This window comes from Rhodnius prolixus, unplaced genomic scaffold (genome assembly GCF_049639745.1).
Source record: "Rhodnius prolixus isolate KJV_2025 unplaced genomic scaffold, Rpr scaffold_1, whole genome shotgun sequence".
Taxonomy (NCBI): domain Eukaryota; kingdom Metazoa; phylum Arthropoda; class Insecta; order Hemiptera; family Reduviidae; genus Rhodnius; species Rhodnius prolixus.
The window spans coordinates 65,699,644-66,259,655 of NW_027411581.1; the positions used below are offsets into that span (position 1 = coordinate 65,699,644).

At 32.5% G+C, this 560,012-nt stretch overlaps 29 protein-coding genes, 8 long non-coding RNA genes and 1 other non-coding gene across 72 annotated transcripts; 19 read left to right on the top strand and 19 right to left on the bottom strand.

Annotated features, from left to right (window-relative positions):
• Window positions 1-273: 273 nt before the first annotated feature.
• FASN1 (Fatty acid synthase 1) lies at window positions 274-45,216 on the bottom strand. 2 transcript variants are annotated; one of them, XM_074112570.1, is made up of 38 exons: window positions 45,034-45,216; window positions 22,065-22,278; window positions 19,044-19,196; window positions 18,764-18,937; window positions 18,429-18,629; window positions 16,536-16,774; window positions 16,216-16,449; window positions 15,887-16,078; window positions 15,668-15,796; window positions 14,990-15,217; window positions 14,711-14,900; window positions 14,396-14,625; window positions 14,131-14,310; window positions 13,284-13,408; window positions 13,022-13,166; window positions 12,823-12,939; window positions 12,547-12,655; window positions 12,201-12,452; window positions 11,183-11,350; window positions 10,922-11,076; window positions 10,672-10,833; window positions 10,288-10,590; window positions 9,705-9,904; window positions 9,366-9,602; window positions 8,979-9,102; window positions 8,714-8,890; window positions 8,425-8,604; window positions 8,140-8,338; window positions 7,867-8,053; window positions 7,633-7,781; window positions 6,599-6,846; window positions 6,234-6,479; window positions 5,408-5,645; window positions 4,463-4,734; window positions 2,938-3,159; window positions 2,581-2,844; window positions 959-1,198; window positions 274-839 (listed from the first exon to the last, which is right to left on the bottom strand). In XM_074112570.1, exons 2-38 carry the CDS (start codon window positions 22,273-22,275, stop codon window positions 729-731), a joined length of 7,191 nt encoding a protein of 2,396 aa, XP_073968671.1. In that variant the 5' UTR covers window positions 22,276-22,278; window positions 45,034-45,216; the 3' UTR covers window positions 274-728. The 2 variants fall into 2 exon arrangements, with proteins under 2 accessions (XP_073968671.1, XP_073968670.1); XM_074112569.1 differs by lacking the exon at window positions 45,034-45,216 and adding an exon at window positions 25,079-25,228.
• LOC141446158 (uncharacterized) lies at window positions 11,640-21,418 on the top strand. Its single transcript, XR_012453557.1, has 3 exons — window positions 11,640-11,836; window positions 18,401-18,638; window positions 21,051-21,418. It is a non-coding gene; the product is annotated as an uncharacterized lncRNA (long non-coding RNA).
• Window positions 28,269-34,313, top strand: LOC141446151 (uncharacterized). 7 transcript variants are annotated; one of them, XR_012453540.1, is made up of 6 exons: window positions 28,269-28,721; window positions 30,194-30,266; window positions 30,336-30,600; window positions 32,219-32,495; window positions 32,623-32,776; window positions 33,244-34,313. XR_012453540.1 is itself a non-coding variant. In XM_074112615.1 (4 exons), the coding sequence occupies exons 1-4, from the start codon at window positions 28,680-28,682 to the stop codon at window positions 33,358-33,360; spliced, it is 462 nt and encodes a 153-aa protein (XP_073968716.1). In that variant the 5' UTR covers window positions 28,269-28,679; the 3' UTR covers window positions 33,361-34,313. The 7 variants fall into 7 exon arrangements, 1 of the variants encoding a protein (XP_073968716.1); XR_012453536.1 differs by having other exon boundaries at window positions 30,194-30,231; XR_012453537.1 differs by having other exon boundaries at window positions 30,194-30,231; window positions 32,219-32,431.
• Window positions 45,217-52,472: 7,256 nt separating the features above from the next.
• Window positions 52,473-97,506, top strand: LOC141446170 (uncharacterized). The gene is made up of 3 exons (XR_012453560.1): window positions 52,473-52,804; window positions 95,522-95,855; window positions 97,369-97,506. It is a non-coding gene; the product is annotated as an uncharacterized lncRNA (long non-coding RNA).
• On the bottom strand, window positions 53,042-102,165 carry LOC141446160 (fatty acid synthase-like). 3 transcript variants are annotated; one of them, XM_074112620.1, is made up of 39 exons: window positions 100,634-100,772; window positions 100,184-100,270; window positions 98,219-98,394; window positions 97,968-98,120; window positions 97,707-97,877; window positions 97,367-97,567; window positions 96,904-97,142; window positions 96,483-96,716; window positions 96,023-96,214; window positions 95,715-95,843; window positions 95,169-95,396; window positions 94,203-94,392; window positions 90,847-91,076; window positions 90,557-90,736; window positions 90,334-90,458; window positions 89,334-89,478; window positions 87,714-87,830; window positions 87,525-87,633; window positions 87,185-87,436; window positions 85,337-85,504; window positions 85,078-85,232; window positions 84,686-84,847; window positions 84,209-84,505; window positions 83,197-83,393; window positions 82,865-83,104; window positions 82,590-82,704; window positions 82,305-82,481; window positions 81,545-81,724; window positions 81,254-81,452; window positions 80,744-80,930; window positions 61,048-61,196; window positions 60,653-60,900; window positions 59,682-59,927; window positions 57,384-57,624; window positions 56,990-57,246; window positions 56,690-56,902; window positions 54,908-55,165; window positions 54,591-54,830; window positions 53,042-53,323 (listed from the first exon to the last, which is right to left on the bottom strand). In XM_074112620.1, the coding sequence occupies exons 3-39, from the start codon at window positions 98,391-98,393 to the stop codon at window positions 53,213-53,215; spliced, it is 7,110 nt and encodes a 2,369-aa protein (XP_073968721.1). In that variant the 5' UTR covers window position 98,394; window positions 100,184-100,270; window positions 100,634-100,772; the 3' UTR covers window positions 53,042-53,212. The 3 variants fall into 3 exon arrangements, with proteins under 3 accessions (XP_073968721.1, XP_073968723.1, XP_073968722.1); XM_074112622.1 differs by lacking the exons at window positions 100,184-100,270; window positions 100,634-100,772 and adding an exon at window positions 101,955-102,165; XM_074112621.1 differs by lacking the exon at window positions 100,184-100,270 and having other exon boundaries at window positions 100,634-100,771.
• Window positions 100,845-108,511, top strand: LOC141446168 (uncharacterized). The gene is made up of 4 exons (XR_012453559.1): window positions 100,845-100,983; window positions 101,376-101,518; window positions 107,236-107,407; window positions 108,374-108,511. It is a non-coding gene; the product is annotated as an uncharacterized lncRNA (long non-coding RNA).
• Window positions 108,512-108,673: 162 nt separating this feature from the next.
• Window positions 108,674-116,500, bottom strand: LOC141446165 (uncharacterized). Of its 3 annotated transcripts, none has more exons than XM_074112634.1 (10): window positions 116,370-116,500; window positions 115,710-115,902; window positions 115,442-115,623; window positions 115,048-115,264; window positions 114,268-114,396; window positions 113,773-113,905; window positions 113,269-113,404; window positions 113,015-113,183; window positions 111,610-111,732; window positions 108,674-109,038 (listed from the first exon to the last, which is right to left on the bottom strand). In XM_074112634.1, exons 2-10 carry the CDS (start codon window positions 115,735-115,737, stop codon window positions 108,848-108,850), a joined length of 1,308 nt encoding a protein of 435 aa, XP_073968735.1. In that variant the 5' UTR covers window positions 115,738-115,902; window positions 116,370-116,500; the 3' UTR covers window positions 108,674-108,847. The 3 variants fall into 3 exon arrangements, with proteins under 3 accessions (XP_073968735.1, XP_073968737.1, XP_073968736.1); XM_074112636.1 differs by having other exon boundaries at window positions 115,706-115,902; XM_074112635.1 differs by lacking the exon at window positions 116,370-116,500 and adding an exon at window positions 116,020-116,168.
• LOC141446166 (enoyl-CoA delta isomerase 1, mitochondrial-like) lies at window positions 116,414-118,968 on the top strand. Of its 2 annotated transcripts, none has more exons than XM_074112638.1 (7): window positions 116,414-116,533; window positions 116,704-116,835; window positions 117,651-117,775; window positions 117,970-118,116; window positions 118,201-118,316; window positions 118,405-118,586; window positions 118,667-118,968. In XM_074112638.1, exons 2-7 carry the CDS (start codon window positions 116,733-116,735, stop codon window positions 118,825-118,827), a joined length of 834 nt encoding a protein of 277 aa, XP_073968739.1. In that variant the 5' UTR covers window positions 116,414-116,533; window positions 116,704-116,732; the 3' UTR covers window positions 118,828-118,968. The 2 variants fall into 2 exon arrangements, with proteins under 2 accessions (XP_073968739.1, XP_073968738.1); XM_074112637.1 differs by having other exon boundaries at window positions 116,462-116,603.
• A 3,276-nt stretch (window positions 118,969-122,244) lies between these two features.
• Ppr-Y lies at window positions 122,245-129,941 on the bottom strand. 2 transcript variants are annotated; one of them, XM_074112627.1, is made up of 10 exons: window positions 129,720-129,941; window positions 129,094-129,251; window positions 128,864-128,989; window positions 127,513-127,688; window positions 126,745-126,954; window positions 126,503-126,643; window positions 124,257-124,461; window positions 123,000-123,197; window positions 122,675-122,814; window positions 122,245-122,586 (listed from the first exon to the last, which is right to left on the bottom strand). In XM_074112627.1, the coding sequence occupies exons 1-10, from the start codon at window positions 129,922-129,924 to the stop codon at window positions 122,400-122,402; spliced, it is 1,746 nt and encodes a 581-aa protein (XP_073968728.1). In that variant the 5' UTR covers window positions 129,925-129,941; the 3' UTR covers window positions 122,245-122,399. The 2 variants fall into 2 exon arrangements, with proteins under 2 accessions (XP_073968728.1, XP_073968729.1); XM_074112628.1 differs by lacking the exon at window positions 129,720-129,941 and adding an exon at window positions 129,330-129,608.
• Window positions 129,942-130,082: 141 nt separating this feature from the next.
• On the top strand, window positions 130,083-146,424 carry LOC141446164 (TOM1-like protein 2). 3 transcript variants are annotated; one of them, XM_074112631.1, is made up of 13 exons: window positions 130,083-130,224; window positions 131,333-131,502; window positions 132,037-132,127; window positions 132,291-132,481; window positions 132,771-133,016; window positions 134,500-134,624; window positions 134,808-134,953; window positions 135,110-135,233; window positions 137,093-137,198; window positions 138,626-138,640; window positions 141,129-141,179; window positions 142,067-142,246; window positions 146,159-146,424. In XM_074112631.1, the coding sequence occupies exons 1-12, from the start codon at window positions 130,164-130,166 to the stop codon at window positions 142,244-142,246; spliced, it is 1,506 nt and encodes a 501-aa protein (XP_073968732.1). In that variant the 5' UTR covers window positions 130,083-130,163; the 3' UTR covers window positions 146,159-146,424. The 3 variants fall into 3 exon arrangements, with proteins under 3 accessions (XP_073968732.1, XP_073968731.1, XP_073968734.1); XM_074112630.1 differs by lacking the exon at window positions 146,159-146,424 and adding an exon at window positions 142,523-143,092; XM_074112633.1 differs by lacking the exons at window positions 138,626-138,640; window positions 146,159-146,424 and adding an exon at window positions 142,523-143,092.
• Window positions 146,425-147,851: 1,427 nt separating this feature from the next.
• Window positions 147,852-147,922, bottom strand: TRNAG-CCC (transfer RNA glycine (anticodon CCC)). Its single transcript has one exon. It is a non-coding gene; the product is annotated as a tRNA-Gly (tRNA).
• A 215-nt stretch (window positions 147,923-148,137) lies between these two features.
• Window positions 148,138-151,428, top strand: LOC141446167 (MAPK regulated corepressor interacting protein 2-like). Its single transcript, XM_074112639.1, has 6 exons — window positions 148,138-148,339; window positions 148,431-148,509; window positions 148,616-148,728; window positions 148,804-148,863; window positions 150,231-150,284; window positions 150,472-151,428. The coding sequence occupies exons 1-6, from the start codon at window positions 148,288-148,290 to the stop codon at window positions 150,543-150,545; spliced, it is 432 nt and encodes a 143-aa protein (XP_073968740.1). The 5' UTR covers window positions 148,138-148,287; the 3' UTR covers window positions 150,546-151,428.
• Window positions 151,429-153,331: 1,903 nt separating this feature from the next.
• Window positions 153,332-161,454, top strand: Nhe1 (Na[+]/H[+] hydrogen exchanger 1). 3 transcript variants are annotated; one of them, XM_074112625.1, is made up of 7 exons: window positions 153,332-154,929; window positions 155,007-155,318; window positions 155,476-155,618; window positions 156,874-156,963; window positions 159,028-159,174; window positions 159,269-159,410; window positions 160,775-161,454. In XM_074112625.1, the coding sequence occupies exons 1-6, from the start codon at window positions 153,630-153,632 to the stop codon at window positions 159,371-159,373; spliced, it is 2,097 nt and encodes a 698-aa protein (XP_073968726.1). In that variant the 5' UTR covers window positions 153,332-153,629; the 3' UTR covers window positions 159,374-159,410; window positions 160,775-161,454. The 3 variants fall into 3 exon arrangements, with proteins under 3 accessions (XP_073968726.1, XP_073968727.1, XP_073968725.1); XM_074112626.1 differs by having other exon boundaries at window positions 161,360-161,454; XM_074112624.1 differs by having other exon boundaries at window positions 159,269-161,454.
• A 1,437-nt stretch (window positions 161,455-162,891) lies between these two features.
• On the bottom strand, window positions 162,892-169,262 carry LOC141446163 (poly(A) RNA polymerase, mitochondrial-like). Its single transcript, XM_074112629.1, has 9 exons — window positions 169,026-169,262; window positions 168,721-168,920; window positions 168,377-168,607; window positions 168,005-168,214; window positions 167,695-167,927; window positions 166,814-167,034; window positions 166,165-166,375; window positions 165,740-166,011; window positions 162,892-165,647 (listed from the first exon to the last, which is right to left on the bottom strand). The coding sequence occupies exons 1-8, from the start codon at window positions 169,165-169,167 to the stop codon at window positions 165,771-165,773; spliced, it is 1,689 nt and encodes a 562-aa protein (XP_073968730.1). The 5' UTR covers window positions 169,168-169,262; the 3' UTR covers window positions 162,892-165,647; window positions 165,740-165,770.
• A 2,307-nt stretch (window positions 169,263-171,569) lies between these two features.
• LOC141446172 (uncharacterized) lies at window positions 171,570-331,263 on the top strand. 6 transcript variants are annotated; one of them, XM_074112644.1, is made up of 6 exons: window positions 284,024-284,359; window positions 284,451-284,593; window positions 293,860-294,086; window positions 325,899-326,013; window positions 327,845-328,161; window positions 330,505-331,263. In XM_074112644.1, the coding sequence occupies exons 2-5, from the start codon at window positions 284,455-284,457 to the stop codon at window positions 328,153-328,155; spliced, it is 792 nt and encodes a 263-aa protein (XP_073968745.1). In that variant the 5' UTR covers window positions 284,024-284,359; window positions 284,451-284,454; the 3' UTR covers window positions 328,156-328,161; window positions 330,505-331,263. The 6 variants fall into 6 exon arrangements, with proteins under 6 accessions (XP_073968748.1, XP_073968746.1, XP_073968745.1 ...); XM_074112642.1 differs by having other exon boundaries at window positions 284,437-284,593; window positions 327,845-331,263; XM_074112641.1 differs by having other exon boundaries at window positions 327,845-331,263.
• LOC141446171 (uncharacterized) lies at window positions 171,737-183,253 on the top strand. The gene is made up of 2 exons (XM_074112640.1): window positions 171,737-173,481; window positions 174,011-183,253. Exon 2 carries the CDS (start codon window positions 176,035-176,037, stop codon window positions 176,974-176,976), a length of 942 nt encoding a protein of 313 aa, XP_073968741.1. The 5' UTR covers window positions 171,737-173,481; window positions 174,011-176,034; the 3' UTR covers window positions 176,977-183,253.
• On the bottom strand, window positions 186,156-201,948 carry LOC141446176 (uncharacterized). Of its 2 annotated transcripts, XR_012453564.1 has the most exons (4): window positions 199,606-201,948; window positions 195,551-195,716; window positions 194,226-194,860; window positions 186,156-192,173 (listed from the first exon to the last, which is right to left on the bottom strand). It is a non-coding gene; the product is annotated as an uncharacterized lncRNA (long non-coding RNA). The 2 variants fall into 2 exon arrangements; XR_012453565.1 differs by lacking the exons at window positions 195,551-195,716; window positions 199,606-201,948 and adding an exon at window positions 194,972-195,329.
• On the bottom strand, window positions 210,592-219,845 carry LOC141446175 (uncharacterized). 2 transcript variants are annotated; one of them, XR_012453563.1, is made up of 3 exons: window positions 219,553-219,845; window positions 217,782-218,159; window positions 210,592-216,894 (listed from the first exon to the last, which is right to left on the bottom strand). It is a non-coding gene; the product is annotated as an uncharacterized lncRNA (long non-coding RNA). The 2 variants fall into 2 exon arrangements; XR_012453562.1 differs by having other exon boundaries at window positions 217,782-217,928; window positions 219,553-219,833.
• LOC141446174 (uncharacterized) lies at window positions 223,835-227,405 on the bottom strand. Its single transcript, XR_012453561.1, has 4 exons — window positions 227,307-227,405; window positions 226,846-227,074; window positions 226,466-226,645; window positions 223,835-224,693 (listed from the first exon to the last, which is right to left on the bottom strand). It is a non-coding gene; the product is annotated as an uncharacterized lncRNA (long non-coding RNA).
• A 3,998-nt stretch (window positions 331,264-335,261) lies between the features above and the next one.
• On the bottom strand, window positions 335,262-342,761 carry CSN3 (COP9 signalosome subunit 3). Its single transcript, XM_074112673.1, has 9 exons — window positions 342,647-342,761; window positions 342,094-342,218; window positions 341,841-342,000; window positions 341,446-341,672; window positions 339,790-339,984; window positions 339,144-339,295; window positions 338,445-338,604; window positions 336,458-336,571; window positions 335,262-336,376 (listed from the first exon to the last, which is right to left on the bottom strand). The coding sequence occupies exons 1-9, from the start codon at window positions 342,699-342,701 to the stop codon at window positions 336,230-336,232; spliced, it is 1,335 nt and encodes a 444-aa protein (XP_073968774.1). The 5' UTR covers window positions 342,702-342,761; the 3' UTR covers window positions 335,262-336,229.
• Window positions 342,762-342,834: 73 nt separating this feature from the next.
• On the top strand, window positions 342,835-344,879 carry LOC141446200 (transmembrane protein 223). Of its 2 annotated transcripts, XM_074112698.1 has the most exons (4): window positions 342,835-342,957; window positions 343,739-343,861; window positions 344,417-344,559; window positions 344,633-344,879. In XM_074112698.1, exons 2-4 carry the CDS (start codon window positions 343,780-343,782, stop codon window positions 344,783-344,785), a joined length of 378 nt encoding a protein of 125 aa, XP_073968799.1. In that variant the 5' UTR covers window positions 342,835-342,957; window positions 343,739-343,779; the 3' UTR covers window positions 344,786-344,879. The 2 variants fall into 2 exon arrangements, with proteins under 2 accessions (XP_073968799.1, XP_073968798.1); XM_074112697.1 differs by lacking the exons at window positions 342,835-342,957; window positions 343,739-343,861 and adding an exon at window positions 343,868-344,282.
• A 795-nt stretch (window positions 344,880-345,674) lies between these two features.
• Window positions 345,675-370,449, top strand: Top2 (DNA topoisomerase 2). 3 transcript variants are annotated; one of them, XM_074112660.1, is made up of 28 exons: window positions 347,239-347,267; window positions 347,347-347,454; window positions 348,111-348,244; window positions 348,334-348,514; window positions 348,635-348,878; window positions 350,565-350,777; window positions 350,859-351,032; window positions 352,685-352,924; window positions 353,006-353,111; window positions 353,354-353,544; window positions 354,938-355,069; window positions 355,755-355,965; window positions 356,382-356,491; window positions 356,649-356,879; window positions 357,035-357,282; window positions 358,171-358,405; window positions 359,542-359,741; window positions 359,832-359,967; window positions 360,073-360,230; window positions 360,651-360,792; window positions 360,966-361,202; window positions 362,222-362,458; window positions 362,542-362,635; window positions 362,738-362,902; window positions 366,157-366,303; window positions 366,701-366,823; window positions 367,535-367,674; window positions 369,662-370,449. In XM_074112660.1, exons 1-28 carry the CDS (start codon window positions 347,254-347,256, stop codon window positions 369,737-369,739), a joined length of 4,629 nt encoding a protein of 1,542 aa, XP_073968761.1. In that variant the 5' UTR covers window positions 347,239-347,253; the 3' UTR covers window positions 369,740-370,449. The 3 variants fall into 3 exon arrangements, with proteins under 3 accessions (XP_073968764.1, XP_073968763.1, XP_073968761.1); XM_074112663.1 differs by lacking the exons at window positions 347,239-347,267; window positions 347,347-347,454 and adding an exon at window positions 345,675-345,822; XM_074112662.1 differs by lacking the exons at window positions 347,239-347,267; window positions 347,347-347,454 and adding an exon at window positions 345,998-346,026.
• CIAPIN1 (cytokine induced apoptosis inhibitor 1) lies at window positions 370,116-374,449 on the bottom strand. The gene is made up of 6 exons (XM_074112686.1): window positions 374,213-374,449; window positions 373,982-374,144; window positions 373,678-373,840; window positions 372,780-372,933; window positions 372,203-372,324; window positions 370,116-370,704 (listed from the first exon to the last, which is right to left on the bottom strand). Exons 1-6 carry the CDS (start codon window positions 374,367-374,369, stop codon window positions 370,591-370,593), a joined length of 873 nt encoding a protein of 290 aa, XP_073968787.1. The 5' UTR covers window positions 374,370-374,449; the 3' UTR covers window positions 370,116-370,590.
• Window positions 374,450-374,456: 7 nt separating this feature from the next.
• On the top strand, window positions 374,457-377,548 carry LOC141446193 (glycerophosphodiester phosphodiesterase 1). The gene is made up of 6 exons (XM_074112679.1): window positions 374,457-375,022; window positions 375,105-375,280; window positions 375,623-375,728; window positions 375,902-375,994; window positions 376,172-376,401; window positions 376,709-377,548. The coding sequence occupies exons 1-6, from the start codon at window positions 374,657-374,659 to the stop codon at window positions 376,839-376,841; spliced, it is 1,104 nt and encodes a 367-aa protein (XP_073968780.1). The 5' UTR covers window positions 374,457-374,656; the 3' UTR covers window positions 376,842-377,548.
• Window positions 377,549-419,367: 41,819 nt separating this feature from the next.
• Polr1A (RNA polymerase I subunit RpI1) lies at window positions 419,368-431,136 on the bottom strand. Of its 2 annotated transcripts, XM_074112658.1 has the most exons (13): window positions 428,427-431,135; window positions 427,981-428,315; window positions 427,513-427,696; window positions 427,172-427,416; window positions 426,951-427,070; window positions 426,494-426,766; window positions 426,285-426,399; window positions 424,943-425,022; window positions 423,777-423,927; window positions 423,596-423,696; window positions 422,085-422,312; window positions 421,659-421,992; window positions 419,368-419,766 (listed from the first exon to the last, which is right to left on the bottom strand). In XM_074112658.1, exons 1-13 carry the CDS (start codon window positions 430,992-430,994, stop codon window positions 419,482-419,484), a joined length of 5,019 nt encoding a protein of 1,672 aa, XP_073968759.1. In that variant the 5' UTR covers window positions 430,995-431,135; the 3' UTR covers window positions 419,368-419,481. The 2 variants fall into 2 exon arrangements, with proteins under 2 accessions (XP_073968759.1, XP_073968760.1); XM_074112659.1 differs by lacking the exon at window positions 426,494-426,766 and having other exon boundaries at window positions 428,427-431,136.
• Window positions 428,168-442,478, top strand: Tmx3 (Thioredoxin-related transmembrane protein 3). Its single transcript, XM_074112674.1, has 14 exons — window positions 428,168-428,305; window positions 431,348-431,493; window positions 431,564-431,612; window positions 431,689-431,728; window positions 431,810-431,973; window positions 432,448-432,634; window positions 432,729-432,806; window positions 433,353-433,419; window positions 433,502-433,605; window positions 434,622-434,701; window positions 436,127-436,180; window positions 437,130-437,316; window positions 441,090-441,297; window positions 441,672-442,478. The coding sequence occupies exons 2-14, from the start codon at window positions 431,469-431,471 to the stop codon at window positions 441,695-441,697; spliced, it is 1,269 nt and encodes a 422-aa protein (XP_073968775.1). The 5' UTR covers window positions 428,168-428,305; window positions 431,348-431,468; the 3' UTR covers window positions 441,698-442,478.
• A 5,287-nt stretch (window positions 442,479-447,765) lies between these two features.
• Window positions 447,766-462,923, top strand: LOC141446187 (putative sodium-coupled neutral amino acid transporter 11). Its single transcript, XM_074112672.1, has 11 exons — window positions 447,766-447,938; window positions 449,321-449,606; window positions 449,688-449,732; window positions 449,810-449,888; window positions 450,311-450,520; window positions 450,608-450,860; window positions 452,962-453,032; window positions 454,105-454,266; window positions 454,347-454,439; window positions 456,722-456,858; window positions 457,904-462,923. Exons 2-11 carry the CDS (start codon window positions 449,526-449,528, stop codon window positions 458,141-458,143), a joined length of 1,371 nt encoding a protein of 456 aa, XP_073968773.1. The 5' UTR covers window positions 447,766-447,938; window positions 449,321-449,525; the 3' UTR covers window positions 458,144-462,923.
• Window positions 448,154-449,276, bottom strand: PDCD-5 (programmed cell death 5). Its single transcript, XM_074112701.1, has 4 exons — window positions 449,122-449,276; window positions 448,871-448,985; window positions 448,631-448,794; window positions 448,154-448,305 (listed from the first exon to the last, which is right to left on the bottom strand). Exons 1-4 carry the CDS (start codon window positions 449,185-449,187, stop codon window positions 448,249-448,251), a joined length of 402 nt encoding a protein of 133 aa, XP_073968802.1. The 5' UTR covers window positions 449,188-449,276; the 3' UTR covers window positions 448,154-448,248.
• A 1,355-nt stretch (window positions 462,924-464,278) lies between the features above and the next one.
• cactin (cactin, spliceosome C complex subunit) lies at window positions 464,279-471,955 on the top strand. Its single transcript, XM_074112669.1, has 12 exons — window positions 464,279-464,475; window positions 464,568-464,681; window positions 464,764-465,160; window positions 465,227-465,401; window positions 465,585-465,718; window positions 465,962-466,079; window positions 466,808-466,984; window positions 467,591-467,882; window positions 469,129-469,318; window positions 470,018-470,175; window positions 470,342-470,486; window positions 471,558-471,955. Exons 1-12 carry the CDS (start codon window positions 464,462-464,464, stop codon window positions 471,744-471,746), a joined length of 2,103 nt encoding a protein of 700 aa, XP_073968770.1. The 5' UTR covers window positions 464,279-464,461; the 3' UTR covers window positions 471,747-471,955.
• Window positions 471,956-472,529: 574 nt separating this feature from the next.
• LOC141446199 (gustatory and pheromone receptor 39a-like) lies at window positions 472,530-478,438 on the bottom strand. The gene is made up of 5 exons (XM_074112696.1): window positions 477,423-478,438; window positions 475,807-476,078; window positions 474,787-474,855; window positions 473,003-473,092; window positions 472,530-472,631 (listed from the first exon to the last, which is right to left on the bottom strand). The coding sequence occupies exons 1-5, from the start codon at window positions 477,652-477,654 to the stop codon at window positions 472,545-472,547; spliced, it is 750 nt and encodes a 249-aa protein (XP_073968797.1). The 5' UTR covers window positions 477,655-478,438; the 3' UTR covers window positions 472,530-472,544.
• A 1,334-nt stretch (window positions 478,439-479,772) lies between these two features.
• Window positions 479,773-521,531, top strand: LOC141446194 (GAS2-like protein pickled eggs). 5 transcript variants are annotated; one of them, XM_074112681.1, is made up of 5 exons: window positions 479,773-479,928; window positions 485,280-485,472; window positions 490,497-490,679; window positions 491,398-491,595; window positions 521,091-521,531. In XM_074112681.1, the coding sequence occupies exons 1-5, from the start codon at window positions 479,839-479,841 to the stop codon at window positions 521,330-521,332; spliced, it is 906 nt and encodes a 301-aa protein (XP_073968782.1). In that variant the 5' UTR covers window positions 479,773-479,838; the 3' UTR covers window positions 521,333-521,531. The 5 variants fall into 5 exon arrangements, 4 of the variants coding, with proteins under 4 accessions (XP_073968782.1, XP_073968785.1, XP_073968783.1 ...); XM_074112684.1 differs by lacking the exon at window positions 479,773-479,928 and adding an exon at window positions 480,011-480,563; XM_074112682.1 differs by lacking the exon at window positions 479,773-479,928 and adding an exon at window positions 481,440-481,519.
• Window positions 480,576-481,464, top strand: LOC141446201 (BAG family molecular chaperone regulator 2). The gene has a single exon (XM_074112699.1). The coding sequence runs from the start codon at window positions 480,838-480,840 to the stop codon at window positions 481,402-481,404; it is 567 nt and encodes a 188-aa protein (XP_073968800.1). The 5' UTR covers window positions 480,576-480,837; the 3' UTR covers window positions 481,405-481,464.
• Window positions 515,309-518,547, bottom strand: LOC141446209 (uncharacterized). Its single transcript, XR_012453577.1, has 2 exons — window positions 518,237-518,547; window positions 515,309-515,641 (listed from the first exon to the last, which is right to left on the bottom strand). It is a non-coding gene; the product is annotated as an uncharacterized lncRNA (long non-coding RNA).
• Window positions 521,532-522,210: 679 nt separating the features above from the next.
• Window positions 522,211-528,750, top strand: LOC141446213 (uncharacterized). The gene is made up of 2 exons (XR_012453581.1): window positions 522,211-522,591; window positions 528,375-528,750. It is a non-coding gene; the product is annotated as an uncharacterized lncRNA (long non-coding RNA).
• On the bottom strand, window positions 524,175-527,495 carry Fitm (acyl-coenzyme A diphosphatase Fitm). The gene has a single exon (XM_074112678.1). The coding sequence runs from the start codon at window positions 527,378-527,380 to the stop codon at window positions 526,271-526,273; it is 1,110 nt and encodes a 369-aa protein (XP_073968779.1). The 5' UTR covers window positions 527,381-527,495; the 3' UTR covers window positions 524,175-526,270.
• Window positions 528,275-533,955, bottom strand: Rh3 (Rhodopsin 3). Of its 3 annotated transcripts, none has more exons than XM_074112676.1 (8): window positions 533,808-533,955; window positions 532,595-532,786; window positions 532,276-532,491; window positions 531,309-531,439; window positions 531,052-531,224; window positions 530,818-530,978; window positions 528,677-528,778; window positions 528,275-528,534 (listed from the first exon to the last, which is right to left on the bottom strand). In XM_074112676.1, exons 1-8 carry the CDS (start codon window positions 533,867-533,869, stop codon window positions 528,447-528,449), a joined length of 1,125 nt encoding a protein of 374 aa, XP_073968777.1. In that variant the 5' UTR covers window positions 533,870-533,955; the 3' UTR covers window positions 528,275-528,446. The 3 variants fall into 3 exon arrangements, with proteins under 3 accessions (XP_073968777.1, XP_073968776.1, XP_073968778.1); XM_074112675.1 differs by having other exon boundaries at window positions 528,275-528,538; XM_074112677.1 differs by lacking the exon at window positions 533,808-533,955 and adding an exon at window positions 532,909-533,183 and having other exon boundaries at window positions 528,275-528,538.
• Window positions 533,956-537,921: 3,966 nt separating this feature from the next.
• Window positions 537,922-559,050, bottom strand: LOC141446186 (FAD synthase-like). The gene is made up of 10 exons (XM_074112671.1): window positions 558,882-559,050; window positions 558,650-558,758; window positions 554,282-554,451; window positions 552,858-553,309; window positions 552,529-552,781; window positions 547,586-547,800; window positions 543,613-543,754; window positions 543,079-543,200; window positions 539,766-539,907; window positions 537,922-538,218 (listed from the first exon to the last, which is right to left on the bottom strand). The coding sequence occupies exons 2-9, from the start codon at window positions 558,747-558,749 to the stop codon at window positions 539,772-539,774; spliced, it is 1,590 nt and encodes a 529-aa protein (XP_073968772.1). The 5' UTR covers window positions 558,750-558,758; window positions 558,882-559,050; the 3' UTR covers window positions 537,922-538,218; window positions 539,766-539,771.
• LOC141461717 (tRNA (guanine(37)-N(1))-methyltransferase) lies at window positions 557,349-558,647 on the bottom strand. Its single transcript, XM_074142990.1, has one exon. It carries the CDS (start codon window positions 558,645-558,647, stop codon window positions 557,349-557,351), a length of 1,299 nt encoding a protein of 432 aa, XP_073999091.1.
• Window positions 559,051-560,012: the final 962 nt, after the last annotated feature.

A 560,012-nucleotide genomic window follows, 5' to 3' on the forward strand; every position in this document is an offset into this window, starting at 1 on the left:
TTAAAGCAAAAAAGTTCGTATTTATTGATGACCGCACCTCGATATTCCCACCAAAAATCAACTGTTATTTGTGTTTCTTCACATAGACTTGATTCATTCCAGTGAAATTTTTTCATTGTAAATAAAATATTGTCAAAAACATTCATCAACTTACCGGTGCTTACAAAACATTGATTCTTAATTAGAAGAAAAACAAAAAATAGAATTAGCAAGAAATGTGTAGAAGATTTGTTTTTGGTAATGTTTAAAAAACATTTAGGAAGAAAAGAAAAATCAAATTTTAATTTTATTATAAACTTCACAATCGCCATATTTCTTTGTACATTATTATCACAAAAAATTGGATTATTTTTTTTAATTTTCAAAAAAAAAAAGATTAAATGCTTTTACGAGACTTATGTCTACAAATATACATCATTTACATGGTTAATGTAGTTATTATACCAATACAAAAAAAAAAATATATATCCATATTCTTATGGACAATTAAAGTAAATAAATTAAAACTATATTTCACCCTTGAAAGACTAAAATTTACAACAAAAATGCATCATTTCCAAAATAATAAAAAGTATAATAATTATGTACAATATAATTATTAGAAAAAAGAAAGAAAAAAAAATGTACAACAAAAAGAAATATTAATTTAGGAAAATTACCGACGTGTAAAGCGGAAGAGATTCTTTGGGACCATTATCATGAAATTAAAAGAAATTCTCCAAAAGCTTTCAATGAAGTACAGAAGACATAATTTGTGCTAAAGATTCGCCACTTTCACCGCTGAGAAATCCTCGGTGAGTGCCTTTGAGCGAGTGAATTAATACTGATTGCTTACAGAACTAAAAAAAATACAGAAAAAAAAAAAGTTAATAGCGTTCAAATTATACATTTATCTTTTTGATTTACAAAATTAAAGACGGAGAATGTAGAAGATGAAAAACAATATCTATTTATTTACCTTAGTTAATCCATAATCCCTCTCTCCTGTTGTAAAATTATCTTCTGCTTTTATTAAAGTTACTTGGCCCTTAAAAGTATCTAATGGTTGGTATTTGTCAGCAGCAACTAATTTCTTATAAAATGAAAAAGCAGCATCTGATATATCTTCAACATCATAGCCAGTCAATGGTTTCAATCTTTCTGAACATAATTTCAAACGTGATTCCAAATCTGGTAGTGCTTTTAGTTCTTCTTTTGTCTGGAAAATTGAAGTGAAAACGCATATGACTTTTAGACTACTAATTTCTTAGTTATTTCTTACGATTCTTAAATTTTTTTTTCTCGTAACTCCGAATATTAGAGTCATATATAATTATTATCAAAAATTGTAAAGTTTATAATACCGTATATGATACAGTGATGCTATCTTACAAGAAAGCATATCCCCAAATTTCCCGAATACGATAATTTCTTTGAAAACTCATCTTAAGCTACATAACCTAACCATCTTTAACATTTTACACAAGAAATAGGAGATTTAGGCATATTTCGAAATTTTGCAATACGAAATTATTATTTTTTTTTTTTTATTTAATAATAATTACTAAAAATAGATCGTACATGATACAGTGATGCAGTATAAACAAGAAAGCATATCCCCCAACTTTTTCCCGAATACGATAATTTCTTTGAAAACACGACTTAAGCTGCATAACCATCTTTAACATTACACAAGAAATAGGAGATTATATTTAGAAATTTTGCCATAAGATTTTTTTTTTTTTTTTTTAAATTGACAATTTTAAAAATTACTACTAATACGTTGGTAGGGAAGGGATTAGCTGAGTGGTTAGCGAGCTGGACTCCCACGCGGAGGTCCCGGGTTCGAATCCAGCTGCTGACCCTTAGATTTTCTCTTCCTAGGAGCTTCTTACAGCTCACTGTCCGGTGATGGACAGTGTTGTCTGTAACGAGAGAACACTGTCCGGAGGCCGGCAGTGCACTGAAAAAAGCTCCGGGCGCCAATAACCATAGATGTTGACGCGCCTTAAATCATAAAAAAAAAAAAAAAAAAAAAAAAAAAAAAATACGTTGGTAGTACTGTCACAGTACATAAATCCTTGTCAGTTTGTGTCTTCTTGAAAAGAAAATAATCAGTTGGAATCTTTGAAAAATGTCACCACATTTGCGAATTCTTGAGTAGAGCTTACGAAAAGAAAACAACATTATTTCGTAAGTACATTCTAAAATATCAAGAGTAGCCCTCAGCTAGTATAACCTTCACTTAAAAAATAAAATCACCTTATAAGTTTAAAACCTTTTCGCTTCTATTGGTTTGTGTTTTTGTGTCGCTTAAACACATTAACATTAAAAATGTTAATATTTGTTTTTATATTATATTTTTATATTGCTAACTACTGGGATATTAGTGCCTCACTAAAAAACTCTATTGGGGACATATACATATGTCCCAATGTTTTCGATAGTCTATCGATTTTTCTTTCGATGTTTTTTCTATCGATATTTTCTTTCGATGTTTCTTTAGAAACATCTTTCGATGTTTTCGACACTCTTAAAGTTTATAATACACTTTTCGCTTTTTAATTACCATACTTAGCATAGAATCTCAAGCATCCTTACCTTGTTATAGTGTTCAACTCCGGTAAACAAACTGACGAAATATGCAAAAGCATCAGCTTCATCGGCAGTTTCATTTTTGCTTTTCGCCAGCTTTCTATAATGTTCAGTTTGTGTAAGAACATATTCTGGCGAACCATCCAACAATAAAAGTGTACATTTCTCTTTTAGCGATTCTAATTGTAATGCCATTTCAAAGGCTACCGCAGCTCCAAATGAATAACCACTTATATTATATGGACCGCTAGGTTGTACTTTTTGTATTTCCTGTAAAGTAAATAGAATATACAAAAAAAATTACTAATCCGTAACTATATATAATTGGTACATTTTATAGATGTTTTTGATGGATTTACAAACTTTGACGTAATATTCTGCTAGATCTTGGATAGATGATAAGGGAGCTGTATTTGTACACTGTAGACCCCAGACGGTGCATTGTAGCCTTGACACTAATTCTGATAGACTTGAAATCACACCTTCAATTGGATGTACAATAAAGAGTACATTTTTATTTTTAAAATCTTCCTTCATTTTAATTAGAGTTTTGTTCGGCATTAGTGTTTTATCTTGAAAATGTACCTGCAAAAAATGTTTTTGTCCCATTATTACAGCTGCTTAGGCCCCAAAAACACGTGGCTCCCATCTCTTACTTCTTAACCATCATTTTTAGGGCACAATCGCTAATCATCATTATTATTATATTCATTTAAGGAGCGACTAACATCTAAAGTCAACGGTACCCGAAGCTATTTTCAGTACACTGCCACCCTCTGTCCTCTCGTTACAGGCAATCACCGGACTGTGAGTTTAAGAAGCTCCTAGGAGGCGTAAACCTAGAGGACGGCGGCTGAATTCGAACCGAGGATCTCCGCGTGGGTAATGCAGCAGATTATTTTTAAATTTCATTTTAATTTTACTACTTCTTTAATCAGTTAAGCGTGGAATTTAGTTTGAACCCCCCCCCCCCCACACACACAGTGTGAGGAATTAAAATCAGTATCAATGACGAGTATATGTCGTCGAACGCAGGGCAAAACAACCAAAAGTTTACAATAGTCGTAATATAGTCACTGCAAGCGACTTTTTCTGCAATCTCTGGGGGTTTACAGATTACAGACAGAGCATTCTGTGCTCATTCCAAAATCTTGCACCGCTTCTTCACGCATGCATTGCTCCTAGTTAACTAGGGACGCAAGAGCTTTTAAAAGGAAGAAAAAAGGCTTTGTATTCTGTGCAAAATGAAATTATGCTCGTACTGAGGTCTGAACCTCTGTCTAAGGTAAAAACGCCATTGCACAAGGATTGAGAGCTTCTATTTGTGTGCGTAATTCCCAATCTCTACTGCGGAGACCAAACATGTACCAACCACTTATCATTTGGCTGGCTCCCACCGCAGTTCTATTGGGTAAGATAAAGGGAAATATCCCACCAAATAATATTCTTATTGTATTTTATTAAAATTTCGAGTTTTTATAGTTAATGGCAATTTTATATTTCGGGAAGGGATTAGCTATGAGGTTAGTATACTGGACTCCCACGCGGAGGTCCCGGGTTCGAATCCAGCAGCTGACCCTTAGATTTTCTCTTCCTAGGAGCTTCTTACAGCTCACTGTCCGGTGATGGACAGTGTTGTCTGTAACGAGAGAACACTGTCCGGAGGCCGGCAGTGCACTGGAAAAAGCTCCGGGCGCTAATGACCTCAGCTGTTGATGCGCCAAAAAAAAAAATTATATTTTTCACGAGTATACACGTCGAACGCACACCGTAATAGTGATTTGGTTTGACGTGTACATACATGTCCAAACACGTCCAACTGGTTAAAAGTCGTACTTTTTTTCTCCCCCAAGAACATTGACAGAATAATAAAAAATATTTTACTCACTAAAACATCACCGTTGGTTAGCTTCCCATTCATTAGCACTGGTTCTTTTTGTTCATCAGGTTTGGATTCAGCATCTGCACTTTGGGGCTGAGACGTGGTTGAAGCATCAAGACCAGTTAATTTATCAAATGTTAACGTTCTTATTTCAGCAGCGCTCAATACAATGTCGTAATTTCTTTCTAAAGTCTGTTTAATCTCAGCTCCCATTAATGAATCCATTCCTAAATCGGCTAGGGAGGTATGAGCATTCACGGATTTCACTTCTTTGATACCTTTTGCAAGAAAAAAAAATTACTAGAAAATTATTGTTACAGAAAAAGACTGTTTTGTAAATAAAGTAATGTTAGCTAGCTGCAGGTTTTTCCCGTTTGTTCCCTGCATTCTTTATCCTATATATCTTAACCTTTCTACTAGCACTTGTTAAGAAGGACACAATGTTCTGTACACTGACACTTCGTATATTTATTTTATTTTTGTGTACATATTTATATTCTATCCGGTAGGACAGTTGTATAAAGGGTTGATCGTCAAAAACTGCATGAAAAAGCGTAACGTTGAAAAACACCCAACTTTGACAATTTTTTTCTCTTTTTCTATTAAAGATAAAATTCCCAATTTTTTTTTAAAATTTAGGGCAAATCCTCCTTTATGACTGTATTTTTTTTTTTTTTGCAACAACATAATTTAAATTGACTTCGAGAAATACGTTGCTGCAAATGAGCAAAAACCTCATTTTCAGAAAATCTTCTTGTTGTTACCTTTTTTGAAAACAACGTAGTGCCTAAACGCTTGAACCGATTCTCATGAATGAGGTGTCATTCGATTCAGAATTTTATGTAGATGTGTCTTTTGGGGCGGGGGGCACGACGCTGTACATCAAATGGGAGAGGAGTTAGCCCCATGTATGTGTTATAATCAATTCTATAAACAATATTAGCTATATACCCAAGATATTCTTGACAGTATCCACCAAGCTGATCTGATTCTTGTCCTGTGCCTTTCTTTTTTCAGCCAATACCATACTCGAGACAACTGGATGCAATTGCTGTAGAAATACATCCATTGTGTTCATGACAGAGGTAATCCTCTGCGGGAGAGTACCAGCGACTTCCATATCGTTGTCACCTTTTAGACTTTCAATTACAAGTCCGACGTCGCCGATTGCACCCCATTGTATGGCCATCTGTAGATAAATTCATTTATTAATCATAATAACCCATCCTCTTTTCCAAAAAAAAATCCAGTCATTAAAATTGTTCTTGCAGTAGTGGAATTTAAGCAACGTATTTAAACCCTCCTTTATAATAAATTGGGCAACAAACTGCAAAATTTTGCACAAATTGGTCCTATAGAAGATTCTCTAATCACACCTAGAAATGTTCTTAATCCAATTATTCTCAAAAGAGAAAAAAAAAGTTTCAAACAAAAGTTTGAGTACGTACCACCATGAGTACAATTTTGGTACCTAGTACAAAGAACGTTGTTTCGAGTCATTTGTGAGAAAAATGTTCAAAAAGTAAAAAAAAGTAAAGCAAAACAAAACAAAAATCTACCCAATAAAATGGAACTTTCAGAAAGCTGGATTTTGATTGGCACTTTGCAAATCACCTTCCCCCTGATAGGGCCAAATTTAAATATAAGTAAACAGCTGACTGCAATATTTAATTTATGAGATATTTTATTCGAAACACAGTCAAAACACACGGACCAACTTTTTCCAGATGCAAGAGGTACCTCAAAATAGATATTTAAAGAAAAAAAAAAAACTTACTCCAGGCAATCCTTCAGATTGTCTTGCTTCACAAATTCTTTCCATAGCAGAATTTGCCATACCGTAGTTAGTTTGACCAGCGTTACCTCGACCACACGAAACCGAAGAGAAGACCACGAAATAGTCCAACTGTGGACAGAGAACTCTACTTTCTCTGTCCAATGAAATTGTAGTATCTACTTTTGCATTGCAAACGGTTTCGAATTTCTTGGCGTCTTGATTTTCAAAAAATGCATCTCGTAAAACCTGAAGATAAAATTTTAAAGACATGTTACGTTTAATTTTTTTTTTTAAATGTCAATTTACATTAATCATGAGTACCAATTATTCTACTATCAAGAATTAAATAATTTAATCTCACTTACAGCAGCCAAATTGAAGATACCACCAACAGGTGCTAGCGCATTGGTTTCATTCAACAATCTTCTAGCACCTTCAGAAGTGGCTGGATTTTCTTTGGTTACATTAACCCTAAATCCTTTCTCTTTCCATCGCCGCAAGCAAAGACTCTGATAACCATTTGTAACCCCAGATCTTGAAACTAATACAATATTTTTAGCCCCTCGGCTTAAAAGCCATTCCGTTAATTCTAAACCTAATCCACCAAGTCCGCCTGGAATTTTTTTTAAAAAAATTATAATTAATTCATTTTTTATAAAAAAGAAATTTGGGAACAAGTAAGTTTTTTTTATTGCTTCTTTTAACTCTTTGAGGCACACGATTTTAAAGAAAATAACAGCCCTAGTTGCAAAGAATTTCTTTTATTATAAAAAAATGGAAATAAACATTCATTTCCATTATCTTACATATGTAATCATCTCTCTCAAATAATCATCACTCTCGAAATACGAAAAAAAGAAAAGAAAAAATTAATACCATTTCAATAGTCCTTTTTCTCAGTGTGAGACACTGGTATTGTATAATACCACTATGCAACTAATGCTTTATATGATGTTCATTCAAACACTACTTTTTACCAAAACAAAGCGGAACTTTGCAGATAGTACAGCACTGTCCTTCAGCGCACTCTTCCTTGAAATGTTTAAGTCCATGTTTTGACCCGATTTTTTATAAACAATATATGAATTAACAACAGCTGCATCCAAATAATAGAACAGTATGCGGTGCCACCATTTTTTACTATCGGTCAAGTTTATAATAAATATAAAAACATTTCCACTTATTTACGCATTTACCATTGGTGCATAGCACTGCCAACTGAATGAACAACTTTAAATAACATATTAAGCTGTATGTATCAATAACTTTTCGAGGTGGGTTAAAATATAACCCACCATGCAGCAAAAGCTAAGCAAAAGGTGGGATAGTTTTTAACCCACCTAGCCGCAAAGAGATAAAATCCTTTATAATACAAAGCTTCAGGGATCCTAATACTCACCAACGATTAAGTAAGATTTATCAGGATTCATATACGTCCTTGGTACTGCTGGGACTAGATTTGTGGCAGGATTTTTCACTACTGGAATTCCCTCATCGTCTCTAATTTTCAAAAGAACTTTACCAATATGTTTGCCACTAGCCATAAATCTGCAAGAGCAAACATGGAACTTTTAAGAATTTACTAAGGTAGACTTTAAAAAACTTAAAGTTATTTACAATAATTATAACCAACCTAAATGATTGTTCAACCTGTTGATGGTTGAAAGTAGTAGAAGGAAGTGGTCGTACTGCTCCTGAGGAAATGCCTTCTTTAATTAGTTTTACAACTTCCATTTTCTCTTCGCTTTCACTTCCTGCTTCAAATAATGAATCCAATAAAATTCCATTGATTGTAGTGTTCTTTAAAAGTACGGCCATGCCTGCAGGGGAAAAAACCGTTAGAAATGAATCTTTCAAAATTGATGTACGAGAGAAAACATCAATCAAGTAGCATTCATACACTTACCAAGTGGTGTATTGTTTGATAGATCAACTTTTCCAATCTCTAAGAAACGTCCATGCTTGGCCAGGCATCTTACAGAAGCTTGTAGCTTATCTTCAGCTAAAGAATTCAATACTACGTCAACTCCTCGTCCTGTAGTCTTTTCCAAGACTAATTGTTCAAAAGATGTATCTCGAGAGTTACCAATATGGGAAGGATTCAACTAAGAAAAATAGAAAAAAATGAAAAGAATAAGTCTAATTTTCAAACATTTCAAAGTATCATTTTTTGTTTTAAATTAGAAGGTACCTTAGGGAAAGTTTTTGTAAGAAAATCCCTTTTCTGTTGGGAACCAACGGTTGTAAAAACAGTACAGCCCATGTGCAGAGCAATTGAAATGGCAGCTTGACCAACTCCACCAGTACCAGCATGAATCAATACACTTTCACCCCGTTTCAGTCTACCACGAACTATGAGCGCATAGTAACTCTGCAGAGAGAAAAGAATTTTTTAAAAAAAGTACAATAAAATGATTTTTAAATACGTAATTAATGGAGTCCCCCATTATTATTATATGGTGACATGTAATTCAACTTACAGTTGCATAAACAACAGGAACTGTAGCCGCTTGTTCCATTGTCCAATCAGCAGGTATATTCCAGAGGAAAATTGGATCAGCTAATACGGAAGTAGCTAAACCGCAAGCTTCTAAAATACCCATCACGCGATTACCTTTAGAGTCTCTACCAGCAAATTCCAGGCCCAGAATACATTCCTAGAAAATTTATACGTGAGTATGAAAAAGTACGCTCAATTTCATTATGTAAATAAAAATTATTTTAAAAACCAAAAAAAAAGATCACCTTGCCAGCTAGATCACCAGGAAGAGCATCAGGAGGAAGTTTTCCAGAAGCTAACATAATATCACGGAAGTTCAGAGGAGCATAATAGACGGTACACAACTCTTTGTTTACATCGTGCTCTGGCCTGAAATTATACACAAAATAATAATGTGTACGATGTGAATGGGGTGGAAAAAACACTTTAGAATTTTCTTTATTTTATTTTCACTTAAAGCACTGCGTTAAAAAAAAAGGTATTGAATCAAGCAAAATCGATTTTGATATTTTGTCGATTGTGAAATTACTAATTTATCACTGATCATGTCAGCATTGCCTAGCAGATGATGACTTGCGATCGATACTCTAGATCGATATATATATTTTTTTTAAATACTCTTTATTACTTACCGATAAAACGATAATGGACCTTCAATCCATTTCAAGCTAGAAAGATCACCACGAGTTAATGTGTTGATAAACGCATGTTCAACATTCAATAATCTTTCTCCTTCGCAAATATTTAAATATCTGTAACTACCCCATTCATTATCTCTTAAAATGTTTACGACAAGTCCTTTCTTAAAATGATCTTTATGTTCAGTCACAGTAAAAGTTTTAGCAGTTAGTGAATCAATGAAAGCACAGCTAAAAAGAACAAAAAATACGGTAAGTTTTACTGAAAATAAATAAAACAATTCGAAGAACTTCTAATTATTGAAAGATAAAAAATAAACAAACAAAGCTAACCTAAAATGTTCGCCACCGGGTTCTTGTTTCAGACAATTGAACATACCAAGGATACCACATTTACGATCTTTTTCGGATACAATTAAATATTTTTGATGATTTTTTTCAGCATCTTTTAAAGCTTCTTTTACATTTTCAATCCAATCAAAATTATTTTGGCTGATTTTTAGTACTTTTGGAACTACCCAATCATCTGCAACCTGCGAAATAATAAATAGGAATTTTTTTTTGTGCAGGTTATAATGATAATTGATAATTCATTATCAATTAACTAAATTATTTAATACTTAATCGATTACTTTTGGATTTTTTTTTTTAAATTGTTTCCAACTATTTTCTTTAGAATGTTTTTATTCTCATTGCACTAGTGAGGGTCAACAACAACTTTTAAATGTGAAATTTTTCTATGGCACTTGGAATTGGGAATAAGTTTTCTTCACACCAATGTATGTACCATTAAAGTATAATATAAGATACTCTGAGTGTTTCATACTTTATACTTTGTATTATTTCTATTAATTTATTGACAATATTTTTGATTTTCACTGATTAAAACTATAACTTAAAGAAAACCTGTAATTACCTTCCTTAAAAGAAATAGTATCTTCTTCTCTAATGGTAGTTTAGATATGATACACAGACCAAATTGTTTAATGTAATTCTTTTTAATTTCTTCAACTTCTTCAGTGAGAAGAAATCCATTTTCTTTTACAGAATTAAGAACTTTTACAAAGTTTTCATTACTAGCAAGTCCTACACCAACAACTAGATGTGAACTTTCTGGAAAGTCTTCAACATTCATGTCTTTCTTCAACGTTTTAGCACCTATCTGTTCTGCTAATGTAATATAATTTTCCACAGTTGGAGCTACTATTGTCAAGTCAGCCTTAAAATTAAAAAAAAAAATTATAAATCTCTTATTTTGTTTTGCGAAATATATAATTATATTCTAAGATCAAATACCCACTGAAGTTTGCGGTTGAGATTCCAGAATGTTCACCACTAGTGGCGCTACCAGCTGTTCAGGTTGCCTGTTATTTGCAACTTCGAAAACTTTTACTTTTCTTGTATTTGAATTTTCCAAAACAATTTGCATAGCTACATTTACAGCTTCCTCCACAGCCATTACCTAGAATTAATTTTGATTTTTGATTAGAAGTAATGTTTAATTTAATGTCGTAGCAGGAAAATAGGTGGCTATAAGCAAACAATTTTACCTTTTTCAACAGATACGGTGTAAAGCTGTATTGTTCCCATTTTGGATCAGCCTGTACTTGTTGCCTCCTTGGTGCCAAACTATCCTTCATTCCACGGATTTCTACGCCACCAGATTTAACAATGCCAACATTTTTGTGCATCTGCACTTCAACACCTAAAATTTAAAATTTTGATATATGCTTATTTTTTTTACTGATCTTTCTACAAAATATTTTATTTTCACTTCATAGGACAAATCAAAATTCTGCAATGAATGTCACCTTTTCCAGGGCTAACTACTGATAAATGATGTACTGGATCAATTACAACTCGTTGCAATCTTGTAGGTAGGTATAATCCTCGGGCGTTCTTCTGAATTAAGGAAAATTGTAACATGGTATCCATAAAGCTAACCCAATTTTCTGACCATTCCAATTCGCCAACTGCACCTAATTTAGGGAAAAAAAAAATTAAACATAACATGCATTATTTAAAGTTATAGAAAATAAACAATGTATGTTTGGTTTTTGTCTTTTTGTTTTGTTGGATTGAAATTTTGTAAATGTTTTAATGTTTTTAAAAAAATAAAACTTTTTCCGACCGGTTATGGTTGTTTTATTTATATTAGAGCTTTCAGTTAAGGTGAAACCATCTTCAGTGTAAGTTTCTGTATTAGATTTCTATATAAAAATCGATATCTATATAAAAATCGATATCTATATAAAAATCGATATCTATATAAAAATCGATATAGTGTTTATATATCAGTTTCTATATTTCTATAAACCATCTATAGTTTTAGATTAGGAAAACAAATTCTTACAACTGATTGTAGAAATTAATATAAAGGTTTTTAATAATTTAAGACTACCAAATATTTGTAGCTTGAAAAGTCCTGGAAGACACAAATTATGATTCTGTTTTAATATTGAAATGTGAGTATAGTTTTAAATGATTTCTTAGAAGCGAAGGTTATTTTTACATAAAAATTAAGTAATGTAATACATTTTTGTTTTGTTTTTAAGTCTGGCTGTACGTCCAACTTCAGATCGTAGATAGAAGCAGATAGCAAACATACTTAATTTACATTTTTCATTTGTTTTCTTGATAAATAGATCTTTTCATAATAGATTTTACTAATTGCAGAAAATATTTTTAAATAAGATCAGGAGTGGTTTTAAAGCCAAATTTAAGCATCAATTGTGGCTTCCAATAGACAACTAATTTCTGTAAGATCTGTAAACAGTGTCATGGTTTATGTGTGTGTGTATCAGCGGAAGTACGCCAGTGAATACCAACCACAATTGTCAGCACCAAGAATGCCATTGAAAAGTCCTGAATATTCATATCCTCTAAGTCTAAGATCTCTATAAATGTGTTGTTTAGACAATGGCAAATTTTGGCTATCTAGCACAGGTTTACTCAAATTTAAACCATCTTTTTGGATGCCTTCTGATTTGCTTATTCTGCCACGAACAACAACAGCACCACTTTCACAGATTTCAAATTCTCCAGAACCATCGAATATATTGACTAAAAATCTTGCTGATCCTGAACAGAAAAATAAAAATTATACTTGTTAAACAATTAAACGTCCAGGAAAAACAATAAATTCTAAGTCTATGATTATAGTACACTAATTTACCATCTTTGGACAAAATAGTAGCCCTCAAAATATGAACATCTTCTAATAATACTGGTAATTCTTCTGGAGCTTTTTGATTGATTTTAGCAAATGCTCTCCATGCTAGAGTCTAGAATAAATAGTAATAAAATTAAAAGTACAAATCTTTTAAAAACGGGGGAAAAATTATGGTAATTGCTGGCAAAAATTTTATTCATTTTATTATTGAAATCTAAAGCAATAAAATTTTGCCAACGAGGGCACAGCTGAAACCATTGAACACAAAACAAAGCCTACCAAATATCCTGTAGCTGGATAAAGGACACGTCCATCAATCTTGTGTCCAACAACGTACGCATCTGCTTCGTTAGCTGTGTTCACTTCAATTATAGCTTCACCCGATCTAGAGCCACCCTAAATCAAAAGAATAAAACTATTCATGCCAGTTATATGAAATTTAAGTTTATAATGCATTTTTAAATGAAAATAAACGAACCCGCCCACTAAAATCGGCCACACTCCATTCCGTAGAGTGATCCCATTCAACTAATGAACTTAACATAGGAGTACCACGAGCAACCGGATAGGTGCTGGGTCGGTGGAACACACTCAGATTGGGATTCAGACCAAGAGTGTACAACCTATAAAACATTAAATGATTTAATTCATAATTTAAATCAAGTTAGGCCATTAATGGCACAGAAAGATGCTGGCTGTACCAAGGTAATAATCTTCGATCTAGTAAAATATTAACTTACTTTCCAACATTTGATAGTAGATAGGACATTTCATCAGTAGCTCCTTTTCTGACCAGACCAATATTAACACAACTTTTAGGCACGGTTCTTTTCAGTATAGCTTGCAGCAGGCAATGTGGTGCTATCTAAGATTTTAGAATATGGTATTATTAATTTATTATTATTAGTGACATAGTTTAGCTTTATGCTCTAAGGCTAAAGCTGCCAAAAATAGTTATAAAATAAAAAGAAGAAAACATTGCTTTTATTAGTACTTTCATAATAACTTAATCGTACAAATGCAATAAATGAAGCCTGAACGTTCAAAAATTATACCAAAGGCTTTTCACAGCCTCCTACGCATGCGCACTTGACAACTCCAATTGTTACTTTAAATTTAAAAGCTCTGCTAGAGTCCAGAGTCCAGTTCATTAGCGATTTCCAGACTAGCCCATTTCCCGAATTTCATGTTTAATTATTTTTTTTTTGTTTTGTTTGTGCGTAAATAATAGTCATTATTTTGACTTCCATAAAAATTAATTTATTACAAGCGTTTCTTTTATAGTCTAGCATGTCCTCATGATCTGTGTTTTATTATTACGAATCAGGTAAGTCCAATATTCAGAGGGGTTCGTTAGGAGAGGTTTTACAAATACAAAATTGATCATTCACTCCGGTTTAGCCTACCCCCAGCTGAAATTACCACGCTATGCTGCTGAAGAGCTGTGCAGGATTTTTGTACTATAAATTTAAATTGGGTGTTGATTTTAAATAATATTGAAAAATAAATAATAACTAATTGCGAAAGGGAACAAAAGCTTTGAATTGTATTTTTAATAAAAATTCATTTAAATCTATCCAAATTTACCTCAATAACTATAGCATCTTCAGGGATGTGTAAAGATGCTTCATGGAAGAGTACGGGAGACAGTAAGTTATTAACATGATAAGCTGCTGAAGAATAAGCAGCCAGCTGTGAAGACCATCCAGATTCTGGAATTGAGGAACTGATCCATTTTCGGCTACGTGGTTTTGCCACAGGAATTATCTGGAAAATTGACAATTTTTTTTAGATAATAATAATAAAAAATACGAACACTTCTTACAAATCCAAACATGACAAAATAACTGACCCTTTCGAGATTTGATCTTAATTTTGGTGCAGCATCTGCAATATATTTTGAATGGAAGGCTACATTCGAACTGTTCACTTTTTTAGCAAATATTCCTTCTTCTTTCAATTTTTCTACAAATTCGTCTATCACATCAACTGGTCCAGACACAGTTACAGATTCTGCACCATTGTGACAGGCAGCATAAGCGTTCGGTGGAACACGAGCCTTTGCTTCTTCCCAGCTTAGAGCTAAACAGAAGTTATACAGGTTATACTATGTTTATTTTTGTTCATTGTTTACGTCTTTAATTTATTTTTTTTAAGTACTCCTCACCAACGGCAGCCATTGCTCCCGGTTGAAGAGAAGAATCAAGAATACTCTTCCCTCTCCAATAAGCTGCTAAAATTGTTTGCTCGGCGGTAAAAGCACCATCCGCATAAGCACAACCAAGTTCTCCTGCAGAATGACCAAGAATACCATCCGGAGATACTCCTAGCGCAGTTAACAAATCAACCAAAGCTATCTAAAAAAATTTGAAAAAGTATATAATAGTCATTTGTATTATTCCTGGATATTTATTGATTCTTTTACACTATTTTTATAATAAATTACCTGGACTGCGGCAATTGAGACGAAACAATGAAGTATGTTGTCAAAATCAGAATCAGACCCGTGGTATATAAGATCCAGTAGGTTTACGCCTTCATTTTTAAGAACAGCAGCACAATGATGTATAGCTTTAGAGAACGGCTCCAGGCACATAAAAGCTCGACCCATGCCTGCCCATTGAGAGCCCATCCCAGAAAAGACGTACCATATTTGGGATTTTGTACTTCCTTCCTGTAAATTGAATTATTTATATTTAATTAATTATTATTCATGATTTACATCCCAAAATTCATTTGAAGGGTTTCATCTCCAACGACGATCAGGATAAGTCGTTTAATTCAAAGTACTGAATACAGTTCCAAGTCCGTAAGTCCAGACAGGAGCATGATAGGGGATATGTGCCCTTTCTTGCTAGCCAGTTTTGATTGTCAAGTAGCCTTATTGAGTATTCAGTAACTCTGGATGAGTTCAAGTCGTTTGAGACTGGTGGGTGGATTACAGGTGAGTAATTTGTCAAGGTTAAGTCTAATTCATCGTATGTTATCTCAACATTAGAGAAGGGCTAACAAATTGCCTAACTTTGATTTTCAGCAGGTTACTCAATACTCTTTTAAAATTAACTGTAATTATTACTCTCTTTTTTTTGCAACAACCTAGTTCTATAAATATCTTAAGATTTACCGAAATTTCCTTTGTCGGTTTATCAGCCCCTAATACAGTGTATCCTCGGCAATTATGACCAGCGATATTCTGCTTATGGATATCATGGATTAACGTTATGAAGTCATCATCTCTGGGCGTATTTTCAATCTGACCAAAAAAAAAAAAAAAAGAATTAATAAACTCTTAATTACAGAATTACGTTTAATGAAAAACGAATATTGTGCATAATAAAATTACCTTAGTGAGAAATGAATCAACTGCCTCGTAAGTTCTTCCGGATACAGCCACCAGTCTTGGAATATTATCTTTAACTGGAGTAGATTTTGGCTTTGGGTTAGATCTTAATATTAGATGGACGTTAGCGCCGCCGAAACCAAAAGAATTGATTGCAGCGATTCCTCCATTCCAATCCCAGTTTTTGTCCACAACCTTTAAAATGAGGGGGGAAAAACTAGTGAAAAACATTCGTACGACTATTTCTTAAACAGTTCTAGTTATCCTAGTTTAGTCGAGGGAAAATTAAAAATTTGAAACAACAACCAAACAGAATCTACATTTTATAATACCTGTAATCTGCCATCACTAAGAGCAGGTATCTCTTGATTGGGCTGTTTAAAATGAAGATTAGCTGGTATCGTATTAGTTTCCATGGCTACTAAAACTTTAGCCAAAGAACAGAGACCAGATGCTGGCTCACTGTGTCCCATGTTGGACTTCACAGAACCAATGAGCAATGGTCCATGATTTCTTCCTTTACAGAAAACCTCTGCTATTGAATTCACTTCTTGAGGATCTCCTACCTGAAATAGAAAATATTCATTTGTAAATTGTATATATTAGAAAAATGAAGAAACAATGAGCAACTTTTAAAACTCATATTACTCACTTTTGTTCCAGTCCCATGGGCTTCAATGTACACTACCTCAGCTGGATTCATTCCAGCCTTTTCAAATACACTTAAAATAAGATCCTTTTGTACTTTACCGGATGGAAAGGTTATGCCTTGCTCTTTATTCCCATCTGTGTTCGTACCAGTGTTAATAACGGTAGCGTAAACTCTTTTGGCGTTACTCACTTTCTGAAGTAATGTCACTACACAAGCTTCCGCCCTCACATAACCGTTACCTGGAATCAAATGTTTAAAGATGCTTGTTTTTTAATGGCAAAATTTAGCCATGACATTTCCAAATTTTGAAATCATATTGATTCGCTAGTTAATTACGAAGAATATAGCTTATTAAAGTTATATTTGAAAATAGCAAACAATTTGGTCACCAAAAATATGTTAATTTTAGAGTACATATTGTAGTAATATCTTTAAACCTATCTGATCACTTCACAGAACAAGGTTATAGACAAGTTTAAATGACGTTTTTGATATGAGATATAAAATAAAAATACTTCTTTATTAATTACAAGGAGTCACAAAATAGTATTTTAATTTCACTAAGCGAGAGAGTAGAAGATACGCCGGCACTGTGGGGCTAAATAGAATAAAACATCCTTACTGATATCAGTAGAACTTTACTTTTGCACAGCAATTAAAGGGCGCGTATTTACATAAATCAAGAAAATATTATTGAATAAAGCAGCTTACAGATATAGAATTAAAAGAATAATACATATATTTAAAAAATACATTTAATTAACTAGTCACAACAGGCGAGAAGTGTTAGAGCGCGAAAATAATAATTATTATGTTTATGAGTTCGATTCCCGGTCTTATTATTTAATGTTAGTTAAAAGAAATTCCGCCTACGATTGCGCCACGACACCTAATTTGGTAGTTGGACGTAAAATAATAAAATGGCCGACCAAGACTTGTTAAGATTCTGAAAGAGAAGTGATTTGACTTATTTATTAATTATATTTTTTTAAATAATTATTAATAATGCAAATTTGATTGGATGACATTATTTAGTAGTACAATTTAAACATGTGTATGCATATAATATGAATAACAAAGACGTGAAATAATCACGTAATGTCATACAATAAGATTTATTCATTTAATTTTAAGTTAATAATTATTTAGACGACGTCAGAGCCCACAGGTGCTGGAATAAATTTTAGTATTTATATAAAGATCTATACAACAGGTTTGAAGAAAATAGGGATAACCCAAAATAAATATTAATAAAATGCTAAGGCGATTGCCACATTACAGCTGAAATCTACTTTTTTTGGCTTATATTTGTAAATAATATTAAATAACATCGAATGAGTCAATTATATTATTAAACGACAGACTTTTTATAAAAAAAAAATTTTTTTTTTGAAGTCGCTAATACAAAAATTACTAGTACATGTGAATACGATGTATTGTAGATATGTAAAAAAACAAATGGCCGGACAAAAAAAATAAATTTGGAGGCCCCCTCCCAATGGAGGTAACCACAGATTATTTTTAATTTTCTGTGAGAATTGTCGGTTATGATGATAGAGGACAGTTTTTATGTTGTAACTGGGTTAATATTGACAAATGTGGATTTTTTTTTTTCTTTGTGGCGCGATGTTATTAGCTGGTTGACAAAATGGAATTTTAAGGTCGGTGTGGAAGGTTATATTTGAAATTTATTGCAGTAGGTAGCACAGGCTATTTTACGAAGGACTTTCGGACTATCAACAAATAAATAATCTAATTATTTCACCTTTTTTTTAAATTTTGTATCTAAATAATTTGATTTCAAAAGTTTGATTTAAGTCTATTTTAAAAAACTTAACCAAGCTGTTTTATTATTATTATTATAGCAATATTTTGTTCGCTGGCAGTACTTACCGGAAGCATCAAATGCTTTACATGCTCCATCGGGACTTAACATGCTTAATCTGTGAAACTGTAAAGATTCATTTGGTTTTAATAGAAGATTCACCCCACCAACAATGGCAGCATCACATTCACCGTTGCGCATAGCTGTAACCGCTTGGTGGAAAGCAAGCATTGAACTTGAACAGGCAGTGTCAATGGCAAAACTTGGTCCTGAAATATGTAAGTAATTTAATGAAGAAATTATTAAAGGAACTGTACGAATTTTACTAAGTGCTGTTTAAAACCTAAACAAAAAAATTTGAAAATTATAATTCTAATTTTAGTTTGTAAATAATATTATTTACCTTTAAAATCAAAAGTAAAAGAAATTCTATTTGGAAACATTGCTCTGGCGCAACCAGTCAGACCGTAACCGTTCACTCTCTCGGATTCCAAAGTCCAGTATTCGCCAGATTCACTTGCTGAGGCGCCAATGAATACACCAGTTCTACTGCCTCGCATCTCATTGGGATTTAGTCCTAAAAATTATTAAATATTTTCATTTTATTGGCTGTAACTGTTCACCTATTATTTTTCACAAAAACAAATGATTTAAACCATTCCGTATTATAATATAAAACCTACCAGCATCTATTAAAGCTTCATACGTAGCTTCAAGTAGCATCCTTAATTGTGGATCCATTACTTCCGCTTGTTTTGCATGGACACCAAAAAAACTTGCGTCAAATTTCGATAGATCCTTAATTTTTCCCGTTCTTGCTGGCAGCCCATTTAATCCTGTCAAATAAATAATTAAATTATTTTTAGTCCACAACAATTTGAGCTGCATGTTGGAGAAAAATTCATGGATACGCCCGGAGCTTTTTACGGTGCGCATCGGTTTCAGGACAGTGATCTCTCGTCCATAACTGGGCAAAGAGCTGAGAAAGAAGCTGCAAGGAAAACACCAGCAGCTCAATTCGAACCCGCAATCTTCCCGTAGGAAACCCACTGAGCTTAATCCTTTCCCAAGGCTTTGCTGACATTTCTTTATAATCATTTCATTTATTTATTCGTCTCCCACAGAGAAGAACTGAAGATACACCAAGGGATCACACTCCTTACCAACTCTTCACCTTTAACATGGCTGGAATCTTCGAGAATCTAACCAAAAGAAAGGTTTTTCTCAGCTTCTTTTCAAATTTGGCAGCCTCTCTAGATTTTATTTTTTTATTTTTTTTTTTTGATGATTTAAGGCGCGTCCACATCTAAGGTTATTGGCGCCCGGAGCTTTCTTCAGTGCATTACCGGCCTCCGGGCAGTGTTCTCTTGTTACAAAAAACACTGTCCGGTGATGGACAGTGAGCTGTAAGCAGCTCCTAGGAAGAGAAAATCTAAGGGCCCGCAGCTGGATTCGAACCCGGGACCTCCGCGTGGAAATCCAATACGCGAAACCGCATAGCTAATCCTTTCCCTAGACGAATTTATAAATCTGCCTCTGACGGATTTGAGAAGATAATAAAATGGGACTGGTAAGTTTTTCCATCGGATTGAATAGGCTGATCATCTTTCCAGTTACCAATCAACCAAAAATGTTTTACTTCTATCACCAATTCTCCAGATTTTTGGGTTCTTTTATCCTAGAAAATTTCACGCTTACAGCTGGAAACTATCCTACCATAACAGGTTGATTCTAATACACATAATTGACTTTATTTTTCAATGAATGACCAGCTTACATTTATACTAGGGCGATGTTTATTGAAAGCTTTTTTTTTAAGGCAGCCATACAGTAACAATATTTTATTTACATACTAATGTAAACATACATATGTAACGTGATCTGCATAATTATAGAGAAGTCGATCGATCCAAGTTAGAGAAAGACCACTAAAAATGTATACAATTACATTTTTTTAATTTAAAGTAAATTGAAAATTACCCTATCTCGTAGAATTTGATGATTGGGTTTTAAATGTTTGTTAAACAATCTTTTACAAATGCCTAAACCATTAAATATAATTAGTTCCAACGAAACAAACTGTATTTAAAAGAGAAAATGAAATAAATAATGAAATACTCTATAAATTATTTGCTAAAGAATCTGTGGTAGTAACATATGTTGGGCTGCTGGAATCCTCTAAGATTATCTAGTTCAATAGTTAAGCCACAAAACACAAATATCTAAAAAGTTTCATGCTAAAAATAATTTAGCAGATTAATAGAAAACCAAGCGATTAAAACGTTTAAGGATTCATTAATGAATATTAACAAAAAACAAAACAAAACAAAACCAACAAAGAACCTTCCCCAGAATAAAAGAACAAGGCAGAAACAAAGAATTATTATTATTGCATAACCTTCTTTCACAGAACCTTCTTTCATCACAGAACCCTCAAATGTCTTTTTCGTACAATAATAATTCTTAAGGCTCTAAACTCATTTAACTTAAAGTTCAAATTTTTGAATACCCAGTGTTGTAACGTCAACAATTAAAAAAAAATAAAATTAAAAAAAAAGTGTGTTCGTAGCTATTACTTTTTTAGTATTAATTTACTATAAATTATAGACTTGCCACTTTTGAGTTTTATTTGTCTTGTTTTAAACAATCTTTAATTAATTTTAATTACCCTCAACTTCTTCACATTTTAGTTTGCAGATACTCCACGAATAAACAGGAAGATTTATTCTCTGTCAAAAAGTCAATATCAATTACAGTAAACACTATATTTTATCAATTATCATTTGTATTATTAAATGTTAAGTGTGCTCAACTCAAGAGTAAGGTGTATCTTAATTTACAGTTTTAATCTTAAGTTTAATGTTGTTATTATTTGCTAAAATTGTATCTTCGAGCTGAAAAGATTTCTCATCACATGTATAATATTTATGTACTTGTTTTTTCTCTCTCTTGTAATTCATTAGATAAGGTGTAATTCATTAGAGAGCTCAATTTCTTCTTAAAGTACTTATCTTTTAACAATAGACATAAACTCTCAACATTATACATTTTTCTTGCATACATGACATTGCTTTATTATATAAAATTCACTTTATAGTGTGTTTTTCTTTCTCAGAAATCATTAAAAAAATAGAAAAAGTAGTTATCATGGAATGAGTGCCCATGTGCAGCCAAGGATAATTCATCTTAACTTAATTGAGAGTTTGAGGCGCCACGGTAGCCGAGCGGTTAAAGGCGTGACCTTTAAAGCAAATATGTATATTGGTACTGGGTTCGATTCCCGATCTAGAGGCCTTGGATTTTATTTAATGGTTAGAAAAAAGAAATTTACAGAAGAAAGTATGGTTTGCTAGTCGCCACCGCCCACGACACCTAATTTGGTAGTTGAACGTGTAAAGTCTGCCTGAAATAATAGGCCTTTACTTTACTTTAATTATGTTTGAAATAAGAAGAGCAACGATACGAAGAAAATTTATTCATACATTTTTATTATTATTAAAAGCGAGTAAACATCTAAGAACATTAGCGGATTCTTTATTCAGTGATTTCTTGTAACTTAATACACTGAGGCTCCTAATAAAACTCGTAAGGGCCCAACAACTGAACTCGAACTCAGGGATTCTTGTGCGCAAACCGCTAATCTAATCCCTCATTTCATTTAATCATGATAAATTAAAAATAATATAAAAAAAAAATTTAGTTACCTGCAGGCCATCTTCTTTCGTCATCAGTAACCATGTCAATACCTTCCATTAGATTTTTCTTAAATTCTTCCATATTTGCTGATTCTGGAAATCTTCCGGAGATACCGGATATGACTATATCTTCTCTAAATGTGGGCGAAAAACCGGGAGATGCATCATCCATCATTTCGGATTCTTGAATGTGGTGAATTTCTTGATGTCTGGCCGGCATGTTCTAAAAATAAATCAAAATTTTAAAGATATAAATTTTTTTTTTTTTTTTTAAATTTACTTTAAAATTAATTTATTTGGAAAAGAAAATTTGAAATCAATGTGGTGGCACGCTTTTCAACGTCAACTCAGTCCTATTTTCAGACAGATGGCAGCTTAGGACTTAATAATCCAGATGCTAAACCGGAATTCAGGCCTGATTCTAGTGAATGGTACGATATTTCCGAGAATTTCTATTTGAATGCCTAAAAAGGCAAAAAACTGGATGGACGAGAATAGGGAGAAAAATGTCCTTTATTTTAGAAAAAAAAAAAAAATTCATTCAAGCTTATCGAGTTTGGCCCAAACTTTTGAGAAGACTCAAAACTGCCATTCAAAAGCTTCAGATACAAATTCTGCAAGAGATCGATACTTCCATTTTTGAAGCGTAAAAAAAGTAAACAGATGTTTTACAGATTAGTAAACAAAATACTTGATACTCTTCGATTTTCTGGTCCTTGTTAATGCCAAAACTTTGGCAAGCAAAATTAAAGAGTATTTTGGTTGCCAAATTTTTGTAAACAATTATACATATAAGTGGATTTTTATAAAACTAATTTAACAAAGGGCCAAGTAAGGTCTATGTATAAAAAAGTTACGCAAATGCCATTATTATTATTATTATTATTATTCCAGACGGCCATAACGTCCATCTGCTAATAATTATGTTTTGTACGTTGCTAGGCAACGGAAAAAGTGCTAGCAAATATGGGGCGTTTTTGCGGTTTTTAAAAGTGGTTAATAAACCTTGATTGTACAATTAATCTCACAAGAAAGTTTTAGTTTCTTTGGATTCTTGACTCTCTGCACTGTGATAAAACTATAATGATATCTAGTAATTTACTGTAATTGCTTGGCTGTATACGAACAGTAGAAAGCAGAATTCATGTGCCGAATTGGTCATTATGTTCAGGGTCATCTGAGTTCAGCTAATTATTCACTAATTCAGCGTCAGACAATATATTCCACTTTGATTATGGTGCATCATAAAGGCTCATTAAAATAAAGTGCAATATTTTCGGATTAAGCCATCAATGGTTTTTTATTTTTTTTTACCATGAGTGACTTGGAAGGAAAACATTATTTCTTTAAAGTCAGCCATGATTGTACGGTTTTTCAGGAGTTCTTTTATGAATGATATTTTTAAACATTACTACAGATGGAACACGCAGACACTTATAATTTTAAGAGAAAAGAAACAAAAGTTGGTAAGACTGGTGAGAATATACACCCTGTATTCATTTTAAGACGGCTCAAATGCATTTCATGCTTAAATGGTTAATCTGAGCAAAAAATGGTAGAGGAAAAATTTGTTGCCCGTCACATCTAGTTTCAGAATATGTGACTTGACTTTAGATTCCTGTCCGCATACGCGTGAGGGTTCGCAGTTGACCCCCATTTTTATATACACAGTTCTAAAGAGTATAAAAAGTTATTAAAGAAACCGGAAACCGCAATTCGATATCTTCAAAATTAAAGGTGCTAGGCTATTTCAAAATCTGGTATTTATTAATCATATTTCAATTTTTTAACTTGTTATCGAAGAGAAAGAAGAGCACGCGATTGGTCATTTTTATGTATTTTTTCATCCCCTTTCTACTAAAAATATTGCCAAAGCAGTTAAGCCAGTATTTTTCTTAATATCGGGAAATAAGTCGTTTTCCGAGTGATTTTTCTAAGAAGAGCTTTAGATGTTCTCAACCATACACAAAATGGCTAAAAATTAATTTTACATCTGTTACAAACAAGAAGGTTTAATAATTATTTGGTAATTTTGGGAGAGTTGCGTTTAATTGCCAAAAAAAAATTGGAAACCACCTGTCCCATATTTAAGTGATCAATATCTTTCATGTAAAGAATCAAACTTATTGCTTAATTTGTCAAATATTTAATGTACTTTTATGAAAGATATTTTTAAACATTACTACCGATGGAACTCGTAGACACTTTCGTTTCTTTTCTCTTAAAATTATAAGTTGGTAATACTGACTTAGTATCTATGGACTTAAACGCGATGGACAGAACTGGCGAAGAAGAATTAGGAATAGTCGAGAAGTTTATACTCTCTGTTCAAGAAGCCCAGCATTATTTCTCTGCAATAATGAAACTCGAAAGAATGCGGTCGGGCCTGGGCACCACGTAAACTGCATAGATCCTTAGGATCTCAATAACCCTAAAATTGGGGGGGCTCAACCACCCAAAATTCTTTATGACTTTTAACAGTCATATTTAAAGTTAAACAATTGAACAACTTTTTTCTTTTTTTTTCAAAAAGTTGCTGTTTTGATTTTGAAGGAAATCTAAGTGGAATATAGTAATGGAATTCGAAAGAATATGTAATTTAAATTTGTTACATTTTGTTTAAATATTAACCATTTCCGGACCGAATTATTATACAGAAAAAAATGCAGACAAAAATGTAAAAATCACGACTTGTGCTGCCTCAACCGACATAAAAGAAAACTAAAATGATGCCAATTGTATCCATTTGGCCAAAATTAAGCATGAAATAATATTTTTTAAACTAGTGATGCAATATGGCATCATCGAGCTGGAAAGGGTTTTAAAAAGCAACAAAACATTCTCCCGAATTCATACAAACTCCTATAAAATCAAAGCCTATTTACAAAGAAAGCTCAATTTGGTGAGACTTGATCAGATTGCTTAGATTAGTTCCCCAAAGCAGGAGAGAAAATATTAAAAATAAAATACGAGATATAAATAAAGAAGTAAAAAAAAAATGAGATACGATTTAAAATGCTTACATTTACTTCTTGTACAACCATGGCGATGTCTTGGAGAAAACTGAATAAGACTCTGCGAACGCGTTGAATTTGTTTTTTTTTTCCAACTCTGACGTATTTTTAGATTAAAAAAAATAGTTACGAAACGTTGACGTATTCGACCTCATGTGCTTTTGGTTTTTTCGTAACATTTATATTAGATAAAATGCAATCATCGTTAATATTCCCTATCATCTCATATTTCTTTATCAATAGAAAATCAAATCACGTCCTTTTTCAGAGACAGGGACAGATAGAGGGGGGAGAAGACATAGTTCGGAATTATAATTTGCTACAGATAACGAAGACAAACCCTTTTTTTGATATACAAAAGCGGCCAATCAAAAAACGCTAACTACAACAAAAATTGAACTCAATTATGAGTTCAAAATAGATAAAATAGTCGTGACGTCAAAACTCGTACGACTTGCGAATAATTACTGTAATTACTAGCGTTGACATGTTTGAAAAACTGGAATCAAAATCAAAGTTCATAAAAAGTTTTGTAGGTTAATAAAAACGTACGTTTTTTTTTATGGCTTCTTAGAAGCAGATGGCAACACTGTGTAAATTGTGCTTATTTACTTTAATTCTGATAAGTAAGGAACGGATTTTTATGTATTTAAAAATGCCAAATATTTAAATAAAATATGCATTTATTTTCGTCAATTATGTGGAAAATATGTGATTTTCTTAAAATATTTTCTGGAATATTTAAGTAAAATGGACATTTTTTTTTATGAAAATGGATTTTTTTTGGGGGGGGGCAAGTTATAATTATTTATGCAAGAAAAGAACATTTTTACAATTTATAAAAAGATGTGTTAAATTTTCAATTTTGAAAACTTCTCTCTTCGAAATTGTTTGCAACCACATGAAATTTCAAATGTTGGAACGTAAAGTGACGACGATCTGGGCGTAAGATGGACTTGTAACGACTAAAAGATCGTTCAACATCTACAGATGTTATAGGTGCCTTGCTGAAAGAAGTTATCTCGTTGGTTGTAAAGGGTACACGATGTTCTGAGGTGACTTTTGTTCCACTGATAATATCAGAAATCTTTGTTCTTGCTCAGTACTTCTACCAGTTTTGATCTGATCAGATCTCCCTTACTCCCAGGAAAAAGTTCTGCTGGAAACTTGCGAAGATATTTAGCAACCAGTTGTTTGTTTGAGGCCGATGTTCGTGGCATTTCACTATGAAAAGAATACACAAAGTGACCGAACGAAATGAATTGGACACTTCAACGAACGAGCTGAAAGAGCAGACAACGTCAGACAACTTCAAAGAACTAACAAGTGCCCGTCACTGTTTAGCAGCATTCTGTGTAAATTACAACAACCATTGCCCACTGTGATTCTCAGCCCTAGTCTGTGGTTCACAGTTCCTGTCAACCACCTTCCAATTATGAAAATATGCCCAAAATGAAAAATATGAAAAAATATGTACATATTTTGATTAAATATGTAGAAATATTTATTTATTTTAATCAAATATGTATAAATATGCGATAACATCCAAATATGTGGAAATATGTGAAATAAAAGTAGACTCAAACGGCTTAAAAAGTGTCAGTATGAATACTTCTAGTTGAAAAACGTCTGTAAATTGCCTAGAAAAAAATATGTAAATACATACGAATCCGTTCCCTACTGATAAGTATAAGATATCCTCCAATTTGTACATTCTAACCCCACTAGTACTGACTTAGAAAGTTTCTGTCAAGTATACCGCCTAGAACAGGGATGGCGAACTTTTTTGAGACGTGGGTCAAATTTTGTTCATTTTTTTTTTTTTGTTTAGAACTAGCTCTTGGGTCACTAATGCCCATTTGCACAAGAGTTAAGTTTAAAAATTTTAAACTGTTATTTTCAAAACTAAACATCTTTAAAATTCAGTTGGCTTAACGGGTAAAACGGGGACGAAACAAGTGCTATGGAAGTCTCTTTTTACAAAACATAACTGAACAAAACCTGAACAAAAGTGTGTTTTATCTGAAGAAAAATCTAAATATGGTTATTTGCTTTGGGTTGTCGATTTTTTTTTTAACAAACAAAATATGAGTAAAATTATACATTTTATTTGATATTTTGTAAACATTTTTGCTTTATTTCAAATTTACTACAAAAGCATTTGTCGTCTCATTTGCGTTTTAGAACTGTAATGATCAAACTAAAGGTTATAGATAGCATTTAAATTGCTTTTGTGTCAATGCGTGATTGAAAAAAATACAGAGAGAATATAAATTATCCACAACAATTAGGAAAATTCGAAATCAACCCGCGTAAACAATCAAATGGTTGCCTAGCAATTGTGGGTCAGTGAAAAAGCTTGCTTGAAAAAGTTCGTCATCACTGGCCTACAATCTCTAAGAAGAAAGTAAGTCTAAACACCACTAAAAAAGAACTTGAGAAACCATAGCTGGCAATGGAGAAAAAAACACTATTCAGGTCAGAATTAAAATGAAGCACAATGTGATTGATGTTTAAAATCTCAAAAAACATTCAGCCACGGCTCTCCTGATATCATTTAAAACAAATTTTTGCCTAAGAAATCTTTGTTTTTTTGTACATAAATAAAAATGATAACCTTACTAGAGGTTACATCACATGTTTGAAAGAAATTTGTAGTTTTTTGACAAAATTTCCGGCAAATGTTAAAAATTCAGGTATCACTTTTGGTTTTATATGTTGACGGAAATTTACCTCACCATTCTAATGATTAATACTGATAACTGAACCGGAAATAAAACTTCGAATTTTTCTTGGATTCCTTTGTTTTTAACAAATTTTTTGCCACAAATACCTTACAACACAGTCTCTCTCTCTGTCGCGCACACAATCCTGTTGGAGAGAGGGAGACAGAAAGGAAGGGGTAATGGGAGAATGTTGTATCCTGTAGAAAACTTAACTAAGTAGAACGTAGAATATTTACTAAAGCCTGATTCACAAGAATGCAATAAACTATTGTATTATTGGAAATAAAAGAACATCTTTAAACAAGTTGACAAAATAGGTTTTATTTTAACTTTTAACTTCTTGGCAAACGTACGTAAATTACAATTGAACTACAAGTAATCATATGAGATTAGCCTCGTACTCCCTCCCCAGCGAGGACGTCAGGATATTTGCGAGGAGTAAAATTACCTAACGACCTGTGGCGTGTGTAGTGTCAGTGATTAGGTCACAAAGGAGTTTGCGTGTTGTACGTTAAGTGCTCATCCATCCATTATTTTTGCAGATGAGACTGGCTGAAACTGGTTATGTAGGGCTTGACCCGATCAGCTGATACCCCTTTTTTTACGGTTCTTCAACTTCGACCTTGTACAAGATGGTAATTATGACAAAAACAAAACAAAAAGGTCAATTTTACATAACTTGAAGGGAATGCAGACAACAAGTTTGACAAGATTTTTCTCTGAAGAAAGATGTTTCTTCTTGTACAAGGCGAAGAGCATTAACCTAATGACTGAGTCGAAAGATGAGATTAGGAAGTTCTTGTTGTGTTGTGGTTTCTACGTGAAATTTTTATAGAGGTTATAACTGGGCTATCATAGAGAATATATTCGCTGGACTGGAGTTTATGTTCAGAATAATGTTGGATAGAGTCCCGAAGGAGTTACAGGTAATTTCAGAGCCACTTAACTGTCAGTTATTTTTTTTTTTTAAACAATCTTTAATCCTCGTTACCAACGTTCAATACACCCATTTCCTAATGGATGGTATGCTGTCATCATTTTAATGTACTGCATCCCTTAAGGTGTATTAGTAAGGGCTTGGAAGAGACGGACTCGAATTCGCCGCCTGTCTGTACCGTACCTTGCAATCCAGATAGCTGTGATGGTTGCAACCGGTTTATGCCTTAGGTCAATGTGGTACTATACCTATTCTTCCGATAAAATATCAAAATCATTGAGATGGTGGTAGGAGACCCAATAATATTTACAATCTACGGCTCCACAGCATTATAGATTCCAATCGCACTAATCGTAATGCTTTTAATTTTTAAAAAACTTTGACAAGAAATGCACGTTTTTGGTTCAAAGATTCATTCTTATATTAAGAAATGACCAAAAGAAATGTTGGTCTTTATTTAATTTTTATTCCCGAGTGAACCATGGAAGACACTAAAAACTACTCTGCGAAAAGTCTAGGGTATTGAAAGGATCGAGTGGACTTAATTATCCAATAGACAATTCCTAATCGATAGTTTCGATATAGTTTTATATCAACAAATCGAACAGCGGTAGAGATCTTGAACCCAAAGAATTCATAGGGTGAGAACAGATTAGGTCCCTCACCAACAACCGCCCTAAAGTGGTAATTTATTGAGAGTATGTTATAAGATAAGATGGAAAAGTCTTTTGATTGATTCAATGCAGACTTTTTCTAGAAGCATCGGATTTCCATTTTTTTTCTTATTCAAAATTAATCAAAAGACACCTCTAAATATTGAGTTAGTACATTAAAATTTATTTCTGTATCACTAATCAAAGAATAACAATTTTTTGCGCGAAGCCAAATGTGTAAATAGCATAACAGCCCTTGATGAGACAAGCGAATAATAGGACTATCGATTTCTATTACGGAAAATTGATTACCACATCTCGATAAATTTTATCACTAATCTAGCTCTATGTGTAACCAAGGCGATAAACCAAATCATTACTTTACCTCAATGTTTTTTACTGTTGCATTTTAAGTTCATATAAACTAATCTGAACAGTTTAAGACGAAAGAAAAAGATGTGGATTTTTTTTTTAGTGTGCTAAATAAGATAAGAAGGAATATAAAAGTTTTAACTCGAAATTACAAAACCATCCGATAACCCCTAAATTATTCATAATCGATAAGATATGAAGTGATCAGCTGATACAGAGAATGTCAAACATTTGTTTTTTTTTAATTGCATCTCAATTTTCGTTTTCTTTAATTAAGATAACGGTAAAATTATTTGTTTAATACTTGAGGCCGCGATCGATTTAGACTGTGATTACATTGTAGACGAAGAACTTATAAAAATGTAAATATTTTCACAAGTCAATTCAGTATTTTCATTAGTTGGTTACTTTTCTTTTTCTTTTTTTTTTGTACAAGATGATCTACAAATCTGGGAATTCTTTGAGGAAGTCATCGTAAGTAAAAATGGAAAAAAAATTGTTAAACGAAAGTAAGTCTTATTTAGATCAGAATTTTTTTTAGTAGACATTTATATCTATTTACTTTCATATCATTTCAGTATTGGTGACTCTCAAAAAATGTGCTCTTTGATATCGTATGCTAGCTTGAATCCTGCAAATCGTAGATTTATAATAAACATGTGCCATCACATTATTGCGAATTTTGATTGGCAGCGTCCATTTCTCTATCGACAAACAGTGAGCTGGGAAATCATGGTGCTGGTACCGTACGGTTGTTGCTGCTTCTGGAGTGAAGTGCTTTTCATTTATAAAAGTCTTACATCCTTCAGAATTTTGTCTAAAAGTGGAGAACTTCTAACTCAGGTAACTTTACTATTAAAAATACTAGCCCATGCGTAAACACTAGGGCGATGTTGAAATTGCGAAGGTATCGCGGTTTTGTGAATTCGAAAGATGATCATATGAGACGAAAGATCACTCTATAAATTTAGCCCCTCATCAGTCCAAATTATTCTGGCCAACCTTTCTGCATCCAGATGCAAAAACCCCTATACGTTGGCCATAATCTTTTAGGAGTAAATCTTGGCCATAAAAGGGATGCAGTTATTTATTTTTTTTTTCGGTTCAGTGTTCACAATAATAAGTTCGGTAAAAGGCTGCACTACTGCAGATTTGTTTGTTTTCCAATGATAATTGCTAAAACTTTGATCTGTAATTAATTGTTTGGTAAATCTTTAGAATAGCACCCCAGAGGCGTGGCCTAATTCGAAGTGATTCTGATTCGCTGTTACTATAGAACCCGCCATATTCAAATATAAATATAAAACTATTTCTTTATTTTATATTTACACTTAAATCTAGCGGATTATATGGTAACAGCGAATCAGAATCACTTCGAATTATTTCTTTATTTCTTAATGGGGGGCTTCGCCCCCACACCCCCTGATTTTTTCTTATTGGGGGGCTTTGCCCCCCATACCCCCTCCTAACCTACCTATTCACCCTCAATTTTTTTATTTGTGTCACAAGATTCATTACAATAATTACACAGAACAACACAAAAGAAACTTACCTTATTCTGTGGAGTCCTTTTCCTGAGGAGGGTATACCTATCGAACTCCCTCCAGATAATCTCTCATAAGTTTTAAAAAAAAAACTGCAAATTTAAAACGCTCATACTCATAAAGTTACAAAAAAACGGCACCTCAGGTCACATACAGAGCACTCGCGGGAACTATTAAATACATTAAACAGGAAGCAGTTGCTAGGCAGTAAGTGTACTGCGCATGCGTGCGAAACATAAGCGTTACGAAATTCGCACAATCCGAAACAGTTCATTGGCGGGAAGTAGTTTACATTTTCACCGGTAGGTGCGCTGTACTTCCCACCCCCTAAAAATAAACAGGCCACGCCCCCGGGGCGCTATTCTATAGATTAGCCAATAGTTTTGTAATTGATCGAAAAAGGACCAACATGTTTTACTTAAAATAACCATTGATAAAAGCTAAAACTTTGATCTGTTTTAGTTCTGTAATTGATCGAAAAAGGACCAACATGTTTTACTTAAAATAACCATTGATAAAAGCTAAAACTTTGATCTGTTTTAGTTCTGTAATTGATCGAAAAAGGACCAACATGTTTTACTTAAAATAACCATTGATAAAAGCTAAAACTTTGATCTGTTTTAGTTCTGTAATTGATCGAAAAAGGACCAACATGTTTTACTTTAAAAGACTTTTACAAGTTTTTTTTACATTCGTAGTAGATCATTCTTTTAAAAGTACACAATATATTACAATGAAATAACTTATTCAAGTGCATTAAGAAGTTTTTAAGAAAGTTTCCTATAGCTTTGGAAGACGAACAATAGTTCAACATAAAAATATAACGGGTTTATTCTCTTATTATTTACAAAATCAAAAGATAATAATAAAAAAAGAAGAAGAAAAACATGTAAAGTCTTAAGCCTTTGTGTTTCCAGATATTTGTAAGTATAAAAAGAGTTAAGAAGATCAGTTGAATAATACAGTTTTACTTAACAAAGAGAGGTCTGTATTGTGACAGACATAGTGCAAGTATGCAATAATTGAAGGAGGTAAGATGTTTTACGGTCGGATGGCACTGAACTTGAGTGAAAGGACACAGCCCAGAGCCCAAGCCGCTTGTCTCACTTATTGCGCAGATGCTAACAATTGTATGTAACCACTGTTTTTTTTTGCTACGTATGTATACTTTGCAGTGTACTTAATCATTTTGAAGTGAGTATTTTGAGACTTCTAAACTATCAGCTTGTATTATTACCATGTTTTACATTGGCAAAATTAAATTATACCTTCTTTCATTTTTAATTTTTTTACCTTCATTGAAATATTTACAACTGCACAGAAATAAATGCAACAAGGAAAAACAGAAGACCTGTAAACAGTCCATAAATGAGTGCGCTGATAGGGCTAAACAGGCTCAAACATGACATGATTGTCGCGAACCGGCGGGCCATCCAACGATAGCAGGTTTCTCTTCCTCAGGTTTCCTCAGCCAGGTAATCCTTTTGCTCCCTTTCAAAACTACACGAGCCACTTCTTGCCTTAAAACCCTCGAAAGGTTGCTCAGGTTTCAACTGTTAGGCGAGTAAAAAATCAATAAATATCTTCTTGGACTTATTCACTGGTTTCTAAAAGGAGTTCTTCTACAATTAGGCTAGCTCTCAAGGTGTTGTTATTCATAAAATCGCCAAGTTCATGTCTTATTTTATTCTTCTTCTTCTAAAAAGAGCCGCATTCCATTTTAAGAAAACACATTACGGTGCAGAAAACAATCCCATTGTATACCATCATTACGCGACGGATGCTACGTCACTGTTTTAGAACGCGCTTTTATTTAAAAATTACCTGTTCTCTTACAAATTCCTGGCAAATAAAACATCAAACATTTCTTCACGTATTTAATATTTCTACATATTATTTTGATTTTTCAGCTATATATGATTTTAAAAACTTATTTTTTCAGGCATTTCAAAAAAACCAAAATCATTGGCTTCTGAATCCTTCTTTGTGCATTGCCATGATTCGGATAATAGACTCGAGTTACAGGCAGCGTAGTACTTCAGCGTCACAGTCAAGATGAAGAGCAAATAAAGCCAGCTGATTCGATGACGTAACCTTAAAGTTAGCGAAATATTACGACATAAATGGTACTTTTTTAACTTTAGGCTAGAAGATGTACTGACAGCAAGTTTTACTCAGCACGTGTCCAATTCTAGGATCTTAACAGTAATTTGGATAGCAATACCACAGGGAAATTTACAGAAATTGCCAAGTAAGAAATGTATTTTGTATTTTTACCTATGTAGTAGGATACAAAACATACAAAAGTTTGGATTCCATTTGGAAACTTAAACGAGTAGGTAAAAAAAATTATTATTTCATGATAGATTTTTATTTTTTAAACCAAATTTTTGTACAAATAAATAAAAATCTTGAATTAATATAAAATAGATTTGCATGCTTCCATCAATTTTATGAATCAGACCAAGTTTAAAACCATAGATTTTAGTTTTCCGTTTTGATTTAAGGCGCAACAACATTATTAGTTTTCATTAAAAGGAAAATTTACTGTCACAATGAAATTAGATACAATTTATTACTGTCTTGAGAAAGTTTTGAAACTTTCAATGCTAATTATCACTCACATATTTCATTTCTGAGAGAGTAAATACTCATAAGATTATATCACAACAGTAGAAAACAAGACACAGAGTCTTTTAGGGAAAGCGAAGAAAATCGGTCGATAATGGCGGTAAAGAAGGCGAAGGTGCACTATAAATAGTAGACAAGATACTAGGCAATCAAGTATACATATAGTATCTCACAGATCTAGTTCATGAAAATACATTTTATAGTTTGATATTCTATTTGGTTTTTCATAATTTCAAAGCATTAAATCATTTTTTAGTAGAATAATTCGTTACTCTAAAGTCGATACGTTGTAGCACTCTCACAAAATGTTACCAAAATTCTTGTTTAACCAGTAATAATGATGTATTGATGAGTTTTTCAATAAATTTATTTTACAGTTTATTATTAATATTATTTCCTTAAGATAATGTCCCCAAGAATGAGCCTTGAGAGAATCAGATGGGCACGAATGTCTCATTAGTGTCAAACAGAAAATGTATGATAGAAATGTACTTAGAATAAGTATGGAACTTGGATATCACAAGATCTTTCGTAGCTTCTGAGGGAGGGTCTTATGCTAGGAACTGGTTCCTACGCAGAAAGTCATATTAGGTTGCTTTTGTAAGCGTGGAAACGGCTTGCCAATAGAAGGAAACAACCATGTTAGGGCAGGCGACTAGTTAGGGTAGCCCAAAACAGGGAAGATCTCTGGAATTGTTTGTGAAGACATTTGGAACATTCATCCAAAGAGATGAGTGTTTAGATTGCAGTTATGTAGAGAAGAGTAGGATTTGGGGAGGAAAAAATGTAAAAAGGAAAACTTGGAAGTTCTTGGCTCAGTTTTTTTTAGAAGAGGAAGGAGTAAGAAATTGAGGAACTGCTGAAGAGAAACCAACAGGCGTAGGAGACAGTTCGTAAGGTCTTCCATTGGAAATGAAAGTTCTTCCATTTCACCGGGATTCTAGTTAATAGTGTCTAATCCAGAAGGAATGCTGCCAATGTCTGTCATTATTTTTTTTAAATTTTTGAACAACCTTTCAACCTTGGGACTAGGTCATCTTCTGTTATGTGGAATATATTTTACAGAAGAGTTTATAATGTACATTGATTTAATATAAAAATTAGTTTACAAAAATTATTTACCTGATGCTATTGACAATATTGTTATATACGAGGTCTGTAAATTAAATAATGAGTCTGATTTTTTAAAAAAAATTTATTCAAAAAGAATTACAATTCTATATTGTCACCTTCAAAATAACTTCCTCCTGAAGCCACACAGCGCTGGAGACGTTTCTTCCACTCCTCATAGCAGTGCTGGAACTCCGATACTGGAATATCCTTCAGCTGGTCGGTTACAGCCGTTTAAATGTTTTCGACTGTCCCAAAATGAGTTTCCTTGAGATGATTTTTCAACTTCGGGAAGAGAAAAAAAAGTCACAAGGACTCAAGTCAGGCGAATAAGGAGGCTGGAGGAGCCACAGGAATTTTTTTACTGGCCAAAAACTTCAACCTCTCCAAGGCCCAAAAAAAGCAAGGATGCTGGAAAAAGCGAAGTCGAAGATCAAATGCATGCTGATTTGTTTTTTCGATATCCACGGAATCGTCCACAAAGAGTTTCTATCTCAAAGTCAAACGGTCAATCAACGCTTTTACCGAGAGGTTCTTGAAAAACTTCTCTAAAAGAGTCATTCGTGTGAGACCAAACATCAAGAACAAGTGGGTGTTGCATCACGATACTAATGCTCCTTGTCACACACAGCAATTTCAATAAACCAGAGTTTTTGGCCAGTAAAAACATTCCTGTGGCTCCTCCAGCCTCCTTATTCGCCTGACTTGAGTCCTGGTGACTTTTTTCTCTTCCCTAAGTTGAAAAATCACCTCAAGGGAACTCATTTTGGGACAGTCGAAAACATTCAAACGGCTGTAACCGACCAGCTATTCCAGTATCGGAGTTCAAGCACTGCTATGAAGAGTGGAAGGAACGTCTCCAGCGCTGTGTGGCTTCAGAAGGAAGTTATTTTAAAGGTGACAATATAGAATTGTAATTCTTTTTGAATAAAAAAATTTAAAAAAATCAGTCTCATTTCTTCATTTACAGACCTCGTAGCTTAGGTTGGTGCCTTCTGTACTGAATGCTTAAGACCAGAGTGCAATCGGTTTCACATGGTTGGTATGCGAACAAGTCTGTTGATAATTGTTAAAACATAATAACGTTATGCGTTTTGTAGTAAGATAGCATACATGTTGCTTAGATTGTTCGTATAAGTTTTGAAATTTAAACTAGATTCAGAAATATATAATACATTTCTAGCACTTCACTTTTTTTGAGTGTTTGTTTCTGATTTCAGTATCTTTGTGTTCAAGGGGAAATCGAACGTGTGATGTGTTTTCTGTGCTATGTAAGGAAAGCTTCAACTATCGCTTAGTAAAAATACTAATTTCTTACAAGAAAATATGTAAAGCTCCAATAAAGACCTGGAGTGATGATAACAGACTTATTATTCACAATCTCCGTGACAATTTACTCTGATATTAACCATGAATAACCAAGTCTTAAATTATTGATAAAACACAATTATCATTTAGAGTCTTACAGAAATTTGTTCGCCTACATTTGTAGACACATGATTTTCATTGATCAAATGTAAACACTGTCAAAATATGACGATAAATTAAAACAAAAATGTGTACTGGGATTTCCCAGAACATGTTCGGGAGGCTGCACAAAGTTATCTTACTTGATTAGCCAGTAATTTTAAAATTTATTAATAGCCGCGACATTCATTTCAATTTTAAATTAGTAATCTGGTTTGTTGGCAATAGTAGGATCTTTGATTACGTAAAAAGTGTATAATTTTGGTTTAAGTTAGTTGTGGTGGTTGTGTAGTTAATATTGAGGCTGTATTTTTGACAATGAATTCAGCGTAAAAAAAGGCTAAGACAGTATTTCTCTGTTTATTATTCATGCCTCTCTCTGGTGATCTTTCATTCCAAATATTCTGTCGTCTGCCCTGTTTACTAAGTTTATAAGTTAATCATTAAAAATAAGTTAGTCTGTTGGGTGAAGTCCCTCCCTTGATTTTCACGTAAATTGCCTTTCTTAGGTTATTGTAGTACTGTTGTAAGCCCTGTATGATTTGTTAAACGCTTCGGCAATGTCTGTTTTTATTTTATTAGAATTCGATGTGCATATTTAATGGAAAAATCGGCAAAGTCCCTTAGAAGTCAGTTTAGTAGTCTTAAGTTGTAAGAGGAGATTAAATTCAATAATATGGAAACACGCAGCTTGGTACACATAAAAGATATCATGAAACAAACCATAAATCACATAAAAGCACATGCCAAAACACATCTACGGGACAGTAAGCTGTAAAAGAGGTCCAGAGAAGAGAAAGTCTTAACAGTACGAGGGTCGTTTGAAAAGTCCGTGCAAAGTCAGAGAGATAGCACTACTGGCGCGTATCGAGGTTAGGTTTAGTTAGTAGCATCTCTTGGAAGAACACACACCAAGTTTCAGCCAGATCGGTCTATTTCTTTGTGTTTGGCATTCGTTTGAATCGAGGAAGTCGAGTGAGTTTCAAAAAATGGACGAAAAAGAATTTCGTGTGTTGATTAAACACTACTTTATGAAAGGCAAAACGCCTCAGGAGACTAAAGAGAAGCTTGATAAACATTATGGTGACTCTGCACCTTCGATTAGAACAGTTTATAAGTGGTTTCAAAATTTTCGGAGTGGCCATATGGGCACAAGTGACGCTGAACGTTCTGGATGCCCTGTTGAGGATACTACTCCAGAAATCATTGATAAAATCCATGATATGGTGATGGATGACAGAAGAGTGAAGGTGCATGAGATTGCTAGTGCTGTGGGCATCTCGAATGAACGGGTACATAATATTTTGCATCAACATTTGGACATGACAAAGCTATCCGCAAGATGGGTGCCGCGATTGCTCACGCTTGACCAAAAACGAAATCGTGTGAAGTGTTGCAAGGACGGTTTGCAGCTGTTCCAGAAGAATCCGCAGGACTTTAAGCGTCGTTTCGTCACTGTGGATGAAACATGGATACATCACTACACTCCTGAGACCAAAGAACAATCTAAACAATGGGTTACCAAGGGGGAATCTGCGCCAAAAAAGGCGAAGACCGTTCCTTCGGCCGGAAAGATTATGGCGACTGTCTTTTGGGATTCGCAAGGAATAATCCTCATCGACTATCTGGAAAAGGGTAAAACTATTACAGGTGCATATTATTCATCGTTATTGGACCGTTTGAAAACCGAGCTGCAAGAAAAACGCCCACGATTGGCCCACAAAAAAGTCCTTTTCCATCACGACAACGCACCAGCTCACACCTCAGCAGTTGTGGTCGCAAAATTAATGGAAATAGGGTTCCAACTCGTTTCACATCCCCCCTATTCTCCAGACTTGGCTCCCTCGGACTACTATTTGTTCCCCAATATGAAGAAATGGCTGGCGGGAAAAAGATTTTATTCAAACGAGGAGGTGATTGCAGAAACGAATGGCTATTTTTCAGACTTGGACAAATCCTATTATTCGGAAGGGATCAACAAACTAGAGCAGCGTTTGACGAAGTGTATAAGCCTAAAAGGAGACTATGTTGAAAAATAAAAAAGGTTTACCCCAAAAAATTAAGTAGTTTTTATTTTTGCACGGACTTTTCAAACGACCCTCGTAAACAACTGGCCTCGAAACTGAGATAATCACTGGGCTAATCTTTTACCCTGCCCAATTATTATTAAGACGCATCATCATCCGTGGGCGACTGGATCGTATTCAGTGAGTGCTAGTCTCTGGACTGAATACTCTTCAGACCAGAAAAAAAAAAAAAAAAAAAAAAACACCGCCCGGAAGTCCTTGCTCTTATGAGCCTTGGAGTTATCATTAAAAACGGATAAGAAGTTGCCCTTGAACACGATAATGCTCGACCTCATGTTACGAAACCGACAGGGAAAACGTTCTGAACTTAAAAAAAAAAAATTTGTTCATCGTTTTTTGAACAGCACTGTGTGTAAATATATAAAATAATCTTCATGGACTTACTACTGGCGATTTAAGGACTTGTATTTCCAATAAGAAACCATTTCTTCGTAGTAATAACCTGAACTTGTAATTGCAACAGAAAACTTCATAGGAACATCATGTGACAAAAATTATACAACAGAAATAATTATAAGAATATTTCAGTCTATGAGAAGTAAAATTTAAGTTTTTAAAAGTAATTCAAGGGAATAAATTTTAGAAGTTTCTCACTAAGTAAATGGAAGATAATAAGAAAACAGTTATATAACCTCAAGTATCAAACCTATCGCATCAATCAAAAGTCACGTGACCAAAGCAATTTGTAATCAGTTCTTGAAAAGAGTATCTGTAGAAAGCAATCAATAATTCACTAGACATTTAATGGTTGCTTTGAAAAGATCTTTCATCAAAGTTGGTAAAGGAATATAGAAGAAGACAATAAATTGGGAAAGTAGTTAACCTTTTCTGGGTAACTGGGATAGAATTGTTGTTAATAAAGAGTAAGGAAGTTAGTGAATTTGGGTTCCTGGTTAACCCTTTCTAGATCCGCAGCTTGTGATACCCATCTGTAAACACCATTGGGCGTCCAGAATCAAAGGGTTGGGATTAAAAGTACTAAAACATAAGATGGTGCCCTCGTTGAAGGAATTTATAAGCAGCTGAACATGTAATTAGGCCCACAATGTAGGATAATATCTTTGATTTTTGACCACCTTCTATGTATTACTCTATTAATCTAGACTGATTATTCTAACTCATCATCAGATGGATGAAACCGGTCAGGAAGAAGGTTAAGAACCTAAGAACTTCTTAAGGAGCAGAAATGGTCTAAGATAAACCTAGGGTCGCTGATTACCTGCTACTTTCTCACTTGATAGACACGAAAGTAATTCGGTCGAAACGGGGTCAACAGTGTAAAATTGTGAATTCTTTAATCTGCGGCACTATACCCACGCAGATTAAGGTTATTTGGAGTGGAGTTAATCCAGAGGGATAATTTTAGAAACCTATCTCTCTCTGATGAATTGTAAAAAAGGTACATGAGACCGATCAGGTTTAAAGGATGAGAATTGAATGAGGATTTAAGGTTTACAAACGCCTAGGAAAGGAGCCCTTTTATGGCCTAGGTCCAATGCTATAAGTGCACTCGCCTTGAAAATATTGAATCAGGCCGGTTGAATGAATGAATGAGTCAATGAATTTTAAAATATAATAGGTATTTAATTCTTATTAAACAATACCAAGATCGTAAAGTTGAACATTAAACCAAAATGAAAATCTCTTCAAGAAGGAAGAAATATAGCAACAGACCCTTTGAAGTCTGAAGCAGAAACGACGAAATTTATGGTGAAAAAGAATATTTCATAATCTGTACAAAAGAGCCGCACAATTTACTTATTAAAAAAAGTTTATCTGTAAGATCAGCTGTAACCAAATTTAAAAAAATGTAGCATTTGAAAGAATAACGAATTGAATTAAAAAAAAAAAAAGAAATACGTTGAATTTTAAAACCGCAAAAAACTCATGTGAATGTAGACTAAACATAATTACAATATCAAACAAATAAAAATTGCCTGTCCAATGACGTCACTATAGTTATTGCTAACCTGTATTGCAACTTTTAAACATTATTTTTTTTTATAACCTCACTTTTTTTATATTTTGTTTGTTTACAATTAAGTCGCGTCATAGAATCTGTAGTCCTTGACGTTGAGAACTTTTCAATTGTACTTTGTTTATATTTTTGACAAATAAAATAGTTCTGAATAATTTTTAAAAAGTAATAGATCATATTTTAAAACAACTACTTTATTGTTAGTTTTGCATACATATACTGACGTAAACATTGGAACCGGAAACAGATGTTAACAATTAGAATGCAGTGGATTATTCACGTTCCATTGTGTTGATTTCAATGTTTGTTTTTTTTAATTGCAACTTTGGTGTAAAAACTCCTTTATTTTGGTATTGCATTACTAATAATCATTCATGCTGCTTGATATTTTATAAATTACCACATAAAATGTAGAGCTTTTAGAGTTTATGAGATAGCAGGCGTTAATTTTGATGAACTGTTTGAACGATACAAATGAAGAAATTACTTTTGAGTAGTCGTTGGGCTTCTAGCAAAAGGGCGAGGATGTACACTCGGTCCGATAGCCGAAAAACCTGGCAGTTGTACCAAGAGTACTTGCAGCGCTTACTGCTTTTTAGCCGAAGAGAAGTTATTGATGCCCACCTAGCGTCATACAATTTCATTCCGATAGCCTTAGCGGGCCAAGGCAAATAATCACTTCCTAGCGGATTCGCCGGTATTGACTCGGACTAAACCCAGTAGTGCTCACGCTCTCTTGTCAGGCACGATAGGTTTAGAAAAAAACTTGGTTATGTTCAGAAGGAGAAGAATGTGCTCTAAAACCCTGGACAGAGGCCTTTGGCTGGCCATACTTGGACACCGAAGGAGGTAATCTACATAAAACGACTGGGAGAAACCATTAGTACCATAAGAAGTCTTTATTTCATGAGCTCTGCTAAGTCTGTTGCTCTATGCAGACTCTTGAGTTTTTTTTTTTTTTCGCAGACACAAGAAGACGGATTAAAAGATTTACTCTTTATTAATTAGGAGTTAAAGGCATGCATTTCCACTGAAAACTGGCTTTAGCCCAGTCCCTCGTTTGCTCAGGAAGTGCCTCAGAATGGTTCCGGAAATATGTTTCAAATAAGTCTTGAAACTGCAATAAGTAATAAGTTACCTTTCAGGCATCCCTGCCTGTAAGGCCCTTTCCCAGATATTCCAAAATTACCCCCAAATTACATGGTCACGGGGTATTCTCAGAAGAATGTAACACCCCTTTTCTTAACCCTAATAACTTTCCAGGATCTCTAGCGAAATCTCAGGGATCGTGGAGGGGGAAAAATCTATAATTTTTGATTTTATGAAAATTTCCTTATGAAAAACACATTTTGAGGCAATTCTGTATGGATTTTTTGGAGTCCGTTATTGTAGCCTCCTCTGATGGTGCCTAAGCAAAATAACTTATTTGAACATTCTGTAATTTTTCATTTTATAAAAATCACTTTTTTCCCCTCAAAATGGAACATTTCTAATGAAAACGCAAAAATATAAAATCTGCACGAATAATATACACACATTCTCATAGTACAGTAAGTAAAAAATAATAACTCAACTTTGTTTACATGAATGCCACTTGCAACTTGGGGGGGGGGGGGGGGGAAATCCCAATTTCCCCATAAGATTAAAGCTGAATTTATAAGCCTACATTTAATTATAATTTTAGATTTATTTGTTTTTCTTTTAATTTTGAAAATTCATTGGAAAATTTTGTTTTTAGACCTAACATAAGTTGTGTTGATAGTAGTGGTTAGTTTAATGTTTAACCTAATGTATGACTGCATGTTTTACAGCAGCGCCATCTGTCAGTCCAGTTCCCTAAGTTTGAGTTCGGAAACTTGAACAACCTGCATGTCTAGATGATGGACTTTGATCGAAACTATCGTGTGCGTTGTTTTAATGTTATCCAATCAGGATATAAAGTTTGGAATTATATTGTTATTGTTGTTGTTGTTATTGGTTACGGAAGTATTTTCAACACAAACAATGCGAGCACGACTCTCGCTATTAAACCATTAAACACTTTATTCGTTCCTAGCCAATTAAGAAATGTTCTTAAATTTTTTTTTTTTTTCTGTCTTTTATTTGAAATTTACACCTGCACTCGTGCAGTACAATAAGTAAATATGCTGTGCGTACAATAAAAATGGCGTGGCAATCATGAATGATGATCATCCATTTCTATTTCACTATTACCTATCTTCTAACTTATATTCAAGAATTTCCCGAACATAATTAATTCTCACTAATATTGTGCTGGTGGTAAAAGAATACAATTCACCGAAATGACTCATTAGAGATCCTAAAAGGGGAAAAAAGAGATTTAAATAAAAATTAGAGCTTTTTACAACCATAGTAATTTTAATAAAATTACAAAAATTAGCTAGCGTGTTTTTTTTTTTTTTATAAAAATCCCATTTTTTTTAAAAATCTCGAAATTTCAGGAACATAATATTGGTTGGATAGGTAAGAGTTTACATTATACAGAAAAGGCACATTAGAGTGAAGCTTAATCACATATTCTCCCCTCCCCCTAGAGAACTGCCTCAAAATGATTGATTTTTCCTAAGAAAGAAAATTTTCACAACTAAAAAAATGATAGATTTTCCTCCTTCTACAGCATTTTACTAAAGATTCTGGACAATTACCGCGAATGGACGTGAGCATATCCACCTTAGAACTCTCAAAATTATTTAATTTAGGGCTAATTTGGAAATAGCTGGGGTAGGTTTTGCAGGAAGAAGTGCATGGTTCAACCAAGGAGATTAGTTTTTCGTCGATTTCCAGGATTCCTCTGGAGACCCTTGGAAGGGTTCCTGGAGAGTTGGTATGGTTTATATCCTTCTTAGAGCACTCATGATCATTTAATTTTTTGGGAAGCCAACCTTTACAACAACTGGGGGCAAGTATTGGGAGTAAGGCTGGGCTTGAGAGAGTCCACGCTTTCCGGTGAGCCTCAATTAAAGTTTTATAATATTAGCTGAAGGGGCTTTATCGAAAGAAGTCCTAGGAAAAGCTGTTACTGGAACGTCGCAGATTCTGTAGATGGGTAGTAGATGAAGAAAACCTCTTCCAAACTGACTGTGATGCCATTATCTAAAGAAGATTTAGACACCTGGGAAGTTACCCAATATTTCAGAGAAGGTTACTCTCTCCCAAGATCTCCGGGCTGAAGTGGCTTAGTACATCTTCGAGTAAGGAAACATAATAAATCTTGTTTTTTGAGTGCAAAGAGTTGAACACTTAGTCTCCACTTTAAGGAAGAAAGAGAACAAAAGGAAGTCGAGGGCAGGAAATCCGGCAGCTAAAGATAATTCTGGAGCCAGCTCCCCCTCATCCTCTAGCATTAGTTTCCCAAGACGAAGCAAACACCTAGAATATTTCTATATTTAAATTAAACTTAAGAATGTAACTTTCGATTTCCGTACTTTATCAGTCATTCTTTATTTACCTTTTTATTAGTGACAGATGGAATTCATAATTATAGATTTAAGTATAAGAGAAAAGGTCAAACAACATAAGGCATTGTAATAATCACATTTTATTTATTTTTTAGTTAGTGTTAAACATTCGACCTGTTTTAAGTGTTTACGAATGAATTATAATTTAGATAAAGGTAAACAATTGCCCACTTCTTAAAAATAAACCTGTTATGATTCAACCAAAATCGATTGTTAACACTCACTCGACGTCCTTTTATCGTAGTTTACGTAATTACCTTTTTTTAAACTTAGTACTAAAGAGGCTGCAATATTTTTGAAAGAAGCTCCCCTACCCACTCGCTTAAATAGAATGTTTCCGTGGAAAAATGTTCTACATGAACATTTTTTACTACTACTAGAGCGTGATAATTATACTAAGTTTAAATAAAATCATGGAAATCGTTTGAGTAAAGTTGCAATTCCAGTCGACTGATTTTATTTTTTTAAAAAAACAATGGTGGTAGCCCTGAAACCGGGGATTAAAACTAACCGGTAAAACAGCTGTATAAGGGTTGATCGTCAAAAAAACTGCAAGAAAAAGTTGAAAACTTTGAAAACACACTGATAATTGCTTTTCTATTTTTCTAAAATAAGATAAAATTCCCAAATTTTCTTTATAATTATCAAATCTTTGATCAGATGAATCCCACAGACTGCCAAAACAGATTTTAAAACTCTAACGTATACACACAAAGCGAGACTAAATTTATTAAAACCCACTTATTGCACTTATGACTCCCATAAAAAGGACGTTTTTCAGTGAAAAATTCGATATATGATCAATTCGATTCGATTGCAATACTCTCCATTGAAAGAAGAGGTTAAATAGATCACATTAACTGTCCTTAAATAAGTATAAATTCTTACTCTGTGATACAAAATGAAAATTTTGTTTTAAATGGAACTCTTTTAAACTTGTTTTCATAAATATAAAAATATTTTTAAGAGAAATTGCTTACCTCAGATTAGTCCTTTACTTGTAAAATGCTCAAATCAGTTCAAATAAATATTTGCAAAATTCGAAAATTAAATACAAAACAAGCGTTAATTAATTATGTTTTTTTGTTTTATTTTTATGTCACCGAACTTACCACGTCAACTATAGGGTATGTCTGTCAGTAAGCCGGGTCGGACGGTTATAAGAAGCGGTGAAGAACGGGGATGCCCTGATGAGGAGACACGGCGACGACCAATTGGATAAAGGTGCAGTTGGTGCGCAGTCGGCCTTGCGCATCTCGTGATCGTGGTCTGGCCCTCTCGCTGGCCAACACATAAAGCCCCGGCCCGAGAGGCAGTTGAGTGTGAATTGTGAAAAATTGCAAAAGTTTATAATACTTGTAAAAAAATTTGTTAAAAAACAAACAAATAATTCTAACCTCTTTAGTCATTTTACAAACATTTCCTGTAATACGCATTACTCATTTATATTTAGTTCGTATGTTTTTAAATCAATAATTCTAAGTGAAGAGTTAAATGTACACACATATAAAATGTGATGTCCCAATTTTAAATTTATAAAAGGAACACTTCTTCTAATTTAATAATAAAAATATTCAAAATTCATAGAATCTCTAATAAACAAAAATCTTTTTAAAATATAAAAAGATAACCTCAAAATTTGTTGTTTTTTTCCAAAAATTTTCTAATTAACCATTCGTTTAATCGCTGCCATTGCAATGCTTTTTAACATTAATAATTCAATTAAAAACTTGAGCATACAAACCTGGTTTTCATTTTAAATAGAATTTTCATAAAATAAAGATCCTTATCGTACGTATTTTAGAACGGTGCTCAACATTAGAATTTTTGCTACACTAAAGTGACTGAAGTTGTTTGTTAGGATAAAACGTAAAAATCTTCGAGTACAAAATGAGCTACAAAAAAAGGAAGATGCAAAGTAATCTCAATTAAAGGTTATTATTTCGTCAGCAATTACAGATTAATTTCCGGACAGTAAGAATATAAGAACAGATAATCATAATTTTACTGGATGACGAAATTGTTTTACAGATTATCATTCTCAAATTTTTGTGTGAAACTGATTTAATTTTATAAACAACAACAAATTATTGATGAATCTGTTTCTCCATCTGAGTTAAGAAACTTTCTTTTAATTCTTGACTAAAAGATTGAAGAAAAGGAAATAGGTTCAGTAATACCATCAGGCACACTGTCCGGAGGCCGGAAGTACACTGATGAAAAAGAAAAACTCCGGGCGCCAATGACCTCAGATGTTGACGCGTCTCTAAATTAAAAGAATAAAATTATACCATCCATTACTGTTTCTTAAAGTATGGGTTTTCAACTTGTACCCCTAGAGGGGAATCATCTAGAATGCTCAATTCTTTCTTAAAGATGTAATCAGGTGAAAGATGAAGACGCTAATGTACCGTTTAAACAAAACAAAACAAGGACTGCCATAAAAAAGAGTATTATGAGTCCCATTTTTTTGATTGTAGATGACGTAATATAAGAAATCCAAGGCAAACTGGAGTCCACCACTATTCGGTGACTAATAATGGACAAAAACACTTTGGAGGCATGTTCAACAGTGTTAGTTTCAAAACTATTGCATCAATTAGAACCAATCAGAACGAAAAGTCAATGAACCTAGGAAGAACAGAGATTCAGAGTTGTCCATTTCCACTGAGTAAGTAATATTAAGATCTGTAGATCTTTTTTTGACACATATTGCCATCCCAGGTTATATAGTTCAACGTAACCTTGGAGTCTGCCTTGGTATCAAACTGCACTAGGCGAAACATGCAAGAGCATTTTTTGCCTAAAAAAAGAGAAAGAAGTTTCATAAATAGGCTTGCAAGAACTAGGCAAGGTGCCTTTGAGGAATTCTCAAAGGTCAGAGAACATCTCCTGACATCAGACCTGCAATAGAGAGAATGCCAGGAACTAACTGATAACAACAGCCTCTGAGCTACACTTTAAAAAACTTTAATTAGAACCGAAACCAATTACTAAAAATGCTCAATTAAACGGGCTCCTCGTACAACCCTGATGGCAGCAATATTTTATTCAAAATAGCAGGATTATATCGGTCAGCTGATCGTTTAATACACATCCGCAACCACTGCACACCAAATTCTTCATTGCATTTTGTCTGAAACATCAAAAACGTTTTGAGTACTCCTATAAGTTTCCCTAAGAAAGTACTAGGATCAGCGACGGCAGGCAGGATCAGACTGTGACAATAAGAGCTTACGATCAAATGCCCTTGAAGATATTCTGAAGAAGATTCCACTAAATTGAAGAATCTGGAAGGATGCTAGATTAGATATGCAGCGCTCTAATACCAGGTAACTCCCCGCCAAGAAGAAGGAAGAAGTCGTCAGTTGGAGGGAAACCTCTTCCTGAGCTAATATATATATCTTCTTCTCAGATGTTCTGAGAATGACTGCATCAGCTGATGGGTAACAGTGAAGTTTTTAGGAGTCAGCAGTCAGAGATCACCTACGAACACTTTTCCTCCATTGCCTACTAAGATATTTTGAAGAATGCATTCCCAATCTGGAATAATACTATTTCAAATCTAGATTCTCTTCCAGAGGATGCCTAGAGGAAGCCGGAAGGGGATTAACGACACCCTAAAACAAACCCCAGATAAATTATAATCTCCAACAACTGTTATGTAGTTCGTCAGGTAGTCAAGGAAACCATGAAATTCATGCCGAAGTTTTCTGTTTTCCATACCAAGGAAATGAAAACTTTTTTTTCCCCTGTTTAATAAATTACCCATTTCAAAAATTCAAAGCACATTTTAGCTAAAAACTGACCGAACAAAGTGCAGTGGTACTCTCTAGTTGCGGAAGGAACTCTGGTTAATTGAATGAAAACCAATGACAAAGGCATTGTAAAAAAATAAATAAAATAAAAAAAGGAAATAGTTTTAGTTTATTTATTTTACCTGTAGTTAGTTACTATATTTTGTAGAATTTAAAAAAAAAAATCTGGAAATACTTTTTATGGATGTTTAGTGCGCAAAAATATCAAGGTTATTAGATGTACAAAAAAAATATATATTATGTTTGTCAAATTACAAAGGTGAAATAAAAAAAGTGTACATAAAAACTTTTTTATTTAAAAAAAACTGTTAATATTATTCACTGTTTATGTAATAAAGGTTTGAACGAGAATTATATTTTAATAAATACTTTTTTTGCTGGAATATTTAGCTGCAGAAGTACTTCTTAACTGAGTGTTTAATTTATGAAATATTTTCTCTCAGAAATGTCACTGTTTTAAAGTTAGTAATTGAGAATTTAAATATTGTAAAGCGAAATTTTGTTATACTTCGTAGGATTAAAAGATAAAACTATTTACTCATTTCACACAACGCTTAGTATATTTTTTTAATATAACCTTTCTAGTCGTGTTATAAATGGGCCATAAATTTTTTTAATACTTTAAAAAAAAATCGATTTAAATTTATTTTCATTTACCAAACTTTCAATTTCATTAATTTTGAGACAAATAGTTCAGTATTTTTTTGGTTATATTTTGTAATGAATAACATTCTCCTGAGTTATTAGTGCTTAAATGCTATTTAAAGGATACTTGAAACTCATTGAATTTGTTATTTCAGATTTTTCCATGTTTCTATTTTAAAAATCTACAAATTTTCTTTTAAAAATCGGATCGACTTTTCTTAAATAACTTTCCTTTATTTTTTTAACTTAAGTTGCGACAACACCTGAGGTTGGCGCCACTGGGTAGCCGAGCGGGTAGAAAACGAGTCTCGATAATATACACGCTATTTTATATCATTGTTAATGATAAGAATTTTTAGTAAAATATGTTTGCTGTCTGCCACCATCCAGAATACCTGTTCTGTAGTTGGATGTAAATTAGGCAAATTAGTGTTGCCTCGTTAAACAGACAACACTGTCCATTACCAGACCTGTAACTAGCTGCCCCCTCGGAAGGAGAAAATCTAAGGGCCAGTGCAGCAGAAGCCAAACCCGTGACCTCCGCGTTTGTAATCCAGTACAGGGTAATCACACAGCTAATCTCTTCTTAGCTTATTTTTATTAATTGTAATGGAATCAGTGTTCAGATAAATATTAATATTAAAATGTATTTGCAATGAATTGGTGCCGTCCAGACCATTTTATTTACCTTTACCCGCTAACATTGACCCTATCTCCTCTAGATTAATATCGCCTGATCCATGCTCCATTGTGTATCAATTTGCCAATTGACATCATAGTTCACTTACAGTACTATGTTGTTTTTCTTTTTCTTTTTTAAATTGATATAGAACCGAAACTGAAATTTGAATAGAAATGGCGGAATGACAGATTAGATTAAATTTGGGTGGCCTCAGGGCCTACGCCACTGCGACCCCTTGGGGTCTATTGTGGCTCCCCTAACTTTAAAGCTCACCCTCCAGACCTGTCCTTTTAATTAGACTCTTAATGCTGGAGAGCGACTCTTGGGTAAAGCTCACAGGCCTTGGTTTTTCCTCCCCGAGAAGTAACATCCTTAGCCAAACAAGCCCCTCACAATGGCACAACACGTGCAGTGCTGTTTCCTCCTCTTCCTGACAGAACCTACAAAGGCTATCATCTGCCAGGCCCATGCGATGCATGTGTTTTCTGAGTCTGCAGTGGCCAGTTAATAGACCTACAATCATCCTGATAGCCCCACGTCCTTGGCGGATTAATTCTGCAGTCAGCCTCGGCGAATAGCCTTTAATAAACTCCTTCGCCTGTCTCTGTCCAGTGGTGGCAGACCACCACTCCTGAGACCTACTCTGCACCCATAAGTTAATGGTCGCAGTCTTAATACACTTCGGAACCCCAAAACAGGGCTCCGGGCCAACGAAGTATCTCGCAGAGCCTTCCCGGGCCAATAAATCTGCCGCTTCGTTACCCTTATGTCCTGAATGACCAGGTACCCAGACCAGAAAGACCTTATTTTGGTCACTAATTTCCTTCAGGGCACCCAGACAGTCCCAAACCAGTTTTATATTATGGCGGAATGACAGAAAGTTACTATAACGAATATCATTGGAATTCTGACCTTGATTAGGTTAAAAAAAAAATTAAATAAAATCATGTTATTCTGCTGTGATAATAAAACGAAATTGCATGCGAAGATAAAAACCATACATACAAAAAACATAATATTTCTTACAGATATATTTTTCCTTTTTTGATAACACTTGTTCACCTTATGAGATTACACTTATCAAATAAGGTTTAATGAAATACTTATAAAAGTAATGCTATGGGGTCAACATTTAAAAAAACTATTTCTTTTAAACTTTATATTTTGAGCTAGTTTAACCACGATATCGGACTGCAACTTAGCGATCAACATACCACATCTAACTGAATGAACTGTACATTTTCTTTTATATATTTTATCGAATGAAATATCGATTTCATTTTAACATTTTTTACATAATTTTTTTATCGAGTTTTTCAAGAAATATTTCTACAAGTTTTACTCGAAACGTTTTCCAGGACAATTTGATTAAGCTATGCTATTTAAAATTTATTTGAAATAATATTTTGCTTTTAAACTATGTTTTCATTGTATTGTTTTTGTAATTGTTTATTTTCACACGAGAAATTACGTTATAATTATCAAATTAAAACACGAACAACCACGAACATCCATCAGTGTTCTTGATGTAAGCAGATGTATAATTCGAAATCCAAATTTTCCCAGCTAATAAAATGAATGTAAATACAACAAAACAAAATAATTTTTAGTAATAACACAACCATATAAAAACAAGATGGCAATTAAGGAATATTACTAAAAGTAATTGAAATACGAAGAAACATAACACAAATTCAAAAAACTAGAAACGAATTTCACGTTGTGAATTTTATTTTATTTATTTATTTTATTAAATTATCGTATTCTTCAGTATTTACCAATTTATCTATCGATCTTATTCTGTGAAAAATATTATTAAGGTTAATTTGTTCTGATTTTTTATTTTATTTTTTCTTCATCGACAACTTCTCTCAGGCACACAAGTTTTCTCTTAGTTCATCAACTCAATTGACGAAAGGAGTATGGTAACCTTGATTTTACCACCCCAATTGAATATTCCAGCGCACCCCTTGAATTTTTTTTAACCAAATAATTTTAAATATTTATTCAAGTGTATTGTTCAATGCTTAGTTTATTAATAGATTATTGATATGTGCATTTTTTATGGATTACTTAGCATTATACATATAATATCTCAATCATATTGCAGTTTCGATTAATTTAAAAAAAAAAGTGCTTTAAAAAATATTCCTTTATCTCAATCTTCTAGATTCCTAAAAATTATTGTAGCAATACAGAACTCTAATAAATAATCCTCAAAATAATCTGTCCTAAAGACAGAATCTTGGTAAACTCTCGCTATTTACATTTACTACTATTTACAAGTTCATGAAATTAAGCACAATTAACCTAAAAATTACAAACACGAATAATTACATTCTGTACACTCACACTGAAGAAAAGAGTACTTAATTTTTCTCTACTTTCTGTTTGAAATCCATTTCTTCTGATATTAATAATTGTGAATATCTGATATTTTTCGCATGTTATGTAACTTGATTTGAAACACATCCAGAATTTTGTTATGGTGGGAATAATCAATGCAATTAATTTTCATTTGAATCCGGTATTATTTATTGCAAACCTGCATTTTGAAAGGAATTCTCCAGGTAACTGACGATGTTTTATTATTTATTTATTTCCAAAGTTTCCTGCCCTTCGTCACAATACGGTTGGTATGCCTTCGTCTTCATCTTCTTATGAAGCATTGTTTTACATTGCTTTTTTAATTCCAAATTACATCTTATCTTTACTTTTGTCTTTAAATAATGAAGCCAACAAAGAATTAGCGAAATTCCCAAGTTGATGAAAACTTTGTACTTAGAACGACAGAAAGAAGAGGTAATGAGTTTTTTCGTAATATTCGTGTGTGTTAATTCAAGTGACAAAATTAAATGAATAGCATACTGTACTAAAGTAAATATAGTTAATCTTTAAAACCAATTATTTAAATATTTGCTACGTCTAGCTGGATTAGACGTACTAATCTTAAATCATTCTTTAACCGAGTGTTTCTACATCCATATTGATTCAGCAAACACATGGTCTAATTTTTTTTTACAATATTAAATAATATTAAAACAAATATTAAAAATTATTTATTACTTTAATAATTTTATTAAAATTATTATTTACAAATATTAAAACAAAAACAAGGCTAGAATCAGTAAAATTCCCTAACAAATATTAATACAACTATCACGTGATGAATTCTATGCCTTCCCAAATGGAATAATACTGGATTATTTAAAAAGAAATAGAACAAAAACCATCCAAATACTATTAGTTTATAAAAAGATGTGACCTTGATGTAACGGGTGCAAATTTAGTTGTAGATAGATTAATTTGCTTTAATTTCTCACGAGAAATTAAAGGCTCTTAAATCTTTAGTTAATTATTTTAAAAACAGCTGCCTGGCTTGCAATTATCAAATGAAAATATTACTGTGGTGAATATAGTGTTTTTTTTTTCCCGAGATATATTTCGCAAAATCCAATTATTATGGAAATTAAAAATCAATTATTCAAGGTTTGTGGCATAAATAGGGTAATTTCCAGAAAATGCAGACATTCCACGGAGATATAGGCTTAATTGGTGAAACCAGTAAAGGCCCTGCCACTGGCAACACTGTTGGGCAGTATACCTGTGAGTTATCATTGCAAAAACACCTTTTTGTTTTATTTTTCTACTAACAGATTTCACAGATTAGAAGCTAGTACTGGAATCTTAAGCCCTATAACTCGGTCAGTTTGTGCCTAAATAACATCGTAAAAATTCATAAATAGCACAAATTACCTGTTACGAGTTATTTAATCGTAAGCATCTCTTAAACCGAGGCCTCTAAAAGGAAATGAGTTAACTATTAAAAATCAAACTAAAGAATTTTTTTTTTTTCAAAAAATAATACACTTTATTTTTTTTACAATGTAATTCTACAAAATAATATTAATTTGATGAATACTTGTCAGCTAATTTGTTGGACTACATTAGCTAACTGCCACACTACATCAACAGCTGTACAGTACTACTTTAGTCAATTGACTTGTATTATTGTTATCTTATTAGTGTCTTTATAATATCTGCAACTTTCTTACAACTAGTTCCTGTAAGAATCTCACTGTGTGACACATTCATGTTGTGTATGTTTACCACTTGATCAGAGAACTGTAAGAAAACAAAAAAAAAGGTACTTAAATTTTCAAGTATTTTTCAAATTTTGGAAAAACAAAATCTGTCAGGGTTGATTTGTTCAAGGAATTTTGGAGACCCAGAATAACACGTAACACTTAACCTGTTCTCTCAGAAGTTGGTCAATTTCAACTCTTTTTGTTCTTTAATAGAATCAATTTAGTTAATTGGATTCACTCAGACCATTTTTTTTGGAGGGGTACAGAAAAGCTCAAAACGTATATTTCCAGGGAACTCGAAATAGAAAATTTTGTGGTGATTGCAATAAAACAATACAAAAAATTACCTTACCTAGTAAAGCAGCGATCCCAACCTGTGGTGCGCGAAAAATAATCAATAATGGTGGAGATAAAATTAAAAACAAAATTAAATCATAAAAATATCATAGAAACGTTTTTTTTTTTCCTATAATTCATAAAAATTATTTTAATTAATAATATTATACAGTAAAGTTGTTAACACGTACAGTAAATAAGGTTAGTCTGTCTCAAGATATACGAGAAAATATAATAGAATATTTAGCAGGATTAAAATTATCTTTCACGAAGTATTTTCCCAAAACCCGAAAACACAAATGATAATTGGATTTTAAACCCCCATTCTATAAAGAAAATTTAGGAAAAGCTACATCATTATCGGATAAAAGATAAAGAAAATTTAATAGAATTATCATGTGACAGAACTTAAATGATAACTATGTAAAAATCTGCTTAAAGAGAGACTGGATTGTAATGAGTAAGCTCTATCCAAGCAACATTAAATTTAATTGGTACTTACAGTTAGTTGAATGCTTAAAAGAAATTAATTTAGAAGATTTGGGCGCACAAATATAATAATCCTAAAGAAGAACTTTGTAAATTAATTAATAATTTTGAAGAGAAAAATATGTACACAATTTTGAATTATTTAAAAAAAAGTTTTAAAACTAAGATCTTATAGTTTACAAAGTTTAATAAAGTGATCATGAACTTGAACTCCTTTGTAACAGATACATTGGTATCTCTATACAAAAAAAGATAATAATAATAGTAAAATACAATCATTTTTACGAAGTGGTACAATTTAGTACGATGTATCGTACTACCAAGTGGTCTAAGCGAGCCCAAAAAAAAAGGTTGGGAAACGCTGTAGTAAAGGAAAGAGGAAATTGAGTTTATAGTTTACGTGTTTTTTATAACTACTAAATAATAAGTTATGTTGAACTCTTATTATCCAAATCTGATTCTTATTATAAACAACAAACCTTGTTTAAACCGTAATCTTTATTCTGTTGAATAATATCATTATCAGCTTTGATTAGGGTTATTCTTGATTTTAATAAACAAGTTGGATTATACTTTAGCGCAGACTTCAGTCTTTTATAGAAACATTTTATTCTTTCTTCTACATCTTTTCGATTTAAATTAGTCTTTTCACAAACTTTTTTGGAAGCTATCAAATATTGTAATTCTTCATCATTCTCGAATGCTAGCTCTTCCAGAATCTAAAAAATATTAAAAAGAAAACATTAAAACCTGAATTTAAAACTGAATTAAATCTTACAATAAAATGTATAAATACCTCTTTATAAAGTAATGGACCACCTAGAAGGCTACTGAAATAAGCAACTGCTGTGCGAAATCTTTCCGTTTCAGTCTTACAATCACCAGTAAATTCTTTAGAAATTTGTTTTATAAAATCTGGCGAACCATCAATCATAACTAATTCGCAAATTTCTTTTTGTTCTTCTAATTGTTTAACTATTTCTAGTGCCACAGGCGTCCCATAAGAATAACCACAAATGTAGTAAGGACCAGTTTTCTGAAGTTTGGTTAAAAACTGAAATTTTAAAAGAGAGTTTCAGTGCCAAAATTTTTGTATAAATGCCTTTAATAGTGGCTTATCAGTGAGAATTTGTTCCGAACACTACTTGTTGCTGAAGCATGTAAGAAAAGTTTATTAAAAGAATTCAGTTAATACAGAACAATGAGTAAGGTTAGACGACAGAGAGTGAACACTTAATTAGCAGTCCTAATGTTACCTATTTATCTTAGAACAACATGCAATAGTATAAAATGATTTCCATAGCAAGATATCCCATCAATTAATTTTGTCTTCTCCCTTTATTGTTTAAATAGAATAAGGAATTTTATTCGTAAGTTTGGACAAAATCTGTTGCAAACGTTCTCATGTCTTTGGAGAAAAACTAAACACCCACCTACGTCTTCCAGAAACGTCTTAATTTTTTTTCCCCCCCCGGAAAATCTTTCAAATAAAATTTATAGATAGATCTACACATGCAATGAGCATAAGACGTTAAAAGAAAAATTGTTCTGGAGGAAATTCCATAATTGAAAAAAATTGATTCAGCACTTCCAGCTTACGTGGATTTGTCCACAATCTTAATGCCAGATTTTCACGGTATCCACGAGACAAATTATGGAATTTTGAACTTTCCGTGATCTTCCTGAGTGAGTACGCTTACAACCGCACACACATCCGTCCAGAATTCCTGAAGGATTCTTCAAGGCGGAAATTCACGTTCATTTAACTTGAAACAGGTGATATGGGAATTAAAAAGAAATATTACCGTTTCCGATTAGGTTTTCATTAAATAATTAAGCTGGTTATATATATCTAGCATGGGAATGGCTTGGAAATGGCCAAAGTACCATATTTTGGGTGTCGTGGCAGTAAATGAAAGGGCCAACGCCTTGGCAAGGGTTGGATATATGTGCTTTTATAGAGCCTGGAATCTTTTATGGGATTGACGACGGTTCTCTCCAGAAGGAGCAGATTTGCAAGCACCATGCTTTGTGGACCACCAATCTTCCAGGTCGAAGACACGCTGAGATTTGTTTGCCGGATTTGAGCAAAAAAAAAAAAAAAAAGAAGTTTTGCCAACCTATATTAGGTACTTGGTTGATTCTCTCAAGAAGCACTCTCAACCTCAGAGGGCCTACAACGTAAAAAAGCACGTGCAGATTCTGTGGCAAGATTATGGGGAAAACAACAATACATCACACTAATTTTGCTGCGATGCAGAATATTTACAGAAGATTTAGAAGACTGCGACGATGATTGGAAGCGGATAGACACTCTCGAAATCCTCTAAGATTCTGAAATTTCTTTCGCTATCTTACGAGTATTGTTGAGTTTCAGCTAGCACCAGTAAAAGGCGCTGATGAGTATACTATTATATTTTAAAAGATCGCAGAGCGAAACAAAAAATGGCATAACGAGCAATGACATAACGTTTATAGCAAAGATTAAAACAAAAAATAAAAGTTAATATTTTAATTATTAATTGAAATTTACGCAAAATTATTTTAAAAAACATTTTCCATTTTTTTTTAAGCTTACCTTTATATAATAACTAGCCAAGGATTCAATAGAATCAAGTTGGACTTCATTCGTACACTGAAGGCCCCAAACATTACATTCTAAATGAGTGGCCAGCTCTTCAAAAGAAAAAACATCACCTTCAATTGTAGGAATAACAAAAAGTATTTTATTTTCATTACTTTTTTTAATTTGAATAAGTGTTTTTTTAGAAAAATCTGCTGATTTTTTATCCTAAAATAGAAAAAAGGTTTTATGTGTTTTGCAACATTATTTTTGCTTTAAAAAAAATATATTGTAATTTCATTTTTATGCATTTACATTTTTAGAATCTCCATTTAATATAACCTCCTTTTTGGACAATTTTTCAACTTCTTTACCAGCTGATGATGATGACGTAGATTCTCTTTTATCCATTTCAACTAATTTAGCAAATGTTAATGATCTTATTTCTGCTGAACTTAATGTTAGACCATAATTTCTTGACAGAGTCTGTTTGATTTCAGTTCCCATCAAAGAATCCAAACCGAAATCAGATAATGTTTGATCATAATTTATTGATTTTATATCCTTTATACCTGAAAATTATAAAAATGGTAGTTAAATGCAGATAAGCTAGTTCCTAGACTACAAGATAGAGTGCACCACAAACTGCGTAGGCTAACGCGCACGGTCGGCGCGCAGCTTACAATTATTTTGTATTTTAGTCCTTTACCTAATATAATTCCAACCTCTTCCTGTAGACTAGATTTTGTAGTTGCTGCTGTGGTATTAGTCTTTTTAGACACGATCATGCTGCTCACAATAGTGCTATTTTGTTTCATTAAGATGTCCATTACTGATAAACATGAATCAATTGGTTGTGGCAGAGAACCACCCAGCTCGGTGTCGTTATCTATTTGTAAAGTTTCTGCCACAAAACCAACATCTCCTATGGCTCCCCACTGAATCGCCAGCTGATAAAAATAAAGATTAAAAACTGCAATTCTTTTTAATGCTTTAAGAAAAATACAATATTTGATAGAAATAACATCAAATGAATCCTTTTTACTTGAAAAAAAAAATAGTTATTTATTTAACAAGTGTGGAAAGTAGTACTTTTCCTCACACGAGGCAGGGTTTGCACGCATGAGCGAGGGAAGCGAGGCGAGTGCAAGTGCAAATTGCCGAGTGTGAGGAAAATACTTTACACTCGAGTTAAATATTATATTTTTTCTGCAACCATTAGGGTTATTAACTAAAAAAAAAAACTAAACAGGAATCACTAGAATCCATTTTAAATTTCTATAAGGTAACACTATAACCTTTTTAACTGTTATAATTAAAAATATCTAATTATTTATTAAAATATTATTTTTATTTCTATATTCCTTTCAATTTTTATTTTATTTTTTTAATATTAGTTTTTTAATTATTTAGATAAAATAAATTTAAATAAGCTTATTAAAGTTTTACAGAAAATATTTAATAACAAAACTTCTTATATCAAGGAAGCACAATAAAGTTTTTCCTTTCACTAGTGACGAAAGTGACACTAATGGGAATTTTTCCCCACTAGTGAGGTAAAGTTGGGCATTACACAGCTGATTTTAATTGAGTAATGAGAACATTCCTACATGGTTGCAGAAAATAATAATTTACAGGAAATTTTGATCAGAAAAAATTATAATTAACAAAATTAGGTGTAAATTAGATCAGACTGGAAATAAACCCTGCCAACAATATAGCAAGCCAACCAACAATTTTTCTGAATAAAACGTTAACTACAATATATACATCCGTTTGCAAATTTTTAAAAATTTGCAAACAAATAACTTGGTATTTATTACTGAGAACGTTTTTTAATTCTCTTTTTCAACCAAAAAATTTGGTAATTTAAATGAAACTTTTTTGAAATGAAGTGTGGCCATTAAATAACGAGACTGATGCAGCTACCAGAAAAACTATGCATTTGCCAAATCCCTAACGACCGACAGCTGTGCAGCGTAAAGCCTTCTATTTCGATTGTGCAGAGTCTCACATGTTTTGTAGAGAAATCTGTGTCTGACCGGGAACCGTCGTCGTTTGTGTAAGAGGTGTTAGTTTCGTTTTGCCGTGAAAACATGATACTAAACATGTAGTAGAGCAACGAATTGTGAAATTTCACATCGAAACTTGGGTAAAACCGCTACTGTACCTTATCTTTTATTAAAAGATGTTTATGGCGATGAATGTTGTATCACGTGCGCAAGTTTTTTGAGTGGTTCAAGCGTTTCCAAGATAGCCGGAGAAGACGTCGGAGATGATGACCGACCGCCTGGGTAGCCCTTCCCGCGTCCAAAACGGATGAAAATATCGATTATAATTAATCAACATTACTACCACGTGAGGTGCTTCAACTCCGTTGAAAGAGTAAGGAAAAAAAACGCCCCCGATTTGTGAAAGAACAAGTCATGGGGGTTCTCCATCAAGACAACGCTTCCGGCTCACATTGCATGTAGGTCATTAGTTTTAGGCCATCCGCCTTATTCGCCTAACTTGGCCGCCCCATGTGACTTTAGATCTGTTCCCGTAAAGTCAAATCTGCATTAAAAGGAACACGATTTTTCGGCCCGTTGAAGCTGTGAAAGAAAAAGCGGCACGCGTCATGCAGGAGCTCACAGAAAAAGACTTCCAGCACTGTTTCTGAACAATGGTAAATCCGCATGGAGCGTTTTAGGGATAGGGGAGTGGTGTATATTGAAGGTGATAATAACTAAATATGTATAAATTAGAAAATAAAATGTTTTACAGCAATAGTCTCGTTAATTAATAGCCACACCTCGTAAGTTCTGTTCAACGACAAACGCATATAAAGTGAAGAAGTTTTCACATGAATTTCTGATAGTTTCATTTAAATAAAACGTTTTGGTTTTTATAAAAATTAACAAAAACTTTTTTAAAGTTTCTATCTTATCTATAAGATAGAAATTAGAAATTAAAGATGGAAAATGAGAATAAAATTAAATGATGATGAAATGATGAGGACACTTACAGCTGGTAGACCGTCTGTCTTTCTTCTCTCACAGAATCTTTCCATAATGGAATTCGCCATACCATAATTAGTTTGGCCAAAATTTCCACGTCCACAAGATAATGAAGAAAAGACTACGAAATAATCTAAATATGGACACTGTAATCTAGAGGCTGTATCTAATGATCTTGTGGTATTAGCTTTTGAGTTGCAAACCAGTTGGAAATTTTCTATTGTTTGATTCGCAAATATTTTATCTTTTAATACCTGCAGGAAAAAAAGAAAAACAATATTCATTCTAGGTTTCGAAAAGAAGCTCATGAATGTGTGAACAGAAAAAATATAATTCATAAAATGCACAAAATAAATTATTAGAAGATATTAAAAAATTAAATAAATAAATAATAAGTCTTCATCTTGCCAATTTCGAAGTAAGTTTTAAAGCAATTGTTAAAGGCATCAGATGGTTAAAAAGAAATACGACCCAACAGTTACTTTTTTGAGTGGTGGCTCGCCAGAGACAGGCGAAGGAGTTCATCAGAAGCTGTTCGCCGATGCTGACTGCAGAATTAATCCGTCAAGGCCGCATGGGGCTATAAGGATGATTGTAGGCCTATTAACTGGGCCACTGCAGGCTGCAGAAAACACATGCATCGCATGAGCCCCTGGCAGATGGCTAGCCTTGGCAGGTTCTGTGTCAGGAAGAAGAGGAAACTGCACTCTGCACGTGTTGTGTCAGTGTGAGGGGCTTGTCTGGGCTAAGGATGTTAATTCTCGGGGAGAGGAAAAACCAAGGCCCGAGAGCTTTACCCAGGGAGTCACTCTCCAGAATTAAGAGTCCGGTCTGGAGGGCGAGCTCTAAAGACGGGGAGCCACAATAGATCCAAAAAGGGTCGCAGTGGCGTAAGCCTTGATTTAATCTGTACTAACAGTTAATTTTAAAATAGTATTTTTATTCTAAAGATAAACAACTTTATAAAGAAACAACTCACAAGGGCTAAATTGAATATTCCACCAACAGGTGCAAGTTCATTTGCTTCCGTTAACAATCTGGTAGCACCTTCCAAGGTTGCAGCATCAGTTTTCGAAACTCTTACATTGAATCCATGGTCTTTCCATCTTCGTAAACAATAGCTTTGATAACCAGAAGTTACACCTGATCTTGATGTTAGTATTAAGGATTTTGCTCCACGGAACAGCATCCAATCTGCTAATTCCAAGCCCATACCACCAAGACCACCTTGAAGTAGAAATTTTTTTATATTTCAGCTATAATTATCTCATTATCTTTGTATAATCTTGATGTATACTTATTCTCTCAACAACATTTACTACATTATTTTGCAAAAATATTTTTGAATGATAATATTTTTTTACAAGTACTTACCTATTAATACATAGGATTTGTTTGGATCGAAGTAGACCTTTTGCGTTCCAGAAAATAGATTATGATGAGATCTCACTACCGATTTATTAGTTTCTTCATCTCTAATCTTAATTAATACCTTCCCAATATGTTTACCTTTAGTCATATATCTAGAAAAGAAGTTATTTTTAAAGAAGTCATTATTTAATAATATTTCGTTCAATGTTTACACGTTACTGGAAATTATAAATTGGTAGTTCTCGATTATAACCTTGACGCAGAATTTGTTTGCTTGTAGTGGATGGACGGCACACTAAACTCTGATTAAAACTTGGCTTTCACCAATAAAAAGCTGATGATGTAAATGATCTTTTCCCTAAACCAGGTATCGTCTACCATACAAAGAAATTGCTGTTCAATAGAGTGTTATTTCTAAAAGCCATACTAATAAATACAAATTATACTGTTGAGGTTCTTTGTCAGTTTATAGTAACCGCTTGAAAATTTTGGAAATCACACAGAGATTTGTGAAGTAAATGTTTGTAAAATTCATGGTAAGTGAATCGGTTTGAGCGTTTTCGATGCCATAAATTATAAATAAAAATTTACACTGTTCGATTAATTTTCTAAGAACTCAGTTATATGATCATAATACTTCTATTCAAAACATAATGCTAAAAATTATGATTTCGAAAAAAATCTGTCGAGTAGGAAACGAGATATTCAGTGTTAAATTTTGGTTTCGTTAGAAACAGTGAAACCTTTAACTTCAAATATCTCGAAAACTACTCGATAGATATTGTTTATATTTTACCTGTATATGGAGACAACTATTATCTATAATTGTATAAAAAGTCGTAAAAATCTGTCGAGTAGGAAACGAGATATTCAGTGCCAAAGTTTAGTTTCGTTTGAAACAGTAAAATTTTTACCATCAAATATCGTGAAACCTACCCGATAGATTTTGTTTATATTTTATCTATGTAAGGAGACAACTATTATCTACAATTGTATAAAAAGTCGTAAAAATCTGTCGAGTAGGAAACGAGATATTCAGTGTTAAAGTTTTGTTTTGTTTAAAACAGTCAAATCATTAACATCAAATATCTCGAAACCTACACGATAGATTTTGTTTATATTTTATCTATGTAAGGAGACAACTATTGTCTATAATTGTATAAAATGTAAAAATCTGTCGAGTAGGAAACGAGATATTCAGTGTTAAAGTTTGGTTTTGTTTAAAACAGTCAACTCTTTAACATCAAATATCTCGAAACCTACTCGATAGATTTTGTATATATTTTATCTATGTAAGGAGACAACTATTGTCTATAATTGTATAAAATGTCGTAAAAATCTGTCGAGTAGGAAACGAGATATTCAGTGTTAAAGTTTGGTTTTGTTTAAAACCGTCAAATCTTTAAGATCAAATATGTCGAAAACTACTTGATAGATTTTGTTTATATTTTACCAGTATATGGAGACAACTTTTGTCTATAATTGTATGAAATTTAGTAAAACTCTGTCGACTAGGAAACGAGATATTCAGTGCCAAAATTTAGTTTCTTTTGAAACAGTAAAATCTTTAACTTTAAATATCTGGATTCTGGAAAACTACTCGATAGATTTTGTTTAAATTTTACCTGTATATGGAGACAACTATTATCTATAATTGTATAAATAGTCGTAAAAATCTGTCGAGTAGGAAACGAGATATTCAGCGCCAAAGTTTGGTTTCTTTTGAAACAGTAAAATTTTTACCATCAAATATCGTGAAACCTACCCGATAGATTTTGTTTATATTTTATCTATGTAAGGAGACAACTATTATCTACAATTGTATAAATAGTCGTAAAAATCTGTCGAGTAGGAAACGAGATATTCAGCGCCAAAGTTTGGTTTCTTTTGAAACAGTAAAATTTTTAACATCAAATATCTCGAAAACTACTCGATAGATTTTGTTTAAATTTTACCTGTATATGGAGACAACTATTGTCTATAATTGTATAAAATGTCGTAAAAACCTGTCGAGTAGGAAACGAGATATGCAGTGTTAAAGTTTGGTTTTGTTTAAAACAGTCAAATCTTTAACATCAAATATGTCGAAAACTACTTGATAGATTTTGTTTATATTTTATCTATGTAAGGAGACAACTATTGTCTATAATTGTATAAAATGTCGTAAAAATCTGTCGAGTACGAAACGAGATATTCAGCGCCAAAGTTTGGTTTCTTTTGAAACAGTAAAATCTTTAATATCAAATATCTGGAAAACTACTCGATAGATTTTGTTTAAATTTTACCTGTATATGGAGACAACTATTGTCTATAATTGTATAAAATGTCGTAAAAACCTGTCGAGTAGGAAACGAGATATGCAGTGTTAAAGTTTGGTTTTGTTTTAAACAGTCAAATCTTTAATATCAAATATCTCGAAAACTACTCGATAGATTTTGTTTATATTTTATCTATGTAAGGAGACAACTATTGTCTATAATTGTATAAAATGTCGTAAAAATCTGTCGAGTTGGAAACGAGATATGAAGTGTTAAAGTTTGGTTTTGTTTAAAACAGTCAAATCTTTAACATCAAATATCTCGAAAACTACTCGATAGATTTTGTTTATATTTTACCTGTATATGGAGACAACTATTGTCTATAATTGTATAAAATGTCGTAAAAATCTGTCGAGTACGAAACGAGATATTCAGTGTTAAAGTTTGGTTTTGTTTAAAAAAGTCAAATCTTCAACATCAAATATCTCGAAACCTACTCGATAGATTTTGTTTATATTTTATCTATGTAAGGAGACCACTATTGTCTATAATAGTATAAAGTGTCGTAAAAATCTGTCGAGTAGGAAACGAGATATTCAGTGTTAAAGTTTGGTTTTGTTTAAAACAGTCAAATCTTTAACATCAAATATCCCGAAAACTACTCGATAGATTTTGTTTATATTTTACCAGTATATGGAGACAACATTTGTCTATAATTGTATGAAATTTAGTAAAACTCTGTCGAGTAGGAAACGAGATATTCAGTGCCAAAGTTTAGTTTCTTATGAAACAGTAAAATCTTTAACTTTAAATATCTGGAAAACTACTCGATAGATTTTGTTTAAATTTTACCTGTATATGGAGACAACTATTATCTATAATTGTATAAAAAGTCGTAAAAATTAGTCGAGTAGGAAACGAGATATACAGTGCCAAAGTTTGGTTTTGTTTAAAACAGTCAAATCTTTAACATCAAATATGTCGAAAACTACTTGATAGATTTTGTTTATATTTTATCTATGTAAGGAGACAACTATTGTCTATAATTGTATAAAATGTCGTAAAAATCTGTCGAGTACGAAACGAGATATTCAGCGCCAAAGTTTGGTTTCTTTTGAAACAGTAAAATCTTTAATATCAAATATCTCGAAAACTACTCGATAGATTTTGTTTAAATTTTACCTGTATATGGAGACAACTATTGTCTATAATTGTATAAAATGTCGTAAAAACCTGTCGAGTAGGAAACGAGATATGCAGTGTTAAAGTTTGGTTTTGTTTTAAACAGTCAAATCTTTAATATCAAATATCTCGAAAACTACTCGATAGATTTTGTTTATATTTTATCTATGTAAGGAGACAACTATTGTCTATAATTGTATAAAATGTCGTAAAAATCTGTCGAGTTGGAAACGAGATATGAAGTGTTAAAGTTTGGTTTTGTTTAAAACAGTCAAATCTTTAACATCAAATATCTCGAAAACTACTCGATAGATTTTGTTTATATTTTACCTGTATATGGAGACAACTATTGTCTATAATTGTATAAAATGTCGTAAAAACCTGTTGAGTAGGAAACGAGATATGCAGTGTTAAAGTTTGGTTTTGTTTAAAAAAGTCAAATCTTCAACATCAAATATCTCGAAACCTACTCGATAGATTTTGTTTATATTTTATCTATGTAAGGAGACCACTATTGTCTATAATAGTATAAAGTGTCGTAAAAATCTGTCGAGTAGGAAACGAGATATTCAGTGTTAAAGTTTGGTTTTGTTTAAAACAGTCAAATCTTTAACATCAAATATCCCGAAAACTACTCGATAGATTTTGTTTATATTTTACCAGTATATGGAGACAACATTTGTCTATAATTGTATGAAATTTAGTAAAACTCTGTCGAGTAGGAAACGAGATATTCAGTGCCAAAGTTTAGTTTCTTATGAAACAGTAAAATCTTTAACTTTAAATATCTGGAAAACTACTCGATAGATTTTGTTTAAATTTTACCTGTATATGGAGACAACTATTATCTATAATTGTATAAAAAGTCGTAAAAATCAGTCGAGTAGGAAACGAGATATTCAGTGCCAAAGTTTAGTTTCTTATGAAACAGTAAAATCTTTAACTTTAAATATCTGGAAAACTACTCGATAGATTTTGTTTAAATTTTACCTGTATATGGAGACAACTATTGTCTATAATTGTATAAAAAGTCGTAAAAATCAGTCGAGTAGGAAACGAGATATACAGTGCCAAAGTTTGGTTTCTTTTGAAACAGTAAAATCTTTAACATCATATATCTCGAAAACTACTCGATAGATTTTGTTTAAATTTTACCTGTATATGGAGACAACTATTGTCTATAATTGTATAAAATGTCGTAAAAACCTGTCGAGTAGGAAACGAGATATGCAGTGTTAAAGTTTGGTTTTGTTTAAAACAGTCAAATCTTTAACATCAAATATGTCGAAAACTACTTGATAGATTTTGTTTATATTTTATCTATGTAAGGAGACAACTATTGTCTATAATTGTATAAAATGTCGTAAAAATCTGTCGAGTACGAAACGGGATATTCAGTGTTAAAATTTGGTTTTGTTTAAAAAAGTCAAATCTTCAACATCAAATATCTCGAAACCTACTCGATAGATTTTGTTTATATTTTATCTATGTAAGGAGTCAACTATTGTCTATAATTGTATAAAATGTCGAAATAATCTGTCGAGTAGGAAACGAGATATGCAGTGTAAAAGTTTGGTTTTGTTTAAAACAGTCAAATCTTTAACTTTAAATATCTGGAAAACTACTTGATAGATTTTGTTTATATTTTATCTATGTAAGGAGACAACTATTGTCTATAATTGTATAAAATGTCGTAAAAATCTGTCGAGTGGGAAAGGAGATATTTAGAGTTAAAGTTTTGTTTTGTTTAAAACAGTCAAATCTTTAACATTAAATATCTCGAAAACTACTCGATAGATTTTATTTAAATTTTACCTGTATATGGAGACAACTATTATCTATAATTGTATAAAAAGTCGTAAAAATCTGTCGAGTAGGAAACGAGATATTCAGTGCCAAAGATTGGTTTCTTTTGAAACAGTAAAATCTTTAACATCATATATCTCGAAAACTACTCGATAGATTTTGTTTAAATTTTACCTGTATATGGAGACAACTATTGTCTATAATTGTATAAAATGTCGTAAAAACCTGTCGAGTAGGAAACGAGATATTCAGTGTTAAAGTTTGGTTTTGTTTAAAACAGTCAAATCTTTAACATCAAATATGTCGAAAACTACTTGATAGACTTTGTTTATATTTTATCTATGTAAGGAGACAACTATTGTCTACAATTGTATAAAATGTCGTATAAATCTGTCGAGTACGAAACGAGATATTCAGTGTTAAAGTTTGGTTTTGTTTAAAAAAGTCAAATCTTTAACATCAAATATCTCGAAACCTACTCGATAGATTTTGTTTATATTTTACGTATGTAAGGAGACAACTATTCTCTATAATTGTATAAAATGTTGTAAAAATCTGTCGAGTAGGAAACGAGATATTCAGTGTTAAAGTTTGGTTTTGTTTAAAACAGTCAAATATTTAACACCAAATATCCCGAAAACTACTTGATAGATTTTGTTTATATTTTACCAGTATATAGAGACAACATTTGTCTATAATTGTATGAAATTTAGTAAAACTCTGTCGAGTAGCAAACGAGATATTCAGTGCCAAAGTTTAGTTTCTTTTGAAACTGTAAAATCTTTAACTTTAAATATCTGGAAAACTACTCAATAGATTTTGTTTAAACTTTACCTGTATATGGAAACAACTATTGTCTATAATTGTATAAAATGTCGTAAAAACCTGTTGAGTAGGAAACGAGATATGCAGTGTTAAAGTTTGGTTTTGTTTAAAACAGTCAAATCTTTAACATCAAATATCTCGAAAACTACTCGATAGATTTTGTATATATTTTATCTATGTAAGGAGACAACTATTGTCTATAATTGTATTAAATGTTGTAAAAATCTGTCGAGTAGGAAACGAGATATTTAATGTTAAAGTTTGGTTTTGTTTAAAAAAGTCAAATCTTCAACATCAAATATCTCGAAACCTACTCGATAGATTTTGTTTATATTTTATCTATGTAAGGAGACAACTATTGTCTATAATTGTATAAAATGTCGTAAAAATCTGTCGAGTAGGAAACGAGATATGCAGTGTTAAAGTTTGGTTTTGTTTAAAACAGTCTAATCTTTAACATCAAATATGTCGAAAACTACTTGATAGATTTTGTTTATATTTTATCTATGTAAGGAGACAACTATTGTCTATAATTGTATAAAAAGTCGTAAAAATCTGTCGAGTAGGAAACGAGATATTCAGTACCAAAGTTTGGTTTCTTTTGAAACAGTAAAATCTTTAACACCAAATATCCCGAAAACTACTCGATAGATTTTGTTTATAGTTTACCAGTATATGGAGACAACTTTTGTCTATAATTGTATGAAATTTAGTAAAACTCTGTCGAGTAGGAAATGAGATATTCAGTGCCAAAATTTAGTTTCTTTTGAAATAGTAAAATCTTTAACATCAAATATGTCGAAAACTACTCGATAGATTTTGTTTATATTTTATCTATGTATGGAGACAACTATTATCTATAATTGTATAAATAGTCGTAAAAATCTGTCGAGTAGGAAACGAGATATTTAGCGCCAATGTTTGGTTTCTTTTGAAACAGTAAAATCTTTAACATCAAATATCTCGAGAACTACTCGATAGATTTTGTTTAAATTTTACCTGTATATGGAGACAACTATTGTCTATAATTGTATAAAATGTCGTAAAAACCTGTCGAGTAGGAAACGAGATATGCAGTGTTAAAGTTTGGTTTTGTTTAAAACAGTCAAATCTTTAACATCAAATATGTCGAAAACTACTCGATAGATTTTGTTTATATTTTATCTATGTAAGGAGACAACTATTGTCTATAATTGTATAAAATGTCGTAAAAATCTGTCGAGTACGAAACGGGATATTCAGTGTTAAAGTTTGGTTTTGTTTAAAAAAGTCAAATCTTCAACATCAAATATCTCGAAACCTACTCGATAGATTTTGTTTATATTTTATCTATGTAAAAGGACAACTATTGTCTATAATTGTATAAAATGTCGTAAAAATCTGTCGAGTGGGAAAGGAGATATTTAGAGTTAAAGTTTTGTTTTGTTTAAAACAGTCAAATCTTTAACATTAAATATCTCGAAAACTACTCGATAGATTTTATTTAAATTTTACCTGTATATGGAGACAACTATTATCTATAATTGTATAAAAAGTCGTAAAAATCTGTCGAGTAGGAAACGAGATATTCAGTGTTAAAGTTTGGTTTTGTTTAAAAAAGTCAAATCTTTAACATCAAATATCTCGAAACCTACTCGATAGATTTTGTTTATATTTTACGTATGTAAGGAGACAACTATTCTCTATATTTGCATGAAATTTAGTAAAAATCTGTCGAGCAGGAAACGAGATATTTAGAGTTAAAGTTTCGTTTCGTTTAAAACCGTGATATCTTTAACTTCAATTATCTCGAAAACTGCTCGATAGATTTTGTTTATATTTCACCTGTATATGGAGACAACATTTGTCTATAATTGTATGAAATTTAGTAAAACTCTGTCGAGTAGGAAACGAGATATTCAGTGCCAAAGATTGGTTTCTTTTGAAACAGTAAAATCTTTAACATCATATATCTCGAAAACTACTCGATAGATTTTGTTTAAATTTTACCTGTATATGGAGACAACTATTGTCTATAATTGTATAAAATGTCGTAAAAACCTGACGAGTAGGAAACGAGATATTCAGTGTTAAAGTTTGGTTTTGTTTAAAACAGTCAAATCTTTAACATCAAATATGTCGAAAACTACTTGATAGACTTTGTTTATATTTTATCTATGTAAGGAGACAACTATTGTCTACAATTGTATAAAATGTCGTATAAATCTGTCGAGTACGAAACGAGATATTCAGTGTTAAAGTTTGGTTTTGTTTAAAAAAGTCAAATCTTTAACATCAAATATGTCGAAAACTACTAGATAGATTTTGTTTATATTTTATCTATGTAGGGAGACAACTATTGTCTATAATTGTATAAAATGTCGTAAAAATCTGTCGAGTACGAAACGAGATATTCAGTGTAAGTTTGGTTTTGTTTAAAACAGTCAAATATTTAACACCAAATATCCCGAAAACTACTCGATAGATTTTGTTTATATTTTACCAGTATATAGAGACAACATTTGTCTATAATTGTATGAAATTTAGTAAAACTCTGTCGAGTAGCAAACGAGATATTCAGTGCCAAAGTTTAGTTTCTTTTGAAACTGTAAAATCTTTAACTTTAAATATCTGGAAAACTTCTCAACAGATTTTGTTTAAACTTTACCTGTATATGGAGACAACTATTGTCTATAATTGTATAAAATGTCGTAAAAACCTGTTGAGTAGGAAACGAGATATGCAGTGTTAAAGTTTGGTTTTGTTTAAAACAGTCAAATCTTTAATATCAAATATCTCGAAAACTACTCGATAGATTTTGTTTATATTTTATCTATGTAAGGAGACAACTATTGTCTATAATTGTATAAAATGTTGTAAAAATCTGTCGAGTAGGAAACGAGATATTCAGTGTTAAATTTTGGTTTTGTTTAAAACAATCAAATCTTTAACATCAAATATCCCGAAAACTACTCGATAGATTTTGTTTATATTTTACAAGTATATGGAGACAACATTTGTCTATAATTGTATGAAATTTAGTAAAACTCTGTCGAGTAGGAAACGAGATATTCAGTGCCAAAGTTTAGTTTCTTTTGAAACAGTAAAATCTTTAACTTTAAATATCTGGAAAACTACTCGATAGATTTTGTTTAAATTTTACCTGTTATGGAGACAACTATTATCTATAATTGTATAAAATGTCGTAAAAACCTGTCGAGTAGGAAACGAGATATGCAGTGTTAAAGTTTGGTTTTGTTTAAAACAGTCAAATCTTTAACATCAAATATCTCGAAAACTACTCGATAGATTTTGTATATATTTTATCTATGTAAGGAGACAACTATTGTCTATAATTGTATAAAATGTTGTAAAAATCTGTCGAGTAGGAAACGAGATATTTAATGTTAAAGTTTGGTTTTGTTTAAAAAAGTCAAATCTTCAACATCAAATATCTCGAAACCTACTCGATAGATTTTGTTTATATTTTATCTATGTAAGGAGACAACTATTGTCTATAATTGTATAAAATGTCGTAAAAATCTGTCGAGTAGGAAACGAGATATGCAGTGTTAAAGTTTGGTTTTGTTTAAAACAGTCTAATCTTTAACATCAAATATGTCGAAAACTACTTGATAGATTTTGTTTATATTTTATCTATGTAAGGAGACAACTATTGTCTATAATTGTATAAAAAGTCGTAAAAATCTGTCGAGTAGGAAACGAGATATTCAGTACCAAAGTTTGGTTTCTTTTGAAACAGTAAAATCTTTAACACCAAATATCCCGAAAACTACTCGATAGATTTTGTTTATAGTTTACCAGTGTATGGAGACAACTTTTGTCTATAATTGTATGAAATTTAGTAAAACTCTGTCGAGTAGGAAATGAGATATTCAGTGCCAAAATTTAGTTTCTTTTGAAATAGTAAAATCTTTAACATCAAATATGTCGAAAACTACTCGATAGATTTTGTTTATATTTTATCTATGTATGGAGACAACTATTATCTATAATTGTATAAATAGTCGTAAAAATCTGTCGAGTAGGAAACGAGATATTTAGCGCCAATGTTTGGTTTCTTTTGAAACAGTAAAATCTTTAACATCAAATATCTCGAGAACTACTCGATAGATTTTGTTTAAATTTTACCTGTATATGGAGACAACTATTGTCTATAATTGTATAAAATGTCGTAAAAACCTGTCGAGTAGGAAACGAGATATGCAGTGTTAAAGTTTGGTTTTGTTTAAAACAGTCAAATCTTTAACATCAAATATGTCGAAAACTACTCGATAGATTTTGTTTATATTTTATCTATGTAAGGAGACAACTATTGTCTATAATTGTATAAAATGTCGTAAAAATCTGTCGAGTACGAAACGGGATATTCAGTGTTAAAGTTTGGTTTTGTTTAAAAAAGTCAAATCTTCAACATCAAATATCTCGAAACCTACTCGATAGATTTTGTTTATATTTTATCTATGTAAGGAGTCAACTATTGTCTATAATTGTATAAAATGTCGTAAAAACCTGTCGAGTAGGAAACGAGATATGCAGTGTTAAAGTTTGGTTTTGTTTAAAACAGTCAAATCTTTAACATCAAATATGTCGAAAACTACTTGATAGATTTTGTTTATATTTTATCTATGTAAGGAGACAACTATTGTCTATAATTGTATAAAATGTCGTAAAAATCTGTCGAGTACGAAACGGGATATTCAGTGTTAAAATTTGGTTTTGTTTAAAAAAGTCAAATCTTCAACATCAAATATCTCGAAACCTACTCGATAGATTTTGTTTATATTTTATCTATGTAAGGAGTCAACTATTGTCTATAATTGTATAAAATGTCGTAAAAATCTGTCGAGTAGGAAACGAGATATGCAGTGTAAAAGTTTGGTTTTGTTTAAAACAGTCAAATCTTTAACTTTAAATATCTGGAAAACTACTTGATAGATTTTGTTTATATTTTATCTATGTAAGGACACAACTATTGTCTATAATTGTATAAAATGTCGTAAAAATCTGTCGAGTACGAAACAAGATATTCAGTGTTAAAGTTTGGTTTTGTTTAAAAAAGTCAAATCTTCAACATCAAATATCTCGAAACCTACTCGATAGATTTTGTTTATATTTTATCTATGTAAGGAGACAACTATTGTCTATAATTGTATAAAATGTCGTAAAAATCTGTCGAGTGGGAAAGGAGATATTTAGAGTTAAAGTTTTGTTTTGTTTAAAACAGTCAAATCTTTAACATTAAATATCTCGAAAACTACTCGATAGATTTTATTTAAATTTTACCTGTATATGGAGACAACTATTATCTATAATTGTATAAAAAGTCGTAAAAATCTGTCGAGTAGGAAACGAGATATTCAGTGCCAAAGATTGGTTTCTTTTGAAACAGTAAAATCTTTAACATCATATATCTCGAAAACTACTCGATAGATTTTGTTTAAATTTTACCTGTATATGGAGACAACTATTGTCTATAATTGTATAAAATGTCCTAAAAACCTGTCGAGTAGGAAACGAGATATTCAGTGTTAAAGTTTGGTTTTGTTTAAAACAGTCAAATCTTTAACATCAAATATGTCGAAAACTACTTGATAGACTTTGTTTATATTTTATCTATGTAAGGAGACAACTATTGTCTACAATTGTATAAAATGTCGTATAAATCTGTCGAGTACGAAACGAGATATTCAGTGTTAAAGTTTGGTTTTGTTTAAAAAAGTCAAATCTTTAACATCAAATATCTCGAAACCTACTCGATAGATTTTGTTTATATTTTACGTATGTAAGGAGACAACTATTCTCTATAATTGTATAAAATGTTGTAAAAATCTGTCGAGTAGGAAACGAGATATTCAGTGTTAAAGTTTGGTTTTGTTTAAAACAGTCAAATCTTTAACATCAAATATCCCGAAAACTACTCGATAGATTTTGTTTATATTTTACCAGTATATGGAGACAACATTTGTCTATAATTGTATGAAATTTAGTAAAACTCTGTCGAGTAGGAAACGAGATATTCAGTGCCAAAGTTTAGTTTCTTTTGAAACAGTAAAATCTTTAACTTTAAATATCTGGAAAACTACTCGATAGACTTTGTTTATATTTTATCTATGTAAGGAGACAACTATTGTCTACAATTGTATAAAATGTCGTATAAATCTGTCGAGTACGAAACGAGATATTCAGTGTTAAAGTTTGGTTTTGTTTAAAAAAGTCAAATCTTTAACATCAAATATCTCGAAACCTACTCGATAGATTTTGTTTATATTTTACGTATGTAAGGAGACAACTATTCTCTATAATTGTATAAAATGTTGTAAAAATCTGTCGAGTAGGAAACGAGATATTCAGTGTTAAAGTTTGGTTTTGTTTAAAACAGTCAAATCTTTAACATCAAATATCCCGAGACTACTCGATAGATTTTGTTTATATTTTACCAGTATATGGAGACAACATTTGTCTATAATTGTATGAAATTTAGTAAAACTCTGTCGAGTAGGAAACGAGATATTCAGTGCCAAAGTTTAGTTTCTTTTGAAACAGTAAAATCTTTAACTTTAAATATCTGGAAAACTACTCGATAGATTTTGTTTAAATTTTACCTGTATATGGAGACAACTATTGTCTATAATTGTATAAAAAGTCGTAAAAACCTGTCGAGTAGGAAACGAGATATTCAGTGCCAAAGTTTAGTTTCTTTTGAAACAGTAAAATCTTTAACTTTAAATATCTGGAAAACTACTCGATAGATTTTGTTTAAATTTTACCTGTATATGGAGACAATTATTATCTATAATTGTATAAAAAGTCGTAAAAACCTGTCGAGTAGGAAACGAGATATTCAGTGCCAAAGTTTAGTTTCTTTTGAAACAGTAAAATCTTTAACTTTAAATATCTGGAAAACTACTCGATAGATTTTGTTTAAATTTTACCTGTATATGGAGACAACTATTATCTATAATTGTATAAAAAGTCGTAAAAACCTGTCGAGTAGGAAACGAGATATTCAGTGCCAAAGTTTAGTTTCTTTTAAAACAGTAAAATCTTTAACTTTAAATATCTGGAAAACTACTCGATAGATATTGTTTAAATTTTACCTGTATATGGAGACAACTATTGTCTATAATTGTATAAAAAGTCGTAAAAACCTGTCGAGTAGGAAACGAGATATTCAGTGCCAAAGTTTAGTTTCTTTTGAAACAGTAAAATCTTTAACATTAAATATCTGGAAAACTACTCGACAGATTTTGTTTAAATTTTACCTGTATATGGAGACAACTATTATCTATAATTGTATAAAAAGTCGTAAAAATCTGTCGAGTAGGAAACGAGATATTCAGTGCCAAAGTTTGGTTTCTTTTGAAACAGTAAAATCTTTAACATCATATATCTCGAAAACTACTCCATAGATTTTGTTTAAATTTTACCTGTATATGGAGACAACTATTGTCTATAATTGTATAAAATGTCGTAAAAACCTGACGAGTAGGAAACGAGATATGCAGTGTTAAAGTTTGGTTTTCTTTAAAACAGTCAAATCTTTAACATCATATATGTCGAAAACTACTAGATAGATTTTGTTTATATTTTATCTATGTAGGGAGACAACTATTGTCTATAATTGTATAAAATGTCGTAAAAATCTGTCGAGTACGAAACGAGATATTCAGTGTAAGTTTGGTTTTGTTTAAAACAGTCAAATCTTTAACTTTAAATATCTGGAAAACTACTTCATAGATTTTGTTTATATTTTATCTATGTAAGGAGACAACTATTGTCTATAATTGTATAAAATGTCGTAAAACTCTGTCGAGTAGGAAACGAGATATTCAGTGCCAAAGTTTAGTTTCTTTTGAAACTGTAAAATCTTTAACTTTAAATATCTGGAAAACTACTCAATAGATTTTGTTTAAACTTTACCTGTATATGGAGACAACTATTGTCTATAATTGTATAAAATGTCGTAAAAACCTGTTGAGTAGGAAACGAGATATGCAGTGTTAAAGTTTGGTTTTGTTTAAAACAGTCAAATCTTTAATATCAAATATCTCGAAAACTACTCGATAGATTTTGTTTATATTTTATCTATGTAAGGAGACAACTATTGTCTATAATTGTATAAAATGTTGTAAAAATCTGTCGAGTAGGAAACGAGATATTCAGTGTTAAATTTTGGTTTTGTTTAAAACAATCAAATCTTTAACATCAAATATCCCGAAAACTACTCGATAGATTTTGTTTATATTTTACAAGTATATGGAGACAACATTTGTCTATAATTGTATGAAATTTAGTAAAACTCTGTCGAGTAGGAAACGAGATATTCAGTGCCAAAGTTTAGTTTCTTTTGAAACAGTAAAATCTTTAACTTTAAATATCTGGAAAACTACTCGATAGATTTTGTTTAAATTTTACCTGTTATGGAGACAACTATTATCTATAATTGTATAAAATGTCGTAAAAACCTGTCGAGTAGGAAACGAGATATGCAGTGTTAAAGTTTGGTTTTGTTTAAAACAGTCAAATCTTTAACATCAAATATCTCGAAAACTACTCGATAGATTTTGTATATATTTTATCTATGTAAGGAGACAACTATTGTCTATAATTGTATAAAATGTTGTAAAAATCTGTCGAGTAGGAAACGAGATATTTAATGTTAAAGTTTGGTTTTGTTTAAAAAAGTCAAATCTTCAACATCAAATATCTCGAAACCTACTCGATAGATTTTGTTTATATTTTATCTATGTAAGGAGACAACTATTGTCTATAATTGTATAAAATGTCGTAAAAATCTGTCGAGTAGGAAACGAGATATGCAGTGTTAAAGTTTGGTTTTGTTTAAAACAGTCTAATCTTTAACATCAAATATGTCGAAAACTACTTGATAGATTTTGTTTATATTTTATCTATGTAAGGAGACAACTATTGTCTATAATTGTATAAAATGTCGTAAAAATCTGTCGAGTAGGAAACGAGATATTCAGCGCCAAAGTTTGGTTTCTTTTGAAACAGTAAAATCTTTAACATCAAATATCTCGAGAACTACTCGATAGATTTTGTTTAAATTTTACCTGTATATGGAGACAACTATTGTCTGTAATTGTATAAAATGTCGTAAAAACCTGTTGAGTAGGAAACGAGATATGCAGTGTTAAAGTTTGGTTTTGTTTAAAACAGTCAAATCTTTAATATCAAATATCTCGAAAACTACTCGATAGATTTTGTTTATATTTTATCTATGTAAGGAGACAACTATTGTCTATAATTGTATAAAATGTTGTAAAAATCTGTCGAGTAGGAAACGAGATATTCAGTGTTAAATTTTGGTTTTGTTTAAAACAGTCAAATATTTAACACCAAATATCCCGAAAACTACTCGATAGATTTTGTTTATATTTTACCAGTATATGGAGACAACATTTGTCTATAATTGTATGAAATTTAGTAAAACTCTGTCGAGTAGGAAACGAGATATTCAGTGCCAAAGTTTAGTTTCTTTTGAAACTGTAAAATCTTTAACTTTAAATATCTGGAAAACTACTCAATAGATTTTGTTTAAACTTTACCTGTATATGGAGACAACTATTGTCTATAATACAATAGTTGTCTCCATATATTGGAGTAAAAATGTCGTAAAAACCTGTTGAGTAGGAAACGAGATATGCAGTGTTAAAGTTTGGTTTTGTTTAAAACAGTCAAATCTTTAATATCAAATATCTCGAAAACTACTCGATAGATTTTGTTTATATTTTATCTATGTAAGGAGACAACTATTGTCTATAATTGTATAAAATGTTGTAAAAATCTGTCGAGTAGGAAACGAGATATTCAGTGTTAAATTTTGGTTTTGTTTAAAACAATCAAATCTTTAACATCAAATATCCCGAAAACTACTCGATAGATTTTGTTTATATTTTACAAGTATATGGAGACAACATTTGTCTATAATTGTATGAAATTTAGTAAAACTCTGTCGAGTAGGAAACGAGATATTCAGTGCCAAAGTTTAGTTTCTTTTGAAACAGTAAAATCTTTAACTTTAAATATCTGGAAAACTACTCGATAGATTTTGTTTATATTTTATCTATGTAAGGAGACAACTATTGTCTATAATTGTATAAAATGTCGTAAAAATCTGTCGTGTAGGAAACGAGATATGCAGTGTTAAAGTTTGGTTTTGTTTAAAACAGTCTAATCTTTAACATCAAATATGTCGAAAACTACTTGATAGATTTTGTTTATATTTTATCTATGTAAGAAGACAACTATTGTCTATAATTGTATAAAAAGTCGTAAAAATCTGTCGAGTAGGAAACGAGATATTCAGTACCAAAGTTTGGTTTCTTTTGAAACAGTAAAATCTTCAACATCAAATATCTCGAAACCTACTCGATAGATTTTGTTTATAGTTACCAGTATATGGAGACAACTTTTGTCTATAATTGTATGAAATTTAGTAAAACTCTGTCGAGTAGGAAATGAGATATTCAGTGCCAAAGTTTAGTTTCTTTTGAAATAGTAAAATCTTTAACATCAAATATGTCGAAAACTACTCGATAGATTTTGTTTATATTTTATCTATGTATGGAGACAACTATTATCTATAATTGTATAAATAGTCGTAAAAATCTGTCGAGTAGGAAACGAGATATTTAGCGCCAATGTTTGGTTTCTTTTGAAACAGTAAAATCTTTAACATCAAATATCTCGAGAACTACTCGATAGATTTTGTTTAAATTTTACCTGTATATGGAGACAACTATTGTCTATAATTGTATAAAATGTCGTAAAAACCTGTCGAGTAGGAAACGAGATATGCAGTGTTAAAGTTTGGTTTTGTTTAAAACAGTCAAATCTTTAATATCAAATATCTCGAAAACTACTCGATAGATTTTGTTTATATTTTATCTATGTAAGGAGACAACTATTGTCTATAATTGTATAAAATGTCGTAAAAACCTGTCGAGTAGGAAACGAGATATGCAGTGCCAAAATTTAGTTTCTTTTGAAACAGTAAAATCTTTAACTTTAAATATCTGGATTCTGGAAAACTACTCGATAGATTTTGTTTAAATTTTACCTGTATATGGAGACAACTATTATCTATAATTGTATAAAATGTCGTAAAAACCTGTCGAGTAGGAAACGAGATATGCAGTGCCAAAATTTAGTTTCTTTTGAAACAGTAAAATCTTTAACTTTAAATATCTGGATTCTGGAAAACTACTCGATAGATTTTGTTTAAATTTTACCTGTATATGGAGACAACTATTATCTATAATTGTATAAAATGTCGTAAAAACCTGTCGAGTAGGAAACGAGATATGCAGTGTTAAAGTTTGGTTTTGTTTAAAACAGTCAAATCTTTAATATCAAATATCTCGAAAACTACTCGATAGATTTTGTTTATATTTTATCTATGTAAGGAGACAACTATTGTCTATAATTGTATAAAATGTCGTAAAAACCTGTCGAGTAGGAAACGAGATATGCAGTGTTAAAGTTTGGTTTTGTTTAAAACAGTCAAATCTTTAATATCAAATATCTCGAAAACTACTCGATAGATTTTGTTTATATTTTATCTATGTAAGGAGACAACTATTGTCTATAATTGTATAAAATGTCGTAAAAATCTGTCGAGTTGGAAACGAGATATGCAGTGTTAAAGTTTGGTTTTGTTTAAAACAGTCTAATCTTTAACATCAAATATGTCGAAAAATACTTGATAGATTTTGTTTATATTTTATCTATGTAAGGAGACAACTATTGTCTATAATTGTATAAAAAGTCGTAAAAATCTGTCGAGTAGGAAACGAGATATTCAGTACCAAAGTTTGGTTTCTTTTGAAACAGTAAAATCTTCAACATCAAATATCTCGAAACCTACTCGATAGATTTTGTTTATATTTTATCTATGTAAGGAGACAACTATTGTCTATAATTGTATAAAATGTCGTAAAAATCTGTCGAGTAGGAAACGAGATATGCAGTGTTAAAGTTTGGTTTTGTTTAAAACAGTCTAATCTTTAACATCAAATATGTCGAAAACTACTTGATAGATTTTGTTTATATTTTATCTATGTAAGGAGACAACTATTGTCTATAATTGTATAAAAAGTCGTAAAAATCTGTCGAGTAGGAAACGAGATATTCAGTACCAAAGTTTGGTTTCTTTTGAAACAGTAAAATCTTTAACACGAAATATCCCGAAAACTACTCGATAGATTTTGTTTATAGTTACCAGTATATGGAGACAACTTTTGTCTATAATTGTATGAAATTTAGTAAAACTCTGTCGAGTAGGAAATGAGATATTCAGTGCCAAAGTTTAGTTTCTTTTGAAATAGTAAAATCTTTAACATCAAATATGTCGAAAACTACTCGATAGATTTTGTTTATATTTTATCTATGTATGGAGACAACTATTATCTATAATTGTATAAATAGTCGTAAAAATCTGTCGAGTAGGAAACGAGATATTTAGCGCCAATGTTTGGTTTCTTTTGAAACAGTAAAATCTTTAACATCAAATATCTCGAGAACTACTCGATAGATTTTGTTTAAATTTTACCTGTATATGGAGACAACTATTGTCTATAATTGTATAAAATGTCGTAAAAACCTGTCGAGTAGGAAACGAGATATGCAGTGTTAAAGTTTGGTTTTGTTTAAAACAGTCAAATCTTTAATATCAAATATCTCGAAAACTACTCGATAGATTTTGTTTATATTTTATCTATGTAAGGAGACAACTATTGTCTATAATTGTATAAAATGTCGTAAAAACCTGTCGAGTAGGAAACGAGATATGCAGTGCCAAAATTTAGTTTCTTTTGAAACAGTAAAATCTTTAACTTTAAATATCTGGATTCTGGAAAACTACTCGATAGATTTTGTTTAAATTTTACCTGTATATGGAGACAACTATTATCTATAATTGTATAAAATGTCGTAAAAACCTGTCGAGTAGGAAACGAGATATGCAGTGTTAAAGTTTGGTTTTGTTTAAAACAGTCAAATCTTTAATATCAAATATCTCGAAAACTACTCGATAGATTTTGTTTATATTTTATCTATGTAAGGAGACAACTATTGTCTATAATTGTATAAAATGTCGTAAAAACCTGTCGAGTAGGAAACGAGATATGCAGTGTTAAAGTTTGGTTTTGTTTAAAACAGTCAAATCTTTAATATCAAATATCTCGAAAACTACTCGATAGATTTTGTTTATATTTTATCTATGTAAGGAGACAACTATTGTCTATAATTGTATAAAATGTCGTAAAAATCTGTCGAGTTGGAAACGAGATATGAAGTGTTAAAGTTTGGTTTTGTTTAAAACAGTCAAATCTTTAGCATTAAATATCTCGAAAACTACTCGATAGATTTTGTTTATATTTTATCTATGTATGGAGACTACTTTTGTCTATAATTGTATAAAATTTCGTAAAAATCTGTCGAGTAGTTATCGAGATATTTAGAGTTAAATTTTCGTTTCGTTTGAAATAATGAAATATTTAACTTCGAATATCTCGAAAACTACTCGATGGATTTTGTTTATATTTTATCTATTTATGGAGACAACTTTTGTCTATAATTGTATAAAATTATAATTTTATTACCTAAATGCTTGCTCTGTCTGTGAAAAATCAAATACAGTCGTTGGTAGAGGTTTAACTGCTCCAGTCAAGATACCATTTTGTATTAAATCCACCACTTCTTGTTTATCTTCTCGTGGGAGATCAGCTATCATAAATGTGTCAAAGTGTATTCCATGAATTTCAACATTTTTTAGTAATACTGACATTCCTAGAATAAATAAATATATATATAAATAAAAATAAAATATTTTGGAAAACCTGCAACTTATTATTCGTTGCAGTCTGTGAATTACTTGGCAAGCGTAAGTTAATAATGATTTTGGTTCAGAAGTATAGCCTAGAGCAATAAGGTTTAACAGATGTCCATCTGCAAATTATGTCGTCTCAGAGTTGCAGGCTTTCTAATTTAATTTAAAGGTGAAATCTAGATTAGTCTCGAGTTGAATGTAAGAGTAAATACAATATTTTTAATGTCTATACTACTTTTAAGCAACAAAAGAATTTCTGCAAACAAATAAAAAACTAAAATACCTAGAGGGGCATTCTTCAATAAATCGACCTTGCCAATCTCTAAGAATCGTCCATGATAAGCTAGACATCTTATCGAAGCTTGAAGTTTCTCACCAATCAAGGAATTTAACACAAGATCAACCCCTCGTCCGTTTGTCTGCTCCATGATCATTTTCTCAAAACTGGTATCTCGTGAATTACCAATATGGCTGTCTTGGAGCTGAAATTATTTTTACAATTTTTTTTTGGAAAAATTATACACACAGAATTAATTTACTCTCAAAAATTAAATGAATCAAGATTAAAAATTACCTCTGGAAAATGTTGCTTCAGAAAGTTCCGCTTTTCTTGTGTTCCAACTGTTGTGAAAACTTTACAGCCCATGTGTAAAGCTATTGAGATTGCGGCCAATCCTACACCTCCACATCCTGAATGGATCAAGATGCTTTCACCTTTCCTCATTTTGCCTCTCATCAGAAGAGCGTAATAGCACTAGGATAAGAACAAATACTTAATGTAATGTATTTTTTTTTAAAAACTCTACCATTAACTCCATTTTTTAATACATTTAAGCTTTTCCAACAAAATTAATAAATTAATTCCAATCACATTAATTGTCCGAAGTTAATTTGACAAAATGTGAAAAATTATAATAAATCATGGGACAAAAAAACAAATAATTAGTATGAATGAGCAGTGCATCTTAAAGCGGCAAGCAAGAAATGGTTCAAATTTAGTGAACATCACATCATTTCGATACTAAGGTTTCAGCTTTAATCATAAGTGCAACTTTAATGAATAAAAATAAAATAATCGCCCATTTTATAATATATATGTATAAAATAAATAAATATATATAATATGTATATTATATATAGTAAACTGTAATATCAACTGGCTGAAGGTAAACTAAACTTTAAATGAAATGTTTGGATCGATCAAAACAATCGATAAAATGAAATAGTTGAATTAGGAAATAATTGAATGGCAATGAAATAACACAAAAAAACCTTCTTCTTTTTTGTTGACATGTACTATTTCATATTTTGATTTTTTTTTTTTTAATACCCACTGTAGCATAGACGGTTGGTACAGAAGCTGCTTGCTCCATAGTCCAGTGATCAGGTATTGGTATAGTAAAAATATCATCAGTTTCAACTAATGTTGACAGACCTTTAACAGGAGTCATGCCCATAATGCGATTACCTTTCGAATCATAGCCTACATACTCTAAACCTAGGATATTAATCTACAAAAAAACAAAAAATGTAATGAAATTTAATGAACACAATTAAAAAGGTAATTGAAATAAGGATAAAATTTGTCTTAAATTCTAGATACTGTGAACTTAACTAACAGCCTTGTTTGAATATTGAGGCAGAATTTTAGGCGCAATTTCTCCTAATGCTAAGACTACGTCATGAAAATTGAGTGATGCATAATGAACAGTACATATTTCTTTATTTTTTGATCTGTAAATAAGAATTGTACAGAATAATAAAGAAAAAAACTTTTTTTTTTATAAAGATTTATCTTATAAGATAATTTTAAAATGAAAATCAGGTTCTTAAATATCAAATTTAAGTAAATTTATTTATTTTTTAACACAAAGAAGAATCAAAGTAATGTGACCTAAAATTTGTCAAAGGTCCTTGGATCCATCTTAGACTTGATAGTTCACCAAACTTTTGTACAGTAAGCAGTAAATGTTCTTCAGTGCTAGCTAATTTACTCTCACTGCTAAGTTTTAAATGTCTATAACTACCCCATATACCATTCTTGAAAACATTCATCACTAAATCCTTTGATAATTGTTCTTTGTAAGTATCCAGTGAGAAAGTTGTAGCTGGACTTTGATCGATGAATACACATCTGTTAGATAAACAATTGTTATTTCAGTAACTGAAAACTTTCAAAAAATTTGGAATACATATGCTTTCAACGGGAATTTTAAAGGCACTGACCTGAAATGACTACCTCCTGGTTCTCTCTTCAGGCAATTAAACATTCCAATTATGCCACAAGACGGCTCATGTTCTGATAGGAGAATATATTTTTGATTATTTTTTTCAGCATCTTTTATAGCTACTTTTGCTGTATCGAGCCAATTAAAATTCTCTTGGGTAATTCTTATTATTCTGGGTTCATTCCAGTGATCAGTCTTAAAAGTGAATAATGGAATATCAGTATAATTAGAATAAACATAAAACTGTGCTAGTTGATCAATATATCTGTAAATTACTATTCCTCTACAAAGTGGTATATATGACAAAAGTTTAAACTATTTCTGAAGTAGAGGTTATTAAAGAATAAATTAAATCATTTGGACTTGTTAATTGCACTCCTTTAAAGACCACTGTTGGAGATTTAATCTGTATGGTTCGTAGAACTTGAACTATACTTGAACCAAGATGCAATCTTGAGCTGGTGTACAAATTATTATTGGGTCTATAAGTTTATAGTTCCGATAATTTGAACACAACTGTCAACTATCAAAAATATACATAGAATTGGTGAATTTTTAATGATGTGTACACGTTATCTTTATTTTTAAGACAACAAGTACTTGAAATGGCATTGAAATTTTGTAATCTACAAAACGCTCATCCTCAACGATAGATAACTAGGAATTCAAATCCTGAAGTCCCAGGGTCAGTGTTTTAGGATTTTCTCCGCCTTAATCAATAAAAGCACACTACCTTGAAATAGTCAATGTTGGACTTTATCAAGAAAGCACTGACCGAAGCACTGAATCATTTCACTGAGAAACCTTACAAGCGCTTATAACTTCAGAGGTTAAGTCGATGTTAACTCCTCCGGCTAAAGCACACTACCTTGAACTGGACAATGTTGGAGACTTTATTTATCAAGAGAACACTGGCCGAAAGGAGATCATTTCACTGAGAAGCTTTAAAGCTCCATATAACTTCAGATGATAAAATCGATGTTAAATCTCGATTTAAAACAAACAAATACCTTTCTATAAAGTAAATAGGCCTTTCCATTCACTGGAATTTTGGAAATAAGTTTTAGATTTGTTTTCTTATTTAGTATGAAATCATTTCCATCTTCAATTAGAATGAATCCATTTTTCTTAACTGCATCTATTACTCGATCAACTTGATCTTTAATTTGAACTATAGAATTAACGATAATTATGTGAAAACTTTCAGGTACACATTCCTCAATTAGGTTTTGTGTTTTCTTGGCACCTATTTGTTCAATGGCATCAGAGACATCTGGTCTGTTTGGTGCCATAACTGTCATATCCACCTAAAATGAATAAATATGATTGAATCAATTAATATTATATGAAATTTTAATTAATATCATAAAAATTAAACATTGCTTTTAAAACAGTGCCTTGAAAATATGAAATGTTAAGCGATGGCAAGAGATAAGTCTATATTTTGCTGTTTATAAGGGTAACAAAAAGTTCATAACATAACTTACAGTGATTTGCAGTTCCAAATTAAATATATTAATAACAGTTCCTGCAATTAGATTTTCCACCTTTACACCATTGAATATTTCAAACATTCTCAGCTGCGTTGAATTTGAATTTTCTAAAACTATTTGCATTAGCACAGTGAGCGCATCCTCCATAACCATTTCCTGCACAAAATATGCATGCAAAATTAATTAATAATGTTTTACTGAGAAGTTATACTTGAAAATTTAAAAAAAAAAAAACTGTGTACAAGTTTGGGTCATATTTTGGCCGATAAAACATTAAAATTTACTTTGAACAGATTATTTTTCTATTTTTATTAGAACTTCAGGAAAATTATATTTAAATAATCTATCTAATTAGAAATTTTGTAGGAAAAAAACTGAATATTTACTTCATTGCAATTATAAGGTATGAACTGGTATTGTTCTAAAACAGGAGTGTGGGAATTTTGAAGTCTCTTGGGCGCAACTGTAGTTTGAATTCCTTGTATTTCCACACCTCCTGATTTCATTATCCCTAAATCTTTGTACATTTCCACTGTCACACCTGCAAATCAAAAAAATTAAATATGAATGCTGTTGCAGCAATCTTACTATCTTTATTTTCGTTTATTCTTCAAAGGAATACAAAATGCTGACCTTGAAACTTACCTTGACCATCGTTAACTAAGGCAGAATGTCTAATCGGATCTACAACTAAACGTTGTATTCTAGTTGGTAGAAACAAATCTCTTATATTACTGCTGATCAGCATAAATTGTAACATGCTGTCTAGAAATGTAACCCAATTGTTGGACCATTCTAATTCACCCACAGTACCTAAATTCAAAAAAAACTTATGTTAGTAAAATAAAAGATAGTTTATTATACGTCTACACCGCAAGGTAGATGAGGTTGGGATTTCGAGTTGTGGCTATTAAATAACGAGACTGATGCTGCTACAGAAGAACTATGCATGCGCCAAATCTTAACGACCGACAGCTGTGCAGCGTAAAGACTTCTTTTTCGATTGCAGCGTCTCACGTGTTTTTGTAAAGAAATCTGTGTCTGACCGGAACCGTCGTTTGTGTAAGAGGTGTTAGTTTCGTTTTGCCTAAAACATGATACTACACATGGAATAGATCAACGAATTGTCGTGAAATTTCACATCAAAACTTGGGTAAAATCGCTACTGAAATTTATCTTTTATTTAAAGAAGTTTATGGCGATGAATGTTTATCACGTGCGCAAGTTTTCTGAGTGGTTCAAGCGTTTCCAAGATGGCCGGAGAAGACGTCGGAGATTATGACCGCCCGGGCTCGCCCTTCCACTACCACTGAAGCTCAACTCCGTGAAAGAGTAAGGAAAAAAAACGACCCGATTTGTGGAAGAACAAGTCATGGGTTCTCCATCAAGACCACCGGCGCCGGCTCACACTGCATTGTCTGTCAAGACGACGTTTCTAGCCAAGTACAACATCCAAGTTTATAAGGCCATCCGTCTTATTCGCCTGACCTGGTCGTCCCATGTGTCTTTTATCTGATAACCCAAAGTCAAATATGCAATAAAAGGAACACGATTTCTCGGTCTGTTGAAGCTGTGAAAGAAAAAGCGGCACTCGTCATGCAGTGGAGCTCACAGAAAAATACTTCCAGCACTGTTTCGAACAATGGTAAATTCACATGGAGCGTTGTAGGGATAGGGGAGTGGTGTATATTGCAGGTGATAATAACTAAATATGTATAAATTTGAAAATAAAATGTTTTATAGCAATAGTCTCGTTATTTAATAGCCACACCTCGTAAGTAAGTAGAATAAAAGATGTTTAAGGTTCGAACTTATAGGATAGATACGTTTTGTGCAGCCCGAATTTAATGAAACTACGCCATTTTGTGATGGATTGTTGCGTCCGGTAATTTAAACGAACTCACAGGTCTCCGAGAGAGGAGGTTTCTTTAAAAGGTCAGTACTGTTAATTGTACTGACTTGCCACCTGGATAACATTATAAGAATGAAATGGGAAATGAAATATTAATTTCTAAACTCAATGAAAATTGGTTTATCGGAAGCGTCACTTATAGAATTTTCCGTATTTTATGGATTTTTCTCCCAAGAGGTTCCTGTTAAAAGTTATAGTGATTATTTTAGCTGGAAAACTTTTTTTCCCCGAAATTTGATTAAGGACTTCTGCAAGGGAGTGAGTAGGTTCCTTCTAAGAGGAAAATAAGAATTAAGTATGACTCAAACTTAGGAGTTAGAAGAAAATTCGTGAGTTTGAACCTTGATGACGTAATAGTAAGAGAAAGTCGTGTGATTGGTCACGCCAGACTTTCCAAGTTATCGATACTTTTTATCGATAAATAGCTTACATTTACGTATATATTGTTTGTTTATAATTTAATTTATGTTCAATTTGGAGGATATCGTTCTGTAATAAGTACCCACGTTTCTGTTTATGTATATGTATATTTTGTAAATATACGACATTCATTCATAAAAAATATTGTTTAACTAACTCACCATTAATGTCCGATTTCATTACGCCCAAAAATTTACCGCTATATTCATAACCTCTCAATTTAATTTCTTTATAAAAATCGCCTCTATTCATCAACAGGCCTTGCAATTTTCTTGCAGGCCTACTAAATGTAACACTATCTTTGGAAATTCCTTCTGATTTCCTTATTTTTCCACGGACAACTGTAGCGTCATGTTCACTGATTTCAAATTCTCCAGTAGCATTAAATATATTAATAACAAAGTCTACAGCGCCTTTAATAAACAAAAAATAAATAAATAATAATTACCTAAATTCAATATTTTCTGAGAAGTAAATGACTAGAATAGTTTGTTTACTTACCAGTTTTGGGCATTATTGTTGCTCTTAAAAGATGTACATCTTCAAAGATAACTGGTAGGTTTGAAATTGTTGTTTGATTTTTTCTAGCAAATGTTTCCCATACAAGAAGCTGGAAGAAATCAAATAATATTTTAAATTAAGATTTACAATACGAGTAGAAATTTTTTTTTTTATTTCATTGTGACTTACTAGATATCCAGTGGCTGGAAATAGAATTCTTCCGTCTACTTTGTGGCCGACAAGGTATGAGTATGAACTATTTGAGAGATCCACGGAAATAACAGACTCACCACATTGAGTAGAAACCTGATTTAAAAGTTAATAATTTTAAATTTATTAACTATTAGTTCAATAATTTTTTTTTAATCTTGTATTGGAATTTACAACTGCAACGGTTGTTGCAACAAGCAAATATGGATCCTGATCAAAAAAATAAAAATAAAAGAAAATCACGAGTGGAGAAGGCAGCCAGTGGTGTCACTACAGTAACGTGCTTTGCTCGTACTGATCTCACGATAAGAGTAGATCACGAGAGGCCATCTTCTCTTCAATCTTCTTAGAGGATTACCTGGTAATGTGGAGGAAGATAGGTGTGTTCAATGAGAGGGTTTGGATGAGCTGCTGTAGAGTGGAATAAAATTTTAAGAAAACGAGTGTTAGCAAGATCTGTAATGAAAGGGATTTTGAGGTCATTATGAATAGTGTGAGGTTAGATACATAGAACGGAGCGTTAAGAAGTTTTCAAAGTATTTTTGGACTGTAATGTCTGGAAGCGTAGTGAGTTGGAACGCTTTGTCGATCTCCATACTTCGATGCCGTATGACCAAATAGGTCGCAGTAACAGTAGATATAAGAGTCTTTTGCAATGTAGGTTAAGTTTCGAACGTTTGTCAAGTAGTCTGGCGAGAAGTTTTGTAATGTTGGTTAGTTTCTTGTCTTTTAGTTAAACAATTAAAAAAAAAAATATCACGTACTATTTGGGAGTAAAAATTCTCTTACATCTAAAAATTTTCACAAAGTGCTAAAGCATGACTTGTTCGAGAGCAAAGCTTGTGAGAGATTGCAGTATATAAGAGAATTTATATTAGGCAATTGATATCCTACCTCTCTTTTATGGAGCTTAAATTTTGGAGATTGATAATATACACTAAATCTAACAATGACGTGCCTAGATTCAATGACGTGTCATCTAACTAAATCTAACAATGACGTGTCATACATTGTCATACGTGACAATAGCTTGCGCCCCCAAAAGCACATAAAAAAAATTTGGAATCCAGAGTGAGCTTGAAGGTCCAAAATATTCTTAACATCTCTGATCCATTAAACTTTTTAAAAAAAATACCTCCTGTGCTGAATAAATACAATTTTTTTTTTTTTAAATAAAGATCTAGAAAAATTAGTTAATTTTAGTGTGTAGCTAATTGTAGTATTACTCTTATTTTTATGACAGCAGTTCGACCCCACAACAGTACCTTCTTGCCCAGTTATCTTCAGAATACAATAGAGGTCTTTTTGCCCAAGAATAACCAACAAATAAACCTTTTCTTTGACTCTGAAAAGAATTATCTATAAAACAGACTCGAATAGTACTTGAGACTTAAGTTGTGATACTCTAAAAAGTAGACTTCCTACATATATTTATTGCATCTTAAATTTATTGTCTATCGTAGTATCAGATAAAGTTTTATCCGCCAAAAGAATTACCTAACCCAACCTAACCTATCTATATTCGATAAAGGATGGAGAGTTGCGCATGCTCAATAAACACCAATAATAATTATTGTTGTTGCTACTCAGCATTCTTACATTTTTGTAGTAACTTGTATCACTCCAGACAATCGAATGATCGAATGAAATCATAGGACTGATCATTGGCGTGCCTCGACCAACAGGATAGCTCGGTGGTGGTTGTATTTCTTCCAAATTTAAATTAATTCCAGCATTGTACAGTCTGGAAAAAAAAAGAAAACTATCAAATCAGGGCACGGATAAAATTATGAAATTAAGGCACATATATCAACACGTTTCGGTCGGAGATCGTTGCTCGCCGCGACAGACCGCTTTCTGTGGGCCGAAGGCCTAAGACAATATTGATTTTCAATTCGATGTGTAATATTAATCAGTTTATTCTTAAACTTACAGAAATTGAATTGTTTTTTTGACTTTTAAATTTAAAAAACTGCATCCATAATCAAAAAACTGCGTTAAGCTCGAACTTGGTAAAACGTTTGGATACTATCATCACGCCCTTCATTAAAATTGCAATAAAACTCGAAAAGTAAGATTTTTTAATTGACATTTTTATGAATTTCTCGAAAATTAGTGCTGTTAATTTTTTTTTTTTTTTTTTGTAATGAAATATCTTCCGCTTCGGATCAATTCTGTTCGATATCCGGATTTTCTTTTTTAGTTACAGTTTGATTCGTCAAAATCCTTGTAAAACATCAAAATAAAAATCTTCTGTATCCAATCTTTTTAAACATTTTATAGTGAAGAGTATTTTTTTCTGGTTTTATTCGTTGCAGCGCGCTCCATTTATTGTATCCTTGACAGGTTTTATGATTGACAAAATCAAAGATGGAGGACTTAACCACATTTTGAGGAGTATTTTTTTTTACATAGCTTAGTGTGGGTCCCCAATGATTATGTCTGAAAATTCTAAAAAAGAAACGTAAGTTCTAGAAGTTAATACAATTTTCCGTTCATTATTCTTCGTTAATTTGATTCATTTGAAATATTTACATATTTATTCCTATAGGAAGACATTACACAAATTCACTAGATCCAAAAACAGGCACCAACTTACTTTCCCAAATTTCCCAAAAAATAGGACATCTCATCTGAAACTCCTTTTTTGAGAATGCCAATATTAAGACAGCTTTTGGGTAAGCTTCTCTTCAGTATGGATTGAAGCAAGGAATGTGGGCCCAACTGTAATTAGAAAGATTTAATTATTTATAAACTTTTTTTAAAAGGTAAATACTTATAAAAATTTAAATTAATTCTTGTAATTGAGAAAAAGAAAACACCTCAATGACAATGGAATCTTCAGGGATGTGGTGCATCGCATCATAGAAAAGGACGGGTGAAAGGTAATTATTCATGAAATAATCAGCTGAACATTCTTGACCCAGCTTTGTGGACCAATTTGATTCTGGAACGGAACTGCTAATCCATTTTTTAGATCTTAATTTTGGCGCTGATAGAATCTGTTTCAGAAAAATTTTAAACAAAATAAATGAAAATGTATAAAATTTTGCTAACGGTAAAATTGAGCGCTTAAATTTTTAAGATTTAAAAAAAATAAATCATTTTTAACCTTCTCTATTCGTTCTTTTACCAGCTGGCCGGCCCCACCTACATAAGGGGAATGAAAAGCAATTCCACAACTTTCAACCATCTTTGCAAATATTCCTTCATTTTGCAGCTGACTTATAAAGTGTTCCACATCCTTGACTGGCCCTGATAATGTTATTGAATCGGCACTGTTATGGCAAGCAACTACACAAGATTTTGGCATGCGACGTTTTGTTTCTTCTATAGATAGACCTGCATTGACAAAAATAACTTGAAACTGCAAAATCAATTTTATAAAATGGTATTCTTATGTTGGTGAATGATGACAATACGGGAAGGTTTAGCTAAGAGGTAAATGAAAGAGACTTCAACGCAGAGATTTCGGGTTTGAATCCAGTCGCCTGCCCTTAGATTTTACTCTTTTTAGAAGCATCTTACAGCTCAATGTCCGAGTAATGGACAGAGTTATATTAACCGAAGAACATTTTACTGAGTTTAAGTGAAAAACGCCTCATATACCAAAAGGAAAGTAAATAGACAAACATTTAACTTCCAAAAAGCGTTCATTAAAACTGTCCGGTAGGACAGTTGTATAAGGGTTGACCATCAAAAACTGCACGAAAAAGTGTAACGTTGAAAAACACCCAACTTTGACAATTTTTTTCTATTTTTCTATAAAAGATAAAATTCCCAAATTTTCTTTAAATCTTACTCCAAACCATCCTTTATAACTGTAATTTTTTTGCAACCACCCAGATCTAATAGGTTTCGAGAAAAAAGTTGCCGAAAATGAGCAAAAACGGCTTTTTCAAAAAATGTTCTTGGTCTTGTTGTTGTTCTTGTTGTTGTTGTTGTTGTTGTTCTTGTTCTTGTTACCTTTTTTGTAAACAACGTACAGCCTAAACGCGTGAACCGATTTTCATGAATGAGGTGTCATTCGATTCGGAATTTTATGTAGATGTGCCTTTTGGGGGTCTCGGCCCTGTACATCGAATGGGAGAGGAGTTAGCCCCCTTTATGTAAGGCCCCCTCCAAAATTATTATTACTAATTATTCTGTAAATCTTGGCCCGATTTTGATAAAATTTGGTAGGATGATAGGGTTAGGGCTCCCCTACCTAACAATAAAGCGACGAACTGCTCTTACACTTGTTAAGGGGAAGTATAGCAATCGTTTCAAATTATCGACACGTGAACCGATTTTCATGAATGAAGTGTCATTCGAATCGAAATTTTGTACAGATTTGCACTTTAAAAGTCTCGACGCTATGCCTCATAAGGAGGGAAGTTTGCCCCACCCAAATAAGGCCCTTTCTAAAACTATTATTACCAATATTTCTACAAAGCTTAGTCCGATTTTGATAAAATTTAGCACGAAGAAGTGATTAAAGCTCCTCTACGTGGCTGTGAAGTGCCATCATGCTCTTACACCTACTAAGAGGAAGTACTGCAATCGTTAAAATTATCAATGAGTGAACCGATTTACATCAATGAATTGTCGTTCGATTCAAAATCTTTGCCTTTTAGCGAGAAGTACTGTAATCGCAGTTTATTTTTCTTGCTCCTCTTAAAAGGAAGTACTGAAATCGCAGTTTAATTTTGCTATTTACGTACAAATACCTTCCTATTTTATTCAAAACGCTTTCTCAAAAAAATGGTTATTGAGGATGGTTTGGGGACCGCAACTATAACCATTCTTTAAAAAGATCTCTCCAGTGGTAGTTACGGTTCCGATTTAACACCTTATCAGGTTATAATGATAGAATAGCTTATTCCAAATTTTAAAAAAATCTGTAAAGCAGACGTAACTTTGCAAATAGACAAAAAGGAAAATCTATCCAAAAGGTACAAAAATCTCCTTAACAAAAACTTACAGTTTAAAAAGTTAAGTATAAGGGTTGATTAAACGCCAAAAGGTACACAAATCAGCAAGTACCCAACATTTCATTAATACTTCATTGATATTATTTAAGTAATTTTACCGCATTAATTTTCATTAATATTTTTTAAGAATTTATTAGATGTCACATACCCTTATGCTGGCCAGTTCATTCATAATAGTTATAATTGCGATAAAATGTATATTATATCTTCGTATAAATAGGTACTTTATTTTAACTCTATTCCAAATTATTCTTCTGATTTCTCTTTAATGTGCCCTTTATTCTGAAGATGTCACATATACATGCATGTTAAATTAGAAAAAGACAAATTTAGAGTCGGCTACTGTTTAAATTTGAATCACGGAGGATTTAAAACAATATTTCAGTCTTGAATTCGTCTTACCGAAATATTCGTGAGGACAAATAACACACAGTTAATAACAAGTAGATTATTCAACATTATTTATTCATTTCTCAATTATAATTTAATTTAGTTCCCCTAATTTTACTAATGGTAAAATACTGGAATAATTAGCTGTCCTAAAAATATGCATATCTTATTTACTTTATATTACATATATACAACATTGTGGGAAGAACACCTAGATGGAGAATGTAATTGAAGAAAACTATATTATTTGCGATAAAGCCAGATTATTTATTACCTATTATTATAAACGTTTGACTACTACATAAAATAACAATTACTTTGATCGAAGAATGAACTTAAACCGACGATTTGTATTTAAAAATAAAAATAAATAAATAAAATCATTGATGTAAGTTGGTGTAAGCAATTTTTAAAAAACGTTTATGAATTTTTTAGCCTTTTATTTTTTTATTTTTTATAACGTTTTCTTTTTCACCTGTGATTAATAGTTTGATTATTATAGATAAATAGATATTACAGTCAATCTAAGTTAAATGGTGTGCTACTTGAACAAATATTTTGTAGATGAAAATGGCCAGCATAAGGGTATGTGACATCTAATAAATTCTTAAAAAATATTAATGAAAATTAATGCGGTAAAATTACTTAAATAATATCAATGAAGTATTAATGAAATGTTGGGTACTTGCTGATTTGTGTACCTTTTGGCGTTTAATCAACCCTTATACTTAACTTTTTAAACTGTAAGTTTTTGTTAAGGAGTTGTGATTCAAGATTCATATTATTGGTGGCCCAGTTTTTTAGCTATTTCTCGTGGTCAGACGTCAGTGGAATAAAACTTTACGGGATTCTCTCAAAACTTATTCTATTGAGCGGTTAAGTAGTAACTTAACTTAAACAAGAATCTAGTTCAATCAATCGAGTAGAAAACAGCACTTTATTCATGCTTATTGCCAAAAAAAAACCCTTCATTGGCTAGCACAATACGAACCTACGAGCCAAATTTCAACCTTATCGGATTTCAAGATTTTATTATTATAGATTATTTTGATAATCTAAATTGTAATGAAAATATTTAAGATACAGAAAATAAATTAAATCTAACCGATTGCTGCCATTGCTCCAGGAATGATCTCGGTTTCTAAAGAACATTTCGCTCTCCAGTATGCCGAGAGTACTGCCTGTTCTGCTGTCAAACCTCCATCAGCATAACCACAAGCGACTTCTCCAGCCGAATGTCCAATTAAACCGTCTGGAACCACTCCCAAAGCTAACAGAGTGTCTGTTAGAGCGATCTTGAAAAGTTAAAAAAAAAATACTTTCACTTTAATACGCAATTATATTTTCAAACATGTTGATCTCAAATTTGTATTCAAGAACTAGTAAAAAATTAAAAGAAGTTATAAAATTAAAAAAAAAATGTGCAGATATGTTCATAACAGAATTTTTCAAACAAAATTAAGAATGTTTTTCATTTCATTCGATAACATTGGATAGCAAACTCTCACTGAGAACCCTTGTGATCAGCCATGAGAAGCTGCGAAGGGTAATAGTCGGTCTTTTGTAAAGGTGAAAATTGCAAGCCGAGCTTTAAAAGCTACAAATATTAACCCTTTCTAGCCATTATGTGCTGATCAGTTTGGAATACATGACGAACACAATAGGATGAGTTTAGCACTGTTCAGTCCAAAACCAAATACAGACACCAGGGGATAGATTGAGTAAGTCTAAAGCTTGGAAGTCAAAATTTATTTGTAATAAGATAAGAATAAAGAAAAATGAAAATTTAAGATCTCTTTAAAGCCTTGAAATTTGTAGGAGTGAATGATTTAAATGATTCTTGCAGCAAAGATTTTTAATGGAATTAGAAAACAATAATTCCTCTTGTAATGTAACTTATTTTTTCGAAGTAAAAATATTATTATTATTAAAGTGATAATCTTCTAAGTTTCTGGAATCTTTAATGAATCTGCTTCAAAGATATCAGGTAGTTCATTTAATATCATAAAAAGCGCAGCTAATGGCATACAAAAATAAGAACAACTTCATTTTATTGATCAAAAACATTTACCTGAATAGCAGTTATACCAATAAAAGCATTCATTAGATTCTTGAACGTATCCTCATTTCCATTATTGATGACATCGATTAAATCTAAACCATATGGTTTAAGTGCAGCTGCACATTTATGGATGGCCTTAGAGAATGGTTTTAAGCACATAAAAGCACGGCCCATTCCAGCCCATTGAGAGCCCATGCCAGAATAAATAAACCATACTTTTGCATTATTATTCTGCTTCTGGAATAGAAGAAAACATTAAATTAGGTTTTTTTAGAATTCTGTTTCACTACATTTGGAACATTAAGTGGGAAAAAATAACATTAATATTTAAAATTGTAACTTATTTAATGCATTCCATACAGGAAGGGATTAACTCTAAGGTGAACACACTGAATTTACACCCGGAAATCCCAGGTTCGAACCCAGCTGTCAACCCTAAGATGTCCTCTGTAATGACAGAACACTATACCACGGCCAGTGGATTGAACCGGAAATTCCAGGCGCAAATTAGATGTTGAGGCGCCTTTACACAAAATAAATAAATTTCATACTAACAGATATTTCTTTGGTACTTGAAGACGTTCCTAGTATACAATATCCTCTGTATGGATGGCCAGGAATATTCCTTTTGTGCACATTATTTATTAAACTAACGAATTCGTAATCTAGAGGAAGAACTTGAATCTGCAATAGGAGGTAAATAATACAAAGAGGTATTATTTGTAATTACAATTTCTTTTGTATTCAAATCTAAATATTATTATTGTTAACAACCTTCAATTTAATCAGAAAAAAATAAAAATCAAATCTCAACACAAAACAATACAAGAAATCCATTTCCAAGAAAAACATTTAAAAAAAACCTTTTTAAGAAAAAAATCCACACATTCTTCAGTTCTTCCGGAAACTTGAACTAATACAGGTTTGTTGTCAGTGTATCTTATAGATTTTGGTTTAGGATTCGATCTCAATATCAGATTAACATTTGATCCTCCAAATCCAAAAGAATTGATCACCACCAATCCTCCATTCCATTTCGTGTTTTTGTCCACAACCTTGATAAAAATAATCAAAAATTGTTAGAAATGCTATAGAAATAATGCTACTCAGAAATTAGAAATGAAAAATTACTTAATTGGCTTTGTTCAATTTAAAAAATTGAATATGTTCTCTCCAAAGGTAATAGAAAGGTCAACTATTTTATAGATTCTTGAATATAAATATAAAATAACAATCCCATAAACATGAGTAAATTGGTTGCGACTCAGTACAGAATCATTTTTATTTTTAAATAAAACACTTTATACATAGAAATATAATCACCTTTAATTTTCCATTACTGAGAGCAGGTATATTTTTATTAGGATTATGATAATGTAAATTTCCAGGTATAATCCCAGTTTCCATAGCAATAACTACTTTGGCTATACCACAAAGTCCAGAAGCGGGTTCACCATGTCCCATATTGGATTTCACTGAGCCTATTAATAATGGTCCCGAAGTACGGCCACTACAGTAGATATCTGCTATGGCATTAATTTCTTGTACATCTCCAGCCTGGACAAGGTTGAAAAATGAGTTACAGAATTTAACCAAATTTTGGAAAAATAATAATAATTACAAGGGAAGGGATTAGCTATGTGGTTAGCGTAATGTCAACAGACTTGAGCTGATCTAAGCACGCTTGCAAGAAGTTTGCCTGTTAAATTCACTGTTAATAATTGTAAATTAATTAATTACAAACCTTCGTTCCAGTACAATGAGCTTCAACGTAAGCTACATCCAGTGGGTTGATTTTACTTTTTTCAATAACTTTAGTCATAAGTGCACTTTGCATTATCCTGGAAGGATACGTGGGACCATCTTCTTTATATCCATCTGTGTTTATCTCAATGTTAACTACTGTCGCATATACTCTTTTGGCTGCACTGACCTTCTGGAGGAAAATGACTACGGCAGCTTCTGAACGAACATACCCATTGCCTGGAAAAAAAAAATTGTACGATAAACTAGAATCAATAAGTTTCCCCATTTTAGATTTAATAAATTTTAATGTAGAATACAATTTTAAATTATTTAATTTTAATTGAAGTTGTAAATAACTAAAGAGCCAGAGAGGTATGTAGAATCATTAAGTTTAAAACTTGTCATTCTTTTTTTTTTTTTTGCAATTAATCCAAAGAGAATCAATTAATTTTTACACTTACAGGAATCATCAAAAGATTTACAAATTCCATCAACGCTAAGCATGTTCAGCTTGAAAAACATTCTGGAATATTGGGGATTCAGTAGAAGATTAGTACCTCCAACAATGGCCGCATCACAATCACCTTTTTTTAGCGCTTCCACGGCTAAATAAAGTGCATTGAAGGAACTTGAGCAAGCAGTTTCTATAGTCATACTTGGACCTAAATTACGCAAAAAAAAAAATTGAAATTTAATGTAAAGAATATACTTTACTTGCTTTCTGGTAAAAAAAAAAAAAAAAAATTAAGTTCAAAAGTATGAATTAAAAAGCTACGTATTAAAAATAACAATCAATGTTACCTCTCAAGTCAAAGCAGTACGATATTCTGTTGGAGCACATAGATTTGTGGCAGCCTGTCATAGCATAACCAATAGGTTCGCTGTTTAATGAGTGGTATTCTAATGGGTCATTGCAAGTTACAGCTATGAATACCCCAGTGTTGCTACCTCTCAAATCCATTGGGTTTGTGCCTGCAGTGAAGTCATTAAAATATAAAAACTAATAACTTCAGTAAAACTTCATTCTATTACTAACTAGAATGGAATTGGTTTGTAGCTTACCACTATCTACAATAGCTTCGTGCGTAAGTTCAAGCAGAAATGCTATACTTGGGTCGAAAGTCTCCGCCTGTTTTCCACTAATACCAAAGAAGTTGGCATCGAAATTAGATATATTTTTTAATTTCCCAGTTCTGGTTGGAAGACCATAAATTCCTAATAAAGTAATAACTAATAAGTAAAGGCATATCCTGACTAGGAAAAATTGCCAATAGTATTTGACATTTTCTTAGCACACTATAGAAACTTTTAACCTGGTGTCCATCTTCTATCATCGTCGGTAACCATATCTCGCCCTTCCATCAAGTTCTGTTGAAATTCATCCATATTATCCGATTCTGGAAATCGACCAGAAATACCTGATATTGCAATTTCTTCATTGAATTGATTGGTCTCCTCATTAAGTGAAGGCAATAATCCGTTTTTCATCCTTTAAACAGAAATCATAATTAATATTTTCATTTATTTATTTTTATGCTTCAAAATGCTTTACACAATTAAATAAACTTAAGTAAATATTTCAAGTTTAGAAATACATACATCAAAGCAAACCGCCTTTATGCAAAAGTAAAGATAGTTATAATTATGATTCGTTATATTATTTGCCTAAATATTTTGAATGTTGAAGATTGATTTCTTGAATGATTAAAGCAAGTAATCTGAACTATTCAATCAACATACATGAAGCAATAAGTGTTCAGGAATTGAATGATTTACTTCAATGCGATTACTAAATAAAAATAGGCGATTCTACTCTGTACCGCCTTTTAGGCCACGAATAATGTTTAGATCAGTAATAAATCGAAAAGTTTCGTTCGATATATTCAGCTAAGGGAGTTAATTAGTTTCTTTCCCATCATACTTAAAATTTCCAGTTCAAACACTTCCAAATAATATTCTCCAGGGAGAAATAATGATATCTCTGATGCAATGCAAGAGAAAGAAAGGAAATGTTCGATACTTTATTCAAGGCGCCATTTCGGTACGAGGACTTTTCCTTCTCTAGCAACATTTATATCTGTACCTCGGAGGGAAAAGGCACCATGTCACAAAAAGTAAATTTTACAGGGGGGCCAAATGAAGATATTTTTCCAAATTCATTTTAGTTCTACTTTTCCGGTTATACTCTTTCCTGTACTTCTTCACCATAATTATTATAGTAGGTATGGCCACTTAACCTCCCATATTTTAAAATATTTTACTTTCATCTCCATTGTGAAAAAATTTATGCCCATGTAGTGCCTTTTACCCTTAAGTAATGAAGTATCATAGCGCTTTTTAAAAATACATAAATCGCTTAATAGTAAACATAGGCCATAGTGCTTTACACCTGTAGAAAGAGCAACAAAAAATTTGTAAAATGATGTCAAAATCTGAAAATCGAAAAAAATGGACATGGTGCCTTTTCTCTCCGAGGTACAGATATACAACAATTCATAGCGGACTTTGATCCGAATGCTCTTTGTTCGGTGTTACAGGAAGGGACTATAAGTGATCATGAAGGCAAGAATTTTAAGTTCTGCCACCGTGAGGTTATACATGGAGAGTACTTCCTGTGTGGAAGTAAACAGTAGATACTTGGACGTAGGTAGAGGATGTGTTAGTAGTTTAGATTACACTGTTCATATTCATGAGTTGCCTTAGTAACCGAGTGGTTAGAGGCGAGGTTCACAAAACTAAGATGTATTGGTATTGGGTTCGATTCCCGGTCTAGGTCTTGGAATTTATTTTATGGTTAATATGAGAGAATTTACAGTAAAGTATGTTTGCTAATCGCCTCCGTTCACGATACCTAATTTTTGTAGTTACTTTTTGTTTTTAAAAATAACTCTCAAAATTGTTCCAATTAAAAAAGAAATATTTACGATTGCAATATATACAAAAGAAGTTTTGGCGAAGCGTGTGGTTGGCTATTACGGTTCAACTTTCTGAAGGACGAGAGATCTGTGGCTTGGAAGAAGAAGAAGATGATGATTTGTGGATGATGATCTCTTAATTAACACTACTTCCTTAAAGAATCTTTCTCACTTATTCAGTTTTTCAACTGATTGTGAGTTCATCAAAACACCGTAGTGGAAGGAATACAGGGAAGAAGATTTGATAAAGAGTACGACCCGCCAAAATGCTAATAGATCATCCTACTGGAAACTGGGCGCAGAATTGTCACATTTGCTGCTACCGAAAAAAAATTAAAAGTGCTGATATATTTTGTTACAAACCTGTCGTATGGATACACACAGCACAAATAATTTTTTTGTCTTGTTGAAACACTCTCTTTCACAAAATCTCTTAATTTTGAATTAACACTGAAAATAAGGCCACTTTTTTTAAAAAATTCAGCTAACACTTAACTGTACTGTATTTACCAAAACAAAAATTATGTATGGTATCTGAAAGTACGTAATGAAGTCTTTATATATTTGACTAGCCCAAGGCCAATATTCTGATAGATTAGATCTGCGAAAAATTCTGAATTTTGTTAAAACAATGAAATTCTCTGATGAAATAATTGAAAACACATTAATATTCATTAGGTTAATTAAACAATTTACAAAGAAAGTAAATACATTAATAAATCTAGTTATAAACTTTCAAGTTTCAAAATTCCAAAAATTATAAATCCGCGAATTCCATGCAGTGTACACAAAATGTAAACAATACGGAGGTACCTGATGTACAGAAGTGTAGATCAACCCATAATTTTCTTTTACATGTTAGGAACAAAGTTTTTCATTAATAAAATTTAGTTCTTTCATTCCACTGATAGAAAAATATTTACTAAACGATATTTTTAAAGAAAAGAATTCAGCTTTTCCGAATGTGATGGGCTACGTGTGTAGAGAAGACTTGGGTAACTATCTTGGAGGTTTTGTTAAAGTTTTCCCCTCCCTTAGAGCCTCAAAGCTCACTGTCACGTGATGAACAGAGCTAGGAGTCTAATATTGTGCTTGAAAAAACACTCCGGGTACCAAATGACTACAGATGTTGACGCCCACGTAATTTGAAAGTAACAAAAAAGGTAAGAGAAAGCTTTCAGAGAATATTACTAAATATTTTAATGCAATTTTGTTGCTCACTTTTGGCCTTTTTTTACTTTTAAGAACAGCTCCAACTATTTGTTTTACAACTTTTATTTAAAAGCTTTTTTTATCCAGAAAAAGTAGATTAGGAGCTTTTCTGGAAAGGGGGGTCTTATTTTAAAGTGTCACTACGGTTTATTGAACTATCTGACCATCCAATACGAACTATAAGGATCAAATATGAGACTTAAATGTGAGTCGAAAGAGGGCAACTTTACTATTTCAGTATTTTGACGTTTTCTCGAAAACGACTGCCTACAATTTTCTTTAAACTTACAGTAATAATTATAGATTTGTAAATCTACAACATTAATTTGTAACATTTTTCCAGTCAATTTCAATTAAGAGTACTTTTTGAAAAAGAAGGTGATAGATTCCCACTGTCATTTTTCTCCGATGTTCCTATTTCTTATGTGCTATTAAGCGGGGGTTAAATGTATTGCTAAAAAGAAGTTTGAAAAACATTCTTCAATCGTAAGTTCCTATTCAATTAATTGATTTATACTATCTCGAAAATTGCTTCTAGAGCCCTTTTTGATCCTGTATACAATCTATACGCTACATTTATAACTTACCTCAATAAATATTAACTGGTATACACAGTCAAAAGGAGGGTGCCCATTTTTTTTACTGGTTGGGGTGTATTTTTCCTAACATTTACCAAACTTATACTACCAACTTAAGACCAAAATAGAGGTATTTAATGTATTATTAGAATTAGAGGACATTTTGTAAAAATTATTTTTTGCATAAAATTTATAGAGAATTAATAGTCGTTCTATGTGCAATGAGGATAACTTAACGCCCTATAAAAATCCATTTTATTTTATTTTTTTTACGAACTAGCCTCCAGCGTTCTACACGGCCCTAGCAAGAGAAAATCTTAAGTGCCAGCTGCTAGGATACGAACCGGGGATTTTCACGTTGGGATCTCTTCCTTTTACTGCACTTATTTTAAATTGTGCCTAATTTCACCAAAATCAGATCAACGGTATCGAAGTGTGCTTTGGAATATACATATATTCACACGCATTTTTAACTAAAAATTGATGAAATCTTAGTATAATATATATTTTTTTAAAAATACCAAATTTTGTGTGTTCTATTTCAGTTTTAGTAAGTCGTTTTTTTTTGTTTTTTTTCAATCAGGTAACAGTAAAACAACAAAATTGTAATAAGAAAATAATATTTTTACGTATACAAATTTTAAACAATTATTCATTATTTAGAAAACAATACAACAGAAAATATAATTACTCATATAAATTTAATTGACTGTGTAACTATATGCAAATAATGAATATTGGGAAAATTATTGAGAAAAGTGATAGTAACATATGCAAAAAAGACATAAAAAAACATTTTATTGTATTTATTTAACGATATAGCAGTCTCAGCTGTAAAGGAACCTTCCTCCATCGAATTTAATATAATTGTAACTAAATGGTCACCTGCTAAAAAATTTGTGTTAAATGATATTAAGAGCATTAATGCGATTATATTTCCCTTAAAAAATGTTTAGTTATTCATTATTTTATTGTTTTCTGATTGGGTGAACTGAGCACAAAAAAAATGATTAATTGGTCAAATCTTTGAATCACTAAAACACTTAACGTCATTTAATTTATTTGGGAACTAGGTTTAGAATGAGTAGTCGTATATAGTAGATAGATATGGAAGGTGTGTTAGAATTTAAATGGTACTGTTCATAAATGTAAATAAGAATATTTCTATTATGCTGAAAAGGTAAATATGTGTAAGTAGAATAATCGCCTATTTTTACAGGCGTGGCTTAACATCCAACTACCAATTAGGTTTCGTGGACGGGGACAGAAGCTCATATTTTACTATAAACAATTTTTTCTAAAAACTCAAAAGTAGTCATTCGCAGAATTCGAATTGGGGATCACCCACTTACAAAGCCAACTTCTTGATGGGCTTATAACTACATATTTCTAAATAGAATACATAGGGTGTTTTCTTTATTAATCGAGATAATTAAACAGCCCCTATACACTAACTTATCCAAGATTTCACAATTTTATGAACACAAGTGATTTTGGACGTATCATGTTGGTAGCCATGAGTTAACCAAGATTTGGCAGTTCTTTGTAGCCTTGTTATTTGGTAGGTATTAGTGATGGGCAGAACGAGTCCGTCTTTGGACTCGTTGGATTTGAATCAGTTCCAGGGTTGGAATCGATTCCAACAACTCGTTCACCGATTCCGGTCTCTGTACTTACCCTATGCATTAGTAAAAATGTCACGCAATTCATTAAAAAATATCATTAAATGTTAGCTTTCCCAGTTAATAACAAAACTATATTTCTTTAACACACATTGAGTACTATCCCTAATTTCCAATTGCACTGATAAATATAAAATTAACAACGTAACGCAAAAATTAACATAAAAATAGACTAGTCAATTATAAAAATTAAAGCAATGATGTTTAGTCATTATCTAGCTTGACCACTGGAAGACTGGAGTTAACGTGCTTCAAGAGGATCCAAGGTAGAGAAACGGAAATGGGTAGGAAATTATTCCCATAAAAAAAATTCTAACCCTTCAAGCAAAATGATAATTACTCATAAATAAAGAAATATTTATTTACTAGGACTTGTATATCAAGCTTTAAAAATATTATCTTATTATCTTACGAAAAGAAAAAGCTGTGTGCTTAATCTTTAACATAGCGCTGGACACTCTTATTCTTATCTTCATTGGGTAAGTTTAACCGTGTACATGACCGTGAGACAGTCAAAGTAACACTGAGCCAAAATTTAGTATTACCTAATTGGTTTACTTACTGCAGTATCCCTCCCACTCTATCACCAATTTCACAAACATTCATCGATTGGAAATAATTTTTAGTTAAATATTCGTTTTATTTGAATACAAAAAACATTATAACGCTTTCTTAAGATGATTTTAATTTTTAAAATTTGTTTTTGTCCATTACTCTTATATAATACGAAGAATTTCAAATAAAATATAATATACAAACACAATGATCTAGTATGCAGGTGGAGTCAGTCCTCGTTACCATAGCAATGGAACCGTTAAACAACTCCGGTTCCAGCTCCAGCAATTTCTATTGGCTAGATTCAGTGAACGAAAAAATGGAACGAGTCCGGTTTCAAAAGGATTTAAATCACTCCGGATTCGACTCCACCAACTCCAGTGGATTTAACCAATGAAAATGCTAGAGCTGGGCCGGAGTCGTTTAACGGTTCCGTTGTCATGGTAACTACGACTGACTCCACCTGCACACTAGATCATTCTGTGTTTGTATATTATATTTTATTTGAAATTCTTCGTATTTTATAAGAGTAATGGACAAAAACAAATTTTAAAAATTCAAATCATCTTAAGAAAGCGTTATAATGTTTTTTGTATTCCAATGAAACGAATATTTAACTAAAAAATATTTTCAATCGATGAATGTTTGTGAAATAGGTGATAGAGTGGGAGGGATACTACACTAAGTAAACCAGTTAGGTAATACTAAATTTTGGCCCAGTTTTACTTTGACCGTCTAGCTGACATGTACACGTTCAAGCTTACGCCAATGAAGATGAGAGTAAGAGTGTCCAGCGCTAAGTTTAAGATTAAGCACACAGCTTTTTCTTTTTGTAAAACAATAAGATAATATTTTAAAAGCTTGATATTCAATTCTTAGTTAATAAATATTATGAGTAATTATAATTTTGAAGGGTTAGAATTTTTATGGAATAATTTCCTACCCATTTCCGTTTCTCTACCTTGAATACTCTTGAAGTAAGTTAACTCCAGTCTTCTAGTGGTCAAGCTAGATAATGACAAAACTGCATTGCTTTAATTTATATTTGACTAGCCTATTTTTGTGTTAATATTTGTATTACGTTGTTAATTTTATATTTATCAGAGCAATTGGAAATTAGGGATAGTACTCAATGTGTGTTAAAGAAATATAGTTTTGTTATTAACTGGGAAAGCTAACATTTAATGATATAATAATATAATAAATTGCGTGACATTTGTTCTTATGTTTAATCGTTCCAAACCTTCTGCTGCCTCATTTTCATTTTTATTTGCCTAAATTTTTTGGGGCGGGGCGGAATCACTTTTTTTAAAAATAGGGATTTGAATCAACTCGTTCCACCATCGGACTCGTTCCAATGGAACGAGTCCGCTCAAATAGCCCATCACTAGTAGGTATGCCATTATAATTTAGCCAGTCAAAATCTGATTTCTATAGCAACATTGGAAAACTTCAGTTTTAATAGTATTCAAGAATGCGATACCATTTTTGTGCATCTTGTTTTTTAGGTTACTTTAATTGTTACTTAAATGTTTTAAATGGTTCACTTATTAATAAAAATAAGTAATAAAAATTAATAAATCACTTATATTACGATAGTACACATTATGTATTAGATATTGGACTTACTCGAAAACGTAAGAATGTCTTTCATACTCATTCATGGCAATTTTCACTTTAAAAAATAATCCTTTTATACAAAATAAAAGCTCAAAAGTATTTATATGTTTGTTTGCCATTAAATAATAAAATTCCATTGAAGTTGGACAGTCAGCCTAACCTAACCCATGCCCTCTTTAGATTCCATCGTGAACGTTTAACAACGTTTTGTGAAAGCTGTTCAATGAATTTATGAATGCCTTTTTGTCAATTGTGAATGAGTGGGTGTCGTATAAGGGAAAATAAGAGACTGTTAGATGCTGTAACAAAGTAATCTACTACGGTCATTTTCCATCGTTAAAAGAATCTTCAAGTACAACAGGACCCTTTGGTTCACGATAACTTTCTTCTTGTCAAGGTGGAATATCACGGAATTAACACTATTTTTTTAAAAAATTATTATTATGTTACACAAACATTCATAACCATTAAAAAAAAGTATCAGTGAATTAAGTTTTTTTTTTATATTTGAGATTTTCTTGTACACTAAAATCGAAACTGAACTACTTCTAAATCAGTGTACAGCCTGAATATTGTTACAGAATTAAGTATCTTTAGTTAGTATCTTCTTTTAGTAAAACATGTTCCTTTGAGAGCTAATTTCAGCGCCTTCTGAACTCTAGGAGGCCACTCCTTTCGCCCCACTATTCGCACTACCCTGCCTTCCTATTTCCCACGGTCTCGTACGTAACTTCTCATATAAATAATAAGAAAAGTGGAAACAGTTTCTTTTTTCAGCCTTTTCTCATGTTTTTCAAACATATGAAGTTCCATTTTTATTGTTCACAATTTAGTTTTCATGCTTACACCATCGTTTAATTTATTTTCAATAAACATTTTATTTTCCCTCAATTTATAAAATCGTAATCAGAACAATGAATATTTAAATGCTAAAATTCATCAATAATAAAACAATTTGGTAATAATGGACTCCCTAAAATTAATTAGTTACCAATTATTAATAATAATTATAATAAACTTTCACTAAGAATATAATAAGTAATTATTCTTTATTTTCTGAGATTCTGTTTTTTTTTGTTTTTTTTTCACAGACAAAACAATAATAATTTAAATACAGATAATACATTAATAAATTAATTTTCTAATTAATATTATTGTCAATGAGCCTACATGTCCGCCTTATTCTTTGTAAAGGAATACATATTACTGAGAACTTTAGATAAGATTACGTTTGTGAAAATGCATAATATATTGAGTCATACAGGTGCTAAAGTTCAATCACTTAATTACTTTCTCATAGGCAATCACTGAGAATCGAAGGCTAAACCAACTAATTCTGAGCCTATTTGTACTGTACAAGTGAAATGTAAATTAAACTATGCTATTTAGATAGAGAAAACATTTTTGAGATATTTTTCTTGTTTTCACTTTATGAAGTAAGAGAATATATTATAATTGAGCAAATTTTTTTAAATTTTCAAATTTCATCGGAAATATTCCTGTGATTAGAAATAGTGGTTTTATAAATTAGACTGTGTGGAGAGGGGTATCCACCGTAAAAATTGCGGAAGGTTCAAATTAGGTTAACTTACTACAGAGAATACCGAAAAAAGGCATACATGGATTTTTTCTTTAGTTAATTAAGTTCTATAGTTTCTAAAATGTAGTTATTTTAAGCGGGGCACATTGTTAAAAAAATTAAAGTTTAATCTTTAATCTGGTAGCACTGAGTGAAAAAAATATAATTTAAAATTCCGCCATTTCCCAGGTTTCATTTAAAGCTGACGACTACGTTGATCAAGTTGCAAAAAAAAAAAAAAAATCCTTACAGTTATGTTACGATTACAAGTTCGCTTAATTAATGTGAATTCATTTTTCCATGTTTTCAAGTGCATTTTCCAGCGTACTTCTTTCTTTTTTTGGACAATCATACTGACAAGGTAAAAATACTTATCATGATTCAAAACAAAATTAATTAAAATGTAAATTTATTAAAAAATTATTCTCACATAAAAAAAAAAGAAATTGAATAAATAACCCAAAAGGAAGAAAGAATATTGCCGAGTTCAGTCACAGTTTGTTTTTTCTATTTTTTGCCAAGGTTTCGATCAAAGGTCTAAACAGTATTAATTTTTATGTACTGGTATAACATAAAACAGACAGGATAGAAGACATATCAACCTTAGATGTAACAATGAAAGAAATATAGAATAATTGTGAATAGCCTAGGCCCTGAAGATGGCCTTAGTTCCTTGGTCGAAAGCTTGGCAAAAATAAAGAATAATGACTGAAATTGGCAATACTCTTTCTTCTTTTAGGATTAATTGTATCAGTCGCCAAAACGACAAACAATACTCTAAATTCTATCGTACAAAAACATACTATTAAGGGTCAATATAATGAAAATTTCACATTACTGATTTGAAAAAAAAAAAAATTGTAAAATTAAAGCTTATACGTAAATATTTATAATTAGGAACTCTTTAAACGTAGTATAAAAATTGAAAGATACATAATGTTATCACTTACTTTCCTATTTATAAAACAGCCCATAGCAACCATTTCTCCAACGTTACTCTATAAGTACAGGGTTTGCGCAATAACTACGTCATCTCTTGCATGTTTTCTATTATTATTATAATTATTCAATTAGTTCACACTTTTCAGAGAATATATATTATATTTAATTCAAGGCGATTCAACATCAAAATTCATTGCCACCCAGATTTTTTTTTTTTCAGTGCACTGCCGGACTCTTATTACTGGCAACACTGTTCATCACCGAGCAGTCAGCTTCTTAATTTCTTTAAGATTAATTATAAATAAATTTGCGTTTAAAATACAATTAGCTTACGTATTTTCTGTCTTAATTTAATCTCTCCTTAATAATATTATTTTATTTAAAGGCACTTCTGACGCATCTGAGATTAATGGCGGCCGGAACTTAACTATTCGAAAGATGTACTCATAGTTATGGGTGACGTACAAAACAGAACAATCAGCTGTCGAGGTTCGCAAGAAGAAAAAATAATAATCTAAATACATTCCTTGATTAGAAAAATCCAAATCCTTTAACGAACTGTGTATTTGTTTGTTTTTTAATTTAAAATTTGAAGAACTGCAAAACAATAAATGAAGCGCATGAAACAAAAAAATCTTAGCTTTTTTCATTAAAAGAATGTGGTGACAACAAATAAAATTCTGTATAAAAATGTTGAACTAATATTTTTTTTCATGTACAAATCATGTTTGTTTACACTGTAATCTTAATTAATTTATTACAAAAAATAATGTAATAACTAATTGGTTGATTGGCTGTTCTTGATACAAAAAATTTACAAAGGAACTTATTGTTTTTAATAATAATAAACATTAAAATATTACTCTGAAAAAAATGCTATCTGATAAATTTGATTAAAACTTGCAGCCCATATTATAGGTTTTCCAGATGTTTCCTTAAGCGCTATAGAAACGATGGCTTCATTTCCAAATTCAAACTTTGCAAACGGTTTGCTTAATTTCAAACTTAGAAGATCGTAAAAATGTTTAGCCTTGTACACATATAGAGTTCCTAGAAAGATATGAAAATACTTAGATACAAGACCTTTTATTTATAATATTTAAATCAAATATAAGTTTAATTAGACAAGCTGCATTAAAAAGTGGGGGGAAGATGCCAGTTGGGGGAAGATGCGAGTATCGTCAGATTTTGCATATCTACAACTGGATGACAGCAATTCCTACGTTAAAGTGTGTTGTAAACAACTGTGAATACCGTGCTTGTGAGTATTTCTATTTATATCTAGTTTAATCGTCGTTAAACTGAAAATTCAACTCTTTGAACTTGGTGAGTACCCACGTTATAATATTTCGTTGTCGATACTTAAGGTTTGGTGATGAATTGACTAGATTAAACGTAATAATTCCGTGATATTTGTGTCGTGTACAGCTTGGTGAGTACGTGTTAGCTTGAAACAACATGACTGAAGCCTTAGTACAAAAATAAACCTATGTGGCGTCTTCCTCCAGTGCTTGGGGTAAGATGCCACCTATTGAACTGTTTTAATTTCATATTTATTCTCATTCATTATTACATTATAATGATATATTTTATAATATAAAATCAATATAAACCAATTACTGACACACGAAATATAGTTTTTGTATAATACATTAATATTATTAACCCTTGAGCCGTCGCCTTATGTGAAGTGCCATAAGCCGTCACCTCGGGTCATATTGATCCAGCATTAAAAACTATTAAATAAAAAGGAAAACTAACTAATATCATGTTATAGGGAATAGAAATTAAAGACAAAACTTTTTGGCAGCAGGCCCTTAACAACCCGGACGCAGAATCACCAGACTTCAATTTGGGTCTTTGCTGAGCGCCGCGTGGAATAGGGCAGTCACTGTTGGAAATGGCAGCGTGGAATTTTCTGCATGCGAAATTTATCCATATGATCCGCAAAAAATTCCAGAACATGCTTATACCATTTCTGACAATATGAAAGAAAATTTGAATGCCACACAAGAAGTTAACACACCTCTGGCAATAGCTTCAACAAGCAGCAGCGGTGCCATCACTTCTTTTGAAGAAATTAGTCCTATCCCCAGATTTCAGAAACCCAAGCAAACTCGAAGAAAGAAACAAACTGCTGAAGTCCTTACGACGGTGGAGAAACGGGAGGCATTGAGAAGAAAGGCTGCTCTGCCGACAAAAAAAAAGGGGGAAAAGTACAGCAGAAAAAGAAAAGGAAGGACAGTTCATCTTCAGCATCCTCCGCTCCCGATAATTTGGTAATGACCAGTGGTGAGAATGACGTTGAAGAGGAGGACGATGATTTTTGTATTGAGTGTAAAGGATATTTTTATGATAGGAAGGGCTTAAAATGCGATTGGCTTCAATGCATAACATGCAAGAGATGGCTACATGAAATTTGCAGCAAAGACAATTTGCATTGCAAAAAATGTTAAAAATTAAACAAAAAATGTCTTCTGTTCGGTGTTCCTTCCCCTCAGTGTTTAATGAGAATATTTTGCTGTTTACCTAACATTAAATTTGTAATTTTTTCTTTCTCAATTTATATCTTAAGATATTGTTGCATCTTCCCCCGCATCAACTGGCATCTTCCACACATGATGGGGGAAGATGCCAGTTTTGACAAATTTCATTCAAATGCATTTATAATGGTTTTGCAATTAATCTAATATACTAATATATCTATATGTAATTAAAGAATATATATCAACCTAGACGTTGATACATTTGGTGTTTTTTTTTCGATAACCCAGTTTCCTACAAAACGGAAATAAGTGTCAAGTGTGGCATCTTCCCCCCACTTACCTTATGTATTACCTACAGTTACTAAAAAGAATGTTAATTGTTACTAAGTTTTATTCTAACAGAACCTCTGAAAGGTTAGTCCAGAGCATGCGAAATTCCTCGTACTAGGAAAGCAAATAAATGCGATTATAACAAATTGAGTTATCAAAATCGATTAGAAATATCGATTTTGTGGTACACAATTCTTTGATTTTTGTATCCGATTAAAACTCAGCGATCAATGTTCGACGTAGCTGGAAGACTAAATTTAACTAATATATTAAATTAATTTTTCACTTCTCGGGAAATAGCACCAATGATATTCTTTAAAAATCGATGGTCTACAAATTTTATTTGTAACATTTTCCAGGAAAATTCTATTAAAAGCACTCATGGAGAGAGAGAGAGAGGTTATATTTAATTATATATAAATAAAAGGATAACAGTGTTGCCAAAATTTGGAGTAACGATCAAGTACCACTTTAGAATACATTTTTTTGTTTACTTTTCAGATAGTTTTTTCGAAATTACCTCCCAATGAGTGTCTCTAACTTACGTAACATACTGCATAAATTCAGATTAATAATTTTGATTCGATAATTCTTTGAACGAATGAGGTTATTGTTGTTACCCCTAAAGTGCTATTGCTATGCAAAGTGCGTTGTTAAAGATCTAGATTAGATAATATTAGTAAGTTCACATATTAGTGAAAAATTTTTTTTATTACTGCATATACTCCGTTCAAATCAGAATTTCTGTTGAAATAAACCTATTATACAACAATTATATATTTAATTTTTGAGGATTACTACTAACCAATATCAGTGCCTGCAAATAACATCATACCATGATAAACAATAGACGTGAAATGTACTGAAATATCATCGAATGGCCGATACTTCTTTACTTTGCCCAGTACTTGGATAATCATCTCATGCTCTATGAATAAAAAAAAACAGCACTTATTAAATGATTAAGATACGAGACTTGATCATTTAAGGTTAATTGCTTTAAACAAAAACAAAAAAAATATCTAGCAGAAGTATTCTACAGCAACTTTAAAAGACAAAATACAGTGTTTTTACAAGCAATCTATGTTCAATGTTGATGGAAGTAAAATAAACTTTTGTAAAATTGAAATATACCCATTATGCGCTCGAAATTATTATTATTTTTTTTTTTTTGTATAGTGTGCAATAAATGAACTTAAATATGGTAAAGTAAAACTGCTTAATTAAATTTTACTGAATTTCTTGTTACCTTTTTAAAAATTCACTCAGCTTACATACATATTCCTTTCATAGTTGTTTTTTATTTTGCTCTAATCCCACAACATCGCATTAAATCGATTAAAAATTAAATGATTAAAAATCGATTAAAATTAAATGATTAAAATCGATTAAAAAAAATTAAATTCGGATTGAAAAATGTAAAAAATAAGTAAAAAATGTAAATATAAAAGAAAAGCCATTTTGCTAGCAAAAGTATAATTTTGGTTTAAAAATATTACTGAAATAATACGAATATTACTGAAAAATAATGGAAATTTCTGATTTTATTTTCTGTTATTACCAGCAGGAAAAGTTATTACGATAGTGCCGATTTTCTTTCTATTTTCATTTTTCACCGAAAAATCCATTTTGTCCAGTTTTTCTGGGTCTGAAAAGTGGTTTTCCACAAATTTTTTCTAGTGTGTTTATAGTTAAAAGTAACATAACTCAAAATCAGAAGGTAAGGTTATGGGGGTGAAGAGTGCTTTTAAACACATTTTTTTTTTTTTTTAGCCTTGCTGGTTGCTCTTAAAAAAATTTCTACATCTAAGAAGAGACTCAAGACTGTAAATGATCCGATAATGACAGAATGCAGAGACCATTGTTTGTAGATCGGCTGAACGCTAAAAACGTTTTTGGGCGCCATTGATATCAGGTGACATGCATTAACTTAAAATAAAAACTATTAAATAATAATAGCTCTAATTAAAGCATTCAATTTTTTTACTGATTAGAAAGAAAAGTCAAGACGGGTTCCTAAGAGCGATCACTTTTCAACTTATTTTAAGATTTTTCAGAATCTCACAAGGGTTCATTTTATTTCAAGCCCGATTTTCATAATAATTTATGTATTTACATGCTACTTTAATGTTGAGAAAGTTTTTAAAAAAAAAACGCTGGCAAAAATCTAATACTTCAGCAAGTAAACTCATTATTGAAGTTATACTTACCAATGAACTGTTCCATATTAACTGATATAATCACACTATCCCCAGAATAACATTTAATCGATTTTCGCCAAGCGTGTAACATTGGTAGATATGAAAACGGATGGTTATCTACGGGTCTTAGTTTATCATCGAACACTTCATAATATATTCTTCGGCAGGAAAATAGATTCTAGAAGATAAAAGAAACAAAAGAATTTTGAAAATAATGTTCAAAAAACAAGGTTTTTTCACATTTTTTAAAAAATCCAACTTACTCTGTTAGTCCAACAATGTTCAATTGACCAATAATTGAATAAGGTTATTTTACGCACTTTTCCTGGATTTTTTGTCAGTGTTATGTAACTATGGTCCTCTCTGGTATCAATTTTTATCACTTTTGTTCCAAAATAACTGCAATAAATTTATCTTCTAGAGCACTTGTTTACATTTATTCAAACTTCTCAAATTTCGAAAGTTATCTTATTTTATAAGAAAGAATTCTTTAAAGAACAAAAATTACATTATACTTTCTAGAAATTATACAACAAAAAATCTTAAATATAGATTGAGCCTTAAATTCCTACATATTGTGGTTGATAAATAAATTGAACAATTTAGTAATAGAAAAGTTAGTAATAAAAATGGCCTCGTCGAAACAACGAAGGATATGAATTAAGAAGCGACAAGGCGAACGAAGACAAATGCTATTGACAAGGCATTATTAGCAGCTGAAAATAAGTTATTATTATTTTTTTCAAATATTTATTTTCCAAACTTACAAAACTTGATTATCACCAGTTAGCTCTTCATCATAATCTATTTTTAATGTGTGCATATTCAAATCACCTCTTAAAGAATTTTCAAATATTAGTCTCACCCTGTCGTGAGAAAAATCTGATAAACTCGGTTTGTCTGTAACAACGAAATATACATAAAGTTTCAAAAAATATATTATAGAAGCATCAGACATCTACAGTGCTGGATAAAATTTAATATATATATAGTTTGCTATCTGTAGCATGGTTGGAGGACTGAGATTTCAATTCCGTAGCAAATATCTTCAAATTACAAAGGAAAAACTGTTATTTTATTTATTTTTTTTAGATTATGGTAATAGGAGTTGAAAAATTGATTTCTCATAATCTACAGACAGTCCAAAGGTTTTATAGATTCGATAATGTTTCACATAAATAAGAACTCATACTTTAATTTTGAAAAGAACAGGTTATGTTATTTTGTAAATACTTTTATTATACTCACTTTTATTCACTTACCCTTAGTGAAAACATATGGTCGCAGACTGATGATGTTTCCTCCCTTATATAGAAGTTCGAAATTCTCATTTTGAAAATTAATTGCAAATAAAGATCCAGGATTCCTTGTGCTGACAAGTAACCAAACTCCTGAAAAAAACAAAAAAAGTAATAAAATACTCATTATTATTAAAGTTAAATTCAAATCCAAGAACCAGGTCGAAACTGCATTCGACAAATTCCTTGTTACTATAGAACCTATTTATTTATTTATTTAGCAGGGATGGGATAGTCTTTGTTCTCTGGTTGACGAAGATCAATTAAATTGAACGAGTAATTGTTGAGAGTTACAATTTTTTAAAGCATACCCTCTGGAATCCGCAAAACTTTCCTTCAAATCAATAATATGCAATTATTTACTGTCAGTGATATTACAAATGTTATCTTTTATTTTCACTTTCTAGCCTAGTAATTATCTACTACCTCATTCCCCTCAGTAATTATCAACTATTTTCCATCTTTTACTTATTTCAAAAAGGCAAATATGAAGTAAATAGGCTTAAAACCAATTGCGAATTGTAATACATTGCAAAAGTATTGTAAAACGTCATAACATTTAAAAGATAGTAATACCTAGTCTTGATTAACCTCAATCCTAAACTGTTACTTGTACTTTTCAAGCAAATTTCGCTCACTAAATGCCTTTAGCAACATTCAAAATCAATCATTAACAAAAAAATCATATGGCTCAGATGATGAATAATTTCTGAAGAACACTAGAAATGATTATTTACTGATAACCTGAATTTACAACGCTGGTAATTTCACAGTTGGAGAGTTTATGCAGAACCTTCTGCGTGAATGACCATTTAGGCAAACATAACCATTGATGCCAATTACTGTAGGCAGTTTTCCAGATATCTAATTTATGATGGATATAAAACTTAGGGTCCAAATTTTCTAATATTTTCCTTAGAGAACAGAACTCAATTTCGGCGAGGCAAACTTCTTTCCACTTCTGTAAATTGAAAAAACACATTGATTTCCTTATTGTTAACCACATTCTCAAAGACATGAAAATCAAATATAGCGTATTATTAATTAATTTCATGGAATTTAGAGATGAAGACATTTTGCAAAAAAAAAAAAGCAAAATATTTATTGTTATATAAACTTATTAATAAATCAAACAAACTTTTTTAAGTGGTAAGGGCGGATCGTCTAAAATCTGCTTCCATTCTTTGGAGACACACCTCATTCTAAGCAAAGAAGTGCCATCAACCTTGGTCAAGATGTGTTCCTTCATTTCGACAGGTAGATCTGACAATTGTTTCTTGGTAACAGACATATTGGAATTCTTCAGTAGTTTGAGAATTCCTAATGACAATGATTAAGATTTTTTTTATTATTATTAATTAAATTTAGCAACGCACAAATACACTTAGTAACTACTACTCACCTACTTTTTAACTTGGAATGAATGTCATCCATGAATTCCTCACAATTCAACTCAACATACTTCACAATATATCTAAACTTCAAACGGAATAAAAGATGGAAACGCAAACATCTAACGAGAATACTTCAGTTCCTGCTGATTAAAATGAACCACTTCGTGCTCTACGTCCTTTCACTTCCATAATTATTAATTATTACCTAGTATAACAAACAAAATGATTTTATTTTAACAGACTATCACATTTTCAAATATATGTACAAAACTTTTTCAACTAGTGGTAGAAGAGGGTTTAACTTAGTACATTTTGAACGTACAACGTAAATTATGCAAGTTGTCTTTATTTCTAATTAGTTAAGAATTTTCATTCGTATTCAGTGATTTTATCTGCACAGTTTAGACTGTGATTTTATTTTAAACGTCTAACAAGCCTATGTTTAAACCATTTGAATAGAGTTAAGGTTAAATAGCTTTGTTGTTATTCTTGTGACAGCATGTAAACAAATAATTTCACACTAATGGATTTTTAACTACTACTTGACTAGATTTATGATGAATTTTCAAAAAAGATTTCTTTTTAACTTGTTCAAACAGAGCTATTCAACTTTAATTTAATATAAGCAAATATAAAAGTTATAAAAAAAGAAAATTATTTGAAAATGCTTACCCTCCGTTATGCTGGTGTCTCTGCGCTTGCTTGAGAGTTTTAATAACCTTCTCTTCTCGAGCTATAACCTTGTTAGATTGCCAGGATTAAATCCAATTTAGAAATCATTGATTGTAAAGCAGATAAGAATAATTGTTAATATAGCTGGGGTGTTGTCAAGTGCGGTTAGTACATCTAATCATTTAGATTATTTGCTAAAGTCATTTTTTTTAAAACGAAAGAATTGTTTTTATTGTGAGTATATCTTTTTTCTCTATTTTTTTTTTTTTTACAAGTACTTCTAATTACCCACTAATTGCTGCAGTTCTAAGCTTATACACATTTATTTTTATAGGCATTATATCCCGAACTGATTCTAGCATTATGAGTTTCTTAAAACATTGCTCTAGGATAGGATTAAGATCTTCGATAAGGAGTTTTTCAGCTGGAAGTGATGCATTGGTGGATGTTAAAACTGATAATAAAGGTATGTATATAGTGATAATTCATAGATTTATTTTGAATTGAATTAGTCTTAATATTGTCACTAGAGAGCAGTATACAAATGCTGCTGCTGGTGATTATCTAATAATAGCATATTCATAAAAGATGAGTACTATTAATCTTTAATGATTCATTTTCCCTTCTATTAATAAAATAATGGATTTCTTTAATTGCTAGTTTAAGAATCAGGAATTTCAAAGTGCTTAGCTATGAAACTTATACACATAAAACGAAATTATATCAAGTTATAAAACCTGATTCTGGCATGTTTCCCATTCAAGAAGATTACGAAAAAGTGTAGATAGTTGATTTCTTTTACGATGATTTTTTGGCTAATTAGTACATAGAAATTGCAGCCAGTGTAAACGATAAGTTGGTTGACTGACTCAGCCCTATCTCACTAATGAACTTATTTTTTTATTTTTAATCCAAAAATGAGGAGTTTCTTTTGTTAGGACTGTATAATCAAGGACGTTAGAACCTTTTTTTCTTTACATTCCTCATGATGTGGAAGTAATAATTGTAAAAGAGGTGTTAAGATGGATTTTTTTTTTTTCGTTGCGTATGTAAAGCTATTAAGATTTCAAGATGAATGTTCCAGCATCAACAATTTATAAACCTGTTGATTCAAAAAATAATTAAATAAAATGGAAGAATATAGGAAGTATTCATTTCTTTTTCTGTGACTGTTTACGCCCAACCAAGGTCTTTTAACAAACCAGCATTTTTAACAAGGCATTAAGCCAATGGTTCACTAAAAATATCTTAACAGATACTTTTAAAAAAAAACATTTGCAGGTATAGCAACGGTAACTATGAATCGGCCTCCTGTTAATTCATTAAACTTCCATCATTTGGAAGCGCTTCATCAAACATTTCTTTCTCTTGAAAGGGATAGATGTCGTGGAATGATCCTTACTTCTGTAAGTTATTATTATTATTTTTTTGCACATTTTTTAGGGGTTAATGTTGATAAGTAGTCAGAGCATGATATAAAAGTGTGCGTGCTTATATCTGAAGTTAATAGATCTTGCAATAATTTTTTTTTTTTTTAATAACTTCTAAACGTTTCAGAAAATTCTTCTATGGATCACTTATGATATTTCTTTTCTTATAGTCTTCTCCAACAGTATTCTCTGCAGGACTTGATATTCTAGAAATGTACCAACCAACGATAGATAAAGCACGACAATTTTGGAGAATGCTACAAGATACTTGGATTAAACTGTATTCTTCTCCCTATCCTACAGTTGCAGTTATTAATGTAAGTACTGTTAGCAAATAGAGGTTTATTAAAATAATTATAATTATAATAATAAAGTAAAACATTAACAATTTATGAACACAGGGCCATAGCCCAGCAGGGGGCTGTCTTTTAGCTTTAAGTTGCGAATACAGAGTCATTGTCCCTAAAGTTACAATAGGATTGAATGAAACTCAGCTAGGAATTGTCGCTCCTCAGTGGTTAGTGTTAAAAATGTGTATAAACAACTACTATTCTGTATATTATATAAAGAATAATTTTTTTTATTTATTTATTGTATTTTTCAAGGTTTCAGGATTGTTTGAAAAATGTTATCGGTGTTAGAAAGGCTGAAGTAGCTCTAACGTCTGGTCACATGTTCACATCAGATGAAGCATTAAATGTTGGACTTGTGGATGAAATTGTTAATGATAAAGAGGCTGGATTAGTAGCTGCTGGGAAATTTCTTGCAGTCCATTCCAAAATTCCAGGTAAGGAACCTAACCTAAAAAGATATTTTTACAATCCACTTGGAGTCTAGTTTTTCTCATACTTTTCTCTTCTCTTACAGTTTTGGCACGAACCTCAGTGAAACTGGGCTTTCGAAAAGATACTTTATCTCGTCTGGTAAATGGACGCGAAGTAGATACAAAGTTATTTATAGAATTCATAACACATCCTAAAGTGCAAGAAGGACTTGGCAAATATCTGGAAAGTCTTAAGAAAAAATAGAGTTGCTATTTTATTTTATTTTATTTTTTTAAACATCTCTCTTTTGCTATTGATATTATAAAAAAATTAAATGAAAAATATTTTTTTACATATTGCTTTTTATGAGTGTACAGATAATTTAATAAAATTTTACTAAATTTACTCGAAAAGTTGTTTTGTGCGTGTGTGTGTGTGTGTGTGCTAGTATTGAATTTTGTGGATTTTTCGTTTTTGGTAGATACCAAAGGGTCCAAATATTTGGACCGATTCCTCGCTAATTTGAATCCTTAATATAATATTTTTTCGGCAAAATACGGTATGAATATAAATTCATATTTAATTGGACTATTAAATTTTATATTTTATTTTTTGATAATTGCAGTGAGACAAAGTAGAGTGAGTTTTTATTACATTTCTTCTTTTTTAAATTTTAAATTATTAATTAAATCAATACGTGAACTATAGAACATGTGTTTAAATTATTTTTGAAATTAGTGTGAGAAGGTTATTAGTCTAGCAAAGGGTGAACGGTTCTACTTCTTAATAAATAATTTAAAATTTTTTATTGATTTATTATTTTTATTTACTGACAAAAAACATAATGTTCAGAACTGCAAGTTTACAATTCCAAGATAAATGGTCATATAGATAAAAGAAAAAGTAATGACTATTTGTAATAATCGCCGTAAAGGTTATAAGTCTCTGCCAAAGAGTAGTGAATATTCCCAAAGTAAACAACATACGTCTTTTTCCACAAAATTGTTGTACTTGAATGAGTATTTAGAATTCTTAGATTCAACAGCTAGAGTTATTCAAATCCATAGATTCCATTAACTATCACTTTACAGGAAAGCTTGATGATCCATTTTTCCTAGAAATGCCCTTAATCGAATTTTAAGTGCAGCAGTAACATTTATTCATAAAAGAAAATTCACAGGAAGTTGTAATCTAATAATTCCCCTATATACTATCCAGAATGCAGAAAATTACAAAGCCAAAGAACAAATATATAAGACATCTGGTAATACTGTAATTATGTAAACAAAGTATACATTTTGAACATCCTGCGATTTATATAAATATATTTGAATGTACACTATGAACGCTCTAGCTCAAAAACTGAAAAAAAAGTTGAAGTTAATTTAAAAATGTTTTCTGTGCTTAACCCTAGAGGACGTGACCATAACACACAAACTTATATGTACGAATTTACGTTTTGTATCCAACACGCGTTACTTTCAAAGCGTCAGAATGAATTATTTACTTAATACCATGATTATCTTATGATTTACTGCCATTTAAGAATGCGCCATTGTTTTTTTTTTTACATATACGAGGTGTGTTCAAAAAGTAACGGGAATTTTTAAATTTCGCGGGTTTGGAGAGTCTGATTGTAAATTTTTTTTTTTTATTATGTTGGTACACATGCCCCTGAAGTACGATAAAATTTTCAGTAATATTCATTGTTTACTTCTTAAGTGGCAGCCGTTAAGGTTAGACGTGTTTTTCGAGCTTGGCGATTTTTGTTTGTTAAAAAAAATGGATCAAAGAATTTGTATTAAATTTTGCGTAAAAAATGAAATAAAGTGTGTGAAATGTTAATAAAGGCATATGGTGAGTCTGCTATGAGTAAAACAAGGATTTACGAGTGGTATAAGCGTTTCCAAGATGGCCGCGAAAACGTTGAAGATGACGAACGACCTGGACGTCCAAGCACATCAACAACCGATGAAAACGTGAAAAAAGTGAAAGAAATGGTTATGAACGATCGCCGAATCACAATCAGAGAAGTCGCTGATGATGTTGCCATATCAATTGGCTCATGCCATGAAATTTTTTCGGATGTTTTGGGTATGAAACGTGTGGCAGCAAAATTTGTTCCAAAATTGTTGAATTTCGAACAAAAACAGCGGAGAATGGAAGTTGCTCAAGAGTCACTCAATGAAGTCGACAACGATGCGGATCTACTGAAACGTGTTATACCAGGTGACGAAACATGGGTTTACGGATATGATGTCGAAACTAAGGCTCAATCGTCCCAGTGGAGGCATTCTGGATCGCCAAGACCGAAAAAGGCTCGACAAGTGCGGTCGAATGTGAAGGTTATGCTCACTGTGTTCTTCGATTTTAATGGCATAGTGCATCATGAATTCTTGCCACAAGGTCAAACAATCAATAAGGAGTACTACCTACAAGTTCAACGCCGTTTGCGTGAAGCAATCCGAAAAAAACGCCCGGATTTGTGGCAAAACAATTCATGGATTTTGCACCACGATAATGCACCTGCTCACACTTCATTGCTTGTTCGTGAATTTTTGGCCAAAAACAAAACTTTAACGATGCCCCAGCCTCCATATTCGCCAGACATGGCTCCATGTGACTTTTTTCTATTTCCAAACATAAAGAGAACATTAAAAGGCCGTCGTTTTACAAGCATAGATGACATTAAAAGCGAATCGCTGAAAGAGCTGAAAGCTATCACAAAGATCGAGTTTCAGAAGTGTTTCGAGGATTGGAAAAAGCGCTGGCACAAGTGTATTGTATGCGAAGGGGACTACTTTGAAGGCGACAATATTAATGTAGATGAATAAATAAATATTTTTTTCAAAAAACGAAAATTCCCGTTACTTTTTGAACACACCTCGTATTTCATAGTAAAAGAAAAATCTTGTACAATATTTGAGTTTGGTACAGAAAAACAAGAAAAGAACACCAAAAATGTAAATAAAAAAAAAGCACACATCGATATAAAGTAAACAATCTGCGTACTAAGTAGGGTTGCCAACTCTATAAAGTTCCAAAAAAGGACACCCTAAAATAATTAGGTAAATTCAGGGCCGTAAAAAAATAAAATTTTTGGGGCCCAGGAATATATATCATTCGTATTCCTTCTTTTTCTTTTAGGCGTACATGCAGAGACTCCGGCTCCGGGAAAAGTCCCCTCTCCCCTGTCTGTAATCTGGCCTGGGTACAATTATATCTTACATGTTTATTCATGCAAAGTTCATCGTTACATCAATAACCTGTTGACCTATTCAGTTCAGTTTGAACAGACAAAACAACACGCCAAATGAAGAAGTCTCGGAAGTCAGAACTTAAATCAAAAATACAATAAAATAAATTAGATTTGTGTGAACAATATCTGCAAAAAAAAAGGACAAAAGGCGTCCTTTCCTAATTTAAGAAAGGACAAGTACAACCAGGTGTTTAAAAAAGGGCAGTTGGCAACCCTAGCGAAAGGTAACCCATGAAAAACTGCTGCGATGATCATGGTACTGCTGGAGTTAACGATATATCCTGTAGCTCATCAGAAAATTGGGTGGCTCAAAATCTTAACGATCGGAGAAAAGTTTTTTCTTTTTTTGGAAGTTTTGATCTTCCTCGTACTCTTTCTTTTTTCCCCATATTCATGGTGAGCGAACAAAAAACTTAACAATCTTTCAATTAAAGAGTTAATTTATTTTCCACCAGTCTTTCTTATTATTATAAGTAATATTATCATCATTTTGAAAATTTGCAAAGCTAATAGAGCACAATATTAAATAAAAAAATATCAAATGGCCATTACAGATGGTAATATAAATTTAAATTAATCATTTCAATTGCAGTTGATTAACTGCACTCAGTATCTTATTTTGAACTTTATCCACATATCCGTCTGACAATATCTTCTGACATTGTTTTAATAATGGTTTAGTCATCTCATCGAAATAATTTATCTGATGATCAAGAAAAACATTTAATCTGTATACAGCATCTCGATTGCGTTCATTTTCTTTTCTGCAAAAAAAAAAATGCAAGTAAATAAAAATTTTAAAGTAACTCAGCAACTTGTAAAACATAATTTCAGAGAAAAATTAATTATTACTTAGCCAAATGACCAATTTTTTGTTCTTGCCATTCTAGAAGTAGTTGCATTAATTTATCTTCTAAACACTCTAATAGGTATAAATGTTGTTCATATGAAACTTTTATGAAATTATGCAATGATTCTGGTTCTGCGAATATCTGAAATATATTTTTTGTATTTTCTTTAGTAGTTTTCAAAAATTAAATACGTAATTACAAGAAAATGAAGGTGAAAGGGATCAGCTGATTAGTTAAAGAGTTTAACTGGTTTCCCTCCGCGGAGTGTCCAGGTTCGAATCTAGCTGCTGGCTCTTAATTTTTTTTTTTTTTAATTAAGTACTAACCCATTTTAATTCTTGCGGCAGATTTCCTAAGTGTTGACGACGTGCATGAAAATCTGTTACTATTCTATTCATAACCTCGTATATGGCTTGCTTAAATTGTTTTTCTGTATCTCTAATGTCAGTAAAGACATTTTGAAATGCTTCAACCTGTTTGTTGATTATTTCTTTTAATTCTAATTCAAAATTAGTGTTGGTTTCCTGCAAAAAAAAAAAAATGACGAAATATAAATGTTCTAAATTTTATTACAGAAAAAGAGGTTTACCTGATTTTTTTTTTTTTTTTAATTTGAATTGTTCATAAATTAAAATTTTTTGAATGAATCTCTTACTAAGACTTTTAGAATTATCATTGATCACAAACTGCCATATTGGCAATAAATTTAGAAATCCTATTGTTTAAATGTATAATGACTACGCTACACAAATGTGGCCCTTTCGAGAGCAATCTCCTTAAAGAAATATTGTTGGAATCATATTCAATTTTTATGATCATTATTAATAGACTTAAATAAGCCTCACTTTCAATCTCAAAACTTCTTTTTTTTTTTAAATTTCTAAATAAGACGTTTTAAACCAACCAGAACCTACCTTCAATTATAGTAAGTTGGAGTTTTGTATAAATGTATTACGAGTATAACTACGTTATACAAATGTGGCTCTTTCGAGCGATCTCTTTAAGAAATATTGTTGGAATCATATTCAATTTTTATGAACATTAATGATAAATTAAAAACGCCACACCAATAAATTCAAAACTTTCTTTAAAAAATGTCTAAAAAGACGTTTGAACCAACTAGAAAACCATCTTCAATTTATATTAAGTTGAGGTTATCCATCATTTTTTTTTTTTTTACTTTTTGCAAAAGTTTGTAGTAAAAAACATTACGCTTAATTGCCGACTTTATCAAAATTTTGAAAAAAGCATTTTTGTTTGCCATCTGTTTCTAAAACCATTTGCTCTAACGTTATCGAAAAAAAAAAACGAGAGATTAGACTACAAATTTGTTGGATTTGGTTGCTATCCTTTGGGAGGTTAAAGCAGTGTGGCTTATTTTACATAATAATTTAGAAGTATTAGTGTTTAATATCGTTTCATGTAGTTTATTTATTGTGATTGGTCGACTGAAAATGATACCCCTTCAATTAAATTGGGGGAAGCTGAAAGTTAAAGAAAGAAACATTGTCGAAACGTTTTTACGTCGACTTAGATTTTATTTTATTTTCTAAATAAGGAATTATTTCCTTATTAAAACATACCTTGGCATACTCAAAACGTCTCATTTCAAGATCCATTAGTTTAAACCAACTTTGCTTTATTAGATCGCTGAAAAGGAATTTCACTTCTTGAGAACGTTGTAAACTATCGACCAAAGCTTCCACCGGCTCTTCTGATTTAATTGAAAACAAATCTTGCAATTCTCTTTTCCATTCCCTCCTTTTCATTCGAAGTTCACACAGAATCCTGTCAGTTTAGCATCATCGAGAAAAATATAGTAAGGTTTTGTTTGTTTTTTTAAATTTAACTATTATTAATTTAATGTTTGTCAACATTTGAGGCTAAAACAGCCAGTTAGTTCAATGCTAGATTCTGAAGAAGTTTTTTTAACAGACAACAATGTCTGAAGAATTTGCTAAAGAGGTTCGTGGAAGGTAATAAACCTAAAGGTTACTAGCTGTTTTCAGACCCAGGAATTCCTGTCTCCCGAGTTCAGTTCATTAATAATTATATTGTTTTATTCCAAAAAACATTACCAAAAAGAAAGTACAGTGGATAATCAAGAGCATGAAAAACCGTCTGACGGAGGTTGATGGGAAATTGAAAAAACAAGTGACCAAGTTTAATGAAAGTACAGAAATACTTTTATTTTAATACCTTAAAAATATTTATTAAGGTATTTTAAGTAGGCGCCACGGTAGCCGAGTGGTTAGAGGCGCGACCTGCGAAGCTAATATGTATTGTGGTAGTGGGTTCGATTCCCGGGTCTTAGGCCTTGGAGTTTATTTAATGTTTAATAAAAGAAATTTATAGCAAAGTATGTTTGCTAGTCGACACCTAATTTGGTAGCTAGGACGTAAAGCACGCCTGAAAAAATAGGCAATTACTTTACTTTTTACATTACCTTAAAAATTCAACCTAAGTAGATAAAAAAGAGGCATAATATATCCTCTAAGTGAGCTACTTTGATAAGTTGTTCTCAAGGTTAAACAATGGAACTTTTTATTTTGAATTAAAACATTCTGCTACAATTTTAGAATTGCATCAAATTAATAATAAAATAAATCAGTACATTCTTAATGATTGTTGGTCATAATTAACCATCAAAACAAATAGATAACTCTGGGCACGACCAACAACTAGGAGATACGTATCTTCTGATAAGATTAAGTTGACTAGCCTTGAAATTATAGACATTGTCCTATTGCAAAGTTGATTATTTATTATAGGCGGAACATATAGTTTCAACATGAAAGACCAAAAGAAGGTAATAATTCACCTCTAAGATTAAGATTAAGATTAGATTATCGGAGGTGGGTCCTACGTCCCATGGCACCGCATCCAAAAGAGGCTTATCCCATTTGGATCTAGTAGATAAAAATCTCCCCTACTAAAGAGATGGAGGACTTTCCTACTAGTTCTTTTTGCGCTACTATCTCCTTTGGTCGCCAAAGATCCAAAGGTTTTATAGCGCAATCACACAGCCAATGAAAGGCCGTTTCATCCTGACCACAATCTGCACAACAGTTCCGATTAGCTAATAAGACCCCACCTTGTACAGGATGACTATGCCCTAATGTATACTGTGTAAAAATGGATTGGGGGTGTTACGGTGTATGCTGTTAGACTGGGATACCCGCAGGATCGCAAGGTACCCTGAAGAAGTGGCTAGTCCACTTCCCCCATAGGAGGAATTCATCCTTATGCTGCTGACACAAAGATAGAACTGTAGAGTCATCAATGACCCAATGAAAACGGAGGAAATTCACTGCTTGAACTCCAAAATAGAAAAATCGAAACGGAAAATGGCCCAGCACCTAGCTCCATATATTCCTCCCGATTTTCTTTTTTTTTTTATTTGTTTATCTTAATTAAAAGATGAGAAAAAACACAGCTTCCAAGTACCAATATTGGGCAATGAAGACTGAATGTCCCAAGAATGACTCAAAGCTAATGAATTCCAATAATTGACCCACAGAGTTCACATGGACTAAATCCCTTCCCTTTATTGGTGATTATTATTAATTATTTCAGTTGATTTATTTTTTTAACACTGAAATTTGTTGAATTTTTAGTATTTAGCTTTTGTGGCGCCATGATAGCCAAGCAATTGCTTGGCATGGCACGTAAAGTTAAAATGTATTGTGTTCAGATTACCGGTTTAGGCCTTAACGTTTAATATGGAGAACTGTTTAAAGAAACTTAGAGAAGTCTCTGTCCACAACCATAATTAGGTGGTTGGATGTAAAGCACTTCTAAAAAATTATTTATTAGACCAATCACTTACTGATCAACCATATCGCTGCATATTTTTTCACGTTCATTTGAACCTTTCTCAAAATTTTCTACTTCTTCTTCTCTTAAGACGAGATATTCTTCTCCTATTGAACATATTTTTTTAGAGAAGTTTGATAGTTTTTCTTGATAACTAAAAATGGGTACAATATTATTAGTTTTTCTCCTTAAAATAATAATATTTACTTCAAAAATGTTGTATTTCAAAAAATAAATAAATAAATTTCTGCATACTCATTAAAAATGAAAACAGCCTCCTCGCCCACAGTTCTTATAGCATTATAATTCGCGTCATCTGCCATTAGAAATTCAAAAAATTCATTGTCATCAAATCCTTCTATCATAGCTCTTCGTTGATATTCTTTCCTTTTTTCTTTTTCCTCGAAAGCATCTTTGAGCTCTTTCTCGATAAGCTCTTTTTCCTCTATTTCTTGTACCATTTTTCTACGAACAATGAAAAGAAAAAAAAAAAGAAAAAAAGATCCATTTTCACGGCAAAACTTGTAATTTACCATTTTGTAAACAATATGTTTTGATCGATATTAATTGCAATTGATTTTAGTCAAATGAGGGTTGCGATTGTTATCATATACAAATTGAAGTTAGCATATGAACCCAGAAAGATTCTAGATAGCTGTTTCAAATAAAATGAATGTAATCAAATGAACTGTAGCCATTTGATTAAAAAAAATTTTTTTTTTTAAATCACTTTTTTGAACTCTAGGTCCTAAAAGCGATTAATTACACCAGAGAATCGAATAGCATGATATCGATAATTCATACGAAAGAAATACATAATTTTGGTTATAGTTCAGTTAGCCCCACATAGTTGTTTTGTTACAGCCACTTAATAATTATTTCAACATTTTTGTTATATTAATAATATGTTTTTGTAACAATAATGTTTTTGGAGTCGCCAATAATTTAATTTTTTCAGTTTTTTTTTTTTTTTTAAATGTTTAATTCTTAATCTGAAAATGTAATAATAGAAAATAATTTTACAAATTTAATGATCTTCCAATACATCTGTCTGCTTCACTGATAAAACTATAATCATAGTAGACCAATTGTGGTAAAAGTGCACTAACAATTTCCTTGCAAAATTCGTTATCATTTTCCAATTGTGTCTCGGATAGACACAGTGATTTTAAAGATTTTAAATTTCTCAGATATTTGATCTAAAAATCACAAAAAAAGAAAACCAAATAAATATCAACATTTCTAAGTGTTATACGTTAGTAGTATAAAATTAAACGCACTAATGTACAAGTTTCATGAATCAATAAACAAGAAAACTCTTAGCAGGTCTTCGCCCTCCTTTAAGGAAATCAATATTACAATTAATAAATTCTGAACTTTTGTTGGATGAGGGGATTTGAAATTGCTACACGTTTTGGCACGAATCGTTGCCGTGCTGTGGTTCCGTTTCCAACTAGTATTAAATTAAATAAAATTAGTCATTTAAATTACGAAATTAATTTTTAACATTAAAAAAGAAAAGGGTTTACTTTAGTTATTTACTTCATGGGCTCTCCCATTTTATTTATTTATTTTTATTTTTTGTAAATGATTATTTGGTTTTCTTTGCATTGTATTGTAGAATACAGTTTCTCAATCTTTTTTATCTCAAACATTAGATCTGCGACCCAATAGTTTATTTTATAATTTTTTATTGTAAAATAAGAAAATCTGGTTTTGCTAAACACATGATTTTTCTCTTGCTAATATATTCTCATTATTCTTACGATTGATCGATTTTGACAAAACTTTAACATAATTCCTACATGGTAAATATCGAATCAAAACTTCTGCGATGTCACTTTTATTAATTACGATACTATGCATGCATACATAACACGAATATTTCTGATGAAAAAGCAAAATCGAAAATCTGCGCGATTACAACTTTTTCTTGGAGTTTCGAGAGGAACTTATCATATCAGGTCTTACTGAATACACTCAAATCAGCTTGATTGTACATGTAAATGATAAATAATCATATCTTAAGTAAAAATTTAAGTTAAACTACATATTTTTAATTAAAAAAAAAAAATTATAACCCTTACTATAAATTACAGATCAAGGCTTGTTCAAGTAAAACAATCTCTCGATTAATTCAATTTTTTTTTATAATAATCTAAAGAAAAGTTAGATTTTTGTCGTTAAATAATAGTAGAACATCATTTTCATCAATTAACATAAAATACGGAACAATTCATGCAGAATTTCTGGTAACAGATTTTTATATTATATTATTATTCCTTTAACGTTTTCACGCGATCCATTATAAATTTAACGTGACCCAATATGGATCGCGTACAAAGGTTGAGATTTTATCAAGCAAAATACTTACGCATTCTAAGTTGTTAATGTTGTTACCTCCAACGCTCAATAATGTTAATTTAGTCAGTTCATCTAAGTTCTCGATTTTTGAAATTCCATTTCCATATAAGTTAAGTACTTCTAAATTTACTAACTTCTAATGAAGACAATAAAATGAAAAAAAAATAATAATTAGCACATTTTAAAAGAAAACAATGTTAGCAAAGTTAAAAAAACACACAATGTTAAAGGTATACTTACATTTAAATTCTCAATTTTTTCAATTTTATTAAAGGAGAGATTAAGTTCAACTAAATTAACTAATGTGTCCAATCTTTCTATTTTCTCAATTAAATTATTTGCCAAAGATAACACTTTTAAGTTTGGCATAACCCAGAGGAAATCAATTCTTAGTATATCTGAAATAGGAGTAGAAACTGATATTAAAACTTAGAAGATAACTTTTGTTCCTAGTTATACAAAAATATATTATTAACATTTTTTTAATATAATGTTTCAAATTTTTAACGATCCGCTGTCCAAAGAATGCCGTTTTAATTCGTCTTTTGATTTGTAGACAAGGAACACTTTTGCAAGTTTAACGTTGTTTAGAGATGCTAAGTTTTTTCAAATTCTTCTCTTCTTTTCATTCAACATGAAACAAGTGCGATAGACATAATATGCTGTCGTTAACTATTCAAATGATATATGTACATGAAGATAGATCACTTATAATTTCAAGTTTTTCACGTAATAACGTTTACCGAAACAAACTTTGAAAGCCACTACACTAAAGGTCTTGGTGGTTCAAATTATTAATTTCTTTAGCATTGTTTTTATTTTAAATGCAAAAAAATACGACAAAACAATAAATCAAAGTCACTTACTGAAGTATTCAATCGCTATATTGGCACAATTTTCAAAATCACTTTCATTTGCTACTGCTTTACTTATCTTTCCTTCGGGACAATGCTGTAGAAGAGCCTTTCTAAGAAGATCAAAATTTATGACGCCAGGAACGGATTCATAATCTACCAGCACTTTCTTTTTCATTTCTTCTTCGGCCAATTCTATCTCTGAATGAAACTCCATATTTAATGTATTTCATTAAATAATTTGAAAGATTGGTATTCTTCTAGTTTATTTCAAATCTCCAAGGTGACTTTTTCTTGGTGGGGAATAAAGTACAATGCATTATGGGTACTGTGCCTAGTTCCCCCAACTCCTCGTCTATAAATTGCGAGTCTAACATATGATTAGATTTAGATTCTTGTGGAATTGTTGAAGTTACAGATTAAGACAGGTAGTGTTCTAAAGAGATAAAAAAAAATATGACTTCTTTTTTCGGGGTTGGCGGTAATCCTTTCTCCACTCCTGTAGGACAAAAGATTGGTAAGTCAAATAATATTAAACTCAGTAAAATAAAATGGAAGTTACATGATTTTTATACTGCTTACCAGACCTAAAAAAAAAAAAAAAATAGATTATATAATATGAACATTTCTTGAAAAGCGTCCTTTTTAAGAAGTAAACATTACATGTTAGGCTTTCTTCTTTAACATTTTTTCTTTTATAATATCAGTTTATTGCTTTTCCTAATTATGAGCGAGAAAATGGATTCCCTAACTTATAAATCAAACCGACTATTTTAACGAATTATTTTAGCTAAGAAACATTTAAATTGTTATTATAATAAATAAAACAATCTAATTTGCAAAAATAATATCGGCATTATACTAAATGATTATTGACGGAATTAATAAATTAATTACTGAAAAGGTATTTGAACTGTTATCACAAGTTCTTTAATGGATAATAGTCTTTAATAGTTTGTTTGACCCTGCTCTAAAAATGATACAGTTTTAGGAATTAAAATCTTAACTGCATTGTTGGGCTCTATCCAATAACTTATTACGTTTATCAGTGTTTCGTTAACTTGATCAGTTTCTACAAAATATAAATTCAGATTGATATCCCAGTGACAACGTTACTCTCTTATTAAGAAAAAGAAAAGGTTCTAGTAATGTAATTGTGAACTCATTAGGATTTTTTGAAAAATTACATAAAATGTAAGTTATGGTAACCTCATAATTCTGTCATTTTGTTATCAAACCAGTTAATTAAAAAAATATGAGAAGTGGAAGGACAACTGTGAGGAATAAAGTGAACTATACACCTTACTCTGTGTCCTTTTAAGAGACTAAAATAATTTTTTTACCATTTCTGCACCTTTATTTATGTATCGCCATTTGTTGTAATACGTGTTTTAAATTCTTTTTCAGTGTTTTATTTGAATTCTTGTTTTTACGTATTTCGTTGAGTGATCTTTAGAAGTGCCTGCGTTTAATACTTGTTAAATGTTATGATGATTATAATTGAATTTACTATTTTCAGATAATGTATTTGTACGAAACCATCCTTCTAGTTACTATAGAATGGTCCGTCAATTTCTTAGCGATATACAAGCGCCGATTGTAAAGTGCTTTTTTCTTTCTTTTAGAACAAGCCACCGATGGATCACTTGCTTCTGAAAATTGGGCCCTCAATATGGAAATATGTGATCTTATTAATGAAACTGAGGAAGGGCCTAAAGACGCAATAAAAGCAATTAGGAGGCGGTTGCAGCAGTCTGTTGGGAAAAATTACACCATAGTTATGTTTACATTAACGGTAAGGTTAATCTTAATTGTAACTAAAGTTATTCTGTTGGCAATAAACTTACAATTTCTCAACGGTAGTACGCTGCGCTTTGAGAAGTTGAAAGACCTAATATATCTTGGATAATATTACATTTCAAACAATATTTTATTTAGCCACAGTGGTGATTGGAAGCATATTGATTTATTCATCAGTCAATTAATTACCTAATAATAAATGCATAGATATTTGTATTAGAGCTTACCAGTGTTTTAACTTTTCTAAGAAGCCATTTGAAGAATAATAAATATTTTGTTCTGTGAAGATAAGGATGAAATCAACAGAGGGGTGAAATAATCCACTAGACAGTTTTTTTGTGTGAATGCAAGTTGCCTTCGATTTTTTGTTTTTTTGGTAAAGAACTGTGTAAATGTGTGGGGATTTGCTAATGAAGATCACCTAATCAAACGATGGACTATCGATTTTTTTTGTAATCTTCATTAATCATGTCATCCTCTTCAGATTACTTTAGATTATCTTATTACTCTACTAGATTATCTTTTTCAGGTACTCGAAACTTGCGTTAAGAACTGTGGCAAGCGATTTCACATTCTTGTTTGTAACAAAGAGTTTATATCTGAATTAGTGAAATTAATTGGTTAGTAAGTTTATTACATTTTTGTCTCCTAACAAAAAAATTAATGCTAGCAGTACCTCTTAATTTCAAATTTCTATGTTAACTTTATTAATTTAGTAAAAGACTTGAAAAACAGTTATCAGTTTACTAAGATTTTGATTTCTGTACATCCATAAATTTTCAGGTCCCAAAAATGGTCCTCCAACAGCTGTGCAAGAGAAAGTTCTTAGCTTGATACAAAGTTGGGTAGATGCATTTCATCAACATCAAGATTTAAACGGAGTCGTTCAGGTGTACCAAGAACTCAGAATTAAGGGCATTGAGTTTCCAATGACAGATCTGGATTCTATGGCTCCAATTCACACTCCAAAGAAGGTTTGTGAACTGTAAGAAATGTGTGTTTGCGAACTGTACAGTACACTTTTCAGTGTACTTGTATGATAAGTATAGAATATATTTTCTTAGAAATATCATTTAATTTAGCACGAAGTAGAATTTTTACTCTTGGTAAAAATACAATGTTATACTTTATTTATTTTTTTTATAGATTGAATACGAAACTTGGTCTTAATATATTACGTAGCTGATATGTACACACAATAAAGACGAATAATAAGTTTTAAAATCTTTATCAAAGAAAAAATCTAAATGTATTTCTTTGCAGTCTGTAAAATCTGAACCTGAAAGAGTAAAAACTCCTCCACAAGCCACAGATCAATCAGGAATGGACAACGTTGACAATGTAGTGCCTACTGGGACTGCTGTTGGCATAGCCCTTACTCCTGAACAATTGTCAAAATTGAAGGCTGATTTAGACATAGTACAGGCAAATATGACCGTTTTTGGTGAGATGTTGAATGAATTATCTTCGCCTGGTCCTCAGCCACCTGCAGATATGGAACTGTTTCAGGTAATTTGTGCATTTAAAAATGAGATAGGCATTGACTAAAGTGTCATTAATCGAATTGTACCCTTCCTAAATAGCTTTCATGTTATCTTTTCTTAAAAGATGTGATTTTAAAGTGACCTAACGAGGTGTTTGGGAAACCGTGCAAGATTATAAAATTGGGACTATAATAAAGGGAGCTGCTAGAGACTAAAAAATAATATTGGGTTCGAGCACTAAATTTTTGGGAAATCTTATTTTATTACTTGTTCGCTTCTTTTTATTTTGATCATCATGGTCGAGTGTTACAACCAATTTTTAAATATTTACTTTCAATTACATTAAAAAATTATCAAAAAAAAAAGGAAAACTACATTATTAAATTCTTAATGTCTTTGATTTTATCAGTCAAAATGTCGGCAGTCATAGCAGTGTTGTTTTCGTCCGATTTGTCAGCGAGTGTAGTACGAGATGGATACATGTGAAGTTGAAATCTCTACACCAAACTAAATTTAACTCTGATGATGGTCCCAAAACGTTCAGGGATACAATAAACGTTCGAGTTACGGACGGATATATGTAGTTCAAGGACCAACAATGCGGACCTAACCACATTTTAAAATGCATACCTTAAATTTGTAAAATTTTACTATTTTTGCGATGTACAGTGGTCAAAAAAAGTATTCATACACTCAAGTTTTCTTACTTTATCTACTGAACTTTTGTTTCTAGGATGACTATTTCTTCAGCACTGAAATCGAAGATAGTAACAATGAATTTAATGCTCTCATTTTCTTTTATAATCATAAAGAATTGATTAAAAAGCAGAAAAATAATTTATTGTATGTAAAATAAATATTCATACACTCAGTCTGAATGTTATAATTAACACAAAACTAAAGACCTAATATTTTGTAAGCAATCCCTTTGCATTTGTTATTGCCTGAAGCCTCCTTGGCGTAGATTCCACCAGGTTTAGTGTCTCTTGAGATGTGATTTCTGCCCATGATTTCTTTAAATTGGTAATGAGCTCTTTTCTGGAAGAACATTTCAATTTTCGAATTTTTTCGCTCCAAACAAGACGCATGAATTTTCAATAGGGTTTTATTTTTCTGCTTTTTAATCAATTCTTTATGTTTATAAAAGAAAACGAGAGCATTAAATTCATTGTTACTATCTTCGATTTCAGTGCTGAAGAAATAGTCATCCTAGAAACAAAAGTTCAGTAGATAAAGTAAGAAAACTTAGTGTATGAATACTTTTTTTGACCCACTGTAAATTCCGTCAGAAATTGGGTAAGGGCAGGAGGTAATACAACGACTGCAGAAGTAACTTTTACTTAAAAGATCAGTTCTCTCTGAAAATAATTGAGCTACCTAGTCTTGAGGATTTCAGGTTGTAAACCAATTTGATCCAAACATTTTGAGATATAAAATTATCATATTGGGATTGGGTTGTTTGATCTTGATTTCATGTTCTGTACTTACTGATAAAATTCATGTTTAAGGAGCTTCATACTACTTTGGTTGCAATGCAAGAGAGACTTGTTGAATTGATCTCGAAATTGTCCAGTGATGAAATTACTGCAGAATTGTTGCGTATAAATGATCACCTAAATAATCTGTTTTTAAGGTTAGAATCCATTGATTACTAAGAATAATTCACAGAAATAAATTCTTATACTCTAGATTTTTGTAGTGTCTAACGCAACTAAACGATTATTAGACCATTTATCCATAATATGTGAATAACTTCTTAAAAACAATTGTGAAACAAGTTTTTCATTGACATAAAAATTATTCTATCCTTCTATAGGTATACAAGGTTTGAGAAAAATCGTAATGCTAAAGAAGGTAATCAAGGTCTTGATGAAGCTGGTTTACAGTCAGATTCTTTGATAGATTTAGGAGACGAAGCTACTGGCCCCATACCAGCTATAACAAAACAGATGGGCAGTTTAGGTATTTATTTAACCTTCCAATTTGGTGAAGGTTATTTAACGTCACCCATCCATTTTTTTTTTGTAACATTTGTGTCTCATATACACACTTAGTAAGTGTTGAACTATTGCTTGAGCAAGTGTTGGAGATTTTTGTTATTTGTTTTATTTATTACAGCCGTAGGACCAATTCCTGCCGCCACATCACCTGTAAAATCACAAGTTCGACTAGATGCTGCTGATTCTGACTTTGATATGTTTGCACAGTCAAGAAATGTAACTTATGAAAATTCCAAAGCAGGGTAAGTTTCAATTGTTTTGTTAACAGTAGTAATTTTGCTTATTGTAAAACGGATTAACACTGATCGCGAACGATTAAAACTTTAAATAAATGACCCCCTTAAGAATTTATGAAGAGAGGGAATATTTTGCGATTAGAAAATTAAATTTTGTGATTCTTTTTGAATTTGGATTTTTTTCGACTTAAGTCCACAAAAAGATTGAAATTTAAAAAATAAGAAGAGAGCATGAAGTGAAATTAGCATAGCCGTTCGTATATCGTAATAATTGTAATAAAATAAAGTGTTAGATTCATTTAACAAAAACTGCTCTCAAGATAGGTACATCAAACCGTTTTATGTAATCATTCGCTCAGTTGAACGAACTAAGTTTTTTTTTTGTGCAACTTAATTTTACTGCTGTAGGGGGTACTTAGGCAGAATTTTCTTGAAGGAAATTGATTGACTTCGCTAAGTCACTTTCCGGTTTCAGCAGGGACACTGAAGCGACTGGATTTCCCTGTGATTTTTTTTATTTTCTCAACTTGAATGGTTTACTCACATGCACTACGCGCACAGTGCATTTTCTAAATCACATTTTCGGATTCAGGAAACGTTAAAATGGATATTTTCGGTTAAAATAAGGGGAAAAAACGATATGAACGCGTCCTACAGTAAGGAGAGAACGTCAATGGTTAGCTGAAACACATCTACAACATCCTGAACGAATTAAATGCAGGAAACAAGAACCTGTTGCACTAAAGGTTAGACGTTTATATTTCGGGGAACCAAAAAAAAAAAATCAATTTCTATGCAAATGAATGAGAGTATTGCAATGTTATACAAATGTGCACCGTTCCAGAGCCAATGCTGCTGCTTGCAACTTTTTTCTTTCCATGTAGTTTACTATTCAATACTTAATTCAAGTTTTCATATGTGTTAAGAGTTCAATAAGAAAAATATCAATTTAGATTAGATTAGAGTGGATAATAGATGGGACGGGACCTACGCCCCACGGCACCGCAGCCACAGAAGATTTATTGTGCCTTTTCCCTTTGGATCTAGTAGACGAAACCTCCCCTCCAAAAGAGGTGGAGGACTTTCCCTACTAGTTCTTTTTGCGCTACTATCTCCTTTGGTCTCAATGAGCCAAAGGTTTCACAATGCAATCGCTCAAACAACAGGTGAGAGGCCGTTTCCTCCTCTTCCTGTCCACAATCTGCAAAACGGTTCCGAGATGATAAGCCCCCATCTTGCGCAGATGCTTCCTGAACCTACCGTGCCCCGTGAATAGGCCTGTAATCAGGAGTAATGTAATATCAATTTAAGTGTTCTACAATTTGAAAAATATTGAAAATCGTTAGCATAGAGAATTAGTATTTTAGAGATTAGAGTAGACTTCAGTCTATCTCAGAACGAATAAGTGATTCTTAATATTATCACTTTATTCTTTTTTCTACCTTTCTTTAGGTTCTTTCAACAGTCTTCTGTTAAAAATTTTTGGAACAGGCAATCAGTAGGTTTTTGTTCCAGATGGTGTAAATAGGTAAAGTTGCTGCCAAGAAAGTAATCACATAACCTTTGTATGCCAACTACGAAAGTACATTTCTGTAGTACCATTACTTGTCCCAGTGAAGAGCTGCTATCGAGATATTCCTTGTTTTTTCGACCTATATAGATATATTATGCAATTTGTTCTCAGTATCTTTGTTATGAATTTTTTTTTTAATGTTTAGGTTAAGAATTTTATGAAGATGTACTTATAATGTTAAGCTTATTCACTAAATATAATTGGCATACATATATTTTTATAAATGATTAAGTTTTAAGTATTGTAAACATCTGATTGTATACTATTTAATAATATATTATGCAATTTCCAGAGGAAGCACATACGAGTCAAACAGTAAACCAGATCAAGTGAGCGGGAATTTAGCAGCTGCAGCTGAAGCCAGAGCACAAGGTAGTCCTCAGAATGCAGCAGCTGCGGTCAGTTCATTTTATTTTACAGTCAGTTTTTTTTAATGTTTCAAATTTTAAGATTTACTTAAAGAAACCTCTCCATTTGGAAATAAGTAAATATTAGTACATATGTTAAATTAGTTATTCCACTTTGTATCCTAAATTTTTGATAGAGTTTCTGGCTTGTAATAAATTTCTGTCTTAGAAAGTTGGTGATCCTTAGTCATCGTAAGGGTAACTAAAAGAGCTTTCTTTTGATCATTTCAATTATTTTTTAAATCTTAGAGTACTGTTCATTTCTTTTTTATGTTTTTTGGTGACAAGATACATTAATTCAAAAGGAAGAAAGATTATTGTCAATTTCAATTGATAATTTTTGGTTATTTCTATTTATGCCCAGCATTCAACCTAGGCACTAGGTCCATCTACAGGGCTTTTTCTTGACCAAATCTTTGGTTAATGTTTTACGTTATGCGTGTATCCCTTAAAAAAAAAAAACTGGTGTGTCTTCTGTCCTGACTGTTGACGTACCTCTACAAATCAAGGAATGGAAACTTTCACAGACTTCTAATCCCCCTGTTGGTGTAGTCAGTCTTAAACAACAATATATGTATTTGAATGGGGCGCCACGATAGCCGAGCGGTTAGAGGCGAGACCTGCGGGTTCGATTCCCGGTCTTTTTAGGCCTTGGATTTTATTTAATGGTTTATAAAAGAAATTTACAGCAAAGTATGTTTGCTAGTCGTCTCCGTCTAAGACATCTAATTGGTAGTTGGACGTTAAGCCTCGCCTGAAAAAAATAGGCGATTACTTTACTACTATATATTGGAATAAAAGAGTTTATTTTTATTTTTTAACTTTCGAGTTTTCGATAGGCTGAAACCATTTCAGAGAATTTCTTAATTTTCGTAAGCAAATACTTTCGTTACTTAATGCTACTTAAGCATTTGTATTGAACTTCTCGTTTTGACATTAAAATTAAAGAAAAGAGACTTAAGTTTCATTTCTAAATGCCAGCCCGTACTAAAAAAACCGAGGGCAAGAAAGTCGACGTACATCCTGAGTGTTTCGTAAAATTGGAACTGCATTGAGAATAAGATATTTTGAAAATTCAGTTTAAAGACATTTTCTTTTAATTATACGTACGCCTTTTTAAGAATATTGTATCTTAAACGTTGTAATACAAGCATCCTTTTATCGTATTGTCTTTAGAATACGATATTTTTTTTTTTATTTTATTTCTATTATTTTACAACAACTTACGAAATGGAATTTTGGTAAATTGAAAGTTTTAACTTATAATGAATTGTTATTTATTTAACTTTAGATGCAAATCTATTTTATTATTAGTATATTTTCTAAACTGCATTTATTTATTTATTTATTTTTGAGTATTGACACTACATATATTTTGTCATTTTGGGTACTGTGTCGGTGTGAATGTCTGTCTACAGGAGTCTGTAATAATGGTAAGAAAAGATTTAGAAAAATGAAAAAGAATCTTGCAAATGCTTTGCATGCATTCATTAGGACCGCCCGCCAATTATAGAAATAATTTTTAATTTTTAATAATCATAAATAGCTAATCAACCTATTCATTACAATTTAATTATTAAAGATATAATTTTACTAATTTAATAGAAAAAAAGAATACAGTTGTTATGTTCAAGGTTTATCTTACATAATTGTAACTCATTGACTTCTTCATATCAATCTGTATTTTTTAGAATACTGAAATTTATAGTTATCCAAACTTAAATTGATTTAAATGTAATTTTTCTAAAAGATTTTCTTAAATGTGCTATTTTCTGATTCTTTCGTTTTTTAGATTGCTTTGTTTAAATAAGAATTGCTAGAATAAAACAAAATTATATTTTGCATTTTGGATAGTGATTCATAAATATTTTTCGTTCTGTTCGTTTGCACGAGCTAGTCAAAGCATTTGTCTAAAACCTCCTTTTTCTTGTTATCCTTTTGAACAATAATTCGTCAATACAGATGTAAGATAGTAGCACTTCTTGATCAGACCTTGATGAGATATTATTTTTGAGGAATATTAAGTTTTTGTCGAGTATAAATTTAAAAAAAAAAAAATCTTGACGTCTTACTTTTTTTCAGGATAATTTAAGTTTTTGATATTGATAGATATGTTGGCCGTCATTTGAATTTAAGTTGGCAAGATTTGGCTCCTAAGAGTATACGTATAGCTGGACGAATGTCAACAAACATTCTTTGATTGAGCTCTCTAAATGTTCGTAATTTTTTAAAATTTCCATCGATTTCTTAACGACTCACGTATTGTGGTTAAATCATTTTTAAAAATGTCTTTTACCGGTTTTGAGAAGTGCGGATTTTTTTTTTTTTTTAAATACAGTTTTCAGTTGAACATGATAACACGAATTTCGTATTTCTTCTAAAATGGGTCACTGAAGATTCTTAGCGATTGTTTTATCTTTAAAAAATAAATAAATAAATAAATAATTTGTGACATCAATTTATTTGAAGGCACATTATCTTTCAAGTTAGTATTTTTTAAAAACTTTTTCTGAATACTAAACATAACCTGTACACTAAGTCTCTCAAAAAACAAGTGTCCATAATTTTGAATTTGCTCTTTTCAAAACTGAAAACCCAAGAATATGTTTACAGTTTCTACTTATTTAATAATTATTGTATAGTATTTTAAAGTTCTTAACGTCCATTTCTTTCACATTTTAGCTCATTAATCAACCATTTTCATGCAAACATGCTTTTGTTTTTTTAATCTTTATTAACAGTTTCTCAAAATCCTGAATAATCAAATCGATTTCGTAGTTTACATGATGAAGTTCTTGTTTCAATAGTATAAAATTTATCTAATCAATACTTTAAAAAAAAATAATAATCCATTATATCAGATTTTTTCCGTTTTAAAGTAAAATGTGGAGCCACAAATACTACATTTTTATCCAGTTCTGTTGGTTATTATTTGTATTTTTACTTTAAGACGTTAACATCTGCGGTCATTGGGGCCCGGTGTTCTTTTCAGTGCACTACCAGTATCCGGTTAGTGTTCTCTCAGTAATGTTTCTATTATTACTTCAGTAAAGATTAAGAATTTAGAAATTAACATGTTTAACAATTTTATTAATCTTTTAACACTGAAAATAGCATAATGGAACTATTACTATTTGAGTTTCTTGGAAATAATATTTAAAAAAAATGAACTTTAAATAAATGTTAAAGCCCAAAATGATGTTTTTATCTCCAGGATACCCAAATTCTTTCAGGTATTTTATTGTTTATAGAAATTTTAAGGTTTTTGCAAACTTGCACTGTTATAATTAAGATCAGTGAAAACTAAAAGATCGTATTTTTTTTTTACCTGCGAACATCCTGAATACATTATCTTTAAATTATGTATGAATCCTACATTTAAACCTAATTTTTATTTTATATATGTATGTATATCATTGAATTTTTCTTTGTTACGATCGTATTACGTATTTTGCAGAATTTAATTGCATTACGACAAGAATGAATTATGAATTCGTAGTGAATGTTTAAAGAAAAAAAAAAATGAACATTTATTTAATTATTTTTACTTTTTCTTAAAATTAAAACATTTTAGTTGAGAGAATTGTGAATAGCCTTGTGTTTGATTGTATTGAATACCATGTCAAATAGGTTAGCCTTGTTTTGCATGGTTAGACCTGCATTATTGACTGTTTAAAAAAAATTTGCATTTTGTTGAACCTGCTTGTAAGTTTTATCAATTCAGATGTAAATTTTTTTTTTTAATCTAGAGGGAGGGGGATATAAAAATTTTGTTGTTTTATTTAAAAATAAAAATCATTAAATTAAAACAGTTCTTGAAGTTTTAAAGTTAACAAAATTAGATAAAAATAAATTTGTTAAATTTTTAATAAATATTAAGGTATAAAGAATTTTCTTGTAATGGAAGAATATTTATTACAGATGCATAAAGAGAGTGATTTTGATGAAATGGCTGCTTGGCTTGCCGAAGGTGTAAGTTCTGTTTAATACTAACCTTAACTGTGATTAACTGTTATAACAGCTGTTCAGTTTATGTTTTAGTTTTAATACGTAACCTCAGTTGCAAACTTGATAAAAAAGGGCCAACCCTAAAGTGTCTTTTCACTTGATATACAGGGTGAACCAGTAAGTATTGTCCATAGGCCTTACTGTGTGTAGTACATCTAAAGTGGAGTTCAATGACGTATTAGCCAACTTCATAATTTTCACTGTTCTTGAGTGACGTCACTTTAAATTTTTTTTTCCTAAAATCATTACCTTTTTTTTCCCAATAAAAATGTAATTACTCAGAAAGTTTTAGTCCGAATTCGATTCTTGAAGACACGGTTAGAAAGACAGAGATAAATTTTCAAAGAATTGATACCATTTCGAAGCATAAGTTATTCTCCTAAAACAGCCTCAATCTTCCTCCTGGATACTGCGTAAAATAAAAGAAATCGAAATTTCATTAAGAAAATTCATTAGGCCCTTATGGGGATCATTATCCGACCTAGGTGCTGGCCACTTTTTATGTAAAAGTTTCATTGTCTAATGTGGGCTTTCAAACGTGGTATATCATTTTCCAGGATACCTTTTCGTCTTCGTAAAAGAGAAATTACGTTTGTTTTTGGCGAGAAAACGTATTCAAAAGCACTCAACAGTGTTAGTTTATCAAGTTGTTTAATTCATTGAAAACTCTTTTTAGATGGACCAGTAGTCAATTTTTAAAGTAGGCTGTCTTAAAATAAGGAAGTCAAAGATTACAAATTGCACTAAAAAAAAAAAAAAAATTCTAAACTCTCTGAAATATTTGAGAAAATATTTTAAACAAGTACTATTCAAGAAGAAATATGTATATTTAATTTATCTCAATTTCTAAGGGTGGTGCTGGAGGTGGAGAAGAATCGTTGACAAGTTCTGAGTTTGAAAGATTTCTGGCTGAAAGAGCTGCAGCAGCTGAAGCACTTCCTACAACTGGTAATCCTGCAGCTGCTACGGTGGCTAGCCCAAGGCGGACAGGCAAACATGCTGAAACTGAATCCTCACTTTTTGCCCTTTAGGTATGTGTGTTTTATTTCTGTTTTTGAGCATAAGAAATGCAAAAGATTTTTTGTAGCTACCATCTTATTAAAAAAAATATAATTAGAAAAAAAAACCTTTTCGAAACTTTGTTTGGACTTGTTGAATCTTGCTCTGGTATTTTACTACAGGCCTTTTGGGACTGAACAGTATTAAAATCGATCTATTCAATCGATCGTTATTCTGCGAGACTTTTATATTTCTGCTATGGAAATTGTTGTTTCATTTAAATGTATACATATATTTTTTTGTTTCAGAAACTACTAAACTCTCCTGAACAATAAAATTTCCAACATATTCTTCTGTACTTATAATTTTTTTTAAAAAAAAAAAAACTTTCATTCCTATTTGTAACGTAACTAAGAAAGGCAGGACCTTAACATGTTAATAAGTCTATGAATACACGTTACTAATGTTAAAATGATTTTATTTATTATTTATAAATATGCCTACAAATGAAAAGTAGGCATAAAATTTATATTAAAAAAAGAAGATATATAAAAAAAATAATAAAAGTGATATAAGTTATATATATTTATATATATATATGTGAATTCCATTTATTAAGATACATTATATTTAGAACAGATTATAAAATATTTACATAGTATACATTATAACATATGAAATATACGTATGTATGTATATAATAATATAAAAACATTTATGTGTGTATGACCAAAGCTTATGTGCATAAAAAGGTGGATAGAATTTTATGCTTTTTATCTTAAATAAATTTATTATTTTATTTTATTACCACCTCTGGCAATGTATGGTTGTTAAATTTATGATAATTGTTAAAAATATAAAAGTATGATTGTTGTGAATATATTTTGTATAAATTATTTTATCTAACCAAAAGTAACATAAACAATCAATAAGCTACATTTAAAGAATTTAAACGTTAAATGGTAATGTAAAGTTAAAGTAAGTTATTGAGATATTGAAGGTAAAATTTAGTACGTTTTGCAACTACTTCAAATTTCAAACCTCTATATCTCCCTTCCTATTGATTAGATTTTAATCAAACCTTAACCGAATTGTAGGGAAAACTTTTCTCTATAACAGTATTGAATTGCAATGTTCTAGTAATAATAGTTATTGAGATATTGACGTGTAAGTTCCCTTAAAGTGTTATTCTGCTGTTACACCTTATGTGGAGTAATGCAATCGTTGAAATAATTGCCCAGTCGATTAACCAGTTAATCGATTTGCATGAAATAATTGTCATTTGATTCGATATTTTTGTTGACGTGAATACGTCTTTAAATTTGAATCATATGGTGGCAATCCAAAAAATCTAATGATAACAAAATCAGAGGATACAGTTTGGCATTATAGTTTTGAATCTATCGTCTACATCCAAAATTAAATTAGACCACTGGATAGCTAAAGGATCAAAGAATTCATTATGATAAGCGAGCACTGTGACGCATCGCGCGCGGTGGAGATAATTTTGCTGCGTATCGAGATTTGCAATTAGTATAACTTTTGACTCGAGAAGCTACGATGAACGTTTAAGTTTTAAACGTTAGCTGTCGTCACAATCTATCGATTGTGTATAAAACTTTAGTGTAACATAGTGGCAGTAAATATAATAAGGTGTTAGAATAAAAAAATATCAAAAATATATAATGTCGGCCTATACGCGTCGAAAAGCAGAGATCGTATACGGTTGGAAAGTGCTCAAGAACAATCGAATGGTAAAAGTCGCAAAGCCGGTGGTGTCGCCATATATCGCAACATCAATAGCTTCACTGGTTGTAATAGAGTTAACATTGACATTTCGGAAATTTATTTGGAAATGAAAGACACAAAAGCTGGTGATGTCTGTCTAGTAAACGTGAAGGCCAATGTCATCTTCAAATTCGTACTCGGGTGTGTGTGTACATCCATCCGGGCACAGCGTTAGCAGAAATTAAACTCTTTATGTTACGATCGTTGATAAAATATTCCAAAACCATCTCTAAAATTATACCCGATTACAAGCCTGATCTTACTACACCAATTATGATAGTTGGTGCCTTTAATGTTGATGTCTCACAAAACCGCTCATTGCCCGACTTCATGCTCAGCGAGTTCAATTTGTCTAATATTGAAACTTCTCCAACAACGTTAGGTAATACCTATATTGATTTAACGTTTACCAGAAATCTCCATGTATCTTGTACGCCATTTGTGTCGTACTTTCCGTATCACTGACCTATAATTAATAAAGCTATATTGTAACACAGTAATTATTTGTTTCCTTGATTTCATCCTAAATACATAAATAAAAATATTTTATATAAAAAATATAACCCGTTACGTAAACGTATACACGTACAACACACGGCCGTGTCCATGACACAGCCACAATAGAGCTTTTTTAATATAGCTTTGGTTGATCTTTATGTCTACAATCTACATAACTTAGCCTTACTTTAAGAGTAGTAAGGCCACTAATTAACTATTATCTATAATCTTTGCCAGATTATGATTAAATTTGGCAGGATCAAGTGGGTCGTGATTTACTAAGTGACATCCTGTTCTAATAGCTATTAAAGGCAAGTGTTACAATCTTCTGTTTTTGAAGTTTAATTTCTATTTGCCTTTTTAGTAAAGGAATACTATAATCGCAGTTTAATTTTACTATTCATTTAAAAATACCTTTCAATTTTTCTTTTGGGACTGCAACTATAAGCATTCTTTAGAAACATCTCTCAAGTAGTACTTACGGTTCCAACTTAATGCTATAACAGGATATAATAATCACGATCAAGATATATTGTAATTTCTGAAATTTTATTTTAAAAGTTACACTTAAGATTGTATCTATGGAAACTGTTGATTTATTGGCAGATGTTATTGTATATCAACTATATTGCATTCTAGCTACAATCTAGATTTCACTTGAAACTATTACACTTTATTAAAAAGTATTGTAAATGGCATCAGCTAATGTTAACAAAGAATCAGTTTCACTCAATGATAAAGATACGGAAAAGTGTGTTAAAGAAATGGTAATCGATTCAACAGAAATTTCCAATTCCAAAGAATGCGTACAAGATGTAAAAGAAATAGAAGAAGAAAGAGTGACCAAAAATGGAAAGAAAGTTCATGAAATAATAAGAAATGTAAAAATGACTTTACAACACCTTGACGAATGTTTAAAGGGTACCCACAAGACGGAAATCAATTTATTTCAAGAAGAGCTGAAATTAGTAGCGGATAATCAGCAATTATTATTTCAATTAGATAGGGAAAAGTTTAAAAATGCTCAACTAAAAAGTAATATTTTATATTACACATATCACATAATTTGTAGCCTTCGTTAGAGAAAATATTGCAATCGGATAGATTATCGAATCTGAGTTTTTATTGGAGGTTCTATTTTTGAGATGATAGGTTCCTAAAATTCAGGTTATTAAAAATTGGGCTCTGTGCCTGTATCTGACCTTTCCAATAACTGGAAAACTGATAGTTCAAATTTGATATTTCATCTAGGTTTCTTCCATGGTACATGGTAGTAATTTGAAGAAAATTATTCCAAGTGAAACATTTCCCAGTTCGTACAATAGTGGCTTACAAGAATCTCTATTTCACGTATTTAAACATTTTTTAAAGCACTTCTTTAGTGTAATATACATACTTAAAACTTTTAAAATGTCGAATTCAAACTAAAAGACGTGGCAGCAGTTCTTTTGTTCTCTCAGTTTTTCTCATAAAATCTTTCGGTTTGATCTATTTTTTAAATATTTACAAAGAAATACGCATATTATTTTTACTTACTTAAATTTCGATTCATTACCCTCTCCTCAAACAGCTTGAAAGAAATTGAAAAGTGTAAACATTAGTTTTAAGATAAATTGGATGAAATATTATTGTTTTTTTGTATTCCTTTCACTCCCCAGGATTTGCTAGTTCTGGCAGTTTATATTTTCAATCAAGACCACAAAAAATTACCCATGACATGACAAATGAATTGAAATCTTTGAACGATAGATGCAATATATTGACGGATGTACTAAGAAAAAGAGACTGTCAATTACGCAAAGCAAAACAAGAAATTGAAATTTTACAAACACATAATAATAGTTTACAAAAAGTAATAAAATTTAAGGAAAGAAAATATATGAGGCTACTAAATAAATTTGCTGAATTAAACTACAAAAGAAAACCTGTGGTATTTATAATTTTTTATTTAATAAATTCTACTTTGGTATTTGTTATAATAATAATTTGCAAATAAGGCGTTAATATAAATATTTTAATATATAATGCACAACTTATTTTGCTTTTATTCATTTTGATGCTATTAATTAGGATGATAATAATTCTGAACAAATAAAACGAGAAATAGTTAATTTAAAAACACAATTGAAAAACCGAGAAAAGCAGAACCAAACTCTTACATATATTAATAATCGATTGAAGATAGCGCTGACTAGAAACAAATCGATGTATGATCTTTCAACGCAAGTAACTGAAAATGATTTAAATTTTCTTCACAAATGCCTAATAACTGGTTAATGTTAAAAAAATATTAAAAATAAATTTTGAAAGTATACTGAAATATGACAAAAATAATTTTAATTATGTTAGCATATAATTTAATTTATTTATTAGTATAGTACTTGTTGTAATATCTATCATTCATTGGTTCAGAACTCTTTTTAGTCATAGATCAGTCATATTTACTCTACATTGCAATAAATTACATAGGTTTGAAATGAATTTTTCCTCCTCCTCTAACGCAAATACTTAGTTCAGGCTAAAAATAATTGTAATATTATATTGTATAATGAATATACGTTGAATTAATAAAAGATAATGAAGAAAATATTACGGGAAGAAAAAATTGTTGACAGTTTCAGTGATTATATTTTTTTTGTATTGCCATGCTGGGGACTTCTTTTTAAGGGCAATGAAACATATTTTACAGATACAGATTAACAATTAACACTGATTTGATAATATTTGAGAATTTTAAAGTATGCACATTTAATTCTCATATTAAAGCTTTCATTTTATCAATGTAAGGGTTTTCATTTTATTTATTAATATGATGTAAAGAAGAAAAGCAGTCACCGCTTACCTCAAACGGAAAGCTGAAAATACGCGGCATCCTGAAACAAAGCGGAAACTTTATATAATATATAAAATTCAAGATGTTTAAAATGTTAATTGAGATGCCAGGGTTAAAAACGCAAGAAAAAAGTCCATATTTAAAACAGTGTTTCTGAAAGTAAGTTTTCTGGGGCTTCTAGTAAGAAAAATTCCTGCTGGATAGATTTGGAACCCTTCATCTTTATGTGAAAGTCCATGCATTAATAAACACTTAGCTAAACTCAATTTCAGTTCTTATGTGCAAACATCTTTCAAGTTCATTTAATAAAGAGCTTATAAATAATGGAAGCTTTCATTACCTGGACATTTAGAAAAGAATTTACTAAATTCTTCCTTAACATTTTGTACCAAATTTTGTAATACTCACCAATAAGGTGCCATAGTTTCTCTCTTCAAACACAGAAAGTAAAAACATAGCATACAATCAATCCTCCTAGAAAAGGAATTTATCGTACAGTACCCAGAAAAAAAAATTATTGCACTGCCCGGGAATCGAACCCGGGTCGCAAGAATGGGAATCTTGCATGATACCACTACACCAGCAGTGCCTCACTCGGCGATTCAATCTTAGTTTGTAAAGAAGTATACAGAATGAACTTCTTCTTTTTTTTCATACCATAAATCTTATAAATTATATTTTTTCCTTTTAACCCGGTTGAAATTATTATTAAAAAAAAAATAATGTGTGTAAAATAGAACAAAATTATTTTAGTGAAGATTCTTGTACAGTAATGTTGGCTAAGCTAATATACAGGACACCACCGTCAGCAGTCAGCACACTATCATTATCATATGATCCTAACCTCTAGGTTTTGCGTTACCTACTGCCCACCTTTGAAGGTATTTTTTTTTTTTTTTTAACCAATTTGTAGTGATAGCCAAAAAAAAAAACATTGTGCAGCTTAACAGAAATATGTACACAGTCTCTAAGGGTCCTAGCAAGATTGTAGCCAAAACACGAAGAGGTATGTACAATATGTTATTTTATGTGGCTATTTTCTTACAGTATTTTTCCATTATCATTTATTCCCAGTATTTCTAAACAATATTTTCTAGGCATAACGCAAAACTTGGAAAGGTTGGAAAATCTTAGAGATTCTAAAAAACCTCCAGAAGAAAATGTTTCCACAAATAGGTACATTGCAACCATTTATATATTTTAAGAAAATTTTGACTGTTTTGACATTGTCTGTTTGATTTTTTATTTTTTTTAGACTGATAAACTTATTTTAATATTTCAGTGTACCCAAACCTTATTTCCAACCTGTGAATGGCAAGAAATCACATACTTTGAGGTCCCCTCAAGAAGCAATCACTCCACAACATGAGGAAGTTATAAAATTTATTTATGACTGTAAGTTATGTATTTTAGTATTCAGTAAATTTATGAAGGAAGATAAATAGTTCACGTAGGAAAATTTATGTTTAGCGTGGACATCTGTGTGCAAGGAAGGAGAAGAAGACAGTTCTGTGGAAACAGATTTGCAAGGTAAAGAGATTCAAAATACGTTAACATTATGGGATGCTATAGAATCTACTGATACATAACTTTATTTACAAACCCATAAATTTTTTTAAAATCTGGAACCAAGCCTTTAGACTCAGATTATGTAATTCTCAATTTCGAAACAATAGTGTCAAATAAAGTAGTTTAGTGTTTCGCACGGTTAAGCACATACGTACATCATTTCCGCTATTTAGGTTCATTACATAATGTAAACTTCCGTAAGATCATTTATCCATTTGCGTGTGGTAAACTAAAAAGAAATTGGAATTATTACCTTTGATTTTTTTTATCAGGCTGCAAATATTGAATTTCTTGTTATGAGATGTAAAATTTAAGCACTCTTTTGAATATACTTAAATTTTTTAGTTAAAGATGTTACGTTTATGGTTTTAACTCTCATTGTATGTTTTTCGCAATACAATACAGATTTTAATAATTTTTATAGAGAGTTAGGACAATACATAATTTTCACTTTTTCTCATAAAGTGTTGTGAAAAAGGCAAATTTTTAAGTTTTAACCAAAAAATATTCATTTTTAAATTCCACGGAGTCTAAAAAAGTAGTTTATAGAAAAATGGTTTCTATTTGTATATTTTGTACACAAAATATTTTAAAAAACGTAAAGTCACAGGAAGATGAAACTTGATATTTCATTTAAGTCCCTCCAGAGACTAGAACCGTGCGATCAACTAAAATTCCAGTTTACTAAATGAAAATTCCTATTTGTTTTAAGGTTTTTCTCGAAAATGACCCAATTATTGTATTTTAAATCACATTAGGCGCCACGGTAGCCTAGCGGGTTAAGAGGCGAGACCTGCAAAAGCTAATATGCATTGTGGTAGTGGGTTCGATTCCCCGGTCTTAGGCCTTGTATTTTATTTAATGGTTAAATGAGAAATAGTAAAGTACGTTTGCTATTCGTCTCCGTCCACGACACCTAGTAAATGGTGGACGTTAAGCCCCTCCTGAAAAAATAGGCGATTACTTTACTTTTACTTTTTTTTTACTATATTTTAAATCATTAGGCGCGATAGAATTTGATGAAATTGATTCCCGGAGCTTTTTTTTTCGGTGCACTGCCTCAAGCCTTCGGACCGTATTATTTTTTTTCTTATAGATGCCATTGTCCATCAACTCACCGGACAGTTAGCTTTAAGAAGCTCGTAAGAAAAGGAAAAATCTAAGGGGCCAACATCTGGATTACATTCTTGAGCATCAAAAATATTACACGATAGAAATGATAAAATTGGGAAATTTTTTTTGGATTGCTGTTTTTTTTAAAGTGTTGTTAAAAAATTCTTGCTTTTATAAAGTTCTAATTTACATACTTGTTCCGTTATAATTTACAGGATCACCTAGAATAGTTTATTACGAAGGAAGTGAGCCTAGTCTGGTTTTACAAGGTCAGTTAATTAACTATTTAATTTTAGGCAATAACAAAAATTGGTATTCTAAGGTTCATACTTGTCTAGCTTCCATAAAACTATATTTTTATAGAAAATTAATTTATTTCTTGATTTTTCATTAAAAATGACACCGTTTATGGTAAAAACTAAATTAAAAACATTTGATATTTAAATTTTGTTACAGATTTCAAACCTTTTGATCTTGAATCTTGGTGGGGAAAACGTCTATTCAACACCATAACCAAGTCGATACCATGAACATCAGACAGATTGTACTGGCCCTTAAGTACCAAGGAGGGCTTAACATTTCAAACTCCTTCCTCACCACTCTGGGATCCATTTCGTTTCCTTTTTATTCTCTCAAGATGCTGACTTCAGGAAAAAAAAAAAAGAAAGTTTTTCTTTTTTTTCTGATAATGATAAATTAATATCTTTTTTTTTTATTCCCCATAATCTGAACATAAAGCTACCAGAGAAAAGAAGTGCAAACAACCAGAGTGTAAAAGAAAAGTCTGTTACCGGCCTTTTAATTAGAAGGAGTTAACCAAGACAATATTTAGGATTAGTTATTGATGTATGTATATGTTTTATACATATGGTATATCTTAATATATACAAATTCACCGACAGAGACTCCTAGAACTTCAAAATGGTACTCTTGGCCATATTGCTTAGAGAGTATCCATTTTATTTAGAGTGTCCATCGGTATAGTCCAATCGTGTAAAGTAGTCGCCATTAGAGTTGCATGTTTTATTAGTTGTTGATCTTTTTGTTGTTTTTTTTTTACAACTTTGTTGGATAAAAAAAAGTCCGGTGCCCTTTTAAACTACCTTATAAGGCAACTCATTCCAATTTTTATAATGAAAAAGTTATTTTTCTAAAAAAATAAAATAAAAGTTGCATGTGATTTAAGATGGTTTAGTTTTTTTAGGGTACTGTATATAAGTAATGTTGTTCTCAGAACACTTTCTAGAGAAAGTAAAGCGAGGTAAATGTAGTTTTTTACCACGCTAGCAATGTGATAAAACGTTTTTACTGTGCGTTATAATATATAAAGTTGTTAATTGTTCCTCCATTCTGCTGTCAGAACAGCAAATATCAAAAGAGGCAGTCAGAATTGAATAAATGTTGCTTTATAAATTTCTCGCATTTAATTCTAAATACCCCACTTTCTATTTAAATAAATAAATGTAGTATTTTTATTGTTAATTTTTTTAAACATGGTTTTCAATTTTTTTCTGTCTAATATTCGGTAAGCCATACTGCTACTGATCATTGAAAATATAATATCAAATGGTTATAATTGTAGAGTATAGGTTATCTTTTATTAGGTGACATTCAAAAGTAAAAAAGATTATTGCCAATTTCAGTCCAACCAGTTTAGATTGAAGTGGACGATGATCTTTCTTCCCTTTGAAATAATTTTACGTAGTTAAACTATTAAAAGCATTCAATTTTTGTTAATAAGAAAATTAAAGAAGTGCTTTTTATTTATTAAAATAGTAGAGCAGTTTTAGATGTGCTTGTAGTCATATAAATAAGGAAAAGGTTAGAGGTAATGATTATAGTAAAAAAATCGTACGTTTTTTTTTGTTTGGTGAACTGTTAAATGAAAATTTGTGTAACACTGGTTGAGAAAAGTTTACAAAAAAGGTAACAAGAAAAGAAGAACAACAACAATTTCTGAACATGCCGTTTTTGCTCATTTTCGGCAACTTTTTTTTCCCCGAAATCTATCAAATCTGGGTTGTTGCAAAAAAAAAAATTACAGTTACAAAGGGAGGGTTTTCCCTATATTTTAAAGAAATTTGGGAATTTTCATCTTTTACAGAAAAAGAGAAGAAAAATTTCACGCTTTTTCTAGCAGTTTTTGATGATGAACCCTTCATAAAACTGTCCTACCGGACTATTTTAATAATTGAATAAGATTATTTGCTATTTTGATGCAGACTTATTGTAAATTAAGAGAAAGCACTTAAATGAGCACTCAATTTGGGAAATGAAATTTTACTACTGAAACATCACTAAATAAATAAATATATCTACTAGTATCCCAGCAGAATATGATTATCTCAGGAAGTGAAAAAGAGTTGTTTCTTTAACAATTAAAACAAAAAATTATAATTAAAATAATTACAAAACTAAGGACTAAGTTTTTTAAAAATTACATCGCTGACGAGAAGCTCACAAAACCTTTTCTTGGCAACTTTTGTTCAGCCCTCAGATACAAGGACTGTTCCAAGTGTAGATGTATACCGAGAAAATCTGCTTAGCAGAGTTAGTTAACATGTACATTGACCTTTAAAAAGTAGTTCACTACCGAGGGTATTTCATGAAGCGATTTCCCTCGTCAATGTATATTGATCGACCTTCAGTCTTTCAAATCTAACTGGAACCAACCATCCCAATTGAGATAATTTTCAGATACTAAACCAAATGGATAATGTTAACTAAACCTTTTAGATGGAATGGACTTACCTTAAATGACCTACTTAAACTGATTTTCTTCTAATAGTACTTGGTTTCACTACTATAAACAATTAAAACTTGAGTGAAACAGTCGCCCCAGGAAGGCCCCCAAGAAATCAATTTTATTGCAAGTATTTCAATCAAAAGCAATAAGTGTTTAGCTTATAGATCGGTTCATATATAAGTCGTTCATGAGATTCAGATTTGCGACAAGACGATTTCCTTCAAACACGGAATTTTGTCATTTAATTCACATTTTACCATTTACAATTTTTTAAACAGAGGAGTCAAAAATTCAAAATGAGTTCCATAAATCTTGTATGATGTTTCTAGGAAAATGTATTGCAGATATAGTCATTCATTAAGCTAAAATCGAATAAGATTTAATAGCATAATTTAATATATCTTTACGATAATACATTCAAATGAAAGAAAATTTAAGGCGGATGCCTTAACTTTTGATGACAATTTTTTAAGGAATTAAAAAAGATATATTTGTTCACAAATAGAATTTATTTAAATATTATTACATAAGATCGTAAAACGTACGGACCCTCCCACTTGTCAGACGCATGCGATTTGCATTTGCACAATTGACACCGATTTATGAAGGACAGTGAGTGACAGGTTACAAAAGGGTGTTACAAATTTTATGTATCTCTTTACATGTAAGATAGCTAATTTCATTTGATTGTGCAATTTTGTGATCAGATCAGTAATTGTTTCATTTGAGTACTAGTGATTAGTGTATTATCTTTACAGAATTGTTTTTAACTGGAGAAGGTTATGTTTTTTTAGAGTACTTAGTCAATTCATTTTTTTTTTGTGTGTGTGAAATAAAAGTCTATTGTGGCAATGTTGAGCGCTTAAAAATGAGGCATTATTTAGTGAAGACATTGTTAACTTGTGGATTTTTAATATTTTACTTCAGTACAGTGGTACGAGGAGATGTTTCGACCAGTACTCCAGAACATAATAATGTAACACTTCCTGATGTTAAGAGTAAAATTGTTTTAGGAAATCAAAGCTTATCAACAAATTTTTCAGTAACTTCTCCAAAAACGGTTAACAATTCATCGAAACCATTGTTAAATAAGAATATAACACGAGTGCAGGTTATCGATTCAAATAGCAACAGCCAATTTAATATAACATATTTTTCCAACAATAAAGAAAAACCAGAAGTAAAAGTTGAGAAAATCGAGAAAGGAACTGGAGAAACGAAAGAGATTATCCCGTCAGTTGCTCCTATTTCTACAACTGCGAAGAGTAATGTTTCCACCACAGCTACAACAACTATTAGCACTACAACACCAAAACCAATAAATACAACCACAGCAGCTCCTAATGAACCGGTTTTGCCTGAAAAAGGTTCAGCTGAAGCTGAGCATAACAGTTCTATGGCTATTTTCTTTGTACTCTGTGTGTTGGCGCTTGGAATAATTTTAATACATTTCATGCTAATGACAAACTTCTCATACTTGCCAGAGAGTGTAGCAATAGTCTTTTTAGGGGCACTAATAGGATTAGTTATAAATTTGATGTCTGACCAAAATATTGGCAATTGGAGAAAAGAAGAAGCATTTTCACCCACAGCTTTTTTTCTTGTACTTCTCCCACCAATTATATTTGAATCTGGTTATAATTTACACAAGGGAAACTTCTTTCAAAATATTGGTTCTATTTTAGTTTTTGCCATAGCTGGTACAACAATTTCAGCATTGATAATTGGTGGAGGAATCTATCTTTTGGGACTTGCTCAGGTAGCTTATAAGTTAAGCTTTATGGAAAGTTTTGCATTTGGTTCATTAATTTCTGCTGTAGATCCTGTAGCCACAGTAGCTATTTTCCATGCTTTGGATGTTGATCCAGTTTTGAATATGTTAGTTTTTGGAGAAAGTATACTTAACGATGCTATCGCTATAGTGTTAACTACTTCTGTTTTTGAGTCAAGCAATCCAAAAATGTCATCATCAGAAGCTGTACTAACAGGAATCAATAAATTTTGTCTTATGTTCTTTGCATCGGCCGGCATTGGTGTTGTGTTTGCTTTAATGAGTGCTTTATTGCTTAAACATGTTGATTTAAGAAAAAATCCATCTTTAGAATTTGGAATGATGTTAGTTTTTACGTATGCTCCTTACGCACTTGCTGAAGGAATACATTTATCAGGTAATTCTGTTTTTTTATTCAATGTTGTTTTCAAATATGATTTTTGGTAATTAACTAGTTTATTTATTTTTTTAAAGGGATAATGGCGATACTTTTTTGTGGTATCGTAATGTCTCATTACACTCACTACAATCTGTCAACTGTAACCCAAATTACGATGCAACAAACCATGAGAACGCTTTCCTTTATTGCTGAGACCTGTGTTTTTGCATATTTGGGTTTGGCCATATTTTCATTCAGACACAGAGTGGAACTGGCTTTGGTTGTATGGAGTTTAGTACTTTGTCTGATTGGAAGAGCATGTAACATATTTCCTTTAGCACTTCTAGTGAACAGATTTCGGGAGCATAAGATCACGAAGAAAATGATGTTCATCATGTGGTTTAGTGGTTAGTTAATTTAAATATAATATTTTATACCTTAAATTAGGACGCATTAAGTCTTACAATAATTAATTTATTTTATAAAAGGTAATTTTCAAATCAGAAAGTCTAGAAAATATAATGCCTACTTAAATGAATTTAAAGTTCTCTTTTTGTATTTTAGGCTTGAGAGGTGCAATTTCATATGCTTTGTCACTTCATTTAGAATTTAGTGACGAAACTAGGCATGTTATTATAACCACCACCCTTATAATAGTTCTTGTCACTACACTCATTTTTGGAGGTGCTACAATGCCCTTGATGAAGGTTAGTTAAATTGATTAAATTTTCACATAATACTTCTTCACTCCAGCAGTGTTGTTAAGTACTAGATTGGAAGGAAAGATTTGCTGCTTTAAGGTGGTATACTTTGAAGTTGCATAATACAAATAATACCCACTATTTGATTAATCGAAATAAGCACTATTTAGCATGTGAGCATTCTTTGCCATCAAGTTTATTTTTCCCCTAAAACTGTAAAAATAGGGTTCTCAGGATTCAGGGAATACGATGAATACCGTTTATGCTTAGTACTTAATGATGAAGGACCTACCAATATATCTAGTTGCTTATAAAGATTATAATTCGTTGGCGTACGTTGTGAAACTCTTACTTGTACAGTACGATCGGTGTCCAAAGCCGAAGCGTTTCCAGTAAATTTCGACGATTTCTTGATGATAAGGGTCTGCCTTGATTGCTTTACCTATTATAGTAAAATTTATAGGAAAGATATATTGTGTATACTTTCGTGTGGGAACCAATTTTCATAATGAGGCATGATTTGTAATAATAATAATTGGTTGACGGTCCGAAAGTGTCCGTGTGTTATGTTTTAGTGAATAATCATCTAAACATTCTGAATACCCCAAAAAAAAAAAATTATAATGGATCTTTTTATTGCTTAAAACAAGTAAGTAAAACAAACCTCAGATGTAGAAATAGTTGCCGATTATTCAAGTGGTACGCACTTATCTCGTGTTTATTGTTTATTTTTAGAATTCACTTCAAACTTTTGACATCAATGCTATGGCTAACAATTGGTAGCTTCGCGATTACTTGAATTGTTTGAGGCGTTCTTGTCCTTTAGTTGCCACAATTAACGTGAGGGTTATCTTCCAAGATCAAAAATCTACTGACAGTAATATTTGGGTTTAACGTTGCACAATGACTACTGTCGCCGTAAACAGCATAAGTAAGGGATATCCAATGGGGATATCATCCGATTATCTATAGCAGTATAATAAAATGTTTGCGAGATTATAAAATACATATTTACTGCCATGATTCCAAATTGTTTAGTACATGTTTCAGGGAGGGATACTTGAATTCCAATGAATAGTTTAAAGCTTTTCAGAAAAAAAAACAAATCATTTTAATACTTTGCAAGGTCTAAAGACCCCTTTTAATATTAGGATCTAAAAATCTTATTCCAAAAAAGTTGTGCCTTACATTTGTGAAAAAATAATAACAAATGAAGAAATGCAGAATTTTTGGTTTTCAAAAGTTGTTTTGGTTTTTTCAGCTGTTGCAAGGAAGTAAGAAACCAACCGGAAATCAAAGAAGAAGGAAGAGAAAAGAAAAAGCTTTATCACTCAGCAAAACAAAAGAATGGGTAATTGATTTTTTTTTTTTATAATGAAATTAGCTAATCAAGTGATGTTACCTACCTTTTAGGGACAAAAACACAAGATAACTCAAAAGTTAAATTTACGAACACATCTCTTTATTTCACAATTGTTTGATGGTTTGATTACATGAAATACATAACAGATAACACAATTATTAAGTTCAGGCACACAGTTGTTTTAAATAAGCACACAACTAATAAAAGAAACATAGGGTTCACATAGAACATACACTGGGCCAAAAAAGTCTGTGAACACTAACCTAAATTTTATTACTTTTATTATTATCTTATTAGAAACTTCTTTTATTTTCAAATGAAATATACTATTCGATAGAGAGAAACCAGAGTTTTTCATTTTATATTCAATCTTTTATTTTTGTTCAGCAGGAATATCACAATTAAATGTTTAACAAAACAACACCCCAAACGAATGCAAAAAAAGTCTGTGAACACTTTGCAGATAATAAATCATTCTTACACATTGTACGTGAATTATAAATTTTAAAAACTTGTAGGACCTCCTATGTTCCTAATCACTTCCAACAAACGAGCTTTCATCGATCCTAATAATTTTGTGGTCGTCAATGTTGGCATTTTATCCCACTCTTCTAAAATAGCGTTTTTTAGTTGTTCACGGTTTCTTATTCCTCGTTTATTTATTTCGCGGCTGATTTCATCCCACAAATGTTCTATTGGGTTAAGGTCTGGCATTTGTGGAGGGGTGTTTAGGCGCCAGAGTGTATTATTTAAAAGCCATTCCCGAGTTTTTGGTGCGGTATGTTTCGGGTCATTGTCTTGTTGGAAGACAAACGTTCCCTCCAACCCTAATTTTTTTGAATTTTCTTTTAAATTGCGTCTTAATATATCCACATACACATATTGGTCCATCATACCATTAATTAGATCTAACTTGCCCACTCCTTTAGCACTCATGCACCCCACACCAGAATGTTGCCTCCCCCATGCTTAAAAGTAGGCTTCATATTTTTCATTTTCATAGCTTCATTTCTTTTTTGCCACACTTTTTGTCGTCAATCAGACCCACATACATTGAATTTCGACTCATCTGAAAAGATTACGGTTTCTCAGAAACTAGAAGGCTTAGAAACATATTCTTTCGCGAAATCCAATCGGCGGTTACTATTTATTTTATTGATTAAAGGTTTTTTCCTCGGGACTCGACCGCAATAATCGTATTCATGTAATTTATTTCTAATTGTATGTGGTGTTACGCTTACACATAACCACTTGATAATTCTTGACTGATTTTTTGAGCGCTTGTCCTGGGTTCTTCTCGAACAGACTTCAGAATTTGCCGTTTATGAAAGGAATTAAGTTTTGGTGGCCGTCCACTGCGTGGCCTACTAATCACATTTCCGTACTTTTTAATTATATTATGCACCGTTGAAGGGTTTTTTTGAACTATCTTCCCTATTTCTCGAATACTTTTTCTTTCATTTCGCAACGTCACAATAAGTTCTCGAATTGGTCTGGGAACTTCCATATTAGTGGTTAAATATGTACTAATTAGATTATTTATTCACAAAACTGACTGTAGTGGTTTCTACAATACAATAGAGAACTTTGAATTGAAACTTTATTCAATCGTTTTTCTGTTTGTTATCTTAATGTTTTTACATATTTATACAGCTGTTCACAGACTTTTTTTGCATTCGTTTGGGGTGTTGTTTTGTTAAACATTTAATTGTGATATTCCTGCTGAACAAAAATAAAAGATTGAATATAAAATGAAAAACTCTGGTTTCTCTCTATCGAATAGTATATTTCATTTGAAAATAAAAGAAGTTTCTAATAAGATAATAATAAAAGTAATAAAATTTAGGTTAGTGTTCACAGACTTTTTTGGCCCAGTGTACATATTTCAACAATCGCCAGTGCAAAAATATACAATATGAAAAACCATTAACCATAACCATACAACTACCTTTTTCCCACGTCAAAACTCGTACATTCTATATAAGCAGTGTTGCCACACATTTTTTTTCTTTTTTTTGTTATTTATTGTAAAATTCGGCATTTTATTACCAGGGCCAAGCAATAGATTCAGAACATCTTTCAGAGTATACAGAAGAAGAAAATTTAGAAGTAAATTTCCTGCAAACCAGGATAAGAGGGTTCGCCAAATGGGATTATAAATATTTTATACCTTTTTTCACTAGAAGATTCACTCAACAGGTGCGCTTAATTAATTTTTTTTAAGACAAAAATGTGTCCTATGAAGGTTATAAATTACTAGGCTATCCAAAAATTGTTTGTTTCTTTGTTACAGGAGTTAAAGGATTGTAAATCCCAAATGACTGATTTGACAAACCAATGGTACCAAGCAATCAGGGTTTCACCTAATGAATCTGATGACGAAAGAACAGCCAGCTGACAGTTAGATAATCCGTTTGCTCCGCCCAGGATTTAAGGTTTTTTTTTGTTTTTGTTTTTTCAATCACACCAAGTCTTTGGGGGATCAATGTGTTAGTGATATAATTTATTGAAGTAAAAGTAAGTGAACTAATCGCCTATTATTTATTTATTTATTTATTTTTAAAGACAACGTTTAACGTCTACCAAATTAAGTGTCATGGAGGGCGAGTAAAAAAAGCTCTTTATTTTCCATTCAAAATTTTTCCAACAAATGAAAGTATAGGTGCATTCAGGACTTGCCCAACTGGGACTTCCCCTTACTAGATTGGTCTCACAACCATTACATCCTGATATATATATACAGGGTGGGGCAAAAGGTATGGACCGGTTTTAAAGGGATGTAAAACAAACACAATTCAATTTACAGTAATTATGTTTATATTGTTTAATTCAGTACAGAATCTAGTTTTTTACATTAAGTTTGAAAGATGATATCACGTAGGTGGCGGCCGTCAGCCGCGATGCACTCTTGAAGGCGAATTCTGAAGTTTGCGATGCACATTTCGATGGGTATTGCCGTAACTTTCTCTCTGATTCTGTCCTTAAGTTCTTCCTGGGACGATGTTTAAAAACTTTTTCCTTAATGTACCCCCAAGGGAAAAAAAAAAAAAAATGCTCAAACCTGGTGAGCGCGCAGGCCACTCCACGTCACCCCTCAAAGAGAACACTTGCCTCAATCTCGCCATTGAAATCCTAGCAGTGTGGGATATAGCCCCGTCCTGTTGGAACCAGATGTCTCCCAGATTAGTTGCTTCACTCGAATTCTTCCAGCTCAGGTTCAAAAAAACTCTTCCAACATTGTCACATAGCGCTCAGCGGTGACAGTGACGGTTCGCTCATTATCCTCGAAAAAGTAAGGACCAATAATCCCAAATTGGGATACAGTCACTTCAGTATCCCAGGAAGAACTTAAGGATAGAATCAGAGAGGAAGTTACGGCAATACCCATCGAAATGTGCAGAAGAGCGGTTGAAAACTTCAGAATTCGCCTTCAAGAGTGGATCGCGGCTGACGGCCGCCACCTACGTGATATCATATTTCAAACTTAATGTAAAAAAAACTAGATTCTGTACTGAATTAAACAATATAAACATAATTTCTGTAAGTTGAATTGTTTTTGTTTTACATCCCTTTAAAACCGGTTCATACCTTTTGCCCCACCCTGTATTATTTAAATAGAAAAGTTCTCCAATTTTTCCAGTAAAACCAGTAAATACGGAGGAATAAAACAGCTGTCTGGATCTAAATATTAACCCACTCAGCTGTCAGCTGTTCTCTAGCTTGTCTGGTGATACCCATTCATTTCATGTATTAATATCTACAGAACCAATTTATTGTATAATTGCTATATTATTTGCAGATAAACCATGGCTTATGTTTACTAATAATGGGGCTAATTCAAATATATGTTAGTATCTAAAAAAATTAAAATGCTGATATAAAATAAGAAATTACAAAATAAAATTACAACACTATATCGCTGCATTACTAAATTACATTACTAACTACATTTCCTATAAGTTTGATTATTATTTATAAGGTTATTTTAATTTATGTAAAACTTATAATTTCCTATCTTTTTCTCTTTTTTTTCGGAAAAGTGGGTTAACTATGTGGAAAATTAGAGACAGAAAATTGAATTCAAAAGTGACTAGAAAATGGTTTAAGAATTAAAATCTTTTCTCGGTATTTTTATAGTGCGCCACTCTAATAATTGGGGTTGAAGAAAAAAAAAATTACTTGGATATATTTTACTTTAATAAATATTTCACTTTTCTCCAAATTCATGTCTAAGAACAATTGAAAACATGAAAATCATGGTTTCTGTTTGTTAGTATGTTATCGCTGCGAGGTGTCAAGTCGCATTTTACAAACATATGTTCTTTTATAAGTGGTACAACATGATTATATTCCCAACATATTTCTTCTTTTTTGTTTTTTCTAGCATTCAGCAATTTATTCTAGGATCATAGAAAACTCACGGTGAGCGTTCCGCACCCGTTTTTTTTTTTTTTTTTTGGATGAAACAATAAGCGATTACTTTACCTACTTTTGCTTTACATATTATTTAAAAACTTAACTTCAAAGTTACTTTTAAAGCAAACTTCTTCGAAGCAGTAAAAACGACAAAACCTTAATACTACTTACTAGAGCTGTATCTTTTAATAACTTTGTAAAGTTCAATCCTGAAATTACCTTTGAAAAAGAAGAAGAAGAAGAAGAAAAGTATTTGTTTTGCTTGATCGTCGTCGCATAATCGTTTAAACGATTAATGTTTCGTAATAATTCGTAACGTAAAATTAGGTCATCAGCTTTATTTGTGAATACTAAAGTGTCCTGTAAATGTTGCTGATTTTGCTGCATTATACCACCATTTTTTCTCATTTTGACTGCCTCAATTTACTTTGAAACTAGAGAAGTATTGTTTACTTTCTTAGAATAGCCTTAGTAGACGATTTTTAGCCTATTATTTTCCTCCATGCTACTAAATCCTAGTACGAAAAAAAACTAGGCCCCCCTTACATGTTTACTTGAAGAAAAAAAAAAAATTGTAGGATCAGCACGGTCTCGGTTCCTTCAATTTCATTTTTTTAAAAAGTTTTTAATTTAATTTAATTTTTTACTGCGCTTTCAAGTCTTTGTCCGTTACTTTTTCCTAAAAGTGTCCATTACTCATAAGGCTCAATGAAAATCGAAATCAGCTGTTCTGGTTACATGTCTGGGTATAAGAAGAATCAGCTGTTCTATCACAGCTGGTATAAGAAACAAAACATTCTAATATTTAAATGGCAATCCTATAAAATTGTGTGTTCAACCTTGTGAAGCTTTTTTTTTTTTATTGGTGTAAGATTTTTATTAAGCAAAATTAAAAATTGTGTTGATTTTTAAAAATTTAGCCACTTTATTGGTTACTTGAAAGTTTAGAGGTAGTGATAAAATTATTACTTAAAAAAAAAAGTTAGGTGTAATTCTAGATTGATTTTAATTACAAAAAAAGGTAAGATGATAAATTTAAACAAAAAAAAATAAAAGAAAACAGTATTAAATTATATTTAAATTTAATTGTTTCTATATATTATAAATAATCTTAACCTAGTCAAAAAAACATTTCTAGACTCATTAAAAGTCATACACTTTTATTTCTCCAGAGGAACCTTCTAATTGTATGAATAGTTTACTTTAGTTACTATTTATTGTTGTTGTGGTTATAAATATCTGTTGAGGGATTATGACAGTGTCTTTCGGTGTTAGAATTTTCAACTTATAATAAATTAGTAAAAAATTAAAATCGCTTTATTAACATTAATGCCCCTTTTTCGATCTTCATTAAAATGAAGTATCATAATTTAGATTTCATTACAAATTTTAATTAATTTTTTTTTTCCCTGTACGAAATGTTCGTAAATGAGTATTTATGACGATTTATATGAACAAAAAATATTATTGTAAAAAAAATACTGCAAAAATATAGTGCAGTTTGTGATAATATTAGCTAAAAAAAAAAAAAATCATTTTAAACATTGTGACCAATTTTTATTTGATCAACTTACGATTGAATTTTAAATGCTTAAAATGCTACACATTTACATGTACACGATTTAATTCGATATTTGGCCAATATTTAATCGATATTCTATTTAATTAATTAATTTTTGCGAACAAAATTTTTACGAATAATGTAAAATTTATAAGAATGTGTTTGTTGGCTGTGAAATGTTGTCAAATTGTTAATAAACTTGCTTCAGATTTAAAAAAATATTTGTACATAAAAAAAAAAAAATTGTAAAGCTTATTAGTTTTTCAGTTATTTATGCATAGAATTCTTGTCCATGTAAATGTTATTGCATTAAATTGTTTTAATTTTTTTCAATTAACACTATAAAAAATTTATTCTTCAATTTTTCCTTGTTTTCTCTTCAATTCTTCAAAAATTTGATGTGAACAATTAAAAAAAAGTAAAAAAGTTTTCTAAAAAATCTTTAAAAAAATCTATTACCTGGTATTTTATAATTTTCATTAACTATTAATGAAAAATACTGTTTTTTCACGCTCTTTTCATAGTCATTAGAAATTATTTAAAAATACATTTTTTTTGTTTTTTGGATTTAGGTATTTATTTTATTTAGATTTGTTTGAACTTTTAATCAGGTAACCTAAAGTAACCTCAAACATGTTTTAAAAACATTTTCAGATTATAATTTATTTGATTGTTTGTTTTAATTTATTAAAAATAAATAAATAAATGTAACTTTCTATACAATGATAATATATTGTCATATTTTTTAAATGGTTTTAAACTGTCACATTTAATGAGGCATTTACTGTCCAAACTATTTATCAGCAGAGCTTTTTGTAAAAATAAATGAAAATTCTATGGTAATAACTATTTTATTGTTTATTAAGTCTTTATTTCAAATTCCAGAGTATTTCAAATGAAGTTTAGATAATATTTCACATTGACAAAATATACGTATTTGAAATGAGACGAGTCTTATCAGGCAGAGGGAATGGTTTTATAAGGATTATTAGCGTCAGAACGACCTCAACTTATTCTCTAAACTCCAAACAGGTGATAGATTACACTCGGCTTACTAAATAGTGAAATAGGATCAGTGTTCCAAATACGCCAATTTTGGTTAGCAGAACTCAAGGAATGTTTCGCCATTTTTAAGTTGTCTAAAAATCACGCTCACATTTCTTTCCATGAATACAAAATTTAGAAATTAAATGAACATTTAAAAATAAAATAAATGTAATTGGTATTTTTAATAAAATCAAAAGCACATGTCAACTGATGGTGAAGCAGTAATTGAAATGGTTAGATCCACAGTGATAGATAATATACAATGCGTTCCAAAAGTCCCATTACCCCCCATCTAACTGTGTGCTATAGGATGTTTTGTGATCCAGGTGATATTGGGTCGTGAAAAGAATGTCTGACGAATCAAATTATACCCTAGAGGAACGAATCGTCATGAGTACCTGGGCTCATGAACGACCTCATACTGGAAAAACATTGAGAGAGAGAGATCCAAAATGATTTAAACGTTAGATTTAATAAGGCAGTATCTCCGAAACCAACAATTTTACGTTGGGAGAAGAAGCTATTTGTAACTGGTTCCTTTAAGGATAGACCGCGTTCTGGAAGACCATCAACTATTCCGAAGACCCTGAGACTCGTCAGACCATAAGTCAGTGAATCAGCACACTTATCTCGCCATGCTACGCGACTGGTTTGTACCGCAATTGGAACGTTTGGGGCTTAGTAATCGAATCTGGTTACCACAAGATGGGGCGCTAGCTCATTTCGCAATACGTTTGAGGGAATATCTAAACGAAGTGTTCAGAGACTAATGGATAGGAAGAGGATCGCCAGCATTACCGGCACCTCTGAAATGGCCACCACGAACTCCTGGATCTGACATCCTGTGATAACACATTATGGGAATACATCAAACAAAAAGTCGCCCAGAATCGTTATCAGTCAGCTGAAGACCTCAAAGACGCTGTTCGGAATGTATTTGCTTCCATCACTCCAGCAATGCTGCGGCGCATTTCTCATCGCTCCTGGAGGAGAATAATATTGTGCCATTAAAATGACGGTGTGCACACTCAACGCCTGGAGTAAATGATGGTTACTTGTTGTAATTTGTTTATGCTACTTAAAAGCTTCTCTCAACATATAAATGCTGTTAAAAGAACACTTTGCACGGATGTTTGTAGGGGGCAATGAGACTTTTGGAACACACTGTAGATGATTTTATCCTTCTTAGCAAGTGTTTCATTATTATTTAAGCGAATCGAAATATAAGTTAGCTGAAGTGGAAGATCTAGACTAAATAAGGGAACATGTACATAGCTGTTCATGTTTTACCATGAAGTGTAGAAGAAATTGCTGTCAAGCTAACTTTAAAGATCGTAGTTTGTAATTCATTAAGTCGAAAAAAGATTGAACATTTAAAAAAAAAGTCCATTTATTTTGTTGAGTCTATTTATCGCAATATTATAATACACTATTTACAACTGTACAAAGTAAAAAAAAAAATTGTTTTAAACATGCGGTTCACAAATATTTATTCGAGTCTGAAAAATGATTTATTATCCTAACAAAGAGTTACAACAAAAAAAAACAGTTCCTGACTTACTAAATTTACTCTTGCAAAGCATTCGAAACATACGAATAATTATCGTGATTACTTCAAGAAGTTTTCTCTAGTCAAGGTTTAAAAGACCTGAAATGTTTTAGAAGATAATACTAGAATTAGATGAATAGTTGCAATGATTATTCTACACATGAAGAATTAGACATAGTTGGTGAACTAACCTTCGACATCTTGAAATTATTTCAAAAAATTTCATCTATCATTAAATAGTCGTTTTATAGACACTATCCTATTGTTTGGTATATATTTCCTTGGTATGTTTTCGTTAACATTGGTAGGCCGACTAACAAGATTTATGAACGATTTCTGATCTTCTACTGTGGTCTCTAAATTCCAAGCTGCATCTCTTAAAGCTATTCTCAGTCTTTCAACTTCTTCTAGGCTTACATTTTTACTTACATTAGCACTTTTTTCTAAAGGATTCACTACATATCTGTAACAAATCATTCGGTTGAAAAAATAATTCATTTTGTGAAGGTTATATGTATGTGTATAACCTCTTCAAATGTCCCACACAAAAAAAAAAAGTGTACTTGATCAAAAATATAAATATAATATATAAAAGAACAATTAATATATAACCTACAGAGGAGAGAAATCTGGTTTTGGTACACATTTTCCAACATTTAGTGAAATTCCTGCTGATGTAAAATCAAATGTTGTATAATAATTAAAAAATCCTTTTAATAGATCCGATAGGTCTTGTTCTCTAGGCTTGAAAGATTGCCATTTAAGACGGCTTAAATCTCTAACAAAAGTGCAATCGATTTCTTCTGTTACACGCTTATCTTCAGTTCCTGCAAATAAAAGAGATTTCATTTTTTTTTTTGTTGGGGGGGCAACCAAAATCTTTTAGAAATCAGTAAGTGATGTTGAAATTGAGGCAAACACATTTCTGTTTGTTATGTTTCAACTTCTTAATCAAATATTACATAAATTTATCATTTTCAATGATTAGGAGGTAAACTTATTTTCTCTTCTATTTCTGTCGAATTGTTAAGGTTAGTTTGTAGTTATTTTGAGGTTTGTTTTTTGAATTTTCTGGGAATTATGACTGTACGTGAAAATCAATATAATTTTAAGCTAAAATTTTTTGGGAGCTCTGTATTACATTTTTCAAAAACATAACTTGTAGAAAGGCTATCATAAAGGATTCTTTAAAAACAAATATAAATGTTGCTTTGGTAAAATAAACATAATAAAGTAAAAAAGAATAATAATAATAATAATATAACCTGCTGCAATTCTGAGTAGTTCTACGGGCGGAAGTCTTTTAACCACTTGAAGATAAAAAAGTGTAAGCAGTGTTAGAGTAAAATTAGTTACCCATCGCCCTGGCGTTGGATTCGTAAGTCCTACAGCCCAAGCCCATTGTTTAACTGTGAATACAAGAGGTCTGGTCAATGGATCCAAACTGCCAAGCAGGTACAACAGTTCGGACATGTACACGCCTGTCCTGTAAAATAATAAATCGAGTTGAAATGTTGGAGATAAATTTTAGGAAATAAATGAATGATAGTTGCAGATGTCTTTAGAATTTTAGTAGCATGAAAGAACCTTTAATTACCGGACACACTTCAAGGTTAACTAGCACTTCTGAATCAAATAGAACACTATGCTCATGAACATTTGGTATATAAAATCCTTCTTTATATTTCCATTTTACCCTGTTTTTCTACAATCTAAAGGTTTACTTTAGCAACTAAAGCAATCTCTTACAGTAAATATTGAGGAACTCTGATGTTGAACTTCAATACGACTTTTAAATAAGTTTTTAGTAGCGCTAAAATGTTCGTAACTGAGGAGACGTTAAAAAAAGAAGGCTTTAAGCTACAGTTTATTTATTTATTTTTTTAAAGCAAAGGGAGGGCTCTAGGAAGCTCCTTCGGGACCTTTACCCTCAAACTTGGCAATCCCTAACTGGCCCCAGTGTCCCATCGGCTGTTCCTGAAGTTACACCTGACGCCTTAGAGCTTTTAAGCTCTAAAACTCTCCGGTAATTGGCTAGAGGTATTTTCCTCCTAGTGCTAAAGATAAAAATACTAAACGTGAATATTTTCTTGTAAGATTTCTACAATTAAAAAAAAAAAAAAAAAACTACGCAAAGAAAGCTCACATGTTAGTCATAGAAAGATCACAGTCTACTCCAGTCACTTCATGCGAATATTTAACTATAGGCACCCTAGCCTGTAATATTCTCTTAACTGAGACACAACCAGGTAAATATAATTGAATAAAGTCTGCCAGAACTTCCATTTGTCTTTGAACATGCTGTCTTGAACTGCCTGAATTCCCTACGCTCTTATTATGCTGGATCAAACGTGAGGAAGAACTATCTTTAGATTGGGCCTGTAAAAATACATTAACTCAATCAATCAATTAATGCTAGTGAACAATAAGGTTAAAAATTATTAATTTTTTATAACCTTAAGTTGGTAGTCATGTTGAACTACTAGATCTAAATCACAACCCGCTTTGCCAAGGCCATTTACTGTTGAACCAAATGGTAAAACCGCAATATTAGGGAAAATCCCTTCTAGTGCCATTTCAATCTGTCTTGCCGTTAGTAATCTCAGACGAAGGCCAAGTTCATCCAAACGACTACTTTCATAAAGTACTTTCATGCAATCAGATATCTGCAAATGATGAATGAATTTTATTGCCATGATTTAATTTTGACTTTTAACACGCTTATCTATTAAAAGAATAGATTTTTCAATAATAATTCAAATACAGAGTCAGGTCCTGACACCGCAACATTACAAAATAAATTTCTCTAAACACTACATGGTACTAACCGTACTTGATTGTTCTAACCATTCGTTAATTTCATGTTGGGTAGGTATCACTGAATACTTTAATGGTATCTCGGTTTCCTCTTTGTTCTTAAACTTTAACTTTCCACCATGCTTAGACGCTTTGAACCATAAAAAAGGCGATTTGGCTGGAATGATGCCCGCACCTTTACCAGATGTACACTTTTGAAGTACTTCATTACAATCTTCAGAGAATTCAACCAGAAAATAATGCTAAAATGTACAAGTTTAAAAAGTACTTAATCACTGCTAAAATTTTTCTTTAAATAAAATCAATAGATGGAAAACTATATTACTGGACATCGCACTTTTACGCACTTACTTACATTATTTTGCACTTTGTAATGGTACATTGACTGGACAGGTGCTAATCCTTTACAATAATGATACAATTCTTTTCCTGATTCTTCAGATTGTACCTGCACTCCTATACTCCTTTTAGCTTCATTTCTTCTAAATTGAATCATGTTCTCAAATTGTATAATATTAGTATTTATTGGTTCCTTAACTAATGATTCATTTGGTCCTATGATATAAATATCAAGATGAAAATGTTAAAAAGTGTAACTTAAAAAGATAATATTCTCCTCTTCTAATTTGTTAAGATAAAGGTTTTCTTAATTTTATTTACCTGAAGCATTTGATTTTCTTAGTTGACAACATACATACAATTTACGATATTTTAAATTACATTTTGAGTGCTTGAAATTTAGAAATAAATAATTCGAATGACCTAAAGAAAAACTTCCATTAATACGATTAAACACTGACATTCTAAATTTAATGAAAACTTTTTTGTATTGTCCGGTATAAACTATTTTAACAGACTTATAACCTGAATTACCTCTCACCTTTCAAGAACCTGCCACTTTTGCTAACCTTGCTATTAACGAAATCTACTAGCTGTCTGAAGAATTACAAAATAATGGTACCTACTATCAAAATTTGGAATAATAGTAACATTTATGAATTTGAATTACTTGCAGAACAGCAAAATGGAGTGGAAATTGTTTTCACTCTTTTGAAAAAAAAATTAATGACCTAAAATCAATTTAATTTAAATATAACTAATATTGAGAAAAATGGAATATACTTTCAATGAAAATTTTTTTGCTTCGCCCCAAATTAGAATTAAGATGTCTTTACAGTTAAATAAAAATATTTTAGGGGCTCCTTAAATAAACCCATAAACTCTCATAATTACAGGGCAAGTTGTTAAAGACTTTATTAACTATAACACACTGCTTTTTATTGATAATTTCTGCAACTACGCTACTTTCTTGCCATATGATGTACACCAATCTAATCGAAATATAGTATTAAGCTGTAGCAGCTTATGTTTCCAATTCTCACGTGACATTCCTAAAGTATTTTATCCACATAATACAAAAAAATAGGAAGGAAAGAGTCTAGATGAAATCTGAAGAAGGAAAACTGAGGAAACAAAAAAGAAAAACAGTATAACTGCATAAATCACAATATGAAACGCATTATAGAATTGATAATCAATTCTTCCACGGTAAAATTAAAAAGTTTTCGAACCACGAACTAAAGCTCCTTAAAAGTACAAATGGATTGTTCAAGAACTTTCACAGAACGAACTCCTAGTTAAAAAAAAGAAGCTAGAAACGTTTCTTTGAAAATTTTCGTTCTGCGCTAAATCCTAGCTGAATCTTAAGTTCATCTTTTACCTGGTGTTTACTCTTCATTTGATGAATAAGGCTGAAAATGGGTTGTGGCTAGCAAATTCACGTAGAACTTGATCTAAAAAAACAAAGGAATGCTCAGAGTAAAGCTTGTAGTCTCCGCAGGCATTTCCTTGAAGTAAATTCGTTCTACGAGCGTTACTTGGAGTTTTCTATCTTTTCTCCATTTTTCATAGTTAAAATATGAAAAATTAAGTAGTAAAAATAATAACGAAGAAGCTAGAAAGAAAAGGAAGAAAAAATAAAGAAATGAATAAAAATATAGATGTGCAAAATAAATACGAGTAACAAATTAAAAGAAACAGATTTAAAAATGGGATGATGATTTGAATTAAAAGAGAAATAGGAAAAGTGAAAAGGAAAAAATAGAAGTTTATTAAGCACACTGAATACAAACGATGTTTATGTTGTATATTTATCAACCACAAACTAGAATTTAGTATTCAATGTTTAAATCAATTAATCGATTAATTACTCCTGATTTTATGCGTACTAATACAAAGTAATCCACACTGAATGACATGTATATTGTGGGAAAATTAGAAGCTAAAAAACAAGATTAAAAATATTTTTTATTTAATTCTTACAAGAGGAGTTAATAATTTCTTAAATTACATCAAATTAATACGTTCTTATGTCTTTCATTGCACTAAATCGATTTATCTTTTGTATTTTTTTTAATGCTCAACTCCTTAATCATGGTTTTTGTCATTGCTTACACTTACTCATCCAATAAATTTCCTTCAGTAAATGACGATCTGTCTCTCATTATCTGCTACAAAATCTTCTCCTGAGTCGCAAGTTGTGGCGACAACAACCCACTTTTCGTACAATATTTCTCGATCTTTACTTAAGTTTCTGGATCTTACCTCTCTCTAAGTCTTTCATCCAACTCTACTTCATACTGTGCTTTGTTCTTTTTTTTTTTTTTTGTGACGCTAAAAATCATTTGTACAAGTAAAGGATGGTAGAAAGTTGAATTTGTGACCCAAGAAGTTTTTTTTTGTTTTTGTTTTACTGAGGGGGTCCTCCTTTCAGACAGTTTTAACATATTTTTTGTAACCTTCCATGCGGCTATCTAGTCCCTCAGTTGCGCCGTTTAAAACAATCGATTGTTTTTTTTTTTTTATTCTTAAGGGTTCTACGTTTGATAATAAACTTATGCTTTCATTTATTCTGACCTTCATCTTAAAGTGGTCATCAAAACACAAACTGAAACCCTTAAATTTTTTTTTTTTTTTTTTAATCAACTACACCGCAATTTCAAAATAAAGAACAAAAAAATAATCAGTGATGCAAATTTCCATTTCACCCTGAGTCTGCCCCACACATGTACAATAATGGTTAACGGTGGTGTGTTGTACACAAATACATCGGCTCTTTCTGGGTAGCCCCAGACCGTGATACCACCTGCACGCTGTGTTCGGACTAGAAGGCTGGGTTCATCCCTCCCCCCCCCCACCGTAAGCGCCTTGCTAACACACAGAGAGATTCAGGTTGGGGGACAATCGACCTGCTCCATTCACCATAGCAACCGGACACTACCGTTCCAGCTTTCAGAGCCGAATGGTTTCAGTCGCCTGACAGTCGGTCGTGGAGTAAGTTGCACGCCCGAGACTTCATTAAGCAGTAAGTAACCAATAGATTTAAAATTTATTTTAATTCTTTATGTAAAATAACATTTTTTTTGACGCCTTATCAGTTAATTGAACTGATTATTGTAATTTTCTGGTAAAATATTATAATAAACTTTATCTATTTTAATCATATCTTTAAATCCTAACATATAATACCACCAGTTGCTTTCAGCTGATGATTTATTTAGCTGATTTACATATTTATTTTGACTGATTCACGAAAACTTAAGTTTTCATTCTATTTCCAAAAAATCTAATGTTTGATTAGTCCTTTATCCTACTTTAATAAACATAGAAAGTATTGTATTTGAAAATTCATTCAATCTACAAATATTTACTTAAATAAAAGAACATATCAATTACGCTTAAGTTTATCTAATTAATAAATTGGTTGAAATTATAAATTTATTGCAACATGGATTAACTTAATTAAGTTATTTCGTTTAAGAGAGTAATATTTTTACAATGTTACATATAATTTTTATTAAAAAATTATCAATAAATATTCATACAAATGATTAGAGTTACTTAAATATTATAAACGTATATTAAGGCGCATCCAACATCTGAGGTTACAGGCGCCTAAAGTTTTTTATTTTCAGTGTACTAACGATCTTCGGACAGTATTCTTTCTTAACAGCAACACTGTTCATCACCGGCTAGTGAGCTGTAAGAAGCTTCTAGGAAGAAAAAAAAAATGAAATGGCCATTAGCTGAACCAGGGATCTTCGCGTTAGGATCCAGTTATACACTAAAAACTGAGCAAAATTCTGTTCCCTATTTAAGAATGATTATTTTACTTTCTTTTACTAAGTAAGGAAAGTATTGTGATAATCTCATATTTCGTTTGAGGTACCAAGGGGTTTGAAAAAGTAATTTGTAAACAAAAAAAAAAAAGAAAAAGTAGCTTAAAGATTGGTTTTTGATTGCGTCTCAACAGATGATTCCAATTTACAAAATCCCTCATCTGATAATCAAATCGATTTATTGAATCGATTTTTCCACTTTCTTGCGATTTTCTCAAAAGTTATCTTTTTTTTCCTTTAAAATACTCATTTTACTCATAGTGTTATATAGCCTTAATTTTATTAAGGTCACTTTTAAGAAAAGGGTAATCCCTAAAGTAACATTTAAGTAAAATATCTATAGGGTTTGTTCATTTCCCCCCCTCCTAAGAAAATGGGTGGCTTTAACAGATTTCTTTCATCTTTTTATATGTTTGATATACTCATGTTATTCAACAATTTTTATTTAAAATAATTTTTAAGGCCATATGATTAAGCGTATTTCTTATAGTTGGCGTTTTTTAAGCTTTCTACCTGGTGGACGATTACAATATAATGTACGGCTCTGTGGCTTACATTTTTTTGAAGAAAGAATATACATATGTGTTGGGCCGAAATGACCATTTTTGTGAATGATTTTTTTTACTTCATGGGTTTTGTTCTATTTTTCGTAAATACATTTCACTTTTAATGTCGAACTTATTTACATTACTTACTCGATGATCAATAATTTTTATTTGAACAATTTTTGTTACGTCACCCTGAGGACAGCTGGAGATAACCTCCCCTATCATTATAATTTTAGTAAATGACAAACAGTAAGTAAGGTGTGCAGTGTTATAATCTAAATAACATACTTTCTTTTTTAAAGGTGCTCAACATCTAAGGTCCTTCTCATTGGACAATATTTATTAAACATGTTTTTTGAGGTGAAAAAAATGTAACAAGTCCGAACTCAGGTAATTTAATAAGTGTAAATTGTCCATGAGTACTACTAGATTTTTTTTGTTTAAACTAGATATCCATAAAAATATATTGAACCACATAGTTCATTACTAAGAATAAAAATAAAGTAAATCAATACTAATAAAAGAATCATGTAATATTTGTGTAAATAACGGGTGAACTCATTATGTCAACATTAGCAAACTCACTGGAAACCCATTTAGTTAATTATATACTCACTTCCAGAGTTACAGTTGAGTTGTCTCGAGTTCTGTAACTAGTAACGACAGTTACAATATTCTTGTTATTAACTTATTATTTTAATATGATTGAAGTTTCTCTTAATTTAAATATTATATTATTTAAACAATAAATATTAATAAATGCTATTATCGTTTATTTTATTTTTTTAAATTGATGAGTTAAATCTGTTTGATTATACTCCTCAGTTAAGTACACTGAACTCCATCTTTTCTTAGAATGCTCTAAAGTGCGCAAGTTATTGATCTATAAGTAAAGTGATCGCCTAATTTTTTTTTCCAGGCAGGACTTAACGTCTAGCTACCAAATTAGGTGACGTAAACGGATGTGGAAGCATATACCCTACTACTAAAATTTCTTCTTACAAACAAAAAGAAGCTACACATGATATTCGAACTGGATTCCTTCCATTTCATATCCCATGCATCAGTAAACCACTACACCAAACCTGTGACTTAAATAAATTTAGAAGGGTTAAATGTGCGTGGGGTTATATCTAGACTCCCTTAATTCCAAGAAATTCCCTGAAGAGGTTTTCCCACTTGATTAGGGGGCAGCCATACCATTATGTTAGAGGCGTGGCGTGACTGGAAAACTTGATAGTTACCAATATTACAAGAGAACATTCCCTACCTAGAGAATCCTCTTCTAGGATATTTTTCTTCAGAATAATTAATGAAGAAAAAGAGAAATAGTGGCAGGGTTGAGTTTCCCAGGTAGTAATTATCTGTCATTGCCAGCTTCCATGTCTTCTTCTTGAACTTTCCTTGAATGCCTAGATAAGTTATTTCATCATTTTAGGGCTCTATTAGGGACTCACCTGGTAATAGTGAGATCACAATAGATCTAATAAAGGTCACAGTGAAGTTTAATTAAGTACAGAAAAATGAACGCACATTTCAAACTAAATAAATTGAATATAACTCCTTTATTGTCCTTAATTCGCTGACTATTAAGCTAGGATCACTTGTACGACGTTCCTAACATATGGTCTGGCCAATTGAAAAAAGAACTGCTGTTCTACCTCATTCAGTAGCTGGTTGAACTCATACGTTCATAATACTTAAGTGCTACGTCAAGAGTAGATTTTTTTATGGCTTCAACTCTTTATACATTCTTTAAGATAGAAGAAAAGCTAAGGCTAGTGGTATGTACTAGTTTGGCGTATGCTGGTCCCAAAGTTAATTGCTTCCCAAATCCTAAGAGGGCCAAAGTAGGATCACGGGACTGCTTCCAGGACCTTCGCAACAGGACCTAGTTCAAGTTATTATCGCCTAATATTGTATTATTTACCTTTCCAAGCAAACCGCTCACATCAATTCAAAACTGAAATCGCATCTCGCTCGAAATTCTAAAGCTGTCCATGCTTCGTGATATCGTCAAAAAAAAAAAGAAAAGACATTTAATAAAAGGAGAAACTTCAGCAATCTAAGATACGTAGCAGCTATAGCCCCGTCATTATTAAGATACAGCTGTTCTTATTTCAAATTATAAATAACAGCTGTGAACAAAGAATTTTAAAGTAGTGTAGCTTTATGTGAAATGTGATTGGTGATAAGCACTTTGAAATAGAATGCCACCTGATTTGAAAATCTGACGTCACCTAGTGCCATCTTGATTTTGTCTCTTGTTTTTCTCTCTATTTGTGGCACAATTCAACAGATTATTACTGGTAATCAGTCTTGGGTTATTCTACACCCTTTTATCTCAAATAATCACTCCAATACAGTACTTTTTTTGCCCTTTTGTGAACTTTAAATTCACTATTTCATTTTTAAAAGTGCTTTTATAACATATATTTAAAAAAAAAAGCCAAATTATAGAGTTTATTTTATATTTTATTCTATAGAGATAATTTCTTTAACTATTCTTTGATCTTTTTCTTCTGAAGTTTAAAATATAATGAGGCTTTTGAAAGTTAAAAAAAAAGTTTAAAAAACCAAAATGAATAGAGAAAAGTTTCCATTAGCTTTAACAACTTTTTTATCTTGACGTCAGAAATGAGATCTTGGGCATAGAACCAATATCAAATTGGTCCCCATAGAAACATGGTCAGTGACTGTGCAGGTGTACACTTCGTCTCTGTAATTTTCTTGTTTTTTCTATGGTTTATGGTGAGTGACATTTGTGAAAATTAGCAGAAATTGAGATTATTGTGTGGGTAATAGTTTTGTGAATTTTCAGAACAATTTACCGAGTAATTTTCTAATTATTTTAGTGTAAAATAACTTAGAATATAGAGAAAGAGTGCTTTATTTCAAATTAATCAGATTGTTGAACTTTTGTCTGTTTGTATATTTATCAAGATGCCGAATACAAACGAAAACATAGAGTCAGGTGGGAGTAGCTCCAGTGTGCCTAAAATAAGTAGTGGGGATTACAATGATAATCTTCTAACTAGCATGTTTGATATGATGCAAAATATTACTGCTGAAATTAAAACAATGAGAAAAGATTTGGAAGCACTAAGAGAAGATAACAAACGTATTTCTCTTTCTATTTCGTCTCAGGAAAAGTACTTTAAGAAAAATTGTAGAGAACTGAAAAATGAAATATTTAATTTGAGGCAAGAAATGATTAATGATAAAAATGAAATTTTGGCCCTAAAGCAGGCAACCAAACAAAATTTAATAAAAATTTCAAATTTTCCTGTTAGTGTAAATGAAGATCCTTTTACTATTTTTGAGAAAATTTGTAAATACACCAAGTTTAGCGTAAATGGAGAGTTCATAGAAGATTGTTACAGACTGAGTTCTAAGAATAGTGTGTACACCCCTTTAATTATAGTGAAATTCCTTAGAAATAAAGATAAAATGTCTTTTCTAAAGATTCTAAGAGAGAATAAAGTAAGGTTAACTTCTCAAATGATTGAAGAAACTTTACCGAACACACAAATCTACATATCGGAATATTTAATACCGGAAATGGCAGCTATTTTCAGAGAGGCTCGAAACATGAAGAAGAGCAATCTGCTAAAATTTGTTTGGGTAAGGAATGGCAAAATATTTGTTAAAATATCTGAATCATCTCGCCCATTGCTGATAACAAGTAAAGAGGATTTAAGTAATATTACCAAGCCTAAAACAGACGTACGAGGATTATTAGGGGATGAAGCAGAGTTAGATGAATCCGATGCGACTGATATCTCCGAAAGCAGTACACAAAGTAAGAGGAAGAGGACTCAGAAGATTCCAAGAACTTCAAAAATTGGCGAATTTTTTCGCCCCCACAAAAAAGCAGAGAAGTAGCTCTATTCTTAATCAAAATCTTTCTTATTGTGAAATTAATACTAACAATAGTGTCCACAATTTAGATATTGGCTCCAATTATAAAAAATTAAATGTCGTTTTTCAGAATGTTCGCGGTTTTTCTTCATTATTTGATTTAGATAAAAATTCACAAGCTTGTATTTCTCAAATAGATATCCTCTGTTTAACTGAAACTTGGCTCATATCTAGTAAATTCAAATTGCCCAGTTTTCTGGAAAATTTTGAATGCTATCTCTCAGAGGCAGTGAAAGAAAAGGCATTAGGGCGCCCTAGTGGCGGACTAATGATTCTGATTAATAAACATTGCAGTTATGTTACGAGCTTAATATATAAAGATAACACTATTATTGTTCTTAGTATTAAAACTCCAGATTGTAGCATTATATTAGGGTTGATTTATTGGAGGCCTTCTAATCAGTTTGACTGTTATCACTCTACTCTGTTGGAAATTATTGAAGACTTAATAGTCAGATTTTCTGAACTGCCAATTATATTGGGGGGTGATTACAACTCCAGAATTGGGACATTAAATAACCTAGATGCTGATATTTTTCAAAACGTACCTCTGTTGCCAACCCGTGATTCCTTGGACTCAACTGTGAATAATCGAGGAAAATTGTTGGTGGAGTTAATGGAGGAAAATGGAATGTTTGTCCTGAATGGGCGTCTGCCGACAGATTTTCCTGCACAATTCACTTTTCTCTCTAAACAGGGTTCAAGTATCATCGACTTGATATGGTGCAATCTTAATTCAGTTAATATTATCTCAAGCTTTGAAGTAAAAAATTTAAACCTTTTAAGCGATCATCTCGCATGTTCACTGAAATTAAATGTACTTCACAAACTAAGTCCTCAAACAAGCTGTACTCCATTAGTGTATCAAACAAAATTCATTTGGAATGACAATTTAAAAGAGGAATTCACTAATACAATTGTAAGCTCCACTCATTTGTATTTTAATAGTAATAACTGTGAAGAACTATATCAGAACCTGAACTCTGCTATTGTGGAAACTGCCTTATCTTTAAAAATGATTAGATTTCAAAAAACTAATAAAACTATAAATGTTAATTATAAAGAAAATAAATGGTTTGACGGTGAATGCTATGAAGCTAAACGCGCTTCCAATTATTATTATAGGGCATGGCGCAAAAATAAAACTAACAGGAATGCTCTAGAGTTATTCCTTGTCCAAAGAAATGTGTACAGAAATTTAATTAAAAATAAGAAAAGGCAGTTCAAGAAGTCATATATAGATAGTCTGACGGCAGCGCGAAACTCAAAAGAGTTTTGGTCAATTATTAAATGTTTAGCACCTTTCAGGAACGCAACTCCGGTCCTACAACTTGAAAAATGGCATGAATTTTATTCTGATTTTTATCGGCCAAGAGAAATCTCGGGAAACTTAGAGTTATGTTGCAGTAACAGTGAACTAGAGCAGGAGATAACTTTGGGTGAACTTCAACGGGTTCTGTCCCGCTGTAAGGCTAACAAAGCTCCCGGCAGGGACTTGATTTCTTACAAATTTTATGGCAATCTCCCTCCTGCTTGGCAACATTATGTTCTAAATATGTTCAATTTGATAATAAGAACTCAGAAAATACCAGAGAGTTGGGCTCAAATTGATTTGAAAATGTTGTACAAGAAGGGCGACGCCTCTGATCCTCGCAATTATAGGGGGATAGCATTATTGAACAGTCTTCCAAAGTTGTTTACCTCAATATTGCAAAACAGATTGAATACCTGGATTGAATACAACTCAATATTAGGCGAGGAACAGAATGGTTTCCGACCAAATAGAGGTTGCATCGACAATTTGTTTGTTCTCACTTCAATTACTTCTCTCAGACTAATAAATAATAAACCGTTTTTTGCAATATTTGTAGATTTCCGGAAGGCTTTTGACCTAATATCTCATAAAACCTTATGGCTTAAATTAATAAAATTGGGAATTGGTTCAAATACAACTAAAATTATTAAGAGTTTATACGATAATGCTAAACTTTGCGTAGCCACCAATCTTGGAAGTACGGCTGATTTTGATGTAACTTCTGGTGTCCTTCAGGGAGAACCACTATCACCGTTATTATTCAATTTATTCATTAGTGATATTGTCCAGTTTTTTGAATCTCATGATGCCTCTTTTTTCCCAATTAATAAAAATAATCGCTTGCTCCTTCTGTCTTATGCGGACGATATCGTGTTATTCGCGAGTGCCTTACCAGATGTAATTGAAAAACTCTCAATTCTAGAAAAATATTGTAATGAAAATTCCCTTTATGTTAATTCTTCTAAAACTAAAATTGTCTATTTCTCTAAAAGTACCCGCCCGAAGAAGTTTCGGGGAGTGTTTCTCGCTGGTGAACCGATAGAGATAGTAAATTCAGTGAATTACTTGGGATTGCCATTAAGTGCAACGGGTAAGTTTTTTCAAGCTTGTAAGTATTTCACCGCAAAAGGTAACTTGGCAATAACCCGTGTACACAAACTTTTGATAAAATCCCGTACCCCAGACACAAAAGTTAGAGATAAATTATTGCACGCTTTAATTAGGTCTACTTTGTTATATGCCGGAGAATTGTGGGCATTTAACTACTTTGATGAAATTGAGAAAGTACAGCTGAAATTTATTAAACAAATTTATAATGTCAGTAAATTTACGCCAAATAGTATTGTGCGTCTGGAATATGGACTTGTGCCTTTAAAAGTTAGAATATTTAAAAGTATGGTTACCCTTGCAGTAAATATACTTGGGATGCCCCCAACACGATTGCCTCGTATCTGCTTTGACGCTCTTCTCGCTAGGGAAACTCTTCCGTTTAATAAAATTCAATACAACTGGGTCACCCAGTTTAAATCAATTTTAAGTTCCATAGGGGCTTTAGATTTCATGCAGGGAGATCCCGTTATTCTTAAATCTCAAATTAAAAATTTAGAAAAACAACTTTGGAATGACTGTTTAAGTAGAGATATCGCCTATGTAATTGACCGGTGTAAGTATAATATTTTGTACCGTCACATAAGTAGTCTGGGCAGCAATGAACTGCATCTATCTTGGCTTATTTCCATCAAAAAAATTCGCTTATTATCCCAGCTTAGATTAGCTAACCTCAATAAAACAAAAATCTATTTCAACTCTTGTACTTATGTCTTTGATAGCTCCAATATATGCACTCTATGTAAAAATAACGTTTCAGACACCTTGCTCCACTTCCTTTTCTCCTGCCAGGTCTTTCAGTCTTTCCGAACACATAAATTAAATAACTATATTGCAACAGCTTTACCTGAACCAGAAAACTATGTAAACCTATTTTCCATTAACTCTGTAAATCAAATCAATGCTATATGTGATTACGTTAAATTATCTTTACAAATAAGAAGCTTTTTACTTAATGAGTGGTAACTTCTTAAAAAGCTAAGAAAGCTATTGAAAGTTAAGGTCTGACGTAAGACAGAAAGAAAAAGAAAAGCTCTTGGGATGTTCATATAATTTTGTTTTTACGAATTTAAATTTATTTTTTTGCGTATTTATATCTACCATTTATGTATCATTATATCAATTTATTGTATTTATGTATCAATGTCAAACTCCATGCTAAGGGGATAAGCCCCAAAAGCAGTATGAAATAAATAAAATAAAATAAATAAATAAATAAGTTAGCAGACATATTGTTTAGAAATGGATACAGTTATTACACTGCAACCAATAGAATGAAATATAGAATTTTATAATATACAGGGGTGATCCATTTAAAACGCACCAATCGCTAATAATGTTTTAGGAAAGCGGAATTTCGAAAAAACCCACGAAGTAAACTATATGCTTTTTTTTTCGGTCTAGTTTTCAAATTTTCCACCCCCGATCAGTATCTTTATTTTTGGCGGAGTTACGGCTAAAAACCTTATTGGGGTTACATAAGTACCACTGGTTTTGACAATGATTATGAAAACTACATAAAAAACTATGAAAAATGACGTTAATCACGTTTTGATATCCCTAATACGAGTATTAGTCAAGATATTTAAGATTAAAGATACAATTTTACCTATTCGTGAACGGTTTTCAATATTAATTTTCCACCAGAAATACACGTTTTGGGAGGTCCTTTTGATTGCAAAAAATGTTATTTTTGACGCAAAGTAAAATAATGATAATTCGAGGTCCCGCGTTCAAATCCAGCTGCTGACCCTTAGATTTTCTCTTCCTAGGAGCTTCTTACAGCTCACTGTCCGGTGATGGACAGTGTTGTCTGTAACGAGAGAACACTGTCCGGAGGCCGGCAGTGCACTGAAAAAAGCTCCGGGCGCCAATAACCTTAGATGTTGACGCGCCTTAAATCATTAAAAAAATAATAATTGAAGATTTTAATGGGGACAAAATGTTTTACACCGTTACCAAGTAGTCAATGCTATATTGATAGCATATTTTGCTTTCTGTTTTTTTTCCAGTGGGATGGGCACACAATTTTGCTGATTAATTAATAGCGCAAGAGGTTAAACAGGAAAGTATGTGCTTTTCCAATTTTCCACGAAACTTAATTTGGTGTCTGGAACTTAAGACCAGCCTGAGAAATAGGTGATTACTTTTATGGGTGAAAAAAAGGCGAGTCGAAAGATGAACTATTTTATAACCTTTTAAGGGGGAACGCCCTTCAAAAGTTTTTCGTTTCTATCCTAATGTCCTGTGGGAATAATTTTCCAGTAGAAGTAAATAAAAATAGAAGAAGAAAATTCTGTTTTAATTTTTCATATTACCTTATTATAGGTGACAGAATGCAGGATCTAAAAGCTTTAATTAATTACTATATTGGGCTAACTGCTCATTGGCCAGGGGATCTGTGAGAATATCCAATGGTATTCCTCCTCGAACCTCCAATCAGCTGTAACCTGTAATATAGTGAGAGAGAGAGAGAGAGTGAGAGAGACAGTTCTCGCCAATAAGGTGCAGCAAATATGTGAAAATAGTTCGAAAACGTGCTTCATAAAGCCGGCATTAAATGGTGGTACGGCCTGGAATGTGCCAATATCTCTGGTTCAATCCTCCTGTTGTGGAACTCCTGTCCTCGCAATACACTCTCCCACTTAAGTCTGAAAATACCACCTTTACCATGTTATGCCGTCATCTTCTAAGCGTACTCGCTATATAAATCGATTTTTTTTTTTTTTAAGTAAAGAGGAAGAGGAAGAAGAAAACACTTTCTGTAGAGATTTATGTTTATTTACGATTTCCGTAGCCAGTCATTTTTATACCAAATTTTGTGTGGAAACATCAACCTTTAAGGTTATAATGAAAACAGGTTATTTTGTTTTGTTTGTTTAGTTTATTTTTTGGCATTGTTTGGCTAATGGAAGCCAATTAAATATGTTCTAAATAAAAAAAATCTGTGGTCAGTGTATACTGGACTCCAAAGCGTAGATCCCAAGATGGAGTATAACGCATCGCTTTTGTACTGAAATTGTAGGGTGAAGATAACGAGATTGAGGATCTTATATTTCAAGTAGAAAGAAGTTCCCAAGTTGTTTCCATCGACTTCTTTTATATCATATTTTCTAAGAAAAAAGGATGTATCAAGTAGTCCTCTCCCATTACATTTTTTTTATTTAATACCTTTTTGCTCAACCAAAGAGAAATGAAATTACAAAGAGCAAAGTAATGGCAGATAAAAAGAGCTAGTTTTGTATGGGGGTAATTTTTCTATAATTTTCAGAAGCTCCTGTTTTACTCTGAAACTTTATTTTATTTTTGTTGATATACGACTATTGGAAGTGCTCTAAAAAGATTATCTGTACCAATAATCTTAAATGTTTACTATCCAAATTTTGTTTTTATCTTAATTTAGTAACAATCAACGCTTTCTTTACGCCGTTTTAAGCAACAATGATAAACAATAAACAACATAAAACACTCCATAAAACACTGAGTGGAGAGGTTACCCAGAGGTTTTACTCCAATAACATTTTACTTTCTGCTGACTTGTCATCAGAGAGGAGATCGCGAGGCCACTGTCTTTTTTTTAAGACTGTCCTAGAAGTGTTGTCTGGAAATGTTCTGGAAGATAGGTGTTGTACTAAGATTGAAGGTTAAGATGCAGTTTTCTGTATCGTGTTTTCAGCCACTTTGTGTTGCACAAAAGGAATGTGTGAATCGTTTGATTGGTGACCTAGAAAAGAGCGTCTAAACTATAGTGCGAAGAATTTTAGACTGCAAAGCCCTGGATTCTTTGGAGGTAAAAAAAAAAAAATCAAGAAATAAAAATCTTTATAAAGTGCATGAACTTTCTGGATGCACTATTTTCAAGGGTCACCAAGATGTGTAAGATCTAACTTATTACTCATTCATGAAAATCGATAGTTTAGGCGCTACGTTGTTTACAAAAAAAGGCTAACAACAAGAACAAGAACAATTTTTGAAAATGCCGTTTTTGCTCATTTTCAGCATCTTTTTTCTCAAAATCTATCAAATCTAGGTTGTTGCAAAAAAAAATTACAGTCTTAAAGGAGGATTTGCCCTTTATTTTAAAGAAAATTTGGGAATTTTATCTTTTATAGAAAAAGAGAAAAAAATTATCAAAGTTGAGTGTTTTTTCAACGTTACGTTTTTTGTGCAGTTTTTGACGATCAACCCTTATTAAAACTGTTCTACTGGACAGTTTTAATTCGCTTTTTAAGCATTTAGAGCACGATTTAAGAATAAGTAAATAGATCTGTCTAAAGTAAGAGCAAAAATAATTACTAAAACATTGTTCATTAAATCCAAAAAAAATTGGGAGTCAGAACAACCGAATTCCTCTTACCATAAATCAGGGGTGCCAATCTGATGGGCGGCCCCCAAAGTAATTTTTTTTTGTGGCCTTCAATGTTCTAGATCTTCGTGCATGAATTATTAGCAGACAAACTTTAAAGGAAATCTTTGCTGCTGTACCTGAGAAAATATCAAATTTCCTTCCAGGTGACTGATTGGGTTCATTTAATTTAAATTCTGTACTAAAATATTACCATCAGTTAAAATGTCGGAAGAGGAGAAGCTACCCTATAGCAGGAACACTCAACGCTAGATATCAGACTGTGATTAATTTCACAGGAAGGCCGCGAAAGCAACAGCTGCCCTAGCGATGTTTGGGGAGGGGGGTTGTACGGAAGTGAGATAGTGAGCCCGTGATTCACTATGAGAGAGAGTCTGCACAGAAAGGAAGAGTGTTGTGAAATTTATGTTATTTCCTCTTTTACTGTTCCTGTTATGTAGAGAATAATGAAATCTGAAGGAGAATAATGTGCGTAGTACGATATAATGGGGTACACGTTGGAGTTAATGATTTATGTAATTCAAATTAGAAAAAATAAATTTTAAATTATACTTTTTAAAATATTGTAGCTAAAAATTGAGAAATTCTAAAAGTTTGGAACAGAATAATATTAATGGGAACTTTTGGTAGTGGCCAAATTCTTTGACTTCCTGTTAGCGAGAAGCAATACGAGGTGTGGCTATTAAATATCGAGATTGATGCCGCTACAGAAGAACTATGCATGTGAGCCAAATCCTAAGGACCGACAGCTGTGCAGTGAAAGCCTTCTCTTTCGATAGTGCAGCGTCTCACGTGTTTTGTAGAGAAATCTGGGTCTGACCGGGAACCGTCGTCGTTTGTGTAAGAGGTGTTAGCTTCGTTTTGCCGAAAACATGATACTACACATGTAGTAGAGCAACGAATTGTCGTGAAATTTCACATCAAAATTTGGGTAAAACCGCCTACTGAAACTTATCTTTTATTAAAAGAAGTTTATGGCGATGAATGTTGTATCACGTGCGCGAGTTTTTGAGTGGTTCAAGCGTTTCCAAGATGGCCGGAGAAGACGTCCGGAGATGATGACCGCCCGGGCTCGCCCTTCCACGTCCAAAAATGGATGAAAATATCGATTATAATTAATCAACATTACTACCGCGTGAGGTGCTTGCTCAACTCCGTTGAAAGAGTAAGCAAAAAACGACCCGATTTGTGGAAGAACAAGTCACAGGTTCTCCATCAAGGACAACGCGTCGGCTCACACTGCATTGTCTGTCAAGACGTTTCTAGCCAAGTACAACATCCACCCAGTTTTAGGCCATCCGCCTTATTCGCCTGACCTGGCCCCATGTGATTTTAGATCTGTTCCCCAAAGTCAAATCTGCATTAAAAGGAACACGATTTTTCTGTCCGTTGAAGTTGTGAAAGAAAAAGCCTGCACGCGTCATGCAGAGGAGCTCACAGAAAAAGACTTCCAGCACTGTTCCTGAACTATGGTAAATTCGCATGGAGCGTTGTAGGGATATGGGGGGGGGGGTGTGTATTGAAGGTGATAATAACTAAATATGTATAAATTTGAAAATAAAATGTTTTACAGCAATAGTCTCCGTTATTTAATAGCCACGCCTCGTAGTTCCAATTTATAGTAAACCACTATCCCTTATTCAAAAGGATGTTAACATGGAACATGTCCGTTGAACTGCCAGATCGCATTCACATTCACTTACAAGGAGAAGGCGCCACGGTAGCCGCGAGCGGTTAGAGGCGAGACCTGTAAAGCTAAGATGTTTTGTGTAGTACTGAGTTAATTCCTGGTCTCTAGGCCTTGGATTTTTATTTAATGGTTAATAAAAGAAAGAAATTTGTAGTAAAGTATGTTTGCTAGTCGCCTTCGTCCATGACTCACCTAATTTGAGGTAGTTGGACGTAAAGCACGCCTGAGAAAATAGGTAATTACTTTACTTTAAACTTAAAAGGAGAATACGATAAAGTAAAAAATGTTAAATAGGATGAAAAATTAATGCCAGTTTCAGTCATTATAAACTTTATTCTGCCGAGCTTTCGACCTAGGGTACTAGGTCCATCTTCAGGGCTAATTTACAATATACTGTTTTTACATCATTAGAGGGTTGGTGTGCCGTTCTGTCTTGTCTCTGCTCATAGACTGTTAGTAAATTAGCCCTGAAAATGACCTATGTTAGTCCCTAGGTCGAAAGTTCGGCATAATAAAGTTTACTGATGACTGAAACTGGCATTTATTTAAACTATGATTCAGTCACCAAAAATAGTGAACAGTAAAAAGGTTAAATTAAATTTGTATGAAAAAATTAAAGTGCTCATAATTTTGATATTATCGATTAGTTTTACACAAACGCACGATATTTACATTCAGTATTTATTGAGTTCAAGCATTATCATTTATAGCAAATATTAAACAAACCTGATTAATAAATCTTTTTAAACTAAATAAATTTATTAAGAGAATAAACTGTACTGTTCATTTGCAAAAACACTGTTTCATGAAAAGTAGGTTATGCTTCAAATAAAATGTAAACAAATAACTGTGAACAAACATTATTATTTAAAAGAGATAATGTTTATTTTAAGTATGGCTCATTTAGAAATGAAAACAGAGGCCCTCTAAAGAGTGTTAAAGGGAGAAATCAGAAGTAGGCACAGAACTCTTGTTGTTGTTGGAGAGGGTGTTGTTTTCGGGGCGATAATGAACGGCGGGGGCGCGGGGGGAAATGGCATTATCCACAAAACAAGCCCTAATAAAACCCTATCGTTATCACAATACACACAAATAATACCTTTACAAAAGGGTTTTACATGTAAAACCAGTGTTTATTACTAAAACTTCGTTGTTTAGTATATTGCCCGGCCTTTACAACGCAAAACCATTGTCATATCTAAATTTATTATTAACGGTATTAGTTTGATAAATTGATGACAGCGGACTACAAGCTACGCTAGCTAGCAGTGACGTCTCAGATCGCCGTCATCAATTAATATTTTTTTGGTGCTTCCAAACAAGTAATATGGCTCAGAATGTTTATTATTTATTAAGATTAATTTTCCTCCATTAATTAGAAATACAATATTACATTAATTAAAGAGATGTTAGTAACGGGATCGTAAAAAAAATGGAACATAATCTTTTGAAAGCTGAACCTGCTCGGGTATTAACAAAAGAAAACAAAATACTATTTTTAAAGAACAAAATTATTAAAACTTAGAAATCACAAGTACATCAAAGAACGATTTGATGATGAAATCGCAACAACCAGCTGATTGCATTGTCAAAATTTAGAAAAAATACAGTTCACTAAAAAAAAATTAATACTTAGAAAAATTTAGATTTTGAAGTGAATACAAAGATTAATTCTGATATCTTATTATTTATTGGATCATTTGGCAAGTCCTGATCCCTAGCCAGGGAGACTCGTATCTTTCCGCTAGAAGGTCTAGAGATCAGGGATGGCGAACTTTTTTGAGACGTGGGTCAAATTTTGTTCATTTTTTTTTGTTTAGAACTAGCTCTTGGGTCACTAATGCCCACATTTGCACAAGAGTTAAGTTTAAACATTTTAAACTGAATATTTTCAAAACTAAACATCTTTAAAATTCAATTGGCTTAACGGGTAAAACGGGACGAAACAAGTGCTATGGAAGTCTCTTTTTACAAACATAACTGGACAAAACCTGAACAAAAGTGTGTTTTATCTGAAGAAAAATCTAAATATGGTTATTTGCTTTGGGTTGTCGATTTTTGTAACAAACAAAATATGAGTAAAATTATAAATTTTATTTGATATTTTGTAAAAACTTTTGCTTTATTTCAATTACTACAAAAGCATTTGTCGTCATTTGCGTTTTAGAACTGTAATGAACAAACTAAAGGTTATAGATAGCATTTAAATAGCTTTTGTGTCAATGCGTGATTGAAAAAAAATACAGATAGAATATAAATTATCCACACAATTAGAAAATCTAAATCAACCCGTGTAAACAAACAAATGGTTGCCTAGCAATTGTGGGTCAGTGAAAAAGCTTGCGCGGGTCCAGTGTCTGACCCGCGGGTCATAGGTTCGCCATCACTGGTCTAGATGGTAAATACGAAGTAAGTTGTAAGAAGTAAGAATCCAGTGGAAGTAAGTTGATCGATGCACTCCTGTCTTGATAATCCACGTCGAAAGTCGTAATAAATCATTGCACGAAAATTTTCACGAGCTAATTCCATTATTTCGCTGAGACACAATTATTTTCAAGTGACTGTGTAAACAACACAAATCGCGCTCAAATAACAAAACGTTCTGAAGAAGGTTATGGTCAAAAATGTCAAAATTACAAACTGGAAACGTCAGATAGCACCTGACAACACTCAGTGTTGCCAAGGCTCCAAATATAAGTAGTGCCCCTCGTATTACCATTTTTTTGGCTGCGATCTGATTGTACGGCGCTAAACTCTCCGTGTGGGACCGAGCGAGAATAATAGTCCCACGGTATCCTGCTGCCTGTCGTAAGAGGCGACTAATAGGGGACGTGTACGGAAAACTTGTCTCACCTGTAATGGTGTAGTAAGCCCAAGCTGACACCAGGAGGGTGTAGAGGAAACCTAAGTCATGGCTAGGCCAGTGACCATTCTAGGCCTTAAAATAGGAGACAGAGGTCTGTAGGAAATGTGAACCACGTGATCGTGATTCGGCCAGCTGGTGTGCTGTATCCAGGTTGACGAGTTGAGGAAAGGTTTCGTGGTGGTTATGGTAAAGCAGGGACGATGGGTAGAGTCCCCTTGGTCTGTTGTGGGAGCGGGGAGGATGATAGTTTGGCCTTCGGGAATAGTTGCGCCACCTTTTCATTCATCGCAAGAATATGCACGGCACCAAATACCTCGTATCGCAATCTCGTGATGACAAAGCAGCCAACAGGCGATATGAGAAGCCTCTTTCTCCTGTGGCAAAAGTTACTCTATGAGGAGACGAGTCACCAGAATAATCTGCTTTCCTATCTAACTTCAAGAGTTTCCTCAGTTGTGATTTTATGGGTAACCTTAAAACGCTATGAGGAACTGTTTTTTGGTAACTTCTGACAACGCCACATAAGTTCAGGGATTAAATAACCCCACTCGGTGGCGATGTCCTCTGGAGCTACTGGAGGCCAAAATAATCTGGTTGTCCAACTAACTTCAAGAGTTTCCTCAGATCGAGCTTTAGCTTTTTACAGAGATTTGACTCCTAAAACTCTCTTTCAGAATTCATCGTGCACTATCCAAAAGCCATTCTTAAAAGTCGTTCGCGCAACTAATAAATGAAATTGGTGCTCAATTCCTGACGAGCTATTGGCCACTGTCTCACCTCTGATGACTGTACGCCCACGCATACAGGGGCCGCTTGTAAAAACCACTTTTCTACTTCTCTGAAGACCTCCAAACGGAAAATCTGCTCTATAAAGAATCCTTAAGAAAAAAGGGATAAAAGAAGAAGAAGAAAATGAAGGAGAAAAAGTTGTAACTCCAAAACTCCTGTAAAAAAAAGTAAAATAAAATAACTAAATTAAAATTAATAAAGATGTTTTAAGAAGGATCGATGCAAAAGTTTTTCCGGACAGCGTAAATGGTGTAGAAGGTTTGGTTGGTGGATGTGTGGTGGGAGTATGTACGATATAAGCTCTAGTTAGTGATGGAGATAACGTTTGAAAAATGGAAATACACCACAGGGGAGCTGTAGGCCCCCAAGCATTGGGCAACCGGGGATGTGCAACCACTCCAAGCACAGTCATCATGGCTGGGGCGTACTTCAGCATTCAAGCCGCCTCTTGCTCATTCATAACTTCCAACTTGAAGAGAATGCTGATGCCAACGTTGCCATCACTTCCACGTCCAAAACTAACCACCTATTCTTACCAGCCTTAACTCAATCCGTCATTGTAAATAAAGCAGTGTGGTTAAGGCTGATTTTACACCAAATACAGTCTTCTAGTTGCTTCTATTTGTCAGACTGAATTGGAAACAATTTATTTTATCCAATTTCCTTAAAACTAAAGCTAAACGAAGAAACTACAAATACAAATGAAGAGGTACAACGACAAGATCAAGGTGGGTTCAAAACATGAATTGTAAACCAAATAAAAATTTGTTTAAAACAAGGGCCCCCAAACTTTTTACACAGGGGGCCAGTTCACCGTCCCTCAGACCGTCCGGAGGACCGGACTATAAAGAAAACTATGAACTAATCTCTATGCACACTGCACACATATTATTTTAAAGTAAAAAACAAAACGGGAACAAATAGAATATTTCAAATAAAGAACAAGTAAATTTAAATCACCAAACTGTCCAGGATTTCTGTGGGAATTATGGACCTGCTTTTGGCTAATGAGATGGTCAATGTCCCGGTTTAGTTACAGTGCTTTGTCTTTCTTCCTACTTCTGGCTGCTATTTTTCACTGTTTTCGGAGCCGTGACGCGTCCGTCCCGCGTCATCGGAAGTAGTACTGTACATGAGCGACGCAGCGCTTTGCGGCACCGCCACATATAGTGCTCCTCTCATTGACCACACCAATGAAAAAGATGCCCCTTCCGGAAGTGCGGCGAGGGCCGGATAAATGTCCTCAGGGAGCCGCAGTTTGGGGACCCCTGGTTTAATGTGTAAAAAAAAAAACAACTTTGGTCCGTTACCCTAAATGAAGGCAAAGCCTTTCCAGAAATTACTGGAAGATAAGAAAAGAAGTCAAAGACTGCCAGGAATGCAACCAGCCAAATGGTGAAAAGTCTTTTTTTGTAAAGTGAAACGCAGGATTCTTCCATCTTTTCTTGAGAAAACCATTGGCAGCTAACAAGAAAAAGAACAAGGACAAACAAGGCTGTAGAAAAGAATTAGGCAAAGAGAAAAATTGATAAACAAAACATAAATAGGCTAAATTATGAAAAGATACAATTGTTGAGAAGAGCCGCCAAAAGAGCGAGCACAGAAAAATTGTTGTTAAAAGAAATATTGAATTAGCAGACGGAGGCCCCCCCCCCAGACTAGCTGCTAAGAAAAAATGCACGACAAAAAAAACCATTAGATTCTATGAAGTGGTAGAGACTAGTTTTAGATAAGGTCTACCCCAGTCTAGACTGGATGGAAGCAAGATTGGCGTCATTCCAAGGGTTAAGGATCAACTTGAGTAGGGACAGCGTAGCCTCATGTTCTAAATTCATGTAAATATAGTATCGATATTATTTTAGCACCGAGCTTTCACATTCACAAAAAACAATCTGAACAAAAAGGTTCAAAATCATGCAGAGGAAATAGTCGCAAACTCCTGTGAAGTGGGTACTTCCACTCCCTGACTCCCGTCAGGAAATAGTGATTTCTAAAGGAGGAAAAATTAATGCCAGTTTCAGTCAATGATAACTTTATTATGCCGGAGTTTTCGACCTAGGGTGACTAGGTCCATCTTCAGGGCTAATTGACAATATACTGTTTTCACATCATTAGAGGGTTGTTGTGTCTTCTGTCTTGTTTCTTCATGGACTGAATTTGATCTGTCTGTGTGTGATATTGTGTTCGGTGGTAACCTAGTCCCTAGTAACCTAATCATTGACTGAAACTGGCAATAATTTTTCATCCTATTGAAACTATGATTCAGTCACCAAAAATAATGAACAGTGATTTCTAAATTATACTCTCCTATTGACATCTAATCGAAATTTAAAGTTTCCACTTCCTAAAAAACTACTTTTTCGAATTCATTGGTTCTTAAAACCAAAATTCCCGGGGCCAGGTAATGATGTAATGTCATGAAGCCCAGCTAGGATCACCAGATCGAATCCTGCGTGTTGATAGTTTTTATTTGTAAGGAAAAATAAGAATAGTCAAGTATGTTCTTCCACACCCGTCCACGAATCCTAATTGGTATCGTGCTTCTGAAAAATAGCCAATTACGTTACTTTTTTTTTACTTTATGTGCTTCTTTCAGTGTAAACTCGATTGGCCTGATCGCTCTATTCATAGTTAATATTTTAATAAACATAGCAGTACACTATAAATTTATTCTGAAGTCATTAGTTTTGAATTTTAATAGTACTAAAAAACATTTCCATTCTTACGCACAGTTGGGTTTGAATTGTAATTCACCAAAATGGATTGTTCATTTTGGTCGTTTTCTTTTAGCACTTTTCAAAACTTTTGAGTGGCATATGTCAGGCAGTTTACTCTTCTGGAAAGGAAATAGAAATATACTTCTCTGTTTTGCCAAGATGAAGAAACCTGTCTTCAAGGTTTTTTTTTGTTTTTTTTAGATGGTAACAACTTTATTAACTTGCAAAGTTTACTTCTTATTTGCATTTATCACTTTTCCAAAGTTACAAAAAATCTTCTGGTGCATCTTTGATTCAATTGATTATTTTACCTGAAATATATTTATTTTATTAAACAATTAAATAAATAAATTTAAAAAAACCTGATGAATATAAAGCGTGTCAATTGAGTTTTTAAATTTAAGGCATGTTTTAACCATGAAATTTAAGCTATCATTATCTCTCAGATTAATTCATAGTTTAAATTTGATCTTTTACTCGAATTTAGATAGACTAATACACTCAATAAATGTTTAAATTTTCAAAAATGATCTGATGAATGTGGAGCAAGATATTGAGACTTGAAATTTTGGCTGAGTTTAAAACTATGAAAAGTTTAGATTCAATTTTCTACTAAAATATTTCATTGTTAAAGTTAATATTTTACTCGTTTGTAGAGATAAGTATTGCCTATAATTGTGTATGATTTCATTCATTTCTGATGATTCTGAAGCGAGATATTGAGACTTAAAGTTTGTCTGTGTTTAAAACTATGAAAAGTTTAGATTCAATTTTTTCCTAAACTATTTCATTGATAAAGTTAATATTTTACTCGTTTGTAGAGATAAGTATTGTCTATAATTGTGTATGATCTCATTCATTTCTGATGATTGTGAAGCGAGATATTGAGACTTAAAGTTTGTCTGTGTTTAAAACTATGAAAAGTTTAGATTCAATTTTCTCCTAAACTATTTCATTGATAAAGTTAATATTTTACTCGTTTGTAGAGATAAGTATTGTCTATAATTGTGTATGATCTCATTCATTTCTGATGATTGTGAAGCGAGATATTGAGACTTAAAGTTTGTCTGTGTTTAAAACTATGAAAAGTTTAGATTCAATTTTCTACTAAAATATTTCATTGTTAAAGTTAATATTTTACTCGTTTGTAGAGATAAGTATTGCCTATAATTGTGTATGATTTCATTCATTTCTGATGATTCTGAAGCGAGATATTGAGACTTAAAGTTTGTCTGTGTTTAAAACTATGAAAAGTTTAGATTCAATTTTTTCCTAAACTATTTCATTGATAAAGTTAATATTTTACTCGTTTGTAGAGATAAGTATTGTCTATAATTGTGTATGATCTCATTCATTTCTGATGATTGTGAAGCGAGATATTGAGACTTAAAGTTTGTCTGTGTTTAAAACTATGAAAAGTTTAGATTCAATTTTCTCCTAAACTATTTCATTGATAAAGTTAATATTTTACTCGTTTGTAGAGATAAGTATTGTCTATAATTGTGTATGATCTCATTCATTTCTGATGATTGTGAAGCGAGATATTGAGACTTAAAGTTTGTCTGTGTTTAAAACTATGAAAAGTTTAGATTCAATTTTCTACTAAAATATTTCATTGTTAAAGTTAATATTTTACTCGTTTGTAGAGATAAGTATTGCCTATAATTGTGTATGATTTCATTCATTTCTGATGATTCTGAAGCGAGATATTGAGACTTAAAGTTTGTCTGTGTTTAAAACTATGAAAAGTTTAGATTCAATTTTTTACTAAACTATTTCATTGATAAAGTTAATATTTTACTCGTTTGTAGAGATAAGGTTGTCTATAATTGTGTAAGATTTCATTAATTTCTGATGATTGTGAAGCGAGGTATTGAGGCTTAAAATATTAAGGAATGTTTACTACTATGAAAAGTTTAAATCGTTTGAATTGTCTCTTAATTGTAGAAAGATACTAATGTTGTTTAAGACTTCGTAGTGATATTATGAAAGTTCAACGAGATATTGAGACTTAAATTTAGGCAATCTTTTCAACCCTTAAGTTATCTTATGCCATTATTATCTTCTAAGCTATTAAATCGTTTGAATTTATCATTTACTCGTTAACAGGTATTCTGAAGTCCATGAAAAGGTAAATTTTAATCTCAATATCTCACTCAAGATAATAATTCAAAGTTAATTAATATATCCTGATTAATGAAAATTTATACATTTATTTCTTCACATAACTCAATTCTCACTGTTGAAAGTCTAACTTAATTATGAGTACATTTCTTTTTTTATAAACAATTTAAAAAGCAGCAATCACTAAAAACAAGTTCTAGTATTTGTAATGTAAGAGCGTTAAATATAAACTAGATTACCTCCAGCATGACGGCTCTCAGCATGAATAGAATGCTGTTATCGCAGCATGAAAGCTTCTTTTTTTTTTTTCATTTTAACATGGAACACATCTTAAGATTATTGCCGGGTCATTTACTTTTCACATATCCATAATATGCTGATAGGTGATATGGTCAAATCTTAATGACCTAATGGTGTATTAATGTTTTTGCATTATTTGGTCATTTAAACTTGAATTTCAAATTAAAATATCATTATCTATCGCACTTTTTAGTAGAAATACTATTTACTAGGTAGTCCTAAAATTGTCTTTCAAAATGTCAAACTAATAAATTTTGACTTTCTCTTACTATACTGGGGAAAAAAAAACGTATTGTTAACTTGCAGTGCCTATATACACTTAACAACTTTAATATTTACAATGATAACAAATTTACATACTAAGGGAGAACAAAATAATAAAAAAACAAAACCTTAACCTTTGAAACCTCCTCTTGTACAATTTTTATCTTTTATAGTATAAATAAATATCTAAATTATAAAATTCTATCGTGTAGATTTTAGATTTTGACTTTTCACAGAAAAGATTTGTTTTGAACACCCTTGAGTTCAGAAAAAGTTGTTGACGTTGATCTATTGCCCGCCCACTGACCGTCTGAAAAAAAAAAAATGCATAAAGTAACTCCTATATTATAGTGTGAAGACAATTTTTAGTTAGAAATTTGAGAATAGCAAACATATTTTACTATTAACTTCTCATAATAACCATTAAATAAAATCCCAAGGCATAATAGACCAGAATATCGAAACCAGTATTATTCACCAATATATCTTAGCTTTGTGGACTTTGCCTCTAATCGCTCGTGGCGCTTTAGTTATGCTGATCACGTAATTTAACTAAGGCAGATAAATTTCCAATACATTGCTATCCTGGAATCTTGTGAATTTCAAAAGGAGCTATTAACAGTAAAAAGTCAATATCGATTATTTGATACAATCGAAATAATCTCACGAAAAAATAAACCTTTGTGAATAACAGTAAAAAAGGTTTCTATGTTTTGCAACACTAATAGTATTTTTCTTTTATTTTGGAAGAACAATTGTAATTAGAGTAATTTCAAAGTTAATTAGAATTCATTCATTAAGTTTTAGTTAGTTAAGTGTTCAAAAAAAGTTCTTACTGTGATGTGCTCGATGTCTTTACTAACTATTGTGAGTGAACAATAGTTGTATTTTGTTTTCTTCATTAAGTAATTAAAACGACGCACTGACTTTGTAATTCGGTTGGACTTTAGTTTATTTTTTCCTGAAATGAAAAACTAAAAGTATGTTCTAAATTACTAACAGATTTCATTCCATTGGGAAAATAGATTTTCTGTGCTTCTTATGAGGGAAAACAATTGATCCCTAAAGTTGGCCGTTACTAATTTTTCTTAGTTGTTTTCATTCACAACATTTGTTGACGCATTATATTTTCCAGTGTCTATTCTAGTTCGTCGTTTTATCTTGACCTGAAAACAATATTTACTTTTAGGTATAGATAAGCTTGTAATACCTTTTTACTTTTCTATCAGTCAACTTTTATTTGATCGATTGACTTGTATAAACAACATAGTATATAATAACATGGTATTATTGTTGCAAAGATTAATATTATTGTATTTCTGCTAAGCACGATCTTGCTTAGTAGGGGAAACTTTTTTCTAGAGGATTCTAGATATCCCTTCTAACACCTTAACTAACACCCAAGGCACGCGTTTATGCTTCCCATATCCACTGAGGGTGGCTCCTCCAGATTAGAGGGAACCCAAGCTCTCCGGAATGTTCTTGAGGGGCCGGTTGTTAGAAGTAATCACCCTGGTGTTTTATGTCCCTTCAAAGCCGTCGTATCAATACTTGTCACAAATTATATGGTGGGGAGTGTTCTTAGAATATCCTTCCAATACGGTACTCAGTCTCTAGGGGAATCTGAGGAAGAGTCCCTAAAGAAAAATTTACCTTCCTACGAAAGCTTTCCCTAGGAAGTTCAAATGTTTTCCAAAGCTCACGTTTAACTAGAAAAAGGGCATTTATTCCAAAAAACAGTTCCAGAATCTCCAGATGCTCCATTATCAGCGACACATTCATCCTGTGCCATTCTACCATCCTCTCTAGGGAAGTAAAAGGTTAAAAGTAGTCAGGATTATCTTGCTTCCTAGCGCAATATCCTCTCTCTTCCTTCCAACCAAAATAATGATGACACTTTTGGCTCTGTTCAAGATGGGTGGAAAATGTGAGATTGAGGATCATCTCAAAACTTGGCTTTTAGCAAAGTGCGAGCTGTGGCTATTAAATAACGAGACTATTGCTGTAAATCATTTTATTTTAAATTTATACATATTTAGTTATTATCACCTTCAATATACACCCCTCCCCTATCTCATCAACGCTCCATGCGAGTTTACCATTGTTCAGAAACAGTGCTGGAAGTCTTTTTCTGTGAGCTCCTCTGCATGACGCGTGCCGCTTTTTCTTTAACAGCTTCAACGGATTGAAATAGTGTTCCTTTTAATACAGATTTGGCATTGGGGAACGATAAAAGTCATATGGAACGGCCAGGTCAGGCGAATAAGGTGGATGGCCCTAAAACTGGGATGTTGTACTTGGCTAGATACGTCTTGACAGACGATGCTGTGTGAGCCGGCGCGTTGTCCTTGATGGAGAACCCGTGACTTGTTCTTCCACAAATCGGGTCGTTTTTTCCTTACTCTTTCAACGGAGTTGAGCAAGCACCTCATGGTAGTAATGTTGATTAATTATAATCGATATTTTCATCCATTTTTGGGCGCGGGAAGGGCGACCCGGGTGGTCATCATCTCCGACGGTCTTCTCGGCCATCTTGGAAACGCTTGAACCATTCAAAAACTTGCGCACGTGATACAACATCGTCATCGCCATAAACTTCTTTTAATAACAGATAAGTTATTATTTGGGTAGCGGATTTACCCAAATTTTGATGTGAAATTTCACAACAATTCGTTATTCTACTACATGTGTAGTATCATGTTTTCGGCAAAACGAAACTAACACCTCTTACAAAAATGACGGTTCCGGTCAGACACAGATTTCTCTACAAAACACGTGAGACGCTGCACAATCGAAAGAGAAGGCTTTACGCTGCACAACTGTGTCGGTCGTTAAGATTTGGCGCATGCATAGTTCTTCTGTAGCAGCATCAGTCTAGTTATTTAATAGCCACATCTCGCATAAGTACGAAAAACATTACAAAAACATACTCCTGTGAATATTTCAGTAGCTCTCTGCATATCTTTTACGTAATCAGACGGGGCTTAACGTCGAATTACCAAATTAGGTACATGTAGGTCTATAACGTTATTTTGAATAATATTTCAACTTTGAAAATAAAATTCCAACATACGAACAACTGTAACAATCCAGAACATAATTTACCTCCTTTTTAATACAGTACAGCGTACTCACTGACAAAAAGTGAAGAGAACAATTAAAAAAATTCCTCAAGAACATTCACTAGAGCACAACACTTCAAGGCATAAAACGTACTTTTGTGAAGAGCAATCTGAAGTTCTTCTAGTGCTGCCACCGGACTTTTTCAACAGACTGAAAAATACATTCAGTTTATTCAGTCCGCCAGTTGTTCAACATTTGATGCATATTAAGTAAATAGAAATAAAAATAAGGAAAATCTATTAGATGAGGAGGAAAGTACTTTTTTCAGGTGTAATTTTCAAAAATGTTTTCTAAATGGAATATATTTAATCAATAGCTCGGTTGCCGAGCGGTTAGAGGCGTGAATTCCAAAGCACAATATGTGTGTTGGTTCGATACCGCCTCTAGGCCTTGGGCTTTATTTAATATTTAATATGAGAAATTTATTGTTACGCAAGTTTGTTACTTAAATTTTAAAATAAGGATTAAAGATTAATAATACTTATTATACCTTAAGTATACACATTGAGTGTAATACTCAATGGGTACACAGATGGCTCCAAGACAGAGGAGGGTGTTAGGAGCGGGAGTGTAAGGGGTGAAGCCGAAATGTAGCTTTTGGGTTAGCCTAGGAAAACTAGGCTACAGTTTTTCAGGCTGAACTAGCTGCAATTAGGTTCTGTGCTGCCGAGATTAAAGGGCGAGGAATTATTGATTCTAAGGTCGTAATTTTCTCGGACAGACAGGCTGCTCTACGAGCTATTAGTTCCTACCAGGTCAACTCAAGGCTGGTTTGGGACTGTCTGGGTGCCTTGAAGGAAATTAGTGACCATAATAAGGTCTTTCTGGTTTGGGTAGCTGGTCATTCACAGGTCATAAGGGAAAGAAAGTGGCAGATTTATTGGCTCGGGAAGGCTCTGCAGGACACTTCGTTGGTCCGGAGCTCTGCTTTGGGGTTTCGAAATATGTTAAGTCTGCGACCATTAACTTATGGGTGCAGAGTAGGTCTCAGGAGTGGTGGCTTGCCACCATCACTGGGCAGAGACAGGCGAAGGATGATTGTAGGCCTATCAACTGGACCACTGCAGGCTGTGGCAAACATATGCATCGCATGGGCCTGGCAGATGATTGTCTCTGTAGGTTCTGTCAGGAGGAAGAGGAGGAAGCGGCACAGGTTTACCTAAAAGTCGCTCTCCAGCATTAAGAGTCTGATTAAACGGGCAGGTCTGGTGGGGTAAGCTTCTAGAGTGAGGGGAGCCACAATAGATCCAAAGGGGTCGCAGTGGCGTAGGCCTTGAGGCCGCCCTAGTCTAATCTAATCTAATCTAATAATACTCAAGCAAATTATCGTTTGAATCCAAATTATGGAGTTTCAATAAAATTGAATTTACTAGATTTGTTTGTTTTTAAATTAAAACTATTAATTTAACAAATTTAATTACTTATTGACTTGAGACATTATTAGAAACATATTGGTTGAGAGGGGGTAAAAGAGTTGGGACGTAAAACCAATTACATTTGACGACCAATTACACGTCCTGATTTACCAGCTACACCAATTAATGGCGATGGTGGCCACAACCAATAATAGATAAACATCTGGACAAACTACATGTAATATGTCATAAAGATGTCGATAATAATTTTGTCACTTTAACCGTTCTGTAACAGAAGAGAAAAAAATTGTCAAAATTAAAACGGACCAACCAATAAAATTGATAATAAATCTCTTGAAAACTTATAAATCTTTTAGAAATACTCTAAACAATTTTAAATGAATGTAAAAAACTGTGGTTTAGATTTAATAATGGGAATTTTATGTTAAAATTAAAATGAATTGTTAGTTATTCTCGATATAGTGTGCACAAGTTATTTGTTCATGATCCAATTCTGTAGAGCTGTAGGTGTTCCACAAAGTTATTAAATATATTTTTTTTAAACTGAATCACTCACATGATTTCCTTTTGAAGGCAGTTTTCAAGTTAGTTGCCAGGTGGAAGTTTTTATTAAATTTTAAGATTTCTTCTCATTGTGAAAGAAAGCCTTTTCCAGCTTCACCGACCAGTCTTACTTCAAATCTTCTCTTCAGCCAATCTTTCCTGTAAAAAGTTTTTAATTAAAGAGTTAGGTATTTAATTTCAATTAGATCTCATCTACAACAGAATGCTGTAAAGATGTTAAAATTAAGAAGTAAACTTCAAAAATGCCCTTATAACCTCTCGTTAACTAGGAAATGCTTACTTACTTAAAGCTTACCAAATCTTGCTAGGGTACCAGGATCTGTGTTTTTTGTCCCAGTATTTCCTGGACAATTCATGCTTCCTACCTGGATCAGCATGTCGCATTGGCTTGGGCTATGTTGGGAAAGAGATAGATTAGATTAAACTAGGGCGGCCTCAAGGCCTACGCCACTGCGCGACCCCTTTGCATCTATTGTGGCTCTGCTCACTTTAAAGCTCACCCTCCAGAGACCCGTCCTTTTTTAATCAAGACTCTTAATGCTGGAGAGCGACTCTTGGGTAAAGCTCCACCAGGCCTTGGGTTTTTTTTTCCTACCCCGAGAAGTAACATCCTTAGCCCCAGACAAGGCCCCTCACACTGACACAACACGTGTAGAGTGCCGTTTCCTCCTTCTCCCGACAGTACCAGCAAAGGCTAGCCATCTGCCAGGCCCATGCGATGCATGTGTTTTCCGCAGCCTGCAGTGGCCTGGTTAATAAGCCTATAATCATCCTTATAGCTCCACGGCCTTGACCGGATTAATTCTACAGTCAGCCTCGGCGAATAGCCTTTAATGAACTCCTTTGCCTGTCCTCTGCTTTTTACAGTATCCTAAGTAAACCTTGTGAAAAAATCATTTTTAGGTGTGAATTCCATGTGAGCCTTTTATCGAAGATAACGCCAAGATACTTGGCTTCCATGGACAAGGGGATAGTAACTCCTTCCAAAATTGGTTGCGTCAATCCACCCTGATTCTTCCTCCTTGTGAAAGGGACAACCCTGTTGGGAAAGAGAGAGGAGTACCAGTCTGGGATAACTTGCTCCCTTCCCTTTTCCTAAAAAAATCTTCACCAGATGTTCTGAGAATGAATTCCTTTGCCACTTCATTAAATATAGGAAGTCTAAAAAATAGAATAAAATATAAATAAGTCCACTTCATAAATAAATTAGATTATAACAGAATACAGATTGTAAAATCGTCGAGATTCTCATCCATTGAATGAATTTGAAGGAAATCTCTTTATTATAGATACCAAGTAGACGTGATTTTTGTTTGACATAACCTACTTCATCCAGAACTTTCTCCCATAAAAGAAAATTTAATTAAATTTTCTCCATTTACTTTTCATTCATAAAAACACTTTTGACCTTTTCCTTTTATAAATGAACAAGATTGGAAAAACATTTTTTCTTACTTTAGTCCTATAATACAGCCTATTGAACACTGAATTTCCCCACTCATGGATAAAGTTTTTATCAATTTTCACAAAATTTAGACTTTACCCCGCAAGTGTTTCGAAGTAACTTGTGCAAAAACACATTTACTTGTAGAACTTTTAGAAACTAAGATATGAACAAAATATAAAGTTGGGAAAATGATATATCTACATGTATAAAGTGGAAAATATTAATGTTGAACTCTTGTCCTTTTTGCTTATCTGATTTGCCCAACCTAGTGCCCTTTAGAAAATACTCCCAGACCCTTTTAGGTCAGAACTGCCCAAACCTGTCGCTACTTGCATAACAAAGAGAAATGTTATTTGTAGCCAGTTGTTTTTTAAATGTAGGCTAATGCTGCAAGAGACAAGCTAAAAACAAAAACAACAAAAATAATCGATTTTATTAGTTCATTTTGAATACCAAGAATCGATTTTTTTTTCATATTCCGATCGGTAGTCAACTTTTTCTTCTTCTTTTTTAGGTGTACACAAGTATTTCGAACGAATCAGTGCACACAAGTCACGTTCTTTAAAACGCTGTAAAATTAGCTACTTCACAAGTGTAGATTTCCTCGCCAACCCTCTAGATTAATACGTATATGCTACCCAATTTTCGCCAAACCTCATCGCTAGTATTGCATTCCTTCACCAGAAATGCTTGAAATCAAGTTTTCCACAACTCGAAGATTTAGTTCTACGAGCAAGTGATGTACGTACGCAGTTTTTTTAGAATATGAAAGAAGATATTCAAGAAAATATTTTTTTTTAAAAAGTTTTCCGAATTTTAGCACATTTTTCCCCTTTCTTAAAAGGACTAATATGGTACGATACTCGAATATAAGGGAAAAGACGGACACAACACTGAAATGCCACTTCAAAGAAAAAAGTCTACACAAACCCTTCACCACTATATTACTTACATTTTTTAATTTATTTGAAATTTACACAATTGCATTCTTTTGCCACAAATACATATGTACACAGGAGTTTATATACTATAGTAAATAAACAAAAATGAAATGAGAAAATACCCATTGGTAGCGCTTTTAATAAGTAAGTTATTCATCACTAACTCTAGGCACTTCTACTGCACATATCGTCTCGAGGTCACTGGTGTTATTGCTGCCTAGGAAGGTTATCTAGGACAGTTCGAGATGAGAGGCGACGAACTAAAGAAGGAAGGAAAATATGAGGATAGGTAGGTTGCTACAGAATTTCTGGAATAGTTTGTTTACTTCAGGTAGGTTATATTCAGATCATTGTGTGGGTAGGTTACATAAATGAGGAGCGTTTTCTATTTTATGAAGGATTTTATATTGTTGGGGGACTGGATACGATTGGGGCTGGTAAGTAAAACTTTTAATTTGAACCCACCTGTGTCCTGATAGGTTTTGTGACTAGTGTTGTATATGAAGTGTTTGTTTTATAAAGGTAGACTAAAGCTGTTTTCTAGTCGCTTAGGCTGGAAACATAGTGGAGCGGCGAGCAAAGCGGCACTGATAGCTGCTTCAAATCAAAGAGAGCGACGAGCAGCGAGCAAAGAGTCGCATGCACATAGTGACGAGTTTAGTCGCGTTCTTTTTTTGACAAAACAAGATGGAGGAACTATTTTTATATGAAAATTCTTCGTTGAAACTTTGGTATTTGCAGCAGCTTAGTAGTAGGAGCTGCAGTGTTCTTGATATAAATAAGTCTAGAAATGAACTTGGTGAATTTCATCACTTGTACCATCAACTTCGGGAGCATCCTGGCAAGTTTCATGCGTATTTTCGAATGTCTTATCAACATTTGATTATATACTAGCCCAGTGTAACCCCATTAATCAAAATCAAATTTTATTGTTTTTGAATAATACAACTCACAACAAATGTTAGGCACAATATAGAAAAATTAACTAAATACAAATCTGTGTAACCCCATTAATCCTAGCAGTTACTTTAAGGTTAGAAAAGAATAAATAAAAACAAAATAGAAATATATGCAGATAAAAAGAAATTAGTCAATTAAAAAAAACAATAATTTTATTAAATCACTTTATTATTACTAATAATTACTAAATCAGTCGTAAATTAATGTTATTCATCTGAAAAACTGGAGAAGTACGACGCTACAGAAAGATTGGAGAATTCGTTCTGATCAGAAGTAGTAGGACGTGAAAATGTAATTTAATTTTGCCTAGTATTTAGATGAAAGTTAGCATTAAGGGATTGAGAACCAATTAAATGTAGCAAAAATTACCTGAATTCTCCATTAACTACTAATTGTTAATTAATTTTAACGATTAATTATTAATTGTTAAAAACTGTTGTAGCTTCACAAATACTAAGGCCCCTCAGAGGTTTCTTTAAACAAACTAAACCAATAAATGTATCAATACCCATAACCTTTGAAAAATAACCTTTACAAATTGAGCGCGATGAGAGCGAAGAAATCAAACTTGTCATAACGCTTTGCTCCACTCTTTATAGATAGCGTTGCTCTATCTTCGCTTTGCTCGCCACTATGCGCGGTCCCATATGTTTACTTGTGTTTGATTTCGCCGCTTTGCTCTTCGCTATCATCGCCGCTCCACTATGTTTCCAGCCTTAGGTATCTCGTTTTCATTTCCTATTTTAGTCGAGTGTGGGAATTTTCAAGTAAGTCATGTCGATGTACATCCCAAGGTAGCGTACAGAAAGAGGTATTTGGTTGAAATAAAGTGGTGGAGAAGTAAATCTTCTAAAAGTAAAAGTAACCTGTCAAAATTTATTTTCTTGTAAGATTAATGCTCCATTTTTTAAATAACTTCTTTACTTACATACATACGTACATGTAGTTCAATAACTTGTATTTAAAGAATATTACTTGTGAGAATTCGTTTTTGGACAGTTCTGGTCCAAAAAAGAAAAGTATCAGAAATACCATAGTATACTTTCTCATTACTGTAATCGTTTCGTATAGTCTCTTACCTATCCTATTATTCCTGAGAATCCTCCAGACTGAAGACTAACACACTTTTCACTTATTTACAGATTGGATATAATTCATGGTGCAACCAATCGATTGTAACGCAATCGAACAGCAAATGAGAGGTCGTTTCCTCCTCTTTCTGACAAAATCTGCACAACGGTTCCGAGCTATTAAGTCCCACCTTGATCAGATTTATTTCCTGTTCATTACCTTTAGATCTTTTGAGACCAAAGTAGATAGTAGCGCAAAAAGAACTAGTTGGGAAAGCCCTCAACCTCTTTAGAAGGGGAAGTTTCGTCTACAAGATCCCAAGGGGAAGGCACAATAGGCGTAGGTCCCGTCCTGCAATCTTCAATCTTACTCGTACTGATTTGGTATTTAACTACGCAGATTGTACATTTCTAAATAAATTTTGTGTATTATTTATTCCGAATAAATTTATTCTATTAGTAATTAATTTTGACTTTAAATTTATATTGGTAGAAAAGTTTTACTTTATAACCAATTAGAAAAGCTTGCGAGATCCCTTATCAATATTCTGTGATTAAATACTGTTTTTTTTTAAGCGTAATATAAGGGAACAGACTGCATTTTATGACAGTAATCTATAGGTCGTTTATCGATTATCGGCCATTCTAAACAGTAAACTGTAATCGATTAGTATTCCTAGCGATAAGTGTTCATTAACAATCAGTGCAAGGCAAACTTTTCACTCTAAGCAGCAGAGTGGCTTCACTTTGATTTTTTTTGTATTTATTTCTTTATTCTTTACAACTGTTCTACGAAATTTTTGGCCAGATCTTGGAATTGATACATTTTCATATTTCTTATATCGCTAATTAAAGAAATTATGTATGTATTTCTTTTTTATTTTTACAATTATAACCTGTACCTGGTTTCAACTCAAACTTGTATCTGCCTCTTTGTTAAGAGTGTTCAATTTTAAGAGAACTGATATTCTTAGCTTCACATCTTGAAAGAGTAAGTAAAATTATCCTATGTCCACAGGATTCGTAAGTGCTGGAACAGTGACGTATTCTGAATTTTGAATCAAGGCAAAACAATATCATTACTGTACACAATTTTTGCAAACGAAATTTGAGCTCTTCTACAATTTTTAAAATCCGATCGTAGGGTTTTCTTCAAGCACAAACATTTTAGCTACACATTTATTTCTTCTTTAAAATTTATAAAATACAAAGTCGTATGGTAATATAGTTCTTTATAGGGAAGCCTACCAACTGCCTTCTCCAAGGAGTGCCCCTAATCAAAGTGTTCTTGTAAAAAAAAAAAAAGTTGCAAATTAAGTTGTAGCTTAAAATGACAATAAGTAGTATAACTTTGAAATAAATTTGTGAAAATTTACTTAGTAAAGTGAAAAGTCAAAAAAATGTATTACGTAAAGATTGGGATGCTTAGCGAACTTCTCTAGTTCGTAGGCTAATATGGTTAACATATTTAAATCCAAAAGTACTTTTAACAAAAAACAAATTTTAATAATACATTAAGTTTATGATTTTAATATGCTATTTAAAAAATAATAATAAAAAAAGTTGAGGAAGAACTTTAATGTAAAAGTATAATACAATTTTAATAAATGTATAACGATAAGTTCTGAGGTCCTGAGATAAATATGGCGGCTTCTCAGGCGCTGAGTGCTGGCGCGCTGATGATTCTGGTCATTAGTGCATCTTTGTAGCATCCCTACCTTCCTATTTTCACGCGCCAGCCCTTGATCATTGTATAATGCAGTTTTAATAAGAAAACACTTGACACGTCGTTCTGCCATACTAAATTACACATTTTATACTCTGCATTATACATTACTAAAAATTTCTTTACATATTCTACATCCTTACTTTTTATATAAATAAATCCCATTTAATTATTTTATTTGACTAATATTTAATGCCTTATTTTTTTTAAACACTTCCATCCATATAACAATAAAATATTAACAGCTGGAGAGTTAAGATTATCTAAATTAACGAGTAGCAGAAAACAGATGTTTTGCAACCTCCGTTCGACTCTTCGTGTTAAAAATCATTTTTAAAAAACACAATTTTATGACCTGTGTTACTCTATGAAACAGGAAATCTGAAATTTTGACATCAACAGAAAACATGAGGTGATGAATAATCAGAGGACAATTTTCTAACCTAAAAAGTAAAAGGAGAAAGCTATGAAATCCACAAAGTCTTGTGAGTATTCAAACCAGATATATTTTGGTTGCCAGATCAATCAGAAAATTCCTTAGTTACGATAGATTTTATCAAAAGATTTTGTTTATTTATTGATCCTCTAAATATAAAATCAGCTGTTCGTCCACAGCTGACATGTTCAAGGTTTACATATAGGCAGTGGTGGTATGAGAATTCATACATTTGATGACATTTCTGGCGTTGACAGTCAGTTTAATTGTCAAAAGGACTTCTAGAGGTCAATTTCTTTTCAGTCATGAGCAGTGATGCTCAATCTGTGGTGGCGTCCCCCCAAAAACATCAAAACATCATGAAACATATTCTGAATACAAGTTAATGAAATGTATTAATTTATGTTTGTTAGTTTCATTTTCAGTGAATAATCTATATTACTACTTAGGCTGGCTGACAGTTCAATTTTTGTTCAACAACAAACTATTTGAAGTCTTGAGATCGGGTTGCTGAGTGGAGGGAGTTGCGCAGGCTTCAGTTACACTGGAGGCACAAGAGGATCTTCAGATGAGAATCTGTAGTTTTTTGATTGGAGAAAAGCTTGGTATTGAGACAGATTCAAAGGGTACATTCTTTCCGCTTATCTACCTACAAACTCCTTAGGGTATTTAATACCATAGGGTACGAGGTATGGCTATTAAATAACGAAACTGATGCTGCTACAGAAGAACTATGCATGCGCCAAATCCTAATGACCGACAGCTGTGCAGCAGTGTAAGGCCTTCTCTTTCGATTGCAGCGTCTCACGTGTTTGTAGAGAAATCTGTTTCTGACCAGAACCGTCGTCGTTTGTGTAAGAGGTGTTAGTTTCGTTTTGCCGAAAACTTGATACTCTACACATGTATTAGAGCAACGAATTGTCGTGATATTTCACATCAAAACTTGATGAAACCGCTACTGAAACTTGTCTTTTATTAAAAGAAGTTTATGGCGATGAATGTTAATCACGTGCGCGAGTTTTTTTTTTGAGTGGTTCAAGCGTTTCCAAGATGGCCGGAGAAGACGTCGGAAATGATGACCGCCCGGGTCGTCCTTACCGCGTCCAAAACGGATGAAAATATCCGATTATAATTAATCAACATTACTACCGCGTGAGGTGCTTGCTCAACTCCGTTGAAAGAGTAAGGAAAAAAACGACCCAGATTTGTGGAAGAACAAGGTTCTCCATCAAGACAACGCGCCAGCTCACACTGCGTTGTCTGTCAAGACGTTTCTAGCCAAGTACAACATCCCAGATGATTGATTTCAATTCACTGTAATTGCAGCAAGTATGTTTCAAGAATAAAGGCGTTTTACTTAAATTCATGTTATTGAGACGCATGTTATTGTTATTGTTATATACGTATGTTCGTATTATATTGGTGTACTGTATCATGTTTATTTAATTTGTTCCTTCAAAATTGATATTAAATCAGTACAAAGCACGTACAGTTTACACGTGTATGTATAATGGAGCACGTGGGAAATATATTCTCGTTCAGTAGCGGTACTACTGAAGGGGGAATACACGAGTAAAACGCGAATAAAAGAGAAAACCCAATGGTGAACTCCTTTTTTTTTTTTGGTATCCAACTCACCGGACCTCAGAGTGCTTACTTCCGATAATATACCACAACATCGAAAATCTATACGAACACGTACGTCACTTAGTATTACGAGTAGTAAGAGGAATCAAAACAAAAAATTCATTGATTTTTATCCCGGACCAATTTCAGGCTTACATTAATAACCATTCTCCAGACAGATAGAAAAAATCAGGGAATGTTGTTTACCAAGTTGTTTCTTGAAGTCAAAATCTTTACGAAAAAATCAGGGAATGTTGTTTACCAAGTTGTTTCTTGAAGTCAAAATCTTTACATCATAATACGAGGGTCGTTTGAAAAGTCCGTGCAAAGTCAGAGAGATAGCACCACTGGCGCGTATCGAGGTTATGTTTAGTTAGTAGCATCTCTTGGAAGAACACACACCAAGTTTCAGCCAGATCGGTCTATTTCTTTGTGTTTGGCATTCGTTTGAATCGAGGAAGTCGAGTGATTTTCAAAAAATGGACGAAAAAGAATTTCGTGTGTTGATTAAACACTACTTTATGAAAAGCAAAACGCCTCAGGAGACTAAAGAGAAGCTTGATAAACATTATGGTGACTCTGCACCTTCGATTAGAACAGTTTATAAGTGGTTTCAAAATTTTCAGAGTGGCTATAATGGGCACAAGTGACGCTGAACGTTCTGGACTCCCTGTTGAGGTTACTACTCCAGAAATCATTGATAAAATCCATGATATGGTGATGGATGACAGAAGAGTGAAGGTGCGTGAGATTGCTAGTGCTGTGGGCATCTCGAATGAACGGGTACATAATATTTTGCATCAACATTTGGACATGACAAAGCTATCCGCAAGATGGGTGCCGCGATTGCTCACGCTTGACCAAAAACGAAATCGTGTGAAGTGTTGCAAGGACGGTTTGCAGCTGTTCCAGAAGAATCCGCAGGACTTTAAGCGTCGTTTCGTCACTGTGGATGAAACATGGATACATCACTACACTCCTGAGACCAAAGAACAATCTAAACAATGGGTTACCAAGGGGAAATCTGCGCCAAAAAAGGCGAAGACCGTTCCTTCGGCCGAAAAGATTATGGCCACTGTCTTTTGGGATTCGCAAGGAATAATCCTCATCGACTATCTGGAAAAGGGTAAAACTATTACAGGTGCATATCACAGGACCGTTTGAAAACCGAGCTGCAAGAAAAACGCCCACGATCGGCCCACAAAAAAGTCATTTTTCATCACGACAACGCACCAGCTCACACCTCAGCAGTTGTGGTCGCAAAATTAATGGAAATAGGGTTCCAACTCGTTTCACATCCCCCCTATTCTCCAGACTTGGCTCCCTCGGACTACTATTTGTTCCCCAATATGAAGAAATGGCTGGCGGGAAAAAGATTTTATTCAAACGAGGAGGTGATTGCAGAAACGAATGGCTATTTTTCAGACTTGGACAAATCCTATTATTCGGAAGGGATCAACAAACTAGAGCAGCGTTGGACGAAGTGTATAAGCCTAAAATGAGACTATGTTGAAAAATAAAAAAGGTTTACCCCTAAAAATTAAGTAGTTTTCATTTTTGCACGGACTTTTCAAACGACCCTCGTATTCTCGTTCAGTAGCGGTACTACTGAAGGGGGAATACACGAATAAAACGCGAATAAAAGAGAAAACCCAATGGTGAACTCCTTTTTTTTTTTTTGGTATCCAACTCACCGGACCTCAGAGTGCTAATTTCCGGTGATATACCACAACATCGAAAATCTACTCGAACACGACACATAGTATTAGTAAGAGAAATTAAAACAAAAAAATTCATTGATTTTTATCCCGGACCAATTTCAGGCTTACATTAATAACCATTCTCCAGACAGATAGAAAAAATCAGGGAATGTTGTTTACCAAGTTGTTCCTTGAAGTGAAAATCTTTACATCATAATAATTGAGGAAAGTCTGAATCCAGTCAGGGATACAGATTTTTATCCAGTACTGAGGACCCAACCTGGGGATTCTTAGGAACATTTTCTTCTATTGAAAGGATGAAAGAAAATACATTTATTATCCTGGGACTACTGTCCCCTAAGAATAAAAACATGTACAATTTGGAAGCCCTATTGGTTTGGCCTAACTTTTAAATATTTATGTACAAAAAAATAGGCAAGTATTTACAAGAATAATTATACAAATTAAGGAAATAAATCCATTCAATTATTATTTCGGAAGAAGCTGAGTAGAGAAAGGAGATGATTAAACAAAAGGGATTTAAAGATGTAAAGGGTAGATAAGCATGGCAGACAGATGATGGTAAGGCAGGGGTCCCCCAACTTTTTATCGAGGGGGGACCCCTGCTGTCTCTCAGACCGTTGGAGGGCCGTACTATAAAACAAACTATTTTAAAGTAAAAAAAAAAAAAAAACGGGAACAAATAGAATATTTCAAATAAAGAACAAGTAAATTTAAATCTACGAGTACAAACTGCCCAAGTATTTCAGTGGGAACTATGGACCTGCTTTGTGGCTAATGAGATGGTCCAATGTCCGGTTTAGTTATAGTGCTTTGGACTTTCTTCCTACTTCTGCTGTTACTTTACACTGTTTTCGGAGCCATGACGCGTGCATCCCGCGTCATCGGAAGTAGTACTGTACATGAGCGACGCAGCGCTTTGCGGCACCGCCACATATAGTGCTGCTTCTCTCACTGTACACCAATGAAAGAGATGCCCCTTCCGGAAGTGCGGCGGGGGCCGGATATGGAGACCGCCGGCCATAGTTTGGGGACCCCTGTGGTAAGGAGTTCCAGAGAGAGTGAGGTAGCGCGAATCCAGAAGGATTTGTCGGAGGATGAAGTACGGTGTGAGGGACTATAGAGATCAGAGGAGGGAGATCTCCCTGAAACATGCCCTAAAAATAAAAAAAAAATCGAGTAAATATTTCTTGTTTTACATTTACTGATCAGCCGAAGAATTCAAAAAAACCGTTTTTAGAGAGTACTTAAGGGCCTAAGAATAATTATGGGGAAACATTCTTCAGTTTCATTCATTCTCTTGGTTTTTTGTAGATTTCGAGAGCTAAATTTTGTAAGGGGATGTAGCTTACAAATAGATTAGATTTAGATTTAGAAGCGGGACAGGACCCACGACACCGCAGCCACAAGAGGTTTATTGTGCCTTCCCCTTTTGGAATCTAATAGTTGAAACTTCCCCTTCTAAAAAGGTTAAAGGTCTTTCCCTACCAGTAGCGCAGCCGCTCGATTGCAACGCAATCGAGTGAGAGGCCGTTTTTCCTCCTCCTCTTTCTGACCATAATCTGCACAACAGTTCCGAGCTGATGAGCCCTACCTTGTACAGGTGTACCTTATAAAGTAAAAATAGTATTGAGAGATTCTAGCTAAAAGAAGCTAATTGAAGATAATTCAAAGCAAAACTTCACTGAATTCATTTCGAAATAAAGTTGTTATGTTATTTCAACTGGAAAGCGATATCATATATCGATTGAACGGGAAATACCAAAATGATCTCAACCATAGCACTTTTTTACGTTGAATATGGAAACGATACGCCCACTATAGGTAGACCAATATAAAGTAACCAGCTGTATAACCCTATAAAATCTAACCCAGATGACCTTTCCTATTTACTGGCATGAACTTGAAAATATCAAGCTAAGGGCATCAATCTAAACTCCTTTTACCTTGACCACAGGTTCCTCCTTACATCTTTTCTCTTCTCAAACCAGATAATCCATCAAATGATCAAAGGCAGGTCTCTTTCTTCCATCTGAATAGTCAGGATGGTGAATTAGATGATTCTGCTTAGTCCTGTCTTCTGACCATTAGAGGGCTTTAAGTAGATAAATATTTTGGTGCCCCCCCCCGTATATTAACGATAAAATGTAATTTAATTCATCGAAATTAAATAAAACATATATTTAAAAAGAAAATCGATATTTTTTTGTATGTTTCCGATTTATTTACGCTATAAATTGTTCATTTAAATTTGCAAAGAATTTGATCAGATCCTGAAAACTAATCTTAAATAAAATCTATTTTTTTTTTTAATATGTCCAAGTGCCATCAGAGGGTGCTGACGACAACGCGACATAGCCTGAATGTTAGGTTACAGTCTGGGAAGGTTTAACGTCAATTTAGAGTGTTTACATTTACATAGAGTGTTTTCATAGTGTTTAAAGACGGTGACCTATAAACTAGTAATTTAATTTATTCTTTACAGAATAATACAATCTGTTTCAAAAAACCATCTTACAAATTAAATTACTAGTGGAAATATTTTGACGAAGTAGACAATGAACAAAGTAGAAAGTTGGCTTAATTTCATCCATTACGCATACGAACATCCGTTTTTAAGTCCAGGATATTTTTTATTTTGTTTATTTGTTAGCATAGACTTTAGATTATATATTTCTGTACTAAAAACGAGAATCCAACGCGTTATTAATGAAACTGAATTGGAAAAAAGTTTTGATCAAAAAGGAAATTTTTGGAACTAATTTTGAGTTCAGATTTTTCCATACTTGAATTAATTCGTATATTGATACTAGCCGACAATCATAAATACCTGATAGACATCTGCTACTTATGAATTACTTCCTTTACAATAGAAATAGTAAGGAAAAAATATAAAAATGAAGATAAATCGTATTAGCATATAAAATGAGGAGAGAAAGAAAACTACAAAATGGGTCTAAAATAACTGGGTGATAAATAACACCTAAAAAGGAGTCATTTTACTTTTCTTTTTTTTTTTAGTAAACGGAAGATATTATTTTTTACAGACACTACTTGAATACGTAAGTCTTCCGGTGAGCGGGTAGTGGTAGAGAGGGTTGGGAAAATTGAGCTGAATGGTTGAACGAAATGCGGAGTCTGCATGTGAACCATTTGTCAGTCCATTTTACCACTTGTAGGTTCTTCTACATTCCCATATAGTTGTATGAACTTCTCTAAATTAGAATCAATGTACAATTTAACTTAACAAATTTAAAACTCTTTACATTCCCTACACATTTATCTATTGATTTTGTATCGATATAATAGATAATAAATATCGATATTTTATAGATAATAAATGGTTACTGAAATGATTCAATAAAAATGTAATAATATCGCATAAAAAAATGTCTTTACCCTCAGCTCTTTTAGCACAAAAATATTTTCTTGAAATATTCTCTCTTCCAATTTTTTTATTTTTATGAAATATGAAAACACTGAATAGGATTTATATGTATATCTACACATGTACGAGTAAAAAGGGAAAGTATAAATATCATAGTTGAGAACATAAATATAACCTTACTCTTTGTATACTCTACTATTTTAAAATTCACGTGTGTATTTTCCATTATTTTATTTTCATCTCTTTATAAGCTAATTTGTGGTTATTAATTCAAAAGTCAATGAGTATTTAATCTTAAAACGAAATTCTCTTATATATTGTTAAAACATTAAAAAGCAAATTGCATTAACATTTGACTTGAATATAATTAGAATGTCATTAGGAGATTCCGCTTCGTATTTTATTTTTTGTGGGGATATTCTCAATAGCATCAACGAAAATAATAAAATGGTTAATGATATCACAAGATGATAGAAAAAAAAAGTATTTTGAATTCCAGAAAAATCAATCCAGGTCCTGTCTGGAAGGACTCAATCTAATAAATAATAGAATTACAGTAACTTCGATTTTAATCATCGTAGCATAACCTGTATTATTATAACCTGTATATTATTATTGTATCCCTGACCAATTTCCGACTTTATTAAAGGTACGTAGATTAATCTGTTTGATGTAGAGATTTCGTCTTCACTTATGTTACCAACTCGGTTTTGCTGCAGATCTAAACTAAAATTTTCCCCTTTCTTAAGATTTTTTTAAAGTTTTGTTCACATACAGGGGGGAATACGAGGTGTGGCTATTATAACGAGACTGATGCTGCTACAGAAGAACTATGCATGCGCCAAATCCTAACTATCCGACAGCTGTGCAGCGTAAAGCCTTCTCTTTCGAAAAGCAGCGGCTCACGTGTTTGTAGAGTAATCAGTTTGACCGGAACCGTCGTTTGTTTGTCAGAGGTGTTAGTTTCGTTTTACCGAAAACGTGATACTACACGTTTAGTAGAGCAACGAATTGTCGTGAATTTTCACATGAAAACTTGATAAAACCGCTACTGAAACTTATCTTTTATTAAAAGAAGTTTATGGCGATGAATGTTAATCACGTGCTCGAGTTTTTGAGTGGTTCAAGCGTTTCCAAGATGGCCGGAGAAGTCGTCGGAGATGATGACCGTCCGGGTCGCCCTTACCGTGTCCAAAACGGATGAAAATATCGATTATAAGTAATTGATCAACATTACTACCGTGAGGTGCTTGCTCAACTCCGTTGAAAGAGTAAAGAAAAAACGACCCGATTTGTGGAAGAACAAGTCACCGGGGTTCTCCATCAAGGACTCACACTGCATTGTCTGTCAAGATGACGTTTCTAGCCAAGTGCAACATCCCAGTTTTAGGCCATCCGCCTGACCTGGCCCCATGTGACTTTTATCTGTTCCCCCAAAGTCGAATCTGCATTAAAAGGAACACGATTTTTCGGTCCGTTGAAGCTGTGAAAGAAAAAGCGGCACGCGTCATGCAGGAGCTCACAGAAAAAGACTTCCGAGCACTGTTTCGAACAATGGTAAATTCGCATGGAGCATTGTAGGGATACAGTCCCGTTATTTAATAGCCACACATCGTATACCAGAAATTTACTAGTAAACTTTGAAGAAGTCTGCTAGCTTCGGCGGATGAAGTATTCCGAAATTTGAAGCATCACATCCTGAATTTCCATTAAGAAATTTCAAGACCTTGGACACAATAACTCTAATCGATCACTGACAATCGATTAAGTGAACAGTGAGATTGCTGGTTGAACGAAAAAGACTATCTGAAAAAAAAGTACAATTACCAACCAAATTAACATTTAATCCATAAATAATTAATAATAATACTTATCAATTATCTTTTCGAATACAGCTGATCTGTAAAAAAAAAATAATGAATTTCACAAAATAAAGTGTATTGGTAGTAGTGGGTGTTCGATTCTTGGGCTAAAAAAAAAGGAAGGTTATAACTTATAACTGTTACAATTTGTCAAATTCAAAATAAAATTTTGTAAACAATCTACTGCTGAAAAAAAAACGTGATTTTTTTTTTACTCAGTTCATTAACGACATCTTTCTTTGATTACAATTAGTGTTTACCAACTTTACAACACCAATATTTACGTTTTAGTGAGGCTAGATTGTGAAGAGGGCAATTTTAGTCTTTAACATTGGTAGTCCATTAGAGTGTTACAGACGTATTCCTCTTCAGTCTTACACACAAACTCTCTTCGCCAGTATTTGGATTGCCCTATTCAACTAAAGGGCGGCACTTCTCTCGGTTAAACACATCTGCTAAATAGTTTACTGGATATAACTTTTATATATAAATGTCTTTATATATATATATTTCATCTGAGTACATTTCAAAGACAGAAGCTGTGTATAGAACGGAACTGAAGTCAAATCTTTATTCTCTTTCTATTTATATATAGATTCCAGTCCTTGTTTTTACGAGCACTTTTTTGTTTTCCAACTTAGACGACTTCCTAAAGTGTTACCAACTATATAAATTTCCCAAGGGGATTTTTGAGGAGAAGAAATTTTCTTAGTGACAATTTAATTTATTATATTCAAGTAAGTACCATTTTTCCGTTTTTAAATGTACGTATTTTTCTGCCTGCTACTTATCTAAAAACCACTTTTTGACGTGAATATGTCTTTAAATTTGCTATCATATGGAGGCAATCCAAAAAACCTAATGATAACAAAAATCGGGGGATACAGTTTGGCATTATAGTTTCGAATCTATCGTCTACATCCAAAATTAAATTAGACCACTGGATAGCTAAAGGATCAAAGAATTCATTACGATAAGCGAGGACTGTGACGCATCGCGCGCGGTGGAGGGGTGAAGCGCCGCCATTTTGAGATCATTTTGCTGCGTATCGAGATTTGCAATTAGTATAACTTTTGACTCGGGAGAAGCTACGATGTTCGTTTAAGTTTTAATCATCAGCTGTTGTCACAATCTATCGATTGTACATAAAACATTAGTGTAAAATAGTGACAGTGAATATAATAAGGTGTCTCTTATCATTAAAAATATATGTCGGCCTATACGCGTCGAAAAGCAAAAAACCAAATACAGAGATCGTATATACGGTTGGAAAGGGCTTCTCAAGAACAATCGAATGGTAATAATAAAACACCATATAACCGAGTCAAGTTGTGCCGGGAACGTAAAAGAATGAATGCGGCCGAGCGGATCAACGACGGTGTCAGTACATCTGCAGCTGGGGCGGTTGAAATTATGCAAGTGGATGATGAAATCGCTGAATCTACATCGAAACGGACTGTATAGGCATAGATTGTGTTCGATCGTCCGATTATGAAGACACATTGGGCAGCAGCTAGTGCACGTTTCACTACGACTTTTGTCAACAACAATCCATTCGGACATAAGTGTGATGTTTGTGATCGTCTATGGTTTCTGCGCTCATTGAAGGCAAACAAAAGAAAAACTTTTCGTATCACAGACCTATAATTAATAAAGTTATATTGTAACACAGTAATTATTTATTTCCTTGATTTCATCCTAAATACATAAATAAAAATATTTTATATAAAAAATATAACCCGTTACGTAAACGTATTCACGTACAACACACGGCCGTGCCCATGACACAGCCACATTTTTGGACTCAAGGGAACCTCAAAATGGATAGTCTTTTGGTGGAAAGACAAAATAGAAAATTTGACCCAATTGTGATCGTGGAAAAATTAAAAAAACAAATATCGGGAAAGAATTAGTACTGTGGTCAGCATATTCTGGATACCAATGCAGAGATACCGGGGTTGAATCCAGCTGCTGATCCTTACGATCTTTCACTTCCTGAGAGCTTCTTACAGCTGAATGTCCAGTGATGGTCAGTGTTGTCTGAAACTATAAAGCATTCTCCGGAGTCTGGCAGCACACCAATGGACTTCAAATATTGACGAATCTAAAATTAAAAAAAGAAAATATCTATTATTATTGGTATTGTTAACCCTTAAAAATAATGGATTTTTTTTTATTGATATTGCTGTAAGTAATTACAATCATGATAAATGGCAAAAAGAAAATTAAGTATAACTGCTTCTAGTCCAAATGTAGTTTGGGTTTGATGAAGTTGTGGTGCTACAGGTCCGAGCCCTACAACTACTTACTTTCCGTGGTGATAAATAGTGAGGTAGAAATATAATTGACTTAAAAGAAAACCGTCTCTTTGTTGACCTTCAAGTAATATTTTTTCTCAAGTGGGTTTATTGCAGTGTTGATCGTTTCTCATCTATGGACGGTTTATTTACAATTTTGGGTTTTATTCTCTCTCTCTCTTTCTGAAAACAAACATACTTTTGGGTTATTTTATTATTTTCCGGTTTCCGGTTTTCAGTGCCCAATGTTTTACTCAATGAATTGTAAATAAATTACTTCCATAAAAGGTATAAGGTTTGTATAAGCTCCGAGAAAACGGAAAAATCCCGGCATAACTGTTTGCGATTCAAACCCGACACTTATTTACTACCACTTAAAACTTTCAAAAGGAACCAACTGGAGGAAAGATGGCTAGTTAAGACTGCATGAACTAGAAATGAATAATTATGATTTAAGAAATCACTCGGTACTCTGGAGGACCCATTTTCGATAAAGTAATTCCTTGGTCAAGTTTCTTTCGGTTGTATGTCGCCTTTGGATTCGACCAGGGAAGAACCCGGAAAGAATGGACATCACATTCTAGAATACCTTGCTTCCTGGCGCCATGAGCTCTCTTTTCTGTGAAATGTGATTAGAAAGACTCCCTTTGCCTAGGATAACCTAAATCAAATAGTAATGTACAAGTTCTCATACCGTCTCCGTTGTCCTGCTTCTACGATTGGTGGGATTGGAAGGATTCTGCCCTCCTCTGTTCCTTGATTGTGCCAGAGAATTCCTGGATATTTCAGCATCAACCATGCAGTCCAGGACGTCTTGTTCTTATTCTTCTATCAAATTCTTCTAGAAGAATCTTCTTCAATAGTTTTGGAAAAACCATATGCTATGCAAGTTTACTGAGGCCGGTTTGTTGTTAGATAGATGCCAGTGCGGTTAGTTTTAATTGCTTGTACTGCCTTTCCCTAGAGAATCAGATTGAACATTGTTGGAGCTTCGCCAAGCCATGCCTTGGATCACCTGCTTTAAACCACAGGGTAGGTTACACTGATCTTCAACATTACAGTTCCATTACCTCTGTAATATAAAATGAAATTTGCGTTAAAATCTAAGTAGGCGTCGTATTAGTGCACATTTTTCATTTTCTGTTTTTTTCCAGATGGGGTTGCACTGAAATCATGGAATTTTTTATAGCAGTTTTTAAAAAAATTATTGAATAAAAGCAATTTTTTGAAGTCAATATGAAGATTTAAGTTTGATACATAGTACTTATTGATTAGAACACTTGGTTGAACCCCAAATCAAGCATCTCAAAGGGACTTAATAACGGTGTTATAGAGAAGACTTTTTTTTTTTTTGAAGTGAGAATATTGAATGTCAATCAAGAAGACTAAAAAAGAATTTTTTACGCTCTGTAAAGTGCCAGTATTTTCAACTGTGTCTGGGTTCCATGCGTGTCTTTGGTCGAGATTATTCATAGTCTTTTAAATATTTTACTTTGGTTCACAATATGATAGTCCCATAGAGAAGGTTTGGAAGAAGATAGATAATTTTTACTTGATTTTTGGTGAATATCGAGGTGCGGTCTTTTACTACCTTCTTCAGGGTTTGTGAAGTTTTAATGTTGAGCTATATCATCATAACTGTTGATGATATGTTATGATACTGAACAGTTATGATGATATACCCGTAGCTCTACATTGAACTTCACAAACTTCTTTATAATAACCTGAAGAAGGTAGTAAAAATTACCGAAACGTTGGTATAAAGCAAAAAAGTTGTTTTTATTTAAGACCGCACCTCGATATTCACCAAAAATCATCTATCAACAACGGTCGAAAAAGCCAAAACTATCATAATTTTAACTTTTAGTGAAGTTGACTTCCATTTTACACCTGATAAGCCAGTCTAGTAAAATATTAATATAATCTTATAGCGCACAGGTCGTGGAGTACTAGGTCAACAGAGTTCAGAGTAATAATGTACGAGTAGTCAGCCTAGAAATGGAGAACTGTGTTTGGATGAGTAGAGGAATGATTCTGCCGTCTAAAAAATGTATAGAAGAGGATCGAAGACAGTAAACTAGGGCACGACTTCGAGTATTTAGAAAAATTAGAGGATCTAGAAGAGCCAGAGCAAATCCAGAAGAAACTTTCAGATCGAAATGATTAATTAATCAAATAGTAAGGATTCTCTGGAGCATCCATAGCAAGCCGAGAAACTGTCTCCAGTAAAATTAAGTTATAATATAATTTTGGCTTTGTTACGTGGAAAGGTAATTAAACAAAATACGGAGTTGCTCAGAATAATCAATTAGTTGAAAGCAAAAACTTTACTGTAGTACGAGAAATTTATAATTACAATAAAATTTTGGCTACTCGACTATATTATTCACTGAATTCTAAATTTATCACTATTTTTTCCACACACTCAAAAAAAGTTATGAACTAAAAGTTATAATAGAGTTTACCTTTCATAAAGTTTTTGTTTTGTTTGATACTGAGGACAAAAATTGATAAATTTCCATCACTGGTTATCATTTCAGACATCACAATACCTGTGTGTTTTGTTAACAAAAGTTTTTTTTATAACCATAACAATGTGCTGATATAACTGAAACTTTTTAAATCTGAGCTTTTATAAACAGAACAAAAGAAAAGAAAAGTTACACCAAATTTTAAAACAGTTTTTCAATTTATTGTTATTTTATTAGACGCCATATTTATACATTTGGAGGGTGGGGGTCGTCAAGATCTTAACTTGGTGACCACAGCCTTCTTGATACACTTTCAGTCACAGGGCCCCACCTTAGACTAAATTTTCTGTTTCATGATTTAGATTTTCTAATTGTGTGTATAATTTTATATTCTATCTGTATTTTTTTCAATCACGCATTGACACAAAAGCACAATTTAAATGCTATCTATAACCTTTAGTCTGATCATTACAGTTCTAAAACGCAAATGACGACAAATGCTTTAGTAGTATTTGAAATAGAGCAAAAGTGTTTACAAAATATCAAATAAAATGTATAATTTTACTCATATTTTGTTTGTTAAAAAAATCGACAACCTAAAGCAAATTTAGATTTTTCTTCAGATAAAACACACTTTTGTTCAGTTATGTTTGTAAAAAGAGACTTCCATAGCCACTTGTTCGTCCCGTTTTACCCGTTAAGCCAACTGAATTTTAAAGATGTTTAGTTTTGAAAATATTCAGTTTAAAAATTTTAAACTCAACTCTTGTGCAAATGGGCATTAGTGACCCAAGAGCTAGTACTTAAAAAAAATGAACAAAATTTGACCCACGTCTCAAAAAGGTTCGCCATCCCTGCTCTATAGAAACCCGTTTTTGTTTGAGTTCTTTTGCATTATGGATTCAAAATTCATTGTGCGGATCTTACGTTCATTATTACTGGATAATAACCAATTCCATTGGTTTATTTATAATTCAAGCATAAAACGAGTTAAAATTTTCTTTTGATCTACAATTAGTGTTTAATATTTAACTCACCGTTTAATAATGGATAGCCCAGCTAAAAAAGATGTAATCTGAGTTGATTAATTGTCTACAAAACAATCAATTAAGGGTTTAGTACAATAAGGGTCCCGAAATGTTAGTATATGGTACTGACATTTCAAGGTTTAGTAATTTCTTTTGATCATCTTTTCTTTTAACCATACAAAAGACTTGGTACAATTGAGTAACAAGATTTGCTACTTGCAGGTTTCTTTATTTTTCTGAAAATGGAATTAGTCGAAAGAGAAATAGTAGTACTTTAGGCTCTTTGTCAAAAAAAGGGCCTGATCTGCCTTCTTCTGAGCCTATCCATCTTTCTTTCTTTTTCTTTGGACCGCGTATCCCACGCAGTACGCAACTTGCCCCTAGCATTGACTTTTTGTCTTTTTCTTCTTCTACTTCTTTGATTGTAGTGTATTAAACGGACTTTCTTTCCTTCCATTTCTTGTTATCACCGATTTCCCTTCTTCTTTTTCATTTCTTTGGAACATTTTTAGCGTTTCTATTTCTTTCGAACGATTTTCCGACATTATTAATGGTTTTCACAATTATCTTCTTTTTTTTTTCACTCGATATACGGTACTTTCAGGTTAACCAGTTAAGCGTGGAATTTAGTTTTAAAAAAAACCCCACAGAGTGCGGAATTAAAATCAGACATTGACGTGTTTACACACGTTAGATTAGATTAGACTAGGGCGGCCTCAAGGCCTACGCCACTGCGACCCCTTTTGGATCTATTGTGGCGCCCCTCACTTTAAAGTTCACCCTCCAGACCTGTCCTTTTAATCAGACTCTTAATGCTGGAGAGTGTATACACACGTTGAACGCAGTGCAACAAAACAACCAAAAGTTTACAATGTCGTAATAGTCACTGCAAGCGACTTTTTCTGCAATCTCTCTCTGGGGGCTTGAGATTACCAGAGCATTCTGTGCTCATTCAAAATCTTGCACCGCTTCACGTTATACATTGCCTACTAGGGACGCAAGAGCTTTTACAAGGAAGAAAAAAGAGCTTTGAATTCTGTGCAAAATGAAATCCTGCTCGTACTGAGGTCTGAATCTCTATCTAAGGTAAAAACGGCATTGCACAAGGGGTTGAGAGCTTCTATTTGTGTGCCTAATTCCCCCAATCTCTAATGCAGAGACCAAACATGTACCAACCACTTATCATTTAGCTGACTTCCACCGCAGTGGGAAAAGGAAACATCCCACCAAATAATATTCTTATTTTATTTTATTAAAATTTCGAGTTTTTATAGTTAATGGCAATTTTATATTTTTCACGAGTATCCACGTCGAACGCACCGTAATAGAGATTTTGTTTGACGTCCAAACACGTTTAACTGGTTAATTAACTTCAACTGTTGCTTTTATCATTTTAATGTTTCATTGCTCTTTAAATTTCGTTAATTTAGGATTTTCTCCCATCTTTAGAGTCACCTTTTTCTTCTCAATCTCACGATTAACCTATTACTAATTGCTGCTTGGTTTCTTCAGTACTTACTTTTGAATGTTATTCAACTTCTTTTTTCTTTTTGCTTAATCACTTTCTGTTTTTTGATTAGATTCCAGCATTCGATTGAAGGATAAGCTACTGCGCAATCCTTCATTGGCACTTGTACTGTATTGGCTCTTTATTTCTCTTTTAACATTATTTTTACCTTCAATTTTCTCATTTTTCTTTTCTGCAATATCATGGTTTTATTTTCACTGTTATATATTTCCTGTAAATTAAGTTTTTCTTGCCAAAAGTATGAAAGCTTAGTGGATAAGATAGGTTCAAAAACTACACCAGTAGTATTTCTCTTGAACTGGATAACACAAATTTCCGATACATCCGCCCACAGGATATAAGAGTAACGTTTTCCTCACGCTGCAATAACCAACAGTTCGATCTATTGTCAAATTCAATCAGGATATCAAATGTTTGTTCATTTCTACAAGGTAAGCCCCCCAGGGAGTTAATCGATAGAATAGAAATATGAACAATGGCAGAAATATAGCTCCAATGACCTTATATATTGAAGGGGCCTCATTTGTTTGTTTCTCTTTCGCTAATTTTAAAATTTCACATCAATAAACAGAAGTATTTTTAGTCTAAGACTACGGAAAGACTAACGTGAATGACTAGTTGTCCAACTATCACCATCATTACTTACCCACAGCTGAGGGGCCCTAAGACAACCAAGTCGTGCTGGATAATTTCCTGGAAGAGATTTTGACGAAGTATTGCAAACAAGAAGAATGGTTTCTGGATTAAGTTAGACAATATAATCTTTGCTTCCTCAAACTAAGACATCAACCAATGCATTAATTATTTAAACAAACGTCTTCAGACATCGCATCAAATTGTTTACAAAAATGGATACCTTCTAAAAAAGAAGCAAAAAAATCCCTTCTCTCTTAAGGTGTCTGAATAAAGACTATTATTCCTTTTAAAACTCAATAAACAGGAAATTCTCTGGAAACAATAGGATTAAGGAGTGCGCTTACCTGGGCGTAATCTCTTGTTACATGACTATCCTGGAGGTTGCACAACTACAATAAAGTGCAGGCCAGACCTTAACAGTAGCTGTTTTATTATAACACTAAACATTATGCTTAAAAAACCTCCAGCCACCTAGAGTCAGTCTCCTTATAACTCTTTTAACATACGCCTGTCCAGAATGGATGACAGCTAGTGACATTCTGGCAAAATGACTACAGTATTTCCAAAAACAAAGTACAGTGGAACCTCTCAATAATGGTCACTGGCGGGGGAGAGCAAAGTGGCCGCTATTTGGAGGTGGTCGTTAGAAGGAGGTAGCCAAGTTTCATAATGAAAAAATGTGGGTTTTTTCTCCAAACATCTATTTAAAAATTGTTTATTATTAATAGATTTAAAAACGTACATAATTGCGTAATTATTGCAGCTATATATGCATCAAATTTTTCTTAATTATCCAAAAAATTTATCAAAAAACTACATATTATTGTCTTAATTAATAATCTTTATAATAATCTTCACATTTATTCATAACAATAATAATTTATGGTAAAATTATCATCATACTATCACCTATTATTAGAAAAATAGAACAAACCTTTCGGCGAGTTGACGATGGTTCGATTTGGTTTTTGCAAAATCTTCCAACACATTTATTTTCTCTTCTAGTGTTAACCACTATCGTTTGAGAGACATATTTCGGAAAAAATAATATTGTTCGTCCAAAGTAATATTGAAAAATGATTAAAATGGTACAAGATGTATGGAGCTTATATAGGAAACTTTAGGAAAAACCAGAAAAAAAGAAAAACTTGAGAGGGGATAATTACTTTTGATCACCGCGTCAAACGAACTTTTAAAAGAATGAGGTGGTCGTTGGTGGGAGGTGAAACATATAATCCGTTCCCCAAAAACAATGTCCGCGGTCGCTATGTAGAGTGTCCGTTAGACGGAGGTTCTTTTATATAGAAAGTGTATAGGGGTAAAACGGGGAAATCCAAAAACTGTCTGTAAATGGAGGTGGCCACTAGGAGAGTATCCTTTATATGAGGCTCGACTGTAGTAAGTATTTAAAAAGGTACGCCTAATAGTACACAAAAGGTACGCAATAACAATACGTCATTCGATCCTTCAGGAACAAAGTCTTCCTTACCTTTAACTCACTATGTGCCAAATTGGCGAAAGCCTACTAGAAGACTGAAGAAATCAACATCTACGAAAGAATTGATCTTAATGTAAATGTATAAATGATATAATGCATCACGTGTTTGAAGCTGCTTATAAAAGCTGGACCGTACTTAATTTGTAAATAATAAATAAATTATGTAATTGCAAGAAAGTTGCCCTCCATATCTTGAAACTCTAGAATAAAATTGTAATAAAATATTCTCTCGGGGTTTTTGGTCCTTTTTAAACGATTATAGTTGTAAATGAGCTGTCAGCGACATAACTTCCAATGTTTCTTGATTTCATGTGCCAATTTTCTTGGAAAACGATTTCCCAAACTTTTCCACCTTCCACCTCCATAAATAAATGGAGCAGATTTTGCATAAACTTAATTTTCCTTCAACCTTTCTCCCCCATCCTCTCGGAGAAACTCACTGATCCTGAAATAATATCTCCTTAAAATAAAATTCTTCCTAGTAAAACGGCCTGGAATCATCAATTATCTACAGAATTTCTTGACTAAGACAAAAATAAATGTTAAAGTAGAAATATTTTCATTTATATAGGTCTCCTCATAAAACTATTTCTACGATATATTATGTCAGTTTTCCCGCAATATTTTACCACCTACGTCGGCACCATATTCTGTCTTTCATTTCGTCTGTAACATTAGTGAAGTAGTACAAGTAATTAGGTGTCTAGCAAATATACTTCACTATTTATTTCTCACATTAACCATTAAATAAAAAAATCCAAGGCCTAAGAGACGGGAAATCGAACCCACTAAACCAACACAAATGTATCTTTGCTTTACGGGCTCCGCCTCTAATCACTCGGCTATCGTGGCGGCTATGTTTTCATCAGTTTATAACAGAATTAGCATTCTCAAAAACTTAGGGTTACATTTTAACGTCTATAGTTCATTTTTCTTTGTCATAGAATTCTATTCTAATTTACTTAAACAGAGTTGTTGAACCGCTTGCACAGAATTCCCTACATCAATGGTTTTTATTTTGCTATGAAAGCGGTGTACTGCACTATGAGAGTGATGTACTAGGTCTGTAAATTAAGTAATGAGACTGATTTTTTTTAAAAAAATTTTATTCAATAAGAATTACAATTCTATATTGTCACCTTCAAAAATAACTTCCTTCAGAAGCCACACAGCGCTGGAGACGTGTTTTCCACTCCTCATAGCAGTGCTCGAACTCTGATACTGGAATAGCCTTCACCTGGTCTCAGTTACAGCCGTTTGAATGTTTTCCGACTGCCCCAAAATGAGTTCCCTTGAGGTGATTTTTCCAACTTCGGGAAGAGAAAAAAAGTCACAAGGACTCATGTCAGGCGAATAAGGAGGCTGGAGGAACCACAGGAATGTTTTTACTGGCCAAAAACCAGCTGAAGGCTATTCCAGTATCGAGGAGTTCGAGCACTGCTATGAGGAGTGGGAGAAACGTCTCCAGCGCTGTGTGACTTCAGAAAGAAGTTATTTTGAAGGTGACAATATAGAATTGTAATTAATTAAACATTTTTTTAAAAATCAGCCTCATTACTTAATTTACAGACCTCGTATGCTTGGAAAATATGATTTTATAATAAGATATAGTAGAATTGAGTAGGAGTCAACTTCTGCTGACGGACTTCGATCCATGCAGTAGGTGCTTAGGTTTAAAAGATTAAATTGTGTGTTTTTTTGTAAATTTATTAACAAAAAAAAATAATAAAGCATATTATTATTATTATTATTATACTGCTCTACGACAAAAAAAAGAAAGCACCTAATGAACCCTAAAAACCCATGAGATCACTCAACCTTGTTCAGGTTTTGTCGGGAAGTTTTTGGAAGAACGGCAGAGGCTGGCAAACAGAGATCACAATTCTCTCCGATATACTGAAGAAGTCTCCCCCAAATTAAAAGAATCTGGCAAGACGTTACAGCATACCTTCAACCTTCTCCCAAGAACTTCACTTAACTAAATTTACCGTTTATTTCTGTTGAAAAAGTTTACTTAAAAACACTCCAATCCAAAACGAAAATAGAATTTGAAATTCGCAAGCAAATTATTAACAATATTAAATAAAATTATTTCCAAAATAGTGCAATAGAATGTTAGGTTTATATTATGATAAATGTACCAGGGAAACAATCTGGGCGGTATTTGAAGGTTGGTATGGTCCACTGCCCCGAAAGTTCATGCAAAGGAATGCTTACAATGTCTTTAGTTGGTGGAGAGAAGCTTTGGTAAACTTTAGTCTCCAGTCCCATGGGAACTTCCTTCTTGCATCCACACATCTCTTAAACCATTTATGTACTAACTGTATCAATACTCTTTTAAATCTCCTGCCTTTTTACATTCTTGATTGCTGATTCAACAGGTTTTGTAGATGGTATCTGCAATTAAGTTTTATTCATTAGTTTTACTGAACCAATCGGCTAATTCCTAATTGACAGTCCATAATATTTTCTATAATTAATGTTAATTTTTCACATTGTAGCGGCCCTACACGATATCTAAAAATTGAATTCTTACCACAATCAAATCCGTTTACATGCATTACAAAAAAATTTAGAAATAACTCACATGACCTTACCTACTATTCTCTTTAGAGATTTGATTAGCAAATACTGGATACCAACGGCGGAGATCATGGGTTCGAATCCATCTGTTGGGCCTTAGATTATTTTTTTTTTTTTCTTACGGGGAGCTTCTTCCAGCTGACTGCCCACTGATGGATAGTGTTGTTTGTATTTGTAAGGAGGGCTAGCTCTTCTTCTTCTTACAGGCGATTAATAATAATGCCTCAATAATCGTAGCAACAACTACAAATAAAACATTTTAAAAAACAAACAGATTTCATTAAAAGTAAAAGTTGAACAAAAAAAATACAATCCTAGTAAAAAATAAATAAATGGCAGTGTTGCAAAGTAACTTGTCGCGACGTATCTCTCAATACATATAAGAACAGGATGTACAGCCAAGAAGTAAAGATAAGCTTAGTAAAGGAGAATTCCTAAAACCTAGTTTTCTTTTTTCTGTGTGTGCTAAACCCACCATTCGTGTAGATCCCGATTAGATGATGGTTACCGTCTGATTTGGTACTTTTTGGTGACAATATAACCTTACTGAGCTCTGTCAACTCAGACATCGATTATCGAAAAATCTGGTTTTCTGACCTAACTTTTCTCACCATATATATTTTTCTAAATAAAGATGATTACCTTTCATTGCATATTATTTTCATAAAATACACATTATTTATGATTATTTAATTTAAATTTTGCATATGAATTTTGTAAAAATATAATTTTTACCATTGTTTTGTTCAGAAATAAAGTCCTTGCCAAATCGATTGTGTCGATTCTAGTGTGATTTTTCTTCGTTACAGCTCTCTCTGGTGTGATAATGGTGCTGTAAATCTTACATGTCGCCTCAACTTTATTTCCCTAAGAGAAATGCGCTGGAGAATTGTTTCTTCTGTTACAAATACTTTCCCTTTATTACAGTGTGATTTATTTATTTGTATTACTTTCTTTTAGTCTACTATTAAGAAAAAGTATTGCGATCATGTTCATTTTGAATTTTAAGTTTTCTCCGAAAAATTGAGTTTTAATGCCTCCTAAATGTAAGTAGTTTTTACACAGAGTGTAAAGATTAGGATTATCTTATATATGCAACTCTCATAAAGTAAACTAATGCCCTTTTTTTCGGGCAGGCTTAACATCCAACTACAAAATTAAGTATCGCGGATAGAAGCGATTTCTTCGATCAAAAATTTAATAAAATCCAAGTTTTATAACGTGAATCAAACACTGTACCCAAAATACATCTTACCTTTGCGAGCCTCGCCTCTTACACCTCGGCTATCGTGGTTCTAACTTTCAAGTTCCAAGTTTCTATTTAATTTGTAGTTATCTTCACCAGGGTATCGTGAACAGCATTTAGGAGAGAAGCTATGCTGACAAAGCGAATGATGATCCTTGACAAATCTACGAGTATGTTTCTTCCTAGAGCTTTCTTGGAAAACATGGGTAGAAAAACAGATGCTGATCAGGTATATATCTTATCTAGAATTCTCTTAGTTTCTTTTTCATTTTTTGGAAGTCTTATACTTACATTATGTTGAAGGACATTGTTCTTATAGCGTGTGGGTGAACCCTGACTGCCAGTTACCTACCGCTTATCCTAGAACTTTCCTAGAGAAAAACCTTGGAGAATGGTTTCATAACCTGGAATTCCCTAATACGTTGTGCCAGACTTTTAACTATATAGAATTTAGTATGATAAATGATTTGTGTCCATCACTTTATGTTGTGTTAGGTGTTCAAAGTTCTAAATCTTTAATAAATACCATTATTAATAATGTGTCCCCAAAATATATATTACAGTATAAGTTATATCTTCTAATCTCTCTCTCCATATGTGCGAGCACGGACTTGTAAGTGCTTTTTTCACTTCTTGACTTTGTGTCACGAAAAGGGGCCAGGGATTTGTATTTAGAGAAGATAGGATTCTAGTCTTAGGATGTGTACTCCCAAAATTTGGGCTAATGTAGGAGGAAGTCTGAAATTCTGGATTCTACAATTGGTTCATTACCAAATACTTGGTGGCTGTACCGAGCGATATCTTATTTTCCAAAACTACGGCCCCTTATGAGCTAAAAAGGGTAAGTTAATAATCAGATTAAAACAAGATCAGCGATGGTTTCATGCCCAAAAATGATTGTGGTACTTTTAAACAGCACTGCCAAGCAATAGGAAGTAATAACAGGTTGTCCAGTTAAAAAAAATTATTTAGTTTTTATTATTTTTAAAAATTAGAGAAATTAAGGTTTCCTAGTGTTATCTGTAACAAAAAAATGAAGATTCGCTTCACTTTTAGAAACGCAAAATAAAGTAATTCTCGTCGCCAATAAATAAGGCTTCGTACCTTTTCCTCATATACTTTTACTATGAATTATAGGCCCCCCTCACTGCCAACATTTTGTTTCCCTTTGTTATTAAGCCTTATCTTCGAATGTATGAAAATGTACACTGTACGTATATCATTTTTTTTGCCTCAATCCTCTCTCTTAGACCAAATTCTCCAAAAAAAAAATAGAAATGTTCCCAGTAACTGATATTTTCTCTTTCTCTGGGCAAGTATTGTGATCAGAAGCAATGTTTGTAGTTCCGGATTTGTTTCTATCGAACTCTGGGGACCATTTAATGAAAAACAAAGTGAAAATAAAGAAAGGATGAACATACTGTTAATCTGCGGGGGAGAACAGAAAGTGTGGTGACCAGAATATATAACAATTGACAGAATAAAAAAAAAACAAGAGTTAATTATTCAAATAAAAGTTACATTCGTACATAAAAAAAAACAATATCTTATACCTTGGTTGCAATCTTGACAATTTACACACTTTTGGGCCCTTAACTAATAAACAACACATAATTAAAGAGATCTCGCTAACTGGCTGCACGAAAGTACATTTATCTATCATCTTCAAAAGAGAGCAGAAGGTAATCTCAAAACAGGTTGGTACCTTCTGGCGGACGCTTGTGCTAGTCGGTTATCGATACCAGCGCACCCTATCGATTAAAATTTATTTGTAATGGGGCGAGTAGACGTCGTTATTACATTTTCCTCAACAATACAAACAATTTTTGGAACAATACTTTTACCACACTTTAGGTAAGTTCTTTTTGGGAAATTCATAGAAATCGTTTATTATTCTTGCAACTAGTGAACGAAGTGTATGCAAATGTCTTTTCTGTTTTTAATACTCTTGAATCAATTAAGAGTCACTAATCTCTTTCTCTTAAACATTCTCGTAACTTTTGTTTGTTAGTTGTGAACAAAGGCTAGTTTTCTTAGTAACTTTATTTGGTTGAAAATTAATCGTAAAATAGTAATTTTTCTTTTGATTTTTATCTATAAACTGAAAATTATAAGAATCTGAAACTTTCATGGTTAGATTGTACCTTACCAGGGGACCTTAGCGATCACAATCACTTCACTGAGATTTTGTTTTACTTTTTCACCAATTCTTTCAGAAATAAATCCAATATTTTTCATTAAACAATAAAATACAGGGAAATTGTACTTCAACTTTCATTTGAAACATTTTCCCTGGGAAAATTGGATTAAGAGCACTTCTGGGAGGAGCGAAATGGATAGGCTTTGATCTGGAGAGTACCACTTGAATGTAATGTACGGTTTTGCATCCTACCTGTTACAAAAGGGAGTTGAATGGGTTGCAGGAATTTAATTTGCAAGACGGTTTTTTTTTTGAAACAGATTTTATTATTCTGAAAAGAATGCAATATTATAAAGAAATACAGTATGGTACATAAATAATTTAAACAAAATATTACCTGAAAATAATAATTAAATTACTAGTTAATATTTAACAGTCTCAACACTTCAACCATACGCTGAACCTTCCAAGACTGTAACCTAACATTCAGGTTGTAAATAGTTGACGTCAGCACCCTTTGATGACACTTTTACAAATATATTATACTTTCTTAATGAAAAAATTCCGATGGTAGGATTTAAGGAGAAAAAAAAAAAAAAAACTAGACGCTTTTTATTATTATTACACCTCCAATTCAAAAAAGAGATTGGCTTCTGGAATTACTGGAGTCTGAAAGCAAATAACTGAATTCATTTATCATTCCATTCGTCCGTTTATTTTTGTTAGAGAAAGAGGTAATTCCATTGTTATCCTTGGACGAATTTTCACCAGCCTATTTTTCTTTTTTTACCGTCCCTTATCGCTCGTAAAGCAAGAGAAATTAGAAATACCAGTTCCAGTAAATGGAAGTATTAAATTATAGGAAACGTTCATCAAATTTGATATTTCGATTAGGCGCCACCAGAGTTTGTCACAGTTATGGTGTTGGCGAAATAATCGATCATTTGATTGGAAAACCATATATTCGATTTTCTTTAAATAACATATCCAACCCTCTAAAAATTATTTAAAATAAACAATAATTTTGGAAAATTTTATAAAAATGTTTTACGAAGAGAAAGATGGTTAAGGCTTCTCTCTAATGTGCTATTTATGTTTATTGTATTGTCTTACCACCAGTACAATTTTAATAAGAACTAAATGTATAGCTGTATTTAAAAATTGTCATTTAAATGAATCGATTATTAAATGTTGTTCAATAAGGAGACCTTAAAAAGGACAAGATTCTCATTTCCTTCGACAGTCAGATTGAGCTTAAAGCGCTAGCAGCTTGTTTGGAAGTTTTATGAATATATAAGTGGTTCAGTACTTTCCGGATCATTCCAGCATCAGAGGTAATGAAATTGTTAAACAACTTGCCCAGAAGGGGATCACCCTGTTTACTAGTCCTGAACTGGGCACTTGGTATATTACCAAGGACAACGTGCGCGAACGCATGGAAAGTTATTCCAGGTGTTAAACATAGTAAGAGTATTATGCCCGATCTGTGTAAAAATAGGGAACCTAGAAGCTACAGGATCATTACTGGGCAGTTTTGTGAGAATACCTTCACAGGGTGGGTGGTCTTATTCAATCCGAAACCTTGGTGTAGACCAGTGGTGGGCAAACTTTTTTAATGGGGGGCCACAAAGTTTAAGAAATTCTAGAGGAGGGCCAGAATTATAGAAAAAATGCATTTTGTGTCAAAGCTTTTAATCATAATATTATAAAAACATTACAGCATTTCACACTTGTGTAACTACGCGGCTAGTTTAGCTTCACCTTTAGGTTATGCATCTATTATTCTACTAAGTAGAATCTACTTTATACTTCTCGACCGTCAAAACGTAATTATAGCGGTCCATGTCGATGGACCCTCGGCGGGCCGGATTAAATACTTTCGCGGGCCGGAGTTGGCCCTCGGGCCGTACTTTGCCCATCACTGGTGTAGACTGTGCAAGGAACAGAAAGAAATGGCATCTCATATCCTGTTTGACTGCATAGCTATCGCAAGCTTGCCATGCGAGATATTTGGTACTTCGCTGCCAGATCATATCCCAACAAAACTAGTGAATTAGATCCTAGACGCTTGTAAGAAGGGAAGGATTTACTAGGTTACCTAGGGGATGGTTTAAACCTCTTGACACAGCTGCCTAAGGGAACAGGACGCGCCAATTGTCCTAATAGTAGTAGAACTTTAACAAAATCAGAAATAAAGTTCTTAAGGATTCAATACATAATGTTAAGTGATAAATCTTTTGCCTACAAATCTTTGAGCACAAATTAGGAATGCTAGACCAAGATCCTTCGACAGAAAGTTCTAAATCAATCAAACAAAAACTCTTAAGATGGTAATTTTAATTGATCTTTCCGGTCGAACAGCCACAGTATCAAGTGGTTGGGATTACAAGGAAAATTCCCCTTTCCCCGTATGTGAGATGGGAGTAGTGTTTAGACTGAACTAAACTTCCAAATCTTCCCTTGATACCCCTTTAAACTAATGAATATTCCACTCTCTAGTAAAAGCCGATGCTTAAACAACCTAAATTTTTGTTTTGTTGTTAACTTACCGGAAATATATTTAAGTAGTTGTAATGAAAACCGTGTCTTGTTGATCCGGAGGATACGTACATGAGATACTGTGGTGGATTCACTCATATTTTTAAAAAGACACATCATTAACTAAAAATTTAATTTGAGAATAGCTCACTATTGTTGAAGCAATTGAACTTGTTGCTTACATAAGACATAATTCTGATGAGTTAGATAACGTCATAGTTATCACGTGAATTTAAGGCCGTGTAGAGGTTATTCAAAGGAGAAATATTTCATTATTTCCTCTAACTTGCAGAAATCAGTGATTATGTTATAAAGTGACACAATCTACGCTTTGATACTTACTTTGGCGTCAAAGACACTTCTTAAGAGATCAGTTATTTTTTCTAACGACTTCTCAGTACTTAAAAATAATTTTAAATTTCTCACAATATGAAAGCAATGTGGCGACTGTTTCCCAATATTCCAAATCTTTTAAAGAATTTATTTTGGGAATCTTTCATTTTTAAACAATTCTTTCAATTAAGATTCAAGTCAATCAATTTCTTAATCAGATTGTTTCTGATCAAGGAAAAACACCGAGGAAATTAGGAATAAAAACACATCCTCTCTATTCGCATTGAGTAACCAAGTCGGTTTAAGAAGATAAAAAAGAAGGTTACATTAAAGTAGTATTCGCGTACTTTATATGTGGCAAGTTAATCCAAGGTTGGATCAATGTAATATAAATGAGAATTACTGTAATATAAAGTGAGAATTACTGTAATATATACATAAGTCTAAAGCAATTACTCACAAACTAACTGAGTCCTTTCGTGATTTCTTTCTCATCTAGGAACGTCCTACGCAACGAGGTTCCACCAGAGCGGAATAGCAAAGGTGAGAAAGAAATAGCTCTAATTACATACTTCACTAACATGGAGATGTGGAGTAGATAGATTGACCAAATAATAAGACTCATAAATAGGTTACATGTATGTTACTGCTGTAAGAAATAAATATGAGTGTAGGCTGGTCCTATATAAGCCTAGTGAGTCGCCATGATGGTTAAATGTGAATGTAGAAACTGCATTTATGTTTACAAAAATTGCCACTAGAGTTCTCCACCAGATGGAGTGTAAAGTAAGCTTACCGCCTACAGTAATGGCGGCTTACAAGTCTACAATGTGCCTATTTCTCTTTTATCTATTTTACGATTAAACAATACAAATTCTGAAGTTTTTTTGTTTCTGTTAACGATAATTTTGGAAAACATGAGGTATTATTCCAAAAGAAATATTATTTATCGTATTTTAAATGGAATTTTTTTTTCTTGCTTAAATTGAAAGTTTATCAAATACCTATGGGAGAAATGTTGGAAAAAAAAATTTAAATTAGTTATTTCATTAAAATTATTAGGTTTAAAGTATTGGCCAATCACAATGCAGTATGGTTGCAAACTGTGGGCGGGTCATGCCCACCTCTATTGTAACCACGCCTCGTCCAATGAAAACCAGTTATGGGCTGGCCAAAGCGTATTAATAATGGTGCTTCAATACCGTACACTTAATTTTCTAAATCTTTTATTATTTTCTCATATTTAAATAATATCTTTTGTTATTTTAGAAATAATATTAATCTTACGAAAATATTGAGAAAAAATGCTTATAAATTATTAAAAAAAAAAATCTCAATTTTCAAGACTTCTTTTATTAAGTTAAGATCGTTTTCCAATAGTGTTTTGCTAATATTCGACAATTTCACTTTATTTTCTCAAGAAAAGTCTCGTCAGAAATCTCTGAACCATTTTCTTACCATAATTTACGAATATAATTGAATTTTATTGTAACTCAGCGTTGCATAATACAAAGAGCTAAAATAGATCAATATAATAATAATGTTGATAGAATGCGATACATTACCTCTGAGCCAGACTATTAATTAAGAAAAAATTACAAGCGAAATTGGCATCTAAGCTTAAGTAAGCCATTAGATTAGCTTCAAATGAATCCGTTTGGTAAATTCCTTGCCAAGCCACGTCTTAAAAAATAGGAGATTACTTCAATTTTTTACTTGCCAACGTACTATATGTGAGTAGTAGAACTAATTGTCTGAAAGCCCAGCAACAAATAATCGACACTACGTGTATAAGACGTGATATGGACGTGTATAGCTGAGAATTCGGCTCCTTCAGAAAAAAAAAAAAAAATCCTTACCTTCAAACTTTACCTAACAGGAGTCCCCACTTCAGACAAAACAAACACAGACAGGAATGGAGGATTGGTTGTTCTAACAAGAGGCTGACAAAACAGATCCCTCTTCAATCTGTTTGACTTACGCTGGACTAAACCAACCCCTAGGGAATCTAATCTAAATTTAAGTCCAATATTTAGATTAGAGAATTATGTTCCTAACTAGGATTTTAGGATATGTTTCTATATAGAGGTCGCAGAGTTTATCTTTTCCATAATCTTGTCATTGAGATATACGTAAATGTTATAATAATTTATTATTTATTATTTTTTAGCATTTTGCAGGTAAACTTTTAATTTTTAATTTTATTTTTTGTTGCGCCCATGTTTATAAATAATTCTAGGGATAGCTTTCGAAATTATGGGAAAGCATGGAACAGAAATAATTGTATAGCTTATCCCAAATTTCTAATGGAAAATTTTACATTTATATTTTACAATAGTTTCTACAAATTTTGCATACCTTTATTACAAATAACAATCTTAGATCTGCTAACAAATCTTGAAGTCAGCCAGCCAGCCATTCGTTGAAAAATCTTTTTAATTTTGAAGTTTAGTCTCTTTATAATTAGACATTCTTTAATAACTGAATAAAACTTTACTTCTGGAATTAGTTCTAAGAAAGTATTTTATTTATTAAACATTGTTTATTGTTTAAAAAGATGTATTCAAAGAATTTCCAAGTATTCACTTTTGAAATGAATTAAATATTTTACTAAGAATATGCTAAACTGTTTTTAGTTTACTAAGCTAACAATTCCAATTATTATTTTTGGAGTTAGTTACAATGAAGAAATTGTTTTTTTTTAAATGCGTTGATTACAACTTACAACATACTTACATCCTTCTGTTTTTAAAATTTTCCATTATAATTATAATTGTTGGATATAGTTTCACTGCCCTGAGTATTATATTTCAGATCGAACCAGTCATTATACTAATTGGCAATTTAAAGGTCACAGCCAAAAGATGTTTTAGGGATGATCTTTCGCCAAAAAATAGTCTGTAAAAAAGAAAGAAAATGTATTCATAACGTAGAATATATTCAATATTTAGGAAATTCTAGCTCTAAGGTAAAGATTTCATGACTTAACACTCCCACGTCTGTTTGGAATCATGAATCCATCAGTTGTCTCATGCATTCTAATCCTAAAAATAGGACATAAATTTTAGTTTATTAATTTTAGTTAGTTTCACCAGGATCATCTATTGGAGCACATCTCCAATCCAGTATGTTAACCTTAAGATTATGTAGAGTTGATTCCTGGGTAAAGTTTGAAGTTTCGAATTTGTATTCTTCTAAGTTCTGAATTTTCATTCTAAGACTTTCTATCTATCTATCTAATTGGCGTTACAACCCTTGGTGGGTCCTAGACTCATCCCAATGAGTCCATTCCATAGTTCCCGGTCATTTGCAGCCGCTTTTTCCAATTTCTCACCTTTAACAGGTTTCTTGCGTCACTGATGACACCATCCTTCCATCCTCCTATCTTTCTGCCTATATCCATCTCAAGTGATCTTCTGGAAATCGATCCGCTATCCATTCTCGCAACATGCCCCGCCCAGATCAGTCTTCCACATCCACCTCTCCGAACATGTAGCTCCCTATTTCGTCTCTCCTTCTCCGCACATCTCCCTCCTTCACAGGATCGAAAATCCTTCAAAGAACGAGGAGCCTGTCCTCATCGCCTCTGGGAATTGTCCATGTCTGGAGAGGGGTATGTCAAAACTGGGCGAATCAATGGTTTTTATATAGCCTCACTTTCGTGTTCCTAGAGATCAGGCTACTCTTCATAATATATCGGATCAGACCGAAATAGCATCCATTAGCTATCGTTATTCTTTTGCCGATCTCCTGTGAAATGATATAGGAGGTATTGTCTTGGGAGCCGAGGTACACCAACTCTTCAACTTTATCTAAGACTTTCTAATGAAAGAAAAATTGAAAAGGCATCTCTTGTCAAGATGTAAAAAGTAGGAAATATGCGCCACATTTACGGCCAAAGAGATGGGAATCGAGGAAATGAAAAAAAGATGGCGGCGATATCGTGCTTATTAAGTTCGACCGGTGAATATTTAATTTTGAAAAATAGAAATAAACATATTTATTCCTTTCTATGTGGAGTCAGACTTTCATTCTTTCTCACTCTCTCTCTCTCTCTCTCAGTCTGTCTGTCTCTCCTGTGTCTCATGTCTAGACGGGCTCTGTGAACATAGTTACGGAGACCCCAAGGGCTGAGCTCCCTTAAATTGAAATATCAATGGGAACATTACCACGAATGAATGAATTATTAAACAAAAACAAAATAAAGGGAAGGGATTACCTCAGTGGTTAACGTATTCTGGATTTCGTTGCGGAGATCCTGGGTTCGAATCCAGGTGTTGGCTCTTAGATTTTTCCTCTACCTAGGAGCTTCTTACAGCTCACTGTCCCGATGATGGATAGTGTTGTCTGTAACGAGAGAACATTGTGCGGAGACTGGCAGTTCACTGGAAAAAAAAAACTGTGGCTGTGTCATGGACACGGCCGTATGTTATAAGTGAATACGTTTACGTAACGGGTTATATTTATTATAAAATATTTTTATTTATGTATTTAGGATGAAATCAAGGAAACAAATCGACGATCGAACACAATCTATGGCTATACAGTCCGTTGTCGATGTAGAAGCGATTTCATCATCCACTCGTATAATTTCAAAAGCCCCAGCTGCAGATGTACTGAAACCGTCGTGAATCCGCTCGGCCGCATTCATTCTTTTGACAGTTTGACTCGGTCATATGATGTTTTATTATTCCATTCGATTGTTCTTTCCAACCGTATACGATCTCTGTATTTGGTTTTGGCTTTTCGACGCGACATTATATATTTTTGATAATATTTTTTTATTCTAACACCTTACTATATTCACTGTCACTATTTTACACTAATGTTTTATATATAATCGATAGACTGTGACGACAGCTGACGATTAAAACTTAAACAAACATCGTAGCTTCTCCCGAGACAAAAGTTATACTAATTGCAAATCTCGAAACGCAGCAAAATGATCTCAAAATGGCGGCGCTTCCCACTCCACCGCGTGCGATGTGTCACAGTCCTCGCTTATCGTAATGAATTCTTTTATCCTTTAGCTATCCAGTGGTCTAATTTAATTTTGGATGTAGACGATAGATTCGAAACTATAATGCCAAACTGTATCCCCCGATTTTTGTTATCATTAGGTTTTTTGGATTGCCTCCATATGATAGCAAATTTAAAGACGTATTCACGTCAAAAGCTCCGGACGCCAATGACCTCAGATGTTGACGCGCCTAAAATAAAAAAGGAATAATTTAAAACAGCAATTAGTCACTTAAAAATCAAAGATTAAAAAGTAATGATTTGTTTGATAAAAATATTTTAATTACTAATAATGAGATTCTTATATTCTCTTATTCTATTGTAATAAAAGGAAATGGTGCGAACGAGTCAATTTCCCATCTCCTTTATTCATCTTACGAAAATTGTCTATAAAAATTAGTAATTAACCACAGAAAATTGATCAGTATTAAGTAATATATGGCCACAATTTTCAGTAGCAAATTAAAAAGTCCTAATTTAAATAAATCGCTAAAAATAGATTAAAAAAAAAAAAGAGAGAGGAGATTAACGACCCATTAGAGCGCTAAAGTTAGCTTAAGCATAATCTTTCATTATATGAAAGCGAGCTTGAAAGAGCCAAAGCTAGGACTCGTACCCCCCACAGCTTTTTAATCATCTACACAAGTAATTATAGCAAAATATTTACTTTCAACTACCAACCTCCCACAGGCTAACCACACTCAACTTCCTTTGAAATAAAATTTTATGTCCATTATTAAATTTATTAATTAAAATATGTGGGAGATGGATTCTTTTTATGGCATTTTTTTTTTTTTTTTTTTTTTGACGTGAATACGTCTTTAAATTTGCTATAATATGGAGGCAATCCAAAAAACCTAATGATAACAAAAATCGGGGGATACAGTTTGGCATTATAGTTTCGAATCTATCGTCTACATCCAAAATTAAATTAGACCAATGGATAGCTAAAAGGATGAAAGAATTCTTTACGATAAGCGAGGACTGTAACACATCGCACGCGGTGGAGGGGGAAGCGCCGCCATTTTGAGATCATTTTGCTGCGTATCGAGATTTGCAATTAGTATAACTTTTGACTCGGGAGAAGCTACGATGTTCGTTTAAGCTGTCGTCGGCTATCGTTACAATATATCGATTGTATATAAAACATTAGTGTAAAATAGTGACAGTGAATATAATAAGGTGTTAGAATAAAAAAATATTATCAAAAATATATAATGTCGGCCTATACGCGTCGAAAAGTCAAAACCAAATATAGAGATCGTATACGGTTGGAAAGGGCGTCTCAAGAACAATCGAATGGTAATTAATAAAACACCATATAACCGAGTTGTGCCGAGAACGTAAAAGGAATGAATGCTGTCCTGGCGGATCAACGCGACGGTGTCAGTATATCTGCAGCTGGGGCGTTTGAAATTATACGAGTGGATGATGAAATCGCTTCCACATCGACTGTATGGGCATAGATTGTGTTCGATCGTCGATTTGATTCATGGATTTCATCCTAAATACATAAATAAAAATATTTTATATAAAAAATATAACCCGTTCCGTAAACGTATTCACGTACAACACACGGCCGTGTCCAAGACACAGCCACATTTTTTTTTTTTTTATAAATTAATTGAAAATTGTACTTCGTTTCGGATACCATTAATATGGTTCACCAGAAACTTCTTAGGATTTGGTGAGCACCTACTGAATTCGCCATCCTAAAAAAAAGTTACTGATGACTTTGGCGCTAATGGAATATTAAACAATTACTTAAGATCTTCTACTTGCTTAGGAGATCCACCCACATATGGCTTTAAAGAAAAGAACAAAACTTATGCTTTCAACAACTTAAAAGACTCTCTTTTAGATTAAAACAGATCTGAATTCTCTGTTATCAACAATAGACTTATTTATTCATTGTTTAGTACTGTTCATCTTTTGTGGTGGCTGATTCATTAATCCAAGGAGAACAATGGATTTTACAAGAAAGGTATAAGCTAGGGAAGATTCTTGCCAATTTTGCCAAGCTTTCGACATAGGGACTATGTTATCTTCTGGGCATACTAACAATGGTAGGTACATACATACTAACAATGGTAGGTACTTTTCCGTTAGCCGGGCGCAAATGTCGCCAATTGTGAACCAAACGCGAGCCAAGTCAACGGAATAAAAGTCTAAAACGTTCAACTATAAACAAATATTAATTAATAGTAAGCAAAACAAGTTCAACTATAAGCAAATATTAATGAATTGTAAAGAAAACAGTTTTACCCAATACTGTTTTTCGCTTGCGCCCGGCTAACGGAAAAGTACCCAATTGTAATATTTTTCTACATTGTGGATGTTAACCTGAACAGTGGAGAATCAAGATTCAGTGGAGAAGTAAATTATCCTTTTTTTAGAGGAGAGAAAAGTTAAGGTTTCCCGGAAAGTGGTCATCCCAACCAGCAGGCCCCAAATCCCTGGGATTTTTTTCCAAGATAGTCTTATTTGACAGATTATATCTGACAACACTCACTTCCTAGAACTTTCCGGGAGGATACCTCCTCTTTTGAACAGAAGGAGCCATCCTTAGACGGTTTTCCTTAGTTGCTTCCTGGAAAGCCATGTTAGAGGGAAATATACCCCTAACCTGTACTTCTCTTGAAGAGCTTTCTACAGAACATTTGAAAGGCAATGTAAGGGAAAAGGGTTGAGTTGGTTCCAGAGAATGGTTATCCTTTACTGCTACCACTTCTCCTTCTTCCATCTTCCCTAGGAGTACCTGGCTGAGTAGTTTCATCATCTGGGGCGCAACAGAGGTCCAGTTTCCAGTGAGGGGAACAATAAGGTTCGCCAGAATATCTCCTATAGAAAAAAAAAATCAAATAATGAGCTCCCAATTATTAGCTGGGAGAATTAACAGGAAGCTGGCTAATTATACCCAGTACACATGGTGGAGAAGATGTACGTGAGATAACAATAAAAAAAAAAAATCAAGGCACCACAATATGACTACGACCTTGGTAGTAATACAATGTAAATTAGTACAATGAGCTACAGGGCACGTCCAAATTCTAAGGTAGACAAAAGTAAACGTAAAAAGACCTGGCCCAGAATTCTGGAAGCACTTTTAACGACTTTTATATTCCTGCATCCATGACAGGAATAAAGAATACACCCACGTTATCCAGAAAAAAAACTTTCTGTATCAGCAACTCCACTAACAACTATGACGTAACTTTTGCTAGATATTTCCTTTATCTTAATTATATTCATTTCTTTTACAACCGAGTTCTTTCATTAACCTTTTGCGCTCAGAATCTCCCTTTATCTTAATGAACAACTGAACTAAATTTTCTAATTATGTTTACAAAAAATTAGTAATTAATGTTAAAAGTACGTACCTTTTTTTTTTTAGTTATCTTCCAAAAAAAAGAACAAATCGACACTTCCAACAATAACCTGATATTATTTTCAAATATTACCATTATTGGCCTTCTTACTCAGAGATTTTTTTTCAAAGTTTCATCTTAAAACATCATTTAATCAATAATTATAAACACTGTAAATCTGTACCTTACACCGAAAGGTCGTCTATCTCTCTTGCCTAAACAAAATAAAAATACAAAGTTACTGGAAATATAATGATCTCTCTACTATAATAAAAACATCAATAATTAAGTAATTAAAATGTCCATTAAAACAGCTGAATAAGGGTTGATCGTAAAAAAAAAAAAAAAAAAAAGAAACTGCACGAAAACTTGTAAAGTTGAAAGATTTTAACAATTTTTCCCTTCTTCACTGTAAAAGAGACAATACTAGATTTTGCTTTAAAATAATCGATTATAATCGAACTTTTTTTTCAACAACGCAGATCGAATAGATTTCGATCAAGATATACTAGCTATATATTGTTCTCTTGATGTAAACTTTTTTTTTTTTCATAACAACGAAGCACCTAAACGCGTGAACCTATTTTCATGAATGACATCTCATCAGAATTTTATCAAAATGTACATTTTTTTTTATGGGACTTCCACCTGGTCAACCTGGTATCTTCAACTGGTTTAACTTGATAACAACTGCCCAATTCAAATGAATTTCTCACTTTAAAATTCTTCCTTCCTTCCTTTCTTCTCCTATGCCATTCTTTACTTACCTTTTTTCCCACATATTGTGTATAAAATAGTTATTTATTTAACAAGTGTGGAAAGTAGTACTTTTCCTCACGCGAGGCAGGGTTTGCACGCACGAGCGAACGAAGCGATGCGAGTGCAAATTGCCGAGTGTGAGGAAAATACTTTACACTCGAGTTAAATATTATATTTTTTCTGCAACCATTTATTAACTAATAAAATTAAAAATTTCATTTTTACAGTCTACAAAAAGTAATTTATTTATTATAAACATTTATTGTTATATTACAATTATTTACATTACTTATTACATTTTCTGCTGTTTCTTTTATTGATGGAGGAGTGTTTTCTAAACAGGCATCACTAGAATCCATTTTAAATTTCTATAAGGTAACACTATAACCTTTTTAACTGTTATAATTAAAAATATCTAATTATTTATTAAAGTATTATTTTTATTTCTATATTCCTTTCAATTTTTATTTTATTTTTTAATATTCGTTTTTTAATTATTTAAATAAAATAAATTTAAATAAGCCTATTAGAGTTTTACAGAAAATATTTATGTTAATAACAAAACTTCTTATATCAAGGAAGCACAATAAAGTTTTTCCACTCACTTGTGCGGAAAGTGACACTAATGGGAATTTCCCCCCACTAGTGTGGGAAGTTGGGCATTACACAGCTGATTTTAATTGAGTAATGAGAACTTCCCTACATGGTTGCAGAAAAACGTTTTTTTTTTAGTTCGGGACGGAGGAGATAGAATATAATAACTCACAGAAATGATTACGTCATAAAAAGTGAGAGAGAGAGAGAAAAAATAAAATATTGATTTATTGGTTCAAATTAAACAAAACAAATAAAAGAGTAACAAAGGATTGGAGAATTTTTCACTTTTTTTCTTTTTTAGGAAAAGTGAGAATTGTTTATTTCCCCAGTTATGTCATTTAAAAAAAGAAGGAAAAACAAGGGCTGTGGAAATTGAATTGAAAAAGTAAAAGCGAAATGTAACCTGTTGTATTCCTACCTTTGAGTTTGTCCGCCATACCTCAACCTGGGTAGAACATGAACATCATTACGAATTAGATTATCCCTGAAAAAAAGAGAAAGGAGGTGAATAAAAGGGCAAATTAAACAATAAAAAAAGGGAATAATAGAAAATTATGCAATTAAACCAATTAACAGTTTTACCACCTTAATAATTAAACAAAATGAATTGATTTAAAATTTGATTAGACCTGCAATTAATAATTGTAGAAAAACAGGGCGATCAATTAACAAAATACTAATTGATCTATCTTATTTCCAGACTTAAGAACATCTGTATGTTAGGAAAAATTTCAATAAAAAACAGATCCTATTAAAATTTTATTGAGCATAAATAAATATAGAATCATTAAAGTAAAATTTTATGATAATAGAATAATCAGTCCTCTCAATTGTCTGGGATAAAGTTTGGTCTCAGAAAGCGAGGCTCGAATCCAGGGAGGAGGCGAAATAACCTAACAGATAAAGGTCATAGAATATTTCACCTGGAGCCTTCCAATTCCATACTTTTTAAATCCCAAAGTTTTTTGCTAGTAATAATCCATGGTGATTACCTGCAAAAAAAACTGTACAAAATGTTGTAAAGTTAAAAGATTTTAACTATTTTTTCCCTTTTTCACTGTAAAAGAGACAATTTTTCTTTAAAATAATCGATTATAATCGAACTTTTTTTTTAACAACGCAGATCGAATAGATTTCGATCAAGATAAACTAGCTATATCTCGATTGAGCGGTTAAGAGTATAGGAACAAATTTATACATTATTTTATACTGTGAAAATAAATAAGTACAGAATTTTACATGTTATTTCTAAAACTTTTTGAAACATAACCGAAATAATTGCTGCCATTTTTACTACCAAAGCTGCTATTTTTTTTTGTTTTATTGTTCTTTAATAAAGAACAATTTACATTAACAACAATAAAAATATCAAAATAAAATGCAATAATAGAAAATACATAATATAACGCTTTTCCCCAAAAGAAAAAGGCACAATAGAAAACTGCAAAAAGGAAAACAAAATGTAATTAATCTAGCTTGAAATAGAACTACATAATGCACATTAAAAAATACAAGGTAGTAAATAAAATTATTCGTTTTAATTAACTCATAACGTTTAATAAGGTGAAGTAAAGTAATGCCCATTTTTTCAGGCGAGCTTTACGCCCTAGCTACCCTAATTAGGTGTCGTGGATGGTGGCGACTAGCAAACCATACTGTACTGTAAAGTTCTCATGTTAACTATTAAATAAAATTTAAAGTTCCTCAATCGGGAATCGAACCCACTAAACCAACAATACATCTTCGCTTTGCGGGTCTAGCCTCTTAACCGCTCGGCTATCGTGGCACCTCTTATAATGTTTAATTCTATTTGGTAAAAATAAAAAAAAGTAGATCCTTATTTTATTATTCATGACTGAAGATAAAATCAATTTTCGATTAATTGAGAATTTAACGAGACTAATCTGCTTAAAATATTTTGCTTCGATAAGAATTGGGAGTCACAGACAATGAAACAAAAAATCTAAGATCTCATCTTTTTCATTATTGAATCATTGTTTGTGCAAGAATATCAGGGAAAATTAATGCTTTTCATCACAAACCAAAATTATGAGGAATTTTTCTTATACCGTTCTCAATTGCTTTAAGTAATTGAGAGAGATTACAAGTAGAAGTGAGATGAATCTGTTTATTATTGTTTCCAATTAAAGCTAAGATGTCTGAAATACTCAAGAGACACAATTAACTGAATAAAAATACAATAAGAAAGCGGCTCGCCTTTCTTGAGTTTTATGATCAATCGCAAGTCAATTCATTCAAAAAGCAGTATTTAATTGACTTTGAGTCAGAATAAAGAATTAATAAAATACGATGTATCAATATAAGTCAATAGTGCCTATCTATAAGGCGTGGTCAATGGCGTAAATAATTACCATATCATTAACCATATGTGGGTATATGCCAGGTGAATCAATGATAATAGATTCAGCTATACCCTTCCGACTCACTGGGTCATCATCGACCTCGTTAAAGTAACTGATCGTTATCTTTAGACGGTCCCACATCTACTTTTGTTGCCAGTTCTGCAATCACTTGGGATCAAACAATCAAAGCTGAATTTCAACTCGCCCGCAAAAGGGGGCAATTTCGGGCAAGTTCTAAAAGAGCTCTTAGGGTCCATACCATAGACTCGCTTGGGCCAAGCAAAATTCTTCTCTTTCAGCAGACTACCTCACGTGGGCTTCACTTGGTGATGACGGCTTGTCACAAGAAGCATATGGTTTAGACCAGAGGTCGCCAAAGTGGTCTATATAGACCACCCAGGGGTCTATTTAACAAAAGTAGGAAGTCGATCTGAGCCAGGGGGTCGAAGGAAAAACAATTTCGAACGCAATATAGCGAACCTTGCAAAGAAACACCAGGCACACACATCTCATTAATTAAGAAGCAAACTGTAGTTACTTTACTTATTTATAATTACTTATTATTTAATAAATATTACAGGAAGCCAAAAATAAAAAAAATAAATAAATAAATATTAAGGTATTTAAATTTCAACATTAAGATATTTTTCATAATAATAATAATATTTATTTACAAACTGTACATATGTACACAAATTTGAAATGATACAGAAATTGAGGTTTCAAGCTTAGCGCCTATATACACTCATCAAATTATATTTAGTTCAGATTAAAGGAAACATATTTACATATTAAGGAAAACATTTTAAATAAACCTTAGCTGATATACAGGTAGTTTTTTTTTTAATGATTTAAGGCGCGCCAACATCTAAGGTTATTGGCGCCCGGAGCTTTTTTTCAGTGCACTGCCGGCCTCCGGACAGTGTTCTCTAGTTACAGACAGGTAGTTGTAACAAAATATGCTTTAGGCGTTTATATTTATATTTTTTTTATAACCAAGAGAGTTTATATTGTAATTAACAATGGCTACTATGTGAGGGTACGGACTATTTTAACAAGTGGAGACGAATTTTTCTAAGAGACAGTCAACAGTAGTGGAGATGCTAGGAACGTCAATTACTGCGTGCATGTAGTCTATGGGCGTCCATCTGAGAAATGAACCAATCAATCTCAGGCATTAATTTTGCACTCTCTGTATTTTATTGTGATTGGTTATGCAAGTTTGAGACCAGACAGGGACTGCATACAGGAGTATAGGTCGAATATAGAGGTAGTATATTAATTTCTTATTTTGGAAGTCCAAGGATGAGTGTCTATTAAGCAAGGAGAACAGACTGCACATAACGCCTAGCGCCTTATTACATACATTATTCACATGCTTTGTGACGTTAGTTTTGAGTCTAAAGTTAATCCTAAGTATTTAACTTCTTTTCGCCATGGTAAAGAGACTCCATTTACTGTAACAGTATGGTTGATTGTGGGTCTTCTTCGAGAGAATAGAATCAGCTCCGTTTTAGTGTGGGTAGGTTTGATTCTCCACTTTTTAAAGTACTTGAAACTTGAAATTTTTCATAAAACTATTTGTTACACAATGTAAAATTAATTTAATAAATGTTTGAAATCATAAAATAAATGTACAAACACAGTACCTAATTTCTGATAGATAGTTTTATTTTTAATTAACTGAAAATTACTTTTATGAGGGGTCTTTTGGAGATTTCGAAAAATTATATAGGGGGGGTCCATGATCAAAAAGAGTTTGGTGACCCCTGGTTTAGGCAAATTCCTAAGATCAGTTACACTGATCAGGACCGGAGTTTCAATCTCTTCAGCCTCAGTTGCATGACCTACTTACACTTTCTGATGACTCCTCATGTTAACAGTTGTCAAATTATATGCGGGAGAGTCTTCATCGGATGGCGGACAACTCCTTCAAGTTGTATCGGACTGTCTTAGTATCTTATTTACTGTGGGTATAATATATTAAGCAGGTGTAAGTGTCAAAATGAAAGAAGAAAAAAAGGGAAAGATCAGCCTTTGAAGAAAGATGATGTCCAGTGACGGTAAAATAATAAGCGGATGTACGAGGTTCAAGAGAAAGCAGTAGAAATTTGCCAGAAATGTGAGGAGAGTAGTAATGAGAAGGAAAAACGATGTAAGTCATTCACATCCGTCTTTCCCTTTTCTTACTCTGTGAAGAAATACTATTTCCTTTCCCTTTCTAGCAAAGGAGGAAAGCAATATTTACGTCATTCATGCCAGGGTTATTTACTTCACATCAATATGAATATTATCGAACCTTAATATATATACTACATAACACGAGGATGGCATTATTGTATGTTTAATAGTATGACAGCTGAGTTATTGATATTGTCCCAGATCCATATTTAAAGAATATTATGTACTTATCTTTTATTTACAGATCTAGAAATAGTAATATTAATTTTCGCTAAAATATGAATAATTTAAAATTATCTTTGTACTGTTTACTTATTCTACTTCATTTTTTTTTTTTTTACGAATCACCTTGTAAACTCATTATTAGGAAGGAAATAGAATTAAACGATATCCTCTTTTATATATCACGGGTTCGCCTAGAACGATTTTAATTGAAAAGTTCACCAACATGAAAAATTTTTCTTTCTCCTTATTATTTGGGTCAAAACTAACCAAAATCTACTGAAACCCAAATCGGTTTACGTTGCGGATTTTTTTGTTATTTCATTTTTCAGGTCAAAAAACGGCTTTTTTTTTGCATTGTTAAGCCTAATAAATGGAAAAACAATACATTTTTTTTGCAAAATCAATGCATGCATTTTGAAGCTGAGGGAATTTCTGACAGATTGATGTATTTTATAAATGATAAAAATGAAATTTCGACATTCAAAATCAATAAAAAAGACATTTTTTAAGTAAAATAAGGCAAAAACAAGGTTTTATGAAATTTTTTGGATTAAAAGAGCCCAAATAATTTTTTATCGCATTGTAGGGCTTAGTAATCCAAAAAGTTTCATTAAATGAATTTGAATTGGAAAATTTCACTTTCTCCAGTGCATAAATATTGTATTTTGCAGGAATTTTTACTCATTTTTGAAAAGTCCCATTCCCTTCCACAAAAAAAAACCGATGATTTATTTGTTAAGTAAGCTTTGAAATGCGAGAAAACCCTTGTTTTTGCCTTATTTTGCTCAAAAAATGTCTTTTTTATTGATTTTGAATGTCGAAATTTCATTTTTATAATTTATAAAATACATCAATTTGTCGGAAATTCTCTCAGCTTCAAAATGCATGCATTGATTTTGCAAAAAACTGTATTGTTTTTCCATTTATTAGGCTTAACAATGCAAAAAAAAAAGCCGTTGTTTGACCTGAAAAATAGAGAAAAAAAACTCCGCAACGTAAACCGATTTGGTTTTCAGTGGATTTTGGTTAGTTTTGACCCAAATAATAAGGAGAAAGAAAAATTTTTCATGTTGGTGAACTTTTCAATTAAAATCGTTCTAGGCGAACCCGTGATATAGAAGGAAATTCTGAATTGATTACCTTTTTTTTTTAACTTCCTAAACTTGATTTAATAGACAGACGAATAGATTAAGTAGAATTTCAGAGAAAGATGAACTCACAGTAAACTTTAGCCATGTGAATCAATCATTTAAATGTTCCATGGATCCGAGATAGTATGTTGATGAACAACTCTGTAACTGGACACTGATAAAATTAGGAAAACCTATTTGTATAACCTGCTCACAAAAACCTTACAATGTCCACAGTGTTTGCATTTAAAGCCAAAAGAGGGTGTATGGGAAGCGAACTCTTGTCAAGAAATATAAATGTAACCTTTATCTTTAGGTTGCTTGTAGACAGTCATGTGACTTTTGCCAACGGAATTCCGATCTATTTCCAGTCTTAAGTGTAAGAATAACAAGAGGAGTCTATCTCCAATACAGCTGACACATTATTCTCCGTAATATGTGCTGTTTTTTTTATGGTGTAACTAATGTTTGTAAAAATATCCGTTTTGTGTTACCTTGTTTACGAAAAAGTGGTGTTCACGGATTGGTTAGGTTATGGTGTGCTAAAATTGTTTCTCCTTTTTAACTCCAAATATTTTCTCCGGTCTTTAGAATTGAAACAAAAAACAAAAGTTTCGAATAAAATAGACTTGAATAAAGTGTAAATGGAAACACGAACTTTTGTTCGGTATAAAATTCTAAAAGGATGAGCAAAATACTTTGCTCTCTTTTCTCTATAACTTTCATGTCCGTGAACGTTGAAGAGAAAGTAAAAGTTGATACAGAAATGGGCACTATATTCTTCATTTTTCTCTTTTTCTTTTATGATGTTACTCCTACGCCGGAGTTTTGTTATTACTCAATGCGGGCAGTTATCCAAATCCTGCTGGATCGATACATCTATCATTGCACGCTTGTACCATGTGACTGTATGAGTGAATATAGTGGTGAAACATACGCGAGACGCAAAAAGTCGTGGTCCATTTACAGCTACGTTGCCCAGAACCCCTTTTTAATATCTTGTGAGAATGCTAGGGGAATTTAACAGTGGCATTTTTCTAAAGAGATTGCTTAGTTTGAGAAACTAATTTGGTTCTTGAAAAAGGGGATAAAATAGGATATAATAAAAAGAATGATGGAAAAATATGATAGTTCGGTCACGGAGTGTAAAATTATTAACAATATCATCAAGGGGAAAAATAACAAATCCAAACCAGTTTCCCATTTCATCTACTTATGGGAGTCATCCCATATTGTCTGCACCTTCTTACTTGAACATCCATTAAAGTTTGTAAGTATCCAAATCATTTTTTGAATTTACGTTACACCCAATAGTTTTTGTGATATGGAAGGTTAAACTTTGTAGATTTTCATATTCGTACAAAATTTCAAACTCTTATATCAGTTTTTGTATTTGTCAAATTTCAATGAATTCTTCACCGAAATGTAAAGAAATGTTAGCTGCATAAGTGGTATAAATGGCAGTTTACTAGCTATAATAGTAATCGTGATATAGAATGTTATATTTTCTATGTTTTCCATCTGTGTATTCGAAATCGTTCAAAATTCAATCGTTTATATCTCTTTTCGTACTTGTCGGATTTCAATGAGTTCTTTACTGAATTGTAGAGTGAAAATAGCTCTATAACCGGAAGAACTAGCAATGTTCTACACCCAATAGTTTTTGTGATATGAAAGGTTAAACTTTGAAGATTTTCATATTCATACAAAATTTCAAACTCTAATATCTCTTTTTGTATTTGTCAGATTTCAATGAATTCTTCACCGAAATGTAAAGAAATGTTAGCTGTACAAGTGGTATAAATGGCATTTTACTAGCTATAATAGTAATCGTGATATAGAATGTTATATTTTCTTTGTTTTCCATCTGTGTATTCGAAATCGTTCAAAATTCAATCGTTTATATCTCTTTTCGTACTTGTCGGATTTCAATGAGTTCTTTACTGAATTGTAGAGTAAAAATAGCTCTATAACCGGAAGAACTAGCAATGTTCTACACCCAATAGTTTTTGTGATATGAAAGGTTAAACTTTGAAGATTTTCATATTCATACAAAATTTCAAACTCTAATATCTCTTTTTGTATTTGTCAGATTTCAATGAATTCTTCACCGAAATGTAAAGAAATGTTAGCTGTACAAGTGGTATAAATGGCATTTTACTAGCTATAATAGTAATCGTGATATAGAATGTTATATTTTCTTTGTTTTCCATCTGTGTATTCGAAATCGTTCAAAATTCAATCGTTTATATCTCTTTTCGTACTTGTCGGATTTCAATGAATTCTTTACTGAATTGTAGAGTAAAGATAGCTCTATAACCGGAGGAAGTACCAATGTTCTACACCCAATAGCTTTTGTGATATGGAAGGTTAAAATTTGTAGATTTTCATATTCGTACAAAATTTCAAACTCTAATATCTCTTTTTGTATTTGTCAGATTTCAATGAATTCTTCACCGAAATGTAAAGAAATGTTAGCTGTATAAGTGGTATAAATGGCATTTTCCTAGCTATAATAGTAATCGTGATATAGAATGTTATATTTTCTATGTGTTCCATCTGTGTATTCGAAATCATTCAAAATTCAATCGTTTATATCTCTTTTCGTACTCGTCGGATTTCAATGAATTCATTACTGAATTGTAGAGTAAAGATAGCTCTATAACCGGAAGAAGTAGCAATGTTCTACACCCAATAGCTTTTGTGATATGGAAGGTTAAAATTTGTAGATTTTCATTTTCGTACAAAATTTCAAACTCTAATATCTCTTTTTGTATTTGTCAGATTTCAATGAATTCTTCACAAAAATGTAGAGAAAAGTTAGCTGTATAAGTGGTATAAACGGCATTTTACTAGCTATAATAGTAATCGTGATAGAGAATGTTATATTTTCAATGTTTTCCATCTGTGTATTCGTAATATTTCAAAATTCAATCGTTTATATCTCTTTTCGTACTTGTCGGATTTCAATGAATTCTTTACTGAATTGTTGAGTAAAGATAGCTCTACAACCGGAAGAAGTAGCAATGTTCTACACCCAATAGCTTTTGTGATATGGAAGGTTAAAATTTGTAGATTTTCATATTCGTACAAAATTTCAAACTCTAATATCTCTTTTTGTATTTGTCAGATTTCAATGAATTCTTTACCGAAATGTAAAGAAATGTTAGCTGTATAAGTGGTATAAATGGCATTTTCCTAGCTATAATAGTAATCGTGATATAGAATGTTATATTTTCTATGTGTTCCATCTGTGTATTCGAAATCGTTCAAAATTCAATCGTTTATATCTCTTTTCGTACTCGTCGGATTTCAATGAATTCTTTACCGAAATGTAAAGAAATGTTAGCTGTATAAGTGGTATAAATGGCATTTTCCTAGCTATAATAGTAATCGTGATATAGAATGTTATATTTTCTATGTGTTCCATCTGTGTATTCGAAATCGTTCAAAATTCAATCGTTTATATCTCTTTTCGTACTCGTCGGATTTCAATGAATTCTTTACTGAATTGTAGAGTAAAGATAGCTCTATAACCGGAAGAAGTAGCAATGTTCTACACCCAATAGCTTTTGTGATATGGAAGGTTAAAATTTGTAGATTTTCATTTTCGTACAAAATTTCAAACTCTAATATCTCTGTTTGTATTTGTCAGATTTCAATGAATTCTTCACAAAAATGTAGAGAAAAGTTAGCTGTATAAGTGGTATAAACGGCATTTTACTAGCTATAATAGTAATCGTGATAGAGAATGTTATATTTTCAATGTTTTCCATCTGTGTATTCGTAATATTTCAAAATTCAATCGTTTATATCTCTTTTCGTACTCGTCGGATTTCAATGAATTCATTACTGAATTGTAGAGTAAAGATAGCTCTATAACCGGAAGAAGTAGCAATGTTCTACACCCAATAGCTTTTGTGATATGGAAGGTTAAAATTTGTAGATTTTCATTTTCGTACAAAATTTCAAACTCTAATATCTCTTTTTGTATTTGTCAGATTTCAATGAATTCTTCACCGAAATGTAAAGAAATGTTAGCTGTATAAGTGGTATAAATGGCATTTTCCTAACTATAATAGTAATCGTGATATAGAATGTTATATTTTCTATGTGTTCCATCTGTGTATTCGAAATCGTTCAAAATTCAATCGTTTATATCTCTTTTCGTACTCGTCGGATTTCAATGAATTCATTACTGAATTGTAGAGTAAAGATAGCTCTATAACCGGAAGAAGTAGCAATGTTCTACACCCAATAGCTTTTGTGATATGGAAGGTTAAAATTTGTAGATTTTCATTTTCGTACAAAATTTCAAACTCTAATATCTCTTTTTGTATTTGTCAGATTTCAATGAATTCTTCACAAAAATGTAGAGAAAAGTTAGCTGTATAAGTGGTATAAACGGCATTTTACTAGCTATAATAGTAATCGTGATAGAGAATGTTATATTTTCAATGTTTTCCATCTGTGTATTCGTAATATTTCAAAATTCAATCGTTTATATCTCTTTTCGTACTTGTCGGATTTCAATGAATTCTTTACTGAATTGTTGAGTAAAGATAGCTCTACAACCGGAAGAAGTAGCAATGTTCTACACCCAATAGCTTTTGTGATATGGAAGGTTAAAATTTGTAGATTTTCATATTCGTACAAAATTTCAAACTCTAATATCTCTTTTTGTATTTGTCAGATTTCAATGAATTCTTTACCGAAATGTAAAGAAATGTTAGCTGTATAAGTGGTATAAATGGCATTTTCCTAGCTATAATAGTAATCGTGATATAGAATGTTATATTTTCTATGTGTTCCATCTGTGTATTCGAAATCGTTCAAAATTCAATCGTTTATATCTCTTTTCGTACTCGTCGGATTTCAATGAATTCTTTACCGAAATGTAAAGAAATGTTAGCTGTATAAGTGGTATAAATGGCATTTTCCTAGCTATAATAGTAATCGTGATATAGAATGTTATATTTTCTATGTGTTCCATCTGTGTATTCGAAATCGTTCAAAATTCAATCGTTTATATCTCTTTTCGTACTCGTCGGATTTCAATGAATTCTTTACTGAATTGTAGAGTAAAGATAGCTCTATAACCGGAAGAAGTAGCAATGTTCTACACCCAATAGCTTTTGTGATATGGAAGGTTAAAATTTGTAGATTTTCATTTTCGTACAAAATTTCAAACTCTAATATCTCTGTTTGTATTTGTCAGATTTCAATGAATTCTTCACAAAAATGTAGAGAAAAGTTAGCTGTATAAGTGGTATAAACGGCATTTTACTAGCTATAATAGTAATCGTGATAGAGAATGTTATATTTTCAATGTTTTCCATCTGTGTATTCGTAATATTTCAAAATTCAATCGTTTATATCTCTTTTCGTACTTGTCGGATTTCAATGAATTCTTTACTGAATTGTAGAGTAAAGATAGCTCTATAACCGGAGGAAGTACCAATGTTCTACACCCAATAGCTTTTGTGATATGGAAGGTTAAAATTTGTAGATTTTCATATTCGTACAAAATTTCAAACTCTAATATCTCTTTTTGTATTTGTCAGATTTCAATGAATTCTTCACCGAAATGTAAAGAAATGTTAGCTGTATAAGTGGTATAAATGGCATTTTCCTAGCTATAATAGTAATCGTGATATAGAATGTTATATTTTCTATGTGTTCCATCTGTGTATTCGAAATCGTTCAAAATTCAATCGTTTATATCTCTTTTCGTACTCGTCGGATTTCAATGAATTCATTACTGAATTGTAGAGTAAAGATAGCTCTATAACCGGAAGAAGTAGCAATGTTCTACACCCAATAGCTTTTGTGATATGGAAGGTTAAAATTTGTAGATTTTCATTTTCGTACAAAATTTCAAACTCTAATATCTCTTTTTGTATTTGTCAGATTTCAATGAATTCTTCACAAAAATGTAGAGAAAAGTTAGCTGTATAAGTGGTATAAACGGCATTTTACTAGCTATAATAGTAATCGTGATAGAGAATGTTATATTTTCAATGTTTTCCATCTGTGTATTCGTAATATTTCAAAATTCAATCGTTTATATCTCTTTTCGTACTTGTCGGATTTCAATGAATTCTTTACTGAATTGTTGAGTAAAGATAGCTCTACAACCGGAAGAAGTAGCAATGTTCTACACCCAATAGCTTTTGTGATATGGAAGGTTAAAATTTGTAGATTTTCATATTCGTACAAAATTTCAAACTCTAATATCTCTTTTTGTATTTGTCAGATTTCAATGAATTCTTTACCGAAATGTAAAGAAATGTTAGCTGTATAAGTGGTATAAATGGCATTTTCCTAGCTATAATAGTAATCGTGATATAGAATGTTATATTTTCTATGTGTTCCATCTGTGTATTCGAAATCGTTCAAAATTCAATCGTTTATATCTCTTTTCGTACTCGTCGGATTTCAATGAATTCTTTACCGAAATGTAAAGAAATGTCAGCTGTATAAGTGGTAAAAATGGCATTTTCCTAGCTATAATAGTAATCGTGATATAGAATGTTATATTTTCTATGTGTTCCATCTGTGTATTCGAAATCGTTCAAAATTCAATCGTTTATATCTCTTTTCGTACTCGTCGGATTTCAATGAATTCTTTACTGAATTGTAGAGTAAAGATAGCTCTATAACCGGAAGAAGTAGCAATGTTCTACACCCAATAGCTTTTGTGATATGGAAGGTTAAAATTTGTAGATTTTCATTTTCGTACAAAATTTCAAACTCTAATATCTCTTTTTGTATTTGTCAGATTTCAATGAATTCTTCACAAAAATGTAGAGAAAAGTTAGCTGTATAAGTGGTATAAACGGCATTTTACTAGCTATAATAGTAATCGTGATAGAGAATGTTATATTTTCAATGTTTTCCATCTGTGTATTCGTAATATTTCAAAATTCAATCGTTTATATCTCTTTTCGTACTTGTCGGATTTCAATGAATTCTTTACTGAATTGTTGAGTAAAGATAGCTCTATAACCGGAAGAAGTAGCAATGTTCTACACCCAATAGCTTTTGTGATATGGAAGGTTAAAATTTGTAGATTTTCATATTCGTACAAAATTTCAAACTCTAATATCTCTTTTTGTATTTGTCAGATTTCAATGAATTCTTTACCGAAATGTAAAGAAATGTTAGCTGTATAAGTGGTATAAATGGCATTTTCCTAGCTATAATAGTAATCGTGATATAGAATGTTATATTTTCTATGTTTTCCATCTGTGTATTCGAAATCGTTCAAAATTCAATCTTTTATATCTATTTTCATACTTGTCGGATTTCAATGAATTCTTTACTGAATTGTAGAGTATAGATAGCTCTATAACCGGAAGAAGTAGCAATGTTCTACACCCAATAGCTTTTGTGATATGGAAGGTTAAAATTTGTAGATTTTCATATTCGTACAAAATTTCAAACTCTTATATCTCTTTTTCTATTTGTCAGATTTCAATGAATTCTTCACCGAAATGTAAAGAAATGTTAGCTGTACGTGTGGTATAAATGGCATTTTACTAGCTATAATAGTAATCGTGATATAGAATGTTATATTTTCTATGTTTTCCATCTCTGTATTCGAAATCGTTCAAAATTAAATCTTTTATATCTATTTTCATACTTGTCGGATTTCAATGAATTCTTTACTGAATTGTAGAGTAAAGATAGCTCTATAACCGGAAGAAGTAGCAATGTTCTACACCCAATAGCTTTTGTGATATGGAAGGTTAAAATTTGTAGATTTTCATATTCGTACAAAATTTCAAACTCTTATATCTCTTTTTCTTTTTGTCAGATTTCAATGAATTCTTCAACGAAATGTAAAGAAATGTTAGCTGTACGTGTGGTATAAATGGCATTTTACTAGCTATAATAGTAATCGTGATATAGAATGTTATATTTTCTATGTTTTCCATCTGTGTATTCGAAATCGTTCAAAATTCAATCTTTTATATCTATTTTCATACTTGTCGGATTTCAATGAATTCTTTACTGAATTGTAGAGTATAGATAGCTCTATAACCGGAAGATGTAGCAATGTTCTACACCCAATAGCTTTTGTGATATGGAAGGTTAAAATTTGTAGATTTTCATATTCGTACAAAATTTCAAACTCTTATATCTCTTTTTCTATTTGTCAGATTTCAATGAATCATTCACCGAAATGTAAAGAAATGTTAGCTGTACGTGTGGTATAAATGGCATTTTACTAGCTATAATAGTAATCGTGATATAGAATGTTATATTTTCTATGTGTTCCATCTGTGTATTCGAAATCGTTCAAAATTCAATCGTTTATATCTCTTTTCGTACTCGTCGGATTTCAATGAATTCTTTACTGAATTGTAGAGTAAAGATAGCTCTATAACCGGAAGAAGTAGCAATGTTCTACACCCAATAGCTTTTGTGATATGGAAGGTTAAAATTTGTAGATTTTCATATTCGTACAAAATTTCAAACTCTTATATCTCTTTTTGTATTTGTCAGATTTCATTGCATTTTTTACCGAAATGTAGAGAAAAGTTAGCTGTATAAGTGGTATAAATGGCATTTTACTAGCTATAATAGTAATCGTGATATAGAATGTTATATTTTCTATGTTTTCCATCTGTGTATTCGAAATCGTTCAAAATTCAATCGTTTATATCTCTTTTCGTACTCGTCAAATTTCAATGAATTCTTTACTGAATTGTAGAGTAAAAATAGCTTTATAACCGGAAGAAGTAGCAATGTTCTGCACCCAATAGCTTTTGTGATATGAAAGGTTAAAATTTGTAGATTTTCATTTTCGTACAAAATTTCAAACTGTAATATCTCTTTTTGTATTTGTCAGATTTCAATGAATTCTTCACAAAAATGTAGAGAAAAGTTAGCTGTATAAGTGGTATAAACGGCATTTTACTAGCTATAATAGTAATCGTGATAGAGAATGTTATATTTTCTATGTTTTCCATCTGTGTATTCGTAATATTTCAAAATTCAATCGTTTATATCTCTTTTCGTACTTGTCGGATTTCAATGAATTCTTTACTGAATTGTAGAGTAAAGATAGCTCTATAACCGGAAGAAGTAGCAATGTTCTACACCCAATAGCTTTTGTGATATGGAAGGTTAAAATTTGTAGATTTTCATATTCATACAAAATTTCAAACTCTAATATCTCTTTTTGTATTTGTCAGATTTCAATGAATTCTTTACCGAAATGTAAAGAAATGTTAGCTGTATAAGTGGTATAAATGGTATTTTCCTAGCTATAATAGTAATGGTGATATAGAATGTTATATTTTCTATGTTTTCCATCTGTGTATTCGAAATCGTTCAAAATTCAATCTTTTATATCTCTTTTCGTACTGGTCGGATTTCAATGAATTCTTTACTGAATTGTAGAGTATAGATAGCTCTATAACCGGAAGAAGTAGCAATGTTCTACACCCAATAGCTTTTGTGATATAGAAGGTTAAAATTTGTAGATTTTCATATTCGTACAATATTTCAAACTCTTATATCTCTTTTTGTATTTGCCAGATTTCATTGCATTTTTTACCGAAATGTAGATAAAAGTTAGCTGTATAAGTGGTATAAATGGCATTTTACTAGCTATAATAGTAATCGTGATATAAAATGTTATATTTTCTATGTTTTCCATTTGTGTATTCGAAATCTTTCAAAATTCAATCGTTTATATCTCTTTTCGTACTAGTCGGATTTCAATGAATTCTTTACTGAATTGTAGAGTAAAGATAGCTCTAGAACCGGAGATAGTAGCAATGCTCTACACCCAATAGCTTTTGTGATATGGAAGGTTAAAATTTGTAGATTTTCATATTCGTACAAAATTTCAAACTCTAATATCTCTTTTTGTATTTGTCAGATTTGAATGAATTCTTCACAAAAATGTAGAGAAAAGTTAGCTGTATAAGTGGTATAAACGGCATTTTACTAGCTATAATAGTAATCGTGATAGAGAATGTTATATTTTCTATGTTTTCCATCTGTGTATTCGAAATCGTTCAAAATTCAATCTTTTATATCTCTTTTCGTACTGGTTGGATTTCAATGAATTCTTTACTGAATTGTAGAGTATAGATAGCTCTATAACCGGAAGAAGTAGCAATGTTCTACACCCAATAGCTTTTGTGATATAGAAGGTTAAAATTTGTAGATTTTCATATTCGTACAATATTTCAAACTCTTATATCTCTTTTTCTATTTGTCAGATTTCAATGAATTCTTCACCGAAATGTAAAGAAATGTTAGCTGTATAAGTGGTATAAATGACATTTTCCTAGCTATAATAGTAATCGTGATATAGAATGTTATATTTTCTATGTGTTCCATCTGTGTATTCGAAATCGTTCAAAATTCAATCGTTTATATCTCTTTTCGTACTCGTCGGATTTCAATGAATTCTTTACTGAATTGTAGAGTAAAGATAGCTCTATAACCGGAAGAAGTAGCAATGTTCTACACCCAATAGCTTTTGTGATATGGAAGGTTAAAATTTGTAGATTTTCATATTCGTACAAAATTTCAAACTCTTATATCTCTTTTTGTATTTGCCAGATTTCATTGCATTTTTTACCGAAATGTAGAGAAAAGTTAGCTGTATAAGTGGTATAAATGGCATTTTACTAGCTATAATAGTAATCGTGATATAAAATGTTATATTTTCTATGTTTTCCATTTGTGTATTCGAAATCTTTCAAAATTCAATCGTTTATATCTCTTTTCGTACTAGTCGGATTTCAATTAATTCTTTACCGAATTGTAGAGTAAAGATAGCTCTATAACCGGAGATAGTAGCAATGCTCTACACCCAATAGCTTTTGTGATATGGAAGGTTAAAATTTGTAGATTTTCATATTCGTACAAAATTTCAAACTCTAATATCTCTTTTTGTATTTGTCAGATTTCAATGAATTCTTCACCGAAATGTAAAGAAATGTTAGCTGTATAAGTGGTATAAATGGCATTTTACTAGCTATAATAGTAATGGTGATATAGAATGTTATATTTTCTATGTTTTCCATCTGTGTATTCGAAATCTTTCAAAATTCAATCGTTTATATCTCTTTTCGTACTAGTCGGATTTCAATGAATTCTTTACCGAATTGTAGAGTAAAGATAGCTCTATAACCGGAGATAGTAGCAATGCTCTTCACCCAATAGCTTTTGTGATATGGAAGGTTAAAATTTGTAGATTTTCATATTCGTACAATATTTCAAACTCTAATATCTCTTTTTGTATTTGTCAGATTTGAATGAATTCTTCACAAAAATGTAGAGAAAAGTTAGCTGTATAAGTGGTATAAACGGCATTTTACTAGCTATAATAGTAATCGTGATAGAGAATGTTATATTTTCTATGTTTTCCATCTGTGTATTCGAAATCGTTCAAAATTCAATCTTTTATATCTCTTTTCGTACTGGTCGGATTTCAATGAATTCTTTACTGAATTGTAGAGTAAAGATAGCTCTATAACCGGAAGAAGTAGCAATGTTCTACACCCAATAGCTTTTGTGATATAGAAGGTTAAAATTTGTAGGTTTTCAAATTCGTACAATATTTCAAACTCTTATATCTCTTTTTCTATTTGTCAGATTTCAATGAATTCTTCACCGAAATGTAAAGAAATGTTAGCTGTATAAGTGGTATAAATGACATTTTCCTAGCTATAATAGTAATCGTGATATAGAATGTTATATTTTCTATGTGTTCCATCTGTGTATTCGAAATCGTTCAAAATTCAATCGTTTATATCTCTTTTCGTACTCGTCGGATTTCGATGAATTCTTTACTGAATTGTAGAGTAAAGATAGCTCTATAACCGGAAGAAGTAGCAATGTTCTACACCCAATAGCTTTTGTGATATGGAAGGTTAAAGTTTGTAGATTTTCATATTCGTACAAAATTTCAAACTCTTATATCTCTTTTTGTATTTGTCAGATTTCATTGCATTTTTTACCGAAATGTAGAGAAAAGTTAGCTGTATAAGTGGTATAAATGGCATTTTACTAGCTATAATAGTAATCGTGATATAGAATGTTATATTTTCTATGTTTTCCATTTGTGTATTCGAAATCTTTCAAAATTCAATCGTTTATATCTCCTTTCGTACTAGTCGGATTTCAATGAATTCTTTACCGAATTGTAGAGTAAAGATAGCTCTATAACCGGAGATAGTAGCAATGCTCTTCACCCAATAGCTTTTGTGATATGGAAGGTTAAAATTTGTAGATTTTCATATTCGTACAAAATTTCAAACTCTAATATCTCTTTTTGTATTTGTCAGATTTCAATGAATTCTTCACCGAAATGTAAAGAAATGTTAGCTGTATAAGTGGTATAAATGACATTTTCCTAGCTATAATAGTAATCGTGATATAGAATGTTATATTTTCTATGTGTTCCATCTGTGTATTCGAAATCGTTCAAAATTCAATCGTTTATATCTCTTTTCGTACTCGTCGGATTTCGATGAATTCTTTACTGAATTGTAGAGTAAAGATAGCTCTATAACCGGAAGAAGTAGCAATGTTCTACACCCAATAGCTTTTGTGATATGGAAGGTTAAAGTTTGTAGATTTTCATATTCGTACAAAATTTCAAACTCTTATATCTCTTTTTGTATTTGTCAGATTTCATTGCATTTTTTACCGAAATGTAGAGAAAAGTTAGCTGTATAAGTGGTATAAATGGCATTTTACAAGCTATAATAGTAATCGTGATATAGAATGTTATATTTTCTATGTTTTCCACTTGTGTATTCGAAATCTTTCAAAATTCAATCGTTTATATCTCTTTTCGTACTAGTCGGATTTCAATGAATTCTTTACCGAATTGTAGAGTAAAGATAGCTCTATAACCGGAGATAGTAGCAATGCTCTTCACCCAATAGCTTTTGTGATATGGAAGGTTAAAATTTGTAGATTTTCATATTCGTACAAAATTTCAAACTCTAATATCTCTTTTTGTATTTGTCAGATTTGAATGAATTCTTCACAAAAATGTAGAGAAAAGTTACCTGTATAAGTGGTATAAACGGCATTTTACTAGCTATAATAGTAATCGTGATAGAGAATGTTATATTTTCTATGTTTTCCATCTGTGTATTCGAAATCGTTCAAAATTCAATCTTTTATATCTCTTTTCGTACTGGTCGGATTTCAATGAATTCTTTACTGAATTGTAGAGTATAGATAGCTCTATAACCGGAAGAAGTAGCAATGTTCTACACCCAATAGCTTTTGTGATATAGAAGGTTAAAATTTGTAGATTTTCATATTCGTACAATATTTCAAACTCTTATATCTCTTTTTCTATTTGTCAGATTTCAATGAATTCTTCACCGAAATGTAAAGAAATGTTAGCTGTATAAGTGGTATAAATGACATTTTCCTAGCTATAATTGTAATCGTGATATAGAATGTTATATTTTCTATGTGTTCCATCTGTGTATTCGAAATCGTTCAAAATTCAATCGTTTATATCTCTTTTCGTACTCGTCGGATTTCAATGAATTCTTTACTGAATTGTAGAGTAAAGATAGCTCTATAACCGGAAGAAGTAGCAATGTTCTACACCCAATAGCTTTTGTGATATGGCAGGTTAAAATTTGTAGATTTTCATATTCGTACAAAATTTCAAACTCTTATATCTCTTTTTGTATTTGCCAGATTTCATTGCATTTTTTACCGAAATGTAGAGAAAAGTTAGCTGTATAAGTGGTATAAATGGCATTTTACTAGCTATAATAGTAATCGTGATATAAAATGTTATATTTTCTATGTTTTCCATTTGTGTATTCGAAATCTTTCAAAATTCAATCGTTTATATCTCTTTTCGTACTAGTCGGATTTCAATGAATTCTTTACCGAATTGTAGAGTAAAGATAGCTCTATAACCGGAGATAGTAGCAATGCTCTTCACCCAATAGCTTTTGTGATATGGAAGGTTAAAATTTGTAGATTTTCATATTCGTACAAAATTTCAAACTCTAATATCTCTTTTTGTATTTGTCAGATTTGAATGAATTCTTCACAAAAATGTAGAGAAAAGTTAGCTGTATAAGTGGTATAAACGGCATTTTACTAGCTATAATAGTAATCGTGATAGAGAATGTTATATTTTCTATGTTTTCCATCTGTGTATTCGAAATCGTTCAAAATTCAATCTTTTATATCTCTTTTCGTACTGGTCGGATTTCAATGAATTCTTTACTGAATTGTAGAGTATAGATAGCTCTATAACCGGAAGAAGTAGCAATGTTCTACACCCAATAGCTTTTGTGATATAGAAGGTTAAAATTTGTAGATTTTCATATTCGTACAATATTTCAAACTCTTATATCTCTTTTTCTATTTGTCAGATTTCAATGAATTCTTCACCGAAATGTAAAGAAATGTTAGCTGTATAAGTGGTATAAATGACATTTTCCTAGCTATAATAGTAATCGTGATATAGAATGTTATATTTTCTATGTGTTCCATCTGTGTATTCGAAATCGTTCAAAATTCAATCGTTTATATCTCTTTTCGTACTCGTCGGATTTCAATGAATTCTTTACTGAATTGTAGAGTAAAGATAGCTCTATAACCGGAAGAAGTAGCAATGTTCTACACCCAATAGCTTTTGTGATATGGAAGGTTAAAGTTTGTAGATTTTCATATTCGTACAAAATTTCAAACTCTTATATCTCTTTTTGTATTTGTCAGATTTCATTGCATTTTTTACCGAAATGTAGAGAAAAGTTAGCTGTATAAGTGGTATAAATGGCATTTTACTAGCTATAATAGTAATCGTGATATAGAATGTTATATTTTCTATGTTTTCCACTTGTGTATTCGAAATCTTTCAAAATTCAATCGTTTATATCTCTTTTCGTACTAGTCGGATTTCAATGAATTCTTTACCGAATTGTAGAGTAAAGATAGCTCTATAACCGGAGATAGTAGCAATGCTGTTCACCCAATAGCTTTTGTGATATGGAAGGTTAAAATTTGTAGATTTTCATATTCGTACAAAATTTCAAACTCCAATATCTCTTTTTGTATTTGTCAGATTTGAATGAATTCTTCACAAAAATGTAGAGAAAAGTTAGCTGTATAAGTGGTATAAACGGCATTTTACTAGCTATAATAGTAATCGTGATAGAGAATGTTATATTTTCTATGTTTTCCATCTGTGTATTCGAAATCGTTCAAAATTCAATCTTTTATATCTCTTTTCGTACTGGTCGGATTTCAATGAATTCTTTACTGAATTGTAGAGTATAGATAGCTCTATAACCGGAAGAAGTAGCAATGTTCTACACCCAATAGCTTTTGTGATATAGAAGGTTAAAATTTGTAGATTTTCATATTCGTACAATATTTCAAACTCTTATATCTCTTTTTCTATTTGTCAGATTTCAATGAATTCTTCACCGAAATGTAAAGAAATGTTAGCTGTATAAGTGGTATAAATGACATTTTCCTAGCTATAATAGTAATCGTGATATAGAATGTTATATTTTCTATGTGTTCCATCTGTGTATTCGAAATCGTTCAAAATTCAATCGTTTATATCTCTTTTCGTACTCGTCGGATTTCAATGAATTCTTTACTGAATTGTAGAGTAAAGATAGCTCTATAACCGGAAGAAGTAGCAATGTTCTACACCCAATAGCTTTTGTGATATGGAAGGTTAAAATTTGTAGATTTTCATATTCGTACAAAATTTCAAACTCTTATATCTCTTTTTGTATTTGCCAGATTTCATTGCATTTTTTACCGAAATGTAGAGAAAAGTTAGCTGTATAAGTGGTATAAATGGCATTTTACTAGCTATAATAGTAATCGTGATATAAAATGTTATATTTTCTATGTTTTCCATTTGTGTATTCGAAATCTTTCAAAATTCAATCGTTTATATCTCTTTTCGTACTAGTCGGATTTCAATGAATTCTTTACCGAATTGTAGAGTAAAGATAGCTCTATAACCGGAGATAGTAGCAATGCTCTACACCCAATAGCTTTTGTGATATGGAAGGTTAAAATTTGTAGATTTTCATATTCGTACAAAATTTCAAACTCTAATATCTCTTTTTGTATTTGTCAGATTTCAATGAATTCTTCACCGAAATGTAAAGAAATGTTAGCTGTATAAGTGGTATAAATGGCATTTTACTAGCTATAATAGTAATGGTGATATAGAATGTTATATTTTCTATGTTTTCCATCTGTGTATTCGAAATCGTTCAAAATTCAATCTTTTATATCTCTTTTCGTACTGGTCGGATTTCAATGAATTCTTTACTGAATTGTAGAGTATAGATAGCTCTATAACCGGAAGAAGTAGCAATGTTCTACACCCAATAGCTTTTGTGATATAGAAGGTTAAAATTTGTAGGTTTTCAAATTCGTACAATATTTCAAACTCTTATATCTCTTTTTCTATTTGTCAGATTTCAATGAATTCTTCACCGAAATGTAAAGAAATGTTAGCTGTATAAGTGGTATAAATGACATTTTCCTAGCTATAATAGTAATCGTGATATAGAATGTTATATTTTCTATGTGTTCCATCTGTGTATTCGAAATCGTTCAAAATTCAATCGTTTATATCTCTTTTCGTACTCGTCGGATTTCGATGAATTCTTTACTGAATTGTAGAGTAAAGATAGCTCTATAACCGGAAGAAGTAGCAATGTTCTACACCCAATAGCTTTTGTGATATGGAAGGTTAAAGTTTGTAGATTTTTATATTCGTACAAAATTTCAAACTCTTATATCTCTTTTTGTATTTGTCAGATTTCATTGCATTTTTTACCGAAATGTAGAGAAAAGTTAGCTGTATAAGTGGTATAAATGGCATTTTACTAGCTATAATAGTAATCGTGATATAGAATGTTATATTTTCTATGTTTTCCACTTGTGTATTCGAAATCTTTCAAAATTCAATCGTTTATATCTCTTTTCGTACTAGTCGGATTTCAATGAATTCTTTACCGAATTGTAGAGTAAAGATAGCTCTATAACCGGAGATAGTAGCAATGCTCTTCACCCAATAGCTTTTGTGATATGGAAGGTTAAAATTTGTAGATTTTCATATTCGTACAAAATTTCAAACTCTAATATCTCTTTTTGTATTTGTCAGATTTCAATGAATTCTTCACCGAAATGTAAAGAAATGTTAGCTGTATAAGTGGTATAAATGGCATTTTACTAGCTATAATAGTAATCGTGATATAGAATGTTATATTTTCTATGTTTTCCATCTGTGTATTCGAAATCGTTCAAAATTCAATCGTTTATATCTCTTTTCGTACTCGTCGGATTTCAATGAATTCTTTACTGAATTGTAGAGTAAAAATAGCTTTATAACCGGAAGAAGTAGCAATGTTCTACACCCAATAGCTTTTGTGATATGGAAGGTTAAAATTTGTAGATTTTCATTTTCGTACAAAATTTCAAACTCTAATATCTCTTTTTGTATTTGTCTGATTTCAATGAATTCTTCACAAAAATGTAGAGAAAAGTTAGCTGTATAAGTGGTATAAACGGCATTTTACTAGCTATAATAGTAATCGTGATATAAAATGTTATATTTTCTATGTTTTCCATCTGTGTATTCGTAATATTTCAAAATTCAATCGTTTATATCTCTTTTCGTACTTGTCGGATTTCAATGAATTCTTTACTGAATTGTAGAGTAAAGATAGCTCTATAACCGGAAGAAGTAGCAATGTTCTACACCCAATAGCTTTTGTGATATGGAAGGTTAAAATTTGTAGATTTTCATATTCATACAAAATTTCAAACTCTAATATCTCTTTTTGTATTTGTCAGATTTCAATGAATTCTTTACCGAAATGTAAAGAAATGTTAGCTGTATAAGTGGTATAAATGGCATTTTCCTAGCTATAATAGAATGTTATATTTTCTATGTTTTCCATCTGTGTATTCGAAATCGTTCAAAATTCAATCTTTTATATCTCTTTTCGTACTTGTCGGATTTCAATGAATTCTTTACTTAATTGTAGAGTATAGATAGCTCTATAACCGGAAGAAGTAGCAATGTTCTACACCCAATAGCTTTTGTGATATGGAAGGTTAAAATTTGTAGATTTTCATATTCGTACAAAATTTCAAACTCTTATATCTCTTTTTGTATTTGTCAGATTTCATTGCATTTTTTACCGAAATGTAGAGAAAAGTTAGCTGTATAAGTGGTATAAATGGCATTTTACTAGCTATAATAGGAATCGTGATATAGAATGTTATATTTTCTATGTTTTCCATTTGTGTATTCGAAATCTTTCAAAATTCAATCGTTTATATCTCTTTTCGTACTAGTCGGATTTGAATGAATTCTTTACCGAATTGTAGAGTAAAGATAGCTCTATAACCGGAGATAGTAGCAATGCTCTACACCCAATAGCTTTTGTGATGTGGAAGGTTAAAATTTGTAGATTTTCATATTCGTACAAAATTTCAAACTCTAATATCTCTTTTTGTATTTGTCAGATTTCAATGAATTCTTCACCGAAATGTAAAGAAATGTTAGCTGTATAAGTGGTATAAATGGCATTTTACTAGCTATAATAGTAATCGTGATATAGAATGTTATATTTTCTATGTTTTCCATCTGTGTATTCGAAATCGTTCAAAATTCAATCGTTTATATCTCTTTTCGTACTCGTCGGATTTCAATGAATTCTTTACTGAATTGTAGAGTACAGTTGACTCGTCATTTTACTCACTAAGCAATGATATTTGGGTTTGATTGTATAAATTACATTATTGATTTATTACTTTTTTTAACATAAACGCCACACAATCATATTTGGGAAAGAATTCCTATATGGAAAAGAAATGAATTTATCAAAATATTGGTTACTAAAAGTTTTGTAATAAATTTTGAAAATTCCCAAAAAAATAAACATAATGTTATTTGCTTTATTTAAACCAGTTAAGTGCAAAATGTTCTCTCTTCCTTTCTAGTTATTGGAATACTACGTTTGTGATATAAGTAGGAGCCCAATTACCTGTCAGTACCAATTAAATTTAATATTTCTTGGATAGAGCTTACTCATTACAGTCTCTTAAGCAGATTTTTTAAATAGCTATCTATTAAGTTCTGGCTCATGATAATTCTATTAAATTTTCTTTATCTCTTATCGATAATCATGTAGCTTTTCCTAAATTTTCTTTATAGAAGGGGGCTTGAAATCCAATTATCATTTGTGTTTTCAGGTTTTGGGAAAATACTTCGTGAAAGATAATTTTAATCCTGTTAAATGTGCTACTAAATTTTCTCGTATATCTTGAGACCGACTAACCTTATTTACTGTACATGTTAACAACTTTACTGTATAATATTTTTATGATTTAATTTCTTTTAATCCGCCATTATTGATTATTTTTCGCGTACCACCAACCAGCAACTCGCGTACCACAGGATGGGAAATGCTGCTCTAAGCTATAAAATAAACATTTACTGTTAAGTAATTACATTATGTTTATGACTCTATGTGGTTCTAGGACGCCTTCAAGACAGATGTCGGGAAATCCCGGCCCCTACATCCCGAGTTAAGATGGATATCTGCCTACACACAATTCCTCTTCCACCTTCTCTAACTTGGTTTCGCTACCTTGGAATACATACATATGACCAAACAACTCACATGGGAAAACCACATACAAGACAGTAACGACTTGAAACAGTCGGAACAAATTACTACTATGTAAGGCAGACGATTCAGCTAATACTACTAAATATACTACAGTTTACTGGTGCAATTACAGGGACTAGTTCAACAAAACTGCAATTCAAAGAAAATTTTCAGTTTTTTCAACAACAACAAATAAAGAATTCTTCGACAAATTAACAAATGCGCCATTTTATTCAACTCTTAATAATAATCTGAAAATTCTATAGAAACTGAAGCTGCTCAAAGAGATATTGAAAATTCTGTAAGCCTCTACTTTTCATTCAAAATCCAAATCTGTTCAAGAAACGCTGTTGCCTTGGTGACCAACCAAACTGAACTATAACCGATTCCAGCAAATGTGATTTAACCTAGAATATCGTATAACAATCACTTATTATATATTTTTCTGTAAATTGTGAATAACAAATAAATCAATTATAGAATAACGCCATTCAATTTCTGGTAAAAGTGCTAAATAATTAGATTTGAATATTACAATCCCAAAACTGTCACTGTCATAGACACTTTTAAGTCCATTGATTTTTTTTTTTCCTATATTGTACACATTTTATAAAGTAATTTAATAAAATAGTCTTTTATAGTCAATAAATGTCACTTTTGTTTGATTACTGCTTCAGTTTAACTTTTGATTCATACTGATTATTGTATAAATTTTGAAATATGTATAAAAAATAAATTTCTTAGGAACATATTCTCATTTATTGTTTGAGTAGTTCATTAATTATTATAATATTCGTTAAATATTTAAACATGTTCCAAAAATTTCAGATCTCGAGGTTCCTCTTTGCTCTGCCAATAGATTTCTATTGCGGGAATTTTGGCCAGAAAGATGCTGGACGTTTACACGAAAAGTTTCAAGTGCCTATCCAAGGGAACATCTCAGTTCATGGCCCTGTAGGGGTGACCTCGATCTTCTAGAGCACAATTTCATCGTAAGTTCTTTACTAAACATAAAGGGTGGATTCACTGCTTGTCCCGTCCAGTTACTTAACCTTTAGGAAAAGCTCCTCAGAAAGTTGTACTTCTTACTTAAATCGTCTCTCTTAAGAAGTTCCAAAGCGGGAAGCTAGCCAGCCAGGGGAAATCCAATTTCTGATGCCAAAGCCTCTGGCGCTTTCTATTGTCCTCTCTAGACGTATACAATGGAATGGAGTTTAATATCAAGAATAACATCGTTCCCGGCTGAGGGCTCACTACTCTCGTCATGCCCGAACAATGGACCAGGATTCTGTTGATCAGTTTAACCCTTACCTGCCCAGTACATCGCTTCAAAATTATTAATCCTTACATTCTTTGAGCGAGCAAACAAAAAAAGAATAAAAACAATCATTTTTAAGAAAATATTAACAATAAAACTTCAACTATTTAAAACTAAAACTAAAAAAGAAATCAAGGAAAATTTCGCTAGAGTATGGGAAATGTGAACAAAAGAAATAGAGAAAACTCATAAAAAAAAAAGAAAAAGGAAAAGCGGAAGTTGGTATTGTCAATACGCACCCAATACAATCAATCTTGAATGGTGGTAAATGTGGTATTACAATAAACCAATGTGACTTACCAATGGGAATGCCTTCACAAACCATGAATGTTAGAACAGAAATCATCAAGTAATGGTTACACTCTGTGAAATTGTATGTACCTTTGATTGATTACCTTCTTGTAAGGTTCCATTTTCTTTGTAACTATTCTATGTGGGAGAGGAGATCGATATATATATATATATATTTTTTCTAAAAAGTGTTTTATTACTACATTAAAAAAAAAATAGTGCTTTTTTATTACATTCTTTTGTTAAACTAGTGATAGAAAGAATGTTTGTAATCGTAAAGATTATAGATTTTTTAATGTAAAGATTATCGATTTTTTAATAGTAAAGATTATCGATTTTTTAATAGTAAAAATTATCGATATTTTTTTTTTATCGATTTTGTGTTTTCGTTCGGAAATATCAAGTCGTTACTGTCTTGCCATTTAAAATACAAAAAAAAAAAACCAAAATGATGAAACCAATAATTTACATTTAGAGACTTGTTTTACATATTTCATTGACACTTAACATAGAAAATCAAGTAATATATGTATATATAATTGAACAACAACAGAAAAACAATATAAAATTTATATGAAAAATTAGTGACTATTTTGGTGCTGAAGTTTATCTGCTAAATCCTCTGCTAAATGTACACGCACGTCTGGGTTTCAGAATTAAATTATTAATTATTATTAACGTAAGTAATAATATTATTATTAATAACCAACTGTGGCCGTTATGAGAGACAAATATTTGAATTATGACATTTTTTTTTATCTTTTAAGATGCGTGTCAGCACTGAAATGCGTGTCACAGGTTCGCCATCACTGATATAGTACGAGTATATATACATAGAAGTCTCGAAACTTTTATTTGAAACAATTTGCCAGGAAAATTGTATTAATGGTACTTATTAAGAGAGAAGGAAGGTTATAAAGCGTCGATTTGTTATTGGAAGATCTACAGTTCGAATCCTGTATGTTAGAACAAAAAAAGTGTTGATTAATAATGTTGCCCTGGCAACGAGATCCACTTAACCTAGACGGGCGTTTAGCGCGACTGTGGAAATAGGTGTTTACTTTTCATTTTATAAAATTATTATACCAAGTTATTAGTAACAACCTTTTCAAAAAAAAAGTAATAATCATAATAATTCAGTAGAGAAAGTTGTGCTATTTAATAATAAATAAATAATATTGTCTCCAAAATTAATTCATATAAGTACGCAGATTGCTGTAATGTTTTACAGCGGTTCTAAAGCACCCTCAAAAGCAACTATGGGCTGATTCTTGGAAATGTAATCCATTTTAGGGTAAAGAGTTTAGAACCCTAGAAGGGAAACCACATCTAAGTGAGACTCCAGTCTCTATCTATCTAGTGCAGAGAAAGGGACCTTTATTAAGCAAGAACTATTTAGCGTGGCACGGCCACAGGATACCTGTCCACCTCGTAATATTTACACTAAGAATTACAATGGAGACTGGAGAAAGTAGCTGTTTAAATCTGAGCCAAAAAAAGATCTATTACTATTTTTTCTAAAATTGAACTCAGAAAATTTGAGTCATAATTTAATTTCTTTTCACTTTAATGGAAATATTATTAAATAATTTTTTGAGATTTAAAAACAGTGCTTTAAAGATTAATTTTCTAGAGAATCAAGATATCTTAATTTCCGGTAACAGTTTCACAAGTTACGTCATGAATTTCTAATGCGCAAGGTATCTTATCAATAGTGAATTCTAGTTACCATAGTTCCGGTCATAACAAAGATTTACCCTCTTAATTTGGGATTATTGAATAAGGGGATAAGATACTAAAGTGAGAGAGAGGAGAGAGAGAGTTTACTTCCGTGATCCTGTTCAATAAGATTGTTTGCTTGTTGCATGTTTCCATCCCAGAGTAATCTATATCGCATGTTAGTACGGGCGACTGACTGGTAATAAAGTTACAGGAAGAAATTTGGCAATAAAAAGTATCTGGAGTAACTACTCACACGATATCCTCTGTACTACTATTTTAATTCACAAATTTTCGAAAAACTTAACTATAAACAGGAAGTGCCACTTTACTGGTTAGATTTTTTCCGTCCTTTAAATTTTTTTTTTCAGTGCACTGCTGGTCTCCGTAATGTACTCATTAAAAACAACCATGTCCATTCACTGGACAGTGAATTGTAATGAACACCTAATGGATAAAAAAAAAAAAAAAAAAAAAATCGAAATAGCTAAACAGCTGGATTCGAACCTGTAACCTTCGTATCGAAAGCCAGTATTCGCTAACCCCATGGCTACTCTTTTCTCGGCTGTTATTCTCCAAAACTTATGTATAGTTAACAAATACATTACTTCTAAGATTATTTCTACGAGAGTATTTGCGTGGGTTTGTGGGTAAAAGATTCCTTCTAAATTGATATAAAGTAAATATACATACGTTAAGATATACATCTTAAAACGTTTGAAATTTGAAAACAATTTGTAAGTTTGAGAACCTTGAGAATAATAGTAAAAGAAAAATGTTTGGAATCGTTAGAGTGCAAAAGCAAAAAACGAGTAGCCTAATTTTTTTTTTTTGTTGACTAGGCAAACATTTATATAATATATTCTATTCTTACACTTTGTAGACTAATAAAATTAGTGCCACTAGGGTAATGGAATTAGTCTAGTTAGGGTCTTTATTTATTTAGGAAAAACAAAAAAAAATTATAAAGACACAAACGTTAATTTTATTTAAAATACCTATTTTATACCTTTAAATATCAACCTTTTTGAGGTCTCTCTCTAAAAAAAAAAACAAAATGTTTAAATTAGTCAAATCACAAAAGAAACCTCTCGGTTTTGTTATAATTCTGTGTTTGATGATGAAGGCTTTTGAAGTTATTTAATTCTCTTGGTATCACCTTTCTGTTTTTTACAGCTTAATTACCAACTTCACACCCACAATTGGACCTACAAACACAGAGATGCATTTTAAATTAAAGTTCTTTTCATTAAAAGTACTTTTTTTTAAAAAAAATAAATAAATAAAAAGTCTAAGTCCAGCAAAATTAACCAAAATTCAGACAAGAATAAAAATGTTTTAAAAGTACTGTATAACTTACAATAACCGTACTAGAGTATTTGCACGATTAAGAACTACAGGTCAATTACAGTATTTCATTAAACATCAGTAACAATAAGTTTATAATCAATCCAAAAATTTGTCTGTCAATTTTGTGATTTGAAAGTGTATGAAGATTTACCACATATATTGTTTTTATTTGTCTAGCGCAATGGTCGCCAGAGTGGTCTATATAGGACCCCCCCCAGGGGTCTATTATAATAAAAGTAGGGGGGTCGATCCAGGAGGTCGAAGGAAAAACAAGTTCGAACCCAATATGCTTGCAGAGAAACACCAAGAGCACACCCATCTCATTAATTAAGAAGCAATACTGTAGTTACTTTACTTATTATTTTTACTTATTTATAATTACTTTACTTATCTATATATAAAAAAATGAATGTCTGTCTGTTTGTACTCGATAGATTCAAAAACCATACATCCAATCGCCGTGAAAATTTGGGAAATTATTAGGTATATCCCCGGGAAGGTTTTTGAAAAAAAAAATTTTTAAATCAGAGTTGGGGTTTTAGGTGCTCCCGAACAAATATCCCAAAAATATCAAAATAATATTTGTTAAAAGTGTAACCATGAAAAACAGTTTTTTGCAATTATTAATACGTGAATAAATTATACCGAAGATGGTGGAAAATCCATTAAACTAAAAGAACTCAACAATACTATTGATGTTGACGTTGGGTAGTACCATATTCTCCATTACTACTAAAAACGTATAACGCACACATAAATGCTGAGTACAGCAATTCAGTGAAAGCTATAAAATATATTTGCAAATATGTGAACAAAGGAAGCGATATGGCAGTGTTTGGAGTGGAAAATACAACTGCATCTAACGATGAAGTCATCCAATATCAACTGGGACGCTACATAAGTAGCAATGAGGCCGTATGGCGTATTTTATCATTTTCCATTCATGAACGATATCCAATGGTTGTTCATTTAGCATAAAATGGACAGCGTATGTATTTTACATCAGAAAATGTACGTGCAAGAGCAATGTCATTATTTAATAAATATTAAGGTTGTATTTAAAAGTTATAGCCGAATTAGAATGAATGCAAGAAAATGATTATAGAAGGATTACGGTGATTTTAATTTAGGTTAAAGCTATAAGGATGGCAGGAATATAGAGTGTACTGAACCATCCATTAGTTGGTAAGTTTGTAGGTAAATAGTTGTATATAGTAGAGGGATGAATGTGTGTGAAGCGAATGTATTTATAAGTAAGAATGGAGAGTGAGTGATATTCTAATGATAAGCACCTAGACGATGCTGGGCTCTATGGCGAAAGCCAAAGCCAAAAAAAAAAAAGGCAAAAAAAATTAAGGTATTTAAATTTCAAAATTAAGATATTTTTCATAAAACTATTGGTTACACAATGTATAAAATTACTTTAATAAAATGTTTAAAATCATAAAATAAATGTACAAACACAGTATACCTAATAGATAGTTTTATTTTTAATTAACTGAAAATTACTTTTATGATGGGGGTCGATGGAGATTTCTGAAAAATTATATAGGGGGGTCCATGATCAGAAAAGTATTATTGAATTAGACAGAAATATTTAGAAAGGTGTCCTTTTTGTATCATACTCTTTGTTAGGTTCAAATGATAAATTTATTATAAATTATGTTTTTATTTATTTAAAAGAATGTCTGAGAAGGGGGGGCCCAACTTTATTGATTTAATTTTAATTTGCCTATTTATTCTTAATTTTATATAATCTTTTTTATTTTTACTTTTTTAAATTAGTATTTATTTAATGAAAGTTCCTTCTTTTTTAACTTATCTTTGCTTTTCTGTTTTGTTTTTGTATTAGTTTCTTTGTGTATTCATTAGCTCAATTCATTGTTTGTGATTGCACAAAACAAATAAATAAATGTAAAAATTGCCATCAGAGTGTGCTGACAACAACTCTACACAACCTGAATGTTAGGTTATAGTCTGGGAAGGTTTAGGCTGGAAACATAATGGAGCGGCGGGCAAAGCGCGCGATGATAGCTGCTTCAGATCAAAGAGAGCGACGAGCAGCGAGCAAAGATTCGCATGCACATAGTGACGAGTTTAGTCGCGTTCTCCTTTTGACAAAACAAGATGGAGGAACTATTTTTATATGAAAATTCTTCGTTGAAACTTTGGTATTTGCAGCAGCTTAGTAGTAGGAGCTGCAGTTGTACATGACATAAATAAGTCTAGAAATGAACTTGGTGAATTTCATCACTTGTACCAACAACTTCGGGAGCATCCTGGCAAGTTTCATGCGTATTTTCGAATGTCTATATCAACATTTGATTACATACTACCCCCGTGTAACCCCATTAATCAAAATCAAATTTTATTGTTTTTGAGTAATACAGCTCATAACATGAGTTAGGCACAATATAGAAAAATTAACTAAATTATTAACTAAATACAAATCTGTGTAACCCCATTAATCCTAGCAGTTACTTTAAGATAAGAAAATCAAAATAAATAAAAATAAAATAGAAATATATGCAGATAAAAAGAAATTAGTCAATTAAAAAAACACAATAATTTTATTAAATCACTACTCCATGATTTGTCGTAAATTAATGTTGTTCATCTGAAAAACTGGAGTAGTAGGACGCTACAGAAGAAGGATTGGAGAATTCGTCCTGATCAGAAGTAGTAGGACGTGAAAATGTAATTTAATTTTGCCTAGTATTTAGATGAAAGTTAGCATTAAGGGATTGAGAACCAAATTAAATGTAGCAAAAATTGCCTGAATTCTCCATTAACTACTAATTGTTAATTAATTTAAACTATTAATTATTAAAAACTATTGTAGCTTCACAAATACTAAGGCCCCTCAGAGGTTTCTTTAAACAAACTAAACCAATAAATGTAACAATATCCATAACCTTTGAAAAATAACCTTTACAAATTGAGCGCGATGAGAGCGAAGAAATCAAACATGTCATAACGCTTCGCTCCACTCTCTATAGATAGCGTTGCTCTATCTTCGCTTTGCTCGCCACTATGCGCGGTCCCATATGTTTACTTGTGTTTGATTTCGCCGCTTTGCTCTTCGCTATCATCGCCGCTTTGCTCGCCGCTCCACTATGGTTCTAGCCTTAGGGTACGTTTACAACGGAGCTGTGAGTATAGATGATAGCTGATAGAGTAAAATATAATCGCTGATTAGTGTGCACAACGGAGCTGTGATACATGCAACATGTCGAGTAGTGAAGAAGAGTTTTTATTGTTCACCAGCAACCAAATGGTATATTTAAAAAAAAAAAGATGTAGAAAATATCATGTACATACCATAAATAAAAAAACGAAGTACTTTGGGCGAATTTCACTATTTATATAAGGAACTTAGAAATTATCCGGATCGTTTTTTTGAATATGTGAGGATGGGTCCAACCACATTTGACTAACTTTTAGAAAAAATAAGGTCAAAATTAAGAAAACGTAGGAAAAATTGTCATGGAAATCCTATAACTATAGAAGAAAAACTAGTGATAACTCTGAGGTAAGGTTATATTGAGGAAAAACAAATAAATACACATAAAAATAAATGTAAGCACGATTTAAAAAACAAAATATTGTTTAAAAGTAAATAATAAAATAATAACCAAAAATAATGAGTAAAGACAGCACTAATTAATTTTTCTACCTCCATTTTGAAGCTCCGATACTGGAGTTCAGCTAGCAGAAAAATGAAAAATTCAATTCTATCATCTATGCTCGTTTATAGCAGCGAGTATGAGTCACTAGTCGAAGCTTCGTTGTGCACGCTCACATAAGAATGTACTAGGTTATTCTATAAGCGCTGATGCATCACTGCTATCATCTCAGCTATCATCTATGCTCACAGCTCCGTTGTGAACGTACCCTTAGCGTCACTTTTGGAGTGCTTACATTACATAGTTCGTTAGAATGTTTTCATAGTGTTCAGTGACGGTGACAGATAAACTAGTAATTTAATTTATTCTTTACAGGTATTATATTGTTTTAATTATTTATGTATTGTATTATATCTCTTTGTAATGTTTTTGTATTAATTTATTTATAAAACTGTATTCTTTCCAGAATAATAAAATCTGTTTCAAAAAAAAAAAAAAAAACCGTCTTACATAAATAATAATAGTACCGTATAACTTCATCTGAGAAGATCCGAGAAACTTCTCAATCATAGATAATAATAACAATCAGCAAATCGATAAGATCTATTCAGGAAAACTATCTCTCACTAAATATATAGCAAATTATATTACTCCATTGAAACCCTGATAAGTCCTGATAATGGCGCCCGTATGTCTGAAAGTTAACTCATTTTCTCTCCGCTACGTCTCCTCCTTCTAGAATAGGGTAGGTAACCTCCAATAGCCAGTCTGACCTTTTGTCTTTCTAGAGCATATCTTCTGGAATTTGCCAGTAAACTGTCACAGTTTCCTTCAGTTAAGTTCAATGGTTCAACAAGGGTGAGACTAGGCTTTTGTCTGACTGCAATCTGGATGATTCATGTTATCTGTAAAAAAGCATTTAGACAACCTTAAAAAAAATCTTGAACAGTTAAGTAAAAGGGTTGATTAAACCCAAAAAAAGGTATACAAATCAAGCAAGTACATCCAACATTACATTCATGGATATCTTTTAAGTAATTTCATTGTATTAAATTTTCATTCATATTGTTTAGAATATGAATATATGTAGGTTTCGTGACCGTAAATTATTCAATTAAGGATTCAAAAATTGGCGAGGAATCGGTCAAATAAAAAAAAAACTCGTCTTTTTGCCAACGTTTCGACAAATATATTGTCTTATTATCAGGGTCTGGATATTACAAATACAAAAATACAAACAATTTAGAGAATCAGTAACACAGTAAATCAGAAATATAAGAATAAAAATAAATACGTACAATAAATTCTTTATAATTATTGAAACTTACGTGGCTATGCGGGTTGGTTGAGTTACAGAAACTAAAAGCCAGAACTGGAGAACAGGTTTATACTCGTATATACAGATATAGCGGGACTTAAACGGGAATTTTGGTAATGACAATAAAGAGATATGACAGATACAGTAGACTAATTACTAAGATATTGGGAAATTTCTTTTTATACAAAAACTAATTGATCTAATTGTTTAGAATTTATTAAAAGTGACAGACCCTTATGCTGGCCATTTTCAATATATATGATCAGTGAAGATTAGCACACCTTAACTGTATACGAGGTATCAAACTATTACTCAATAAACCTTTAAATAAAGGCCCTAAGAAAATTAACAATGGCGGAGAACAATAGGAGAACAAGAAACATGACCCACAATTTTCTTTTACCCACTTCCCAAGCAAATAACCATTATTCCTAATTTTCTGTTTACCCTTACATTATTAGTGTAGAAAACAAGACATTAAGTATAAATATATTTTATTTTCCAAGTTTTTATTGAGAAAATTTTTTATTGCATAATTTGAAAACTTCATTAAATACCAACGGTGGAAAAATTAGTAAAAAAAAATAGACTTTTATTTTTCATAGAAATAATTAACTAATAAAGTATTGGCCAATCAAAGTAAAGAATGGAAGTGTGAAAAGTAGGATGGGTCTGAAGAACCAATCAGAAGCGAGAACTATTTATTAAACCACGCCTACCCTCCCATGTATGTCACACCATGCCCTCTTTGGCCCGTAATAAAATGGGAGTTCTAAAGTTTATATGTTTGTTGGAGTATTGTTATGTGTTATGAACAAAAACAAACAAAGCTACAGCAGTTGAATGGTAAGACTATTTTATATCTAATTTGGTAATTTACGTCTTAAAAGATTCGCTTAAAATTCTTTAAACTGATATGTATCTTTAAAGGACTGATTTTCTTTGGCGATTTCTCGAAATTGAATCCATTCATTTTTTCTAATATTTTCACATAAATTTTCTTTTGGAATTTTGCTATTGAGAAATTGTTATGTTAGGGAAACTTTGCCACTCAGGATAATGCTCTTATTTAATAAGAAAATTAACGCTATTTGATGCAATTAACTATATCTGTCTTAAGATATTTTCTATTTCAACTGAATTAGGTAACATATTGGTTCATTGTGCAGCAATAGTTGAAGCTTATCAGTAGGGAACGGATTCGTATGTATTTACATATTTTTTTCTAGGCAATTTACAGACGTTTTTCAACTAGAAGTATTCATACTGACACTTTTTAAGCCGTTTGAGTCTACTTTTATTTCACATATTTCCACATATTTGGATGTTATCGCATATTTATACATATTTGATTAAAATAAATAAATATTTCTACATATTTAATCAAAATATGTACATATTTTTTCATATTTTTCATTTGGGGCATATTTTCATAATTGGGAGGTGGTTGACAGGAACTGTGAACCACAGACTGTAGGGCTGTGAATCACAGTGGATACAATGGTTATTGTAATTTACACAGAATGCTGCTAAACAGTGACGGGCACTTGTTAGTTCTTTGAAGTTGTCTGACGTTGTCTGTTCTTTCAGCTCGTTCGTTGAAGTGTCCAATTCACTTCGTTCGGTCACTTAGTGTATTCTTTTTTGGGTGAAATGCCACGAACATCGGCCTCAAACAAATAACTGGTTGCTAAATATCTTCGCGAGTTTCCAGCAGAACTTTTTCGAAGTGATGGAGACATTTTGTACAGCATAGCTTGTGACAAGCGCGTTTCTTGCTCTCAACGTTCCCAAGTCACCCAACATATTGCCACCGGATCGCACATAGAGAATAAAAACAGAAAGAAAGAGAGGACGTCCTATCAAGCCTTCCTTACATCTCCATCATCAAGTAAGTCTACTCTGAGTACAGATCTGGGTCGGGCTTTGGTTAGAGCAGATATCCCTTTCCACAAACTTAAAAATCCTCATTTCAAAGGATTCTTAGAGACCTATATTGAAAAAAAATGCCTGACGAGAGCACTCTGCGGAAAAACTACCTGGAAGATATCTATAAAGATACACTAACCAAAATTCGAGAACATATCAAAGATGGACCGATTTGGGTGTCAATTGATGAAACCACTGACGTTGAGGGCAGGTATATTGCCAATGCAGTTATTGGAAAACTTGACAGTGATGCTGATGTGGATTCAAAGCCATTCCTTTTGAACTGTGAGGTTCTCTAAAAATGCAATCATTCCACCATTTCACGATTCTTCGATGCCTCAATGCATATCCTATGGCCCAGTGGAGTTTTGAACGAAAAAGTTCTTTTGTTTCTCTCTGATGCTGCCCCCAACATGGTCAAGGCTGGGCAATCTATTCAGGTATTTTATCCTAAGATAATTCATGTGACGTGTATTGCTCATGCCTTGCATCGAGTAGCAGAAACTGTCCGATCTTTGTTCAGTGACGTAGGTTCCTTAATCTCCTCGGTTAAAAAAGTGTTCTTAAAAGCACCAAGTCGCATTAAAATGCTAAAAGATCTCTATCCAGACTTGTGCCTTCCACAATATTGACAAGATGGGGTACTTGGCTGGAAGCAGCTCAGTATTACTATGAAAACTACAATAAAATCAAGAATGTCCTTTCACATCTCGAAGACGAAGCAGTAGCGATAAATACAGCCAAGTCTTTATTCGAGAAACCTAATTTAAGGAACGACCTTGCATTCATTTCTGACAATTGCGTATTTCTTGCACAAGCCATTACCCAACTTGAGTCCCAAAATGTTCGACTGACAGAAAACGTGTCCAACGTTAAAAAAGTCATCGAAAAGGTGGAAGGAATACCTGGGAGTAAGGGAGATCTGATCAGTTCAAAACTGGTAGAAGTACTGAGCAAGAACAAAGGGTGGGAGACCATCTGCCAGATTTCTGATATTATCAGTGGAACAGAAGTCACCTCAGAACATCGTGTACCCTTTACAACCAACGAGATAACTTCTTTCAGCAAGGCACCTATAACAGCTGTAGATGTTGAACGATCTTTTAGTCGTTAGAAGTCCATCTTACGCCCAGATCGTCGTCACTTTACGTTCCAACATTTGAAATTTCATGTGGTTGCAAACAATTTCGAAGAGTGAAGTTTTCAAAATTGAAAATTTAACACATCTTTTTATAAATAGTAAAAATGTTCTTTTCTTGTATAAATAATTATAACTTGCCCCCCCCCCAAAAAAATCCATTTTCATAAAAAAAAAATGTCCATTTTACTTAAATATTCCAGAAAATATTTTAAGAAATCCACATATTTTCCACATAATTGACGAAAATAAATGCATATTTTATTTAAATATTTGGCATTTTTAAATACATAAAAATCCGTTCCTTACTTATCAGCATTGGTAAGCCACATGGCCGGGCGTGCTTCTCTTTTCTTAAAGAAGCTTTTCTTAAGCTTTTACTTTGGGCTGTCTGTGGATTTGATATTAGGGATTTTTTGAGATAAATTTTCGAAGGTTTTCCTAGTTTTTCTTTCTTTCACTCGTCTTTTCCTTTCATAATTTGAATTTATTTATTAATTTTATGCCTTCTATAAAAGGAAGTATGGTAATCGTTTTTTTTCCCCGGAAATATCCAATTTGTGGTCCTCAGTATACGAAAAAGAGGATTTTACAAATCCGGAAGTAGTTTTCACCAAAAAAATTACACTGTTCAACTTTGATATTCAGGGCAAATGGATGATTTGAACTTCCCTTTTGAAACTTTATTTTAAAGATCTTGGATTTAAGTAGAAGAGCCCTGACGTTGTATAAGGAAAGGGAAGACTAATTCGAACTCGACTAACTTTACTTCTTTTGGTGGTTGCGGGGGGGGGGATTAAAAGAACTTGAATTAAAATTTACTAATTATTTTCCAGAATAAATTTGCAAGCTCCATTCATATGTACATTAAATTTCATTTTATTTTAGCGTCTTTACGCAGAAAATCATTCACATGGTCTAATTTTATGTTTTTAAATCATTCTTAAAACAAATAGGTAACAATTTCATTGTGGTTATACTAAGTAAACAATGCCGTATTGTACTTCAATTGATTTTTTTGTTTTTATCCAATCAAATCACTGAAGTAATTTGTGTGCATGTTTTTACATGTAAAGACTTGTTTTTTTTTCACTTGAAATTTTAAAAATTTATTACTGTAATAAAAAAAAAAAAAAAAATTAAGGACATATTTTCTACATGGTTTATTTTTCCTTCATTCATATTCTGGCACCCCTTAGCCCCTTTAGATATGCCCAAAGGAATTTCTCCGCTACCTTCCATAGGATTTTTTTTAATTAAAGGACTTGCTCACGTTGTGGGAAAAGACAGGAATTCAGGAAGGAGTAGGTGAATTCCAAAAATTGTTGTTAGACACAAGGATGGGTGGGTTGTTGGGACTGTTTAACTTGTTCCGGCTGCTCAAGATCGTTCGCCCGCTGGATAGTTTCCGCTTTCTTTCTTAGTCTAGAGTAGCTACCAGAACTGTGGAATAAGATCATATGGATTCTGTATGGACTTGAAAATAAGGTGAAATCGAATCTGTACACCAAACTCAATAATCTACTATTAATTATGGATGAAAGTATAAGTGATACAAATAAACATGCGTCTAACGACGGATAATCGATATTTACTGAAATATATGTTCAGGAAATTAAGTTTTACGATCTGCTTAAACTTGAGATGTGTTTTATCTGGACTATTGGCTCCCGTATTTTCCTAGTACTTCCATGGAGAGTTTGGTACTCTTAATGGATCTTGAAGGGAGCCATGCTTTTAGAACATCTAAGGTGCGTGGGAACGTGGCAAGAGTGGATGGCCAGGTAAATTGGGGAAGAGTGTATGGTAGAATCCCCCTTGAAGGAGGTTTCTTCAGGATATTAAGGGATAACAACTATTGAAGTGAGTTGGCTGCAAGGAGTCACAACCCTGATCCCTGACTGCTAGACTCATTCTTCATCGCCTCGAACTGCCCTAAGAGTAGTTTCATCACGTCGAGGGATAACAACCATTGAAGTGAATTGACTCCCAGGAGTCACAACCCTGATCCCTAACTGCTAGACTCATTCTTCATCGCCTCGAACTGCCCTAAGACTTGTTTCATCACTTAGAGGGATAACAACTATTAAAGTGAGTTGGCTCCCAGGAGTCACAACCCTGATCCCTAACTGCAGTTACTCACTTCTTCGCCTCGAACTGTCCTAAGACTTGTTTCATCACCTACAGTTAGATGCTGTAAAGTTTTTACCTGCCAATTGTAGAGGATGGACTCACTCTAATGAAAGATTCCAGAACAGAATACCTCTTTTAACTGAAAAAAAAAAAAAATAGTTAAAAGAAAATGAAACGGAAATACCCCTACGAGGTACTAGATTTCCCAATATGCTCTTTCAATTTTTCAAGCAGCCAAATCTTTTACGTCTGTCTACTACTGGCATCAATGTTAAACTTTTCTTATCGCTTCACACACCTGAAATAACTCAGTGAAAAAGACAGTTTCTTTTCACAGAAACCATAATCAGCTTTCATGAAAAATCAGCATTCTTAAATTTACCATCAAACAGATATTTCTTTTTATTACTACCAACTTTAAAAATAATCAATTTTTTTTTTCTGGAAAGGGAAGATTCCAGAAATGGACTGATTCCCTAAAAGAAAGTAAAACTAATATTTGTAAAAGTGACAAAAAGAATTGAGTATATTTTTCAAACCACCCTCCCAAAAAACGAATGACTTTTCATTCGTTCTTTAACAGACAAAAAATTTCCTTTTTCCAATAAGTTTAATCATTTTCTATAGCTTTTCTTATGCTCAAAAATACTCAATAGACGATGATAATTAAAGCATTGAAAGCAAAAGTAAGTTTACAAAAAATGCCAGTTAATAATAAAAAAAAAACAATGGGGACATTCCCAAAAAAAAAATACGATATTGACATGTTTTTACGTTGGTAGCCCTGAAATTAATCAAACATGTGGAAGCATTTTTTACCCAACACTCGTTTTGTTTACTATTATAATGAATATTTTTCTGTTGTTAATCAATGAATGAAGTTTCACTTTTATACTCTTAGTAATTGAAAAACAAAAAACTTTTTGGCTCAACAAAAATTTATAAATAATCACCATGTGACACTTTTTTTTTGTTTGTATCGTAAATTTAAAATATATAACAGTTCTAGAAAAGTATTTAAGTTAGACGGAAATTTTTTGTTTTAATTTCCACGGCAGAAAGCTTTTCGAATTCTAGAAAGGTGAGGCAATATCTCCGTTCGAAGTACGATTTCGCTGAACTTGCCAGGTATGTGACAATTCTTGAGGTAACAATTTTGTTTGCTTTCACAATGAACAAACGCCATATCAAACTGTGAACGACAGTTACTGTGTTCCAGTAAGATGTCAGTGGCAGGACAGGACATCTCCTCTGTTGTAGGAACTGTAGAGAGGTTGAAAACTCCAGGGCCATGTGCTGGGAAAGTTTCCGCGAATAATGTGCTTCTCGGCGTCATCATCACAACGGGGGTAAAAAAAGCTGGTAAAAAAAGAAAAAGAGCATGACGAAATATTATATACAGGGTGACCAGAGTTATATGCTCCACCCACTTTTTTTTTAACGGCGGGAAATTATTAAAAAATAAAAAACACGTATTTAATCATTTTTAGTCTAGTTTATTTTCAGTGATTGACCCATTTTTTTTAAACCCTTGTATCTCGAGATACAGCATCCAACTTTTGTTTTTCAAATGGAACGTTATATTTTTTGTTGCATATTTTTATAGTACTTGAGCTCCTAAAAAAAACAAAAAAAAAAATTTTGAAATCGGTTAGGTTTTTCAAAAGTTATGGTAATTTAAAATATGAAAAACAAATTTCAGTTTACTGTCAAAATTACGTTATTTTTTTTTAAGAATCTGTTCAAACTGGGCACTATCAACGGATAGGCAAGCCAAAACTCTGGACTCCTATTAATAAATGATAATAGATAGTTTCATTTTAATTAACTGAAAATTATTTTTTATAGGGGTCTATGGAGATTTCCAAAAATTATATAGGGGGGTCCATGATCTAAAAAAAGTTTGGCGACCCCTGATCCTATGTGGGCCTAAAAGAGTTCTTTAGGCTCTATGGGTCACCTGAAGATCCTCGCAGATTCACTGGAGATACTATACCCCATTCGTGGACTAACTGTAGAGGAGTACCAGTCTGCTATAATCTTTTATAAAAAGAATACTACTGCCTTTTTTGTGGTATTAACTTCTTGGTTAGTTTCTTATTTGGTTACTTAATCTGAGTAAATAGCTCATGTTTCTAAGACTAATCTATATTATCCACTAACTTGGCTTAGCATCAAGTTAGAGAATCTAAGCAGATCCGCTTATAGTATTAGTATTGTAAATTTTGGGTCGTTGCAGCACATCTTTGGCAATAAGGATCAAGAAAATTTAGCCCATACCCCAGTTCTTTTTCTTGCAAAATTGTCAAATAACTTCTAGAGAAATATTATTAATGATTCAATCACCTATGCAGATCACCAATAAGAAAAGAGAATACATATGTTAATGTTTGGCCAAATGTTATTTTTATTAAACTGACAGTAATATTAAGATTAGGATAACTGTAAGATATGGAGTACAGTCCAGGTACATTATCCTTGCTAGAAGTAGGGATATTGCAGAGATCAGGAGAAGAGATGTCGTTAGCGGGATGCCCCCGCTATCCTACGAACTCTCATGATAACCTCCGTCGACTTCCTCTGGAAGAGAAGATGGTATAGTGATGATAGGTAGACACCTGAGTGTCTATGTACGAGAAGAGGGGGTTTCTCGAAAGATCCCGTGGGAATACAAGCTACAGTTCTATCTGGAATTCCATATTACATTGTATTAAAAGGAATTTTTTTTTTTTGATCAGATATCTCGCAGAAATTGGTTTTTCCATTTTCCAAGCTGTTTTTCATATTGTGTTTTTTTTCGATTTTGGAGTTCGTGGTCCTTTATTTGGGCTTGCGTATATGCTCTCTGTGCCATTGGTTTAACAACTTAGTTAACCAGAAGAATGTTGCTATAGATCCGTTTAGGCTAGACACCCCTTCCATTATTCCATTCTATTCATGGATATACAGACTTCTATTTATAGAAACTACTCGATCACAATATCAGAGACAACGATTTGACAGGAAATGAAAATGTACAGGTTGTCAAGGTAACCATGTTGTTTGTTGGAATCTCAAGCACAAAGCTCATCCAGCCAGCAATGAGTAAGAATTGTACATTGTACATTGTTGAAATTAACGAACAATAATGGGACAAATTTTCATTTTGTAGCTGAATCTCAAATTCTCTGCTCATATCGACTTGTCCAGGTGGTTGAAGATTTAATTATATACATGACCTTCAGGAGGTAAATACACTATGCAAAATAATGGTCTGTGGCACCTTATTCTTACGTGAATAAGTACAATTTTTTTTTAATACATCAAAGAAGAGTTACTGAATGTTTACTAGTTGAAGAGCACATCTTTATTTCTCTCTTAAATGCAATTCTTTTGAATCAGAGCATCCAATGAAATAACGACTTTTGAACTTGTTCTCCATTTTCCATTACCCCTACTATTCGAAGATTTCCTAACAAACGGATTGTCTTTGCAATAAAACAATTTCGCCTAACAAATTACAAAACCCAGATTTCAATTATTGTTTTGAATATTAACAACATCTACCGCAACAAAGTTTATCTCTCTCTCGTTTACTTCTTTGAAGTTGCTCGTTGCTGGATATTGCGTCATCTACTCAGAATTTTAGTCTGTCTTATTTCCTCCCTCATCCTTTAGATGAGTAGGGCGGTGCTCCCTACTCTTCTCCATTCGTCCCCACGTCCCTAGAAATCACCTCATTATATAGCACCCTCCTCTGACACATTTCTTCGTCTATTGTTCTTTTCCAACCCTACTTCCTTGCTTTGAATTTATATTCCGCTTTTCACGCTTTACTATTTGACAATAAAATATTAATCTATTAACTTGTCAGCTTTTTTTTTCTGACACTAATCACCTAATTATGTCAATTTTCTCAAAACGACAATCTCAAAATCAATCACTCAAGACTTATTCCAAGTTTTTTTTTCCAACTTTTGAAATTTAGCAATTAATTTGAACCTCAGATTATAAAGGTATATAAGGAGATATGTCGTCAACAGAGGCAACTAACAAACATACTTTACTATAAATATTTCTCATATTAACTATTAAATAAAATCCAAAGCCTAGACCGGGGATCGAACCTACTAAACCAACAATACATCTAAGCATTGCGGGTCTAGTATCTTAACCGCTCGGCTACCGTGACCGGGGATTGCAATGTACTATAATAGTCATACTTAGAAATGTTATCTACTCCAAACTATTCTCATTAAATTAGTTATGAAATCAATAGAGCCAAAAATACTTTGCTATAAAAATAAAGTTAAAGGTCAATGGATTGGAAAGGTCAGATCAGTAATAATTGATGGTTGCTAATCCTCCTATAATTTTGATCTTTATCGCGGTTTTCTGACGATAAAACAAAGATTACCTTTTTTTTTCTTCTTCTTCTTCTTGAACTTTCTCTGACAAAAGAAGGGGGGATGTCTACTGTCTTGGAAGAGAATTGAAACCTGTGGGAGTACTTCTTCATTCATTAAATTTTTATCAATGCTACCTTCAAATATCATATAATTTTACTTCGACTACAGTCATGTTAGAAGATGGGCTTTAACTTATGACGTCAAATCATTTAAAAATAATTGTCTCAGAGATCCTGGGTTCGAATCCAGCTGATGGCTATTAATTTTTTTTTCTCTCTCTCTCTCTAGGCGCTTCTCATAGCTCATTGTCTGATGATGAACAATGTTGGCTGAAACGAGAGAGGAACTCCCTGAAAATCGATAGTGTTTTTAGAAAAAGCTCCAGGTGACTGGTGACCTCAGATGTTGACCTTAGTCTTTAAATTAATAAAGGCTGACTTTGAACTGCAACAACAAACGATAAAGGTTTATCCTATCGTTAAATTAATCGCTAAAAACAATCTTTTATCCTTTTGACATAAGTTGGCTTCAATTATAACGTTGGATTTCTACGATAGGAAAATGTGAACTCCTTCGAACAACAAAACGAACTAAGTAGACATCAAATCAGACCAGATATTTTCTGCCCAATGTCAGCCTCCTCTCTTTTTTATTGGTAAACAAGACAGATTTTGCAGCTAAATATTATTATATACAAAAATGATTTTTTTTTTTCCAGTTTGATAAATTAAATAACCTTCCATATGGTTGCCGGAGTAACATTAAACTTGCTGCAAGGCTTATTTTAAAAAGAGGTCGATTGGCAAGCTACCAAACAACTTGAAAGGAAAGGACTGAATTTTCTTTATTGTTTGCCGACAATGATAAATTTTTATCTGCAACATTTGTTTGCATTAATCGAAATACTTGGTTTACAATATTATTCTATTTCATTACAAGATCCATTAGTAATTATTTGTTATTGTTAAAAGTTTGTAAGTTAGAAGTTATTGTGAACAGTATTCTTTAGTTACTTTTTTTGTACATGTGTTATTTAGTTTCGAGTTTCTCTCACTAGGGTAAGAAAGTAATGCTGTTAGGTTTGAACCCCTACAGCTCTATTTTGTTGACAAGAGAGCAGTTTAGATCTATGGTCTAAGACAGTGATTCTCAACCATTGTGCCGCGCGAAAGTTTTTGAAGTTTGCCGCCAAATTTTAGAAAGACAATAAAAATTATATATTAAATTGTAGAAGACGATATGAGAGGAGCATTATCATTTATACGACCAAATATAAACTGTAATTATAAAAAAAAAAACATTAAGCTCTAATTTCTCATTAAAAGTATTCTTATTACAATATTAACTTGTAATTAATCCTTTAATAAACATATACTGTTGTGTTTTGTAGTACATATTATTTTATTTTATATTGAAAATAAACATAAACTATTTTACACAGTGTATTATTGGGATAAGTAAAATACTTTTAAACTTATCTTATTGTTAGTGGACGAGCCAAATTTTGATAGTCCAAGAGTTTTCTGAGTTTTTATTGTTCAGTCTAAGAAAAGCCCAAGGTAGCCAGTTCACAACTGGAGGAGGAAGACTGGAGAAACTAGAGGAATACGACGAAGAGTGAAGGTGATGTTCTTGAGACATTAAGCTCAAATAGCTCATTTCTTGGACCACTGTGTTCTCCGGGAGGAGTAGTGTAATTGCAGATGTCTGTAAGCTATTGCAGGATCATGATTGGTGGATAGTAAGGCGGTGTCATTAGCGTATATATTAGGATCAGTTGGATATGTCTGTGAAGTGTAAATCTATTAAAGAACAGGATCCAGAATGCTGCCCTGTGGAACACCAGCTTTATGCTGAAGATCCTATTTGCACTCAAAAGTACCTGCGGTACACATAAGATATGGAGTAAATAATATGTGGCTTTCACTAGAAGAATAGTGTGCCATACTCAATCTCAAGACCTGCTGCGCCAGTAGCACTACAAGAGTGGATGCAAAGAAGTACCTGACTGACACGCTGGACATTGCTGTACAGTACAGGAATGGTGACGTCTAAATCCAGATTGATGGTCTCAGAAAAAAAACTTGAAGAGGATAGGTTTGACTGTAACTTAGTAAATACAACCAGAAATAATCAAAAACTTAACGAGTGGATTTTTTTCCCACTTTTCTGAGATCTTTTTCTAATGCAGTCATTCTTCCAGGGAAAGTTCTTTTGGAAAGTTCCAGAGAGAGCGGGACACATCCTGCACACAGGCTCCCCTTTAAACTACGATTTCTGTATCAAGTATGTTCTTGGGACTTATTTATTGAGCAGGACGTGACTTCCCCTCCCTTTTTTGGGGGGAAACATGTCTCTTCTTCCCAAAATACAGGTTAAAATTGTCCATACCAGTGTAACGTCAAGTTTTTACCATCCGATTGATAACCTGGAACTAATCAGGATTTAAAATTCAGAGATTTAAAAAAATAAATAAATTGATTTAGATCCCCTAGGATGGAACTAAGAGAAAGATAAGAGTGATGATGTCGCCAATTTTTTTTCCCTCCCACAAAACTGTGAGATCATTATTTGAAGAGCCCGACTTAATTAAGCAGTGCAATTGATAGCTCCCTCAGGCGTATCATATTCCGCCCAGGATGTTCCACCAGAGGGTAATTCCAGATATTCAAATGAACATTACATATGTGTTTGCATTTTATGTATATATAAAATATATACTCTTCTTCTTTAAATATTTTCGTGAATTTGATCTATGAAATAAAAATATCTCTTAAGAATTTTTATAGAATTTAAACTTTATCTCAAATAAGGGATTTTAAAGGAATAATTGAAGCATTAAATTAGGCTACTTAAAATGATTAATCAGTAGCTGAAGCTGTTCCTATTTCAGAAATTGGAACTTCATGCTCTAAACATCATTTATGTTGATGTTCAAAAGAAGACAATCCAGGATATAAGGCGAAGTAAGTACAAACTCCTTCCCCAGTGGTGCCCCACGGACAGCTGATAGGAAAATCAGGTCAATAATGACGTTATGCTTCATAACCAGGATTGAGAAAATTCCTCAGAGTCACGTCTCTCTATTTAGCTGGGAAGAGGAGAAAGGAAATCATCCTTTAAATATCTTATTCAGGGGGAAAAAAAGCATGCGGTGCTAGGAGACCCGATAATCCAGACTGATCTCTCACTCTTCCCCTAACCGATACGAGGTGTGGCTATTAAATAACGGAGACTATTGCTGTAAAACATTTTATTTTAAATTTAAACATATTTAGTTATTAACACCTTCAATATACACCCCTCCCCTATCCCTACAACGCTCCTTGCGAATTTACCATTGTTCAGAAACAGTGCTGGAAGTCTTTTTCTGTGAGCTCCTCTGCATGAGCTGTGCAGGCTTTTTCTTTCACAGCTTCAACGGACTGAAAAATCGTGCTCCTTTTAATGCAGATTTGACTTTGTGGGAACAGATAAAAGTCACATGGGACGGCCAGGTCAGGCGAATAAGGCGGATGGTCTAAAACTGGGATGTTGTACGAGTACTTGGCTAGAAACGTCGTCTTGACAGACAATGCAATGTACGAGTATATATGCCGGCACGTTGTCTTGATGGAGAACCCCGTGACTTGTTCTTCCACAAATTGGGTCGTTTTTTTCCTTACTCTTTCAACGGAGTTGAGCAAGCACCTCACGCGGTAGTAATGTTGATCAATTATAATCGATATTTTCATCCGTTTTGGACGCGGGAAGGGCGACCCGGGCGATCATCATCTCCGACGTCTTCTCCGGCCATCTTGGAAACGCTTGAACCATTCAAAAATACTTGCGCACGTGATACAACATCCATCGCCATAAACTTCTTTTAATAAAAGATCAAGTTTCAGTAGCGGTTTTACCCAAATTTTTGATGTGAAATTTCACGACAATTCGTTGCTCTACTACATGTGTAGTATCATGTTTTCACGGCAAAACGAAACTAACAACTCTTACAGATTTCTCTATAAAAACACGTGAGAAGCTGCAATCGAAATTGAAGGCTTTACGCTGCACAGCTGTTGGTCGTTAGGATTTGGCGCATGCATAGTTCTTCTGTAGCTGCATCAGTCTCGTTATTTAATAGCCACACCTCGTAATACAGTACCTGTACCAAAGAATGGATAGCACTACCGAGATTTGGGCACTCTCTCTCTCTCTATCAGTAAGAAGACTTTCCTAGATTTACTCTTTGGCTATGGAGTAGCCATGTGACCTCTAGAAAGCCGCCATCGGCGGTAAATGATCGGTAATTGAGCTGTTTGCAGGAAGGAGGAAGCTTTCTAAAGAATGGTCCATCCCAATCTGTTGGTTCCCCACTAGTTCTGGAATTTTTTCTGGAGAGCTTGAGCGGTCAGCAGTTTTAGAGGAATGTGTACTTTTTCTTGGAATACTCCCAGACTTTGTTTTGGTGGGGGGCGCACAATTTTGGAATTTCTGGGAAGGGGTGCAGGAATATTGGTACCTGGTCTTCGTAGAACTACCCAGAAAAGCTTGGCTTCCTTGGAACTTTTTGGAGAACATTGAGGCCTTAGCGAAGGAGTTGAGCGTCCTTCTCGCTTCCAGAAAAGTCTTGTTAGTTCGTCACCAGATACTAAGAATAATGCACCCTACGCAAAAAAAAAAGAAGCCAAATTTTAAATAAGAATATAAATACAAAAAGAAATGAATCCCAACTGATCAACGTAGTAAACAATAGAGTTGTTCAACAAAACTAGCTAGCAAAACATGAATAAAGGCCGTTAATCAAAGGCGAACAATAAATACCCTGACGGCGGAACAGTGGCTAAAACAAGTGACTTTCCGGCAAAACATACTCCCCGGTAATAAACCAACAACAGCAGCAGCAATAATGACAACCTTATTTGTGGAGTGAGCATCGTTATCGATCAAGTAGGTAGAAGTGGTCGGTCGGTCCGGCAGTTTAAGTTAGTTGGTAACAGTCTGTGAGAAAAACCTCTCCAGCCTTCCATTGATTTGCTCGTTATTTATTTTTATTTTTACTTTTAAGATTTGCTAGTTCAATATTTATTTATATCTTTTTCTGTATTGAATTATAATCGATTTAAAAAAAAATCGATTTAAGGAGGAAATTATCACATGACTTGCTCTCATTACTGCTTTTTAGGTTATATAATTCACAAATTAACTTCAAATACCGAATATTGGGGGGGTTATAATCCAATTATTATCAGAATAGAGACCTACGAAGCTAATATTTATTGTGGTACTGGGTTCGATTCCCCGGTCTTAGGCTTTGGATTTTATTTAATGGTTAATAAAAGAAATTTACAGTAATGTTTGCTCATCGCCTCCGTCCACGACAACTAATTGGTAGTTGGACGTTAAGCCCCGCCTGAAAAAAAATAGGCGATTACTTTACTTTTTTGTCAGAATAGAGGACATCCCTATTTTAGATGTTGGAAATGTAAAAAAAACCATAATAGTCAACAAGCATAAGCCGTTTAGATGACTTAATCCCTAGGTCAAAAGCTTAGCAAAAAATAATAAGTTATAATTACGCAAAGTAGCATCAAAATTCGAATTTCACCGGAAGCCTTGGCAATCTGACGCAATCCGGAAAGCACTTTTGGGGGATATCCGTTTAGAGGCGGAGGATCTTTTTTGGTCTGCATCGAGATGTACCAATGATCTTACGTAACTACCCATTAATGTGGCGTGTATTGAACGTAAAGAATTTCATCAATATAGCTAAGGCCCGTAACCATGGATACAATACAGATGTTTAACACTAATTAATTATTCCTAATTGCATCCAGCTTCCGCAGCATTTTAATTACAATTACATGAATTTGACCTCTTTAGTGTTGTTTTTCATATTTTATATTTACACTTAATACTTTCTCCTATTTCTAGATTTTTACTTTATCTCATTTGCCCGCTAGCGTTGGGATGCTTCTCTGGCCGGGATTGGCTGGTATATTACCGATTCCTTCCATTCTGGAACACTATCTGGGAAACATTCATTACGTTACTTAAGTCCAGACTTTATCTACGTTATTGGAGCTAATAATGGTTGGCCACGCCCTAATTATATGAAATGTACAACTTATTTTTTATAACAAATTGTGTTTAAAAAAATATATTACGTAAACTGCGTTTATAAGAAATTCCTGTGCTTTCACTGCAATTTTTAAAATTTATATAATACTCATCTGGATGTTTTATTTTCTTTGTTATCAGATGAGAGTGGCCAATCTCTAGAATTAAACTTCACCATGGATTCTCCATTAACCAGAACACCAAAGAAAGGACGCAATTTGAAGAAGGTTGTGATTGCGGAAGTTGAAAAAGGAGATCCAGCTGGTGATCCTAGATCGTGTCCTTTCCATTTTGGTTTAAGAACCTATTTTCAAAATATAGTCGAACCACCAGAAAAGGAAATCATAGAGACAGTGGATTATTTAGAGGTGAGTATTTATTTTGAATTAATTTTGTGACAATAAATGTGTATTAGTATTTAATGTGTGATACAGGCACCACGATAGCCGAGTGGTTAAGATACTAGACCCACATAGCTAAGGTGTATTGCTGGTTTAGTGGGTTCGATTCCCCGGTGTCTAGGCCTTGAATTTTATTTAATGGTTAAATATGAGAATTTTGCAGTAAAGTATGTGAGGCGCTTATAGGCTAAACCTGCAAAGCTAAGATGTATTGCTGGTTTAGTGGGTTCGATTCCCGGTTTCTAGGCCTTGGATTTTATTTAATGGTTTATATGAAAAATTTATAGTAAAGTATGATTGCTAGGCGCCTCCGTCCATGACACCTAATTAGGTAGCTTGGACGTAAAGGTCGCCTGAAAAAATAGGCATTACAGTACTTTTACTTTTAAAAAAATCACTTTCTTCACCGAGTTTTTTGTAAAATTCTGCGCTGCATTATAAATAAAACTTACTTTAAGGGTCTATACGAGTAATTTGTTTCCTCCAAGTCTTTTCTTGGTATTATCTCTTGCGCTATTCCAGAAGAATGAATCTCACGTTTTTGAAGGTGTGTGTTCCTTGATTGAAATTTACCAAATACGCTGAACCGATATAAGCACAATATGACAAATCATAAATCATAGAACTCCGTTTTCACCGTGACAGGGCACATCTGCGCGCCAATGAATGGTTGTTTTCCGTAATGAATAACTTAATTGTCTGAAAAACGATTGGCTGGATCAACTATAAAAGCTTTATTATGCTTGCATGGAACTAAGTTGTACTCAATTTTTCAAATTTAGAATTTTTCCAAAAATTCTTCTTATTTAACTTTGTCATACACTTTATCTCATCATCATTTATGCACAATCATCACAAACATGAGCATCATATTGAAATGGAGGAAGCTAATGTTGGTCTACCAACATCTTGAATGAAAATATGCATATCTTAAGCTACTTTATGGTAAATCTTAAAAAGCTAGAGTTAATTAAGGACGATTGGGAAGAAAGTCTGTGTCAAAAAAAGGAGTCCTCAAAACAAAGGAGTTTTTTAATATCTAAATTGAAGTGGCTCTCTCTGAATGAAAAAAAATATAGGTGTGCACTGATAATAATGCTTGGGCTCCTGGATTACAGCGATCAGGAATTCAGAACTTGTTATTGAAGAGAAGTATTTGGATAATTGATCTTGCGAGAAAAAGCGTTAGTGAAGAGATCAATTTTTCGACATGATGAAACTGGAACATTAAAGTGGTATAACCATGGTTACAGGATAGGTGGTCAAAAAGGATCCTTTAATACATCTCTCAAGGGGGAGAAAGGAGATCGAGGAAGGAGAAAAGAGGGACACCAAGGAGGACTAAACGGACGGATGTTTCCAAGGAGTCGTCGGCCAGGCATCTTTAGGAGGGTGAATGAGGGTCTAGATTTAGAAACGGGACGGGACCCAATGCCCCACAGCACTGCAGCCACAAGAGGCTTATTGTGCCAGCTCCCTTTTGGAACCTAGTACACGAACCCTCTCCTGCTCAAGAGGTTGAGGACTTTCCCCACTAGTTCTTTTTGTGCTCGTACTATCTCCTTTGGTCCCATAGTTCCAAAGGTTTCATAGCGCAACCGCTCGATTTGCAACACAAACGGACAACAGGTGAGAGGCCGCGTCTCCTCCTCTTCCTAACACAATCTGCCGACACCGGTTCCGAGAGCTAATAAGCCCCCCACCTTGCGCAGATACTTCCTGAACCTACCCTTTTGCCCCCTGTGAATAGGCCTGCGGTAAGAGTAATCTGATTTCTACCCAAGCACAGGGTCACTCTTTGGCTCTTTGCATAGGCACAGCCAAGGCAAGTCAGGCTGAGTTTAACCCCAGGACACATCACCCAGTTCTACTCTTGCTCCCTCCAGATCCAATCTCTGAGAACCACACAAACCGAGCTCTTGGTGATCCCCAGGCCAGGATCCGGCCAGTGTTAGCTCCATTCCTGGTCCACGACGGGTCTAAGGTGGTATGGATTTTGGACATGTGGAATACGCTTCTTTTAATTCAGGAATGACACCCAGCTAAAAAAAAGAAAACATAAAATTACGTAAATCCCTTTTTTTTCGTCTGTTGAGTTCATAATAATATTAAGAAAAACAAAACAAACAAAATCTAAATAATAAAACAATACTCCACTCAAATTTAAGTATAACTAAACAAACTTAAGTATAAGTAAGAAATAAACAATGTCTATAAGACAGTTGCTGTAATGACTGATTCATTCTGAAACACTGCAATCATGGTTACCTTTTATGGTAACTTATCTGTCAGTGACAGAGGCATAGATAAACAGCCACGACAATATCAACATTAATATTGACTTTTCATTTTATAAATTGATTCTTGTTTTAGATTTATGTTTTTACATTAATAACACACCAAATGTTACTTTGAAAACTTCTTCTCTCAATTCTCTGTAGAGGTTATAAGTAATTACTTTATTTACTTCAACTTACTTCCAATAGAGTTTATACTTAACTAACTAGACTTCTAGTAAACTTTTTTTTTTCAGCCACAACTTAAGATGACCAGTAAGTAACTTAGTAAACTTTTACGGACTTTAAACTTTGTACAAGTGTACGTTTACAATGTACAATCTTCCCATAAACCTAAAGTGGCAACTTGCGAGAAGTAATTGTGGAATTAGGAGCCACGATAGCCGAGCGGGTATAGGCTAGACCCGCAATGCTAAGATGTATTGTTGGTTTAGTGGGTACAATTCCCCTGGTCTAGGCTTTCGATTTTATTTAATGGTTAATATGAGAACTTTATAGTAAAGTATGTTAGGCGGTTATAGGCTAGACCCGCAATGCTAAGATGTATTGTTGGTTTAGTGGGTTCGATTCCCCCGGTCTAGGCCTTGGATTTTATTTAATGGTTAATATGAGAAATTTATAGTAAAGTATGTTAGGCGGTTATAGGCTAGACCCGCAATGCTAAGATGTATTGTTGGTTTAGTGGGTTCGATTCCCCCGGTCTAGGCCTTGGATTTTATTTAATGGTTAATATGAGAAATTTATGGTAAAGTATGTTAGGCGGTTATAGGCTAGACCCGCAATGCTAAGATGTATTGTTGGTTTAGTGGGTTCGATTCCCCCGGTCTAGGCCTTGGATTTTATTTAATGGTTAATATGAGAACTTTACAGTAAAGTATGTTAGGCGGTTATAGGCTAGACCCGCAATGCTAAGATGTATTGTTGGTTTAGTGGGTTCGATGCCCCTGGTCTAGGCTTTCGATTTTATTTAATGGTTAATATGAGAACTTTATAGTAAAGTATGTTAGGCGGTTATAGGCTAGACCCGCAATGCTAAGATGTATTGTTGGTTTAGTGGGTTCGATTCCCCCGGTCTAGGCCTTGGATTTTATTTAATGGTTAATATGAGAAATTTATAGTAAAGTATGTTAGGCGGTTATAGGCTAGACCCGCAATGCTAAGATGTATTGTTGGTTTAGTGGGTTCGATTCCCCCGGTCTAGGCCTTGGATTTTATTTAATGGTTAATATGAGAAATTTATAGTAAAGTATGTTAGGCGGTTATAGGCTAGACCCGCAATGCTAAGATGTATTGTTGGTTTAGTGGGTTCGATTCCCCCGGTCTAGGCCTTGGATTTTATTTAATGGTTAATATGAGAACTTTACAGTAAAGTATGTTAGGCGGTTATAGGCTAGAGCCGCAATGCTAAGATGTATTGTTGGTTTAGTGGGTTCGATGCCCCTGGTCTAGGCTTTCGATTTTATTTAATGGTTAATATGAGAACTTTATAGTAAAGTATGTTTGCTAGTCGCCTCCGTCCAGACATCTAATTCAAGCCCGCCCGGAAAGATAGGCAATTACTCTACTCCTTAAGTGCGGAATTGATCTTTAGAAAAAATAAAACAAAAACATCTTAAATTAATTAAAACTTAGCGGTTCAATTACCAAGAAAATTTGATCCTAACAACGACATCTTTTTTGGATATTCATGCTGAAAGTGAGCCGCTGGAAGAAAGAGAATGAAAGATCGGCCGCCTAGAGCTTTCTTGAAAGATTGGAATTGAACTAGCTGGAGCATCTAGGAGGAGTTTACCTATAAAGAGGCTAAAAAAAAAAAATCCTCAGATCATTCTAGCCATTCATCATTCATGATTGTGGCTTTTGAGACCGAATGTGGGTATCTAGCCACCTGCAATGGCAGGCGAAATATTACTACGACGTTACTCCAAGAACGCCGCCGGAAGTCCATCTTGGACCATCTTAGAGACAAAATTGGGTGAGAATATCCAACGATATCATTGTTCTTCTTCTTTTTTTTAACGTTTTTCCATCCCAAAGAAAAGCCAATTTTCTGATATCATAAAGCTTTCCTCTGGGTAACTTCCTTAGCGATGAAAGTTCTAAAACTTTTATTGACCTACTAAAAGTTTCAACTTAATAGAGCAATTTCCGTCTTTATGACGTACACATTCATTCAATCGGTAAAGTTATACAAAAGGTGTTATATAAAAGGAAAACTATACGATATGTAAGATATATATAAAATATTTGTATGTACATATAAAGTAATATAAAGCGGAACTTCACTTCAACAGTTTGACTTCCGTAAATATTAATCAACTAAATTACTCAAAAGTTCCGGCCCAGCAATGTACGTCTTGATTAAACCAACCAGATGAATTAAATGTACGAATCTGATGTTCACCAACTGTATGTTAATTTCATTTTAGAAAATGAAGATTTAATAACATTTTGTGGTTATTAATAAAACATTCTATAAAATTATTCATTTTTTATAGAAATTTTTCTTTGAAAAAAAAGAAAATCAAATCACTCGTTAAAGTAAAATAATTAAAAGTTATTATTACAGAAAACTGCTTCTTAAGGAAGGAGAAAGGACGGATGCAACTGACAAACATAATTTACTATTTAATTGTCAAGGCGCCACGATAGGCGAGCGGTTAAGATGCTAGACCCGCAAAGCTATAAGATGTTTTGTTGGTTTAATGGGTTCGATCCCCATGCTCTGGGCCTTGGTTTTTTTATTTAATGGTTAATATGAGAAATTTATAGTAAAGTATGTTAGGCGCTTGTAGGCTAGACCCGCAATGCTAAGATGTATTGTTGGTTTAGTGGGTTCGATTCCCCCCTGGTCTAGTCCTTGGATTTTTACTTAATGTTTATTATGAGAACTTTATAGTAATAGTTATTTATTTAACAAGTGCGGAAAGTAGTACTTTTCCTCACACGAGGCAGGGTTTGCACGCACGAGCGAGCGAAGCGAGGCTAGTGCAAGTGCAAATTGCCGAGTGTGTGGAAAATACTTTACACTCGAGTTAAATATTATATTTTTTCTGCAACCATTAGGGTTATTAACTAAAAAAAAAAAACTAAACAGGAATCACTAGAATCCATTTTAAATTTCTATAAGGTAACACTATAACCTTTTTAACTGTTATAATTAAACATATCTAATTATTTATTAAAGTATTATTTTTATTTCTATATTCCTTTCAATTTTTATTTTATTTTTTTAATATTCGTTTTTTAATTATTTAGTTACGTTAAATAAGCTTATTAAAGTTTTACAGAAAATATTTAATAACAAAACTTCTTATATCAAGGAAGCACAATAAAGTTTTTCCACTCACTAGTGAGGAAAGTGACACTAATGGGAATTTTTCCCCACTAGTGAGGGAAGTTGGGCATTACACAGCTGATTTTAATTGAGTAATGAGAACATTCCTACATGGTTGCAGAAAAAGTATGTTTGTTAGTCGCCTCCATATACGACACCTAATTTGGTAGTTGAACGTAAAACCCTCCACTATTAAACTATCATATGTATTAACTATTAAATAAAACCCAAGGCCTCTAGACCGGGAATCGAACCCACTAACCAACAATAAATCTTATCCAGTAACATGCAGCCAAAATAGTTCAATGGTGACACCGGAAAAAGAAGTGTAGGCCAGCCACCTCCTCCCGGGTTAATTAGGCGCGTCAAAAATCAATGGTCATTGGCGCCAAGAGTCTGTTATTACATCCACACAGTTTGAACAGCTGTAAGTTTGTCTTTATTTTTATCCATATAAAGCAAGGATGAGCAACACGCGGCCCGCCAAGCATTTCTAAAATTGAATTTATTTTATCGACTTTCTCCCATCAATATATTGTTATAAAATTAATTATAATAAAATGGTCGTACATACTAAACCGAAATATTTTTTTATGGCGAGTTACTTGTCGACGACGTTTTTAAACATGCAATACGAACGCGCCGCGTCTGCGCGACTTTTTTGTGACGAGATACACACTTGTCGGTGACTTGTTCAAACATGCAATACGGACGTTTCGTAAATTATTAATAAGAGGAACTATGTGCGGCCCGCCAAAAAAAAATTTAAATTTAAATTGGCCCATTGATTAAAAAGGTTGCTCACCCCTGATATAAAGAATACAGGGCTATGTTTTCATCTTCAGAGAAAAAAAGCGTTAACGTTAACTCTATGATTTTGTAGACTTATTATATGGGAGGAAATCTTTTAAAATGATCATTAGTTGATGTAACATCTTTTCTTGTTGCTCCGCCAATGTTCAATCTTTGAATCAATCAATCTTGGCCATAATAGATCAAAGTTTGGACCAACGTTTGCCGCCCGTCTTTACTTGAGCATGATGTTCTTGATGACAAAATTCAACAGCTGTTTTTTTTTCTTTTTCTTTTTAATGATCAAAAAGTTTAACATTTTTTTGAACTAACCGGAAAAAATAACTTTCTCAATCTAAATGGAAAAACTTTTTCTTTCTGAAATAGATTATGGTTGATGAAGGAAATAGTTTTGAAGATTCAAGAAGGGTATACGTTAAAATTGGGACAGCTGAAATAATAGTTATAGTTTTTTTTGTTTTTGAATTAGCCATTACTCCATCAGCATCTACACGAACGAGGTGTGGCTATTAAATAACGAGACTATTGCTGTAAAAACATTTTATTTCCAAATTTATACATATTTAGTTATTATCACCTTCAATATACACCCCTCCACTATCCCTACAACGCTCCAGGTGAATTTACCATTGTTCAGAAACAGTGCTGGAAGTCTTTTTCTGTGAGCTCCTCTGCATGAGCTGTGCAGGCTTTTTCTTTCACAGCTTCAACGGACTGAAAAATCGTGCTCCTTTAATGCAGATTTGACTTTACGGGAACAGATAAAAGTCACATGGGGCGGCCAGGTCAGGCGAATAAGGCGGATGTGGCTTTATAAACTGGGATGTTGTACTTGGGGCTAGATACGTCGTCTTGTGACAGACAATGCAGTATGAGCCGGCGCGTTGTCTTGATGATGGAGAACCCTGTGACTTGTTCTTCCACAAATCGGGTCGCTTTTTTTTTTCCTTACTTTTTCAACGGAGTTGAGTAAGCACCTCACGGTAGTAATGTTGATTAATTATAATCGATATTTTCATCCGTTTTGGACGCGGTAAGGACGACCCGGGCGGTCATCATCTCCGACGTCTACTCCGGCCATCTTGGAAACGCTTGAACCACTGAAAAAAAAAAAACTCGCGCACGTGATTAATCATTCATCGTCATAAACTTCTTTTAATAAAAGATCAAGTTTCAGTAGCGGTTTTACCCAAGTTTTGATGTGAAATGTTCACACGACAATTCGTTGCTCTACTGCATGTGTAGTATCATGTTTTCACGGCAAAACGAAACTAACACCTCTTACACAAACACGTTAGGTTCCGGTCAGACAGATTTCTTTACAAACACGTGAAACGCTGCAATCCGAAAGAGAAGGCTTTAAGGCTGCACATCTGTCGGTCGTTAGGATTTGGGCGCATGTATAGTTCTTCTTTAGTAGCATCAGTCTCGTTATTTAATAGCCACACCTCGTATCTTTACTGTAAGAACAAGAAATAATTCTATTATTCCCATTACTCTCGAATGATTTAAGATTCAACCATCTTAACTTTTTTAAGTTATCCAGTTGCTTGTTGTAAAAGGTTTGGCGAGGTGAGATTGAGTAAGTGACTAGTGTAGGAACTTTAATCGATAATTTCAATTTTTGGACAATGATTTTCTGAAACATGCGTGGGCGGACGTTATCATGAAATATGATCAGAGCCCTTCAGTTGAACAAACATTGCACTTGTTTGTAAAACAATGAATCGATGATACCTTACGAGGGCAGTCTACACTCTTCATTATCTAATGAATGGTCTTAAAAAAAATGAAGTTTCGTACAATAAACTTTGTAGATCTATGAATCTTGTTATTTATATAGATAGTTTAGAGCGATTTTCGAACTTAATCGATAAAACCGATTCAGTTAAATGCTACTTTCCGGTTTGGGCGATTTTTTTCCTGTAAACTCAAAATTTGGACACTTAATTGACTTTTTTTTTATTATCGCACAATTTAGACAATAAAATAACCTGCTCTTTTATAACCATAAAGCGCACCACTTCTAAATCTTTCAAAAGCTCTTTCACAAGAAGCATAATTACAGGAGCTACTGGAATGAGCAATGTAGATCATTCCGCTTGGTCCAGATTTGTTTCCTGACCCCCTCCCCACAAGATGAAGTAAAGTAAAGTAACGCCATTTTTTTCAGACAGGCTTTACGTCCAACTACCTAAATTAGATGTCGTGGACGGAGGCAACTAGCAAACATACTCTACTATAAACATCTCATATTTACCATTAAATAAAATCCAAGGCATAGACCAGGGGAATCGAAACCACTGAACCAACAGTACATCTTAGCATTGCGGGTCTAGTCTCTTAACCGCTCGGCTATCGTTGCGGCTACCAAGATGATTCTGCCAGATAATTAGTTTTACTTGTAGTAATAATTTTCTAGGGTGCTTTTCTATGGAAAACAAAGATAATGCACGTAAATATATAAGCTCTTTTTAAGTTATCCAGTTGTAGTATTACATCTTTCTAGAAGTTTGCTCTCCTCATTAGTACTTCCGCTCATGATAACTTCCTCCTTCTTCTTTTTTTTTTTTTTTTTTGTTCTAGAAAGTCCTCTGTTTAACTTCATAGATTTAATACCGTCATCAACTTCCTTTCGTACTTTCATAACGAAACTTTGTAATACTCCTACTTCCCTCCGGTAGCCGAGCGGTTAGTGGCGAGCCTAAGGCGGTCTTAGGCTTTGGATTTTTATTTAATGGTTAATATGAGAAATTTATAGTAAAGTATATTCGGCGGTTAAGAGACTAGACCCGCAATGCTAAGATGTATTGTTGGTTTAGTGGGTTCGATTCCCGGTCTTAGGCCTTGGATTTTATTTAATGGTTAATATGAGAAATTTATAGTGAAGTATGTTAGGCGGTTAAGAGACTAGACCCGCAATGCTAAGATGTATTGTTGGTTTAGTGGGTTCAATTCCCCGGTCTCTAGGCTTTGGATTTTTATTTAATGGTTAATATGAGAAATTTATAGTAAAGTATATTCGGCGGTTATAGGCTAGACCCGCAATGCTAAGATGAATTGTTGGTTTAGTGGGTTCGATTCCCGGTCTTTGTCCTTGGATTTTATTTAATGTTTAATATGTGAACTTTACATTAAAGTGTTTGCTTGTCATCTCCGTCCACGACATCTAATTGGGTAGTTGGGCGTAAAGCTCGCCTGAAAAAATAGGCATTACTTTACTTTAGTGAAAAGGAGCCTACCGCAAACCCCTTCCCTGAGAACAGCTTGAAAATGTTTTTTTTTTTTCTATAAAAATATTAAAACATTTATAATGTTGATTTTGGTCCGTCTTAGCACCCAGGTTTATGATATCCTTGACCTGTTTCGGATCTACATCCATCACCAGTGGTATATTAATTTAGTTTGGTGTACAGACTTCAACTTCGGAAATATATACAGAAATATAAATGAAGTAGAAATCTCTTCATCAAAGGAATTAATCTTCCTTGATTGGTGATAATACGAACACGGGTGCTAAGTCGGATAAAATATTATCCAGCATTGTGATACTGTTAAGCAACATAAACAAATGCATGAAGATGTAAAGCCAAAAGGAGCACAGCATAATCCTAAACAAAAATTCTTTCATTATTTGGTCGATAATAAAGCCGTTAATAAATGAAAATAGCTTAACCTGTTTAGACATGTCCAGCCTAAAGTAAAATAAATGGCGGAGAATTTAGAACAATAGGATCTATTAATAAACCTTAGTAGAGGTTAGTAAAAAAAGGTGAGAACTGGCCGGCACAAGTTATATCCAAGACAGAAGAGAGGGGAAAAATAGATGATACTGTCGGCTCCAGCAACCATAATAATGTTAAGTAGATACTTAGATATACAGTACTTCAGCTCTAAATAGTACTGTAAGAAGCTAAGGTTAAGTATTTCTGTTAAAAATATTAAACAAAATAAGATAGTATTCTGTGCGAGGATTAGTTTTATAAAAAAAAATTGTTTTATAAATTTTAATATTTTCATCGTGAAGTAAGCGATTATATAAACTCCAATACTAGGGTGGGGTAGCCGTAGGGGTGCCCAGCCATCTTCACAGATCTATTGCTGTCTTCAGAGAGTGGTAGGAAAGTTTTCTCACTTTACACCACTCCTGAAAAAAAAGTCTCAGAATCTGAGATGGTATATCCCTCCAATGGTACCGCAGTCCACCAGACGGTAAATTGCAGTCTCTCCCAACTCCCTATAGGATAGGCACACGCTATCACGTTCTAGGGCCATTTTTTCCAGGTATCCTTTCCCTGTGTGATTCCCTCACTGTGGGTACATTTTTTTAATTTTTTTTTATTCGCACTTACCGAGTTAAGCATCAGATTCTCCTTCCGGTCATAATTTGCCCCGAAGACAGATCTTCGTTTATCTCAGATTACCTGGGAAATCAATCCGGCTTTCTCCCTTTTCATGAGCTTCTTTGGAGGAGCGTGTCGCTGCTTATCGCACTTCGGTTTTGGATTCGGGTCTCACAAGAGAGAATATAGACAGGGTGTACGCCACCTCATTTCCCTCCTACGCTAAGACGGCCCTGACACCTGGGCACCACCAATGACTTTGGATGTTGACACGCCATAAGTGAATTAAAAAAAAAAATTATTATAACTGCGCCAGTCTATCGAACAGAATTACTATTTCCTGACTGAGATATTTCCTTTCGAAGATTAACTGGGCGCAACTTCCAATGGCGTGAATTTCGACATTAAAGATGTTAGGAAATTTGGGCTTCAAGCGTTTAAACTTTAAGCTCACTCAGTGGACTTTGCAACATAACATAAGAAATTTTCCTACTAGTATAACTGAAATTTTAACATGTTAAAATATGTTTGGCGGTTATAGGCTAGACCCGCAATGCTAAGATGTATTGCGGTACTAGTCTAGGCTTTGGATTTTATTTAATGGTTAATATGAGGAATTTACAGTAAAGTATGTTAGGCGGTTATAGGCTAGACCCGCAATGCTAAGATGTATTGTTGGTTAGTGGATGCGATTCCCGGTCTTAGGCCTTGGATTTTATTTAATGGGTAATAAAAGAAATTTTGCAGTAAGTATGTTTGCTAATCGCCTTCATCCACGACACATAATTGGTAGCTGGACGTTAAGCCCCGCCTGAAAAAATAGGCAATTACTTTACTTTTTTTTACTTTAATATCCACATCTCAAATCTCCATTATGACCGGCAGCCATCACTGTGTTAAAAAAAAAAAAAAAAAAACATAATGGCTGCTGCTAATAGAAAAAGACGAAAAATGTGGTAATACTAGAAGCATGTGAAAAGTAAATTAAGAAAATAAAAAATGAGGTAAGAAAATGATGATGAAGAAGGCGATGAAGTTTCGGAAGAAGTAGCGTAATTGCACCCGAATGTCTAGTGAAAAAAGAGATGCTGATAAAAGACACGCCAAGTTCTTCGTTTGCTGTTAGCCTGTCGCCTAAGGGACAAAGCTAACATATAAAAGGATGTATGTATATATTAAAAAAAAAAAAAAAAACAACAACATGGCACGGCTTAAATATGACGACATAAACAACTACAAAAAAGTTGAGCCCTATTCTAGCAACATTGATGAAAAATAACTTACTTTGCGCTCTATTGAGACTTATTGCAACTAAATTACCACAGACTAGTTGACCCTTGGGAAATACTCAGCTTAATAAATCAGGAGTTCATAAGGATTATTTGAAACTTAATTGCAAATCAGATCTTCCCCCCCCCCTTTTTTGCAGTCATTTAGAAGCAATCGTGAAGCTAAAGGAGCTCACTCTGCGCTAAATCTGACTAAACGTGACCTAAGCTGTAAACCTCTGAGCTGCTCGTCTCCAATTTAACATAGTTTTCCACGGCCATAAACTACTTTTAATGATGTCATAATCTTATGACTTAAGAGTATCGGCCAATATTATGCCCTTTTAAAAATTTCTACAAATAAGTAATATATAGGTAAATACGATATTTTTAATTGATCTAATTTGATCGATTTTTTTTTTTTTTGTATTTGTTAGTTTGAGAAGAAATAGCAATGCCTTCGCTATATTGAATAACTAATAAACTCTGGAATTTTTCAATAAAACTCTATATTTAGCGTATTCAATGGAGAAGGTAGAAAATTTTCCGTTGAAGAAACCACGCCCTAGTAATTAAAATGAAATTGCAGACTCTTTTCTCTCTTTTTTTTGGTTGGGAGGGGTCAAAATTTTCATCAGGGATTTACTTCCTTTCTGACAACCTCATGAATCTATGTATACTCTTTCTTTTTCGAATTTAAGATTATTAGGTTTAAAATCAATTTTTTTTTTTTTTTGCCTTGACTGTTTACGATAGTTATAATAAGAAAGTAAAGTAATCCCTATTTTTTAAAGGAACCTTTACGTCCAACTAGCAAATTAGGTGTCATTGACGAAGGCGATTAGCAAACATACTTCACTGCAAATTTCTCATATTAAACATTAAATAAAAAAATCCAAGGCCTAAGACCGGGGGAATCGAACCCACTAAACCAACAATACATCTTAGCATTGCGGGTCTAGCCTATAACCGCCTAACATACTTTACTATAAATTTCTCATATTAAACATTAAATAAAAAAATCCAAGGCCTAAGACCGGGGGAATCGAACCCACTAAACCAACAATACATCTTAGCATTGCGGGTCTAGCCTATAACCGCCTAACATACTTTACTATAAATTTCTCATATTAAACATTAAATAAAAAAATCCAAGGCCTAAGACCGGGGGAATCGAACCCACTAAACCAACAATACATCTTAGCATTGCGGGTCTAGCCTATAACCGCCTAACATACTTTACTATAAATTTCTCATATTAAACATTAAATAAAAAATCCAAGGCCTAAGACCGGGGGAATCGAACCCACTAAACCAACAATACATCTTAGCATTGCGGGTCTAGCCTATAACCGCCTAACATACTTTACTATAAATTTCTCATATTAAACATTAAATAAAAAATCCAAGGCCTAAGACCGGGGGAATCGAACCCACTAAACCAACAATACATCTTAGCATTGCGGGTCTAGCCTATAACCGCCTAACATACTTTACTATAAATTTCTCATATTAAACATTAAATAAAAAATCCAAGGCCTAAGACCGGGGGAATCGAACCCACTAAACCAGCAATACATCTTAGCATTGCGGGTCTAGCCTATAACCGCCTAACATACTTTACTATAAATTTCTCATATTAAACATTAAATAAAAAATCCAAGACCTAGAGACCGGGAATCGAACCCACTAAACCAGCAATACATCTTCGTTTTGCGGGTCTAGCCTATAACCGTTCGGCTATCGTGGCACCTAACTTTTAAGAAAACCTAATTGTTTTCTAAATAGCGGGACTTGTAAATGCAAACTTTGTAAGGATTTTGCTTTTTTGTGATTACCAGGGAGGGTGATACTGTATTTTTTTTTATCAGGAAGTTTTGCGCTTAAAATTCATTGCTACACACACTTTTCTGTCCGACTGACCTGGAGGATTCCATCGTTGATGGAGCATCGTTTGAGGAGTTTCCCGTTTTAAAAGCACTGCCAGAACTTTTTTTTCCTCTTTTTTTTTATAAGTGAGATTCCAGGAGTTCTGATGACTTAGAAATGATGATATCTTTTAGGAAAATTAGGTGATATTTGGTGCAAAATCACAAACCACAAATTAACAGGTCTATCTTTAATCTAATTAAACTTTGACTTGAAAAAAAAAAAAAAAACATGTTTAAACCTGCTGCCAGAACAAACAGTGAAAAAGGGAGTGCCTGTTTTAATGAAGACGATGAATTTTTTTTCATACCAGTTTCCAGTGAAGCACTGTTTTGTATTTTCCTTGAATTACCAGATATCCCGAAGGTTTTGGCATACAAAGGTTTCTTTATCCGTTTTGTATTTTCTTTGTTTGTTCCCAAAGAATTAATTTACTTTCCTCCTACATCCCTCTGGTCCTGTTATGTTCTCCCTTTTTTAGCTTATTTTTAAAAAAGCTCAACGAAGCTGTAAAAAGCAGTAGCAAAAAAAGAAAAAATTTACTCTTTCAACTCTGTCTGTACCAACTTCTAAATCTACCTCTACCATGGTTTTTCATTGCCCTTTACTCCATTATCTATTCACCGTTTCCCTTTAAAATTTGCACTCAAACCTCGTCTAGAGTATTCTGTTTCTAATTCTCTCATCATCCTAATTTTTGGTAATCATAAACCTTGGCCGACCGCAAAGCAAATAAGAGGTGTGGCTATTAAATAACGAGACTGATGCTGCTACAGAATAACTATGCATGCGCCCAAATCCTAACGACCGCGCAGCTGTGCAGCGTAAAGCCTTCTCTTTCGATTGTGCAGCGTCTCTCACGTGTTTGTAGAGAAATCTGTGTCTGACTGGGAACCGTCGTCGTTTGTGTAAGAGGTGTTAGTTTCGTTTTGCCCGAAAACTTGATACTCTACACATGTAGTAGAGCAACGAATTGTCGTGGAAATTTCACATCAAAAACTTGGGTAAAACCGCTACTGAAACTTGATCTTTTATTAAAAGAAGTTTAAGGCGATGAATTTTTATCACGTGCGCAAGTTTTCTGAGTGGTTCAAGCGTTTCCAAGATGGCCGGAGAAAACGTCGGAGATGATGACCGCCCGGGCTCGCCCTTCCCGCGTCCAAAAATGGATGAAAATATGGATTATAATTAATCAACATTACTACCGCGTGAGCTGCTTGCTCAACTCCGTTGAAAGAGTAAGGAAAAAAAACGACCCGATTTGTGGAAGAACAAGTCATGGGTTCTCCATCAAGACAACCGGCGCCGGTTCACAATGCATTGTCTGTCAAGACGTTTCTAGCCAAAAGTACAACAACACCTGGCCGCCCCATGTGACTTTTATCTGTTCCCGTAAAGTCAAATCTGCATTAAAGGAACACGATTTCTCGGTCCGTTGAAGCTGTGAAAGAAAAAGCCTGCACGCGTCATGCAGAGGAGCTCATAGAAAAAGACTTCCAGCACTGTTTCTGAACAATAGTAAATTCGCATGGAGCGTTGTAGGGATAGGGGAGGGGTGTATATTAAAGGTGATAGTAACTAAATATGTATAAATTTAAAATAAAATGTTTTACAGCAATAGTCTAGTTATTTAATAGCCACACCTCGTAGACCAAATACAACCTTCTTCTTATAATAGAACGCCCATCGAAGTACATTTCCTTGTTTGTCTCAAAAAGTTTACTTAAAAATATACATTAAAAATTATAAATGCTAATTCGAAATTAAATGTTAATAAAATTTGCACTGATTGTAGTTTGATCATGAACATTTATTGATTATAGTCTGGTTTTGTAATAACAGAGTCAGAATGTTGTCAAGTTTTTCTTTAGATCTTTCTCAGCGGAAATGTGAGAAGCTATAAATCAATAAGAAAATTAGGAAATTCTGACAATTTATAGAACCAGAAGACATGATCTCAGCAAAAACATTTACTAACTCATTTCAACAGTGATGATGTCAGCTAGAAAACTGCCTACAGCTGTTACATTTATTCATGAATTTCAGTTTTATTGGCGCAGTCACTGCAAAAGATTGGCTAGACAATGGTCTTGGATTGTCTTGAGCTTGTCCTTATGGTAATTAGATTGTGTGCTGTTCTGTACTGGAAATAAAAAAAAAAAAAGTATTACAATGTAAAGTAAAGTAACACACTATTTTTTTTAATCAGGCGAACTTTACGTCCAGCTATCCCAACTAACATAGGTGTCGTGAACAGAGGCGACTAGCAAACATACTTAACTGTAATTTTATTTAATGCTTAACATGAGAAAGACTGGGAATCGAACCCACTAAACCAATAATACATCTTAGCGTTGCGGGTCTAGCCTATAACCGCCTAACATACTTTACTATAAATTTCCCATATTAACCATTAAATAGAATCCAAGGTCTAGACGCCGGGAATCGAACCCACTAAACCAATAATACATCTTAGCATTGCGGTTCTAGCCTATAACTGCCTAACATACTTTACTGTTAATTCCTCATATTAACCATTAAATAAAATCCAAGGCCTAGATACCGGGAATCGAACCCACTAAACCAACAATACATCTTAGCTTTGCGAGTCTAGCCAATAACCGCTCGGCACACAAAGTTTTGCAAGAAATCGTTGGAGCGCTTTTCCAGAATCCTTCCTGTAAAACTGGAAAAATTGTACACACGGCTGACTGATTTGTAAAAAAAATACTTTTATACATTAAGAGAACTTCTAAAAATTGATTTTATTTCAGGTGAAAACTGGATATCGATTATTTTACAAGATTGTAATACTTGCTTCCTTTTACCTTATACATAATAAGATAAATTAAAAAAATTAAAGGTTTTTAACAATATTTTTCAGAAAATAAAACATTCTACAAAAAATTTCTCAAAAAAATAATCCATAAATGCAAACAATCTGAACATATCTCAAGTGTACACCACCTTTAACATTTAACGTTCCTCCCTCTGTCGTCCAATAGGTGGGAAGTATTCTGATGAATAATTCATGCGCTCCTTCCGCTTATGCCAATTTAGATGATACGTCAAGTAGAGTATAAGGGGAATATTTTAATAGAAACATCCAACAAAATTATCTAGGCAAATCTTGGATTTTCCACTAATGGAAATGCATTTTACGAAATATCACACTTAAAGATACTTGAGGGAAAGCTAAGAGAGAATCAACTACCAAAATTAGGTGCCATTGGACGGAGGCGACTAGCGAACATACTTTATTACTACTAAATTTCTCAAATTAATCACATTAAATAAAAATCAAAGGTTTAGATACCCGGGGATTGAACCCACTAAACCAAAAATACACCTTAGTTTTGCGGGTCTAGTCTTTTAACCGCTCGGCTATCGTGGCACCTATTAATTTTCTACTCAAAAGTACATGAATAAAAACTACTTTTCCGTTTGTTTTCTTTGAGGATAAACTTACATATTTTTTTTTATTTATGGTTACTTATAAGGGAGAGGAATGGTTGAACTTCTTTCTAAAGCATCATTTCAGAGTAATATATGGACTTGACAGCTATTAAAAAATTTATTTTTAATAAGAAGTTTCGAGACTAATCCATACTGAACATAATAGAAATTCCTGACAAATATCACTTCACTAAATAGTTGTTTACAGAAATTTGTAGGCGTTTTAAAAGAAATATCTTTTTGTATAGCTTATAAACCAACTCATAGGTTTAAGCTTTTTAGTTTATTATATATTGTAATAAATTTCCATGTATTGTTTAATTATCATGTTTAAAACAACTATAAAGTTTATACGAGGGTCGTTTGAAAAGTCCGTGCAAAAATAAAAACTACTTAATTTTTTGGGGTAAACCTTTTTTATTTTTCAACATAGTCTCCTTTTAGGCTTATACACTTCGTCCAACGCTGCTCTAGTTTGTTGATCCCTTCCGAATAATAGGATTTGTCTAAGTCTGAAAAATAGTCATTCGTTTCTGCAATCACCTCCTCGTTTGAATAAAATCTTTTTCCCGCCAGCCATTTCTTCATATTGGGCAACAAATAGTAGTCCGAGGGAGCCAAGTCTGGAGAATAGGGGGGATGTGAAACGAGTTGGAACCCTATTTCCATTAATTTTGCGACCACAACTGCTGAGGTGTGAGCTGGTGCGTTGTCGTGATGGAAAAGGACTTTTTTGTGGGCCAATCGTGGGCGTTTTTCTTGCAGCTCGGTTTTCAAACGGTCCAATAACGATGAATAATATGCACCTGTAATAGTTTTACCCTTTTCCAGATAGTCGATGAGGATTATTCCTTGCGAATCCCAAAAGACAGTCGCCATAATCTTTCCGGCCGAAGGAACGGTCTTCGCCTTTTTTGGCGCAGATTCCCCCTTGGTAACCCATTGTTTAGATTGTTCTTTGGTCTCAGGAGTGTAGTGATGTATCCATGTTTCATCCACAGTGACGAAACGACGCTTAAAGTCCTGCGGATTCTTCTGGAACAGCTGCAAACCGTCCTTGCAACACTTCACACGATTTCGTTTTTGGTCAAGCGTGAGCAATCGCGGCACCCATCTTGCGGATAGCTTTGTCATGTCCAAATGTTGATGCAAAATATTATGTACCCGTTCATTCGAGATGCCCACAGCACTAGCAATCTCACGCATCTTCACTCTTCTGTCTTCCATCACCATATCATGGATTTTATCAATGATTTCTGGAGTAGTAACCTCAACAGGGCGTCCAGAACGTTCAGCGTCACTTGTGCCCATATGGCCACTCCGAAAATTTTGAAACCACTTATAAACTGTTCTAATCGAAGGTGCAGAGTCACCATAATGTTTATCAAGCTTCTCTTTAGTCTCCTGAGGCGTTTTGCCTTTCATAAAGTAGTGTTTAGTTAAATCACTCGACTTCCTCGATTCAAACGAATGCCAAACACAAAGAAATAGACCGATCTGGCTGAAACTTGGTGTGTGTTCTTCCAAGAGATGCTATTAACTAAACATAACCTCGATACGCGCCAGTAGTGCTATCTCTCTGTCTTTGCACGGACTTTTCAAACGACCCTCGTATGTCAGTTTATTTCGTTTCTAAGCCCCCAGAAATATGCCAGTTTTACTGGCCTAATTTTTATATATTTTATGTAAAAAAACATCTATCTAAACAAGAAATAAGAACTAGAAAGTGTAAATATAAAAAACACAACTCGGCTCATCTCGGTGGTGTTCAAGTTCCAAATGTTTGTTCGGTGTTTTTAGGACAATATTTTCTGGAATTTCTTGGTTGAATACCGGGTTTTTGTTCGAAAGTCAAGTCGAGTTCGAAAACCGGTGGTATCACTGTATCTTGTTATTTGTTATACAGGTTTCAATCCTATTGATCATGGTGTGTGCACCCTCCACCAAGGACTTCAGCTCCAGCTATACGTCAACAGAGACGTCAATTTTGTAGAAAATTCATGTTGATAACAAAAAAAATTGAATAAAAAAAGAGAAAAAGAAAATTACCAGCTGACTGTTGACAATAGGATGTTCTTCAGTACATCTAATATTGGGACTTATAACTTTGGCTAGGTATTGTTATTTGGGGACCAAGTTTGAAACTAGAATCAAGATTTGTCCCTAGTAGGGCTGGGCTGTTGGTTGGTGGAGGAGGGGGCGCCCTTATAAAGTTACATATTGGTGGCCAACACCAGCTGTGTGCTTAGGGTTTTTCCACAAACTGTATGAGCAAAAGAAGGGCCCCCCCACACATTTCTGTTATCTCCCAACAGGTAAGGGGGATATATTTTATGAAATTTAGTTTGTTTGTTTCCACTTCCTGCAACAAAAAAAAACAAATATTAATTTTCAGTTAATATATTTACAATTTCATTTATTTGTAAGAACAGTAATGATCATACTTACTAATATCTTACTTAGAACTCTACTTAAAAATAAATTAACGATATTTACCTACCTACGTAAAGTTGTTTACCTAAAATTTTATGTCTACCAAGTACGAGGGAGGCTGAATTGAAGACTTATGTTGTCTCAAATAAAGCAATTGATCCAGCCAACTGGAATTAAAGCGATGTTTACGTCATTATTAAGCTAGAAATTATATTTAGCTCAATGAGCTGATTTAACAAAGCTAGATACCAGGATACAGTACATCAAATTATTTCGCTTGTTGTTATCTTTATTAACATTCATTTAATTTATTAATTAATATTTCAGCTAGGTTATGTCTTATAGCAAATAATTTTCTTTCCAGTTCTATTTTTTATTTAGGAGAGAAATTATTGTGAACATCTTTAAATTAAAAAGATTTATAGTTATTTATTTAACAAGTGTGGAAAGTAGTACTTTTCCTCACACGAGGCAGGGTTTGCACGCACGAGCGAGCGAAGCGAGGCTAGTGCAAGTGCAAATTGCCGAGTGTGAGGAAAATACTTTACACTCGAGTTAAATATTATATTTTTTCTGCAACCATTAGGGGTTATTAACTAAAAAAAAAAAAAAAACTAAACAGGAATCACTAGAATCCATTTTAAATTTCTATAAGGTAACACTATAACCTTTTTAACTGTTATAATTAAAAATATCTATTTATTAAAGTATTATTTTTATTTCTATATTCCTTTCAATTTTTATTTTATTTTTTAATATTCGTTTTTTAATTATTTAGTTACGTTAAATAAGCTTATTAAAGTTTTACAGAAAATATTTAATAACAAAACTTCTTATATCAAGGAAGCACAATAAAGTTTTTCCACTCACTAGCGAGGAAAGTGACACTAATGGGAATTTTTCCCCACTAGTGAGGTAAAGTTGGGCATTACACAGCTGATTTTAATTGTGTAATGAGAACATTCCTACATGGTTGCAGAAAAAAGTATTTTACTTTATATTACCTTTTTGAGGTTAATTAAGTCAGCTGTTCGAGAATGGTGTGTTTATGTTTATAAAATATCTTCAATTATTATTTTTGTTCTTTGCGTCACAAATAACATTTTTTTTTTTTGCAGTCAGAGGACCCTCCCCAAAAACGTGTATTTCTGGTGGAAAATTAATATTAAAAAAAACCGTTCACGAATTGAGAAAATAATAAATTTGATCTTAAATATATCTCGACAAATATTAGGGGTTATCGAAACGGGGTTAACTTCATTTTCTATAGTTTTTTATGTAGTTTTCATAGTCATTGTCAAAACCAGTGGGTCCTTCTGAAATCCCAAACAGGTTTTTAGCCTTGAACTCCACCAAAAATGAAGATACAGCATCGGGGGTGAAAAAATTTGAAATCTAGACACCCCCAAAAAAACATATAGTTTACTTTGTGGGTTTTTTCTAAATTCTGCTTTCCTAAAAAGTTATTAGCGATTGGTGCATTTTAAATGGGGATCACCCTGTAGATTCTATTCTATTCCATAGTTTGTTCCCATCAAGAAGATCAGTTACCCGTAACTTTTTAGAGAAGAAAGATTATTTTCAGTTAAGGTCATAATTTTTGTTTATCTATTTTTTTTGGCCAAGCTGATAAGACATTTTCAGGGCTAATACTTATTTATTGTTATAATTCAAACACTGTTAGCAACAAAGGTTATTTGTTGTGTCTTCTGTTTTACAGTAGGTACTCTCAAAGGGTCAAGGTGCACTTTCTGAACACGTGATCTCCTGCAAATTTTCTTTTTTTATTGATCATTTTCGCTAGGAAAAATTCCATGAAGGGCACTCGTATGGTTGAATAAAGTTAACTTCCTTCTTTTTTTAAAAAAAGTACTGATTCAGTAGAGTGTAGAAAGTATGCTTTGGGGGTATAAGAGTGGCTGGCTATATGATACAAGGTTGACTGATGATTGATGGCCATAAATAACTTAGGAGTATACAAAGAGAGAGAGAGAGAGAAGGAAGGATGGCGAGAGGTGGTGATTGAGTGGATGAAGAAACAAATAGGAGCTCAAAAAATAAAAATAAATAAAATAATATTAGACATAACAGGATTCTATGTATGATTGATAGACTCTCACAAAATAGATTAATCATGAACTTTTAATTAAATTATTCTAGCGATGACTAGCTTATACCAAGAAGAGCTAATAATGAATTAGAAAATGGACTTAATGTAACTGAGAGAGAAGTTTGATTGAAATAATGGGACAGAGAGGTTATTTTTTTGAAGTGAATACGTCTTTAAATTTGCTATCATATGGAGGCAATCCAAAAAAAAACTAATGATAACAAAATCGGGGGATACAGTTTGGCATTATAGTTTCGAATCTATCGTCTACATCCAAAATTAAATTAGACCACTGGATAGATAAAGGATCAAAGAATTCATTACGATAAGCGAGGACCGCACGCGGTGGAGGGGGAAGCGCCGCCATTTTGAGATCATTTTGCTGCGTATCGAGATTTGCAATTAGTATAACTTTTGACTCGGGAGAAGCTACGATGTTCGTTTAAGTTTTAATCGTCAGCTGTTGTCACAATCTATCGATTGTATATAAAACATTAGTGTAGTAAAATAGTGACAGTGAATATAATAAGGTGTTAGAATAAAAAAAATATATTATCAAAAATTATATAATGTCGGCCTATGCGCGTCGAAAAGCAAAAAACCAAATACAGAGATCGTATATACGGTTGGAAAGGGCTTCTAAAGAACAATTGAATGGTAATCATAAAACACCATATTACCGAGTCAAGCTGTGCCGTCGGGAACGTAAAAGAATGAATGCGGTTGAGCGGATCAACGACGGTGTCAGTACATCTGCAGCTGGGGCGGTTGAAATTATGCAAGTGGATGATGAAATCGCTTCTATATCGACAACGGACTGTATAGACATAGATTGTATTCGATCGTCGATTTGTTTCCTTGATTTCATCCTAAATACATAAATAAAAATATTTTATATAAAAAATATAACCCGTTACGTAAACGTATTCACGTACAACACACGGCCGGGTCCATCACACAGCCACACGTTATTTTTTTTTTCTGCGGTTTTGAGATGAAAAACAGGTGCTCAGATTTGTTTTGGTTGACCTTTTTCTCTCTCCATTTCAGGAGCCCCTTGACCTTGATAAGATAAGATATAAGATAAAATGGGACGGGACCTACGCCCCACGGCACCGCAGCCACAAAAGACTTATTGTGCCAGCCCCTTCTTAGTTCTAGTAAGCGAACCCTCCCCTCCTAAAGAGGTTGGAGGACCTTCCCTACTAGTTCTTTTTGCGCTACTATCTCCTTAGGCTTCAACGTTCCAAAGGTTTCATAGCGCAAACGCTCGATTGCAACGCAATCGAACAACAGGTAAGAGGCCGTTTCCTTCTCTTCCTGACATAATCTGCACAACGGCTCCGAGCAGATAAGCCCCACCTTGCGCACAGATGCTTCTTGAACCTACCGTGCCCCCGTGAATAGGCCTGTAATCAGAGTAATCTGATTTCTGCCCAAACACAGGGTCTCTTTGGTTCTTTGCTTACACACAGCCAAGGCAAGCAATAGTCTTGCTGTGTTTAACATATCACCCAGTTCTTTTCGTGCTCCCTCCAGATCTAATCTCTGAGAGCCGCACGAACCGAACCCCTGGTAATCCCCAGAACAGGCTCCGGACCGATGAAAGGAGTGTTAGCTCCATTCCTGGCCAGATTTCATTCCCTTCAAAACCCACATGACTCTGCACCCAGTCCAACCAAACTTTGTTGTTGTGCCGCGCCAGTAGTTCCAGGGCCTTCCTGCATTCCCAAACCAGGGAAGAGGTCATTCTGAAGGAGGACAAGAGCTTTCAGTGCAGTCTGGCTGTCCGAAAAGATATACGAATCTCCCTATTTCTAGGTTCCATCCGCAGGTTTTCCTCAGCACATAGTTCTAGTAAGCGAACCCTCCCCTCCTAAAGAGGTTGAGGACTTTCCCTACTTTTTGCGCTACTATCTCCTTCTGCCTCAGCGTTCCAAAGGTTTCATAGTGCAAACGCTCAAACAACAGATGAGAGACCGTTTCCTCCTCTTCCTGACATAATCTGCACAACGGTTCCAAGCTAATAAGCCCTAATTTAAAAAAAAAAAAGCAAAAACCTCAGCCTGGAAGACTGTGGCCGTATCTCCCACGAGATCTCTCAATGAGTACCTCGGGTTTAACCCCATACACTCCAGCTCCAGTCCCACAGTCCATCTTGGAGCCATCGGTAATGCCAAATGCCTCCCTTCTGGTACTGGTTCCCAATGATCTTGCTTAGAAGTGTTGGGAAAAAAATTGTGTTAGCTTCCACAAAGTATTTCTTAACGTGAAAGAGAAGCTAAAATCTATTAAATCGTCCAGAAGTAATTACTAATTTTTTATATAGGTCATCTGAAAGAAAAATCTTCAACATTCAACATTATTCAGCATTTATAGAAGATAAATTGGTTATGTAAAGTTGAGTAAAGCCAATCCTTTTACAGAAGATTTGAAACTAAAGTTTCCCAGAGGCTTCCATCCCCAATTTTGGTCCATTATTCTTCATGATTTTCCCCAGCCAGCCCAAACCTACCCTCGTCCGTAGAAGACATCCTACCCTCGTCCGTAGAAGACATTGTTGACCAACAAGTTTTGGGTTTTTGCTGGAGATATTTTCCTCAGTTAGATGTTAGTATACTTACACTAAATCATCTTCATTGTCAAGTAAAATATATTGTAGTAGTTTCAAGCTCGTGAAGTACGTGCTCGAAATGGTAATAGCAAGTTTTGAGCCAACCCAAGTTTATGTAACAAGTTTGTTACTTTCCAGGAAATAAAATGAGAATGCTGGGCAGTGGTGGGGGAAGGAAGTAAACCCTTCTCAATTTTCTACATCAGAAATGGGGGAGAAGAGCGTGCAGAAACATGTTCTCACCATATTTCAAAGCACGTAATGGACTTAAATTAAGTAAAATACTTAAAGGGACTTATTATGAACTCATTAAAAAAAACTTCTTGTAGATTATGGAGAGAAGTAAATAAATTTTACGCCTCCTTAATACAGCGGCTAAATTAATAAGTTTAAGATCTTTTCTTTTCCATTTTCTTTTTTAAATTGGCTCTCTTAATTTCCTCTTAACTTACAAAAGTTTTTTAATAAAATTGTTTTTTTTTAGATTTTCTTTTTTTTCTCGTATTTTTCATAAATATTTAGTTTTGCCGTAGAGTGAGCTAGTATCAACATTTACCCATTTATCCCTTATTCTCTTTCTCTTTAGTCCCCATTTCCTATTCAAGGAGAAATTCTTTACTGAAAGAGAATTGAAGTGGTGTAAGCAAAAAACAAAAAAAAAAAGAGAGAAATAGTTATTTATTTAACAAGTGCGGAAAGTAGTACTTTTCCTCACACGAGGCAGGGTTTGCGCGCACGAGCGAGCGAAGCGAGGCCAGTGCAAGTGCAAATTGCCGAGTGTGAGGAAAATACTTTACACTCGAGTTAAATATTATATTTTTTTCTGCAACCATTAGGGTTATTAACTAAAAAAAAAAAAAAACTAAACAGGAATCACTAGAATCCATTCTAAATTTCTATAACCTTAACCACTATAACCTTTTTAACTGTTATAATTAAAAATATCTAATTATTTATTAAAATATTTTTATTTCTATATTCCTTTCAATTTTTATTTAATTTTTTTAATATTCGTTTTTTTAATTATTTAGATAAAATAAATTTAAATAAGCTTATTAAAGTTTTACAGAAAATATTTAATAACAAAACTTCTTATATCAAGGAAGCACAATAAAGTTTTTCCACTCACTAGTGAGGAAAGTGACACTAATAGGAATTTCTCCCCACTAGTGAGGTAAAGTTGGGCATTACACAGCTGATTTTAATTGAGTAATGAGAACATTCCTACATGGGTGCAGAAAAAAATGATTTACCTTTTTCTACAATTCCTCCATCGTTCGCCATTACCTAAACATCATCACTTGTTTTGTTTCTTTTCTTCTTTCTTCTTATTAAAAGGTGTGTACCATTACAGCTTTCGTAAACTCTCAGAACTCATGTAAAAATGGCATAGTTATGCTAAACATGCTGCATCCAATCTCGAAACGCGTGCTCAAATTAGCTCATTCTTCCTTCACTCAGCAACACCTCTTAAGATTGTTTCACTTCTTAGGAATTCCTGATTTTTCACAATTTTCTCTCTTTGTCTTTCTGAAAATGTACTTCGAAACACAGTGGTTAAAATTAGTTTTTACGAATATATAGGTTTCGTGATCGTATATTGTTAACTTAGGATTCAAGATTGGCGAGGAATCGGTCAAATAAAAAACAAACTCGTCTTCTAACTAAGTCAGTTTCTAACTAACTAGTTACTGTAACTCAACCAACCCGCATAGCCACGCCCTGAAGAGGACAATATATTTGTCGAAACGTTGGCAAGAAGATGAGTTTGTTTTTTATTTGACCAATTCCTCGCCAATCTTGAATCCTAAATTAGTTATTACATTCCGTGATTTGAAGCCCACAATTTAAAAGATGACACAACACTTATCGCGAAAAGAAGGGACCTGACCACGCGGCAACAGAAGAAATATTTTACGTTTGAAAGAGTGGTTGTGAGGGAAAATAAGCTGAATTTAAATGAAAAATAAGTCGAAAGAATCGTGACATTCAGCAAAAGAAGGTACTTTTTTTACAGAAAATCATATTGATTCTCTGAGTAATACATAGGTTACCTCCAGATAGTTTTCAAATTGAGGAAAATTAAGAAATAAAGTTACTTTAAGGGAAGTGCTAAGAATAGCATATTTCGCTCGTATTCCACTCAAGGATGAGCTTTTGGGATAGAGTTATGAAGATTTACACCGTACGCAAGTTTAATTTTCAAACTGCAAAAGTGATGCTGCAAAAAAAGCAACAATTGCAGATTATGCCTAGCTCTGAGGCAAAAAATTATAGTAAAAGGGGTAGTAACCAGTGAAAATCAGCACCAATATAATATAAGAAGCAAAATAAAATGTTTACTTACCTTCGACAAGGTTAAAAAAATCTGTTTTACTTCTGAATCTTGCTTCCATAATAATCTTTAATAACATCCCAGTGAATATAATACAGTTGGAAATTTAAAAAAATTAGATAATTTTAAAAAAAAAAATTGTAATAACCAACTGTTTTTATAGTTTAAAAGAATTGATTGAGGTTAACTGGGCGACCTGTAGATTTTGAACTGAAGTGAACAGTGTTGTTGTATTGTCAGGTTATAGTACAGTGTTGGTTCAGTTTGTAAATTATGTATATTTCTTTTATTTATTTCACAATCATTTAAAAATTTTGTTTATTCAATTATGATGACTCGAAATATTTTGATTTTGTATTTTTATAAGTTCAGGCAATAAATAAATAAATTAAAAATTTAATAAAAAATTCTCTTTGGCAAGAAAGATTGGTATTTTTAATAATTGTTGTTTTACCAATTTGCCTTATATTTTACGAAGCCCCTCCCCTATCTTTCTTTAAGGCTCTAAAAATTCTCTCGGCTGTGGTTATCTTATTATTTATTCATTTGAATCAATCTTCTTCATTAAAATTACCTCCCGGACAATTGTAGTTGACTACTTGCTCCTAATTCTCACGATTGACATCATGAATTATAAGTAACATATTTTTTCATTTTTACGTACACTCCAATTTTTTGAAAAAAAAACCAAAAAAAAACACTTTTACAAACTCAGGGGACCTCAAATCTGAAATTACTTGGCTACAACATCTCTCGCTACAAACAAAGTAGAAGAAAGAGAAAAATATGATGAAATGACAAAATTCAGTTTATATTGTTCTAATGTATACTTACAAAAATTGGTGAATAACTAACAATCTAATAATTTAAAAAAAAACAAAAACTATATTTTTAGTTGATGAAAAACTAGGAAAATTGAATTACGATGTTGGTGAAAATGTAGGATATTTTCTTTGGCTGGGAAAAGAAGAAGAAAATTCAATAAAATCATCCCTTTTAATTGAAAGACTAGATTGAGATGTACGATATGGATAAGAGTTTGACCAGGTGTAGGTGATAAACATGGGCAAATAATATCCCGAGGGAATATAGTTTGTATTGATTTATGGTGGTTTGGGTATTAATCTTGTATTAGTCTTAAATAAGCAATCAGACGTCAATTTATTAGTCAATTAGCTCAGTAATCAACAGATCGTTATCTTATATTATTGAATATTTCATTTTTTTTGAGTTCTGTAATCAGCAAATCTAAGTCTTTGAATCGTTAGTAAAAGAAAAGTCACAGAATTTTTAAATAAATTCCATTATTACTGAGTTTTCCTAAGCAAAAAAAGTGAAACTGGGATATGAAAATTACTAACTAAGCCATCCACTCTTTCATAAAGAGTAGACGGGAAAGATCTGGGATTGTCCCCCAAACGCCCTAAGGTGGATCACCTAGGATCACCTTTACAGAGAAAAGCCTGGACAGATTGGATAGACCCTATCCATCAAGATTTGGTGGTCACAAAAAAAAAAAAAAAAAAAACTTGGGATGGAACGCGATGACACTATTCCGTTTGCAGATGGAGAAGAGTCTTATTCATTTCCCGACTACCAAGCTATTGTTCAAACATTCACATTCCTGGATAGCTACCAAATGTTGAGGGAAATTATAGTTTCTTTAGAAACCAGTCAGATTTAAGGCATTAGATTAGATTCCAGAAGGTCGGCCTTCAAAGCCTTCGCCACCCATTGGATCTATTACGGCTCCCATTACCCTAGGAGCTTGCCATCCAAGCCCAACCGTTTTTATCAGACTCCTAATCCTGGAGAGCGGCTCCTGTGAGTGGTGTAGCTCGCAGGCCTTTGGTTTTTCCTCCCCGACTAGTAACATCCTTAGCCAAACTAGCCCTTCGCAATGACATAACACATGCAGTGCGGCTTCCTCCTCCTCCTAACAGGACCTACAAGTGAGCCTGCAGTAGCCAGATTTGAGGCATTCTCTTAGGTCTTAATTTGCAGCCAGCCTATCTGTTTGTCCAGTTCAGCATAACTCAAAATTGAGTTTAAATTATAAATTTTATTTCTCTACCAACAAAGAACAGGGTTAATAAAGTTTTGATCAATTTTCAGCAAATTTTCTAACCCCTAAAGCACGATTTTATAGAATAATACGAGGGTCGTTTGAAAAGTCCGTGCAAAAATAAAAACTACTTAATTTTTTGGGGTAAACCTTTTTTATTTTTCAACATAGTCTCCTTTTAGGCTTATACACTTCGTCCAACGCTGCTCTAGTTTGTTGATCCCTTCCGAATAATAGGATTTGTCCAAGTCTGAAAAATAGCCATTCGTTTCTGCAATCACCTCCTCGTTTGAATAAAATCTTTTTCCCGCCAGCCATTTCTTCATATTGGGCAACAAATAGTAGTCCGAGGGAGCCAAGTCTGGAGAATAGGGGGGATGTGAAACGAGTTGGAACCCTATTTCCATTAATTTTGCGACCACAACTGCTGAGGTGTGAGCTGGTGCGTTGTCGTGATGGAAAAGGACTTTTTTGTGGGCCAATCGTGGGCGTTTTTCTTGCAGTTCGGTTTTCAAACGGTCCAATAACGATGAATAATATGCACCTGTAATAGTTTTACCCTTTTCCAGATAGTCGATGAGGATTATTCCTTGCGAATCCCAAAAGACAGTCGCCATAATCTTTCCGGCCGAAGGAACGGTCTTCGCCTTTTTTGGCGCAGATTCCCCCTTGGTAACCCATTGTTTAGATTGTTCTTTGGTCTCAGGAGTGTAGTGATGTATCCATGTTTCATCCACAGTGACGAAACGACGCTTAAAGTCCTGCGGATTCTTCTGGAACAGCTGCAAACCGTCCTTGCAACACTTCACACGATTTCGTTTTTGGTCAAGCGTGAGCAATCGCGGCACCCATCTTGCGGATAGCTTTGTCATGTCCAAATGTTGATGCAAAATATTATGTACCCGTTCATTCGAGATGCCCACAGTACTAGCAATCTCACGCACCTTCACTCTTCTGTCATCCATCACCACATCATGGATTTTATCAAATGATTTCTGGAGTAGTAACCTCAACAGGGCGTCCAGAACGTTCAGCGTCACTTGTGCCCATATGGCCACTCCGAAAATTTTGAAACCACTTATAAACTGTTCTAATCGAAGGTGCAGAGTCACCATAATGTTTATCAAGCTTCTCTTTAGTCTCCTGAGGCGTTTTGCCTTTCATAAAGTAGTGTTTAATCAACACACGAAATTCTTTTTCGTCCATTTTTTGAAAATCACTCGACTTCCTCGATTCAAACGAATGCCAAACACAAAGAAATAGACCGATCTGGCTGAAACTTGGTGTGTGTTCTTCTAAGAGATGCTACTAACTAAACATAACCTCGATACGCGCCAGTAGTGCTATCTCTCTCACTTTGCACGGACTTTTCAAACGACCCTGGTATATTCAAGTTATTAAATACTACACAGAAAATGAATGCAAAATAATTTCATTGAATACAAGGCTGCTCCCTATATCTCAAAGTGTGAGTTAGACAATGCATTGTAACATGACGTAGACCAGCGTTTCCCAACCATTTTTGGCTCGCGTACCACTTGGTAGTACATAATGCTACATTGTACCACTTCTTAAAAATGATTGTATTTCGTGAAATTTGTTATTCCCGAGTGTGTTATTTTATTATTATTATCTTTATTTGTGTAGAGTTGCAATGTATCTTTTACGAAATGAGTTCAAGTTATGTTCACTTCACAAACTTTGTAAAGTGTAAGATCTTAGTTTTAAAACTTTTTTTAAATAATAAAAAATTACTTACATATTTTTCTCTTCAAAATTATCAATTAATTTACAAAGTTCTTCTTTAGGATTATTATATTTGTGCCCAAATCTTCTAAATTAATTTCTTTTAAGCATTCAACTAACTGTAAGTACCAATTAAATTTAATGTTGCTTGGATAGAGGTTACCAAACGCAATGCAATCTAAAGTCTCTTTAAGCAGATTTTTTACATAGTTATCATTTAAGTTCTGTCACATCGATAATTCTATTAAATTTTCTTTATCTTTTATCGATGATCATGTAGCTTTACCTAAAATTTTCTTTATAGAAGGGGTTTGAAATCCAATTTGTGTTTTCGAGTTTTGGGAAAATACTCCATGAAAAACTATTTTAATCCTGTTAAATGTGCTATTATATTTTCTCGTATATTTTGAGACAGACCATCCTTATTTTACTGCACATATTAACAACTTTACTGTATAATTTTAATTTATTATAGGAAAAAACGTTTCTACGGTATTTTTATGATTAATTTTGTTTTTTTTATTTTTTATGCCCGCCATTATTGATTATTTTTAGCGTACCACCAACCGGCAACTCGCGTACCACAGGTTGGGAAACGCTGACGTCGATCGTAAATCATTATTAGCAAGTTAGATATACCAGTTGAAACTTGGCTCGGAAATTTAAAGGAAAATCAGACACCTAGAAACAAACAAGCATTGGATAACAGCTGGTGACAATTGCTTTAAACCTGGCTTAATAATGAGAAGGTTAGAAAGTCTATTTTATTGTTACAATAATAATAAATTTTAGTTGTTCCATTGATTGTCGACTATGAACTTACCTTCCACAACTTCAGGTTATTCCTTGATGTAAATCACTCTTATTTTAGAATTATTATAATGTAATAAGATAGTAAACAAATTAACTAATTAAAACCAATTTTTTACTGCACAAGGTTATGTAAATATATTTACCACAAATTCAGTTGTGATTTTTCTAACATTTAAACAAAAAATTAAGCTATTTTTTTTTGTTTTATTATTATTAATAGGAAAGCGACTTCCACTACATGGTGGGACCTGTACGGCGAGCTTGCAGTTGGGATAAGGCATGCATCTGGTGTGGAGTACCCTTGCTGATTGCTGGAGTCATTGCTGTACTTGTAGGTCAGTCAGTAAATCTAATTTAATAAATAAAATATATATTTCTAGGTTCTGTAGAACGTAATCGTTTTTTTTTTAAATATTTGAATGTGTATGGTGGTGTTGCATGTGGGTTCGTTAAACCCTCCTACCTCCAAAAAGAAAAAGGAAAAAGCCCACCAACTCCAGAGCTGTGCGAAAGAAATGGTTGCCCGCAGATGTCAGATTTCAGAGGACACTAAAAACAGTTCAAAAAAAATGTATTTTTTTTTTTAAAAAAAAAGATTATTCAGTCTGCAAAAACCTATTCAGAATATGGGACTTCAGAAATATTACCCATAAAATCATTATATAATCATAATCCCTGACCTGGAAGTATCACTAAACCATTTTTATCTTCAGTTTTTCACGGATTTCCTGGCAAACTGAACGAGCTTAACTGAGTAGCTACAAGTGATAGCTATTGCATCTAAATTTACGCCCTTGACAATACTTCTCTAACATTCCCCGCACTATAGTTCCTTCCATATGTTTTTACAAGTCGATCGCAGGCTAGCGGATACGCTTAAATAGTATGCATCTCTTACAAGTTCATCGTGACGACATATCTTGTTCAATATCCATAACTAGAGGATGTTTCTTCCTCACAAATCTCTGAAAAGCAAATAGTTTTTATACAGTCGATTTGTTTAAAGCAGAGGACTACTTCTGCTGTTATTTTACACTGTTTTCGGAGCTGTGACGCGTCCGTCCCGCGTCATCGTAAGAAGTACTGTACATGAGCGACGCAGCGCTTTGCGGCCCACCGCCACATATGGTACTTCTCTCACTGACGTATCAATGAAAGAGATGCCCCTTGCGGAAGTGCGGCGAGGGCCGGATAAATGTCCTCAGGGCATGTAGCCCGCGGGCCGTAGTTTGGGGACCCCTGGTTTAAAGTAAAGGTTTCGGCCTTCAAAAGTTAGAACATCTATCGACACTTTAATCTTGAATAAGTTTCGGCCATAGGTTTACGCCAATGTGCCAGCGCTGTCCTAATCCAGGTATTCGAAATACACGAATTTCGGAAAAAGCTAAATTCATTATCTTGGACTATATTTAATACTAGCTGTTATCCGTTGTTAGATATTTAGTTTTATCCTTATTATCTATTAGTCGCATGTTACTTTCAGCTTGTTCCATGGATATGAAAGATTCTTTCTTTGGTATCAAAGATGTTGGATTATTGTACAATTAGGATTTGCGCGTCTTATACTTACTTACTTCCCTGGTGCAACAGCCCGGGTCGGGCCTTGACATCCAAAAGAAAATAGACCCCAATCGTCCCTATCCAAAGCCTTAGACCGCCAATTCCGAGCACCCAGCCTGGTTGCATCCCTTCCAACTTGGTCCATCCATCGAGCCTTCGGGCGTCCAACCTTTCTGGTACCGATGACACTGTAGTTCAAAGATTTCTTCGACATTCTGACGTCTTCCTTCCTCAGAACATGTCCCACCCACCGGAGCCTATCAATGCGGATTACTTGCACTGCGCCGTAGTATCTTGAAATTTATCGTAGAGTTCTTGGTTTATGTCTCCTTCTCCATTCACCATTAACTTGCATCTTATTATTAAACAAATTCTATCCTTGTTTTCCTTCCTGGCAACCAGGCTGAAAAGTTCACATGAGAGGGCGTCTTCCTTCCTTAATTCTCGACGGCATTTGAATTTATCTTTCATTTATGATCCAGCGGAAAATAGATAGCCGTTGTCCAATTAAATGATGAAAACAAAAGGCCTTCAAAAAATAAAATTTGATTTAATTGGTTTCATTATCAAGTTGTTAAAATGCCATAATTTTTTTTTCTCTTTCAGGTCAACTAGTTCCGCCACGAGAGCCTGTGGTTGCTCGGCGAGGTTCTTTAGCATATCTAGATAAAAAAGCTTTGATCTACAATTCCCGTCTAGAACTTTGCCGTCTAATTGGTTTGGGCGCCCTCTGTGCAGCTGCCCTTATGATTATACTGTCATTTCTTATATCAGCATATTCCGGACCGGCACCGGACTATTCACCAGTAATTTCAGCAGGTCAAGGAGGCGGCGCTACGGGCACTGGAGGTATACCTTTATCTGGCGTTATCACGCATGTACAACCACAGCAAGGTGTACAGTCGGCCAGAAGATAAACAGTGGTACTTGTACATGCCATTATAAATTTAATTTTTTTTTTTTTTTTTTTTTTTTAAGAGCATTAAACTTGGGTCAAAAGAAATGAAAAGTGGCCCGTAAGAAGTACGTACGCCTTGGATAGCAAGTCTAGTATAACCTGTTATTTAATTTGTTATTTCTACAGAATCATTGTTACATTTTTTTGTTTGTTCATTTTGTCAAAAATGTTTTTGAATAACCAACATTTTGGAAGGTAATAACTAGGTTTAAATTTGTAGCAACTTGTTATCCATGGTATAAAATTTGAAATCGACACTGAAATTCATTACAAAGATATTTCCTTCCGCCCCCCCTTCCAAAAAAAGTCACTTTGAACAATTTATACAGTATTCTTACAATATAATGAATTTTTTTTTTTTTAAATATTCAGGGTGAACCAGTAAGTATCGTCCATAGGCCTACTGTGTGTAGTACATCTAAAGTGGAGTTCTTGTGTGACGTCACTTTAAATTTTAAGACATCCTACTTTAAAAATTGACTACTGGTGCCATCTAAAAGAGTTTTCAATGAATTAAACAACTTGATAACTAACACTTTTGAGTGCTCGGTAACAAGTTTTCTTGTAAAAACAAACGTAATTTCTCTTTTACGAAGATAAAAGGAATCCTGGAAAAATGATATACCGCGTTAGAAAGCCCATTAAACGAGGAAACTTTTACATAAAAAGTGGCCAGCACCTAGGTCTGTTAATGATCCCGTAAGAGGGCCTAATGAGTTTTCTTAAAAAATGTCGATTTCTTTTATTTTTTCCAGTATCCAGGAGGAAGATTGAGGCTGTTTGGAGACAGCATAACTTATGCTTCGAAATGGTATCAATTTTTCAGAAAATTTATCTACCTTTCTAATCATGTCATCAGAATCGAATTCGGACTAAAACTTTCTGAGTAATAACATTTTTATTGCGAAAAAAAGGTAATGATTTTTTTTAAAAAAAATTAAAGTGACGTCACTCAAGAACAGAGGAAAATATGAAGTTGGCCAATACGTCATTGACCTCCACTTTAGATGTACTACACACTGTAGGCCTGTGGACAATACTTACTGGTCCACCCTGTATATACGATATTAAATTGAAATTTGTTCCTTTGTTAAAAATTTAAGTAATTTCAAACACTTGAAATATATTTTTTTAATAAAAATAATTTGTTAGACATTATTGAAAATTTCTTTTTTAATGAATTCCTAACAATCTTGAGCAACTTTCCTAATTAAAGTTGGAAAAAGTTTTTCACCATTTCATGAACACAAAAATTGTGAAAAGAAAGAAGGTTATTAAGTGTTATAATAAACGCAATGGATTCTTGATCTTACAGCAATCATATTTAATAAGTTTCCATCTTAATACTACGATAAATCAAATATAAACGGTAATTTTGCATTCTTCTTAGAGTGCAGGTCCTACCTAGATAATGTTGTGTGGAGTAGATGTTTGGTTTATGAGGAGTGGGGGAACCGGTCTGGTTAGCGTTCAAGGTCAGTACAGCCATAACCGAGCAAGAGATCCCTTCGTCTGTTGCGCAGCGGATTATCATAAAGTTTTTTAACCAATGAAGGGCGTTAAACCGTCGGAAATTTTAACTCATTTGCGGGCACAGTTTTGGGAGACAGTACACTGACTTCAGAAAAGGTGTGTTTGCGTGGGTGAGAGAATTTAAGGGCGGACGAGAACCGGGTTGAAAACGAAAGTCATGATCGACGCGCCTCAAGGACAAGCCTTTACATAGATGACAATATTCGTGCCATTCAAGAGCTTATTGAACGTGATCGCCCACGCAAACACACCTTTTCTGAAGACAGTGTACTGTCTTCCAAAACTGTGCCCGCAAACGAGTTAAAATTTCCGACGGTTTAACGCCCTTCATTGGTTAAAAAACTTTATGATAATCCGCTGCGCAACAGACGTAGGGACCTCCTCTTGCTCGATCACGGCTGTACTGACGTCAATGGCGACGTTGAACGCTAACCATAACTTCTCATAAACCAAACATCTACTCCACACAACATTATCTAGGTAGGACCTGCACACTAAGAAGAATAGCAAAATTACCGCTTATATTTGATTTGCCCTCGTATTTTGTTTTAAAGAAAATTGATTTTTGGAAACATTTATTAAACAAATTTTATGTAAATGTAAAAAAAGGTTAAAACAGAAATTAAAAATATCTGGTAACCAATTTCAGTCGTCATTAGTACAAAAAAAAAAAAAATAATAATAATCTCGTGTTATGTGCCATATAATGAGTGATTTCGCTGCAAAAGAAAAGGAAAACAACAATATAAATTTTTAATGTTTTTCCTCATTCCAGGAAAATGTGCACCAGCTGTTCGTAGGTTTTAACCATACATATCTAAATAGTGCAGTTTTTTACATATTAAGAGCACAGTTTCTTTTTTCTTTTAATTGAAATACACAATTTTGTCTGCACATTTTGTATCACTTCTTTATTATTAATTACAAAAACAAAGGTTTAACCAATTTGTATTTCTCTTTAAATGTGCTCTATGTGATAAAAAAAAAAATATTTTTCTCTAATAAACGTTAAATAAAGAAATTTTAAGGCTTTAAACTAAACAAAACTAAATAAATGAATGAATACATAAATATTAATTTAAAAAAAGAAGAAAATTGTTCCTACACAAGGACCAGTTTTACCAACCTCATCATCCCCCGTTAAAATGACAAAAACACACACGAGTAAAATGAAAAATAAACAGTCTAAACTAGTGATTCGAGACATTAGTAACATTTCCAATTACACCAAAATGAAAATTATAATGAAATTGTTAATTGTTTCTTTAATGTATACAAATGGGAGGGGGCAGGCGTTTCTGGTTTTTTGTAACTGAAAATTATTGATTTTCCATCAAAGTCTGACTTCATAGTCCCCATTATTTGATGCAGAATTCGTAAAAATAAAAATAAAAATTATCAGAGTTACAATAATATTCTAACACCAATTATTTATTTATTTTTATTGTTTCTTTAATTAAATTTGTTCTGTCCAGCAAGAGATTATGAGCGTGTTGGTGAAAAACCCCTCAACTAAAAAAAAACAAAAACAAAACTGAAATCAAGGGAGGTTTTATGTAGTGTTATAAGATTAATCCAGTGTACTTATTATTTATTTGAAAAATGTTTAATAGTAAGTATGATTTTCCCCCCTATTTATGACTCCTTAAGTTGGGATTAAACATGGACTGAAAAATTAAACAATTACTTTACTTAAAAATTGAATCTGAAAATAATGCACAAGTCATCAAGTACATTCAGATACAGTCGACTATCGATAAATCGAAATCCAAGGGGCTACAAGAAAAATTCGATTTATCGAGACTTCAAATTATCAAGAAGAAAAGAAAAAAATCGAATTATAAAGAGTTTTTATTATGCATATTTGATGTACATACATATGTACATTGAAAATACGTATGTGCTTACCTAAATTTTAGACATATGTACATATGTACGTATCTAGCCTCAAGTAAAAAAGTAAAAATAAGGAAAACGACAAAAAAATTACATATGTATTAACATTTCAATAAATAATAACATATGTATATAACTAATTAAGAAAATGAAGAACAGTTTTTTGTTTCAATGTGGCTTGGCTTAGTCAAGTGACTTAGAATTGTAGAAAGCGTTGATGGTGGAATATTGAAAGTTTTGGCGATATCTTTTTGTTTCGAACCACTTTCCACGGCCGCGATAATTTTTTTTTTTTTTTTTTGTGGGACACAGTAAAGGAGACGTACTTCCCATCGTGACAAACTAGGAAAGAGAATTGGAAAGTTAAACTGGGCTGAAAGGAGGGAAACATTACGCAGGAAATGAGCAATAAGCGGAAAATGAGAAGTAAACATTACTAGGGAAAATTCGAATTATACAGAGGGGAAGCAATTGTAGAGCGTTCTCTTCCCCAATTGTTAAGCAAAAAAGATTTCGAGTTATCGAGCGTACACGAAATACACTGCATTTTTTCGATTTACCGAAGTTAACAGCTGTAGAGTTTGAATTATCGAAAAATTCGAATTATCGAGCCTCGACTGTATTATTTTCCACTACTTCTAATCTTTTATAAATCTCAACTTCAAAATTCTACATCTAATAACACTAAAAATCTTGTCGAAAAGTAAGATCTGCAGCTTTGTTATAACTTACGTAAATGTAAACATAGCTAACTTTTCTTGAAGTTATATTGTGATAAAGCAATTATAGCGAAAAACTTTGAAACTACATTGCTTATGGAAGGTTTATTGTCTACTTTTAAGGTTATTAAAAATTGTTTACTGAAATAACGTTAAGGTTACATTAAATCAAATTTTCAAGTTCCACACTGAGGTAAAGAAAGATGTAAAAAAATACAGAACATTTTTAGAAATTATCAGAATTTTAATAAACACAATTATTGTTTTCAAAGGTGCTCTTTATACATTAAAAGGAATAAAAAAAAAGAAGCACTTAAGTGCTGTTAATGATTGTAATTTGATTCACGTATTCACGTAACAATTTGTATAAAATGTATTCTATAATAATAGTTTGCTTAAAATTTATTACAAATTATAATTATTATATCAAAATTTATTGGTGCCTTTAAAGATATTTATTGAAAGTTTAAAAACAAAATTTTTCATTTTAAATTACCAACAGCTGGAAAGAATAACCATTACTCATGAGATTAACTCTTTCAAAACATACTCGTAGAAAACTGATTAAAAGTACCAGAAACGTCCATACCCCTCTTATTTTACAAAAAAAAAAAAAAAAATGATATTTTATAAATTGATACTTTATATTTGTATATTTTTATAAAAATCTTATATTATGCCCATTTAAATTGCATTATATTAAGAAATTGTTAAATATATAGTATAATATAAACTAAATATGTATTAAAAATTTCTGAGCATATTATGTGTTGTCTCATGCATATTTTTAACATTTCCAAATAGATGTCTAATTATGTGTAAATATATACTCTTATAATAAAACCATTACAGTTTATACTATAATTGCACGTCTACATTTATAGATTTTTCTTTAATTGTGATGCTCGTTGTATTATACATATTCGTAATATCAATATATTACAAATTACAATATGAAATGACTATGATATTCTACGGAATTGTATATTTATATCGTATAATTTTTTATATGCTGTATTATAAAATTTTTTTGTTACTTTATATGCCAAAAAAAAAAAATATAAATATATATTACCGTTGAATTTTTCATCATATTTTCCCTACTTGCTGATGATACCCATTGGGAAATTAGGTCAAATATTTTATAAGAAAATATAAAAAGAATCAATTTTTGGGGTCAAGAAGTAGTCTTCAAATAGGTTATCTGCTTATAGCGCCAAAGAATACCTCTGAAATCAAAGAAAAGCCACAACTGAAGTTCTGATTATTTTGTTTGTCTTGAATTTATTTTGTTAATCAACTTTGCCGAAAAGTTTACTTGAATAGAAATAAGTTTTACACTAACTTAACTTGGATATTTCTGAGATTTCAGCGCTGAAGAACAATTCTGGTAATTGAATTTTCTCAACAAACATTTGACATTTCTTTTGTAATAAAAACTGTCTTCCTCTGAATTCATATTCATCTTATTATCTTATTGAAAATTTGCAAGTGTACCTGGAAACTTTTGGCGCTGATGAAGCTTACTTCTTGAGGCGTTTTTTTTTTTTTTTTTTTAAAGTAAGTACCGTATTGAAATGAAAGAAAAACAAGTAGTATTTTTCAGAATAATTTTATTTTTACTTGAAACCCTGGATTACCTTAATTTACTTTTCTACATAATTGCCACTAATATTATGGCACTTATCGTATCGTACAACCTGCTTTTGAATAATCCCATTCTCATATAAGTCTGCCAGCTGATTTTGACCCATCAGTCCATCACTGCAACACGTTCGTTGTGACCTCATCGTCGTATTATGTGTTATGTTTCATCTTTTATTCTGTTTATTAGCACAGGAATCTTTTTTTTTTTTTTTACTCTTTGCTGCTAGGTCGTTAAAAACTGTCCCACCTTTTGCTGCAGGTGGGATATATTTTAACCCACCTCGAAAAGTTGAAGTTATTCATACATACAGCTTAATATGTTATTTAAAGTTGTTCACTCAATTGGCAGTGCTATGCACCAATGGTAAATGCGAAAATAATGGAAATAATTTTTATATTTATTATAAACTTGACGGATAGTAAAAAATGGTGGCACCGCATACTGTTCTATTATTTGGATGCAACTGTTGTTAATTCATATATTGTTTATAAAAAATTGGGTCAGAACATGGGACTTAAACATTTCAAGGAACATTGCGCTGAAGGACAGTGGCTGCACTATCTGCAAAGTTCCGCTTTGTTTTGGTAAAAAGTTGTGTTTGAATGAACATCATATAAAGCATTAGTTGCATAGTGGTATTATACAATACCAGTGGCCCACACTGAGAAAAAGGACTATTGGAATGGTATTAATTTTTTCTTTTCTTTTTTTCTTATTTCGAGAGTGATGATTATTTGAGAGAGATGATTACATATGTAAAATAATGGAAATGAACGTTTATTTCCATTATTTTATAATAAAAGAAATTCTGCGCAACTAGGGCTTTTATTTTCTTTAAAATCGTGTGCCTCAAAGAGTTAAAACTATCAGCTGACATGATATCTTTTTCCATGATATTCTTTACTATAAAGTATACATAAACTTTTATGATAGAACTATGTTCGATGAAAAATGCTAAATATTTAGTTATTCTGCATTTTAATTGCAGTAGTAAAAAAGTGTTTAATAAAACTTCACTTTATGAAAAATAATTTGAAATTTGAGCAGATACTTTAATTTTTTACAAATCTTTGTTACCTATTATTGATAAGAAAAATTAGTGCGACAAAGGTCTACTTTCAAGCTTTTGTGCATGAATCTCGTCGCATTTTACCTGGTTCGTTCATGAAATCTAAAAACTTGTCATTTGAATACTTTTACTATTATTTTTAATTATCATTGGACGTAGATTGTGGTAATAAAAAAAGACATGTGAATGTTTATACCAGATTTTAGTTTTAATTAGTTTATTGCTTTTCCTTTGTACAATTGAAAAAGTAATTATTACAACAGTATTCGTGCCTGCAATTATAGGAAAAGATTACTGAATTCACATTTATTAATTAAAATTAAGTATAACTTTTTTTTTTTGTAATCAGTTGTTCAGTATTTGGGATGGTAATTTCGGTTGTTTTTTTTTATTTATTTATTTAAGTAATATACACAATTAATTATTTTAGTATTACTATTCGTTTTTTTGTTCGTCCGGGATACTCATTTGACTATAGTTGTACCATTCTTGTAAACAGCTGATAGAGTTATATAAATAAATTAAGGAATAAATCACCGTATCAGCTGACACACAGTGCAGTCGCTCAGTATTTCGTCCCTCATAATTGATGAAAAGTCTGAACAAAGGAAAACGTAAGAGTTAAGGTTTTTTTTTTTTTCTACTAGAATTAGTTTTTTTTTACCAATACTAATAGAAATTACTTTCAGTAAGAATTTATCTCAATACAAAATTATATGTTAAGGTTGTGAGTATCCACAGTTCTCTTGGGTACTAAGAGTCACAGTGTGTCCACAGCAGGCCCATAAGATGTAAGATGTAGTTTAGATGTCATCAAAGGAGTAACTTCTTCAAAAGTCTCAAATCGTTTTTTGCAATGTATGAGCTTCAAATGTTTTCAACAGCATGGTTTTTTGCTTTCATCAGTTATATCTTTTAATTTTAAAAAAATAAAAGCACAAAACAAGTCAAGTGTTCAATGAAAATTAGGGAAAAAACTTTTGTTTTTTAAACTAGTAATTACAAATGTAATGGATGAACACTTAAAATGATTACAATAAGTAATACTTTCATGAAACACGAAAAAAAAAATGAAAACTATACAAAGCAGTAAATAAATAAGAGCAGTAAAACTTTGATTTGGGCGGAAATTAAAAAAACGCAAGTTTCCACCTCCACCTCATCCATTTCACATCAGGTAAGACAATTTAGCGCCCTGAGCAGAACTTAGATCTTCTTCGGTAACTCCGCAAGCTTTTTTCACATAAAGTGGGTTCACTAGAATCTCTTCTTCCATTTTCTGTATGCGTTTATCTAATTCAGTACATTTGCTCATCTGTTACAAGAAAATAAGTTCCAATAATATAAATTTTCCAAAGGAAATTCCAAAAACCAGCCCAAAAAAAAATGATCAAACCTCATCCTCAAGTTTACATAACATGGCCGGACTGTTATACTTTTCAGGATCGTCGTGGAACACGACCATACCATCCTTCTGGTTGATAGTGGCAAAGATTTCACCTTCTTCTATCTGAAAAAAAAAAATTTAGAGTACACTCATTAATAAATTTTTAGTTATAAAAACAAACAAAAAAAAATATTGAATAAAATTACGAAACAGTAATAAACCAATATTATCAAAAGTGCGATGTCACACAGTTCTATCGTCCCCTAACAGCTGGAGGTTAATCCAATTTTTATTAAAACCAAGATTTCATCTCAAATACTGGGTCTCAAGCATCAGAATGTGTAGAATCTCTAGAATTGTGTGAAATTGGAAGATTCCTCCAAATCTATTCTAAGAAAAGATAGGGCGGGCATTGTCATATTTGTTTGACGTAGAATAGACTAGATTAAATTAGGGTGACCTCAAAGCCTAAGCCACTGCGACCCCTTAGGATCTATTGTGGCTCCCACTACTTTAGAGCTCGCCCTACAGAGACCCGTCCGTTTAATCAGACTCTTAAAATTCTGGAGCGCGACTCCTGGGTAAAAAGTTCACAGGTCTTGGTTTTGTCGTGAATACGTCTTTAAATTTGCTATCATATGGAGGCAATCCAAAAAAAAACCTAATAATAACAAAATTGGGGGATACAGTTTGGCATTATAGTTTCCAATCTATCGTCTACATCCAAAATTAAATTAGACCACTGGATAGCTAAAAGATCAAAGAATTCATTACGATAAGCGAGGACTGTGACCCATCGCGCGCGGTGGAGGGGTGAAGCGACGCCATTTTGAGATAATCTTCCTGCGTATCGAGATTTGCAATTAGTATTATAACTTTTGACTAGGAGAAGCTACGATGTACGTTTAAGTTTTAATCGTCAGCTGTCGTCACAATCTATCGATTGTATATAAAACATTAGTATAGTAAAATAGTGACAGTGAATATAATAAGGTGTTAGAATAAACAAAAAATTATCAAAAATATATAATGTCGGCCTATACGCGTCGAAAAGCCAAAACCAAATACAGAGATCGTATACGGTTGGAAAGGGCTTCTCAAGAACAATCGAATCGTAATTAATAAAACACCATATGACCGAGTCAAGCTGTGCGCCGGGAAGGTAAAAGAATGAATGGTGCCGAGCGGATCAACGACGGTGTCCAGTACATCTGCAGCTGGGGCGGTTGAAATTATGCAAGTGGATGATGAAATCGCTTCTACATCGGCAACGGACTGTATTATAGGCATAGATTATGTTCGATCGTCGATTTGTTTCCTTGATTTCATCCTAAATACGTACTGTTACGTAAACGTATTCACGTACAAACACACGGCCGTGTGTCCATGACACAGCTACAGTTTTTCACTCCCCGAGAAGTAACATCCTTAGCCCCAGACAAGCCCCTCACACTGACACAACACGTACAGAGTACCTTTTCCTCCTCTTCCTCCTGACAGAACCTACAAAGGCTATCTATCATCTGCCAGGCCCATGCGATGCATGTGTTTTCTGCAGCTTGCAGTGGCCCAATTAATAAGCCGATAAGCTTGACGGATTAATTTTGCAGTCAGCCTCGGCGAATAGCCTCTACTGTTATTTGACGTAACTTGGGTGTCGGGAGAACGGTTCCTGGGGATATGAATTAAGCTGAACCCTGACCCTTTAACTCATATGTGCATTGATGGAACATCAATTTTCTCTACCCCTCTCTCAGAATCTACACTGGCTGTCCTCTGTCAGACTCTTAATTCATTCATAAAGTTGTATACAGAAATTTTAATCCCATATGAAACTGCCATTGGCTGTCTGCTACCATACTATCAACATTGGACGTTTTTACTGGACATGCGTATCAGCTCATAGTTTTGATACGCTGGAGAAATACTAAAAAAAAAGAAGTCATTTTAACACCTATATCTTAAAAATGATGAACTCCAAGACAATGAAACTGACCATGTTTAGAATATATCTTTCAGCTTCCTGAGATCCTGATAGTTGTACACGACTGGCTACATCCGATAATGATAACGTCAGAAATGTTTTCGTAAGCCGTTGTATATTTTTCTTATAGAGAGAAGAAAGCACCTGTTTAGTCAGACCCATATTGCCATCCCTACAAATAAAGAATGATCTTTAGGTGACATATTAACATAATAGTTAGCTGTAATATTCTTAAAATAAAAAAAATAAAAATAAAAAATATCATGTGATTCCCTTTTCCCACTTTCTGTTACTGTTTAATTATAAGATACTTTTCATCTATTTTATCTTGAATTGCTGACCCAATCGATTTTTCACCATTTCCAGAATTGCTGACCCAATCGATTTTTCACCATATTCAGAATTGCTGACCCAATCGATTTTTCACCATTTCCAGAATTGCTGACCCAATCGATTTTTCACCATATTCAGAATTGCTGACCCAATCGATTTTTCACCATATAATTGTAATTTGCAATATATTAAACGTTAAGTGGCTTAAGTGCTACCTAATTAGCTATCTAATATGTTGTTACTATATTATAATCACAAATATTTAACATTATTGTTAAATAATTATTTTTAACAATAAGGAAAGTAACCAATTATATAGAAGAAAATATAACTATACACTTAAGCTGTTATAACTAGAATGTTTTTTTTTTTACTGACCTGATAAAGGTATCACTGTACTTGGATACGCAGAGGCGGAGATCCTCTGTATTATTTGTAGCGTAAACGTTGGCCAATTCATGATAAGATTGGCTAAGAGGCTTGATGAAACGTCCAACAACTTGAGACGTATATTTCGGCATAGCAGCTACCTGTTTAGCACAATGGCACAAAACAAGAATTATTTTCTAGATTAATTTTTACAAAAATTTCGTACATTTAAAAGATGTTTAATTTTTATAAAGAAACAGCTGAAATAGAAGGAATAAACAGCACAGGAAAGAACTGCCATCAGTTAGTATAGTATCGGAAGGAAGTAGTGCTCAGTGATAATGCACTAAACTCCCACGGAATTCCCTTCAAGATGGCTGCCCTTAAATTTTTCCCTTTAAACATTAAATGTTTGTAAGATGGATAATTATTGGATAGTAGGTGTGACGAAAATGCATGATTGCAGCGCACACTGTCAGATTTTGCTGTCAGATAGGCGCTGTATCTTCGTGAACAACCAGGAAGGCCTAGACAGGAAATCAAAGCCAGTACCACAATACATAATAAGCATTGCTTGCCTCGCCTCTAAAACCGCTAGACCACCTCTAATGCAAGGCCATGGGTCTAAAATCAGTAAATAATTCAAATAAATTACCTTTCCATGCAAAATAAGTGATATGAGTATGTATTTCTTATATGCTTCAAGCATAATATGTGAAACAGCCAAAGCTGGAGTGGAAATCACTACTTCAAACATATAGAGTGCTCTGTCGTAGTTTTTCACCGCTGCATAGATCATCCCTCCGTAATAGTAATACAACAGGAAGTACTTGGCATCAAATGTGCTACCCTAGCATATCAAAACAAAAGAAATTATTACGTATTTTATGTTGAAGATTAAAAAAACCAAAAATATGTCAAAAGTCTATTGAAAATAGTTCTCTTAAATTTTTTTTTTGCAACCGTTTAATAAAATCCACTTTACACAATTTGCAGGACATATTGGGTGCGTTCTACTAAGCGCTCACAACGATCAAAATATACCTTCAGCCGTTCTACATGGACGACCGCGGTCATAGTGGTCGTGGCGAAAACGTCACTGATGATGTCATTATTTTCGCTCACGCGAAGCTCACAACGCCCCAACTTTAAGAGCTGGGTCTCTAGTGAGCGTTCAGAAATTTGGCGAAATTTTTAAAAGCAAAGATGGCGACTGAAAAAATTTGTATCAGGTAAATGAAAGTATTATCTCAAGTAAATAATTGAATGTGTTTCTCGAAACTCTTAAAAAAAAAATAAAATGAAAAATTACTTATCCCTTTACATACTAAATCACTGAATAACGACCAATTACATTTTTGATAGTTACTAATACGTGGCTTAAGTTTTCGCTTTTCACTATTGCGATTTTGTAAAATTGCATTCCACTTTTCATCGGAACTAGATGAAGAACTTTCTATAGCATTATTACGTTGCATTAATACATATCCTACTGTTGCCACAAAAGACATTTTAATTTTATTTAAACGTAAATTTTATAAATACTCCACGAAAATGTAATATAAAAATTGAATTATATATATATATATATATATATATATATTTTTTTTTTTAATGTAAGTCAACTTTACCAATAATTAATAAAGTTTATTATAACAGCTTATAAACAGGGTTAAAATTAAAAAACAGCTTCTTCAAGCTTCTAATTTATTTTCGAGGTCGCCATTTGTAATGTTTACATGAACGGTTGAAACGCCCATAGACCATTCCACTTGGGTTTTCGATTATAACACTCGCAAGCAAGTGGAACGGGCAAAACCGCAGTCGTGAGCGTGATCGTTGTGAACGCTTAGTGGAAGGCACCCATTCTAACAGCTTCTTATCGCTTCATGAGAAGAAATGCATCTTGTTTTAAGAAATGGCCCTAAGAACATAGTATATAACGCTGACTAATATATATCAAAAATCTCATTATTATGTAATTTCGACTAATCCAAAAGACAGGTTCATTAAAAAAAAAAATCTTTCAATAATTTAGCCTTGTTTTCATGAAAATTTCTATATTTACGATTTACGAGAAAGCACAGAATTCGGCTAGAATAAGGCTATCATAAATACATAAAGTAAATTTCAGAATTAAGTTTGATACACAATAAAAGTTGAGAGAAATTCCTTCATTAGCAAAAGAAAAAACTTTAAACATGCTTGATAGAATTAATGTTAAATTTTATATTGCCAAGATTACGTCCTTGAATAATGCAACAACATTTCTTTCAAACAATTCTTTGATTACATAAATTACATAGATTACCTGTTCATCCGTATGTGTTACACAAGTCATATCAACATCTAAGAATTTAAGAGCAGGTTTGAAACATTTTGCTACTAAACAAAGCCTACATAAATCTGAATGAATTGTGGTCAATTGTGTTTCTTCAGTTCTTAATTTTTTAATAGCAGTAGTTAGAACATCAATTCCACGAATCGCAGCTTTTGCTTCAATTAATTGTTTTGTCACATTATGACACAGTTCAGCATCTAAAAGAAAATTAAGAGTTTTTGATGATCATCAATAAAGAACATTTATTAATAGTAGAATTCTTCACACACACACACAAAAACAAACAAAGTAATGGAAAATGCTTTCCTTTTAACATTACTCTTAAGATTATTTTTAAACAAATTAAACCAAAAATGAGTACCTACATGTATCAGGTGCATATCTAATTTGTTCTCCCATACAGCCAGTAATAAACTCTTGTACTTGTGTAAACAGGATTTCTTGATAGTCAACGTTTTGGGCTTGTTGATTGGAACTAGCCGGTGGTGCAGAAGGCGGAGGTAGACTTAATTTCACGGAAAGTACCTTAAATCACATTTAGTAATGCATCATAAAAGTGTACTTTATCAGTACCACATTAATATTAATACATAAAATTACGAAAAATCTCAAACTGACCTCTAACATTGCTAAAGAATGCTGCTGTAAATCCAACATCTCAAGAACTGTATCCAAATGTTGGCCATTTTTTACAAGAAGTTCCTGGGACTTATGTAGAACATCACATAAGTCACGGAAATTTCCTATGGTAAGCATTGAAGAATTAAGAATTTAAACTCATTAACTACTTTTCAATTCTATCGCATTTCTTAAGTGTTAAATAATAAAAGATTATTTTATCGGCGGAAAACATAGAAACAAAGAAACATTTCCAACGCAAATTTTAAATTTGTTGAATATGTGATAATATTTTTATATTTTGTAAGTTTGCTAAATTTATAAGTAAATATTTTTTAACCATTACAGAATATAAACTGCAACTTAAAATGGATTAAACGGTCCAAGATCATCGTAGTCCAAACATAATTTGCATCCTAGTCCAAACATAAAAATGAATTTGCATAGCGAAATATTTCCTTGAAACATTAAAGGAATTTACTTATTCACTTTATAATTAACTGTATAGTTTAGGTTTTTATATTAATATAAAAAAGAAAAAAATTCAAGTTACCTTGGGATGAAAGGTTTCTTACATTATGTACGAACTGTTCTAGCAAAGATGCCATTATTTTTTGGGGTTTATGAGACTTCAATCACTTTCACATGCCTCACTTAATAACTAATAACTGACAAGCAAGAACAAATATTTAAATATGTCAAAATGATTTCAATTTGCGGTTATTGTAAACACAACGTTAGGTAGGAGAGTAAAGTTAACCTCGTAAAATCATATGGCTTGTTCTGCTCTTGTCGGTGTGTCGAATGGTTCGATAAGCCGTTGGAAAGAAATTGATCGCCAATCTGAGAATGTGTATGACAAGAGTACGTAGATTTTTTTACTATTAACAATTAACAGCCTAACAACTGCAGATCTTAAGACATAAGAAACAATTTTTTTATTCATTATCTCTAGCTTTTTGTTCCTTATCTGAAGTCAATTCCATACTACCACCTGTTATAAAGGTAATTTCCTCTTGAATAGCACTTTTTTCGGCGAACCCTAATTCAAGTACCCTTTCATTACCAATTTTGGGTTTCTTACTCTTATTTTATTATTTTCAAATGATTTGCAAAACAACTTCTAAAGAAATCCATCTTTGGGGAGCACTCTTCAGTAAGTGAGTTTTACAGCTTCCAAGTTTAGAATCTCTAACAACCCTTTTACATTCATTTTATTAGCCTATTATTAGTTTATTAGGCCTTATTTAAGTAATGTTAGCTATAGAATTGTAGACTACAAAAGCTGTATGCTCCACTCTAGGGAATGACCAGTTTTACATGAAATTCTGCTAATATTCCTTGAGAAAAGCTCCATATACCTGTTAAACAAGGAAAGCATGAATGGATAGGATTCGCCAGACACAATTACAAGTTTTATACAAAGTACTTCATGAGATTTTCAATTTTTTAAGGAAAAACTCCAATAATAAAACCAAGAGAATTAAGCGACATTATTTTTTATTTAAACATTCAGGTGTCATCTATACAAATTTCCGCTGAAATTTACTTTTATATTAAGAATAATATTGACAATGTAGAGTCAGCATAGCATACCGTCTCCCTGACACTCCGTCTCTTTTCTTATATTTGTCTCCCTCTCTAGAAACGAACTTTTTGGATATGACAACTGACACTGGATAATATATGAGATGGGTGCTGACGAATTTGTTGGATCTTGAAATCGCTCCAGTGGCAACACTGATCTATTTTATACTTCAGTTTGCAGGTAAGGTTACAATCAGTTTGGAAGGAGAAGTTTATATCGTAGTTTCTAATCCACTACCGAATACCCTGTCAGATTATGTTTATTGTGGTTTGCAGACCTTTTATTAATAGTAAAAATGTGTTTAAAGTTTTAATAAGGAAAGATTCTATTAGAAATGTTACAAACATTCTCAACGTAAATACTAACGTTACCAAAGATGTTATTCTTTTTAAATATGAAAATCCAAAATACTTTAAATATTTAAATTTGTTTGGAATCACACAATTCGGTTTTTGGTTGTATCTTTGTAATTTTTCTTATACAAGTCTGAGGGATGTCCCAGTGACAAATGAAAATTCAAAAAAGTTAGCATGGTGGCGAAGAATTAATCTTGGTGAAAACAAATATCGCAATACAATAGCAATTTTTTGTGCCCTAATCGGTAATGTAAAAATTGTATAATCTCAATTGATGGAACTTGTGTGCTTTAAAAAAAAAAAATAGATATCAAAACAATCGAGATTTCGAAAAATAAATCAAGATGTTTGAAAGTTAATTTACATTAACCACTTTCAGGTTATTTAATGTTAGCTGGTTCTTGGTTCTACACATTGAAATCTGTACGTTATCTGGTTTTAAGAAAAGGTGGTAATGCAGTCTCTTTTGTAACGTATACACCTTATGGACAAAACAGAATTATGGATGTACCATTAAATAAGGTTATAACAAAAATTTTCATTAAGTTTAAATTGAGTTACAAGATTTGTGTTATAAATTTTCAAACTTGTGTAGGTAAGTGCAGCCGAGAGCAGACATAATGCTAAAGTACACCTACCTATTAAGGTTCAGGGAAAATATCTGCACTATATGTTAGACATGAAGGGAGAATTCACTAATAAACAATTGTTCGATGCTACAGCTGGTCTTCGAAGGAAATTTTCATAAGTGGAAGATTAAAAAAAAAAAAATAATACCCATAAAAAAGTTAATGATAAAGTGTAATGTTTTTATTAAATAAATATTTCTTTATTAAACTAAATTTATTTCTTTAAATACCGTGGACAGTTCTGATCCCATCGAGACTGAAGATAGTTAAGCACGTAATGGTCTGAAAATCCGTTGGTTTTTCCCTTCGCAAATCAGAAAACCTTTAGGTCTCGTTGGATATGTACCTGTACTAATTTATGGCTAAAATGACAATCACTAATCATAGACTGCATAATGTAAGCCTTCCCGTACCAGAGTGCCTTCTACAAAAATAATTAACTATACATCTAAAGCATACTTGTGATACTTGCTGCCCAACAGTACAGCTACCTCATGTTGTAAATATATAATGTATATTTTACTTATCACATCGAAAGAAAAAACTTATTTCACCGAAAGACTACTTCTAGAAACGTAATTTCAAAACTAAACTCCAGCAATTAAGAAATAACAGGAAGTAAAAATGTTACCAAAAATATAAGTGATCCCTATCTAAAAGGAAACTAGAAAGATGACCAACTTGTAAAGTGTAAATAAACTATTGAAATATATTGATTTCCATGGGAAAACATATTAATTTCTCTTCTTTCTTTATGTTATAAAATTCTATTCTTTTCTTTACATGAAAATTTTCCAAAGTGAACATTAATTTAAGTTTTGGAAATTCCCCCCATGAAAATGAAAGAAATAAATTATAAATATAAAAATCTATTGGTTGCAAATAAGATAATGGACATTAAGATGCGAAAAATAGCCAAACTTTATTGCAGGTAATTAAAATAAATGTAAAAAAAAATCATGTATTAAAGTTAAATTAGTTAATAGTAAGATAATTTCTGTTAGAGAATTGGTTTGTGTGGGTTGGTTGCACTGTCAGATTCGGCTTCTGTAATAGCGGCAACTGGACAGCCCATTTTGTTACGTATTCGTTGTTTGGTGTTTTGGCAAGTCGATTGTGTACCGAAGCTAATTCATCGCAACTGCTTATCAAACAGGTAATCTCTTTCTAAACTTATTACTTCCCTTCAACATTTAACCTTTGAGTTTTATAAAACAATATGTAAGCTGTGAATTACACATCTTACCATTGAGTATGCAGTGGTCATCATTAAAACCATCATCTCAAATTGTTTGTTTTGGTGTTAGAAGTTTCTTGGATCTTAAATTTTTAAAGAAGTCAAGGCGATGTGGTTAAGCAGGTATATCTACCAGATATTTGTGATTTTTTGATTTTTTTGCTTCAAGTGTGAACTTGTTTTCTATTGATATCGTTTTGATGCTTCAAGTTTCTTTTTGCGCCAGTACGCTTTATATTTAATAATATCTTCCAATAATCCCTCATATTTGTATTGTGTTCCTACTTAATTAGATAATTAAGTCAACTCTACTAGCAAGCTATAAAGACTTGGAAGTAAGGCGCCCATGACCTCAGATGTTGATCACTTACACATTTTTAAAAAAAAGTCTGTAATGCTGATGAAAGTTGTCTATGCGGCCCCCCTCAGATAGAAGTATTGAATATAAATTGACTAATATTTAATTTAATTTGTAAGGATTATTTGTTTTATCAATAGAGTATCGAGCTTAGTGCACTTACTCCGAGATCCTGTCAGGAACTGAACTTTCTCAATCTTCGCAGATTCACTGCCGCCATATTCTCACACGATACTTCGCGATGCACTTAGCATCATCGATCAAGTGTAGTGGTCTTTTCCTTTTCCCATCTGATTTATTGTATAGCATATTTTAGATACTATGTCTACCTCCGTTATCTTCTCTCTGCTGCTTCTTAGTCTCAACTGGCTATTTTCATTCAGAAGTTCTATTGTGCTAAGTCTTGATCTAAAGTCTGGCGTAATTTTTATAGTTTTGAAGGATTTATTAAAGCGCCATTCTTGGTGTTGAATACGTGAGATGGTATTCCTGGTAGATTATTGTTTTTGGTGCTCCCCAGGAAGCATTCTATCGGCGTTAATCTCCACTTGGAAGTGCCACTAATAAGTTTGTTCGCTACATAAAGTAGGGGCAGTGTTTTGAGATTATAAATCATTTTAACTGTTTGGAGATTGTGTTTGTACCACCTCGTTATAATAGATGAAAAATACTGTTTAGGTAACCCTCCAGAAGCCAAAAAAATAAAAATAAATAATTAACTGCCTGGAAAACTTTAATTTTGAAAAGTGTATTATTAGTTTCACAATTTTTAACGATTCTTTGTGGTGCGGCGTTGAAAGTTTTCAAAACCTGAAATATACATCCAACATTCATCTGTGAGCCCTTATCTTAATTAAAAAAAACAAAAACAGTTGTTTAAGGAATACTCGTATCTGGAAGGAAGTGGCAATGGTTTGTTCTTTTCGCGGTTTTATAAATATGAAATTACTTGTCAAACATTCAATATCTAAGCAACATCCAGAACCTGGAGCATGCTACTACAAAAGTAAGTAGGGTGCTTCAATAAAAGTTGAAATTATTTATTTATTATTAATATTTAATTATACTGGTTAATGCTATTTTAGGTTTATCCCACATCGTGACTATTTTAGAGGTTTTCTAAAGTTTTACAAATATCAAAACAACTTACAAAACCATTTAAGTAACTTTGGAACGTCTAACTCAATGTCAAGGTGAAATTAAAAACTGATCTATAAAGAAAGTATCTTCTACATTAAATAATCCCTGCAAATTAGCCGAAACCAAATCTATAATTTCAGTACAAGGCTTGCTGTCTGAGAAGTTGGCTGATTTTCTTTCGCATTGGAACAACCAGATCTAGATCTGAATTTCAGGAAGCTGGGTTTTGTTCTTCTTCCGCTTTACTTTCCTGTGTCTCTCTCTGTTTCTTAGTTAAAAGTTTTAATTTTTTTCGAAAATACTCCTACTATTTTCTCTAATTTTTGTAAATAGATTAAATTCATGTAAAACTAGATCGTGTATTTGAATGCATTGTCTAGGAAACTTCGTTTTTGGTACAGTTCTAAGGAAGTGGGTGCCCGCTTCAGGAGATTTCTGTTTAATTTACTGTTTTACTAAAATCTAGATAATATTAGTAAGAATTAGGGTTTTAATTTTTAATTGAAGAAAATATAAGTTAGTACCTTGAAATTAGTTTAAGAGATGAGATGGTCGTCTATGTTTATTGTCTCATATTTTGGTCATCAACCGGTTCCGTGTGTTTTTATTTTTTTCTAGATACCTAAGTAACATTGTCACCTCGAACTTAGTGAGTCTGAATGAATACTACTTAAAACGCTTTTGTAACTTTTATTTTTATACATTTCAGAGAAATAAAAATGGACGAAGATGGTGATAATGTGGCTCCACCAGCTACGAAAAATGATGCGATGTCTGTAGAGAAGATATATCAGAAAAAATCTCAACTGGAACACATTTTACTGCGACCAGACACGTATATTGGTAAACGTTTTTTTTTTTTTAAATTTAGCTTGAAAAAAATATATTTATTTTCATTTTATTGAGGTTATATTTTTGTTTTTTTCAATTAGGTTCCGTTGAGCCGGTCACCGAACAGATGTGGGTTTACGATACAGAGACTGAGTCAATGGTACAGAGAGAGATTTCCTTTGTTCCTGGACTTTATAAAATATTTGATGAAATTTTGGTTAATGCGGCCGACAATAAGCAGCGAGATCCTACAATGAACTGTATTAAAATTACTATCAATCCGTAAGATATCTGTTCTTTTCTTTTTTTCCTGCTCTCTTTTTTAAACTTATATTAACAATTAAAAAAAATGACTTTAGTACACTTGATGGTAAAATTGTATGTGTGTGTTTTTCTTTATAGGGAGGAAAATGTTATATCCATTTGGAACAATGGCCAAGGGATTCCAGTGGTCATGCATAAAGATGAGAAAATGTTTGTCCCAACAATGATTTTCGGTCACTTGTTGACCTCATCTAATTACAATGACGAAGAAGAAAAAGTGACAGGTGGTAGAAATGGTTACGGTGCAAAACTGTGTAATATATTTAGTACCAAATTCACTGTGGAAACTTCGACAAAAGAGTATAAGAAAGCATTTAAACAGGTAAAATTTATAGATAATTTTCTTTTTTGTTCTGTATCTTAACACTACGTTACTGCTGTAAGATGTATGATTTGGCTACACGTTTTCTATTTCCTATAATGAAAAAATTGCTGAAACTCACAAGCGACTAAACCTAGCCCTAAGCGGAAATGGAAAGAAGATTAATTTTCACTAATTTCCTTTCGTAAGGGGAAGTATTGTAGCTGGATAGGTTTTTCGTAAATCAGTTTTCACAGGAAATGCCTTAAATGTAGGCGCCAAGGGTTAATTCTCTTAACTTGGGATGTGAAGTATGATGTTAAGATTATCACTTTAATTGGAATCTTATTCAACTCAACTCAGCTCAACTGTGGCACTAAGGCCCGTGTAGGGCCTTGGCTTCCGCCAGTACCTCACCCCAAAGCCTCTCTATCCAAAGCCTTCCTTCTCCACCTGTGGACAAGTGGTGACAAGCACACGGCGGTACTGTCGATACCATTTGGCTCGTTCGTGCGAACGGACACCATTGTTATCATCATCATCATCTCTCCTCCATAAATCACACATTAGCCAGGAGGATTGGGTGGGAAGATCAAGTACAGCCGTCCTCCTATTCTTTCTATACTGCCTGCCATCTTGGACACGTTCCATCATTCTGAAGCCATTTATTATTATTATTGATTGTACAATATTGCAAGCAATTAATTTTTGGAACATGGTCCCCGCGTTGTAAAACGGGATAATAAGATCTTTTTGGGATTGTGCCATATATTTTTTTTGTGGAATTAGATTTGAAATGCCATTGCTAGGATTATAAATGATTTCAATAAAGTTTTCAATGACTCCTGGGAGATCATTTTAGTCGTCGAAAGCTCCTTTTCTGTGCACTGTGCTAGGTCCATCGTCTTAAGATAATTAATCACTTACGATTTTATGATTGCATTGAGAGGAACTCCTATAAATGTTTATTCTCAGCTCAACTCAACTGTGGCACTACAGCCCGTGGCCTCCGCCAGTACCTGACCCCAAGCCTTCCTTCTCCACCTGTCTTACATCTAGTTCCCGGAGATCCTCTTCCACATCGCACATCCAACGCAGCCTAGGTCTCCCTCTCGGTGTCTACTGCCTCCAGGGTGACCCTCCAGCGGCGCTCTTCGTGGTGCTCTCTCACTCTCCCATCCTCTGTACATGTCCCACCCAACGCACAACCTTCCCTGCTTGACGACGAACGACTAAATCCTCTTCCCCCGTATATAACTCTCTTAACTCCGCGTTTTTTCCGGCACCTCCAGACTCGCATCTTGGCACACTGGTCCATAGATCGCCTTCCAATACTTTTCTTTCCTTTGCGGTTCAATTTCGATTCGTCTACATGCCTCAACGTCCCCGAGTCTGAGCCGTACCATACAACGGGTCTAAGGACTGACTTGTAGATCGTCAATTTGGGGCTTTCTTGAAAGAGATATATTATAGAATGTCCGCCTTAGCGCTACCAGGACACCTATTTCTGGCCAATATTGTACTTTCTATATCTGGGCTGACCTCATTTTTGTTAGTGAAAACAGCTCCTAGATATTTAAATTCACTAACACCCTCAAACCCTGAAACATCTTGCTCGCCGTGTTGTGACCAATATTTATTTCTAATTACCTTCGTCATAATTGGTTACCCAGCAAGTCATTAAATAAGTAAAATAAAATGTTCCAGACGTGGAGAGATAATATGGGCAAAGCGGAAGATGTAAAAATTAAAGAATCGTCAGAACAAGATTACACTAAAGTTACTTTTAGTCCTGATTTATCAAAATTTAAAATGGAAAAATTAGACAAAGATATCGTTGATTTGATGTCAAGAAGAGCTTTCGACGTAGCAGCTTCTACAAGAGGAGTAAAAGTTTTCCTTAATGGAACCAGATTACCTGTAAGTAGAATATAGTAAGTAGTTCTGATTAACTTTATCTTAATTGTAATAGCATTCTAATTAAAGTTTATTTTTCTATAGGTAAAGAATTTCAAGGATTATATTGATTTGTACATTAAAGATAAATCAGACGATGCAGGAATCCCATTAAAAGTAGTTCATGAAAGTGTGAGCGACAGATGGGAAGTTGCTGTTACTATTTCCGAAAAAGGTTTTCAACAAGTGTCATTCGTGAACAGTATAGCCACTACAAAGGTGAATTTCCCCTTTTAATATCTTTCCGAAACTCATTAGTTTGGTCAGTTGTCTTAGGAAGGTGAAAGCCATATTGTGCAGGGATTTTGACTTCCTGCGAAATAACTCCAACCGAACAACACATCTCAAACTCTGAAAATTCCAATCAACTAAGACAGTGATGGCGAACCTATGACCCCGCGGGTCAGACACTGGACACCCGTGCAAGCTTTTTCGCTGACCTACACAATTGCTATAGGCAACCATTTGGTTTTTTACGCGGGTTGATTTAGAATTTTTCTAATTGTGGTGGATAATTTATATTCTATCTGTATTTTTTTCAATCACGCATTGACACAAAAGCAATTTAAATGTTATCTATAACCTTTAGTTTGATCATTACAGTTCTAAAAACGCAAATGACGACAAATGCTTTTGTAGTATTTGAAATAAAGCAAAAGTGTTTACAAAACATCAAATAAAACGTATAATTTTACTCATATTTTGTTTGTTAAAAAAAATCGACAACCCAAAGCAAATAACCATATTTAGATTTTTATTCAGATAAAACACACTTTTGTAAGGTTATGTTTGTAAAAAGAGACTTCCATAGCCACTTGTTTCGTCCCGTTTTACCCGTTAAACCAACTGAATTTGAAAGATGTTTAGTTTTGAAAATAACAGTTTAAAATTTTTAAACTTAACTCTTGTGCAAATGGGCATTAGTGACCCAAGAGCTAGTACTAAAAAAAAAATGAACAAAATTTGACCCATGTCTCAAAAAGGTTCGCCATCCCTGTTATGCAGCATATATTTTTGGCCCAAAGAGATGATGTAATTGGCGTATATTGGGCGTGCCACTATGATTCTTCCAATTAGAGTCATATTATGCTTGATTTTTAGGGCATTTCCGCCAAAATAGAGTATTTCTTGTCCAAATTTAACGGAGAAGGGTATAGAAAGCTAGAAAAAATAAGAATCTTTCGTCTGCTTTTGAGTTCTGTAAAGATAAGGAATAAGCTTGCCATGCCCATCTTTCTACCTAGTTCCAGAAAAGGTAGGGCGAGATTCTGAAATGTAGATTGCTGGAACGATATTCTAAAAGTCGGTCTACATTTCTTACATATGCAGATTATATCGATGATGAGTAGGTTGTTCAGTCTAATGTATCGTTTTTAACCAGTAAAGCGTGTTTGACGTGTATTCACATTGTGAAAAATATAAAATTGCCATTAACTATAAAAATTCAAAATTTTAATAAAATACAATAAGAATATTATTTGGTGGTAAGTTTCCTTTATCTTACCGATAGAACTGCGGTGGGAGCCAGCCAAATGATAAATGGTTGGTACATGTTTGGTCTCCGCATTAGAGATTGGGGAATTACGCACACAGATAGGAGCTCTCAACCCTTGAGCGATGCCTTTTTACCTTAGATAGAGGTTCAGACCTCAGTACGAGCATGATTTCATTTTGCACAGAAGTCAAAGGTCTTTTTCTTGTAAAAGCTCTTGCGTCCATAGTTAACTGGAGCAATGCATGGAGAATTCCTCAAACTGCTTATAATATAATAACTGGCATTTTATTTAGAGAATACCTATTTATACTAAGCATAACTGTGAATGAATATTTCTTAAGTTTAGGTTATACAAACTAAACTATACCATTTTCAGGGAGGCCGCCATGTAGATTATGTGGCCGATGCACTTTGCAAACAGTTGTTAGAAGCGATTAAGAAGAAGAATAAAGGCGGAATGACCATTAAGCCTTTCCAAATTAAGACCCACATGTGGCTTTTTGTTAACTGTTTGATAGTCAACCCAACTTTTGACTCGCAGACAAAAGAACATATGACATTACAAGCAAAAAATTTTGGCTCTAAATGTTCTTTATCGGAAAAATTTATGAATCAGGTATTCTTATTTTTTAAAATAATTTTTTTGCTAGAAAAATTAAATTCAGTATTATAATTTGAATGAAATAATTATTTAAAGGTAGCAAAAAGTGGACTGATTGAACAAATTCTAACATGGGCCAAATTTAAAGCGCAATCAATTTTAGAAAAAGCTGCTGGTGGGAAGAAAAAGTCTAAACTTAAAGGTACATATATATATTATATACATATATAATATATAAACTATATAATATGTATACATATACATATATACATATACATATTTATGCTCGCTGATGTCCTTAAGATGTTATACACGCTCCAACCCTCATGCAATTCGAACAAAATACTTATTATTATTTTAAAGGGTTTCATTTCTATGTAATTATAAGGTTTTTCTTTTTCTTAGCAATCACCTGACATATTGTGAATGTTTCTTTTTTTTTAGGCATACCAAAACTAGATGATGCTAACGACGCTGGCACAAAACATTCTTTGTCATGTACTTTAATATTGACAGAGGGAGATTCAGCCAAAGCGTTGGCTGTTTCTGGATTAAGTGTTATCGGTAGAGATAAATACGGTGTGTTCCCATTGAGGGGTAAATTGCTTAATGTTAGGGAAGCATCACATAAACAGGTCAGTTTTGATATTATACGAGGGTCGTTTGAAAAGTCCGTGCAAAAATAAAAACTACTTAATTTTTTGGGGTAAACCATTTTTATTTTTCAACATAGTCTCCTTTTAGGCTTATACACTTCGTCCAACGCTGCTCTAGTTTGTTGATCCCTTCCGAATAATAGGATTTGTCCAAGTCTGAAAAATAGCCATTCGTTTCTGCAATCACCTCCTCGTTTGAATAAAATCTTTTTCCCGCCAGCCATTTCTTCATATTGGGGAACAACTAGTAGTCCGAGGGAGCCAAGTCTGGAGAATAGGGGGGATGTGAAACGAGTTGGAACCCTATTTCCATTAATTTTGCGACCACAACTGCTGAGGTGTGAGCTGGTGCGTTGTCGTGATGGAAAAGGACTTTTTTGTGGGCCAATCGTGGGCGTTTTTCTTGCAGCTCGGTTTTCAAACGGTCCAATAACGATGAATAATATGCACCTGTAATAGTTTTACCCTTTTCCAGATAGTCGATGAGGATTATTCCTTGCGAATCCCAAAAGACAGTCGCCATAATCTTTCCGGCCGAAGGAACGGTCTTCGCCTTTTTTGGCGCAGATTCCCCCTTGGTAACCCATTGTTTAGATTGTTCTTTGGTCTCAGGAGTGTAGTGATGTATCCATGTTTCATCCACAGTGACGAAACGACGCTTAAAGTCCTGCGGATTCTTCTGGAACAGCTGCAAACCGTCCTTGCAACACTTCACACGATTTCGTTTTTGGTCAAGCGTGAGCAATCGCGGCACCCATCTTGCGGATAGCTTTGTCATGTCCAAATGTTGATGCAAAATATTATGTACCCGTTCATTCGAGATGCCCACAGTACTAGCAATCTCTCGCACCTTCACTCTTCTGTCATCCATCACCATATCATGGATTTTATCAAATGATTTCTGGAGTAGTAACCTCAACAGGGCGTCCAGAACGTTCAGCGTCACTTGTGCCCATATGGCCACTCCGAAAATTTTGAAACCACTTATTAACTGTTCTAATCGAAGGTGCAGAGTCACCATAATGTTTATCAAGCTTCTCTTTAGTCTCCTGAGGCGTTTTGCCTTTCATAAAGTAGTGTTTAATCAACACACGAAATTCTTTTTCGTCCATTTTTTGAAAATCACTCGACTTCCTCGATTCAAACGAATGCCAAACACAAAGAAATAGACCGATCTGGCTGAAACTTGGTGTGTGTTCTTCCAAGAGATGCTACTAACTAAACATAACCTCGATACGCGCCAGTAGTGCTATCTCTCTGACTTTGCACGGACTTTTCAAACGACCCTCGTATTTGTTATATATATTGTATTTTTTTGATCCTTTTTATTGTTGATACTCTGTTTTTCGATGCAAATTTTATTTACGTACAGATTTTAGAAAATGCCGAAATCAACAATATAATGAAAATCATGGGTCTGCAATATAAGAAGAAATACGAAACTAGAGAAGATATGGAAACGTTGCGATACGGCAAAATGATGATCATGACTGATCAAGATCAGGTTAGCTTTTTATTTTATTTATATACATATATAAATTCTCTTTTACCCAGAATTTTCGATATATACATATCGATTATAAAATCGATTATTTTTTACAAAGGATTTTTGTATTGTATTCCAAGAATGCGTGAGATAGTTTTACCAATTCTAGATTTGATGTTATTGTAAATAAAAAAATTAAACTCTTTTAAAAAATGATTTAGCTTCGTCCGTTTTTGTTATTGTCTAACGTCTTTTGTTTTGTACTTTTTCTCCGACATTTCGACAAGCTTTGTCGGTCATCTTTTAGATAGAGTATTTCAGAGAATTTTACAATCAAATAAAGTAATAAAGAAATTAGTTGATAGTCATTCATATTGTGAATGTTAACAGAGAAAATCTCGAACTCAAATTTGAGTAAACTCAAATTTACGTTTCTTCATAAATTTGGCCTCTTTTCTCTCTCTCTCTCTCTCTCTCTTTTTTTCTTTTTTTATACGAAGTTTGTTTCATATAAGAAAACTTTCATGAGAATTCTTAGAAAACTGCGAACATATGTATTGCATCAAATTGAACACTTAGAACTATTTCCGCTTCTATCAAGCAACTGTTTCTTAGAAAACCAAGTTTTCACTCATTTCTTAAAAACAGATATATTCCGATTGGTTTTTTTTAATATTAAAAAAAAACGTATGCTCTATTTCAGGACGGATCACACATTAAAGGGTTGATTGTCAATTTTATCCACTACAACTGGCCTTCACTAATCAAAATGCCATTTTTAGAAGTATTTATTACACCAATTATAAAGGCAACTAAGAGAAATGAAGTAATTTCATTTTATTCTATACCAGAATTTGTAGAGTGGAAAGCGGAAGTGGCTAATGTAAATAGTTATAACATCAAATACTACAAAGGTGACTTGATATGTATCTATAATTAATTGCTTTAAGTAGGAAATAGCAGAATTGGTAGCATGTATGATGTAAACTAGTCTGCTAAGGAGGAAAACAATAAATACCTCATTCAAAGGCCTAAGAGTAGGGGAGGCTAGTGATACTGAGGGTCGTGAATTTCCTTCGTAAAGTTCTATTTCATTTCAAAATACGGCCATATCACTTACACATTATTTTCACAAGAGTTAAATTTATAACTGAAATATTGTGTTTGAAGAAGAAATGGTCATCTTTGAAGAAGATCAATTTCTTTTTTGTTCCTGGGTGAGAGGATCTTGGGTTTTCTTTTAAAACTTTTTTCTAGGCCCTCCCAATCTGTACATCGTAACATCTGCTTTCATTGTACTAGTAAGAAATTTATTATCATTTACATCCAGGTTTGGGAACCTCCACTTCTCCGGAGGCAAGAGAATATTTTAGCAATATGGAACGGCATAGGATTAAGTTCAAATATAGTGGCCCAGAATGTGATCAACATATCATAATGGTACGTTTTATTCTTGTTATTTGGTACGTTTTTTAATTATTTGTTCTTTAATTTTATGTTAGTACAACGCTTCTTTTATTTTTAAACAAGACAGTAAAAATTTTAAATTTGTTGATGATTATTATACTCTTTTTAATTTTTTTTTTTTTTTTTCAAGGCTTTTAGTAAAAAATGTGTAGAACAACGTAAAGAATGGTTAACGAATTGGATGACGGATAGAAAGCGGCGTAAAGATTTAGGCCTACCGGAAGAATATCTCTATACAAAAGATACGAAATCCATTACTTTTAAAGATTTTATAAATAAGGAATTAGTTTTGTTTTCAAATATGGACAACGAACGATCCATACCTAATGTGGTTGATGGTCTGAAACCAGGTTCCAGAAAGGTTAGTTATCATTTTGATTCGCTTTATCAGCTGATTAATTCGTTAAAAAAAAAAATTCCTACATTTTTATTAATCGATGATTATTGATATTATTTATGATTGGTTATAAATCTATTATAACATCGATTTATTTTCTGCCCCTTTTTTTTTTATAGGTTTTATTCACGTGCCTTAAACGAAACGACAAACGTGAAGTAAAAGTAGCCCAATTGGCTGGATCGGTGGGGGAACACTCTGCTTATCACCATGGTGAACAGTCATTGATGACCACTATTATAAATTTAGCACAAAATTTTGTAGGATCTAATAATATTAACTTATTGCAACCAATTGGACAGTTTGGTACTAGATTACAGGGCGGCAAGGATGCTGCCAGTCCGAGATATATTTTCACCATGCTCAGGTAAATTTTTTTTTAATAACTGTTAGAACAACAATACACATTTAAAGTTCTCTCTTGGGCGCCACAAGAACATGTTAAATTTTCTTAAGTTGTATCTGCTTATAAATTCTCTGTTTGGGCTTGGATGTTATTTTATTCATAAATATGGCATAAATTTTGTGTTTTCTATTCACGACAAAGTTCTAATGGAAGCTATTTTAAGAAATAATCAGTTTTTTTTTTTTGTACGTCACTGTTGTTAATTTTTAAAGCTGCGATGATAAAGTTGAATGCAGACTATGGGGAAAAAAAGCCTGCGTCTGCTGTACAATTACGTCTAGTTTCCATTTTTATATTCAATCTATCATTTTATCTAATTTTTTAGTTTTATTATTTATTTAGTAATTTACAATCTGTATATGTACATACATGTATACAATCAGTAAATATGGAGAGAGTGATGAACTGGTGCGGGAAGAGCAGGAGGAGAGAAACTACCCAGCGGTAGCACTCTACATTTTATCTAACGAAGTTTAAATTTTATTTGTAACTCTTTTTAAAGTAGAAAGCCGTTTTTCCACTGTCACCAAAGCTTGATTCATCAGTTTGGTTTAGAAAATTTTATTTCTATTATGTTTCTATCGATTAGTATACTTTCAAACAGAGTAAGGGAGGTTATATGCATGTTATAATGTTTGTAAACAGTAAAATAACTTAGTGAAAACTTCCTATGTGTTTGAGATTTCTAATATTTTTCATTGACTTTATTTTATTGATTTTTTCATTTTAGAAAACATATATAAATGCACCTTTGAGCCCAATTACATTTTTTTTTTGTCAAAAATCATTGTAAATATTCTATTATTTAATTTACAGCTGAAAAATTGGTTTTTAAAATTTCATTTTTAGCCCTTTGACGCGACTGATTTTTCATCCGCACGATGATCCCCTATTGAGGTATCAACGAGACGATAATCAAAGAATAGAACCAGTATGGTATTGTCCAATCATACCAATGATATTGGTTAATGGTGCCGACGGTATTGGTACTGGCTGGATGACCAAAATACCTAACTATAATCCTAGAGAGATAATGGAGAATTTGAAGCGTATGATTAACGGTACAGAATCTCTGATTAATCTGGTAAGTTTTCAGGCCCATAATTGGGCCTTCTACTAAATTTGTTTTTGCCAAACAACATCAGTTATAGTGTCATCAAAATCTGTTGAGAAAAGTAGTATCTCTATAATAAAAAAGTAAATTTGTTTTGTACAGTGTTATTCTCTGACTTTAAAACGGTTACATTTACCTAAAACTATTTTTAACCTGAATCTAAAGTTAATTTCATATTCATAAATTTAAAAAAATAGTAAATAATATTTTAAAAAAATTATATACATTTATATTTGAGCCGTTTATTTTGAAAGTGGCCTAACTCCATTTATCTTCAAATCTAAATATTTAAGGGTTTGCGTTTCAATGAATTTAAAAATATACGTATAGGATACTAATGAGTCATACTGCTTAAGTGTATCTAAGGGTGTTAAATTTATAGTTCCTATTAAAATAGTGGCAATTATTAAGTGAATAATATGCGTTTTCTTATCAAGAATGGAGTTAGGCCACTTTCAAAATTAACATCCAGATTCATTATAAAATTTGAAGGTGCCCAAGTCCATTCAACATAATTTAAGATGCTTCAAATTGAAATAAAACCATACTTAATTTATTTTACATATCTTTAAAACTATTTCTTCTTCACTATCTGAACTAAATGGTCTTCTTCTGTTCTTCCCCATGGGTGATATAATTTCTAAAATTTAATATCAATTTTAAGTTTTATATTAATTAAACGCACTGGTTATACAACTAACGCAATTGTCCAAAAACTGAGGTTAACTTGTTAAATACTAATTAATTAAAATTGCTGCCTTCTGACATTATCAATAATATATTATTATCTTGATTTAAGTATAAATGGAGTTAGGCCACTTTCAAACTACACGGTTCAATTATTGAACTAACTCTAAAAACTTGTGTCAATAATTTATCGTATTTGCTCGGAATATGAGCAGCCTGAAATGCTTTACTGATAAATAACAGGAAGTTGTACATGTAACCATGGCAACCGGAAAAAATTGACAAATGGAGTTAGGCCACTTTCAAAATAAACGGCTCATTTGTTCCCTAATTTAACTATTCTTTAAGAAATCAATAGACTTGTTTGTGATTTATTCTTATGACTTAATTTATTTGTAAAAAAATGTTAATGTTTTTAGAAACCTTGGTATAAGAATTTCAAAGGTGACATAGAGCATCTGATAGATGGCAAGTTTGTAGTGTCCGGAGAAGTAGGCATCATCAATGATGAGAAAATAGAAATCACAGAACTACCAATAGGCACGTGGACACATCCTTATAAGGAAACAGTATTAGAGCCAATGCTGAACGGTACAGATAAACAGCCTGCAACTATAACGTAAGTATTTTAGTACTTCGTATAAAACTGGCAAGAAAATATTTTAGTCATTTTTTTTATGTAAATGAACATCTGTTTGTCAAACCGTAGAGATTTCAAAGAATATCACACTGATACCACTGTGAGGTTTGTCATCAGCTTATCGTCGGACAAATTGTACAATGCGGAGAAAGATGGATTACATAAACTTTTTAAAATACAGACTACCGTTAGTTTATCTTCAATGGTAAATATTAGCGCTTGCGCTGTTATCCTGATTTTATAAAATTTGTTTTATTTATTTAATTGAAAACGTGGTACTATTATTATTATCATTATTCTCTGTTTTTAGTGTGCATTTGACAGACATTGTTGTCTAAAAAAATACGATGCAGTTAGTGAAATCATGAAAGAATTTTTTGATTTACGACTGGAATATTATGTAAAGAGAAAAGCATATCTTGAGGGTATGTTACAAGCAGAAGCTGACAAACTGAGCGATCAGGCCAGGTAAGAATGAGGAGATATCTCTTAGTTTATAGGGGCCATCTGAATTTTCAGCGAACCTTTTAGGAACTCAACTTTTAGATTTATCTTTTCTTTTTTTTTTTTTTTTTTTTTTTTTCTTTTCGAAGTCTCTGATCCAACACCTTGGAATAGTTTATAAGAGAAGCTTGACTTCCATTTATAAAGCTTCTTTTTTAGTTATCCCCGAATGTGAGAGAAATTATTGGTGTATGCATGTAAACAGCCATACGATCATAGTGCAGGAGTGTTGATATTGATGTGCTATTTGACAGCTATAAGACATAAAAAATTTTGTACAAAACGTACATAAAATTATTTTTTTTTCGGAAAATAGAATAATAAAACGCCAAGAATCTTCCTGAATTATTTTCCTTTGTTCTATATTTTTGTTTTTATTATTAGGTTCATCATAGAAAAATGTAATGGAACGCTTGTAGTTGAAAACAAGAAGAAAGTAAAACTGATTGAGGAATTACTTAAAAGAGGGTACAGATCTGATCCAGTGAAGTATTGGAAAGCGAAACAAGTACGAGAAGGCGAAATGGTAATGAAGCATGAAATATATCTTTAAATTAATAATTATAATTTTGAATAAAGCGATGAAGCTAATTTTCTCTCTCTCTTTCTGTCTCATATTTCAGCAATTACTTATGATTAGTCACAGTCCACAACCGGAAATAATCACTAATCTTCTAAACCAATTTTTTTTTTGTTCAGGACGAAGAGGAAACCCCAGAAAGGAATGAAGATGCTGAAGCTGCAGAAGAAGAAACAGCTGTACAAGGAGCTGCAGATTTTGATTATCTACTAGGCATGACAATGTGGTCGTTGACACTAGAAAAAAAAGAAGATTTGATCAACAAGAAGAATATAAAGATAGCCGAATTGGGTGCACTGAAATTAAAATCTGCTGGAGATATATGGTTGGATGATCTTGACGCTCTTCATAAAAAAGTAAGTAAATTTATTATAGTTCCACATATGTTCCTTATGAATATAAACTATTAACGTATATATATATTATACTGACGACAAAACAGTGTAATAATACAGAATTAGCTCTTTAGAAGGGAAATTCTGGCACTCTGATGAAAACAAAATAGAAAATTTTCTCGATTATAATTCTTTTCTTACTAAGTAAAAATCAACTTTTTGATACTATTTTCTCTTATTATTGGTGCAAAAAAATCACACTCAATTAAAATCAACTGTGTAATGCCCAACTTTACCTCACTAGTGGGGAAAAATTCACATTAGTGTCACTTTCCTCACTAGTGAGTGAAAATACTTTATTGTGCTTCCTTGATATAAGAAGTTTTGTTATTAAATATTTTCTGTAAAACTTTAATAAGCTTATTTAACGTAACTAGTGAGGAATTGTAGAAAAAGGTAAATCATTTTTTTCTGCAACCATGTAGGAATGTTCTCATTACTCAATTAAAATCAGCTGTGTAATGCCCAACTTTACCTCACTAGTGGGGAGAAATTCCCATTAGTGTCACTTTCCTCACTAGTGAGTGGAAAAACTTTATTGTGCTTCCTTGATATAAGAAGTTTTGTTATTAAATATTTTCTGTAAAACTTTAATAAACTTATTTAACGTAACTAAATAATTAAAAAAACGAATATTAAAAAAATAAAATAAAAATTGAAAGAAATATAGAAATAAAAATAATATTTTAATAAATAATTAGATATTTTTAATTATAACAGTTAAAAAGGTTATGGTGTTACCTTATAGAAATTTAAAGTGGATTCTAGTGATGCCTGTTTAGTTTTTTTTTTTTTTTTTAGATAATAACCCTAATGGTTGCAGAAAAAATATAATATTTAACTCGAGTGTAAAGTATTTTCCTCACACTCGGCAATTTGCACTTGCACTAGCCTCGCTTCGCTCGCTCGTGCCTGCAAACCCTGCCTCGTGTGAGGAAAAGTACTACTTTCCGCACTTGTTAAATAAATAATTATTTCAGTTAGACGAAGTTGAGGAAAAGGAACGTCAAGAAGAATTAGCTAATATGTCCGGCCAAGGAGTTCCTGTCAAAGGAAAAGGAAAGGGAGCAACGTTAGGGAAAAAAAAGGCAGCGTTAGCTAAGGAAGTGTTGCCATCTCCGATTGCTCGTCGAATTGCTCCGGAAATTGGTGAAGATATGAAGAAAAAAGCGGAAACGGCCGTTAGATTGAAAGAAAAAAAATTGAAAGGCCCAACGGTTAGTTTTTTTTGCCTTGTTTGGAATTTAATTTAATTCATTTATGCTATTTAGCTTAGTCGAACGTCTTTTGTTATCTTTAGAAAAAAGAAAGAAAGGAAGCAGGTGAAGATGGCAAAGATAAGTTCGATTTAATTGAAGAAGGAGTTCAAAAGGCGACTAAGAAAGTTAAAAAAGGTAAGCTACTTTTTTTAGATAATTAAAAATGTTTTTATTATTACAAAATTTAAAAGACCCTCTCTCATCACATGCATACATTTTCTCGTTCTATGTATAAAGAGTTGAAACAAGTTAAGAGTACGGCCGGTAGTAAAAAGAGTCCAAAGAAAAAGAAGAAGAACCCATGGGATTCATCAAGTGAATCTGACACTTTTCACTCTGATGATTCCATGCCAAACGTACAAGAACTGGTACCCGAGAGGAAGGTAGCTAGAAGAAGTGCAGGTGAGCTATAATGAATGAGTTTTTACTCCTTAAATGCGACTATAACGTAACTGCTATGCTCTAGACACAGTAAGCAATTATGGATAACTTTCTTAGACATTGAAACAAATTTTTGTTATTTTTGTTCACACAGTTGTACATACGTAAAACGCACTTAACCCTAGAAAACGAGACAAGGCTGTGTCATACATGACACCTACTTTTTTTTTTTAGTTTCAGCGCATGCGAAAAATGGTAGGACAGCCCTTTCGCGTTCAGTACCCTAGTTATATGTATCTTTTGCAACCTTTAGGCTGGAAACATAGTGGAGCGGCGAGCAAAGCGGCGATGATAGCGAAGAGCAAAGCGGCGAAATCAAACGCAAGTAAACATATGGGACCGCGCATAGTGGCGAGCAAAGGGAAGATAGAGCAACGCTATCTATAGAGCGTAGAGCAAAGCGTTATGACATGTTTGATTTCTTCGCTCTCATCGCGCTCAATTTTTAAAGGTTATTGTTCAAAGGTTATGGATATTGATACATTTATTGGTTTAGTTTGTTTAAAGAAACCTCTGTGGGACCATAATATTTGCGAAGCTACAATAGTTTTTAATAATTAATAGTTAAAATTAATTAACAATTAGTAGTTAATGGAGAATTCAGGTAATTTTTGCTACATTTAATTTGGTTCTCAATTCCTTAATGCTAACTTTCATCTAAATACTAGGCAAAATTAAATTACATTTTCACGTCCTACTACTTCTGATCAGAACGAATTCTCCAATCCTTCTTCTGTAGCGTCGTACTACTCCAGTTTTTTAGATGAACAACATTAATTTACGACAAATCATGGAGTAGTGATTTAATAATTTTTTATTATTTTTTTTAATTGACTAATTTCTTTTTATCTGCGTATATTTCTATTTTTTTATTTATTTTTTTCTAACCTTAAAGTAACTGCTAGGATTAATGGGGTTACACAGATTTGTATTTAGTTAATTTTTCTATATTGTGCCTAACTTTTGTTGTGAGTTGTATTATTCAAAAACAATAAAATTTGATTTTGATTAATGGGGTTACACTGGGCTAGTATGTAATCAAATGTTGATATAGACATTCGAAAATACGCATGAAACTTGCCAGTATGCTCCCGAAGTTGTTGGTAAAAGTGATGAAATTCACCAAGTTCATTTCTAGACTTATTTATGTCATGTACAATGCAGCTCCTGCTTCTAAGCTGCTGCAAATACTAAATTTTCAAGGAAGAATTTTCATATATAAATCGTTCCTCCATCCTGTTTCGTCGAAAGGAGAACGCGTCTAAACTCGTCACTATGTGCACGCGATTCTTTGCTCACCGCTCCACTATGTTTCCAACCTTAGGGGCTTTTTTAAAAAGAAAAATTTTTAAGAGTACAATTTTTATTATAATATTAATAGTTCATAAAACAACAGTTTCAAAAAGATATGGGGGGAAGGGGAACTTCGCCACGTAGGACTGATGCGGAACTGATAACGGGCTGAGCAGAACTGAACTTAGACAGCGTTTGGGCAGAACTGGCTGGCCTGGTCGGAGTGGAAGTATTTATATGTTATAAGGTGGCTGTTATCAAAGAGAATAGGTATGCGCTGAGTCTAGAGGTTTGGTGTATAAAACTCCATCTTATTCAGTCTTTAATAAACTAAGTGGGAAGGTCATTTTTACCGCGCTTTCCATTACGCGGTTTTTGAAGTTATTTTGCTGGTTTCTCCTGGTAGGTGTCCATACTTGGGACACTGCCTTGTTGACAATACTTGCTACTTGCTACATTTTCATGATTGTGTGGTTGATAGATTTGATTTTTCTCATACAGTGATTCCATTTTTTCATTCTACGAGGGGGGGCACTATTTATATTTTGAGCCTAATAATAAAAAAAAAACAGTAATTTGTCATTGAAAATGACTTTATTATTTTTCAAAATATTCTCCTTTATGATCTATACACTTCTGCATACGTTCGAACCACTTGTCAAAGCATTTTTTTCCATTCCGCTTGAGACACCTCCAAAACATGGTTTTTGTGAATGTATCAACGGCTTTCTTCTGCCGACGAAAATCGTTGTCCACGTAATTTATTCTTGACGTTCGGAAACAAAAAGAAGTCATTTGGTGCGAAATCAGGACTGTACGGCGGATGAGCCGATTTAATTCGATTTTTTGAGTGCACAAATAGTCGGTTGTTAGACGAGATGTGTGACAGCTGGCATTGTCTTGATGAGGAATGATCCGACGGCGCTTGTTTGTTTTCCTAATTTCATCGAATACTTGCGGCAAACAAATGTTTGTGTACCATTCAGAATTGACCGTTCTACGTTCCTCTGAAGGCACTATTGTACCCAGTGTTGCCAAGGCTTAAAATATAAGTAGTGCCCCTCGTAATTTGGATGTTTTTTTGATTGTAGTACATTTTTATCTTTATTATTTTATTTATTTGTATTTGTATGCGTTTGGCAAATGAATTTCATAAAAAATGACATCTTTTTGGTTTGTCATATCATTTACTCATATCACATCTATTTATTCACATGAGATATACTTCTAATTCCAATAAATGGTTGATTTAACCCCGTAAGGGTTGAAAAAATGAAATAGTTGAGGTATACTTGCTAAATATGCCTCATGACCACAGCCTTCTAGTCGTTCTAGGGTTAAGATGAATGCTTAAAATTTCACTCCTTCCATTTTTTTTTTCTTAAGATTAAATTTAAGTTGTTGTTCATTATTTTTGGTGACTGATTCATAGTTTCAATAGGATGAAAAAATAATTGCCATTTCAGTCGTGTTACATTTATTCTGCCGAACTTTCGACCTACTAGGTCATCTTCAGGGCTAGTTTACAAAGTAATATTTTTACATTACAGGGTTGGTGTGTCTTCTGTCTTGTCTGTTCATGGACTAAATGACCTAGTCCATAGGTCGAAAGCTCGGCAGAATATTTGTACCACGACTGAAATGGCAATTATTTTTTCAACCTATTAAATTTAAGCTGTTTACATTGATGTAACCCTCTCACACACAATAGAGAGATAGAGATTGCTTAAAACTACTTTTATGAATTCGAGATAACCCTAAAAACTTTTGTTTCAAGATTTTTTTTAAATTGTTGACAAAAAAAATGTGTAGGCGAGCAAATATACTCGTATATTGAGAAAAGGAAAACAGCTGTGAAATTTCCTAGTTATCAGCAAAAAAAATCTAGTAATTTAAAGTACCAATGTTATGTTGTATTTCAGCTGCAAACATTAAATTCAAATTTGGATCTGATGAAGAAGGCTCTGATGGTTCCTTTAGATCTATGAAGAGTTTGAACAAGAATGGACGTAGAAGTGAGTTCAGTTCTTCCGAAGATGAAGCCAGGACTAAACCATTCACTGTGAAATGTAAGCTATATTTTTACTTCCATAATCTTCTTGGCTGCCTTTTTAAAAGAACGCTCGGATGCAGCAAATTTGCCTTGAGCTCTATTATTTGGACCACTTGGAGGCTTAGTATCCTAGAATCTTTTCTCGTCCAAAGTATTTTGGATCATCCTTTTAGATCGATTACCTATCTTCAACCTTAGCTTTTTTTTTGTTTTTCTTTGAAAAGATTGAACAGTTAAGAATAAAACTGTTTCTAGCGCTAATCGCCGCAGACGATGCAGCTTTCCAATTAACTTTTTATATATAATTATCGAACTTCCTTTTAAATTGTCGAACTTTTGATCCAAACTCTACCTCAAAACTTTGTGTTTTTTTATTTTATTGTTTTTAAATTCGATTTTCTAAATATTTCCAGCTTCGGCGGAATCAGATGGACATGTTTCGGATAAAGCATTATCAATATCGGATGACAGTCCACCAAAAAAAAGTGACGTAGAGGTGGAAAAAGAAAATGAAACTAAAAAGAAAACTGCTAAAGGTATGTAAACGAATGATAATTGGTTTCTTTTGTGAAAAGTGCCATTTTCTTCTATGTTTCAAACATGAAAGCTGTGCCAAATTTTTTAGAATCAGAAATTACCAGTAGAAGTATCCAGGCCATTTGGTGTAGTACGTCAATTCCATATAAATATCCTTTAGTTATTTTTAAGCCGAATTTTGAATAATGTCTTAGTTTCTTCACGGCGCCACGGTAGCCGAGCGGGTTAAGAGGCGAGACCTGCAAAGCTAATATGTATTGTTGGTTTAGTGGGTTCGATTCCCGGTCTTGGGCCTTGGATTTTATTTAATGGTTAAATGAGAAATAGTAAAATACGTTTGCTATTCGCCTCCGTCCATGAGACCTAGTAAATGGTAGTTGGACGTTAAGCCCCGCCTGAAAAAATAGGCGATTACTTTTTTTTTTTACTTTTCTTTAGAATAATTTGTAAACATCCAGATCTCTCTCCCGTTTTTTGCCTTTTAAACCTGAAGGTGAATTATATTATTATTCGAAAGGTTGGCGTAAAGATTGCTGATTTCTTTTTTAAAAAAAATCTAAACTCAAGATATTTCAGAAATAATAACAACGACAGATCTAGTACCTTCATTTTCTTTACTTTGTATTTAACTTTTATTCTTAATCCAAAACTGTTTTATCTTCAGCATCTTTGTTAATGTTATTTACCACAATGTAAAACACTTATTCTAGGCCGCCCCAAAGTAGCCAGCAGTAAGAAAACTACAGACGAGGCCAAAAAACCAAAAGCAAAACGTGGGAAAAAACAGGCTTTTGGAAGTGGTTCTGAAAGCAATTCAGATGATATATTTTCATCACCATCTAAAAAGAAGGTAAACCATAAATTAACTATCGTAATTTCTTTTTATTTATTACTTTTTATTTTCTCTTGCGTGCAAGGAAGTGGTTTACGGATATCCGACACCCGTCTAAAAGATTTTAAACGCCCTCCAGAGAGTGTTTAAAGAGACCAGACTGGCGACTTGTAGCCTGAATTGAGAGGTTAACTTCTTTTTACGATGAATTGCTGCTGGTCTTGTTAAAAGACGTGATCTTTTCAGTTGACCCACAAAGAGGCTGGACTTATTTCTTTAGTCTATCTTATCGTTAAACACAAAAGTTAACCGTTCACTACATTGCATAGCCCTTTGCAACGTACTTTTTTATTCTTTGAAGTATTTTGTATTAGGGCAGCTTTTTTTGTGCATTTATTCCTTCAAAGGCTATTGTCATACAATTCAAAGGAAAAGTTCAACGGAGATCAATAAAAGGGCGGAAACAATAATTTATTGAAGGTGCCACGGTAGTGGAGGCGAGACCTGCGAAGCTAATATGTATTGTGGTGGCACTGGGTTCGATCCCCCTGGTCTTAGGCCTCGAATTTTATTTAATGGTTAATATGAGAAATTTACAGTAAAGTATGTTTGCTAGTCACCTCCGTCCACGACACCTAATTGGTAGTTGGGTCCGTTAAGCCCCGCCTGAAAAAATAGGCGATTACTTTACATTACTTACTTTACAATAATTTCTTGATGAAATCCATGTTTCTCTCAAACTGTTCGCCTTTCGATGACTCCTCACGGAGTTAAAAATGAGTTAAAGCAGTTGAATATATATATATATATATATTACGAGTCACTGTAGATATTTTATCAAAGTTTTAAAGGAAAAATATATTTCGTTTAAGGAATGGAGAAGTTTCATTATTAATACAGCCGTAATCACTACTAATAAGCGCATTTAGGCGGCTGACATAAGAAATGAATCTGACTTATGACGTTATTCGGTGATTTTTTTTTCTTTCTTTTTCATTTCTTATTTACTTTTAATATCGAGGACAAATTCTTGGGATACTATATCGCAGAATTAGAAAAATTTATGGTAGATAGGAGGTGGCAGAAGTTCTCAGTAAAATTGGGATATTTTGAAGAGGAGCTACAAGTAGGCTTACCATACGTTCCGGTTTGAGTTCCCTGTCCCGGCGCCCCGGTCAAACTGGAACAATACCCTTCACCCCGGCCGATCGTTCCCCGCGCCCATGTATTTATTAAATGTTTTCAGTTCTTAATAATTTTGATTGCATTTCAAATATGAAAAACACAAATTAAGCGAAAAGCAAAACGAAAATGAGCCTCTTCCTCCTCTGCGTCCCGGTTTGGCTCTTCGTAATTATGGTAAGCCTAGCTACAAGGCTAGTCTCTTCCTGCCAAGTATTTGGGTATATACATGTCTCACTGGTCAAATCCGTACAATCAAATCTTACAAATGAAAGAGCTGCAAAAATTCTCTTTAGACTTCAATACATAATTTTTTTTTTTCTTGAACTTTTATAAATTAAGAAACTTTTTTGAAAACTTCAACTTATTTTTAAAATTAAACCTTTTTTTTTTTTACTTCTGTGATCAAATGCTAATAACATAGCGTAACTAACTATCTCAATAGTAGGATAATGTGACAGTGCTAGCAGGAGCGAAACGCCTATGTATTTTTTTTTAAAGATAACCTTAAAACTCCCAAAATTTGGGCTAGCCAAATGGAAGTATGCTTCCCATCCAAGAAAAGAAAACCTTTCAAAATTTCAATCCAAATTTTGGTATAACTATCGTTCCTGGCAAAAAAAAAAAACTACTTTATCCTACATCTTCGTATCCTTCGTCTTCGTAACACCACCCAAAGTCACGAAACATAAAGAGAGAGGAAACGCTTGTACAATCACTTTTTCGTTCGATAGTAATTTATATAATTTAATGTTTTTAATATTTTATGAAAAAGTTATTTCAATTAATGAATTTTATTGACGTATTTTTTTTGGGGGGGCAGAAGCCAGCCAAGAAAAGAAAGAAGTTCGGCGGAAGTGATTCAGAGAATGATGATGATGATTCAGACTTCAGTTTTTAACTTAAAATGTTTCGTTTTATTACAACATCCTGAACTGTACAAAAAAACAAAAAAAAACAAAAAAAAAAACCTCAAATCCTTTATTTTGTGATAAAAAGTTTTTATAGTAGGTTATTTTATTGTTATACTTCGTAGCACTGAACTTAAATATGTTTGTTTGTTTTTTTAAATTATTTTCTTTATTTTAAGATTTTGAGGTAAAATAATAGTACGGCCCAATAGTATAATATTAATGTTAATTTTTTTTTTTTTTTTTTTTTATTACAATCATCTTGCATACTTGCCAATCGTTGATCCGATAACACATTTGATTTAAGAAGAGCGATTTGTATACAGCGCAAACACTCTTCACAGAGACCAATCAGTATAAAATGCATTTTCTTTTTTTTAATTAAGATTCCGACGTTTATTTACTGTATTATAAAAATAGTATATAAACAGTTTTATAAAATAAAATGATGCAATACAAACAAAAATAAATACTAATAAGTGTACATTTAAATTTCTCACTGGCTGTATGTTCAACTTTAAAAAAAAACCACTTTCTTATGGTCTATTAGGTATTAGCCGTCTAAAAATATAAATCAGTATATAAAAATTACATTATTTATTTATACACTCAATTATGTAAATTTCCTCAATACTGTAACTGAAGAAAAAATAAGAAAAGTATTTGTGAAAAGTTTTAATATAAATTTTTTATACTAGTATTTATTATTTTCATTACCATTCTTTATTTTTATTAAGAGAAACAGAAATTTAGTAGTTACAATCTTTTTTCGCCAATTTATTATTTATTGTATATTAAAAATAGAGAAAAAGATGCCTAGCATTAAATGTCTGTGCTAGTCTCATACATCCGCTTGCATTTGGTTCTGTGATAGTTGAACCTTTTCTCCAGGTTTAAAAGCTGGCATACCCAAATAAGGGCAAGAAGCACATCGAAACGCGTCTCCTAGGTAACACTGTAATAAACATTGAAAATTTATTGGAAAGTTTAAATAGAAAATACACAATTCTAAATGCCAGGCTTCAGGTCAAAAGCCAACTTTATTTACTTCAAAGTACTTATTAAAAGTGAAATGTCAATCAATATTGAGAGGCAAGCTGTAGAATTTGCATCCGAGTTTAAGAACCTTTCTTTCGAAACATCTTAAAAGCACACTAAAAGTCGGAATACAATGGAAACAGCTGTCACATGAAGTATAAATATGGAAATACAAAGATGGTTGAAACTCTAATCATTGTAAAATTACCGATTAAGTTACCCAAATTCTTAACCGGACCCATGGATAGAAGAAGAAGATAACTCTTATATTTCCTTTAGATATGGCATAAACGATGATCCAGTATGCTAGCCATCGAATAGATCTCTTCTACTACTAGTAAGGAGGGCTTAATCCTGGAAACCAACTAAAATTATCATACTTGTATGGTAGACACGGTTGCACAAATAATTGCAATTCGACTAAAATCTCTCGTGTAATTTGTTACAAAACGTAACTTTCGGACCTCCTAGAATTCATCTTCAAATTAGGGGCTGTAACATGATATATTGTAATGAGTGACAGAAAAGAGGTAATATCAATTATAAGAAGCTCTGTCACTTCTATCTCCACCACCAGTAAACAAATAGCAAAGGAATCCAAATTGAAGCATTGGCCTGGCAGATGATTGCCTCTGTAGGTTCTGTCAGGAAGAGAAGGAAACAGCACTGCACGTGTTGAGTCATTATGAGGGGCTCGTGTGGATGTTACTTCTCGGGGAGGAAAAACCAAGGCCTGTGAGTTTTACCCAAGAGTCAGTCTCCAGCATTAAGTGTCTGATTAAAAGGACAGGTCTGGAGGGTGAGCTATAGAGTGAGGGGAGCCACAATAGATCCAAAGAGGTCGCAGTGGCGTAGGCCTTGAGGCCGCCCTAATGTAATCTAAATTAAAGCATTCCATCCAAAACCTTCTTTGCTAACTTCGTATTATTAGCATTGGAAATCACGTGAATACTTGTCTCTTAACTTCTTTCAAACATTCTTATCATTTATTAAAGATTATTTATATTCCTAACTTTTATTTTCTTTACTAAATGTCGTTTGGGTAGATAGCCCCCAGTCATGTGTTCTGTGGATAAGAAAAACGTTATAGTTTATAAACGGTAAAATTGTATTGGGTATTCTGTATAGGCTAATAACTGGACACGAATGTCACAGTGACAATGGGAGTGGGAATGTTTGAAACTTATTTCCCCAACTTTTCGTACTGCTATTCCTGTCTGTCTGGAAAATTGAATTTTTCCACTTTTAATTGCTAAATATACATTATCTTAAGGCAATAAAATTGCAGAGAAATATTGACAAAAAAATCATATTGTTTTCTTCTACTTAACAATAGAACCTCATAACTTAAGATTATTTAAGATCATTTACAAAAAAAATGTATAAATCAATAAGATACTTAGAAGGTTACAAACATTGCCACAAGAAGACGGTTTAACAGGTGCTGGTTCTCCTTTGCCTTGATTTTCTTCCAATTCTTCAGCAAGACCACAGGAACAATTTTTACACGCTTTTCGCTTTCCAGAACTTCCACACACTAAAAATAAAACACCTTGGGTTACATTAACAAAAATATTTTTACATAAATGCTTTGTTATTTTCAAGGATTATCTAAGATGAAGAGTAATGTACAAAATCTGGCTAATCTGCACGCCCAGAAGGCCAAAAAAAAAAAAATGTACAAAATTTACTTAACGAAGTAGAGCATATTCTTGGCTTTTAACATGGAAGCCAGTTCATTCCCTAGTCAATAATATTGCTTCAAAACAGTTATAATGATTAGGATTCCAGTCAGTAATAATAATGATGCGCCAAATTCTCCATCATCACTTTATTATCGGTATTAGTTTATTCAGCTAATTTAACATACAACATACAGACTGAGCAGGAAATCGTCTACCTGACTTCCCTACACACCGTAATCTAAATTGATCCACCTCTCTCTCTCACAAGGCTTTAAATTAAATTTTTTTAGTAAACAATAATCCCTACCTTTTAAATTTTCAGGATCAGGTTTTTTCATGTCATCTTCATCCAACAGCTGATCAGAATCTATTAAATCATCATCTACTGTGTCGCTTAATTTCCAAACAGTGGCTGTGGTTTTCGCCTTATCAGCTAAATTTATTCTCGCAGATGATCCTACCTGTAGATAAATTACTTCAAGGTCAATACAACAATATTTTGACAAATTTTACCACATGAATCTATTCAGACGACCTGAATAAGTTTTCTAAATAGAAATATACGACACAGGATATTGAAGAATCTTGATAGAAATAAGCAAAATGATGTTTTTCTTAGAAGAATATGAACTTTTAATTAAATTATTTATAATTATATGTTCACTATTTTTACATTATATGTATTAAGGAACCTTCACCAACATACCCAAATTGTTTTACTTAATTGGGTAATGATTTTCTAGACAATAATTATGTTCAAAGTGGATATTTATCTACACCTAACTTTGATTTTCAACATGCTAGAAAAAGAGAGAGATGAAATCAAAAAGAAATTGCTATTGACTATAGCTGTGCCGTAAAAAGAGTCTTATAGTATTAGATTGGCAGTAAGAGGCACATAGTTTAGGATTAATATCTAGCATACTTTGTAGAAAGTCCTTTTTGTTAATTTATTTATTTGTTTCAAACTAAATCGATGAACTTAAATTCAAAATGGCTGTGTTAGTTGGAAGTAAAAAAAGAAAAACTCTTCTGAATCTGGAATATTTTCTTTGCCTCACGATTTTTGCAGTTTTCTATTTGAATTATTTGCAAAGGAAAGTAGAACTATGAACAATAGAATAACTCCATTTTTTGCAAGCAAACCACAGCACCCATTTACATAAGTACTTACTTAAAAAAATAATTTTTTTTTGATAATATACCTCGAAATTGGGTTTCACTCCTTCATATTCTACTAAAACAAAATTTTGATGCTCTAAATGTTTTCCAATTTCAACTTTTTCTTCATCATTTAGACTAATTTCTTTCCCGACAATATTTGTTAGACCAGATAATTTTAATTCTGTCTGAAGACTCTCTTCAGTTCTAAAACATTAAATTTATTTTAATAATTAACACATTTTTATAATTTAGCCAAGGCGATTAATGACTAAAGTAAATTAAGATTGGATAAAGCTAAGAAAATAATGGCAACTCAATAATAACAAATTAGTGAAAAAAACCAACCTCAAATTTCCATCATTTAATCTAACTAATTCTCTTATCAAGATCCTACCTCCCGGCTTAACTATCTGCAAAAATATTTCAAGAATTTTGGCTTCATGTAAGACATTATGAGGTGATAAAATTCCAGATAATATAACATCAAAAGTTGATGAGTTATGGTCCCCTGAAATTTACATCTAAGTAAGTAAGCTTAGTATCATTTTTTGGAAGCTTAACGAGAATTTAAAATACCTTTTGATATTCTGCAAGAATTTTCAACTTTGACCGATCCAGATATCGTAACAACTTTAGAGATTTCTTCCACAAGAGAAATTATTTTTGCAGAAGAAACATCAGGGCTGTTTACTAAAAGAACTTTATATCCTGAATTTAGACCTAAATTACTCATTTTTACTTGTCAATTGTTATTATTATAAAGAATACAAATTTAGGGAGGTTTTATTAGAGACTGTTACACAAAATAGTGCAATTTTTCCAGATATCGATGATTTATGGCGTCCGTATGTGAGAATGGTAATCGATAGTATATGGTTTACATTTTGTACATTTGTGGCGACAGGTTAGAAATATTTATGAGCTGATAGTGCAAATAATATTTGATATGAAGTGTAGGTTGGCAATCGAAATTGCATTTGGCGTTGATTAATCTAGGTCGGTTTGAGTGCAGCGTTTAAAATGCCTTTGCAGGCAGTTGTAGACTTTAAGTTAGCATGTTCTTGTCTTTATCTCTGGATATGGATTTTCACAATATTTTTATTAGCTGTGGAAGTTACAAACTTGTTTGTGATGTCTTTACTAATTGCGGGCCCTATAGTAACATATTGGTTGATAACTACCTTCGCAATTCCAACTCCTCACGAATCAATTGTCCAGGAAATCTTAGGAAGTGAGCTGAAAGGAGATATTTTATGCGAAAGCAGCAGCAGCAGCGGCGATGTAGTTTCGTGTCCAGATGAACCAACTGATTTCGCAATGAAAGTCATTGCTCACAGGTTTGCAGGCATAGAAGCTCCAGAGAATAGTTTGGAAGCATTGGAATTGGTAAGTGGAAATTTCGCTTATGCACTCTAAATTGATTACATATGATGTTAATTTAAGAGTTATAATCTCCAATCTCCTGCAGTGCTACAAAAATGGAGCAGTAGCGGTTGAATTTGATTTGGTACTAACAGCAGACTTCGTGCCTGTGCTCTTTCACGATGTAACTTTGGATAGGGTTACAAATATAGTGGGTCAAATTACTGAAAAACTATGGAGTGAAGTAAAAGAATTGGACATTTCTATAAAACATCCATTTCAGTAAGATAATAATAATGTTAAAACATTTAATACTCAACTTGGATTGATACTCTCTAAAAATGAGGGCACAAAATAATAGATATATTTGGTTCTGGAGGGTTCGTTAGGAATGTATCTAATCCGTTTAACTAATCCTAAGATTTGATTGTGTTTTCAATATTACTCGCGGATATATATTACTACATAAATGAACAACTTCAAGAGATAATGATAATCTCCATGACCAAAAATCTGTTTTTTAATTATTAGTGGTCGATAGTAATGCAGCATTTCGTATATGTATACAATTTTCTGTATTTTTATTTACTAGAATAACATTTTAGTTTAAAATAATTATTCCAGCAAGAAATACGAAGGGACACGTATTCCTCTATTCGAAGATGTCATCAAAAAATGCGTAGATTGGGATCTTAGAATGTTCATTGATGTTAAAGATGATCGGCCTGAGGTATTAATAGAATTTCATAGTTTGGTTTTTTAAATTGGTATTATTTAGTGAGAATTTGTTTTCAGAATTTAAAACATTGAAACAGTAATAACTATTCTGTAATGTTAAATGTTGAGGAATAGCTTCTATGTTAGTGATAGAATTTCAGTTAATTTTTTAAATTTTTCTTTCAGACAGTAAATGTAGTATTAAAAATGTATGAAAAATATCCAAAGATGTATAAAAGAACTATTGTTAGTTCCTTCAACGGAATCTTCCTTTATAATGTAAGATTAGTATTTATCATATTATTTTTAATCTAATTTCATTTCTAAACTGAAGTAATATAATTGAAGAAGGTACAAGGTGGACTAAAAATTTGTATTTTGTGTTTTCAAACATATTTGCAAAGGCTTCATCTGAAGTAAATTTCGATAAATATTGATATTTTTTTTTATGAACAGATAAGACGTGCGAATCCAGCAATTGTGGTTTCTATGGCATGGAGACCCCTCTACATGTCATGTAAGAAGTATTCATTAAAACAAGCTGATTGTGTACCATATTCTACTTTCATTCCAGCGCACTGTGTTGCTAGATTAATGGATCATGTAACTACCTGGCTTTTTAATCATATCGCACATCATTTGATCGGCTTCTCTGCGGTACTAATTTGCAAAGACATTATTACACCGTAAGTAATTACTGTATATTGGTACTTAATATAATACAAAAGTAACCCGGTTGATGTGTAATCTGTAAAACAATCATGATAAATTGTGCTCCATTTGTCAAAACCAAATTTTACTCGCTCTCCACAAATTAGCAATTATCTTGTTAAATTAAATTCTCCGACAAACAGAAATTTGATTCGTGAGTAAAAATTAGTTTGCCAAGCGACATTTACGCTTAACTTTCTGATAGGTGATACAGCTTAATTGCATTCTTAAAAGTTTCTTTTGATTAGTTCTTAAATAATTTTTCATAATTTTCTGTTAAAGGGAGACAGTACTATGCTGGAGAGCAAAGAATGTACGGCTGTTCGCTTGGACTGTAAACAACCCTTTGGAGAAATTACATTTTTCAAGAAATTTAGGCATTGGATATTTTACGGATTCAATGCTTGGCGAATGATCAACAAACGCTTTAGTTTTATTTTTTTATATTTGCCTATTGTAATTGCTAAGATAAAGGGATAAGAAAAAAGATTAATTTGCGTGCTATAGATCTCATTCTTCATCTTGCCGTTAGTATAAGAAAATCTTATTACCATATGCTGCCATATATTCCTTTTTTTTTTTTTTTACAAAAACAACGAAAGAAAAGCTACGAGAGAAGAAAACTGATTTTATAACTAAAAAAAATTCATTATTTTAATATTGTCATTAAGAATCTGAGTTTGAAACTATCTAAAATTTAATAATTACGCTTTATTCATTTTACATTCCTTTATGAATTTGTTTTTTTGTAAAAGGTTTAAATTGCAAATCTTATCTGTAAAAAAAGGTTGTTAAAACATAATTTATAACCTCCCCAAATTTCCATTGCATGTAATTGTTTTCAGTGCTATACTAGTTAAAGCAGTTTTTTTTTTTGTGGAATCCATAATTTTTGCTTCATGAAAACAAATTTTTCACTAGAATATTACTTTGCATTTAAATTTCTTTCAATTCTATTTATTATTTTAATAAATGCCAAAAAATGTTTTACTAAAGCTAGCGAGTAAGTTGTCCAGTCATGTGTAAAAAATCACGTCTGCAAATTCCCTTCCTATTGAGTTTGCACCTGTTCAGTAAAGATTAAAAAAAAAAAAAAATGGTTCATAATACTACTTTGGATAACGTAAAGGATCTAGGAAATTTAGCGACGCATTTTTATATCAGGTATTCTAAACCGAACATAATCTTGTTTCCATTTCACATTTCTAATTTAATTTTTTAAGGAAAGTACACCTATCCCCCGATTTACACGGAAGATAGGTTCCAGAGAAAACCGTGTAAATCGAAATCGATGATTTTTATACGTAAAACCGTGTAAATCGAAAATAAACTAAATGTGCATAATTCAGTTATTTATTTCAAAATAAAATAAAACTAAATACATCTTAAAAAACATAAAAATAATAATAGTGTATATAATTCATTTTACGTGTAGAAACAAGAAATGTAAATTAAAAAATTTCATTATGTACTGCTATCACTTTCATAGACTCTTCGTTTTTTCTTTCTGTTTACTATGATGTCACTTTCATCACTCGATAGTATTTGGTGCAATTCACTTTCGTTGTTAGATGAATAAGAAGTAATTTCAGATCGCTGAACCTTCGTAATGAAATCCGTAATTAACAATTGTGTTTGGTTTTTGGTCAAATCATTATAGACCTCCTCATATTTAGTTAAGCATTTATCAATATTTCGCTGAAATAGGAGAGCTCGTTACAACATTTGGGTCATTTTGTACAAAATTGATTACCCAATTTTCGCCCTAATTCAAGTCCTTCACGGATAACTTTTGCTGTGAACGCTACTGGGTCAGACTCCTCTTCATCAGGATCACTATCACGAATATTTGTTGCATTAACCATGACAACTAAATCATTCTCATCTAGTTCTTTGTCCACCATTAGTTCTACAACATCTGCCTCAACAAAATCTTCGAAACCTTCTCCTCCTATTGTATGCGCTATCTCCGTTATCTGAGAATATTCGTGCTCCAATGGTAATACGGAATTTCCACCTTTCACCACTTCTGGCCATAATTTTTTCCAGCAGGCATTCTGCGTTGATGGCTTAATCTCCGTATATGATATGCTAACATGTTTAACACAATCCAAGATTGTGAATTTTTTCCAAGCATCCGAAATCGATAGAGATTCATCATTTTCCATTTGTTCTAAAATGTACTTGAAGGTTCGCTTGATGTACAGTGCCTTAAAAGTCGAAATTATCCCTTGATCTCTAAGGGTTGCAATGTAAACAAATCGAACGGAATTAAAAAATGTGTGGAATTTTTTTTTTTTTAATTTCATATTTTAAAAATCGTGTAAATCGAGTACCGTGTAAATCGGGGGATAGTTGTATAGTTGGTACTTTGATACATATTGAAAGTATGCATCTCTTCGAGTGTTAATTTAAAGGCATAATGTGTTAGTAGTATTACCATCAATACCCTTCTTTACTCGTGTCTTTTTTGTAGGATTTATAATATTTCACAAAAAAAGTTTTTGATAACCTTTTCTACAGCATCATATTGCGTCCATTTATATTTTCTATTTGGGTTCAAAAAAAAAAGAAAAGCGACCACCACTGGAATTACATGGACATGCATTTTGATTATGTACATTTCTGGTAACTAGAGAAATAATCGGTTGCATAGACGGCGGTAGGCTGGTGGTTTTGGATGTTGAGCCAACACATGTTCCGAGTCCTGCTTTAAACTACTTTTTCTTTTTTTTTTTTTAAAGTATTTAATGAAAAATAATGTTGATTCTTAGTAAGAAGTTGATTACTACAAGTTAGTCTTTAATAAATGATTTGTCTCGTGTTATAAAGGTAGTCTAATTAAAATATTTATTTTATACATCCTAAAGAAGTATCTTTGCCAATTACAGTACAAGTAAACACTATAAAAATGCTATTGTAGCATTTAGTTTGAGTTACTATTTGAAAAAGGTATATTCCACCGAGGTATTTAAGTAAATAAAATTTATTTTGCAATTCTCGCATGAAAAGTACAAAAAAAAAGGTCTAATTTTATGTTGACTGTATTTTCAAATAAAATATTAGATTTGACAATAAGCCATAACTGATTGAATTATCACAACGAATATTAGAACTTTCTAAGAATAATTGTAGGATTGTTGTTGTAATCTAAAAATTAACGTAAGTCGGCCATTAGTTTTTTCCATTAATTATAATTTTATACCAAAGATAATTTTATTGTTTTGTGATGCATCAACAGTATTAATTCATGAATTTTCATTATTTTTAAATGAATTCTGAAGAGTGTTATAAATGTAAAATGACGGCACACTGCCTTCACGATTAATGCACTTCGTAAACTTAAAAGGTTATGTTTGTTTTTTTTTCCTTTACACACAAAACAAAATGTTCTGAAAATAAATAGGCTTCTTCGAACAATATGTCTAAATTATTACCCTTTATGTTGTATTTATTATTATTATTATTATTTTACTTGTTCTTTTTCCTTGCATAGTGTGTGTAGTGTATTCGTGTGGGAATTTCTGTTCTTAGTTTTCTTCAGAAGTACAAGTTTTTAGCATCTCTGAGCACGACAAAAGTCTTAATACGGGGTATATGTCTTTGTCAGTGATAAGGGTCTGTGGACAGCATAACTCAAATAAGGTAAAAAAAGAAACGCATCTAGTTTAAATTAAAAACTATCCAGTAGGACAGTTGTATAAGGGTTGATCGTCAAAAAGTGCATGAAAATACGTGACGTTGAAAATCACCCAATTTTTACAAATTTTTTTTTCTTTTTCTAAAAAAGATAAAATTCTTAAGTTTTCTTTATAATATAGGGAAAATCATCCTTTATAACTGTAATTTTTTTTGCAACAACCCAGATCTAATTGGTTTCGAGAAAAAAGTTGTTGAAAATGAGCACATACAGCGTTTTCAGATAAATGTACTTGTTGCTACTTATTTTTGTAAACAATGTAGCACCTAAACGCGTGAACCGATTTTCATGAATGAGGTGTCATACGATTCAGAATTTTAGGTAGATGTGTCTTTTTTTGGGGGGGGGGGAGCGGGTCTTGACGCTGTACATTGAATCAAAGAAGAGTTAACCCCATGTATGTAAGGCACCCCAAAAAAATTATTATTGCTAAAATAACACGTGTAAATTTTAAGCCTGATCTTGATAATATTTGGCAGGTTGAAATGGTTAGGGCTCCACTACGTAATATTAAGATAACGTACTGCTCTTACATCTATTAACAAAAAGTAAGGCAATCGCTTAAAATTATCGACGAATCTACCGATTTTCATTTGAAGTGTCATTCAAATCGAAATTTTGTATAGATATGCATTTTGGAAGACTCAACCATATTCTTTTTAACAGAGGAGGTTGCCTCATGCAAGTATGGCCCACACTTACAATATTATTACTAATACTTCTAAGACGCATAACCAGATTTTGATAAAATTAAGCACCAAAAAGCGGTTAAAACTCCCCTAAAGTGACTCTTTAAAGTGTCATCATGCTCTTACACCTACTAAAGACAAGCAGAGCAATCGTGCGTATTTTAAGTTTAATTTCTCTTTGCTGTTTCTTATTTCTCTTAAAAGGAAGTATTGTATTCACAGTTTAATTTTTCTACTTACCTATTTTATTAAAAACGTATTCTTGAGAAAGTTAAATTTAAATTAAAGTGGTTTTCAATTGCTTCAAATTTCAAACCTCTAAATCTCTTCCTATTAATCAGATTTTAATCAAACCTTAAACAAAATGAAAAGAAAAAAAAACAATAACGGGATAAAATCGCTATGTTTTACTGATAATAGTTGTATATAGAAGAGATATAGAAGGTTAAATTTTGGCGGTTTTCAAATACATCAAATTTCAAACCCCTATATCTCTCTTGATAATGATTAGATTTCACTCTACCAAAAGATCAGATTTTAATCAAACCTTTGCAGAAATGTAGTGAAAAGTTAACTCTATAACTGATATAAATGGCAACATTCTAGTAAGAATAGTTAATGAGATATTGAAGGTTGAATTTTGGCGGTTTTCTAATATTTCAAACTTCAAACCTCTATATCTCTCTTGATAATGATTACATTTCACTCTACCAAAAGATCAGATTTTAATCAAACCTTTGCAGAAATGTAGTGAAAAGTTAACTCTATAACTGATATAAATGGCAACATTCTAGTAAGAATAGTTAATGAGATATTGAAGGTTGAATTTTGGCGGTTTTCTAATATTTCAAACTTCAAACCTCTATATCTCTCTTGATAATGATTACATTTCACTCTACCAAAAGATCAGATTTTAATCAAACCTTTGCAGAAATGTAGTGAAAAGTTAACTCTATAACTGATATAAATGGCAACATTCTAGTAAGAATAGTTAATGAGATATTGAAGGTTGAATTTTGGCGGTTTTCTAATATTTCAAATTTCAAAACTCTATATCTCTCTTCCTATTGTTCAGAATTCAATGATTTATTTACCTAATTGTAGAGAAAAGTTTACTTCATAACTGATATAAATAGCATTCTACTAATGTTAATAGTTACTGAGAAATAGAAGAATAAAATTTAGTGGTTTTAAAATACTTCAAATTTCAAAGCTCTATCTCTCCTTCTATTCATCAGATTTCGATTCACACGTTTTCTGCTCGATAGATTTTTACTAAATCTTACACAATTCTAGACAATAGTAGCCTTCATATACAAGTAAAATATACACAATTATAGACAAAAGTAGTCTTCATATACAGGTAAAATATAAACAAAATCTTTTGAGTAGTTTTCGAGATATTTGAAGTTAAAGTTTTCACTTAATAGAAGAGAAACAAACATTAACCCTAAATATCTCGTTTTCTACTCGATAGATTTTTACTACATTTTACACAATTATAGACAATAGTAGTCTTCATATACAGCGAAAATATAAACAAAATCTATCGAGTAGTTTTCGAGATATTTGAAGTTAAAGTTTTCACTTAATAGAACAGAAACAAATATTAACCCTAAATATCTCGTTTTCTGCTCGATAGATTTTTACTAAATATTACACAATTATAGACATTAGTAGTCTTAATATACAGGTAAAATATAAACAAAATCTATCGAGTAGTTTTCGAGATATTTGAAGTAAAAGTTTTCACTTATTAGAACAGAAACAAACTTTAACCCTAAATATCTCGTTTTCTGCTTGATAGATTTTTACTAAATTTTACACAATTATAGACAATAGTCGTCTTCATATACAGGTAAAATATAAACAAAATCTATCGAGTAGTTTTCGAGATATTTGAAGTTAAAGTTTTCACTTATTAGAACAAAAACAAACTTTAACCCTAAATATCTCGTTTTCTGCTCGATAGATTTTTACTAAATTTTATACAATTATAGACAATAGTAGTCTTCATATACAGCGAAAATATAAACAAAATCTATCGAGTAGTTTTCGAGATATTTGAAGTTAAAGTTTTCACTTATTAGAACAGAAACAAACTTTAACCCTAAATATCTCGTTTTCTGCTCGATAGATTTTTACTAAATTTTATACAATTATAGACAAAAGTAGTCTTCATATACAGGGAAAATATAAACAAAATCTATCGAGTAGTTTTCGAGATATTTGAAGTTAAAGTTTTCACTTATTAGAACAGAAACAAACTTTAACCCTAAATATCTCGTTTTCTGCTCGGTAGATTTTTACTAAATTTTACACAATTATAGACAATAGTAGTCTTCATATACAGGGAAAATATAAACAAAATCTATCGAGTAGTTTTCGAGACATTTGAAGTTAAAGTTTTCACTTAATAGAATAGAAACAAACTTTAACCCTGAATATCTCATTTTCAGTCTTCATATACAAGTAAAATATAAACAAAATCTATCTTGTAGTTTTCGAGATATTTGAAGTTGAAGTTTTCACTTAGTAGAACAAAAACAAACTTTAGCCCTAAATATCTCGTTTTCTGCTCGATATATTTTTACTAAATTTTACACAATTATAGACAATAGTAGTCTTTATATACAGGTAAAATAAAAACAAAATCTATCGAGTAGTTATCGAGATATTTGAAGTTAAAATTTTCACTTATTAGAACAGAAACAAACTTTAACCCTAAATATATCGTTTTCTACTCGATAGATTTTTACTAAATTTTATACAGTTATAGACAATAGTAGTCTTCATATACAGGGAAAATATAAACAAAATCTATTGAGTAGTTTTCGAGATATTTGAAGTTAAAGTTTTCACTTAATAGAACAGAAACAAACTTTAACCCTAAATATCTCGTTTTCTGCTCGATAGATTTTTACTACATTTTACACAATTATAGACAATAGTAGTCTTCATATACAGGTAAAATATAAACAAAATCTATCGAGTAGTTTTCGAGATATTTGAAGTTAAAGTTTTCACTTAATAGAACAGAAACAAACATTAACCCTAAATATCTCGTTTTCTGCTCGATAGATTTTTACTAAATTTTACACAATTATAGACAATAGTAGTCTTCATAAACAGGTAAAATATAAACAAAATCTAACGAGTAGTTTTCGAGATATTTGAAGTTAAAATTTTCACTTATTAAAACAGAAACAAATTTTAACCCTAAATATCTCGTTTTCTGCTCGATAGATTTTTACTAAATGTTACACAATTATAGACAAAAGTAGTCTTCATATACTGGTAAAATATAAACAAAATCTTTTGATTAGTTTTCGAGATATTTGAAGTTAAACTTTTCACTTTTTAGAACAGAAACAAATTTTAACCTTAAATATCTCGTTTTCTGCTCGATAGATTTTTACTAAATTTTATACAATTATAGATAATAGTAGTCTTCATATACAGAGAAAATATAAACAAAATCTATCGAGTAGTTTTCGAGATATTTGAAGTTAAAGTTTTCACTTAATAGAACAGAAACAAACTTTAGCCCTAAATATCTCGTTTTCTGCTCGATAGATTTTTACTAAATTTTACACAATTATAAACAATAGTAGTCTTCATATACAGGTAAAATATAAACAAAATCTATCGAGTAGTTTTCGAGATATTTGAAGTTAAAGTTTTCACTTATTAGAACAGAAACAAACTTTAACCCTAAATATCTCGTTTTCTGCTCGATAGATTTTTACTAAATTTTACACAATTATAGACAAAAGTAGTCTTCATATACAGGTAAAATATAAACAAAATCTTTTGATTAGTTTTCGAGATATTTGAAGTTAAACTTCTCACTTTTTAGAACAGAAACAAACATTAACCCTAAATATCTCGTTTTCTGCTCGATAGATTTTTACTAAATTTTATACAATTATAGACAATAGTAGTCTTAATATACAGGGAAAATATAAACAAAATCTATCAACTAGTTTTCGAGATATTTGAAGTTAAAGTTTTCACTTAATAGAACAGAAACAAACTTTAACCCTAAATATCTCGTTTTCCACTCGATAGATTTTTACTAAATTTTACACAATTATAGACAATAGTAGTCTTCATATACAGGTAAAATATAAACAAAATCTATCGAGTAGTTTTCGAGATATTTGAAGTTAAAGTGTTCACTTAGTAGAACAGAAACAAATTTTAACCCTAAATATCTCGTTTTCTGCTCGATAGATTTTTACTAAATGTTACACAATTATAGACAAAAGTAGTCTTCATATACTGGTAAAATATAAACAAAATCTTTTGATTAGTTTTCGAGATATTTGAAGTTAAAATTTTCACTTATTAAAACAGAAACAAATTTTAACCCTAAATATCTCGTTTTCTGCTCGATAGATTTTTACTAAATGTTACACAATTATAGACAAAAGTAGTCTTCATATACTGGTAAAATATAAACAAAATCTTTTGATTAGTTTTCGAGATATTTGAAGTTAAACTTTTCACTTTTTAGAACAGAAACAAATTTTAACCCTAAATATCTCGTTTTCTGCTCGATAGATTTTTACTAAATTTTATACAATTATAGACAATAGTAGTCTTCATATACAGAGAAAATATAAACAAAATCTATCGAGTAGTTTTCGAGATATTTGAAGTTAAAGTTTTCACTTAATAGAACAGAAACAAACTTTAACCCTAAATATCTCGTTTTCCACTCGATAGATTTTTACTAAATTTTACACAATTATAGACAATAGTAGTCTTCATATACAGGTAAAATATAAACAAAATCTATCGAGTAGTTTTCGAGATATTTGAAGTTAAAGTGTTCACTTAGTAGAACAGAAACAAACTTTAACCCTAAATATCTCGTTTTCTGCTCGATAGATTTTTACTAAATTTTACACAATTATAGACAAAAGTAGTCTTTATATACTGGCAAAATATAAACAAAATCTTTTGATTAGTTTTCGAGATATTTGAAGTTAAACTTTTCACTTTTTAGAACAGAAACAAACTTTAACCCTAAATATCTCGTTTTCTGCTAGATAGATTTTTACTAAATTTTATACAATTATAGACAATAGTAGTCTTAATATACAGGTAAAATATAAACAAAATCTATCGAGTAGTTTTCGAGATATTTGAAGTTAAAGTTTTCACTTATTAGAACAAAAACAAACTTTAACCCTAAATATCTCGTTTTCTGCTCGATAGATTTTTACTAAATTTTATACAATTATAGACAATAGTAGTCTTCATATACAGAGAAAATATAAACAAAATCTATCGAGTAGTTTTCGAGATATTTGAAGTTAAATTTTCACTTAATAGAACAGAAACAAACTTTAGCCCTAAATATCTCGTTTTCTGCTCGATAGATTTTTACTAAATTTTACACAATTATAGACAATAGTAGTCTTCATATACAGGTAAAATATAAACAAAATCTATCGAGTAGTTTTCGAGATATTTGAAGTTAAAGTTTTCACTTATTAGAACAGAAACAAACTTTAACCCTAAATATCTCGTTTTCTGCTCGATAGATTTTTACTAAATTTTACACAATTATAGACAAAAGTAGTCTTCATATACAGGTAAAATGTAAACAAAATCTTTTGATTAGTTTTCGAGATATTTGAAGTTAAACTTCTCACTTTTTAGAACAGAAACAAACTTTAACCCTAAATATCTCGTTTTCTGCTCGATAGATTTTTACTAAATTTTATACAATTATAGACAATAGTAGTCTTAATATACAGGGAAAATATAAACAAAATCTATCAACTAGTTTTCGAAATATTTGAAGTTAAAGTTTTCACTTAATAGAACAGAAACAAACTTTAACCCTAAATATCTCGTTTTCCACTCGATAGATTTTTACTAAATTTTACACAATTATAGACAATAGTAGTCTTCATATACAGGTAAAATATAAACAAAATCTATCGAGTAGTTTTCGAGATATTTGAAGTTAAAGTGTTCACTTAGTAGAACAGAAACAAACTTTAACCCTAAATATCTCGTTTTCTGCTCGATAGATTTTTACTAAATTTTACACAATTACAGACAAAAGTAGTCTTCATATACTGGTAAAATATAAACAAAATCTTTTGATTAGTTTTCGAGATATTTGAAGTTAAACTTTTCACTTTTTAGAACAGAAACAAACTTTAACCCTAAATATCTCGTTTTCTGCTCGATAGATTTTTACTAAATTTTATACAATTATAGACAATAGTAGTCTTCATATACAGAGAAAATATAAACAAAATCTATCGAGTAGTTTTCGTGATATTTGAAGTTAAAGTTTTCACTTAATTGAACAGAAACAAACTTTAACCCTAAATATCTCGTTTTCTGCTCGATAGATTTTTACTAAGTTTTACACAATTATAGACAATAGTAGTCTTCATATACAGGTAAAATATAAACAAAATCTATCAAGTAGTTTTCGAGATATTGGAATTTAAAGTTTTCACTTAATAGAACAGAAACAAACTTTAACCCTAAATATCTCGTTTTCAGCTCGATAGATTTTTACTAAATTTTACACAATTATAGACAATAGTAGTCTTCATATACAGGTAAAATATAAACAAAATCTATCGAGTAGTTTTCGAGATATTTGAAGTTAAAGTTTTCACTTATTAGAACAGAAACAAACTTTAACCCTAAATATCTCGTTTCTGCTTGATAGATTTTTACTAAATTTTACACAATTATAGACAAAAGTAGTCTTCATATACAGGTAAAATATAAACAAAATCTATCAAGTAGTTTTCGAGATATTTGAAGTTAAAGTTTTCACTTAATAGAACAAAAACAAACTTTAACCCTAAATATCTCGTTTTCCACTCGAAAGATTTTTACTAAATTTTACACAATTATAGACAATAGTAGTCTTCATATACAGGTAAAATATAAACAAAATCTATCGAGTAGTTTTCGAGATATTTGAAGTTAAAGTGTTCACTTAATAGAACAGAAACAAACTTTAACCCTAAATATCTCGTTTTCTGCTTGATAGATTTTTACTAAATTTTACACAATTATAGACAAAAGTAGTCTTTATACACTGGTAAAATATAAACAAAATCTATCGAGTAGTTTTCGAGATATTTGAAGTAAAAGTTTTCATTTATTAGAACAGAAACAAACTTTAACCCTAAATATCTCGTTTCTGCTCGATAGATTTTTACTAAATTTTACACAATTATAGACAAAAGTAGTCTTCATATACAGGTAAAATATAAACAAAATCTTTTGATTAGTTTTCGAGATATTTGAAGTTAAACTTTTCACTTTTTAGAACAGAAACAAACTTTAACCCTAAATATCTCGTTTTCTGCTCGATAGATTTTTACTAAATTTTATACAATTATAGACAATAGTAGTCTTCATATACAGAGAAAATATAAACAAAATCTATCGAGTAGTTTTCGTGATATTTGAAGTTAAAGTTTTCACTTAATTGAACAGAAACAAACTTTAACCCTAAATATCTCGTTTTCTGCTCGATAGATTTTTACTAAGTTTTACACAATTATAGACAATAGTAGTCTTCATATACAGGTAAAATATAAACAAAATCTATCAAGTAGTTTTCGAGATATTGGAATTTAAAGTTTTCACTTAATAGAACAGAAACAAACTTTAACCCTAAATATCTCGTTTTCAGCTCGATAGATTTTTACTAAATTTTACACAATTATAGACAATAGTAGTCTTCATATACAGGTAAAATATAAACAAAATCTATCGAGTAGTTTTCGAGATATTTGAAGTTAAAGTTTTCACTTATTAGAACAGAAACAAACTTTAACCCTAAATATCTCGTTTCTGCTTGATAGATTTTTACTAAATTTTACACAATTATAGACAAAAGTAGTCTTCATATACAGGTAAAATATAAACAAAATCTATCAAGTAGTTTTCGAGATATTTGAAGTTAAAGTTTTCACTTAATAGAACAAAAACAAACTTTAACCCTAAATATCTCGTTTTCCACTCGAAAGATTTTTACTAAATTTTACACAATTATAGACAATAGTAGTCTTCATATACAGGTAAAATATAAACAAAATCTATCGAGTAGTTTTCGAGATATTTGAAGTTAAAGTGTTCACTTAATAGAACAGAAACAAACTTTAACCCTAAATATCTCGTTTTCTGCTTGATAGATTTTTACTAAATTTTACACAATTATAGACAAAAGTAGTCTTTATACACTGGTAAAATATAAACAAAATCTATCGAGTAGTTTTCGAGATATTTGAAGTAAAAGTTTTCATTTATTAGAACAGAAACAAACTTTAACCCTAAATATCTCGTTTCTGCTCGATAGATTTTTACTAAATTTTACACAATTATAGACAAAAGTAGTCTTCATATACAGGTAAAATATAAACAAAATCTTTTGATTAGTTTTCGAGATATTTGAAGTTAAACTTTTCACTTTTTAGAACAGAAACAAACTTTAACCCTATATATCTCGTTTTCTGCTCGATAGATTTTTACTAAATTTTATACAATTATAGACAATAGTAGTCTTCATATACAGGGAAAATATAAACAAAATCTATCGAGTAGTTTTCGAGATATTTGAAGTTAAAGTTTTCACTTCTTAGAACAGAAACAAACTTTAACCCTAAATATCTCGTTTTCTGCTCAATAGATTTTTAGTAAATTTTATACAATTATAGACAATAGTAGTCTTCATATACAGGTAAAATATAAACAAAATCTATCGAGTAGTTTTCGAGATATTTGAAGTTAAAGTTTTCACTTATTAGAACAGAAACAAACTTTAACCCTAAATATCTCGTTTTCTGCTCGATAGATTTTTACTAAATTTTACACAATTATAGACAAAAGTAGTCTTCATATACAGGTAAAATGTAAACAAAATCTTTTGATTAGTTTTCGAGATATTTGAAGTTAAACTTCTCACTTTTTAGAACAGAAACAAACTTTAACCCTAAATATCTCGTTTTCTGCTCGATAGATTTTTACTAAATTTTATACAATTATAGACAATAGTAGTCTTAATATACAGGGAAAATATAAACAAAATCTATCAACTAGTTTTCGAGATATTTGAAGTTAAAGTTTTCACTTAATAGAACAGAAACAAACTTTAACCCTAAATATCTCGTTTTCCACTCGATAGATTTTTACTAAATTTTACACAATTATAGACAATAGTAGTCTTCATATACAGGTAAAATATAAACAAAATCTATCGAGTAGTTTTCGAGATATTTGAAGTTAAAGTGTTCACTTAGTAGAACAGAAACAAACTTTAACCCTAAATATCTCGTTTTCTGCTCGATAGATTTTTACTAAATTTTACACAATTACAGACAAAAGTAGTCTTCATATACTGGTAAAATATAAACAAAATCTTTTGATTAGTTTTCGAGATATTTGAAGTTAAACTTTTCACTTTTTAGAACAGAAACAAACTTTAACCCTAAATATCTCGTTTTCTGCTCGATAGATTTTTACTAAATTTTATACAATTATAGACAATAGTAGTCTTCATATACAGAGAAAATATAAACAAAATCTATCGAGTAGTTTTCGTGATATTTGAAGTTAAAGTTTTCACTTAATTGAACAGAAACAAACTTTAACCCTAAATATCTCGTTTTCTGCTCGATAGATTTTTACTAAGTTTTACACAATTATAGACAATAGTAGTCTTCATATACAGGTAAAATATAAACAAAATCTATCAAGTAGTTTTCGAGATATTGGAATTTAAAGTTTTCACTTAATAGAACAGAAACAAACTTTAACCCTAAATATCTCGTTTTCAGCTCGATAGATTTTTACTAAATTTTACACAATTATAGACAATAGTAGTCTTCATATACAGGTAAAATATAAACAAAATCTATCGAGTAGTTTTCGAGATATTTGAAGTTAAAGTTTTCACTTATTAGAACAGAAACAAACTTTAACCCTAAATATCTCGTTTCTGCTTGATAGATTTTTACTAAATTTTACACAATTATAGACAAAAGTAGTCTTCATATACAGGTAAAATATAAACAAAATCTATCAAGTAGTTTTCGAGATATTTGAAGTTAAAGTTTTCACTTAATAGAACAAAAACAAACTTTAACCCTAAATATCTCGTTTTCCACTCGAAAGATTTTTACTAAATTTTACACAATTATAGACAATAGTAGTCTTCATATACAGGTAAAATATAAACAAAATCTATCGAGTAGTTTTCGAGATATTTGAAGTTAAAGTGTTCACTTAATAGAACAGAAACAAACTTTAACCCTAAATATCTCGTTTTCTGCTTGATAGATTTTTACTAAATTTTACACAATTATAGACAAAAGTAGTCTTTATACACTGGTAAAATATAAACAAAATCTATCGAGTAGTTTTCGAGATATTTGAAGTAAAAGTTTTCATTTATTAGAACAGAAACAAACTTTAACCCTAAATATCTCGTTTCTGCTCGATAGATTTTTACTAAATTTTACACAATTATAGACAAAAGTAGTCTTCATATACAGGTAAAATATAAACAAAATCTTTTGATTAGTTTTCGAGATATTTGAAGTAAAACTTTTCACTTTTTAGAACAGAAACAAACTTTAACCCTATATATCTCGTTTTCTGCTCGATAGATTTTTACTAAATTTTATACAATTATAGACAATAGTAGTCTTCATATACAGGGAAAATATAAACAAAATCTATCGAGTAGTTTTCGAGATATTTGAAGTTAAAGTTTTCACTTAATAGAAGAGAAACAAACTTTAATCCTGAATATCTCGTTTTCAGTCTTCATATACAGGTAAAATATAAACAATATCTATCGAGTAGTTTTCGAGATATTTGAAGTTAAAGTTTTCACTTATTAGAACAGAAACAAATTTTAACCCTAAATATCTCGTTTTCTGCTCGATAGATTTTTACTAAATTTTACACAATTATAGACAATAGTAGACTTCATATACAGGTAAAATATAAACAAAATCTATCGAGTAGTTTTCGAGATATTTGAAGTTAAAATTTTTACTTATTAAAAGAGAAACAAATTTTAACTCTAAATATCTCGTTTTCTGCTCGATACATTTTTACTAAATTTTACACAATTATAGACAAAAGTAGTCTTCATATACAGGTAAAATATAAACAAAATCTATCGAGCAGTTTTCGAGATATTTGAAGTTAAAGTTTTCACTTAATAGAACAGAAACAAATTTTAACCCTAAATATCTCGTTTTCTGCTCAATAGATTTTTACTAAATTTTACACAATTATAGACAAAAGTAGTCTTCATATACTGGTAAAATATAAACAAAATCTTTTGATTAGTTTTCGAGATATTTGATGTTAAACTTTTCACTTTTTAGAACAGAAACAAACTTTAACCCTAAATATTTCGTTTTCTGCTCGATAGATTTTTACTAAATTTTATAAAATTATAGACAATAGTAGTCTTCATATACAGGGAAAATATAAACAAAATCTATCGAGTAGTTTTCGAGATATTTGAAGTTAAAGTTTTCACTTATTAGAACAGAAACAAACTTTAACCCTAAATATCTCGTTTTCTGCTCGATAGATTTTTACTAAATTTTATACAATTATAGACAATAGTAGTCTTCATATACAGAGAAAATATAAACAAAATCTATCGAGTAGTTTTCGAGATATTTGAAGTTAAAGTTTTCACTTATTAGAACAGAAACAAACTTTAACCCTAAATATCTCGTTTTCTGCTCGATAGATTTTTACTAAATTTTATACAATTATAGACAATAGTAGTCTTCATATACAGGTAAAGTATAAACAAAATCTATCGAGTAGTTTTCGAGATATTTGAAGTTAAAGTGTTCACTTAATAGAACAGAAACAAACTTTAACCCTAAATATCTCGTTTTCTGCTTGATAGATTTTTACTAAATTTTACACACAATTATAGACAAAAGTAGTCTTTATACACTGGTAAAATATAAACAAAATCTATCGAGTAGTTTTCGAGATATTTGAAGTAAAAGTTTTCATTTATTAGAACAGAAACAAACTTTAACCCTAAATATCTCGTTTTTGCTCGATAGATTTTTACTAAATTTTACACAATTATAGACAAAAGTAGTCTTCATATACAGGTAAAATATAAACAAAATCTTTTGATTAGTTTTCGAGATATTTGAAGTTAAACTTTTCACTTTTTAGAACAGAAACAAACTTTAACCCTATATATCTCGTTTTCTGCTCGATAGATTTTTACTAAATTTTATACAATTATAGACAATAGTAGTCTTCATATACAGGGAAAATATAAACAAAATCTATCGAGTAGTTTTCGAGATATTTGAAGTTAAAGTTTTCACTTAATAGAAGAGAAACAAACTTTAATCCTGAATATCTCGTTTTCAGTCTTCATATACAGGTAAAATATAAACAAAATCTATCGAGTAGTTTTCGAGATATTTGAAGTTAAAGTTTTCACTTATTAGAACAGAAACAAATTTTAACCCTAAATATCTCGTTTTCTGCTCGATAGATTTTTACTAAATTTTATACAATTATAGACAATAGTAGTCTTCATATACAGGGAAAATATAAACAAAATCTATCGAGTAGTTTTCGAGATATTTGAAGTTAAAGTTTTCACTTATTAGAACAGAAACAAACTTTAACCATAAATATCTCGTTTTCTGCTCGAAAGTTTTTTACTAAATTTTACCCAATTATAGATAATAGTAGTCTTCATATACAGGTAAAATATAAACAAAATCTATCGAGTAGTTTTCGAGATATTTGAAGTTAAAGTTTTCACTTAATAGAACAGAAACAAACATTAACCGTAAATATCTCGTTTTCTGCTCGATAGATTTTTACTAAATTTTACACAATTATAGACAATAGTAGACTTCATATACATGTAAAATATAAACAAAATCTATCGAGTAGTTTTCGAGATATTTGAAGTTAAAATTTTTACTTATTAAAAGAGAAACAAATTTTAACTCTAAATATCTCGTTTTCTGCTCGATACATTTTTACTAAATTTTACACAATTATAGACAAAAGTAGTCTTCATATACAGGTAAAATATAAACAAAATCTATCGAGCAGTTTTCGAGATATTTGAAGTTAAAGTTTTCACTTAATAGAACAGAAACAAATTTTAACCCTAAATATCTCGTTTTCTGCTCAATAGATTTTTACTAAATTTTACACAATTATAGACAAAAGTAGTCTTCATATACTGGTAAAATATAAACAAAATCTTTTGATTAGTTTTCGAGATATTTGATGTTAAACTTTTCACTTTTTAGAACAGAAACAAACTTTAACCCTAAATATTTCGTTTTCTGCTCGATAGATTTTTACTAAATTTTATAAAATTATAGACAATAGTAGTCTTCATATACAGGGAAAATATAAACAAAATCTATCGAGTAGTTTTCGAGATATTTGAAGTTAAAGTTTTCACTTAATAGAAGAGAAACAAACTTTAATCCTGAATATCTCGTTTTCAGTCTTCATATACAGGTAAAATATAAACAAAATCTATCGAGTAGTTTTCGAGATATTTGAAGTTAAAGTTTTCACTTATTAGAACAGAAACAAATTTTAACCCTAAATATCTCGTTTTCTGCTCGATAGATTTTTACTAAATTTTATACAATTATAGACAATAGTAGTCTTCATATACAGGGAAAATATAAACAAAATCTATCGAGTAGTTTTCGAGATATTTGAAGTTAAAGTTTTCACTTATTAGAACAGAAACAAACTTTAACCATAAATATCTCGTTTTCTGCTCGAAAGTTTTTTACTAAATTTTACCCAATTATAGATAATAGTAGTCTTCATATACAGGTAAAATATAAACAAAATCTATCGAGTAGTTTTCGAGATATTTGAAGTTAAAGTTTTCACTTAATAGAACAGAAACAAACATTAACCGTAAATATCTCGTTTTCTGCTCGATAGATTTTTACTAAATTTTACACAATTATAGACAATAGTAGACTTCATATACAGGTAAAATATAAACAAAATCTATCGAGTAGTTTTCGAGATATTTGAAGTTAAAATTTTTACTTATTAAAAGAGAAACAAATTTTAACTCTAAATATCTCGTTTTCTGCTCGATACATTTTTACTAAATTTTACACAATTATAGACAAAAGTAGTCTTCATATACAGGTAAAATATAAACAAAATCTATCGAGCAGTTTTCGAGATATTTGAAGTTAAAGTTTTCACTTAATAGAACAGAAACAAATTTTAACCCTAAATATCTCGTTTTCTGCTCAATAGATTTTTACTAAATTTTACACAATTATAGACAAAAGTAGTCTTCATATACTGGTAAAATATAAACAAAATCTTTTGATTAGTTTTCGAGATATTTGATGTTAAACTTTTCACTTTTTAGAACAGAAACAAACTTTAACCCTAAATATTTCGTTTTCTGCTCGATAGATTTTTACTAAATTTTATAAAATTATAGACAATAGTAGTCTTCATATACAGGGAAAATATAAACAAAATCTATCGAGTAGTTTTCGAGATATTTGAAGTTAAAGTTTTCACTTATTAGAACAGAAACAAAATTTAACCCTAAATATCTCGTTTTCTGCTCAATAGATTTTTACTAAATTTTATACAATTATAGACAATAGTAGTCTTCATATACAGAGAAAATATAAACAAAATCTATCGAGTAGTTTTCGAGATATTTGAAGTTAAAGTTTTCACTTATTAGAACAGAAACAAACTTTAACCCAAAATATCTCGTTTTCTGCTCGATAGATTTTTACTAAATTTTATACAATTATAGACAATAGTAGTCTTCATATACAGGTAAAATATAAACAAAATCTTTTGATTAGTTTTCGAGATATTTGAAGTTAAACTTTTCTCTTTTTAGAACAGAAAAAAACTTTAACCCTAAATATCTCGTTTTCCGCTCGATAGATTTTTACTAAATTTTATACAATTATAGACAATAGTAGTCTTCATATACAGGAAAAATATAAACATAATCTATCGAGTAGTTTTCGAGATATTTGAAGTTAAAGTTTTCATTTAATAGAACAGAAACAAACTTTAACCCTGAATATCTCCTTTTCAGTCTTCATATACAGGCAATATATAAACAAAATCTATTAAGTAGTTTTCGAGATATTTGAAGTTAAAGTTTTCACTTAATAGAACAGAAACAAACTTTAACCCTAAATATCTAGTTTTCTGCTCGATAGATTTTTACTAAATTTTTCACAATTATAGACAATAGTAGTCTTCATATACAGGTAAAATATGAACAAAATCTATCGAGTAGTTTTCGAGATATTTGAAGTTAAAGTTTTCACTTAATAGAACAGAAACAAACATTAACCCTAAATATCTCGTTTTCTGCTCGATAGATTTTTACTAAATTTTACACAATTATAGACAATAGTAGTCTTCATATACAGGTAAAATATAAACAAAATCTATCGAGTAGTTTTCGAGATATTTGAAGTTAAACATTTCACTTTTTAGAACAGAAAAAAATTTTAACCCTAAATATCTCGTTTTCTGCTCGATAGATTTTTACTAAATTTTATACAATTATAGACAATAGTAGTCTTCATATACAGAGAAAATATAAACAAAATCTATCGAGTAGTTTTCGAGATATTTGAAGTTAAAATTTTCACCTATTAAAACAGAAACAAATTTTAACCCTAAATATCTCGTTTTCTGCTCGATAGATTTTTACTAAATTTTACACAATTATAGACAAAAGTAGTCTTCATATACTGGTAAAATATAAACAAAATCTATCGAGTAGTTTTCGAGATATTTGAAGTTAAAGTTTTCACTTAATAGAACAGAAACAAACTTTAACCCTAAATATCTCGTTTTCTGCTCGATAGATTTTTACTAAGTTTTACACAATTATAGACAATAGTATTCTTCATATACAGGTAAAATATAAACAAAATCTATCAAGTAGTTTTCGAGATATTGGAATTTAAAGTTTTCACTTAATTGAACAGAAACAAACTTTAACCCTAAATATCTCGTTTTCTGCTCGATAGATTTTTACTAAATTTTACACAATTGTAGACAATAGTAGTCTTCATATACAGGTAAAATATAAATAAAATCTATCGAGTAGTTTTCGAGATATTTGAAGTTAAAGTTTTCACTTATTAGAACAGAAACAAACTTTAACCCTAAATATCTCGTTTCTGCTCGATAGATTTTTACTAAATTTTACACAATTATAGACAAAAGTAGTCTTCATATACAGGTAAAATATAAACAAAATCTTTTGATTAGTTTTCGAGATATTTGAAGTTAAACTTTTCACTTTTTAGAACAGAAACAAACTTGAACCCTAAATATCTCGTTTTCTGATCGATAGTTTTTTACTAAATTTTATACAATTATAGAAAATAGTAGTCTTCATATACAGGTAAAATATAAACAAAATCTATCGAGTAGTTTTCGAGATATTTGAAGTTAAAGTTTTCACTTATTAGAACAGAAACAAACTTTAACCCTAAATATCTCGTTTTCTGCTCGATAGATTTTTACTAAATTTTATACAATTATAGACAATAGTAGTCTTCATATACAGGTAAAATATAAACAAAATCTTTTGATTAGTTTTCGAGATATTTGAAGTTAAACTTTTCTCTTTTTAGAACAGAAACAATCTTTAACCCTAAATATCTCGTTTTCTGCTCGATAGATTTTTACTAAATTTTATACAATTATAGAAAATAGTAGTCTTCATATACAGGGAAAATATAAACATAATCTATCGAGTAGTTTTCGAGATATTTGAAGTTAAAGTTTTCACTTAATAGAACAGAAACAAACTTTAACCCTGAATATCTCCTTTTCAGTCTTCATATACAGGCAAAATATAAACAAAACCTATCGAATAGTTTTCGAGATATTTGAAGTTAAATTTTTCAGTTATTAGAACAGATACAAACATTAACCCTAAATATCTCGATTTCTGCTCGATAGATTTTTACTAAATTTTATACAATTATAGACAATAGTAGTCTTCATATACAGGGAAAATATAAACAAAATCTATCGAGTAGTTTTAGAGATATTTGAAGTTAAAGTTTTCACTTATTAGAACAGAAACAAACTTTAACCCTGAATATCTCGTTTTCAGTCTTCATATACAAGTAAAATATAAACAATATCTATCTTGTAGTTTTCGAGATATTTGAAGTTAAAGTTTTCACTTAATAGAACAGGAACAAACTTTAACCCTAAATATCTCGTTTTCTGCTCAATAGATTTTTACTAAATTTTATACAATTATAGACAATAGTAGTCTTCATATACAGGGAAAATATAAACAAAATCTATCGAGTAGTTTTCGAGATATTTGAAGTTAAAGTTTTCAGTTATTAGAACAGAAACAAACTTTAACCCTAAATATCTCGTTTTCTGCTCGATAGATTTTTACTAAATTTTATACAATTATAGACAATAGTAGTCTTCATATACAGGGAAAATATAAACAAAATCTATCGAGTAGTTATCGAGATATTTGAAGTTAATGTTTTCACTTATTAGAACAGAAACAAACTTTAACCCTAAATATCTCGTTTTCTGCTCTATAGATTTTTACTATATTTTATACAATTATAGACAATAGTAGTCTTCATATACAGGGAAAATATAAACAAAATCTATCAAGTAGTTTTCGAGATATTTGAAGTTAAAATTTTCACTTAATAGAACAGAAACAAACTTTAACCCTAAATATCTCGTTTTGTGCTTGATAGATTTTTACTAAATTTTACACAATTATAGACAATAGTAGTCTTCATATACAGGTAAAATATAAACAAAATCTATCGAGTAGTTTTCGAGATATTTGAAGTTAAAGTTTTCACTTATTAGAACAGAAACAAACTTTAACCCTAAATATCTCGTTTTCTGCTCGATAGTTTTTTACTAAATTTTATACAATTATAGACAATAGTAGTCTTCATATACAGATAAAATATAAACAAAATCTATCGAGTAGTTTTCGAGATATTTGAAGTTAAATTTTTCAGTTATTAGAACAGATACAAACTTTAACCCTAAATATCTCGTTTTCTGCTCTATAGATTTTTACTATATTTTATACAATTATAGACAATAGTAGTCTTCATATACAGGGAAAATATAAACAAAATCTATCAAGTAGTTTTCGAGATATTTGAAGTTAAAGTTTTCACTTAATAGAACAGAAACAAACTTTAACCCTAAATATCTCGTTTTCTGCTCGATAGATTTTTACTAAATTTTACACAATTCTAGACAATAGTAGTCTTCATATACAGTTAAAATATAAACAAAATCTATCGAGTAGTTTTCGAGATATTTGAAGTTAAAATTTTCACTTATGAGAACAGAAACAAACTTTAACCCTAAATATCTCGTTTTCTGCTCGATAGATTTTTACTAAATTTTATACAATTATAGACAATAGTAGTCTTCATATACAGGTAAAATATAAACAAAATCTATCAAATAGTTTTCGAGATATTTGAAGTTAAATTTTTAAGTTATTAGAACAGATACAAACTTTAACCCTAAATATCTCGTTTTCTGCTCGATAGATTTTTACTAAATTTTATACAATTATGGACAATAGTAGTCTTCATATACAGGGAAAATATAAACAAAATCTATCGAGTAGTTTTCGAGATATTTGAAGTTAAAGTTTTCACTTAATAGTACAGAAACAAACATTAACCCTGAATATCTCGTTTTCAGTCTTCATATACAAGTAAAATATAAACAATATCTATCTTGTAGTTTTCGAGATATTTGAAGTTAAAGATTTCACTTAATAGAACAGGAACAAACTTTAACCCTAAATATCTCGTTTTCTGCTCGATAGATTTTTACTAAATTTTACACAATTATAGACAATAGTAGTCTTCATATACAGGGAAAATATAAACAAAATCTATCAAGTAGTTTTCGAGATATTTGAAGTTAAAGTTTTCACTTAATAGAACAGAAACAAACTTTAACCCTAAATATCTCGTTTTCTGCTCGATAGATTTTTACTAAATTTTACACAATTCTAGACAATAGTAGTCTTCATATACAGGTAAAATATAAACAAAATCTATCGAGTAGTTTTCGAGATATTTGAAGTTAAAATTTTCACTTATTAGAACAGAAACAAACTTTAACCCTAAATATCTCGTTTTCTGCTCGATAGATTTTTACTAAATTTTATACATTTATAGACAATAGTAGTCTTCATATACAGGTAAAATATAAACAAAATCTATCGAGTAGTTTTCGAGATATTTGAAGTTAAATTTTTCAGTTATTAGAACAGATACAAACTTTAACCCTAAATATCTCGTTTTCTGCTCTATAGATTTTTACTATATTTTATACAATTATAGACAATAGTAGTCTTCATATACAGGGAAAATATAAACAAAATCTATCAAGTAGTTTTCGAGATATTTGAAGTTAAAGTTTTCACTTAATAGAACAGAAACAAACTTTAACCCTAAATATCTCGTTTTCTGCTCGATAGATTTTTACTAAATTTTACACAATTCTAGACAATAGTAGTCTTCATATACAGGTAAAATATAAACAAAATCTATCGAGTAGTTTTCGAGATATTTGAAGTTAAAATTTTCACTTATTAGAACAGAAACAAACTTTAACCCTAAATATCTCGTTTTCTGCTCGATAGATTTTTACTAAATTTTATACAATTATAGACAATAGTAGTCTTCATATACAGGTAAAATATAAACAAAATCTATCAAATAGTTTTCGAGATATTTGAAGTTAAATTTTTAAGTTATTAGAACAGATACAAACTTTAACCCTAAATATCTCGTTTTCTGCTCGATAGATTTTTACTAAATTTTATACAATTATGGACAATAGTAGTCTTCATATACAGGGAAAATATAAACAAAATCTATCGAGTAGTTTTCGAGATATTTGAAGTTAAAGTTTTCACTTAATAGTACAGAAACAAACATTAACCCTGAATATCTCGTTTTCAGTCTTCATATACAAGTAAAATATAAACAATATCTATCTTGTAGTTTTCGAGATATTTGAAGTTAAAGATTTCACTTAATAGAACAGGAACAAACTTTAACCCTAAATATCTCGTTTTCTGCTCGATAGATTTTTACTAAATTTTACACAATTATAGACAATAGTAGTCTTCATATACAGGGAAAATATAAACAAAATCTATCAAGTAGTTTTCGAGATATTTGAAGTTAAAGTTTTCACTTAATAGAACAGAAACAAACTTTAACCCTAAATATCTCGTTTTCTGCTCGATAGATTTTTACTAAATTTTACACAATTCTAGACAATAGTAGTCTTCATATACAGGTAAAATATAAACAAAATCTATCGAGTAGTTTTCGAGATATTTGAAGTTAAAATTTTCACTTATTAGAACAGAAACAAACTTTAACCCTAAATATCTCGTTTTCTGCTCGATAGATTTTTACTAAATTTTATACAATTATAGACAATAGTAGTCTTCATATACAGGTAAAATATAAACAAAATCTATCGAGTAGTTTTCGAGATATTTGAAGTTAAATTTTTCAGTTATTAGAACAGATACAAACTTTAACCCTAAATATCTCGTTTTCTGCTCGATAGATTTTTACTAAATTTTATACAATTATGGACAATAGTAGTCTTCATATACAGGGAAAATATAAACAAAATCTATCGAGTAGTTTTCGAGATATTTGAAGTTAAAGTTTTCACTTAATAGTACAGAAACAAACATTAACCCTGAATATCTCGTTTTCAGTCTTCATATACAAGTAAAATATAAACAATATCTATCTTGTAGTTTTCGAGATATTTGAAGTTAAAGTTTTCACTTAATAGAACAGGAACAAACTTTAACCCTAAATATCTCGTTTTCTGCTCGATAGATTTTTACTAAATTTTACACAATTATAGACAATAGTAGTCTTCATATAAAGGGAAAATATAAACAAAATCTATCGAGTAGTTTTCGAGATATTTGAAGTTAAAGTTTTCAGTTATTAGAACAGAAACAAACTTTAACCCTAAATATCTCGTTTTCTGCTCGATAGATTTTTACTAAATTTTATACAATTATAGACAATAGTAGTCTTCATATACAGGGAAAATATAAACAAAATCTATCGAGTAGTTATCGAGATATTTGAAGTTAATGTATTCACTTATTAGAACAGAAACAAACTTTAACCTTAAATATCTCGTTTTCTGCTCTATAGATTGTTACTATATTTTATACAATTATAGACAATAGTAGTCTTCATATACAGGGAAAATATAAACAAAATCTATCAAGTAGTTTTCGAGATATTTGAAGTTAAAGTTTTCACTTAATAGAACAGAAACAAACTTTAACCCTAAATATCTCGTTTTCTGCTCGATAGATTTTTACTAAATTTTACACAATTCTAGACAATAGTAGTCTTCATATACAGGTAAAATATAAACAAAATCTATCGAGTAGTTTTCGAGATATTTGAAGTTAAATTTTTCAGTTATTAGAACAGATACAAACTTTAACCCTAAATATCTCGTTTTCTGCTCGATAGATTTTTACTAAATTTTATACAATTATGGACAATAGTAGTCTTCATATACAGGGAAAATATAAACAAAATCTATCGAGTAGTTTTCGAGATATTTGAAGTTAAAGTTTTCACTTAATAGTACAGAAACAAACATTAACCCTGAATATCTCGTTTTCAGTCTTCATATACAAGTAAAATATAAACAATATCTATCTTGTAGTTTTCGAGATATTTGAAGTTAAAGTTTTCACTTAATAGAACAGGAACAAACTTTAACCCTAAATATCTCGTTTTCTGCTCTATAGATTTTTACTAAATTTTACACAATTATAGACAATAGTAGTCTTCATATACAGGGAAAATATAAACAAAATCTATCGAGTAGTTTTCGAGATATTTGAAGTTAAAGTTTTCAGTTATTAGAACAGAAACAAACTTTAACCCTAAATATCTCGTTTTCTGCTCGATAGATTTTTACTAAATTTTATACAATTATAGACAATAGTAGTCTTCATATACAGGGAAAATATAAACAAAATCTATCGAGTAGTTATCGAGATATTTGAAGTTAATGTATTCACTTATTAGAACAGAAACAAACTTTAACCTTAAATATCTCGTTTTCTGCTCTATAGATTTTTACTATATTTTATACAATTATAGACAATAGTAGTCTTCATATACAGGGAAAATATAAACAAAATCTATTGAGTAGTTTTCGAGATATTTGAAGTTAAAGTTTTCACTTAATAGAACAGAAACAATCTTTAACCCTAAATATCTCGTTTTCTGCTCGATAGATTTTTACTAAATTTTACACAATTCTAGACAATAGTAGTCTTCATATACAGGGAAAATATAAACAAAATCTATCGAGTAGTTTTCGAGATATTTGAAGTTAAAGTTTTCACTTATTAGAACAGAAACAAACTTTAACCCTAAATATCTCGTTTTCTGCTCGATAGATTTTTACTAAATTTTATACAATTATAGACAATAGTAGTCTTCATATACAGGTAATATATAAACAAAATCTATCGAGTAGTTTTCGAGATATTTGAAGTTAAATTTTTCAGTTATTAGAACAGATACAAACTTTAACCCTAAATATCTCGTTTTCTGCTCGATAGATTTTTACTAAATTTTATACAATTATGGACAATAGTAGTCTTCATATACAGGGAAAATATAAACAAAATCTATCGAGTAGTTTTCGAGATATTTGAAGTTAAAGTTTTCACTTAATAGTACAGAAACAAACATTAACCCTGAATATCTCGTTTTCAGTCTTCATATACAAGTAAAATATAAACAATATCTATCTTGTAGTTTTCGAGATATTTGAAGTTAAAGTTTTCACTTAATAGAACAGGAACAAACTTTCACCCTAAATATCTCGTTTTCTGCTCGATAGATTTTTACTAAATTTTACACAATTATAGACAATAGTAGTCTTCATATACAGGGAAAATATAAACAAAATCTATCGAGTAGTTTTCGAGATATTTGAAGTTAAAGTTTTCAGTTATTAGAACAGAAACAAACTTTAACCCTAAATATCTCGTTTTCTGCTCGATAGATTTTTACTAAATTTTATACAATTATAGACAATAGTAGTCTTCATATACAGGGAAAATATAAACAAAATCTATCGAGTAGTTATCGTGATATTTGAAGTTAATGTATTCACTTATTAGAACAGAAACAATAATAATAATAAATAAAGCCTTTATTCCAAAAAAATTACAAAAAAATAAATTATAATAATATCATTTTTCCTTTCTTTTGTGTTTTTAACCTTATTTTTCATTTTTTATTTCTTTTATAAATCCTTATATATAAGTACATACTGAAATTAAATTAAATTCTGATTACATAGAAAATAAAAATAACAAAAATGAAATAAAATAAATAAATAAATAAAAATAAATAGAGAACAAAAATAGAACCAAATAACATAAAAAAATAAATAAATAAATTTCTGTTTTCGGAATTAGGCCCATTTTTGGGCAAAGGCCTCTCCCAATTCTCTCCATAACTCTTTGTCTCTAGCCCTGGAACTCCAGCTAGATCCAACGAATTTCTGGATCTCGTCTCTCCATCTTAAGAACTGCCTACCTCTATTCCTCTTCTTATCCAATGGACACCATTCAGTTACCCTGTTTGTCCAGGTGTTTCTAGCACGAGATACGTGCCCTACCCACCTCCACTTGAACTTTTTTGCTGTTTGCACTGCTTGTAGAAAGCCAGCTTTGCTCTGAATCTCGGTGTTCCTTACTTTATCTTTCTTTTTAATATTTAGAACACTTCTTTCCATAGCTCGCTGCGTGTTTCTCAACTGCTGTTCATTTCTTCTGGTCATAGACCAAGTCTGCGACCCGTACAGAAGGCAGGGAATTATACAGGCATTAAACACCTTCCTCTTAGTTACTATATTCAAATTAGATTTGAAAATGTGCTTCATGGACCAATACTTACTCCAACTGATAGAAATCCTCCTGTTAATTTCTTCTGTAGTTTTACTCCTAAAAGAGATCAGTTGTCCCAAGTACACTGCACTTTCTACCCAATCTACTTTCTCCCCATTTATGGTGATGCATTTTTCCGGTCCGTTTGATATCAACTTTGTTTTTTTGGCGTTTATCTTCAAGCCCGCTTTACCTGTTTGGTCAAGAAGTTGCTTTATCATGAGAGATAATTCGTCCACTGAGGAAGCGAAAAGACAAACATCATCTGCGAACCTCAAATGGTTCAACTTGCCTCCATTAATATTAATACCAACCTCTTCCCAGTTTAGACCTCTAAAAACTTGCTCTAGGACGGCATTGAATATGTTGGGGGATAATGGATCTCCTTGTCTAACTCCTCTAGCCAATCTAAAAGTAGGACCAGATCTATCCATCACAATACGTGCTACTAAATCTATATACATATTGTAGAGAATTCTAACCCATTTTGGATGTACACCTTGATCAAGCAAGGTTCGATAAAGAAAATCGTGCCGAACACTATCAAAGGCTTTTTCAAAGTCAATTAGAGCGATATACATAGTAATGTTATACTCCTTAGCTTTTTCAACTACTTGATTTATCACCTGTAGATGGTCTATAGTTGAGTAGCCAGAGCGGAACCCCACTTGTTCTACAGGTTGGTTATCGTTTAGTACCATTATTATTCTCTCTTTTAAAGTCATCATAAAAAGTTTGCAAAAGTTCGAAATTAGGCTAATTGGGCGATAGTTGTTCAAATCTTGAGTACTTCCTTTTTTATGAATAAGTATAATATTAATTTCATTCCACTGCTCCGGTATTTTTTCAGAAGACAGAATTTTATTAAACAATAAGGTTAACGATTTAAGAAGATAAGGTGCAGTTAACTTTATGATTTCATTAGTAATGCCATCGCTACCCGGGGTTTTCTCTTTTTTCAACTTCTTAATGTTAGCCATAATTTCCTCTTCCAAGAAATCTTCTATTTTCTCTTCTTCATTTTCTATTGTCTCACCTACCCCTTCACATATTTGATTTTCGCACATAGAATATAACTTTTTGTAAAAAAATGTTGCATTTTCAACGATCTGATTGCGATTTAAGATTAGCCTTCCCTCATCATTCTGAACTCCCATCATCCATTTCTTATCCGGAAATAGAGCCTTCTTGACTTTCTTCGTTGAGTTAGCTTCTTCTATAATTTCTCGTGTAATCCTTTCATTATATTTCTCTATATCTCGCCTTATATTGCATCTTGTTAACTTACAAATTAAATTAGTTTCAATTCTTTCTTCAGCCGTTTTTTTCTTTTTTCTTCTCATCTGATCTCTTCTTTGTATCATTTCTAGCGTATCTTTGGTTAGCTTTGATTTTCTCTTACTGTGTATACCCGATTGACTATTTATCAATTCCTTGACATCACTTACTATACTATTATACATTGTTTGTACATCCATTTCTTTTGTTAAATGTAGCAGTTTTGGGAAATTTTCTATTTCTATTTTTATATTTTCTTCGTCCAAATTTCTTTGTATTTCCAGATTGTTTTTACTTGGATGAGGATTATTTTTATTTATCTTAAGAGAACAGGTTACAGCTCGGTGGTCGGAAAAGAATCCAAATTTATTTAAAACTTCGAATTTATGAATTATACCCATATCTTGCACGAGGATAAAATCTATTTCGTTTTTGCATCTTCCGTCTGGTGATTGCCAAGTCCATTTCCTTCCTTTCCTTTTTTTATAATAGGAGCTAACTATTCTGCATTGATGTTGTTGGCAAAAGCGTATTAACTTCCATCCTCTCTTACTACGCCGCCCGATACCATAAGGTCCCATCACCTCCTGCTCTTCTTTCCTTCTCGATCCTACTTGGCAATTCCAGTCTCCTAAAATAATCAGTTTACATCTGGACGTTTCCCGAAGTTTCTTCATCTTTTCCTCTAGTTTTGCATAGAATATTTCAATATCTTCTTCCGATGACTGAGATGTCGGGGCGTAAATTTGTATTATGCAAAGAGTTCTACGAGTGCCAAAATTCATACTTAAAATAGCTATTCTATCCATTACCGAATCAAAGTAGTTAATATTTTTCTTTAGGTGTTCTTTAACCATAAAGCCTACTCCATTTATACCTTTTGTAATACCTTTATAATAAAAAATATAACCACTCTGTCTTTCAATTATGTTTTCATTAATTCTTCTAATTTCTGACATTCCTAGAATATCTAAGTCTGTTTCCTGTAGAGCCTGTTCCAGTTCTATAAGACGATCTTCTGTAGATAAAGTTCTGACATTAAGTGTTCCAATGTTAATATATAGATTATTATTATTTTTAATATTTTGGGAGGAAATGGTCTGATACTGCCTCGGTGACCAGCCTTTCTGGCAGCTTGATACTATAGTATTTCCAATCGAATCAAATCCAGTTCTGCAGATGTCGGTTTGCCGTGAGAGCCTAATTCCTTCCAACTCCTATTTTTCTTTAGTTACATTTCTTGTGGAGTAAGCAGAACTTGTACTGCTTCCCGAAGTTGTACGATCTCTGAAAAAGGAACCTATATCTTTCGTAATTACAGACTCTTTATCTTTTATTCTCTTAACTCTGCTAGTTTCACCCTTCTGTTTCTCCCCTTTATCTTTTTTAGGAGTATGATCTGAAACTCGTTTCTTTTTTCTCTCATTTCCTTTGTTTTCTCTTACTATTAATTTATCATACATTAATATAGCGTATTTTCCCTTCTTTCTCTCTTCTATTAGCTGTATCTTTAATTCCTTCCTCTTATCTATAACTTCTTTGGGGAAGTCCTCTGTTATATAAATATCCTTATCTTTCAAGTTTCTTTTATTTTTCAGGATCATTATCTTTTTTCTATAAGTAGTCAGACCGAATAAAATCGGTCTAGTTTTACCATCTTCCTTTATTCCGATCCTCCTAACAAAATCTACTTCCTCCTCTTTTATCTCTACTTTTACATCATCTCTTATTAACTTAAGAACCTGCTTTTCCAATTCAAAATAGGTACAGTTTTTGAATTCCTCCATACCATGTATAACTAAATTTCTTCTTTTTATTTCTTTCTCAATATTAGCGTTTTTCTTCTCGCAGGCTTTAATTCTTTGTTTTACTTCAGTCCAATTTTCCTCCAATTTGTCTTTAATTTGATTAACTTTCACTTCAAAATCTTCTTTTATTTCATTTTTAAATTTAATTAATAACTCAGTTAACTTTGTTTCATCCATATCCATATAAATAAAACGCACAATTTCGTATAATAATAAAAATACAAAGAAAGAACTGACCTTGATTAGTAGCTAGGTAAATAAATGTGTACTATGGTTTCTATGCCCACTAGGCCCCGCCTACAGTCTCACTAATACCAGAACTATCTTAATTCTAATCTAATAAAATTATTAATTTCTCACCGTAATTTCTCAATTTTGGTCCGGTAAAAGTTTATAAAATTAAGCCAAATTATTCACCATGTACAACACTACTTGTATACTAAAAATGAATACACTTGCTTGACACTTACTATGTTTTCTACTGTAATTCTTTCTTTCACTATAAAGAGAGATGTTCACTCCAGCACGTCTCACGACAAACTCCTCGAACAGAAACAAACTTTAACCTTAAATATCTCGTTTTCTGCTCTATAGATTTTTACTATATTTTATACAATTATAGACAATAGTAGTCTTCATATACAGGGAAAATATAAACAAAATCTATCAAGTAGTTTTCGAGATATTTGAAGTTAAAGTTTTCACTTAATAGAACAGAAACAATCTTTAACCCTAAATATCTCGTTTTCTGCTCGATAGATTTTTACTAAATTTTACACAATTATAGACAATAGTAGTCTTCATATACAGGGAAAATATAAACAAAATCTATCGAGTAGTTTTCGAGATATTTGAAGTTAAAGTTTTCACTTATTAGAACAGAAACAAACTTTAACCCTAAATATCTCGTTTTCTGCTCGATAGATTTTTACTAAATTTTATACAATTATAGACAATAGTAGTCTTCATATACAGGGAAAATATAAACAAAATCTATCGAGTAGTTATCGAGATATTTGAAGTTAATGTTTTCACTTATTAGAACAGAAACAAATTTTAACCCTAAATATCTCGTTTTCTGCTTTATAGATTTTTACTATATTTTATACAATTATAGACAATAGTAGTCTTCATATACAGGGAAAATATAAACAAAATCTATCAAGTAGTTTTCGAGATATTTGAAGTTAAAGTTTTCACTTAATAGAACAGAAACAAACTTTAACCCTAAATATCTCGTTTTCTGCTCAATAGATTTTTACTAAATTTTTCACAATTATAGACAATAGTAGTCTTCATATACAGGTAAAATATAAACAAAATCTATCGAGTAGTTTTCGAGATATTTGAAGTTAAAGTTTTCACTTAATAGAACAGAAAAAAACTTTAACCCTAAATATTTCGTTTTCTGCTCGATAGATTTTTACTAAATTTTATAAAATTATAGACAATAGTAGTCTTCATATACAGGGAAAATATAAACAAAATCTATCGAGTAGTTTTCGAGATATTTGAAGTTAAACTTTTCTCTTTTTAGAACAGAAACAAACTTTAACCCTAAATATCTCGTTTTCTGCTCGATAGTTTTTTACTAAATTTTATACAATTATAGACAATAGTAGTCTTCATATACAGGTAAAATATAAACAAAATCTATCGAGTAGTTTTCGAGATATTTGAAGTTAAAGTTTTCACTTATTAGAACAGAAACAAACTTTAACCCTAAATATCTCGTTTTCTGCTCGATAGATTTTTACTAAATTTTACACAATTATAGACAATAGTAGTCTTCATATACAGGTAAAATATAAACAAAATCTTTTGATTAGTTTTCGAGATATTTGAAGTTAAACTTTTCTCTTTTTAGAACAGAAACAAACTTTAACCCTAAATATCTCGTTTTCTGCTCGATAGATTTTTACTAAATTTTATACAATTATAGAAAATAGTAGTCTTCATATACAGGGAAAATATAAACATAATCTATCGAGTAGTTTTCGAGATATTTGAAGTTAAAGTTTTCACTTAATAGAAGAGAAACAAACTTTAACCCTGAATATCTCCTTTTCAGTCTTCATATACAGGCAAAATATAAACAAAATCTATCGAGTAGTTTTCGAGATATTTGAAGTTAAATTTTTCAGTTATTAGAACAGATACAAACTTTAACCCTAAATATCTCGATTTCTGCTCGATAGATTTTTACTAAATTTTATACAATTATAGACAATAGTAGTCTTCATATACAGGGAAAATATAAACAAAATCTATCGAGTAGTTTTAGAGATATTTGAAGTTAAAGTTTTCACTTATTAGAACAGAAACAAACTTTAACCCTAAATATCTCGTTTTCTGCCCGATAGATTTTTACTAAATTTTACACAATTATAGACAATAGTAGTCTTCATATACAGGTAAAATATAAACAAAATCTATCGAGTAGATTTCGAGATATTTGAAGTTAAAGTTTTCACTTATTAGAACAGAAACAAACTTTAACCCTAAATATCTCGTTTTCTGATCGATAGATTTTTACTAAATTTTATACAATTATAGACAATAGTAGTCTTCATATACAGGGAAAATATAAACAAAATCTATCGAGTAGTTTTCGAGATATTTGAAGTTAAAATTTTCATTTAATAGAACAGAAACAAACTTTAACCCTAAATATCTCGTTTTCTGCTCGATAGATTTTTACTAAATTTTATACAATTATAGACAATAGTAGTCTTCATATACAGGGAAAATATAAACAAAATCTATCGAGTAGTTTTCGAGATATTTGAAGTTAAACTTTTCTCTTTTTAGAACAGAAACAAACTTTAACCCTAAATATCTCGTTTTCTGCTCGATAGTTTTTTACTAAATTTTATACAATTATAGACAATAGTAGTCTTCATATACAGGTAAAATATAAACAAAATCTATCGAGTAGTTTTCGAGATATTTGAAGTTAAAGTTTTCACTTAATAGAACAGAAACAAACTTTAACCCTAAATATCTCGTTTTCTGCTCGATAGATTTTTACTAAATTTTACACAATTATAGACAATAGTAGTCTTCATATACAGGGAAAATATAAACAAAATCTATCGAGTAGTTTTCGAGATATTTGAAGTTAAACTTTTCTCTTTTTAGAACAGAAACAAACTTTAACCCTAAATATCTCGTTTTCTGCTCGATAGTTTTTTACTAAATTTTATACAATTATAGACAATAGTAGTCTTCATATACAGGTAAAATATAAACAAAATCTATCGAGTAGTTTTCGAGATATTTGAAGTTAAAGTTTTCACTTATTAGAACAGAAACAAACTTTAACCCTAAATATCTCGTTTTCTGCTCGATAGGTTTTTACTAAATTTTATACAATTATAGACAATAGTAGTCTTCATATACAGGTAAAATATAAACAAAATCTTTTGATTAGTTTTCGAGATATTTGAAGTTAAACTTTTCTCTTTTTAGAACAGAAACAAACTTTAACCCTAAATATCTCGTTTTCTGCTCGATAGATTTTTACTAAATTTTATACAATTATAGAAAATAGTAGTCTTCATATACAGGGAAAATATAAACATAATCTATCGAGTAGTTTTCGAGATATTTGAAGTTAAAGTTTTCACTTAATAGAACAGAAACAAACTTTAACCCTGAATATCTCCTTTTCAGTCTTCATATACAGGCAAAATATAAACAAAATCTATCGAGTAGTTTTCGAGATATTTGAAGTTAAATTTTTCAGTTATTAGAACAGATACAAAATTTAACCCTAAATATCTCGATTTCTGCTCGATAGATTTTTACTAAATTTTATACAATTATAGACAATAGTAGTCTTCATATACAGGGAAAATATAAACAAAATCTATCGAGTAGTTTTAGAGATATTTGAAGTTAAAGTTTTCACTTATTAGAACAGAAACAAACTTTAACCCTAAATATCTCGTTTTCTGCCCGATAGATTTTTACTAAATTTTACACAATTATAGACAATAGTAGTCTTCATATACAGGTAAAATATAAACAAAATCTATCGAGTAGATTTCGAGATATTTGAAGTTAAAGTTTTCACTTATTAGAACAGAAACAAACTTTAACCCTAAATATCTCGTTTTCTGATCGATAGATTTTTACTAAATTTTATACAATTATAGACAATAGTAGTCTTCATATACAGGGAAAATATAAACAAAATCTATCGAGTAGTTATCGAGATATTTGAAGTTAATGTATTCACTTATTAGAACAGAAACAAACTTTAACCTTAAATATCTCGTTTTCTGCTCTATAGATTTTTACTATATTTTATACAATTATAGACAATAGTAGTCTTCATATACAGGGAAAATATAAACAAAATCTATTAAGTAGTTTTCGAGATATTTGAAGTTAAAGTTTTCACTTAATAGAACAGAAACAAATTTTAACCCTAAATATCTCGTTTTCTGCTTTATAGATTTTTACTATATTTTATACAATTATAGACAATAGTAGTCTTCATATACAGGGAAAATATAGACAAAATCTATCGAGTAGTTTTCGAGATATTTGAAGTTAAAGTTTTCACTTATTAGAACAGAAACAAATTTTAACCCTATATATCTCGTTTTCTGCTCAATAGATTTTTACTATATTTTATACAATTATAGACAATAGTAGTCTTCATATACAGGGAAAATATAAACAAAATCTATCGAGTAGTTTTCGAGATATTTGAAGTTAAACTTTTCTCTTTTTAGAACAGAAACAAACTTTAACCCTAAATATCTCGTTTTCTGCTCGATAGTTTTTTACTAAATTTTATACAATTATAGACAATAGTAGTCTTCATATACAGGTAAAATATAAACAAAATCTATCGAGTAGTTTTCGAGATATTTGAAGTTAAAGTTTTCACTTATTAGAACAGAAACAAACTTTAACCCTAAATATCTCGTTTTCTGCTCGATAGGTTTTTACTAAATTTTATACAATTATAGACAATAGTAGTCTTCATATACAGGTAAAATATAAACAAAATCTTTTGATTAGTTTTCGAGATATTTGAAGTTAAACTTTTCTCTTTTTAGAACAGAAACAAACTTTAACCCTAAATATCTCGTTTTCTGCTCGATAGATTTTTACTAAATTTTATACAATTATAGAAAATAGTAGTCTTCATATACAGGGAAAATATAAACATAATCTATCGAGTAGTTTTCGAGATATTTGAAGTTAAAGTTTTCACTTAATAGAACAGAAACAAACTTTAACCCTGAATATCTCCTTTTCAGTCTTCATATACAGGCAAAATATAAACAAAATCTATCGAGTAGTTTTCGAGATATTTGAAGTTAAATTTTTCAGTTATTAGAACAGATACAAACTTTAACCATAAATATCTCGATTTCTGCTCGATAGATTTTTACTAAATTTTATACAATTATAGACAACAGTAGTCTTCATATACAGGGAAAATATAAACAAAATCTATCGAGTAGTTTTAGAGATATTTGAAGTTAAAGTTTTCACTTATTAGAACAGAAACAAACTTTAACCCTAAATATCTCGTTTTCTGCCCGATAGATTTTTACTAAATTTTACACAATTATAGACAATAGTAGTCTTCATATACAGGTAAAATATAAACAAAATCTATCGAGTAGATTTCGAGATATTTGAAGTTAAAGTTTTCACTTATTAGAACAGAAACAAACTTTAACCCTAAATATCTCGTTTTCTGATCGATAGATTTTTACTAAATTTTATACAATTATAGACAATAGTAGTCTTCATATACAGGGAAAATATAAACAAAATCTATCGAGTAGTTATCGAGATATTTGAAGTTAATGTATTCACTTATTAGAACAGAAACAAAGTTTAACCTTAAATATCTCGTTTTCTGCTCTATAGATTTTTACTATATTTTATACAATTATAGACAATAGTAGTCTTCATATACAGGGAAAATATAAACAAAATCTATTAAGTAGTTTTCGAGATATTTGAAGTTAAAGTTTTCACTTAATAGAACAGAAACAAATTTTAACCCTAAATATCTCGTTTTCTGCTTTATAGATTTTTACTATATTTTATACAATTATAGACAATAGTAGTCTTCATATACAGGGAAAATATAAACAAAATCTATCAAGTAGTTTTCGAGATATTTGAAGTTAAAGTTTTCACTTAATAGAACAGAAACAAACTTTAACCCTAAATATCTCGTTTTCTGCTCGATAGATTTTTACTAAATTTTTCACAATTGTAGACAATAGTAGTCTTCATATACAGGTAAAATATAAAAAAAATCTATCGAGTAGTTTTCGAGATATTTGAAGTTAAAGTTTTCACTTATTAGAACAGAAACAAACTTTAACCCTAAATATCTCGTTTTCTGCTCGATAGATTTTTACTAAATTTTACACAATTATAGACAATAGTAGTCTTCATATACAGGTAAAATATAAACAAAATCTTTTGATTAGTTTTCGAGATATTTGAAGTTAAACTTTTCTCTTTTTAGAACAGAAACAAACTTTAACCCTAAATATCTCGTTTTCTGCTCAATAGATTTTTACTAAATTTTATAAAATTATAGACAATAGTAGTCTTCATATACAGGGAAAATATAAACATAATCTATCGAGTAGTTTTCGAGATATTTGAAGTTAAAGTTTTCACTTAATAGAAGAGAAACAAACTTTAACCCTGAATATCTCCTTTTCAGTCTTCATATACAGGCAAAATATAAACAAAATCTATCGAGTAGTTTTCGAGATATTTGAAGTTAAATTTTTCAGTTATTAGAACAGATACAAACTTTAACCCTAAATATCTCGATTTCTGCTCGATAGATTTTTACTAAATTTTATACAATTATAGACAATAGTAGTCTTCATATACAGGGAAAATATAAACAAAATCTATCGAGTAGTTTTAGAGATATTTGAAGTTAAAGTTTTCACTTATTAGAACAGAAACAAACTTTAACCCTAAATATCTCGTTTTCTGCCCGATAGATTTTTACTAAATTTTACACAATTATAGACAATAGTAGTCTTCATATACAAGTAAAATATAAACAAAATCTATTGAGTAGATTTCGAGATATTTGAAGTTAAAGTTTTCACTTATTAGAACAGAAACAAACTTTAACCCTAAATATCTCGTTTTCTGATCGATAGATTTTTACTAAATTTTATACAATTATAGACAATAGTAGTCTTCATATACAGGGAAAATATAAACAAAATCTATCGAGTAGTTTTCGAGATATTTGAAGTTAAAATTTTCATTTAATAGAACAGAAACAAACTTTAACCCTAAATATCTCGTTTTCTGCTCGATAGATTTTTACTAAATTTTATAAAATTATAGACAATAGTAGTCTTCATATACAGGTAAAATATAAACAAAATCTATCGAGTAGTTTTCGAGATATTTGAAGTTAAAGTTTTCACTTAATAGAACAGAAACAAACTTTAACCCTAAATATCTCGTTTTCTGCTCGATAGATTTTTACTAAATTTTACACAATTATAGACAATAGTAGTCTTCATATACAGGGAAAATATAAACAAAATCTATCGAGTAGTTTTCGAGATATTTGAAGTTAAACTTTTCTCTTTTTAGAACAGAAACAAACTTTAACCCTAAATATCTCGTTTTCTGCTCGATAGTTTTTTACTAAATTTTATACAATTATAGACTATAGTAGTCTTCATATACAGGTAAAATATAAACAAAATCTATCGAGTAGTTTTCGAGATATTTGAAGTTAAAGTTTTCACTTATTAGAACAGAAACAAACTTTAACCCTAAATATCTCGTTTTCTGCTCGATAGATTTTTACTAAATTTTATACAATTATAGACAATAGTAGTCTTCATATACAGGTAAAATATAAACAAAATCTTTTGATTAGTTTTCGAGATATTTGAAGTTAAACTTTTCTCTTTTTAGAACAGAAACAAACTTTAACCCTAAATATCTCGTTTTCTGCTCGATAGATTTTTACTAAATTTTATACAATTATAGAAAATAGTAGTCTTCATATACAGGGAAAATATAAACATAATCTATCGAGTAGTTTTCGAGATATTTGAAGTTAAAGTTTTCACTTAATAGAACAGAAACAAACTTTAACCCTGAATATCTCCTTTTCAGTCTTCATATACAGGCAAAATATAAACAAAATCTATCGAGTAGTTTTCGAGATATTTGAAGTTAAATTTTTCAGTTATTAGAACAGATACAAACTTTAACCCTAAATATCTCGATTTCTGCTCGATAGATTTTTACTAAATTTTATACAATTATAGACAATAGTAGTCTTCATATACAGGGAAAATATAAACAAAATCTATCGAGTAGTTTTCGAGATATTTGAAGTTAAAATTTTCATTTAATAGAACAGAAACAAACTTTAACCCTAAATATCTCGTTTTCTGCTCGATAGATTTTTACTAAATTTTATAAAATTATAGACAATAGTAGTCTTCATATACAGGGAAAATATAAACAAAATCTATCGAGTAGTTTTCTAGATATTTGAAGTTAAAGTTTTCACTTAATAGAACAGAAACAAATATAACCCTAAATATCTAGTTTTCTGCTCGATAGATTTTTACTAAATTTTATACAATTATAGACAATAGTAGACTTCATATACAGGTAAAATATAGACAAAATCTATCGAGTAGTTTTCGAGATATTTGAAGTTAAAGTTTTCAGTTATTAGAACAGATACAAACTTTAACCCTAAATATCTCGTTTTCTGCTCGATAGATTTTTACTAAATTTTATACAATTATAGACAATAGTAGTCTTCATATACAGGGAAAATATAGACAAAATCTATCGAGTAGTTTTCGAGATATTTGAAGTTAAAGTTTTCACTTATTAGAACAGAAACAAATTTTAACCCTATATATCTCGTTTTCTGCTCAATAGATTTTTACTATATTTTATACAATTATAGACAATAGTAGTCTTCATATACAGGGAAAATATAAACAAAATCTATCGAGTAGTTTTCGAGATATTTGAAGTTAAAGTTTTCACTTAATAGAACAGAAACAAACTTTAACCCTGAATATCTCGTTTTCAGTCTTCATATACATGTAAAATATAAACAATATCTATCTTGTAGTTTTCGAGATATTTGAAGTTAAAGTTTTCACTTAATAGAAGAGGAACAAACTTTAACCCTAAATATCTCGTTTTCTGCTCGATAGATTTTTACTAAATTGTATACAATTATAGACAATAGTAGTCTTCATATACAGGGAAAATATAAACAAAATCTATCGAGTAGTTATCGAGATATTTGAAGTTAAAGTTTTCACTTCTTAGAACAGAAACAAACTTTAACCCTAAATATCTCGTTTTCTGCTCAATAGATTTTTAGTAAATTTTATACAATTATAGACAATAGTAGTCTTCATATACAGGGAAAATATCAACAAAATCTATCGAGTAGTTTTCGAGATATTTGAAGTTAAAGTTTTCACTTAATAGAACAGAAACAAACTTTAACCCTGAATATCTCCTTTTCAGTCTTCATATACAGGCAAAATATAAACAAAATCTATCGAGTAGTTTTCGAGATATTTGAAGTTAAATTTTTCAGTTATTAGAACAGATACAAACTTTAACCCTAAATATCTCGATTTCTGCTCGATAGATTTTTACTAAATTTTATACAATTATAGACAATAGTAGTCTTCATATACAGGGAAAATATAAACAAAATCTATCGAGTAGTTTTCGAGATATTTGAAGTTAAAATTTTCATTTAATAGAACAGAAACAAACTTTAACCCTAAATATCTCGTTTTCTGCTCGATAGATTTTTACTAAATTTTATAAAATTATAGACAATAGTAGTCTTCATATACAGGGAAAATATAAACAAAATCTATCGAGTAGTTTTCTAGATATTTGAAGTTAAAGTTTTCACTTAATAGAACAGAAACAAATATAACCCTAAATATCTAGTTTTCTGCTCGATAGATTTTTACTAAATTTTATACAATTATAGACAATAGTAGACTTCATATACAGGTAAAATATAGACAAAATCTATCGAGTAGTTTTCGAGATATTTGAAGTTAAAGTTTTCAGTTATTAGAACAGATACAAACTTTAACCCTAAATATCTCGTTTTCTGCTCGATAGATTTTTACTAAATTTTATACAATTATAGACAATAGTAGTCTTCATATACAGGGAAAATATAGACAAAATCTATCGAGTAGTTTTCGAGATATTTGAAGTTAAAGTTTTCACTTATTAGAACAGAAACAAATTTTAACCCTATATATCTCGTTTTCTGCTCAATAGATTTTTACTATATTTTATACAATTATAGACAATAGTAGTCTTCATATACAGGGAAAATATAAACAAAATCTATCGAGTAGTTTTCGAGATATTTGAAGTTAAAGTTTTCACTTAATAGAACAGAAACAAACTTTAACCCTGAATATCTCGTTTTCAGTCTTCATATACATGTAAAATATAAACAATATCTATCTTGTAGTTTTCGAGATATTTGAAGTTAAAGTTTTCACTTAATAGAAGAGGAACAAACTTTAACCCTAAATATCTCGTTTTCTGCTCGATAGATTTTTACTAAATTGTATACAATTATAGACAATAGTAGTCTTCATATACAGGGAAAATATAAACAAAATCTATGGAGTAGTTATCGAGATATTTGAAGTTAAAGTTTTCACTTCTTAGAACAGAAACAAACTTTAACCCTAAATATCTCGTTTTCTGCTCAATAGATTTTTAGTAAATTTTATACAATTATAGACAATAGTAGTCTTCATATACAGGGAAAATATCAACAAAATCTATCGAGTAGTTTTCGAGATATTTGAAGTTAAAGTTTTCACTTAATAGAACAGAAACAAACTTTAACCCTAAATATCTCGTTTTCTGCTCGATAGATTTTTACTAAATTTTACACAATTATAGACAATAGTAGTCTTCATATACAGGTAAAATATAAACAAAATCTATCGTTTAGTTTTCGAGATATTTGATGTTAAAAATTTTCACTTAATAGAAAGAAACAAACTTTAACCCTTTAAGATAGAGAAGGTTAAATTTTGAAGGTTTTACAACTACTCCAAATTTCAATCCTCTATATCTATCTTTCCATTCATCAGATTTTAATGATTTTTTTACCCAATTGTAGAGGAAACTTAACTCTATAACTGGCTAAAAATGCGATGTTTTAGCGATAATAGTTATTAAGATAGATAAGGTTGAATTATGATTTATGCTAATCGCCTCTGTCCACGACACCTAATTTGGACGTAAAGGCCGCCTGAAAAATAGGCAATTACTTTACTTTACTTCATTTTGTAAAAACAAATAAATAAATAAAATAACGTTTATTTTAAACCAATTTTATTGTACAACATTAAGAAGGTACATATTTACATTAAGAATTATTTACAAAAAAATAAAATAAAATAAAAGATAAAGATTACTTAATTTACTTCATTATCGATCTTGTAGAGCAAATTAAAGCATGAAGTGCCCGCTTTGATTGGTCTTCCGATCATCAGACGAGCGGACGGTGAATTTAGACTTTCATATTTATGTCTAGTAACAGCTGATTTTAAGAAACCTATAGAAGATTCAAATGACATTTGCTGCAGTGGTGAAGTACTACCTTCTAAACCTTTTCGTGATAAAGGTTTGTACTGGCCACTCCAGGTCATATAATCAGCTACTAGATTCAAATGTCTTATATCAATTGCAATTCCATAAACCTGGGCAACAAAAAAGGAAAAGTGTTATTTTTATTTGATTTATCTATTTTCTAGATTGAGTTTTGTTTTTCATCGGTCCTCTGAGACAGAAAAAGTGATTATTAAAATAAAAAAAAAAAAATGGTGGGTTTACAAACGTATCGAAAACGAAAAATCACAGGAAGCGGTTTACTTTACATTATAATTTATTTCAATCAGGGGACCTGACTACATTTTAGGGATCAATCGGGAAGTATCACGTTCTTAGAAGAATATAAAATTTAAAATATCAAATTGTTAATGAAGAGCACTTCCGGGAGAGAGAGGATTGGGTAGGCTTTCCTTTAAAAACCTGTTTTTAAAAGAATATAAAGACCTCTATAAAAGAACTCTTTTATATTAACCAGTTAAGCGTGCAATTTAATTTTTAAACCCCCCCCCCGCACAGTGTGCGGAATTAAAATCAGGCAATGACGTGCACATGACGTCGAACGCAGTGCAACAAAACAACACAAAAGTTTACAACGTCTCGTAATAGTCCACTGCAAGCGACTTTTTCTACAATCTCTCAGGGGGACTTGAGATTACAGACAGAGCATTCTGTGCTCAATTCAAAATCTTGTACCGCTTCACGTATGCATTGCCTGTAGTTAACTAGGGACGCAAGAGCTTTTACAAGGTATAGAAAAGAGCTTTGAATTCTGTGCGAAATGAAATCATGCTTGTACTGAGGTCTGAACCTTTATCTAAGAGGTAAAAACGGCATTGCACAAGGGTTGAGAGCTTCTATTTGTATGCGTAATTCCCCAATCTCTAATACGGAGACCAAACCTGTACCAACCACTTATCATTTGGTTGGCTCCCACCGCAGTTCTATTGGGTAAGATAAAGGAAACATCCCACCAAAATGATATTCTAATTGTGTTTTATTAAAATTTTGAATTTTTATAGTTAATGGCAATTTTATATTTTTCACAACGTGAATACAAGTCAAACACGCTTAACTGGTTAAGAACGATACAATAGACTGAACAACCTACTGATACCATCGATATAATCTGCATAGGTAAGAAATGTAGAGCGACTTTTAAAATATCGTTCCACCAATCTACATTTTAGAATCTCGCCCTACAATTTTATATTTTTCACCAGTTAAGCGAGTCAGAAGAGATTGATTTCCTCGAGATACAATTCTGTTAATGTTTATTTTAGACGAAATCGTTCCGAAGAGATATTCGAACAGGGTAGTCCAGTGGTAGGATGACTATATTCGTAGTTTTGGAATTACATTTGGATTGAACGTATGAGCCCGGAAAAGTCCCAGCGCCACAAGGAAAAAAAATAAGATAAGGCCTCTTACCTGGGTGCTCCAGTCCAACAAAAAATAAAATTATAAACCTCCTCGTCCAGATTTCAAACTTGTACCAACCACTTATCATTTGGCTGACTCCCACCACCCACTTCGTATGAAATACTTGGCAGTTCTATTGGGTAAGATAAAGGAAACATCCCACCAAAATGATATTCTTATTGTATTTTATTAAAATTACCCATTTTTATAGTTAATGGCAATTTTATATTTTTCACAACGAGTATACACGTCGAACGCATCGTAATAGAGATTTGTGTATACACGTCAAACACGCTTAACTGGTTAACCTGAAGGATTTTATCCCTTTTTGGAAAATGTCTTCCCTAATACTATAAAAACCCTTATACAACTGCCCTACCGGACAGTTTTAACATTTCATGCACATAAATCAATAATCTTATTTCAATAATTTTTAAAAACACCTCATTATTACAAAACAAATTATCCAAAATTTATGCAAATACAGTAAAAAAAAAAAACTCGCAATTTCGTAACTTTTTAGTTCCCTTAAAACAATAAGAATGACGAGAAAAGAACTCACATTAAAAACTTGTTGAATTTCCTTGACTAGCACACTACATGCTGCTTCTATTCCGAACGTTCTATGCACAGAATGTATATCATTTGTATACAATTTATAAAGATTTAATTTCCTTCCATGGTTAAGAATTTCCGTTATATTCTGTCCATCAGTAGTTAAACATTGTTGTCCGTTTGTATCAGTTGAAATGAAAGCACGTTTGATTCCTGCAATTTGATGAATAACGGAAGTAGAAGCGGCTTCCTTCAGTTTGGCCGCAGATACATCCAGCTCGTCACTGCGCGTTTTGAAAGCTAACCACAGTTCACACCAATCATGTTTTACTGTATCATACCTGTGAAAAGAAATAAAACAAAAACAAATTTGAGCCCAAGTTATTCAATTTAATTAAAATCCCACGAACTAAACAATGGAATCAACACAAACTTATAATCCATCACATTTAAATGTGAATTAATTACTGAAGTTCTTCTCTCATCCTCCGTTTTTCTTGTGCTAGCATTTTCATTCAATTTTTCTGGAAAATCTATCATTTCTTCATCTTGTGGCTCTTGATCTTCTTTCTTAATGGGAAGCTGATTAGCTTCTAAATCTTCTTGAGCTTCAACATCGTCTTCCAAATCGGAATACTGATGCTCTTCATTTTGTCTAGCCCTGAACAAAATAAAATATCTAATTATGTTAAAAGATGCTTAAAAAAAAAATAAAATAAAATAAACAAAATTCTTGAAATTTTCAAGCAAAATATGTATTTTAGTGACAAATCTAGACATGAAGGTTCACTGAGATGCGAGTCGCACCTCTTTCGAAACATTAAAGCTAAGACTCTGTAGTCTTCAAAAAGAAATTAATAAGTAAGACATCAGGCTATCAAGATTTCTAGGTTTTTTTAAACAGATATATACGTAAATATAAATGTAAATATTAAACATGTATATTTTTTTTACCACCCATATTTTTTATGCCCTCTGTGCATAGTGCTATTATTGGTGAAAGTACTCTGGAAGATGATGGTAGCCGAGCGGTGGTTAGAGGCGAGATCTGCGAAGCTAATATGTAAAAGAGTAAAGTAAGTAAAGTAATTGCATATTTTTTTGGGCGGGCTTTACTTTCAACTACCAAATTAGTCAAATTGTCGTGGACGCAGGCGACTAGCAAACATACTTTACTGTAAATTTCTTTTATTAACCATTAAATAAAATCCAAAGGCCTGGCCCGGGAATCGAACCCAGTACCACAATACAGATCTCGCCTCCAGTCTTAGGTCTTGGATTTTATTTAATGGCTTATATGAGAAATTTTCAGTAAAGTATGTTTACTAGTCGCCTCCAGTCCACGACACCTAAATTGGTAGTTGGACGTTAAGCACCGCCTGAAAAATAGGCGATTACTTTACTTTACTCTGGAAGATGTTTAAAACCTACTACAAATGAGACCAAAAAACGGAAACCCCAGCCCGTGTTATAGTTAGCTGTTCATAGAACACGTTCCTAGGTATACGCCACCAACTCAATTTAAACTGGATCTCTGACAAGGTGAGAGAAATGGAGTAGCTTTCCTAAGATAGGTAGGAAGATAATTATTGTCTTGGTTGAACTTGACTTGAATAATAATGATAATAATACTTGAAACTTATGAACCATGTCAGATTGAGCATGCTAGTTGTTTCCGGCAGAATAATTTTATACGCTTTCCTTTTTTAACTACGTATTCCTAAGTCTAGTTTCATCTTAACTTTTTTCATAAGATAACTATCGTAATATTTTTACTTGATTGCTTGCCCCAGAATTTTGTATTTTGTTTAGCATATCGTATTATACGTAGTAAACCAATAAGGCTGCTCGGCACCATTTATTGTTTAATCTATACAATAAGTTTCTAGGTTTTTTGAAACAGATATATATATACGTAAATCTTATATAAAAGCAGTAGTGAACCTTCTTCTAGCAGTAGTCGCATCATCGTCCTCATTTTCAACTTCATCTTCTGAGGATTGGTACTCGTCAAACTCAGCACCTACATTTTTCTTTCTTTTTAACTGCAACACACAAAAAAAAACATTCATTTGGTCAACATGTAATACATCAATTAATGTATTTTTTTTGTTTTTGTTCCAACCTTTTCATCATCCGGACTTCCGTCCTCTTCGTCATCAAGACAATTTTCTCCTGACTTGCCTTCAGCTTCCGTCTCAATTAATTCTGAAGTTTTTTCAGACTTCTGTTTCAAGTGATTTATTAAGTGTCTAATGAATTTACTTTCTATGTGTCTAAAAATAAGCACATGTTTATTTATTTTTATATTTTGACTCTTTACGGTTTGTCCTATAATATTTTTCAAATACCTCAAAAAATTTCATTGATTATTAAAAATAATTTCTGTCCCTTAGAAATAATTTTGTCTATTTATTATTTATTATAATAAATTTTAATGAACATTTTGTCCAGTATTTTTAGTTCTAATAGGAACGGGGGACTTTCCAAACTTCCTTTTGACAAAACTTCCTTTTTGGGGTAGGATTACCTTTAGAGAGAGCAATAAGAGTGTCGCTATGCTCAAGAAATTATTTAAAGGCATTGAAAGAGTTCAACTCCCTTTCCGTATGTCAAAGAAATTAAACAGCTGTTATTATTAGCTAGTTTATTATCAGCTGTTAAATTATGAGAAAGAAGAAATCTATAGTCGGGGGGAAAAAATGGCTGTTTAAAAAAAAAAAAATCAATTGTTCACCTGATTTATCAGTTTGATATAAAACACTTGGACTTACTTTATAAGCTTAACTCTTTTTTTAAACCTTAAGGGAATATCTCAAAAATCGATAAGTCGCAATTTGTATACTACTGAAACTTCTGTTTCAAAACTTTAGATTTCTTGGAATTCACAGGGGAACCTGCCAGTACAAAAGTTTCCATGCTAAGTGAAAAATCTGCTACGGCGAATCCTATACCTAAGAAATATCATGGTATATTTAAAGCAGTGATCTTAGTGAAGAAATCAACATTCTACCAGGCCATGCTACAAATTCATTAAACCCTTGGAATGCAATAGTTTTGCGTAGTTAGCAAATACTTTTTAGTAATAAAATTTGTGACGGAAAATGTAATTTAATGAGAATTCCAGGAACATGCAGTGATGGGAAGTTTACATTTTCGAACAAGATTTATGCTGAAGAGGACAGAGCTTCACCGAGTGCCCACTATTCTAACATATTTTCTTTATTATCCTTGACTTAAACAGAAATAAAACATAAAAATAATTTCTTAAGAAAATAAAACATAACTTACTTGAGGATTTTCTTTGGGGACACCAAAGTTGTATCTTTATAAGCAGAATGAGGTAGGAATTCAAACTTCAAAACATATATCTTAAAAAAACAAAAAGATAACTATTATATTAATAAATATAATTAATAAAGATAACTATTTTTATTAATAAATAATAAATAAAAAATATAATTATTAATAAATAATAAATAAACAGGTTATTTGGCACATCCTCATAAGGGTAAATATTGCGCGAGTACCACGGGTACCTGGATAGCTATCATTTGGATTTCCAGCTTTTGTACTACATCCAGAAATATCCCACAACACTACACGCCCTGGAAACATATAACCCTTAAGGGGCACACTGCACAAAAACCTTCTTTCTATTTGGGAAAGTTTTCCGCCAACTTAGAGGTAAACCCTAAAAATCCAAGCTCCTCTAATGAAGCTGGGTTAGGTCTTAGGGCCAAACAAGCATGTCCTTCCAAAGACTTGAAATCTTAAAGATGACAAAATTGAACGAACGAACGGTATTTCGACTGAAAGTAAGACAGAAGAATAAGTATTAAATGGTTTGTTGCTGAATCGTCTAGCAAGGTGAATGACAAGAAATTAAGAGCATATAATCTGTGTTCATACACATATGATCGCCTAAATAAGATCTACCATTATTTTATAGAATCTTTAAAACTAAGATCATTTGTAAGAAATGAATAAAGAAATAGAATTTATTGTAGCTAAAATGTTTAATTTACACATCAGTATGATTCATCTTTGGTTTATACAGAAGTGTTTAATTTATTTTATTATATTTAATGTTTATATTTACAATATAGTAGTGGTTATTTAAAATTATTGTACATTTCAGAACCCCGGTAATATGTAAATTACATCAAATATAGAAATTTATCTATCTATCTGCGTTCATAGTAAGAAGATACCTTGTGGAACATGTCTTTTCATGCTAAAAACATGTCGTGAACTAATGAATTTATTCATCGAATTACAACAAGCCTACGACATGTTCAAACCGAAATGGGATTTTTTGGGTGGTTTCTTCGACTGAGATTTCCAAGCGACCTAATTAGGCTAGACATTTCTTGGGTTCCAGTAATTCAATAAGAAGAAGAATGCTTAAAAGATTTACACAATGGATTTCTCCAAAAAAAAAAACAGGGTAAGTAGCCTAGGAGATGCAAAGAATAAAAAGAGGCTGGAAGGTGGCTGAGTATGGAGGAGATAAGCTCAATTGGAATGAAGTGCTGGAAGCAAGTAGTGTACCAACGGCAACCACTAACAAGACAAATGTAGGTAACTCTTAAAAAGTCACAAATGAATTCCAAAATTCTTGAATACTTACCCATTTCTTTTCACGTTTAAAATCTTGTCTATAAGTGACGGTGACATATCGTAATACATCAGCCAACGTTATTCTGGTAAAGTGTCTTCTTAATCTGTTCATCTTTTTCTCAGAACTGAAGAAAAACAATAATAATAATAATAATCAAGTATTCCAATTCACAAAAAAAAAAAAAAAAAAATCCTTATCTCCGCAAAGAACTACTAAACCTGGCAATATCTTCAGCAAATGGAACTGTAACCGAAGGAGTTTTAATGTTTTGAGAAGCAGTCATTAAAATCTCCCTTAGCCTTGGTATACCAAGTGTGACGTTCATCTCTCCACGTCCAGCAAAATGAAATGTATTCAACGTCATCTGAGTGGAAGGTTCGCCAACAGATTGTGCAGCCACTAAACCAACAGCCTCGCCAGCTTGACACAGCGAGGACATTGCTTTCTGGTACATGGATGATTTCATCTGTTTCTCGTTTACATTCTGCTTACTGGAAACAATTTATTCGTGTAAAGTTTTAAGGGGAGAACTGGAGAGCCGTGGTTATCCAGCGGTATTCCGTAGTGTGGATAAAAAAAGGCTATCTTTAGTGGCTATCAAGGCCCCCAAAAAAACCATGTGGAGAAGCCATTCTTTCTAAAAACTAGAATTAATTTTTGTTGACTATTACTTACTTTTGTTTAAGATAATTATCAATTAGTTTATCTAATTTCTCAGTCACGGATCCAAAATATCTGTCGCACTGATATTTAGATACTACAGGATCTGGTGTTCTACGAAGTATTTTATGGAATCTGCAAATAAAAAAAATGGTAATATTTTAACAACAAAAATAAAGAAAAAGAGAAAGTGTTAATAAAAAAAAAAAATAAATTTTCAAATTTATTAGATCCACCTATTTCTCTCCTCCGTGTCCATATTTCTCCAAACTTTAACAGCTGATTCCGCAGATTTAGTTCGGCCAGTGGTTGAGCTAGGTTTCTCATAGCTTCCGCTTCCTTCTACTTGAATTGAAAACAATGAAAAAGGACTACACCATTGTTTTGGGCCAATTATACGATGACGATTCCAACGTTTCACCAATTTACCATGTGCTTTAACACCTTCCAGGTCTGTATTTGCTCTCAACGATTCAATTTCCTGTGTTCAAGTAATACTGATTTTAAGAAATTCAGTTTTCAATAAATAAAAATAAGATCGAGGGAGGTAAACAAAAAAAAAAAAAAATTAAAATACCTCCGGATTGTGTAATGAATTGATATTTTCAGCAAGAAAAGGAAGCTGTTTTTCATTTAAAAATTGAGATTTTGTCACTTCCATACCGTCCTCACCGTATAAAAATTGTACAACGCTTCCATCAGAATCGCGCACTGTCATGTCATAGTTCACAGTTAAACCTTCTAAATGTTTTACTAAACATCTGCAAATAAACGATGAGAATAATAGAAAGAAAGCAATGGATAAATGAATGCACTTGTAAACCTAAGCTGATCGAGTAGATTTTTATAAATTTCCATCTTTTAACTTGCGACATGTGTTTCAATTTTTATGCGGACAATTGCCGTAACATTTGTTTAAATAATTGATTGTTAGTTTAAGATTAAGATCGTACCTAAATAAAAGTGGTTGAAATTTGTTACGATATCTCAATGTACAGCATCAAATCTACTCATTAATCAGGATTAATTAATGTTTAATACAAACCTCTGCAAATAACCACTTCTACTGGTCTTTACAGCAGTATCGACAAGTCCTTCTCTACCTGCCATACAATGGAAGAAAAATTCCTGTGGTTTTATTCCAGTCATAAATCTACCGTCAATAAAACCGCCAGCTCTTGGTGAAGTGTCGTACGGCGGAAAACTAGGTAATGTCCTGCCAGATACCATAGCTGGAGGACGTTTTCCTTCTAGTTCAATTTGTCCTAGGAGACAGGAAATTTGTAGGGTGTTTACTGTGGAACCTTTGGCACCAGATAATACCATTAACTGTAGATTGTTTTTTGGAAATGGAGAAAGAAGTCCTGCAGGTAAGCACACCTGTTTAAACAGTCCCATTATTTTTTTTAAAAAAAAGGATATCAATTAATAAATTAATGAACTTTAAATCACGGATCTGTAAGGTAAAGGAGAAAAAAATGAAGCAAGTACCTTATTTATATTATTAGTATAGGAACTTAATGCTCTCTTGTACTGATGATCTAATAGTGCTCTAAAAAGAGGATCCTTGCTGTGCGCACTGCCAATCGCCTGCCTAATACTAGTTCCATCAGGAACATCCACCGCTTCTTTGGCTATATCATTACCAACTTGTCTGATCTCTTGAATGATTTCTTTTCTTACCTGATCAGCTTCTCTGAGAACTAAAATATCTTCTAATCCCAATGTAAACCCTTCCATTTGTAAAAATGCTGTGAAAAGTTTTCCTAAACAACTTAGCAATCTTGTTGCAATCTCTCCACCATATAATTCATAAACACAATGGACAAGAGAATACGGCACCGCGCCAAAGTGTGTCTTGTCCAAAACTCCACAAAGTAAGTCCCCATTTCTTATCACTACTTCGGCTTCTGTCATGGTTTTTGCATCTGTAAAAGGTGTACCACCCGCTTTCCAATTTCTGGACTTCTTTTCCCAAGCCGAAGCTGGTATTTTAGAAATCGAGGTTAAATTTATGGCTGTTTTTCCTTTTGGTACTATATTTTTTAAAACAGTACTGATTACTTGTTTACCAGACCATAATCTGGATGGTTTCATAATTGCTGGCGGCAACGTAGTGATATCTCCTGGCATAAATGAAAGACCTTGAAACACTAAATGCATGTACTCGTTCCTTGTGAAAAATCTACCCCTCATAGTCAATCTTACTCCGGAAACCATGTAGTCTTGGATGAGACCACTAAGTGGTGTCCCATCTTTCGGTACTAAATACTGTCTACTCACCGAGGCAATGTTATATCCTTCACTTCTAGCAACTTCATTTTGTGGGAAATGTGCATTCATTTCGTCTCCATCAAAGTCGGCATTATATGATTTACAATTTGCATAATGTAAGCGAAACGTTTTTTCTCCTTTTAGAATGCGAACACGATGCGCCATAATACTTGGTTTATGTAGCGTTGGTTGACGATTTAACAGGACTACATCTCCATTAATCATATGTCGATGAACTATCTTAACTCCTTTACAATCTCCAGGAGTAAGTAATCTTTTAGCCACAGCCGCTCTCTGTGATTTCTCTTTGCCATTCAATTTGACCACAGAACCATCTTCATTTTCCACAAAGTTAGCCCCCGGATAAATATTTGGACCATTTTTAACTAGATTACGCAGATCAGCAACATTCCACATGGTAACAGGTACTGGAAAAGTTAATTTCATAGCAAAAACTTCAGGTACACCAACTTCATCGACATTTAAGTTAGGATCTGGTGTTATTACGGTACGAGCGGCAAAATTCACTCTTTTACCCATCATATTCATCCTGATAATGCCTTCTTTTTTCTCTATAATCTGTTTAATGCCTATTCCCTGAACTTTCCGAGACTTTTTTAGATCAATATCGAGAAGACTGTCTACGTCTATTTGCAATTCACGCCATGCAAAATGAAGTTTCTCATTATCAGTTGCTCCTTTAATACCTTCAACCACTTGCCTCCTTTCTTCTGACAAATTATCTTCATCGTCTTTATTCATTATCTGCATGATACTCCTAAGCACCAAACAGTCATTTAGTATTGCTTTGTAAACAGAATTCTGAGGATGTTCCATAACCCTTCCGTCTACATAATTAACAGGACGAGCGTTAGTTGGTGACACTGGAATGACCGTCATGAAGAAAGCATCCACTGGATTCGGTTCAGCAGTATGAGCGACCAAGGGTACCATATTTCCCACAAAATTACTATCACCATACCAAATTTGTTCTAAATGTTTTTTACACTCTAATGGTAATAAATAGCTATAACCGGAACTCGCTTTTTCAGACTTTCTTTTTTCACTAGAATTTTTATTTACCACGTTTAACTTGTGATACGAAATAAGAATTTTATTTCTCGTCACATTTATAGATTTCCAAGGATTATTACAAAATGGGCAAGTTTTCTTTTTAATAATCTGACTTATGGCATTTTTTATATACAAACTCCTGTATTCATCCTCTCCTTTACATTCACGAACAGTTTGACTGTTCTCTTCGATGCACTGTTTAACATAATGATCGATTGCAGAGGACAACATAACTTCATCTAACAGAACCTGTGATTTATCTCCAGTATTATAGGAACCGAACTTATTTTCTAATTCTTGTGCTTCAGCTACGAGCCCGGCATTTAAAAGTTTTAATTGGCCAAGAAGAATACTTTTAACATTGTTAGGAATTAAAATTTTATGACAATTTAAGCATGATATTTTCAATAAGTTGCCTACAGATTTGTGGTACAAAGGATTGATAACTGGAAGGGGTAGTTCTATATGGCCTAAATGTCCTGGACATTTTACAAAGTTAAGCGAACATGTTTGACAAATTGACTTATTATCTAAAGGCCCTAATGCAGGATCATATAGCCCACCTGGAAGAGGATGGCCTAGTACATTAAATGTCAGTGGTGTAACTATCTTGGCAACACTCAACTGTTTTATTTCTGAAGCGGAAAATGTTGAGAAAGTCAATCCAGTGGGAACACTGATTCGCATGAAGTCCAACTTTGAAAATTCCATTCTTTACTTTAATAAAAAAGAAAACAACAACAACAAACCAAAAACAAAATAACTTTTTAATACTTAGTAAACAAACTGAACAACTTCAGGGACAATCGTATAACCTCCGGTAAATACTACATCACGTGTTACATTCTTTATGGAAAGGTTATGAGAAGGTTGTATCTTGTAAGGTAAAATGGCCCAAAAAATATCTCTTTTTACTCTCACCCGTTAGCTCTTTCTCACCCATAAGTTCCAATTCAGTACAGGAAATTTTTTTTATGCAGTTCTGAATAGTCAAGTTAAATGTTTATTATTATTAAGCTTCTTTTTTTTTTAATTTTCTACTCAAAAGTAATATTGATTTTTAGTTGGCATTGCTGAATCCAGATATAATAACTTTGGTGGAGTGATCCATTTTTCAAATTATTAATCAGAATATTCGAACAAAAAGTTGTTTCTCTCTCAAAATAAGGCAAAAACATATCAAGGATGAACTGTTTGATTATTTTATTAGGTTAGTATCAGTTAGTTTAAAGATATGTTTCCATTTAAATTCAAATTGTACTTACGAAAACATATTTCAGGTTTATTTACAATATCTGTAGGATCGCGAGTTTTAGAATTGAGTGAGAGGTGAGATCAGTTTTTTAACAATTACTAAATCATATTTATTGAAATGTGATAAACATAGTATTTTTCATAATTTTAGGTTCTTGGATATTAAAAAAGATGGTCACTGGCTAGTAATGGTCAGTAACATTAACAATTACTTACTTTTTTATCTTCATTAATTTTATTAAAGGAAAATTTTAGTAAAGAATTTTTTTTAGTTTTACGCCCCTTGGTGTGCTCACTGTAAAAGATTGGAGCCTGTATGGGGACATGTTGCCCAGTCTTTGTACAATACAAATATTAGAGTCGGCAAGATAGATTGTACAAAATATACTAGTGTGGCTTCACAGTTTGGAATATCAGGTTTCCCTACTGTAATGTTGTAAGTAGACAACCTTTGTAAACATTAAATCTTCTCGAGATGAATTTTATGTGCTATAGAAATGTAATAATAATACTTGGATGAATTTATTTTATTTATTTGAATGTAATACATCATACTAGTATGGTCAGAAACAGAAAGACAATTCTACTCGGTCGCCCAGTTAAAAATTCGTCCACCAGCAAATAGTTGCAATTGGACTAACCAACAATTATTGTGAGTTTCATTGAAGTGCCTTAACTGGGAAATTGGAACTCATCTAGAGTCTAAACTGAATCTTCAACTAATCTGTTCAGTCGCTAGCAATTTATTCACCTTGAACTCTGTTTGTCTATATGCATGCTGGTGGACAGAGTGCCTAAAGTTAAGTTTCAGTACTTGTAAAAAGTTATTATAACTACATTTCTTTTTCACAAATAAAAAAAAAAACAACTTTATTTATGATTGATCACGTAATTCATTCGTAATCGATAGTTTGAAAGGTGATGAAAAAGAATTCACTTTCAAAGGTGAACGTACGAAGGATGAGATTGTACATTTTGCACTCAGAGTTAGTGGACCTCCAGTTCAACAAATCACCAGACAGGAGAGTTTAGATAATTTAAAATCATCACAAAGAATATTTTTTGTTTATGTTGGCGGTTTTGACGGCCCACTTTGGGTAAGCCCATAAATTTATATTGTACGTTTCAAACATGCACTATGTAAATGTATTACTTATTACTTTTATTGAACTTTCAACTATTTTGTTTCAGGAAATATATTATGATGTGGCTGAAAGATTTCAGCCTCATAGTTTCTTTTATGCGGCTTCTCATGATCTAGTGAAAAGAGTAAGATATGATTTCTATTGAGCTGTACTCTTAATCCATCCATCCATTTTAGGATTGTAGTGCAGGAAATTTGAGATTTTTGTATTTAACTTTAGTTTTTTTACCTTTTTTCTAAAAAAAATTTTGATCATGTCCTGATTTCTTCCATCTTCATAAACTAATAATATGTATGTTCGAACTTAAAGTCAAGAAGTGACTAATTTATTAGATTCTGAGAATGGTTGGAGTAAACTAAACCGGTCAAAATTAAGAAAAGAACAAGTATCTACCTAAAAGAAGATTAATTTTTGCACTCTTAGTCATGTGTTTTCTCAAAGGAAATAAATTTTTTCTTTCTCAAGCATTTCATTGCCATGACAATTAAAGACAAACATTATACTGTCAGATTTTCTGAATGAAATGTGCATCAACTTAAACGCTTTTTTTTTGTTTTTGGCCTGTCTAGATTTTAGATTTCATTGCCAAAAATAATTTTCTTGAAAACTGTTGATTTTCAGTAACAATTTTTGTTGGTATGTTACACATTTCCTTCTTTGTTTGTTTCAGCACGTTAAAGTGAAAGATTTACCAACAGTTTTTGTATATAAAGAAAATACACATTATTTATTTGATGGTAAATTTTTTTAGATTTTCAGTTTAACAATCGAACATTTATTTTTTTTTAAATATGTTTTTCAATATATATATTCTTGCAGAAGAAGTCAGAGATTGGACAAATTTAAATTCCAGTTTAACGAATTGGGTGAATGCTGAAAGGTTTAATACTTTTGTTAAAGTGACCAGAGGTAACATTCATCAGGTAAGTGATGACGTAGCACTGAGGTTCTTAATATAAACAATATTGTGAGTTGAACTTTGAGAACAAGAGAACTTCAACTTCAACTTTGAGAACAAGAGAACAGTAATCAAGTATCTGAAATAGAGTTTAAGAGTACAGCTTAGATAACATGATTTTAAGCAAAAATTTTGTTCAAATTAGAATTTATGTGGTCTATAGTGATGATTAGTTGTGCTTAACAAAATGGAGAATAAAACAGCGTTGGGTTCCTTAATTTTCTCACTTCTAGCCACATAATTAAGAGCCCTTAATTCCAGTTTTCTTTAAGAAATTTTTTTATCTTATCAAACCAGTTATTTGGGTGCTTAGAGGTGGGCTAGTCGTACTAGGCATCATACCCTCAATTAGAACATCCATTCCTACGACCGTGCTTTAATCATTGCAATTTTATGGAAGTTGTTGAATCGTACCAATGTAGGTTACGATTCAGTCTTTCTGCAGCCACATTTACTCCTTTATACCACAAATATTCACTTACTCAGACGAGGATGTTTTAAACTGACTTAAGTAAACGTTTTAGCAAACAGTAATACTGTCCGATAGAAGACCATTTCGAAGTTAGCTCCCTACTTATGATCCCAACGCACAGATATTTCTGCATGAAAATCTAGGCTAAATTTCCCAAGCTTACCGGAGTATCAAACCTCGGTTTACCTTCATGTAGAATTCCGTACCATGACGGGTATGCTTCCAAGTCATTGTTGAGAATATTAATTTTTGAATAAATTGTCGAAGCTGTATGTTGGATGTTTTAAGTCTGGAATTCAGCAACTGGTTACTCGTTCCTTCAGCAATTTGATCACGTCTACTCTAACTGTTCTTCGAAATGGATGAGGAAAATCGAGAAAAACATACTATGATAGTTGTTTAGAAATCTAATGATTTTTTTCCCCCTGAATATCATATAATCACGATTATTTCTGTCGTTTAATATTTTGGCACTTTGAAAACTTTGATTTGTATTTTTTCTATTTCAGTTTATGCAGACAAATAAGTACTTAGTATTAGCTGTTGTTGCAGAAAATAAATTAGAAGAAGTGCCCGAGGATATGATAATGTAAGTTTAAATTTAGAATATTCTGACCATGGGCAAACGGTTGCACTCAGTATGACATTATCTGATGTGTATCAGACAATCACAGTACAAATAAATATCTGACAATAGTTAATGTCGGACAAGTAAAAATCATCCACAACTACTGGAACAAAGCTTTCGTCCGTTCCGCCGTTCTGAACTATTTTTTGCAGAGACTGGTAACTTGAATGTAGACTTTGAAGCTGTAGTCCTATTCAAAAAGATTAGGGATTAGATGGAGATCCCTTAAGGATTAGCTAGCTACTAGTTAAAGCCTCTCTTTCTGTGCAGCCTGTTTAATTAGATTATAGGAATCTGGTGAGGGGCTCCTGGAACAAATATAAAGACGTTAATCTCAGCCATTCTGAAAACAAAAAAGTTCAATGTTTCCTACACGCCCCGACAAAATCTATAACGGATCCTACTGGCCACCCTGCCTTGTTGAGTTAATACCGCAGTATTTTATGGCGAGTTGTTGAAGCCTTCTTCAAAACTGTGCGTTTCTAAACCATTCTTGCGACCAATTGTTCACTCATTCTTTGTTAGCCCTATTGTAAGATCAAAAAAGAATTCGTAACCGATGATGATATCTCCACAGAATCTCCACCATGCCCATGTCATCAGCCGGCTGTTTGCCCCTATAACACGATTGTCATTCATGCTGGCTACCAAATCTCAGCAGCCCCATACTAGCCTTGAGTACATTTCACAGGATTTGATAGCCTGTATGATCGCCTTTGGATGTCCAAGAAGATGTCGACTCTAGTCTTCATTTTATTGGTCCCACTTCATTAAGGGTGATCTGATCGCATTCAGCTGCGCAGGCTTCTCCAACAGACCACCGCTTCATACGTCACCGTTAGGCTACACAAGGTTATCCTGAAGCTTAATCTCCATCATTTCCCCACAACACATCTTTTTTGTGTACCAAAGGTGACTCTGATACAAGAGATGGCTTTCTTTTTCTTTTGAGTGTGATGACGTGTCTTACTACTTTGGTTGCGACGTAGCACTATCCACTTTCAAAGTGAAGTGAACTCGGTGTTTAGTAGTGGTTTCTACATTCTGATTAGGTATAGTGCTTGACGAACTTAGGTTTTTCCGTCTGGAAGACTGCCAAAAGGATCTGCGGGCTAGGTTTTTAAGAAGCTATATTCCGGCTGTGAGAGAGTCTACAACTTTCATCATTCGTGGACGTGATAGACTTTGAATCTTCTGAAGGGCCTCCTCTGTAGTGACCGACTTAACCCTTATAAATCCATATCACCTCGCCAAGCCCTTCGTATTTTCCTAATCTCATATGATCAGAATCATAAGCAATATTACCTTAGGTAAGTAAAATAATAGAACGAATGTTTTAATATTTGATCATTAAAAACTCAGTAACCATTCTTTTCTTTCTTACAGATTCAGAGACATGATTAAATCCGTGATTATGAATCATAGAGATAAGTTTCACAGGTGTGTACGTCAAACTATATTGTTTTTTTTTTTTTTTTTTTTCTGTAAAAAGAAATTGAATTTACATTGAACATTTCATAGCTCTTAAATCTCTAAAAACAGATTAGAAAGAGGATCATCCAAAAACTCATGTAACCTGGGACTGTAATGTTGACTAACTCTGAGAATGCTATTTCGTAGGCCTCATAGTTTTCACATTTTTCTCTTGAATTTTACTTCAGCATTTGTTTCATCATGTTTTCCGTGGAGAATTGAATCCTACACTTTTAAAGAGTTTCCGCTTCTAACTTCTAATTCGGAAGTTGTAGAATACGTATATTCGGCCTTTTCACAGGGAGAATGTAGAACTGATGCTGGAAGAATAGGAAAAGTCCAAAAGAACTAAAATGTGATTGGATAGGTTTCACAACAACCCACGGAATATGGAATTCAGAATTTCCTCCAGTTGCTGATATAATCTTCACAGGGTCTTCTGGGTTAGCTTTAGTTAATAAAACCCCAATCTTGTAGTTATGGTTGGTTGGTGAAACCTAGCTTCCATTATTATACGGGTTTCCTACCAGTTATTTTTATGGATTACCTTCGCAAAATCTCCATGTGCCACAGGCCACGGAAAGCAAAAGTCAATTTTTTTGTAAACTTCTCTGACAGGGTTTGAGAGACCAGGAGCTGGAACCGCCCACAAAGAGAACTTCCTGTGATGAGTTTGTTCTTACAGAATGCGAAAGAACAAATTAAATTGGCATTGGCAATCGATCTGATTTGAGTCAAGACCCGAGTCCAATTATTACCGGCGGAACTACTAGGAAGTATGCCATTTAATCAAACGCGAAATATCGCTTTTCCTTACTTTCCTTATGATATATGTTATTTACTAAAGAACTAACTATTTGTTTCTGTCATCACCAAATATTGTAAAAATATCTATGATTGCTTATTCTGTTGACAGATGGTTCCAGTTCGGTTGGGTAGGAAGCCCAGAGCTGGCGAACAGTATAGCAATGGCGGAAGTGCCGCTTCCATATTTATTAGTAGTCAATTCAACCACAAATCATCATCATTTCCCGGATGTCCAAAATCTTACACCTGATGCTGTACATGGTTTTCTTGATTCTATTAGGAATCAATCTGCACCGGTCAATATGTGTTATATAATAATTTAATTTTTTAAATTAACATTAGTGTATTTCTATATTATTTTTCATTTCTATAATATGTTTACAGCTCTTTCAGAACTTGAACTTTTCTTCTCTACCTTGAATGAACGTTAAGGTACGGAAACCCCGCAGCCCTGTACTCCTGTTTTTTGCTTTGTCTTAGAATCTTTTTTCGACCTTGCTGCTCACAGACTCATCACCTCGAGGATCCCTTGGGAAACACATCCAATTCACGGCTGAACCATATCAGTGACTCGTCCCTCCAGAAAGCTCCTTTCTGTTCCTTGGCTCGATGTTTCTAATGGTCTTGCGTCCTTAGATCTCCTGGTCCAACTCTGCACAAAGACTTTCTCTCTCGATCCGTTTTATGATCCCAAGTTACTGCAACATGAAATAACAAGACTTTAGAAGATTTAATTTTTAAAGTTAGCTTGATTTCACAACAGCTAATTCAATCTGTTACTTTCTACTCTTTTATATACCCTATTCTCGTCAACTGTTGACCTCCTTCACTTCACTCATCGCTAAGTCCACATTTCTAAGTACTGCAGCTACATCAGCAGCCGTTCAAAGAGCTTTATAAGTTTCCAATCTCAAACCTCTCAAAATCCATCGACAATTAGATTTATCAGTATTAGGTTAATCTTTTAATAACGCGATTCTCTCCCAATTAAGTTTCTGTCAAGTACAAGGAATCTGTCAAGTACAAGACAGAGATCAAAACAAATCAACCAAGCCTTGACGGATGTTGGGTTTGCTTTGCTGATCCAATCACAGTATTAAATCAAGTTCAATTCAATTTTTATAATGTTTAAAGATAGAATTTAAAGAACATCTTTTACCAAAATATTTAAAAATTCTCTGTCGACACTTTGTTAAAACTAAACTAATCAGTAACTTGTTAATGAATCATAAGGCCTTTATGACAAGAAAGATTAATGGCAAGACAAAGATTTTATGGGGACCAATTTATTTATTATTTTAACTTCATTTTATTGTTTATTATTTCTCTATTATTTTATCGCCATTTTATTTCGTTCAGCTTTATTATTTCTCTAATGGTTCATACAACCATAAAAATTGGTTTAACGATTACGGGCAAAAAATATCTTGCACTGTAGTTTTTCAGCAGCTTTCAAAGCTTCTCCGTTGACGCCTAATCGATAAAAGCGTTTTGTCTAGAGAGAAAATTTTACTACCATCTAATTCTTGCACATATTTATTTATGTTTAGCAGTTTTCTCATTGGACCGAAAGGTTTTTTTTTTTTAGATAAAATTGTGCACCGGAAATGCATCAAAATCGTTCAATTTACGAGAAATAGATTTTTTTTTTTCATTTTCACTTACCTTCTCTAACTCTTCTAATGTAAAAACAAAGTTCTGTAATCAGGCAGATTTTCACCCCCCAGGATTTGAAAAAAATGGTTTTTACAAATTGTTGAGTTTTGTGAGAGAGAAAGACGATAACTTAAAAAAAGAAAAATCACAGTTCAATTTTGAAATTTCTGATAACAAAAGTACGATGCCACAATAAGGTTTTGATCGAAATCTATCATCGATAAGTATCGGTATCACTTTACTGAATCAATTAATCACTCGCTAATAATTTCTTAAAAAAATGAATCATACGATTTTCTTTAAACTCTTTGTACTGGTTGCAAATGTTTACATTTATAACTTATTAAGAGGCATTTTTTTAAGTGAAGGGATGTTCAAACCTACTATCTTGAAGTGCCCTTACTGTTTAATTTTACTGTTTTTCCATCTACATAATTTGTTATAATAATCGAAATTCGCGCTAATTTTGCTTCTTGAAAAAAAAAAAATTATTAAAACATCGTACAGTGATTGATAAACATACAAATTATACAATTTTGTTTAAAACCATTTTTTTCTCTAGAAATTCTATTAGTGGGTAGGTAATTAATTCGAAAAAATAGGTGATTCGTTCTTGTTAGTTGATTTATTATTTTTAAATTCAAAGATTCGATAAAATTTTTGTAGCTTACGTCATTCCTAAATTACGTACTTGTAGATATAAGTTATACTAAAGGGTAGGTTCCCTGTCGTGTTTCAGTATAATGTTTTACAAACTTTTGTAATATTAGTCAAAATAAAATGTAAATATTGTTGTTTTTTGTAGAATAGTTTCGAGTTTAAAAACTTGGTCTTAAAAACGGAGTTTTATGCCAGATATGATTTTAAGATAATTGCTAAAATTACTCCATTGATTTTATTTGCTCTGGTACATTGATTGATAAAAAAAAAAATACGTAACTTTTGATTCAAATGTTTGCCTAAATAAATTTCGACTAAGAACACTTCTAAGAGGAAATCGGAAGTCTTTTCTTTAATGTGCAACTTCAGTATGTCGTATAGTCTTTTAAGTGTACAATACGATATTATAAATTAATATAAATGTTCCAAATTTTTAAGAAAATCGATCAATCGCAAGTGCCACTTGTAATAAAAGTGTTTCGATTTTTATTTCGATATATTTTTGAAAACGCTTTTCATTAAACTTGGTACATACGACCACTTACGTGTATCGTATTATTTTTATTTTAATTTTAAATTTTTTGTTCTAGGAAACATTATCGGGTTTTTATTGTGAGGGGGGAGAGGGAATCATGATTGCTCTTAAAAGCTTCAGGTAATATCTGGTTCTGAAGTTGTACATTCATTTATATCATATTCATCGTAAGTGAAATGTTGTGCAGGAATTTCTTAATCCGAGTTTTTCGCAGTTTAGTAGGTAGTTGAAATCTAGTGCATAATTTGCGTATTTTGTGGGGTTAACAATTTGGAAATTATTATTTTTTTTAAAAGGACATTTATTTGTATGACGATGTGGGAGAGATGTGACGTCTTTCTTTCTTATCTATTTTTAATACGTATTCTGTGTTTCAAGTGTTGTTTAATTTCATAAGCAAAGTAAAAGAAACTAGCCATACACCATAAGTTGTTTTTGCTTCATCTAAATGTTGTTTAAGCTCAATATTTCTCATTGCTTTAAGCTCATCGTACAGACGTTGTGGGTCCTGTAGTGGGTGAAGTTGCTTTGGTGATAACTTTTTTTTTTTCATTTTGTTTCACTTTCTTTCCTTCAAATTTGCTTTCATTATTCAAAGTATCAAAACTAGAAGCGAAACTACTACATTATGTGTTCATAAATTCGAAGAGGCAGATATTTTTAAATTGTTTTATAGTTATAGCGGATGTCCTTACGAACCCGTAAGGGTGTCCGGAACATCTTAGTTGACAGGACCTTGGTTTTTTGTTTACAAGGCTGTTGTCGTCAATACGTAAGTGCAAGGTAACAAAGGTAACTTAATATTTGAAAGGTGAAAATTAGTTAAGAAGTATCGTCTCTCGCTTTTCGTATACCTAGCTTTTATTATTTTTTTTTTTTTAAATTAATGATTTAAGGCGCGTCAACATCTAAGGTTATTTGCGCACGGAGCTTTTTTTTTTAGTGCACTGCCAGCCTCCGGTCAGTGTTCTCTCGTTGCAGACAACACTGTCCATCGCTGGACAGTGAGCTGTAAGAAGCTTCTAGGAAGAGAAAATCTAAGGGTCGGTCAGCAGCTGGATTCAAACCTGGGACCTCCGCGTGGGGAGTCCAGTACGCTGAACGCATAACTAATCCCTTCCCTAGCTTTTATTATAATACATGCATGCATAATAATGCATTTATTTTGGCAAAAAAAAAAAATCTTTCCATTTAAAAAAATCGTACGCATACTCGCAGAGTTATGGTGGAAATTCAATGCCAGTAAGAATGTATCGAACATATTTCGAAGCAAGAACATCTCTGTCAGAAATGTGGAGAGGAAATCCGGTACTGACGACCGTACTGTTTGGCCTGCCGCTTGGATTTCTTTCACTGATCTGCTACTCCATCTGTTGTGCGGACATTTTGGATGCTGAGGAAGAGGATGATGAGCCGCAAGCGCAAGGTTTTTAAACTTACTTCTTCTTTTTTATGTTTAAGGCCCTTTTGATTACACAGATTTTTTTTTTAAGTACACTTTTAAACTTCAAAATGGAAGATGGTTCTTTTAGGAAATAAAACAACAATTTCATTTTTTTCTAATTTAAAAAAAAAATGTAATTATTTTATTATAAAAGAAAATTTGAGTAAATAATATGTTACAAACTTGTTAACCAAAATATTATACACTTCAAACTGTCAATACCATATTGTCAAGGAACATATTGTAACTCCTCTCTGATAATTCCTATCTCTAACCAAAGAGGACACATCTCATATTCACTTATAATGGAAACCAAAAATCATCATTCTATAAAAATAAATTATTTTCTTTTTCAGATTTCTCGCATGAAAAGAAAGAGTAAATTCCAACGGCGTATCTTTAAGATACAAATCTAAAAGTCTAGTCAAAAAAAAAAAATTATAAGTTTTTATTCCTTTGGCAGGGTTATAAAAAAAATGAATTTATTTCAGTGCTTTTGTAAACAAAAATTATTTACTTACAAAATAAAAGATGAAATTAAAATTTCTGCAGTTTCTTAATATTTAACAGACTTGTGGTCGTTCGGCTTAAAAGAGCCGTTTATAAGCATGTACAATTTGTATACCTTAATAATGTACAAAAAAAAACTCGATTTTTTTTTTATATATATATATAAATAAAAATATTGTATTTATCGAATTGTAAATTTTTTTTATTTGTACAAAAAAATTTGTCTTTGTACCTGAGTTTGGGACAATTAACTTTTCTCTTTGATAACTGATTATTTCACTTGAATTAAAATAAGACATAAAAAAAAAAACTCCACCATATTGTAAACTATTTGAATTTTTTTAAATAAATGATAATAACAGCGTCAAATTTATTTTTGGTTGACCCAGTTTGCGCATTGTCACAAAAAAAAAAAGTTAATAAAACGATTACTACTGGAGAATCCTGGAAACTGAGAGCCTACATTGGCCCGTACACTATCTTCCTTATAAACTTATTTTTTTTTAAAAAAAAATGATCACAGATTTGTTTTTTTTTTGTATTTTTATTTTAAACTAGAGCTCTATATATTATAACTATTTATAAATATTTACAGATCCAATTTATGTACAAAACATTTCAATATTAATAAACAATACCATAAATAGCACATATCTTGTGAAACTTTTTTTTTTGTCAACCGTTTACTTTAATATCGTCGATAGTTTTTGTAAGACTGAGAACGTTCACGGTAATGATCAGAACGCCGTCCTGGCGCTGATGAAGGTGGGGATTCCCAAGGGCGTACTTCAGGTGGTGAACGATCCCATTGTTGGTCACATGGTGACAACGATCTGTCGCTTGACCATCGTCTTGATCTATCCGGTGACCAACTAGGAGACCTTCTCCAATGTCCTCTGTCATCTTCACGTGGTTCTGTTATAAATCTTTTCCTTGGTGGTGATTCTTCATTTCTTCGATAATCCCTACCATTGCCGCCTCGCTTGTAACTGCCGCCGCCTCCACGAAATGTTCTTGTATTTAGATTTTCTCTAGGAAAGCTATTTCTTGAACCCCTTGATGAACTTCTCTCTTCTCGGTCATAATTCCTTTGAAATGGTCGATTGTATGGTTCATAATCTCTATCCGGACTTGCGCGTCCTATACGCGGTGGTGAAGGGCAAAAACTCTCTCGTCTTAATCTATCAGGAGTGGGCGGTCTAATCTGAGGCGGTGGTGGTGGACACATCTCGGAGGATGGCGGAGAGAAACTGTCAGTATCCATATTGGTGAAACTCTGGTCGAAATCTTCTTCTTGACTATACATTGGATCTGGCAAAAGTGACACAGGTGGATACGCGGAAGCACGGAAAAGGAAATCTTCCGAATGAACATTTTGTGGGAAAAAGGGCGGCATCTCTTCCCTTGTTTCCATAAATCTGTTCGAATTACTAAAATGGTCATGATCATGAGAGTATTTATTCCTTCGATAAAATTCACGCCTTGAATAAAATTGATTGTCGGGTAAATCTCTTCTTTCAGAATTGGTCGTTGTTCTCCTAGCATATTCGTAAATTTGTCTAGATCCAGATTGATAATCTTGTCTTAATGGTAAATCTCTTCTATCGTCACAGTTGCTGCCATATTCTGGTTCTTCCAGTCTATGATTTATTTCTTCGTTGTAAGGCAGTCTAAAATTGCTTTCATTAAAGGATGGCCCACGGTTAAAAAACCGAACTTGCGGATTGTCTTCCAGAGGATATGGTTCTGGCTTATATACACCAATATTTTCTTCGTTTCTTCGTTCTTCAATTGATTCATCAAATGCACGATTAAGTCTTTGACCAACCGGTTTACTATCCTCATTCAAGTCTTTGTCTTTCCTAACTGGATGTACTTGCCTCTTCGGCTTAATACTGCGAATATACGTAGGGCGGTCAGCACTAGTCGACGCATGCAAGTCAGACAGTGGAGTCTTATATAGGAGCTCTTCATCGATTTCCTTCTTGAGCTTTTTCTTTCGGCATACATCCGTCTCCGGTGGATCTGTTGTCTTTGCATCACTGTGTACCAAAGTTTTCTTTTCATCAATTGCTGGTTCTTTCACACGCATTGGTGCATTATCCGAACACGGATCAGAGGATTGAAGGTTATCCGATGTTGAAGGCTGCGAAATTTTAGGTTGAATCAGTTTTTCCTGAGATTCCTCAACTTTTGGAAGCTTATTACGAAGCCTTGGATCTCTGATCGATACATTTACGACTTTTTTATCATTAACTAATCTCGGATCACGATTAGTAATTCTAGCGATTTTTTCTTCAATAGTCAACGGCTTAGTACCGGACACAACTTTATTTTCTGGTCCTAGGGCCGTATCTTTCTCCTCTTCCTTTAGATTAGATTTTTCATCCTGCTCCCCTTCTTGTTTGGTTTTATCAACTTTTACGTCAATATTTGCGTTTACCTCGCTAGACACCTCATTATGTGGTTGTTCCTCAAATTCTTTTGTAGGAAGAATACTTTCGTCGACCACGAGTTTAAATGAATCGTCCAAGGTATAATTTAAAAAACTAGTACTGTCTGCAAGAGATTCCGCGTTTTCTTCGGCGGGAACTTTAACAATATCCTGGAAATTTCTGGAATCAGAGCTATTTTCGGTGCTTTTTTCTATGTCAGTAATAATATCGTTCAATAGTTGCGACGGAATACAGATTGGAGACAGTGTATCATGATTCTCTTTGGAATCTTTATTTTCATTCGCACGAATTACTTCGTTTGGCTTTTGCTTTGTTATGCCGTCTTCATGTGAAGTGTTGCTTTGTTTAGAAGCTACTACTAGTCCTAGATTTTCTTTATTTTCTACAAGCTCATTTTCTCTTTCATTAGATAATACTCTGTTAATATCATTGTCCAATTTATTGTTCGTGGAATCAACTACATTACTAATATGTTCATTTGATTGTTTGGGTCCACCATTGTGAGCTAAATTGTCAAATGCCGTGGAGTATGGACTATGACTTACATCTTGGCTACTGTGGCACTGAACCTCTTCATCTTTGGTTTTATTCTTTGCATTGATGCTTGCAGCATCCGAACAGGAAAGCTCCAGAGATTCGCCGTAATCTCTGTTGTGGTGGACCGTTTTCTCTTTTCGATGCATAACTGCACCAGGTTCATCAGAATTACTTTCATGTAAACAACGAATATCATCGATGTTTCTATCGTCATTAATTAAGTTACCATCGAGAGTAGTACTGTCTGCACTAGCTTTTAATATTGTACCACCTGCAAAAGGCGGAGAAGCAGTTGATGGAAATTCTGACAGATCTTTTAATGCTCTATTAGAGGAGTTGCTGTCACAGAGTGGCGATCTCTCTCTTATCTCTGTATCTATAAGAAACTGTCCATCAATCAACTGTTCTGTAGCTAAAGGATCGACTGCTTCCTCGCCAGAAATAATTTTCCCTGACAGTTTATTGGAGTCTCTCCTTCTTTTTGACTTACTTGCAGCTTTTTTGCGTTTAGCTTTTACTGTCGGTTTTACAGCAACTTTTGGTACCGTAAGTTCAGTCATATCGTCTTGCTTTAATTTTGATAAACGGGTTTCTCGTCTTGATTCATCATTAATAGAATCTCTAACAAGAATATTTTTGACATCTGCTTGCTTTTGTTTGGACTGTCGTGTTTCCGGTCTTCTTGGTGCATCTTGACCATCATCATCATCTTTGTGCAGAGTGTTTTTCACATCATCTTCCTGTTTTTGTTTTGAAAGACGAGTTAATCTCCTCTGGTCGTCATGAACCAAATCTTTCTCTGGTAAATTTTTGGTTTCTTCATCTAACTTTTGCTTAGACTGACGTGTTTCTGGTCTCCTGGGTTCTTCGCGAAAAGTTTCATTATTCGGCATACTTTTCGTGTCATCTTCTAGCTTTTGCTTTGATTGTCTCGTTTCCGGTCTTCTCGGTTCACAAACTTCGGAACCTCTATCAACTAAAAGGATAGTACTTTCTAACATATCACTTTCATTTCTCGCCATTTCTTCCAAGGCGATAGCGTTTTTCTTTCTGACAGTTTCTCGTGTGATTCTCTTCATGCTGTTGTCATCCTCTAACTTATCACAACCTAATGTCACAGCTTTATTTTCCATTTTTTCTACTTTGATTTCTGCAACAGAATTAGACTTACTAGTCGTCTGTATTTGATTTTCTTCGAGTTCTGGAGTACTGATTCCAATTTCATTACCAAATTTTAAATGATTAAGTTTATTACTGATTTCGTCACTAATATCCTTGCCAAGCTTTTCCAGTTTTTTACACTTGCTTTTTGTTAAGAACTCAATAATAGTGTTAGTAACAATTTCCGCAGTTTTATGAATATCACTTTGCGCATTTTCGTCATCACTTGAACCACTATCACTTTGGTTATAAGGACGTAATTCTTTAATTTTTTCAGTAATTAACTGACTAGTTTTTTGAATAACCAAATTTGCTGTACTTTCTGCCAAAACTCTTTCTAGATCCCTTTTCCCTGCTCGAGTCATTTTGTCAAAGACACTGGGCACGAACTCTCCATCTTTATTACTAAGTTGGTGAATTTCTTTTTGTTCCTTATTGATATTAACATCGTTTATCGCATTACTCACCATTCCTCCAGTCCGCTTGCGAGCTACCTGTCTTTTTTCTTTCACCCAAGTTCTATTATATGATTCGGTTAAACTAATACGAGAATTATCGTCCTCACCGTTAACATTGTCTTTTGGTAGTTTTTCAACAACAATTCGAACATCCCTGACAATATTGTTAAGTGGGCTGGCAGAATTATTCATCACATTAGTTCGCACTTTCGGTTCGGCCTCAGACTTTTCACATGAATGAGTTGAATCAATGGGGAATTCTGTTGTAAAGCTGATGTCAACATTTGCAACTTCATTGTCTGCTTCATCGTGATCTGAAGCATCATTTTCTGACATGAAACTTTCTAAGAGTGACTCTGAATCTTCAATTCCTTCGGAATTTGATTGTGAATCATCATTGTCCGAAAGAGGAATGTCATACAGTTTAATTGGGAAAATATCTTTAAACCGTTTTAAATCGATCTTCTTCACAGTTTCGTTTCCATCTAATCTTTTACTGGCATTTTCAGAAATCAATAAATCAGCAAAAGCGTCTTCAATATCACGATAATTTAATAAAAGTTTAGAACTAGGGGAAGCTTTAAACTTACTTGTACCGTGTTTACTTAAAACATTGTTTGCTATGAAACATTTTTCTAAATTGTCAAAAGCCTCATTGACCGTACTTATGTTGTAATTATTATCGAAATTAGTGGTTAATGAACGAAAAACACTTTCTTGATAGTTTTCATAACTACTAGATAATTCCTGTTCACAGATTTCAGACACTTCGGGAAAACTAAAAGGAGAAAGCTTACATTGATCCGTTACCTTATTGGTTTCTAAGAGGGGATCCATCTTGATAAAAAATTTATAATGCTTCCTCCAAAATTTCATAAAAACACTGTTATACACAGCATTTCACAAAAAATATACACGTCCTCCATGGCCCGAACTTAACTAGCCACGTTATATGTTAGTAGTTATTCTCCAACAGAAACTAACATTTCCAATTAATCATAGTCAAAAGTTTTTACATAAAATTCGTGAACAAATATTTAAAATACTCCTTATGCCCTAAAGGTAATACTTAACTCTACTAAAGTAAGCTTGCGACGCCATTAGTGGTCACTGGTACTTTCTACCTACGACCGCAAGCGCTACGAATAGTTTGGGAGTAAACTGCGTTGTTTCATTTCTGAAGTTGTAAATTATATACGTTTCTTAAATAATCATATTTATGGAACGCAAATAATATTCACGCAACAAAGCGTTTTGATTAAACTGTTAGTGGTAATAAAAGTAAGTTGGTAATACTGCTTATATTATGTTCTCATACTTCGGTAGTGGACATATCAGCAGGGAACGCACCCTATCTACTGACGTAGCAAATGAACAATTCTCTCTGGATTGTTTGCGTGTCTCCCAGGTGTATTCTTCTTTATTAAACCTTATAAGTTAATGAACCAGTTCAATTTATTTTTATCTTCTGGTCTTCCACGAGTGTTTTATATAATGCCAGGTATATAATTCCATTTCTGCCAAATTCAATTAGATTGAAATTCAAAAATTGTTCCCCGTATTAATTTACGTAAATTGAATTATTTAGGAAGCTTACTTGAATTTATTAAGTAATTCTATAAATGGCACAGAAATGCAACTAGCTACTCTAAAATAAAAATTAACGTTTCTTAACTTCTCTCATTTAATTTGTAAGGAAATAAAAAAGAACTAGAATTCTAAAAAATAATTTTATTTAACGTTACAGTTTTTGAATCCTTAAATAAATACGTGACATGTTAAAGTGAAACACAAAAACAGGCGGTGCATGTTCAAACATCCAAGTCAAGCTCATCATCTGAATCCAAAACGGTTCTTCTTCTATCAAACTGCAATCAAAATTATTCTCAGAGGCCATCATGATAATTAGATTTTGATGAATGACAGCAAGATATAGGCCAACTTAAAAAGGATGTATGAAATCAAATGTAATAACTAATTTTACAACAAAAATGTATAATGCGTTTAACTTGAAAAATAAACCTTTTAGCATCAAAAGATTCCTTCTCGCAGCATCAAATATACACCAATTGAAAAGTGCATACAAATATATGCTGTACTTTTATGAATTGAATAAGAAGATTAGTTATTGGGAACGGTTAAAACACTGAAGGAGGATAAGACCTTTTTGTTAAAAGAAAAAAAAAAACTCACCTTAACGACTGTCTTCTTCTGCAATTGACCACTTACTCTTTCCAGAATTCCTTTGAGTTCATTTTCGCTCATCTTGCCAATAATCTGCCCTCGTTGAGCCATTTGTATTAGCATATCTTCTAACATTTGGCCTCGTTCGGGTTTGGCGACTTTGATTGTGTTCACTGCAAGAATTTATAGGATCGGTCACTTAATTTTAATACCTTTAATTGATTATCGCAATTTAGAAATATTTAGTACATCTCGCGCGTGCATCTTGATCTAGGATCTGTGCAAGCATATTATTTTTCATATCTTCAGCAGCACGCTTCTTCTCTTCCAGCGCCTCCGCATTTTGATTTTGAGCATTATATCCCTAAACGGTAAGAAAAGCAAGACAAAACTGTGAATGTCAACTTTAGTATTAAAAAAATAATTGTGCTACCAAGTAATGCTTGTTTGCCAAGCAAATTAAATGATTTACAACAGTTGAAATAAAATGAATTTTATACCGGAATACTTCCTTGAAGTTGGGATAACCTCTTAGCCCTAATCGCCTCAAGTTCTTGATCGTCCATGTTACCTACCAGTGCTTACATGATGCAATGCTGCCTTGAAACGAATGAGTCATTTCTATTTTCAAGTTCACTATTTAGAAAAAACTCATTAAGATTATATTTATTAAGTTGAATTTTTTTTTTTTATTATTAGATTGAAATAAATTAGTATGATTTCTTCTGACCCCTTCTCGAAGTAACCTGCAGGTTCGTTCAAATGCAGTTTTATCTTCTGGTATTGCAACGCAGCAATCAATTATTGAGTAGGAGTGTGATTCAACGAAGCAGTCAAGTGTCAGCAGTTTACGGGTTGTGTAATGATAAACAAGTACGTTTAATTCGGGATTGTTAAAGAGATCATGAACGAACCGAAAACTGTTCCACCAGCTACCGAAAAAAGTTATATTTTAGACTCTTACAGAAATGTATTGGATCAACAGGTCATTTACACTTTTCATAGGAATTTCCTCATAAATTACCTTCATGATTTGTAATATTTATTTTTAAATATTTGTGTATAGGTGATTGACGGTGTAGGCGAAAATGACACTGATAATATTTTCGAGGTAAGAGGAAGTTTTTTGATTCTAAAGAAATTGGAATTTCTCTGTAATTTCTTAACCAATGAATTATTGAATTCCAGGAAAGGAAAGGAGAAACAACCGGATTGAGTTTTGCTAGCTTTAATTATATTAACTCGATAGTTGGAAGTGGAGTCATAGGTGAATTATGAATTTACGAATACTAACATTTCTTTTTTAATCCCAGACAAGTTTAATAACCATAAGCATTATCACATAAAAATATTTATAATTTATTGTTTTATAATTAACTTGTCACCAAATTAGGTTTTTATAATTAATAGTGTGGAAGGTACTACACTGTGAAAACACCTCTGGTATAACTTCCATATGGAACCCTATTTTCATAACCTTCTCTTGGCTATTGTGCTTCTTTTTTTTTTTTTTCTAAATAAATAAACTTTTTGATTCATTGTGAATTCACTAAAGACAGGACTATCGTGAAAGAGTTAATTCAGCACGCTATTAACTTTTTTAACGAACTTGTTGAAACATTTAAAACTTTCATGTGACGGAGTCGTTTTTGGTGAAAATTAAATAGAATGTCCTCAATTTGTTTCAAGGAATTGCATTCGCTTTACATCAGGCTGGCTTCGTTACCGGACTGTTTCTTCTTGGTTTCGTGGCATTAGTAACAGATTATTCATTAATATTGATGGTACGGTCTGCACATATAAGTGGATCATTTTCTTATCAAGGATTAATGGAGGCAGCATTTGGAAGACCTGGATTTTATCTTCTGACATTTCTACAGTTTGTCTATCCGTTTATTGGTGAGTGAGTTGTGAATTTTGTTGATTATGAAGTTCTAATGTTCATAGTGCTTTCATAAAAAAACTTAGACTTATTTTTTATCACAGCTATGGTGAGCTACAACGTGGTGGTTGGCGACACAGTGACCAAAGTGCTCATAAGAGTTTTCGGATTGACACCGGGCTCTCTGTTTGCCAGACGAGACTATGTGGTGGCCATGGCTACTATATTTGTCACCATCCCGTTGTGTCTACTTAAGGATATGGCGAAATTGGCTAGAGCTTCCTTTATGTCGCTAATATTCATAATATTCATCCTTTCTACCATATTTACACGATTCATTTCATTAGCTCCTCTTATGTAAGTAACCATATCTTTTATCTATTTTATGAATTTAAGGAAATAAAAAAAAGAAAAATGGGAATGAAACGCGTTTTTTGCTTACTATAATAATTTTCTAGTTATATTTGCTTTTTGCTAAAATTTTAAGTTCGTAAAACCGGGCATTATATTGAAATTTACTTTTAAGTGAAGGCAAACTCTTTTCCAACCCCTAGAAATTTCCTGAAAAGAGTTTTTCGAGAAATAACAGTTTTTTAACTGTTAAGAATTATATATAAGCTAGTTTCTAGAAGTCCTCAAAAAAAAGTGAAAATCCTTTCGAAGAAGTGGTACTTTCGTCAAATTTAGAGTTTTACATATTCCTTTATCCCACCCTTATAATGTGTACATTGTACTGAAATGGTACATACTTTAAAGGAAAGCCTTCCTGTCTGTCTCTGGAAAACATTTCAAAAAAATGTAGAACACCTAAAATATGATATACAAAATCATTTAAAGAACATCATTGTCATTTTGAAAAAGTGTCGATTGGTGATTCTGGTTGATGGATTTTGTTCGATAAATTACCGTTCGATTCCTCCCTAAGTACCTAATATTAGATTTCTCGTTTTTTGAGAAATTTTTGTTTACGCCCACACTAAAAAAACTACCAGTGGGTTACTCAAAACGGAAATAACCTATGAAAATTCGAAATAGTAAATTTTGACATCGCAATTCATTTCATACCTAGTAAAAAAAAAAAAATATGTGTTTGTCGATTAAAATTGTATAAGATCATCGTTGATTGTGAATTCTATATAAAGGAAGCTGCCCAGTTGACATTTGGAGTTGGTATATTGATCATTACTGGATATATATATATACCCCTTACTTCCACTCCTCACGACTCACCACAGCATACTTGTCGCCTTCTCTAATTCCTGCACATTTCTTATTGCATTCAAGAATTTAAAACATTCTGAACGCTCGATCGATCAATGCCGTCTTTTCTATTTTAAGAATATTAATGCAATTATGATTTCCAGATGTACGTAAATGTGTGATAGAATTGTTGAATAATTACAATTTTTTGTTCCTTAATAAAATCAAAAATTAAAGTTTTTTTTACTTTGTAGATTTAGTGTTGGGCATTTTAATTAGTCTTAAGAGTCAATAAAATGATATTGTTATTAAACTCTTAACCTCCGACATGAAATTTCACTGATATGCATTAATATTACTGATATCGGTCACAGTGAGCGTTCTTACTTATGTTTGTTTATTGATTATCTATTGCTTTTTTCTTTTTTTTTTTAAATTATTAACCCACATCTTATGTAAACAGGCCTTAAACAAATTACAACTTGTGTTCCAAAATATAAATTTATTACATCGCATATCTTGTTGCTGTCATGTTAACGGAACTTGAGTTTTTTTTTTTTAAATGTTGCATAAATATTTCTAACACTATTGCAGGGGCATTGTGTTCTTATTCTTGTAAAAAGGTTATTAGTTATTTGTGTTAATTTGAAGCAATTTTGTTTGATTGTGATTTTCTTAAAAAAAGAAAAAAAAATAGTTTGGTGGACGACTGGCTGGATGTTCTATTCTTTTAATTTTTGAGTTGTAATATTTTAAGTCTTTTTTTTCTTTGTCCCCTGGCACATCAACAACCTGGAGAATCAAGACGAAACATTTCTAGCTCATCCTTACTGCCATTACACTTAACCTCGTAAAGCATGCACGCAAATAAAGTGTCCCTTACAATAACAAGAGATTGAAATTACTCCTATAAAAAACAATTCGAACTTTTTTGACTTCAAAAAATTATTTACGCATGGAATGTAGTTCTATTTATGTAGACACCATACATGTATATAGATAAATATCGATAGAACATAAACAGAAAATATAGATTAAAAGTCACCAGTCTTTGTTTTGTATGTGTGTTTGAGACAATTGAACTGAGCAAAAGTTGTGTAATGCAGAGTGTAGTCTTGGAAGTGGCATTGGGGCTACCTAAACTAATCAATATTACCTCCTCTCCCCATAGTTTCCGATTTTAATGTGTATATTCTTTGAACTTAATCTGTGTTTTCTTAAGCTTCTTCTGTTAGTTTATTGTATTAAATGTTCGCAGTGGTTCTACAGAAAACTCTTGGAAGGTGTACAACTGGGGAGTAGTTCCTGCCATTGGAATCATGGCATTTGGTATGTGTATGTCTCACATCCTCTTTTTCCGGATATGGGCTCTACGTTCTTTTAATTTTCTTCTGTGGCAATCTTCTCCTTTTTTTTTTTTTTTTGTTATATCTAAGGAATCCTTGAGGAATATTTTTATTGAAAGTTTATTTAAAGGCACCTGTAACGAGAGTTTAAGAATTCATGAGTAATTTATTTAGGAACACAAGTAAATTGTAAATGTTTCAAAAGATTGTGACTTTACTGAACACTTTCATTAATGCACAGCTTATACAATGTATTCATTGCTCTTTCTGCAAAAGGTGAGACTTTCAATAAATATATTTCTAGCATGCATTTAGGGGCTCTCTCATTTTTCTCTCCCATAAATTTCCTGTCTCTTGGTTGCTACGTCTAACAACAATTCATTACTTTCTTTTCTAGAAGCATGTACTTTATACTAGATGTGTTGGATGGTCACGTTACTTCTTAATCTTCCGTTTATCTTCCTTCGTCTCATTTTTTGTAACTCTTTCTGTGTTTGAATGCAGCCATGTGAGTGCATGTTGGCCATTGCTTGCAGCTAGGAAGGAAGAGTCCACTAGTGCTTTTCTAATGTTCTCATCAAGCACATACTTTCAACAAACGTTCTAAATCATCAAGCACCACCTTAAGACGAGTATGCAGTACAATTTTGGAAAATTATTTTAGACCTAAAGTGCTTAGTCCTTTAGAATGCATACATACAAATGGTATATAGCCTGAGTAAGACTATACTTCAAGCTATTTCAACTCGAGTATTACCCGTTCATCTAGTCCACTCTCATCTACTTCGGGTACTCATTAGTTTTATTATAATGCTTAAGAGCAAAGTTATTTATTTATTTTTATTTTTTGCAACGCTACATGTATTTTTTTTTAATTTAAAACTATCAACAAATATTGTTTCATTAGCTGACAGTGTTGCCAGCTATCGCAATCAGAGTCAACGATAAATTTACCTTCCCTTATTCACTTATTCTGTTTATATTCTTAAGTTAATGAAAAAAATTTCTTATTTCAGTCTGTTTAAAAAATAAAAAATAACTTTTTTTTTTTTTAGCATTCATGTGCCACCATAACGTGTTTCTGTTGTACGCATCCATAGAAGACGCTGATCAAGAGAAATGGGACAGAGTGACACATTACTCTGTATTTACTTCATTCATTATAGCCTGCCTGTTTGGCATTACAGGTTATGCCACATTCACTGGCTATTCACAAGGTATTTTTTAAATTAACCATAGAATATGAAAGTAAATATTGTTCAATTGTAAAAATTATTTGTAATGATTGTGTGTACAGGTGATTTGTTAGAAAATTATTGTTGGGATGATGATTTAATGAATGCTGCACGGATAGCGTTTTCTTTGACAATCCTCTTGACCTTTCCAATTGGTGAGTCCAATTAATCTAAATAGTAGTAACATTGTCGAAAGTAGCTATAAAGAGCGGATATTTTATAATTGTCCCCATTAAATCTTTTTTCGTCATTTGAGATACTTTAGTTGCTGGGGTACTTTTATCAGCTAAATCCTGGATTATTTCCTCGCACGTTATATTGGGTGGCAAGTTCCTAAGTACTAAAGTATGATTGATTTCATCTTTAGGTGTGTAGGTGTGATATTCGAGTTTAGCTGAGGCTACTTCGCTAAGAATTTTGTTATAATCTTCTTTGCATTTTGTCAAAAATATAAGTCTATTGCCTCTGCATTTAACATCGAACTCTTGTTTACATACGGCTCTTAGATTTTTAAGAGTTTCCGAATGATTTTTAATATAACTATAGACCACAATAGGTGGTATTTTGACAATATTTTTAGCCATAGGCGTCTTATTACTAACACTGGGCTGAGGAATACTATCCTCGTCCATGCTCTCCATATCAGAAAGTGGTTCGAAATTATTAGCAGTACTTACAGTAATTTCGAAAGGACTAGCATCGGTTTTCCGTTTCTTCATTTTCACTGCTTGTCGTTTCTCCTTTTCATCAACTTGGTCAGCCGCAATAATTGCTGGTGAAATGCCACTAAGTGGCATCTTTGCTTATTAAACCAACAATATTCAAGAATTGCAATAAACGAGCTGACGAAATTAAAATAAGATAAGTTTGGGCAAAGAAAAGAGACTCTCGCAATGTAGCACAAAGTTGTAACAGTCAACAGTTCAAAGTACATACAATTGGTAGGAACACTAAATATGTGCCAATGAAGAGGAATAAAATTAATTAACTTAAAAGAAAATTAATTTTGTAACTTCCATTTATACATATAAATTGGTTATAAAGTACCATATAATATCATCTATTCCTCATCCATTTGGTTCTTAATTACATTTTTTCAAGGTTCTAATTGTGCTAGGAAATAAGGCAAAAAACATAGCTCTAATTGTGCCAAATTATGTTTGAGAACAGAAAAAAAAAAAGTTTAATTCGTTTATCTAATTAATATTGTTATAAACAAAAGTGTAAAGTGTAAAGCCAGAATCAAAAAGTTTATCTTTAGAGGCATAAAATACCACCTTCATAAATTATGGATGGGCGAATTATAAAGATTTCGGTGTTTCTGGGAAGATGAACAATTGGATATTTGACAATAGTGTTGAATTGAGTAAAATTGATGATTATACAAAGTTTCATCAGTGTTTTAAGCAGAAACTCGTAATTTATCAATTCTATTCAATCAATCAATATTTATAATAAGATCGATTGTTTAGCGTTGTTAGTGTAAAAGGAAGTAACCAATTTCTTTTTGGGGAAACATTTTTCAGATAATCTTCCTCTTCGATTGTTTGTCAGTTCTATAGTTATTAAGTAGTTTTTCAAGTAATTTTGTATTAAGGAAGCATTTGAAGTAGTGAGTTAAAATTACCTGTTTGCAACCTGAGGCTATTTTTCACTACATGGATTATTAAATCTAAAGAAAACCAAAAAAAAGGAGTTTTTCTCTGTTTAATATAGAATGTTTTTCTCTGTTTAATATAGAATGTTTTCTATATTAAAAATGATTTGGTCGAACTGAGTCTGCACTCTTGCTCACCAGGTTAATAATCATCTGAATTATTGTACATTTGTGGCTTTTCTTGCCCGAACTACTTTTCCATTACTGGGTATTTGGATGTTTCTATAAAAACCATTTATATTTATGCAATCTTGTTTGAGAATCGCTTTACAAAAGAAGGATTTCATTAATACGTAGAAAGGTTTACCATGGAAGTATACACTCTCGGTTGAGTGGAGGTTAATAAATTGGGCTACTCATTGGCGAAAGCTCAAATTAGGAAAAAAGTAAAAGTAAGTAAAGTAATCGCCTATTTTTTCAGGCGGGGCTTAACGTCCAACTACCAATTAGGTGTCGTGGACGGAGGCGACTAGCAAACATACTTTACTGTAAATTTCTTTTATTAACCATTAAATAAAATCCAAGGCCTAAAGACCGGGAATCGAACCCAGTACCACAATACATATTAGCTTCGCAGGTCTCGCCTCTAACCGCTCGGCTACCGTGGCGCCTTAATTAGGAAAAGTAAACATGGAAGTGTGTACATAAAATAAGGGTATTTAAGAAAAACCTGCGCTCAAAAAAATTAAAAAAAACAGTCGAAAAAAGGATGAGAATGTAGTTTTTTTTGATCCTGGTCGAATTAATTTACTAATTCTCATTTTTATTTACTTGTTTCAGAATGTTTGGTTACCCGTTCTGTGATAAGCCAAGCTTATCGACCTGTTTCGCATTTCTTTTCCACCATAATTATTGTAGGAGCAACATTTCTAATTTCTATATCCACAGATTGTCTTGGAGTTGTTTTGGAACTAAACGTAAGTTTTTTCTCTTTTTTTTTTTTTGTACTCTTTTTGCTTTTTCCAGTGCTTATCATTTTCTAATATTTTCAACGGATAAGAAGAAATACTGTGATTATCTTAAATTCCGGTTACCGAGTTATCATCGGAGATGCAAATTTTGATTTCTGAAAATGGTTAAAAGTGCCACTTCTTTAAAATTAGTGATTACTTCCTCCAGTAACATCTGGCCAGGAATGGAGCTAGTACTCCTTTCATAGGCCCGGAACCCCAGTCCTGGGGATATCACCAAGGGTGTAGTTCGTGAGGCTCTCATGGATTGGAGAACATGAAGAGAACTGGGTGATGCTTCCTGGGGTAAAACACGGCAAGAGTGTCATCAGCCCTTGCTGTGTAAACAAAGAACCAAAGGAGACTCTGGGCTTGTGCAGAAATCAGATTATCCTGGTTAAAGGCCTATTCACAGGGTATGGCAGGTTTTAGAAAGCACCTGCACAAGATAGGGCTTATCAGCTCGGAACCGTTGTGCAGATTGTGGTCAGGAAGTGGAGGAAACGGGCTCTTACCTGTTGTTCGGATTGCGTTGCAATCGAGCGGCTGCGCTACAGATATCTTTGAAAATTTGAAGCCAAAGGAGATAGTAGCGCAGAAGGAACTGGTAGGGAAAGTCCTCAATTTTGTTTAGAAGGGGAGGTTTCATCTACTAGACTTAAAGGGGAAGGCACAACAAGCCTCTTGTGGCTGCAGTAACGTGGGGCATGGGTCCCGTTCCAGCCTTTTCAAAATCAAATCCTCCAGTAACACACTACCAAAACGGCTATCTTCGGTGCAAACTCGAAGTCGATAATTTGACATTAACGCAATACTTTCCTTAAGAGGAATTGAAAAAGAATATTGAACTCGCTAATATAAACTACTTCTACTGCAAGAATTACCTAAGAATTAGATTAGAACACGAGTAAGGTCTTGACAGCTTATATTACCTTCTCCCGGACTGTAGTAGATTAAAACTTTCTTGCTATAGATTTAGAGATTCACCTTGTTCGATATATATTTTTTTTAGGGTGTTATATCCGCTGTACCTTTAGCTTTCATCTTGCCGGCAGCAAGCTACATCAAGCTGGAAGAAGGTTCAATACTATCTAAAAGGAAGTTACCAGCTTTTGGAGTTGCTCTATTTGGCAGTGTGGTCGCTGTTTTGGGATTGGCCACTATTGTGACAACATTTTCCACAGTAGATCGGTGTAGTCATGGCCATATCATGCCGTATTGTTATCAGCTCGCAAATCACACCAAAAATTAATGTAGTCGGCCTTTTCAATTAGTCTAGCCTTTTATCGTGGAGGTGGTAAAGCCGAGCCGCCTCATACCTTCCAATACGTTCCTTTTACAGTTAACCATTACAACTTTCAGCTTATTTTTTTTTTTTTTTAAGCAAAATTGATAGTTTCATTTGAAAATTGGAATGTACTTCTTATTTATCCAATATTACGGATATTCCAGTCATTCAAGAGTTTTTATTTCCTCTTAAGGCTATGGACACACGATGCAGGTAGCAAGTCAGGTGAAGGTCAGGTTAATTGTCAAATTGACAAGCAAATGGAAGATCTGTCGTAGGTCGTTATGGAGGATATTGAATCATAAGTACGTTAATGGGCTTGGTGCTACATATATAGTATAAACTAAATTAGATTTTAGGTCTTTTTAATTCTTATGTCGGAATAAAATGAGCCCACAACTTATTTTCGATGGTCATAAGTAACTAGCCAGCTTCCAAGTAGGACTTACTGGATGGGAAGCAGAAGATTAGTAAGATAACTGAAAGGGTGAAACCAACAATGTCCAATTCCAGGGCGAGAGAACTTCCCTAACATTACTCTCCCTACTGGAATTAAGGAACGAATGGATTTCCTTTCAAACAACGCGTTATTTCACGTAAATTTATCCATACAAACTATTATGTACTTCTCTTTTCGAATTCGGCTACTCTGTTTTGACCCTGGGACTGATTTTGACTCTTTTTGGCGTTATGGGAGTTCTGTGCTCCTATATTTTTTTTTATAAAGTTCTAGACCAGACCATGAATGATATTATTTTATTGAATAAATCTTCCCAAAAATTTTAATCATTCATTATGATCAATACCACCTTTGCACCTTCGTTGTCATATTTTCCCAAATTGTGGTCACTTAAATTTGAGTATACTCATAAAAGTTTTCAAGTCTATCAACATGAATTCGCCTGGGTGATCCTTCAGTTCCTTTGCCAAATAGTTTAGTTATGTCATGATGGGGCTGAAAGCTACTATCTGTTTACCAGCACGCAAATCTGCATCTGTAAATGAGCCTTTATTCCTAGCAAGAAGTATTTTTTTTTAATAATCGATCAAATTTTCGATATTGCAAATTTCCTCTGGGTTTTGAGGTTACGTGATTACGAAATATTATATTTTTAGCGTACTTGTCCGCGCCGGCGAATATCGTATCTTCCAAATACTGAACATCGCAGATGTTGCAAACTGTTTTTGATCGCCAAAATCAGTCAACTAGTAGTGTTTCTTAACTGAAGCGATCTTTAATATTTTTGTGAGTTTTTTATTTTTTTTTTTAACCAAAATAGCGACGAAATTATTTTCACTGCTTATAAATACGACTGTTTCCCGAACTATTCGCTTTTTCGTCAAGTTATATATGTAATAACAGTATCATATGTTGCTAGGATTCCACGTTTTTTTGAGTAAAATCGGATAACAAAATGTGATTTTGTAGCATAGAGTAGATAAAAGAAAGAAATCTAAATGCGAATTTCAAAGAAAACTGTATGATTCCATTTTTGAATACAGCTAACCTAAAAATTCTATTTGACAAAAGTGAAATTCTAGCAGATGTGGAAATTTTTGACCTCTAAACTTTCTATAAGTGCTTCAGTAAACTCAATTACGAAAATATGACGGATCACATTAACATCCTCTCTAACGGTTAGAGAGTAAGCAAATACTCGACCGGACTTCCTTTACGAATTCGACTTCCATTTATAAGTTTACCCTCCACCCCAAATAAATGTAAACAATTATACACATATAATTTGTCAAATTTTCAACAAAAAAGTAAATAGTTAAAAAAATAAGTCAATAATTAAGCGCTTTAATTTTCATATTTTATACATAATATAATTTGAAGCTTGCAGTATAATATCGATCTTAACGATTTCTTTAAATCAATGTATTACATTAAGTTCAGCCTAAAAACATAACCTCGCTGTATAGGTTAGAAACTGGCAAGTAAAGGCACTCTATTAGGGTTCATACATATATATGGTTATGAAAAAAAAAGCTCTGAATTTGACTGAATATAAGATTTTTTATGGATACGTATGCCTTATTAAGCTGCTGATCCAACTGGTACTTTACTGTAATTAATGTCGAAGTGCTTTAGGGTAATTTTTTTAATTGTATTATTTATTCCTGTTACTGTAAACAATCGTTTGTACAATTAACACACTTTTTCTGTGATCATTTTCAAATTTATTACTAAAAATAATTTATTAATAATTATCTTTCTTAGTAAAACATTGATAAAAGAATTATCAAATTTTTATTTTCATATTAAAAATGAGATTGAATAGAATTATATTTTTTATACAAATTATAAATTGTTTTATATATATTTTTTATATGTTATTTATTAAGTCTTAAAACATTTTGTAATATATATTTTGTAAACTACTAAAGTTTAAGCAGCGTTGTTTATTTTAAATTGTAACTGGATCAGACATTAAGCTATTTCGCTCACCTTGAAGATTATTGTGTTAACCACATTACATTGCAGATTCAGGAAACAATTTTTGCATCATACACTCTCACATAAAAAAAAAAACTATGTGATTATTATTTCTGTCTAGTAACAGAATGTCATCGGCAAATTTGATACTTTAATCGGCGCATTAACGACAGCTGCCTTAGGTAAAAGAGGTTTTCTAGTCATTTGTCACGTATTAAAACTGAATTATAAGCGTCATACACCAATCATTTTTTTTTTTTTTTGCAATATCCGGTGAATTTTACGCCTTTTTTTCTTCCAATGCTGTCCAGGTTTTTTTTTTGAGGATAGCTATTCCAGATTAGGAGAAAGGGAAGTTCTAGTAAGAGAGAGGAGTCAGTACTTAAAAGGATAATCATTCCTTGATGTCCTATACACCTCTCTTCTCCGCTACGCCCAAATATTATAAAGCTGGTGACCCAAATTCACAAGTTAGGAGTGTTCTATATAGCGAATCACCCTTTGAACCAAACAAAAGCTTTAAAATTAAAAACAAAGCAGTAAAATTTTTAAAAAAAAGTGCTGCTTAAACAATGACGTAGTTATTATTTAGTATTTTTCGTTAAATTTTCTTATTTAAATTAGTTACCACACCATCTGCCAAATGACAATGATCAAATATATTTTTTAAAAATTCAGAACAAATAACTTTGTTTATTTTATAAATTATTTTGATTAAAAAAAAAACGTAATAAAAAGTATGACAATAAAATTAATTATTAAATATGATTAATTTATGATGAATAATGGCCAAATATTTAAATAAAACTAAGGCATATCATTAACGGCTTTACGTGTGAACTGATCTGTTCTTAAAATATGAATTCTAATATTTAAATTTATAGACACACGTGTGTGTGTGTTTTATAAGTGATATAATCGATTATATATTTTTTATTGAACTATCGATTGGTGTTAAGGGGCAATCTCTTGGTCGAATTTATTACAGTGAAAATGAAAAGTTCTTCAATCAAGGTCTAATATAATATGTCAATTGATTTTCAATTAAGAAAATTGTACTTACCAAAATGTTGAATAATTTTCACCCAATGTGGCAACGAGATAATGTGTTTCAGTATATTATACATGTGAACTTACGAAAATCAATTAATCAAGGGTGTAGATTAATTTCAGAGAAGAACTAATTGATGAATAACTAATTTGTATTTCCCAACTAGACTCATTAAAGACAGAAGTTTAAGGTAAGCATCATTTTTAGGTAAACTTTATCTTGTTATAACTAAACCTTGAAAAGGTTCATAAGTTACTTCCAATCAACAATATCGTTGTATAATACTATCCTAGCTAATCAGGATTCATATCTGTATCTGTACTTAAACTTTGATCTCTTTAGACCAAAGAATTAACTGAAGTCTGTGAACATTTTTCTAATTAAACTATTATAAATGTGTTCAATATTCAATCGAATACGAATACGTTCAATCATTCCACATTTTTTTTTAATTCTGAAAGTCTTGAATTGAAAGAGCATTGAAAACACCTAGTGATAAAAACAGCTTGTCTGAAAAACGCTACGCAAAGGCGAACAATTTTGTTTCTAGATCTGCAGAAATTACTTACTGATTTAAGACATAGCGTTTCTAAAATTAACCATAAAGGGTGGGTGTTGGTATAGTGTGTGGTCACGAACGTGGATTTGTAAGTGTGAGATCTACAGTTCGCATCTCGCGTAGCTTCTTTTTTATTTGACGGAAAAAAAAATATGTTGATTAATGTTGCTCTGTCAACGCCTTCCACTTTCCATCAAGCTCCAACTGAGAAAATCATTGATTCTCCAAGATTTTTGTACAGTCTTGCTGCTTACCACTGAAATTCCATCCATCTTTGATTGAAAAAGCATTTAATGAAAATTATTTGAATAACATTCATATTAATATTTCGAGACTACAGTGTAGCCAAAGTTACTGTTTCTATTACCTTTCCCCAGGGATCTGTTGAGCTCACTTAATATTTTTCTATAAATTTTTGTATCTTGCAGGTGACAAAGGAGATATCAATAACAATTTTAAAAAATAGTCAATTTCTCTTTAAAAGTTTTAAAATAATAAAGTATTCTTTGTTGTTGCGACAATTTCATTAGATGTAAACAGGGTCTAACGTGTTGCAGCCGCCTTTATAGTTTGTCTGCAACCTTTATCATCACAATATTTCAACGTAAACCTAATTTATTTTTCGAATATATAAACTTTAGTGCCTATTTAATCATATTTATGCGTTCTTCGCGTAATTATTTCCTACCAAAATTCGACAGAGAGAGCGCTCGCAAAAAATGATTTTATTTATCTACAATTGAACGTGATGATATGAAAAATTTGTTCAGGGTAGAAAAACTTTTTATGCCAAAGCCAGGTAAACAATCAAATGAAAATTCTTTTCTAATTAAAGAAAAAATATTATGGGGACCTATTTTTCATTTAAGAAAAAATGTAATGTCTATTTTGCTGAAAAAAAGTAAGTAATGTACTACATTTCTAAAACTTTGAATATCTTTAATCATAACTATTAAAAAAGAAAAGAACTGGTTAATAATAAATTAGCAAATTTCCTATAAGTAAAATTATAAAGTAGAACACCAAAACACACAGTGTTTATCAAATATGGTAATTTGTTTTGGATATAGTAATTGTTAAATATTTTGTTGCTTGATTGTATTGTAGCTTAACCTATTGCTACTTTTAGCGCTCGTTAAGTATTGTTAAAGTTTTGATCTTATATAAACTGCATCAAACTAATTAAGTTAAGCTTTGAAATAGTGTATTTCTCTGTAATTCATAAATAATATATATACATATAGGCAATGACTTGTTTTTTTCTTCACCCTCTGTAGCAGATTTAAGTGAGAACAACGCAAAACTTGGTAGGAGTAATTTTGATTAAAACATTGCTGAAATTTTTGGATAAGTACACATCAAAAGTAAGTACATACATCGAATAAAAGTGTTGGTGTATACTTGAGCCAGTATTTGTTAATACAGGTATCCACTTAGATGTTTCTCCATATAAATCGTAATATGCAAAACTCATAGTTGGTTGAAATTTTAATAACATGTTGATACCCACAAATAAGAAACACATATGTAAATGAAAGTTCAAACACAACTCTTTTAACGTGGTGAGCTTAGAAGTACTATAAAAGCAAGGATACATAATTAAGGAGAGAACTTGCAACATTTGTGATACTTTCTCTCTGCCACTGTCAGAAAAAGCAAAAAATTCCATTATTTTCAAGTTGTGAACTTGCTCTAGGTATTAAGATTATGCGACTGCAAACTAGATTTGTGGAAGGTGTACTTATTACTTACAATAAAAGTTTTTATGAAATTAGAAAGCAAAGTAAGTGGAAATCACAGGAAGAATATAAAACCATGATGGTTTTAAATGGTCGGAAACTTGGTTTTTAACAGACTACGGTGTCGCAAATTGTTATTCGGGAAAAGAATCGTTCTAAAGATGTATTCTTTATAATAATAAAAAATAATAATTCTTATTCTTATCAGTTTATGAAAGAAAAACTCTTATCTTTAATATTTTCTAAATAACAAAAGGCAAATATTGCGCTTATGCATTAGATAGCCATCTCTTTTATCTTATATGTAACTTTTAGAACTTAGATTTAAAACGAAAACAAAGTAAGCGCCCTCTGTATTCGTAATGCGCAGGTAAATTAGAGTTAACACAGGTTATGTTACATTTGGGAGGTTATGTTTTCTGTCTGTGAATGGAACCGTGTAGTTTAGTAAAAATGTGAATATATTAATTTGGTTACTGTTTAAAAAAACAAAATGGATAAGTATAGGTAAGTTTTTGATTTGGTTAGATTTTTTAACGGTTTCTACAGTGTAAGTGGTTTAATTTCTTAGTTGGAATGTTTGTTTTTATATGTTGTAGAAAAGTCGAGCGACATAAGGAGAAAAAACGTGATTATTCAGATGAATTCGAAAAAAGGAAATCGAAAAAAGAAGAGAAACGGAGACATAAGAAATCCAAGAAGAGTAGAAAAAGGTATAATATTTTTTATTTAAGTTAGTTAAAAATTGTGTTTATCTAAATTACTTACTTTGTAAACCGAATTTTTTTTTTTCAGAGAATCAAGCGAAAGTGATTCTTCCTCGAGTAGTGATAGTTCAAGCAGTAGTGAGACTCGCTTATTAGAAAGACTTGAAGAAAAAAGAGTTCGTGTAGCTGAAGATCGTAGAAGAGCTAAAGAATTGATGAAAGCTAACGAAACACCTGAAGAAAAGCGAGCACGCCGTCTTCTTAAGAAAGAGGCAAAGGAAAGGCGTCGTAAAGAACGTATGGGCTGGGATAATGATTATCTGCATTATACAAACGGTGATAATCCATTTGGTGATGCAAACCTTTTGTCTACATTTGTTTGGTCCAAGAAATTGGCTAAAGAAGGTTTGATCGGAGTAAGTCGTGATGAGTTGGAAAGAAGGAATAGAAGGAAGCAAGAAGAAAATAAGCTTGAACTTGAGAAGGTGAGAAGCTTTTTCATATTTATTATATTGGTTAGTGCTTTCCATTATTTTGTCCTTTTGTTAAAGGTGAAAAAGCGTCGCCAAGAGCGTGAACAAGAACGTCAAGAACGAGAGGAAGCAATGATGCGGCTTCAAAGGGAAAAAGAAGCGGCTCAGTTTCAGTCTTGGGCTACTCAGGAAGATCAGTTTCACTTGGAACAAGCTAGGTTACGTTCTAAGATTCGTATTGCCGATGGCAGAGGTTTGTCTTAGATTTTGTTGTTTTCTCAATTAAAAACTTGTTCAGTACAAAACTAAACGATAACGCAATCAATCCAGGTGCGGCTAGAAATTATCTGTTTTAAAGTTTTGCAATGGTTAGAACTTTTTGGAATTATTAGTTAATAATATTCCAGTTTTTAATTATGGCTAATCATTTTTTCAGCGAAACCAATTGATTTATTGGCTAAATACATCAATTCAGAAGAAGAAGTCGATGCTATAGAGATGCATGAACCTTATACCTATCTTAACGGTCTGACAATCAAAGATTTAGAAGATCTTGTAGAAGATATAAAGGTTATATTTTATTATTATTATAATTATTAAAGCGCTATTGCAGTGAATTGCCGGCCTATGGACAGTGTTGTAGTAGATTATTGTCCATCACCCGACAAAGAGCTGTAAAAAGCTCCCATTTTCCCAATTTTGTAGAAAAGTTTATGATTATTTATTAACCAGTTTAAGATTCGCATGCTTATTCGACAGAGATAGATGTGTACAGACATTAACAATAATAAAAAAAAAAAATGGATGTTTTAGGTGTACATTAAATTGGAACATGGGAAAAACTTGGACTATTGGAATGATATAACTGTTATCGTTGAAGATGAACTATATAAACTAAGGAAATTGGAAAAAAAATCAGATTATGAAGCAGGTTAGATCTTTTAGACGCTTGAAATATGTCATTTACAATCTAGTAGAGTGAAGGCTTGTAGTTATGAAGACTGCGTCACGAGATATTTCCCCAAAAAATCAATTTGAATGTTTGTACATTCTACACGTTTACTCAGCTTTTTCCATTTCTGATGTAATATTTGGAAACGTTAGAATATTTAGTACTCTAGTGACTAATATTGAATTGTATAACTTTTGCATTCAACTCACGCGACATCTTTTTTCTAACAGAGAGGTTTAAGTGAGAGAAGGTGGACTGAGAAAAGAGATAATTAAGTAAGATGTGGCCTTTTCCTGTTGAAGAAATTGAGGAAATTATGCCTATTCTTCGAGACCTCTGGTTCAGGGACAATTCTCTGGAGATTACTGAGATTTTTTTCATCAAAAAGAGATTGCGTTTATTATTTAAGACCATAACTCATGGACTCAATTCGCATCATTACATCACCTCCACTTATGGCGTTGTAGGCAACCATCCCCAGCATTCACATTAAATGTATTGAGCTTACCAAATATGTTGCTCATATTTGGAGTTACAAAATAAATTTGTCCCTTGTAAGTGAGAATATCGCACTCTGGTTCAAATAGTTAGGCCGGTTTTAGGAAGTAAAAAGCTACCTAAAATAATAAAAGTTTTTTTTAATTTTTATTTAATTGATTTTCCTTCCGTTATTATTAAAAGGACATATTTGTTTATTTTGTGACCAGCTGTCGGCAGAAGAGAAGGTATTCATGAATCTGTGGCCAAGGATGTGGCAGCAGTTTTTCGAGGTAAAACTGCTTCTCAATTAGCATCGATGCAAAAACAAATCGAAAAAAAGATTACCGATAAAGGAGAAGGCATTGACATTGGTTACTGGGAATCATTATTGTCACAGCTTAAAGGTTAGTTTGATTTTGTTAGAACACTAGTTATACCTTTCAGTTCTTGTTTTAACCTACGTTACCCTTTCTCGTTGAGTGTAAAACGCAATGCACTTAGAAAGTTTTATATTGTTACGAATCGGGTCGTCTTTTAGTATCACTTTATTTTCTTAAGTGTCCTTAACATTTTACTGCATCTGCATACTAGAGCAATGATAGACAATCTTTTATGCCAAAGCGGATTATTTTTGTTTTCTGTGAGTGAAATTACATTATTTTATTTTTTATTCATATACGAAATGCCACATTTTTTCTCTAAACAAAAACTAATTATAGTATGCGGCACTATAACAGTAATATTCTTGTTACGCTTGCTTCATTTTCACTTAAGTTGAAAATGTGAAAACATTTGCTCATACCTAGCTTTAGATAACGTTGTTTTTTTTTGTTTTTTTTTTTTGTAAGCCTTTTGTTAATTGCATTACTTTAATAAAGTATTAACTTATCAAATCCTTAAATATTTGACCCTCAGTTTTCTTACTACGTTTCTGTCTTAATATTAGTATTATTGTATTTTATCTTTTTTTTTAATTTTCCACTTTTCATGAACATATTTGTGTCCAACAGCACACATGGCTCGCGCTCGATTACGAGATAAACATCAAGAAAATCTTCGCAAGAAATTAGAGGTTCTTAAGGCAGAACAAAAAGTGGCAGAAGTCAAGAGTGAAATAAAATCTGAACCACCGAGCAGTTCAGATGAAGACTCTGAAGAAGAGCCGAGAAGAGGAACGTCAGTGAAGGATGCTAAAGCTATACCAAGAATACCACTACCAAAAACCTCTTGCGCAGAAGAAGAGCCCAAAATTGAACCAAATGTAAATGAAGAAGATGAAGAACTCACAGAGGATATGGAATTGTTAGTGTACCTTTTTCCTTTGGACTTATTTTTATTCACATGATACTTTCAAGTCATGTTTGTGGTACAAAAATAGCTCTAGGGTTCTGTATTAGCTGTTGATATGTGAAAAATTCAAAACGAAGTTACATCTTTTGAGAAACATGAATCCATATGTCTACATTCTGAACATCATTTTCTAATCTCTTCAGTGTATCTTAAGTTTAGATACAATCAATGCTGCTGCTACCCAGAAGGTTTTGTTGTGACAGAACTCTTGTTGAAACACCTGGTCTTTTTTGTTTGGTCAGATTCTAGAGTTTATAGAAAGATGTAGCTTTAAAGTTATGAATACTCTTCTCCTTTAAGCTGAACTTTCCACCCTAATCGTCCTTCACATTTGCAGCTACTTACTTAATAGGTGAGCTGCCCGATTCTTCATCTTTCTGACAAACCTACATTGCCTTACCATTGACATGCCAATCATTGCATGTCAGTCTACAGTGGCCCATAAAGAAGTTTGGTTTTTCACTCACTATTGCTACAATTATTTGTACGTTCCTATTGTTTGGCTGCACGCTGCGAAATATTCAGAACATTTGAGGGTATCATATAGACCAGGGGTCCCCCAAACTTTTTAAACAGGGGGCCAGTTCACTGTCGTTCAGACCGTTGGAGGGCCGTACTATAAAACAAATTATTTTAAAGTAAAAAAAATTAGTATATTTCAAATAAAGAACAAGTAAATTTAAATCACCAAACTGCCCAGTATTTCTGTGGGAATTATGGACCTGCTTTTGGGCTAATGAGATGGTCAATGTCCGGTTTAGTTATAGTGCTTTGCCTTTCTTCCTACTTCTGCTGTTATTTTACACTGTTTTCTTAGCCATGACGCGTGCATCCCGCGTCATCGGAAGTAGTGCTGTACATGAGCGACGCAGCGCTTTGCGGCACCACCACATATAGTGCTCCTCTCACTGACCACCAATGAAAGAGGAGATGCCCCTTCCGGAATTGCGGCGGGGGACGGACAAATGTCCTCAGGGGGCCGCGGGCCGTAGTTTGGGGACTCCTGATGTAGACTTTTCCGGATTAGAAAACATCTTGATTCAAGAAAGATCTAATTCGAATGTTTATAATTTTTTTTTTTTAATAAAAAAATCTTAGAAATGTCTTAACATTTAAAGAATTCTCTAGTTTTAGCTAGATATTTTAAAATCTAATTTACACAGCGGCCATATTAACAATATTATCCAATTGCTTGCAGAGAAACGGAGGAAGACCCAGGAGAAGCCATGTTGAAGGAAAGTTTCTTAGAGTACGAACGAGGCCAGTATAGTCCACAGTATATCGATCCATCAGAATTGGAGCTGGGCACGATCATTACTACAGAACAGGAAGACGAACATCGTTTGATGTACGCCAGGTTGCAGCTCACTTCTTGTTCTGGTTCTCAGGTAATTATTTTTTTATTTTTTTTTCAACTGTTATGCTGCAATGTCTGATTAAAATAGCGTTGGTCTGCGATTTATAGAAATAATGGCTACAAATTAGCTTTTTTTTTTTAAAAAAAAAATAAAAATAAGTGCATCTGGATGAAATGTGAGGCCCCCATCATCATGCGCAGAAGTTCGGACCTTACTTCCGTCAATGTTCAGAAAGGGCCTCCCTCACACAATCTCCTAGAAATAAACCAGATTTAACACCCTCACTTAAAATATCCTACATTTATTACAAAAAAGCACTTCGAAGTTCGCATGGTTGTGTTCATAGAAAAGTGGATTAACAATTTTACCTGAACTGAAACTTTGTAAATAGTTTTCTACACCTGTATACAAAGAGATTCTAGAGTTTATAGAAAGGTGTAGCTTAAAGTTATGAATTCTCTTCTCCTTCAAGCCGAACTTTCCACCGTAATCGTCCTTCACATTGGCAGCTACGTACTCAATATGTGCGCTGCTGATTCTTCATCTTTCTGACAAACCTACATTGCCTTACCATTGACATGGCATGTCAGTCTATCGTACAGTGGCCCATAAAGAAGTTTGGTTTTCACTCATTTTTAAGATTACAAAGCAAATAAAATAAAGGAAGGTTAATTTTAGTTAAAGGAAAAAGATTTTTTTTTTAAACTGACCATTCTCTTAATATTTCAGAACGAGAAGACAAGCGACGTTGAACAAGCAATGCAAAGAGAAGCCAGGAAGGGAATGACCGGGGATGAAGCAGTGTTTTCGGTAGAATCAGCTTTAGATACCCAAGTCTATTTGTGGTCTGACAAATATAGACCAAGGAAACCTAGATATTTTAATAGGTATGGAAAAGTAATTGTTAATAAGTCAGTTAATTTACTACTCAGTTGTATTTAGTTCTAGTTTTAAGTAAGGCGGTAGATCTCCAATTGCAAATTTGACTCTTGTAGCTTAAATTGAAAAATCTGTTCTAGTAAATTGTGGGTAATGTTAAGTCATATGTTGCAGAGTGCACACTGGCTTTGAGTGGAACAAGTACAATCAAACTCATTACGACATGGACAATCCTCCACCCAAAATAGTGCAAGGCTACAAATTTAACATATTCTTTCCTGATCTGATAGACAAAACTACAGCTCCAGAATACTACCTGGTAAGTTGCTTGAATAACTGCTCAGATGTGGACACTCCTTAAAAAAGAAGAAAAAAAAAAAATGATGTCTGATATACGAGGTCTGTAAATTAAGTAATGAGACTGATTTTTTTTAATTCAAAAAGAATTACAATTCTATATTGTCACCTTCAAAATAACTTCCTTCTGAAGCCAGACAGCGCTGGAGACGTTTCTTCCACTCCTCATAGCAGTGCTCGAACTCCAATACTGGAATAGCCTTCAGCTGGCTCTCGGTTACAGCCGTTTGAATGTTTTTGCCTTGACTTTTTAGATTCAATTGAAAATAACCCCCATTTTCTGGAACTTGGAACATTACTGGTGACGAGTCTTGGTACGACCCAGAAACCAAGCACCAGAGCATGGAGTGGCACACTTCAACCTCTCCAAGGCCCAAAAAAGCAAGGATGGCGAAGTCGAAGATCAAATGCATGCTGATTTGTTTTTTTGGATATCCACGGAATCGTCCAAAAAGAGAGTTTCTACCTCAAGGTCAAACGTCAATCGACACTTTTACTCTAGAGGTACTTGAAAAACTTCGAAAAAGGGTCCATTCGTGTGAGACCAAACATCCAAGAACAAGTGGGTGTTGCATGACGATAATACTCCTTGTCACACAGCAATTTCAATAAACCAGAGTTTTTGGCCAGTAAAAAACATTCCTGTGGCTCCTCCAGCCTCCTTATTCGCAAGGACTTGAGTCCTTGTGACTTTTTTCTCTTCCCGAAGTTGGAAAAATCACCTCAAGAGAACTCATTTTGGGACAGTCGAAAACATTCAAACGACTGTAACCGATCAGCTGAAGAAGGCTATTCCAGTATCGGAGTTCGAGCACTGCTATGAGGAGTGGAAGAAACGTCTCCAGCGCTGTATGGCTTCAGAAGGAAGTTATTTTGAAGGTGACAATATAGAATTGTAATTCTTTTTGAATAAAAAAATTTTAAAAAATCAATCTCATTACTTAATTTACAGACCTCGTAGTAATTAATTAATAATAGATTCTATTACATAACATACATGTAATATATATATATATACACTTTTTGTTTACAGACAGTGTGTCCAGATAATCCAGACTTTGCGATTCTACGCTTCCATGCTGGACCACCATATGAGGATATTGCGTTTAAAATAGTGAACAGAGAATGGGAATATTCGTATAAGAGAGGTTTTCGTTGTCAATTCCATAATAATATATTTCAGTTGTGGTTCCATTTCAAACGGTACAGATACAGAAGATAAAACCCAGATATGTTTGTTGTTCACACATCATTATGTAAATATTTATATATTATTATATGAAATGTATAACGCAAATAATTATATTTATTATAATTTGTAAACAGTGATTGGTTAATGATAATTCATTTTTATATAAATTGATTGTATATAAATTGTGTTCGTTAACTCCGTAGAAGATATTTTTAATTATATCCATAATTATTACAATATTGCTCTCAGGGTTACGTTATTCCTTAATACTTCTGCTCTTTAAAAACTTTTAATGCCCTTCTTAGTATGAAGTCCAGACAAGGTGAACAACAGATATCCAGAGCGTTGAATTTCAAAAAAATAAATCCATAATAATGACCTTCTCTTTCTAGTAGCGTCAGAGAAAGTTAAAAAGAAAAATAAGTTTTTCACTCATGCCCCCCAATGTTTAGTTCTGCTAAAATGAAGGTCTGCAAAATTACATTTTTAGTTTTGGTTTTTACTTTACTTTTTTAATTATTACAAAAAATAGACTTAGCAAGTTCGTCTTCAGTGCGTGGGTGTGTCTCAAGTCTAAAAGACTCCAGAAACTGGATTTCTGTGTTTGTGGAGAGAGATATTTGAAAGTTAAAAATTGTATTTACATTTATTTTTTATAAAACTGTATGTAACCAAAAAAATATCGTTCTTAGAAGTATAAGTGAAATATTGGGAAGAATGAGTTGTTTTTATGGAAGAAAGATTCAGTTAAAATCCAAAGTTGGGATCAAACAAACTACTATATATAAAATAATATCAATTGTACGAATAATATCTTGATGAAAATTTTTATTCCATTTCCACAGCTGTTTTGCTTGGTCCTTTTCCTTTAAATTGCGTCAGTATGACTAGATAGGTTGTCGCAACGGCTGCCAGCTGTGAACAAACAATATATCAACATCTGCTATTTGCAGATATTTCTAGAATAAGTATTTTTAGAACCACAACTCCTCATCACAACTTGGACGTAAAGACTTGCTTGCATTTGCAAAGCCTGATAGCTCATTTAAATATAATATATTTTAACCTTAATTAAATCGCCTCTGTACCTCGGAGGGAAAAGGCACCATGTCACAAAAAGTAAATTTTACAGGGGAGCCAAATGAAGATATTTTTCCAAATTCATTTTAGTTCTACTTTTCCGGTTATACTCTTTCCGGTACTTCTTCACCATAATTATTATAGTAGGTATCGCCACTTTAACTCCCACATTTTAAATTATATTATAAACAGAACTATTTACTTACATTGTGAAGAAATGTTCCATCAATGGTAAAGAATCCAAAAGCAGTAATTATTACTTCTTTTTTCATGGCTATATGCAATTTCACTTTTTCCTAAAAAACAAAAACTGAATTTAACCATAAATCCAACAATAATATCTTGCCATAAAACGTCGGCCATTCACACGATTTACTCTTGTTTCAACAATTAATTCTGCCCTGCGTTATACAGCTGGTAAAAACAGTTAATTCAATGAAGTGTAAACATTAGACGAAATCTATTTCTCTCAAAACCTCTCTAGAAAGTTCCTTTAATGAATTTTCATGGAAAACCAATTGTTAAGAAAAATTATATTCTGTTCGATTACGTGGTACCCAAATTTAAGAAAACTGATTTTCATGGAAATTACGGGATTCGGAAAACCGTGGTGCAGAAAATTAGCACTTCAGTCAAGCTATACAAGGGTCGTTTGAAAAGTCCGTGCAAAAATAAAAACTACTTAATTTTTTGGGGTAAACCATTTTTATTTTTCAACATAGTCTCCTTTTAGGCTTATACACTTCGTCCAACGCTGCTCTAGTTTGTTGATCCCTTCCGAATAATAGGATTTGTCCAAGTCTGAAAAATAGCCATTCGTTTCTGCAATCACCTCCTCGTTTGAATAAAATCTTTTTCCCGCCAGCCATTTCTTCATATTGGGGAACAAATAGCAGTCCGAGGGAGCCAAGTCTGGAGAATAGGGGGGATGTGAAACGAGTTGGAACCCTATTTCCATTAATTTTGCGACCACAACTGCTGAGGTGTGAGCTGGTGCGTTGTCGTGATGGAAAAGGACTTTTTTGTGGGCCAATCGTGGGCGTTTTTCTTGCAGCTCGGTTTTCAAACGGTCCAATAACGATGAGTAATATGCACCTGTAATAGTTTTACCCTTTTCCAGATAGTCGATGAGGATTATTCCTTGCGAATCCCAAAAGACAGTCGCCATAATCTTTCCGGCCGAAGGAACGGTCTTCGCCTTTTTTGGCGCAGATTCCCCCTTGGTAACCCATTGTTTAGATTGTTCTTTGGTCTCAGGAGTGTAGTGATGTATCCATGTTTCATCCACAGTGACGAAACGACGTTTAAGGTCCTGCGGATTCTTCTGGAACAGCTGCAAACCGTCCTTGCAACACTTCACACGATTTCGTTTTTGGTCAAGCGTGAGCAATCGCGGCACCCATCTTGCGGATAGCTTTGTCATGTCCAAATGTTGATGCAAAATATTATGTACCCGTTCATTCGAGATGCCCACAGCACTAACAATCTCAGCACCTTCACTCTTCTGTCATCCATCACCATATCATGGATTTTATCAATGATTTCTGGAGTAGTAACCTCAACAGGGCGTCCAGAACGTTCAGCGTCACTTGTGCCCATATGGCCACTCCGAAAATTTTGAAACCACTTATAAACTGTTCTAATCGAAGGTGCAGAGTCACCATAATGTTTATCAAGCTTCTCTTTAGTGGAGTGAGGCGTTTTGCCTTTCATAAAGTAGTGTTTAATCAACACACGAAATTCTTTTTCGTCCATTTTTTGAAAATCACGACTTCCTCGATTCAAACGAATGCCAAACACAAAGAAATAGACCGATCTGGCTGAAACTTGGTATGTGTTCCTCCAAGAGATGCTACTAACTAAAGATAACCTCGACACGCGCCAGTAGTGCTATCTCTCTGACTTTGCACGGACTTTTCAAACGACCCTCGTATATTGTTTATATTATTCCATCTAAAAGACTAGGCGATTTAATTGAGAAATAACTTACTTGTTTATCTAATTCAGCAGTTGGGTCTTCAATGATTTGCCTCAATAGTGTTTCATTAAAAGATTTTGACTGGAAAAAGAAAACAAAACAAAAATGAGTGGAAAAGAAAAACATCTTCGCTTTCCCATAAGTTTTTTCCTGGCTCATTTAATAATAATTATAAGGATTGATAGTAAAGTTTTTCATCACGTTCTCAGCCATTTTAGGTTTAGTCATTGCCGATTTCTACCCGATTCGCTGATGATATCCAGCTTCTGCAGTTCGTACATTACTTAGAAATGTGTGGAAAGCTCTGCATATCAAAATTCTTCCAGTTCCCTGTGGATTTTTTCCCCTGAGGTGAACCCAAGATGATTCAGATTTCTTTATTTTGGAAGACCTGCAGCTTATTCGTTGCAATCTTTATTAGTACAATTCATACAGTACTAGCATAATACGAGTAAAAGTCTGAGTAAAGACGTGTATAGCAGTCGAAAGCAATGTTATTTCAGAAGGTGTCCGATGGTTTGCTAGAGAATGGAGCTAATTGGCTCCTATTTATGTTAATATAAATAAATGTACTTGAAGTAAATAACGAAAAAAATATATAAGTAATTTCATTGCAATCCAATTTCATATTAAACATACTCTGGGTTCGATGAATATATTCGTCATCGCTTATTTTTGTACGGCGCACGTAGGGGACACATTTTTCAACAACTCGAAATAGTTAACTGGTTAATGAGTGGTTGATGGTTTATTGGACAAAAATTTTACACTGAATTGTTGTTTGAAGAACAGTAAAATATTGGCCAGTAATAAGAAGAGCCAATGAAATAGTAAAGTAGAACAGCTGGATGATTGTAGAGTGCTGAGCCAATAAAGATATAAAGCAAAAAATCGAAAGCTTATTCAGAAATACATTTTCACTGACTTCACGTGCATGTTTGCTCAGGCAAAAATACATTTTCCAAAGATAAATGAACAGGTAAACATTTATAAGAATAAATGTAAACTTAATAAATAATTCTCATTACGCACCTGATTTAACATTTCTTCAGTGGTTGAGATAATGTGCCACACATCAGAGAACCATGAAATAAGCCATAATATGGAAATAAAAATGAATATAGAAGTACTCTTGTTATCCTTTTGAAAGTCTTCTAATAATGGACGAAAGTTGTATAAGTTGTACACGATTAGACAGGACTCTATTGAGAGTACGAGTAAGATTTCCAATCCGAACACTGTGCTCACTTGGGAAGCTGAACTTATCAGTTTGCTGTGCGCTGTGATCTCAGTAATGTACTCACCTGAACACAATTACAATCGTTAACCAGTTGAGTTTTTACAGAACTTTTCCTTCACATCCTGTACTTAGTTGTTTCCTATCTTAAAACTGCGATTAATGATTTCGGCTGCAAATATCGTATTATTAACAACTGTCTGATCATTTTATGGATTAATTTAATTAAAAAAGGAAATTATATCTTTATTTATTGAATAAAAAGTTCCACAGTTTCTTGGGTCTTAATTGTTTATTATTTGTTTGGTAAATAAATATAAATACATATGTATGTACATACATATACGAAGAAATGAATTCAAGAACATGAACAACAAATTTGTTCAAAATGTAATCAGCAGGGATGTTGTTCATTAATCTTACCGTGATAAAAAAACGGAATTAAGTGTAGGGAAAAATACTAGCAGTAACAACAAACAAGAAAAATAAATAAATGTAAAAGTAAATATTGTAGTTACAAGCTTTTATATACATTGCTTTCTAGTTTAGCGGCAAGTTATTGGTGATTTCTGTTTTAAAGGTTATATCTTTGAGAAATTCTCTTTATATGTATGAAAGTCAGGATTTCATCGTAAAATAATGTACATGCGTATATCTTCTAATTTTGATAGCTGTGAAATAAACAGAAATATTTATAGGAAGTGTATATATTTTCTAGTACGCGAAAAAAAATGCTTAACTAAAATTTAAATCCTATTAAATTCTACTAGACATAGGTGCTTTAGTTAAAAAAATTCATTGTTTATGTTACCGTATTTAAAGCAAACTACCCCCCCTCATTTAAACAAGAATTTTTTATTAGATTATACGAGGAAATTATCTACTTACTTCTTCAGTTCTAAGTAAGTTAAATAAAGGCAACATAATCTCTTTAGAGTTATCCAAATTGTTTCCAAGATTTAACACGACTCCTCTTCAGTAAAAAATTCTTACATAAAATAGTTAAAAGTCAATTCTAAGAAGACTCTTTTTTTTTTTTGTACTTTTAGGAAGTTTTATAGAAGTTGTTTTTCGTCAACCTACTCAAAAAAATGCACATCAAAAATTACATGTTCTCAGTCTATGTAGCTCTCAAGGTAATTTAAAAAATTGGTAAAACTTATTTATCATTCAACCAGAATTCGTGATTGGACAGGAGTTGCTTTAAATCTTGAAACTAGTATGAAAAGAAAGGAGAAAATTGTATTAATTCAAAAAAAGAACTGTTAAGTGTGTTCCTTTAGTTAACCTCAATAATATCACAACACAAAAAGTTATGTTTAATCTTCTTCAGTTTCCAGCATTCGAAATCTATTATCAGTTAAAGAATCAGTTGTATTACTAGTTAAAATAAAGGTTAATACGCAAAAACCTTGTTGTAACTTATTAGTTGCTTCAGAGAACCTGCTGGCTACTCCGTTGATGTGCCTAGTGTAACGATCGATCATAACCTTTGGTGAGGTAAATCCGTGGTACATGTTGATAAATAGTAAAGCAGCGAGACCAGCATCTGTTGAAGGAAATGAGACGGTAACCTCCAGCGCACACAGTCCTATCATATAGGCCAACTCTATTGCCAATCTTATTGGAAACCTTTTTTTCATTCTGTTGCCAGAAATTATATCAATTTCTTTTAAATCTTCAAGCAATTGTAAACCTGCGTGATAGTTCCAGTAGCTGAGGCCGATGGCTATTAAACTGCATCCGAATGTGAATTTAATCTGTACAAAATTTATTTATTCAAATTTCAAAGGAATGAGACAGATTTACGTAATACAATTAATACTAAAAAAAAAAGCGCTTATGTATAAAAGAATTACAAAATAATAATAATGTTTTATTGGCAATTGCCAGAAGTGGCTATTTGGAGGTTAATTTTTTTATTATTTCTCAACTTTTAGAATATACTGGTACTCTCATCAACAGCTTCGTACCAGAAGAAGTCCGACAGCCGTCAGACAAATAACAAAAAAAGGTTTTGAACGTATGTTTAAAGAGTGGGTGACTTTTTCTATCTATGCCTGATTGTCGCCCCCCCCTACGGTTTGAAGTTTGACGATTGATTGACGCTGACTGAAGGAACAAATCAGATATCGATTGTACTGTTCAAATTGGCAGATCGATAACTTAAACTTGTCTTAAACAGGGCTCACAAGATATTGACATTACAGAATTTGAGACGAAATTTAAAATAATATGATGAATTCTCGATTTCAGTTACTTGTTACCATTAATACGTAACTTCTCAGGTGCAATTACTTAATGTTTCACAAAATTTTGTTACCACCATTATTTATTAGTTTGTGTTTAATTTTCCATTTTGTACACTTATTTTTCAACATTGTTTACATATTTCACACAAGAAGAAGGTACCTCCAAATTTCCCTCCTTATATTATCGTACATTATGATATTCTTAATGTTAATCTTTAAATTGAAAATTTAGTAGATAGAGTTAGTTGTAAACATTACAAAGCGTTATATTATGTCTCAAAAGTTGAGATTAAAATGGCAACCACCACAGCTTGAACTCCGTCAGGCAGAGTTATCTTCACCACACACAACGCTTTCCTCTCAGTAAATTCACATGACAACATGGAAAAGCATAATTTTTAGGCCCGCCTACTTGCAAATACTTGCCTGCAAATTGTAGATATCGACTTGCATCCTGGAAGCGCTTTGGGTCAGGCCAGTTAGACTGGGCGTCAGATAGAGACAGAAACTCAGTACCACAATCACCACGCCGGAGTAGATGCTCTGTAGGGTGTGCCATTCGGCGCGCTGCGGCGACAGTCCAAAAGCTCGGGTTATCCATTCTTCTGGAGGAATACTCCTCTTGGCCATCTTACTGACTAAATAATTTTGTGGAGATATTGTTAATGTTTAAATTGATTTCAGCTTTTTAATTTACGACAATTACATACAATATTTATTTTGAATAATGTAGACACGCAACATCGCTTCGTATCGATTTTGTGTTAATTGGTTCAAACAATTTATTTATTACAGATTTAAACCTGATAACAGTCTCTGCTAAAAAAAAAATGTAAGTAATAGGCCTAAAATAAAAGAGTAGACAAACATAAATATCTCGTGTGATATTACAAGCCTTCTCTGGCTCGAATTGATAGTTTTTTAAGGGGCGACTTTCTTTCTTTACCTCAGATATTTATACAGGTGAGGATAGATTAGCTAAAGTGAAAGTACAACGTAAGGTCAATGTTGTCCAAACTTTTTTATCGTATATCGTCTAAGAGAGGAGCAATTTATAGCGCGTGTAGTCAACCCATAATCTTTTTAATTAAAATTCTAGAGGAAAAGATTAGTAGCTCAATGCTTAGCAGTCTAGATACCACTTGGAGAAGCGGGCTCGAATCTCGCTGCCAGCACTTTGCTTTTCTCTTCCTAGACTGGCTAGTGTTGGTACCGAGAGACCAATAATGCACTGAAAAAAAAGGTTCTGGGCACCAATCAACTCAAGACGCGCCATCAATAATAATGATAATAAAAACACACAAATTTTAAGTTTCAAAAAATTTAACTGCCAGCTCAAACATTAAACAACTTTTTTTCATCGAGTCAATTATGTTAATTTACAAACATATTAGGTACTATCAATCACAGCTAGCGTGTCAATGATTATCTGCAGAACTATTTCAAGATATTGTTTAATGTAAATAATTATGCAATAATATTGTTACAAATGTAGAGGCCGCTTGAAGTAGGCACCAGACAGACAGCTTGGAAACTAGCGGGCCACTTCCTCCTTGGCCAGCCAGTCCAACTAACATGGCGAGTGGAGAGGCACCTCACGAACCTGCACTCAAATCAAATGAAATACTTTTATATTTGCATAACTACTCCTTCTATTCGCAAAAGGTGAGCTGTAAAATTTAAAAAAAAAAAAATACTTAACTATAACCATTTTTCTATTCTATTGTAGAGACTTTCTCTAATCCAAGTGTAAAATCAAAATTAGTACGATAAAATTAGGTCAACACTGAATCCTTTCTATAAACAGTCAAAAATAGAGCAATGCATTTAATTTTATAACTGGTAACCTTAAAAAAAGGTTCACCATCTCATTATTTGTGTGTCTAATTGCTTTTCTAATGAATTGAGATCTCTTTTCAGTTGGTAGATCAGCGAAGTTTTGGTGGTTTATATTGTACCATACCGTAGTTAGATATAAACAAAACTTAGTCTTTTTTTACTGTTTATTCATTTCATTTCTAATGTTTTGATTAAAAACAAATAAAAGGCTCAAAAATATGACATTTTCTAAGATTTTACCACATTTCACGATTGCCCTGATACAGTTATCAGAGATATTATTGTTGTGAAACAGATACACATTTCTTTTAAATAGCTTAAAAACTAAACAATTTTCCCAGTAGGTACATTTTTTTGGTTTTTAAATATCAAATATAAATTTGGTTGCTTGGCAACATGACAATCGGATGATTATGTTAAAATGACCAAGTGACCTCGTGTTTCAAGGTCGCCTATCAAAGGTATGTAGTTGAATGCTGCCCTTGATATTTTATTCAACTCAGTGTTTTTAATTAAAATGTATTAATTTAACTTTTATTTGATGTAAAAAATAAAAGTAGTATTAATTATTATACTGATGCTTTAATTGGTGGGGCTGCATATGATGACTCAATTATTAATTGTAAGTAGATTATAAACATGGCGTAGGTTGCTACTCTAGTATAACCTAAACCGTTACTTCCAATTTTTATTTTTTTTCGGCGATTAAGAGTTACAAGTGTGTAAAAAGTGAATATGGATTATGATGGAGTTCCCTTGGTTGATGATAGTACAGATGGTATTGAACGGCCACCCAAGGATAAACTACTTAGCCTATTAGATCAAGTTGAAGCTCATGTTGAGAGGCTACGAAAAGAAACACTAGTGCTGGAAGAGAGAAGAGATTCATTATTCACCACACTTGATTCTATTAGAAATTCAGAACTGTTTAATGAACTGCAGGTAACCGACAAGGAGGACATACTAAAATATTTAGAAAGAGTAACAACAAGATGTATGACAGTTGAAATATTAGTAAGAACTGATCGAGATGAACAACAAGAAGAGGCGCTGTTCCAGGTGAATCGTTATATTGACGGACTTGTTGTGTCCTTCAAAACTGATCCAACAAATACTCGTTCAAAATGTCGTTCTTTCATTGCTGCTTGTTCTTCACAGCCTGAAGTGCCTTGCGATAAGGCTTTTGAATCGGCCTTACTAGGATGTGCTTTGGACGATCAGAAAAAGATTAAGAAACGTCTACACGGTCTTTTCACTTACATCGACCAGTGTGCAGTAATCGCGCAAGAATTGGATGAATAAACATGGAAAAAAGTTATCTGGTTTGCCCATCCTACGCTTCTTCACACACACACGATTATCTTAAAAAGAACTGGAAGAAAACAGTGGCATATAGCTGTGGATTGAGACATTAATGGTACTTTAAAATTCTTTATTATCTCGTATCTACTTACTAACATGACTGCATTAATAAACAAGGCATTGCTTGGGAATATTTGGAATTTTATAGCATTATTGTTTATAACCACCCAAATTTTATAATATAATAAATTTGTTGTGAATCTTTTCTTTTGTGAATTAATGCTTAATTTTCCAATGTATTACCTTACAGTGTTTCTAACATCACAGTATTTTTAATCTCTTCTCTATTGGCTAAACGTAAACTTTGCTTAAGTAACATTAAGTTGTTGAACTTTTTATGAATTATTTTTTTGTAAAAATTAATGAATATTAATTATTTACAACCGATAATAAAATATGCCCCAACCAAGCAAAGTAATTCTTATCATTTCACTCACTGTATTCGCATTTGAATTAAAGATTCTCTTAAGAAAAGAAACAAATATTAAATTTTTGTTATTATTTATAATTATTTGTATTATTTATATTTTTTTTTTTCACCAATTCGCTCGGTCAATTTGAAAATTTAAACATTTATACAGTTGGATCGCTTTGCAGAGACCCTGATAATTTGCGATTAAAATATAAATTTCAAGTAAAGATACTTTAGAGTGTGTACTTAACTAAACTATTCTTAGGCAAAAAGGGTAAACAATATTAATTAATTCTGAGAAGACGACCTTTTTTTTTTATAATTAATTTTTAGCAAGAATCGCTTTTATTATGGTTATCTGATTAATTTTTGGTAAATATTTCCAGAAATTATATATTATTGTATTTTAAAGAAGCTTTTTTTTTTTAATTATATTCCAAATTTCTATTTAAGATTTTTTTTTGTCCTTCAACAAATCATTGTTTTTATTAGATTACTTTTGGATTTAGAATAAAAATGAAGTATTTCTTAGAAGCAGAAGTTAACTATAATTATTTTATTGGTATCATACCTTGTATCATACTTCGTTACCCTGGTTGCATGAATAGAAGTACCAAGTCATTCAATGAAGGATCAGTGCGAATGGAAACTGATTGATTTCTAAAAGAAAAACATTAATTCTTGATTAAAAAAACAAATGTTTACAGGTTGGTAGAAAAAAAAAAATGCTAAATTTTCAGAAGACCATAAAATAGTTGAAATGATATTAAAACGAATTTTTTTAAAGAAAAATCCATATGTAGACAAGATTTTTAGTAGTAATTACAAATTAATTTTCAGTAAAATTACATTATTTTAAAGCTCAACTTCAGAGGTTAAGCCACACTTCACCCAAACTATTAGTTTAACTTGGCAGTTGTCAATTTATTTCCATCTTTTCAAGAACTTTCAATTTTGTTCACCGAAAATCGAACCAGGTATCTATAAAATTCAACGTAAGACTATTTCTAAAGAAGTGATTCCCTAACTTTTGAATTCTCTCCATACTATTCATCCTATTTTTATACTATTCTTTACTATTTACTATCTATGAACTATGAAATACACAGAATCTATTTACCTGCAAAAAAAAAGAAGTGTTTATTTTCTTTTAATTGTGCCCTGATTTCATTTCTTTTTCACCTATCTCAGAAGATTTGCTTTCATCAGATTGGTGTAGTGAATGTGGATTTTTTTTATTTATAAAAAATAACTCTGCTGTTCCATACTATTACGAGGTGAGTTCTTTTGTGAATAATTTTTGCTTTGCTTTGTGAGAGTTTACTTGAAATCGAGGATTTTAATTGTGAACTCACAATATATTTCATATTTGATTGTCCGCATTGTCGGTACGATGTTCCATCCTCGATTTATTTTTTTAACCTATTTATAAGTCAGCTATCGCTTTTTTTACTTTTTAGTCCAAATAGTACTTCTTTAGCCTTGCCTTGGATTTCGTTGTATGTGGTGCTGCAATAAATGGAAGGTTATAAAGTTTCTTTTACTGTTGAGAATCAACATTTATTCTTCGTGACCTTTAGCGATTGAATACTGTGGATTTTATGGTACAAGAAGATTCGGAGAATAAATTAACAAACACAAAACAAAGTTCTGTTCCAGGACATAAGGGGGAAAAAAAGAAGGACAGCTTGCAGGCGAAGATGCAGTAAAGGTCTACAGTAGTTACCAAATGTTTCCTACACCTCTAAATCTTGAACTTTGACTCCTTAAACTTAAACATAAGATGAGGAAAGAAATCAGAAAGGCGTTCAGCAAAAATGGGCTTTGATTGATCAAAAAGAGAGTTTTGAACAAGAACTCTGGTCCAAGCTTAATCCAAAGAGGGTTCTCCTACCTGTCTGGGTGTAGTCGATGATTATGATGAGATTGATCGAAAAGGAGAGTTTTGGTACAAGAACTCTGGTCCAAGCTTAATCCAAAGATGGTTCTCATACCTGTTTGGGTAGTCGATGATTATGATGAGATTAATCGAAAAGGAGAGTTTTGGTACAAGAACTCTGGTCCAAGCTTAATCCAAAGATGGTTCTCATACCTGTTTGGGTAGTAGATGATTATGATGAGATTGATCGAAAAGGAGAGTTTTGGTACAAGAACTCTGGTCCAAGCTCAATCCAAAGAGGGTTCTCCTACCTGTCTGGGTGTAGTCGATGATTATGATGAGATTGATCGAAAAGGAGAGTTTTGGTACAAGAACTCTGGTCCAAGCTTAATCCAAAGATGGTTCTCATACCTGTTTGGGTAGTCGATGATTATGATGAGATTGATCGAAAAGGAGAGTTTTGGTACAAGAACTCTGGTCCAAGCTCAATCCAAAGAGGGTTCTCCTACCTGTCTGGGTGTAGTCGATGATTATGATGAGATTGATCGAAAAAGAGAGTTTTGAACAAGAACTCTGGTCCAAGCTTAATCCAAAGATGGTTCTCATACCTGTTTGGGTAGTCCATGATTATTATGGCAAAGCTAACATTTAAAATTGGATCAAGCAGATATTATGAGGAACTTAAGATTAACTTTTCTCCTAGAAACCATACTTTCAGGTTTGATTTTTGGGCACTTTTACTAGTTCCAAGACAGGCGTACTCATCACTTTTAGGGAATTGCCAGTAAAGCTGGCTAGGATTTCTAAGAAAATTACAAGTCTTGGAGTTATTATCTTTCTCTTTTGTCTAGAATTATCCAATTCTATTTCTCTCAACTAGCTCTGTCTCTGTGAAAGATTGGCCACTTTCCTCACATAACACAAATCTTCGATAAACTGCCTTTTCTTCTACTACTCTGGAGATTAGAATTTGAGACTTGCATTGATGTATGGTGCATCTTCCAATAAATAAACTCAACCGTCAAATTTATTTTATTTAAAGCAGTGATCTTTTTTACTCAACTTAATCAATTTCTACAATTCATATACTATATAAAGACAAAGATATTACATTGCTATCCAAAAAACATTCATTATTATTTAGTAGAGAAATAAGTGTTATAAAAAGGAGATTTAAAACGTTATTTATTGAATCTGAGCAGTCATATGTTGTCCATTTGTGTTTAGATATAATTATATTGTCAGTGACTAATTTAACAAAGAGATTTGTGAACATCTATCCTAATTTTCTGTTAAAAACTACTAATAAAAGAAATTAATAAAATGTAGTGTGGTGCTCAAACCAACTATTAATGTTTGATCTATATTATCATCTGCAGGATTAGCTTAGTATATAGGACAAACATATTGAACAGACTGAGTGGTGTTTTCTAGCATAAAATTATAAGGATAGTTTAGATTTTTGTTTTGTTCTTGTTTGAAGAGCATATCTTTGATTTTCTAGCCAGAATCTTCTTCTTACAGGTACTAATGGCACTTATTGAAAAAGGATTAAAATATAGAACACATTTAGTAAATATTGCTAATGGGGAACAATATCAAGACTGGTTTCTGAAAATCAATCCCCGTGGTGAAGTGCCAGTCATACAAGATGGTGAGAATATTGTGCCAGATTCATTAAGGATTATCAATTATCTTGAAGATAAATATACTGGAGGTAGATATTTAATTTATGATATTTAAAAATATTTTTGGGTTTTTTGGAAAAGTTTTTTTAGTATTGCATAGAGATGTGACGAATTAGTTTTTAGACTATAGTTTGTGTTTATTTAAATAAAGACATTAATTGTAAACAAAAATTGATTCATTACAGAACAAAAAAAGATTTTAATAAAAATGTTTTCAGGAATGTTAGAAAGATTGTTTACATTTAAGATGCTTAACATCTGTGTGGTCACAGGCGTTTGCAGACCTTTTTTCTGTGCATTGCCGGCCTCTGAGACAGTGTCCTCTCGTTACAGGCTTAAGCCTTTGTCAAGGCAGTAAGCTTTAATAGCCTTCTAGAATGAGAAAATGTTCAGTTGGAATCGAACCCTGTTTGGGAATCCAATGCTCTAACCATGGGCAAACTCCTCCCTCAAAGGGTCTCTTTATAATACATACTATGAATATAAGTCAAGGCTGTCCTGTCCATTCGCATGTTATAGAGTAAAATTCCTTTTCAAATTCATTTCTCACAAAGATCATCACTTAATCCGTTCTTACTTTAATGTGAACATATTCATAAATCCGAATTACGTATTTACTTCTCCATGAATCTAATAATTACAGTATCAAACAGAAATATAAAGTTTTTTCCTTAATATAAACTTAATATATATTTAGTACACTACAGAAAATAACATTTAAAAGTAAGTAACGATTTGAATGTTTTCTTAAAATAAGTACTTTTTTTTTACCATTCTTTCTGCAGATTTATTGACTCTTGAAAGGGTTGCAAGAATAAGTAAAAGGTTTCTAATTTCAAAGGTTCTTAAAGAGAATGGAAATAAAATTTTCGAAAGGCAATGCAGTAAAAGAAATAGAATAATAACAGAGGAGACATGTTGGAAAGTGCCCATATTGACATTTATAGTTGAAAGAACTGTGTGTAGATAGAGCGCGCATCTCCATCTAGGTATACCTGCTCAGATACGAGTATATGCACTTACATTCGTTTTACTTCTTTTGGGTAACGAATTGTTCATGAACTTCAGCAGTTGTTGTGCTTTAGATTAAAAATAAAAAAAAATCTAGTTAAATATCAGGTGTTGTCAAGAATAAAATAACTACAATTACAGTCTTATATGTACAGTACGTAAACTGCAAATCGCATTTGATCAAATTCTTACATTTTTAGCAGACACTTAAGAATAGATTGACTTTGGTACTGAATGAAAAATTCAGATTAGAGATCATAAACTCATAAAAGTAATGCTGACAATTTTTATCCAATTTAAGCCAACTCAACAACCACTAAAATTGGCCATAAACATTTGGTTTCCAGTCTAAACCACTTTAACAGCTGTTAAACTATCTTTGTTTAAAACCTTCAAACCCAGTTCAAATGTTCATAAACACAACCTAAACTTAACCTTCAATCGGGCGCATTTAATCTGTGAGATGAAGAGGGCATTTTCTTATTGATAGCAACTCAGGTATTCCTTAGAATGAGCCGTGGCCCTCAGTAGCTTCCTCTTTTACCTTCTTCCAACCAAACGGCGGCGTTTTACTCGTGAGTTATGTGGTGTTACGAGTATATGCTGTCAGATTAGTTGTGCCCGATAGTGGTCTTATTCTTTGGGTATTGAAATTTTTTCAAGTTTTCTTATCAAAAAACTGTTACAAAGTACATTATTTTCATTTAAAAGATAGTTTTGTACATATTGACTATTTTTGCAACGAGTGTCTTTTGTTGAATAATATTGAATAGAAGAAAGAGAAGAGGATTCGGACACTAAACAAGCTTCTTTTTAGAAGATCATGATGCGGATGATTTTGAGTGCGTATGTACAGGATAAAGTAACCAAATTGTCGGATAAAAAATACCTACTTCTAGTGTTACGAGGGAGCCATAATATTTTATGGCGTTTGCCGGGTATAGTTGGTGACAGAACGTCCGACAGAAACGTTCGGAGATGGTTCATGGTCATTCTTTCGCTCTTCTGAACATAGGCGGGCATCAGTGCTGAAAAACTAATTTGCTTGGATAATGCTAATAAACCACCTCACACATTCATTCACAAAAATGTGCACCTCAAAATTAGGGATGACTGTGATTTTTTCTATTCACATTAATGTTCTGTTCCACTTTACGAGGTTTTTTTTTTTTTTTTTTTTTTTTTTTAAAGAAAAACATGAAACTGACATTTTTCAATGCGTTTCCAAAACATTTTTGATGAAATTAATACCTATTTGGTCATTAATCTCACAGATTAGTTGCGCCCTATGGTGTTACAAAACCTATTGCGCCCGATGAAGGGTTAAATCACAACCTAAGCCAAAACAAACTTTATAGTAAACGATTGTGTAATCGAGGCAAGTAAAACAACATGAGCAGCCTTTAATTTAAACGTAAAATAGTTTATTGGGCGGAAGTGTAACATTTTAAAATAAGGAAGTAAGTAGCGAACTGTCACGAACAGTCGTGCTCCGCGCTTGATTCAGTCCATGTTCATAAATAAATATGAGTTGGTTACAATGTGGTTGATAAGTTGTTAACTTTTAGATTTCATCACTATAGTTGACAATTTGATAAAAACTTTACAACAGTTAGTTGTCCTTGCTTCAAAAATAACTTACCATAAACTATCTTATTTACATATCTTTGTTTTCCGTATTCTGGTTGATAAATTAGCAGAATTACCGAAGTTTAGTTAGGAGATTTTGTTCTCTCTTTCTCTCTGATGCTATGTAAGGAAAGAATTGCGGTCATCACAAATTTAAACATCGAATTTTCACCAAAAACATCAATTTAGTGGTCCAAAAAAAAAAGAGGTTTATAGAAAAAACGCTTACGAGTGTTTAAATGGGTGAGAATATTGTAGCCCGAATTCTCAGATCTGCATAATATTTCTTTTAAGTATGTACTGTCATATAACCTAACAGTAACCTGCCTCAACTCGAAGTGTCCATTTTTGAGATTTGCTTTTAATGTTTTATTTTACTCTTTTTTATTGTAGTTTTGTAAACTCACGTATGGTAATAAAAGTTTTATTTGCATTTTACTGGAAAATTCTATTAAAGTTACTTAATCGAGATAGTGGGATAAAATATTTATTCTAAAATAATAAGTAGGATTACGTGAGTTGTTAAAATTGTGAGATAGTGCCACCTTAAAAAAAAAAAAAAATCCCTTTTTTTTAAACTTTTCTATAAACGATTTGTGAACTGATGCAGCTGGCCTGGTGTAACCTTCATTTTCATACTTGTATTCATTTGTAATGTTTGTTGCTTTGAAATGAATCTGAATAATTTGAAGCCTGGCGTATTTTAACCAAACATCCTATACATTTTATTTTGGTGGCGATTTAAATAATGTATACGTACAAGTTAATCGATTGTAGCAGTAGACAAAGATCACTCGTGTAACTAAATAAAACAACAGTAATACAAATCTAGCAGCGTCGAAAGTGGGATGTCCTCTAGCGTGGCAATAAAATGGCATCTTAGGTAATTAGTTTCTTTATAAATAATATTTCTGAAAGAATTAATTAATTTTTTGATTGTTAATTTAGATAATTAGTAGTGCATAATTATGGAAAAATAATTTCTACCGGATTTTAATCACATTTAAATGGAGAAAGTATAATTGTAAACATGCAAGTCGTTTTACAAATCGGGAGAGGGGTTCTTCTCAGACAAAATTCCACTTCACATCGCCGACGCTATTGTAACTACTATTTCGCAAAACTAGTAATCGATAACTTTACAAAACTTTTCCTTTATGAAGTTATGTTTTCTACAGTTTTTACACATTTCATATAAAGCTTGATATATATTTTAAAAATTTTATTATCTCGTTTTCCTCATAATTTACAAACAATTCGATGTGAACACTTTCTCTTAAGGCGTTTAGGTAATTCAATTTGGACTTAGATATTATGTATGTTCTCTGTAATACGAGGGAGCGTATAGTCGATACGTTAAAAATCGATAATCTGTGATAAAAAAAAAATTCTGTTTGAAGCGTTTTGTCCTAATATAAGTTATGTTCTATTTCAAATGAAATTCTTTTACGATTACTTGGAAAATTGCTGGAAAAACGTAGAAAAAAAAATTGTTTCGTAAAATAAAACCACGATTATTGGAAATGCTAGATATGTCAAATCGTTTAGACATAAAAATATCATTCTGGTTGATCCGATTTCTTTTCGATATTTAGTTTCCCCTGAATGTTGGGGTAACTCTTAATCCTAGAGCAATCATTTCAGACTGTTTCTAAAAACTTTTTACCAGTTTTTAGATTATTTATTTTATTTTTTCGTAAGTATTTTACGATTTTGCCCAATCAGCTTGCATATTTAACCTGCTAAGTGTGTTTGACGAGTATACATACATGTCAAACCAAATCTCTATTACGTTGCGTTCGACGTGTATACTCGTGAAAAATATAAAATTGCCAATAAGTATAAAAAAATTATAATAGAATAAATAGAAATTTTAACAAAATGCAATAAGAATATTATTTGGTGGGATGTTTCCTTTATCTTACCAATAGAACTGCCAAGTGTTTTATACGGAGGGTGGCGGAGGGAGTCAGCCAAATGATAAGTGGTTGGTCTCTGCATTAGAGATTGGGGAATTAACTCACACAAATAGAAGCTCTCAACCCTTGTGCAATGCCGTTTTTACCTTTTAGTTAGAGGTTCAGAACTCAGTACGAGCATGATTTCATTTTGCACAGAATTCAAAAGCTCTTGGCGTCCCTGGTTAACTAGGAGCAATGCATATGTGAAGTGGTGCAAGATTTTGAATGAGCACAGAATGCTCTGTCTGTAATTTCAAGCCCCAGAGCTTGCAGTGACTATTACGACTATTTTAAACTTTTTGTTGTTTTGTGCCCTGCGTTCGACGTCATATACACGTCATTGATACTGATTTTAATTTCGCACACTGTGGGAGGTTTTTTAAACTAAATTCCGCGTTTAACTGGTTAAAAAGTGCTGCCTTAGTATATTGTAGAATATTTTACCATTTCAGAGTCGCACGCCAGATTGATTCCGACAGATGAAAGCGCTGACATCATCGAAAAACACAACCATTTCCACACGATTATCCACGAACTACCAGCTGACGTCATCACCATAGGATCGTTCTATCATACGGAATTCGTTAGAAGTCCGAAATTGCCATTTATATATCCAGTTCGAAGGCATATGAAAAGTAAGTTATTGTGAAAGTTTTATTAGATTTTAATGAGATAAGTTCAAGTACTTTGATGGCCACCAAACTTACCACGAAGTCCTTTGCCCATATCTTTACGGTAGGAGGAGGTTTGAGTAATCGGACTGCTAGGGGCAATCAAGACTTCATTTCCTACCAAGCTTAACTTGGCCGCTTCAATGTGCACACTTTATCCTAAGTTTCACAGCTTAAGAATAATGAGAAGGCGAACGAATTAGGCCTCAAATAAACCTTCTGAAGCCTGGATACTGCCTGCGGCATATTCTAGGTGTGTTAATCATCTTCAAGCTGAGATCATCTGCACAGGGGTTCTAGATTTGTTGACCCTATCCTAGTAGATTCTTCCTTGAACCTATTCTGTCTATAGGCAGGCCAGTGTCAGAGACAAGAGACGTTTGCGCGACACTTTTGGTTATTCGGAGGCTAAGTTCTTGATCAACTTTATTGCCATTGATCGCCACTTCATATGTTACAGCCTCTTAAAAGTGTGCCAGTCGCAAAGCTCGATTTCCATTGAAATGATCTTCAAACGTAGAATCCTTGAAGTCCCCTGAATGTTTAGTACCTGGCTGGTTGTTGTACTGATTTGCAAGGTTGTAATTAACTGAGACCTCCCAAAAATAATAATCTCTTACCACATTATAGTAAATAATTAGAGTTGTTATGTTTTTTTTCTTTTTTTCTTGTGTTAAAACAGCCGTAACAGCAAAATCACTGGCCAAATTGAAGACATTGTTAGAGAAAGGTCATGAAGCTGGGGAAACTTTAAAGTTAAAGATAGAGTTTCTGGAGAAGCTGGAAGCGACCATCAAGGATAAGGAGGCGTTCAGTAAGGTGCTGGAGACGGTGGATCGGGTTCTGGACGAGGTGGAGCAACAGCTGTGGGACAATCAAGGTAGGGGCCTAAGGCACATCATAACAAATCCAGGGGATTGGGAAGGTTATTTTTTCGCAAGTTACAGTTTGGGCAACCTGTGCTTATTGTTCTATTAAATTTAATTAGAATCAAGTGCTGTGATTTCTTTTCTATTTTTTTGATTATAAAACATCTTTCGACGGCATAAATTATAATCTCTTATAGTAAAAACTGAATAGTACAGGCATTAACAAGAAAGAGACAAGAATCGTAAATAATAACCACACATCCGTATTCTATTCAATGTGTTTCATGTTAAAAATGAAATTATGTTTTTTATTTAATGTTCTGAATTAAACGAGGGGGGCAACGACATTTCAATGGTGTATTCCATTTAAAATTTAATTTTATTTAGAGGTGCCCCCGCCTTAAGGGGTTTAACTGACCACAAAAAAAAATCTTTATTAAGATGTTAGAGATTGGATTATTCAGCCCAGTAATTTGTCTTGTTAGTTCAGGTGCTGACTGTATAAGGTATTACCCGGTGATTCATGACACCAACAGGTGGTGGTAACATGTGTCTCTGTGTGTGTAGCGATATTAGCGCTCCCTGCGGCCTCTCGGGCAGCTGATTGATCTTCAGAACACTCATACAGTGTTCAGCCAAATTACTTCCCCCCTCTCGGTAGGGGGTTGCATTGGATTTGAAATTCCAGAGCTGTCATAGGATACCAATCCCAAAAAAATCTTATTCTTCGAGCCCACTCATGGTGGTGGGAAGGAGGTCTTTTACAATTGAACCTCTTTACCCTTTACATTTGTTCGCATGTCTTTGCAAATTCTAGCCGATTAGAATGATTGGAAGAAAATGATTAGTACGTGATTTTAATTTCGGTTAAGCTGTAAGGATGGCAGGAATATATAGAGTACTGATCCATCCATTAGTTGTAAGTTTGTGTGTAAATATTTGTACATAGTAGAGGGAGGAATGTGTGAAGCGAATGTATTTATAAGTAAGAGTGAGTGATATTCTAGTGATAAGCACCTAGACCAGGGATGGTGAACCGTTTTGAAACGTGGGACAAATTTTGTTAAACTGAATATTTTCAAAACTAAACATATTTAAAATTCAGTTGGCAGCTTAACGGGTAAAACGGGGACGAAACAAGTGGCTATCGAAGTCTCTTTTTACAAACATATCTGAACAAAACCTGAACAAAAGTGTGTTTTATCTGAAGAAAAATCTAAATATGGTTATTTGCTTTGGGTTGTCAATTTTTTTTTAACAAACAAAATATGAGTAAAATTATACATTTTATTTGATATTTTGTAAACAACTTTTGCTTTATTTCTAATGCTACAAAAGCATTTGTCGTCATTTGCGTTTTAAGAACTGTAATTATCAAACTAAAAAGGTTATAGATAGCATTTAAATTGCTTTTGTGTCAATGTGTGATTGAAAAAAATACAGATAGAATATAAATTATCCACCACAATTAGAAAATCTAAATCAACCCGCGTAAACAAACAAATGGTTGCCTAGCAATTGTGGGTCAGTGAAAAAGCTTGCGGGGGTCATAGGTTCGCCATCACTGACCCAGACGATGCTGGCTGTGTGGCGAAAGCCAATGCCAAAAAAAAAAAGCTAAAAAAATGTTTTGCAAATTACTGGTAGTTTTAATTTTCATTTTAACGCGTAAAAACGTGGGACGTTTACGAGTATTCTACCATAAAAATACGAGGTTTTGAGAGGTTACCTTTTCCTGTGGCCAATGGCGACTTAAGGCGTGTTTGAAAACGTAGTAAAGGATATTGTGTGTTATCGCATAGAATTTCGTTTAGACAGAGTTAATTTCAGTTTAGCGTGTACCGGATATCTAGTCCATCCAGAGTTTTAGTCCGTTCTCGTCCAGACTGATCTAATTATGGCTTTTAAAAGTTGTTTTTATTTATTTTTAATGTCTAGCTTAGAGCTGATGACGAATTAACGTTTAACAAGAGAATTTCTTGTTCCCCATGAGTCTTGGCCACTTTCATGTATAGCATCCACCATTTGGAATAGTGATTCAGGCCAATTAGAATGACGAGATTATTAGAATCAGATTTTCATTTCCAACTCACAATTATTTTCAATGAATCATTTAATTCAAAAACAGTTGCATTAATAATGAATTTTGCTTAAACAAAATAATCTTTTCTTTTTTTTTTGTATCCTTTATTGATTATTTTATAACTTTATTATTGTATATTTATTTGTGTATTATAGAACTGAAGCGCAAAAGACCTTTAACATTCACTCCTACCAACAGCTGGTCTTTTTTTTTAGCTTACCAACTTTTGTATTTTGAAGGTTATGTTTGAAGTTAATGTTCGTGTTTCCTTTTACAACAAAGAAAACAACTTAATTTTAATTATTTAATTTTTGCCTAAACTTTGTTTAAAAAAAAAAAATATATATATAAATAAAAATAAAAATTGGCGTAAACATTCACGCGTCTATCTTCGAATACTATTAACATAATGAAACAATTTGTAGGGAATAAGCATTTCCGCATTTCGATTTTTATTGAAATTCTGTTCGTATTATAATGGCAGTGAGGCCATTACATTTAAATTTAAATGATACTTTAAAGAAAAGCTTAACTTCGCCCCTTCCCAAAAGAGCCTTTAAAAAAAAAAAAAATTTGCCTGTTTTAGAAAATCAAAACAGCTGTTTTTTTAAAAAATCTCTCAAAATATTTAATACTCACCGGTTACAATTCCATTGAAACAGAAATAGATGTAACATCTTCAATAATTTTTGCCTAAATTACTGAAAATTATAGTATTACTAAAGAAAAATATTCTATCCCAAAAGTTCGGATTCGCCCCTCCCTTGAATGTAATTTTTTTTTTATTCCAACGGTCGTTTAAATGTTTTGTCACAGAATATGCATAGAGTCTTCCTTTGTTCTGTTCAGACAGAGTTAATTTTACGGAGAATGGTGTGCTTAAGATATTTTAAGCTGCGTTACTGAGTTCATTGACAACAAATCGAATTTCAATCGATAGTATTGATTAATAAAATAAAAAAAAGGTAAAAACTATCGAAATTTCTGATTCACTGAACCGTTCACTTAACAACTCAGACACTGTGTGGGGTCAGTTTACTTCATTTTGTTGTTGAAAAAAAAACCAAACTATTATAATTTTAAGATGCGTGACTAAGTTCATTGACAACAAAATCGAATTTCAATCGATAGTATTGATTAATAATAAAAAAAAAAAGCCGTCAAAACTATCGAAATTTCAGATTCACTGAACCGTTCACTTAACAACTTATTTGAATAACTCACGACACTGTGTAGGGTCAGTTTACTTCATTTTGTTGTTGGAAAAAAAAACTATTATTATTTCAAGCTTCGTGACTAAGGTCAATGGACAACAAATCGAATTTCAATCGATAGTATTGATTAATAAAAAAATAAAAAGGTCAAAACTATCGAAATTTCAGATTCACTGAACCGTTCACTTAACAACTTATTTGACACTGTATTGGGTCAAATTACTTTAGACGTATTGCTATCCTAGATGTTACTTTTCGTGAACTAACCTACTTTAACTTATTTTCAATAAAAATTAATAACGAAAACTTGAACTATCGATGTATTCCTTTTGTATGAAAAGGAAGAGTTTATAAGTTTAATACCATGAGTTTGTTATTCAAAACAAGGTGTATTGGTTGATGTTATATCACAAACTTTTACCACAGTTTGTATTAATTTTTGCTTTTGTTTAGTTGTATTTAGTGATTTTGGTTTGTGTGGTTAAAGACGATGGTTGTTGTTTCTATCATTTACCGTTTTTATTTTTTTACCTTGTATTGGCACACGCGCGAGTTGTGTGTACGTACGTATTGTGGTGTAGGAGTTAATGGTGCAGGTCCGCAAGGGTACAGGTACCGCCTGATGTCGCTCAAGGCTACTTTAGACTGTTCAGACTGAGTCGTTACAATCTGCCCACACCTTTGCATTCCATTTGCAGGATTTACAGAAGGAGGTTATCTCAGTTCGTATTTTAATTATTAATTTCTCTTTTTACCGCCAAAACCAAAACAGCCGCTGGATGGGTAGACTCCATTTTACCTTTTTGGCATTTACTGAGATCCTGACTTAGGCTTATTCAGTGATTCAGTGCCCTCGAAATGTAAGTCGCCGTTTTTTTTTTTTCTTTATAGCTCGATAACGAACATGTCTTTCTAGAGTATCTTGACGGGTTAAAAACACTACAATCGTCATGTTTCCACCTGCTTCAATTGTGTATACTTGGGAGTTTCTAATATTCCTCGTAAGAGAACATGTTGTAACCTGTAGATTTTCTATTTTGAATCAGAAAAAGTGTTTTTTTTTTACTTTCTGTGCTTTGGCTTCTGTCTAAGAATGTGTATATGTACATCAAAATTTTAAAAAGGGAAAATTAACTTCAATCAATTTTAAATTAATTTTTTTAACGAGACAATGATAATTCACTTATTCAAGATTATATTGCAAGCTGTTATTCTTTGCAGTGTTGATAGAATGTTTCGGCTAGATTAGATCCATTGCTCTCTGTGTTGCTTGTTAAAGAGTGGAGGTCATATCAATTCCAGCAGTCGTTCTACACAAACTTAGCGTTCTTCCCAAAGCGGAGAACCGCTCCCGGCTCAACGACCCTCGCTGCTCTCTTGTTCTCACAATTTTTCCCTATTATTTTCTCAATTAAGCATTGTTTTTGTGTGTTTTCTAATCCTGGGAAAGACGCTGCAGGCGGTGCTCCTTCACAATTTTATTATTAGCTTTTGTTCTTTGTTTTCTATGAGAATCCGACCGGAAGTAGGCTGGTAGTGAGGTGTGGGAGTTGTGTGCGGTTTCCAAGCAAGCAAAACTGTTCACACACACAGATTGAAAGTTTTCTTCCGGTGGAAATGATCTAATGATGTTGTTGCCGTGTCTCATGAACGCTGGCGACTTTCTCTGATTGCAATTATCTTAAATTCTAATGGGCTAAGTTCCTTCCGTCGCTATATTTCGTCCCAAGTCCAATATCAAGGGTTCCCCATGTCACGAGTTGTACAGTTTAACGATGAATTATTGAAATCATCCAGGCGTCACGGTAGCCGAGTGGTTAAGATACTAGACCCGCAATGCTAAGATGTATTGTTGGTTTAGTGGGTTCGATTCCCCTGGTCTAGGCCTTGGATTTTATTTAATGGTTAATAAAAGAAATTTACAGTAAAGTATGTTTGCTAGTCGCCTCTGTCCACGACACCTAATTTGGTAGTTGGACGTTAAGCCAAAAATAGGCAATTACTATTGAAATCATCTAAGTCAATACGTGTGCGGCCAAATTATCTTAACGGAAATAACTTAAATTGAAAAGAAAGTAAATGCTGAAATAATTTGGGAAAACGGTTGTCGACAGTCAATTACAGTTTAGAGTTTGCACTAAATCTGAAAATCTTATCGGGAAAATGACACTTTTCTAAAGCATTTGTAAACGAGTGTAATAAACAGTTTAAAGAAAATCAGAGGGCGTTTTAAAGGAAATCTTAAAAAAAAAAAAAAAAAAATCAGCTCTGTACTGCGGAATTTCCGGTTTAGCCTACGAGTATTTGATGCTTTTCGCGATTTTCCGTTTTATAGTTAGATGATGCTTATCATCAACCTGCATTTTCTCGTATTCCAGTGAAAACTGAAAATCTCTGGACGACTTCCCACTTATGAGGAGAAGTCACAGAGAGACATTTAAAAATACTATTTTTAGTCAAATTTTAAATTAAAATTCCATTATTATGTCTTCTTAGAAAGAAGTTGTTTTGATGACGGTAGTTAGTCGCTTAACTTGTTTATACCTGTTTTCCTTTGTCAGTTTTTGATTTTCAATTATTTACTGATTCAAAACAACTACTGTTGTTTGATAAAGTGGGTAACTTTTTTTTTTAGTTTTGTTTCTGATGAATAATAAATCTATATTTAACAGGAGATACTGAATCGGAAATGATACTCAAAAGCTGTATTTCCGATGAACCCTCGTAATTTATAAAGTATTGAGAGACCGAGATGTTAAGGATTGTTTAAATACCTGAACGCCAGAAGATACGAGAACATTCCTTTCACAGTTGAAGACGTCAAACGGTCCTCATTAAACATACAGATTGAGTTCGGCCGCTTTGTGACAAGAATACATTCACCTTGAGTAGTAATGGCTTACGTCACCGCTCCGCACACCAATAGCGAGTGACGCTTGTAGAAAGAACAAAGTTATCGGCGGTGCGGTGCTTCAGTTCCTCCAGCTGCCGCTGCGGTAGCATGTAACTGACAGCACAATGGAGACTTCCCAATTGTATTCCTTCTTCCTTGCTGTTTAATTCTCTTCTTGTGTAATACGTCAAATCTTCTTGTGAGTATTCTAAATTAGTTGCACTTGATAGGCGTATAGCTAACGAAGTTTTAGCTTTTCTGCTGTTCTGCCCTCCATCGAGTGATATATAAACTCTAATAATTTTTTCAGGCATTCAAGTCTTTATCGACAACTATTGAATAACTAATTTATATGAGGTTATAGCACATTTGACGCTAATGGTTAACATGTAGATGAAATATTAGTGGCCTTGAAAACAAACAAAGCTTGTAGTTTATAACTTCAGCTAAGCGCTTGCTATGGTGACTCACCAATTACTGTTAATAAGGTTATAAGTGTTATAGTAATACAGCAAAGAATTGGAACTTCTTTAAAAAATAGCCTCTAGAAAGAATGGACTCGGTGGCGCCACGGTAGCCGAGCGGTTAAGAGACTAGACCCGCAATACTAAGATGTATTGTTGGTTTAGTGGGTTCAATTCCCGGTGTATAGGCCTTAGATTTTATTTAATGGTTAACATGAGAACTTTATAGTAAAGAATGTTAGGCGGTTATAGGCTAGACCCGCAATGCTAAGATGTATTGTTGGTTTAGTGGGTTCGATTCCCCTGATCTAGGCTTTGGATTTTATTTAATGTTTAATATGAGAAATTTACAGTAAAGTATGTTTGCAAGTCGTCTCCGTCCACGACACCTAATTTGGTAGTTGGACGTAAAGCCCTCCTAAAAAAAATAGGCAACTATTGTCAGCTGCAATTTCCAAATTTTCTCAATTAAGTAAAGTCATGAAGGAGTTCCACGAGGAGTTCTCTACTGGGACCACTCTCATTCCTGTGGTACATTAATTATTGGGACAGAGCACTTCCTGAGGTAGGTGTTCTGATGTCTGATGACTCTTATGTTAATTGCACCAGCTAGAGCTGGCGAAGAGGCGACAAAGATGGCTTATAGCAGTATTCCATAACCTCTTCAAATGCCCCCGATGTAATTTAATGATATTACTATAAACTGATTGGCTTGCGTGATTGTAGCATGTTTACACGCTTAGCGGTGCATTCTGAGTTCTGGGCCGACATTGAAAGTTCATTTATGAAGTTCATTGTTTATAATTAACAAGTGTATAAATGCACTTCCTGTTCTCATTGTCCAACATGTAGTCCGCTGTGTGCGCTTTCCTTCTTTTGACTAGTGTGGGAAGATGTACACTACGTATTACTTCTTCCGTTACAGGAGGTTTCTCACGTCTGGGGGGGTTCTGGGGCGCACTAACAGCTAGTTAATGAGTCGCTAATTCCTATAGTTTGCCCAACCTGGGCAAATCTTCCACTACTTCCGCTCTCAGTGAGCCCCCCCCCACACACACTCTTCTTTTAAATCGCCCAAATCCAACAATAATTACTTAGTTTCACTTCCTTTGTACAACGAAAGAAGGGGAGAATCTATTCGAAACTTAATTTGCCTTTAATTAAGTGAAACTGAAGTGAACAATCATTCTAGCCAGTCTGGGGGAAACTTTATTAACGGCTTCCGGTTTTTAGCCCAAAGTATTTGGTTCCGTTCCGAAGAGTGTGCAAGAATAAATTAAAAAAATGGGTTTCTAAATTTTTGTTGATTTTTAAAAAAGTTCCTTCGGCGAACCAATAATCATACGGAGCGTAGATCCTGTATTTTGCAATTTTGATCTGTTTCCCACAGGATAGACTTCGACAGTATGAACGCTGCATTCCTGTGGTGCGTTCATCTACAACAATCCGGTTTTCACAACATAAGTGCTACGAGCCTTAATGAACGCTACAGTAGATAAAGTTACAAATTGTCCGTAAAAAAATGAAATTTTTAACTTCGCTGTCCTGGATTGTCTCAAATAACGACGCCCAATAATACAAAATAAAAAAATAAATGGAATCCGTAGGGAATGCCCAAAATAGATTCAAATTCAGAAGAATTTAGTTATTACCATTAAATAACTTCTGCTAATCACAAAATGTCTGTCGATGTAAGCAAACTATTGATATCGTACACAAAATGTGAGGCGCCACGATAGCCGAGCGGTTAAGATACTAGACCCGCAATGCTTAGATGTATTGTTGGTTTAGTGGGTTCGATTCCCCTGGTCTAGGCATTGGATTTTAATTTAATGGTTAATAAAAGAAATTTATAGTAAAATATGTTTGTTAGTCGCCTCAGTCCACGATACCTAATTGGTAGTTAGACGTAAAGCCCCGCCTGAAAAAATAGGCAATTACTACTACTACTACACAAAATGTGAAGGATTACATTTTCTTAGACTACCCAAATAGCTTTAACGTTTATACAGACGCACGTTTTACTATAGCAGAAACTTTGTAAAAGGAATTGGGATGTACCATGAGGTTCAACAATGGTTCAGATCAATTAACTGTCACGATAACTTGGCGAATTTACTACCGCACATTACGTTTATATAAAAGAAGTTGTTTTACCGGAGGTAGGTAAAGGACCCAGCCAGCTGATTCTTCCTAAACAACTCACGTGCACTATTGTCTTCAAACTAGGTGTGACCACACACAAGTGTCCAAAAGTGAAAGTGTCAAGAAAGTATAACCAACACTCTGTTACACAGTTTTTCCGAACAACAATATTCGCTACGCTTTTCACTTGTTATATGATCCAACAGTAGAGCAGAGTGACTGAGGGCGGCCAGAATTTAACAACATGTTACAGAGGACTTTAAAAGTGCAAGACGAAATATTTTAGCAAAAATTCATAGATAAATAGGTGGGTACAAATAATTTGGAAAATTGTATGTTCGTAGGAGATTCGGTAAAAAAAAAGTTTGAAAAAAATCGACGAATTTTGGGCCAAAATCTAAATATCAGTAGCGGAAACAGCATTGGGTCCACTACGATTGTTCTTCTTTGACCATTTCCTTAAAAAAAATACTTTTATGGACTCAGGGTCAACCGGAACGGATATTTCCGGTTCAACATCTTTGCAATACTTCCGCATTAGCGGAAGAACATGATTGCACTTTTGAACCTTACTTTGGTGACTATCTTTGCTGAATTTTCCTCAGAATCAGTACAATAATTACAGAATTATTTATTATTCGTAATCTTAGAGAGAGCCTCATATGTGTAAAACCACGATAATGTAGATATAAAAGTTGGGTAAGTATTAGCACCAGATTTTCGTTTTAACTTATGTGCGTCAAAATCTATGGCCAATGGCGCCGCGTAGTCTACGTTGCTGCAAAACCCATGGTCAGTGACGCCCCGGTGTCTAGGTTGCTGCAAAACCTATGGTCAGTGACGCCCCGGAGTCTAGGTTGCTGCAAAAAACCTATGGCCAATGACGTGCTGGAGTCTAGGTTGCTGCTAAAAACCTATGGCCAATGACGCCCCGGAGTCTAGGTTGCTGCAAAAAACCTATGGCTAATGACGCCCCGGAGTCTAGGTTGCTGCAAAAAAACCTATGGCCAATGACGCCCCGGAGTCTAGGTGAGTCAAAACCTATGGCCAATGACGCCCCGGAGTCTTCTCTCAGTGCACTACCGACCTCTGAAAAGTGGTTCTCTCGCCACAAAACAACGCTGTCCACCCACCCCAGGTTTTAAAATAACTCGTATTTATTGCAAAAAAAGAAAAGTAGTTAGACCTAAATCACTCGCCAAGACGGAATACCAAAAGTTCCATACTGCTCTCTCTCACTCTACATGCTCAAATTCTTTCGTACAGTCTCTAGCCTCCTCTGTCATTCCTGACAATCCTCCTCGCCGACTGAATCGTCAATGGCCCTGAGACTTCCTTGCATGTCTGAAGACCTAAACATCATTAATATCCTGTAGAAAGTGCTACTGCTGGGTAGTTTCTCTCCTCCTGCTTTCCAAGCATCTATTCATCTTATGTGCCCATTTATTTAAATAATAATAATTAAAAAATAATTTGTTTGTAAAGTGGGAAATAGCAGGTCCTGTGAGGTTTATACATTAGCTACAGTTTATTACAGCTCCATTCTCATTGACTAGCGTATTTTAGACAGTCCGATCCAAGTGGGGCGTCACTTCCCGTAGACTAGTAGGCAGAGAGAGGAAGAACAAAAGACAAGCTGGAGCAATTTGAGATTACACTGCCCACACACACAGTATCGGATATATGTAATCGGTGGTCTCAGTAATCTGGTAGTTTGACTTCCCTTCACACTACGCCTCCTTTAATAGCTAAACTTCCGTTCTACCACCATCGTGCTGAAACCAGTGGTTTCTTTCTCTTATTGGGACTTACGGCAGTGGCAGATTTAAGCAGTGGTTGTCTTAAAGGACGTGAATGATCTTGTATGGATGCGATACAACAATTTCTTCAATAGGATCGATTTATTATACGTGTATCCATCCATCTTTTCTCAGTACGAATTCCAAGTTTAAAAGAAAGGGTTATTCTCCTACTGCGTTTAACGGTACTTTAACGAAAGTCATTAAAAAAAAAAAAAATGCTAAAATTTGATTAAATTTACTCAATTCTAGTGGCCATTTCAATCAGCTGATTTGCTTCATTGTTTTTATTCTCCTTACTTATTTGCAGGTCATTAATACTGTACGTATGTTGAAGTCGCATTTGAGTAGAATACGATAATATAACCCTCTCTAAGTGGCAGCACTGCATAATGCAAAGCGTTACTAGCGCTCCAGCAATATTGTTTGAATCTAGACTCTGAGACATCTCTGATTCGTCGGTTGTTACCCGGACGCGCCCAAGACCCGGGTGAGAAAATGAGAGCGCCTTGCTTTTCCTAGATTTTCCCACACCATTCTTAATTGTGAGCGCACACAATAATTCACACGCTTTCTTCACATTAACTTTTCAGTTAGTCTCTTACAGTGCTACCAACCAACACGATGTTACTTGAAAACGTTCACCTAAACTGACTTTCCTTTACGGCTAAAACTTTTAATTGGACAGAATTTCTTTTGTTTTGCAAAATGATTGAAAATTTTCAGTTCTCAGTAAAATGTGACGAATACCTCAGTTTCCTTTTAAATGTAGTTCTAATTAGTATGCTTTATTTTTTTTAGCTGACAAATGTCTTTTAAAACGTTCACAATTTGAAAATTTCTTTTAGAAGAACCTTATATTAAAGCTTTAATTTAATCCAGCCCATAGTTCATGAAAATGCCGACGTTCAGCGCCATTGTGTGCTACAAGAGCCTTTGATGAGGTTGATTGTACAGGCAGATTCAGTGGACTACAGTTAAGAGCGCAAAGAACAGCCAATCTATGCTGGATCTGCCATTCCATGCAGATCATCAAAAGATGGACGAAAGATGATTGGGTTCTGCTTAAATAAAAACCACTAACCCAAAAAAAACTAGTGAAAGAACAGTTTGATCCGAGGATCCTCGCCAAAATCTATGCAGAATAGGTGTGTCTGGGTCGCCTGACTGGGGATGTACAGGTTCAGAAATCTGCTGGGTTTTTTTGTTGACTATGGAAGACACTTCGTTGGCATTGAACTATTCAGAGGCTTTTTCTCTCATGTGATTCGGTGGCTTGCGTAAGCTTTAGTCCTAAACTTTTGGTTAAAGTTATTAAACCAAGGGATGTTAGCACAAATCTTAATGAGTCAAAATGAATGTAGTAGGCCTTATTTTACTTATTTCCCATTTATATGCAGTATTCTAAGGGTGTCGCAGAATTTATACAATATTTTCATCTTTGTGGTTACAGCACAATGCACTTGGCTATTCGAAAGGTCTGATCTCCATAGAATTGCAAATAAAACCATTAGCAAAAAAAATATCCATTTTACTTAATTTTTTAATAAAATTATCTCAATTCAATAATTCATTAGAAATTATTTTTCATAACCTTTTTCTCTGTTGCTTTAAAAAAATAAAAAATAAAACAGAAGTTTGTAAACATGTGTACGAAGCACAAAAATCGATTATTATATTAAAAGAACGTTGCATGAATGTACAGAGCAGAGGTTATATTTATGGTTACTTTATTATCAAGTGGACGTATTTTCTTTATTTTATGCCTATTTACATTCAGTTCATCTCTTTATTTAATTTATCTCAATTCTTTTTTTTTGTGTAATAATTGTAAATAATGTTTTTGTAAATAAATAACATTTACACTAAGACTATTTTTTGTCGATTACAAGCCGGCACTATAAAGGGTGTAGATGACGGAGATCGTTGCGTTAAATTTAAGTATGTTTGTTCAATTAAATCTAATTAAATTCATTTATAGAACTAATCTTCGACAGCAAAAAAGCCAATTAAGTAAGTAATTGCATGTCTCTGGTTAAATATACGCCTGTGGTTTTATTTTATCGTCGAATGAGACACCTATTCAGTGTAGACAGGTTATATATTGTGTTTTTTAAGATTTGTAGTTAATGATTTGTGTATTATTATTGAAAAGTGAAGCTATTCTAGTTAGAATCTTTGATTCACTCGCGTAGTGTAGAATTGGATAATTGTTGAAATTAGCATAAACAATGATGGCCTCCTACGCAATGTTGGGCTAACATTTTTGGCCCAATCAGCTGTTAACAAGATTTTGAAACCTTTTTTTAAAAAATATTTGTTGATCGTGACATTATTATTGGAGACCAATCCTTCCAGTAATATCATTAAAGAGTTTATTTCTTCTTAACGATGATATGCAAAATAACCACAAGTAATTGGCCACTCTATTGTTTTCAATGGCCAATGAATAAATAAAATTGAGAGATGGGTGGTGGTGCTGCGCATGCGCCCAATTTGACACTATCAGTAATGCTTTCTCCCTTCCGGCAAAAATATTTTTTTAAAGTTGACCCACTTCAATAAATATTTGAAGCGCTGTCATCTCGCCTCTTAATGTTTTGGGTCGATCCAAGTGAAAGCTTCAAAGTTTTTTTTTTATTTTTTCTGCTTTGTTTATCTTGATTTGTCTTGTCTGTCCGTGAAAGTAGAATTATTTATATTTTCGTAAAGTTTGGAATTATTAAAAACTTCTAAAGTGAAGGTATTGTTGGGTGAATTACATAAATGAGGAAATAACTGGGAGGTTACACTTGAATATCCGTTTAGCCATCGCAAATACTTTTTCTTTTTTCTTGAGTAAATGCACCTTTAGATCCGTTTTAGAGTATCGCATTTTCTGAGGATTCACTGAATTAAAGTTTGTCTTTGACTTAAATAAATCCGATGTACTATTTTATTATTCAAGATTGGCCCTGTGTGGCATAGTTTACGAGGTGTGGCTATTAAATAACGAGACTATTGTTGTAAAACATTTTATTTTAAATTTTGTACATATGTATTTAGTTATTATCACCTTCAATATACACCCTTCCCCTATCCCTACATGCGAATTTACCATATTGTTCAGAAACAGTGCTGGAAGTCTTTTTCTTCTGGGAGCTCCTGCTTGATGCGTGCCGCTTTTTCTTTCACAGCTTCAACGGGCCGAAAAATCGTGTTCCTTTTAATGCAGATTTGACTTTACGCGAGAACAGATAAAAGTCACATGGGGCGGCCAGGTCAGGCTGTATAAGGCGGATGGCCTTATAAACTGGGTTGTTGTACTTGGCTAGAAACGTCGTCTTGTGACAGACAATGCAGTGTGAACCGGCGCGTTTTCTTGATGGAGAACCACGTGACTCTTTCAACGGAGTTGAGCAAGCACCTCAGTGGTAGTAATGTTGATTAATTATAATCGATATTTTCAACCGTTTTGGGCGGTCATCATCTCCGTCGTCTTCTCGGCCATCTTGAAAACGCTTGAACCACTCAAAAAACTCGTGCACGTGATACAGCATTCATCGCCATAAACTTCTTTTAATAAAAGATAAGTTTCAGGAGCGGTTTTACCCAAGTTTTGATGTGAAATTTCACAATTCGTTGCTCTACTACATGTGTAGTATCATGTTTTGCGGCAAAACGAAACTAACACCTCTTACCCAAACGACGGTTCCGGTCAGACACAGATTTCTCTACAAACACGCGAGACGCTGCACAATCGAAAGAGAAGGCTTTACGCTGCACAGCTGTCGGTCGTTAGGATTTGGCGCATGCATAGTTCTTCTGTAGCAGCATCAGTCTCGTTATTTAATAGGCACACCTCTAAATATAGGCCTAAAATGATCCTTGTGATACCCAAAGAAAACCTAAACTTTTTTAGGCTGCCCATATAAAAACTCGAAACCAGGACTGGTGCCCGTAACGTATCTTCCTTTATAATGAGTCACGGATAAATCCCTGAATCTGATTCCCTAGGGAAAATCTAGGACACCACCCGCTTGTTGAAGACCCATAATCTATGGCGTGACTAATTTTAACCCGGGATTCCTTTATGTCTATGAATCCCTAAAAAAACTTTAGTATTCTGTTCCATTTCGTTAATATTCTCTTAACAAGTTTTGTAATTAAACTCCCGAAACTAGCCCCAGTGCTGCTGAACTAAATGCCAGCGCAAAAAAAGAGGAAGTCAAGAAAAACAGGGTTTCCTTATCATGGAAGATGTAAGACTCTGATAACCAGGAGTTGGGCAGATCCGTAACGTCTTTTGAAACTTAAGAAAAGAACTTTTAGAGGCTTGATTTATAAGAAAAGATTTCCGTCTAAGAGAAAGATATATGACCTGGAAATGATTTTTTCCTTCATATTAGCATCCCAAAGGAAACATACGTCATCCAGTAGGGATCAATGAAAGTAATCTCTTCCAGACCCGTGACCTTGGCTAGATTCACTCACAGGGAACTAGCTGTACTCAGCAGAAACCGTACGTGGACAACAATCGATATGACCACCACCTACACAGTGAACCAGGTCATATGGCAGACGACAATCGATATATCTGTAGCCAGCTACTCCTGCCCCCTAATTGTGGTGACACTTTAAGAGAAATTGATTCACCGTTCAGTATTTCAGATTTTCTTACTCACAATTTCTTGAAAGTCAATCTGGGTGTAATCTTTGACTCATCGTTTTTCCTTTTGGTCATAAAATCAATCAATAGTTTAGGTTTGTATTAAAACTTGTGGAAGTTCTTGTGAGGAATTCCTTAATTTCTCGCAAAATTAGCGCCTAATTAGTCTGATAGATTCATTTGGGATTCGCTCGCTGCTCAGCATCCAGTTCCCCTTCAACGCAATCCATATTCAGTCCTCAGAAAAGATTCAAGTAAGTTATTCCCAGATACATTGTTTTAAAAAAATCTGTAAATACAATAATATTACACTTGGTTTGATAGATTACGATAATCTATCAAATAATTAAAATTAAATACCTGATAGGCTATAATTTGATGACCTATTCATTTACAACATGATTAATAGACTCAGATCTGAACTTGTTTTTATTTAAATATATATATACGAAAATATAAATTCTTCTTCAAGTTTTATAATAATAAAAATGATGTAATAAAGGACATATAGTGAGAAGGAACTAGCTCTGTGGTTAGCATACTGGATTACAACGTGGCGATTATCTCTGGTATCCCTTAAATTTTGTTTTCTTCCTAAGTAGCTCTCTCTGTTCGGTGATGGTCGGAATAGTCCGTAAGAAGTCTGAAGGTCGGTAGTGCATTGGAAAAAGCTCCGGATGCTAATGACTTTAGAAGTTGACTCGCCTTTAATTAAAAAATAATAATAATAATACAAGGGAAGGAATTAGCTATGCGGTTAGCGTACTGGACTCCCACGCGGAGGTCCTCGGATTCGAATCCAACCGCTGATCTCCTTAGATTTTCTCTTCCTAGGAGCTTCTTACAGACATCACTGTCCGGTGATGGACAGTGTTGTCTGTAACGAGAAAACACTGTCCGGAGGCCGGCAGTGAACTGAAAAAAGCTCTGGGCGCCAATAACCGCTTTGATGTTGACGTGCCTTAAATTATAAAAAATAATAATAATAATTATAATAATAATAAAAGACACATATTAATCATAACAATGTGATAGACCAAAATAAATGTAAGCTCCAAGATATAAATATGTCTAGATAAAATGTCAGAAAATAACTTTTAGATCCAACATGTCTTCAGACAGTCAGGTATCATCAAGTTTTATAAAAGATTTTCAATTCTGAGAAGTTTAGAATTGGAATTTGGAATTATATTCTATTTTTTTAAAAAATGTTCTGAAAAATTTAATATTTGTAAAGATTAGTAACTATGAACAAGAGGAACTATATTCTATACTCCAGATGAGAATATAAATGCCAAATATACTTAAGTAAAGTAAATATAATTATATTCTTTTTATAACGGTTTTTTGTAATTAATAAATTATTGTTAAAATATTTGAATCTACGTATAACGCAGTACTTAAATCATTATTTATTATTATTAAGTAAGAAATAAAGTAAGTGCCTATTTTTTCAGGCGGGCTTTACGTCCAACTTACCTAATTAGGTGTCGTAGACGGAGGCGACTAGCAAACCATACTTTACTGCAAAATTTCTCTAATTAACCATTAAAATAAAATCCAAGGCCTAGACGCCGGGAATCGAACCCAGTACCACAATACATATTAGCTTTAAAGGTCGCGCCTCTAACCGTTCGGCTATTGTGAAATTAAAAATCAATAAATATTTTAAAATGATTTATTGTATTAAATTCGTTTATACAAATCAGTAAAATAAACCAAAAATATTGCTGTTTTAAATGACTACTGCCTTGAAAGAGCATAATCTTGAGTATTCCTAAAAATAAATTTTGCTTACTCAGCGTAAAAAAAAATACTGATAAATATTTAATTAATTTTTTTCTCTGTAAGTGAGAACGGGTTTTATTATTTATTTGCAGAGGTGGCGCTGTGTATCAAGAGCTCTACGAACTAAATCATCGTTCAAGTATTTCTAGCTAAATTGAGTGAAATACGTATATAATTAGTAATAAAAGAGTTTGTTGTTCCTTAGAAAAGTGTGAAGAACATATTCAGTTCCGGAATTATGCGTTAATCCCGGGTGGGTGTGTACGTTGATATACTGAGAAGTACCGGGTGTGACGTGTCCACGCGCAATGCTGTAGACGTCATTACTCGGCAGACCACCATAATTAAGTTAATGTAGTTGAAATGTGGTGACGTCACATGTTTGCTCCTCCTACCGTTAGCATTGTTGTGACGTCACAGAACATATGGGGACATGCACCTCGCGTAATCTTCTTTCTCTTACAGCATGCACGTCATAACAAATTTTTGTAAAAAAGGCATGACATTTTTATGCTTAGTTATAGATATAATTTTTACTTTATTTTATTTTATTATAATATGGCAAGGAAAATGTAATGCTTTCAGATTTGCGTCATCAAGTTAGTGCCGTGAAAATATGCGTGAAATTTAAGTATTACTTATTTTGTTAAGGTTAGTTTATTAAAAGTCAATTTATTTAGAATTTTAAGAATGTAGCTTCTAGTCGTGCGTCATAGTTTGGTGACGTTCAGTGCATGCATCAGAAGAGAAAAGAGAAAGAATGGAGTGATGCTGGCTAATATCTAAACATCAACTTTTAGGACTAGGGGCGGCCTCAGAACATTTACTTCCGGTGGAGCGTAATTTAAAATCAAGCGGCTCCTCTGCAAGAGTTACACTTTCCCCAATCTGAGAGCTCTGCTCGACTAGACCAACTACGTTGGAGTGGCGCTGTGTGGGACCGTAGCCCCCTCCAGGGCGAGCTCAGCGCTCCTTCAAGGTCCCTCCTCTCCACATATGGTGGCGCACTGCGCTCTCACCAGTTCACATCCTCTCGCCGACCACTCGACTCTTAACTACGGTAGTGTTCGGCACTCTTGACTATTAGTAATTCCACTTTCGTGTTTTTTTTGTAAATAGTAGCGGGTCAATAGCAAAGTGTGACAAACAACTGCGAGCATGGCTGTGATGGTGGAACAGAGGCCGTTTAGGCCCTTCAAATCTTTTGAAGAATACCTGTACGCAATGAAAGAAGATCTGGCCGAATGGTTGAATGGTTTGTATCCAGATCTGTACATTACTGTGGACAATTTCTGGGCCAGACTGGACACGGGCGTAGCATTGTGCCAACATGCTAACAATGTGCGCGACTTTGCCCAGAGATATGTACAGTGGCGGCAGGCGAACGGTCGGAGCGAGTCCAGCGCTGCCAACAACGTCCTCAAATATCCCAAAGTGAAATGCTTCAACAGTGCCAAACAGGGCACTTTCTTCGCTCGTGATAATGTGTCCAACTTTATCAGCTGGTGTCGGCAAGCTTTACACATACTGGAGTGCCTTCTGTTCGAAACTGATGATCTTATATTGCTGAAGAACGAAAAGAATGTGATACTCTGTCTGTTGGAGTTGGCACGACAGGGTGCCAAGTTCGGCATGCCAGCACCCATGTTGGTGCTTATGGAGAGGGAAATCGACAAGGAGATTGCTCGCACCAATGGCCAGTCCGAGGAGGAAGTGTTGGAAAGTGGCAGCGAGTCTGACTGCGAAGTAGCCCAGGCCAAGGCGCAGATTGTCACCAACGATTTGAAATCCTTGGACGATATGGTGCGCGTGGAAATACAAATGTGCAAATGTCCTACCCAGTTTCCGATGATACGTGTCTCAGAAGGGAAGTACAGGATTGGCGATACAAAGGTACTGATATTCGTGCGTCTGTTGCGGAAGCACGTGATGGTGCGCGTGGGTGGCGGCTGGGATACGTTGGCCCACTACCTGGACAAACACGATCCGTGTCGATGTCGTACAGCGCACAAGGCCACCGTCTCCTCCAAGATTTCGGGCATGAAGACCGGCGGCCAGCACATTGAGATCGCCAGGGCCAAAGTCACGTATGAGCGCAAGGACGAGCGCGAAGAGACCGTCTGGGGCGGTCGGCCGTACTGCGTGCCCAGCACGGTCAGTCCGAGTGCACAGTGAGTCAGTGTGTCTACCGGTCAGTGTCAAGCTCTTTTAAGGTAAACTCACTTTATTTCCTTCTTCACTCACTTCCGGTACAGTGTTACCTTCCAAGTCTAATACTCTGTTTTTAATTTCTAAGTAAGGGAAATGCTACAACAGTAGCTGTGTTCTGTCCATTATTCTCTGTGTAAATACAATCCATAAGTTAATATTTATCAAGTTTTATGTACAAATCGTGTATTATTTTCTTTTATTTTTAATGGAAAAGTGACTTAGAATTGTAAGACCAAGAAGGCTGTGTGATGTAGCACGGCGTTCCAGTCCTGCACCGGTCTGCCATTCTCTGCAGCTGATAACAGTAATCAAGCTCTCACTGCAATTCTCATAGATTTGACTAATTTCCTTAAAATCGGGATTATTACTTATGACTTAGCTCCACTGCCCCCCAAATGGAAGAGACCTCTCCCCTCACTGACAGCTTCATGTTTAGGACCCTTCCTCACAAAATGATTGAAAAAACTATATATATATATATACCTCTACTCGTATTCAGGGATTAAACCAAGTTTAGCAGATATCCTAAGAGCCATTTTCCGGGAAATTTGGAAGGCACATTCCCCCCCCCCCAAAATCTATAAAGTAGCTCTTCCGGAAATTTCTTTGTTAGTTTCCGTTAAGGGATCCCCTGGGGGGGGGGATCCCACAAATGAAATCCTAAAAATCACGCGGATCACTAATAAAGAAAATTCACTCTCACACGCTGAAAATTATTTTTCTAAAAATCACTATTTTGGTTTAGGGAGGCTTCAAGGACCAACCACAAAAACGGTTTAACCTGTACAAAATAAAACTGGTTTTAAAATTTTGTTACGATTATCACACTTTTTTGTTACGTCAGAAAGCCGGAAAAAAATCGTCGAAAGATTGATCACTTCCGGTCTAGAGACATTCTAAAAATTTCAATTGGTACTCATAATTAATTTTTCATTTCTATTATATGATTGGTAAAGCGGTAAAATGGAACTTAGAGGAAGTATAAATACTCCATCCGCCGGAACACTTCTGAAACAAATTTCACGAAACATAGAGTTGAATATTATACTCTTCGAAGTAGGTAGTAATTCAGAAAGCATTTGTTAGAAATAGTAAACAAATTTCATTCATTAAAATGGCACCTTCTCAAGCATGAGATTCATCCCTAGGTATTTTGAAAGGTTATCAAATTAGAACAGACCATTTTCTCTGAATATTGCGTTGAATATCTTTTATTCAAGTCGAAGCTCTCCAAATGGATATTTTCATTAAAACTTAAATTTAGAAGTTTTTCCACTTATAGAGTAAAAAGAAAGAAAGTAAAGAAAACCCACTTAAGGGACTTCAAAGCTGTCTTTCCGCCAAAATCAATTAATAAATACCAAAATTTAACAGTCATGACTTACTGGCTAGTTATTAAGAGAGAGCAAATTCCAAAAAACCAAGTAGGGAAAATAATGGCGAGAAAGTAGACGAGTTAATGTTCGCCATTTTGAAACATGTAATAACATGTAATCTGAACAGTAATCTAAATACTCCAAATCTCAGCTTCCAGCAGCCATCTAATTTTGTGCCCAGCTACTGCACTAAATAATCATAGTGAGCAACACACAGAGCACCTACTATATACTTGTAGAAAAGAGTGTAAATTTATCAATAACAAGGACAAGTATTAACCAGAAGGTAAAGTCTTGTTTTGGTGCCGGATTAGTATGACCTAAAAGGTTGGGTTAGGTTAGGTTATATGACGCATACTACTGGTGCTCTAATTGGTGTACTATTCCTTTCTGCGGCGGAGGTAAACCATTTGAAACCTTCCTTCCAAAATTATGAAGGCAATGGAAAAATCCTATCTACAAAATTTTACTTACTTTGGACCTCTCCTAAAACCTAAGGAGAAACTCTTACGATCGTGGAATTTGTCGATATCGAGTTTCACGGAAAGTCCAAGCTCTTTAGACCCACAGTGGATTCGAAGAAATAACTTTTTGTTGTATGTAATGTCAATATTCTCAGCTGGGTTTTACGTCCAACTACCGGTTTAGATGTCGTGCACTGAGGCGACTAGCAAACGCGCTTTACTATAATGTAAATTAAACCATTAAACAAAAAAAAAAAAAAACTAAGCCCAGGAGCCTTAGGCACCTAATTTGAAAAACCAGTAGCTCTCAATAATTTAAGCCAGAAAAAATCGAAAATTCATTTTTTTTGTTAAGGAAAGATTTGTTTCTGCAGCTACTTGACATTACCATCCAATATGTCGGATCTTATCACCTGTTAAAACTGATGAGTAATCGAATGTTTTGCGAAAAACATTTGACTTTGAACAAAAAAAAATAAAAATAAAAAAAAAAGGTGTGGCCCCTCCCAAGAGCTAGTTTTTCATGTCAGGTTTTTATTTATTTTATAATTTTTTGTTTTTAATTGTATAACAATGTTTGTAACCTCTGCACGAAGAGGTTACAATAATCTCATTCTGTAATAATATTAGGTTAGTGTTTGTTTGTTCCTTTGTTTATCATACGGCTTATACTAAAAGGATGGGTGATTTGTTGATGAAAATCTCATGACGTAAAAAGTGAAAAAGCTCCGTGAATTTATTTTGTTGATTTTCAGAAGTGTATCTATTTTTGGTTTATGTTCTTGCTGGTAATTCGTATAGTAGAATTCTTGGATGGAATACTCGTATTTCAGGGTAATGTACATTTAAGTGCTACATCAAAAACAATGTACGACTTTATTAGCTTCACAATATTAAAATCATATTCTAAATTTCAAGATCCATTCACCATTTCCATCAGTAAATAATTTATGTGGCAGTTCTCTGCATTTCATTTCTCTGTTTATTTGAGGGTAATTGTTCGCTTGAATTTATCATATTTATACTTCCATTTTTTTTTTGTCAGTGGTGCCTATATTCCAGTGAATGTGTTCCATTTGATAAAATTCCATTGTTATTAACGAGTAAAAATTAAATGAGGAAATGTAGTCTAAAAAAAAAAAAATTCACTGCGTAAAAAATGTTTACTTTCATTAGTTAAGAAAATCACGTGCAAAGTAATGTTGAAGTGCTCCATTAAACTTGGAATAGCTCCTACGCGCGACTCCAGGAGGAGGCTGAGCCATTGGGTGGGGAGTGCCGGTTGAGAAGTGCTTTCTAGCTCTTGGCCTTGCGTCGTGTGTAACACAGTGTTTGTAGCTCGATTTGTGAAGAAAAGGTCGAGAGGAGGCTTCACTTCCTTTGAAAACCTTCCTCGGTCATCTGCTGTACTGCTTTAACGAGTATACTTAAGCTGAGTTGTGTGAATTAGGTCTTAATGGTGTAGCCCCTCCACACATATTTTTTTGTTTTCTAAAAAAAAAAAACCATTCTGCGAAAAAACTCAGGGCTCCCCCCCTAATAAAACCTTTCGGGTTTAGGAGAATTCTATTTAGAAAGTTCATTGTTGAATGGTAAGGGTAAAAGGGATATGCAAAGGTCTCAAGCCTTGTGAGAATTGCAGTCAGAGAGATAGAAAAGGCAGCTCGAAGAACCCTCGAAGAGTGTTCAGGACTGCGATTAGACTCATTTGGTCGAACGGGACTGCCTGTAATTTACCACAGGTCGACCCTCTCTCTGTGCAATATCACTTTGCTCAACTAATCTTTGTAAATATAATTATAAATTTGCAATTATTTATTATCATTATTTTCAATTATTTTGTTTTTATTGTTAATGATTGTTGAATAAATCAATAAAATTTTATATTGTATTTTTATGTATGAAGTGGTTGGTAAATAAAAACTATTTCTAATTAATGCTGTCCAGGTGTGTTCCAAAACGTTTTCTTTTCTTTTTTTTTAAATTAGAATTATTAAGAAATACATCATTTCTTTATTTTTGATGGTTTTATGTCGAGATGTTGCAAGGAATTTTTGGCCCCTTTTACCACAAAAAATATTGCTTTATAAGCTGATAAAAATCACTCCAAAAATATTTATTATTTTAACTTAAAATAATTACACATTTTTACAATAGCTACTGATAAATTATAATTATTTTATTATTTATTTATTTATTTGTTGTTATTAAGCTTATACACGCTTTTGAGCAAGCGAGTCAACCATAAAAGTACATAAGTAGTTATAATAATATTAGCGACAAAATATAAAAATAAAATAAGAAATACAAAAGTAAAAAAAATTAAATTAGAGTAATAAAACTTCTTAAACAAAAAAAGTAATTATATCTTCAAATAAGAACCAAAACAGAGATGCTTGCGAATAAAATATTAAGTTCACAATATAACATAATACATAACATAAGTAGAGAAATCAACATAACCTAAAAGTAACTATTCTCCCAAAACAAAACTTCTTATTCTAAGAGACTGTTTACAATAATTATTGTACAGTTACGGCATGATTTATTTATTTAATTTTATTTTTTTATTAAAAACGGATCAATAATCCAATTTACAACAACAACAACAATAATAACAACATTAATAATACAAATAGTTTAAAGTAATTGTTGACATCTGGCTTTATTTACAAATTTTTTGTATTATCAGTGCCAAAGCAATTGTAAGTCAAAATGATTGATTGTGTACGCAATTTAGCCCTTCAATAAATTACGCAAAATAACTTTATGACGTAAAAAACAGTAAATTTCCATGTTTTAAAGAGCACTTATTCTGTGCGAACACTTTTTTTTTTTTTCATCATCCAATCAAAAATTTGGTTTATTTTTATTTTATTATTCACAACTGTCGGCTCTTAAATTTTCTTTATCAGGTGATAAACAGTGTTGCCAGAAACAGAGGAGTATTGTCCAAGAGGCCGAACAGTGTACTAAAAAAAAAAAAAAGTGTGAAATCAATAAAAAAGCTTTTGCTTAATTTAATTTAATTTAAAAAAAAAAAAACCATCTGTAACCACATTTTTGTCAAAAGACTTCTCAAGTGATGCCCAGATAGTTAGAGCAGGTGTGCTTAAGGTACTAGACCTGCTCCTCCTCACCACTAACAAGCCAAGCCAACATTGCGAAAGTACCGCTGGACTTGAAACACCGTCGTGGGCTTGCCAAAGTTCGTGGGTAGACAGTTATAGTTCACCACATTCCTATTATAAACAATGCTTGCCCATTCTACTAGGCTAACTGTTGTTACTTATTATTATATAGTGCAATGCCATCATCAGTTAATTTAGAACAATATGTTGTGCCCAGCCAAAAAATAAGAATGTCTTTAATAAATTCGAAGTACTAGTAATAATTTTTAATAATCTCTAGACAAATATTAATTAATTGATAAAAAAGGCTGTGAGAACACGTTTTGTAAGGAATGTTATCAGCTGGGTGTGTTATGTGGTAAGTGCATCATGTTTTCCATCAATAGCATTGCCCCATTTTTTCTAATTTTATTTATCACCATATACTGACTATTATTTTATTACTGCATGTCTTTCTCAACAAAGTAATTGCGACAAATTGTCAAGATTTACGTACATAAGTCTCTTCTATTAGAAGGTTAGGTGGAGGTTATAAAATTATTCAGTTATTAAAAAAATTAATGATTTTAAGTCGTCGGGTGTAAACAAGCGAAGTGTTGACTTCATTGTAAGTGTGTGAATTATACTTTGGATACTATCCGGTACATATTATATTACACTGTGAATGACACTGTAAAATGATCCATCTGATATAAATCAACGAAAGTTGCTATAAATTTATTTTTGTTACTTTCTCTCAATTCTAGCATAAGACAGTGTTGCCATTGTGCTGATTCTCTCTTTTGAAAAAAAAATATTTTGGGGGTCCCTCAAACCCGAATTTTTGCTTTGTTTGTGTACAAAAAAAAAAGAAAAAAAAGAAACCTTTTTTACCTTATTTAAGATTATTTATCTTTGTAGAAAACTTCAAAATATTTTGAAGATAATTTTGCTTCTTAAATAAACTATGAAAGTTGTAACTAATTTGTGGAATCTTTTTTTGTCAGACATGAAGAATTCTTTAGTGGTATAAATTTTTTTCTAAGGTTATCTATAAAAATTGGATGATAATTTCTTTCGTCATAAATGAAAACTGAATTGTAAGTGAACAACAAGGTAAGTTCTTAATAAAAAGAATATGAAATTCTCCAGCGTAATTATGAAATACTAATTTGCAGAATACTTGCTGATTAGATTAAATAACTCATTTAATGTGAGCAATTGTTAGAAAAAAAAAAGAAAAAATAGATTAGATTTCCAAATCGTAAAAAAATAGTTGAGCAGTCTTGACACCTGTGACACCGTAAAGAACAGCAGGTAAAGTGAGCCAAGGTAAAAAAAATAACTCTGCCGATAAGAACATACTTTTTACCTCATCTTGGCTACCACCCTTAGTATACCTTGAAATTTTGGTTTTGTTTACATTAAAAAGGATATCCTATTTTTGGCCTTTACCATATTTGTATAAATAATAAATTAAAAATTTCTTTCCCCAAAAATAGTAATGGAAAGAAGTTATTTATTTTAGTGTAAAAAAATATAGTTTTTTTTTTATGATTATTAATTCGATTTGTACGGCTGGGGAGGTTTTGTAATGGTTATCTTTGGAGGTCGCCAGGTAATACTAGTAAACAAACCGTAAATGGTTATTCCACAGTAAACCACACTCTTGATATATACTAATATGGGGGACTGTTTGGCCGGAAATGAATTTTACACACGCTGAAAAGATTGTGGCCCCGCACCACGGACACAATTATTCTCTGGGTCATACATGTGATCACGGTCACTTCCTCTTTAGCAAATACACGCCCCGCCCCACATATAAAGTTCACTCAAGCTGAATGACTAATATCATTGTTGCTTTTACTTTCTTTTACTTACCTCAAGAGGAACTAATTTAATATTGAGTTTCCGATGAAAACAGAAATTTTGAAGCCCTCCCCTGAATCAGAAAAACATTTTTTTTTCCAAGACTACGAGAACAGTGAAATATGCAAAACGCCGTTTATGCTGAATATATGCAAATACTAATTGGAATGTGGTAAAAGAAAACTTAAACTTTGCTCAGAGAGAAAATGTATTTTATCGATTTCTAAGCATTTATTTTAGGCTGAAAATAACATCCAATTTCAATGTAATAGTTAATAAGTTAAGTAGTGTTTCCCTTTATTAGCATCCATACATGCCAGTGCTTTGTAAATCTCAATCATTATTCATAGAGTTACAATATATTTTTCACGCCAAACCGGGGCAGCCAGGTAAAAATAAATAAATAACTTATTTTGTTTGATTTTTTTTTTTTCATTTTTATACTTTATTAACTTATACTTTTGCAAATATTTTGCTATTTCAAATTATTAAAATTATTGAATATCTCAAAAGCAAACGTAGATCGTAAAATCATTGCAAAAAAATATAGGTATTATGTACGAAAATATAATAAATTGCACTTACATATTAATTGAAGTAATAGATGTATATTATTTACTTATACAAGAATATTTCCTCGGAAGATTATACTTTTTTTAGAAAGTTTTCGTCATTTCTAATTAGGTCATAAAATTCACTACATTTTAAATTTATATTAGTTTTACAAAATAAGGCACCGACTTTTTTTACACTCAAGCAAACATTTTTTTTAAATCTAATAAATATTAAATCTTTTTTTTTAACCTTTAAAAACCGGGACATATTCCCTAATTATTTGTCTATCAAAAACATGATATACAATATACACGGCATCTACTCCATTTTTATGGCAAATTGAAATTGAAATCAGCTGGGCGCCACATTCTAACTATAGTTCTGTAGTGTGTTGTGGGGCGTTCGTTCTAACCTAAAATAATGTTTTAATAATTTTTTTTTTACTTTGACACAAACTTTTTGTTAATTTTATTCTTTACATGAACATTGTAATTTTTATTTTAATATTTTTTTTGTAGTGTGTTGAACACGGGGAAAGGTTGACGAGTAAGGGTTACTTATTGGTAATTTTTGAAATAAAGATTTCGCTGGTAAAACATTTTTTCGGATTTTCCTGATAGATTCAACATTCATTGTTGGTTTTTGAAGTACAGAATTTCGAACTTAGGGGGACCTCAAAACGAATTATTAAATATTCAATACTTTCTTCTTAAAATCTATAAGATAATGTAAAAAAGAAGAGTGTATTTGTGGAAGAGAAAAAAAAGCAGAGCACGTTGCCGTAAGCTAAAGAAATTGTAAATGCAATTAAAAGCAGCCCCAGTTATGCCTTTACAAGATTTACTTGCAGGTCACAATACTTATGAGGTAACATAATCTTGTTATATGTTTACATTAGCCGCAAACCATTCTGCACTTCTATATTCAGATTTTAAACAAATATATTCATGTATTTACTCTAAACTAAAGCAGTACAACTGCAATTTGGGATTTTGAAACTTTGGAATATATTAAGTTAATTTCTACATTAAAAAGTTTTTTTACCGATTATTTCAAGATGTTTATTATGTCCTCCTCAACGTAAGCTTGTCCCATCATAGATGAGGCTATAATAGTATTGATGATTATTTTTCAACTCGTTCTAGGTTCTTCAGTTCATATACTTCTTATTAATGTCATCCCTCAAATAAAAACAAAATGTCCATAGGAATCATAAAATCAAATTATACGATAAGAAGTGCTAAATAATGAGTTGCTTATCGGTCGCCGATAAGACTTAGTGCTTCGTCAGCTTACTGCTTTAATGTATTCTTTTTGAAAAACGCTCTTAATGAAGTGACTTCCTTGTTGCTTAAAATTGGTCTACTACAATTCGAGTGGTTTGGTTAAACCTATAGGGTATACAATAAGGTTATCAGATTTTTTAACCTGAAATCCGAGGACACCTGGCAGCTCCACGTATACAGATGATCGTCTCGTTACTGTTGTCCGCTGATAAGAGTTCAGTTTCTCAAAGTAAATTCAATACTACTATTATTATACATTATAAACATAATTATTAATACTTGATAAAACATAATATTCTTGTTCTCACACAAAGTCACAAGTATTTCTGTGACAAATGTATTTTTTTTGTAATATGTCTTCTCTTGAACTAAGCTTTCTAGCAAATTCTTCGACAAGTCAAAGGGAAGTTAGTATTGATAGAGAGTCAGGGAGAAAAGTAAAAATTCGGGAACTGTCCCCGGGGTCTGGAAACCTTAGTATACAATATTTATCTTTATAAAGACGTGTAGTTACAATGTGGTTGCCAAAACAGTTGTATTTCTTAAACGTCTTCACTTCCTCGTCAGTTCTAGGTAGTGCACAGTTTTTCTATAGATGGTTTATCACCGTTTAGGTATGCTGTAGGACATGATTCACGTCTTAGGGTAAATTTAGTATATACTGATTGGTTAGCATTGGGCGCATTCAGCAGACAAGAGCGCTACCAGATCGCTCCCAAAGGGAGCGCTTTATTTCTCTGAACGCTCTGCTACTAATATAACCTAAACATAACCTTTTTTCGAATTAATATTGGCGAGGAATCGGTCAAACAAAAAACAACTCGTCTTTTAAATTAAAAGGTGCTAGGCCATTTCAAAATCTAGTATTTATTAATCATATTCCAATTTTTTAACTTGTTATCAAAGAGAAAGAAGAGCTCTGCGATAGGTCATTTTGATGTATTTTTTCATCCCCTTTCTACTAAAAATACTGCCAAGGCAATAAAGCTAGTATTTTTCTTAATATCTGGAAATAAGTCGTTTTCCGAGTGATTTTTCTAAGAAAAATCAAATGTTGAGAGCATTAGATGTTCTCAAGCATACACAAAATGGCTAAAAAATAATTTTACATCTGCTACAAACAAGAAGGTTAAATAATTATTTGGTAATTTTGGGAGAGTTGCGTTTAATTACCAAAAAAATTGGAAAAATTTCAAACTTGTTTTTATAAATACACGTACTTTGCTAGTAGCGATCACCACCGCTCCGTCGAAGTAGCATAGAAAATTTCCGCTCCATAAGATGGCGTCCGCTGCCACAACATGTTGTGAGAGCGATGCTAAAAGTGCGCCATTCAGCGGATAGTTCCGTAGCGCTCCTGTCTTCTGAATGCGCCCATTGTGTTTTACGTTCCAGAGTGTAGCTCAGATGGTAATTGAATTTAGATGTGGTATATTGTGCAAAAGGGCTTAACATTAAAAAAGAAAAACTTAAATAAGCCAATAAATATTCTATAATATATACTCTAAGCTCATTAAAGTCATATGACTTTGTCATTATAATTTACAAAAGATATATAAAGTAAGATGACCAAGCAAAATATTAAATCTTTGCTACAGGCAAAGCAGAGATGTGGCTGATCTGCCCGCGCTACACACTCGCGGACATCGGCCTAACTACGCTGCTGGAACGACTGAACGTACTCGGCCTGGAGGATCGTTACTGGGGACGTACAAAACGGCCCTGCTTAGCCGGCTACTGGGAACGGGCCAGACAGAGGCAAAGCTACAAACAGGGCACGCCCTCCGTTCTTTTCCACATGAAGACTTTGCTGCAGGGCATCACCTACCTGTCTCTCTAGCAACCAACAACCCTTCTGGCCGACAACAGTGTGCTCTTGTATTATTTCATCAAGTTTCGCCTGTTATTTTTTCATTCATTATTTTCTTTTGTATTCATTATTTTTATACGAATAAATTCAGAGATCTAATAAAAATATTATTGTGACTTATATTATCTTGTTATTATTAAATATACTTTTATACTGATTATAAGCAATATTACTGAAAAGTCCGACTAATTTTAATTTTTGCTCCCATTTCCTCATCCCCTTCTGAAGGCTCGTACAGATCGACCAACATTGACCCAAAGCAAGGAAGATTATAAATGAATACTTGTAATTTATTTATTAAACTGCAGTATTGTTTTTCCCGTTTTGTTGGTGTAAACAACCCATAAAATTTAATTTTAACAGTTCCAGGTATGTTGTCCAACTTTGATAAGCGGTTTAAAGCCTGTAAATTGACGGCTCCGTAGATGCATGTCTTTTTCTTGCTGTTTAAATGTCTTGTTTAGTTTTTTTTTTCTGCAACTATGTAGGAATATTCTAATTACTCAATTAAAATCAGCTGTGTAATGCCCAACTTTACCTCACAAGTGGGGAAAAATTCCCATTACTTTCCTCGCTAGTGAGTGGAAAAACTTTATTGTGCTTCCTTGATATAAGAAGTTTTGTTATTAAATATTTTCTATTAAACTTTAATAAGCTTATTTAACGTAACTAAATAATTAAAAAACGAATATTAAAAAAATAAAATAAAAATTGAAAGGAATATAGAAATAAAAAAAATATTTTAATAAATAATTAGATATTTTTAATTATAACAGTTAAAAAGGTTACAGTGTTACCTTATAGAAATTTAAAATGGATTCTAGTGATTCCTGTTTAGAAGACAATTTAATTGAGTAATGAGAACATTCCTACATGATTGCAGAAAAAATATAATATTTAACTCGAGTGTAAAGTATTTTCCACACTTGTTAAATAAATAACTATTTATGCTGACGAAAATTCGCAAGTTCAAATTTAATCTTAAATTCCAGCTGTCCGAGACTTCCTACTTTTTCCTGACACTTTTTTTTTGTATGAATTAATTTGTCTCGGATAATCAGCTGTGTACTCTGACAATGCTCTTGTGATCTTCTAAAGACGACCTGGTTAGTAAGTTATAGACCTGGTTATTTATTCGATGCTGAAGTTTTCAATTAAAAACAAAAAAATAGTATTGATTGAGACAATCGTTTACAACACTTCGCGACCTGCTTTGGTGATTTTCAATGGTAAGTTCTAAATATATTCATAGAAAATTTCTAAACACGTATCTTATTCAAGACTATATTTCAAGAATAAAGAGCAAGGAAACACTTATGGCACGGTTCCTTTTTCCACAATTTTCTTTTAGTATCATACTTATGTAATTTTGCACAAGTATTCAAAGAATGTTATAGAAAATACAAAAAGATAGCAGAATGCTATTTTAGTAGAATAAGACGAAATTTATAATTTGACCAGCGGCAAACTCGCGTTAGGTTGGAAACTTTATTATTCATTTAAAATCTTAACTGGCCTCCCATCTAGTGGCCGACTTTGTAAACAATCTTAATCCTACTGACTGTCTACAATTTGAAGCTTGTGGATTATTTTTATTTGTTGGCTTGAGTCTCTCTCATCTTCTACAATGAATTAATATAGTTTTAAATTACATATTAATCTTATTTGTACATAATCAGAAAGAAGGTAAATATTTATTATCCTGCGGTGAATCCATTGCGTTAAGAAATGAGCTAACCTTTCACTCTACGTATATTATTGAAAATCATAAACAAAAACAAATTACAATAAAGCCAAATTAAATCACATATGAATCAATCAAAGAAAATGGATAATTTGGATCTTCACAAATAATTAAAACAATGGTTAAAAGGGAAAATATATGAGCGTGTGTACTCACTATTTCATAACGTTTTAAATTTCAGTCCCATTTTTCAAGCTGTCTGATTAATGGTTTTTACTTTTTCTTCAATAACCCACATTCTGGCATCCTCATAATTAAAGTTTTGGGGTTAAAAATATTGTAAATACCAAAGAATTATGTTAAATTAAGATTTGTTGTTGTTTCTATTTTAGTAGTTAGGAAATGCAAAAAAATATTCGAACATTTTTAAAGCACACTATCATGTATACCAACCTTTCTACCCCATTATCTTTTTTAAAACGGTTATGCATTTAATGAATGTGGTAAATAAAAAACCATTGCAATCTTTCTTTGTTTACATTTTCCAAGTTTCCTTGTTCATTACTGTAATTGCTAATTGTGTTTATTTGGTTGGATCCACAATGCTGTTGTAGTGTAGAGTATTCAATTGGATTAAAAGACAGTATTGGGAATCGTCTTACCGACAATTAAAACAGCTGTTCATCCCTTTATAAGCTGTGGGTTAAACTACTGATCGTTTTTTTTTTTTCCTTTTAAAAATTACTTAATACTTCAAACTATTACTTACTTTGATTTATTAGTCTTTCCTGCAAACGTTAAAATAATTTTCAGAAAAACCAAAAATATTACATTTTCAACTATTGGAGAGGCAACAAAACTCTGACTACGATTTATTTCGACATAATTGAAAAAATTAGAGAAAATTTGTTTTTGCTTCATGATTGCACATGATGTACAAGTTAGGCCCTTATGCAGAGGCAATTTTTCATCTGTAGATGTTGTCAATGTGGGTTTTTATAGGGGTAAGACGAACAAGTATATGGAGAAGTTTTGTAAAAAACCAAAGAAAAGTATAAATGGAAATGAGAAAAATTGCGTGGAAGGGGAAAAAATAACAGAACCAAGGTTAAAGGTGGTGACTAAATATTAAATTTCAAAAAATATATTTTGTAACAAAAAAATCAACAGAAAAAAAATAAAAATAAAGATTAGAGTTGCAGCCAAAAATTAAAAGATAGTTTTCTTTACTGATAAAAATTTGTATAATCTCAATAAGAAAGGCACATTGCTTATAAAACTGTCTGATCGAACAAATCAGAACAATAAAACAATTACCTACATATATGCTTAATTTGTGTTATGTATGAAATAAATAAATATATTTTAATACATGTACAAAGTAAACAATCCTTCATTTTGTTGTCTTGACGTTACATATTTCTTAATCAACAAGCCTTTTCTTCTTTCACTGATTTTTTTAATAATTTTTGCATATATTTCAACCTAGACAAAATACTGAACTGCTTTTTGGTTTTTAAATCACTTATTACTTCTTTAAAGAAATAAATTTACAACTGTATGTAAACCAAGCAATGTAAATCCAACATTTATATAACTTAGCCAATGAGACAACGATCGATAAAATTAAATGACTAGCCCACAACTTATATCAGTAGTTCCATACATAGGGGATTTTGTGTTCGTTTCTTTTTTTAGCAAAAATATTTCACTTCGATACTTTAAACTAGCAGAGATTAACGTTTTAAACGTCAAAACTGAAAGGATGCATTCCTTGGGCCAAAAAAGAGATGCAAGACTCTTTATACAAAATGATTCCTAATGCGATAGTTGGTTTGGTAAGTAACAACTAGATATTAGTATCAGATTGAAGATAAACTAGAACTGATCAGGACCTATGTTGGTGATTGACAATAAACAAACTAAGTAACTTAACAGGTTACCAATTTTGTAAAATGGATGTAAACTTTCTACTTTCATTCACAAACTATGGAAAAAAAAACACAAGACTTCTGGTATCCTGAACTAACAATCAACAATGCTTCCAAAAAAAAAAAAAAAAAAAAAAAAAAAAAAAGAAGAGGGCCTACTAAGCTTTGGTAAAGCTCTGGGCACAATTGTTGGTCCATCCTAGTATTATGAATCAGGTAATAAGTACCCCCTGATATCTTCTGCCACCGATCCTAACCTTTTCAACAGAGAGCTAGTCAAAAGAAATCATTTTAGTGCGGGACTGAAAAATGAAAAGAATCGGTGTACGTAAGAGATAGGTAGTAGGCTACTTCTTCAGAGATCTTGCTATCCTGTGCGTTAAAACCAACAGTTATACACTATAACCCATGACAAATATCTATGGTCTTCTGTAGTGAAAGATGAAACTATGACGGTTTATTTACAAGCCATTTCTAGCTCTTTCGGATTTGGATCTAACAAAAAAAAAAAACTTATTATATTTGGCTAAACAAATCAATTAACTGAGACGCTTTGTTCTCTTGATTTGTCTTAAGAATTCTTTCTTCTTTACACACTGATTCAGAAGTCTGTTACCCTCAACTCTTTTTTGACAGTAAGTAAAAAAACAAACTTAAGGAATAAAGTAGACTTACAAGGCAAACGCTTCTTGAAAAGCACTTATATACACTTTTCCACTTTTTTAAAAAAATAAGGAATACATCCCTTAATGCAAGGGAACAGAACCTGAAAAAGGCTGATCAATTTCTCAGGAACCGTTCTGCTTTTAAAATACCTTTATCGATTTCATAAGATGAAAATTTTTTTCAAGGAACTCCTGATATATTTATTTCTTTTCTCTTTTTTCTGAGAACAATTTATGTTTAAAAGAAATCATTCGTTTTGTATACGTGATGTAATCAAGAATTTTAAAGGATACAGACAATGTTAGATATTACTTAAAAACTTACTAAAACTTATTTAATGTGCATACCTACACCAGTTCAAAGCTAGCTTTGTTTTGCTTCTTCTGCCTTCACATCAGCAAATATGACGTATTTCTTTTCCTCAACCAATTAATGACTGTTGAAATTAATCGTCATGAATCACCCTAAATTGATACCAACTTGCAGACTAAAGTCAGCTGGTAAAACTGTAGCACAATAGAATATTCCATCAGATCTTCACGTACATAAGTTTCAAGAATTTTGTATTTAGTCATTAACAGCAGGTCATGGACGTCGTGCTTTTCAATGAATGAAAATATTTTTGTACTAATTATGATTGCTATCAGGTTGTGCTGTACGATCCTCTTGAGGCCTTCTAATTGGCATGCCCATGAATGTTGGACCAACCTTGGGTTGTTTGGTCTGTGGTTGTCTTTTTTTCACTACTGGTTCTTTTGGTTTACTGTCAATATATCTGAAACAGCCATCTCCAGGCAAGTAAGGAGGTATGTTGGAGTAGGGAAACCATACATAGTACGTAACATACCAAGTACTCACTGCCGTCAGCGCGGCCAGAAACTTCTCCAACATACTGTGATAGTAGAATACAGTCCCCAGTAGCATACATTCCCATATAATTATCAGCAGTGTAAGCAATATAAATAGAGATCTTACGAATGGTGTCATTTTTGGAAAAGCATTTTTCAACACTTTAAATTCGTCATTGTCCAAATTTTTCAATGGATTAGCTCTGTAACCAGTATTTTCCTCAGAATTTCTAGCAAATTCTTCGTCACGAATATAATCAGTGATTCCTTCCCAGTTGGTGATCACTCTAGCCTCTTCAATCATAACCAGTGTACTATAAATGAGTAGAAAACAATGTCCAGAAATATCAACACTTTGCCAGAAAAAACCTCGACCAAGGCAGACACTTTTAGTTTGTAATTTCTCATCGCGCACATTACACCTACCATAAATACTTTCTATATAATTGAAAGCGTTTGTCCAAATTAGCCAAAAACCAGTGGCAATAGCTAACCTCATCACATGTTGTAAAATTTTACTCCGTTTACCACAACAATATACAAAACTTGTTACAGAAACAAATGGTAATAATATTAGTAATGTCCAACCCCAGCCAACTTTTACAAAATATTGATTAAAAAAATTATCCTTTCTAGCTGCGGATATTTTTGGAGCAGGAATAAAATCCACCACTATGGACACAAGGAAAATCATCGACAGATAATAGATAACTCGGTAAAAAGTATTGATAAACACTAGCTTTCTACAAACATGTTGTAATATAAACAAAAGTACTTCATTTATTGTGGTTGGTTCTGGTGGCGGTTTCATACCTTTGCTTTCAGTTTTTTCAGTTCCCGTTCGAAATTTTAGTCCTGATGTGCTAGGAGGCTGATTTTTACGACCCATCACTGTAAAATACAAAACAATTATAGAAACTAACTGATTACGAACGACATGTGACTGTACATTGAACCTCACTGGAATAACTTAGAACATACGGACTGCATCTACACTGCCACCTACATAAATATACCTTCTCCAATAACCTGTTCTTATATACCCTTTCGCGCTCCTACTTCAGTTTTAAATATTTATTTAGTTGAATCTTATTTATTCGTACTAAATCTACATATTGGGAATTTTTATTCTGAAATTAACTGTAGATTACTTTTTAAATTATAAATTAGGAATTATAAGTTAAGGATAAACAAAATTATGTTCAAAAAATGTGCAACCTCATAATGACTTTCTTTTTTTTAAAAATACGTTTTGTTTGGTAATTATTCTAATTACATTCTACTGGGTAACATCTTCGATTCTGAATACTAATATTTACAGTTTTTTCTTCTCAAATATAACTTAAATAGTCTTACGGATTTCAAAAACTTCTTACAATTATTAATGTCGTAACATCGTATCCTCCAAAATTCGAATTTTAAAACCTATTTAATTGTTACTACAGTTAAGAGTACCGTTAATTGCACAATAATAACTCTAAAGTGAAGCTATTCTCATCCTTCCTCAAATGGAACTAATATTCTCCGAAATATTATGCAAATAAAAGAAATAGAGCTAAATTTGTGCGTTTAATATACCAGGTTTAGCGAAAATCGTACAATTATTTCAATAGAACAGTTTTAGAGAATATCTCAAAAAATGTGGTACATCCAAAACTTGGAATTCAATTCAAACACTACAAATTGAGATATTGTTCTGGTTTACCCCATTTAAGCTGGCGTATGAATATGGGTTTTAAAAATTTGCAATTGTTGACAACAACAAAAAATGAATAACTAGACATTTTTTTAACTTTTGCTCAGTTTGTTTTATTCAAAGTGATTTTATCACAAATACAATGAAATAAATACTAAAAATATTCAATAATTTTGTATTCTTGTAGAGTCCTCAGAATCGCCGGGTCTGTTGTCCTTGTATAATCAAGCTTCGGCCGGCGAGGTTTGAGTTGGCAATGTCATTTCTGTAGCAGTGGAGTTGGCATCAACAGATGAAGGTGCAGGAGCTTCCTTGATATCCAACCATGGAAATTTCTTCGACAATTCCTGTCTTCAAAATTAATTAATTCACATACAATTTATCAGGACTTATCAGGGAGGAAAGAGTACGCAATTCATCGCTACAATGAGCGTGCTCGCTCTGGCATAAATACTACGTAGTTTCAAACAAATCAATGCTCATATATACCTGTATCTAGGATGACTAATCGCATAAACGTATGGATCAACACAAGCTACAGCTTTGCAGGCACATGCTGGAATCATTGTAACAGCTGGTGTTAACAAGTCCCTGAAAAAGAACAGACAATTTTTAGTAAACATAATTTCAATTGCTAGTAAAGTTAAAAATGATGGGGGAAAAAAACAGTTATTAATGTAGAAAACTTGTAAAAAAAAAAGTCTTGAACTGCGGTCACGAGTAACAGATTTTGAAACTAAGAAAACCGCATTTGTGCAACAATTAATCCTTGAGATACAACAGTAAATGACGGAATTACAAGATGAATTGCGAATTCTGAAGGGCAAAATCATCTGACGACTTCGTCATAACTATCAAAGAAAATAGATGTGTGCTTGCGTCATCTATTCAGATCACGTAGAATATGTCAGAACAATTCGAATGTTTTTTTGTTTCCAATGATTGGCAAAAAATTAATGAGCATTGAGTTCGACAATGTGGGACTTGGCAATCATACTCGGAATCATACTCCCGCCAAAATACATTATCAAAAATTTGAGGCTTTCAGTTGTTCTCTCCAATTTTTGTTGTCTACATATTTAAACACAGCACATCATTCTGAAATACTGAAGTTACATCGAACATAAGATACCCTCAAATCTAAGTCCTATATATTTTTCTAAACTATTGACCGGCAACATAACAGAACGCATTAAAAATCGTACTTATCGCTTCCTCAGATACCATATATTATCACTCCATTCTTCGGTTACACACTATCATACCGGCAAGCTCAGTTCTTTCAGAAGATTGATATCCAAACTACAATGGGATATATAATAATATATATAATTATTTAAACAATAATAAGTGCCAGGATCTAGGTCTTTATTTTATTTATTTTTTAAAAATAACATGTTTATTTCTCATTTACATCATAAAGTTGTGATATCTAACGTAATAATGAAATAGAAAAACAAAATGCTGAACTTTCATACTTCTGTAAGAACTAAATTTTCATTTATTTTCTTTCGATTACTTATCGATTTCTGAGTGTAACGATTTCTGTGTTTTGAGTTTTTTTTTCACCGAAAATGTACATTTCATACGAAAATATTTTTAAAATATACCACGTTTTTGATCGCCCATATATTTTTTTTGTTTTTGTTTATTCACAAAATGTTTTGTTTATTTCAGTTCCAATCCATGTATGTATGTGATCAGCAAAACTTATTAAAAACAAATCGATTAATCGATCTATTTCAATAATTGGTATAGCAGCCACTTTTAAGAACCGGCTTTGGCATTTTAAACGAACCTAAGTGTAAAATTTAGTTTATAAAGACAAGAATTCACTTTTCACTTTTTTTATTTTTAGATTTTCGCAAGAATGGTTCCAATAATTTTGTTTGAACTTCTACAAAGAAATATTCAATAACAGAGATGGAGGCTAAAATCTTGTATAAAGAACCTTTGTTTTTTAACAGAAACTTGCTAAATGGTACTTTTTAAGTAGGACTGGTACAGGTTATGTTTCCTTCTAACAACAAGCTACATATTTCAGTGTAATGTACGAAATGAAAACTATATAATATTAATAAAAACTAAATATGAAAATAAAATTACAAATTAGAAGAAAACTGGCCGACCAGATGTGCTTGCACTTAAGCGATTTGATTTTGTTTGCGATGTTTTCGGAAATGAATTATATGTATATGGAATCATATCTTTAAACTAGTTTAAATTCACAACTTATACATACATAAGTTGGTTATTACGAAAAACATCAGAAAAGTTCATTTAAACGTGGGTTTAAGCAATAAACTTAAGCTCCATTTAATATACCCGTTTAAATTGTAAGTTGTGAGTACAAAAAGGCTTTTTTGAGTTTAATTTTCTATACTGTTACCAAAGGTTTTCATTTTTAGTTAAGATCGAGGTAAACAGTGTTCAATGCTTCTTTGAACTGCATCATTTAAGAAAAAATGAACATGCACATTGAAGTTAACCTTCATTTCAAATCCCAGATTTCAAGAAACAAAAAATCTTGATTCGTAAACTGGATAGGAGTAAATCTTGAGACTTTACACACCAAAATAAGAATAATAAAATAAGATATCCTAAAACTAAATAAAGAAAAAGAATCTTACTGATTTCCATAAGCCCCAATAAGCGCTAAAACGGCGTAAGGTGTCCAAGAAGCTACGAACAGAAAGCAAATAGTAATAGCTGCTTTTGCTATACGAATTTCTGCTGATTGGGTATGCATGTTCGCATTACTCCTTAAGGATTCGACATTCATTTTCTTTGCCTAAAAAAAAAATTATAATAATAATAGAATTCGATTCAAATTCAGTAGAAATTATAGGAACAATAATAATAACCTGTTCTCTGAGATTGTGCTCGTGAATAATGACATGGCTTACGATCTGTGAATAGAAGTATATGATCAGACTCATTGGGAACACGTAGCAGATGAAGAACATTACTGTTACGAAGTTTCTTATTTCTGAAGTTGGTGTTAAATAGTCGAAAGTGCAACTTGTAAGAAAACCTTCTGCAAAAATGATCAGCAAATTTCCTTATTTTTGAATTACTAAGATAAATAATGTCTGCACTACAATTATTATATCAATAAAACCTGGTACAAAGCGACTCCACTGTTCGAACAGCGGCAGCAGTGCCCAGGGCGTCACGTACGCCCAGACTAGAGCCAGATAGAGAACTGCTTTGGTTCGGCTTAACTTTGGAGCAAACGGTGTGGCGATCACTCTTCACAATAGAATTAAAATTTAATAGAAATATAAAAGAAAATGTTCTTTAAAAAAATATGTAAATTTCATAATTAAGTTTGGCCTTTTAAAAATTAGGAACTTTTTTTTTGTACCACAAAAACAAAATCGGAAGTGAATATACAACTTTCTCAAATCCAATTTGATTATTTTCAGCACTTTAAGGGCCTGTTCGCCATTTTCTCTCCACAATCAAATACGACGAAATCCTAGTCAACAAAATCTTATAAAGTAAGTGTTTACATGATATTACATACATTCATGGCTTTAAGTCCAACCGCGAATTTGATGTACACTGAGGCAGTTACTTTACTATTAACATTGTTTCTAACCGAAAAAAGAAATTGTTATATTACGCGAACTTCGAACAAGGATCTCTCACTTACAAATCCACGTTTCATTACTTAACCAAAACCCATTTCAAATTACATACATGTATTTCTTATGCTTTCATCTGAATCTTCTTTCTAGAAAAAATGAAAGCATCAAATATATTTTAAAATTTCGGTTTGGAAGAAAAACGAAATAACTTGGAACCTTTACAATTCTAAGAGAAAGTATCCACTCCACAATTTTAATTTTTGATTAGAAAAATTCCTTCATCTTTATTCAATCTATCCAAAAAATCTAGAAAAGCAATTTCTAGAAATTGGTAGATGAAAAATCCACTGAGCTTTTCTGCCAATCTGCTTGTAAAATAGTTACGAAATGAATAACTTTCTTGGCTCAATCTTTTAATAAAATTATAGGCTTATAAAAATGCAGAAATTTCACGTTTCTTAGCAAAAAAATGTACATAAAACAATAATTACTTACCTATATCTATCATATGCGATAACAGCATTGGTAGCAGATGCTCCTATACCTGAGAAGGATCCAAGCAAAGCAAATATTTGACAAGCCCTGTGCCCTAATGCATATCCTAATTTAAATGAATTATAGATAAATATTGGAGTTTTACTCATCATCAAAAAATCACAGATTGCTAGATTTACTACGAATATATTGCTTGGTGTACGAAGTGTTTTAGCCCTGTTCTTTTCAAAAAAAAAATAAATAAATAAAAATCGATTATATTTCCAATTTATTTTATAATTGTAGTAGATGAAACATAAACATATTGCCCAATACTAACGTGCTGAAAATCCATATTACAAGACCGTTACCGATAAGCGCTATCAGCATAAAGAAAATGTACAGTACACCTAGGGCATAATTCAATATGGGTTCAGGTTCTGGGTAAGATAACCAATGTTCGGGTATGTGCTTCAAGTCTTCTGGTGATAAATTCCATCCTAGAGTGCGAATATTGCCGGAAGTGCTCGCTCTATGACAATTAATAACAAATAAAACGTTAAGTAAACGGATGGTATTAACAGAAAAGTGGTATTAATGCTCAACTTTATGGAATTTAAAATGAACCAAAACAAATCAGCGAACCATACTCACATTTCAAGAATTAGTGAATGATCATATGATTGAGTACACTCTCATAAATAACAGTTTATATTCTACATTACAAAAATATAATTTCAAAACTAGCCGTGTTTAAACCTAGTACAGTCACCAGTGTTAGTCTTACAAAGAGCGTATAAAAAATTTATAACTTGTTCCAAAAAATAAATTCTAACTATAAATTAAATATAGGGGAAAATGAAAATAGAGAATGCGCTTTAAATAATTTAAATAAACTGAGTTTATCTGATATTAGATTGTTTATTCGGCGATTTAGAGAGGGGGGAGGTTACAATATCGATGTATTGTTTTTATACAAGATTATTTGTTTACATTTCAGCTCAACGTTATGATTTACTTAAATACTCTAATTAGTCCTCTTAATTTTATTCAATTTTTTTTTCGCTATTTTCAAGTTTCAGGAGAACTAACATCAAATAGGAAGGGTTCTGAGCTTTTATTTTCGAAGAAATAATTGTTAAATTATTTTTTATTTTAATCATTGTAAAATCATCTACTTCAAGCTGTAACAAAGGAAGAATGATACTTTATGGGATGTGTGTTGTCCTCAACCTTTAATGGTGGCTTCATATTCAGTGTATTTATTGAATATATTTATCATATAAGATATGAATTAATACAAGATTTCTAATGAGAGTTTAGTCATTCTTTAAAATTGAAATATCTCTTCTCTTTGTGAAGGAAACGTTTAATTAGGGTAAATAAATCTTAAAAGAGGAACGATTAAATAATTTTCAAGAGCTTGTTGATTTGTACGGCTACTTCACAAAATATTATAGCTATGTTTCGACTAAAAAACTTGGTGTTTACTTCAGTACAGTTACCATGGTGATAATTTCTATTGACTTAGCTAAATATGGTAAACAAATTACCTGACCAGCGGAGCCCAGTAGCTTCTGTTATCGCACTGTTCGTAGTTACATGGTGTCTCCATGCTCCATTCCAACGAGTGCCAACGAATTGGCTCATGCTTTTACTTATACTCGGCACTAAATGTGATTAACATCGGATTATCCCTAAAAAATCCACTTAGTACATCAATCCACTCAACACGATTAAGTCCTCCTTCCCTAATATTTGAATATTCTCAGTACTACTTATTGGTACGAGTTTATACTAACAAAGTACACTGATGGACAAAATTAACGCACCACCCTTATTTTTTTTATTATTTCCAATTTGTGCAAATTTTGGACTTTCAAAATATTGTTGGCTGAAAAAATAAGCCATTTGTAACTATGGCTATCTGAAGAATTTAGGCCTATTCTCACCTCATCTGTAAAGAGAACTCTCTTCCAGTTGTCTTCTTCACATGTTCACGTGCAAACTGAAGCCTGGTCATTTTGTGAACTGTGGTAAGGAGAGGGCCACGAGCAGGATGTGGGGCTCTAAGGTTACTTTCATTAAGTCTTCTTCTAACAGTCCTGCTGGAGATGGACTTGCTTTATGAGACTTTTGATCTCATTTCCCGTTATACTCCAGTTTCGCAAAGCCAAGTGCCGGATGTACCTATCGTCTCTCTCTCTCTCTCTCTGCTGTACATCTCTTCTTGAATGACCTCTTGTCTCCCTAAATCGCTTTAGACAAGTGATGTACGTCAAAAACAAAAGCGGTAGATAATTTATTTAATTTTAACTAAACAAAAACTGAGTGGTGCGCTAATTTTGTCCATCAGTATATTTATTTGAAGGAACTATTTCTGTAATAACAATATTTATCTAACTCGCGTGGAGGAAGTGGACAAGCCATTTCTTCTCAGAGACTTGACTTGCTGCGGGTGTCACAGAGTAACCACAAAAACGAAATATTTGGCCCTTACATAACAAAAACCCTCATAGAGCTTGCAAAGATAGTTTTGATGGATTCAACTATTTGGGTTTAACGAGCTTACAGGCAAATTTGAGCTCATCTCATCCACATTCACTTAAATTGATTAAAACTTTTCGTATGCTTACATTTATTTAAATCACTGATACATTAAGGAACCACAATAGATCTTCTGCGTTCCAATAGACTTGGCCATTCTCTTTATAATCTAATATCAAATCTCAAGTGAAATTCCTGAAGATAAAATGAATCTTTGGGTACAGAATATCAAAATGAAAACAAATCATTGCAAATCTTTTTGTCTATTAGGTCACTAACAAAAAAAAATTTTGTAGCGAATATAAATACTTTAAATGAATTAGCGTAAATAATGGAAGTATTAATTTTAATGCATACTGCAACAATGATTCCATTTGCTAGAAGTTTGGATTAGAATTATGTACATACAAAAGAATAAAAATATATTTCCTTAAACATTTTTAAGAACAGGAGTTATTGAAAACTAACAAAACAAAACGATCTTTTTAAAACTGTGTATTTAACTTCCAGAAATTATAACTTCTTTCAGTAGTAATATGAACAATTACAAGCTTTTTTTTATTATGTGTTTTAATATAAATAATCAATAATCACGGCTGACCTACAAAGGGAATTAGAAATGTCTAATGAAAGGCTTCTGTACACAAATAGAGAAGTTAATTTGTGAAACCTTTTTTAAACACACATCTTTCTCAAGCCTTATTTCTGATTTAAATCAGAAGCAAATATTTCATTTGTGAGATTTAGTCAGAGTTGAATTAGTTTGTAAAGTACAGGCCAACAGCTCCAAGTATTGTACACAACATAAACAAATTTTATACAATCTATAAATTATTTAGGCCTGACCAAACAAATGTTTTGCTCTTAATAAAAGATTTTGTGCATTAAAATAGTTTTATTTTAAATTAATCACAAAAAATATTCCAAAATTGTGTTTTTAAAAAATATAAACTTTGATTTTATATCATTTTCATCCAATATTGTGCAAGTATTTCTCTTTGATGGCTGAACCATTCTTTGATCTGAAGATTAAACATATCGTGCATTGATATCGAAAAAAGCTTGAAAATTCAATTTAATCTGATTCACAATTTTTTTTTAAAAAAATTATCGTAAAAGACTTAATCAACAAATGCTTATACGAACCTAAAAAACTAGGAATACCTAGACTTCCAAGACTATATCTAGCTACTTAGAACTGAGAGTTCACATTATTAGCTTTTTTCCACTTTGAAGGCCACAAAAAGGCAAGTAGATACATAAAACAAGGGTAGGTTTAGAGGTGCTCGTATTGTCGGTATCTTCTTCCCTTAGTAGGATGCTGAGACGCCACTTGACATCCTAAATCTTCAGCTAAATTGCCAAAAAAAAATACTTGAATCTAAATCTCCTTTCGGTTGTTCTGAACTGAATAAAAGTAACAGCAATTAACAGCATGATTCTCAACATTTAAAATTATGCTGAAGGACTTCCAGAGATGGCTATTACACATATTTCGTGTGGCTAAGGATTTTACTTCTCGGGGAGGAGAAAAACCAAGGCCTGTGAGCTGTACCCAAGAGTTGCTCTCCGGAATTAAGAGTCTGATTAAAAGGGCGGGTCTGGAGGATGAGGGGAGCCACAATAGATCCAAAGGGGTCGCAGTGGTGTAGGCCTTAAGGCCGCCCTAGTCTAATCTAATCTTACACGTATTTCGTTTCAGTGAACCAGCGACTCAAAGATCTTAGACGGTCCTTTTTAATGAGGATTAAGCACCAAGTAGGATCACAGACTTACTTTGATATTTGTTGCTTGGTATGCCTTGCATTTACTTGTTAGTAAATCAAGCCAAAAACTACGGAGTACAAAAAAAAAAGTTAATTGGTTTCCGAATCTGAATCCGAGGATAAATCTAGCTCTGATAATTTATCTTTAGCTAGTGAAAACTGACTTTTTTTACATTTAAGAATTTTGTCTGTGTTAATGAACATCAGGAGTGTAGTAAAAGTTGCTTGTAAAACGGCCAACTTCAAAGATAATGGTTCAAAGCCAGGTTGCAACGACTTGGAAGGAAGTTTGTTAGCTATCTCCATCAAGCTTCTACAGATAATCCGAACTGCCTCGATGTCCAAAGTTAAGCCTGAACTCTCGAGATGAAGCACCAAGTTCATGACGATCCTCTCAACGCTGCTACCTTCTTCTTCTCCGCTATTGCTGACGTTTCTTAATTTCTCATTAATCCGTTTTTTCTCCTCACACCACTGTTCCAAAGCTTGACGATCTGTTACGGGTATTACATCTTCGCTTCCAAAAATGGATGCAAAGTATAAAGCGAACAGCCGTTCAAATTGCCCGGCAGGTATAACGTAAGATCTAGTATCCAATGTGTATCGACATAGCCGAAGACATCCGCGCAATGAAGTGCTGTAGGCTTTATTATAGCTTTTTGACGGAGCGTAGATTTTTAATTGAAAAACTGGCACCCCTATGGTCACGTTTGTCATATGAGAAATCAAATCACAAGAGAAGCTGACAACAGGATCAGTTTTATGTTTACTCAGATAGATTTGTGTATACTGAGCAAGAAGTTTGGTGCTTTCTGTTTCGGCTAACTTCAGCACATTGACTCGTCTAAGTCGGAGTAAATGCCTTCCTCTGCCACCAATATCATTATTTACGACTAACAATACTCGTTCATTGACTCCGTTCATCTCTTTCAGCAAATTCATTATCCGCACATCAACATCAATCGTGTCGTTTTTATTACCTTCCTCAAAATACATAACTTTTAATACAGCCCGTTCCTTACCATTGGAATATTCGCCAATATAATGTCCACTCAGGGTGATGCCTTCTACAACTTTAGATTCATCTAATGGAAAAGAATTATTCTGCTGATAAACTAAACTATCGAAATTGTCCAGAATAAATGTAAATATGTCTCCACTAACTGATTCATTTGCATGAATCCACTCCTGAAATAAGTGTGATAATTTAAGCGCTACAGGTGACGTGAAGCGTGTATAAAAGAACGAGGTAATAATCTGATCAATGTCAACTGACTGTGAACTCAAAGAAGTGGGTGGTACAATATGCAGAAGTGCTGTCTGCAATCTTTTTATCTGATTAAAGAACACAATATGATCATTGTAATGTCTTATATTTTTAAATAATGAATTTAATAGAATAAAATAGGTTTTCAATCCGTCACCAGTAACCGATTCTAGATTCAGTGCGCATCTGATGAGCACATCTCGGACGGGTGAATCACCTCGATCAAATATATTTAACAGTTGTGAAGCTATCCTGGAGATGGTGAGACCAGTAAGATCTGGCATCATCACGCCCAGACCGTTAGGACCAAACGCCATGCTTAATGGTTCGCAAAGATATTCACATTCTTCTTCGGCATCCTTCAGTGGATCTTCGGATAAAATTCTGCAAACAAACGCAATTGATCATTATAAAAAACTATCACTCACATTGATATACGAGGTGTAGCTATTAAATAACGAGACTGATGCTGCTACAGAAGAACTATGCATGCGCCAAATCCTATCGACCGACAGCTGTGCAGCGTAAAGCCTTCTTTTTCAATTACAGCGTCTCACGTGTTTGTAGAGAAATCTGTCTGACCGGAATCGTCGTTTGGGTAAGAGGTGTTAGTTTTGTTACACTTGAAAACATGATACTATACATGTAGTAGAGCAACGAATTGTGAAATTTAATATGAAACTTGGTGAAACCGCTAATGAAACTTATCTTTTATTAAAAGAAGTTTATGGCAATGAATGTTTATAACGTGCGCAAGTTTTCTGAGTGGTTCAAGCGTTTCCAAGATGGCCGGAGAAGACGTCGGAGTTGTTGTCCGCCCGGGTCACCCTTCCCGCGTCCAAAACGGAGGAAAATATCGATTATAATTGATCAACATTACTACCACTGAGGAGCTTGCTCAACTCCGTGAAAGAGTAAGGAAAAAAACGACCCGATTTGTGGAAGAACAAGTCACGGGGTTCTCCATCAAGACAACGCGCCGGCTCACACTGTATTGTCTGTCGAAGACGACGTTTCTAGCCAAGTACAACATCCGCCCAGTTTATAAGGCCATCCACCTTATTCGCCTGACCTGGCCGCCCCATGTGACTTTTCATCTGTTCCCCAAAGTCAAATCTGCATTAAAAGGGACACGATTTCTCGGTCCGTTGAAGCTGTGAAAGAAAAAGCGGCACGCGCCATGCAGGAGCTCACAGAAAAAGACTTCAGCACTGTTTCGAACAATGGTAAATTCGCATGAAACGTTGTGGTGTATATTGAAGGTGATAATAACTAAATATGTATAAATTTAAAATAAAATGTTTTACAGCATCAGTCTCGTTATTTAATAGCCACACCTCGTACATATACAGTCTGAAACAAAAGTATGAACATTGAGGGATACTAGAAATTTGTGAAATACCACTAAAAGACAGCTTTAATGTTCTATGTATAGTTGTTGCATTTTGTAGCAAAAATTAGTACGAAGAGTCTTCGTGGAATGGTCTTCATCAATGTTTACAGATTACTTGGGAGTAATTTTTGGTGATTACTTCAAAATGTCCCATCATTTGTATTCTGGCACATCGGACAAGTTGACTATCCTGACTATGTACCTAAAAAACACTCGTACAGGAATGGGCACCTCCAATAAGGGCTAGGTAAATTATAGGTCAAGCCTTTAATTCATTCACTGCGCCCTTTTCGAGATATCCCACTGCGCATTGGTTCTCAAAAAGTAGGCCCCCCCCAACTTTAGGCTCTAATTTTCTGATTCCAAAAACAACTAATTAAAAATTGTAATAAGATCACAGAACAATTCTGCTCTCTTAGAGACGTAAGTAATCTGACATCACCACTCAGTTACATACAACAAATATTATTGATTAAAATACAAAAAAATAAATAATTCGCAAGACACTAAGCCTAATACAATAATTACGAGAATATACTTGAAGCTATTGTCGGCCAACCCTCTCCAAGTGTTCATCCTGCAGGCAGAACGCAGGTCTATATTTAACCGTGCCATCCTCGTCTACGTATTTCAGTGCAGGATTGGGAACAGAGTTGACGGTGCTGCCCAGGGATGTGTACCTAAATTGTTACAGATATTTCGTTTATATTTCATCAATAATTTAATTTAATAAAAATAAAAGGCATGGGACATTTACTTTTTATTAAAGTTCTATCAAACATATTCGGTAAAAACTCCATATTTTTGAAACATACTTAAATCTCACTAATGCTGTACTTTATTTTTATTTAATGTTTTTAAAGCAGCATAAATTTTAGTAAGTAAAGTAATCGCCTATTTTTTCAGGCGGGCTTAACGTCCAACTACCAATTAAGTGCCGTGGACGGAGGCGACTAGCAAACATACTTTACTGTAAATTTCTTTTTATTAACCATTAAATAAAATCCAAGGCCTAAGACCGGGAATCGAACCCAGTACCATAATACATATTAACAGCATAAATTATATTGAAATAACATTTTAGTGGGAAATCCCTTCTTTAAAATGCTATTTTCAGGAAGTGATTTTGACTGCTAACTTTCCTTCGATTCCTATATCAAATGAAATACTTAATATTGATTTTCCTGCAATTCTTTGGTTTTTAAGTTAAGAGTATTTCACTCTCTCTTTCTAAGACAAACACACAAAGCCATTCATAAAATCCTTCATTCATTCTTTGAGTACTTTAAACGAACTCTTGAGTAGGAGAAATTAAGGAAAATACATACTGTCAATTTTCCTGGATAGTTCAGATGATGAAGAAGTTAAAAGTAAACAATTCTAAAGCAAGATGAAGCCTCATCAATCAGTTCTCGATCATTAGGAACAAAATAGTTGTGTTCGGGAAATTTCCCCGAAATCAAAAAAGCTGAACACTCAATGCAAGCAAGGCACAATATTTTTTTGGGGGCTGAATTGGAGAAGAGCCTGATATATATGTGTGACCATCTTCACATCTACACAAATCTATAGTTCAGAATTCTAGTTTTGGTCAACTTTGAATACAATGGCTCTGTCCACCCAAGATGGGTCCGGTCTAATGATAAGTGCAGTGACCGTTTCCAGCTGATCCACGGCCACATTGTCCTCATACTTTAAACATCGTTCACGTTCTTCTCTTTGCTGTTTCAAACGTTCCAATTCCATCAATTTACGAAAATAGTATGATTTAGGCTCAGCTTGTCCATTGGCTGATTGTATGGTTCCTTGTTTTACAGGAAATGCACGGCTAAAGACACCACGCGACACTATGTACACTATGCAAACGGCAAGCAACATTGCCGGAAGTAGGGACAACATTACGTAATGTGCCACATTGAAATATAGAGGTTCCGGTGCGGCCAGTTTTCTATCATACAAATCAAACAGTAGACAGTTGAATATTTCACCCAAAATTGAATAATTTAACAGGAACTCAGTACAATTGACTGCAAATCCACAATTTAGTATTCCAGCAAGTAATGGTAGAGTATAGTTTTGATATTCTCGTGTAAGGTTAACGTATATCTGTGTACAGACTGGATGGTGATGGGTACAACTGGATGAACAAGATCCCCGACAATCCTCAGCGATAATTGTGGCCACAGAGACTACTTCACATACAACACCTGCCACTGTCTGAGTGCTCGTGTAGACAAGTATTGGCTCGAGAAACACCACGAGCAGAGCTATACTGAATACTGCCAGAACTGCTGAAATACATGAACAGACGCGTATCTCTAACTCCAGACACCAGTGCGAGAAAAGCATCTTGTGTTCAGCTCACCGGTCCGCTCTTCAGATTAACACTGTGGGACTATGCTCCAGGTTTTCTAATCTACTTTATGTTCACCTAATTAATTATACAGGTCAATTACTAACAGACTACAATCAGCACTATGTCTCTAGGGAGAGATTCAATTTTTTTGTTATCAGATAGAACTCTATCAAACCATAATCGTGCTACCACTTGCCTCAGATAAAATTTTAAAAAATTAATTTTTACTATAATGTAATAGCATTAATTCGCATACTAATAAACAAGTTAGATTTTGAAGCTAAATTTTCACCGAAAAAGAACCCTTTATCTCCACTGGAGATTCAAAATTTTTGAGATTTTTAAAGTAAATGTAATTTTGATGAGATCTTTTGTTTTTGTGAAAACATTGTTGTTCAGTCTATTAGATTATTTTGTAAAATATCATTATAATGAAGCTGCTGCACTGTGTCATGATGTAGACATTTCGTTCTATCATCTAGTATGAAAGATGTCAATTAAGTAATTCAGAAATGTTAAAAAAAGTACTCTGCTTAAGGCAATCTTTAAGTTAATAATTTTTTCAGTCAGTTTTGGAAAAATTTCGCTTTTAAATTCTCAAATTTATTACAAGCTGCACTATTTTGAAAAAATAATTTTTGTAAATAATTATTAACTATTTTACTTCGAACAGAAAAGGAAAACTAAGATGAAGTAGAATTACACTGACTAGAATGCAAAAAAAAAAATCGTTTTCTGAATAACCGCAGACATATTTAATATCAACAAAGAAAATGTTAATGTTTGCACGATTCTTCAGCTTGAGGCCCAAAATAATCAAAATTAATCAACAATTGACGTCAATCAATGACGTGTATACACGTCAAACCAAATCTCTGTTCGACGTGTATACTCGACGTTGTGAAAAATATAAAATTGCCATTAACTATAAAAAAAACTCGAAATTTTTAATAAAATACAATAAGACAATTATTTGGTGGGGATGTTTCCTTTATCTTACCCAATAGAACTGCTAAGTATTTTGTACGGATTGGGTGGAGAGTCAGCCAAATGATAAGTGGTTGGTACATGTTTGGTCTCCGCATTAGACATTGGGGATTTAGGCACACAAATAGAAGCTCTCAACCCTTGTGCAATGCCCGTTTTTACCTTACTTAGAGGTTCAGACCTCAGTACGAGCATGATTTCATTTTGCACAGAATTCAAAAGCTATTTTTCTTCCTTGTTCTTAGTGTCCCTAGTTAACTAGAGCAATGCATACGTGAAGCGGTGCTTAGATTTTGAATGAGCACAGAATGCTCTGGTAATCTGTAAGCCCCCAGAGAGATTGCAGAAAAAGTCGCTTGCAGTGACTATTATGACTATTGTAAACTTTAGGGTTGTTTTGCCCTGCGTTCGACACGTCGTTGTCTGATTTTAATTCCGCACACTGTAGGGTTTTTTTTTTTTTTAAAAAAAAAACTTAATTCCACGCTTAACTGTTCAAGATACATACCCTTTATCGTAGAGTGGACAGTATGGGACATTGAGTTCCTTCAAATAGGTCCAAATATCTTGATAAGACCAGTCAAGAAGAGGAGATACTCTTATCAGGTTTCCCCAACCTTTGTCAGTTTTCTAAAAAAAAATAATAATAATAAAAAATAAAGAAATTAAATAAAAAATAAAAATTAAAAATAAATAAATAATAATAATCAAAATAATAACAATAATAGTAATAATAATAATAATAATAATAATAATAACTGGACTCCCACGCGGTGGTCCCAGGTTGGAATCCAGCATGCTGACCCTTAGATTTTCTCTTCCTAGGGAGCTTCTTACAGCACACAGTCCGGTGATGGACAGTGTTGCCTGTAACGAGACAACACTGTCCGGCGGCCGGCAGTGCACTGAAAAAAGCTCCGGGCGCCAATAACCTTAGATGTTGACGCGCCTTAAATCATTAAAAACAATAATAATGCAACATATGTCTGTAAATATTCTACAATAAACTTAATCCTGAAAGTCTTACGATTATTTCAATTACCTGAATGTGCGAAAGCTCGCCACCGCTAGGATCTGTTCTTCTAATTCCTAAGATGGATACTTTAAAATCTTGTCTACTACTTAGCACTTTTTGAATTCCTTTTTTTAAAGGTCCATCTTCAATAATTAATTTTAAATTGTACCTGTAAAAAAATGTCAGATAATTATCTGGCTATAAAAGATATTTGGTTTTTAAAAGTTTCGGTTGATTTTTAAAAATCATGTGTCTCTCGGCAACTCTTTCAGCATTTTCAATATAAAATGGTGAAAACACTTTATTTTTAATCACAGCTGTTTAATTAACTAAAATTAGAAAGTAAACAAATAAAGCTCTCTAGAATGCATTCTACTAGTTAAAGAACAGCTGATATAATTCAGTGTCGTAAGTTTTTACATTTTTTTTTTTTTTATTTGTATTCGCCACGTTGGGAAATCCTACGTTCAATCCTAGTCTTTGTAATTTCTGAACCGTTTCGTATTTTATCCCATCTTTAAAAATGATCTTTCAAGTTCGTTTATAACTGAAATATTTGCACTTCTTACCCATGAAAATTTCAAGCATGAGAAGCACATTTGAAATAGTTTTCAAAATTAATTTCTTACAATCAGAGAATTTCAATTTTTTTTTTTTTAAATGGTCCCTGAGAGTTAGTAACATAATAGAGTTAGATCTGAATAATAATGTTAATTTACAATAGGCAAAAAAAGTATTTGCACACCCTGTTATTTTAAGGTTTCATATAAAAAAAAATTCACTTTTTTTCCCAAATTACGTTTATTTAACTTCTTAAATCAAGCTCTATAAGATGATAAATAAAAATATGCAAAAGAGTCAAATAAATTAAGTATAAAGAACATAATGTTATTTTATACTGCAAAAAAAGTATTTGCACAGCTGTAATTTGGGATCTCTTGACATGTAAATAAAACAAATGCCCTAACAAAAGAGGATTAACGTCACCTTTGGTACTGTCTATACTCCCTTTATTAGTTTCATTAGTTTTAATTGTGTTTTCAACTAGTGCATTGAGATGGCTCCAAAATCTAGAAAAATTCCTGTGAGTGTGAAACAGGAAGTGCTTATATTACATCGTGCTGGAAACAGTAATAGAGAAATCGGAAATAAAGTAAATTTATCGTTTTTAACAGTGAGGTATATCATTGAAAGAGGAACAACAGAAAATAAACAGCGAACAGGTCGACCAAGAGCCTTAAATGAACGTGAGAGGAGGAAGGTCGTCAAAGACGCACTGAGAAAACCAACTTACAGCGTTCAAAAACTTGCGCATGACCTGGCGTCTTGTTCAGGAAAGACGGTTACACCTCAAACAATAAGAAACGTCCTTCACAATAAAGGCATACGAGGCAGGCGACCCTTAAAAAAGCCATTTATTAGTGAGGTTAATAGGAAAAAACGTCTTGAGTTCGCCAAAGAATTTGTTAAAAAACCTGTTGAATTTCGGGAAAAAATTATTTTTTTCTGATGGAAGCAAGATTGAGGTTTTTAAACCACAAAATATAATAACAATCTGGAGAAGAAATAAAACTGGTTTGAATACAAAAAATATATTAAAAACTGTTAAGCATGGAGGAGGAAATATCTTGGTTTAGGGCTGTATGGCTTACTCTGGGGTGGGTAATTTAGAAGTTATTGAGGGCATAATAACAGCTCGGTCTTAGGTGGAGATGTTGCGAGGCAACTCGAAGGCAAGTGCTGTAAAATTAGGTTTGGAGAACGATTTTCATTTCCAGCAGGAAAACCATCCAGAACATACGGCCAACATTACAAAAGAATGGCTTCTTTATAATGCCCCAAGAAGATTACTGACCCCACCTCAATCACCAGACCTGAACCCAATTGAAAATCTGTGGCATATTTTGGACAGGAAAGTCCGCCAGACCTCTATTACAAGTAAGGAGCACTTAAGACAAGTGTCAGTTAATTCCTGGAACAATTTATCAGATGAGGTGACAAGAAATTTAGTTGAATCAATGCCAAGGCGTTACAAGCCGTAATTGAAGCTAAAGGGATGCACACTAAATATTAAGGACAATGTTATGATTGGTTATGGGTCAACCAAATTATTTTTTGAAATGTTTAACTAGGTGTGCAAATACTTTTTTTGCAGTATAAAATAACATTATGTTCTTTATACTTAATTTATTTGACTCTTTTGCATATTTTTATTTATCATCTTATAGAGCTTGATTTAAGAAGTTAAATAAACGTAATTTGGGAAAAAAGCGAATTTTTTTTTATATGAAACCTTAAAATAACAGGGTGTGCAAATACTTTTTTTGCCTATTGTATATCCTCACAGCATGAGGCATTAAAGTTTCTGTAGAAATTGAAATCTTTACACCAAAAATGATTAATCTAGGCTCTATTGATGGATGTAATCCCGTAATCTTACAGGAATACAGGAAACAAGGCATGCTACAATGGATAAAAAATGAAAGAGATGATCCGCAACCAAGGGGACCCATGAGGCTGTTCTATCTAATCAAGTGTCTGGGGGAAAGAACGAGTTTTCTCATTAAATATACACAAAAGAAATAAGGAATACTTAGAATTACAGTCTTTATCTTTATTTTTTGGATTTCCCTCGATGATGACACGCGGGAAGGCCTTGTGCCATAGAACCGTTTGAACTCTAATTTACATAGGGTTGGTTGCCAACTGCCCGTTTTTGGAAAGGACAGTCCTTTTTTAACACCTGGTTGTCCTTGTCCTTTCTTAAATTAGGAAAGAACGCCTTTTGTCCTTTTTTTTCAGATATTGTTCACACAAATCTAATTTATTTTATTGTATTTTTGATTTAAGTTCTGACTTCTGAGACTTCTTCATTTGGCGTGTTGTTTTGTCTGTTCTAACTGAACTGAATAGGTCAAACAGGTTATTGATGTAACGATGAATTTTTCATGAATAAGTATGTAAGATATAAATGTACCCAGGCCAGATTACAGACGGTGAAGAGGGGGACTTTTTCCCGGGGACCGGAGCTGGAGTCTCTGCATGTATACCTAAAAAAGAAAAAAAAAAGAAATACAAATGATATATTTTCCCGGGCCCCAAAATCCTGTCGACGGCCCTGAATGTACCTAATTTTTTTAGGGTGTCCTTTTTTTTGGAACTTTAGAGTTGGCAACCCTAAATTTACAACAAAGCTTTTCACTAAAAGTGATATAATTTTCAATGGAATTAATATTAGTTTATCTGAATAAGTTAATTTTTGAAAGTACATTCTCTTTTATATAAAAATCAATAGCGCAATGTCCTTTTTTTTCTAATCAAATACGGACAATTTTGATAAATAGTGTGATATCTACTAATAAAAAGATTAATAATACTTTTAAAGTGCTATCAGCTGGACTTAAAACAGCTATTTTTTTAACGTACTGGCTTTTAATGGAAACTAATAAGTAGGGTGTAGTTATCAGTAGAAATTAGAATTGAAAAAGCCTGCTGGGCCATTTTTTTCCCCGCAGTTAATTATACGATAATTTCTACGCTAAAAGAACTGACTAGAACCCGGAAGTGTCTAAAAGCGAAAGTTTGCTTTTTCCTGTTATTAATTTTTTTTTATTTCAACTGCATAAAAAATATATTATTGTTTTTTATAAATAATACAAGATAAATTATAAAATATTTTTTTCATTCGTGCATTTTTATCCTCAATAGTTCAGTATGTTACGACTAATTAGTTGGAACCTTTACTGTAATACACTATTCTCTATATTGTGAACTGTTAACTATTCTATTACAATGTGCTTCATCTTAGTTCAAGAAACCAAAATAGTTACTTGTTTAGATTACAAAGTAAAACAATAAAATGATTTTTTTTGTGGATATTGATAAAATAAATAAAGATTAAAACACGGAGAAGGAATGACGGTGCCGAAAGATGGTTATTCACAATAAAAACCGGGGAAAACCCCCCCGGTAATTTATTTAAAAATAAAAATTAACTAACCTACTAGCCGTTTCACGGATAAAATCTTCAACTTCTTTAAATGGAGATTCAGTTCTTATATAGACAGCATTCAATTCCGGAAACTCAGTACGATTATTGAAACGTTTCAGCAATAAAGACTGCACAAGGTGTACCAATACTGTACAGTCTTTGCCTCCATTGAACGAAAGGAATACTTCTGAAGTTTGGTACTCATCTAGACACTTTTCTATGATCTAAAAAAAAAAAAAATAATAATAATAATAAAATGCAACACGTAAACCTGAAGTAAGGAAGTTATCCACCTATAAAGAAAAAAGTACTTCAATTGAGCTATTTTTAAGATTATTCTTGCTAAAAATTAAATTACAAACATGTAAAAAATGAATTAGTAAAACTGTAACCACTTGTGTAAACAACTAAACATACGAAAACAAAGATATTAATTCGCACAACTTTCTGATTACAAGCGTAATATATTACATACCTCTATACTTTTATTTAATGGTTTCATGAAGCTAACAGCGTACGAGACGTTACTTTGGAAAACTGCTTAGAAAGGGGCCGAAATTAATTTGCCGTGGAGATGGTTTTTTTCCTCCCCACTACGTTACCGTACGTATATCTAGGAACTTCTATATGTACATTTCACTTACCACTAGTGATGGGCAGAACGAGTCCGTCTTTGGACTCGTTGGATTTGAATCAGTTCCAGGGTTGGAATCGATTCCAACAACTCGTTCACCGATTCCGGTCTCTGTACTTACCCTATGCATTAGTAAAAATGTCACGCAATTTATTAAAAAATATCATTAAATGTTAGCTTTCCCAGTTAATAACAAAACTATATTTCTTTAACACACATTGAGTACTATCCCTAATTTCCAATTGCACTGATAAATATAAAATTAACAACGTAACACAAAAATTAACATAAAAATAGACTAGTCAATTATAAAAATTAAAGCAATGCTGTTTAGTCATTATCTAGCTTGACCACTGGAAGACTGGAGTTAACGTGCTTCAAGAGGATCCAAGGTAGAGAAACGGAAATGGGTAGGAAATTATTCCCATAAAAAAAATTCTAACCCTTCAAGCAAAATGATAATTACTCATAAATAAAGAAATATTTATTTACTAGGACTTGTATATCAAGCTTTAAAAATATTATCTTATTATCTTACGAAAAGAAAAAGCTGTGTGCTTAATCTTTAACATAGCGCTGGACACTCTTATTCTTATCTTCATTGGGTAAGTTTAACCGTGTACATAACCGTGAGACAGTCAAAGTAACACTGAGCCAAAATTTAGTATTACCTAATTGGTTTACTTACTGCAGTATCCCTCCCACTCTATCACCAATTTCACAAACATTCATCGATTGGAAATAATTTTTAGTTAAATATTCGTTTTATTTGAATACAAAAAACATTATAACGCTTTCTTAAGATGATTTTAATTTTTAAAATTTGTTTTTGTCCATTACTCTTATATAATACGAAGAATTTCAAATAAAATATAATATACAAACACAATGATCTAGTATGCAGGTGGAGTCAGTCCTCGTTACCATAGCAATGGAACCGTTAAACAACTCCGGTTCCAGCTCCAGCAATTTCTATTGGCTAGATTCAGTGAACGAAAAAATGGAACGAGTCCGGTTTCAAAAGGATTTAAATCACTCCGGATTCGACTCCACCAACTCCAGTGGATTTAACCAATGAAAATGCTAGAGCTGGGCCGGAGTCGTTTAACGGTTCCGTTGTCATGGAAACTACGACTGACTCCACCTGCACACTAGATCATTCTGTGTTTGTATATTATATTTTATTTGAAATTCTTCGTATTTTATAAGAGTAATGGACAAAAACAAATTTTAAAAATTCAAATCATCTTAAGAAAGCGTTATAATGTTTTTTGTATTCCAATGAAACGAATATTTAACTAAAAAATATTTTCAATCGATGAATGTTTGTGAAATAGGTGATAGAGTGGGAGGGATACTACACTAAGTAAACCAGTTAGGTAATACTAAATTTTGGCCCAGTTTTACTTTGACCGTCTAGCTGACATGTACACGTTCAAGCTTACGCCAATGAAGATGAGAGTAAGAGTGTCCAGCGCTAAGTTTAAGATTAAGCACACAGCTTTTTCTTTTTGTAAAACAATAAGATAATATTTTAAAAGCTTGATATTCAATTCTTAGTTAATAAATATTATGAGTAATTATAATTTTGAAGGGTTAGAATTTTTATGGAATAATTTCCTACCCATTTCCGTTTCTCTACCTTGAATACTCTTGAAGTAAGTTAACTCCAGTCTTCTAGTGGTCAAGCTAGATAATGACAAAACTGCATTGCTTTAATTTATATTTGACTAGCCTATTTTTGTGTTAATATTTGTATTACGTTGTTAATTTTATATTTATCAGAGCAATTGGAAATTAGGGATAGTACTCAATGTGTGTTAAAGAAATATAGTTTTGTTATTAACTGGGAAAGCTAACATTTAATGATATAATAATATAATAAATTGCGTGACATTTGTTCTTATGTTTAATCGTTCCAAACCTTCTGCTGCCTCATTTTCATTTTTATTTGCCTAAATTTTTTGGGGCGGGGCGGAATCACTTTTTTTAAAAATAGGGATTTGAATCAACTCGTTCCACCATCGGACTCGTTCCAATGGAACGAGTCCGCTCAAATAGCCCATCACTACTTACCACCACTACTTCTATCCCATTTGGTTGATGGTGGCAAAAAAAATTATGTAACTTGAAAATTACCGTGCTTGGATTTACCGAACTTGTAATAATTCGCCACAAATAACATGTTGTATCAAGTCAACTAGAGGTTATAAATGTAACCATGGTAACAGCGTCACTCAAACAAAAGATTTGTAATTATTATGTAATACCTTCAGCAGTTGAAAGTGAATCTCAACAAATACATTAGTCAAATGTCTGCCTGTTAGTTGAGTTGTAGATTGTATTAAAAGGGGCGAAGGAACGCAGGCAAATTAGTTGAGTTACTTATGCCAACAATTTAAGTTGGCTTAATACAAATCGGGATTCAGAAATTCCGATTAATCCATTTATATTTAATAAAGCCGAATATAATTCTGTTATACCTTTTTATTTCACTACATCTCTTAAAAGAAAGTGATTTGATTATATCAATTTTTTTTTTTTTTAAGTTAACACCAGAAAATCGTCTTAAGGGCGGATCCTAAATAATACAAATAATATTACCGTAAACAATATTTTAGCTAAAAAGAACAAAATTTTCCGAAGTACAACCAGAAACGCGCTAGAAAAGTTGAATAGATCCTTAATAAAATACAAAGTACGGCGTAAGGCACAAAAAAAATTAGCTAGAATTTTAGAATCATTGGCACGCCTGTAATCTGGTGGACTTTTCGTAAATTTTTTATCAATTACTAATGCTTGATAATAGAACACGATTTTTTTTTTTTTTTAACGGAGGGGAGGGCAATAAACCTGTTTGCGTATTATGTCCTACATCTTTCTAAAACATCTATAACAATTTTATTACCTCACCGCAATTAATACATTCTAATTGATTTACTACTAATAAAAACAATAATAATATAAAAAGTTCGATCCATTTTAAAAATTAAAAGGGATTACGAATTTTTCCTTTTCATTTATATCTATTATATTTATTTTCAGTTATTAACTGTTAAATTTGTATAATAGTTAACAAAAATTTGAAAATGAGTGAAAGAATAATAAAATCAATAACGTTCACGAATTCATTGACAAGGGACTTTTTCGTAGTGTTGGTACTAGGAAACTGTTAGGTGGAGCCCCCCTAGCATTGTACTAAATTGGCAGTGTGGTAAATGGTGACGAAGAAAGGCGAATCCTCTTTGGAATGTACAATTAGTAACCATTTAGCAATGTCTTGAAATATTAAACAGTTTTTTTTTTACTTTATTTTCTAGAAACGGAAATTAAAAATTAGTTATAAAACAGAAAAGAAAATATTACGCACTTTTTTATGGACTTATTTACGAACAAAGTATTCTTCAAACAACCTTACCAATCTGGGCTAAAGGTCCAGGATTGACAAGTTTTACCAAAAATGATATTTCAAATATATTTAGTGTGTACATACTCAAGATATTTCCTTACTCCATATAATTTCAGTATCACTTGCATTTTTTTGGGGGTTAATTACAATTTTATTATTAATACTAAATTTATGGGCTGGGCCATCATAAATTGTGAGCTCTGTAGCAGACTGAGAAACACGTTAGTTTATCCCAAAAATATAAAAATCAGGTCCTTGGAAATCAAGATATTAAGCTATTGCCGTTTTAGCCTGAACTTTGGATCCCAAGAACTCAATTTTTACAGTTATCTAGTTGCTTGAAAAATGTTATAAAGCCTGCCTGAAATAATTCGGCATTACTTTACGCAATAACGAGAGATCTAGAAAATAATATGGTTGAGAAATAACAACGATCTCCATTATTCAATTCTCAGATGATGCTTCGTAAAACGTTTAAGCAAGCATAGTCATGTCTTAAGCTCGGACATATTCTACTGACGAATTCCAGCAGTTAGCATAACTTTTCCGAACATTTGGCCATTTTTTTCAATATAACAACACAATACATCTTGGATTTATTAATGTAGAAAAGAAAATGGATTGAATGTTACTAAACGCTGATCACGTACTGCTTTTTTTGAAAAAATGACTTTTCAGGCCTTTAAGAAGTGTTCAGCGTACTCAACCTTGTGTTCTTTCAGGGTTCAGAACGTTCCCTACTGTCGTAAATGATCCATTTTTCGCAAAAAAAAAGAAGTTACTGAGAGTAAGCTCAGAGTAGGACTAGACTGATAAATTTAGAGTAGCAACCCTTAGAGCAAGATGGTTCGCCGTTAGAAACGATTGGCTTCTCTCGTTAAGTTATAGCTGCTGAAATGCAATACGTACCTCTATCGAGCGCTTCAAACACCGTGTTAGCGACATAGCTTCTGCTTCATCAGCATCTAATAGTTCTTTTATTCTATTCCAAGAATTACCCAGCAGTTCTCCTTGCTCTGCTATCCAATCTTTGTTCAGTCTTGATTCAAAAAAGGAGTAAGCCTGTTCCACTAGTTGCTCTTCCTGGCATTCCAAGGTTATTACTGTTTTGAAGAAAGGGTTATTTAATTTAGGATACGAACCAAAGGTAACATCTTTGTATCTATAAAAACAAAAATTTAACATTAAAAAGGTATGTATTATTCTGAACAATGCATTGAATAGTAAAAACTACTTACTTTTTGACGGCGTCATTTAAATAGTGCGCAAATTCTGATTCATATACGTCAAGATACATACGTCGTACGTGAAATTTAAGTCCAGAGTTTCTAAAATAAGTACCTTCTAAAGCATTGAATATAGCTCTAAAATATTTTGGCAAACCCGGAAGTATGCAAACATTATTCACAGTGATCACAGGGAATTTCTCTTCAGGCACTAAAGTGGTATTCAGGTGAGCATAGTGTATGACAGCATCTCGCGGTATTGTAGCCATCTTGACCGTACTCTCACGCTGTTCACTGCCGGGTGGGTCACGATTAAACCATGACCAATAAATCAGCAGTTCCTGATTGACGATCATTGGTTGTAGAAAAGCAGCACCAACTCCCTCGTAGGTGACATCGTCATGTGTTGGTCCGATTCCACCAGAAGTGATTACTTGATCGTATTTAGTGGAAAATTCAGCAACCTGCAAACATAATACACATCTTTTCCTCATTATAATATAGGCATCAATAATTATTAAATTTTAGTCGTTATTAGTCTTTCGTTAGACAGAGAGGCCTGAGCTTTTACACATTGCCTTACGCTACTAGCACTTCTACTACTACTTAGTAGTGAATGTACTACTAGAATGTAGTAGTATTATAATTGTGTAGATTTTCAAATTTAAAATTTCAAGAGAAATATCTAATTTGTAGAGTCTCCTGAGTACGATAAAAAAAACTGTGGCTGCGTCATGGACACGGCCGTGTGTTGTACGTGAATACGTTTACGTAACGGGTAACATTTTTTATATAAAATATTTTTATTTATGTATTTAGGATGAAACAATGTGTCTTCATAATCGAGCAACATAAGCGCACAGACTAACGTAAATTATTTTACTCACACGCAAAACAAATTCGCCTCTACACTGCTTGCCCCAGCCCAGACAATCTCACCCTGGCTTGCGAAAAAAAAGGCAACTGGCCAGTTTAGGATGTTACCAGAAACTATTTCGTATATTAAATAGTATTTTTAATCAAATATAATCATTCTTTACAGGATTGATCTTTCTTTTATACAATAAATAACTATAGTGGTACCTCGGTTCTCGACCATAATTCGTTCCGGAAGTGCGGTCGAGAACCGAAACAATTTATCCCATAAGAAATAATGTAAACTATGTAGTTTATTTCGTTTCTAAGCCCCAGAAATATGCCAGTTTTACTGGCCTAATTTTTATATTTTGTGTAAAACAAGAATTAAGATCTAAAAGTGTAAATACAAAAACAACTCGGCTCATCTCACATGTTCGAGTTCCAAATGTTTGTTCAGATTTCAGGACAATATTTTCTCGAATTTCTTGGTCGAATACCGATGGGTTCAAAAGTCAAGTCGTTCGAAAACCGAGGTACCACTGTGGTCAGTTCAAAAAAAAAAAAAAAAAAACAATAACCTCTTTGGCTATAATTTCGATGTCATCCGGAATAATGGAAACTTTACACAGTTTGATGCCTAGTGAATGTAATTTTTTAGCTAAAAAATGGACATTACTGTCGGCTACTTGTCCTTTGAGCACTTCATCACCAATCACAATTACACCAGCTGAACGGGCGGCCATTCTTTCTGTAAATTCCAAAACAAGATAAAAGCTTAAATTTTGTAAATTTAATTTAAGTCTTGGCCAGATTGATGTAGTTATCTTTTTCACTTAAACTTAATAGAATAATTTTTTGTTTTTGTTTTAAATATGGCAGGTAAGTAATATCTTTGCAAGCATAAAATTAGTTGATTTCACTGTCAACATTGCAAATTGTTAACCATGCAATAAAAAAAAATCTCAAATAATGGTAAACTCACTTTGTCAAAGGCTCTAAATTGTTAATCGATTCAATAAATTTAAAACTTTCGACACACAAAACATAAAATGTTTATAACAAACGATTCGATTTGATTTTGAGGCTAATAAAAAAATAAAAGAATACGTCTCACTTAATGGTGTATGGACTTGACACACATTTACTTCCTTAGCTTTTTGAAATAATTTGAAAACTATTCAGTAAAACACTGTGTGCAATTTAAATCAGCCGTCAATTAATAATGCTACAGAATTTATTATTTTGTTACATTCAAAAAAAAAAAAAATAAGAATAAGAAACGGAAATGATTAGTTTTGTGACTACAGACGATGACGCAACATTACAAATCTAAATCATTAAAAAAATAATAAATATATATGGTATATGATAAGAGTAATATTTTATGGCTGCACACAACATAAAATATTTAAATTATTTGTTACCTTGGCCTTAATTTGTTTCATATGTTTACTTAACCTAACATTTTTCAATTATAGCCTAAATTATTGAACACAAACTTTTTTTTAAAAAAACTTTAAATTTAAAAAACACATTTTCCCGACTTAGGTTACCCCAAACAGTTATTTTCGGAGAAAACTCGAAATCGGAAATGCAATTTGGCATTGCCATATTTTGCTAATTACAGGAAATTAATACTTATTCTCTAGCAAACAATAAATACGCTAGTGTGTGAATTTAGATAAAGGATTGTACGGAAGTTATAATTACATAACAGGATAATCATCATCCACTGAGTTTTTATTTAACCGGAATCTAATGAGATAAAGGTTAAAATAAAGATTATAAGGAAATTGGAAGCGTGTACACTGTAACGAAAGAAGTTTTGAATTTAAAAAACAAAAGGTTCATTCAGTTAATCATCAAAACCACAAATAAACTCGTGCATTTAATGAAAATTAAATTTGCCTTTTTTAGTTTTAGGAAAGCTAATTTTCTTCCTTAGTTAATCGAACTATTAAATTATAACTTTCGTCCACATAGTTAGTTGATAAGCCGGAGCAAAATAGCTATTGGTAACACTGGTTGCATTGTCTGATGCTTTGCGATACAGATTGGCGCGGCTTTTTAATACAACTTGCTCTCTGCAATACACATCCATATATTAGAAAATTATGATGCAGAAATTTTTGTACTAAAAGTTTACTTTTATACTTGAATTTTTAAGTCAAATTAAACTTTTTAATTGAATCTATGTGTAACCTTATGCTGAAACTCTCGTATTCTGATCTTTAAAGAAGCAACTCAATATTTATCTAAGATAGATAAACCTGGTAATTTGCAATTTATTATTTAGAAATATTTATTTTTTCTTCATTAATTAAAAAAGCTGCTTGCCTTAACTTGTTAAAAAGATTTTATATAACGATGGAGTTCTAGTTTCCAAATTGGCACATATTTCTACATGTATTATTAGGAAAATTTTCTTCAAAATGAGAAATTAAGATAACACAAACAGTTTTTGGCTGAAAATTACGCTCTTTCAAATTATGGCAGATAAATATGGAGTTAAAAATATCCGAATAGGTTTATAGGTTAGGATATAGTTCAAAGTAAATAAAATAAAATGATGAAATATTTAGTATGAATTTAAATTTTTAAAGAATATTATTTATTTTACGAAATACTGCTAATTTATTTTTGTAAAAAAAAAGTTTACTTGATAATATTTCAAATGTGCAAAACAACATTTTGTATGACATGGCCGACACATTAACCGAGCATATGAAACCATTGTTATAAGAATTTTCTTATTTCAAAGAGGATTTTCTTATTTTACATCATTATGTAAAATAAGAAAATCCTCTTTGTAATAAAAGGTTGCTATTAGCTCCATAGAGATTGTGAATTTTAAACATTTATTCAACTTTCAATGAGACGCACATAACATGGACAAAAAATTTTCAAATAAAAAAAAATGAACTAACTTGTTTTCTTGACGAAATCTGTACAGTGTTGTAGAAATTTTATTATTTTTTAATTTTTCTCAAATAAGTAAATTTGTGCATCCGAAATGAATAATTTGTTTCAAAGAATGGATGATAATAAATTATATGTATACTTTTTCAACTTTTTTTATTTTTTGTTTATGTACAGGTTATTTACAAGAGTCCTCAAAAGGTTACACCATTTTTTTTAAAGTAATTAAAATAAAATAAAGTGAAATACAAACTGATAGAAAAATGCATTCAGGAATATTTTGTTTTTTGCTTTCATTTTGAACAGCTCCAAGTTTCTAATTTGGCCAAAGCTTCCTCAGTGTTTATTTCAGTTTTCTTAAATTGTTCAATAATTTTCTTTTTATTATCTTCATTTTTCATACTGTCTTCAGTATTATTAGACATTTCTGAATTACATTTTAACACTTCAGGTGTCTGTCTGACAATTTCTTCAATATTCTTTAACTGGTTGTCAATGTTTTCCACTTTTGTCTTCACTAAATCTATTAACTGTTAACAAAATAAAAGATTCAGCAAAATGCAATTCTTAAGAATTACAAAGAAAAAACAACAACAACAACAAATTTGTAACAATCATTGAGATATATTGTTAAAATATTGTAATAAACAAATAATTACTTTCTTCAATCGACCAGAATATGCTTTCGCCTTAGCTTTGGATTTTATACTGCGCACATGGTTTACTTTAAATGGATTGTTTTTCTTCTGATTTTTCATTTTTTGTATCTTGTGCCTGTGAAAGAAATGGTAAATTAGTTTTTTTAGTGTGTGACTGATCGAACGGCGAAGAACATCTCTTTGCTGAAATCAAAATTCTAGGAGTAAGTGCAATCGTAACACGCATCATATGCTTGTTGGGGGCCACGTTTCTAACAAAAGTTACAGATTTTAACTCATCTTCCAGACCCTTTAGGTTAAGATGCTCAGCAATTAACTCTACTGCAAGTAAAGACGGATCTGAGACTCCTTTAACAAAGCAATAAACGTAAACTTGTGGCACTGGAAGAGCAGCTATCTTCTCAGCATCAGCTGCACTGTACAATCCCTTGAAACTTGGCAAGAAGGTTGGTGCAAGAGCTGGTAAATTCATTGTAATATGTACTTTATAGTCACCAGGTTTTAGTTGAATAAAATGTGACTTAAAATCTTCTTTAATAAAGTCAGTTGCATCTTTCACAGTTGTCAACACAGGACTCTTAACTTTATTCAAAAGAAGATTTGCTCTTAAATAATTAATTGCTACATCATTTAAATCATTTGCCAATACAGTGCAGCCCTTTTTAGCAGCTGGTATGGTAAACGGTCCAACGCCGGCGCACACGTCATACAGATAATCACCTTTTTTCAACATTTCAACTATTCTCAAGTGTTCTGTACTTAAACGTGGATTCCAATACACTTTTGAAAAATCAAATTTATACACATAACCATTTTCCACTACCTCCACCACGAAATCATCTTTTCCAGCTAAAACTTCCAACTGAAATGTTCTAAATTCATTTTCAATAATGTCCATCTTGTTTACAACCGTTTTTGCCGGAGACACCTTATCTAACAGCACTTGTCCAATTATGTTTTTAAAGTCGAACAATTCACTTTTCAAGTTTAAATGAACTATATGTCCAATAATTGAATAACTACTCACTGTACCAATTTCCTTTGGTATTACTGAACTTAAAATTTCAGCAGCATTCCAATTGTTATAATTTAATGTAATGTTAATATGTTCAAAATGAATTTTATCACTAAAATTGCTAAGAGCTTCCCTATCCACAACTTTCAGATCCTCATAAGTACGTACAATACCGGGATTTAGTAATATTTCTTTTGAATCATCATTTCTAATGCGTACTGGATTCAAATTTACTAGTTTCAACATATAAGGCTTCACATGCTTTAGAGTTTCTTTTAAATAATTTAATTCAACAACTATGCAAGGAACTTGCACAATTTTTTCAAATAGTTCCTTATTTAGTGTCTTCATACCTCGAATTTCCCTAGGAGGAAGAAAATTTTCCATGCTGAAGTAACTGGTTGAAGATTGTAATCTTCTTAACACGAGTAAAACATTTCTGTACAACAGCATCTGCCTAGCCTATACGTAATTTATGAAAATGTAAGTGTTAAGGGGTAGCATAACCTTCACAAATTGAACACGTGCAATCTCAAATGTAGCAATTCAATTTCACACAATTAAGTAATAAAAACATTTATTTACCTGCTTTATGAAGTTTCAATGAATGACAAGTTAACACACAAAATTAACTATTGAAGATGTTTGTTATTGCATATGGAAATTTATCAATGCAGTTTAGGTGGGATACACGCCCACATTTATTAATATAAGTGCAACCATTACCAACATATCAATCAGAATATATTTATTTCTTGTAACACAATCTTCAATAAATTTCGTTTTTTTTTGTTTACAAAAGATTACATTTCAGTCTCTTATTTTTCCTTCATAATTATATAATGTTTTTATTTTTACTTTTATTTACTCGGATGACGGTCTGAAATTATTAAAATTAAGTTTTCATTCAAAATGTATGTATATTTTGAAGCATCCTTATTTTTTGTTCATCGTAGGTCACTATTTTAATTAATTCTTTATATTTATACAAGAAAATAACATTAAATTCGTTGTTATTTTCTTTAATTTCAGTTCTTTACAAGGTCCTCCTAGAAACAAAAGTTCAGTGGATAATATATGAAAAACTTCGTGTTTGAATACTTTTTTTACCCACTGCAGCTGAAGACATTAAAAACTGGCTCAAATTTGATCTTTCGTTTTAACACCTAATTTAAATTAGGACTCTAGGAAAGACTTTTTAACCTGGGAACAGCCAGTAGAGACATTTTTTACCATCCTCACGAGATCTTTTGATTGGGCCTTCTAAGATGATACAATTTGCATACGGCTCTCGGTTACCATTTACCACCTGGTAAAAGTTCTTTACTGTGTCTAGTTTCTAATTAAATTATGGGTCTCTTCAATTTTGATGATATAAAACTATTCCAGCTCTTATTGTGTTTAATTCTGGAAGTTATCTACCAGTGTTTTGCTTAAGAGAAACTAACTAGCTGCCTATGCTGATAGTCACAGCCAGTCAAACTCAAGTAGATTCAACTTTTTACTTTTATTTCAATTATTTTCAAAATAAATAGGTAAATATGGTAGATTCAACCATAAAGAAAGTCCTAAACAAAATTGGGGCTTCAAAAACGTTTTTAAATGATTGAATACTTCAATATTCTTCTAGTAACGGTCCATAGAGTTTTATTTTCAGTTGTTAGTGGTTCAGTGTAGTCGGCGTACCTGACATTGTAATGTTTTCGGTAACTCTAG

What these genes read in the sequence shown, in the direction of transcription:
- LOC141446164 (XM_074112631.1), top strand. Translation starts at nt 130,164, where the DNA reads ATGACTTCTTTTTTCGGGGTTGGCGGTAATCCTTTCTCCACTCCTGTA. An exon ending in AAAACAGATGGGCAGTTTAG is followed by an intron (nt 134,954 to 135,109) that starts GTATTTATTTAA and finishes TATTTATTACAG; the next exon opens with CCGTAGGACCAATTCCTGCC. An exon ending in CTGCTTGGCTTGCCGAAGGT is followed by an intron (nt 141,180 to 142,066) that starts GTAAGTTCTGTT and finishes TCAATTTCTAAG; the next exon opens with GGTGGTGCTGGAGGTGGAGA.
- Rh3 (XM_074112675.1), bottom strand. Translation starts at nt 533,869, where the DNA reads ATGGAGACACCATGTAACTACGAACAGTGCGATAACAGAAGCTACTGG. An exon ending in AGCACAATCTCAGAGAACAG is followed by an intron (nt 530,979 to 531,051) that starts GTTATTATTATT and finishes TTTTTTTTTTAG; the next exon opens with GCAAAGAAAATGAATGTCGA. An exon ending in ATTGGGGCTTATGGAAATCA is followed by an intron (nt 528,779 to 530,817) that starts GTAAGATTCTTT and finishes GTTCTTTTTCAG; the next exon opens with GGACTTGTTAACACCAGCTG.
- LOC141446187 (XM_074112672.1), top strand. Translation starts at nt 449,526, where the DNA reads ATGAACGAACCGAAAACTGTTCCACCAGCTACCGAAAAAAGTTATATT. An exon ending in GTTTGTCTATCCGTTTATTG is followed by an intron (nt 450,521 to 450,607) that starts GTGAGTGAGTTG and finishes TTTTTATCACAG; the next exon opens with CTATGGTGAGCTACAACGTG. An exon ending in ATTTCATTAGCTCCTCTTAT is followed by an intron (nt 450,861 to 452,961) that starts GTAAGTAACCAT and finishes AAATGTTCGCAG; the next exon opens with TGGTTCTACAGAAAACTCTT.
- Tmx3 (XM_074112674.1), top strand. Translation starts at nt 431,469, where the DNA reads ATGAACTGTTTGATTATTTTATTAG. An exon ending in CTCATGATCTAGTGAAAAGA is followed by an intron (nt 432,807 to 433,352) that starts GTAAGATATGAT and finishes TGTTTGTTTCAG; the next exon opens with CACGTTAAAGTGAAAGATTT. An exon ending in CCAGAGGTAACATTCATCAG is followed by an intron (nt 433,606 to 434,621) that starts GTAAGTGATGAC and finishes TTTCTATTTCAG; the next exon opens with TTTATGCAGACAAATAAGTA.
- LOC141446163 (XM_074112629.1), bottom strand. Translation starts at nt 169,167, where the DNA reads ATGTCAGTGTTTAATCGTATTAATGGAAGTTTTTCTTTAGGTCATTCG. An exon ending in AACATGACTACCAACTTAAG is followed by an intron (nt 167,928 to 168,004) that starts GTTATAAAAAAT and finishes GTATTTTTACAG; the next exon opens with GCCCAATCTAAAGATAGTTC. An exon ending in ACTACTCAGAATTGCAGCAG is followed by an intron (nt 166,376 to 166,813) that starts GTTATATTATTA and finishes TTTTATTTGCAG; the next exon opens with GAACTGAAGATAAGCGTGTA.
- LOC141446201 (XM_074112699.1), top strand. Translation starts at nt 480,838, where the DNA reads ATGGATTATGATGGAGTTCCCTTGGTTGATGATAGTACAGATGGTATT.
- LOC141446199 (XM_074112696.1), bottom strand. Translation starts at nt 477,654, where the DNA reads ATGAAAAAAAGGTTTCCAATAAGATTGGCAATAGAGTTGGCCTATATG. An exon ending in AACTAATAAGTTACAACAAG is followed by an intron (nt 476,079 to 477,422) that starts GTTTTTGCGTAT and finishes AATTGTGTTCAG; the next exon opens with GTGAGTACATTACTGAGATC. An exon ending in CTGAAGAAATGTTAAATCAG is followed by an intron (nt 474,856 to 475,806) that starts GTGCGTAATGAG and finishes TTCTTTTTCCAG; the next exon opens with TCAAAATCTTTTAATGAAAC.
- CIAPIN1 (XM_074112686.1), bottom strand. Translation starts at nt 374,369, where the DNA reads ATGAGTAATTTAGGTCTAAATTCAGGATATAAAGTTCTTTTAGTAAAC. An exon ending in TTCTTGCAGAATATCAAAAG is followed by an intron (nt 374,145 to 374,212) that starts GTATTTTAAATT and finishes TGTAAATTTCAG; the next exon opens with GGGACCATAACTCATCAACT. An exon ending in GAGTGAAACCCAATTTCGAG is followed by an intron (nt 372,934 to 373,677) that starts GTATATTATCAA and finishes ATTTATCTACAG; the next exon opens with GTAGGATCATCTGCGAGAAT.
- LOC141446167 (XM_074112639.1), top strand. Translation starts at nt 148,288, where the DNA reads ATGTACACAGTCTCTAAGGGTCCTAGCAAGATTGTAGCCAAAACACGA. An exon ending in TATAAAATTTATTTATGACT is followed by an intron (nt 148,729 to 148,803) that starts GTAAGTTATGTA and finishes ATTTATGTTTAG; the next exon opens with CGTGGACATCTGTGTGCAAG. An exon ending in TGTGGAAACAGATTTGCAAG is followed by an intron (nt 148,864 to 150,230) that starts GTAAAGAGATTC and finishes TATAATTTACAG; the next exon opens with GATCACCTAGAATAGTTTAT.
- Ppr-Y (XM_074112627.1), bottom strand. Translation starts at nt 129,924, where the DNA reads ATGGAGTTTCATTCAGAGATAGAATTGGCCGAAGAAGAAATGAAAAAG. An exon ending in ATTGGAAGATCATTAAATTT is followed by an intron (nt 126,955 to 127,512) that starts GTAAAATTATTT and finishes CATTGTTCGTAG; the next exon opens with AAAAATGGTACAAGAAATAG. An exon ending in GACGTTTTGAGTATGCCAAG is followed by an intron (nt 123,198 to 124,256) that starts GTATGTTTTAAT and finishes TTTTTTTTGCAG; the next exon opens with GAAACCAACACTAATTTTGA.
- LOC141446193 (XM_074112679.1), top strand. Translation starts at nt 374,657, where the DNA reads ATGCCTTTGCAGGCAGTTGTAGACTTTAAGTTAGCATGTTCTTGTCTT. An exon ending in TCTATAAAACATCCATTTCA is followed by an intron (nt 375,281 to 375,622) that starts GTAAGATAATAA and finishes TAATTATTCCAG; the next exon opens with CAAGAAATACGAAGGGACAC. An exon ending in ACGGAATCTTCCTTTATAAT is followed by an intron (nt 375,995 to 376,171) that starts GTAAGATTAGTA and finishes TTTTATGAACAG; the next exon opens with ATAAGACGTGCGAATCCAGC.
- LOC141446200 (XM_074112697.1), top strand. Translation starts at nt 343,937, where the DNA reads ATGTTTATTGTGGTTTGCAGACCTTTTATTAATAGTAAAAATGTGTTT. An exon ending in AATTTTTTGTGCCCTAATCG is followed by an intron (nt 344,283 to 344,416) that starts GTAATGTAAAAA and finishes AACCACTTTCAG; the next exon opens with GTTATTTAATGTTAGCTGGT. An exon ending in TGGATGTACCATTAAATAAG is followed by an intron (nt 344,560 to 344,632) that starts GTTATAACAAAA and finishes AAACTTGTGTAG; the next exon opens with GTAAGTGCAGCCGAGAGCAG.
- LOC141446194 (XM_074112680.1), top strand. Translation starts at nt 509,777, where the DNA reads ATGGCTGTGATGGTGGAACAGAGGCCGTTTAGGCCCTTCAAATCTTTT.
- LOC141446166 (XM_074112638.1), top strand. Translation starts at nt 116,733, where the DNA reads ATGAGTTTCTTAAAACATTGCTCTAGGATAGGATTAAGATCTTCGATA. An exon ending in TGTTAAAACTGATAATAAAG is followed by an intron (nt 116,836 to 117,650) that starts GTATGTATATAG and finishes AAACATTTGCAG; the next exon opens with GTATAGCAACGGTAACTATG. An exon ending in AGTCCATTCCAAAATTCCAG is followed by an intron (nt 118,587 to 118,666) that starts GTAAGGAACCTA and finishes CTTCTCTTACAG; the next exon opens with TTTTGGCACGAACCTCAGTG.
- cactin (XM_074112669.1), top strand. An exon ending in ATTATTGTCACAGCTTAAAG is followed by an intron (nt 466,985 to 467,590) that starts GTTAGTTTGATT and finishes TGTGTCCAACAG; the next exon opens with CACACATGGCTCGCGCTCGA. An exon ending in CTCACAGAGGATATGGAATT is followed by an intron (nt 467,883 to 469,128) that starts GTTAGTGTACCT and finishes AATTGCTTGCAG; the next exon opens with AGAAACGGAGGAAGACCCAG.
- LOC141446160 (XM_074112622.1), bottom strand. Translation starts at nt 98,393, where the DNA reads ATGAAAAACGGATTATTGCCTTCACTTAATGAGGAGACCAATCAATTC. An exon ending in CGAAGCTATTGTAGATAGTG is followed by an intron (nt 97,878 to 97,967) that starts GTAAGCTACAAA and finishes ACTTCACTGCAG; the next exon opens with GCACAAACCCAATGGATTTG. An exon ending in TGGAGCAATGGCAGCAATCG is followed by an intron (nt 91,077 to 94,202) that starts GTTAGATTTAAT and finishes TTGTCAATGCAG; the next exon opens with GTCTATCTATAGAAGAAACA.
- CSN3 (XM_074112673.1), bottom strand. Translation starts at nt 342,701, where the DNA reads ATGGCATCTTTGCTAGAACAGTTCGTACATAATGTAAGAAACCTTTCA. An exon ending in ATTCTTTAGCAATGTTAGAG is followed by an intron (nt 342,001 to 342,093) that starts GTCAGTTTGAGA and finishes ATGTGATTTAAG; the next exon opens with GTACTTTCCGTGAAATTAAG. An exon ending in TAACACATACGGATGAACAG is followed by an intron (nt 339,985 to 341,445) that starts GTAATCTATGTA and finishes TTGATATGCTAG; the next exon opens with GGTAGCACATTTGATGCCAA.
- LOC141446171 (XM_074112640.1), top strand. Translation starts at nt 176,035, where the DNA reads ATGCCGAATACAAACGAAAACATAGAGTCAGGTGGGAGTAGCTCCAGT.
- Fitm (XM_074112678.1), bottom strand. Translation starts at nt 527,380, where the DNA reads ATGGGTCGTAAAAATCAGCCTCCTAGCACATCAGGACTAAAATTTCGA.
- LOC141446172 (XM_074112642.1), top strand. Translation starts at nt 284,455, where the DNA reads ATGTCAGTGGCAGGACAGGACATCTCCTCTGTTGTAGGAACTGTAGAG. An exon ending in AACGGGGGTAAAAAAAGCTG is followed by an intron (nt 284,594 to 293,859) that starts GTAAAAAAAGAA and finishes CTTTGTTATCAG; the next exon opens with ATGAGAGTGGCCAATCTCTA. An exon ending in AGTCATTGCTGTACTTGTAG is followed by an intron (nt 326,014 to 327,844) that starts GTCAGTCAGTAA and finishes TTTCTCTTTCAG; the next exon opens with GTCAACTAGTTCCGCCACGA.
- LOC141446151 (XM_074112615.1), top strand. Translation starts at nt 28,680, where the DNA reads ATGTTCAGAATAATGTTGGATAGAGTCCCGAAGGAGTTACAG. An exon ending in GAGTCCCGAAGGAGTTACAG is followed by an intron (nt 28,722 to 30,193) that starts GTAATTTCAGAG and finishes TTTTTGTACAAG; the next exon opens with ATGATCTACAAATCTGGGAA. An exon ending in GTGGAGAACTTCTAACTCAG is followed by an intron (nt 30,601 to 33,243) that starts GTAACTTTACTA and finishes TTATTTTTTCAG; the next exon opens with GCATTTCAAAAAAACCAAAA.
- FASN1 (XM_074112569.1), bottom strand. Translation starts at nt 25,099, where the DNA reads ATGGTTGTACAAGAAGTAAAT. An exon ending in AACCGACAAAGGAAATTTCG is followed by an intron (nt 15,218 to 15,667) that starts GTAAATCTTAAG and finishes TTCAATTTACAG; the next exon opens with GAAGGAAGTACAAAATCCCA. An exon ending in TAAATCTTACTTAATCGTTG is followed by an intron (nt 6,847 to 7,632) that starts GTGAGTATTAGG and finishes AAAAAATTCCAG; the next exon opens with GCGGACTTGGTGGATTAGGT.
- PDCD-5 (XM_074112701.1), bottom strand. Translation starts at nt 449,187, where the DNA reads ATGGACGATCAAGAACTTGAGGCGATTAGGGCTAAGAGGTTATCCCAA. An exon ending in AACTTCAAGGAAGTATTCCG is followed by an intron (nt 448,986 to 449,121) that starts GTATAAAATTCA and finishes CTTACCGTTTAG; the next exon opens with GGATATAATGCTCAAAATCA. An exon ending in AGAAGAAGACAGTCGTTAAG is followed by an intron (nt 448,306 to 448,630) that starts GTGAGTTTTTTT and finishes TTTTGATTGCAG; the next exon opens with TTTGATAGAAGAAGAACCGT.
- LOC141461717 (XM_074142990.1), bottom strand. Translation starts at nt 558,647, where the DNA reads ATGAAGACACTAAATAAGGAACTATTTGAAAAAATTGTGCAAGTTCCT.
- Top2 (XM_074112660.1), top strand. An exon ending in ACAGTATAGCCACTACAAAG is followed by an intron (nt 351,033 to 352,684) that starts GTGAATTTCCCC and finishes TACCATTTTCAG; the next exon opens with GGAGGCCGCCATGTAGATTA. An exon ending in CGGAAAAATTTATGAATCAG is followed by an intron (nt 352,925 to 353,005) that starts GTATTCTTATTT and finishes AATTATTTAAAG; the next exon opens with GTAGCAAAAAGTGGACTGAT.
- LOC141446165 (XM_074112634.1), bottom strand. Translation starts at nt 115,737, where the DNA reads ATGGATGACATTCATTCCAAGTTAAAAA. An exon ending in ACTGGTGATAATCAAGTTTT is followed by an intron (nt 113,405 to 113,772) that starts GTAAGTTTGGAA and finishes AATTTATTGCAG; the next exon opens with TTATTTTGGAACAAAAGTGA. An exon ending in TAATATGGAACAGTTCATTG is followed by an intron (nt 111,733 to 113,014) that starts GTAAGTATAACT and finishes TTTTATTCATAG; the next exon opens with AGCATGAGATGATTATCCAA.
- Nhe1 (XM_074112624.1), top strand. Translation starts at nt 153,630, where the DNA reads ATGAGGCATTATTTAGTGAAGACATTGTTAACTTGTGGATTTTTAATA. An exon ending in TGAAGGAATACATTTATCAG is followed by an intron (nt 154,930 to 155,006) that starts GTAATTCTGTTT and finishes ATTTTTTTAAAG; the next exon opens with GGATAATGGCGATACTTTTT. An exon ending in TCAGCAAAACAAAAGAATGG is followed by an intron (nt 156,964 to 159,027) that starts GTAATTGATTTT and finishes TTTTATTACCAG; the next exon opens with GGCCAAGCAATAGATTCAGA.
- LOC141446186 (XM_074112671.1), bottom strand. Translation starts at nt 558,749, where the DNA reads ATGCTGTTGTACAGAAATGTTTTACTCGTGTTAAGAAGATTACAATCT. An exon ending in TCCTCCTAGGGAAATTCGAG is followed by an intron (nt 554,452 to 558,649) that starts GTATGAAGACAC and finishes TGGAATTTACAG; the next exon opens with AAAGAATGGCCGCCCGTTCA. An exon ending in GTTTGAAGCGCTCGATAGAG is followed by an intron (nt 547,801 to 552,528) that starts GTACGTATTGCA and finishes TTTTTTTTTTAG; the next exon opens with ATCATAGAAAAGTGTCTAGA.
- Polr1A (XM_074112658.1), bottom strand. Translation starts at nt 430,994, where the DNA reads ATGGAATTTTCAAAGTTGGACTTCATGCGAATCAGTGTTCCCACTGGA. An exon ending in AGAAGTGGTTATTTGCAGAG is followed by an intron (nt 427,697 to 427,980) that starts GTTTGTATTAAA and finishes GTTTATTTGCAG; the next exon opens with ATGTTTAGTAAAACATTTAG. An exon ending in GAAGTCCGGATGATGAAAAG is followed by an intron (nt 423,697 to 423,776) that starts GTTGGAACAAAA and finishes TGTGTGTTGCAG; the next exon opens with TTAAAAAGAAAGAAAAATGT.